Source organism: Pungitius pungitius, chromosome 13 (genome assembly GCF_949316345.1).
Source record: "Pungitius pungitius chromosome 13, fPunPun2.1, whole genome shotgun sequence".
In the NCBI taxonomy this organism is placed as follows: Eukaryota; Metazoa; Chordata; class Actinopteri; order Perciformes; family Gasterosteidae; genus Pungitius; species Pungitius pungitius.
In genome coordinates, this window is record NC_084912.1 from 9,284,413 (window position 1) to 9,760,399 (window position 475,987).

At 42.3% G+C, this 475,987-nt stretch overlaps 50 protein-coding genes and 1 pseudogene across 91 annotated transcripts; 26 read left to right on the forward strand and 25 right to left on the reverse strand.

Annotated features, from left to right (window-relative positions):
• The first annotated feature begins 8,180 nt into the window (after positions 1-8,180).
• On the forward strand, positions 8,181-9,916 carry LOC119214482 (ubiquitin carboxyl-terminal hydrolase 37-like). Its single transcript, XM_037466276.2, has 8 exons — positions 8,181-8,284; positions 8,380-8,497; positions 8,587-8,738; positions 8,821-8,923; positions 9,126-9,202; positions 9,287-9,395; positions 9,493-9,553; positions 9,639-9,916. Exons 1-8 carry the CDS (start codon positions 8,181-8,183, stop codon positions 9,914-9,916), a joined length of 1,002 nt encoding a protein of 333 aa, XP_037322173.2.
• Positions 9,917-12,972: 3,056 nt separating this feature from the next.
• On the reverse strand, positions 12,973-36,233 carry ptpn20 (protein tyrosine phosphatase non-receptor type 20). Its single transcript, XM_037464834.2, has 48 exons — positions 36,111-36,233; positions 33,999-34,146; positions 33,661-33,824; positions 32,962-33,027; positions 32,694-32,873; positions 32,463-32,538; positions 31,938-32,018; positions 31,709-31,784; positions 31,402-31,555; positions 31,140-31,211; positions 30,781-30,955; positions 30,375-30,510; positions 30,146-30,284; positions 29,919-30,071; positions 29,599-29,784; positions 29,352-29,514; positions 28,986-29,253; positions 28,825-28,904; positions 28,627-28,704; positions 28,416-28,523; positions 28,213-28,329; positions 27,906-28,117; positions 27,606-27,707; positions 27,352-27,445; positions 26,891-26,976; positions 26,276-26,447; positions 25,535-25,746; positions 24,940-25,038; positions 24,599-24,809; positions 24,316-24,460; positions 23,267-23,870; positions 22,827-22,997; positions 22,532-22,706; positions 22,230-22,440; positions 22,095-22,132; positions 21,775-21,861; positions 21,040-21,101; positions 20,558-20,719; positions 20,227-20,476; positions 19,599-19,705; positions 19,373-19,458; positions 18,887-19,026; positions 18,641-18,789; positions 18,372-18,462; positions 16,992-17,326; positions 16,676-16,891; positions 16,232-16,294; positions 12,973-16,138 (listed from the first exon to the last, which is right to left on the reverse strand). The coding sequence occupies exons 2-48, from the start codon at positions 34,120-34,122 to the stop codon at positions 16,028-16,030; spliced, it is 6,987 nt and encodes a 2,328-aa protein (XP_037320731.2). The 5' UTR covers positions 34,123-34,146; positions 36,111-36,233; the 3' UTR covers positions 12,973-16,027.
• Positions 36,233-46,440, forward strand: mapk8a (mitogen-activated protein kinase 8a). Of its 7 annotated transcripts, none has more exons than XM_037464843.2 (12): positions 36,233-36,251; positions 39,781-39,947; positions 40,220-40,349; positions 40,452-40,510; positions 40,590-40,728; positions 41,345-41,510; positions 41,927-41,998; positions 42,857-43,039; positions 43,123-43,247; positions 43,379-43,442; positions 43,847-43,924; positions 44,416-46,440. In XM_037464843.2, exons 2-12 carry the CDS (start codon positions 39,826-39,828, stop codon positions 44,592-44,594), a joined length of 1,317 nt encoding a protein of 438 aa, XP_037320740.1. In that variant the 5' UTR covers positions 36,233-36,251; positions 39,781-39,825; the 3' UTR covers positions 44,595-46,440. The 7 variants fall into 7 exon arrangements, with proteins under 7 accessions (XP_037320740.1, XP_037320735.1, XP_037320736.1 ...); XM_037464838.2 differs by lacking the exon at positions 36,233-36,251 and adding an exon at positions 36,511-36,623; XM_037464839.2 differs by lacking the exons at positions 36,233-36,251; positions 41,927-41,998 and adding exons at positions 36,511-36,623; positions 42,396-42,467.
• Positions 46,417-55,751, reverse strand: arhgap22 (Rho GTPase activating protein 22). Of its 2 annotated transcripts, XM_037464837.2 has the most exons (11): positions 55,661-55,751; positions 55,459-55,550; positions 51,356-51,552; positions 50,642-50,729; positions 49,445-49,573; positions 49,066-49,276; positions 48,841-48,973; positions 48,687-48,760; positions 48,213-48,334; positions 47,118-48,111; positions 46,417-47,028 (listed from the first exon to the last, which is right to left on the reverse strand). In XM_037464837.2, the coding sequence occupies exons 3-11, from the start codon at positions 51,536-51,538 to the stop codon at positions 46,809-46,811; spliced, it is 2,154 nt and encodes a 717-aa protein (XP_037320734.2). In that variant the 5' UTR covers positions 51,539-51,552; positions 55,459-55,550; positions 55,661-55,751; the 3' UTR covers positions 46,417-46,808. The 2 variants fall into 2 exon arrangements, with proteins under 2 accessions (XP_037320734.2, XP_037320733.2); XM_037464836.2 differs by lacking the exons at positions 55,459-55,550; positions 55,661-55,751 and adding an exon at positions 54,334-54,737.
• Positions 55,752-56,551: 800 nt separating this feature from the next.
• Positions 56,552-61,585, reverse strand: si:ch211-223a10.1 (putative ZDHHC-type palmitoyltransferase 6). The gene is made up of 10 exons (XM_037465178.2): positions 61,301-61,585; positions 60,584-60,719; positions 60,377-60,487; positions 60,120-60,252; positions 59,572-59,750; positions 59,347-59,420; positions 59,082-59,244; positions 58,919-59,001; positions 58,053-58,243; positions 56,552-57,827 (listed from the first exon to the last, which is right to left on the reverse strand). The coding sequence occupies exons 1-10, from the start codon at positions 61,419-61,421 to the stop codon at positions 57,339-57,341; spliced, it is 1,680 nt and encodes a 559-aa protein (XP_037321075.2). The 5' UTR covers positions 61,422-61,585; the 3' UTR covers positions 56,552-57,338.
• A 141-nt stretch (positions 61,586-61,726) lies between these two features.
• On the forward strand, positions 61,727-98,856 carry wdfy4 (WDFY family member 4). Of its 4 annotated transcripts, none has more exons than XM_037465173.2 (64): positions 61,727-62,126; positions 64,009-64,245; positions 65,250-65,361; positions 66,110-66,237; positions 66,519-66,647; positions 66,767-66,956; positions 67,385-67,574; positions 67,710-67,870; positions 68,866-69,098; positions 69,180-69,319; positions 69,500-69,630; positions 69,841-69,942; positions 70,071-70,261; positions 71,069-71,793; positions 71,915-72,008; positions 72,120-72,334; positions 72,455-72,531; positions 72,665-72,896; positions 73,675-73,751; positions 73,838-74,056; positions 74,174-74,352; positions 74,436-74,667; positions 75,001-75,152; positions 75,231-75,342; positions 75,433-75,623; positions 75,702-75,854; positions 75,994-76,067; positions 76,341-76,499; positions 76,608-76,705; positions 76,792-76,888; positions 76,967-77,166; positions 77,541-77,707; positions 77,889-78,008; positions 78,106-78,285; positions 78,386-78,544; positions 78,958-79,084; positions 79,182-79,333; positions 79,792-80,030; positions 80,120-80,241; positions 80,377-80,568; positions 80,675-80,784; positions 83,112-83,189; positions 83,310-83,501; positions 83,584-83,659; positions 83,753-83,970; positions 85,503-85,651; positions 85,755-85,869; positions 86,153-86,238; positions 86,334-86,396; positions 89,458-89,500; positions 90,158-90,277; positions 90,371-90,494; positions 90,579-90,688; positions 91,798-91,948; positions 92,624-92,715; positions 93,910-94,119; positions 94,218-94,338; positions 95,508-95,665; positions 96,188-96,346; positions 96,429-96,608; positions 96,768-96,950; positions 97,458-97,545; positions 98,216-98,345; positions 98,532-98,856. In XM_037465173.2, exons 1-64 carry the CDS (start codon positions 62,082-62,084, stop codon positions 98,593-98,595), a joined length of 9,753 nt encoding a protein of 3,250 aa, XP_037321070.2. In that variant the 5' UTR covers positions 61,727-62,081; the 3' UTR covers positions 98,596-98,856. The 4 variants fall into 4 exon arrangements, with proteins under 4 accessions (XP_037321070.2, XP_037321071.2, XP_037321073.2 ...); XM_037465174.2 differs by having other exon boundaries at positions 72,668-72,896; XM_037465176.2 differs by lacking the exon at positions 61,727-62,126 and adding an exon at positions 62,170-62,994 and having other exon boundaries at positions 72,668-72,896.
• On the reverse strand, positions 86,419-89,421 carry lrrc18a (leucine rich repeat containing 18a). 3 transcript variants are annotated; one of them, XM_037465179.2, is made up of 3 exons: positions 89,165-89,421; positions 88,319-88,434; positions 86,419-87,390 (listed from the first exon to the last, which is right to left on the reverse strand). In XM_037465179.2, the coding sequence occupies exon 3, from the start codon at positions 87,384-87,386 to the stop codon at positions 86,580-86,582; it is 807 nt and encodes a 268-aa protein (XP_037321076.2). In that variant the 5' UTR covers positions 87,387-87,390; positions 88,319-88,434; positions 89,165-89,421; the 3' UTR covers positions 86,419-86,579. The 3 variants fall into 3 exon arrangements, with proteins under 3 accessions (XP_037321076.2, XP_037321077.2, XP_062422363.1); XM_037465180.2 differs by having other exon boundaries at positions 89,311-89,391; XM_062566379.1 differs by lacking the exon at positions 89,165-89,421 and having other exon boundaries at positions 88,319-88,596.
• Positions 98,857-100,129: 1,273 nt separating the features above from the next.
• Positions 100,130-106,995, reverse strand: vstm4a (V-set and transmembrane domain containing 4a). Its single transcript, XM_037464822.2, is given in 9 exon segments — positions 100,130-100,594; positions 101,322-101,389; positions 101,892-102,013; positions 102,163-102,196; positions 102,317-102,424; positions 102,496-102,549; positions 105,187-105,466; positions 105,468-105,655; positions 106,827-106,995. Coding segments are annotated over 9 exon segments (1,056 nt in total). The 5' UTR covers positions 106,876-106,995; the 3' UTR covers positions 100,130-100,441.
• Positions 106,996-108,383: 1,388 nt separating this feature from the next.
• LOC119214485 (rootletin) lies at positions 108,384-121,591 on the reverse strand. Its single transcript, XM_062566762.1, has 2 exons — positions 121,430-121,591; positions 108,384-119,607 (listed from the first exon to the last, which is right to left on the reverse strand). The coding sequence occupies exon 2, from the start codon at positions 119,431-119,433 to the stop codon at positions 109,156-109,158; it is 10,278 nt and encodes a 3,425-aa protein (XP_062422746.1). The 5' UTR covers positions 119,434-119,607; positions 121,430-121,591; the 3' UTR covers positions 108,384-109,155.
• Positions 121,592-125,114: 3,523 nt separating this feature from the next.
• Positions 125,115-130,369, reverse strand: drgx (dorsal root ganglia homeobox). 2 transcript variants are annotated; one of them, XM_037465939.2, is made up of 7 exons: positions 130,325-130,369; positions 130,074-130,156; positions 129,318-129,418; positions 128,726-128,827; positions 126,891-127,063; positions 126,471-126,583; positions 125,115-126,357 (listed from the first exon to the last, which is right to left on the reverse strand). In XM_037465939.2, exons 2-7 carry the CDS (start codon positions 130,129-130,131, stop codon positions 125,996-125,998), a joined length of 909 nt encoding a protein of 302 aa, XP_037321836.1. In that variant the 5' UTR covers positions 130,132-130,156; positions 130,325-130,369; the 3' UTR covers positions 125,115-125,995. The 2 variants fall into 2 exon arrangements, with proteins under 2 accessions (XP_037321836.1, XP_062422757.1); XM_062566773.1 differs by lacking the exon at positions 130,325-130,369 and having other exon boundaries at positions 130,074-130,314.
• A 1,309-nt stretch (positions 130,370-131,678) lies between these two features.
• ercc6 (excision repair cross-complementation group 6) lies at positions 131,679-146,080 on the reverse strand. The gene is made up of 22 exons (XM_037466229.2): positions 145,991-146,080; positions 145,254-145,459; positions 144,880-145,108; positions 144,478-144,595; positions 144,252-144,369; positions 143,072-143,768; positions 141,730-141,861; positions 141,102-141,260; positions 140,015-140,150; positions 139,616-139,786; positions 139,172-139,348; positions 137,617-137,733; positions 137,119-137,214; positions 136,133-136,351; positions 135,558-135,668; positions 135,011-135,130; positions 134,708-134,802; positions 134,066-134,211; positions 133,455-133,910; positions 133,191-133,359; positions 133,015-133,093; positions 131,679-132,934 (listed from the first exon to the last, which is right to left on the reverse strand). Exons 2-22 carry the CDS (start codon positions 145,447-145,449, stop codon positions 132,485-132,487), a joined length of 4,191 nt encoding a protein of 1,396 aa, XP_037322126.2. The 5' UTR covers positions 145,450-145,459; positions 145,991-146,080; the 3' UTR covers positions 131,679-132,484.
• A 20,184-nt stretch (positions 146,081-166,264) lies between these two features.
• cxcl12a (chemokine (C-X-C motif) ligand 12a (stromal cell-derived factor 1)) lies at positions 166,265-171,268 on the reverse strand. Its single transcript, XM_037466375.2, has 4 exons — positions 171,161-171,268; positions 169,629-169,746; positions 168,658-168,741; positions 166,265-167,227 (listed from the first exon to the last, which is right to left on the reverse strand). The coding sequence occupies exons 1-4, from the start codon at positions 171,225-171,227 to the stop codon at positions 167,200-167,202; spliced, it is 297 nt and encodes a 98-aa protein (XP_037322272.1). The 5' UTR covers positions 171,228-171,268; the 3' UTR covers positions 166,265-167,199.
• Positions 171,269-188,816: 17,548 nt separating this feature from the next.
• On the forward strand, positions 188,817-193,333 carry tmem72 (transmembrane protein 72). The gene is made up of 5 exons (XM_037466047.2): positions 188,817-189,215; positions 191,308-191,374; positions 192,065-192,136; positions 192,390-192,529; positions 192,794-193,333. The coding sequence occupies exons 1-5, from the start codon at positions 189,140-189,142 to the stop codon at positions 193,213-193,215; spliced, it is 777 nt and encodes a 258-aa protein (XP_037321944.2). The 5' UTR covers positions 188,817-189,139; the 3' UTR covers positions 193,216-193,333.
• A 2,018-nt stretch (positions 193,334-195,351) lies between these two features.
• rassf4a (Ras association domain family member 4a) lies at positions 195,352-211,946 on the forward strand. 2 transcript variants are annotated; one of them, XM_037466045.2, is made up of 11 exons: positions 195,352-195,609; positions 200,786-200,854; positions 200,965-201,040; positions 207,044-207,150; positions 207,933-208,012; positions 208,779-208,951; positions 209,278-209,379; positions 209,452-209,503; positions 209,636-209,757; positions 210,867-210,964; positions 211,217-211,946. In XM_037466045.2, the coding sequence occupies exons 2-11, from the start codon at positions 200,802-200,804 to the stop codon at positions 211,266-211,268; spliced, it is 915 nt and encodes a 304-aa protein (XP_037321942.2). In that variant the 5' UTR covers positions 195,352-195,609; positions 200,786-200,801; the 3' UTR covers positions 211,269-211,946. The 2 variants fall into 2 exon arrangements, with proteins under 2 accessions (XP_037321942.2, XP_037321943.2); XM_037466046.2 differs by lacking the exon at positions 195,352-195,609 and adding an exon at positions 198,982-199,043.
• Positions 198,559-200,036, reverse strand: LOC119214333 (C-X-C motif chemokine 9-like). Its single transcript, XM_037466048.2, has 4 exons — positions 199,915-200,036; positions 199,599-199,728; positions 199,408-199,491; positions 198,559-198,982 (listed from the first exon to the last, which is right to left on the reverse strand). Exons 1-4 carry the CDS (start codon positions 199,979-199,981, stop codon positions 198,856-198,858), a joined length of 408 nt encoding a protein of 135 aa, XP_037321945.2. The 5' UTR covers positions 199,982-200,036; the 3' UTR covers positions 198,559-198,855.
• Positions 211,947-214,580: 2,634 nt separating the features above from the next.
• Positions 214,581-218,314, forward strand: paox (polyamine oxidase). Its single transcript, XM_037466467.2, has 10 exons — positions 214,581-214,843; positions 215,268-215,444; positions 215,692-215,822; positions 215,973-216,160; positions 216,378-216,556; positions 216,805-216,974; positions 217,071-217,156; positions 217,261-217,373; positions 217,511-217,665; positions 217,774-218,314. The coding sequence occupies exons 1-10, from the start codon at positions 214,690-214,692 to the stop codon at positions 217,924-217,926; spliced, it is 1,506 nt and encodes a 501-aa protein (XP_037322364.2). The 5' UTR covers positions 214,581-214,689; the 3' UTR covers positions 217,927-218,314.
• A 508-nt stretch (positions 218,315-218,822) lies between these two features.
• Positions 218,823-221,648, forward strand: mtg1 (mitochondrial ribosome-associated GTPase 1). The gene is made up of 11 exons (XM_037466030.2): positions 218,823-219,079; positions 219,229-219,293; positions 219,430-219,534; positions 219,629-219,715; positions 219,807-219,863; positions 220,018-220,108; positions 220,211-220,272; positions 220,378-220,474; positions 220,647-220,728; positions 221,072-221,184; positions 221,369-221,648. The coding sequence occupies exons 1-11, from the start codon at positions 218,977-218,979 to the stop codon at positions 221,464-221,466; spliced, it is 960 nt and encodes a 319-aa protein (XP_037321927.1). The 5' UTR covers positions 218,823-218,976; the 3' UTR covers positions 221,467-221,648.
• On the reverse strand, positions 221,645-224,255 carry sprn (shadow of prion protein). 2 transcript variants are annotated; one of them, XM_037466033.2, is made up of 2 exons: positions 223,831-224,255; positions 221,645-223,218 (listed from the first exon to the last, which is right to left on the reverse strand). In XM_037466033.2, exon 2 carries the CDS (start codon positions 223,216-223,218, stop codon positions 222,757-222,759), a length of 462 nt encoding a protein of 153 aa, XP_037321930.1. In that variant the 5' UTR covers positions 223,831-224,255; the 3' UTR covers positions 221,645-222,756. The 2 variants fall into 2 exon arrangements, with proteins under 2 accessions (XP_037321930.1, XP_037321929.1); XM_037466032.2 differs by lacking the exon at positions 223,831-224,255 and adding an exon at positions 223,530-223,824.
• Positions 224,256-224,345: 90 nt separating this feature from the next.
• echs1 (enoyl CoA hydratase, short chain, 1, mitochondrial) lies at positions 224,346-227,534 on the forward strand. The gene is made up of 8 exons (XM_037466031.2): positions 224,346-224,542; positions 225,280-225,477; positions 225,557-225,684; positions 226,120-226,219; positions 226,327-226,431; positions 226,803-226,922; positions 227,016-227,083; positions 227,178-227,534. Exons 1-8 carry the CDS (start codon positions 224,452-224,454, stop codon positions 227,241-227,243), a joined length of 876 nt encoding a protein of 291 aa, XP_037321928.2. The 5' UTR covers positions 224,346-224,451; the 3' UTR covers positions 227,244-227,534.
• Positions 227,535-231,678: 4,144 nt separating this feature from the next.
• On the forward strand, positions 231,679-234,562 carry fuom (fucose mutarotase). Its single transcript, XM_037466442.2, has 7 exons — positions 231,679-231,906; positions 232,154-232,222; positions 232,300-232,370; positions 232,467-232,565; positions 232,650-232,723; positions 232,892-232,976; positions 233,292-234,562. The coding sequence occupies exons 1-6, from the start codon at positions 231,822-231,824 to the stop codon at positions 232,956-232,958; spliced, it is 465 nt and encodes a 154-aa protein (XP_037322339.1). The 5' UTR covers positions 231,679-231,821; the 3' UTR covers positions 232,959-232,976; positions 233,292-234,562.
• On the reverse strand, positions 233,046-234,505 carry si:ch211-217g15.3 (uncharacterized protein LOC368914 homolog). The gene is made up of 4 exons (XM_037466441.2): positions 234,447-234,505; positions 234,229-234,292; positions 234,065-234,102; positions 233,046-233,975 (listed from the first exon to the last, which is right to left on the reverse strand). The coding sequence occupies exons 1-4, from the start codon at positions 234,452-234,454 to the stop codon at positions 233,321-233,323; spliced, it is 765 nt and encodes a 254-aa protein (XP_037322338.1). The 5' UTR covers positions 234,455-234,505; the 3' UTR covers positions 233,046-233,320.
• A 15,199-nt stretch (positions 234,563-249,761) lies between the features above and the next one.
• msx3 (muscle segment homeobox 3) lies at positions 249,762-252,218 on the forward strand. Its single transcript, XM_037465996.2, has 2 exons — positions 249,762-250,302; positions 250,648-252,218. The coding sequence occupies exons 1-2, from the start codon at positions 249,807-249,809 to the stop codon at positions 251,076-251,078; spliced, it is 927 nt and encodes a 308-aa protein (XP_037321893.2). The 5' UTR covers positions 249,762-249,806; the 3' UTR covers positions 251,079-252,218.
• znf511 (zinc finger protein 511) lies at positions 252,210-254,884 on the reverse strand. 2 transcript variants are annotated; one of them, XM_037465999.2, is made up of 6 exons: positions 254,431-254,884; positions 254,271-254,347; positions 253,604-253,775; positions 253,367-253,491; positions 252,760-253,008; positions 252,210-252,451 (listed from the first exon to the last, which is right to left on the reverse strand). In XM_037465999.2, exons 1-6 carry the CDS (start codon positions 254,605-254,607, stop codon positions 252,379-252,381), a joined length of 873 nt encoding a protein of 290 aa, XP_037321896.1. In that variant the 5' UTR covers positions 254,608-254,884; the 3' UTR covers positions 252,210-252,378. The 2 variants fall into 2 exon arrangements, with proteins under 2 accessions (XP_037321896.1, XP_037321895.1); XM_037465998.2 differs by having other exon boundaries at positions 252,214-252,451; positions 253,604-253,805; positions 254,431-254,883.
• Positions 254,885-255,951: 1,067 nt separating this feature from the next.
• adam8a (ADAM metallopeptidase domain 8a) lies at positions 255,952-264,106 on the forward strand. Its single transcript, XM_037465995.2, has 25 exons — positions 255,952-256,045; positions 256,135-256,244; positions 256,383-256,456; positions 256,571-256,649; positions 257,406-257,482; positions 257,902-258,133; positions 258,542-258,619; positions 258,747-258,815; positions 259,392-259,561; positions 259,643-259,724; positions 259,815-259,957; positions 260,035-260,212; positions 260,311-260,400; positions 260,554-260,749; positions 260,846-260,927; positions 261,013-261,193; positions 261,279-261,365; positions 261,454-261,538; positions 261,842-261,953; positions 262,079-262,262; positions 262,422-262,469; positions 262,577-262,627; positions 262,729-262,779; positions 262,872-262,952; positions 263,217-264,106. The coding sequence occupies exons 1-25, from the start codon at positions 256,000-256,002 to the stop codon at positions 263,259-263,261; spliced, it is 2,631 nt and encodes an 876-aa protein (XP_037321892.2). The 5' UTR covers positions 255,952-255,999; the 3' UTR covers positions 263,262-264,106.
• A 45-nt stretch (positions 264,107-264,151) lies between these two features.
• On the forward strand, positions 264,152-267,596 carry spef1 (sperm flagellar 1). The gene is made up of 7 exons (XM_037466000.2): positions 264,152-264,368; positions 264,528-264,639; positions 265,213-265,360; positions 265,512-265,557; positions 266,468-266,549; positions 266,643-266,748; positions 267,167-267,596. The coding sequence occupies exons 1-7, from the start codon at positions 264,260-264,262 to the stop codon at positions 267,278-267,280; spliced, it is 717 nt and encodes a 238-aa protein (XP_037321897.2). The 5' UTR covers positions 264,152-264,259; the 3' UTR covers positions 267,281-267,596.
• Positions 267,597-270,012: 2,416 nt separating this feature from the next.
• erlin1 (ER lipid raft associated 1) lies at positions 270,013-277,282 on the reverse strand. Of its 2 annotated transcripts, none has more exons than XM_037465360.2 (12): positions 277,111-277,282; positions 275,848-275,976; positions 275,452-275,533; positions 274,744-274,790; positions 274,585-274,646; positions 274,347-274,472; positions 274,146-274,219; positions 273,354-273,412; positions 273,139-273,230; positions 272,912-273,001; positions 272,710-272,789; positions 270,013-272,355 (listed from the first exon to the last, which is right to left on the reverse strand). In XM_037465360.2, the coding sequence occupies exons 2-12, from the start codon at positions 275,958-275,960 to the stop codon at positions 272,164-272,166; spliced, it is 1,017 nt and encodes a 338-aa protein (XP_037321257.1). In that variant the 5' UTR covers positions 275,961-275,976; positions 277,111-277,282; the 3' UTR covers positions 270,013-272,163. The 2 variants fall into 2 exon arrangements, with proteins under 2 accessions (XP_037321257.1, XP_062422758.1); XM_062566774.1 differs by lacking the exon at positions 277,111-277,282 and adding an exon at positions 276,468-276,488.
• Positions 277,283-278,107: 825 nt separating this feature from the next.
• On the reverse strand, positions 278,108-284,721 carry LOC119214000 (inhibitor of nuclear factor kappa-B kinase subunit alpha-like). 3 transcript variants are annotated; one of them, XM_037465357.2, is made up of 22 exons: positions 284,438-284,721; positions 283,965-284,079; positions 283,773-283,867; positions 283,570-283,687; positions 283,410-283,479; positions 283,229-283,317; positions 283,028-283,117; positions 282,809-282,933; positions 282,220-282,327; positions 281,982-282,117; positions 281,659-281,859; positions 281,204-281,306; positions 280,880-281,003; positions 280,648-280,799; positions 280,489-280,550; positions 280,296-280,405; positions 280,100-280,149; positions 279,647-279,755; positions 279,356-279,503; positions 279,209-279,258; positions 278,718-278,817; positions 278,108-278,457 (listed from the first exon to the last, which is right to left on the reverse strand). In XM_037465357.2, exons 2-22 carry the CDS (start codon positions 284,067-284,069, stop codon positions 278,398-278,400), a joined length of 2,205 nt encoding a protein of 734 aa, XP_037321254.2. In that variant the 5' UTR covers positions 284,070-284,079; positions 284,438-284,721; the 3' UTR covers positions 278,108-278,397. The 3 variants fall into 3 exon arrangements, with proteins under 3 accessions (XP_037321254.2, XP_037321255.2, XP_037321256.2); XM_037465358.2 differs by lacking the exons at positions 283,965-284,079; positions 284,438-284,721 and having other exon boundaries at positions 283,563-283,687; XM_037465359.2 differs by lacking the exons at positions 278,108-278,457; positions 278,718-278,817; positions 279,209-279,258; positions 279,356-279,503 and having other exon boundaries at positions 279,659-279,887.
• A 3,097-nt stretch (positions 284,722-287,818) lies between these two features.
• Positions 287,819-291,474, forward strand: plaua (plasminogen activator, urokinase a). The gene is made up of 11 exons (XM_037464784.2): positions 287,819-288,003; positions 288,491-288,585; positions 288,689-288,749; positions 288,831-288,969; positions 289,060-289,142; positions 289,228-289,269; positions 289,358-289,538; positions 289,644-289,789; positions 289,889-290,029; positions 290,121-290,266; positions 290,558-291,474. Exons 2-11 carry the CDS (start codon positions 288,535-288,537, stop codon positions 290,750-290,752), a joined length of 1,185 nt encoding a protein of 394 aa, XP_037320681.2. The 5' UTR covers positions 287,819-288,003; positions 288,491-288,534; the 3' UTR covers positions 290,753-291,474.
• Positions 291,475-293,547: 2,073 nt separating this feature from the next.
• Positions 293,548-313,863, forward strand: LOC119213790 (vinculin-like). 4 transcript variants are annotated; one of them, XM_062566764.1, is made up of 23 exons: positions 293,550-294,090; positions 299,390-299,460; positions 300,398-300,548; positions 301,141-301,249; positions 302,258-302,380; positions 302,930-303,090; positions 304,308-304,398; positions 304,486-304,633; positions 304,726-304,879; positions 305,005-305,180; positions 306,030-306,220; positions 306,639-306,665; positions 306,849-307,048; positions 307,407-307,535; positions 307,691-307,840; positions 307,951-308,059; positions 308,150-308,452; positions 308,540-308,664; positions 309,303-309,488; positions 310,503-310,679; positions 311,498-311,701; positions 311,787-311,891; positions 312,327-313,862. In XM_062566764.1, exons 1-23 carry the CDS (start codon positions 293,923-293,925, stop codon positions 312,471-312,473), a joined length of 3,405 nt encoding a protein of 1,134 aa, XP_062422748.1. In that variant the 5' UTR covers positions 293,550-293,922; the 3' UTR covers positions 312,474-313,862. The 4 variants fall into 4 exon arrangements, with proteins under 4 accessions (XP_062422749.1, XP_062422748.1, XP_037320767.1 ...); XM_062566765.1 differs by lacking the exon at positions 310,503-310,679 and having other exon boundaries at positions 293,548-294,090; positions 312,327-313,863; XM_037464866.2 differs by lacking the exon at positions 306,639-306,665 and having other exon boundaries at positions 293,551-294,090; positions 312,327-313,861.
• A 113-nt stretch (positions 313,864-313,976) lies between these two features.
• ap3m1 (adaptor related protein complex 3 subunit mu 1) lies at positions 313,977-322,441 on the reverse strand. Of its 3 annotated transcripts, none has more exons than XM_037464872.2 (10): positions 322,335-322,441; positions 317,487-317,587; positions 316,874-317,197; positions 316,485-316,656; positions 316,129-316,266; positions 315,929-316,014; positions 315,700-315,833; positions 315,223-315,430; positions 314,945-315,089; positions 313,977-314,852 (listed from the first exon to the last, which is right to left on the reverse strand). In XM_037464872.2, the coding sequence occupies exons 3-10, from the start codon at positions 317,144-317,146 to the stop codon at positions 314,752-314,754; spliced, it is 1,257 nt and encodes a 418-aa protein (XP_037320769.1). In that variant the 5' UTR covers positions 317,147-317,197; positions 317,487-317,587; positions 322,335-322,441; the 3' UTR covers positions 313,977-314,751. The 3 variants fall into 3 exon arrangements, with proteins under 3 accessions (XP_037320769.1, XP_037320768.1, XP_062422756.1); XM_037464871.2 differs by lacking the exon at positions 322,335-322,441 and adding an exon at positions 317,702-317,983; XM_062566772.1 differs by lacking the exon at positions 322,335-322,441 and having other exon boundaries at positions 317,487-317,667.
• LOC119213792 (adenosine kinase) lies at positions 318,327-325,190 on the forward strand. 2 transcript variants are annotated; one of them, XM_037464873.2, is made up of 11 exons: positions 318,327-318,486; positions 320,597-320,671; positions 321,555-321,608; positions 322,430-322,508; positions 322,608-322,780; positions 322,862-322,970; positions 323,124-323,294; positions 323,412-323,447; positions 323,534-323,645; positions 323,755-323,841; positions 323,949-325,190. In XM_037464873.2, the coding sequence occupies exons 1-11, from the start codon at positions 318,395-318,397 to the stop codon at positions 324,071-324,073; spliced, it is 1,113 nt and encodes a 370-aa protein (XP_037320770.1). In that variant the 5' UTR covers positions 318,327-318,394; the 3' UTR covers positions 324,074-325,190. The 2 variants fall into 2 exon arrangements, with proteins under 2 accessions (XP_037320770.1, XP_037320771.1); XM_037464874.2 differs by lacking the exon at positions 318,327-318,486 and adding an exon at positions 319,375-319,532.
• A 326-nt stretch (positions 325,191-325,516) lies between these two features.
• Positions 325,517-327,164, reverse strand: LOC119213793 (dual specificity phosphatase 29). Its single transcript, XM_037464875.2, has 4 exons — positions 326,810-327,164; positions 326,190-326,377; positions 325,887-326,110; positions 325,517-325,784 (listed from the first exon to the last, which is right to left on the reverse strand). The coding sequence occupies exons 2-4, from the start codon at positions 326,366-326,368 to the stop codon at positions 325,561-325,563; spliced, it is 627 nt and encodes a 208-aa protein (XP_037320772.1). The 5' UTR covers positions 326,369-326,377; positions 326,810-327,164; the 3' UTR covers positions 325,517-325,560.
• A 174-nt stretch (positions 327,165-327,338) lies between these two features.
• On the reverse strand, positions 327,339-330,922 carry LOC119213794 (dual specificity protein phosphatase 13A-like). The gene is made up of 3 exons (XM_037464876.2): positions 330,646-330,922; positions 330,271-330,488; positions 327,339-330,197 (listed from the first exon to the last, which is right to left on the reverse strand). Exons 1-3 carry the CDS (start codon positions 330,762-330,764, stop codon positions 329,986-329,988), a joined length of 549 nt encoding a protein of 182 aa, XP_037320773.1. The 5' UTR covers positions 330,765-330,922; the 3' UTR covers positions 327,339-329,985.
• A 315-nt stretch (positions 330,923-331,237) lies between these two features.
• Positions 331,238-331,858, reverse strand: LOC134135323 (dual specificity protein phosphatase 26-like; annotated as a pseudogene).
• A 184-nt stretch (positions 331,859-332,042) lies between these two features.
• On the forward strand, positions 332,043-336,899 carry LOC119214519 (sphingomyelin synthase-related protein 1-like). 2 transcript variants are annotated; one of them, XM_037466326.2, is made up of 6 exons: positions 332,043-332,201; positions 334,262-334,870; positions 334,995-335,090; positions 335,236-335,353; positions 335,528-335,678; positions 336,142-336,899. In XM_037466326.2, the coding sequence occupies exons 2-6, from the start codon at positions 334,266-334,268 to the stop codon at positions 336,444-336,446; spliced, it is 1,275 nt and encodes a 424-aa protein (XP_037322223.2). In that variant the 5' UTR covers positions 332,043-332,201; positions 334,262-334,265; the 3' UTR covers positions 336,447-336,899. The 2 variants fall into 2 exon arrangements, with proteins under 2 accessions (XP_037322223.2, XP_037322224.2); XM_037466327.2 differs by lacking the exon at positions 332,043-332,201 and adding an exon at positions 332,557-332,713.
• Positions 336,900-337,676: 777 nt separating this feature from the next.
• Positions 337,677-339,327, forward strand: si:ch73-288o11.4 (beta-microseminoprotein). The gene is made up of 4 exons (XM_037466049.2): positions 337,677-337,724; positions 338,347-338,452; positions 338,679-338,781; positions 339,016-339,327. Exons 1-4 carry the CDS (start codon positions 337,722-337,724, stop codon positions 339,134-339,136), a joined length of 333 nt encoding a protein of 110 aa, XP_037321946.1. The 5' UTR covers positions 337,677-337,721; the 3' UTR covers positions 339,137-339,327.
• Positions 339,328-339,454: 127 nt separating this feature from the next.
• Positions 339,455-344,037, forward strand: LOC119213757 (neuropeptide Y receptor type 1-like). The gene is made up of 2 exons (XM_037464805.2): positions 339,455-339,630; positions 342,128-344,037. The coding sequence occupies exon 2, from the start codon at positions 342,198-342,200 to the stop codon at positions 343,536-343,538; it is 1,341 nt and encodes a 446-aa protein (XP_037320702.2). The 5' UTR covers positions 339,455-339,630; positions 342,128-342,197; the 3' UTR covers positions 343,539-344,037.
• Positions 344,038-344,389: 352 nt separating this feature from the next.
• On the forward strand, positions 344,390-368,322 carry mcph1 (microcephalin 1). 9 transcript variants are annotated; one of them, XM_062566766.1, is made up of 15 exons: positions 344,390-344,444; positions 345,059-345,116; positions 345,196-345,287; positions 345,399-345,517; positions 345,653-345,737; positions 345,950-346,061; positions 346,143-346,274; positions 346,362-346,442; positions 347,070-348,167; positions 348,863-348,981; positions 351,319-351,356; positions 351,478-351,651; positions 351,733-351,810; positions 367,412-367,662; positions 367,756-368,322. In XM_062566766.1, exons 2-15 carry the CDS (start codon positions 345,080-345,082, stop codon positions 367,806-367,808), a joined length of 2,469 nt encoding a protein of 822 aa, XP_062422750.1. In that variant the 5' UTR covers positions 344,390-344,444; positions 345,059-345,079; the 3' UTR covers positions 367,809-368,322. The 9 variants fall into 9 exon arrangements, 7 of the variants coding, with proteins under 7 accessions (XP_062422750.1, XP_062422752.1, XP_037321391.2 ...); XM_062566768.1 differs by lacking the exon at positions 344,390-344,444 and adding an exon at positions 344,459-344,716 and having other exon boundaries at positions 367,760-368,322; XM_037465494.2 differs by lacking the exon at positions 344,390-344,444 and adding an exon at positions 344,460-344,716.
• On the reverse strand, positions 352,475-362,267 carry angpt2a (angiopoietin 2a). Its single transcript, XM_037465513.2, has 9 exons — positions 361,761-362,267; positions 359,098-359,253; positions 358,196-358,317; positions 357,862-358,100; positions 357,412-357,539; positions 356,949-357,050; positions 356,305-356,471; positions 354,865-354,995; positions 352,475-353,825 (listed from the first exon to the last, which is right to left on the reverse strand). Exons 1-9 carry the CDS (start codon positions 362,022-362,024, stop codon positions 353,653-353,655), a joined length of 1,482 nt encoding a protein of 493 aa, XP_037321410.2. The 5' UTR covers positions 362,025-362,267; the 3' UTR covers positions 352,475-353,652.
• A 599-nt stretch (positions 368,323-368,921) lies between the features above and the next one.
• Positions 368,922-377,182, forward strand: agpat5 (1-acylglycerol-3-phosphate O-acyltransferase 5 (lysophosphatidic acid acyltransferase, epsilon)). Of its 2 annotated transcripts, none has more exons than XM_037465535.2 (9): positions 368,922-369,061; positions 369,509-369,747; positions 370,305-370,374; positions 370,452-370,567; positions 370,684-370,773; positions 371,793-371,883; positions 372,801-372,962; positions 374,535-374,658; positions 375,109-377,182. In XM_037465535.2, the coding sequence occupies exons 2-9, from the start codon at positions 369,529-369,531 to the stop codon at positions 375,332-375,334; spliced, it is 1,098 nt and encodes a 365-aa protein (XP_037321432.1). In that variant the 5' UTR covers positions 368,922-369,061; positions 369,509-369,528; the 3' UTR covers positions 375,335-377,182. The 2 variants fall into 2 exon arrangements, with proteins under 2 accessions (XP_037321432.1, XP_037321431.1); XM_037465534.2 differs by having other exon boundaries at positions 368,947-369,021.
• An 848-nt stretch (positions 377,183-378,030) lies between these two features.
• On the forward strand, positions 378,031-379,559 carry tmem14a (transmembrane protein 14A). The gene is made up of 5 exons (XM_037465549.2): positions 378,031-378,152; positions 378,577-378,659; positions 378,744-378,845; positions 378,937-379,024; positions 379,100-379,559. Exons 2-5 carry the CDS (start codon positions 378,584-378,586, stop codon positions 379,140-379,142), a joined length of 309 nt encoding a protein of 102 aa, XP_037321446.2. The 5' UTR covers positions 378,031-378,152; positions 378,577-378,583; the 3' UTR covers positions 379,143-379,559.
• Positions 379,560-379,726: 167 nt separating this feature from the next.
• Positions 379,727-381,519, reverse strand: gsta.1 (glutathione S-transferase, alpha tandem duplicate 1). The gene is made up of 7 exons (XM_037465547.2): positions 381,376-381,519; positions 381,167-381,283; positions 381,037-381,088; positions 380,690-380,822; positions 380,461-380,596; positions 380,209-380,334; positions 379,727-380,053 (listed from the first exon to the last, which is right to left on the reverse strand). Exons 2-7 carry the CDS (start codon positions 381,251-381,253, stop codon positions 379,910-379,912), a joined length of 678 nt encoding a protein of 225 aa, XP_037321444.1. The 5' UTR covers positions 381,254-381,283; positions 381,376-381,519; the 3' UTR covers positions 379,727-379,909.
• Positions 381,520-382,308: 789 nt separating this feature from the next.
• LOC119214072 (serine/threonine-protein kinase ICK-like) lies at positions 382,309-388,184 on the reverse strand. Of its 2 annotated transcripts, XM_037465501.2 has the most exons (15): positions 387,755-388,184; positions 387,544-387,652; positions 386,600-386,851; positions 386,438-386,492; positions 386,144-386,265; positions 385,982-386,061; positions 385,725-385,857; positions 385,468-385,639; positions 384,858-385,025; positions 384,389-384,769; positions 383,988-384,199; positions 383,670-383,812; positions 383,280-383,396; positions 383,079-383,186; positions 382,309-382,990 (listed from the first exon to the last, which is right to left on the reverse strand). In XM_037465501.2, exons 3-15 carry the CDS (start codon positions 386,698-386,700, stop codon positions 382,839-382,841), a joined length of 1,944 nt encoding a protein of 647 aa, XP_037321398.1. In that variant the 5' UTR covers positions 386,701-386,851; positions 387,544-387,652; positions 387,755-388,184; the 3' UTR covers positions 382,309-382,838. The 2 variants fall into 2 exon arrangements, with proteins under 2 accessions (XP_037321398.1, XP_037321397.1); XM_037465500.2 differs by lacking the exon at positions 387,544-387,652.
• Positions 388,185-389,745: 1,561 nt separating this feature from the next.
• Positions 389,746-394,605, forward strand: fbxo9 (F-box protein 9). The gene is made up of 13 exons (XM_037465516.2): positions 389,746-389,968; positions 390,944-391,015; positions 391,425-391,556; positions 391,637-391,694; positions 391,856-391,955; positions 392,142-392,269; positions 392,358-392,472; positions 392,600-392,718; positions 392,949-393,039; positions 393,123-393,218; positions 393,337-393,427; positions 393,924-394,078; positions 394,161-394,605. The coding sequence occupies exons 1-13, from the start codon at positions 389,966-389,968 to the stop codon at positions 394,267-394,269; spliced, it is 1,269 nt and encodes a 422-aa protein (XP_037321413.1). The 5' UTR covers positions 389,746-389,965; the 3' UTR covers positions 394,270-394,605.
• Positions 394,606-396,347: 1,742 nt separating this feature from the next.
• elovl5 (ELOVL fatty acid elongase 5) lies at positions 396,348-406,761 on the reverse strand. The gene is made up of 8 exons (XM_037465543.2): positions 406,642-406,761; positions 403,628-403,692; positions 403,095-403,282; positions 401,287-401,364; positions 400,466-400,637; positions 399,839-399,963; positions 399,214-399,348; positions 396,348-398,701 (listed from the first exon to the last, which is right to left on the reverse strand). The coding sequence occupies exons 2-8, from the start codon at positions 403,683-403,685 to the stop codon at positions 398,573-398,575; spliced, it is 885 nt and encodes a 294-aa protein (XP_037321440.1). The 5' UTR covers positions 403,686-403,692; positions 406,642-406,761; the 3' UTR covers positions 396,348-398,572.
• A 1,776-nt stretch (positions 406,762-408,537) lies between these two features.
• gclc (glutamate-cysteine ligase, catalytic subunit) lies at positions 408,538-417,126 on the reverse strand. Its single transcript, XM_037465504.2, has 16 exons — positions 416,435-417,126; positions 415,567-415,679; positions 414,093-414,275; positions 413,851-413,964; positions 413,625-413,683; positions 413,096-413,232; positions 412,854-412,928; positions 412,622-412,738; positions 412,095-412,233; positions 411,844-411,956; positions 411,337-411,429; positions 411,135-411,239; positions 410,944-411,025; positions 410,746-410,855; positions 410,077-410,197; positions 408,538-409,972 (listed from the first exon to the last, which is right to left on the reverse strand). Exons 1-16 carry the CDS (start codon positions 416,582-416,584, stop codon positions 409,791-409,793), a joined length of 1,893 nt encoding a protein of 630 aa, XP_037321401.2. The 5' UTR covers positions 416,585-417,126; the 3' UTR covers positions 408,538-409,790.
• Positions 417,127-418,523: 1,397 nt separating this feature from the next.
• Positions 418,524-422,423, reverse strand: klhl31 (kelch-like family member 31). Of its 2 annotated transcripts, none has more exons than XM_037465502.2 (3): positions 422,267-422,423; positions 420,206-421,411; positions 418,524-420,108 (listed from the first exon to the last, which is right to left on the reverse strand). In XM_037465502.2, the coding sequence occupies exons 2-3, from the start codon at positions 421,378-421,380 to the stop codon at positions 419,376-419,378; spliced, it is 1,908 nt and encodes a 635-aa protein (XP_037321399.1). In that variant the 5' UTR covers positions 421,381-421,411; positions 422,267-422,423; the 3' UTR covers positions 418,524-419,375. The 2 variants fall into 2 exon arrangements, with proteins under 2 accessions (XP_037321399.1, XP_037321400.1); XM_037465503.2 differs by having other exon boundaries at positions 420,206-421,408; positions 422,267-422,394.
• An 833-nt stretch (positions 422,424-423,256) lies between these two features.
• Positions 423,257-427,807, forward strand: eloal (elongin A, like). Its single transcript, XM_037465499.2, has 11 exons — positions 423,257-423,404; positions 424,216-424,272; positions 424,386-424,498; positions 424,591-425,431; positions 425,503-425,602; positions 425,683-425,850; positions 425,925-426,022; positions 426,454-426,634; positions 426,764-426,875; positions 427,295-427,398; positions 427,505-427,807. Exons 1-11 carry the CDS (start codon positions 423,327-423,329, stop codon positions 427,564-427,566), a joined length of 1,914 nt encoding a protein of 637 aa, XP_037321396.2. The 5' UTR covers positions 423,257-423,326; the 3' UTR covers positions 427,567-427,807.
• A 1,384-nt stretch (positions 427,808-429,191) lies between these two features.
• On the forward strand, positions 429,192-446,100 carry lrrc1 (leucine rich repeat containing 1). 4 transcript variants are annotated; one of them, XM_037465507.2, is made up of 15 exons: positions 429,192-429,524; positions 429,597-429,858; positions 435,156-435,273; positions 435,940-436,018; positions 436,978-437,067; positions 439,316-439,372; positions 439,466-439,529; positions 440,103-440,177; positions 440,408-440,552; positions 440,875-440,993; positions 441,649-441,732; positions 442,787-442,902; positions 443,202-443,374; positions 444,473-444,612; positions 444,919-446,100. In XM_037465507.2, the coding sequence occupies exons 2-15, from the start codon at positions 429,700-429,702 to the stop codon at positions 445,075-445,077; spliced, it is 1,578 nt and encodes a 525-aa protein (XP_037321404.1). In that variant the 5' UTR covers positions 429,192-429,524; positions 429,597-429,699; the 3' UTR covers positions 445,078-446,100. The 4 variants fall into 4 exon arrangements, with proteins under 4 accessions (XP_037321404.1, XP_037321405.1, XP_037321406.1 ...); XM_037465508.2 differs by having other exon boundaries at positions 429,602-429,858; XM_037465509.2 differs by having other exon boundaries at positions 429,192-429,446.
• A 152-nt stretch (positions 446,101-446,252) lies between these two features.
• LOC119214090 (disks large homolog 4) lies at positions 446,253-450,193 on the forward strand. The gene is made up of 5 exons (XM_037465544.2): positions 446,253-448,115; positions 448,282-448,359; positions 448,786-449,052; positions 449,185-449,265; positions 449,503-450,193. Exons 1-5 carry the CDS (start codon positions 447,888-447,890, stop codon positions 449,647-449,649), a joined length of 801 nt encoding a protein of 266 aa, XP_037321441.1. The 5' UTR covers positions 446,253-447,887; the 3' UTR covers positions 449,650-450,193.
• Positions 450,194-452,882: 2,689 nt separating this feature from the next.
• Positions 452,883-470,328, forward strand: mlip (muscular LMNA-interacting protein). 2 transcript variants are annotated; one of them, XM_037465496.2, is made up of 11 exons: positions 452,883-453,034; positions 460,565-460,696; positions 460,968-462,554; positions 463,190-463,261; positions 463,654-463,749; positions 463,821-463,904; positions 463,992-464,042; positions 464,757-464,804; positions 465,938-466,000; positions 466,119-466,238; positions 468,955-470,328. In XM_037465496.2, exons 1-11 carry the CDS (start codon positions 453,014-453,016, stop codon positions 469,096-469,098), a joined length of 2,418 nt encoding a protein of 805 aa, XP_037321393.2. In that variant the 5' UTR covers positions 452,883-453,013; the 3' UTR covers positions 469,099-470,328. The 2 variants fall into 2 exon arrangements, with proteins under 2 accessions (XP_037321393.2, XP_037321394.2); XM_037465497.2 differs by having other exon boundaries at positions 464,760-464,804.
• Positions 470,329-475,987: the final 5,659 nt, after the last annotated feature.

Sequence of the window (475,987 nt, forward strand, 5' to 3'; positions counted from 1 at the left end):
GAAACGGCAACAAGTCACTCTTCTGCATGCGGCTTGTTAGGACTGCAGAGTGGAGGAACAGCTAATAGTGATATTTTACCTTATGTCACATTATATCAATATTGCTAATCTACTACTGAGTGGCTTACACCATTGGTGGGATAACTTGTGGCAGTTGGGGTCATGGGGTAAATTAAAAATATAAACGTCCTTGTGTCATGTTTGAGATGAAAATGGCCTCTGCCTCGTTCCCTTCTTACCGAAGGTAAATAAATCCGTCCAATATTCTGTTTCACTTCACTCAACATGTCTCAATAAATATTGGTGAGGCTGCTTATGCTTATGCTGTCATTTTTGGTAGGAGTAGCTCATTGTTTAGGTATCACATTTGATCTGGAGATCTTCAAACGTGGTCACATAATTCCTGAAATGCAAATCATAGACCCGGAGGATTGCTGTGGTGCCTTGACGTCTGAGTGCAGTTTTGATGGGGTGAAATTCAAAAGAATAATCATGGTTTTGGGGAATGAAAACTGAAACCGTGGCCAAGCGGGATCCTCTCTGAAGTGCTTCCGTATGCGTCCTTAGTCAAAAGGACCTATGATTTCATTGTTCAGCCGCTGCAGTGTGTGTTCTGAATTCATATCGTTGCCATTATTATCGACCCAAATCCAGGTCATTAAGTCAGCCTCTTCTCGCTCCACTGAAATTGTTTCAGTGAAGCTAAAATGTGGTTTTGTTTGATTTCAAGCTCCATCCACAACAATAAAACACTGTTATAGTGGCCCCCAAGCCTGCTCCTCAAATAGCGCTGCAAGTGTCTCTTTTAATAGCAGAGATCGGCATGAGCCGCTTTGAAAACAGATGTAGTCTGCCGTGCTGCAGTTTGGCAACCAAACTTTAACAGATTGTTGGGGGCCGATCCAAAAGGAACCGAAATGTGTTCAGAACGTTTTTACTGCTCGACTAAAGGAGGTTAACTTTAGATGGGATTTGGATGATAGGATTACAGAAAAATCATTTTGGAATGGATCCTCATCAGGGGGCACAAAATAAATTCTCAAAGCCATGAAAATAATTTACATTCTTTATTACCCGAAACACCAAATGGAGAGAAATGTATCCTGATATGGAGTTTCATTAGTTCTTTTTTGACACTGTTCTTGGTTTTACTTTTGTATTAATATTATATCCCGGGCTTTTGCACAATGCCCGGGAGGAAGGAAGTAGACTGTGAGACTTTATGGAAGATGACAGCTGATTGCACTTTCAGGCCTTGGATTGGATGGGCGGGTGAAACTCATCAACGGCCTGTCATCGGCTCGTCTACAGCGTTTTGATCAGGCGTTAAGAAAACGAGAAACTGTGTTCTTCGTTTCCCCCTCTCACATCTTTGATTTTATTCCTATTCTCCTGCTTGAGAACTGGCGTCTCCTGATAAAGGCTTTCATGGTGGGCGGGTCATTGGGACCATGTGAATTCTCATGGCTCCAGAGAGGTGAGGTCGGTCAGCCGTTTCTATATCCCTGCTTTTACCGCGGCAAGGCTGTCACACGACCCACGGTTAATTTGGATTCCTGAAACCCCAAAACCAGTACGTCTTTCTTTTTTTCTTTACTGGAGCCGCTACTCAGTGGCGGTGCTTTATCAGCCTCGCTTGCCTGCTGGGGAGATAAAAAACCTGCAGTGTTGGGTCTAATGAGTCCAGCTTGTTGATTTATTCCAAGTCTCAAAGTCCTACACGTCTCCCTCCACGTCTGTTTCTTTCATTCTCCTGCTCTCTGGTAAAGTTAGCGGCACAGGGAGCAGTAGATGTTTCTGTTTCTCCCAAACACACACTTAAACTGGACACTCTCACCAGCTGGCAGCCTCGGACTGTGGAAGAAGAGGGCTTTGTGATGGTGGGCGGCCTGCTGAGCGTGCTCTAAACACACCCACGGTGCTTCAGGGGAGAGGAGCTGGGAAAGGAGAGGCCTGAGAGAACACAGAGGCCTCAAAACAGCAGCCAGTACCCCGGCCCGCTGCATACACTTTACATTATTTCCCCCGACATGGTTTACAATACACAAGGGACGTAAAGATCCAAGTCACAGGCTTAGGCTCTCAGAAAGAGGTACCTACTGTAAGAAATAAGAGTTACGCATGTAATGGAAAGTCAACCTACAGAAGTCAAGCAAGCTGTGTGTGTAATAACTGAAAAGAGAGAGAGAGAAGAAGAAAGAGATCAGAGCAGACTTCTATGGAAAGCGTGAGGCCCCTTGACATCTTCGAGTGAAGCCAAATAAACTAAGTGTTGGTGTCAAATGTACAACGGTATAAAAAAAAATGGCTTTACGAACTATTCAAAGATAAAAGAGAATGCACATAACATGTCTGAGATGGAATAATAAACTCCCTGCAGGAAGAGGCCCGAGTGCAGCGGAGAAAGGCCCGACAGTTGCCTTGAGTTTGTGTGTTTGTTCAAAGACAGCAGAAGATTGATGAGGCTGCCGTCGTTGGTGGCATCGTGGTTATCATGGTAACAGTGCGGTGTAATTGAGATAGATTTGGAATAGGATCTAATATCTGTCAGATGTTGATGTGGTTACAGCCAACAGGCGTGCCCTGCCTGTCCCCACTTATTCTTTCTTTTCAAAATGTTAAGGAAGGTAAGCAAAGTTTTACCTATTATTCATAAAGAGACAATATTCACTGCTTAATAAACATGCTTTGCTGAAAAAACTCCATTAAACCTGGAATTATTTGATTTGACGTATTTGAACGTATTGTGCTTCCTGGGTACATAAGGCCGGTTTCAACAACTGTCAATATTTGAACTACTTTAAACAAAAATATTTATCTATTTACCCTTTACACTGGATGTTGCTAACAATTGCTGATTAATTTGCTATGACCTAGTAGACTTTGTCAAATATTTGTTGCTGTGCCTGTGGATTTATAATAGCTTTTTTCCACTGAAAACAGCTGCTTGCTACAGAAAAAAAACAAAACTGACGTGAATGGTGCTGAGAATGAACTAAAACATTGCTAAATTGGCCGTAAACCCTGCAGTCAGATGATTCTCTAAGGGCTCATTTCTACCAGTGACCCCTTCCACATTACCCGTATTATTTATTTGAATACAAGAACTATTCATTGGGGAAGCTTTTAAGTGACCGATAACTACATAAATAAAAAGAAATGGCTCCATTCTTACCTATGATATTTTCCAATTGTTTTGGAGGGATGTGCATAGTTCTGGTCATAGAGATGTCTGCTTGAATATATTGTAACGTTATGGCACTCAGCTTGGTGCTCAAAGTGGCAAAAAATACATTTGCAAAACTCAAAGGATGTCTATACTACAAATATCTCCAAAACGAAACATTCTCGGTGTATAAATAGCACCACAGGTAAGAGGAAACACTGATTCCGGCTGAACTGTCCCTTCAAGGCTTTCAGTGGCTCCATGTTTTAGTGGCTTTTTTTTGTGCCGCCAAAAAACGCTTTTTTAATTTGGTGGTATCCTGGGCATGGAAATCTTTTCTTTAAAGGTAGCAAATATCAGTTAGAGGAAGATTCATTCCCAAAGTTTTAAACCCCTCTGAAGGCTATAATCATCCAATCCTTCACGAGAAAGAACGTATTTATTGCATGCATCCAAATTTTGCTTCTGCACATGAATTTAACCAAATTATCCAAGATTTTCCATGACACAGGTCATCCTACCACCCGAGATTAGCCAATATGCTTTCAGGGTTTGAAACATTATGGAAAGTCAGCTTTAATACATCTCAGTCCATAATTTGTCCATTATGAGTAGCGGATGCCAATATTTTATGTTTATCTAAAATCCCACGTTCGGAATGAAAATCACCAAAAGTCTCGCTGTTCCCTGCGCTGCCAGGTCAAAAGACGCTGTGTTCCACCTCTGGTGGTTTCCATGGACTCTTTAAAGCCAACTCTCGCTGTGATGTGAAATCGTTAAAAGGGGCTCCTCTAAGTTTCCACAATGTGTCTTTACCTGGTAAATGGGAGAAACATCTAAATCAGGGGAAAATGTGGGTCATGGTGTTCAGCAACACGTCGCCCCTTTGGCCAGAAAATCTGCAGCGGTACAAAACATTGAAACTACATCGGCTGGGAACCACAGTCTGAAGAAATGAGGGGTAAATGTGAATCTGAAGAGACGCAGGAGGGATAAAAGAATGCCGAGACACACTTTCATGAAGCATTCGTGGTGCAGACACCGATTCACCGCAGTGTTTGGAACAGATGCAGTTTCAGCTGAGCTCGAGCTATTTGATGCCTCGAAAAAACAAATGAATCCACGCAACCTGCCGACTTCCTGCGCGCTTCTGTCTTTGTCCAAAAGAAGCAGTAATTAGCATGCCTCGCTCTCTCCTCATGCAAGCATGTCACTGTCCATTAGCGTGTACGAGCGTGGGTCGGGGGAAAATCCTGCCGAGGAAAGCCACGGTGAGGTGTTTTCTCATGGAATCCCCCTGGCTGCCTCTATAGAGTTTCCAGCCATTTAAGAGCAATGCTGTTAGGTTATTACACACACACACATTCCTGCTTAGTCACATAACAGCCTACAAAAATACAATCGCGGCAAACAACACACTACTCTTTTGATGAAAACAAGGTATTCATGTTCTCTAATGCTCTCAAATGGAACCAGGGAAGGGTCTACACGGACCAGATTCCCTAATTGCTTACAATTGTTTGCAAATGGGTTGGCGAAAGCAATGTGAGAGTGCTGTGAAACTAGAAAAAAAGTGAATAAAAGCCTCCTTATATGTTTTACAGCCCCTGGATCATGGCTCTCAGTTGCATGGCCACTGTTGACTCACTGTCTGACAAGTAAAGATCTCCATGTCCCATGCTGTAAGGTTCACTAATTGTTAAATAGATTAAGCAGCAGCATTACGGATGTTTGACCTAGGACCATTTGCTAGTTTAGGCAAAAGTGAGAAGATTGTTGGGATCAAAGGATTTGGAAAAGGTGCATGTATGTATGTATGTCTGCAAATATCACAGGTGCTCCTGCTTTAACATGTCATGTAATTTAAAAAAATAGCATTTTATAAATCAGAAATTTGTTCATTAACTATGAACATTTTTTGGGTAAAGTACTGGGGTAGAAAGGTGGAAGATGAATTGATCAAAGGGTTTTGGGCTGTCAGCTCATTGCATCCTTGATGTGTGTGGGAAAATGTCACAAAGCCAGGGTAAGGTCACACTCATGCGCCCACGCACAGCCTCCCACACAAACATATGACAAAAACAAACACATTTTTGCAAACATGATTTTTACTCTGCACTTTGATTAATGACCCTTCATACAGTCTTTATATCACTCTGATCAATGATGCTTTAAATAAGAATTAATGATCTACACTGTTCTGGCGCACATTAGATAGCAATTTGCATCCGTAATGCCTCATATGAGAATGAAGACGTTTAGCTGTCGACAAATCCCCGGGTATTGGAGAAGTTTTTGTCTTCCCCTGCTTGTGGTCTCAATTTGCGACATTGAAAATAAAAATAAAATGCCGCTTTCCTGCAAAGATTTCCATCTACACGCAGCTTTAAATGAAACATGTCGTCCATTTTCATTCTACATGCAAAGCTGTCAGAAATGGCCTATTCAAACATCTCACACTAACATGCCTGCTCACACACTCATGGTTCAAACCCATAAAAAACGCACTGATATTACAATAGCGAACCTGCGCTTTTAGATGCCTACATCTCTATCCTCACCCGTCTCTGGCACGGCCCGCTGCCCTCTCTTTGTGCTCAAAACAACATCTTCCCGTCCTTGAAGAATGCCTCTGATGGGCCTCTTTGACATGCATTGTTTGTGCAAGAGAATTTAGACCCTCAGCCCCTGGCCTTGGCCCTTCATCTGCAATCCAGCCATAGGCAGGGCTGTCACTGTGACTAATGCCTCATGGACCTGCCTCTCTGAGTGTGTGTGTGCATACATGTTTATGTGAGTTACAGAAAAAGAGAGAAAGTGTGACTAATGGCTGTAGAATGGTATTTATACATTAGGGGGCCATTAGTAGTTTAGGCTCCCGGGTGGAACAGCAGGGAGGGAGACAGGCATTGTCATGGCCCCTCGTCACGCCTATCGCAACCAGCCACCACCATTCCTGCACTCGCACACAGAAGGTTTGAGGAAAGAAACAAACCACAGCAGCCAGCACATAGAACACGCAAAATCACCATGCTACTTTGCATCAGTATCAGTAGCTAAATGTTACTCTTTTTTTTGTCTGATTGTGGGCTCGCTTGTTTAATTGCATGCGCCACAAGGATTACGGTGATGGCATATCTTCATATTTCAATACACATGTCATGCTCATAAACAGTCCTGAAACATATATATATATATATATATATATATATATATATATACTGTACATCGATACAATGTAATGGAGAAGTAGCCAACAGACAGCTGGTTTGCCTACAACAAAGCAGGAGTCACTATATATATACTGTATGTACTTGTAACTTGACATTCTTGAATTGATCCCCCAAAATTTTCTTCATAGTTGTTCTAAGCAACTGTTTGTATAGAATTGTTGTATAGAACTGTTCTGTAGAACAGATTTCTGGAATCTAGAATAGTCACAGAAAGGCTACTCGACAGATATATATATATACCGTTATAGATCGTTGACCAAATATTCATGGAAGCAGCAGTTGGGTGTCAACCTCAACTCATTTTAACAAGAATGATCAAGATGATTTGCTGCCGTTGCTATTTAAAGAAGGTCGTTTTTTCTTTAACATGATTTTGATCTTATTTCAACACCACAATTCAACAAAGATACTTTGAAGCCAGTTGTTTGTGTACATGAACTATCTTTACCATCATCTCCATTTGAGTTGTTCTTCTTTACTCTGCACAGATATCTATAAATGTTGTGGGTCTGGAGCCAGTTGAGAGTCAGCGGGCACTTGTCCCTCAGAGAAGGTGAGGAGATCTACGTTATCAAAGTCTCACCATGACTATTTCCTCATCGTTATGGTTAGGTGGATTACCTTCTTTGTTTAGTTGAAAAAGTGGGGAGAGAAAACCTGTCTGCGCAAAGAGACAAAGACCCTTATCGTGGTCCTATTAGTACCAGAGCTGTAGCTCACCTGATGTCTCCTGTTGGACGTGACTGATGACTGGGTTTTACATTTGGCAGCAGCAACAATACAGAAAGTACTGCAGATAGCAGGTTGTAGCTCCACAACGGCTGTGTTTATTAGTCCCATGGACCAGTGGGCTTGATGCATGACTATGCTGACGCATATTGCTCTAAAATAGTGAGCAAAGACACTGTTGGTAATGGACAATATTAGAGAGAAACAGGACGTATTGCTATCTCACCAAATTGCACTGAATGCACTTGCTCTCAGTCATATAATAACACCGTTAACCCACATATGAAAGTAATAATGATCATGTTTTTCCTTTGTAGTATAACATTTAGATTCCCAAAATACGTAATGTATTATGACTGCAGGTTTGCTTAGAAATACTTTAGACTTCTCTTGGACTTGTGCTTCAGACTATTGTGCTTCAAATCATCCCTCAACATGATTTTTGACTTTGTTTGTGCTTGTTTTTATCCACAGTGTTGCTGCCACCAGCAAGAAACATGAAGAAACGTAAAAACACCCATCAGTTTTTAAAATAGTTTCAGTACTTTTGTACACATACACTGCCTTATGAAATCACCTTTGGGAATTAAATTATCAAGCAAATATTTCACAGTTAAATAACAATGTGTTTCTCTTTGTCCCCAGTGTCGTCACGTCACAAGATGACAAGTGGGACTGGAGTCGAGTCACGTGCGCGGTACACAGAATGCAGCCTTCACCATTAACTGGATATTTATTAGTGTATGATTTTGCCCTTTCATAATTTGACCAATATTTTTACCAACAGAGAATATCTCAAGTCGAAGAACAGTACCCAAAAGAACAGCAGCAGCCCACAACCCTCAGACAGCAGAAGATCAAGTGTCTTGGGTGAGGGTTTATACACACACACACACACAGGCACACACACACACACACACACACACACGAGAAAGCCAGTAAAACAGCAAATTAGGGAAAAGTAACAGTCGTTATGGATCTAATGATATTGATATTGATTGTGTTTAACTTGTTTGTGTTTCAGATTGCCTAATCCAGGACATCTCTGTTACATGAACTCCTGCCTGCAGAGCCTCCTGACGCTGAAGGACTTCGTCAGTGCCATCAGACGCCAGGAGCATCTCTGGAATTTGATCCCAGAGGCTGCAGTTATCAGGTACAAAGCATTGTCACAACCACTAAGTGGTGTTCTGAAGACTAAAATCTTATTGGTAAAGAAAATGCCTCTGACCCCTTTTATCTCCGCTCCAGAGCATTCATGGACATCCAAAGGTCTCACCTCTCAGACAATATCTATCAAAAAAACAAACTCCTAATTGCATTCAAGAGCACGATTTGTTCTCAGGAGTTCCGGGATTGTGACCAGAAGGTAAGTAAGGCAGTGACTTTTTGTTTTAATTACTTCCTGGTGGTATAAACTCTGCATAAAGTTGTTTAATTGTGTGCGTGTACCTGCAGGATTCGCACGAGTTTCTCACCTGCGTGCTGGAGCAGATGATATGCTTAAGCCCAAAGCTTCGGAGGATGGCTGCCATCCAGGGCAGAACCTACATCTGTCCTGTGGAGGATCACATTGTCTTTAAAATGGCTAACTACCGGACCTGCAAGGGGTACACCTGCATTGTTACCACATAGCACACAATATATCTAACATAACACATTTCAACTGTAGTGTCCTTTTTAAATGTGTAGGTGCGGGACCGGATCCACCAGAGAGGAGCGCTTCACAAACCTCTCCCTGGACGTGGTGCCCGGAGACGTGAGCGTGCAGCAGATGCTCCAGGATTACACCAGGGTAAGAAACGCCTCCTGTCATTGATTCACAACGGCACTGACTGATGTGAGGTGATCATATGATGTAGAAAACACTGACCCATTTCTATCCGACCGCCCCTACAGCCTGAGTCAGTATTATGGATGAATGTGTTATGTTTTTATTTTACTGTTGTGCCGTTAATCCAGTAGAGAAGTGATGTTTGTTGTGTGCTGATCTGCAGGAGAAAGACGTGGCGTACAAGTGTGAGTGCGGAGCCGTCACCTCAGGTCTGCGTAAGTCATTTCTAACTCTGCCAAGGTGAGTGACATCGCATCCACAACAGCAACTGAACTCCTGATCGCGGTGCTCAGGGGTCATGCTATTTTTTCTCTTCGGCCTCAGGGTGCTGTTCTTGCACCTAAAGCGCTTTAGGTTTACTGCACCCTCGCAAATTGAAAAGGTACATGACCCAGTCGTTATCCTCAGAGAGCTGGAGGTGACATCTAAACAAGTAAATGAAACCAAAAGGACCCAATACAAAACAAAAAAATCAAAATGTAAATGTCTGAACCATGTGTTCAAAACTCTGAATTTACTGTTTTTTTCAGGATTGGGGCCACTACAGTCTGGTCAGCAGCATCAACCACATTGGCCTCACAGCAATACGTGGTAAGATGATTGCTTATTTTACTGTTACTCACATTTATTTTAAACTTTAAGCCAGTCCTAGAAAAAACGCTTTCTCACCGGTTAGGGCACTACATCTGTGATGGGGTGGATCCAGATGTGGGAGAGGAGTACCAAACTAACAGCTGGTTCTCCTACAACGACGCAAAGGTCACTAAAACAGACACACACTCTGTGTGCAACAACCGGAAAGAATCCTGCTACATACTTTCCTACAGAAGGCAGGTCAGAGACGGACACTGTAAACACATCGGCACCAGTGGGGACGCGACAGGGTCAGTGTCCAGTGGACAGAACATGGGACCACGTCCAGTGGATGGATGCCGATGTTCAGCAGATGGATGATGCGTGTGTCCTCAGCATAATAAAAAAACACGGACCTGATGTCTGCATTGACTTCCTCATCAAGTGCAAATGTTTTCTACTCTGAGAGCTGGAGAAAGAGAGGACACGAGGAAAGGCTTAGGAAATGAGAATTAGAAAAACACTTTGGTTAGGAAAAGTTCTGAAGACCGATTCAACCATTTGGATTTGGTCAAGTTGTGGTTTAATATTGTGTAATGTCACAACTTCACCTTGTGGTCTAAGTAGAGCGTGAGGGCATCCCTGTCACCCCTATCATTCAGACAAGGAAAACACTACCTGTCTTGACCTCCATCCAGCAAAGACACAGAGTTTATCCACATACGGTGTTTGTACAACATAAAGGATGTCAAAGAGACACTCATGGCATAAGCAAAGATGACAAAAACAAAACTTATTAAATCTTAAATTATTAATGATAGGAATTGAAGGACTGTTAAATTTGTGTTACCCATCATTATGGACACTGGCTCTTAAAATGAAAGATATGAATAGATGTCTCAGAACCTAAATAATCAAGTGTTTGGATATTTCTGTGTTAAACAAAGTGAGGTAGTGCAGCAAGGTGGGTGTGTGTGTGTGTGTGTGTGTGTGAGTGAAGCAGTAGCGAATGGTTTAAAAGTACCGTACAGCTCAAAGATCCACCGTCTCTCCCACAGTGTGACATTGACAGGTGGCTGCAGCGTCGGAGTCTGTTCGCAGGATGTCGCAGAGTAATAATGATTTGCGGCGTGTTGTTGTGTGTCGGGATGCTACTAGCTCAGCTTTTAAGGGTTTATCAAAAAACATCCTGTCTTGTTACAATTCTCAAATATTCTTTAATGAATTCTGCTATTTGTTTTAGATGTATCTGTTTGATTTATCAGCATTAAACATGTCAGGCCAATTACAAAACAGGTGTTGAAATGTAATGACAGGTTAAGCTTCATAACTCCATCATAACTTAATCGATCAAAAATAATCATATATGAGGTATATAAAGTAGTATTGCTGGTGTATTTATTGTAATATTGCCATACACTATTATCCCTCAATAGTGAGCATTAAATTGGGAGTTTTTAGGATGATCACCTTCATTGCCAGGTGTCATCCATAATCTTTGCATCTGTAAAATATTTTATATTTTTGATTTGAGTTGTGTGTACGCGCTAGACTTGGATTTTTATTACAACACTAACAACTACATTTATTTGTAAGTAAAATAGTGAACAATAAATATATAGTGCATTATACATAGCCCTTTGTTTATCTGTACCATCACTTGGGCACATGTGGACGTAACCAACACAGAGCATTTGCATGTGGCTCTGATTCAATGAGAGAGAAAAAAAACTAAAAGCTGTTCTTACTTCTTTTTTTTCTTCAAAACACCGTGTTTGACATTTTCATAACCAACACAAACAGCCCTAAACCATCAGCCTTTGCTCCAGCATTGTCACCCTTTCCATCAGGACCCGCCAGCAACCTGTCAGGTCAATAAAATACGACCTCTGGCAGCGTGCATCTGATAAAGTTCCTCACTTTACGCGGCGACAGCCTGTATTGGAGTAATTGACTGGGCTTCGATAAAGGAGCACTCAGCTCCCTGCCGACTTTGGCTCAGTGGCTTGTGACAGGCGGCCAAGTGGAGGAGCAGCCCAGTCACTGACCCGCCATGGTTAATGTTCATCACAATGACACTGACCTACTTAACTGCCATCTCCTGGATTTCAAAGCAACCACTGCCTGACATTTAGAGAAAGGGATGGGTCCATATTAGTCAGGCATGACAAATAATAACTTGCACTACTGGCTAAATAAAAGAGAAAAGAGAAGAACGACTCTTTGCCGGGTAACACCCGTGTCTTATCCGCTTCTGATGGGTGTTGTCTTTCAGAAGGTAGGCTCATTTTACGAGGGGTGCTCAGAGCACGCACACACGCCGAACCAGAGGCCATCAAGGCTAACGTCTCAACTAGAATCAGACACAGATTGATGGTGCTGCGGCAGAGAAGGTTTTGCCACAGCGTACTTAGTAGGAGGGGAGCGAGGGAGGCGGTGACCCGGAGCAAAGGTCTCATCAGTGGCTGTCCCCCCGCCTGAGGCCCCTCTGCCTGTCAAAGTCGCGATTTAATCACAAACATAATTTGAATTTACACTAATGAATACAAATGACTCCCAGGACTCCGCAAGCCGAGAGTAATAAATTATTATCGCTGCTAACAATCGCATTTCTGAAGCCCTTTTTCAATTAGCCGCCCCTGTGGAGACCATCACGGAGGGCCCACTCAAATGAAGATAAACGACGCCCCTTGCAACGGTGTGCGTCTGCTCCTCTGATTTAATAGCTTTCTAATTCAGGAACATCTTTCGACGTGACGAGGCGTGAGGCCTTTTCTTTCTATTCCGCCCAGAGACTGATGAGAAAGTCACTTAATTGAAAGCAGGTGTTAATAAACCTTGCTGCTGATCTCGGGCTTTGACAAAGAGAAGATTGTCCTTCTCGCTCCCTTCTCCCTATTATGTGAATAACTCTTTTTCAATTTGATCGACCAACTTCAAGAAAAACAATTATACGTTACACAATTACATATGAGTATCTTGTTCATCCTATATTTAGTCGATTTTTAATCAAGTGATTAGTTTTTGACCAATACGCTGCCATCTCTCCCCGTACAGAGGATCCGCAAAACCAAAGTTTATATCCTCTGACAGGGGCTCATTTACTTTGACGGTTTGGAGAGGCCAAATGATAATTACAGCAAATTAAGGTTATTGAAAAAGAGCCTTTCTGTTCTGTCGACGTAATCCAAAGCCCAAAACCAAGCCAAACACACAACATTTATGTCTTTTGAAGGGGAAAAATAAATAAGTCTGTTACTATCAGCTTCTGATGTAGCTGTGTTATAAGAATAAATTAAGAGCAGGCTAATTTTAGACAAAAATAGGGTCTGCATCCATTCTCTGCATCCTACGATCATCAGGACCGCAGTCAGCAAGCATATTTGTACGTCTCCCATTTGCATGAAACAAGGCATCTGCTTAAATGAGGTGTGTGAAAGTGTTTTATTATTTTCAAGATGGTAATGAAAGAAAAACTGGGGTAGAATTCTGCTTAATCATTAAAACACATAAGTTTGACATAATTTATAAAGTCACAAGGACTTGCAGTTGCCTGTTAGATATTCAAGGTGAAATTTGACAGTGAAGGAGGATGGGACAACCATTAGGAAGGAGTGGAGGGTGTGTGTGTATGTGTGTGTGTGTCATGGTAGTTTGTGGCAACACATCATTTCAGTGCTATTTTTAATCAGTACACAGAGAAAAAGAAAACAGGCTTGTGTCTGCGTTACACTGTGAGCCCAGCAGAGAGCACGAGGATTTATTGAGAGCACATGAGCTCATTTCTACACCTCACTCAAGCCTTTAAATCACACCCTGGACTGAATGGCCTTCTGTTAATGACTTTACTGTCGACTTAGTTCCCATCTCGCTACATCCTGCCGGTTGCTGCACTGTACGGACGCAGCTGTTATCAGTTCATTTTCAGTGAACACTCTCCCTACTTCACAATGTCACCTTTGAGTCAGCGAGCCAGTCATTAAATCACCCTTCGTCTTGTGGTTTGAAATTCAAAGGACAACTGTTTATATAAATAATAGAACAATAAATGGAAATAGGCCATGAATAACCGAGTTGCTGCCGTTTCTGCCATAACTTACAGCAACAAACAAGGTTCTGGGTTAGGGAGCAAGGAGAAAAGGGATGTAGGAGGGGTTTGAGTGTGCGAGGGGAGCAGTTGTAGAAATAGTGCCCAAGGGCACAGAGAGAGACAGTGGGGAGAAAGTGAGGCGAGTAAATCCACAGCCACGGTTGGCCCCAGCATGAGGTTCAAATGGGAGCGGAGGGTGCAGTGGGTTTCCGTGGGTTTCCATGCTGTCACAAAGACCCCTGTGAGACCAGCGTATTTACCCTGCAGTAAAACCCGAGAGGGAGTATACCCTGCAGTAAAAGTGGAGAGGGGGCTCAGTGGAATTAGATTTAGGGCCGCCCCCGGCGCTCGGTTCTGTTTGTGCCATCGGGGAAAAACCCACTGGACTGCTCTCGTTCCGTTGTTCAAGTTGAGTTATGTTGTGCTCAGAGTCAAGGGGGTGAAATGTGCTGTTCAACTTGCAAACAAGTTCCAGAATAGTTTTTAATTAAAGAGAGAGGTATAACATTGTTCTCAGTTATTGGTTACATACATAGTGGCTGGTACAGTGACAAGAGATTCATTTAGAATATACAAGCAGTTTTGCAATTAATTGGTTATCACATTTCACAAAGCCGTTGCATAAGCACTCGCTTGGCTGTACAATATGCATTTTCCCAATTTAATGTCCTTCTTTCAAGGATAATTATTTTCCAAGATATGAGGGATAAAACATATAAACAGGATTTCAAAGAGAACATGAACTTGCACATAACACATGGTTACCTAGGGAACCAACCAACCATCAAAGATGTTGCATACACAGTACAGAGGCCGATGGCTCCACGTAGCCGTTCACATGACAAAGTTTCACTACTGCACGTGTCCCACCAACATGCTGCACAGATGTTTTCCATTAAGAAATTGTAGTTCGGATCTCCCCTCCTTCTGGAGAGTACTCCTTTGTTACGTCCCTCATTTTGATCATGTTCTAGTCATTCAACCAAACTACAGGCTCAGACTTCTTCAATGTAAAAGTCTGCATGCAATGTGAGAGCCGCTTAGTGTGTGTGTGTGTGTGTGTTTATAGGGGCTGAATGAACAAAGCTTACAAGCACTTACATCCAGAGGTTGAGGTTCAACCAGCAGCTATAAATCTTCTTTGATGTGTTTACTTGGAGATGCAGCTCTGTTGAATTTGCTGTACATCATATACATCTAAAGTGGCAAAACAGAAGTTTCAAAACCTCATATTGTTTTGCATTTTTGGCTAACTTTGTATTAAAATAGCTATGGAATACAGATAATGGATGTTGTCACATGACAAATTACACCTAAAAACCCTGCAACTAGCTATTTAAACCGTTGCGCATCCAACCAAAAATTATTTAGCATTTATGCACCTTCAAATTTTAATAAAAGAGTGACTTGAAAATGTATGAATTCTTTCAAATATTCGTTATGTTGAATCATTCTTTATCTGTATTCGGATGTCTGAGTTGGGAGTGTGCGTAGTGTTCTGTGTAAATAGAGCCCTCAAACAAAAAAAGATTGACAGGCGGTGTGCAAACTTCACATTGTTTCGAAGTTACCACTGAACTAAAAGGAAAGATGTAATCCTGCTGCAGCTTGGATCAACCAACCATCCTCCTCACAACCACAAACAGACTGAGGGCTGCACGGTCAATCCAAACACTGCCCAGTGCTCTCAGATTATTTTCTTGCTCTCCGTCCCCGGCCACTTCTGACCAGTGAGTCAGGGTCAGTATGAAGCAAGTGAGTCATTCCAAGGCACTTGATTCTTTTAATTTATGTAGATTACGGAAAAAAATGTATAATGTTATTTTGCTCATGTCCTTTTCTTCAAGGTACAAATGCACTTAATGAAATAATAACAATGTCTAATCAAATGCTACTCATTAAGGTTACAAACAGAAACTCCCTTTGGTTTGATGATCTTACACTACTGCCGTCTAAAATATGGGATTACCAGTGTTTACATTCCATGCAATATGACTATAAAAATTAAATGTGATTTGTAAATAAAAGGTCACAGAGAAAACAAAAGAGATGCATTCAATTTGTGACACAAATTAAAAAAAAGATGCTAGAGACAGAAGGCAAATCACTAAGCCTGAGAAGGCAAAACAACCTCAGTGATCTAAATTAAATTGACATAATCACAGCACCGGGAGCACATACAAGAACATATTATAGTCAAAGTCATTGTAACTAAACAATAGGCCTCCTCAACACAAAGTATCAAAACAGAGAAAAAGTACACGTATCTTATTGTAGCTCACTAAACACCAAAGAAATACAGCCAAAGATAAATGTGCTTGATAGACAGCAAACTGTTTCTCAATCATCGTCTGTGCTTTTCAGGGAACTGAAGTGAAGTTGGGATCATTCCAATGTTCATTCTAAACTAATTTGTGGTCTTGGGGACTGTCCGGTCGCCATTGGTTGCTGTGAAGCTCTAAAATGCCTTGTAAAACCTCCAACCAGACTTTGTAGCAGAATAAGTACTGTTCCTGAAATAACAAGATGAAATGCACTTATAGCTTTTGGTTAGTTTTTATTGTTTATTTAACATTCAACTTTGAACTGCCTCTGCTGTCACTGACCTTGGTTTGAATCATCCCGTGCCGCTGGAGTCTCATCTCTTTTACGACGTCACTCACATTTATCTACGGACAGAAACAGACGATTGTTAAGCTCGACTATGGCGTCGTTTAGTTATTATATCAATAATAAATTCTCAACAATGCAGAAGTATCTCGTGGGAATGCTATTGGTCATTTAGGTATTTGGTCATGGACAACAGAATTATACAAGGAAAAAATTGGAAATGTTAGAGGCAAAGTCAGAGGATCACTTCAGTTTGTAGGATCCATCCTCCGAGGACCATTTAAGTCGATAACAAAATGTCACTGCAAAACATCTCATTTTTCGGGGTTGGAATTTTTGGACCAAAGTGGTGGACACACCAAGTGTCATTCCCATCGCTGGAGATACAATAAATGATGTGGTAAAGTAATAAATAAACCCAACGTCATGGCTCCACTCACGGGCAGATCCTTGTCAATGAGGCTGAGGATAACGTCAGTGCAGATGAGGACTCCTGTGCGCCCGATGCCGGCGCTGCAGTGCACGGTGACTGGCCCCCCGCGGTGCACGGCCCTCAGGTAGCGTATGAAGCGGACCAGCTGCTCGGAGCTCTTCGGCACTCCGTGGTCAGGCCAGTGTGTGAACTTCAGGTGACGGAGAATATGTGTTTCACTGGTCTGGAACAAGAAAGGGGTTTGGGATGCGTGAGGTTCAGAGCAAACCGCATGAATGATGACGCTCGAAAAGGTAGGCAGACATGCCTCGGAGATCTCTTACTTCTATCTCCACCATGCGTATGACCTTGATGTGGAAGTACTCCAGGAACTGTTGGTTGTCCAGATGAAGCTGGTACCGGCCGGCGTCCAGAGGCACGCCGAGCTGCTCTGGCCAGTACTTGTGACACTTGATCCTTCCCCGTTCTACTTCCTGGGTCATCATGGCAATGACGTCCGATTTGTTTTCCCAGATCATCTGCCAGAAGGCCGGCCCCGTGGAAGGCAGAGGGCCCTGGCAGGAGATGTAGAGGAACTTCTCATCGCCTACATGCATGTGGATGTAGCTGCCGTTGATGTAGTCCTGGTTGTCTCCAATGGCAACACGGGTTTTGTCATCTATGGGAGGGGGGGGGGGGGGGGGGGTTGAAAATACATATGGAGGCAAAGACCCTAAACTCTCTGGCTGTTTGTTGTTTCGAGTGTTAGCATGCATCAAGGCTTGCATTCATAATTCAAAAAGACCAGTTACACCTCCAGCAGTGTCCTCCCACCAACAGCGCAGGCTGACATGACTACAGTTCTCCCGATGTTTCTTGAACGTTAAAAAAACAAACACGGCCACTTTGTTGTTTCTCCATTAGCGCGCAATCTAAGTGTACGGTAAATAAAGAGAAGTAAACAGCTCCTGAGTCTGGAGCCGGGCTCAACAGACCAGCGCTGTGAAGACGTTTGTTGGTGATGAGAGGGGGGGATAGACTGAATGCAGTTAGGAATGTTTTGGAGTTGGTCCCCCACCTCCGGCTTGGAGGGTCAAAAATGCCACAGACTGGAAACCAGGCTTTCTAAGTAAAACAGTTTCAAGCAACGGAAAGGATCGGTTAAAGGGGCAGACATCAAGGCATCAGCGTCACTGTCCTTTTTATCACGCTCGATCATTACAAATCTGACACTTTTACCCCAACACACTCAGGGCTGGAGAAGTAAACGCTTCTGTATGTGTTTGTATCCGTGTGTTTGTGTGTTTCCGATATTCTTTTACATTCTTCAGTATCATCAGTGCTGACCACAATTCACTGTTTCAATTCACTGACCACATCCAATCTGTATTTACCCCCTGAAATCTAGATTAATAATACGCTTCCTTTATCGATTAAATAAATCTGAGGTAATTCCAAAGTGTTACCATATTAAATAATTGTCATAATCACACATTTGCCTGACTCCAAGGAAATTATAAGTGCAGCCTCTGTGAATTATTGACAGTGATATAGGAAATCATGACACAATCTGCTTAAACTAAGTGACTAAGTGAAAGTAGCAGCTCCCCTATAAATGTCAAGTCTAAGATTATCCTGCATCTACAATAAAAAACTGAGTTTAGAGTAAAGTTTAGATTCTGCAGGAAGAAAGTAGAAGCTGACTGAAGCCCTCTTCTACTCACAGGGTAGGATGTCTCTGTAGCGGTTCTTATCTCTGTTTTCAGGGGCTTTCCCCACCAGACAGTTGTCAGTGGGTTTCAGATGCTCCAGAGCCTGAAATGAACAACAGTTTATTATAACCTCGTAGGTAAAGTAGTAATGGCACAATCATTGTGGAAAAATAAAATATTGAACAGAGCATTTATTCCCTTTTCTAAGGCCATTTCACACCTACGAATCACACTGACACGTACAGTGGACATTAACTATTGTGTCCATAAAACATGCACACCGTGAACTCTTTGACCAGTTCCTGCTGGTCCAGTTGGTGTTGCAGAATCCGGATGAGAGCTTTGACTCTGGAGCCTGAATATTGGCTGGTCTTCGCTGGGCTAATGGAAGCTAAAGTGGAAAGTTCCTCCTCTGATACTATGGGTGGGCCTGAGAAAACAAAAGGGGGAAAAGAGTTACTCGTATGGCTCAGAACAGATACGATTTTCTCTCTGACACTTCAGCAAACGAGTAGAGGAATACACACCTGTTTGGGATGATGTCATTTCCTGACCAGTGGCGTCAAAAACATCATCTTCTTCTTCTTCTTCGCTGCTCCAGCCATCTGACTGTTTTTTCCGGATGTCTTTGCAGGACTGGTCCAAAAGTTTAGTCACTATTCGTTTCCTGGGGGAGTCAGGGGGCAGGGGTGAGACATCATGCAAGGCTGAGCTTCCTTTCCCTGCGATTTTTCCACCTAAAATACAGTATAGACAAGACGCTAAAATACCTTCATACTTCTGCCATACCTGTTATTGTATGACTACAGATAATATTACTGTACACCTTTAAAATTGTTACACCATCATTGTCATATTTGGTCTAAAGCCCACAAGGGACAGCATTGCTCCAAGGTGGTATGTTTTCTATTGCTCTATACTGCCTCCTCGTGGTTAACAGAGGAACTCCAGAAGCCCAGACAAGAAGCAGGAGGAGGATACAAACACAGGGTAGAAGTTTGGGGTGTTACTACCTGTGAGAAGCTCCATGCAACATGTCAGTGACATTTAGGGACGGGCAGCAGGCTTGATGAGAAGGAGTGCTGTCGCTGCTTGTCTCCTGTTCCACAGACCAGCAGCCAGAGGAGGCAGCAGACAGAGAGGGACCAAGACGTTAGTAGAAGATTGTATTAGTAAAGAGGGGCGTGATTTTAGTCAAATAGAGAATGTATATCTTGATTGCATATGGTTTTTAGCTACCTGTGTAATCGCAGTGTCGTCTGTTACGATAGTCAATCGACGTGGTGGAGGAGGTGATGAGCTAACGGTCACTCCAGCCTCATTGGCCTCAGTGTCTGAAGTCGGCTCTGAGACAATGTCATAGGAATGCAATTCATTTACAATATATACAGTTTAATTCATATCTTAATAGACAAATTGTATTTTTATAATTTAAAGATTCCCAATGTGTGTTGGCATATTACAAGTGAAACTCGAAAAATTAGAATATCGTGCAAAAGCTCATTACTTTCAGTAATTCAACTTAAAAGGTGAAACTAATATATTAGAATATATATAATCATCAAAATTATATAAAATAAAGGCTTGAAATATCTCACTTTGCATGTTATGAGTTTCACCTTTTAAGTTGAATTACTGAAAGTAATGTATAATGCATAGCTGTAGGTTTTTCAAGTGATTAGTCTTGATGATTAAGATGAAGTATACAGCTTTGCCTTGGGATTTTTACAGATACAATTTAAAATGTCAATTCTACGTCCGCAAAAGTCTTGAGAGAGATCAGCAGTATACATACAGCTCTTTATTTCTGCAGAATCGCCCTTCTAAATAACACAATGATAGAAAGGACAGTTGTCAGAGATCTCACCAGGAGGGCGCTCAACCGGCTTATTCAGCACGGCGTCAGGAGAGGGACAGTTATCAGGGCCGGACACCGGAGCCGGCTGCTCAGCTAAAATAGCTGCAGTCTGAGTGGACATGTTGGGCGGTGTAGGTGACTCGCAGTATGTCAGGGGCAGGGTGTCTCTGCTGATGGTGAGCTGCACCGTGCCCTCGGCCTTACGCAGGATATCCACCACCTTACTGTGGCTCAGTCCCGACACAATCACACCGTTTACCTAGAAATGACACAGTGAGGATCAGGGTTTTCCACATGACGGAGGGTAATAAAACAGCCAAAGTGAAAGTTGGGTCGTTACCTCTAATACAATATCTCCCACTCTCAGACGACCATCCTGCTCGGCAACTCCACCGGAGCAGATTTCCTTCACTCGAAGCATGCTGCCGTTGGTTCCCCCGATCAAAGCAAAGCCAAGGCCTCCTCCTTCTGGTTTAGTGAACTCCACTTGCATGATGCAACTCTGCAGGGGGCCGGATCGGAAAAGGGGGAGAAACCAAATGAGGAATCGGTCGATTTCTTCCACTGTATTTACAAACACACCGTAAGTTCTGCATAAAATGCCATTGTATTGTTGATGCATGAACCAGGTGTAAAGAAGAGCTGACAAACACAGGCCGTATTCAGTATTCACAGATTGACACACTCGTGACTCTTCAAAAGATGGGCAGACAGTGAAAAAAGAAAGGATGGAGCTGGCAAAGGGGGGGGGGGAAACAAAATGTGTCCATCCCAGAAAGAATGAGCTTTGGACAAACATAAATAATATGTTTGGAAACTTACATTGTGTTCTTTTGTGAGGGATGGACATCTAAATTTTTCAGCAGTCCGACACACATCGTCAACTGAAAAAACAGAAGAATTATCAATGATTTGTAAACAAAACAACTCAAGCAATTGCACATACAAATTACGTTTTCAATTGATCAAGCCCTTTAAAGAAATGTAAAAGATTAATACAGAGAAACGTCTGGACTTTAGCCCTGATCTAACAATGTCAGGTCCCTTCTGTGCAAATCTCCATCCATGCAAACCGTTTCAGCCAATGACACACACAGAGAGAGAAAAAACACGCACCAACCTCCCACCTCTTTGGCCATTTTGAAAGAGAAGTGATGATGTGTATGTCTCTTCTATGACAGGTAAACAAGACTGGTCTTTTTAGACCGACCCTCTCTACTGTCGCTTACCGCTGGATGTACCGTCACCAGGCAACAGAGCGACCTGCCCCGCAGACCACTGGCTGTATGGCATTGTGTGTGTGTGTGTGTGTGATGGCCTCAGCCCTGCAGTCCAATACACCAGTGGGGGGCTTGAGGCTTGCTAATTATTAATCTCGCTGTGAGAGCCCAGGATCTGTCTGTCAGCATTCAGATCACACACACACGCATACACACACACACACACACACACACACAACTATCTTTCAGCAACGAGCTCCGGCTTCACGCAGAGTGAAAGGGAACTAGTTACGGTGTTGATGGAACATAGGAGGTTTGTGGGGGAGAACACACTCACAATCTTCGGTAGGAGAGTCTGCATCTGGAGAGACTGGCTCTTCAAAACGAGTAAAGAACTTCCTGTCCTTTTTCCAATCAAACAGACCTAAAAGAAAGAAAAACATCTACCTAATATATGTACTGGAAAACAATTCAATTTCAGTGCTAAATCTAAATACAAAAGGCACAGTGTCATCCAATAACTTTTTCTGGTAATGATTGAACTTAAATTATTGTGGTTGCGTTGAGCACAAACGTATCTGGTAACTAAGAAATCCAACAACCAAACAATCCTCTATTTGTGTCCTTGAGTTAACAAGAAATATCCTTCAAACGTACCGTTCCACTTAGCCTTGGGGTTCACTGGCTGCTCTTCTCTGTGACAGACACAAACATAAAGTCATTCAAAGAACCGAACCCCCCCCCTCCTTCCCAACTCTAGTGTGCATCTTTCAAGATTTTCAGTGCACATACCTGATGATTTTAAGTTTGACTTTTCGAGGGGCGATCTCACAGGCTTTGACTGCGTCTTCCAGGGTCATTCCCAGGGTGCACCTCCCACAGATGTAGAGGATTTTGTCATTGGGCTGCACGCTGCCCTCCTCGCTGGCTGGGGATCCAGGCACCACCTGTAGACAGTAGATGCCCTGCCACCTGCTGCCAATACCTCCTGTCAGCTTTATACCTGGAGAGATGAGACACACACACACTGTCACAATCAAATAATGACGTGGATGTGCCTGTGTCTTCAAAATATAGGAGTAAGAGGGCCTCACCCAGCTGTCCCGAGGGTGTCTTGTGGAGAACCACATCAGGTAGGCTGTCACAGGAAGGCGGGGCCACCAAGTTAGAGACGGCCCTCCCCAAAGTCATACTCAGTTTTCTCGGAGATGACCTGAGAATCGTCATGGCAACATCATCAGCCACACTGGTGACATCGTGCCCATTTACCTAGAAAAAATAATAATAGAGAATGAATTGCTTAGTCAGCTTGAGCACCATACACTACATACAGTGAGATACAGAAAAATACAATTCTTAAATTGTGTGTCTGTGTGCGTTTGTGCGTACTGTGACGAGCCTGTCTCCTGGCCGGAGTCGTCCATCGGCCTTGGCTGGGTTGTCCAGTATGTCTTGTATGTAGTAGCAGTTGTCCAGCTTGCTTCGAGTAATGGTGAACCCAAAGCTTCCACTCCTGGACTTGGTCAGAACCACGGTCAGCTCAAACTCCTTCACCAGTCCCTGACAAAGACAAAAAGATAATAGTAATATTTCTAATAGTTAACAGCAATTTTAAACTTTGTTGATTTTGGTAAACCCTGTAAAAAAGGTTTTGTTTAAAGTATCTCTATCTCAGTTCAGTGTCTGTCTTTAGACAACAAATCAGTACACATTCATTACTGTGCCATTGACATGAAGTTACTAAACTTCGTGGTAATGTTTCAAATGCGTATTCAAACATTTCTGCTGGCAGATAAATCTACTAAGGTGAAACAAAGTGAGCCAAGAACCTTTCTTCGACTCTCCTCCTCCTCCTCCTCATCATCATCACCATAATCATCACTGTATTCCCTTTCCTTCTTCCCTGGTTCTTCTCTGTACTGCGTGTGGCTGTGGGCAAGAGGCAGCAGCATTGTGGTGGGCAGCGTGGGGGCAGGTGGGCTGGCACAACGAGGCACCGAGGAAACAACCTGCGCTATGGCCGGGGTCAGCGGTGGAGCCTGAGGCTGGGGTGGGGCCGCCATGGGCCTACTGTTCTTGCGGGTATCTTTGTAGTGACTCGGAGGGAGCCCTTGCTGGATCGGGTGGTGTTTGGCTTTCGGTGGCTGGGTTGTGAGGGCCTGGGGCGGGTGGGCCATGGAGCAAGTGGTGGTAGTAGGAAACTGAGGGCCGAGGCTTGGACTCTGAGAGCCGAAACTGGAGGGAATGTTGGAGGTTTGGGCGTAGACGCCTGTGCTGTTAGGTGACGCCGTGTGAGTGGCCAGACTGGAGGGAAGGCTGTGAGACGGCTCCAATGTGGAGCTGATGGTCAGGTACTCCTCATCTGCCGTGATGGTCAGTCCATTTCCCATCAGGCAGTAAGTGACACTTCCATCTGCCTCCTCCCTGACTCCGCTGCAGACAGACAAAATATACTGTATATGCGGTACATAACACAGTTATATGTCCCCACAATGTAGGATTTGTAGTGTCATAATCCCCTTCTTTTTGTAAATTTGTATTTCTAAATTAATCATTTCATTATAATGAAACTTTGATAGACCACTAAACACAACTCAGTCCTCAGCTTCTGTGCTGTTGCTGATAGCCATTAGGTATGATAATTAGGTGATAATTTGCATCAATGAATAGACCATGATTCTGTGATAAGAAAAATTAGCTACTAATGCAGTACTAAAGATATAACCGGAGGCGGGAGACTTTGATGATGCTACTCAGTAGTTTTCATTCTGTTTTGCCAATTCAGATTTCCTTTAGCAGAATGGGAGAGAAGAGAAGTATGGTTAATACCAACCTGTCCTTATGTTGTATCAGGCATCATGCTTTTCTGAGACATTACCTTGCATACGCGTTTGAGCCAGTCTTAGGACAGATGTCCAAAAGCATCACAGTAGAGCTTGTTGTTGTTGCAACCTCCTCCTTGTGCTTCTTCTTCGCCTCTACTACCTGCCGTCCCTTTGGTTTCCCTGTGGTGGGCTGTGACTCTGGTGGAGACGGTGGAGAGCCACAGGTAGGTGAGACGGGTGAGGCCGGCGACACCGGTGACGGAGGTGATGTGGGTGAGGTGGGTGACGGGGGTGAGCGTGGACGTGATGGAGGAGTCTGGTTGGCCCGCACTTTACCGTCGAGCTTCTGCTGGGTCTCCGGTGGTCCTGCGGCTGCATGAGGATCTGGGCTTTCCTCTGCTGGGTTTGTCAGGTCTTGCTCATGGGCGGGGGCCTGCGTCAGGGCGGGTAGTTTGCGATCATACTGAAATTTGAGGAGCTGGCTGTAGTCATCTCCTAGTCGGATGTCCAGCGACTGCGATCGCACCTCGCGGTAGAAGGCGGGACTCTACAGAATCAGACATGAAGTAAGATGGTCTTTCTGGATTTCTGAGTCTAATTTAGGAGGGTTTTTTTGTATATGCAAATATAGGTGTGTGTGTGTGTATGTGTGTGTAGCAATGTCTGTGTGAGCTCACCAGTGTGTTGTCATCTAGATCATACAGCACTCCAGGACCTGGTCGACAGATCAGAAGATTGACTTCGGATGGAGCTCCACGCAGCAGGAACAAAACTCTCTGAAACAAAAACATAAAAGAAATATTGACAATGCGGAAGTGTTTTGCTACAGCTAAATCACAAAATCTTTTTAGATTGTTGTGTTGTACTGTATGTTTAAATGCACCTGTGTGAATGCCATCAGAACTCCTTGACAGGGCACACAAGATTAAATGACACATCAAATAAGACAACCAGCTTGCTATTTCTGGTGGTATGAGATTAAAGGATTAGTGGCCCGATGACGTGGTCGAGATCTTAAGAAAGTACCGGACCACTACTGCTGCTCGTCCACTCACAGCCCATTCACGCCCAACTATTTACCCACAGGCAAACTCGCCCACTGAGCTCCTGAAAATCTGAACAAAAGGCTTTATTTAGCATGTTCTAATGTTGGGATACAAAAATAACTCCTATTTAGAACCAACACTATATGATGTAAAAATGCTTGATAATTGACTTGGTTTAATTATGGATGAGATTAATATTCATTTTGATTACCCCCCCACCCCATACCTGGTAAGAGAGGTCTCTGACAGGCTCCTTGTTGACAGACAGGATGACGTCTCCCTCTCGCAGCAGCCCACTCTCTTGCGCCGGCTGACCCGGGAACAGGCGTTTGATGCGGACTACGCTGCCGCGGTCGGGCCCCGAGTGCAGATGCGATATGTTGAAGCTGAAGCCGAGGCCAGACAAACTCTTCTTCAGCACCACTTCAACCGTGTTGTCTAGGAATGAGAGGAGACGGCGGGAAATCCTTGAGAATTAATGTGTGTTGTGTAATCTTTAATCTGCCACGCGGGCTGTAATTTGGTACAGTGAGAAAAAAAAAAAAAAACATTCATCGACCACCTCAACGCAGAGGCCTTCCAATGAGAAGTGTTGATTTGTTTCACAACGGAAAATCCAAACAAACAAAGGCAATGCTATTTCAATGAATTTGTCTCAGCTTTCTATCAGAAAAGGGAGGAAGAGGAAGGTTTTGCAGAGACAAGGAACTGTCCCTTTAACTCGGAGCAGGCCGGGAACAGGCAGCTTCAAGGTTTCACTTCACGCTGTCTCGGGGGACTGAGGGAGCGTCATCCCTGGATGACTCTGACAGCAACCACAATGTAGCTGTCAGATTACTCACAGTCACCTCTGGGCCATGTGTGCAAGTGTGTATGAATGTGTGTGTGTGTGCGCGCGTGACACTGTCAATCTTTTCTTTTTTTTCCTCCTATGTGAGCGTTTGTGCCCCTTCCTCTCGCCTCTCACCATCAGTCACAAAACTGTAGTCCTTGGCTCGGCCACTCAAGGTCGTTTCCATGGAGACTTCAGTCATGGGGGGCTGTGTATGTGATGAACTCTGGGTCAGGGGGGGGCAGGGCGAGTCAGGTCTGCTCTCCAAGATTACTGTGGGCTCCCTCTCCAACAGCAGGTTCACCACCTATGGGGAACAGATGCACATGCAACACATATATATACATGTTAAGCAGTTTATACTTTTACCTGAAATAGTAAAATACAGAAAATACTAGTACTATAGTAACTATCAACAGCTGCTGGGCATTTCCATCAGAATGAATGGAGTGAAATGCAAAAACTACTCTGGATTACTCTAGATAAGGATCTCAATGGTCAGACAAGCAAGGAACTAAAAGAGACCTCTTTTAAAAACTTCCACATTATGGTTAGGAAATGGAAAAAAATAGACATTGATGTCGATAATAGAAAATAGCAGCTGAACCCTTGACATAAACGTACGCTCTAATGTTTATTTTTTGGAGAGTACATGTTGTACTCATTTATAATGGAATAATATCTGCAATAGGAAAAGATTCTGGACTAATGCATGTGTGTGTGTGTGTGTGTGTGTGTGTGTGTGTGTACCTCCCCCGTCCTCTTTAGGCACTCTACGGCTTGGTTGTGAGTCACGGCCCTCAGGCTGAACCCATCAACCTCCAGCAGTCTGTCACCTGTCATATGCACAAACACAAATCTCATCATCATTAGCAACATCAATACTTAAACGGTTTGTGTGTGTACATGTTTTGATGGGCATGTCCACAAATCTAAAAGTCGTTCCTGCTCAGTGAAGCTTGAACCAAGTAGACAAAGACACACCGGCTTCAGTGGGACGCTCCCGTTTTAGGCCTTTCATCTTATTGGGCCTGATACATTCCCTGATAAGTAATACTTCACATATGTTAAATTGCATATAGATGATGATATTTATGTTTTGCTAATTAAAGAGAATTTAAAAGAATATCCCGTTCAAAATCAAAACTTTCCAGAACCATTGTTTTTTTTGGCAGGCACCTGATGTACAGAAATGAAATATAAAAAATCACCAATCTGAATGCGCCTGTCCTGCTCTGCAGCACCTCCAAGCACCAAGCTCTTGATGTAGATTCCTCCATAACGCACGTTGGTGTTTATTCCTCCCTTTGGGCAAAAGGGAGAAGTAATAATTCAATGTCTAAAGCCTCCAGGGATCCCGGGGAATGTGTGTTGTAATTTATTACCTATATAGTCATTACAGGACTGTTGAATTAGTTGTAGCTAGCGTGTAAAAGATAACAACAAGGATTCAGACTTCACTCACTGCGACACTGATGCCGAGACTACCACCGCTTTTCCTAAGGTCCATTGCAAACCGCTCCCCACTTTTCAAACTCAGGATAGAGGGGGACCTCGAACACTTATCCTGAAACAAAAGAGCGTTTAGAGAGGAATACACAAAGACAAAGATAGAAACGTGTTCACAGTAAACTCAGATTCGCCCAAACCCTCAATTCCTCAACTGTCCTTCACCCTGTACCTCATGCTTTGCTTCCATGGAAACAAAGCAATCTCCTACCTGTACCTCATGCTTTGCTTCCATGGAAACAAAGTAATCTCTTACCTGTGCGTCATGTATTCGCACAACAGGAATGTGTAGCCTCCTGCTATGTTTCGGGGTGGTTGCCAAGCTGGACAGACTGATGGCCTCCTCCAGTTCCTCCACGACAGGACGATACTCCGTGCCGCTCAGCGTGGTCTGAGAACCAAAGCTCCTCTCCAACGCCAAACCCAGAGTGCTTTGACTCAGGGACTTCGAGCGGTCTTTCAAAGACCCTGAAAACAACCGGGAGGGATAAAGGACGTCATGAAGGCTGTATTGAGTTCCACAGGGAGTGGTTTGTGACGGTGATGCATTGATTTGATCTTACGTTTAGGCTGGGACACGATGAGCTCTACTTCTTCAGGGCTGCTCTGAAGGATGGCCGCAGCGTCACTGAATGTCACTCCTTCCAAACTGGTCTTGTTCAGTGAAATGAGACGTCCCCCTGGAAATATCAACGAACCATTACCAAGTTACGGTGCATGTTGAGATGGAAACCGATGTTTCTAGTTTTAGTTCTGTGCTTTGTACCGGGTTTGATTCGTCCGTCCTTGTCCGCAGGCCCGTCAGGAACAATGGAGGCAATGAAGATCCCGAGGTCAAGTTTACCGGTGTTGTCCTCGCCAACTATCACAAAGCCTGAGACAGAACCAAAGAGGAAGTGAAGACAAAAGTATCCTGGTGGATACTCAGAATATTCAGATAAGTGTTACTGCGAGCAAGTGGGCCTTAATAAACTCACCGAAGCCAAGTTTGGGATCTTTCTTCAGGGTCACGCAGACTATCTCTCTCTCTGGCGGGGTCCTGGTTGGTGTATCAACTGAAAAGCACAGGTTTAATATGGGCTTCTGTAAATCAAAATATAGGTAAGATAGATAGATAGTCCAGCTAAAGGGCCAGCCCTTTTAATCTGAAGTTCACACTAACTCCACATATTCACCTCGAATGGAGGACGAGGCGTCAGAGTCCTGCTTATGAAGTGAGACACTGGACATCATTCTGGGAATCAACTCCGGAGTGCTGCAACGCGTGCGCAGTGACACATTACAAAGAATCTGCGTTTGTAACAAGAACACGAATGTAATCATCCCCATCAGCTACCTCCAGCACTGTCGCTCTTTTATGTCCCTGAGGTCTCCCGTTTCGGCGAGCTCCTTGTTAAGCTCTCGGCTCATCTCCCTTCTCATCTCCCTCTGCTGGCGCAGCCTCGCCTCCAGCTTGTCAGTCAGGTTTTCACAGGACTTGGAGAGGGAGTCCGGTTGTCCAGGTGTCAAACCCACGTGGTTCAACATGCCCTCTGAGCAGGAAATTCGCTTCGGATTGAGGATGCGATCCCGGTACACGGACATGTACTTATCCATGCTTTCATCTGAACAAACAAGAGGTGTTATTATTCTTCACCTTGTTTGTTTTTTATCATATTCAAAAAACAAATTGATTCTACACAATCAGGTCAAAAACACTCACCTGATATCATGGTGTGGTTGAGTTGTCGCGACGTCATCTCGCTGTGGAACTTGTGCTGTGCCGAGCAGAGGTTCAGTAGGTACTGTGCTATTTTTGAGCTTTCGGTTATAAAGCTGTGCTTCTTCCCACTGGGCCCTCCGCACTCTATGATCAGTTTACGCCGCTGAAAGTCAGAAAACAAAATCATCCTACATTTAGTTTGATCTTAATAATAAATTGAGCTGTAATGTCTGACTGAAGCGCCTACCCCAGTGGAGATGGTGTCGGTTTCCCTCCACAGGAAGCGCCTGATGACAGAGCGCAGGTGGCTTTTCATCTCGTACACAATGATTCCTTTGGCACAGATTCCCAAAACCATCTCTCCCACAACCTGCCTTTTTTCTCTCCCAACACGGTGGAACATGACCCCATACTCCGGTAACTGCTGGGCAATCTGGGAGGTACATATTTTAAATGCATTCAATATCAAACAGTAGCTATTTGTGTCAGCGATTCTTCAGGACTTTAATGAAGTGTAGTAAGTATAAAAAATATGCACGTGAAGGGATGCGTTTGCGGCCTGGATACCTTTAGGTACTCCGTTTCAGCCTCCTCAGGCAGTATCTGAGCATGACTTGCATGAAGTCTTGGCAGCTCCTCCTTGACATTGGGCAGGGCCAACTTCTCTAGCATTCTCTTAGACACATAGTGCTCTGGCTGGTAGTAATTCTTCCCATAGAGCTAGAGAAGACACAAAAAAAGAATAAATGTTCTGCTGTAATGCACTTTGAACATTTTTCTATTTTCCTGCGTACCTCCAGCATGTAATCCCCAAACTCAGCCTGCAGAGCAAGAGCAGCCAGAAACAAGCCTGTCTCCTCGTTGCAGTAGATCCTGTCCTCCAAGAGATCCCTCCGCAGCTGTAAGTAGTACTGATGCCGAGTCAGTCTGTGCCTAGGAAACAGGAATAGAACATCAAGTAAAACGTAATAGCTTTTAAACTATGTATTTCTAGAAATGATTTAAAGCCAGAACTTTACTTACAGAACAAAGGACATATCATCAACGAAAAATTTGATTCGAAGAAACACGAAAAAGGAGGCTATCTGCCCTTTCTTCCAACTGTCTGGTGCAATTTTGGAGATTTTTGTTTCATTATCCAAGAAAAAATATTCATCATCTGCAGAACGACAAAAGAACTTTAACTTCAGCCTTGTGAAGTGACTGAAACATCACAACTTGCATCAAGAAATGAATACAACTTTATGTAAGTAAACAACTTTGTTAATTACTGAAATAGTGAAATAATAATTCCACCCTCATGTTGATTGTGAGGGAACAATATCACAAGTTGGGCTATGGATTTTTTTTAAAATGCATTTTAAATGTTGTCAATGTGATGCACAACCAATGCCGCAGAGACCAGATTAGCTCCCATATAATATCTTACCATCTATAAAGGCAAGACCAAAGTAGAAGTGTTCTACCAAGTTTGCGTGAGCCACCACCATGTCAAACACATCCCTTGCTTTGGACTTAATGTCACAGCGAACCACCACGTACTGTCCGCTAGGCAGCACGACAGTCACCTCTCTCTGAGACGAACACGAACGGCCCTTTCTGGACTGTGGTGGACATGCACAAACACACTCACACACATGAATATACAGATACCGTTCATGCAATTATGCACACAGATAGGTTGGCATGCAAGAAAAGACCAGTGTTACTGTGTAAAAAGGACAACAACAGGAACTGACAGTGGTATTAATCTGAAGGAGACGGGATGAACAGACAACTTGAATTTACCACGATGGATCCCGGAAGCTCAAGAACAATTTGTTGTTCCTCTGACATTCTGACGAATTCTGGACCCAATGCCTGACAAAACAAACAAACAAAAAAGACTTTGCTGCTCTGCTAATTTGTCCCTCACTCGCACTAAATACTCCACAGTTGTAGCATACGTACATACACAACATACCCTTTTGATGTTCTACTAAAAAAAACCTTCCTCTTGCATTTATCTCTCTGAACAAACAAATCAAAAACCACAAATCCCCGATCGTACCTTAGCCTTCCGATTGCTGAGGCTGAGCGAGGACTCGCTGAAGGATATGGAGGGACTGTGAGATCTGCCTGATGTCTTCTGAGAGACGTCGTGGTGGGGGCTCCTACCAAGCCAACTGCAGTTGCTGTCCCTGTGACGGACCCCACGAGGCAGTCTGAGGGCACAGAGACAGAGGGGTGGGGAAGGACGGGTTGTGTAATAGTTGTGCAGTGAAGTTGGAAAAAGTCAAACTCGGGAGACAATGTCATGTCCCCTTAAAGTCAGTGAAGACAGTGATCGCAGATAGCTCTAAGCGTATGGTACACACCGGTCCAGCGAGGATTGGTACATCGGTGTGGGAGAGCTCCGTGGCCTTTGTTTCCAAGGTCTCTGAGGGAGACTCCCTAGAACACAGACAATTATCACACCAGTAAAGTAGAAGTAAGTACATTTTGCATTTGATTCAGGATTGCATCTGCTCACCAGAGGTGTGTTAGGAGAACACAAGAGAAATGACAAAATAACTTCTTTCCACCATTTTGAATTCTTCTCAGTACCTGACTTCGAGTCGGAGTCCGTAGAGTATCTTCTCTCTTCAGCGCTGCCTTCACCAGAGTCTGAAAGTGGCCCTCTCCTTCCTGCCAAGCAGGTAACAAATAAAAGAAGTCAGCGATGTTTGAATCCTGTCTGTTCCCATGCTTCCAGGAGATACTTCAATGTTTGGACAGGACTGAGGCCAGGGGAGAGCTCTTGTCTGCTTATTGGCTCTCGCAGGAGCCTAATCCTGGGCTTGCTTTAGGTTAAGATTTTAATCCCGTTGACCTGTATGCAGTTCTGAGTCAAAAGCAATGACTTAAACTGCTCTCTGTAAATATGTGGGATTAAAGGTCAAACTTATTCAAAATTTCATAATGAATCGAAGAAATAGAGCAGGACAGTATAGTACAATACGCGTATACCATTTAACATTTGGTCAATTGTAAAATTGACTAACTTAGTAACTTAATAACAAATCAAAAGTTCCCAATGCCCTTTAGACGCGTATCTGAATACTCTACTAAGACTCTAACATGCATGTTCACCGTGTAGTCTCTCTCGGATCATCTGGCTCCTGCCACCCAAAGGAACGTGGATATCTGGTGAAGAGCCATGGTCCATCTGAAGGAAAATGAATCGTTAGTACTCACAATTTACTTTCATCTCATCACAATGCAGAGTAGGCGCTTGAATTCTGACACGAACACAATGGCCTTCAGAGGAACCCGAAACAGCTTTGGGACCGGGACATGCTGCAGGTAGATCTATAGACTCACTGATTCATGAAAAACCTCCTCCACCAGCTGCTTGATGACTTTGGTGGGCGATGGCAGGACGGTGCCTTTATGCTGACACTCGCAGGCTTCCAGGATGGCGTTGAGAGTCACCCTGCGATGTGCCAAGTCCTCACACATGCAGAGCAGAAGGCTGTTTAGATGGTCACTCAACTGGACTGGCTGAGAGGAATGAGAGTCGAAAGTCATTATAATGATGATGTGGGACTGATGTAAAAGAAAAAGACAGCTTTGTATGAGGGGATCACACCTGATTTTGAGGTAGTTGAAAATCAACTGACCAGTAGAGAGTCATACCCAGTGAATACACCAGCATCTGTGCAACAAAATCAGTTAGTTGATGACAATACTGTTTGGACACATTGCTATAATTATCAACAAACTATATAAGAAAATCCAGGTTTGCGTTTATATTCTTTTTTTGTCCATGAACCATTAACATTCTAAACAGAGGATTGAGCATTTTCACTATTGTTATTGAATATTGTTGTTCAGAAACGTCATGATTTCAGTCAATGATTGTTTTGTATAATTCATCAAGGGACATTTCCTGCAGCCTTCAGCCATAAACGCTTACCTATCCATAGTTATATTAATAGGAGATATGGGCATGAAGGCAGATGTCTGTGAGACCAGAAAACATATATTGGAAAACTTTTCAACAAATAAAGACGATCGGATATTTTTTTTAAGTTACTTTTGAGTCTGTACTCTATGTTTATAAATAGGGTTCTGAAGTTCAGAATTCAGGCCAACGGTTGTCTTTGCTCAGCCACTAGATGGCGCGCTTACCCAATAGTCGACCTTCAAATCTTCTCATTCTGAGATACACTCATATGAAAAAGACAAATGAAGATATGGCAGCAGGGCTTAAAGTTACAGATGAACCCCGCTTCTAAGAACTAAAACTGTTTAATGTTATTCAATAAGGACCGATGTATGCACTGACCCTCTCCATGGCAGGTTTGGTTGAGCTGGCACGGCCCTGCAGCATCTCCGGAGCAGTGAAGGTGGATACATCATCTGATAGGCCACAATTCTTAAATGCTAAGGTTCCAGTGGCTGACAGCAGCAAGGAGGTGGGACTAATGATATTACACATATTGTTCTGACCTGAAAAAAAAGAAGAAAGTCCATGAGATTTATGCTGCTGAAACAGTTCTATGCAGAGGGTGGAGTGAAATAGATTTAAAATGTTATATGTTACATTGCAGTAAGATAATGGTATGGTTAAAGCAGGAGGTGCATGCGCCTATGATAAGAAGGGGGTTATCTAAACTGCTTTACCCTTGTATGAGACATCCACTAAAGACTCTGCAGTGCCGAGGAGCAGGGACCAGACCTCCTCCTCCAGCAGAGGTCCCCCTCGTGCCTCCAGTACTTCAGCTAATGTAACAAATGTGCTGCTCATCCTGCACACATTCCAGGCACACACCTGAAGAAACACACACACACACACACACACACACACACACACACACACACACACACACACACACACACACACACACACACATACATATAAGACATAAAAATACAAACCCAAAGCATCACCCAATAGAAGTATTGGTCAAGGTCATATTATGAGGAGAGGTTAAATGTGTGTTTTTACTCTAAACAATGTAAATTCCTGCATTTGGCTGATATTTCTGGCTGATTGTCAATTTGTTTCTCCTTTCATCACCTTTATTACGTACTCGTACGTTACGTCAGAGCCTGTCAACAGCATTTCGTTTTCAGGGACAGTTATGAGAGATCACACTGAAAAGAACGGGGAAGCTGTTCCGTTTACTGGACTCTGATTAGATTAACTTACTCCATCGGTCTCAGTGCCTATGGCTCTCCCCGCCCCTCCCACTTCCTAATAGGCTTTCTTCTGACCAGTGGGCAGATCCGAGGGAGCTGTGCTTTCCGGTACCAAAGCCACTATGTCATGATCCCATGACATAGAAGTAGATTTTGTCCCAGGCTGTGTGATATTACACGTGTAATCATGTTGAGTAAATGATTTTTATTTTCACTCAAATTACATTAGAAAGAATGAGATGTTTTGTAAAAATTCCTAATGAGTGTGGTGAATGTGGAAGATCAAAACAGCGACTGACTTGCCCTGGAATTGAAATGAATTATGGAACATTACATTAACAGCAGCCAACCACATACAAAGCAATTTACTGGAGCCCTGATTATCCTGCACTTAAAGTGTGTTCATCCTCAGCTCACGACACCTAGTGTCCACCAAATGTTGAACAAGATTAAATGGCTCAAAAGTAAAACCACAAATGCCATTCTGAGATTAGGGACATTTAAATGAGGGATTGCATCATTACGTTGATGAGAGATATCAAATAATCCTACTGTATCCCTGCAGCCTGGTTAGTCGTTATGATACTGAAGGGTTGGAGGAGAGCGCAGGAACCCAGCCGAGTGCAGCCAACCGTCCTTTCTAGAGAAAAACCTTTAGCAGCTGCAATCCGTCAAAGTGGTTTGTCTACAGGTGTTCAACTACCCTGAGAAGCTACCTGCGCCGCCACAGGGACCAACACACAAAGTTGATTTTTGGATTGCCAATTATCACTTGTCATTTTTTTAAACATAAACCCAAAGAAACTGTGTGGTATATACCAACATGGCGTTCAGCTGAGGGTTTTGGCTCGTTTGGCTCGACCCGGTGTGACCTCGCTCTGTCTCACCATCAGCGTCATACGTTCACATCCCATTAGAGCGTCTGCGTTCCCTAAATCACAACCTTTAAAACTATAACAGTAAGATCAAATTACAGAGAAAATAATGCCAGGAACTAACTCTTTGGTCCAGTTTACACACCGTTTGCCACACTTTTTTCCCTTTGGTGTGAAGCATTTTGGTTCTCTTATTCAGAATGTTTGTCATTACATCAGAGGATGGCATGAACCAGTCAACAAAAGAACACTATACCGTATCACCGTGTTCCATACAAACCCCCTCAGTGATCCATTAATCAGATGGACACAGACAGAGGAGAAACGGAATTTGGGGCATCATGCTTCTTCAGTATAGGTGTAGATGTAGGTCTCTGATGCACTTCTCTCTTACTAAAAATTCCCAAGTTCTTAACAAACAAAACGTGATGTAAAGCTGCCCAGAGGCCAGTTTTTAGCTTCGGTAAAATAAGCCTATCACAAACAACACGTTAGTCAGGATGGCTTTTGCAATCCCAGGCTTGACTGTGGAGGCTATATGTTTCTCTTAAGGGTAAATCTCCACACAGTGTTGTAAAGGTTCAGCTAGGGTTAATGCCTGAATACCTTGCATCTCAAATACTCAGATTAAATGTATCTGAACATAAAGACATCCACTCCGATTCACCAAACTGTCAAACGGCACCACAGCGAGAGTAAAATGGCGAAGAAACATCACCTGGTACCATATGTGACCTATGTCAGCGGTCTGATCCTTCGTGTTATCTTCAGTGCTCCCACCACGGATCCGAAATAATCCTTGTGATCATCGCATCGCCGGTTTGACGTCCTCTCAGCAAAGGCTGCTCCGCTCCGCCAGGTAACTCATCAATGACACCAACCACACACGGTGCCCCATTCATTTGCCCTTTTCACCACCAGCGCCACGCTGAAGATCCCGAAACTTTTGTTTGTTTTGCTGTAATTGCGGCTATTCTTAGCGCTCGCCTTTAAACGCTTAATGGGATTGCTCTCGCGTTTTTGACGGCGACGGGTTCAAAGCCACCAATAGCGAGTGGCGTGGGATCAGCTACACCGATTTGACTAATCCGTCTGACGCCCAAAGGTGCGGTTGCAACCCCGGCGGTAGGTGCGCTACGGAGACGCCTGGGAAGGACGAACGACCGCTGCCGCGCGGCTGCTCCGCCGCCACAGAATGATCATAACACTGCGGAGTCTCCTGGAACAAGGGGTAAGAAAAACCTCAGTAGCGTTGCCTCTCGCTGCGGGGTTCGGCGCCGGGGACGTTCATTCACGCACGCTTTGCCCTCCCTATTGCGCGCAGCGTGTCTCTGCAGGCCGCGGGGTATGTGCGCAGCGACGAGGATAAATAACAAGCCACCCAGCGCTGTCAGGTGGGTGCGGGGAGGTTTTTTTTTTATATATATACTACTCGGCGCTAAATTCACGTCATTTTGGCCTCACGTCCCCATTCGGTCACATGCATTCGCAGAGCATGGCTATACGTGCACACATCCGCGCTTGTAGCGTAGCTCAAAGAAAGTGATGTTAAATGATGCTGTTCTCTGTGTTCAACAACACATCTAATGTAAGTAAACTATGTATCTGTCAGTCATGTAATAGACGAGTCATCATGGAAAAGTTGCAGTTGTACTAACTTTTTGTTAAGATTAAAGAAAAATATATCTGACAACGATAGAAAGAAAGAAACAAGAACAGACACGAATGATTGATAAATTAGAAATGATTGTATTAACGTAAAATGTGTCCTTAATATATTGCTCAAAGGAGACTCAAAGGCTGCCCTTCCGTTTACATCTGTGGGTTTGTGTGCTTTTACTTCTAGTTTCCAGAGAAAATGTGAATGACTTTCTGACCGTGTGTGCTCAGTAAACCATTATTCATACAGCCTGGCAACCCCTCTCAGCCATTTTCATCAGAAATATTTCTTTCATCAAATAGAAAAGGACAAAATATGCCGAGATGTTCCCTCTTCATTTCGCCATTTTGATATCTTTCTCTCAGTCTATGTTGATTAATGCTTTGTAGGGTCTATTTTTTTAGTTCGACCAATAAACCCTCTACAATGGATTTACTGCAGACATAGAAGCATGAGAAAAGGGGGGTAGATAGATAAATAGCTCGATAGCTAATAGAAAGGCAAGCAGAAGGAAGGAAGGAAGGAAGGCGGATGCAGGGGGAGGAGAAGGAGAAGGAGGAGGTGGGAGTGCCTCTGTGGAGGAGTGACGTACTGCTGGGACGCATGCCCCGTGCGCGCCCTGGCCTGTCAGCATACTATCCAGATGGAAACGTAGGCAAGTGAAATTCGGTGAGGTCATGTATTTTTTAAGCCGCACAACGGAATAAATCACCCTTCAACCGGCAGCGTAAACAAAGAGTCCGGAGCTTTAATCGGCCGAACGTACCGCGCGCGCGGCGGTGAGCGGATCGATAATCGTTTCATTCGATGACAGAGGTAAGATGAGGATTCGCTCCTCGGCGCCTCGGACGCGCTTATTGTTTGGCGGTGGGGGGAGGGTCGTACATGCCGCTCTAGCGACGTGGTGGCTGCTTGGCCGTGTTACGCCGGAGCGTTTCGTCACCGACCGAAAACATTCCCGCGTCGTTATATCTTTATATTCTATATGTATCTGTAGACAGGGGCAGAAGCTCGGGACACCGACTGCGCACCGGGCTTCTCCGACAGGCCTCTCGCCATATCACATTGTGGCCGTCACGAGCGTCTTCTGCCGGGGCCTCTCGGACCAGCTGCGCGTGTAGCGTGCACGGCTCTGCTCCTGCGGGTTTATTTCGGTTACAGTTCGCGTATACCTGCCACATAGCCCTATGCCCCCCCCCCCCCCCGACAGAGGGGGGTCGTGTGGCCAAGGTTAACCCTCTGACGAGGATCGCGATTGAATCAATCCGGGTTCCTCGGTGGTCCTGCGGTTAATGAGAGCCTCCATGTTCCATGATGGAGTCTCCGTGTCCGCCCCGCGTACTGTTCGCATGAGGCGGCCCCGGCTTGGGATCGGGCGTACGGATGCACAAGGCCCGTAGATGTGGATAATACGTGTGACATATATCCGCGCACGTCGAGAGAACACGAGCTGGCGGGGCACATATGTTAATCGTATACAGGAGCCGTTTCTCATTTAATGAGCTGCTTAGCTTTGCATCCGTTATATGTGTGTGTGTGTGTGTGTGTGTGTGTGTGTGTGCGCGCTACTCGTTTTGATGCGGGTTGATTTCATGGGATGAAGAAAATAAAGCACCACATGTTGTGTTGTGAGAATATTTACAGATCTTTTTAGTCTGCACAGAACCACAATCTGAATTGGTTTTTTTTTTAGTGTGTGATTCGGAAGAACCTGTTTAGGGGAAACGCAGGTTAGGATATCAGAAAGGTGCTCTCTAGGAATGCAGGATACACGAAGTACCTGGATGCATCAGAGCTGCTGTGGCTGCGTTCCTTCTACAGAGTAAATACCGCAGCTGACACATAACTGCAATCTTATAGGGAGCCATTGATTTCAGAGGTATTTGTCGATGCAGCGTGTAGTCATGATCATCAATACTAGTTATTTCACAGTAATTCCAGCTACATGTGTTACTAAAAAATAGCAATTTACAAAATCAAATCCGCCTGTGATTCTCTCCCTGCACTGACCAGAACCTAATCAACCTTATGGATAACCATTAATCCACTAATGGCCATACCGCAGAGCCACAGATAGCTGTATATACCTCCAGTACTGTAGAGCAATGCCATTCAAGTCTGCATAAAGCAGACAAGCGTATTTGTCTTTCTGTGCACAATATAAAAATAGGCAACATGTCTATTTTCATGTTGTGAGGGAGGTGGATGTTATGTACGTCCTTGTGACGTTGGCAGAGAGCTGACTCATTTTATTCTGGCAATTACATCCCTCATATGGACTGTGTGTCGGCTGGGTGGGGAGGGGGACTACGCAGCTTACGTAAGACCCGAAGAAAGGCAAAGGAAGTCCATTGGATCAAATTGGCGTCTCTACGTGGTGTCTCATCTGGGCTCTCACCCAAACCGGTGCAAGGGGTGGATCTGCGCCTGTGGACGAACTGCTTGTAGAACTGTGCTTGTCTGCTGGACTCTAGTGCAAATGCATAGGAATTGTCACCACGCTTGGTTTGCCCGTGTGACGGAGCCATTCGGAGGGTCATGTTTCTTATGATGGAGTAGATGTCTGCTGATGGTATCAAATCCTCCATCCTGGTGTGGTAGCGGAGATAAGAAACCAGAAATCCAGCCGTGGCTTTTCTTCTAATCTGCTTTCTTGGAAGCAGGGATTTTAGTTTGACTTTTATATTTCTGGTGAAACTGAAACGTGTGCCTGTCTTTGTGTACACAGAGGACATTTTTGGATGCACAGAAAGCTGTAGTTGAAGATTTCGCCATGAACAAAAACAAGAGAGAAAGAGAGTTCTACAGCCTAGATGTTGGAGATTCAACGTTCACAGTACTGAAGCGATACCAGAATTTAAGACCCATCGGCTCAGGAGCCCAGGGAATCGTCTGGTGAGTGTTGCATCCTCGTCCATATTTAGTAAAACAGCTCAAATATTGGTCACTGTTTCCAATATTTTACCTGAACATTCCTGACAACCAAAGAATATTTGTGTCTTCTCCATAAAGAGAAATAGGAATCTATTTAAACTGCAAATTGTCGTTTCTTTCTATTTTAGAGATATTCTGACATAGGAACAGATATTAACCTGTAATTTCTAATCCCTCTTATACTGCATCTATGATCTTATTTTGAAACCATTCCCTAACTTGTTTTTCCACAGCTCTGCTTATGACCAAAACCTTGAACGGAATGTTGCCATCAAGAAGCTGAGTCGGCCTTTTCAAAACCAAACGCATGCCAAGAGGGCGTATAGAGAGCTAGTCCTAATGAAATGTGTCAATCACAAAAATGTAAGTCGGAAAAATATCACATATGGTCAGAATGTGAATGCTTGAATGTGTGTGGTACTTTAATTGTGCTTTCATATGACAATTTTCTTTTAATCCCCACAGATCATTGGCCTATTGAATGTATTTACACCACAAAAATCATTAGAGGAATTCCAAGATGTGTAAGTAGCTACATGTGAGGCGTGGCTGTACCACGTTACCCTTCTCTTGCTGCCGTGTAACCCCTTTCTGCTCCGTCAGATACCTGGTGATGGAGCTGATGGATGCAAACCTGTGCCAGGTCATTCAGATGGAGCTGGACCACGAGCGGCTGTCCTATCTGCTGTATCAGACGCTGTGCGGCATCAAACACCTACATGCTGCCGGCATCATTCACAGGGTGAGCATGAGCTGGCCATGACTTCACAGACTAATGCCAGGCCAGTGGCCCAAAAGGGACCCGTTAAACCCTCAGTGACTTGATTCTACGGGAAAACGGTCACCTCGGCGTTATTTTGGAGTTATTATTGATAACACCAAATGTACTATGTGAGTCAGTATAGACAGGCAGGTGGACATATTGCATCTTCATAAGGATTGATAATAAGTGATAAGCGTGTGCAGAGACTGATTGCACCAAATCATGAAGAGAAAGAAATCCATACGATTAGAAAAATGCAGCCAGTTGTGATATCATTGCAATAGTCACTGACTATGGGAATGTAAAAATGGGAAAATAATTCCTTGTTAAAGTAAAGAAGCAGCGGAGCTAAAAAAATATATGTACAATGTCCAAAGCAGCTACCGTAAAAAATCATGGTCTCTGATTGGACAATAGGATACTCTATCAAGATGTGGTAATTTCTAGTGTATTTTGTCTCAGAATGTTGGTTAAATCAATACATTAGCTGTTGCTCCATCCGTAGCTATTGATCCCCATGTTTTGTGATTGATTGCTTCTTATTGACAAAATTATTATTTAAAAAAATATTTTTGGGGTATGTGTTCCTCTGTAGGACCTCAAGCCTAGTAATATAGTTGTCAAGTCCGATTGTACACTGAAGATTTTGGACTTTGGCTTGGCTCGGACGGCTGCCACGGGCCTCCTGATGACACCGTATGTGGTTACTCGCTACTACAGAGCACCCGAGGTTATCCTGGGCATGGGCTACCAAGCCAATGGTTAGTTGTTACCTGTTTCCTGTCTCTGCCACTACAATATCTACAATAACAACCTCTGTTTGTCGTTTACTGATGTTAGACTTTAGAGTATTAGGGACCCACCTTAAAAAGGTTTCTTATCATTATCACCTTTTTATTGTCTTGAATAGGTAAACCAGCTATTATTAGTGTAATGAATTGCAACTTTGTTTTATGGGTGTTATTGCTGTAGTGGACCAAAGAGCTGTTGACCTTTAAAACCTTGTGTGTTGGAGCCATTCTAACACACAGGGACCTTGCTGTGCACGCTGTGTAACCTGCATGTGGCTTCTTTACATGATAGGACTATGTCCTAAGAAACTGACCCCCTTTGTGCAACTAACCTGTTGTTGTGCATTCCTCTAATCCTCTTTGTTCACCGTGTTCCACGCCACTAGTGGACATATGGTCTGTGGGCTGCATACTCGCAGAAATGGTTCGCCATAAAATCCTCTTCCCGGGAAGGGACTGTATCCTTGGATCTTTTTTTAAAATCTTTCCTCACTCTCCTAACTCAGACAGTCTTTGTTAAGGGTTTGTGCTTTGTGTTCTGCAGACTAATAGATTTTCCCCTGGATAGTTAACACGGTATGTTTTGCCAGGCTACAAGGGACTTGTCATAACACACCTCATTCAAAGCTTTCTGCCCGGTGTGGCCTGCACACATGCACGTTTTCATTCGCATGACGCTGCGTAGCTCTTTCTCTCATAAATCTGGCTGATCCTGCAAGCTCTCCATTTTCATTGGAATCCACACCACTGCCATTCTGTTTGCATTCATTTACCTTTTTGTTTCTACTCCTTTATTTGACCTCCTTGTTTTTGTTTGCATGCCCACTACCCCGTCACCTGAACATCTGCCTCCAGTGGACGTATGGTCAGTGGGCTGCATAGTGGCTGAGATGATCAGGGGAAGTGTTTTGTTCCCCGGCACTGATCGTATCCTTCCCCATCAATGATTGATCAGCGCGTCATCACTTCATTATGTGTGAAGAGAACGGCGACAACCATCCTGAGAGCTGCCTTCTGCCACATTGTCATTCATTGTATTCTGTCAGTTTCATCATTGCTCTGCTGCATCCACGTATTGTGAGACCGTCAAGCCAAACCAAGTGTTAAAGGGTAGTAGTCGAGTGAGAAAGTTGGTATAATATTATGTATTAGCTGCATAGGAAAGGAATGGGGCGCTGTATAACTCAATCCTCATTTTAGTACTTGGGCCACCAAAGTAGAGCTGTTGGTGTGTGCATCTCCCAAAAACGTGAAGTCAGGTCTCCCTTATGGTGTGAGAGGGAACAGTGTGTTTTTCCTTCACACAAACACATCAGACATCGACCAGTGGAACAAGGTAATCGAGCAGCTCGGCACTCCATCTCAGGATTTCCTAATGAAGCTGAACCAGTCAGTGAGAACGTACGTGGAAAACCGGCCACGCTACGCTGGCTACAGCTTTGAGAAGCTCTTTCCGGACGTGCTGTTCCCTGCCGACTCTGACCACAACAAACTGAAAGGTACTGTGCGTTTTCCCCTGCCACGACGCAAACCGCTCTCCTTCAGCGGCTCCATCTGACAGTCGTGTTGTTTCTTTCCTCAGCGAGCCAAGCCAGGGATCTTTTATCCAAGATGTTAGTGATCGATGCCTCCAAGCGCATCTCTGTGGACGAGGCCCTGCAGCACCCCTACATCAATGTTTGGTACGACCCAGCTGAAGTGGAGGCAGTAAGTGGATCGCTGATCGGAGTGCATGATCCTTAAATAGGTCCCATGAGATTTTAATTACATCACTTGTGGAAAGTTGGCAATGCTCTTCTGCCACCAATGTGCCATTTAAGCCGTTTTCTCTTTCTCAGCCCCCCCCAAAGGTCCTGCACAAACATCTGGATGAGAGGGAGCATACTGTGGAAGAGTGGAAAGGTGAGACGGCACACTAAGACTATTAACTCAACACTTTGTTTCAGGTTGGCTAGCCAGAAGGTCTGTTGCATGACTCGAAACCCCTTTTTAAAGCCTCTCTGTTAGTGTTTTCCACTGTGGGGGGAACCTGACTCTTTGGAGCATGCTAGGACTTCCAATAATGAGTAAATATCACTTTCAGTTGAGCAGCCAGCAGGATGAGCTCATCCTAAACCCCTGCCAGGTGATAATGACCGTTCACTCATTTTTAGAAGAGTCACACCAGCAAAGCCTGTCCAAGAGAGGATCATGATGCTTTACAAACTCTACCAATACAAGTTTACTACATACTGGGGTATTTTAATGATGATTCCTCGCTGTCTCTCTTGCCTCACTTAACATTTTTTCTCATCTTTAACTTTTAGTGCTAATTTATAAGGAAGTGAGTGAATGGGAGGAGTGGAAAAGGAATGGCGTGATAAGGGGCCAGCCGCCTCCTTTAGGTGAGTAATCTTCATAACTTTGGTGGATGAAAAGATTTAGGGAGGATAAGTGAATCACCTGATGGGTGTCTGTAAAGATTGAATAATTAAAGGAAGTTATTACTGTTTATTTTACACACATTCACTTAACACTTCATATATACACTAGGTCAAATCTGGTATAAATGTTGTTAAAAAGTTATAAATCATTAATGTTTCAACCATATTTCAATATTCATTTTAATACTAAAAGTACAGAGATTTGGGGATTCAAGTTATAATATTCCTTAAATAAAACGGAAGCATATTTTATGGATAAAGCCATACAAGAGAATAAAATTTGGATATTTTAAGACTAAAGGAGTAACATTCCCAGAACAAAATTGTTTAATATAACTCCTCTCTTCTGACCTGCGAGTCAAAACTTTTGGTTTGAAGCACTGTCTGGATCTGCATTTGTCGTGTGTGTTTCAATGAAACCTATGCGTTGACGTGTGTTTTTCGCAGCACAGGTGCAGCAGTGATTGACAGCCCCCCTCAGCCCACGTCGTCCTCCTCTTCTTCGGCCAATGATGTCTCGTCCATGTCCACAGAGCCCACTGACGCGAGCAGTGACCCCACCATGACCTCTGAAAATGACAGCAGCTTGGACAGCCACACCTCCCTGGGTGCACTGGCCTGCTGCAGATAACGCACACATGTACACACACACATACACACACACACACACGCACACAAAAAGTGAACCTCTCCTCATCAGTGTAAGTGATAGGAGAGAATTTAGGCCAATTTCTAACTAACTTCTCATGTTAGTTTGTAGAGCTGCGCTTTTAATGTACAGTTTGTTTTTATTCCCCCCTCCCCTTATACTGCTGTAAATTATTGTGGTTTGGAATTGTATCATTATTACTGTATTTTTTCAGCAAAGAATCAGAGTATGTTATGATGTGAATCTGTGATGTATGTTACGAGAAGGAGGGATTGAAGTGTACTTTACACATTGCTGTTTTTAGCTGCTGCTACAGTCGAATACCACAGTTAGCACTGCAATATTATGTTGAATATATTTTTATTTGAATTCTCCATTTGGCATTTTTGTTTTGATTTTGGTACATTTGGATAAATCTACCCAAATTCTCTTTTTAACATTAGAAAATAGCGCACTTCACCTGGGACCCGATTGCACTGAATGATTTTTTTTTTTTGATATTGTTCTTCATCTTTCTTGTAGAAAGCCTCCTCCGGTGTATCCAAGCTACCTTACTTCTTAGTATTATGTCACCTTTTGACTGCGTGTATCTTGACAGGCGGTCAAATTGTCTATTTCCCGGACACTGAATTTCTTTTTTTTACTATAGCGTACTGTTAACTGACTGTGTTTGAACTTGTTTAGTTACTTGGATGTAATTTGTATGCGATGGTCTGTTTGATGAGGAAGAACAGGGTGAATGTAACGGAGTAGAAGTGTGGCGTAGTCCCGGAGCCAGTGATAACTGTTAGCACTGTAATATGTTAATGTGGGCCATTCCACTGGCTAGAATGAGTTCTGTATTTGGAGACTGTCACCAGAGACTAAGTCTAAATGAGTCACCTTACCCCTTTGGCAAGTCCTTTCAGACATATATTCACAGCTGTCTGATATTTTACATATTTATTTTAAGTGCCCTTACTCGGTTGAATGATTTTCAGTCCTCTTTGTTGCACATGCTTCTGTAGTGCGTCCGAGTTCTAACTGAGTTCTACCTCACACATGTACATCTTTGAAGATACCGTATGCATATCATGGCACGCATCGTTCATAATAGGGGAAAAAAAGATACTTTTTTTTCTGCATTAGCTTTATTCATTTATTTATTTATTTATTTCAAGGTAGGATTACTATTGTATTTAATGTACATTTCATTCAGAATTACTATTTATATGCATTTTGTTTTTCTTTTTTTTGTGCAATATAATTCATAGATTAATATAGTCAGTGATTGATCCGTTAATTTTTATTGTAGATGAGGAAAGAGGCTATGACTATATGCCATGTTAACCTTTTAGATGTATTTGATGGCTCAAATTCCCAACCTGTCGCTTTGCCCTTTTCATGGTTGGGCACTCCAGGCAGCAACTCCTAGCATCAGCTCCCAGAATGCACTTTGGCGATTGTTAGGCATCTCCGGACTCGTTCTGAGCAACAATCTCAACTGACTGTTGTGGCTTCCCTTTGTGTCATTTTCCTCTCCTCCATCTCCTCAAAAAAGAGAAAAGATAGAATAGACTACGCATGAGTTTTCTCTGAGCAAATCTGGTTTTTAGTGTAGGGTCATTTAAGGGAACGATGGGAAAGCCATCCAACACTACTGGCATGATACTGCAGTCTTCTGATGGTTTGTTGGCAAAGAGTTAACCTGGTTTGTGTGTTTTGATCGGGCCAGCTGTGTGAAGTTCAGCTGTGGATTTGAAATGGCTTCACCCACAGACCAATTATATACATATAAAATGAAAACTGTCTACCTTCAACTCCAGCAAATAAAACAGTAGAATTTTAATGTCTCACATTGTTCTTTCTTTTACTATCAAGTTAACATTTCTTTTGAGAATAGGATTTCCAAAGGGAAATGAATGGGGTGCATGGGAGACTGTACCTCATATCACCAGTAAGTCCTGTTCTTCTCACTGTTCATAAATAGTCACCTACATGTCAGATGAATAATAGTAAGGGATTTGGCAGGATAGTAAAATGATTGCTTAGTCCAGAGGAGATCTCGTCTTGCAGCGGCACTGTAGGCACAAGACGGCTGTACTAAAGACAACAAGATGGCAAGTACTATTTGGTCTTCAAAGCTGTGCAGCTAACTGGTAGTCCCAAGCTCCTCTTTCTCCTCCAATGAACCAGATGAAGGCAGGTTGGTCTCCTCTAGTTGGTCCTGGTTGCTCCTGTGGTCAGATCTCCGAGGGTCTTGAAGAACTCCTCCATTTCCTTCTGGAGGAGAACGTTTCGGTTCTCTGCGTCTTGATGTGCCCGCTCCGAGTTCCTGAACCGGATCTCCAGCATGTGGAACTTCTTTTTCTCCTGGTCCAGCTCCTCCTCGAGGCGGTTTACCTGGGACTGGTACTCCGAACAGGACTCCTCCAATCTCAAAAGAAGAGAAGAAGGGGTTATAAACACAGGCTAATTAGTTGTAATTGGTTATTTGACAGGAAGTGAAAAGTGTCTCGTTCTTACTTGCGAATGCTGGTCTCGTTGCTTGTCCTCTGTTCCTTCAGCTCCTGCTTGAGCTCGCTCAGCAGGACCTTCAGACCTTCATTTGTACCTTCCTCAGGACCCTTTGCACTGTTGTCCAGGGGACTCGAACTGTCCGTCACCTCTATGGGTCTCTCTTGACCCCGCCCTAATTTTGCTGCCTTATCTCTGCCCTCTGGCTCGGCCAATGAAATCTCAAAGGAAGTCCAGGTGGAGGACGTGTCAGCGGGAAGGCTTAGACTGGAGGGAGCCACGTTGTCATAGGCAGACAGTCTGTGTGACTGCAGGAGCGCCCGATGATACAGGGGGGTTTGAGAGGAGTCTTCGTCCGAGTGTCTCTGTGTGTCCCTAGCTGGAACGGTGGCCTCTTTAAGGGAGAGGGTTGAATCCTTCAAACTGGAGTCTTTAAGTCTTTCACCAGATGAGGTGGTGCGCTTGTGAGCTCGGAGGGATGACAGGCCATTCATCAGCCAGTTGCTCCCACCAGCTGCTGACACGTCTCCCGCCGACCCCCCCATTTTCCCCCTCTGCCCCCCGGATGCTGCACCTCCTTTGAAGTTGCTCCTCCAGGCGGGCAGAGCTTTGGACTGTCTGCTGGGGCTGACGGCTGCCTCGCTTCCCCCTCTGGCGTCGTTTTTGCCATCTGCTTGTCCATCCATTCTCTCTTCGGTCTTACCTTGGCCCTTTGCTTCATTTTGACCATCCTCACCCTTCTCCGACATTGTAATGGGACTCTGCACAGTTGGCTCACTGTCTTTAGAAGGGGTTGAAAGTTTGAGTTCCTCTTTAGGGGTTTTGGGGGCCGGGGAGGCGGTGTCCTCCTGTGTGAGCCATTCGACTTTGCAGCGTTGGATAGAACTCTGCTGCTGCTGCTGCTCCGGGGGAATCTTGGTTTCTGTTTTGACCTCCTCCCTTTGGTAAAGTTTAGTGTGTTCACTGATCAGCACAGTCATGAGGTGCTGCACCTGCGTACTTCCTGTTTACAATGACAAGCACACAAACAGTCTAAATGTTTCATGGCATTGTTCATAATGATAATGAGTTTGTGCCGCAGTTAACATTAACATTATCACAAACCCTCCATCATGGTAACTGGGTCCTCCACCCTGGGCCGAAGGATATTTGGTCCAAACACAGTGGCCAGATTCTGAACACTCATTTTATTCTCACTGGAGTGAGATTGAACCTCGTCTAGAAACCTGAGCAGAACAAACCAAAATCAGTAATTAGTTCCAAGATCGAACAGTGTAGAAACCCTTTTCATCCATTTACACAACAATGAGAACTGAGTCATGAGTCTATGGGTCCGGTTGAAGATATATTAATAGACGCAGAAGGCTGAAAAGACATGCAATTATTAACACTCAGAGTCAATCAAGCTGATGCCACTTCCCCCGATGACGCGTGGTGGCATGTGGGTGCAATGGATGTTATTCTTCTTGTATGACAGGCTGACAGTTAATGGAAAAGTAGCAACAATAAAACCCAAAACACATCAGTGGGCTTTAGAACTGCTCTTATACGGCAGAAGACAAAACAGTATGGACTTACTTGCAGATGTACGTGAGGAGGTTGTTGTTGACCTGAGGAAGGGATTTCACCTGTTTGCCTAGCTCCACATTACCCTTGAAAAAAAAGACGCGTTTATTTTTGAGGCAGACGTTTGCAAATGTACCTCTAAAGTGTTGAGCAGACATGTGTTTACCATTTCTTTGTCCTTGGTAAGGAGCTGAGCACAAGAGAGAAACTGCGTGTATTTGGAGAACGGGATTATAGGCTCCGGCAGCTCCCGTATGTACAGTTTTAGCAGTGATGCCACAGTGTGGACATCAGTGGTACTGCAAGAGACAGGAAAGCATACAGTCCAGGCCTGCACAGATTATAGCTCAACATGCTGCTATCAATAAAATGGCCCCTCCCACCGCGTCACCTGTCAAACACTGGCTTCTCGCCGCGGTCGAAGGCATCTTGCAGCTCTCGAACATGGTTGGTCTGCCCAGGGGCCCTAAAAAGGCCCTCCTCCTGGAGCCCATGTTCACGTATGAAACACACACACTGTTCGACCAGCACAGGGACCAGTCGCTGAGGGCCACACTGGGCCTCGCACAACATTGTCTCCTCGAGGTGCTGCCCAAAGACGCCTGCAGCCACGCAGAAGAACAACACATTTCAGGTTGGTAATTGACAGAATGTCTCCACATGTGTACCCAGGAAGTTTGAGCCCATTCAAGGAAATAGTACTACATTTGCTTAATACTGGGGATGTGCTCTGTGAACATTTTGTGTATAGATATGGTTAAGGGTCACACCTCCTCCAAGAGGAGCCCAAATGACTCTACGAATGGCTCTGACCCAGTCCTCCATGTCACTCTGAGAGTTGGCCATTAGCAGGAATGATTCGTGGCTGAGGCCTGTTCGATCCTTTTCACCAGCCACTCCTGAAAACAAACATATTTTATTACTCCCTGGATCCGCAGGACAAAGTGACTCACACATTCCAAAGCCACAGTCCTTTAATTACATCGAATCGGAGCTCATGACTTTTAAAAGTGCTTTGCTGATCAAATGAATTGTGCCACTCAAATGACCTTATTAACTCCAGCACCCCGGTACTGGAGGTACAAAGAGGCAGCCATGTAGCTCAGCCTCTCTGCCTGTCTCTGCCCGCCTCCTGCACACAGCTTGATACCAACTGGTTTGACATTTCGGTCGATTCTAGTTACCTTTGACTACACCATGTGAAAATATCTCCTTTCATGCAACTTTGCAATCTCTTGCGTTTGAAGGGGTGGAAGCACTACTCGGTTGCAGGTGGAGATAAAAGCATCAAAGCTGCTATTCATAACATGTTTATTTTCTACTGATAAAAACCTTCTCATGAACACAACCTAAAAGGGAGTTCTCTGAGTAAGTGATTGGTAGGGCTGGCTGTGAAGGCTATATATCCATCAGTGCCTGCATTCATTTTTACGTTGCGCTCTATGCTACATAGGGTGTGATGTGAGAGAAAGTGTTCCCTGTGGACACATGTGACTGCACCATGCCTCCTTGTCTTTCTGTCTAGGACTTTTTCATCAGCGTCTTTTCACACTGTTGTCATTTAATTAACACAAATTGTTAACATGTTAAGAGACCACACCCCCAATTGGTACAAATTGCATTTAGTTTGCACAAGTGCTCACCATGATCCAAAGCACATCAACGTGTTTTTAAGGCTTACACTAGTGTCCTTTCCGTTGTATGGAAATAGCTGTTAAAAAAACTAAAACCAGAAGGTAATATATAAATATGAACATCTTATCTTTTTTTTTACAATCAGCAAAGTTGATTTGAATCATCTTTCTAAACACTAAAAACTAACTACGTTTTTGTAAGTGTAGTAAATGATTTGAAATGAGCTTTTGTGTAAAATACAATGTAACTGGAACTAAACACTAAACATGGAGAACAATACATGTTGACTCACTTGCTCACCTACGCACAGAGTTGTCACTACGGCAACTCACCTGGAACAATTTCAAACGGGTGACGACCAGGCTCGTCCTGATTGACGGGCAGCTCATTGACCTGGCTGCCCTGAAGAGGAATACAACCCTGGAAGGGATAAGACAGGAAAACACCAGCATCGCATTCAACGGCCAAACTATTAATCAATTAGTGGTTGTGGACGTGGCGTGCGCGTTGAACATCAGAGAGTTCTGAGTACATCGAGCTCTGGGCGTTTGTCCAACAGACGCAGGCGGAGAGGATGTAGGGAGGGATGACTCAGGGAAACATCTATTTATCCCTTTGGCACTTCTCGTACTGTGTCGTTCTGATCCCTTCACTGCGAAGCGGGTCAAAGGTCGGCAACTAAGTGCTCGCAGCAGAAGCACAGGGCAAGTTACCACACTCCCATTGTGTGTGTCAGGGCATTTACGACACACTACTGCTTTGATGGAAAGTGCTGTGATGTCTTAAGGCGATGATTTTTTGTGTGAAAGAAGATTGAATATTGATCCAGCTTTAGTTTCTCTTAAAAAAAATAAAAATGAAATAATAGATTGTAGCTTAAAAATGATCACATCACACATAAAAGGGTTTAATTTTACTTATCATATTTCTTTTAAAATAATCAATCAATTGTTTTCAGAGTTGGTATGGTAACGTATGGCCCTACGAGGGAAACCATTCAGTAACATAAAAACTGTCTTGTGTGTGTGTTAATTTGCACACATCACCTGTGCCTTGGTTTCATCCTGGTCCTTGTAAAAATAAAGAGCTTCGGTCCTCAGAACGAACCAACGCAGCTGCCAGTTCTTCATGATGCTCCGCTGTCTCTTGAGCCAGCCGGCCTTCAGGGCCTTCTCCTGACCCAGAGGAGAGCAGGGCCTGGAGACCCGGGACAACTCTCCCAGCACCATGCTCTTGGACCGTGCTGCATGGACACACACATAGAGATGAAGAGAGCAAAAGGGTGGCTTGCTGGATTACCAGGATGAGTATGGGATAGAGAGAGATAAAGAAATACACAAAGACAGAGAAGTCACGTTGCTTTGGGATTTTCTGTCTTTGTTTTGCTATTAATCTAAAAATTCACCCATAGAAAATATCTCCTGGGGTGCAGCTAAGCCCACAGACTTGACCATGCACCCAGATTCCCTGGCATCCGTTTTGAAGAAAAGGCATCCTGTTTAAGGTCAAATTCATCCATCTATGGTGGGGTAGTGAACGCAGCCCTCAGGCTGACTACTCCCCAAACCTTTCTCTAATTTGGCACCTGTTGGCATGGCCACACTGCCTTTATGCCCCTGTCCGGTGGTTTGTTGTGTAAAAGTATATAGGCCTACATATGTATATATATATGTGTAAACAGTTTTGATTTCGATCAGGCAGCACTTTAACTGCTGCCGACTGATTACAAGCGTAGCTGATATATTGGCGTATATGTAAGGTATAGCGTTAAAACAGCGACGGCAAAGAGATCCCGCGGGAGAGAGATCAATGTCTTTTCTGTTAATTGCCTCTTGCTTTCTGCTGAGGACAGCAGTGAGGGCATCTGCAAGGGCCTGCACTGAAATATCTCCAGCTTGCTTATCAGCTCTCTGTCTGCATCTCTTATATTTCTTCCCTTTTTGGATGTCCTTCATTTGCAGTCATGATTGCTGGGAAGAGAGAGGACTGGAGACCACGTAAAACAGTCATTAACAAAACTCTATGCTGACAGCGAGAGCAGAGAGCAGGGTCTATAAATACAGCAGACGTGGCCGTGTTGTCAATGTCCTTAAAGAAGACGCAGGACATCTGAGAGGAACGAGGATCAAACTGTTATTTTTTCAGGAAATGAACTGTTACAAACGTTGTATTTAACAAAATTGTACACATAATGACGATCAGATATGAAGGCCTTTGTGCCACCTTTGGCACAAAGTGAAAAGACTCTTACATGTAAAGGTTATGCATTCAGTCCTTGTGTTAGGTAAAAGTACAGAATATTAGCAAATGTCTTTGAAGTGTAAAAAGTATAAATAAAGCAGAGAAATGATTCCTGTGATAAATAATATATTATTGAGTTATCTATAGATGAATCAATGGCAACTTATTTTTAGAGTATCATTTAATTTCATTTATTTGTGAAATATCAAATGTATTCTTTTCACAGTTAATGAGAAGCCTTAATAACCACAGGAATGTTTTACCAGCAACGACTACACAATTTAAATGTAGGATTCAGCTTCTTAGTGCATTGCATAATATTTTATAAAATACATTAGCTTATCAAAAAATGAAATCTTTGCACATGTATTAATTGCATTTTTTACATATGAATTAGACTATACTCTGGTATGTTATTTTTGCTTTTACATGTACAGTGTACCATTTCTCTTTGTTTATTCAAATGTCCTCAAATTGACATTTAGTCAGCCACACAGATAATGACAGAAACCTCAACCACAGCTCAGAGTTTTACCAATAATTTCCCTTTAGGACTCTAAACAACGGCCCTGATATTCGGCTGTGATATATCAGCGTCTGATTGCAGATCCAGCTCTGTGATACTGTATGCTGCTGCATAAAAGGGTCAGAGGAAAGCACAACTGGAAAATCTAATCAAAGGAGAAACCCATTAGAGCAAATGCAAGATTGGAAGCGAACAAGATGTGGAAGGCGAAGTAAAGTGACTGCTGCACTCTCAAGCTGTGTTCATGAAGGAGAAAGAGGAGCCATTTGTCCTTCCCATCATCTTTTATGGGCGTACTTTTATTGCTTGTCTCAAATAAGACGGCGGCTAAGAGAGAAATCAAGCCATAGCTCCTCCTAAACACACACACACACAAAAGTAACATCTTGTTAGACTCCCCTCTACAAACCAATGCCAGTTTATTTTCCTGAAGGTTGACAGCTGTCAATATGAACCACCTGAAATAGTAGTCTCCACCAGCCATGAAGAGAACAGCTGTACTCATGATAATGTCCGTGCCAGCAGTCGTTCCTGTGATCTATTGCTCTATTCATCTTCACACAGTCATGTGCTAGGCACGGATGTTTGGCGTCCCAACATCGGCGGTCACCATTGGTTTTTTTTACCTGCCGTTAAAAGAACTGTTTCACAGTCAGCTGTTGCAAAACCTGCATTCTTTTCATCACTTCTGATCCAGCCTCACCTGTCAAAAATCTGCAACTTAAAACTGTCCCAATGCACCTTTACAAATGCAGCCACTTGTTTAGATGTGGAAGTGTCCCGATGCAGACCGTTGTTGGAGGGAGGATCATCCTTTACTACAACCCACTGGGTCCCGCACAAGGTTCAAATCTTTTATGAATAAACACGGCATGATGAAGAGACACGAGGGATGACATCACTCTGTAGTAGAGCCGGTTAACTCTCAATGAGAATTGGACATGCAAGATGAAGCCTCGACATTTCAGATCATGCAAAGAAAACTCAGGTCATTGCTGACAACAGTGGTCACTTTGATGCAGAATTACACCGGTGCTTCTCTTGCACTCTTCCACTTTTGTAATGTCGTTAATAATGAAATTACTGGCCCCGTTGTTGATGTCACATTATTACAAAGGCAGCGAGACAAATGGAGCTCCGCAGGGACAGAGAAAGAGAGGGAGAGAAAAATGGACTGCAGGAAAAAACCCCGAAGAAGCACGAACGGACCGAAAAGAGATGAAGGAATGGAGAAAGAGGAGGAGGGACTGTGCTTACCCCGGCGTGCCTGTTTTATCTTGGGGCTCAGCATGGTTACCGTTGCTGTGCTGCTCCCTCTCACAGAGACATGTCTGCATCCCTCTCCTCACACACTAGTCCTCTCACACACACGCACACACACACACGCACAGACACACTGATTGCCTCACGCTGCTGCCTCGCCCTGTTACTCTTCATCCTCTCTCAGCATCTCTCTCCCTGGCTCCCTGTCTTGCACTTGGACAGCGTCTACGTCTGATTCCACACACACTTACACACTCACACTCACACACACTCACACACACACACACACTTACAAGCACTTAACCCCACATCTTGTCTTCCTCTCCCTCCTTTCTTTTGTCCCCCCCCCCCCCCATCTGTCCCAGCAGCCCGGCGTGCTGTTGTTCTCATGTACTGTACCTAGAGCCCTGCCCACTCTCTCCCCCCCCCCCCTCTCTCTCTCTCCCTCCTTTGCTATCTGCCTTCTGCTGCACACTCAGTATCAATTTCTCACCGTCTATAAATATGTCTGACTGTGTGTCTTGTCATCCATTTCTTTACTTTGGCTGTCGTAATCGCTCCAGGGTCTTCACGATCCCTCTGGTTGTTTCCTCGTGGAGATTTGATTATGGTCTGTACGTAAAGTACAACCTCAGATCAATACATTTGATTTAACTGGCATCATTTGTACCACTAAATGTCTGGCAAAACTTAACTGGGCACCACTCATATTTAAATTCACAACTCTTTCAGGCTAAGACTTACAGCGTGAAAAGGCTTGTCTCAGTACTCAAAATGTGTATAATTCTAGTTTCCATTCAGTACGGTTGTTTTGTAGAGGATGTGATAAAGCAGATTCCTTTTGCAATTCAAGAGGCGGGATAAGACTAAAATGTAGTCACTGTACTGACTAAGCTTTTTCATAAGAAATTAAAACGTATTCAACTAAACATTAGGTTCATGAACAAATAGTACCTAAACTAAATAAAGGCTCTATAAAGGAGTGCATTCCTTAATAAGATCACATTAACCGGAGATGAACTTTATATGAGAGCTGAAAAAAACACATTCCGAAAACAACACACATAATCACCCTGCTTGACACAACGATCATAATTGCAAAGTAGAAGAGAGCTTTACCTGATAATTCCTGTCGTTTGTCACTGGTCAGAGGAGTCCTGGATGCCAGTGGGCCTGTCTGCACAGTACGTCCCTCTCCTCTGAGGTCATTTCTACAGCCACAAAACACACACACACACACACACAGAATCTAAACAATGACAATACTGAAACCTCAGTCCTCTGCTGGATTGATAAATCAAATCAAATGTCATTCACATACCCAAAGAGAAAGAACTACTATTGCTGCCATCAGCAAGACACCAATTACGTGTCCGAGAAGAATGCTAATGTGACCGGACTCTGTTAGAAGGAGGGAAATAAAGAATGTCATGCGGGGATTACTTGCCATGTCATCTCGTATGGGCAGACCAGACGACTCTCAGCGTGGAGCCGGACTCGCTGTGTTACACAAGAAAGAGTCCCAGTATCAGCCGTTCTAGCCACTACCACAGAGGAATAAAACAGTACAGTGATCCGCTGCTGTCGTCTTTCTCTGGATTGTTCAGTCTGCCTCTCACTAAGGAAGTGAGTCGCCTTGATGGAGAAGTGAAAACAGCTGACTTCTGTGTTGAAGATATTTGACGTTTCTCCTTCAGATGTTGTCGGTGTATATTTTTCTCACCACAAGATGGTACAAATGCGATACTTTGACTGTTTGTGATCTGGCAAAGTAAATCAGGAGCACAGGCCACAAACAAAAGAAAATCCTTAACAGTGTGTGTTTCACTACTGCACATTCAGTGGTGGAAAGTATCCAAGCACCTAAATAGAGTTTTGAAATACTTGAGCACTTACATTTTATGGTACATCATAGCGCTACACCTCAGAGAAAGATAATGAAAGATAATTATCTCTTTTAGGTTTGAGGCTTACTTTTTTAGCACAAAACACATAATATGCTGTCATGAAATCATGCAGTACTATATTACTACTGTATACAAAGCATCTCAAATTGGCTCCACATTTAATATTACTGTGCTTTTACTTGAGTAAATGTTTTGAACTTTGGACTTAGTATTTGTATTATTTCGACATGTTATTTCTACCTGTCTCTTAAGTAAAGTCTCTCACTACTTTCACCAGGTTTATAGATACACATTTTACTTCTATTCATTTCAGTATGTTTTTTATTCAGCATAAAAACATCATGGCACAAATTAGGTATAATCTTTGAAACCAAAAGACATTGTGTATTCACAGATAAAATACATTATTACATTTAAAATCTAATAGGGTAGTACATACAATAACACTGAAAAAACGCTCCATGTGCGCGACAGGCAGCACATTAGACACTAAACAGTATCACGTGACGTAGCCTCTCACATAGTCCAGACACACCAGCCTGTGAGGGCTCCAGAACATCATCTATAATCTAGAAAAATGGTCCTGAGGGAAACAGAGGAAATGAGGGAGTTTAATTGAAGACACAAAAAAAGCACGTCTCATTAGAGAGAGCAGAGGAAGTGTCGTGGCTCAAATGGCCGGGAGCAGGTCAGAAAGGTAATTACATTACGTCAGGAACAAAGTCTTTCAGTAAACTTAGTAGTAACCATCATCACCAGTCCTACACAAATCTTCACAACTTTGAACAATGCTTTTACACACTAAAAAAACATGTACATTTGAAAAGATGGGTGTAAATGTTGTTCCCTGCTAAAACACAAGTACTTCACGACACAGAACCATTTACACCAACAAGTTCATTGGAACAGTGATATCTTAAAAGTATTCTGTGAGGTTTCTAAAATCTAGGTGAACTATTATCCTGCTACCACACATCTGATGACTACTCTATTCTGTAGACCACTCTATATTAAAAAAGAATATTGAGAAATAACCACATTTCACCTTCAAGTACAACATGTGGAAAATTGTACTGACCATTGTACTGATTTTTAAATATCTATGGCAGCTTTGTCCGCTCTCAATTGTCCTCTTCCCACACGCCTTCGACCCTCCAGGAGATACGACAGCACTATAACCCAGCGCTGCCCTAGTGACCTCTGCCGCGCCGAGCTCTCACACTGTCTGAAGTACGTGGTTGTCCCAGTGGCGACGGCGTCAAACTGCTCAATCAGTAGCCACACCTCCCAAAGCAGAGTCAGTGCATTCATCACCACCATGGCAACAACCCAAAACTCTTCCCCGAACAATGTCAGCCACAACGAAAAGCTGCGGTTGCCCAGAGGCATCTTGCCGCACAGGTAACTTGTCGCCGTGGCAACAAAAAGCAGGTGGGCAATCCCCATGGAGAAGATGAAGAAGAGGAAGAGGCGGTGGTTGCCGCGGCCGACGCATCGGTTGAGGAAGAGGCAGTGGTGGTCGTAGTCTTTGATGCACATCTCGCACAGCTTGCAGTGTTTTGTGTAGTCAGGCGGAAACAACTATGAGGAAAGCAAAGACGTGAAAGGGGAGGAGAGCAACTCCTTTTTTATTTTACTAAAGGGAGGAAGATAAACTAGCTATGTCATTATCACATTTAATTGTCATCGCGAGGGAGGAACGCAGCAGGAGGAGGAGAAGGCCTGTGTGTACATGTTTAACCGATAACGTGAGATATTCATAGATAAGGGGCAATGCAAGCTCTCGGACCCGTGTGAACGCCTTACCTCGCAGTATGGACAGAACCTGTGAGGGCTCTCGTTGTTCTCCACCAGGTCAGCGACGCAGGAGAACCGAGGATCTGCCTCGGCTTTGTGCAGCGCCCCAGGGTCCTGAGTCATAACCTTGCTGAACAAAACGAGGACTACGGAGAAGTGGACCATTGACACGTGGACCAGAGCACTGTCTGACCACACACGTTCAAAAGGTTAAGGATGAACACTTGATATTTCAATTTTGTCCCAAATAGATTTACCTTGATATTTTCATTTGGGTGAGAAAAGGAACTATGAGAGCACTGGCTCTGTTGACAATTTTCACAAGAAAGCTTGTGAAGCATCCAAAATACTAACGTTCTCCTGAGGTTGGACTGGTCACTGCATAAGGCCCTATAAATATAAATTGGGTAATAGTGGAAAATGTGACTTGATGGTGGCCCAAGCAGAAAGGTCAATAATAAAAAACACCGTGATATAAAAGCATATCATTTTTCTCACATTGTCTGTGTCAATATGCTTGTATTCACCTTCTGCCTGAAACGTTTGTTCCTTTAAGCCCCCCCCCCCCCCACCCCCTCCCAAACCAGACCAATCTTTGGGCAAGTCCAGTATTATATTGACCCAGGGGGGGAAAACAGTCGGTTTCAAAATGATTTGCGCATTTCTTGCCAGGACATTGTCTCCATGTATGAAATTAATCCATTAAGTTCTTGTGCCTTCTAAGCCTGGGACGCCATGTAGAGAAATGTGTGGAACTGTGAAGATTTTCCTCTCCAAACCAAAGTGATGGGCAGGCAGTCAAACCAACCAAGATCGAGATCCATACTGCTGGCAGGGCAAAAAATGGGCATATGTACTATATTTTTTAAGGATATTAGGCATCACCTTTCCATAGAAGCAGAGCAGGGAATGGAACAAGCCAGCTATGAGGGTTCCTAGGTATATCGGGTTGGGTAACCTGGAAGCAACACTGAGGTTATTTCAACAAAGAGATCAAACAAACTTACTGATGAACATTTCAAATGTAACATTTCATACCGTTGGTATGTGGTCATGCGGTGGTACTGTGTGAAGATGCTTCTGGCCAGCCAGGGGAAGAGCAAACAACAAGTTAGCCCCCCATAGCCTCCCAACATGGCTGCTATTAGCAGGATGGCAGCTCCAGTCAGGGTTGGAAACAACAGGGTCCAGTAATACAAAACTGGTGAGAAAGGACACAATGATGTGTGAGAAAATCAATCAAATAAATCATCATGCTTGTTTTCAGCGCCAAATGAATGATCAAAACTAGAGTAGTAGGCACCGTTGGACTCCATGGGCTTGTGGTGTAATGGCTCATTAATGTACCGATTCAGTAGCTTGGTGAGTTGCTGATGTCTAGAGAAAAAATACACAGTAAAACAATGTATTTATCAGCATCAGGATCCAAAGAGAAAGAAGTATTCTGGACATGCAAACCTTCTGGATATCTGAAGGTACTGAGGGGTGTGTGTATCCCATGCAGTGGTCTGCTAGACCGTTTTTTCACCTAAATGTTTTCCCCTGTTTGCTGAGGTCCAATGGTGTGAGGCCGCTGTGGTTCTTCTGATGGAGCATCCTGCAGCCAGTTCTCTGCATCAGTGTCCAGCACACCTCCACTCCACCCCTCTCTGCTGCAATATGAAGCGCCGTCGCTCCCTGCTGGTCAACTGCATCCACAGCACATCTCTGAAACACAAACAGACGACTGAGCTGCACAGCTTGTAAAATGTCTGCACTTTCGGTGTCAAAAATGCACCTCAAGGTTAAACTGATATTTTATACACTCCCAAGTATCAATGATTTTTTTTTTATTGAAAATGTTGTACTAGTTTGTGCTATTACCTTATTTAACTACAGTTTTATATGAGTGGTTGATAACAATAACCAGGACGTAAATTGAAACCATTGAGAACCAAAAAAATTAGCTAAAAGTGACATAAAAAAGTTGATTCTCGGTGGGTGTGGCAACAATAGGTACCTTATCAAATCCTCCTCTATAAAATGTTATCGCAGTGTTGGCATACTGGACCACTGGAGTGAGCTGTGATGTCATACCTGGTCTCTGAGCAGATACCGCACCACCTCTGTGTTGCCTGTGGATGCAGCCAGGTGAAGTGGTGTCACGTGGTACATGTCTGTGTCTGAAAACCGGAACATTCCTGTCTCCCACAAATAGTGCACTGCAACACTGGACAAAAAAATCAGGACATAACTAGTAAGTGCATGCATGAGCTATTAGTGCGTGGCGCAGTAGCTACACGAGTACATGAAAAACAATAAAAGTGTGTAATGTTTTCTTTTCTTTTACTCACATGCTGCCCCCTGTGACTGCATGATGCAGTGATGTTTTCTGCTGCAGATCAATGATACGCAAATCAGCTCCATACTGCATCATTTGGTGGATGATAAAGATGTTCCCTTGCCTGATGGAAGTGAAAAGCACAAACTTTTATTTCACTGGATCCAGGCCAGAACTAAATGGCCGTAGACCTAAATGTGCAGCTGCTGCTGCTGCTCACCTGCAGGCAAAATGAAAGGCGGTCTGTCCTGCGTCACATGTCAGGTTGGGGTCAGCTCCATTACTTAGGAAAAAGTTAACCAGGGAGCGTGTACCATGGAGGGCAGCGTAGTGGAGCGGGGTGAAACCACCCCAGCCTGGATGGAGAAAAACACATAAACATTACAGTCAGATCTGCAGTCTCTGTGACGAACAAGATCGGCCCGACAGGAACACACGCTCTGTCAGCCTGTTGATCGTTGAAACCCTCTGGATTCCGGAAAGATAAAGGTGCCTTAGGGAAAATGTGACTTTGCAGTGTGTTGTCACTGGATCTGTCCATCCGGATCTGTGCCAGACCTTCTCACTGAAGAGATGCAGCAGGGTCAGGTTTCCATTTGGCATTGTAACAAAATCACAGGAGAGGACACTGGAGCACAAGTTTTAAGTGGTTCCTCAAAAATATGAGATGATAAATGAGAAACTGCAGGCTACTTTTTCACATTATGACATATTTTAATGTATAACATACGAATTAATAAAGATATACAACATAGGAAGAGTTTTTGCTTTTGGAAAACAGTGTTCATTAGCAGTTTAAATATATATTTTTATTTATTTATATATATATATTTTAAGCAAATGAGGAAATACTGACTTAGCATACGGACAGGGCAGCAGTAAGAAGCAGTGTGCTGTGGTAGACTGTAGATTTTAATTGCATGTTATATCCCCTTACCTTTCTGCTTGAGAATTGATCGGTCACTCTGAACGAACTGTATACACATTTCAATATCCCCTTTCTGTATGCAGTCAAATATGTCTCCACGGTTATCGGAGACCACGGGCATCGGATGCATGATGGGAGCCCAGAAGCGGCCTGCTCGTATTTCCACCGGGAGAAACCGCAACGTAAACTACAATCAGCACCGAGGACGAAGCACCGCAACATCATAACGTAATGCGAGAAGCGAGCTCATTTTTCCGCGTCAAAGTAACGGACATTGTGCTAAACCTCATCGAGGCAGACCACGCCCTGGACACCTCGTTGGTTGCAGCGGGTCACATGACAACCGACGTCAACAAAACAGTCAGGTCCATGAAAACCGTAACGCCTTGAATGTTAACATGCTTAACACGGAGATATTTGAGCAGGACGAAAATCCGTTTTATTTACAGAGATGTCGGCGTGAAGGAAGTATTTTGTCAGCAAGAAATGCATTTGTTATTATGTATTTTGCTAACGTGTAGTTTGTCAATGCAACGCGCAACGCTTAAAATGAACCTGCAGCGTTCAGACAGTGTTTGCGACGTCCGGGTCTCTTTGCGGCACTGAAGTGAAGTGCGTTGGTCTTTTCTTTCAGGCTCGGACGTTACAAAAGGGTCAATGTCCATTAAGGTAAATCATCACTGCTGCATCAAATGCGACGACTTAGCCGAAGCCCTGTCAATAATGCACGGAGGTGTACAACAGACGACACCGAGGAGAAGGTCTGCACAGGGAACAAAGTGGCTTGACAATGAATGGTAACGCTTCAGAGAGAGCGTGTCTTCAACTTCAGCAGGTGATGGTGATTCCTTAGCCTGCCCTTTCCTTGTAAACCATTTGGACTTTTCCTACTAGGCAAAAAAGGTGGATTCGTTAATTGATCACATTAATTAAACACAGAGGCATCAGCACACCTGTAGTTGTCCTGGTAATGTGTTCAGTAGACAAAAGCAACGGGGCACACGATGAAGCAGGTTTTAAGGTGGTTTATTTTGGGCACAGTATTTTGGAACCGCCTTTTATTACTTTACACTTGGTAGCTGTCCCCGTGTTTTCATTTATGACTGAGGCCCACTAGATGGCGCTGTTTAGCCACGTTCTATCAGCACAGATTTAATTTTCATATGTCAACAATACTGTCACAGTACTTTCACAATCTCAGTGCTGTATCACTCCACAAGCATTAAATCCACACTGACCCCTCCACACACAAAATTACTCTCCCAACAGTTTCACACACAAATAGAAGCTTTCAGCCTCCATTTAAACCTTTTATGACAAACTGTTTACTGGAGTCTTTGATAAATCATGGGACCCTTTAACTAATGTCATAACGTGTCTATAAAAAGCTGAGGGATTTGTCTTTGAGCTGTGGTGGGAGGGCCCCATCAAACCAGCCCAACAACCCATTTTCACTTCTGCTTTGCTAAGGAAGTAAGAAGGCACATGATCTGGGCCAGCTGATTTCAGTGGTTCTGCTTGCTCAAAGTTCAGTCTGCTTTAGGGCAGATTAGTAAGGGGTGGGCGATTTTACTGAAGGGTCCACAAAGAAGGCGCTAGCCGCATATTAGCAGGTCTCTGCATGTCTTCTGGAATAACAGAGCACAAGATGACGCCGTCCTCATAGGGCCAAGAAAAAGCAGATGGCTCTCACACAAGTACTGGTAAGAGGACTTTAGAGTGTGCTGCATGAATATTTTTTTCTTTTGAGCTGCATAGAGAAGGTGGCTGCCGGTCCTTACCCCTGATCATGTGTTGCACTTTGACATACTTGAATGTCTGTCGTTGTCAGTAGGGATATGTGTTACTTTTGTGCTCTCTTGCTGTCGGCATCTCACCCAACACTCGGCACACAGCACATTCTCACATGGGGAAATCTTCAACGTACTGATTAATTTGTCTGGAATGTGCCGTTCCCTTTACTTGACCAAGCTCTGGCTTATCGGTTAAGCACTCCACTTCTACAAGTGTTCCTTACTGTTGTGTGTGTGTGTGTGTGACTCTTAGCAGAAAGTCCCCAAATTAATATCACTGCAATGAGGAAACAATGCCCTTGTCAAAGCGATGGTAACAGAGAAACCTGTTTTGATTGGGAGAAGGGCTCCTTCTCTATGGTTACTGGGACAGAGAAGTGTAATGTGTAGACAATCTAACTGTGGAATTTTGTGGAACAAAAGCTCCCAATTCGCCAACTTTTACATTTGTGCACCTCACATTTTCAAATAGATTTGACTGGTAGGTGACAGGAGGGACTCGGTACTCCGGACTGCTGCCCAAAGGCCGTTCTTTTAGCAAGAGAAAATAATAAATACCAAACGTGAATTAAACTCCGCCCCTCCAATGGTGAATTTGAAGGTTTTAATAGTTTTAATGGTCCCAGTTACTAAACGTCTGGATCCTAGACAGAAGTTGACAATTAGTTGATGAAAATGGCATAGGAGTGTCATCATTCTGTTCTATATGGGGATTTCTCCATTCCGACTGTGATATCCGGACCTTATGGTGGGGGTAGGCTGAAGGATTGTTCTGGTACAAAGTTCTTTGAAGAAGACAATTCAAGGAAATGATTAAAAAAAACATTTAGGATGCTATGTAAACAAGGTCTCTAAAAAAAAAAAAAAAAAAGATGGAACAATGTGGGGATTTGTTACTCTTTGCTCTGTTTCCTCCCCCCCCAGGACCAGACTGCTAAAGGGGGAAGGATCAATAAGGAAACTGGAGAGCTGAGTGCTTCAGGGGAGGTGGAGGTAAAGGTGGAGCGCTCTTGTAGGAACCCTCAACTCCCACAAGTGCTCAAAGAACAGCTTCATGAGCTGGAAATCCTCACGTACGTGAGTCCTGACAACAAAACTGACCACGTCCCTTTGGAGCAGAGAGAGGAACATCTAGTCAAAGTCCTGCCTCTCTACCTGCAGGTATGAACCTCTGACACAACAAAGGGATTTTTTTATCTCTCATTGTTTTGCCATAAAACCTTTTGCAGAGTTATGTTTTTGGCTGTTTTTCAGTCAGTCTAATACGTTTTTCAGCTGTAAAATAAATGCAGACTATCAACTCTGGAATCTTTAATTGATTACTGCAGGATCCTTTGAAGTGGAGCCGTGGTTCGATTAATAGCCAACCTCTAAAAGAGGTCCAATCAGATGTTCGGCCCTCAGCTGATCCTCCCACTGTCTCTTGACCAAATGCATTTGAGGTCTCTCAGTAAACCTTTACAGTTTACTCAACCCTCACAGCAAATACAAAGTGGAATCAGGCTCCACTGTTATAGTTTGAATCTTCAATTCTCTGTGACAAACGCATCACAGTTCTGAATAAACCTTTTTGCCTGTGCACACTCTCGATCCATCACACATGGCGTGACTGTGTGTGTGTGAGCGTAATTATTTAAATGTGTGTGAGTGAGACATCACTTATCAAGGCCGCGGATGTAATCACGCGTTGTGTGTGGTTCTGTACGTGTATAAATGTGTGTATAGGTGTAACTCTTGTGACCAGAATATAGCACCTTACTTAAAAACAAAAAAGCAATTAAACTGATATCCTCTTACAGAACAGAGAAGAGCATATCACACCGGCTTCCATTAATTGTAATGTAGTACATATCCCAGAAACAGCTCATATTTATCTACAAAATGGCTACATTGTTTTGCTGCATGTCATTATGCACAAGTTAGTGCCACGGAGCACATGAGCACATACAGTACATTGCAATACAACAATTTCTGCTCATAGTTCCACACCAAAACGGTTCATATTCAAAATTCCTATTCCATGGCTACCATTCCCCCCCAAAATCGGCAGTTCACGCAATATCTATCACATGTTTCAGTGTTCAGTCAATCACTACAGGCCCTACATATTTTGTTTTGCTCTCCAGTGTATTTTGTAAGACGAATTGCCTCCTCTCTGATCTCAGGTCTGTGAGGATGGTGGAGGACTCGAGTATTTGAACATAAAGGGGCTTGCAGCTCTCACAGCTGACACTGTCATCCATAACATCCACAGCAGACTGGCTGAAAGACCTGCAGGTACTAACAGCCGCCCATCTACCCGAGTCAACACAACACTGTTCACTCAAATGGAGGGGCTTTCTATCTCTGGTATCTACTTCTGCATTTTCATTACGCTGCACTTCTTTCCCAAAATGTTTCTTTCTTCCTTTTATTGTCAGTGTCACTGAAGCCATGTTATTAAAAATGGAACAGCAACGTAATCTGTTAACTAAAGTGGGGAAACGAACGGAATCTGCAGTTCCCTTCTTGAGGTTTGGACGTTTCTTCTAATTTTAACGTTGCTCTACAGATGTTTCCTCTCTTTTCGGTCTCCTCGGTCTCACTCCAGTCCCTCTGTTGCTTCTTAAAGGGTTTCTTCTGAGTTCGTAAAGGAGAACCTTTTTTGTTACAAAGGGAAGTCGACACTTCTGGTTTTTGATGCAGACCGTGGTATTAAGTTGAATGAGAGGCTAACATTGTGCACTGTGCTCTATAACTACTTTATAAACGAATTACACTGTAACCCTTCAGTGAGCACAAACAGGACCCTCACCAAAATAGAAAATGAATGCAAATTACCCCCCCACAATTAGAAATATTTTATTAAACTTTACTACACTGAAATGGGGATTCAACTATGACTGATCGGTTGCAGTCGGAGGTGAAGAGGAACAACTGCAGAATCTACAGCTGTGTTGTTGTCTTGGGCCTGTTAATGACCTTTAGCCTGTGCTGTTATTCTCCAGCATATGTTCAGTCGGGTTGTGCTTTTTTGTTTTTTCAGAGGGGGCTCGTAGTGAGGTGGTGCGGTTCTTCCAGAAGCAGGACACTGAGGGGACAACCTGTGAGGCGACAGACCATCGAGGATGGCTGCTGCTAAAGGCTCTGCTGCTGCTGACGGCTGACGACTCGGTGAGTGAAAGTTGTAAACTGAAATTAAAGGAAGTTCGGTTTTCATACTTTCAGTTGATCAATGTTTTCGAAAGCTTCTTACGTTGGATCGCAGTCACATGGGGAAAATAATCACCGTAAATGAGTCCTTAAATGTTGTTGGACAACTTTCATTCAAGTTGTTGAAATTAGTATCAAACACACATTTACAAAATGATGAAGAGCCGGAAATTATTGTCATCATTTATTGCCAATTATTTTGAAGAGGTTCTCCTTTTTGTGTGTTTGTTTGTATTTTATAGGATGTACTGTCCAGTATAAACCCCAGGCTCCCTGCTGCTTTGGTGAAATGTCTGTACCTGCTAGTGTGCCTTCCAGCTGAAAAGGAGAACTCTGCCATAGAAGCAACCTTTCAGGAGCAGCTTACGCAGGTCACTTCAGGCATAAAGCCTCACGCTCGCTATTTTTTCCTTCTGCTTGTGCTCCTTTAAAAAAAGAAAATTCAATGGATTTTGTTCTTTCTGAACTTCTTCTTCCTGCTGTTCTCCAGGTTCTCCTTCAGCTCTGTAGGAAGCCTGGTAATGTGGAGAGACTGGTGGAAACTCAGGAGCTGCAGTGTCTAATCATTGGCCTCACATCACTGTGGGACCAGACCAGCGCTACATGGAGACATCAGGCGTCCCGCGTACTCAAGGCCGTCTCCGCTGCAGCAACAAGCAACACTGTCCCGAGCTTGCAAGGTGAGGGGACTTCACTTAGGTTTATTTGGGCAGTTGTTTGTGCAGACATATGTGTTTATTCCAGTAACGGGTTGACTATACAGGCACGCATGACCACACATCTCAGCAGAGAATCAGACTGCAAATATCAGTCCAACTAATTCACATTTTAAATGTTCTACACTAATGAGTGTACTACAACGTTTGTTTGATTTGTTTTGGACATCAACAAATGATCAGCATTTTCCAGAATAATCATTATTATTTTAATTTGGACATCACAGTATCAATAATTCTAACTCACATTAATGTACATCCTTTAATTTCACGACTTGCAATTTGTTTGTATGTGGATGCTATTGTTCAGTAATATTTGTCTTTTTTTATTATATATATCTATGATCGAATTACTACTTCACTAACAAAGAATATTTTCATTTCCTCATTAGGAAAGAACTGTGTGCGTATCTGCATCCAGAACCTGTTGCACATCAGTGGCGATGTCCCCGGGTCTCTGCTGGCTGAGGTGGCTGTGGCTGTGTTCAGCTTCATTAGAGACAGCTATTCTCTCAATCCAGCCCTCTTTGTCGAGTTTGACAACAACAATGGCTACAAGGCCCTTGACCTCATCCTGAAACGGTGAGAGAACAGAAGAAGAAAGAGCGGGTTAAACATCAGCCCTTTCAAAGAGTGTAACAATGTGTTCTTTAAATCCAATTTGTCTGCTCTTTTTTTAACACATTCTTTCATCTCCCATCATTAAACCATCGGCAGATGTGAGGAAGGTGTTTCTGTGGAGACGTTACAGCCTGTCGAGGAGTTGCTGGCTCTCATTGCGTCTTTCACCCTGCTTGGAAAAACTGAGCTAAAAGTTGCTCTCTGTGTGACAAATCCCCAACCTCCGGCCTTTAGGTTTGACCCGCCTCTCGCCAAAGGTAGGTCCACTCTTCTGCAGTTCTGCATTGGTATTCTCTGACCAGCCCTCCCTAATTATCTTTAACGGTTTATCGTACCATGAGGTACCTGAACCATTCCCTCCATATTCCTACTTCCGAACCCTCAAATTACCATGCATGCATGACTCAGCAAAGAAGAGACCCAGGGAGGGTAATGGGTCCAAATCATCACCCAGTTCCACCCTCCTTTGCACTTTTAACCCTCCCAAACTGCTCCGCTCCATTCGCCTGATTTCCTCCACACCCGTTCCCCGACTGTTGCCCCGCTGCCGTGCACAACACCCCTCAGGTTAACAGGATGCTGAGGAGATTATGTCGGAGATGATGAAGTGGAGGCTTCCTCTTTAACTTGGTTACGATGCTCCACATCCATTCATTCACTGGCCTACAGCAACCAGCCATCTATCATAGATGCACAGACACCTCCATCCAACACTCATAAATAGTGTCCATAATCAACACACACACGTGCAATTATACACACAGAAACACACACACTTTTGCACCCATCCATCACATCAGGTAGTAGATCCCTCCAGCAGAGGGACCAGGGACGGTTTTCTGCTGATCTTATTTGGCTTTGATACACTTTCTTTAAGTGTGAAAATGAATCATATAACCAGGTATATTTTTAAAATCAACAAAAGTGTGTTTTGGCTCCCGAATCGAAAGCTTTCTCTAAATATTCTGACAATGCACACAGCAAACTCTATCAAGTCAGATTGTGCTACTTTTCTTTTGGCTTTGGGAATGCTGTGTTGTTTATTTTCAATCCATCCTATGTGAGCAAAACTCGATTGACTGGTGGGATTCAGCATGAGCCCTGTGTTAAAGGTTGTTTTTAATTGATTGGTCTTCCTTTTTCCAATGGAATTGACTGTCTGACCTCGCCAAAACAAAATCTGATAAATTGAGCTTCAAAACCTCTAAATTGACCTCAGGCTGATATTGTCATCTCCTACCTCTTTCTCCAGGTTTAACCGTAAAAAACCTGGCTGCCTTCCACCTGCTGCAGTCCTCCTTGCTGCGTTCTCACGACTCTGTGCTGTGCTGCCTGCTCCTTCGAACCTTGCAGACAATATGGGAGGAGGACCCGGCCAATTTCTTCCTCTTGGAGTGGAGCGTTCAGTCCATGTCCCAGCTGGCTGCCACTGTGTGGCGTAAACCGGCACCTGTCCAAAAACTCTTCTTCTCAATGCTAGAGATGGTATGACTTGGTTGACCCCTCTGCATACTTTTCCGTCAGATATGACATGCGTTTGAGGTTTGATTGAATGCTTTCCTGCAGGTGATATTTAAGTTGAACTACATCCCCCATGAGACCTTGCGGGCGCTGCTGCTTGTGCTGAAGCAGAACTGGTCCGGGACACTGGCTGGAGGAGTGGCAGGGTTAGATTTTGGAGTGGTGGCCCTTAAGTGTTTTCACAGGTGGGCGGTGCTAGTTTGAACATTTCTCATAATTGTTCATGATGCTCCTGTTCTCCCAATTGGTAAGGAGACACAAAGATGCTGCTGTGACTGCTTAGTTCGTCATTGAGACGGATGTACACAGAACAGGTAGACCACCTAAAGTCTGTTTTTCAAAGATCCATCTCCTCCTGTCTGTAGGATGACCGTGCACAGTGGCATGCTATCTGAGGTTCTAAGCGACTGGGGCCTCCTGGAACTGCTGCTCGGCGAAATCCGAAGGAGAGCTAAAATCCTCAGGAAGGCTGGAGTTGTTTGTTCCCCTCAATTAAGTACGTACTATCTTACGCTTTCTCAACTTGTGAGTGGATTTTTGTGACTCAAAAACATGTCTTCATTGACAATTTGAGATTTTGCAGTTTAGTCAGTACCTTTCAACCTTTCAAAGTTAGTGATTTTGGAATACAATTGACATGGACCTTCACCTGCAAATATGGATCACGTTTGCTGTGTAATTTGAATGGAGTTCTTGTGCTCCTTAGATCTCCAGCAGCTGCCGTGTGTGGAGGACGGCGAGAGACTGCTCACTACCTGCATGCTTCAAGTTGTGTCAGCCCTCACTCTGCGGTCAATCAAAAACACAAGTATACACATTCACTTCCTTTTATGCCAATTGTTTTGAAAATTCCTCATTCTCTTTTGCAACCCTTTAGTTCCTTTATCACGGCTGGAAACTGCAGCTGTATACTTAAATCTTGCTTTTGTATTCCAGTTTCTGTTCGAGACCTTGGCATGGTTCCCTACATAAAGATCTTCTTGGATGAGGATCAATTTCGAGGTCCCACTCTGAGCATTTTGGAGCAGCTAGCTGAAATTAATCCAGAGGAATTTATGAGTACAGCCATAGGAGCCCTTTGCTCCTCCACACAGCAGGAACTTGGTTTGAAGAGGGACCTTTTGCAGGTACTTACATTTTACACATCCAGGAAGACTCTGATATCCAGCGATCTCAGCTGTACTATAAACCTAGTCCCCACTCTGCATCACATCATAACAAACTGTAATGCACTTAATACATAATGAGCTAGTGAATTTATTTTCTTAGCATGTGGGACCCTGATAACATTATAGACAAATGCAGATTGATTTGCTAAAACAGGTTTAGCTGTTAACTCCAGCAAGATTTGATTAGCCCAGCAGCCTCGTGCCGTGGCACTCTGAAGATTACCACCTCCATCAGATCAGTGAATGGGACAGAGATTTGATTAAGCCTAACCAAGTTAAACACCCACTGTATGTGTCCGTTTTTATAGATGGCAGTGAGAAGAGCACTTACTTGCAAAAAATGTGTGCGTTGCGCTTGTTTGTGAAAGCATGCACCGTGTTTTGTGTGTGTGTTCTTTGTGCTAACATGGTTAAAGCAAGGGGCAATCCGATTGGATATGACCCAGGTTGGCAAGTGTTACAAGCCATTGTGATTACTCCGGTTTCCGTTAATCACATTTCTGACTGCGTCCTGCCTCACACATTACCTACCTGACAGATTAGGTCTCTAAATTGAATAGAGCTAATGTCATTTTCTTCACCTCCGAAAACTAGTTACCCGAAATGATTTATGGTATATCTGTATGTTTCATCTATTTTTCATGACATTGTTTTAATTGACTAGGGAGATGCTTTTAGAAAATGGAGGACTTTGAGCAAAGCGGGAATTATCTGTGAGTTCACGGTGCGAAACGCTCCGCCTGAATCGTCACTTTTGTGTTTCAGTCCATGCGGAAGGTGCTGGAGAGCCCCAACAGCTGGGACGCCTTCAGGAGAGCAGGAGGCTTCACTGGAATGCTGTCTCTGGTGATTGACATGGAAGGAGCACTGTCCGAGCATCCCCAGGTGGAGGTGTGGAAGTCCCTGGGGCACCAGCCGCTGCTGGACCTCCTCCTCCTCGCTCTCCACATCCTGGCCTTGGCTGTGCATCTTCACACCGTAAACGCACACCATTTTGAGACCGGTGGCTTTTACGAACGGCTGGCCGAGGCTCTTCTCCAGCTGGGCTGCTTCCATGCGGGAGTCCCTGAGAAGGAGAAATGCGACGAAGACGCAGTCTCCCCTCCCGAGACCGCAGAGGAAAACCAGTCCCCTGGAAAAAGCTTTCACCAGTTTGTGGAGTTTGCAGAGGCCCCCGAGGTTCTCTACTGTCCCTCCAACCCTCCGCGGCCCAATCTGCCTGTCACTCTTGGGACGTGTATAAGGCTGCTCTCGTATCTCGACAGGTTCGCCACAGGAACCTACTCTCCTCTGGAGTTAAACCAGGGACTAGATCCTGAGAACGGGTGCGATAAGGAGAAAGCAAACGGACCAGCAGGGCTTGAAGGAGTGTATTCAGGGTCCCCTCCCGTCCACTTGGGACCAGGCCAGCAGTCCATGGAGGACACACACGGAAGACCTAGAAACGCAGCATCCAGTATTTCCTCAGCCTGCACAGATTCTCAGTACAGGTGCATATGTCAAGCGATTGGAGGTGGTAGCACCTTTATTCAATTCCTATCTAAATTGTATTGACTGAATGGGGTCTGTATGTGTTTTAATACCTGTCATACTTTTTTTCTTTGCTTACAGAACGTTCAGCTGCAATCATGTTATTCTTCATCCAGGAGCACTCCGTGTTATCATGACTCTCCTTCCATCAGTATTTAGTCCCAAGGACCCACAGGTGCTCTAATAGAGTGATGAAGTTACCATGTTTCAGTCCCCTATGTTGCACATTATTGAATGCATGTTAGGGTGCCAGTATGAGACGTATGTTCTTTCCCTCCTTTCCTAGCTCTCTACGGAGGTCCAGTTCTCATTGGCGCACCACGTTCAAGCCATGGTTGAATCTGAGCGAAACCGCCAGATAGTGTGTGAGGGGGGGCTGGTCTCCACACTCCTGGCCCACTGCCGGAGGGTGTTAATGGCTCCCAACCACCCGTTGCATCTGCCCGTCACTCGCATCTTGGAGAAGCTCGCCTCCCACGCCATCACACTTTCAGACTTCAGGTAAAACATTTGCGGTTCAGACACCTTCATTTCTTTATTGCCCAGAAGATGAGGATACTTTTGTTTTTTTTATTTATTTGTGCTGCAATATTATGACATTTGTTACTTTCTCCTTCTCAGGAAATTCCTGTGTTTAGGGGACCCGCTCATGTGCCTAGCGGACAAAATGGCGGAACGGAAACTTCCTTCTGTGAATGGTAATGACTTAATATTATGTTTATATAAATGCCTGCTCTTTACTGATGCACGTGTGAGATATGCACGTCTTCTCAAGATTTCATTTGGTGTTTCAGACATTAATGCAGACCAATGGTTGTGTTTTCTCTAAAGCAGATCACGGGGCAGAAGCGCAGGTCTCGTCAGGCTCTTCATTTAAGAAACTGAAGCGCGCTTTCAGCTTGTTAAAGTCTACAACTCGCAGTGAATCCCTTTTCGGTCCGGCAATCCCTGTCCACCAGATCATCAGTCTGGTGTCCATGACGTCGCCACGCACCTACAGACCACACCGGCTATCCTCCTCACCTGCCTTTGTGGAGTTTGACATGACAGAGAGTGGATATGGGTGAGTCCTAAATTTGCTGTATTTTACCTGTTTAGTGCAGCAGAATTAAACAGATTAGATGGATCTTCTAGTTGTGCTCTATACACATTTTGAAACTGTGGCTTGAAATCACTCCTTAAAGTAAAATAAATGTACAAAATAAAAGAATGAACTTGAAAGGACTCTGTATCTGCATAGTAAAAGTAAAAGGTGAAGTTCACTGCGGTGGCCTAAAGACAAAGCCAAAGGCTTACCAAAACCAAAAGGCTTTTATAAAACAGGAACTGTCCCATTTGTGCTCTTTGGACTTGGTTAAACCCACATTTTTGGGCGCCTTTTAGGAAGCTCATGGAGCTTAGTGATGTTTAGGGCCTATAAAGGAAAATAAAAATGCAGAAGAACCCATTGATTAGCACCTGTATTAAAGTGCGTCACACGAGCTCTGAGTACATGGACGGATGGGGTGTCAAGTTCCTGCTGTCTCCAATGTGTGCACCAAGAGATTTTACCCGGCTTGAGGCTCTCTTTATTTCAATCCGCAGCCAATTATAAACTGTGTCATGTGACTCCAGTGACATGTTGTCACTCATGTGACCTATATTGTAAAGAATTTCCGTCAGGCTGAAACAAATGACCCGGAGGCAGTATGTCGGGTGCTTCACTTGCAAAGGGCTTGCGGAGATTTACCACCACTGAGTGGCAGACTGATTGTATCTAGTAACATGGCCTTTTGTTTAAAAAAGAAAGTGCAAGACACTTCATTCACAAATGTCTTGCCATGTGGTGGTATCCCTTGCAGCTGCCTTTTCCTGCCCTCTCTGGCTACGGTGAAAGGAGTGACCGCTGATTCAATTCCAACCGGTGGAATCGGAGGAGGTAAGTGACCATTGTATATGTTATGCTACTCAAATATTTAAATCTGACAAAAATGTCTAATTATTTCTATTTTTTTAACATCTTAGACTGCCGCGGCTTTCCCCCTTCAGCTGGTCTTTCATTTTCCTGCTGGTTCCAGATCAACCGGTTTAGTTCAGCCTGTGATTCCCACCCAATCCGTCTCCTATCGGTGGTTCGCCACATGTCTCGGACTGAACAACAGTACATCTGTCTGTCGATCTCCTTCTCAGCCAATGACGGCTGTCTGGTTATCTCCACAGAGGAGGAAGCATTTACATACCTGGGTAAGAGTGATCGACGTTTGGTCAATATTGGGGGTAAAAAAGGTCAGCTATTCTTTATCAATTGTGTTGCTTTGTATTGCAAAGGTGGACCAAATGTATTTGTTGTTTGTTTATCAGATATGATGGAGCCTGAAGTTTGCTCCCCCACCTCTTTGACTACATCACTGAGGTTCCAGTGCTCCAGCATACTGGTCCCCGGTCAGTGGCACCATCTGGCTGTGGTCCTGTCCAAAGACGTAAAGAAGAGCTGTATTGTTTCCGCCTACTTCAATGGCAAAGCAGTGGGGACAGGAAAGGTATGACAGGAGGAAAGAAACTGAGGAGCTGTTGAATGTTTTTAAATGCATTCATGTATAACAGCCTCTACATTTCCTTTCAGATGAAGTATATCCAGCCATTCCCCGGTCAGTATGTCTCCATGGACCCCGCAGCCGTGGTCGACGTGTACGCGCTCATAGGAACACCAGCGCTGTGGAAGGAGCACGCTGCTCTGGTGTGGCGAGTGGGTCCATCGTTCCTGTTTGAGGAAGCTTTGAGCCCTGAGGCTGTGAGGGTTGTGTACACACGAGGCACCGCCTACCAAGGGAACTTCCTGGCTGTGGGCCACACAGGTGAGTCACAAGATCTTGTCTAAGAATCTCACAGGATTTCAACAGTATGTCTTTTGTTTACTCAGTACAGTATTCATCATGGGTAAGAGCATATGACGCATGCTGAATCTGAATGTTTATTTAATATTGGTTTTATTAGTAGAATGTGACCCTAGAACAACACAAGGTTGATTCTAGATGCCTTAGGAACTTAGTTTTCTAATAAGTCAGTTTTAGTTTTAATTTAATGCAACTGCGCAACTATGTTTTTTTTTTGGTAGATTGTGATTACACATCTGCAAGACAGTTCTATTGCATGTTCCTGTGTCGTCAGACCTCTCTGTTTTTCCTCAGGGGATGATCCAGATGCTGAGTGTCCCACTCTCAGACTGGTTCCAGAGGAGAGGATCTCGTTCGGCATCAACCCAGCAATTTCTTTAATAACAACCGTTGTGCAGATCCGAGAAATGTACAATGAGGTGGACTGCAGACTGATTGCTAAAGAGGTATAATGAGTCCATGTGGAATCTGGAATGTGTTTGTTGTTCTGAATGACGAGCAGCCGCCACTGTGTGTATTTACAGATGGGGATTACGTCCCGGGATCACTCAACGCCTGTGTTCCTGGCTCAAAACATCAGCCAGAACCTTAGTGGTACAGCTCGCACCATTGGAGCAGCCCTGGTTGGACATTTTGGTAAAAAAAAGTATTATTTTAAAAAGATTTACTTGCACTTTAGTCTATTCTTGCAAGCCCGCTTGGTAACTTCTCTGTCCTCTCTTCAAGGTGTGCGTAAGTTCACCCCCTGCAGTGCATCCAATGGATTTCTGTATGTCGGCGGACCTGCAGTTGTTCTCAGTCTAATTGCAATGGCGCCAGATGACGGCTCTCTGTATGCAGCTGTCAAAGTTCTTCTTTCTGTGCTGGAGACCAACATAGCCATGCGGCAGGAAATGAATCGAATCAATGGATATAAGGTGGGTCTTTTGAAAACTACTGTATCTGCTTCCACTGTGTTGTAATCTGTCCTTAAACATGTATTGCTCTGCGTGTAGTTGCTGGCTTTCCTGCTGAAGATGAAGCACAATCTGGTCAGCTACAGAACCTTTCAGTTGGTTCTGTATCTCTCCAGGTCGGTGGAGCTGAGCTCTGGGCCAGATTGCATCCAGAACACACCTGCTTTCCAAGCCCTGCTGTGCGACCTGGAGGTAAGCATCCAAATCTTAGCATGAAAGAATGTAGTAACTGGATAACTATATTTATATGTCCTCCCTGCATATAGTTGCCATGTGAGCATCTGGAAGCTAACTGCTAGCGTGCCGTTTCTCTCTCATTGTACCTTTTCAGGTGTGGCGAAACACATCCGATCATCTCGACCTTTCAGCTCTGAATCACTTTGCTGAAATCCAGAAGTCCTTAAGGTAAAATCCACAGCTTTCAGCATGTGGCCGGAGAACAGGATGTAGCTTTAATCTTATCTTTATTAACTCACATGGCTCAACAAGTTAGACTGTCATCAGTATCACAGAAATGTAAACGTACACATATCGCTATTATGGGATGGTGCAAAAGATTCAGTCACAAAGGACAGGCAAGAAGAGCTTGACTGAACTTGTGCATGGATTGCTGAATTAGATGATTCCTGTGTGGGAACAGATTGTGATTGATATTAATGTTCTCTCTCTTTTCCGCAGTGACAGCAGGAATGCAAGGGTGATGCACAGTACGGGCACGCTACCAAACCTGCTATTCGAGCTCTGTGATCCCGCCGTGACTGTTCAGAAGGTGAAGATCATTTGTTGTATCATCACATCCCTCCTAAAAGCTCACTTGACCCCTCTGGACACAAGCAGGTACAGTCTGGCAGTGCTCCTGTCGTACGGCTTACATTAAAGATATCGGACCAATTAAGTTTTTAGGAATACCGGGTGTATTTCAAATTGCTCCCATTATCTGGTCAGACTTGGGCTCTTCCTGGTCTACACGCTCCCTCCTCTTGGTAGCGCGAATGAAGGGGGCAGCGACACATTTGACAGTGATCTTTCACAGGGTACACCAGGTACACCATATGACACTCAAACACGCATGACACAGTACATCACGTGTCTTATGGATGAACCAAGAGTTGTCTTAATTGTGCTCCAGCTCAGAGATGTGATCCAGCCAGCCTCATCTGGATCCGCAACCAACTCTTGCGATCTCTTTGCGAAATCCTCAACTCGGACGGCCTTCGGATCAAAGAGTGAGTGGAATACAGCATGATTTCAGTCTAGGAAGAGACTAAACTGCATTGGTTGATCATGTTCCTATTCCCCACTAGTCTGCAGAAGGCCTTAATTGATTCCCTGGGCAGTGATTGGTTCCTGCTGTTCCTTCAGCCCCATCTTCACCATTCCACCTTGAAACTGGGTCTCGTCCTGCTCACACACTTCCTGTCAAACCCCAGCCAGCAGAGCAGCTTCAGGGAAGGGGTTCTCCCAGCAACCCTCATAGAGGGCATGGAGGAACGGCTCGTCTTGGGTAAATACAGTTTCTACTTTCTGCCTTGTAGGCTGAGGTTATTTTCAAATTAAGATGCAGAATCCTGATGTGTAAAATGATAAAGTCTGAAAGTGTTACGTGAGGTGATAACATACAGTTGCTCTTTAGATACTTCAAGTGTAATTTTTCAGTCTTGTAATGGAATGTGGTCTCAAAAATAGTCACCTTCCTATTGCCTCAAAACCAAATACTGTTATTTTACAGAGACCGACATAGATCTTCATCAAGTTCTCACCCTGACTTGGGTTATTTTTTAACAAGACTTGCATCTTATATTTTCTCGACACAATATTACACCCATGCAGTATTGAAGAAGCAATTTCTATCGTATAACTTTCTTTCCTTGTCACCAGACAACCTTCAAGCTAACACTAGGTCATTTGAGAACCTCAGCACCACGTGCCCAGGCTTCGATGTTCTACGGGGGCTGCTAACAAGACACACCCACCTACCTCAAGTGTTTGAAGCCATGGCTTCTCTGCTGCTCGAGAAGAAGACCAGTCACACCACAGAGGGAAAGGTGGGGCATTTGAATCATTTCCTATTTTAGAAATCATCTTTGTACTTTGTATTGTACCGTCTTCTGTCATGCACCAACCGCCCAGACAATTTCCATGTATGTCCAACATATTATGGCAATTAACGTTTCCTGATTCCTGATTATTTTCCCTTTTCCTAATGCTCTAATGTGGAATTTACAGGTGCAATTGGATGATTTCCTACAGTCATTGATTGACGGCCAAAAAGACAATCCTGCTCCACAGCTCTGTGTTGAAGCCGCGACTATAATGCTGTCATTAGTCAAAGCCATCATCACTCAGGTGAGAACGTAATAATCTGACACTTTCAGTGTGTATCCCCACGAAAAAAAAAAATTTGTAAAGCTTATTGATACGTATTATTTTCCTGATTTGACAGCCGTGTCCTCCAGAAAAGGACATGTCAGGTACTGATACTTCATGGGAGTTGCGGCTCCCAGCAAGCGTGATGCAGTTCCTTTGTCTACTTCATAACCAGCGGCCCAGAGACCCACTGTGGGCATCACCAGAGTTCCTCCATGCACTGGCTGCAGTTTTGTATCCTCTGGACGTTTCAGAGGTTTGTGTGTTATTCTGCATCCGTGAAGCCCAAACGGTTCTCATGTTGCTGGTCTTATTGACTTATGTTTTTTTTTAATTTCTTCTCTCATTTATTTTAGGGTGTGGTTGAGCCTTGTATAATGAGTGAAGGTGACAACACATTAAAAAATCCTCCAAACAGGAAGCCGGTCTGCGATTTCATCCGTATTCTGCTCATGGACATTCTTTTTAATGTGTCTGCCAACACCAACGCACACCCTCTGCTACTGCTGCTGGAGGTGAAAGCACAGACACGCGTGACAACCATCAATCCTTAGTCACATCCCGAAAGAGTTGTAACTGCAACGCATACGCATTAATGGTCAAAAGGCCCATTCACTGATAAAAGGCTCTGCAGTAGACCAAAACCCTGCAGAACTCTCATTTTTCCAGAAGGTGCCACTGTCTGCTCAGCTACTAATAAAGGCCGAGCCACGGTACTGTTAGTAAAATCATTCACCACTAGGAGCGAGAGAGCAGCAGCAGGCCTGCAGAACTACAGATGTCTGTAGGGCTATTTTCTTAACGCACACAACACCCAACACTTGAGACAACATTACACAAGGTGCCAATTGTTCTTTTTAGAACAAGCATGTACATTTTTTTCCCATACAGTGTAAAGCGTGTTTAATAAACTGCATATATGTCACAGTTCTCCCCTGAAGGCGCATCGCTGGAACAAAGGCAGAGTTTCCAGACTGAGCTGCTGGAGTTGACCATGGACATCATCCACATGCTCAGCCATGAGGAAGAAAACAACACTCATCTCATCTCACAGGGTAGAATAACAGCGAATGCACTACTCAGTTGCCCAAGCTGATAGAAAACACGTTTTATTGGCGTCTGATTCCGCTGCTTTTTGATTTGATTTCTCAGACAGCAAGAGTCAGACGCCTGAAGGTCAGATGTGCACGTTGATGGAGAACGTTGTGTTCTTCAGCAAGACTCTGCAGCAGAAACTTTACAGCGGAACATTCTTGGGAAACTCTGAGAGTTTGATCAACTTCCTCGCGGATCAAATTGTTGTGGTGAGAAGAAAACAGAGACATGAACACACAGATGGTTAGAATAGAAAAATACGTTTTTACCACAAATCTGACATTTTAATGACTTTCTTTATTTTCACTGGTGCCATGCTTTTAATATGTGAGTGAATAGAAGTCAGCTTTTCTTTGGATCACTAGATTTATTAATTTTTAGTGTTTTCTTTCTCTTCTCATATCTTGTGCTTTATCATCTTGTTGCAAATAAGTGTTTTCACTTATTACACTTACTATGTTATCATTCGGATATTTATAGTTCATTTGTCTGATCGTTCATAATCAATCAATAAATATGAAAGTTTCTAGTTAAAATTAATCCGCTTATTGTCATTTAACCACAGGGAGCACTGGCTGTGTAAATCAAATACTTTCTACTAATACTATTAATACTCATTACTCTATTTTTATATTATTGTACTGATTACACTTCTGTTAACTTCTAGGCTCTGGAGAAAGGCCAAGCTCAGAAAGAGAGCACAGTATCTGCGCTCTACTCGTGCACCAATAAAGTCCTGCTTTATCTCTTGTCTCAACCACGACATTCCCAAGAAGAAAAGGACGTTGTCATCAGGGCATTGCGGACACTCCTAGAACGCTGGGACGTTGTCATGGCGACTTACAATGCGAATGTGAACTTCATTACATGCCTCCTTCATTGTCTGCTGCTGATACGATCGGGCAGGTAATAGCAAAACGATCTGCAAAAAAAAAAACATGTGGTTGAAACACCGGTTCACTTGTAAGTCAAACAATCACACTTATTTTTTGCAGCTATCCCAAAGGTTTTGGATGTGTTCCCCAAAAAGTGCTGAACAGCAAAGCTTCGTCCCAATCGTCTGCTACAAGAACCAGACATCCTGCGCGCCTCAGTAACGGAGCAGACGTTACCACAGGTATGAAGGCCGTTATGTGAGCGTTTATTTATTTATTCATCACTTTAGCCTGACATTTTTGTAGATTTTCTAAGTCTGGAGATTTGAAAGAGGGATTTTTTTTCTTTTGTGTGTGTGTGTGTGTGTGTGTTCCAGATGATACAGAGCTTGTGTCCTTAGCGGAGTCGTGTTGGTCAAAGGTCATGGCAGAGAGGCAGCACATGCTTGAAGAAACCTCTAAGATGGAGATCTCGGCGAGTCACATGGCCGAGGCGGGGCCTGTCAGCATGACTGACATCAGTCCTCTGTGGGAGGAGATGGCCCATAAAGCCTGGCTGCTATACACAGGTTAACTATAATAACTACAAAAGAAGAAGCGTTCTGAATGTATGCTCTATTTTTTTAAAGCAAGAAAAATCTAAAAAACAACATGTATTTCTATTTTCCTTTTCAGACTCCCAAAAGCAGAATGTGGCGGGCAGTTCTCTGAAGAGGTTTGATATGATCAGCAGCGCGGTTCGCTCCGCTTTGGGCAGACTGGGCAAAGAGTCAGTAACAGTGGAGGTAAGTTCACACTTTGGATCTCAGGCACAAGGCGGTAAAGCAAGATTTGTATGCCTGGGACTGTGTCCCTTTTGAAAGTGTGGGGGTGGTTATTTGTTCACAGGTAAGCCAACATCCAAGAGCGCTGTGCCCAAACATCATCCCAAAGTCACTGCTGTGTTTATGTTGTGTGCCGTCCAGCCCTGTGGGGGTGTTTGATTATTTCTTTAAATGGATTTGGATTATCACAGCTGATTGCCCCTGAGTGGGCATAGTAATTGATATCTGTTAGGCCTATCCACAAGAACACCCAGTACAACACACTGTTTGCTGCTGAAGGTTAAAGACGTGTTTATTGTTGTTTTTCCCCCCCAAAACACGTGGCCCACATCATTAGTTCCCCCACAACGCTTAAGACGGCGAGCCATCTGGAGCAGGGAGCGGGGACATATTACTCAGGCACACAGGCATGAAATTACCCAGTCTGTGTGTCGGTCTCACCCCCACGAAGCATGCGCGCGCGTGCTCTGCGCTCCTCTTGCCGACAGAAATCGCGTTGGCAATTATAGCGCTACCAATCTGATGAAAACATTATTCATTTGATGTTATTCTTTATCATATCAGTCTCTGACAGGCTATCAGAGAGGGTGATGAATTGTTTTTCCATCTGAGAGGCAGGGAAAAAGAAGAATGGAGGGATGTTGCTGCTGCCTCGCTTCCTGTGTGTTGCACTTCTTTGCTCTGAGTAGGTTGCAGCAAGTGTTCATGAAATGATATATTAAAATCATCAGGAGTGGTCAGCCAGTCTGTTGATTTTCTGTTCATCTTCCTGAAGAAACAAGGGCGCCTTTAATTTATTTTTCTAAATCCTGAGATTACGATCTTTTTGTTTGCCAAGTCGCGAGCTTACGCTGGATTCACAGTGATGCATTTGGAAATGAGCGTGTTTACAGATATATTTACTTAACCAGAAAGAGTCGTAAAACTTACTGCAGGTAACGAATGAGAATACTGAGACTGATAGGCAGACTGTGTCCTAAATCAATCTTCAGTGCAATTCTTCTGGAGATTTATTTCATCGCCAAATGCAGTTTCCATAATCATATCTGTGTCCTCATATTAGAAAGATAATTAACAGCACTAATGATCACGTTAAGTTCATTACACATTCACTGGCAGCCCAGAATGAAGTTGACATGATGTTGCCTTATCATCAAAGGTGGCGTATTGTTGGGAAGTCATTAAAATGGAAATGAGTGTGATGTTCTGATGTTAATTGCAGAGGGAAAAGATGAGTTATGTATTTAATGCAGCATTTAAAAAGCCAATGAGGTTCCTATCTGCTAAATAGGGTAATTAATGCTATATATTACTTATGTTTGTCCAAATGAAGGAATGACATTAGGAGAGGATGACGCCGACTTGCTGTTTATCTGTTGCAACACGACTCCAGCTCGCAAACTTCATTATTACGCTCTCTCTTTTTTTTTTTTTTTTTTTTGGACCTTAATATTTCTATAATCTTCTATGAAATTACCCCTTTATTTCTTGCTCTGCACAACTTCTCATTTGGATAGTCAATCAGTAATTTAGAGCTTCTGTTTTAATTTCCAGAGGGCTGAAAAGTTGTACACATGGGTTTACTTATTTCTCAAATTTGCTTCTCTAGTATTACAGAAGGAGCGGTTAGTTTTTAGTGTACTTGAAATCAATTACTGAATTAGGTGGTGTTATTTCTGCAAAACAAAGAATTAGCATCTGTAAATAAGACTAGACATGAAGACTTACTACACATTCATTCAGTCAATTAAAAGGCTTTCCTGGTCAGCTGTGAGGATGGACACATGTGGTTTCACTAGTCTCTCAGCGAGCACTGCTGTGATGATGGGCTTTAATGAAGCCGTTAACAGTCAGAATATGATCCCAGTGTGTCTGCTGAACATCAGCATCCTGCAGTGTCAACGCGGCTCGGTTTCTGCTTTTTCTATTTTTTTGTTTTCGTTTATGTGTTAATCAACACACGCACACGCTAGCCCTGCCCATGACTGTGGTGTGGCTCAGTGATATTAATGTTTATGTTAATTAGATCACACCAACAAATGATTGCATTTCCAGGCGGGGTTATTGTAAGACTGTAGCCACTAGCTTATTTTGCCCAGTGAATGCAATTTAGAACTGATGTAATTGTATGAATGCATTGTAATTGCATGAGGAAACAACAATACCATTATGAATATACAATCTCTGTGACCATGATGTGTGTTTACAATATGAGCTGGAGAAAGAGCGATTGTGCTGCCCGCCCTTTTCATTTCCCACCCATCGGCTCACTCTGCCCTCTTTTGTAGGAGTTTCTGTCTTACATGGAGTCACGTCGACAAAGAGGTCACAGCATGTTTGAGAACATGAGGACCAACCACGTACAGGTTTGACAGAAATGCAACCATGAATAAACTGGAATAGATGTAATTCCAGAGCCCAGGTCGGATCTGTAATGACTTTGTCTCTCCACCTCATCTATTCCTTCCGTCCGGGGCTGTTAACAGTTAAGAGCCAGTGAGTGGGAGCAGGCGAGCTCCAAGTGGCTGCGCGTGGAGGCCGAGCTGCTGAGGGAGCGAGCGGTTTTCGGCCCCGGCCCCGGCGTGCTGCTGAACCAAGACTGGGTGCAGGATGCCGCCGAAGGACCCAACCGAACCAGATGCCGTATCCGCAGGAGGGCCCTGAGGCGGTCCAAGCGGGTAAAGCCTTTCAGTTTAGAGCGGGAGCTTTGGAGCAGAGTGCTGTTCAAGGTCCGATTCGTAACAGTGCCATCTGTTGTAGGTGCTCGGGACGCTGTGTCTGGGTTTAAGGACTGGCACGTCGGAGGGGAGCAAAAATAGACCAGAAGGTGACGTGGGTGAGGAAATGTCTTAAATATCTTTGTGTTTTTTTTTCTTTAATCAGAGTGTGGATGTTGGCTCACCAGGGGAACGTGTTTACTTTTCAACAGAGCCCATGCTCCTGTGTGAAGTCGGAGCGGAGGCTAAAGAGGATGAACCGGAGGGGGGACAAGATTTCGACCGCCTGACCTTCTTCCCCGTCCTGAACGAGACCTCGCCCGCTGTCACCGAGGGTTCCCCCGACTCCTTGACCTTCGAGCCCTGCTCCCACACACGAGACTGCCACAACACACGCGTTATCCTGCAGGAGCTGCAGCCCGGAGAGGAGGTACTGGGTGTGTGCCGGGTTAAAGACGTCACGCCTCCTTCCCACCCTGCTAATATTCACAATCATAATTATCTGATGTAGACTAAGGGATTTCCAAAGCCCAGCGCTGCTATCAGAATCCCATCTTTCCTCATTAGTGTAACGTTTTAATGTCGAGACCCACATCAGCTCCTCTCATTCTTCCGGCGAGTAAGAAACCAAAGGCACATGTTGACGGGGACTCTCATCACTCCGGCAACCAGCGGCGGCTTTTAATGTTTCTGACAGAAGTATTAATAAAAACAGTAGGAGGTGATGCGAGCCGTCTTACATCAGCTTAGTAAGTGTGTGATGTGTACAAGTGTGCCCTGTTGTCTTGCAGTGGTTTAGTGTGAGTCCTGCTGAGCTTCCTGTCAAATCAACAGAGTCATTAGCTCTGAAAAATGCGTGCACACGCACACAGCAACACACAAAGGGAAACCCACTCATAATTAGCTTGCCAGCGCCAATAGTGTGATTATGACAGTAATGTGTGTGGGGAGAAATCAATGGTCTGACATTAGGCTCTCAGTCAATAAAAGTCCTCCTTTTCTCTCCTTCCGCCCGTCATCAGCTAAATCACCCACAGACTGATAACGCAAATCTGTTCAGTGCACGCTAAGGCGATAAGGAAACAAGTTTATTGTTATGTAGTTAATCTTTCACAACAATAAATACAATTCACTTTCTTTCTTTTTTTTTTTTTTAAATCGAGTCATTGTTAGGGTCTTAATGCGAGTTTGTATTCAACGATGAAGAATTGCCGGACAATCCGGCCATGATATAGCTCAATGTAAGACTCCTGTGTCGTGAGACTTGGACACCTCGGATCTTATGAAGTGCTTTGGACCTCATGACTAGTGATATTATGCATCTTATGCATGTCTCTCTGTGTGCATTCAGACCAGAGGTTTTGATCACTTAGCAGGTTCCCTGTTATGTCTGTGGCAGTGATTAATTCTCCCAATATTGGCCGTGCAGTGCCTCCTCCTATACAGAGTGCGTGACTTTGTTTCTGGGGGGTAGGGAGTCTGATTTGATTAGTATAAATCGTGTGGGCCCTGCGGGTGTGTCGGGGCCCCATATGGTTTTTGGGAACAGTGTCCCAGAGGGCCAACACGGGGAGACAGCCAGGTGCACACACTCATTGTGAAATGAGGGGAGACAATAGAATTAGCCGCACATTATCACAATGCAGTTAGCATTAGCCACAAATGGCGCTGAAAGCAGCATGTGTGTCCACTTTGGGGCTGGAACAAACGCACGGCCACACCACTCCCTATCAATCAGCTCTGATAATGAAGTGTTCGACTGTGTCTTTTTAATAATGATTAGAATATGTGATTAAAATGATCAATCAAGTAAAGCCTGGAGTGCCTGCGTCGCTGCCATGTCATGTCCCGAGAGGGAAGTGTGCTGCTGATGTGTGTGTGTGTGTGTGTGTGTGTGTGTGTATCATGCCTCTCACCCGGGGCACAATGCATCTCCCCCGTACCTCTCTCCTCCCGTTGTAGGTGACTGCTAAGGCGTGCGTGGTGACGGTGAGCGGCCTCCGAGTGACCGAGGGGGTGCTGCTGTTCGGCAAAGAGAGCCTGCTCTTGTGCGAGGGCTTCACTCTCAGTCCCGCCGGAGACGTTTGTTGCAGAGAGCACCGCCCCAGCAGGTACAGCTGTGTGCGCCACACGCTTGAGTGCAGCAGATACAGCGGAGCGGTTTCAGTGGTTCTGATCATTTCATCTCTGTGTGTGCCATTCTGTCCCTGCCAGTGTGAGGGATTCCTTCATTTCCACCATGTTGAGTACAGAGCTGCCTCCGGCACGCTGCAGACGCTGGCTCTACGAGGACATCAAGGACGCACGCTTCATACGTTTCCTTTTAGAGGTCAGACATGCTAAAGCTCAAGCAAAGTATTAACGTGCATTTTATATTCAAAATCAGTTTGTACAGGATTAGGTTTGAGTCATTCACACTGTTGGATGTAGACGTTTTTAAACCTGTGGTCTTATAGAAATCTGATTTGTTCTGAAATTATTTTGCGCCATTCGTTTTTTTTACATATGTTTTAGATTATTGGTCAAAATGCATTTTTGTCAAGGTTTTAAAAGGATGTGAGAGATAAAATCTGCTGTTAAATAAGTCGAAAAAGAGTTACTGTGTTTCCCAGGACAACGCTATTGAAGTCTTCATGAAAAACGGACTTTCAGCCTTCCTCGTATTCCTGAATAAGGACCATGTTGCTGCATATAAAAGGTGCCTCACTTTAATGAAACGTTTTTTGTTTTATTATTATTTACAGCATTATGATGACGAATCTTTCATTCTTTCCACTCTTGTTCTCCCTCCAGGTTGTGCATGGTGGTGCCAGCATTAAAAGGCAGAGGGGCCGCTGAGGTGATTGCTAATGCCAGGTAAGTGTCCCCCGCTGGTCACAATCATCCAACAGACTCATTTCACTTTAATGCAGTCACTCGTTTTATTTCATCAATTATAACTGTGTATACATATAACATTGGTTACGGGTAGGTATACGATGCAAATGCTAGCTTTTAGAGCTGCATTCCAGTCGTGCTATGGGCTGTTACGCTGTTTGCTCATCTGATCGGCTCACATTCCACCTTTCTCGTTCTCCACACGTCCTGATTGACTGCTGCCACGGAGTTTGGTACCATCAGTCCGCGATAAATCCTCATCTCCTCTAACACGTCCCCTCCTCCTCCTCCTCTTCCTCCCGCAACCCCATCCCTATGCTCTTGGCATCTCTTGAGGCATGTCCTACACAGGCTGCTCTCATGGACCAGATACATATCTTCCTCTGCCTCAGAGTTTTTGTTCTCCATCCTCTCACCATCCACCTGAACATGGGATAGAGGATTGTGTTTCATGTTCAACTTTGTGAGGTTGCTTAGCACTTTCAAAAACTCTGGTAGACTGATAAAGAGGTTGTCAAACAGACCCAGCTCCTGAAGACTATCTAGGGCCTTCATAGTGGGAGGAAGGTTGTCTAGCTGGTTCATTCCCAGATTGAGACTCTTCAGGCTGGTGAGAGAACCTAACGTGGACGGTAATCCCGCAGAGATCAGGCGGTTGTTTGAAAGGTTGAGGTGGGTCAGTCCCACCAGGTTGCCGATGGACTCGGGCACAGACTCCAGTTTATTGCTGTGCAGATCCAATCCTCTCAATGAAGAGAAGCTCCCAATGTTATCTGGGAGTTTCTGTATCAGGTTGCGACTGAGGTCCAACTCGTCCACGTTCTTCAGTTTTAGGAGACACTTCGGGAAGATGGTTATCCCCATGTTGCTAAGGGTGAGTCTGCGCCGTCCATCCGGGGCCATCCTTATCGCCTTTTTGGCAATCTTCAGGGTCAGCTTTGTCCCTTTGGCTCCCTTCCCCTTGGCCATGTTACTGCAACACAGAGAACTACTGAGCAGGACCGTTTACAATTTCAGCGCAGCTTCACTTTCGCCCTCAAGAGACAATTCCAATAATTCATTGAATCTACACCACCACATAGGGCTATTGCGCGTGTGCATGTGCGTGCGTGTGTGTGTGTGTGTGTGCGTGTGTGCGGCTGATGTGATTTATTCAGATACAAGGTCTTATGTATGGCCTGGAGCAGTAGGGAAAGCCTGCTCTCTGAGCTGTGTATGTGTGTGTCTGCAGTAGTGGATGCTCACCCAGTGATGCCCATGGGTGTATTTAAGAGCACAACTCTCTAATTAAGGCTAATGCAAGGGAACAATGGGAGAGAGAGAGAGAGAGAGGCAACACCGGGTAATACAGCAAAAACAAATGAGTGTCGATGCTGCCTCACCATTCAACTGATTGAGCGGTTTGGCTCTTGTCTCCTCGCGCACACAGTGCACTGTGACACAGACATGGGTGTACTCCCCGACAGTACATGTGCAAATGCCCGAAGAGTCAAATCAGGACTTTGATAAATGATAGTGGGGCGTGTTGAGAGTGTGATGAGGGCTTTGCTCTCCTTGCCTCCTTGTCTGAAAGAGCAAGGTGTGTGTCTGTTTGTGCCTGTGATACACCCCAAGGCCCTCTCTCGCCTCATTCATCATCCTCAGGATGAGAGAGGTTATCCACTGGTGCTTGTTCCCATTATAACCTCCTATAGAAAACTATTGCATGAAATTATTGCCTGCAATTAGATAACACATACCGGGCCAAATGCAATGATTGATTTAGTGTAGTTTTACTAAATAATTTGGTCTGGAGTTATTGGACGAGGGGAGGAGCCCCTTTTCATCCTTACTCGTTTTTTCAGCTTCCATCCTGCTGTGGCGTGTCTCTATTTCAAACATAAATGAAGATATGTACTCACCATATTTTGGGTATTTCGACTTGACGTTAACTGGGCGATGAGTCTTCGGTTCTGGAAACGCACCGTCAACAGCTCCAGCTCCTGTGAACTGGCCGTTCAGCTCGAAGCCTCTCACCCTGGAACCCAAAAAAAACAAAAACTCCTCACCGTTCCTGAGGTCCCGATGGCATGGCACAGCAACAAAGACCTTCCGTCTGGTCAGCGCGTTAATGATCCCTGGGGATGCTATGCATGTGGCCGACGTCGAGAGAAAAGATCAGGAATGCACTGTTGTGTCTTTTCCCTTTTTCCTGGTCTCTTTACTTACTTTCTCTTGTTTAACAACGTTACTTAGCAACTGGGCAGCTTGGCGCCCGGACTTTATTGCCACGTTACTCACCACAGAGGGAAAAGAGATTTAAGGAGCGGTTGAGTGCTTTGCTAATTTGACTGAAAACCTTTGGGTAGGTGTAAACATGAGTCAAATATGTAGCAACTTTAGTATAGATGTTTTGTTTAGCTAAACCCATCGTGTTAAATAAATTGAAAGGAGGATATTTTGATTTAACAGTATTTATACTTAACCATCTGTTAAAGAGAAGCCTTTGAGTCTGTGCCTCCATTTGAGCGAGGACCCATTAAAGGATCCCCTTACAATATCCTTTGAACAAACACCTAACTTCAAGTAAATGAATATAACAGCTGGAGAAGAAACTATAGTTTGTCTTTGCTAAGCTTGTGTGAGCGGGAAGTCTAATTCTTCTGCTCTGTGTTTAACCAGTCAATCATTACCCTTTGCTTGTCATTTGAAAACTCGCCGCAGTAGCTACAAGGAGAGTCTGAGTCAGGCCAGTTAGGGTTACTTACAGTACATTTCACAGCCTACAGACGTCAACGCGTGGAGAGTCCTCCATACTTCTGCTCATTTTTCATGATTCAAAGTGCGGCTCACCTCCACCCAATAACTTCTTCTACAGCTGTGTACACACACATTTTCAGTTTCACTCACTCACCTCCACTCTGCTGCCTCAGAACTCTTCAGCTTTACAGTCACACGTGGGTTGCTAGGCAACAGAGCAAGCACTAAACTTTGTGTGCTGGGTAGGGATCAGCTTCTGACACTAATTTATGGTGTTTCTTTGTTTTTTATTGTGCTTCAGGAAGACTCCTGTGGTTGAGAGGACAGCCCTTGTTAAATGGCAGGTAATGAAATGAACAGACACTCAGCCATTTGGTTTTGTCTGGGTTTATTTCTTTTTAAAGATCAATAGAGAGCGTCAAAACAGATATGATATCAGCCCGTTTAATTATAATGGTTTAATGCAAGCAAATACATTTACTCAAGAACTGTACTTAAATTGACAGGTACTTGTATTTTAGAGAATTTTTTCAGGCCACTTTTACTCAACTACACTTCAAAGATAAATATTATACTTTTCATTTCTCTACATTTTTAACAACTTTGGTTACTCTAAAAATGTGTTTTTGCAAAAAAACGAGATTAAAATATTTGATATTTTAAATGAAACCACCCAACATAAAGGTGTTAAAATATTTAGCTGATTAATCAATTAACCGATTGACAGAAAATTAATTAGTAGCTTTTTTTAATATGCATTGAAATTATTTTTTAAGCAAATACATTTGATGAGTCCATGTTTATTTTCTGTATTCTTTCATTTTGAGGTTAGCACCATTTGTTGGAGAAAACAAACCTTGCTTTGTGACAGTAAGGATAAAGTAAAGTTATTTTGATAAGTGAAGAGATTTTATTTGACTGTCCTATTAGTATTTCCTACTCCACCACTGATCACCTCTATGTTCCTGTATTACTTCATACTACTCTTATCTGTATTTAAGAGAGGGGAAATCAGTAACTTTGAGTACTTGATGCATCTGAACACCATCGCTGGGAGGACATACAACGACCTGATGCAGTATCCAGTCTTCCCGTGGGTTCTAGCAGACTACCAGTCGGAGGTTTGGTCACACGCATCTTGTTGTGAACATTCATATTCATATTGAAGGGCGGCGAGGTTATGAAAGTATTTGATTTTCTTCTGTCCTTCATAGACGCTCGATTTGTCAGATCCTTTGACTTTCCGTGACCTCTCTAAGCCAATGGGAGCTCAGACAGAGAAAAGGAGACAATTATTCATCGAGCGATATGAAGAAATTGAGAGCATTGAGGATGACGGTATGTTTTTAATTCTTTACTTTTTATTGTTCTTGTCTTTTGCTGTTGCCCTGAAATTTTATTCTGCGTACTTTTGCTCTCTAGGAAATTTGTCAGCCCAATGCCACTACTGTACCCACTACTCCTCAGCCATCATCGTATCCTCCTTCCTTGTCAGGATGGAGCCGTTTTCACACACCTTCCAGGCACTGCAGGTCTCATTCACTCATTCACAATCCTTTATTAATCCAAGTACAGTACCAGTCAAAGGTTTGGACACACCTTCTCATTCAATTGAACCATTTGACTGGTACTGTATATAAAGAGGGATAGTGTTGTTATCCTATGTGAACCCACTCACACTATACAATACTAAACAATTAGGCAGTTAAACCGGTGTGACAATCATAGCCAATGTTTTATCAGGATGTCAAGAAGTCAATCAAAAAAGCTTAGAATGTTAGAAATAATAAATTTCACTGAATGATGACAGTTTTTCTGAATCTATTACCTAAAGAACAACAATTTTACCTTCGACAGCTATGGTGCAATAATTTCGAGGCTCATCACAAACTAACGCACAAATTCTGAATCTAATCAGTGCTAAATATGGTTTCTGAAGAAATGCAAGATGTTGTCAATCAGTCCACTTCCACAGGCCCTTGTGCAAACCCAGGCTTCCACAGGCCCACTGAAATTCATCACTTTTGTTTTACTTTCAGACATAAACCTCTGAAAATCTGCCTCTAACATGAGCTATTTTCAGCACTTCTGATCCTTTTAGTGCAGCTTTGGTCTCAAAGCAGATCATAGGGAGATTTCACTATATATGCAAATAATTAAAGAAAGCATCTAAAAGAAGCGATTGCAAATAGCCTCAGATATTACCAAATTACGATACAGCATCCAATTGATTATAATGGAAAGCCATGCATATTTGATAGTCAGAATAAAGCAATAAAGATGTTGGTCTGGTGAATTACGGTGGCTTTTTGTCTTCTGAAGCACATAACGGGCGTGTAGTAATATCCATAAATGGATTTACATCTCTAACCAAGTTTACCAGTATATATGCTATTTTCATTCATTGAGGTAATTGTTTTATTCTAAATTACATTCTCCCTCATGAGATTTCCATCATAGATTATGGAATTTTACGGAAAGATGAAAAGCTTTCTTCAAATAGAAGCAAACATTTCCTGCTTACATAATACAATGAAGGAAATAAAATAACGCTCTCTGCGCTGAATCAAGCATAACTACTTTATTAATAGGATTGCGGTAAAGTTTTGGTCTGACAGTGCTGCGCGTCGTCTTCCCGCAGGGAGGCTTTGACATCGCAGAGCGGATGTTTTACAGTGTAAAGAAGGAATGGGAGTCGGCCTCCAGAGACAACACAGGGGACGTCAGAGAGCTTATCCCAGAGTTCTTCTACCTGTCCGACTTCCTGCTCAACTCCAACCACATCCAGCTGGGTCAGTCACAAAAACCATCCCCTGTGTATCATCCTCAATGAATAAACTTTATACTTTACTTTATACTTTATAAACGCTGTTTATTTATGAGGACCAAAGGATTGTGATCATTTCATTTTATTTACAACAAAACATCATTAAAATACCCAAACAAACCAGTCCGTCTGCCCCCTGTGTGGTTTTCAGTTCGGAGTGTTGTCTCTTCCACGTAAATCTTTTGTTTGTAGAAATCAGTTGTTTTGTGTCCTCGCATCTGAGGGAACAATGACTAGCTAGTAGTGGAAAAATGCTTTGTTTGAATTATGTTTTTTTTTCTTAACATTAATTCTGTTATATTTACATTCTATATAACCTAATTTTGTCAATGTAAAATAACCATTTGGGTGGCACTCAGAAGTCTGAATAGCTACATTAAAGGTTGCCCAGTTCTTGTAAAACAAATCCAGTGATCTTAAAATGAACAAAACGCATAGGAGCCTTACTAACGTGCGTAATGCTTTTCCTTACTCATGAAACATTTGGAATTTTGAATTTTGAATCTGCATTGACTTGCAGAAATGTAAATGAAATGACTGTGTGTCCTTGTGGTTGTACTAGTTAAGCACAAACAAAAAAAGGGACCCACTGATGAAAACATTGCGCTGACTCTACAAGGTTCCTTTTTTTTGTCTATAGGCTCCATGGAGGATGGTACCGCTCTGGGAGATGTGGAGCTGCCTCCGTGGGCGAAAGGGGATCCCCAGGAGTTCATTAGAAACCATCGAGAGGTCAGTGACCCCCGACCTCACCAGGATTGTTACGGTTCTCCAGTCTCGACTATCACAGGAATGTTCCTAAATGGGCTGATGATGTTTGTTTAAACCTGTTGATGTGTACACGCAAGACACAATGTTTTAGCATCTGAAACAAGTGAGTACTGTAGCCGTTGGCCTATAATCGTGTTAGTTGCAGTCATTCTGTTTCTGGCCTTTGTTCTTTCTGCCACAGTATAAGAGACAGATCTTATTCACAGCCGCCACGGTCTTATTCATTATAGTCTCTAAAGGCCGTCTTGTGTCATTGAGGATGGTGCAGTAACTTGCAGCTCTGACAGAGAACTCAAATATAATGACCGGTTGTTTTGCTTATCAAGACAATCTATGAAAAGCCATGCATCTGAAGTTTGGATGACAGACAGCGAAGGACAAGAAGCCTATTGAGCAGTATTCAGGGCAAGCACAAAACTCCAAAACTGCCATTATTTCTCCCAGCTGTTTGTGGGCTGAATATGTTTTAAGCTCTTTCTTCCCTTTTGCTCTGTGGAGTTATTGTATATCTCCATTTGCTTTCTCTCCATTGGTCTGGTTTCTTCATTGAGACCCTCCCTTTTTCCATTCCTGGGGCATCTTTGATGGTTATCACTCTGTAATCTACTGAACTACTCATATTGCCCACCATTCTCATAAAATTAGTGACTTTAGGAGATTGTTTTTTTTCTTTCATAGACAAATTAACTCAGGACAATATATCCTTGTTATGAGGTTTTTTTCCCCCTGTTTTGTGGTATTCCAGGATGGGTTTATTAACATTGGGTACATGGATGCACATGCTGGTCATAAAGCCCACTTCTCCTTATTAACTCTCAAAAACCAATCGCTGGCTAATTCCACACAAATCATTCTTTAATTCAGACATGAAGGCATGCTCATAACACAGCTGTGCCGTGTCCTGCTGTTGGAGACTTCTAAATGGACTTTTGGAAGAAATCATGCTGTACCTGAATAACTCGATTGCTCGTGAATTCTTGTAGAAGTTTCTTCTTTTCCTAAAGTCTCATATCAACGGTTTGACTGATGATCTCGGTCCCTCGGTTATAACAGCGAGCCCTACATTCCGATGTAATTAAGGACTGCCCAGTGCATATAGTAGTTTTCTCATTTTTCTTGACTAATTGCTTTAGTGTATGCCACAATTTCCCTCAGGCCTTGGAAAGTGACTACGTGAGTGCAAACCTCCACCTGTGGATCGACCTGATTTTTGGGTACCGGCAGCAAGGTCCTGCTGCAATAGAAAGTGTGAACACGTTCCACCCTTACTTCTATGCTAACAAAGGCCGGAAAGATGCTAAGGACCCCCTCATCAAAAGCACAATCTTGGGATACCTCAGCAACTTTGGCCAAGTTCCCAAACAGGTAAAAAGGAAAAACTGCAGAAGTGGGAAGAATACATTGTAACTGAATTACGTTGTTTAAAAAAAAATCTTTGTGAATCATCCGTGTCTCTTCAATAGCTCTTCACCAAGCCACATCCACCTCGCAGTGGCAATAAGAAAGAAGGGTCATCAACAACTCATCCGACTCCATTTTTCTTCAAACTGGATAACCTGAAGACCACTGTGCAGCCATTTAGAGGTACGTCCAAACAATTACAACAGGAGCTCAGCAATCACATCTTATTTTTGAAGGAACTGTTCATTATTTGGGGAATTGTTTGGCCGAGCCGGGCCAGCAGTTTCCACCTGCATCGGCTAAGCCAAGTGCTGCTGGCTGTAGCCTCATATTTAGCGCACACTCAGCTCAAATGTTAAATGAAGGCACAAAATTAAAAAGCAAAAACGCAGCTTTATAAACATGATTGTCAAAACATCTGGTTTAACAGAATAACTTTCTGCTGAGTAAACTAGAGGCATATTGTCACCATTTGATATTGTTCCTCCTTTATTCTATTTCACACTTTTATCTAAATTATTATCTATAAGATGTGCCCCGGTCTCAGGGGGATTGTTGAAACAGAGTGGGACTGTCTGTCCATTGATTAATTTACACTATGGAAGGGCAGAAGGAGCTATCTGTTAGAGCTACAATATAGAGATGGCTTTCCCGCTGAGCCCTATTTAATAATCTGAATATCCCTACAGGCCCACTGAGGGAGAGGAGATGAATCTGTGGATGCTCGGGGAGAGATTCCTGCATATTACATTTCATATTAAATCTCAGAGTGTCTGATCAGATCAATAAGGAGATAGAGATGAATAGGAGGAAGAATGCTAAAAATGATGCAGACATAGTTTCTTTCCTGGGATTTGAGGAGGCGAGGTGGCGATGGGATATAATGAGTCGTGTCTGTTCCTGCATGAATAGGTCATTTACAGACGCAATTACTGCCACTCTCTCTGTATCACCCTCTCTCTCTCTCTCACACACTCACACACGCATACACGCGCTTATTACTTGTGCTGTCCAGGATGCAGGTGTCCCCCCCCGGACAGAGCAGCCTCCGCGTTTTGTGACCCGGGAATAGCTGTTTTAATTGCCCGGTTTTCTGTGGTCAATTTAATGAAATTCTTCACAAGTTTACTGAGCGAACAAAGTCTTTAATATGATGTTTTTGAAAAGCCCTTACTTTGGCTGGGTAAGGTTATTCAGGTAAACATAGGACAGAATGAGGTCACCTTTTCCATTTTTTTATGACAGATAAATTATGAAGAAAACCCCCCCCCCCCCCCCCCTCGTCTTACTTTCTTGCACAACTTCTTGCTGATGGTGCAGCACTCTGAGTATCACTGTGAACCTTTCTGCAGAACTGCCGAGAGGCCCGGTCGGTCAGATACTGTGTCTGGAAAAAGAGGTTGTGGTCCTGGAGGGATCCCGCCTCTTCCTGTCGCCTCTGTCGGGCTGCTTCTTCAGCTGGGGCTTCCCCGACTACAGCTGCTCCTTCGGAAACTACGCCACTGAGAAGGTGTGTTCGTCTGCCCATTCAGTAGGTCCAGCTTACGTTGTTTGTATTGTTGCTCAATCTTCCGACTAGAAACCATATTTTACCCAACATGCAAAGGAAACATCTCACTGGTTGTGGGTAAAGCCACACTCACACACACACACATACACACACACACACACACACACACACACACACACACGTGGTCAGCTTCTCAGTGTCAGTTGTCTCTGACATCACTAGTGACACTCAATCAGTTAGAGATTCACCTCACTTCAGAGCGCTACACACTGCTGTTAGCTGTGGCAACTGCTTGACAGCTATTAGGATACATACTTAAGTAGTGATATAATACAAATAAATGCATCCTGCATTGGTGACAAAGTAATTTGACAAATCCCAAAAGGTTATTTTTTACTAATACAATCTTCATCAAAATACATTATTGAAAAATGCCAAAGCATACCCATACCCTCATTCAATCAAGTGTCAATAATTCCCACACACAGTCATAATGGTCTGCTTGTGCTTGTCCTTGTGCAGACCTTCGCTGTGTGTGAAGGTTTGTGTGACTGGGGGGCGACGCTGTGCGCCGCCTGTCCCAACCAGAACACCATCGTGACTGCAGGAACCAGCACTGTGGTGTGCGTGTGGGACGTGGCTGTCCACAAGGACAAACTCACTCACATGAAACTCAGACAGGTTAGTTTCCAACAAAAAAGATTTACCAATGATGTACTCTTACGCACATCCACACTCGTATTAACCCCGTTTGGCCTTTTAGCCGCTCTACGGTCACACAGACGCCGTGACATGTCTGGCTGTGTCCGAGGTCCACAGCATGATAGTGAGTGGCTCCCGGGACCTCACCTGTATCCTGTGGGATACGGAGGAGCTCAGCTACATCACCCAGCTAGCAGGGCACACAAGCAGCATCTCTGCACTGGCTATCAATGAGCTCACCGTAAGTCTGCATATCTATTGTTCTTCTCCGTTGTTCCTCTTCATTCAGTCATTATGAGGAAGAGAGGTTTCTCATTGTTGACACAATGCATTTCCCCTTTTGTGTTTTGGGATTTGCTTTGTGTGCAAATGGGCGTCAATACTGTGTTTTCTGACCAAGGGTGAGATCGCGTCATGTGCAGGACCTCTGCTCTACCTGTGGACCATGAAGGGTCAACTGTTGACCCGCACAGACACGTCCTGCGGCCCTGGGGCCGACATCCTGTGCGTCAACTTCACACAGCGACACGAGTGGGATGCGAAGAACGTCATCGTCACTGGCTGTGCCGACGGCGTCATACGTGTATGTTCTTTTTCTTTTTTGTATGCTTTTAATAATGTAAAAGACGCATAATGTAAAAGAAACGCACGGCGGTGCTTACTGCCTTTTCTTTGACTAAAAGATCAGCAGGAGAGGCTGCTTTCTTTTATACTCCAATCAAATGTGGCTTGAATGAGGCATTACTTTGGTGTTGGCTTCACAGGTAACAGCTTGAATATCCATCAAGGTATTAATACAAGCACGTGGTTTGTGTGTGGGGGGTATGTGTGTAACTGCTTTTGTGTAGCATTAATATAAGCACACATTGCCTCCCTGCAATCAAAGCGGCAAACTCTAAATTGGGCTTCACTTGGGAGTGGGTGCCAACGTCGCGTGCACAACACACATACGCAAACACGCATAGTATTATTACTTTATTATTGCCTTGAGTTATGGGACGTGTATCCGGACTCGTTGGTGCTTACGTGAGTGTGATTGTTACGTTGAATTATGTCTGATTTTGCTACTCGTTATGTGTCCCTCATACAGATATGGAAGACAGAGTACACAAGAACACAATTACCTGGCCCTCCAGAAGAGCCCGTGTCCCCGGGGCAAGACCGAACAGAGCGAGAAGGTAATGTTACTGGGTGGGATGGGATATACATACACAGGTATTTTATTTAAAACAACAAAGGGTTATGTGAGAACCTGACGGCGGGGGGGAAAAAGTGTGACTCTATTGCGACCGCACAAAAAGGAAATGATACTTGTGTTTCAAAAGGAAGCCCATCGCTTTCTAATTAGATACATCCTTAAGTGTGAGATGATTATTTTTAACCGCTCATCTCAGAGCTGGAAAGCGCTGTTCCAGATGAGAGCTTGTAATGCTTACCCCATCACTCACTAGCATTAGGGCTAGCAGGAATTATGTTGTTATAAAGTTATTAAACATAGAGGCAGTAAACACTGATGAGTAATTCTGCTGACGTGTGTGTGTGTGTGCGTGTATAATTTAGAAAGCAATAATACCCAGATCCAATTTGGCATACGTTGGTTACAGCCCTGCGTCACCTCATAGGAGTATTATGCCTTGCAAATTACATTGAGGCCAGTCTTTACGTAACACTAAAGCATTTATATTCGAGGGATTTTTCTCCCTTGAGCGGCCCGCTGACCGCATATAAAAAAGGCTCTTTTTTATTTATTTATTTATTTATAAGCGGGGACTGCTGGGTCAGGGTTACGGACAGGGTAAGCCCCCACCATGTGATAATAATGAATAAGAGTTGACGATGCGTCCACAGTGAGCAGCCCGTGCCGCGTCACAGGCTGGGAGAGACATCTGGTGTTGTGTCAAGAGCTGAACAGAAGTCAGGCCGCGTCGCAGCGTCGGAGCAGGAATAGTCCCGCCATCACAGCGCTGGCCATGTCCAGGTACGCCAAGTGTCCGGCTCCTGCTCTCAGCAATGAGATACACTTTACATTTGCAAGCTTTATCCCTTTGCTCTTACAAAAAAAATATTTTAATTCATATACACTTTTGAAGCAGAGAAAAAAAAACGTTACGGTACCCTTATTCATTTTAAAGATGTTCATTTAAGCACACTCTCTCCTGTGTAGGAGCCATGCAACGTTGTTGGCAGGCGATGCCTGGGGCCGAGTGTTCACCTGGACCTGTGAGTGACCCAACACGATCACGCCTCCAGCTTCGATTCCCCCACACAGAGAATCCATCAGTGTCTCAGGTCTGACCCCAGCGGAGCAATGAGACCTGCCCTATTTGACTCCTGTTCTGTGTGTGCATTCAGCGAGAACAATTTTTATTTGGTACATTCAAATCTTTGACAATATAGAATATTTGATCTCTTATGTTGATATTTTATTTCTGTATTTTGTGAAATTCAACAGATGAATAAAACTATTGCAAACCTTTTGCATAAATCTTTTTCTGCGAGTGTCTGTGATTTTGATTATAACCGAGATTCATAAAGGTGAATCCAGAAGGACGCTGGCTTAGCTGCCGGCTACATTTGCATAAGAATTTGATGTGAAAAAAGGCTTTTAAAAATTCCCCTTCAAAACAATCATTTTAATTAGCCTTTGGTGCTCCAGCAAAGGTAACTAGTGTTGCACAGCAGAGGCGTGCGGTGGAACTTCCAGCTGAAAGCGAGAGGAATTGTGTGAATGATGTTTCCCCAGACCGATGCACATTGATCTCCATCTTAAAGTGTAAAAGTACAATACTGACATTCCTCCAGCAATGCACCAATGAATTAGTCACCGTTTCCAGCGATGGTGGATTGTTGAGGCCTTCTGTGTCGGCTGTGACGTCTGTGACGTGCATGAGACGGCTTGCCGTCTCATGCACATGCACCAGGCCTCTCTATCATAAAGAAAGAGGTCTTTCTCTTTAACCTTTTGTGTGTGTGGCTAATTGTGCTAAGTGGAGTAGCTTAATAGAGTGGAAAATAGTCCTCATAATTTTTCCCAGAGAGCGAGCAATGACCTTCTCCAAAGCTATCGGCCATCTCCATTCTCTCCACATCGTTGGTTTTATGATATGAAATGCCAAACCATTGGGTTCCTCAGAATAATTAAATCAAATAAATTATTGCACCTAGGCAGAACCATCTTGTAGCCTAACCCAATTATAATGCACTGTAAAGTTAATTATTAACCATGATTACAATTAGTCTAATTTGAATAAATGTAGTCATTAGCAGGTTCATCCGAGTCAGTTAGCCTGCACTGTGGGGGATGATGTCTCACTCTCGATCTCTCCCACTCACCGAGAGGCGCATGGACAAAGACAATGATGCACATCCACACCCTTTCATATTCAGCCCATTTTTCATACACTGACCTTCACAGAATGGCCTCCACCCCTCACCTTTGCTCGGCACTTGAGGCATATTGCATGCTGCTTCCAGGATTCATGTTTCCTCTTCATGCCTGTGCCGTGTTACACAAATTCCACCATGTGCACCGCTGAAGGCACTGCAGCTGGTTGTAATATTGTGTTGGTTTGTGGAAAGAGTATTTATTTGTTTTGACTGTGAATAAATTGTATAGCAATCCAACAAAGTTTAATCCACTAAAAAGAAAAGACAGTATGTCTTTAAGTTTATGAATCAAAGACCCACGGCATACATTTATTAATTTGGAAAATTAGTACTGTAATAAGTTATTTTGAAAAGTGAAACAATACAAAACGGCAGTAATAGCCCAGACAACACTTTATTTCCAAATAGTCTCCTGAGAAGAATAGTTAACATTATGAGCATTCTATAAACATCTGGCTCACAGGCCAGCAATGCCAACAAACAGAACAACAGAATAACAATAAGACCCAAAACAGCTGTGCTGGAATGGATCTGTGCTGAGGAAATACAAAAGCCTCATTTACCTACAGCAAAGAAACAAAACCATAATGGCATACTGAAAGTTCATAAATATTGTCCTTTTGATTGACACTCCGTTCAGTTTCCCTCGTTTGGATGTACTATCAAATTCAAGTGTCCACAACTGCTTTACAGCGGTTTCTCCTGGAAGACGATCTGAGCGTACACAGTGTCCGGGCTGGAGGCCGTGGGGTCGGGACCGGAGGAGGCCGGGGGCTCTGGCCTCGGTCGGACCAGCTCCAATTCTGCATATGTCAGACTATCGTCATGTGACACCTGAGGCTGAAGGAGGGAGGGAGTGGATGAGCGAATCTTAAAGGATAATTTACTCCAAAGGTAAGGCAATAGAGGAAATGTATCTGATAACAAAATGTACATAGAGAGCATTTTTTAAAGGTGTTTATAAGTAGTGTATGCGTCCTGTCTGCATCTACTATTGTAAACATTTGTTTTTTTCCACTTTCAATGGAAAACTTTCCTTTAGTTAGTCGCAGAAAGCATGTGTTTACAGGACCTTGGAAGATTCAGTTTACTCAAAAGACTTTTGGTACAATAAGAGTCTTATCTAACAACTTAAATTTCTCCTGCAGTAATCCAATTAATATGTACGTGAAAAATCTCTGAAAAATCTCATTTGTTATACTAGACAATCACAAGAACGACATTAGTAGAAATACTGATGATCCTTAGTTTGAGTAGTTATATATTTCTTTGACATTTTTATTGTGGATGTAAAACTATTGGAGCACTCTAAATAAATAATTGTGTTTGAGAAGCAATAAAGCTAAATAGAATTATCAAGCTCATAACCGAATGAAGCGACGGCAATAAACTCCTGTAGAAAATCGTGCAGTCATGAGACATATTCCCCCCTGCATTTGCCTCAATAACAACTCCGCACATGAAATTAGTTTTTATCAAAATGTTGTTAAATTAATTTTAACTGCAGAGTTAAGTGAATATCCTCCATGAAGGTGTTTGTGAGTGAAGTGGACATTGTAAGACTTACAGTGGAGGACCTCCTGAGCTGGGTCTTTAACCTCCTGGGCTTCTGAGGTCTCTTTACAGCAACAGGTACTGAAAAAAAGAGACCAAATGAGCAGCTAAGAGGACCGTGTGGCTGAAAGAAAGAATCCTTCACAACAACTTTTATATTAAATATAGTCAAACTTTAGTTTTTTTACAGATAAATAGACCCTTTGTCCCGTAATTTTGTCATCATTAGTGTTGATTTTACATCAAACATCAATATACTCAGCTGGATTTGACCTGAGAAAGTATAAAGTTTCAGTCTCCAGTTTCTAAATATACTAAACGTTTTTTAGTAACGTTTTCTCACCTTCCTGTGAAATATTGGACATCTATACCTCTCCGGACCAGTAAAACAACATTAAATCTAACATTCTGAAAAGAAAGATGCTTGTCAAACTGCTTATAACTTATTTCCACACTGAGGCAATATTTAACCAGTAACATGGGGTCACAAGTTGGCTTTATTTGAATATAAAAAATTGGGCAACTATTAAAATATTACATTGCCCCCGAAAGAATAGAGTCAGCACTTGAAATGTCTCTTCACCTTTGGCTGGTGTGTGAGTCGGTGGCCCCTCTGGGAGGTTGGGTTTCTGTCTCGCGTCTTTCCTTTGGGCTCTTGGGGAGGAACTGGAGGAACTGCTGGAGCTGGTCACAGTCTCTCCTGAGCTGCATGGGGCAAATTAGTTTTTATATAAGTATACACATTCATTATAATTTAGATCAGTTGATCATTTCTATTGCATTTCATCTTGCATTCCAACCAGTAATCATAAAAATAATGATTTTTCACAGAAGTTAAAAAAAAAAAACTGCACCTGCTTTCTGGGCATTTTACTAGAAGGTACCTATCTGTGGAGAAAGTAGCAGATGAGATATTCTTAAAATGTTAACGCAAAGTTTAAATAGAAAAACTGAAATATTATGTCAGAAATGTGATGTTACTGACGAAAGGGAAAAAAATGGTTTCACCTTTGAGCCTGTGTCTTTTGTGAAAGTATTGGCAGGTGAGAACCATAACGAACAGGAAGATGGACAGCAGCCCCAGTGAGCAAATCAGCACAGTACACAAATATACATCTATAAAACAAAAACATGAAACTTATATGTGGTGAAGTATAACAGAAGAAAGACTAAATGTTAAACAGTACCTGCATATAAACGCCACAGTCCGTCATTGCTGCCGGCCTCGAGAGTGAAGTGAACTGGAGAAGAACAGGACAAAAAAAACATAGAAGACAAGTAAGTAAAAATAATACGTTGAGGGTTGAAAACTGTATCCGGACTAAAAATCTTTTTAGAATTGCTGTTGTCTGAAGGCACAATCCCAACAAAGGAGACACCCTCAGTGGTTTCCATAAATATCAAAACTGCACATGAAGGAAGAATATGCTGCAGCATCGGCCAAACCCACACACACACACACACACACACACACACACACACACACACACACACACACACACACACACACACACACACACACACACACACAGTCAGGCCTTGTACTGCTGTTCTTGGACAGTGTTTGGGTGTTCCCCATAGCTCTGCATCTCCACTTCCTTTTGTTGGTTAAATTCACAATCGGTCAATGTTGCAACTGTCTTTGGTTTGCCTTTAAGTGTGAGAAGAGAAGGAAGAAGGAAGTTGTTGTCGGTGTGTGTCAATGAGTTATGGGTCGAATGTAGGTCAGGGTTATTTAGCAAAAGGTTGAGGAGAGAGTGAGCAGAGGCCATGTACATTAATTACTTAGTGTCCCCATAATGGGTTTTTAATATGTCTTTTAAACACAGGTTGATAAACATATTAATAAGAAATGATAAGATATTAACTCTAATTGACTTCTAGCCTGTTTCTAGAACGCTGATCTGCCTGCAGAATCCTCAAATGTCTCGGCCGCTCAATCTGAATATCACGTTAATTAATGTCAGGGAGCAACACAATGGCTTTTGTGTGAGCAAAAATAGAAAACTGGGTTTACTGGCAGAGAAAGTGGCAGATGTCTAACGCAACACCAGTCAAGCTGTGTTCGATTGTATCGCTGTAAACCTTGTTATTCGTAATATACGTATCCAGTCCAGGAAACAGGGTTAATACAAAAGTTTGATCATCGAGATTTCAAGGAAGGAGAAGGCTTTGTTACAATGAAATGGCGTACATTGTGTTGCCGTTATATTGTCCACTGTCAACCACTAAATGGAAGGTAATGACAGACTTGTAACTTATCTGAAGAGGTGGCGGGCTACATTTCACAGGCGACGCTTGACCAAGTGAGCAGTTAACAGTAAATGAGTAAGTCAACCACACATCGGACCTTTTACACTTTGGTTGACCGCAGGCCAAACCTCACATCTAATATACACTGCCCCCCCCCCCCCCCGGTTAAGCTGTTAGGGAGCCATTCAAACACTGGCTCTCTACAGATATGTCGACACAAGCTCAAGTTTATAATGTGCAGGTTTCCACGAGAAAGCCATCAGGTACAGATTTAAGCTCATCTGGTCTCCCCCCATCAGTGCAGCCGCGTAATAAAAAACCACAACCGCTGAAACTGCATTTCTTAAAAAGGTAATCAGAGATACGATTCTTTCTATTTTTTACATTTTAGAAAAGCAGTAATCACTCAACCATTAGTTATGAAGTTGTGGTGGAGAGAATTGGGAGAGTACAATCGTATTTAATACTTATATATGAGTGTTGTCTGGTCATTGCTCTGAGATCTGCAGATTGAAATGTAGAGAGAGAGGGTTCCCTGGATGACAATTACAAGTTAGTTTTTCTCTTCATTTACCCTTCCAATATCAGCTCTTGTGTCTCTTGTTCTGTGGTCAACGGATGTTGGACATGCCTGAGGTCGTGCGGCTTCCTTAGTGGGACATTTGCCTGAATATAGGGCAGGGCGTTGTCACATCGCTCTCTCTGACTCACACCGTGCCGCTTTTACATAAAACTAGTCCAACTGTGCACTGGTTTCAGGTGAAGCCACGCATCTTTGATATCCATTGAACCCCCAAGTATCCAGAGGATCACATTATGAAGGATGGACTTCCAGGCAATCGAGCTAAATCAGACGAAGGACTGTGCAGTGTAAGGAAATATGTATTACTGCATGTGATTGAACATGTTTTAACCTGATGAAATTAAACATCAAAGTTGTTTCTTACATATTGGCACAGACCAAAGAAGTTCCTCTGCAACCAAATTCTCCAGTCATTTTTTTCCTGAGTCTCGCCTAAAAGGTAAACCCATAATGCTGATGTCATGCATGCAGTTTGCAGCTCGGCAACACTCTACCTTTTACTCCTCACACTCTTACACAGAGAGGGATACTGTTGAATGTGGAGTGGCTGTGTGAGCTCATTGTTTTCAGATGGAAATGCCAGAGGATTGGGGTCACAGTCAGACACGTACAGCAAAGCGCGGCCAGAGTAAAAGAAATACATGCAAAAAAAATGCTGTTTGGCCGTGTCCTTTTAATGAAAACTGCTGCTCCTCCTGTATGTGGTTATTTCCATTTAACATGGACAGCGTGTTTCAGCAGAATGTGTGCGGCTGTGAAGGGAGTGCTTGGAGAGGAATATTCCATGGAAAACACTGTGAGATTAATAACTCCAGAAGTCCCCGTTGGGTTTGATTCTCTTTTGTAAGTGATCAGGGTTGCACAGCAGTGTGAAAAAAAAGAGTATAAAAAAAAGAAAAAAATGTGTCTACGGCCAAAAGAGTAAAACCCAATGTATGTAGTATCTGTTTCATCAGGATGTCATGAGAGGCAGAGTTAAATTGAATAAATTCCATGCTTGACATGGATAGGACAGAATGCGTTACGGGTCACATTTAATTACCTGTCAGCTGTGTGGTGCTGGAACCATTGGATGATGCTCTCCATGTGTTTCTGTATTTGCGAATCTCTTGAACCCTGCAGCTGTAGAAACCCTGGTCCGTCCGGGCTGTCACATTGAGAATCAGCAACCGGTACGTCTCTCCCTCCGCTTCCTCATGCAGACCAAACTTTAGCCCGGGGAAACGGCGGGTGTAGTTGCCGAACAGCGTGTTTTTCTTCATGCCCATCTTCACGATCAGAAACTGAGAGGGCTCGAGTGCAGGGGGGGTGGGGGAGGGGGAGGGGGAGGGGGGGGGACGGAGGGGGCGCCGGAGTGGGAGCAGTAAGAGGAGAAAAGAACCAGCGGAGGATGAGGACGCTGCCGCTCCTCTTCCTCTGGGATACCAGGCAGGAGAGGGTCACGTTGTCTTTCTCTGTTACCGTGACAACAGGCCCAGGGGTCACTGTCACGTTCAGGCACTGACATACCTCTGTTGATAAAAGACCCAGGTGAAATGATGTTAGGTTTTATAATTGTATACAAATGATATATGTATGTATACATTTTTTAGGCATACTAAAGGCATACTATTGCGTGTTGTATTGTGTATGTTTGATACATCTTGTTCTGTTTATTGACCAGACCAAACCAAAGGACATTTAGAACATTACGATCTGGTTGTTTGTGTGACCCCTCCCTGCTATTTCAATTATAAATTAAGTAGATTTGCTAATGAGCTTCACATGGGAAACGTTTTTTGGAAGATGATTTCCTGCCAATTAACCATAATTGTGGTATTTAGACAGAGTATGTACATATGCACACCCACACTGGCTGCTCGGATTCACTATCCCTGGTTTTGCTTATGAGGTTCCATCACTAGAGGGGAATTCAGTCCGTAACAGCTAGAAGATGTGAGAGGACATAGAGTCAGAAAATTTAAACACACTTTGTATGCCCCCTTTTTCTCTTCCCTTGAGGTACTTTCTTTTTTTTTTCTACCGACAGCTGGTTCGGGTCTTTCTAGAGACACAAAGTCTGGACAGAATGTCTGTGTTACAGCTACAGGTGGGATGCATTTGTCTTCAGTAGGATGAAGCCCCAAAAAGATAACAGGGACCATCTGGGCTGCTGTTTTTTGTTTGTTTTTTTGTTGCGGTGTAAGTTGGGGAATCTCCTCATGGTTCTGTAATATTTCATGTGAACACAAAAGCAGGAGGAGGACTGAAATCAAATGCTAAGTGTAACACAATAGAAAGATTATAAGGAGGGAAGGATTCATATGTTTACTTAATGGTTGTCAACAGGAAGAAAATGACACAGAGCTTTCCACTGATCACAGGGAACAAACTTAACTCAGCTGATGTGATTTTAAACAAAGCTATTTGAGCGCAGTTTGAAATATAACCTTCTGTTATGTCAATGTGTTGGTAATTAGTCAACTTAAATTGTTTGATTATTGCAGAGACACTGACTATTACGATGTGTTTTTAAAGTTTGACATTATTTTCATGCTACAGATTAAACTCAAAATGTATGGTTTCACAGTGGTGAACATTATCGAAGGCTCAAGTTACTACTGTCGACACATTCGCTTACTTTCTTTCCTGCCTAATTGCTCGCTTTCATTCTGGTTATTGCTGTAAACAAGGTAAACTTACCTGTGACCAGAGCCTTAGTCAGGACAAGAACCACTATAGAGAAGTACATTTTCCACAATCAACGAATCCATAAACCCAGACAACTGCAAAGCCCTTACATAAGCAGCTACATTCAAAACAGAGCCTGACAGCCTTTACCCACTGTTAACTCTTCTCCTCGTTCTCCTCTTTTCTCTGTAATATGAAACAGTAAATGCTCTGTTCCAACTTAGAAACTCCCACTCACTCTTCCCAGTACTCTCTCTCCCAGTACTCTCTCTCTCTCTCTCTCTCTCTCTCTCTCCCTCTCTCCCTCTCTCCCCCTGACAGGCTCTCCCTCCTTCGGTCTATTTCTCTGTGTCCTGCACACTGTAGGAAATGTCATTTCCTGTATTCCCGTGAAGAGTCTTGGACTGCAGCCCAACTCTCAAACTCTAAAGTGATGGTCGGGTCTTGTGGTTTGTGTGTGTGCTTGTCACATTGTGCGTCATTTAGAAAGATGATGTGCAGCAAAGCGCTGAACGTGTTGCATTTCCATCACCCAAGTTACTCTCAAAATCTGGGACTAATCCTCATCCACTAATAAAGTGTTCAAAGACCAAATGCTGATGTTTATGCCTGTGAGCTCTGTATTTGTGTGGGTTCATGGAGTGAGTGAGTGCACGTGTGCGTGCGTGTGCTGCGACCTCTCCCTGTCTGGCTGCTGGACAGAGTGGCATGGGCTTGTCTCCGGCTGTGGTTGTCAGCCTGTCCCAATGGTATGAGGCCTGCTGCTTTATTGGGCAGGCTGAACTGCTGAGGCAGGGCTTCTGCTGGCGCTGTGTGCTTCTGTCGAAGCCAAATAGAATTACAAAACAGATTTAACCCTTAAGGTTTTATTGTCTTAAAACGCGTGGGTTTTGTAGAAAATGAACTGGTGGTTTCATTTTTTTTTTACCTTCACAAACGTTTTTGTTTTCGAAGAAATACAGCAGGTCATTGCAAAAGTTTGATCAATTGAATAAAAATGCCAATTTGATAGTTAGATAAACATATATATATATATATTTTGTCTTCTTAACTTTTTAGGGGTTCCCCTCAAGTTTTCCTTGGCACAAGTCTTAAGTTTAAGTGTTGCTCCAGTAGAGGAGTTGCTCTTCTCTGCCCTGCAGTGGTCAAAGAAGGTTACTGCTTTCAGGGGATCGACAATATTTTGATGGATGGGAGTGTGTATGCATGTATATTTAACCTGAGTATGTGAATCAAGGCAGATCAAAGAAAATACATTTTCACACAGTTATTTTCTTCATCGGATCCCCAAGGTGTACTAGGCAAAGACACAAATGTCATTAACAAAAATGTTATGTTCTCTTTTTGTATCAACTAACTCTCTCAGGACATATTACTGTGCTCTGTCAATAACACTTTGTAATTGCCTTGTGCACCTCTTTTTGTGCACTAAAACGTCTATTCATTCTAAGTCATTCAGACCCTCGGTACCTTTAGAAAAGAACAGGATGTAACAATATTGTGTTGTTATTGGAGCCATCAGACTAGTAAAACGAAATCAACACATAGGAGCAGTTTTTTTATATTTAATTTTGTTTATTTATAACCTTTAAAAGCATCATTTTGAAAGACAATTTTATGGTTAGAAATTATGTATTTTAATGAAGTGTGTTTTTATTGCCTGAATTAGTACATGCCATTCTACTCTGTTTCACAGCACCACAGAATCAGTCTCATAAACCTCCAACTTTAAACATGTCTACTGTATGAAATAAAACCTTAAAAACAGCAATAATAACACCACCATCTTGTTACTTTGACACAGTGGTTGAATACACAAAATACTCTGTACACCATCTGCTCATATTTCTTCGATGCTGTGGCTTTGACAATATTTCATGCATCACAAAAAGCCAGAAGTTGGCTTTCCCCAACGAGAAAAAAAAAGAATAAAAGCTCAGACAGACCTGCTTGTGTTCATAGCAAAAATTAACGATTCTTCATTATTGACACACTGTTTTTGTTTTACGTATAATGACGTAGTTCTAGGAAGCAACGGGATGCTGATCATTCTTTATACACAAGAAACATATTTTAGCTTCTCACATTCAAACGTCAAATGGAATGGTGAACGCAATAAAGAGCAGAACTGGGATTCTCCACAATCAACAGCAGCAGATTAACTGTTTAACAACATGTCATGGGGACATTTCTAAATTACAACCCCAAACAACACTGACTATTTTCACTTGAAAAAGTCATTTATAAATAAATAATTATCATCCCCCTTTAGCTTTGGGCATCCTTATTTTCTTGAACACTTTTTTTTCCTAAGCCTTTTTAAATGAAAGCTCGTTTGTTCTCACCAGTCAGACATCTCCATGAAGTCTTCCAGTTCACTGATGGTTATTATATCTCGGGGCTCACATTGGGAGGGGGCCGAGTTATCATCTTCACCAACTGAGCCTCCTGCATGCTGGCTGTTTGCGTCATCCTCCGGGCACCACTCATTTGGTCCGTGCAAGTTGTAAAATGTTTTTTCTTTGTCATTCGCTGTGTCCATGTACGGAGTCTTCTCGGGACTGTAGCGATGCCCCTCACATTTCTGTCCCATTTGATGGGCTGGTTGTCCATGTGCGTGGCTCTCCACCGAGGGACGTTGCTCCTGGCGGAAAGCCGAGGGCGCCGATGAACTGTGGCAGGGCACAGAGGTGCCGGTCGGAGGCTGGTGGTCTCGGGGATGGTCACGGTGGCCTTGATGAAGCACAGCAGGCTTGCTGGCTGAGGGGTCCGGGGCCTGATGTTGAAGCTTGACGTGCATTTGGGGTTGGAGCTGTTGCTGTGGGTGTGTCTGCTGGGGCTGAGGGCGGACGTAGTTCTGGCCTGACTGGCGCACATTCAACTGGACATACTTCCCCGTCTCTGGATCGAAGAACGTCTTCGTTTTCACTGTGACGGGCACGTCCACCACGAAATACTGACCGGAGCCGAGGTCTTGCAGCACCTTACGCTGGGTCAGTGGGTAGGAATGGGGGTAGCTTGACTCTACGTGGTACTGCGCCACCGGGGCTTGGTGGTTGGCGGGGTAGAGAGCGGGAGAAGGAGGAACATGGGCCATCGTCTCAGGAGGAGCGGAGTGGGAAGCGGTGCCAGTCGCTTTGGACGAGGCACCGGGGAGGGAAGCCACTGGGAGTGAGATAGGACCAGTGACATGAGGGGTAGCATAGAAAGAGCTGTGAGAGGAAGGGCGCTCTGTGAGCGCAGAGGGAAAGCTGGACACAGACGTTGGAGCGTGAGCAAGTGAGATGGGTGAGGCAAAATGAGGGGAGGCCACGACTTGGCGGCCGGCGGAGCGTTCCTCGCCCGAGGAGGAAGGAACGCTGGAGACTTCTTGAAGAGATTTCTCAACTCCAGCGTGGCCGTCGATTTTGGACAACTCCTTCCTGATCCTCCGAGTCGTCAACCTTTGCGCTCTGCGCAGGGCTTTCTCGCTCTTGGGAGGGACGGTCGGAGGCCTGCCCAAAGAACGGGAGGCCGCACTGCCGAAACTACAGGCGGATTCCGGCCTCTCGTAGTCATACAGGCCTCGTATATCTGCCAGGTCGGCCGCACTGGTGGCAAAACTCTCCCCACCCTCTGACACATTGCTGATGACGGAGCGGGAGTCGTCCTCATCCAAGACGATGCTCCTCCTGGAGTAGGGCTTCCGCTGCTGGAGAGGGGCTGAGTAATCCTGTGATGAATGTGCTGGTTGGAGAGCGGAAGATTCTCTGTCTGCGTCAAGTCTGTTCAACCCTGCGTCGGGGTAGACAGGAGTTCCAGCACTGCGTCTCAGTGAGTCTTGCTCATCCTCTTCTCTCCCTGACGCCCTTTCCATAGGTGAACCTACCCGGAAATCGTCCCCAAAGTTCTTATGGAAGCGCGGTTTGACCGACTTGGTGAGAGAGGAGCCTCTGATGGTGTTATCCTTCACCCTGAACATCAAGGGCTTGGCTCCCGGAGAGGGAGAGGAGGTGTTGGAGCGGGGCAGAGATGGAGCTGGAGATGCAGCAGCATGCGGCCTATAAGACCTCGCGTGGGATCCTGAGTTCTCACTTGACGCGAGCCTCGACATATTGTGTCTTTGTGGAGAAGGCGGAGGCGAGCGTCGCTCTCTTTCTATCGGTTTCCTGTCTGTAGGTTTTGAGGTAATGGCGTAGTACTGGAGAGCATCCATCCTCTGTGCCTTCTGCTCCTCCATCCGAGTGTCTCTCTCCTTTTCTCTGTGATTTGCTAACTTCTCTTCTTCTCCTCCTCTGATTTTAGCCCTGCTCTCCTCCTCTCTTTGAGCTTGCATCCATTCTTGTGCTACTCTCTTCTCTTCTTTCAGGGCTTCTTGATCCTCCTCAAGGCGTCTGTTCCTTTCCTCTTCAATTTGCAAAACTTGTCTTTGTTTTATCATGTTTCTAATCCTTTGGTCCTCCTCTCTCTGACTTCTCATCAATTCTTCATTTGTATGCCTCTGCTCTTCAATCTCCTGCTCCTGTTCTCTTATCCTTTCCCTCTCTTCTCTCTGTTTTATTTTATTTTTATCCTCAATTTCAGCGAGTATTAGTTCCTCAATATGTTTAGCTTGCCTTTGCGCCTCAATCAGATCAGATCTCCTCTGCTGCTCCTCTCGATCAGCTCTCCTCTGCTTCTCCTCTTGATCAGCTCTCCTCTCCTGCTCCTCTTTTTCAGTTCTCCTCTGCTGCTCTTCTTGATCAGCTCTCCTCTTCTGCTCCTCTTCTGCCTCTCTCCTCTGCTGCTCCTCTTGATCAGCTCTCCTCTGCTGCTGCTTCTCTTGATCAGCTCTCCTCTTCTGCTCCTCTTCTGCCTCTCTCCTCTGCTGCTCCTCTTGATCAGCTCTCCTCTTCTGCTCCTCTTCTGCCTCTCTCCTCTGCTGCTCCTCTTGATCAGCTCTCCTCTGCTGCTGCTCCTCTTGATCAGCTCTCCTCTGCTGCTCCTCTTGATCAGCTCTCCTCTGCTGCTCCTCTTGATCAGCTCTCCTCTGCTGCTCCTCTTGATCAGCTCTCCTCTGCTGCTCCTCTTGATCAGCTCTCCTCTGCTGCTCCTCTTGATCAGCTCTCCTCTCCTGCTCCTCTTGATCAGCTCTCCTCTCCTGCTCCTCTTGATCAGCTCTCCTCTGCTGCTCCTCTTGTGCGGCTATGGCATCCTCACGCTGTTTCCACCTCCTCTCCTCATCCTCTTTCCTCCGCTCTTCCTCCTCTCTCAATTTTTGTCTTCGCTCCTTCTCAATCATTATCAACCTCTTCTCCTCTATTTCTCTCATTTGTCTTTCTTCTTCTCTTTGCTTTGTTCTCATTTCCTCTTCTTTTAGAGCAGCTTGTTTTTCTCTTGCTCTTCTTTCTGCCTCTCTCTGTTTTTCCCGTCTCTGCTTTATTTTCGTAGCGATGGCCTCCCGCTCTCTTGCCCTCTTCTCTTCTTCTCTCTGAGCGGCTCTTCTCTCCTCTTGGGCCAAAGAAGCTCTGTTCTCCTCCAGCAAACGTTTCACTCGCATGTCTTCTGCTCTTTTCTCCTCTTCCGGCCGAGAAGTGTTTCTCTCCTCAAACTGCTCGGCTACTCTCTGCTGTTCTCCCTGTGTGTTGAACCCTGGGCCCTCAGGGTCTTCGTGCGGAGTGGAGGCATCCAGGGGCTTGATGGAGGTGCTTCTCTGCTGGTTCACAGCAGAAGTTGAGGTTACTGCTTCAACGGGAGGATTGTTTGGCCGATGAATATTTTGTGCCACGGGACAAACTGTGTCGCGTCCAGATTCTCGCGCTTCACTCCTTTGGTTCTCATGGGGAGTTGTTGGGGACTTGTTTCTGCCTTTGAGATGTTGTGCATGTTTTGCATGTTTTGCCGCTGTGTCTTTGGCATCCAAAGGCTTTTTCTCTTGTGTTTCTTTGTCTGCCAGCTTGAACATCCCTGTTCTTCGGTGTTCTTTCTCTGTTATGGGAAATACTAAAGGTTTGGCCTCTTTGTTCACTTTAGGGCTGGCCTCGGTTTTATTGTGCAAATGTTTATCTTTCACAGACAGATCTTGCGGGTCAGCAGTGAACACTGGACGTCGGCTTTGACGAGTTTGTATTAGCGGAAAGAATCCCTCCTTTTTGTTGGGTGGGAATTCCTGAATCACGTTCTCCTCGTCTTCTGAAACAATTACTTTTAACCTTGCATAGTCTGCAATTGCTGAAATCTCAGGTATTGTGGGCACCCTTTCTTTTGGTAATGGTTTCACTTCAGGTTTTTCTTTGACCTTTTGGTCCTTTGTTGCATCAGAACTTCTTGTACTCTGTCTTTCCCTTGCTGATAAAGTGGACCGATTGTCTGCATGATGTTTTACGATATGACTAGCTTGACCTGCATCTGTCTTCTCCTTTTTATTACTCCATCTCTCTGAGGGACCATAACTTGGTTTTGAGGCTGGGTTACCTTCAGTTTTTCGGTTCTTTCTCCCAGAACTTGATTCAACTTTTTTCCTTTTACTTTGATCCCACATTGAGTCTTCATTTTTTCCTTCAGAGCATGACTCAGTGCTGATAGCTGCCTTGTTGGGCGGTAATCTCGGAAGTTCCTTTCCCTCCGACGAATCTCCAACGTATGCAGAGCTGTGTGGTTCATTACTTGTTTCTGCGACCCTTTGAACATGAAAGTAGTCTCCCACCATTAGTTCTATCATTGATTCATCCACGGATGTCCCGCTTTTGTTTAACTTATCAGGTTTTGCAATTTCAGTTTCAGTAATCTCACTGTTTTTCATTTTTAATGAATCAGACCGTTCCTTTGCACTTGACAACACACATTGAACACCAGATGTGTCCTCCAAACATTTTTCTATCTGCTCCTCGCCACTTTCTGAAATAAGGTCTTTGCTTCTGTCTTCATTGTTGAAAGAGATCACTTTTTGTACAAGAACAGATGAACCAACTTGGTTTTGTTCATTAGCAGGAACTAAATCAGAAGGCACGGGGGTGACATGAGGTTTTGGGTTGTCCTTCACAGTTACTGCTGGTGCAACTCTGACGGCAATGCTGCCCACATGCACATTATCATCCATTTGATCAGTTCCTCCCATGTGTGTTTCTTTGTCCTGATGTTTTGGAAATACTTGTTTGTTTTCATTGTCTATTAAACTGAGAGATTGACTTTTCATTATGTCATGGTTATAGGGAAGGGGTTGAATTTCAGCCACTTCATTTTTAGTTGCTATAGTGACTGAGGAGGGCACAGGTTGTTCATCCAATCGTTCCTGGAGTTGTGGCTCAGCATTTATAGAAGAACTCTCCAGCTGGTGATTAAGCCTTTTGCCAGTGATCTTTTCAGACACATTGTTCTGTCTTGTCTCTGATGTTGGATTTTCCTGCACATTTTCGAGATGAGCATTAATATCAGCTTTAGTCTGATCTTGCTTCACTGTAGGAGGAGTGTTCTGTACTGTACTAACTTCTTCTGAAGATGTATTTCCTTCACCTACTTCCAGACCTGAGGCAGGATGAAATCTATCCATCCCTTTTACTATCATTTGTTCCTGAGTGCTGCTCGTCCTCGGACTATTGTCCGTAGCTGGCTTTCTTTCCCGCACAGTTACCATTATTCCCATAATCTGCAAGCTGTCATCAGCCGCAGGGATCTCCTTCTGACCAAAGACCAAATTTATTGAAGGTGCTGAGTCCTCTTGAACTGCTTCAGCTTTACTCTCATCCTTTTCTGTCGATATGCTTTCAGAGTCGTCTGCTCTGACCGCAGCCGTAGCTTGTGATGGACCCTCTTTCTTTTTGTCCAGATCGTCAGTGTTTGTGGCAGGAATCTTGATCGGTTCTCCAGAGCTTTCTCCTTGATTCGCCTCCAAATTACATTGCTTGTTTTCGGGGGATAAATCTTTACTTTGTATTGTTGACTTAATTTCACATGTATTATATTTCTTATGTTTTTCTCCCAAGTCCTCATTTGCGCTCATGGTGTGACTTCCCATCTTTTCTTCTTCTCGGAGTGGTTTTGGCGCATTGTAGTTGCTCTTCATTGGTTCTTGTAGTCCTGAAGGCTCCATCAGGTGCTTTGTTGTTGTATTAATGTGTATTGTGCTTTCATGCTTCCTGGGCACTTCCTGTGATGGAGGCATCTGTCGTATGTTATAACTTAGACCGCCTGATAATTGCTTTGTAGAATTTTTGAAGATAAACCCGTCTCTTACAGCAAAACCCTTTTCTTTAATAGCTGAAATCTCTTTTTCAGCGTGCGCTTTTATCTTGGAAGTCAGAATCTCTTGCTTGGTCAGAGCTCTCTCTTTACTGGCCCTGGGAGGAGTAAAATGCAGATCTTTCCCTGGACGTGCACAGTGTTCGGTGGACTTGAGGTTCTTTTGAAGAGGAAGCAGTTGAGCTGAATCAGAATCTCTGTGCTGTGAAACATCAGTTTGTTTCAACAGTTTGTTTTCAACACTGTTATCATTCATTTGATCTACATTTATAGGTAAATGATTTCCACCAGATAATTTTAGTTCTTTGGATGACTCGCTGCAAACATACCGGCTCTCTGTCAACTCAGTGGGTTTAAAAACACCTACTTCCTCCTTTTCTTCTGTGTTGGCTGTCTCAGCTTTGCTTCTAGGACTAGAACTTTCTTTGGATTTTTCGTTATCTGTTGTCTCAACTCTATCGAGAGATGCAGCTGGTGTTGCATCCTTTGAGGAAACATTTCCTGTGGCTGACGCTTTGTTTTTGCTCACAGAGTCTGTATCAATGAAACCGTATTTCTCTCGAAGACGCTCATACTCATCAGACCCTTTATTAGCTTGATCCACATATTGCCCCCTGACAACTATGTCTTCCCTTTGTTGATGTGTTTGGGATGCCTGTGCTTGACCTTTGTCCTCTTCATTTTTATTTATACACAACTTTAAAGGAAGGTCTGTTTTCTCTTTTTGCTCTCCTGCTTTCATTTCAGCCAGCTCTGTCCTAACGTTTCCTGGCTCACTTTTGATCGGTTGTGTCACTGTGTGTTTTGCTGCAGTTTTAGAACACTTCTCTTGCATGTCTTTTGTTGCCTCTGCTTCAACGAGCTCTGCTTTGGTTTTTTCCAACTTTGTCTGATCTGCCTTCCTCCCTTTGGCTTTATTGATATGTGTTGTAAGTTGATCTGCGTTACCTTGACTCGCTTCAGCTGTTTCTTCCTCACCGCTCTCTTGTTTAACAGCCTCAACAAAATTGTTGTTTGCTTTGACCTTTTCCACTTCAACTACTTTAGTCTTTTGTCCCGTTTCAACTTGTTGCCTTTGCTTCTGCTCTAGTTTAACTTCTTCTTCTAATCTCGTCCGATCGGCTTGTTCTGTCTTTGCCGGTTCGGTTTTTATGTGTTCTTTTTTTAGCCTCTCAGCTTCAGCTTGTATTGCTTTGACCTGCCCACCGTGCTCTTCTCTGGAGTGCTGAGCTGCTACTTCCTCTGTAATGTTTGTAGGCTCCTCTGTTTCCTTCTGTTTTTGTATTTGCTCTGTTTCTGTTTGTTCCTTTCTTGTCCAATGGGGTTGTTTTTCTCTGGACTGCTCCTGTTCTTCAAAATGTTCCGTTAGTTCTGCTGTGGCCTGATCTGCTTTGACTTTCTCTAAACCAGTTAACCTAGCCGACTCTGCTGTGGGCTGCTCCACTTGAGCTCCGTACCCAGCCGTATCCAGCTCTGCGTGGGCGTGATGGGCTTCTGTCCCGACCTCGACAAACTGTCTGGCTTTTGCCTGGTTTGCCTGGTTTGCCTGTGTGGGCCTCTGTTCGGCTGGCGGCTGACTTTGCGTTTCACGCCCCTTTGGAATCGGCGTACATCGTTTTCTATGATGCGTCTCCTGTGACAGCATACTCTTGTCTTCATTAGAATACAAGGTGTGTTGGTTTCTCCTTTGTTGATCCGTATGTCTGTTATACTTCTGTGTCAAATTATTATCCTTAAATTCATTTTCATGAATGTGTCCATTATACTTTTGAAGTGGATTTTTGTCCTTTAAAGTCCCCTGTTGCTGTTGTCCATTGTATGCTGATCTTTCAACGGTGTCATAACTAAAGGGAGCATTTTGTGGCTGCTGGTTTGAAATATTAGTATTGACCAACTCAGCCTTTTTCTGAGAATTTGTACCATAAGCAAAACTGTTCCCAATCTGATTTTCCCCTCTGTATTTTTTGTTCAGTGAATTTGCTTTCTCCTTCATCACGTCTGCTCTTTGGTGAGCCTCTTTATCCGTTAAAGCCGTTATCTCTTGTTTCCATGGAGAGAGATGGAGATTTTCTGTGTCTTGGCTGTTTGTTTGTCTCCACCTATCCTCCGAGGAAACATTACTGTAATCATGTTTGTTTTCTTTCAGCTGCTCATATCCATCCACCTTTGTGAATTCCCTTCCCACTGTTTCATTAACATTTTGTTCAGCATTTGCCTTACTTATTAAATATTCTCTTGGTTGATTGTCGTCAGCATTTAGCCTTGGTATTTCTGTAGCTGTATAAGACGTTTCAAACCTGTACAGATCTCCTCCCAGAGTTTCTACATTATGGGTATTGTCTTGCTTACGAGGATGAAAGGACCATAAGTCTTCATGGAGAATCTGTCCGTTTGCGGGCTGACGAGAGGTGGAATTATTTTCAGGTAAGAAGCCAGTGAATTCAGAAGGATTAACCATGTCATTTTGTATCCGACCTCTGTGGTAATCCCTTGATGTGTACTCTGGACGTATCCCTGTATGTGCAGTTTGAGAATTTTGTCTTGTAAACAATCCAGGGGTGTTATTCTGGTTCACATGTTGACGTGAGTCAGCATTTGCCACGCTGGATTCCTCTCCCCGGAAAAGTTGCGGGTCCGGATCGGGAAAATCAGGGATATCTATCACAGTGTCTCTAGCTTCCTGGGTAGAGTAGTGTTTGTTTTTCTCCAGGGTCTCTGATCCTTTGAAAGTGGCTGGGCTGTAAGTGCTTTTTACTCTTTTCCTGTTGTCTTTGAGATTGAAGAGTAGGCCCGTGGCCCTGGATTTGTAGCTGGACCCCCTGACATCAGGCGTGGCTCCCCTGCTCTCGGCCCGCACCGGAGGATGCTCCACAGGTTGAGGGCTAACAGCGGGACGCCGGACCTCTGTTGCCTCCGCTTCGTAATGTGCATGGACTGAAGGCGATAGCAGGTGGCTGATGCTGAAGGGAGTCGTGCTTGTGTTACCACCGACAGCATTTGCTGCGTTGTTGCCGAAAGGATTCAAATGAGTGTTGCTACAGAGACCTCCTTGTTCATTTGCTGTTGTCGCCGCTGCAGTGTTTTGCTCCGTCATCATTTTGATTTTTTGCTGCAGGGCTTTGACGGAGCTGATGGTGTCCTGAACACGCCGGGACATCTCGCTGGTAGGTGATGCGGTCGACGGCCGCTGCGACGGGAACCTTTTAGTTCCCGGGCTCTGCATCCACGTCTTGTGGGGGTAATGACCCGTCAACTCTGACTCACAGCGCTTCTCCACGGCTGAAGCCTTTTGTAGTAACGTGGATGTTGAGGTGGGGCGTGGAAGAGTGGGAGGAGCCGCGGGTGCCATGGTATTTCTCGGTTGTCTGATACCCCTCTCATCAAACCGATGAGGACCCTGTGGTTGGGCATCTAGTGAAAGCTCCCTGTACATTGGTGTCTCATACCATTTGGGGATCTCTGAACAGTGCATAAACCCTGAGGGTGCGGCCTGTTGGAAGGGAAACCTGCTATGGTCCCTCCATAGCTTGAAGGGACTAAACTCACTGTGTATAAAGAAGTTAGACTGGCCGTGTTGCTCGGACATGCTTTGTCTACTGTGGGAGGAGCTTATAAAAAACGATGCCGAATTTACGTGAGCCGCTGAGTGGAAGTTGTTGTGATGGGATGAGAACGGACCAGCTGAGGGGAAATTACCACTGTTTTGCTGGTAAGACGTAGAGAACTCGGAAAGTTCCCTTCGCATACTCATCAGAGCTGATTTGTCCCAGCTTGTCTCATCATTCCACTCTCTGAGTTTACCATCCGTTCCTGCTCCATCCCTATGTCCCTCGGAGTTAAAAGCTCTGATCAGAGAAGAAACTCTTGAGCGACTTCTACGTTGCCGCGTACTCGACTCTGTGGCTCCGTTGCTGTGGAAGGAAGACTGTTCTTCCCCTAGATACTCTTCCTGTTGAGAGGTTTCCACGAAGGAGCGTCGGAATGTGGCAGAAACCCTCCCTTGTCCTCTTTCCCCGTTAATCTCCCACCGCGGATCTCTCTGTACGTCAGCCTCATATAGTCGCCCATGGATCTGGTCCTGTCCATACTGCTGCACCTTAAGGCGGAAGCTTTCATGTACAGTCCTGTCAAGGTCCTCCCCATCGTTGTCACCTGTGTCTCTGTCCTCCCGACCTCTCTGACAAAAGGCCAGCTGTCTGTCTCTCTGGCTGCACGGAGAGGACGAACAGAGATCCGAGTCATTGTAAACGGCCTCATCTCCAATGCAGAGACTCCTGAAGGCTCGATCCGTCAGGCTGCTGACCTCGCGGTCAGTCTCGTCCAGATAGGATCCAACACTGGAGGTGTCGCTGTAGCCTCCATCACTGTGCTTTCGATGGCCGGCACTCTTTCGGCCTGAGCGGCGCAGCTCAACTGAAGTCATTCTGCAGGGTCGTGGGCAAGGACCTATGGCCTCATTTGCTCAGTCATTCACGCAAACACAGACCTCAGAATTGTACACACGACCTTCCACCGGAGCTACAGTAGTGCAGTAGTTCCTAAGGCATCGTGCCTTTAGTTGGCCTTCATCCGAAACAAGAAGCAATGTGTTCTTTTCCTACATGAGAAAAGAAAGGAGAATTAGGCTGGACCTGAACATTAATAACATTCGCAGTTAACCTTTTATGATTCAGTTTTATAATTGTGTTTTGATGATTTTACTGATTTTAACCGTGATTCAAAAATATACAGTAGAGAATAATTTCTTTGACGTGACAGAGTTTTAATAGCCGGACCTTGTTGTGGGGGTTATTTTATGATAGCTGGCCTTGATAAGAAATGTTCCTTTGCATTAAGCAGCAATGTACTGTATGTGGTTCTCAAAACAGCCCGGTAAATCCCTCTACTCAATCGCTATGACCTTCAGAGACATGTTGGGAATAAAACTACACTGTTGCTAGGCACAGTAAACAGCCTCACGTGAGTTATTTTGGGAAAGCAGGACATATCCGTACAAACATGGGTGGCACATGTATGTGTGTGCTATACGTGTGCTCTGTATCTTTTGCATGTGATTTTGACCCCTTTTGGAGCTAGATATTGACATTGATTTTTTACAATACTCAGAGGTAGAAACTAATCAAAGATCTCATATAAATTAGACGTGTTGGACTTCCATCAAGCTGAGTGTAAGAGTCAACAGGGCAGCAGCAGTCAGTGTAAGTAGTTACTTTGAAAGCTAATCTTGGAGTTAAACCCCATTGGTTTTACAACACTACAGCGAGCAGGTGGAGAGCAGGTTTGAATATTGTTACATACACGGCACCTGCTGCTGAACTGAGATTCCAGAGGTAGAATGTCACATGTAATGGTACATAAATTATAAATATTGTGTTTTCTGCTCTGTAAATCTGTAAATTGCAAACTTATTTCTATGCGTTGAAGCAAGTGCTTTCAAAGCTGTACTGTGCTGAACATTTTACAATGCAGAACTTAAAAATAAGCCTCCTGGTAAACAACAATCAACAATGTCCCATTGGGACTTTCTCATAGCCTATTCTTTGCACATTATCTCTATTGTAATGTGCTTTTTTAACATGTTTGCCTATTTGCATGCAACAAGGTAACGTCATGGGGAGGTTCTGGTTAGATTTACGGTCGTTGACATGCAGCCGTCCCCTCGCTCAGAATATCCAGCCGTTCGTTAATATCATCTGACCTGGAGGTCATCTATCTGACAAGCATCTGCAGAAGAGCTTCACGGCGCAGTGCTATACTGCCCAGCTAAGTCTTTACCAAATAAAACCTTTGCTGAAATGAAATTTAAAGATGTTATGCAACACCTTCCTCTGGAAGTATGAAACAACAGCAAGTTATAGCTAGAGCTTGATGGTATAGTTTTTTTAATTCGTGGTGCACATTGACCAACACGTCCCTCCATCTCCATCGAAACATTTCTTCTCTCGGTGGAGAGAAGATTTGCAAAGATACCAAAGTATCATTCAAATAATTGTGCATAGTTATGGTAACTGTCCCTATTTTGAGACATTTTTCCAACAATGACGTCCAGTCAAACTATCAAGGGGGTTTCTAATAAGTCTTTCGTGTTTATTTTTGTCCAGTGACAAGCCTTCAACACCAAAGAGGCCTCCTTATTCAGAGTGACTCCAAACAACAACTAAGCAGAAACAACTCTGTCAGTTAGCTGTCAGTGGAGTCGAATATAACTCAGTTATTCAATACTGTTAGTAAGTGAATGAGAATTATTTAAGGAGATTAAAGTAGTTGAATCTATTAATTTGCTCAAAAACTTAAATTAGCTAAAAAAAATGGCATGGCATGCGTGTGTGGAAGTTGAGTACATGTATTGTTTTAGCATATTATTTTTGGGTGTCCCTCCTTCAACATGAAGAAGAATGTAGGTTGAGCTCATGTCTTACCTTCCAGTTTTATAGTCCATCATTTGTGCCCTATTGTAAACTCCACAAAAGGCTTGACCTCACGTAAGCCCTTCCCGGCAGAAATGGCTTTCTGTTAACAACAGTCCAAAGCAAAAAAACTCTATGAAGTCAACCGTCAGGTCTTTGAGCATCTGACCATGGAGGCGGGCAGCGGGACCCGCGGCTGGAGACCAGACGGAAATAGCAAAGCTGTCCCAGAGAGAGACTCCATCATGGGGGTACAAATGAGGACTCGAGCTCGCACGCAGATGCTTTGGTGTCGAGTGTCAGACGGATGAAACAAACAGCTTCCCAACTATTTATAAATCTGGACAGCTAACTGTTGGCTGTTGGCAGTTAGCGCTAACCATCCCAAGCAGGAAAATGTGCCAACTGGCCGAGGAGGTTTTTTGGGTCTAAACCAACATGTTTTTTTGAGTGACATTAGTGAGCGTGTTGGTGGGCGGGGGGTTCCGGGGCACTGCAGAGTTTGAGTGCTCCTTTGGGAAATATAAATAACTCCTTTGGCCTCACACTCCTTCTTGGTTGGGCATAACTGTACTATATGTGGTGTTAACGAATGGCTCCTGTTGTTAGCCACCTGCTATCGTCCCTACGGACTTGAATCAAGCTTTCTGATGATCACATGACCACAGAAGATTCTTTTATTATTTTTCTTTTGACAGAGGTTTATTTGAAAGATACTTTTTGAAGTGGTACGTTTCAACACAAATGTAACACTCGCTTATTATAGTTCCTCAACTATGGAATTCTTGTTTAATTTCCCCGACTACAGCCTCACTTACCACAGGAAAAGGCTATAAGGCAGAGGAAGGGGAGGAACTGCGCCTCCCCCTTGCCCCCCCCCCCCCACAGCCCGCTGCCACCCCTCCTAAAACCCCACTGCTATAATAGGAGATTGCTGGAGCAGATAGTTTCCTGGGATCCTTGGCGGGTGCAGGGAAGGCCTGGCAGCGTGATGGACGCACACACATGGCCCATAGTGGAGTCGGTTTCCTCTGTGTACATCAACACCAACACACAAATACACACAGATGCTTTAAAATGACATGTAATGTAATGTATACAGTTCACAGAATTTGGGGAGAGCCAGGGGTAATCCCTCTTTATTCATTTCCTGGGTTACCTAACCCGACATAGCGCTTACCCTAGGTGAAATAAATTCAGATCTGTGTGAGTCTTAAGTTTACTCAAACAGATCAAACCAACAAATATGAACAAAAATGACACACTTTCCCCTACAGGCAGGATGCCGTAGAAATGTCCCAGTAAAGTATGCCGTTAAAGAATAATAACACAGTAAGTCTTGCATGTTGGATAAATATCTCAATGTAGTATAATATAAAAAAGACCAACTATTCATAGCAAACAGATGTCATAAAAATGGATAGTATGAAATATAAATCATGAATAAAGGTCATAGCATGTAATATTGTATTGCATCTACTTTAATAAAAGTGTATTAGAACAATAAGGCATTAATACATTATTTTTACAGTGGATAAAAAATGTTACACTATTATATATTATATTTATACCTGAGAGTCACAAATACAGTTCAATTCTGTATAAGTGTTATTTTTCAACAAAATGTCATGGATAGTCACACATATCTCAGATGAAAAAATAAAAAGAATTGTTTACACATTTAAACATGTCCATTATTTGCTTGAAATGTTTTAGGTGATTACACATTTGAAGGTATTAATCCAAAATGTTTTCACACATTCAGATAAAGGTGACCCTATTTGATCACATAGTTTCAGCTTCACAAATCTGAAAAATTGTTGTTTGCGACTTGCTTCTGTATCATCTTATTTTGCCTTCTACTTTGGGTTGACATGAGGGCTGTTTCTCTCTACACCCCTCTAGTGGACATACTAAGAACACGTGTCCAATTCCTTCCGGTCTGCAATGTTTCGACATATATTGTTTTTACACAATGCAACCAACTTTGTTTTAACACAGTTGTACTGTTAATCTACTGAGGACTGTAAGCATTGATCCCAAACGCTGAGGATGCTCTTCACTGTGCTGAGTAAGGAGTAGCAGAGCTGTGGTTATGTGGCAGACAGCAGAGAGGCACATTACTTGCTGCATTAAGAAATGCATTGTTTGTATTGTGTCCATTCTTAATTGATTCTAATTTATTGGGTTATTGATCAGGCATGTTGCAGGAATGAAGAGTAAAGATGATTCTTTAGCGGCGTGTCTTTGGACCGGCCCAGAGTGTAGTTTGTGTCTGATTTTGTCAGCTGATTATACGAGTTGCGCCCAAAGTCGAGCAAAATAATTGTCTGCCAGTATTTTTTTAAAGCATAGGGTTTCTCTCTGTGTGCCTTATATTGTCTGTGGATGAGTGCATGTGGACAACGTGTCCCTGTTTTCTCTACATATTGCCCCACATCCCTGCAGAAATATTTCATTACTGCAACAAAAGAAGCCCATTAACTGTACTGTAAGAACAGAGTTCAACTGCTGTCCCCCATATTCACCATGTTTGTCTGCTTTTCTGGCCGCTCTCCAGCTAATTTGATATAACAATGCTAGACAAAACCGCTTTGGGACTTTTTTTAGGTGACAGAAAATTATCAATGATGCCACATGCACAGCTGAATGTCAACACCAACTTGACTTGTTTATGAAATATTAAAGCAGTGAATTATGGGAACCATGCAGAACTTAATGATGATCGGAGTCATTACAACTTCAGCGTCTTTTGTTTTGGCTAATGATTAAATTCCACAACTACTGTATTCAATTTTGAAGACATTGAATGTGTTTGTCACGTCTTTTGTATGAGTTGCCTGGTTTCTGTCGTCCATATTGGTATATTTTGGGAAAAAGAGATGATTTGTATAAGGATATTGTGTTATCATTAGCTGCCATGTCAGGGGACTTAGCAGCTTTGCTCTGGAGCTGTTTAAAAGCAAAATCATTTTATTAGGTGATGATGTTTTGGTTAATATTATTTATTATTATAGATACAATAGAATAGCTGCTATATAATTTTATTTTCTATGAGAATAAGGCATAAAAATGTATATTTTGATTTGGAAACTTTATTCTTACTGTTTTGGTATCAAAAAAAGTAAATAGAAATCTAAAATCTAAATCTAAATCTAAAAAGTGTCACAAAATGTCACAAGAGGGTGACCCATGGTGAGTGTGAGCATCACTTTAATGGAATATGTGTAGAGTACACATAATGGTGTAACATAAATAGAGGATATTAGTCCTCTGTTCTCTGTTTACAACCTGGCACGACTTCTGACATTATCTCCTTCTTCTGTGTCACCAGGGTGTCGCCTCATCAATTATTGAACCAGTACTTCATGGTAATACATAATTTCTTATCAATTATTCATGATAATGTGCATGTAGTTTACTTAATTGTGTTATTGACTATCAAAAGTAATTTCCTGAAAATCCTCAAGGACGTAAATTGAATCAGCCCAACTGGCAGTTAAGTATTGTCATTCTGATCAGCTGATCCATTTTTCAACAGTCATTCTAGTGATAAGAGATGTTTAGGAATAGTGCGTCAACCAATGTATTGCCTGTGATAAACTACCGTGTACAGAGCCCTGAGGTGATGAGAGATGATGTTTTTGTATATGTAAATTCAACATTAATAAGTAGCATACAATATGTTTAATGGGGTTTATTAAAAAATACTTAGAGAGAGCAGGGGAAAGAGGGTGAGCATTTCTAAAAGTAAATAAATAATAAGAGTCACGATTGCTCTCCTCTCCCGGCTTTAAAGGAAACTGATAAATAATGTATCCGAACAGATGGCTGGAGCGCGAGGCAACAGGAGAGGAACATGAGCGACTACATCTTTAATTGTTTTAAAGAACATGTCACAACAGGACTGGCGTGGTTCCTGTCTGCTGGAACCACTGATGTGCTAACAGAGTGCAAGGGACAGCCGCCGCTCTGTCCGTCTGTATGTACACATTTACACACACAAAAGAAGAAAATGTAAGTTCACTTTCACTTTAAAATCAAAAGAATGAGATATTGTTTGAGGGCCATTAATGACCTGATGGCAAAAACATCCTATTGCCAAAATTCTCCAAAGTCCTCACTGTGCTGCCATCAGTTCTACACAGAGTTTACATGCATTGACATTGAAAATGTAAGCGTCGGTCCTCTTCATGAATACGAGAGGAACTGTCTTGAGATTACTTAAATTCACATTATCAAATAGGATTTTCTTGCACACATGTTGTATCAACCGTAGTCCATCAAGTAGAGTCCAAGAGTTCACGAAGACAGATATAGATCCAAAACCACACTTGTGCTGGGATAACAAGGCCCCACATATTTAGCATTTCTCACAAACAATAATAATTTACAGTCAAATAAATATTTAAATGTTGCATCCATACATTTTGATATCAATACGGTATTTCCCGGGCCGGTTTGTGGGCTCAGTCAGTAGTTGTGCTTGGTTGCTCATAGGACCAGAGTAGTGTAGTAATAACCGGCACGATCACAAAGATTTAGAGTAGGAGTACATCCGCGTTTTTGTCCAGCGCTTCACTTTTTCTCCTGTGGTTCCTTGGAGCAGTGAGGGTGTTTGTCATGGCCGCTACCCAGGACTGGCACCTTGGTGGCCGGGCTGGGACTGGAGCTGTCTCTTCCTCTTCCCACGGTGACGGGGGCCTCAATGGCGGAACCCACTGTGGGTCTCATGCCGACTCCGGACAGCACTCCCACGCCGGCACCGGGACCGCTCGCCGCACTGAGCAGGTTGGCGGACTGCAGCACGGCCTCCGAGTGCTCTCGGGCCTTCATGCGCAGGGCGGCCACGCTGGCTGTGCGGTTGCCCTGACAACCGTAGGGCGGCAGGAAGGACAAGCCCATGGGGTCAGAAACACAGCAGGAGCATAAGCCATTACCTGAAAAAATAACACGTGTGGGACTTAAAATGAGACTGCTTAGAGCAAGATTTTCATCATCACATTGTCGTAGTCACCATTTATTTTTGCCCATTGATGAGAATCATAATTACCTTTCAGTGTGGCGACCTGTGAGAGGGCCTGGGCGTAGGTGGCCGAGTTGAGGAGTGTGCCTGGTATACAAGATGGGAAGAACGGACCACTTGGACCCACTGTCCTGTTGATACTGGAGAAAGCATACACACTTTATCTTATTGGCGAGTGAGAAATTAGAGAATATCAAATGATGTTATTGATTAATTTCTGGAAGGTTTCTTTCTAAATGTGTGTTACAGAGCTGCTTTGTTGCATAATTGGTTAATTTGTCGTTGTTAGGGACACTGTGTAATCGTATAAAGGGCTGCAAGAATTTACAGGTGACAGTTCTTGATGGAAAAGATAGCGCCTTTTTATTCTTTCCATCACCTATATCCACCAGGATATTTTTTCTCAGCAAAAACAGCTCTAACAATAATCGTACTTTCTCTTCTCACCTCTGCTGCATCTCCATTGGTTCTTTCTGCTTTCTGCTGTGGTCCACCGGGGACTGAGAGTTGATGCCGCGGGATGGAGGAGTGCCGTCATTCATCTGCTCTTTACCTCCTTCAGGGTCCGCGCTCCCTCGCTCCGTCTTCCTCCACTTTGCTCTGCGATTCTGAAACCAAACCTTCAGGAAAAAAAATGGAAAGAGAAAACAATTAAATTAAATCACCAATTAAAACTAGAGAACGGCTACAATTCCTGACAAATTAGCACTCTGGACCATTTATTCTATTTATTGAATCCATCGTTATTGCAAATTGATTCTTACCAAGTTCTTAATTTATCTTATCATATTCTCTTTGTAAGTAAGTTCAAACTACAAAATTATTTTCCCTATCCTGTTAACACATCTAGCAAATGTATCAATTTACTTTCAAGAGGTGTTTGAGTGCATCATTCTCGAGCACTCCAATTTGTCACAGTCCATGAATTATCCCCCCAAAAATCCTCGTCCACACAGTTGAGAACATATAGTCAAGTTGTGGTATCTTAATCGAATGAAGGTCACTGCCTTTAACAACATTTAATTGAGCAATTTTTCATTATCATATTTTAATGACTTCCCACTGACAGTTGTGCTGCCCGAGAGAGAGGCAGCTATGATGAAGTCGTTTATTTCCCTATTTAGTGATTGTTTGACAACATCAGATTCGATTAGGACATGGTTCTAGCGGGCATTAATCATCATGTGTGAATGGAGATTGGAGTCGGTGTGCATGTGCTCTGCATCCCTCCCATTGTACCGGAGATGTCAACAGCCAAACAAAACGTGCATTCATTCGGCATAAAGAAAGGACAACATTTTGGTGGCGGGACAACAATACAACCAATGGACTTATCTCACCCCTGCACCTTCCAGCTAGAAGTCGCGCCCCCCCCATACACACTCGCCTCTGAATGGGCTATAATTGCTCCATTAATCTCAATTTGCAGCGTGCTCTTAATGCGGGGGAGGCCCATTGACACTTTACAAAAAGGGGGGCAATAACGCTACAACAGAAAGGAAATTTATTTTCTAATAATAATGTAAGTTTAATATCCCTGCATACTGCCGTGGATTCATGTTCAGATTTAATAATAGGAATGTGGTAATCGGATTAGGAGGGGAATAATTTGTTTACAATCCCTAATTTACAGCGCTGGATTCCATTATCAACCCCGCCATTGGGTTTAAGCGATAGTAAGATGACCCTGGGGAACAAAAGGCAAACTATTATATTTCCCACAATTAGATCTGTGCTCACAACAAAACCCAAAAGCAAATCTGGAATGCGGGAAATTACATACAGGACACATAACTTAATTATATGTAGCCAAGTTTATAACTGCGCATATGTGTTGGGCAGGACCGGAATATAAATTGCCAAATTTAAGGTGCGTGTGTGTTATTTTTCTATACGTGTGTGTGTGTGTGTGTGTGTGTGTGTGTGTGTGTGTGTGTGTGTGTGTGTGTGTGTGTGTGTGTGTGTGTGTGTGTGTGTGTGTGTGTGAGAGAGAGTTTTGGAAGCATAAAGATTCCCCCTCTTTCCAAGCACACATGGTTTCCTGTCTGCGTGGATGGAAAAGGACCTGCGCGCATGATGTATTCCTACCGTTGAGACGCGGACAAATTAGAGAGGGACATTATCGCTGGTTAATTATGAATGACCGATTAATCAAGCTAATCTAATATTCACCATTATGTTGATGTTATTAAAGTGCATTGCCGGAATGACAGAGTGGCTCCGTTTGCCCCCGCGTGCACGGTCGAACGTGCACCAGGACACAGTGCGCTGCTGCAGCCTACCTGCACCCTGGCCTCGGTCAGGTTGATCTTCATGGCCAGCTCCTCGCGGGTAAACACGTCAGGGTAGTGAGTCTGGGCAAAGACGGCCTCCAAAGCCTCCAGCTGGATGCACACGGAACACAGGTTACACGTAAAAAAAAAAAGGTTCTCGTCGATGTGTTTGTGTGTTTTCCTTTAGGCGTTTCATGTTTTCTGGTTTTGTCTTCCCTAATATCATGGTCATATCTGGGATGAACTCATGTACAGTTGATAACAGACCAATAAAGGACAGAGTAAACTGGCTTAACTATTTACAAACGAATTGTCCACATCAACGTGCAGGCAAGAGCTTCAAAAGAACACGTTTAGTTTCAAATGTTTCCTAATATTGTATTTTTATTCCCGTGTGTGAGAGGCAACTATATATTTTATCTTTTATGTTGATCACATCAAACCAATCGTAAAACGTATTATTTTTTTGTACACGGTAGTTATCCGGAAAGCAAAACTTTCTGCCAAAGTTCTTCAAAGTGTTTTATAATTGGCCTGTGGCAGAACATACATCCGTTTATATAAGATCCATTTATTTGTTATTCGGGATATATTTGTTTACCTGTTGCAAAGTAAACGTTGTTCTATTTCTGCGCTGTTTTCTACGTAGAAATCCGTCATCAAAATCAGCCGGGGCGTGGTTGCCGAAGCCGCTTGCATTCACTGGAGAAAAAAAGTTAAATTGAAAAGAAATTAGTCACTTAATAAAACTAGGTTTCCAACTTCATGTTCGCAGTTAGATCAATTCAAAATACGTTTACTTGTGTAAAGAGAGAGGAAAAAACACATTTTGTATTTTTGTTAGTCGCATGAAACATTGATGTTGGGAGTCTGAGGGGAACCATGACGGACTAAGAGCCGTGACACCCGACATCTGTGACCGGGACAAAACGACCCTTCTTCCCCGGGGCCAAAGCACCAGCAGCTTCTCACAAAGACAGCCGATAGATGGGAAAAGAGATTTAATCACAATCACCTCCAGATTTAAGGGAGTGATGAATTACTCGCGGATTTACTTTAAGCATCAAAGCCATTTGAGTTAATATTTTGAAAGATGAAAAATGTATTTCCATCGTGTCCATAAAAATAACAATGTTTACTATTGCTTGTGTCTTTTTTTAAATATGAATTGTTATCATTTTGAGAAAAAGAAAAGAAAAAAGTAATCATTTTCTCGGGCCTTTATTCCCGGTCCTGCAACAATAACAATACTAAGAAAGCAGCCTGAAGATAAGTCACACTTATCAGACTCTGGCTTTAAGCTACAAATTAAACCCACAGACACTGATGGTGTGAAAACGTCGGAGAGGAAACTCACGTGTGTTGGAGCGACAGCACTCTCCGTCCAGCTGAGGCGGGCAGTGAAAGTAGAACATCCCGGCGGCTCTCTGGGCTGCGAACCTATGGAACAGAGACAAAAGTTTCAGTCCAAAGACTCGTGCCCTTTTAAAGCTGTCCCATTCACATCCGCGGTGGAGAAAAAAAATGAAGACATGGGTTCGTCCCAACAAGAGTTGGCGCCGCGCGCGACTTGGCAACATCCAAAGTTGAGGCGAGAGAGCATCCTACCTGCAGTGAGGAGGCGGATGAGAGTGATTTCGCGCTCTGGAGAGAAGTGGCTGCTGCACTCCACTGACTTTCTGTCTGGGAGTGTCCACATCCCTCTCTCTCTATCTTTCTCTCTACCCTCTCTGTCCTACACACACACACACACACACACACACACTCACACTATCTCCCTCTCTCTCTGGGAGGGTCCAGATGTCTCTATAACTGTATAACTGTCTACAGAGTGTTAAGGCTTTCAGCTAGTGTCGCAGAATCTCACGCCTAATTGGTCCTAATCGGATTATCACGGCTTTGTCTCTCTCACCCCAACCCCTGGTGTGTGCGCTCGTGTGTCCGTGTGTGTGTGTGTGTGTGTGTGTGTGTGTGTGTTGGGGGATGATAGAAAAAGAGGCAGCAGAAAGAGGGAGAGAGAGGGGGAGAAGTACCCAAGGTGGCAAACGGCAGCTCTGCTATAATGCCAAAAAATTCATCACAAGTGATTGTTATTCCAGAGTCAAGCATATTCCCTAACCATAAACATGCACACATACCCGTTGCACTTTTTTATGTGGTTCTTTCATATATTAAAAAAAGGAGGATGACTGCTTTTGGGTTTTAGATTGACTGTCTGGTGGGTTAATTGCCCGTCAGGGTGTGTTAGGGGGTCCACTTTACAAGGGGTTGCGCATGTAGAACACTCACAAGGCCACATTTTTGATTTTGTTCACAGCAAGGGGTCCGGCGATTTATTTCGCTTCCTCAAATAAATGATCTGCTGCGGGACCCTTTCAATTAGTTTTAAAGCGCATCGGGGACGCCAGAGAGCAGACGCCATGCGTCTCGGAGGTGGAGGCAAAATGAGGCTACGAGAAGCAGCTGAAATTTAGAAGAGGAGTGCGGGATTGGACTAAACCACATAAAGTGCAGAAAATCCCTTCTAATGGCGCGTAATTGGTTCTGTAATATCATTACAGGCGGATAATGGCCAGTTACGGGGCCCCGCGCTATTAAGGGTTTCCCTGGCGTGCAGCGTTTATGTTATTAAAGGGGGAATATAATGATATTTTAGTTATTAAATGCGCGTAATTAATTTATGCACCACTGAAAATAAAGTTGTTATTATGACCTCAGTGAGGCGCGTGGAGAAAATTGAAATCAAATAACGGTTGATAACTTTATCCCAATATTTGGTCCAGCCAACTCCGACTAGAGTGTTTGTGTCTACTTCCTGTCAGCGGCTTTCCTCGATGCTGAAGCGTCAGGAGGAAATAACACTCGCTGGTCAGCAACGATGTTACGAATTAACTTTAACTACACAGCAGTGGGTTTTTTCGATTTTATGTTTCATTTCAGGACCCCGGTCAGCTCCCCACAATCCTTATTCTTTCCCGCAGTGTAAGTACAGCTAAAACTATATAAACTAAACTAAATAACTTAATCCATAGATGCCACCATTGTTCTGTTGATTGTGAATTAACCATAGAAATATCTTTTGTTGCTTGGTGACCTGCATTCAACGGCAGATTGTCTGCTTTGAACATTTGTTTCATTTCGAAAAGTCTTCTTTTATTGTAATCCTGTTCAAACAAACGAGCAAGCAGTTAAAAGTGTAGCATTTATAATAAAAATACAACAATTTATAAGATGGCAGCAAAATTGTTGTTTTTTGACAATTTCCACATATTGTGAGGTAGCTCATTTGAAGTCAGAAAGACAAATGGGTTACAAAAGCTAAGATATGTGTAGATCTAGTCATATTTACAAAAGTGACACACTGCATATTCCTCTGAACAGATCAATAACAAGGTTATGCAGTATTATCTGAATTCAAGCATAACCAGGAACAACACAAACAATTTCAATTTGTGAACCAACACACATTGCAACAGACGGTCCCACCAAGATGTAGAAGATAAATATATGATAATAACCTGAGTTTATCAGCTAAGCCCACAGTTTGTTACACAGTAAAATGTCTTAATATGGTCCTCCCTGAACAAACCAATTTCTCTTAAGTTTGATCAATGTACTTTAGATGTCTCAATTTAACAATATATACCAAAATGTCATGGAAGGAATAATGAAAAGAAAGATGTTTTAGGGCTTGAGCTCTACAGACTCAAAGCTGACAACTCCTCCGATATGCATCACGGTTCAGGCTTCCCTCCACTTTCATCCCCTTTAGCGGAAGTGCTCCTTCAGTCTCCAGATGCCCTCCTGACCAGAAGTCCTCTGGAAGTCACAGATGCTCCTGAGCAGCTCTCTGAAGACGGGCGCCTGTTTCTCCGTCAGCCTTGGTTTGAAATACTCCAGCACTTCCTGGGTGCTGGCCTGTCCGTCCACACTGGCCTGGAAGGCCATGAAGTTGCGTACGTCCACCAGCAGCTCGTCATGCTCGGTGGGTGGAGCTGGGGGGGAGCTCGTTCCTGGAGCTGCAGCGTCCTCCTGCTCTTCTTCTGCTTCTTCTCCTCGGCTGGAGGGCATGCTGAGGTGATTACGGGCTTTAATCTTGGCCAGCAGGGAGGAGGAGGAGAGCGGGGCGGCGTTTGAGTCACTTTCCGCGCCCTCCCCACTGAAATGAGCCCCCGAGCCAGGCTTCTTTGACACGGACTTCTTTACGATAGCAGCATCCTAAAAGTGCGAAACGGGTGAATTCACACAAAATGGAATAAAAAACGCAGAGTATCTTTATGTAATAACACTGCAGTTACCTTGCATTTGCTTAGAGTGGGGGCAGCCTGAGGCAAAGGTGCCACCAGGAGAGAATTATTCTTTTGCCCAAATCTTTTCCTGAGAGAGCAAACAAGGAAGAAAATTGAAACGTGTGATTTACAATTGATTAACACAGCTCTGAACAACCAAAGTGTCTCAGTGTGAGACGTTGTACCTCGCAGGTGGAGGAGGGGGTCTACTGAAGGACAGCCTGCACTGCTGGCGGGACACCTTGAGGGCTTTCAGTGCATCTTTGGCTACCCGGTTGGCTTCCGCCTCCACAAGAACATAGTCAGGGTTGGAGGACTCCATTATGGTGTCATGCTGCATGACACTGTGGATACCTGAAGAGGGGAGTCAACGAAGCAGCCTATCACAACAATTACTCAGCAAACCGTGTCTGATATGGCCGATGGGGGTTTGTTCACAAAAGGCCTACCCGATTTCTTGAAGAGCTTTGCCAAGACGTAATCATCAGACTTCTTCTCCGTCTCACTGTCGTCCCCTTTCCGAAAGGTTCGTCTCTTCACCAAGTGGGAAATGCGGTGTCCTTCACACCGAGAATCCTTGGAGTGTTTACGCTTCTTATGTTTGCGTTTGTCCAAGTCAACGGAGTCGCAGTGTTTCCTCTTTTCCCGGTGTTTCTGTGGACTGATCAGGGACGCGTCTTTGTCTCTGGGTTGGTGAGAGCTGGAGGAGCTTTTTACCGCCGGCTTATCTCCGTCCCAGTCTGTGTTATTTTGTCTTGTATACTGTGTATTTTGGTTGGTGCATTGGCGGTCTGCTTCACTGTGGTTTGCTGAAGAGTGTTTATGTAGGGGACTGCCAGGCTTTACAGTGTGTGATGGCATTGGCCTCTGAGGTTTCTTGGGTGCCTTGACATCAGAACCTGTACCTGGATGACATAAAAACAATACTTGCTCTGTGAATTCTTCCAAACTATAGACAATTTTCACTCATTTGCCTCAAGAGGCTTCAGACAACTTAATTGGATAATAAAATGTCTCTCTGGTAAGAAAAAAAATGAACAAACGAGTAAAACCTGCAAACCTGCAAAAAGGGCACTAGTCTCGGTTCCCTGAGCTCCATCAGGGTCCGACAGTGTGAAGAGCTCGTAGATGTCATTAGACTTAAAGAACCGTCTTTGTTTGGGGTCCTTCAGGACACGGTTGGTCAGAAACTGTTTGAAGATTTGTCTGAATCAGAACAGATAAAACATTGAATTAGACACTTCTATGTAATTAGTTATTTTACCTCAGCAGGAAACCCTAATCATCTGTCACCATAGAGTAGTTGGGCTGATGGATGAGAAAATTAGTTAACTGCAATACTCTAGATTTCAAAATAGCATCCCTGCAGGTCTTTTAACTTGCTTTTTGAAGGCACTTTACAGACCCTAACCAAACAGAGCAATAGTTTAGAAGTCCTAGATTGGCGGTTTAATAATGCAGGAAAGCTTTTCAATTACTGAGGCCCGGGATAGTAAGTCGTAATACAGCAGTGATGTGAGCAATTATGTATGTCATTACCAATATTCAGGAATGCGTGAAGTCAATGAAAAGAAAACTAAAATACATGACTCAAGCGTAAAATGATCAAAGGCAGAGCAGGGTTTAAAACTAAAAAATTAGATTTCTGTCTTTCAAAAACACAGCCGAACATAAAACAGCATTCTGAAGACAGCACTCTGACCTGTGGTAAATCTTCTCCTCGATGGTCCCTGCAGTCAGCAATCTGTAGACCGTCACTTGCTGCTTCTGACCGATCCTCCATGCTCGCTCCCTTGCCTACGAACGCGATATATGCAAAAAATGACTAGGTTACATCGACTGAAACACAGAGTCAAGGTTACGGAGGCTTAAAATGAATAAGGAAAAAGAAGTGAAAAATACAAAAGTAGTACAAATTATTAAAATTCTTCAGAAATAATTAACCTAATAAAATGATTTCTTATGTGTGTGTATGTGTGTTAGTGTGCGCACAGATCTGTCTTACCTGTGTGTCGGTACTAGGGTTCCAGTCCGGGTCATAAATTATGACTCTATTGGCTCCCGTCAGATTGACTCCCAGACCTCCGACTTTAGTGGTCAACAGGAAGATAAAAATGGATTTGTCCTGCAAGACAAAATAGCAGAAGTTAATAAACATAATTTCAACAGTTTTATGCTGATTTCTATCATCGTATGAATAAAAACGTTTTCTTAAATTCTTAAAATGTGTTCAAAGACATTTTGTTTTCCCAAACTAAATCTAAAACTAAACTAAAGATAATCAGATACCTTAATCTGAATTTGGATTTTAGTTACTTGATACTTTTTTACAGATTTGGACAGAATCAGAGCGTCTATTCGTTCTGTGTTATAATTTCTGAAACCTTCTGTTGACGACAGAGACAACAAGGTACACAGCGTTTGAACAACAGATTGCCATCGAGTAGGGTTTTCACCTCAGGGTGTGCAGGGTTCCACTGATGCATTTTGTCCCTCAGGACAGGATTTTCATGGGAAACACTTAAACCCCATTAGGGGTGAATAATCCTTACCTCGTTGTACCGAGCTATGAGAGGCTGTCGGGAAGCTATTGTGGTGGTGCCGTCCATTTTCACATATGAGTAATTATTCTCCGTAACAAATACCTCCAAGACGTCCAACATCTGGAAAGGAGATGAAGATAGACAGTGAGCAAGAAATACAGCGAGAGAAACATCAGGGGAAACGAGGGGCTGAGGTTAGGATTATCTCTAAAAGGATTAGAGCAGATTAATATTACATGGACAGAGATACCGACAGGGAGGGTCTCAGGTTCCCTCTGAGGTATAATCTCATTGGTATTGACTGCAACAGCTGGGGCCTCACTGACATACACTCTCTCGCGCTCTCACATGCACAATTTTAGAGGTACATATGTTGTAGGTAGCCAGCAGCAAATATAGAGAAACATACAAGTGACATGACAAATTAGGATGTAAATAATTTAAGGCCTATGCAAAGATGCGTGCAGAAAGTGCATTGAAATAAAACAATTTGATTAACGAGATTATATAATATATGTATATATAAAGTACTCTTTCAGCCGAGTGATTGGTTGGTTGGTCAGACTGAGCAATGTGTTCCTAACCTGTCTTGACTGAGAGAAGAGCAGGACTCGGTGGCCCTGTTTGAACCAGAGTCGCAGCAAGGACTCCACGACTATCAGCTTGCCTGAGCGCTTCCAAAAGCCAAACTGTTCCTCTTTGGTGAGCTGGTCTTCTGGGATTCCCCTCAAAATACGGGGGCCGCCGGAGAGAAGGTCTGGGTGGTTACAGATCTTACGTAGTGCTATCAAACCTGAGAATATCTGAAAAGCACACACAAAAGAGAGGTTTTTCAATACGACTGCTTCCTTCAATTAGACGGATTGGGCGGCAGGTGACAAACCTGGCATCTCTACAGCGTTGCACCTTTAACCAAATAAACACATTTACTTAGTCTACAGGAATTAGTCACATCATTTATTTACCAACAATAAAGGGTGTGTTTTTTGACAAAGGTCCAACGGCCACTGCATTAGTAATGGTGGTTAATGGACTGAGAGTGACCACTGACTATATCTGTAAGAGCATATGTGTTTTTGTGTGTGTGTGTGTGTGTAGAATCCACGGTGGTCAACCATGGCTCTCTGACCACGTCCATTTGGTCAATGGTGATAAATGGTTGAGTCGCTCTCTCCAGAGTCTGGCTAATGTGAGAAGAACGACAACACTGCTTCCTCAAGAAGAACATCTTAAAAATACCAAAGTTAAGCTATTAGGGATTTTACAAAAGGTACATGTCAAAATAAATGTATTGCACTTATGCCTGTTCAATGTATTTTTCAAGTGTACAGGAGTGAATAGAAATACACACATGCTTTGAGGAAGGATGCTTTTGAGGAAGAGAGGTGAACTGATATTCATCAGTTAGGACGTTAAATAATGAATACGGCATGTGAGGTTCCAGGAAGTCTTCTACTTCTAAAGAGTTTAATCTCTTCTCGTCTTTGTGTCAACACAAAGGGTCCAAAGTGAAGCTGCATAACAAAAAACCCCACAGTAAACCCGTTTTAACTATGAAATCGAGGCTTACCTTCATGTCCCCGTTAAGCATGTTGTAAACCTCTTTGGAATCTAAGAAGCTCTGATACACCTGACGCTGGTCCTCTGTCAGCCTGCAAAACAGAACCTAAACACAGAGTAAAAGAGTAAAAGAGTGTAATAAGCAGTGAACATCAACTTTAAAACCCTTTGATAAAGTGCAGTGTGAGAGGAGAGAAATTAGATGGAAGCAAGGGGTTTTTGGAGCCACTACCGTCTCACGGGACCGACTTAATGAGCTGAAGTGGACTGAGCAGTCAACCGGGGATCAGCCACCTTAATGAATACCTGCTCCTTTTACTTTACTGGGACTTTATTAGCTGGCTTCACCTGACAAGAGCGTGGCACATTCATCAAATACTCTTTAGACGTGGCACATGCAGTCACATCCGATCAGATAAACACTTCCCCAGTTAAAAGAACCAGGCGTGAGAAGCTATTTGATACTTAGGCAGAACACGGTCAAATGTCCTCAGAGCATGATGAATACCTGTTCATTTTTGTCAGGTAAGGAGAGGTTCGCCTTGACATCTGCCTTCATTCTTCTGAGCAAGTAAGGATTGATGGTGTCCCTCAGCACGCACGCACACTTAAATGCAGTCTGGACCTGAGAAACGGAACAAAAAAAAGACGAAAATGAGATTCAGTTCAGGGTGTCAAACAACCACGTCCACACCTGTCAGTGCGGATGTTGTGGTTTAGTCCCTCTTCTGCCCTCTCTCATCACCTCCCGCATGTTACTGTCCCTCTCAGCAGCACAAGCCATTAAAAATTGATCAGAGTGCTGTTGGTCTCGAGGGACAAAGCCCTCGTCTTTCATCGGCACAACTGGCCGGCCCCATTGGAAACGGAGGGGGGAGCTTCAAGTCCCACCCCCACCACCCGGAGACCCAATGCAAATGTCTGCTGCACCTCATCCAGTCAGTACTTAAGGGCCAGTTAGCCTTTTAAACATGAACTCACTGGGGGTCCACAGAGGAATCAAAGACACCCTCTGCCAAGCTGGAGGGGACAATAACATGGTGGGATTTTGGGCTCAGCGGAGGTCAGAGTGGAAGGGAAGAAGATCCAGTGAGCTCTACACAAGCTGCCAAATGGATCCACATGGGGATGCAGACGTATGCTTCAGTAATGGATCCAGCGTCCACGCGCCTTTTCACATACATTTATTTGTACACACACAGGAACGTCAGCCAAGGGCCGGCTAAGCTGTTCTGAGAATTTCGAGAAGAGAATAAGGCAGCAGAGCTTAGCCCTCTGACCATTTAATAACATTAATAATTAGTAAAGGTTTTTATTATCGACAGCGGAAGAAGCATCAATAGCCAGCTTAAATAATTAAATCCATACAGTCAGTGGGTTATTAACGATTGAGCACTAATGACAAAGGCCTACAATTTAGCTCACCGACTCTCCACTTTAGCCTCTCCCTCCATCCCTCTCTCCCTCAGACACTGGGGATGTACTGAAGTTCCTTTGCATGGACCTACATTATCCTTCATTGCACTTAACGGCTCTGTTGCTCCACCATCTCTCCTTCTGACTCGCCAACATCGAGCTCTATAAATTTGTGCCAACATGACTGCCGTTTCCCAACGACTCTTCAGCCCTTTGTCGCTCCCTCCTCCTTACGCTAAGGTTAAGGATTTACTTTTATGTAAAGCTTTATCGAATAATTCCTGGTTTCATTCATAGCTTTGACATTTCAGTTATAAATCAACAATGCACAGCCTTTTTGGAGGTAAAGGAACACCAATCAGTGTTTCCCTTGCTTGACATTCTTTCTATCCTGATTTTTGCTTTTTAAAGTAAAAATCCTAATTTTAAATGAAAATACCCCATCTAAATCAAAATCAAAATACAAGAAGGAGTATAATGACCTTCATATGCTTAGTAACCGCTTCTATGTTTTTATTTTCTAAAAATGTGAACCATGTTCCAGATGATTGATGGATTTTTTTGCCTATGAAGTTCAAAAATGGAAAAAACTGTTAAGGTGTTGAATATAACAAAAACCTCAATTTTTCGCATGTTTGTTGCAGTACCTGCACAGCTGAGGCGTTGCTGTATCCTCCCATGGTGATCGGCACAGAGAACTGCTCCATGAAGACAGGCAATGTCCCCAGTTTGCCGGGGAAGACAAAGTCAAACAGGGACCACAGCTCCTTCAAATTGTTCTGCATCGGAGAGCCTGACAGAATGAACCTGTGGGGAGTGCGAAACTAGAGAGAGGGAAGAAAGAATACAATGTATCTTAAAAAAAGGTTATGTTAAAAAAAGTTATGTCCTAGCAGGTTGGATGTTGATGCACAAAAAGGAATGAAAGTAAATAGCTAACGAGAGGAAAGTGGAGCGAGAGATTCTAGACGGGCACAATTGCAACAATTACTTTTCCACAAGAAAGAAAAATGTTCTTAGTGTATTTATGCTTTTAACTGTCTGGTTATTTTGTGTGTGTTCATTAAGGTGTGAGTGTTGTGAGACCATACCTGTTTGCAGGCAGTGGTAACTCCAGCATTTGGATTCCTGATCTTATGGCCCTCGTCCAGTATGATGTAGTGCCAATCGAAACGCTGCAGAGTGTCTTGCAAATTCCTCACAGCTGAATAAGACGTAATCAGGATACCATGACATTCTGCTATCTCTGGAATAAGCTTTTCCTACAAGAACAAAAACAGAAACATGATAATTACAGGTTTTCCGTCAATTTGCATCGTCTCTGGTAGCTCGAGCATCTACTTCGATGTGGCTTGAGAAAAGAGAAGGGGAGATGATTAAGAGATCATGCTACTAAACAGACCACTAGTGCCCCCCAGAGGAAAAAAAGACCCAGTGGAAATCTTAAACATGAATCTGAAAATCAAACTCACACAAACCCACACAATTACCTTGTTGCTGGTGAACGAGCCAGTTTCGTGTAGTACAGCCACTCTGAAAGCGGGCCACCAGGTGTGAAATTCTTTTACCCACTGGTGCATCACCGTAGCCGGGCACACGATGACGGTCGGACCCAGACCGACATACCTGCAACCAAACACACAGCCAACAGATGTTTACCTGCAGACCAGCAGAGAAGATGGGGAACAAGGGAACTCAGGGTCCATTTAACTCTGGATAACCTCAGCGAATTTCATTAGCAAGTTAGACTCATCATTTCTATACCCGGTTATAGAAAAGGAAGCCTTTTCCCAATAAGAGGAAAAGAGCTTTGCTTGCATGAAAACCGTGTAATGCATTCAGGCATCCGGGAATTAAGAGAAAGCTGAGTGGTCAGGTACAATAATGCAGCAGAATCATGCAACTACAAAGTCAACCTCCACCGCTCCACACATTCTCTGCGCATTCACCCAAGAAGGTGCATGGTCGCACGCTGAGCTCCTCTGAAGATCTACAAGAGCCGTGTCCAACACAAACGCACATACACCCATAGAACACACTGATGGGGCTGGTATGAACCTCCGCCTGGTGGAAGCTATTGATACTTGGCCATAATTGAGTTTGCAAGCAATCAATTTGTGGGCGTCTATAGTAGACAGAGTATTGACCATCAGGGAAGCTCCAGCCCCCCCACAAATGCACAAATGTTGTTTGTGTACTAAAACCAGATTAGCAGATGGTTGATTTGTTGTGAAGCACCTGTACTAGTTTGTGTCTCCAAAATTCATTTTACGTGTTTATGAAGACACACACACACACACACACACACACACACACACACACACACACACACACACACACACACACACACACACACACACACACACACACACACACACACACACACACACACACACACACACACTGTCAGTGTTTCCTCTGACGTCTGCAGTAAGAAAGTGAAGAGTCTGATAATTGAAACATGTTTAATAATTCAGATGAACACTCTCAAGCAGAAATCCCCCATATCAAATATTCATACTACACAGACACACAGTCTCTGGCCACAGTTTGGTGTGTGTGTGTGTGTGTGTGTACCTGTAGTTGCATCCTCTGGTCCTCAGTTTGCTGTAGCTCAGTCCAGCCAAAAAGCAGATGACCTGGATGGTTTTACCCAATCCCATCTCGTCTCCCAGGATGCCGCCTGACTGCTGACAGTGGAGCTCCCACATCCAGCGCACACCTGTCTGCTGGTACCTGACAATGTGATAAACACATAAGCAAATGACTAATCATATCTACCAATGGAAGCAGCTATGGAGGGCACAAACGACAGGTTGGCAGAATAATTATAATTTATTTCAACTGAAATCTGGTTCAATTACTCTTGGCGGCAAATTACCCGATCCATACCAGCTGGGAGAATGATGTGCTTGAGCTTGCAAGCCAAATGTCACTTTCTTTAAAGTTATGAATTAAGTACGATGATATTACTAAATCCAAACAAAGAAACACACAACTTGTAGTAAACAGGGAAAAGCGTGGTCGTGTGAGAAAGAAGTCAGCAAAGTAGCACAAGAGAACTTCTGAACTGATAATAAAACCCAGTTATTTATGATACACATATTATTTTAATGCTATGAGTAATATAGTAATATACACTATCACTTCCTTACTACATGTCTAAGTATTGGAGGTAACTCACAATGTCTGAAACTGAACTTACTTGTAAAGTTTTTTCCAGAGGAAGCCAGGCACTTTGAAGCCTTCGTCAAATTCTTCATCGCTGTCATCGGAAAGCTCCTCCCCTCTTTCTCTCTTATTCTCCCTTTCTCGAAGACGTTGTCGCTTCCATCTCCTGGAAAGAGAACGAGTGCATATTAATAAAGTACATCACATGGTAAAATGTCTCTCTTTTTTACTTTAAGGAGCTTCAGTCAATATTCTTATTTATTTTGATTCTAGACGCCCCCTTGTTGTGATTGTAGGCGAAACACAGAGCTACGTGCAACCCTGGACCGCCAAGGTATAGAGAATGGATGGATACACTAACTGATTTATTTTAAGTCTTGCCTGCACAGGTGCATGGATAGCAAATGTTTTGAGTTGTTGCTCTTCCCCTTGAGGGGGTGGAACATCTACAGCAAAATGGGAAAAGTACAGGGAGGGGGGAACAGTTTTAATGGTGCAGTAGAGAGGGCAGTTAGAGGCACAATCGTCACGCAGCAAATGAAGATTGATACAGACAATTAGTAGTTCGAGTTCCCCAGAAAGGTGTGAGGTGGAGAGGATGAGAATCCATCTTCATTTGGGCCCGGTCCTGTCACCCTGCCTCAAAACTGGTCCTTTCGCTGGGCCTGGGAGACCACACTCTCTAATTAAGTCAAGACTAAGCATTGGTTCAGTTAATTACACTTTTCTGTGCCCCCCCCCCCCCGTCCCTTCACCTCCCACCTAACTGCAAATACCGCCCACTCTAATAATATCATTCCTTGCTTAAGCTGGCCTCACCATCCATGCCTTGTCTATGTCGTGAATTGACATTCAATCACTGTGGTGGAGAAAAAGGACACATGCCAACACAATTTATTTGGCAGCTATAAATATAAAATCTCATTAGGGCTGCTCTTCCATTAATTTGAGCATTAGAGAGAGTGAGCGTATAAAACCACGTGCAGAAGGATAATTAGGCCAGTGTGAGAGCAGAGAGAGAAGAAGAGCAGGGAAAGAATTTGCTTAGTCAAGAAACAGCTGCCAATCTCATCTGGGATTAACTCTCCTTCTGCACTATGGAGCCAGCGGGAAGCGGCTGCTTTTTGCCTTAACTAAAAAGAATAACAATGGCACATTTGCGCCATGTGAAGAAAAGTTAGAGGCTGAATCTGGTGTTTACTGAGCCTGTGATTTAATGCTTTCTCTTTTGAGTAGGACTTACGGATGAAAAACTTCTTGCACGTTTGTATCCAACGATAACACACACCAAAGAGAAATCTATTGTTCACAAATGATAAAACTGTCAATCAATCAATCGTGCATTACATTTTATAGCAGCAAGTGCATAATCCTACCGTAATCGCTGCCTGTAGTACTCCATATCTCCATCATCTTTGTTTTTTTTGTCCTCCTTCTCATCTGAACTCTCAGGGTAATATTCCTCCTCACTCTCCTCTTTTTTCTTTATGCTCTTCCTCCCTTTCACTTCTCTTTTCTTCTTGTACGGTCTCAACTCGTACTCTTCTTCGTCATCCTCCCCAAAGCCCTCTCCAATGGCTTCTCTTTCTTCTTGGTCAGGATCAATGCCTTCATCACTGGGCAGGTACTCTGAACCCTCGCTGTCTGTCTCCTCGCCCTTAGAGTGGCGCTTGCTTTTTGATTTCGGCAGCCCTGGCTCGGCCTTAGGGCGAGCCCTAGGATGCGCCTTGAGAGCTGTTATCTGAAGCTTTCGGATGCGCTTCTTCATTTTTTTGTCCTTGGAAGGAGAAACAATTGCGGCTTTTCCCCTGCCTTTATTGGGACTGCGCCCCGAGCTTATTTTCTTCTTGAGAAGAGGGGCTCTCTTCCTCTCAGTAGCCATCTTGGCCTGGTCCGCCAAGTAGAGGTCAAAGGCTGAGTTTTCAGCAAGCATCACTTTTCGAGGCTTCTTTTTTTCCTCCTTCTGTGGGATTCGTGTTCCAAAAGGAGTCATGTGCCCCATCCGGATAAGCTCCTCCCATTCGGTCTCCTGAGCAGGCATGAGCATGCTGCCCAGTGTGGAGGGACCAGCCTCTGTGCAACACACACATTAAGCAGTGTTAGATCCATGTTGTAAAGTATCACTAAATCTGAGTTTTTCTAATGGTTTGTGTTTGAGAAAAGCAAATGCACTGAACACATATGTTGGTCCTCAAGGATGCATACAGGAAAATTTGGTGAGAAATGCTGAATATTAAAACAACCGTGTTGTTTACAAGACAACTGCACTGTGCCCTTTATGTGTGCAGCAACATTTACATGTTTTTTTTCAAGCAGATAATAAATACACAAATTAAGTTGTGTTTGGAAAATCTTGGACACCAGCACTAAATTACATTTGGCTGAAACGTTGCTCTTACTGTATTTAATGTAGTATGCATGTCTAATAGCTACAACCCTCTGGGATTTGTTCAGCTCTACCACATCAAAGTATAAGGTTCATGTCAAACAGAATTGGTTATGTTTTAGGCATCGTCATGTGATCCATGGGGGAAGAATCACAGAAAAACACCTCACCCTCCTCTTCATCATCATCTTCTGCCAGAAGCTCGGATTCTACCCTTTTGGTATCCTCTCCTCCCAAAATGGCCTGAAGTCGCTTTTGTTTGGCTTTGACTTTCTTTAGCTGTTTCTCCTGAAATAAAATGTTTTCATCATTATGACAATTACTATCCACATTATGGAAGTGTTATATTATTATGAAATTCATACAATTTTAATTTGGACAAATTAAGTATTTTACCTTATTTTCTTTCTGTCGTTTGACAGATTCAATCTTCCTACTGATATCTTTACTGGAGGCATACGGAGACAGCTGTTCAATAATCTTGTTGATTTGTTTAAGGGACACAGTGACGGACCTGAAACACACCATCAAAAAAAGATAAATCAGTCCTTAAAAAAGGTTTTTTTGATGTCAAAATCACAAACTACTTAATAGTCTTGATAAAAGACTGAAATGTGCAAAATTGACAGCTATTTTGTCTTTAATTGTCTTTATCAAAGTTTACTCAGAGATCAAGAATAGATTCTGCAAATATGTCTGAGAGAAAAAAGGTCCCAAAAAGACATGTAATAAATACACTATATTTCACTTTTCATCAAACATAAAAGCCTCTATATTAGTGGAGTTGTTTTGCTTTACCTGACATCATCAAGGACGGAGTGGTATTCCTTTTCGGCCTCAGCTTTAGCAGCAGCCTGATTGGCCTCCTGAATTGCCTCGTCCACCTGCTGAAGGACACCTTGCTCAAGGACGTCATGGTCATAAACAGCCACACCAAGACCCTGGAGTTCATTGGCTCCAGAACTGGCAGATGCTGCTTGAATACGCTGTCGATCTATCTGCAGCAAGGCTCCGGACCTCTTGCCACCTGAAATCAACCGCAGACGACAAAGACATTTAAATTAAGAGAGAGTCTGTTGAGTTTGTCGTGAATCAGTTTGACGGTTTGAAACTATTTGTGATATTCTTCTCTGCTGTTGCATGGTGCAAGAGTGGTGGCGTATACAACCCACCGATGTTGCCCTCCCCGGGTCCAGTGTTGGCAGGGTAGGCTGCGGCAGCCTCCGACCCCTGACTGTTTTCGGGAAAAGAGCAGATTGCAGAGCCCCCTGTTGACCCATCCTCGTCCGTCCCTCCTGGGGTAAGGGCAGCACTGGCCGGGCTGGAGAGCGAGGAGGGCACCTGGTCCTCTGGACCGTCTACAGGCATGGCGATGCTCCTGCAGACAGAGACAGCCAGATGTGTCATTCGGATGACACAATGCACATGTAACGGTATGCCTCATTTAAGGCCTGTCTTTTCTTCTATGCAGTATATAATGTTTACTGAGTATAGGGATTGCGGGATAACGTAATGTTGCCCCCAGAGGGAATCCGGGCAGCTCGGATATTGGTTAAAGTTAACGGACTCTAGCTAGGATAACTTAACGTTACTTATTCAGTGAACGGGTTAAGCGTAGAAAAGAGGTAAACTAACAGCGTTACGTATAGTGGAACAGTTACCGGCTCTAGACAAACAATAGTAAAAGGTGAGGTACATCTTTGTAACGTGTTCATACAGATAGAAACCAGCCTCTCACAACTGCCCATTGTTTACGTGGCTGGGCTAACGTTAGCCTGCTCGGCTAACTGCGAGCCGACGGTCAGCATCTGAAACGTGGGTCCGTTTGAATGAAACCCACGGCAGAAACACGCGTTACTGCGTTATCGGGTTGGTTCTAATCTGGTACATTTAAACTGCAATGACTTACCAAACCCGCTGTTAGACAACATCACCGCCTTGTTTTGTTATGTAGCTTAAGATGCTTGTTTCCGGTGGCTGTGTGTTCAATGGTCGCCTCGCTGGGCAGCGCCATCTGCTGGTGTACAGCGGCACTGCACCCTGGTCCTCTAGATGGCGCCACGAAACCACTTGTTTTAGTGCAGGGCGCCGGCGCTCACTTTACTAACCCAATGAAAATGTTAATGTGGACCACATTTGAACCTAATGCGGTTATGTAATTAGCATTGGAAACCGATTGATGTAGATTTAAGAGTTAAGCACAGTGTGAGAGTCTTTGTGTCGCAATCGTGGTGCAGTCCAGCCAGATATTTTATAATGACTGTCCAATATCAAGCATCAAATGCTTTTATTGGATTTACTTTCAAATATTTGGAAAGCCTGCACTTCATTGTTGTCACAGCCATGAGCAGTGCCAAGGACTTGCAATTCAGATGAAGTTTGTTTCCAATATATTACTACAATAAACAAAGAAGTTATTAAAATATCTGCTCCGCCTCGAATTGCAGTGCCTGAGCAAAGGCCAGCAGACCTTCCTAACAGATTATATTTGTGTAAACAGACAGCTTTATATGAGGATGGATATTGTTGTAACCCATCACTTGGAAAAAGTAGAAATGGCGCCACTGGTCTAATTATTTGCTTGACTAGTAAATGTGGGTCACCTTCAGTGGAACCCAGAAACACTGAAGGGGATTTGAATTTAGAAAGTACTGAACCAAAAGGAAACTGTGTCAGAGTAAGAAGAAGCCTTTTAAACTATGATTAGAAAGCCCATATTGTGCAGAGCTCTAATCAGATGGCCAACACACACAGTGTTGTGTTTTTTGTGAAGCTAGTTGGTGTAAAGGCTCACAGATAGGAGTCAGAACAACTCAAATAAACTATCAAGCTGTTGATGAATCACCTACGGTGGGAAATTAACTGATACATTCACACAATGTTTTGACTATAAGGTTGAGCTGCAGAGAGGAATGTTAACGTCCTGCCTGTCTTCACTCTCAAATATTTTGTTTATTCAAGCAATTCTTGACAACCTTTATCACAGAGCAGGAGGTAAACATGGCTGTGTTTTCAGCACATTATATTTATTCAAAGTTGGTAGACCAAACCAAGCTTACAGGATTTAATGGGTGGACAAGTGGTCCATCTTAAACCAATGTGTGCTTGTCTTCTTGTATGTGCATGAGACAAATCCTGTTTCTCTCTATGCAAGGGGTAAAAAGGTTTAGTGGCTATAGGGTGAGGTGGTGTGCTGTTGACATCGTGGCCACTGTTTAGCATCCCGAGGGTAGAATCACAAGTGCAGCTAAATTTAATGAGCGAACATTCTGTTGTGTTATGTGCAAAGCATGGTGGGCTTACCTATTCAGTGTCTGAGGAGAAATTCATGTTATAAAGCATAAAGCATAAAGACAAGTTTTAAACAATTGAACTGAGCAGATTTCATGTGGCCATTTCCCCCTCAAAATGTGTATACAGTTGTGCAGAAACATATGCATACTGTATATGTAGGCCACGAGGCAAGAGATACAGCATTTCACACTTCTATCTGCCAGATTACAAACATACAGTACGCTTAAACACTATTGAATCAATTCATTTCTACAGGTGAAGTCTGCAGTTTTGCCAGTTCAGCGGGACTTGTGGTTTTCATTTTGGGTTGAGTTCAAATCTAAGGTTTTAAATGAGAAAGAAAGGAACCAGGAGTCTTTTTTTTCCAAGTTTCAGACGTGTTAATTAATCAACATAAGTAAAGCATCATTATGTCCATATCAATGTGTGGCCGTAGTGACAGTGCTTATGTCTCCCGAGTGTTCCCCTGTCCTAGTTTCTACACGGGTCTTTGTGTCTGATAGTAATTATAGAGCTGCGCTGGATCCTCATCCGGGTGCATCAGACCTCTGCCATGTTACTGTAGATGCCTCGCGCATCTGCTTGTGATTTCCCTCAGCAGCAGGTGTGTGTTTATGTACATTTCTGAGCACATAACCACACAGCAACCGTACTACACTACTGTGCTCCCTTTGAAACATCTTGCGGGAAAATTGGTTTCGGAGGTGGACCATCCCAAATGTTGAGCTTAAGGAAATTAGTTTGAATCTTTATCCTCCCGTTAAATGTGATTCCTAGAGCGCACAGTAAAACACTTGCATGCATGACGAGCTGGAAACACATGCTCGCAAATGTCTCAATCCAGGTCATGTTGTGTCAATAAATTACAGGAGGTGTGTGTTTATCAGTTCTAGAAACACAGCCGCAACAAACCAGGCTTGTGTGGTATGAAGCGACGCGTCACGTGAAACCAAATCTACACAAAGGCCGGTTTTCCAGTGTTGGTTCTCACATTGTTAAAACATAACTAGGTGCCAAGCTGATGCCATTGGTAAAAACAGCAGTTCACAAGGGAAATCTTGAAGATAGCCCAAATAAGCACGTCCAGTGGCACGGAAGATGAATAGACATAAAAAAAAATCTTCAGTGAACCAGGTCTTCTTTCATTTTTCAAGCAGAAGAGAAATCACTGTTTGTCAACTCTTACTTTCAGGAAGTGATAATAATTTTTCAATTGACCCCAAATGTAAATCATTTGTCCACCTAAATATGCGTTTGTGTAATCACAATCAAATAGATGTATGACCTCTGACCTTTGTCTGCAAGGAAAGCACCGTCCTCTCCTTCCCTCTTGTAGACTCTTTCTGTCTGTCTCATATCTTTATTCTCACAATAAATTGTAGAAGTCTTTGAAAGGGTTTTTCTCAAACCAGGAAAGAATCGAGGTAAATGAATGCTGACAACTTCCATCACTTGAGTTTGTACCCATTACATTCACTTATTTACTGCCAATGCTAAAATGTTTCCAAATGTCAAAAGCAATAATTCCCAGTTTCTCTGACTTATTTGGCAGTGAGCTGTGATTTTCCACACCTTTCATCACTAGCGGTCAGATTTTTTATATTTCTCTGTGCTGCTGGCCTGCGGCGCTAGAAAGGTTTGATAGCTTTGTATCCCACATGGGTTACATCTATAAAGAACATTTGAACAGCTCTATTGTTTGTTGTGTGATAGCTCTCCCTGTCTAATCAGCAACATGTGCATCGTCATCGGATATGTGCGCTGAACACACAGAACCTTAACTGAATTATACACACCGGGGACCTCCAGCACCGGACAATAAGCCTTTACGGACATGAATTCAGAATGAATATTTAAACTCAAGTGATAAATCAGCGGTGATGTGCTGAACCAAGTAAAACATTGCTGAAGTAATCCCACTGAAGTTCATAAGGTGACGGACAAACAATGCAGGGAGATGGACTTGTTATTTGAGATCTGGTGTGTCAAAGCTTATTTCAGGGAAAGGGATGAAAAGATTATGATTTATTCTTTAACAACACTGAATCCAAGTTGGGACCAGAGGGTCGAGGCCAGGAGGATCAGTGAGCGGGACAAAGCTGGGGGACAAAGGTTGAGACAAGCTCCAAGTTCAAAACTCTCTTCCTGTCAGCATAATGAGATGCGCTCCGTATGTTCTGGGAACAGGAAGCAACTCCAGACTTCTTGCCAAATCTACACTTACATAACGTACAGTAGGTTGAATTTCCAAAAAAGTGTGTAAAGAAAATGTTTTCAGATGACATAAATAATTCACTCAAAGCAAATGAAATCATTTTTTGGTTGCTTCATGGGGATTTTCTATTTCACAGCTAATATGTTTTTTTTGTATACTATTCATGTAGCTATACATGTTTTTCTTTCGAGCTTTTTGTGCAGTTAAATTCTGCTGTTGTGTGAAAATGTACCAAAATACCACATTACATGCATGGAGTTCATCCAATCCCTTTTCAAGGAAAGAAGCATTTAACAGGATATGTAGGTTTATGCAAGAAACAGAGAAATATATTATATTACCTTCATTTACGTGTAAGATGCCATTTGTTGTTCATGGTCCTGCTCAAGGTCACGTTGACCGGAGGAGCTGGAGAAGAAGAAGGCCGACTGCTGTTAGTCAACATTAAGAATGTCAGATGCTGCGATCTTTTCAGACAGTCAATTTGAATCATATTGTCGTCATATTTAGTTGCTTTGTCTGGAAATAAAACCCAAATTAACCTACATATTGATAAGCGGCAGAGTGCTCTCTGGACCTTGATCTCACGCCAACCATTGTCCATCACTCCCTCTTTCAGTCCCTCCCTCTGTGTAACAGCCAGGTGATTTACTCCAGGCCTGTTGGGACAACAGGCCGCTCGTGCAGTCGGGGTTCTGGAAGTTTGATTTACTCCAGGGTTGGATCAGAAGGTGTTGAGCCCAGGCAGGGTGTCCCTCGTGGCCGAGGAGCTGTGACCAGACCTCCATCTTTCCCCGGGAGTCATAAATTAGCCCAACACTCCTCTGCTCGTGTCCTTTTGCCACACTTACTCCTCATCCAAACCGACTTGGCCCCTGTCCTCACTCAGCATGATTAGAAGCACAACGCACGCCATCCAGCCAGGAGCACTTAATGCACTCAGTAGAATAACAGGAAGGCCTAACAGGCTTCTTGGCTCTTCCCAGTGGACAAAAAAGCAGACAACGCATCTCTCTGATTCAGAATTTTAAACAATCCCTTCCAGATACTGTCATTTATATCTCTAAATAAATAACCAATGCTTTGATATGCTGGATGATCCAAAGACCAAAATCTGATTGGGTAATGTTGTTGGCTGTTATTCTTTCCCTAATCTGTTAGTTGAACAGTATCAAACATGCTGATGTCTTCTGAGAAACATTTTGTCCGCAAACTCAGGAGTGTTTCCAGCTGCACAACGTTATCTTTTGTGGGAGGCAATGAACAATCACGTAATGAAGAATGAAGGAGAATGTATGAAGTGTTACACCAAATCCTTTCTACAGAACATCATCTGCTCAGTCAAAACTTACTTGCACTGTTGGTGAATATTCTCTTTCACTTTTTTCTGAAGTCATTTCTCTGGCGTGTTCTGGTTTCCAGACTTTCAGCCGAGCCAATCCGCTGTACATTAAACTCTGATTACTAATATCTCGTGTCTCAGTAATGCATGAAAAATACATTGAGTTGGCCGACTAAGCAAAAAGTCTACCCTGCTGCAACCGAGAGAAGCTGAGGCTGTGACTGTCACGTGACCTGTTTCAGTAGAATTTGAGGGAACTACACACCTCTGGCCAGGAGTGCAAAGAGCTAGCATGGCAGATTTATGTATATACACCAAAGAGATCCAGATAAATGAGGAGTATTGCTGGGAAAGTGAAAGGCCAACTCTGGAGTAGATAAAGTGGCCTGCCTGAGAGCCAAGAGTCTGTTATCCGCTATGCAACCCAATCTGATTCCAGCCCCGGGTCAAAGGACTCGTATCACCGAGGAGCAGTAAATGCTTTCTGAGTTTTACAGGTCAGCAGGGAGCATCCAGACCAGGACGCGAGAAAGGACATGAAACATGCTTTTATTCTCCCCCTGTTATTGTGACTTTGCGCATCCTCTTTCTTCCACCGCATCCTCTGTATCACCAGCTCACACATTATTATAAACACAGGATCCAATCATGGAAAATACAGTTTCCAGCTGTTATCATGCCAACTATGTCCCCTCTCCGTACCAACGGAGCCATCCTTCCTTCCTGACGCTCTCACTCAGCTGTGTTGACTTCCTGTAGCACAGGGACCTCACCTCAGAATAAATGTGAGCAGTCGAGGTGGAAATACCTTTGTGGATAGAAATCATTATTTTTCTGTTTTGATTTTGTTTGTTTTTCTATACAATCACATGATGCTCGAATTCAGTGTGTGCCTGTAGGATCACGGAGCCACGATGATTCAGACTTTCTTCAGCATAGTTATAGATAATCCGGATTTGTCCAAAGCTCTTAAAATCGAAACCAACCCCTCTTAAACATATTAGCCCCTTCTTTGCATTATAGAAAACAATGTAAGACTATCATAACTTTATCATGGTAATCAAAAGCTGAGTGAACCAGAGCTAGGTTGCCTCCTGTCTCCAGCTGGAGGCAAGCTCAAGCACATCCCTGAAAGTGGTAATAACCTTCTCAACAAACCTTCAGGTGATTAATTACCCGACACAGTCAACAAGAGCCGCACGGTGCCGCGAAAGCTGTGCGATTGTTCACCGTGGGAGGAATCCCAGGCCTTCTTGTTTATTGTTAGGAATCATTTTGATGTTGGCCCTGTTGAGATTAATGATACTTTTAGTTGCTTTCTGCCATTTAAGTTATATTTAATCTGAGAGCACTAAACTTTCAAATGTCCTGAGTGTTTAGGGTCATGCCATTTCTACACTTCTCAGAACAGGTTACTGTGCTTCCTGTTTCAGGGCATGTTTGTAGTGTCCAGAATGAGTTTTGCTTGCTGTGTAATATACTGAGGTGAACCATGATCCTGATGGAGGTCTTGTTATCTTGCCACATGTTTGTGATGACCTGTGGTCTATTCGGAGTGGACATGCAGGGGAACTACTCAATCAGCAATAAATGGGTCAAGGACAAACAGGAAAAGAATGCTACTCTTCATTCACTGTAAAAATATTTTCTGAGAAGTTGGCCACATTCATACTGCATTTCTCTCTTTATATATTAAACTAGTTTCTATTTTTTGTATAGACAGCTTTATCTTTAATTATTAGTACATCTTCTGTCACGGACTTAGCTGCTGTGATTACCGTGCTAATGTGAAATAGAAAAACGGTGCAACAGCGAAGGTTGACATTGAGAAGAGGAAACGTTCTGGGCAATTTCCTTCAATAAAGTCAGCTTATTTCCTTCAAAATAAATGGTATAACATCGTCCAGATGTTCCCTTGGCATTTCAGCATGGTCAGGTGGTTTTAAATGGGAATGCAGAGACTTCCAAAGAGAGGAATAAGCTAATCAAGCCAAAAAGATTATAGTTTTAGAGATGATGCAATAAATTATCTTTTGGCTATTGGCAGTAAAATAAGCATCATTAACTAGATAGATGGATTTTTTTTTATTATTTAGAAACACTGATGCAAATTAGAAAACTATTATCCGGACGATAGGAAAAGACAACTATCCTCGTTTGACCAATTTTCTGCACATGGAGTAGAGAGTGTGTTCTGGGAACCGCAAGGTCGGCGGTTCTAAGTGTCCCCAAACTGAATGTAACAAAATGTAAAAACCATGGGTTAAAAAGGCAATGTAAGTCGCTTTGGGTAAACGCTTCAGCTAAATGGCATGTAATATATATATACTTCAATTGATATTATATTTCGTCACTTCATAAAGTACTTTTGCATCGATAAAAATTGATACTTTTTATTTAACAATGTGCTATTTATTGATGTTATTGTATAATACAATTTACAACTTATTCACATGAGCTCTTTCAGGTGAGTCCACTTTAAAATAAAGATAAGAGTTGTCACGCAAACTTAAGTTAAGGTGGTTATTGGCTTATTTCAACAAATCCTATGACGTTTTTTTAAAAGATCTGAAAAGTTTGTTATGTCTGCTTTTCTCTGCGGCCTAATTTTCATACAATCAAGATCTCTTACCAGATGCTGATTTTCACAAATGAGGAAACAGTGTCAGAGTGCTGTGAGCAACAACACAAAGATTACTTGATAAATAAATAAGCGGATCACTATTCCAGCACGGCTGTGCTTCAACAGCCCACTTTAAGAGAACGAATCTCATTCATTATGACTTCTTGATCCGTTTCAAACAGTTGCACTAAATGAACATAACTGTGTGAGGTCTCACCTGCTTATCGGCTCTGAAGCTTTGCCTCAAATGGAAATATGTTTGGCAATTTCCAGTAAAAAGAAGCTGATTTAACACTACTAGCATCTGTTTTTTAGATGCAGAACTTTTCAGTAAGGTAGACCACGTCTCGGCTCCCCAAACAATAAAACACAGATGTTTCTTTTTAAGGTTTTATTCCAGTATGATCTCATGACTTCATTTGATCATGTTTGTCAGTTAATAATAGAAAACAGTTTTCTGTAAATGCTGGCACAGCCATGTTCTCATTGCTTCAGAGAGCTGGAATACAGAGTTCACAATGTCCCCCAAAATCACTTTTAACACGTTCACCACTGCCACTACTTTATGCCCATTGAACACAAAATATGACGTGTAGAAAAATCATTGATGCGGATCCAGTGACATGTGAAGTAATTTGACCATATGCCAAATGGGCTGAATTGCAATTAGGTCTTAGCATTTGCCTTCTAGCGGGAGTCATATGAGATGATTGATACTAGCCTCAGTATTGGCAATGAAATAGCAGGCAGTTAACTTAGCTTGGGACAAAGACTGAAAAAAAAAAAGTCTGGCTCTGTTAAAGAGACACAACATCTGCCAGCACCTCCTAGGCTCTAAAAGAATTGTACAAAAACAAAGCTATGGTTAATTTGTCAGAATAACAGAAAGTACTCCTTCCAGTAAATAAATAGTCAGAACTAGTAGGACATTTCAATATTCTGAAATTGAACAACATGATTTCCCCAACTAATATATAGTATCACATATTATTATATCAGCACTCCCATGTGTTTATACTTATACAGACATTAAACTGTGTCACTTTTTTCTCCCATTAATACTTCTTTTTCATGTATTGAATGGGCAAAAAACACCAAAATTATCAACGATGCTGAAAACACTAAAAGTTCACGCGTGTGGGGAATCATCAGCAGCCCCTCGCTGCCCTCCCCTCCAGGTATTCAGATTTCCCGTGGCAATGCTGTTGACTCAGCTGGGGTCATTCAAGTGCTGCTGTTAGAAAGACCCCCTCATTTGTCCTGCTGTTATCCGCCAACAGCTTTTAAACCCTCTTAAGCCCATCTTTATTATCCTTAACACTTACCTTTAGGACACACTCTGCCTTCCTGTGGGTGCTCTGTTTACCACGGCCCTCTCCCTCGGGTTCCTGCTGCCTCTCCTTCCCCCTCTTGTTCTCTCTTTAAATTTGTAACGTCTATCTTTTTAAATTAAATGCATGAGTGTCCACGTTTTCAGAGACCCTCTGAGAGGTTAAAGGTCATTGTGGTTTCATGGCACTGCGTTGCTAATTCCCACAGAAGTGTTTTGCGGGGTCCTGAGTCTAAACATTTAAACTTCCTCTCTAATGCGGTTTGTATCAGCCTCGAGGTTCAAATGGTGTTTGTGTGCATTGTTAACGAGCCTCCTCGGGCTTAATGCTGATACGGCTGCAATGCAGTTTCTTGACTTTCCTCGATACATTCTATTTATGAGGTTCTGTATCCCGCAATGTATATTGATTCTGAGACGTATCAAGCTAAAACTGTCTTATATGAAGATGTGGCAACACACAACAACGTGCCCTAAAACAGATTAAGTTTACATTCTACTAAATTGGGTGGTCCATGTGACTGCATAAGCTGACATCACATCCAATAAATTAATATTAATTATTAAAAGTGGAGCACATTTCTGTGACATTATCTAAATGTCAAGATTTCCCGTAGAAGAAGAATCATGTGTGTTCACTGCTGGATTACGAAGGTTAAGAGGAAATTAAGACATTGACCTTCAAAACTACCATTGGTCAAACCCTGTTGGCTTTGGTGCCATGTGATCCACTTGTGCTCGCTTTGTTGTCATATAGTGAGCCCAGCTTGTATTTGTTGTGCCGGGATCAGCCACCTGTGACCAACTATGGATCCCAGGAAGAATAGCTGTTACCCCGTCATCAACAAATAGTGATGCATAGAAACGCTACATAATAAACCACCATCTGCAGGTGATGTTCCACTGGATTATGATCAACGGTGGAAGACCGCTGGTGTTCCTTCAGACATAAACATTAGTGACTGATAACAGCCTCTGTCATTTAGAAAGACAAATAAACATCCTTGGCAGTAACCCTGCAGATGCATCTGAAACAGATCCCCCCCCCCTGGAGGTAAAATAACAAACCCAATATGTGTTTTAGTAGATACTTTGCTTCCCCATAGGCCTCATCCCTCTTGAGGAGCATTGAGTCCTGTTCCTGTGCTCTCCACAGTCACAACTGTGAATATCACAGACTACATGAGGAGTTAGCACAATACAACACATATGGACATGTGGCTTTGTGATCTGTCTATAATATGCGAGAGCTTGCACTTTGAAGACGTCAAGGTCGTTTTCAGAGCAGTAATAAATATGTCACAAGACTACAAACATGAAAGACAGTCCCTTTTTCCTTAATCGGTCCGTGGCGACTAAGCGATCAACAACTGCTTTGTCAATAAAGGGCATTCATTCGTCAAATCATCTTGCTTCAGGAATGTTGAGCAGTTTATCATTGAGCTAAATATGATTTTAGGAAGAAAGACATTGCTAATGCCAGTCCATGTGTGTGTACTTGTGTGTGTGATTTGGGGTGTCAACAGAATATTTTTGATTAAGATTCTACCAGTTTACGGTGATGTCAACAACCTGGACTTCTTCTCTCAGCTGGTATCACATGCTCTTCAGTAATGCAGTGTAAATATCTGCTTTGTAATCATTAATGATAATCTAGATAAACAGCTAAAACAAATCTATTGTTCCGATAATATTCAGCTTTGTGGACACAATTATGTGTTCTGTTAACAGACAACAAGATTCAGTTGACAAAACATAAATCTGTTTACAGGTGTATGAGATACAAACAAAATCATAACCTTCTGGCTGGTGCTGTAAACATCTTGCCAGAACATGAGAAACCCAAACAGGTTCCCATCCTTTGGAGGTCGGTCTCTGTGTAGCAATCTTTCTCTGGCACTTTCTTCCAAGTTGGACCTCAGATTCTTCACTTTATTTCTTTTTTTATGTCAACTGTGGCGTAACTGCTTTTCTGGAGATAATCTAGCGAGCTTTAATCCTGCCTGTGCTGGCAGGTTTCACTGGTGGCTAGTGCAGCATTTCTCAATGTCAAGTTCTTTGGTTTGTCCGAGAGGGAAGCCGGCCCACTGCTGTGCGAGTGTGGGAGGATGAGTGCTCAGTATTGCCAGCAAAAAAGACGAAACAAGAACATTTTTGGAAAAGTCTGCCAAAGATTTATTTGAAAGCCTGTTTTTCCAGAAACACTGTCATGTCCCCTTGCATTGGTTGTTAACATGATAACGTGCTGGATTTCACTCTGAGACACAGCTTTCCCAGGTACTGTTTTTCAGAAACTGTAGTTTTACAATCTCATCTTGGGTGAGAAGACCAAACATAGACGAGCTGGACCACAGCTCGAGAAGCATCACAGATAAAATGTTGTTTGTGTTCCTGTAAACATTTTAGCTCTTTAGTTCTGAGGTGGAAGAATCTCATAACACATATAATCCATGTTTTGTTTGATGATGCACACATGTTCATTTTGTTTTGTAGAACCCTAATATTTCTATTACTGTGTCTTTTCTTTAGCAAAGTGTTGTGATGGCAGTGTTTGGTCCATCTCTTAGGTCCAGACTGAAATAAATCAGTATTGCATGAGTTTTTATTTGGATTTCATTTGAATTTGGAGCGATGCCAAGAGAACAATCAATATCAGGATATAGAATTTAGCTCTGAGATCACTGTGTCTGCAGCCTCATGGGGGCGCTAGCATGGCTGTTAGCTCTCACCATCAGGCCTCAACTCAAGCTGATTATTGTGCATTATATTTACAGGATCAGCAACAACTGCTTGCAAAATGTGCTGCACTGGGAACCTCTTACTGCAAAGTGCCAGAGAAATCCTTAACAGTCAATTCATCTTATTGACAATTTAACAAATTAACAAAAAGATTTTACCTAGAAGAATTATGAGAAAATATGAAGAAAGTCAGTGCTGAAGTCTGTAAGGTTTACTGGTACCGGTGCACGAAGGAACCCAAAAGCACGACTCAGACAACGATGGGAGAGACAGGTGGATTTCACTAAAAGTTCAGGCAACGTCAAAACCGGGAGATCCGTCAGTAGGCAAACAAATCCAGAGGGGCAGGCCGGGAATCCGTAGAATATGCAGGGGCCAGAACCAGGATGGCAATCAGACAGGCAAACAAATCCGATAAGGAGCAGACAGGGAATTTGTGGCCAAAAAAGGGAGGCGAGGTCAGAACAGAAGGATACCGGGATATTTCAGACACGCTGGAAAACCTGGCACACGAGACCGGACAATCTGTAACAACCGAATGAAACAGGCTTAAATAGTGAGTGGCTGACAAGGGGAGGTGCTGCAGGTGACTCACACCATGTTTACGGTTTTCTTGCCTTTGTACAACATCAGTTGATGTGATTTCACCTTCACAAGCACTACAGTGTGTACACTGAGACTAATGAGTTCCTAAGAAAAAGCACTGAGAGCAAATTTGCAACTGCAATAACTGCTTAGATCTCAGGAGTGAAATGAAAGGTGCGAGATGCTCTTTGACCACAGAGGAAATCACACACAATGCAGCCACTCATCTCTCTCACAGGCAAACACACATCCACACATATCTTTCATGTGATGTGTAGGAAATTCCTATTTCTAACTCTCTGTTGCATTGGTTCGGCCACATGCACATGCCTGTTCTTTCTATTTTTTCTTACTAAGTCTGATCCTCTCATTTTTGCTAAAAAAAACAAGACAGGTTGTTTTGCTTTGCTCTACTTGTGTTTTTTTAACACAAATTTAAAGTTGTTTGCCTTATAATTCAATCTTGATTCATATGACTTAATGAATACCATATGAAAGCATGTGAATTGTGTGCTGCCCTGTCTAACGGTATCAGAAAAGTAATCCATGAGCAGCTATGCCCTTTAACAACATGGCACAGAACACGAATTGCAAAAAAGATATGCAATACAATCTGTCAGTTCTTGAATTATATAAACATAAAAGCCTTGGTTCTTTCGTTTTATGCTTTGTTTTGAAAAATATTGACCACAGCTTTTACTTTTGTGTCAATGTCATTTTGTTTGAAATTTCACAGCGGACATGTTGACAAGTTATTTTCTTATTAAGTTTTGATGGTTGAATGCAAGTACTAAAAAACTCCAGTGGATTGGTGGCTAAAATGTATGATTGTTTACATAACTAAAAATCAACAACAGCGGGAGCACAAATGTTTGTCATACGGTTTCCCAAAAGGTTCAATGAAACCTCTTCTGCTGAGAGAGAAGAGAGAGATTTGCCACAACAGTGAAAACGACCCGTGGAAGGTGAGAGGTCAACATGAGGGTGGATTTGTCAGGCAAGGAGCTTGTCAATGTCAACATGATTCTTTCTACTCGTGACCTTGAGGAGCTGGAAGTGAGTGTGGCTGCTGGATAGAACATTAGTTGATAGAACTAGAATATATATTATTATTATTTCAAAAGGTCTGGAGAGTTCCAGATTTAACTCAATCAAAATATGTGAAATCCTGCAATTTGCAAAATGTATTCAACAGTTTAGTAAAAATACTTTGTGGTTAGAAAGTCAACGTTATGGCACAAACGCTGTGGTTGTCAAGTGACATGGTGAAATGGTGAATGGCTGCAATCAGGCCTTAATGGTACGTACAATAGCCTCAAAGTTGCCCCCTAATTTTGCCATCAAATGGAGGCACTGTGACGTACCCTAACATCTACAAACCCTTCTGACAAGCGACTGTTGCACACTGTCAGAAGAAGAATTAGAGAATCAGTAAATGATTCTCTGCGGCATTTTCAGCTGTCTAAATATCTAACCAGCACGGGCTCACTGCTTTATAAACTAAACTGATTACTATGGCATCTGTAGCTGTGCTTTGTGAGAACAAAACACGTGCAGTAGTGTAGTGCAGCTCATTTGAAAGGCATGCGTCTGTTTGAGTTGGAGGAGAAACAGCAACACGCGGTTTAACCTCATGTTGCAGGTGGAGAGACATCTTCAGTTACACACAGAGAGAGAATGGGAATTCACATGCTGGTTGCCAATTTAGTTCAAGTTTCCAGTTTGGAAAAGTGAAGAATGACTATGTGAGTGTGAGAGGGGGAGTTAATGTAAAAGGTTTTTTAATGGCAACATTAATATGGAATTCATGTACTGTTTAATGTGCACAAGAAGCGAGGCAACACAATGTGTTTTGTGTCAAACGAAACTAAAACTATGCTGTCGCATTTTTTTTTCCACACTCCATCATTTGGTTGCCTTTTTACTTTCTGGGCAATAATAATCTCATCTTTTTTAGAACAACATAGCTCAAAGAAAGTAAACGAGATGGCTTAATCAGGCTAAGTTAGTAACAAAACAAATAAACTGTATGTATATACATGCATGTATAAACTGTATATAGAACGTGCTCTCCCAAACGGAAGAGCAGAGAGTTAAAGAGTCAAAAATAAGGATTTTCAAGTATCCAATAACCTTGGAAGAATTTTCCAAAGAAACATATTCTAATTTTGTGAGCATACAAAGTCCAGAACTTTATTTTTAAATACTTGGAAGCTGTGAGCAGCAATACTGGAAGCCAAACAATGTGTCTGTTTAGGATCCGATCCGGTCTATAAATAAACTACAGGAAGAAGTATCATATATTAAATCTTCCTCTTTCACTCTTTTCAGCCTATTTTGCTGAATAAAGTTATAAGAGTATTTAAAGCATAGAAATGAGTGTGTGTGTTATGTGGGAGTGAGATAAAAAAAAGAAACATCAGAAATTAGCCTTGATAAAGGAAATATTATTTATTTTAAACGTAAGGTTAAAATTGATGAAATATGCGTGCACCAATGCTAGTTATGTAAATACAATTACTCCTCCGACCGGGGTAAAACGTGAGACAAAACTCCAGCTGCGGCAGCTGTGAGATGTCACAGATTTGAGCTTTTATTGGTTTTGAATCATCTTTCAACTCGTCTTTTCCCGTTTTTTTTAATCATTGCATGTATGGTTCAGTTTAGTGTCCGGTCATGGACTTATGTATGGCGGATTCATTTGAAATATTTCTTTTTGAGGAAGCAGTGTTATGCTGCGTATTTAAGTTCAACAAATCCCTCGTGTGAGGAAGAATCGGGTTTGTGTCTGTCACGTCCAACTTGTTACTATCGCTATCTGAACTAAACTTGCACACTGTCTTCATAAGCTGTAAAACCTGGACTTGTCCCAAGAGCCCCTGCTGGAATACACATGCTGCAATTATTTATGTTTGATTGGACCCAATGAAATCTGTAATGGTGACGGAAATTATTTTGTTCTCTAATAGTTCCTGTTATTAGCAGGCAGTAGCAAAACAGTGTTCCCCTGTGCAGAATCTCCTTCATGTACCATAGAATTCATACCAGATTGATAGAGAATTCCTTTCAGTCTGGGTGTTATGAAGCCTTTGTTCTAGTTTCTTTGAAGGGTTTTCCGTAAAATGCAGTAAAAACAACTGGTTTGTCTGCGTTGTGTGTTCTGCGTTGTGTGTTCTGCGTTGTGTGTTCTCCTGTGAGTCAGATGGATGGAAACAAATGCAGCAATGCAAGATGAACGGTCTTAAATATTGCTCAGTGCCCATGACTTTAACTTCAAAACTTTACTTCACGTATTCCTTAGTATAATTGTATTACCCATAAAGGAAGGCAATCAAAGGGCAGGTTGGGTACCACCAGTGAGAAGCTGCGTATTGAGATCATCATCAGTTTGGATGGGCCTTCACACAGAGCAGCTGAAGATCTCTTCTTCTAGCTCAGCTTTGAACAACAACTGCCAAGGCCTTGGATATTAATGGAAGTGGTAATACTAAAGATTTTAACCTTTTTGTGACAATGCTGGTCTGGTCTGGGAGGATAGATTGAGTAAAGGCGGATTGTCCCACAATAAATCATTATCTTCTTTCTATTGAACAGCATCACACGCTGTCTTTCCCCTCTCTCAGGAAATACACTTCATGGGATTCAATTATTATTTCATGATAAACACTACAGACAAATCAAACCCCTATTTAAATTAATGTAGACATTCCTGGAATAAGCATATTGAAAGCGTGGTCAGGCACTGAGTCACACTGCAGCCCGACATGAAAGGCTCTATAGGGATCGGCCTCATGCTGAAAAAAAAAACTCTGTGGGAATTGAGGTAAGTTAAGTGCAGTACGTTGGTTTCATATCTAGACAATGTTACTATTGTTTGGTCCTTCTTATGGTCACTGTCATCCTTAATCCTTAATTTTATCACTCTTTTTGGGTGTCACATTGCTCTCAGCTACATATGGGACCCACCATTCATGGAGGCACGCGGGCCGATTAAACAATTAGTACGTGGGTGATAATCCTGAGAGGAATGGGGATGTGGGGAAGCTCCGTTTGTTACATGTGTGTGAGACTCAAAGTGGGTGAAGACTCAGCCTTTGCCGGGCCCCGCGGGCCGAGACCTCCTACCGTCCCGTGAGAGTGTGACTCCTTTGTTTCATCCGTGCCCCAACAATCACAGTCTGATGTGTTGCTCCTGAATTTGAAAACAGAATCACACCGAAGGAATTTGGACCATAGCTGTGGAGGGAAAAGGCCCCTAAGTCCATGCAAACATCTGTGTGAAGAAGGATGGTGTTATGGACTCATAACCTCGACAATATTAGCACATGAAAGGTAGAGAGACTACAGGAGGGCTATTTTACCCGCTCGTAGGGGCCCCTCTATTAGCCTCCCGTTCATTCTCAAACAGACACACACATGGCCGCTGGTATTACACACTGCATGTTGGTCACTTTCACAGCCAGCGCAGTGACTAACTCTTCGGAGAAAATCAGCTGAGTCATTTTGTCATAATTGTGATGAATGTTCCGGCGGGTCACTGGCAGTGTTAAGGCAATTAACAACACCCAGTGCCCCCCTTTGCACAATCAACAGGTAATTTACAAATCATTACTTGGGATTTTCCAGAGTGAGAGTGTGCACTGGTGGAAATTTGCTAAGCGTCATCTGATACAAGAACAGCTATGACTCTGCTAATGTCTCCCTTGGGGAGTGTGATTTTGGTGCACATGATGCCCTCGGGCAGCGGCCTGGTCCGGGACAAAGGGGGGAGGGAGGGGGGGGGGGGGGTAAATAACAACACAAGGGGGGAGCTGTGGTTGAGAGAGAGCAGGAGCTACGGATACAGCTGCCTCTGTGTTGTAATGTAACACAGTCTGAAGCTGGGTGGCTTTAGACTGAAGGTAATTTGGAAAAAAACTAAAATCAATCCCACATGAAAGTCAAGTGCGCGCCCCGCAATATCTGCTGTGCCCTGAGCTAAGAGTGGACTCTTGTTCTTTGGGACATCAGAATTGAGCACTAAACTATTTTTTTCTTTTTTCTCTATTAATTGGCTTCCTGAAAGTTATGGAGAGTCCCCGGTTTCAGCAGAACAGCACACATGCATCATTTCATAAATCTGAGATCCCTAAAAGAAAAAATGTTCAGTTCAGTGAACAACAAAGCAATGAAGAAGAAGAACAGAGCTGTCACATCTTCATCCCGCAAGATAAAACAATCATAGATGCTCAGTAACTGAATTATTGGATATTATTGGACGATGTTCCATCTTCAAACCACGTACACGAGAAAGTGTCTGCATCCTGACTGCCTCATAGAATCAATATATTTTCATGAAGGTACAGAGCTGGAGCAAAGTTCGTGGTCTTGGAGTAGAGTAGGTAAGTGACATTCCACGTGAATATATCTATACATACTCCTCGATAAACAGACACACACGCACACACTCACAGACACACTCATTAGAGTTGACCCACGGTGAATTGTACCACCCTGTAGTCTTTATTAACAACTGGACTGACCGGGGAGAAAAATGTCCTTCCGGAAGTAGCTTTACACAACCCCTGTTACCTTCTCACGCACACACATTGACACACAAATTTCATATTTTCATGCCTAGCTTTTTGTGATGAATAACCACTAAATGGAGTTCCATTGGCTGCACATCTGGGAGTCCTTAAAGTTAGAGATGGAGGGAAAATGTACGGTAACTTAAATGAGCACATGTGCTGTACCCGTCCTTTATTTCGCTGTCATTTCTTGCCTTTCACAGGACAGATCTTCATTTGTCTGTCATGGTGAAAGTTTTCTCTTGACATTGTGGTTCAACTCCAAATCCCAAAGGAGTTTTGAGGGCAATGCTGAATATGAATTTCATATGTCTTATCCAGTCTCAAACATTCCTCAGCCTTTGAGTAAGTCAGTACAGGGCTCTCTGTGCAGCTCCTACCAAGGTGCCGAGGAGCCTTCCTGCGCCCTTATTCTACAGAATATTTTACAACATCATAAAACATAGGCTTGAATTTCAATAAAAATCTAGATTATAAAAGTTGCCTCATCAGCTGATTTTCTTATTCTCCACGTGGCAGTAACAGTACAGGACTTAGAAATGTCTTTACGTAGTTAAACGTGCTGTTTTGTTGGTCACAGACCTTTAACATGATGAGCTAATTTCATTTCTTGGATTTGTTTTCTCAACATCTACTGCTTAACCTAATATGAACGTGAAATAGAAGTTGTTCTACACGCCTACATGCTTTAATTGGTGGGTGCTGGCAGTGATCCCAAAAATAGTTCAATAATATTATATACAACTGCTTTTACTGGAGAACATATCATGCAATGCAGGATTTTGTAGAACACACAAAGTGAACATGTAGATGAGTACATAATACTCAGTTCTTTACACTCTACATCCCCTGTGTGTTTTAGAATAGATTTTAAGATTTTATTGTTTGTTTTTAAGGCCTTTAATGGCCTGGCCCCAGAGTACTTGTCCGAGATTGTGACCCTGCGTGAGCACAGCCGTCTCTGCGGTTTTCTAACCAACTGGTTTTAGGAGTGCCACGGGCAAGGACTATACGCTGGGGTGATCAGGCTTTTGCAGTTGCTGCCCCAAGACTCTGGAACACGTTACCTCCTGATATTCACACATCACAGGTCCAAACTTAAAACGTATCTGTTTCGTCTGGCCTTTGATACGTAGCAGTGGTGTGACAATTTCATTATTTTGTTCCTGTGTAACCTTTACTGATTTTACTGTTTCTATGTTCGCTCTTATTTATTGTATGACATGTGTTTCTGATGGTAAGCACTTTGGATACCTGCTGGTTTTGTAAAGTGCTATATACATAAATTTTGATTGATTGATTGATTTAAAAAAAAAAAATCAGATTACAGATAATTAACAATAGCAATAATTAACAGATATGAAGAATCTCCCATTTTGTTCAGATATTTAAAAAAAAGTTCGGACCACTGATGAATTAACTTGACAGATCCACTTTAGAGCCATCAAATCTATACGTGTAACTGTCCTTATTGTTTGTGGGAAAGAGGCTCACATTTTTGTGTTTGTCATGTAACGTAAGTAAAGAGTAAACACTTTCATTTTTTTAATGGTTTATTCAGATTACAGATAGTTAACACCGTGAAAATTCTCTCCTGTGACAAGCTGCCGAATGTTCACATTATTGGGGAGCAAAAAGCAATGAAGATTGTAAATGAAGACTGTATCCAATTAATTTCCACTTGATTTCCGCTGAGTCGATGGCTTTATCTCACACGTGCTGCTGACCCTCTTGAAAAGGACTTCAAAGCTTATCAGTAAACAAGGACAATTTGGCTGTGGAGCGGCACTCGCAGCCCTTTATCTCGCCCTGATGTTTTGATCAGCCGCCCACTCTCTTCACATCAACTTCTGTGCTCCGCCTCGCATAACGCCCTCAGAGGGAAGTCAGAAATGTTTTGCTCTAATGTTTTCCTGACAGTGGCTGGTTGAGTTAATAGTTAAATCACAGGCAGGTTCACTGTCCTTGCCTCTCATTTGCCCCTGTGAGTAAAGCTGAACATATGTTCACACATCAAAGTCTGTAGATTTTCCCTCTGACCTGCTGATACAGTAAGATTACATCAGCGCTGTGTTGTGTTGGCTGTGTTGCTTTACACTGGATATAAAGACGCATGACTGGAGAGTGAGTGTGTGTTTGTGTCTGTGTGTGTGCACTGGTTAAAAAGCTTGTATGTGAAGGAAATCACATACTTTAATAGTAGGCACTAGTAAGATTTTCCTTTTTTCTTTACTGACCAACAAGTTTAACAATACAACTTTGGTTGTTTGGTGACTCAATTGTGAGGATACAATTTCTGCAATTAAAACGTTTAGATTTCATATATAAATGCATAAATGGGTACAAAAATAAAACATTTGTATAATATTAAATGTACATGTGACAAGGAGATTAAAACGAATCGACGAATATATCTCCAGGTTTTAACAGTTAAATGCAGCTACACATTCAATAATCAAAAATAACTGAATGCAAACAAGGTGAGTAACATAAAAAAGACAAAAGACATTTTAATGATCAGACTTAGTAAATGTTGTTGTTAAAATATGAGTACATCAGATATAAAGTGCATTGCTATCTGCATAACAGCTGTAGGTGGTCCCATCTATGCACATCTATTTGTTGTGAGTAATAGAATACTTTCTCTACTGTGGCTCTTGTTGTGTTTCACTACTAATCTAATAACTGTTTTAAAATGGCAGTATATCCTTCTTTGAAATGGACATTTACTCTAAAGCCTCATGTCTGATTTTATGAGGCGGCTAACTGTGATTGGTGCAAATCACCAACTTTTCCTTAACATTTCTCGTTGAGCGCCTTTATGATTCCAGTAAATTTCACTCAAATGAAACGGTTTAGGATCCAGATGTTTCGCTTTTCTCTCAGGGTAAAAAACCACTCATGTTGGTTAACACAGAGTCACATAACCAGAGCCACAGAACAGCTCAGAAATGCTTAAGTTCTTCTGGCGTTCTAATTTCCATCACAAAAAATGGTATTAGTCATTTTTACTGAGATCTTACATTTTACATTTAGTCTTGGAGTAACTGGCACCTATTGAAATGCCAATTAACTTGAAACATGAAACACAACCTGGCAAACATTTTTGTCAAATTTGTCAAAAATCAGAGAGGATCGAGTTAAACAGATCTCCTGTTATGGATATAATTGCACTTTGCACTAGTATTGTCTACAATATCTACGCGTTGTAAGGGTGGTGACGGTTATGACGGCAACAAGGCTGGTGGGCTGGTGTTCAGGACGAGGACTTGTGGGTTCATTTCATGCTAAAGGCTGCAGCGCGGCAGCCGGCCCGGGATAAGTGCTGTTCAACATACCAGATGTTCTCCTATCAAATGTTACATAGCCGCGATACTTCAAACCCTCAGCGATCGCTCGGGAGGATCTCGGCAGGAGGTTTTAATGGCCCTCTTTGGATTTCTTCATTCTGGAATAAAAAAAAGCAAATATCAGGTGAGAGTTTTAGAGCAAAAAACGTTGAAAAAATATTCAGATCTTATCAAAAGCGCAAGATGATCTTTCACGCAGTTGGTTGCTAACAAATATTTTTGTTGGTTTGGTTTATCGTCCAAACTAACAAAAACATTTAGAGCTGCCATGTCTCAATGACAGAATCACAAAGACTTGGTGACGAAATTAAGAATTAAGCTCTCACACACAAACAGCTGCTTCAAATTGACAGCACCAAAATGTGTTTTAGCCAAATTAAGTTGATAGTTGCAGAAAGGATTTGTTTTTCTTTACCAAAGGTTTTTGAGTCACTTTGCTGGTGACTGGATGCTTGTTTTAAAAAATACCATTCCTGAAGATGTCATTTTGCAATAATAATTTACTGCATCTGCGCAGTGATATATACATAGCACAGCACAACCATATCATTACGGGACAAACCATTGAACATGGGTGGGCAGTTTATAATACCCTCCAAATGCTGAGCCACATTTTAACTGTTGAAAAAGCCAATCACGGTCTTATTTACCCAACTAAAGAGTAGCATGACGCATGGCTTACCATCGCGTTCCTTTACACACATAGTAAATAGGCTCATCCCTTCAGGGAATGTGTAATTGGAAACACATTAGGTCTGATCCATTGGCCACCGTCTACTCTCTTCGTGTGCTGTTTTGTCATGCAGAGGACCCTTAACACCTCGACAAGTCAAGGGCTCCACAATCATCCTTGAGACGGACAGTCTGACTGCAGGACGGGGGGGCGGGTCTTTAGTGCGCATGTCAGAGGCCTGAGCATCAACAAACTCATTGGGTCACTGATTGCGGGAATAATTTAGTTTTCTTCCTGTGGAAATGAAATTCCCTTATGGCATCCCCAAACACTTATCCACACCACACTGCAGAGTTTGCTACATTTCACCACTGCAGCATTGCTCAATCCTCGGGAACATATGACAGCACTAAAGTAAGGAGGGCAACGTATAAATGTAATGCCGCCAATTTCTGTGTCTTTTCCCTCTGAGGAGACAGTTGATTTCGGCTGTGGCTTGAAGCTCAAATCTTTAAAAAAAAAGCCTTTACCCGGTGGTTTGTGATAATCAGGGATGATCATCGGACGACATTATACAAGTTTGAGTAGCGTCCCACATCAAACCCAGTCCCCAATCCCACTTGGACATGAACAAGCATGTCTCTCAAGTGCTGGCTGCAATACAAAGTGGGCACTTTAGGAAGATGTGCCACCCACAACGATCTCTTGATAGAGATCCATTCTTTACTTTACATTTCTATAGAGTGAAAGTCCTTTCGCAGGGCTCCTGCAGTCCTGAGGTAGAGGTTGACATGTGACAACGGATCCGCATATTGCGTCACACACAGAATGAGGGTTGGATTTGCCCGAACTTACTTGTTGATGGCGTTCTTCAGGTACTTCTGCAGCCATGCAACCTCTGGATTCACGCAGACCTCTTTTTTTGACTTCAGCTTGGCACTAATCAGAAAAAGTAAAAGTGCTCATTGGAAGATGAACGGCTGAGTGATGCAAACCTGTGACATTAGGTGTTTTTAAGCATTGTTATTAAACAGAGTGAAAAACGCAAAAAAAGTGAGTGGTGACCAATCACTATTTTAATCATACATCGGATGCTGTAACAGCTTTTAGGCAGCTCTCAAAGATCCCAAATCGTAAGTTTGACATTTTCCCCTTGATTGAAGTCTCTAAATAATGTGCTGTGGAAGTTTAAGCACATGGAGATCCCTCCGTCACCATGTGGCTTGGTTCATTAAGCTGCGGTTATTTACAGAATAGGTCCAGACTGTAAATAATGCTCTATGTGAGAGATCATGCCTCCTTTGGTGCACACATACTGTTTTGGACTGTCAAAAACTCAGTTCTTCCTCTTCCGGACCTGCCACTTAACTGTTCCTCAAGTTTTCCTGTCTATAGTGACCAACTGAGTTGCGTTGTTCCTCACTTAAACCTTATTATGAGGCTGTAAAAATGAATGGGATCATGACCAATGGTTGTAACTCCAATACAAGGACGAAGTGCTGAAACCAATTACTAAACCCACAATTATTGCTTTCCTCTTGGAAACAAAACTGCATTTGTACCTCTCTTTTACTTTCCACTTCCTGTGGATGCGTCAGTGGGTCTGTTGTAAATGCGTCCTGTGCATGTGTGTGAAAGTGAGTGGCAGAGGGGCGTATGTGTACACATGCATGCACAGCTCTTTTCTCTGGCCTGTCGCTTCTCTGAGATTGATGGTGAGAAATGTCCGACAAGGAGGAAACCTGACTGACTTTTTAAGACCAGGGTGGAAAACCGAAGCAATAATCCGTGTCTTTGTGAGGGCCGGCATTAAGAGCAATACTCACATCACTTGGAAGGGGCAGTTTGGCGTGTGAATGAACCTGAGCTCTCGAATGATGTTCCTTGGGACGCTGCTAACGGTGAACCGACAGTAGCATCTCTCCACCAGACTTATAGGCTTTGCTAGGAAAGAAGATGAATGTTAGATATTTAAAGCCATGCATGTTTCACTGAAAACAATAAAACACAAGATAATAAAGAAGTTAGATTTCATGTTATCAAAACACTCAAGAGAAGACATTATTTGGATAACAAATCAAAATTGAAGCATAGAGAGCAACCCCAAACCGGGAGATAGTATTATGCAAATCTATTCATTATCTTTAATATTCCATCTTTAGCAGTGGGGCAGGGAAGTGGCAACATAAACGACCAACATTCAGCAATGTTGTCACTTAATCCTGAGAACATACAAGGAGGTAGAAGAGCAGAGCCCCAACACTTGGCTCTTTGAGTCTAACACATGTGAGCACTGTGTGGTCCGTTAACGGCAAGATGGATGTGAGAACTTTCCACTAGAGTTTTCAGGAAATGTTCACGGTAGATTAAAGTCGAAAACTAAATAGGATATGCTTGTTTTCTTCGTGAAAGACAAATTATAAACCTGTAACAGTGTTGAAAAATTCAGGAAAACAGGAAACATTTAGAATTAATTTTGAATAGGTTAACTTTTTTTTTTCTTCCTTTCTGCTAATTTTCGGTCATGAAATGTTCAAATATAGTTTGATTCTGATAATGAATCCATTATTCCTTCTTTTATTGTGCACCACCCGGAGCGGAACAAAATATGGAACGAAATGAAACAATTATTACAATCGTCTTGTTACTCATTTTAAATGGAAACCGGGAGGTAACAAACAGATGGTGAGGAGAAGCAGTGCTGCAGATTAAACTATGCTAATTAATTTTTACACATGACCCCGCGGTATTTCCATGATAAAAGGTGAAACCCCTTCAAGTTGGGTGACATGATGTCGCCACGTAGACCACCATCGGCCTTGTCTTTTGGCTGCCTCATTTGCGCATAATTAAATGAAAACAAAGAGCAGAATAAATACACACCTTGATCGGTGGTCCCACTGGGGTTTGTTTACTGCAAGAGCCACATGCGCAGCCTGTTGGTGCTTTACGCGCGGCGGAAAATGTTGTTTTTTTTACTCCAGAACAAGCATCCATTTGACTAAGAATAGTCGAGTAAATATTATGCTTTATTAAAATCAAGAGCATTAATTTAAACAACTTTTAAACTTAAATTACATGGAATTTGAATGTGGTCTTTCAAATAAATGGGACATTCTTTGGAGGAATTTGATAACACGAATTTGAGACTCATCATGAATAACAGCCTTGGTTTTGGTATAATTGATTATATTAAGAAAATAACAAAATGTGTGGAATGGAAAGCACTGATTCTTCTCAACTGCTCACCCTATTCAGTTATATTTCTGAAAGAAATATCATATAGCAGATAGTCATCAGTTGTAATAACAAAAAATAAAAATAAACATGTATGTATATATATAAAATATGTTTATACCTTGTGATGGAGGAGCATATGTCACCAATGTGAGCACAGCCACGACTGCAAACAGCTTCATATCCATTCTGCAATGAGGTTTGGTCCCGCTCAGAGTAAAGTCCAACGAGATGTGACAGACGCGACTGTGCCGCGGCATTAAATACCCTTCGTGGTCAAGCCCCTAGAAAAAACATTTTACTTCCGGTATTGGCTACCAAATTAAAAGAAGTAAGCGGCACGCACTTCATTTTACCAATTATTTTCCAGAAGATTCAACGCGGCAGACTTCAAAAAATGATTTCTTAAGTATAGATACATTTTGTGACATTTGTCAATGACCGGAAACATTTTTTTTCTGCAGAGTCAGATTTTGTTTATTTTGTAAAAACAAGTTTCCGGTTTTGAATGGACTGATGTCAGGTAAATTTGAACCTTTATACACAGACAGACACATTAGAGAGATGCACGCACAACATATATGATCTTGCAGTAGAGCGCGTTTTGGACGTAATTTGGCATGATCACCGTCCAAAAGTTAATGTAGTATTAATTTGTTTGTCATTGCATTTGTTATTTTTGTAGTTTATTTGCATAATCTAGCCAAATGTCCGTGCCTGGCAAACACGGAATGCATTATCTTCAGCTCAAAATGGTCCTTATGACTGCTGCTTATGTTCCAAAAAGATAAAGGGCATGTTTGTTTTTACTCATGGTTTGTCTTCTCAAGGACTTCATCGCCCCAAATGAATTGTAACTGTGTAACTACACGCGCTCCAGCGTAAAGAGTTCTGTTACATAGATGGTTCTTATATTGTCTTATGTTGACAAGACGATAGAAACACAGCGCACACACACAGACACACACATTTATGGACAAGGACTGAAACTTCTCAGTTGAAATGAATTCCTAAACAGTGGCCTTCATAACTAAAACGTCTTATCTGTTTGCAGGCACACGTAAACGTCATCACTGTTGTGTTTGGTATTATTAGTGTTTTTTAACTAGATGCAGATGTGAAGTCAATTTCCAGACATTTGGCTTCTGTCTTCACAATAAACACTCTAGTACACATGCACATGTGTGTAGTATAGTAAATGTGAACTTCTGGTGTGTTTGTGTGTGCGCGTGTTTTCGTATCAGAAGTTTATTCCCAAACTCTGAAATGAAAACATCATCGAGCCTTGTCTTTTGCTCTGATCACTCACACCAACGCTTTAATACCTGACATACTTTCACAGACTTGTTTAGCCCAAATACAAATAACTGAACTAAATGCAACACCACAATATAAATATAATCTGAAATAATTTTACTTTGGACACAACAAACACTTATGTTCAGTATATACAAAGACTTGTATACAGAGAATGGGTTTTGCCACATTTTTTGTGGCCCCCGGAGAGACGTAATGTGAATAAAGTGCTTTGTATGATTTTCTCTATTCTTCCTTTTTCCACTTTTGGAAATAGCTGTGTGAAAGCAAACCATCTGAAAATGCCAGCTCCCATAACTGTGTTTTACTGTAGCTTGGGATTTACTCAAATAAGTAAGAATCGTCCAGTTTATAGGATGTCGCTCAATCTCTATCTCGCGCTCCAGACTGTCTGTGTTTTAGATCTCAAACAGTTGTTATAGATGATGCCATGGCGACCAGACGGACAGGTGGGGGTGCAGGGAGGTGACATCCGAATGAACACATATTGACTTCTCTCACATGCCACAAAGGCTAACTTCAAGAGAGTGTGTGTGTGTGTGAGAGAGAGAGAGAGAGAGAGAGAGAGAGAGAGACTGTGTGTGTGTATGTGAGAGTGAAACCAAGAAAGTAAAACACGGAACTAAACGAAAGCAAAAGAGAGCTGTATGAAAGCCAAAGTATTTGGGGAAGGTTTTCTCAGCTTGGAGTGAAAGGTGACTTCTGAGGGCCTCAGATCAAAGTGCCCCCGGTCACACAGGATGCCTGACATGTCCTCACGATACACACTTTACCCTCGCAGCTCTATTTTTTCCCCAAACCCTATGTGAGGCTGCAGAAACAACACACGTGTGCAGTGCGGTTTGGGTAAGCAAACATACAAATGGAAGTGATTTGTGCTGAAAACTCACACGCACACACACACACACACACATGTTACAAATGGGGGCCAGTAGGTGACGAGATGAGAGAAGTCGAAGCTCATCCAAGTATTTCAACATTTCTGCCACAATCAGAGAGATTTACTGCTGAGGTGAATGGACCATCGTAGTGTGTTTATAGAAGCAGATTTTGTGACACATCCTCTTGCTCAATGGGTTGTTTCCTCCATTAACAAGTTCAGGGTTTGCATCTTCCCAAAAATAACACTGTGTTCTTTTCTCACAATGATGTTTTTGTAGAAGTGGCCTTCTTTATTCCATATTTCTTACCATTCGTTTGAATCTGTCTTAAACATGCGCGCATACAGCACTTTACAAACTCGATTCACATCATCCTGTTTAATTACAGCATATGGTTGGTGAAGAGGTACAAAAAACGTAAATCTGTCACATGCCAATGGATTGTTAAACATTCCTCATCTACTATTCCCCTTCAAAGAGAGAGACCACGTGACCCAGGAGGCAGGAGTATGGTCGGCTGAACGTATTATGTTGGAGTAGCTTCCATAGATCAGACTTTGGGTTGAGAACGTACAGGCAACCGGCCCCAGTGGGGGATCTGCCACTGCTCCATTGAGGCTCTGAGCGGCTGAAGGGCCTGCTGGCTGAGCCTTTGTCTGATTTCCTCCAGAGAGTCACGAGCCCTGTGCCCTCACGCCGCCATATGGACCACCTCAATGGCCTGTCGACAAAGTCTTTAGCAATAGATGCTGAATCAGAGGAGGAGCCACGTGTTGCACAATGGCTTCATAATCACTTGTAGGTGGCGGGCGTAGCAGGGCATAACTTTTTGTCCGAGCAGAGACCAGATTTTAGTTTTTTTTGTGATTTGATTTGAAACCTTTTGATATTAAATGAAATAAACTAATAACAGTCCCTTTAGACACTTCCGTTTGGCTTGTTCCCATGGTTTCGGCTGTGGGTTTATGCTGGAATGAGCCACGTTAAGCCCAGCTGGTGTTGAGCTACAGCTGGTGAGGGTGGTGGTGGATCCGTATCCACACCACACCTGGTGCTGCCTGGCCACGGGAACCAAAACGCCTCAGCTGCTTCTTTAATGCTGCCGGGGAGGATAACTCACACATTAAGGAGACACATTAAGGTTCATGGTGACACTGCCAATCGGCTTTTTGAAGTCACGACTGATGATATACTGTTGTCAAGCGGTTGTGGGTCTTGTAAAGTTGAAGAATGCTATTGCAGTACATCATCTTGATTCTTTACCAAAAACTCTCTTGAGTTTGAGTTTGTCAACGGGCCGTAGAGATCTGTGATGACTCTCACAGCGATTACAGCATAGGATTGGAGCATACGTTCAAAGAAAATGGGCAGTTTCAGTCCGGTCTGGTCTGTAAAGGGTATTTGTTTGTTTATGGTCCTTTGTTGTAGTTTCTCAATTCTGCATGATCTGGTAGCAGCAAACCATGAACCTGTTTGTATATACTGTATATATGTTTCTTCATGTGGGTGTTGCTATTTTGCAACTCTACGTAAACATATACTAAAAAACCAGGACAGATTCGCATATGCAAACACACTTTTTCTCACAAGCAAAAACTCCTGAAGTTTATTTTGTCACTGGAACTGAAAACCACAACACAAACAATGTGCCTCAAGTTTTAGTCTCAACCACATGTTTAATCCTTGACAAAGGCACTGACACACAATCCTTTCTTTTGACTTTTTTTTAACCCTATTTGGCATTTAGATTACTCAAACCATCTTCACAGAGTTGATGTTTTTGTCTGCCCCATAAACCTGATCCATTTGTGTGATAAAAATGACACATGGAGCCTGTTATTATTTCATTATTCATTCATTCCCGTGTGTCAAATAGCACAACTGCTATCCGCTGTATTGACCCCGTCTGTCATGAAGCTGGTATGTGGTCATGTTGCAGAGTGCTGTGAGAGATGCTGGAACAGGTGAAGAAGTGCAAGAAACAGCTGAATGACACTTACCTCATTTATCACCACATAGTGGAACTTAGTTTTAACTGAATAAAAACAAATTGCAATTCTTGCTGCTAAATAGAAATACCAACTAATAGAAAAAAATATATAACAGAGGCCTTCTACAGTTGTGTGTGATTTTACACCTGATAACAGTATTGCTTAAAAACTTGTTACATTTGAAAGTGAACCTGTAAGGAATTATTTATTGTTTCAATGCTTTAACAATGCTGTTTTTGTTTGTAAAGGAGAACAGTAGGACATATGAATGAATCTAACACAACATATATATGCATGAACTATCTAAGTAAGAACATTCAGCCATTCAAATTGAACCACATCATCAGGCTTTCAGACCGATGTATTTTCTTCTTAGAATTCACCTCAGATTTTATCACAAGCTAACAAAAAAGGTTGAGAAACATGTATTTTGCCCAAAAAAGAAAACATAATTCTTCTCATACGTGATGAAAAAACTGCCAAAACCGCTGATTGTTCTTTCTGAAAATAATTACAGTAAAAGCTTAACATGGAGCCATAATTATAGTGTCCAGTCTTTGGTGCATGGATTTGCAAAGTGCCCTGGACATATCATGTTCCCTAGACTGATCAATTATCTTGGAATCATGGTGTAATTTTAAAGAAAGCACTTTCCCCCACATCTTTTTCCCTTTTGGATCAACCCCGCAGGTTTTTCTAATCTCAGTCCTGGGCTGAGCTGTAACACCCCCAGCTGCTGTTTCTTCACTGCCTTTCCCTGGCCAGGTCACTACTTACAATTCTTAAATAGCACTTAAAGAGAGAGTTAAAGCCGCAGCTGTCAATCGAAATGATACAGCAGCATTAATGTGACTAGATGTGTGTCCCTTTTATGTGTCCTCTTTGTAACTCAGGGGGCTAATGCTTGGGCAACAGGTCTCCAATCAGAGGACTATTAATCAGAGTGAGGAAACAGCACCAGCCGAGAAGACAGAGTATCTTGTCCTCTGTTACACGGACAAATGCAAGATTTTGTTACATGCTATTCATCCTGCTGGGCACCTTTGAAGCAATTCCCCAGCCTGAGGCATACAGGGTGATTTTTCTAGGGAAAGAATTGAACACGAAGGGGATCATGTGTTTAAATGTGTGTTAAGATATAAAAAATTTCGAAACCTAAATATTGGAGATGTGAAACTGTGAATGAGTGTGTTTGTGCAACGTGTGACGACATGGTGGTTGGATGGCCTGGAGTTATTTGTCTGTGCTCCTCTATTCCTAATGGGCCGTGTGACCCTCGGGGGGGCCTCCCGTAGGCTCGCTATCGGCAACATATGCACGTCACAAATGATCTCCGAGGAGCGGAGTGGATGACGAATGAGTACGCGGCATTAGAAAAGACTGGCCGGAGAAGGAGAAACCCGGGAAGCAGAGCCACTGACAGGTAAGGGGAGAGGACAAGAGGAGAGCTACGGATGATGTAGAGGAAAGACAAAGCAACAAGAGGCGAGGGAGAAAAATGAGCAGCAGCTAAAACTTTGTTTCCAGAGCTGGCTTTGATTAGTGTTTCTAAGCACGCTCTGTTCCTCATTAACTCACAACAGCGTGGAGGTGTAGCAGAAAGAGCCAAACTCTCTGGGAAATTCAACTATGAAAAGCAAGTCAAATGCATCGGAATTCATCCTGTGCACATTCCCCCTCCCGACAAGTCCGATCCAACTGCAGCTTCAGATCTTGTATGTGTTTCCTCTCTGGGGTTATGGCTTTATTGGTGTTAAAGTACGTGTTAGAATGAAGTGATCTTCTCTTCACCCTCCTTGAAATGTGTCAGGATCTTCACCGATGAGGCAAAGCTCTAGAAACAGTTTCATATGATCAAACATCGAAATATTAAAATGATTTTATTTTTTGTAAGCTGAAATGTGTGTGTTCTTTTTAACGTTCTCTGCATGAGGCCTGACCACTTGCTCAAGCCTGACTAAAGTGTTTATCCTTTAAAGTTATTAAACTTCTGACATGTCACACACACACACACACACACACAGCTGGCGCCTGACTCGCTAAGGAGTCTAGGGAGCTCTTACAAGATAAAGCTTTACATTTTCATTGGAATTTGTTTTTGTAATAGGAATAGCTAAAGGATGGATGACTTAGAAGATCCTGCATCACTTTTGAATGAGAACTAAAAAAAATGAAAATCTCAACTGTCGGGGAAATGAAATCTGTTTGCCTTGTAAAAAAAAGCCATAATTCTGCTTTGTGTATCCGGACCCATTGTGGGCCGCTCCATCAGCCTCTAATGCCTCTGTTGTTATGGGTGATTTTTCACAGGGGAAGGTGAACAAATACAGTTAGTTTTACAGGATTTAGCAGCTCATTTACACATTTTCATCCCCTCCTCTTTTCTACATCCATCTTTTCCTGCAACAATGACTTCACACTCCAGTCATGGACTTTTCACCGCACAGAGCTGACGAGTGTTGTTCTCGATTCAAAAGGATTTACAAATCCCTCCATCTGTAAAAAATAAACTCAGATGCACTTTGTGTGTTCTCATTTCCGTGCGCATTGTGGTATTTTCTGTCCTTTTGATGAAAATAAGAGAAGGAGGATGAAATGTTGATCAAATCAGAGTTTGTTATTTGGGCTTTCGGAGGAAGTTCAATATTAGGATAAGTTAAAGACAATGGTGTAGATCGTTTGTTGATCTGTACGTGAAGCCGACTCCTTTAACTTTAGGGTTTCCCTGTGAACAGTTATGTTCCTCTGTCTACTGACTTGGTTTCTGCTTCTGTTGTACGATAACTATTTGATCAACAGCACAGTGTAGCATTGCTAAAGTTGTCAATAGCTTTGAGGTACTACAGGGAATATCTAATAAATCTGTAATTCATAAAAGAAAGAAAACGATTTCTGTTTGTTCGTCACCAGGCCAAATATGTTACGTCATGGTTCTGACCATTTGTTGGTGATAACGCTCAAACCCAGAAATGTCCAACCGCTGATGAACTAAAGGAAGAGGAAAAGCAAGTGGCTTGAGTGTATTAATGTAAATATGATTAAAGTTTTACCTTAAGAGACGGATACTGATGAGGACTACACTTGGCCTTGAAAGGTGAATCTAACCAACAAAGATTTACGACAACGGTAAAGGAAACATTTATCCAGCTATAGTGAGTTAAATATATTTAACAAGTTTCAGTTAATATATTTAACACCAACATTTCTGTGTGAGTCCCAGTGTGAGAGAGAAGGCGTGGAGGGGTCCAGCGACCCCGTCTCTGGACCTTAACTGGACTCTGTTAACCCGAGAGACCCCACACAACAGCAGCTTTGTGTCCCAGAGCTGTTTGTGCAGTGAAAAGGTTCCAGGAGGTGAATAAGAAATAAAGGGGTTTTCTCTTCTACTTTTGCAACCATTTCTTTGACTTTCCTCGATTTACAAATGCATGGTTGCAATCAACAGGCAATCGAGACCATTCAGAGGGCATATAATGGTCAAGTAGCAGTGATAATCTGCTGTTCAGATGTTGGCTGGCTGTTGAAACCCGAGCCGGCTTTGACTGGAACTGTATGTTTGTCTGTGGGTCCGTGTGGCAGCTTTTCAGCCGCTGTGGCTTTCCCTCCATTCCGATTAAAGAAAGACACAGAATAAAAGTGCAGACGATCCTTCAAACTCTCCCTTTTTCAGTTTTCTGGTCGCAATAATTCATAATCGTCCATCAGGCAAAAGCCAATTCATCAGCTATTCTGTGACAATGAACTGGAGAAAAGAATATTTTATGGATTTTCACAACTCACACAACTCAAAATAATATGAGGCACGAAGCCACATGGACGTCATACTTATGTAGTAAATCTTTACTGGGCTGTAATAGTTTGGGCCAGTCATGATGTTGAGGGTTAACTACAAGGAACCCTGCTGTGAACATACACAAATTAAACCCGTCTGCCTTCCAGACATCCCCAACAATCACAACACGCCTCGTGTGCCATATTTCCCTGGAGGAACAAGAGCTGTAAGACATTTGTTACACTTGACAAGCTGTGGTGACAAAGGCTTTGTTAAAACCTGGTACATTTTGAAATGAAGGGTTTAGTACTAAACCCCTCTATGTTAATCGCCCTCTTTGATGCATCTCTTCCTTTCTATATTTTACTGTTCCTTGTTATCCCTTTTTATGCCCCTTTCTCTTCCTCTGCTCGTTCCGAATCATATCAGGTGAGATGGGTTAGCGGGTCTGTTATCAGGTGAGATGGGTTAGCGGGTCTGTTATCAGGTGAGATGGGTTAGCGGGTCTGTGTCGCGCTGTGGTTTTGATAAGAGATGTCTTGTTCCCAGGCCTTTCATACGGCAGCGCCAGGTGACCCTGAATTGGCTGCCTGACCAGACCTCAGGACCCGCGGGGGGCTTCTGGGAAGTGTCTGAGCTTTGAGGGGCTATCTCGAACGTTATAAAACTTGATAACGCGAGGGAAAGGGCAGAGGAAGAGGGGAGGGGAACAGCTTTCTTTCAGGCACATTTTAACACTTATTGTAGCAATAAAAGGGTTTAAAAAAAGATAAAAGGATTAGATTTTGGAATGTGGAGCAGGACGGACTGTGTGACCCTCTCCGCGGACGCTCATGATTTCAACGGGAGCAATGCTGCATGGAGGAAGGGTTTGTTGGGGTTTCTGTGTGCTGTGGCTTTTTAAACAGAGAGACGAGAGACGACTAAATCAGCTCATTAACTTAGCTGTGATAATCATAATTGGCTCGTTCTCGTGATTGCTTATTCTTTGGTCAACTTCGAGCTACAGAACATAAGCTTAAAAAAGCCACCTTATCATCAAGTCCTCTGGACATTGAGTAAAAAAATGCAGTTACCTTTACATTGGGAATCTTTAAAAAACATAAAAGCTTCATTGCGATATCCATTTATCTCGTCCAACTCCAAAATAAGCAACAAATGGTGATTGGATGTGAAGGCATGCTCGTAGAAGATGTCAGATCTTCTCTCTACTGGTTCCAGATCTGTGGTCGAGACTCTTCGCTGCAGTTTACATTGTCCTGATATATTAGGTGACCCGTCTACATATTTTATTTCCATGGTTTGAACTCTATCTAAATTGGCTTGTCTGTCGGTTTCTGCCACAGGGCTCTTGAAAGTTATATTCCCTGTGGGTAAATTGTTCATATTTGTGCAGCTGGCCCGCGCTGTGTGCAAAGACATAGAAGTATTTGGACAACTAAACCATTTTAATTTGAAAGCTATTAACATTCTACTTCAGTTCAGGTTGAGGAAGATATTTTCAACGCTTAACAAGCGCAGAGTGCAGCATTTGTTTTCTGTTGAGGCGACTTGCCGAACATTTTCGTCCGTGAAATCACAATCACCACGCGGGACCCTGCACCGCGGCTTTAAAGAAGAAATGTGAGATGAAAATCAGTACTCAAATCTTTGGTTTGTTCTCTCGTGTTCAGAATATCAAGCTGACTTTCTTTGCTGTTGTGTTTCGGTGGAGGTGATTATTTATTCCTTTAATTTAATCTGTCTGGTGCTTAATGGACTGATCCTGATGGATTAGGTTGGCTTCCTGTCCTGCCCCCAAAACACACTGGAAAGCACTCACGACATGTAGTTATGACTTGTGAAAAGAACCCAAGGGCGTTTTTTCCAGTCAAAATCCAACCTGCCTTTTCGTAACACTGTTAAACGCCGCTTTTGAACCTGTGAGGCCGTTTGGGGCTACTGAGAACACACTTTGGCCTCACAACCACGCTTAGCGCTCAAAGGTGGTTCACAGCAGGGATAAAGCTCCGTCCCCGGCTGTATGATTACAATGATGAGCTTTCAAAAAGTCTACTCATACTGCTAGTGTTAGTTTACAGAAGAAGAAAAGCTATAATTAATCATGCATATAAGTTTTATAAGGCTGAAAAACGTGAGAATATGAGAATAGCATAACATCAGTCACACTGGAATGAGTTTAATTCATTTATTCATAAGGATATATTTACATCTACAAATTATAAAACATTTTGTAATGTAAAATTGGAGATGTTTTGATGAATTACAGAAAGCTAGAATGTAGGCTTTACATTTCAACAACAGAACAGGCAACATGGGTGCAAACAGTTGCTCATAGCATGAATAAACCAGGAGCAGAAAGGAATTTAATTGATGTTTTTGATAAGCAATCAGCTCACTATCTGATCATTTGCCTTTGTTTTGTCTCCATGCTTTGCCACCTTCATTTCAGCTGCAGTTAGTCGATGACCTATGATGTATATTCAAGAGAAAGCCAACACATTTGTTGCCAAAATCCCACCACAACATTTGTGGAAACATTTTTTTAAATATAAACACACCACGCACCACTAACAAAGCCAACTACTGTTTCTGAGTCTGACGTAAAACAATCAACTATTTTCTAACAAGCTTACATCATTTGTGTGTGTTACCAAGCAGATAACAATCTGCCAATTGGTTTCCCTACTTCTCAGAGTACAAAAATAGGTTAGACAACTCCTAACTGTCTAAAAACCTTTTTATTACAACCATTGCTTATGAGTTTTTCCTCCCCACATGTGACGAATGGTATGACACATAAACGATTAGCAGTGTTTTTACAAGAGAAACCATGACCTCTCCATCAGTGAGCACAGGTCTGGCACATGTTAGTGTACATATGAGGAGAGGAGAGGCTCCATGTGCACCTGTTATAATCTGTCATTTGTTTAAGTCTGTTTGCTGTCTTTTACTCTCTGCATCTATGTATTTGAACACCTGTCTGCATTATTGTGGCTGTATTATTGTGCTTATCTGACTGTGCACATTTTTTGCCATTTTAAATCGGCAGATTAAAATCAGGGGCCGGTGCAGTGATACACAGAAGAGTGCTGAGTCAGGATGACCTAGCTGTAATCCCACATCATGTTCGGATTGTTCATTCCCAGATTCGGTGTGATCGGCCGCAGTGTTAGAGGCCACCATGTAAGAATATATCATAGAACCGCCTCCTTCAACTCACCGTGAAATTTGGACAAGATGCAGTGCCAGGCATCACTGGTCATCTTAACGCCAATTGTGTGTGTGTGTGTGTGTGTGTGTGTGTGTGTGTGTGTGTGTCTGTGTGTGTGCGTGTGTGTGGCTGTGTGTGGTATATGGAGATTGAATTAAGATTGCCGGATTTTCTTGAGGTCAAGGAAAGGTGCTCTCCTCAATTTTCCCTCAATTAAACAAATATTAGATGATGGACTTTTAATTAGATGTAGAAAAGTATTAGAAATCACATATATTTAACGTATCAAAAGTAAAACAAAAAACAAACATACACACTATTTTATTGGCATTATCTTTATTAATGGAATTGGAATGAGTTGTAGTACAGCCTGAAGTACAGTCTGAGTGATTTAGTTATTCCCACCACTGGCTGGATAGAGTATTTATTGTGAGTTTTTATTGGCACACTGTTACCAAAACTTTAAGTGTTTTTTTAACTACTGCCGCAAATGTTGGGACATGGGGACAAAGGCTTTAAACCATCCATATTTAATTTAGTTAGGCATGCTGGCATGGCCTCTGGTCATATATCACTACTTTGTGGGGCAGATGAAACTTGGCCTGTAAGTAGAAAGATAGGTTTTATATACCTGCTGGCCTCCAGGCATATTTATTGCTTTTATAGCTTTTGTCAGGTCGACATGTGCTGGAGCAGATGCAAGTGTTCACGGCTCTGCAGAATCACTCTGCGACTTTCATCCCGGGGGGAGCAGGTTAGAAAGAGGACACAATAAACACCGGCCCATTCCAATATAACCCATAACAGGGAGACTGTTCAGTCGTCAGGACGTCCTTGCAAATCCACACATGTCTTACAACTGAGGCCGGAGCAGCAGAAAGGGTTAAAGTGCGGCCATGACCCTGCTGAGCGCTTCTGTGTGGTCAAACGGGGTCACATGGAGCAGCGAGGGGTCAGGTGGGAGTGACAGAAGAACAGCAAGCAGGCATCTATCCTACAGCGGAGCCAAGCACGTTGCTCGGTTGTTCTCATTGATCTTGTCAACGGCGCTCAAACTCTTTTCCATTTATATTTCTCCTTTATCTCGGACCAAAGAAAACCTTTACTCTCGTTTCATTAGGCTACGGGTTTGCAGATGCCAAAATAAACATTTTCGGAGTTTCTGTCATCACGTCTGTCTATTCTAATAACACTGAAGATAATCACTCTTGTTATTGAGTAACTAAAATTCATTTTTCGGGAATTAAGAAGTTGGCCAACATTCAGAGTACCAAGACCAAAAGTGCAGCACATTGGTTTAATCAGTGTTTTGTTATTTTTCAACTGACCTTATAATAAATGTAAAAATCCAACTCATTATGATCTTTGAACAAGCTCTTCCCGACCCACAAACTTAACAAAAGCATGTCACAAATGTTCTCTGGGTTCTAAGTGCACACGCGCCTTGAGCATGTGCACGTAAACTCCTGAACTATCAGCAGAAGCCATCTTCGTGGCAGGCCGTCCTTGATAGAGGCCTCCTCTCCTTTCGAACAATTGGGCAAGAGGCCACCGTAAGCAAAACTCTGCAGCATGGAAGCATTTAGCCAGGCTGAAGGATGGCCATCACCCTGACCACCAAGCCTTAACACACTCACCATGTGTTAAGGATTGGGAGCATGATGGCGTCTCTTTTGATATTCGTCATGAGGTCAGGCATGAATAATGACATGGTTTTTATAATGTGGTGTATTATACAACATTATTCTACAACCTGGATCTTGAAGTTAATCATCCAATTTATTAGCTGTCAGGCAGAGCTGGGCATTGAACATATCAGCCACAGTTATATGTTTGCGGGAAAAACACGATGCATTTCTTCCAGTCTTAGGATTCTTTAACTTTCCAAACATGTATCCGTCCAAATCCCAGATGAGCAGACAAACAGGAGCTGCACTGGTGTGGTTTCTAACTGATGACCATCTGCTTGGGCCTCAGAATGAATTAATGGATGAATTCCTTGCTTCTTTGGGGCCTTGACAAACAAGAACAGTCATTGTAAAGTAATCGAATGGTTGTGTGACAGTTTCAATTATTTATACTGTGCATCCCTGTTGATTTTTGTTGATGTTTTGTTTTATTTGTATTAAAAGAAAAGTTGTTTATTTCAAGCCAAGGAATATGTGACAGTGTCTCTCATTAATGTTGTCACATTACAGTCTATTTATGTGAGCTTAACCTGTGGTCTGTAATTGCCCTCCAATAACAAATGCTTTGCATGATCTTCTTAACCTGTCACTTTTTAAAACTTTTTTTACTTTTCAAGTAATAGTGTTCACATTATGACAAGTAACACCTGTAAATAAACTACCACTAAAATATGCTTTGCCTGTGTTATTTCACAAAACGTGCCTTATCTTGACGTATAAGGATAATTACTTTATTTTACTGCTCCCAAATGGACAATACAGTAACAGGACTTCCCCTGAATTCAGAGAAGCCCCTGGATGTGTGCTCTGAGGAGAAGTCAACCAAACCCTGCTGGTTAGATCCATGCATCACCCTGCAGGTACACACATTATTATGATATACTCTCATGCTCGTACAGTCTACTGCCATCTTTTGTCTACGCAAGATTGTTGAACTTGACTTCTCCACTTCTCCTCTCTTCTGTCCTTTCTTCCCTTTTTTCAGATTACAAGAAAACCTTTTATCCTTCTCCTGAGTTGGAACAAGGAAGAAACAAAGAGCAGATATTTATGGCTACGGTTCGGATGACATGAAAAAAATGCTGAGCTACGTTACTGTATGAATTTATTTTTCTGTGTACAATGGAACATTGTGCCATCTCAGACATCATGGGGGAGATGATGCTACACAGTCATATGCTTTGAAGGAAGAACACTGCAGATTTTCATATTCTAAAATCATATTTATCCACTTCCTTCTTTCAAATTTGAATTGCTGAAAAGGCACGCAGCCGCCATGAGTCTAACGGGCCCCGTGGCGATGCCATCAGTGAAGAGGAAAAGAGGGCCTGGGGTTTGTGCTGCAACCTCTTGGTTACAGGGCAAACACTACATCTTTAAAGACTTTGCGCCAACCACAGAATGCTCATGGGACACAAATGTCGTTTCGTCCAGAAAGAAAAATGCAAAAATCCTATCCCTCAGTACCACGTCCCAACTGAATTGGTTACAGTTCTCCTCTCCATTCACTATCAGTGCATGAATCTTGTGTGTGCATACAGTATGTACAGTATGTGTGTCTATGCGAACACTGGAAAGAGATAGCCCTCTCACTTTAAACCACATTCCTTAACAATGTGTGAGAACAGCGCGGCCTTGTAGCTGCTCAGCATAACGCTCTGGTATATGAAAGCCTTCTCTTATCTTCTCTTTGGCCAAAAAATAAATTCTTCACCCATCCACAGCTCATCTGATCGCATTTGACAGGAAAGAAATTGTGCGTTTCTCTTGGTTTTGTTTTCTCGTGAACTGGGGAGAAGGAAAGTGAAAGAGAGCCGGACAACATAAAGGGGGAGACAGCTACGGGGAAATAACGAAACATTGTTTTAGCTCATCACAGTACGCTGTCGTTAAAAGTGAAAGCGCAGAGAGTCATCCGCCAACACAAACCCCACGACAAACAGCCGGCAATCTCTCTGGTATGTGATGAACACATAGAAACACATAAAAAATCAGAGTCACATTCTGTCATTGCAGAGGATGCAAACTTCCCTAATCAGCCCTGATCAAATCAAAACCTGCAACAGAAACAACAAGCCAGTTTAATATTTACTTTGGAAGTGACACGGGATAATTACTGCTTTGGCTGCAGATTAGTTAAGCCAAAGACAAACGCTGAGAGAAGCACTGTACGTACACACATACTTGAGAATCTGGTTTTAATGAAGGCCAACTGAGGGCTAAGTGGGCAGCTCATTTGAATCATGTGCAAACGGGAATCAAGCCATCTCCCTCTTCACGGTCGTGTCACACTCAGTCAATCAAAATCAAGCGCGCGGCGATCGCATAGCACATATTCTGCTGTTTGTAGAGAGTCTCTCCCGGAGGGCGAGGTCATGTATACGTTCAGTCATGTATCAGTCATGTATACTTTCAAAATTACAACAATAAACGTGTAGCGATGGAGTTTTATCAAAGTTATTTTACCATGCAACGAGTTGATGGAGTATACGGTGTGTAGAGTATACGGTGTGTAGACAATCAATGATGTGAAATGTGAGGTGGCAAACCTTGTTTGATTTGCATAACAACGCTTATTCTTCCTTAAAAATGTTGGGGGTCAGAACACTGAGAAACATCACCATCGCATAATGATTTATATTTCCCGTGTTGGCTATTAGACACTAAACATGCCGACATTAACATCCTCTCTGTCTTCCCAAAACCTCCTCCCTTATTTATATACATTTCGCCACCACGTATTTTTCCTCCTCATTCCCATATCTATCCTTTACCCGTCTGGGGGACGCTCCTGACCTTTTGGTTTTGTTATAAATGGTATCTGAGAAAAAAAAGATCTTAGAAACAACATGACCCTCTTTTGAATGATGAGGGTCAGCGTGTAAATGTGTAAATGTGTCACTTCAGGACTGCAATGTACCAACATCTTTTCACCACTAGGTGGCCCGCTGTATTTGTAGATAGTGAGGCTCACCCATTGGGAATTACAATTTGTTGAAGACTGCAGTGAGGTGTAATACTCCCAATGTGGCCAGTTAGATTTATATAATACAGTCTGAAGAAATATCCAAGTATTATGGCTAAATTAGTTCAGTCTCAAAGGAATCTCTCACAGCCGTCCCTCGACCTTTAGATGAAACAGCCGGTAAGAAGTGATTACACAGATATTGCCTGCGAGCAAAGCAGCAGAGCGGGGCAATAAAGCCGGTGGTGTAATTAAGATTAGCACGGTTTTCCCTGGTTGTGACAGGCACCAGACACCCAAGCAGGACTAGGAGAAGTTGCATACGGAGGGAGAGGTGGGGGATGTAGAGGGAGAAGCATGGCTAATCTCTATGCCCATGCACAGTCAGTGGGGTGGGGGCAGGGAGAGGTGGTGGGGGGGGATCCGTGATAAGGTGGAGGGTGAGGAGGCGTAACGTAGGGATGATTACAGGGTGAGAGAACATGTGAGCAGGGAAGTGGTTCGAGAGGTCATGGGTCGTGCTGGGTGAAGCAGAGCGGAGCGACGTCAGTATCCCTGCAAAGATCAAATGTAAACATCAGACTGTATTTGTACTGTAACGTTAGAGTCACAGTCTCTCTAGTTGGCAATCAGTCACAATTACTTAAAGTAAAACACCCTTTGGCAACTGCCATAAAGCTCACAATGTTCTGTAGATGTCAGAAATGATCCCTTCTCAAAACACTTAGTTACAACCGTGAAATTTGTTTTCATAAAGCTGTTAGCATGAGGGCCTCGCTTGTCAATTAAATGTTTTTTTAACATGGTAGCAAGGCACAGTTAACAAGCAAAGTAAGCATTCCTGTCTAATGCGTGTCTGGTTCTCATGCAATAATGCACCGATGTATACGTATGCGTTTGATTTGTTACCTTTTCTTCTATTGTACTATTGTCTAATACCAGCTAAATTATTCAACGGGTTGTCAAATATCAGTGTTAAAATATTAGTGCTGGCATAATGAACAGTTTCTCACAGTGATTGTATGTGCAAGTATCCAAATTCCAGGCCCTGGTAGACTCCCATCGTTGAAGCACGTCCTGTAGATCCAGGACACGGACAAACCTAAGGCATTTTAGTTTGGGCCAAAATAGTGAAAATATCTACATGGCAAAATGGCTACAACCATTTAAATTAGATTTAACTTGTCATTACACATTTAGCATTGAGGTTCTGTGGCATTGCTCATACACACTCAGTTACACTCTATATCATAAGTGCCACAAATACCGTGGATGTTAAGCCGGAAACAAGTGGAACCAGTGTACAAAACTGTCTTTGTTAGAGATTTAAGGAGATTTCTACCAGGAGTCAGGGCGCTTGCTCCAGTCGGCCTCTGCTGTGCCGGAAAATAGCCCCGTGCCAACTTAAGTGAGCTTACATTTATACGCGTCTAAGTGTGTCAAAGGGTATCTGCCGGCCCATGTTCCATTATTTCCAGATATCCACACTGTTGTTAAACTAAATCAAATGTGTAAAGAGCTGGTGTTGAATTTCTATGAAGTAGAAATACATTTTTGTGAATTGTGAACACATCGACATTTTTCTAACGGATGGGAGGCCTTGAAAAAAAGTATTTCTGATGTCTTGATTACATAAATCAACCAAATCCTCACCACAAGGTGAAATTACAAAGGGGAAAATTCTCGTGAGGAAAAGCATGGTCTCTTGCTTCTTTTCTTCATGTAGTTCGTTGTTGCATAAAATTGTTTGTGTGTGTGTGTGTGTGTGTGTGTGTGTGTGTGTGTGTGTGTGTGTGTGTGTGTGTGTGTGTGTGTGTGTGTGTGTGTGTGTGTGTGTGCGTTAGTTTTACATTGGTTTCTTCACACATAATGTTTAACCAGCTCTACTGACACAAGTAAAACTGAGCATAAGTGACCCGGGGCCGAACAGTTTCACCTTGACTTACAGGGAGGAATGCTTAAACCAGCTGAAAGTGGTGTTGTTATTGGGTGCGTGTGTTGAATACCAGTTATTGGAGTAACAGGAGCATTGACTCACAAACCTTTCTGATGTGAGGTCGTCAGGTTGAGGAGGCTTCACATCATGCCTCTCGTGGATTATCCAACTTTGGCTTCTTTTTGTTTTTTTACCCGACAGCCATCGATCTTTCTCACAGTCAACTATGTGCCTAGAGCACTTCTTTTGTAACTAGGCCACCAACTATTTCAGATACTGTCAGAGAAGTGTGAAGGTTGCGTTTTTAACCGGTGAAGAGGGAAAGTATTTGAGGTCATGAGGGACTCAGAAAAGGTCTGCTGGAGCATAGTGGAGTGTGCCTGCAGGATCCTTGGTGTTTCTACAGCAACAGGTAAGATGGGAATATGAAGCAAACTTTTAAAGTCTTGTGTGTCACTTATTGTTTCGCTATGGGAGAACTGTTGTTCTTTGGATCACTAATAGACTCCAGATCCCTTTTCTAATAAATTCCAAAGTCAGAACCACACATGCTTTCTTAAAATATATGGACAAAATAAATGTTTTCCTGTTGGGGGCGGGGGCTTCATCCGGCTTCGCTTTTCTAAAACGATTTCTAAAATGTTAGAAGGTCAGAATGGATTGATGTTTAGCCAAATGTGCTCTTGACCTCCAAGACGCAAAACGCATCTCTTGTCTGACATACAGAGCATATGACACACTTTATCATTTATAACCTTGCTGTAATGGTTGCTCCACGGTTGTATTGGGGCACGTCAGATCGCATGCAGCTCTCTGTTAGCCATATTTAATCATCACGGGGGAAATAGCTCTCTGGTTGCTGCCCCTTTCAAATGAAATATGGGACCCACTCCACTTAAATCCAAACAGCTGCAGACATTGAACAGAGATAGACATGTGCCTTATATCACACCAATACTAAGCATTTGTATCCAGCTGGGTTACCGGGATAATGTGACCACAAGGTGTTATGCATTCACACTGTACGTTGTCTCTGTGTGGGTTTGTGTCTGTGTTTATGGGATTTCTACACGTGCCTCTGTCCCTGTGCCTGCGTGTTGACATGACTACACGTCTACATGTCCTGCCTCTGTGTGTGTGTGTTCAGGAGACAGACTTACGTGCCGGGACAACATATATATTAATATCCAGCTGGTCTGTTTGCAGCGTTAATTCTTTTCTCACTCTATAAAAGACTAGAAACAGTTCAGCCACATTCCCCTTGGTTTTCCCCATTTTATCTCTGAATTTCGGGTAAGCCAGAGAAATGATTTCCATGTGTTTAGTGGCAATCACTATTTAAACGTGCTTACCTCTTTAATACCTCACAGGAAAAAGATTGTCATTGTTTTTTCAATTTTACACTGTTCCATGTGTGCTGAAATGTGAGTTTGTGTCAAATTCAAGACTCAACGGAATAGTTTTGATTTTGGGGGTTTCTTGTTGAGTGTCAGCTCTTTTATTGATACCACTGGTTATCTTGACAGAGGGAAAGAAAGTTAGGAGTGTAATTTTTTCACTTTTTGAACCGAGCGAGAATATTTTTTGCCCCATTTTAAATCTAAATATGTTCAATTTGTCTCATTTTACCCACGGGAAGAAAGTAAATAAGCTTGTTTCCCCAAAAAGTATAAAGTTAAATTAAAATGTGTGGAAGTTTAGATAATTAAAAGTAAAGTAAGAGAAACGGTGTGCTGCAAAGATCCTGCAGAGGAACACGTCCCAAACATCGAGTTGAAGATCAGAACCACTTTTTACAATACTTTGGTGCTGTCATTTACACCGACTAAAAACAGATGGAAGAATAGAAACAAAACTGTTCTGGATCAGTTTACTTTTTACTCATGAGCCCAAAATGTAGGAAGGACTTTCAATATAAGATGGCGTGTAATTACCAATTCACCTGCAAAGTGGCAAAGCTTTTAAATGTCACGTTTCTGTTCTGGCAGAGGATCTCTGCTGGTAGTGATAAAGTAATTACAACCATGAGTAAGCCATTACCAGAATGTTGTAACCAGGATGGAAATAATCACAACAATTACAAGCATTAAATCTTTATACAACAAAGATCAATAGTTCGATAATACCCCCTTGGAGTGTAAACTATGAGCTCAAATTGTACCACTTCAGTACAACTTAGGTCAATGTTTATTACCAAATGAGGGGAGAAATTATTCTCAATCAAATTTCAGTTTCTAACAAGTCCCTAAAACAGCATAGCTACAAGAATAAAGTAACGACAACATTGACAGCAAAATCATAAAGATACATAAAACAAGCAAAAGAACAGCAGATTGGTCACAGTGGAAATTAATCACAAAGGTTAGCCAAATTGACCCACTTAAGCAGCCTTTCCTGCAACTACAGAGAAAACCATGAACTAAGTCTGACATCTGGTGGACGCAATGCGCTCAACAGTAACTCTAAAAAAAGACAATGAGCTCTCTTCCTGTGTTTTTTTCCAGTGTTGTGCGCTGTGGGAGTGGAGACCCTGAAACAGGGGGACTTCAGCAGCCTCGGCATCTACCTCGTGTAAGTGTTTAGGTTTAGGTTTTAATATGCTGAATGAATGACTGGTGGAGACCTGAGTTAGACATGAACCAGAATTTTAACATGACAAAGAATGGTCGCCTGATGACTTGTAGAAAACCATTACAATACTTTACCTGTCACCATAATCACTCACACTACATACACACACTTGCGAGGAGATGATGGGAAAAGGTCAGAAGGATGAGGAGACACGCAGAGGGCAAAATTCAAATCAGTCCCTCAGTAACACTTTGCGTTATCTCTGTGGCGCACAGCCAAACTCCAACAGAGTCGCAGGAAGACGTCTCCCGAGGGACAACAAAAATGCACGACTGATTATTCTGCAACTCTTCAAAGAGCGGCAGTGCACAGTGACGGATCGTTTGGGGACATTTTTCGGGTTCACTGAATGAGATGGTTATCAGATTATAAAAACATGAAATAGAAAACAAAGGGGATACTTTCAGCACCAAACAGTGAAAGAAAAAAGTCTGGATTGTGAAGCGCACCATGTGAGGGTGATGCCTCTAAACATGAATCATCCCCTTGCTAAACAAATTCTAGAATTTTTAACCCACAACTCTGGATAATATACTCAAAAGGGGACATACTTAGATCCACGTGGTTAAACCCAGTTAACTGATTAAATAACTCTCAGTTTCCTCTGGCTCTCTTCTATTCCTCTCCCAGCGTGTCATCGGTTGGCATCATGATGTTTGAGCTGGCCTATTTCCTGGACACACTTCTACTCATGTGTCTGCCGTGAGTAGCCCACACAACATTCAATTGTTTGGTATGGATACTTTAGCCTTGGAAACTTAGTGATGTATTCATGCAAGTATGATTATCTTTGGTCTTAACCTATGAACAGTAGAAAGCACTTCCAACTTTAAATCTCAAGACGGAATCACAACTTTAGTCCCTAATCATGTCGCTATTCAATTACTTTCAAAATAGTCTAAAATTGTGTCTCTTTTATGGTGTCATTACTTGTTTTCTCTTGGTCTCTCTCTAGCTGTCCTCCAGACTGGCAGCTGTTTCTGTTGTGGGGGAAGATGGCTCGCATCGGAGGCTTCCATAAATTCCTCTACTACTCCATAATGTCCGTGGTCTGCTTCTTGCACCCTGTGTTGGTGTGGCATGCAATCATCCCAGGTAAAAAAAAAAAACACTGACGCAGTATCAGGCTCACACTGATAATTAGTTCCAGCCTCAGAGGTTTCGGTTGCATACATTTTGGAACACAGGTGTGTGTAAACAACATTAACACTTTTCAAGTGTCCCAGTGAGGTGTGACTGTGAGCCAACATGCACAATAAAATCAAACCATCATTCATTTCCTTTTTTTTACATCAGTGTGGTTGCTACTGAAACATGTTCAAGAGTCTTCAGTGAGGAAAATATATGTTCTGGTTGCAGGGACAATGCTACTGGTGACTGCCTTTTTTAACTTTATACTAAGCAAGAAAACAAAGATTGAATCCCCCAAAAGACACCAAGGCCTGACCACTGTGTGCGTGGCAGAAGGCGCCGCCTCAAACGACGCAGTCTCGTTCCTCCACGCGGGGACGGGAAGGAGAGGGGCGGGACGGGCCCTCGCAGCCAGAGACCGCTGTCCCGGTCCGGGAGAGAGAGGAGAGAGCGTCCGAACCACGCTGGAGCTGGAGCAGACAACGGCACCCAAAGGCACAGACAGAGACGGGAGCAGATGGAAAGAGAGGAGACCGTTCTGCCTGAGAGGAAGGGAGGAGCCTGTGGGGAGAGAGATAGAAGACATGGACAGTTACTGCGAGCCAGAGGCAGACACCACCTCAGACACTGCGCCTATGATTACTGACTGACTGACTGAGCTGATATCACACAAAGGAAAGCAGGTGTAATGTGTTTATACCGAGTGCAACTAGCCGGTGCTCCACTGTGGTGGATGTTTGTCTGCAAATAATTTTATCAAACGTCCAAGTCGCCATGTTAAGACGTTTGAGCATTTGAGTGTACAGTAAAAATTAACTCTATATCTTAAATTAAATTGTAGATTATCAGACTTTTTTTATTAAATGATCTACTGATTTGTCCAATTTTGACTTCAAAAATACTTCATCTACTTATAGAAAATTATAAAAAATGCTGTGTGTTTTTAACAATATTTGGTCCTTAAATGCATCCATTAGATGAAATTGTACCTACATGAAAAAGTCAATGGCTTTAAGTCAGATTTTTGCAACGCCAGCAGTGATTTGGAGAGCAGACATTAATGCCAATCCAATCCAGTTACTGCTACGTGCATTATTCATGAGGAAATAAATTAGATTGATTGTTTCATTTGTTCACCGTCAGATAGAACGTGCATGACTGTGAGGCATTAAGCCGGTGCAGGTGCATGTGTTAGTCACATTCTCCTCATTGTGTGTTTGTCAAGTGCAAGCGGTGACCATGGAAACGGAGCTCTGGGAGGAGCGCTCACGGTATTATGGTGATGAGAAACCATTTAGATCACCCACCAGAGAGACGCCAAACCAAAACGTTATTGCGAAGCATCTTTCATGCATTTATAATATGTCAGCTGAGCATTGATAATACTGATGTGGTGGGTGAATCAGACCCGAGCACAATAAATCACCCTGAAATTACCATATTTGTGATACAAAAGTGTGTATGAAAAGCTGATGTTAACATTTCACTTGTTTTTGCTTTTTTTATATCACGCCAAAAATGATATAATCCAACGTACAGACATTTCTCTCTTTTGTTTAGGTGATAAATCAATACTGTTTTGTTCTGTTAACACACACACTGCCTTCCTCAGTCCTTTGTTCACTGAATTGTCGATGTATTACGCTATGAAGGGATAACATGTGATCTCTTTAGAGCATCAAAGCTAAGGAGGGAATCACCAACAGCAGAACAACAGAAAGATGCTCACTGAGAACTGGAGGCAAACAGCAGACCCGTAAAAGCACACTGACACAAAACAAAGGACCGGCTTATCCGTCATATTTTACACAAATACAACCCACAGCCTATAAACAGTGTAAGACATTCTCCCAACCTTTTAAACACATTTTTTTACAATATAAGAAAACCATGACATGTAAATCCGGTCAGGAGGGAGGAAATGTTTAATGGGAGAAACAAGGAGTCTTTGTCCAGAGTTCACTAAGGCCGATAATCAGGGCTTGTTCACAATTGTGTCGGGCCAATTAGAAACCCATTGACCCAATAGGAGACAAGAATAGAATGTCAGCATTTCCACTCTGTTTCAAACAAATGTGTCATATCCTTTGGAAAAGGCTCTTCTCTGTGGGGGAAGTTATATAGCTGCAGGAACAACTTACTTCCTTTCTGCATGTTAAATCATAAATCCTATTTAGACAGAGAGAGAGAGAGAGAGAGACTTCCTATGCAGTTTGTTTCCACCTTACAATAGTTTCCTAGATGGCAGATGGCTCAAAAACAGGATGGGAAAAATAAATCTGGACCGGTCACAGGGACTTCATCCTTTACCGCTTAGCGTGAAAATAACAGGAGATGCTTTAATGGGATTATTTTTTGTTTGTTTGTAAAATGACTTTGATTTGATTCCTTATTCACAAAAAATGGTAAAATACTTGTCAAACTATATAAAAAACAGTGAGTAAAAAACGGATGGAAGGATGGATAAAAAAAGAGAAGTTAAAATTACTTCAATCATTAATGTAAATTAGGTAGATTTATACATTTGCACATTTATATGAACATACAAGTTAATGAAAACGTTGAAATGCTAACTCTAACCTCAGTTTTCTACCATTTTAAAGATCAACCCAACAACTAAAGGTAAAGACAGAGGTTAAACCGATGGCTCGGACAGATATGGTTGTAGCACAGGCTCCTTCATTAGAAGGAGAGGAATGCCTTTCGGCCCCGCCCCCACTCTCAGCATTGATTGGTTGAAATGTGTGAGCACGGCCTTCTATTGGATCGTCCCGTTGTCGGTTTGATCTTCCAGATCTGAATACCTTACGCCAAAAGAGGCATGAAGGCTGAACAACGGAGCAGGATACTTTGGTGCTGGATGAAAGAAGGAAGACGGAGCGCCGCTATGGCAAGAAACGACTAGCCTACCGCAGAAAACACTGAAGAAGGAAGCAGATCCTTCGTTGCGAGTATGCGGCTCAGTGCCCTGAAGACAAGGGGTGTTGTGAAGTTGGATGAAAATATTACCAGAGTACATTTTTTCGCATTTTGGAATGTGACAGGTATGTAAAACTTTCCTATTCGTCAACTTAGATACTAAACAAAGGGTTAAATAAATATACAGATTCAGCAAGGGATTCAAAAATGAATGCTTTAGGACTTTTAAAATACGTCAGTGTTTTTGCGTGTGCATAATTCGGGGCTGTCCCGGTCATTGTTTTGGAGAATTGTGTCCGAGCGCAGCTGGCACAGTAGGTGCGATAATTGGATGCGAATCTCGCGATGATCAAACCAATTAGCGGACTCGCGTTAAAGGTCCTTTGTCCTCCGAGGGAGCTTTCACAGCGAGGCGATTTGCAATTCAGTCATAAAAGGAGAAGAAGGAAAAGGGGAGGAGAGAAGACAAGAAACTCATTATGTAAATTCACTAAAATCCTCCAACCTTTCGGTCCATCTCCTGTGCGGCGTCTGAATAATTCACAATCATGGTTACAGACTGGAACATTTGATGGAATATTTACACAACCATTACTATGTATAAATATGTATAAGAGATGGACTGACCGTATGCACACGTTGTCCGCAGTCTTGTGCAGGTGGGCAGAGGTCATTGGAGGGAGGGGAGGTCTCATTGGCGATGTCCTTGCATCTGTAATGCACTTATCTTTTAGGGATTTTCATGAAGATTGTGATTAGAGGAGGAGTTTGGATTGGAATCTTTAGCTCGATGAAGATAAAAAGAGGATGTGCATTGTGGTAGATATCTGAAGGACTCCCTTGTCTGGGCTCAGCAGTAATTGTTTGAATTGTTGAATCTGCACCTCTTCTGCACTTCCCAGTCTGGTGGTGTGACCAGTGGGCTGTCTGTTTCCTGGTTTTTGTGGTGACTGTTCATGCAAGCATTTTTTATATGTGTACATGTATCGTTTTTTCTGAAGAAACGTTTGCCTCAGCTACAGAAAATTGCAAAGAAATAAAATTCCTGCCGAGAGCTCATTACATTTATTCTCTTCACCACAATGAATAAACACGGGTATATTGAACCAACCTGTTTACATTGCTTATGAATGGGTCAGTCACACATCACAATGCAGTCTAACACAGTGCAACTGAATTATAAATTAACTTACACATCAGTACCCTAAATGATTAGTCTTCATTCTTTACTCATTTGGATTCATGAGAGCAAAAACATGCTCCATCAATAAGTCTGAGAAAACACTGAGAGGCCCGGCCAGTTACTCGGGCAATTGCACTTTATATATTACATATAAAGTACACCAACGTTCACCTTCCCCCCTTCCCTGTTGACTATGCTCCTGCAGGTGGTGTCAGATCACACAGTTTAATTTAACAGTCTCACCACTCAGCAGGATGGAGCTTTGCATGAAGAAGTTCAGTGTCTGTAACGCGTCAGACACCAGGTGGCACTAACCACCACCATTGTGGAAACAGCATCAATATTGTTACACAAGGTGCAGTATAATCATGTTGTTAAAATATAAACTGTTTGTGTCAGCATGTGGCAAACCGCCATCTTATGGCATGAATAGATAGAAGATGTTCTCTTGAATGAATGTGACCGTTCCAGTTCCAACTGTGTAGTTGACAAATAGCACATTTTAATAATGTATTCAGCTTTCAATTACAGGAAGTGTGTGTGTGTGTGTGTGTGCCGTTAAGTCTGTAACACCTGGTAACGTGGGATGCGTTGTTCATGAAAGCACTGTGTGTGGGTAATATAAAACTCATGTCAAACTTAATGACATTTAAACATTGTTGGAAGAAGTTGTTAATAATTTACCTAAGTAGCAATATGACATTGTACAACTGTCAAGTTCAAGTACTCCTAAATTGTATTTAAGTAAAAGTACAGAGGTTTTACCAGCAGAATAAACTTGAAAGTAGAATTAGAAGCATTTGTTCGAATAGCCTCAGTTTTAAGTTTCATGGCTCCTGTATTATTACTATTATGTGTATTACTGATGCATTAAGCAGAATATGAATGTTGTATTTGGTTGAGATCATTTAAATCTTTTGATATAGTGTAGCTTTTTATTAGAACTATGCAGCAAATGTATTAAATAAAAATCTAGAGTATACCATCTTCAAATATAATGATGGTCTAGAGAGTTGGTGTCATCTCAATCTGCAATAACTACAGCTGTCATATACACGTACAAGTGTAAAACAATGCATTTCAGTGTAGATTACTTTGGATTGGAAGGGGGTTCCTGTTGACCACATGCCACTTGGTAACAATACTGTTATCAGCTGTCATCAGCATTCTGTCTAACAATTAATATTTAACTTGCAACCGCTCAAATTGTCAATACCAGTAGGCATATGAATAGACCCTAGTTTTACCCAGCTCAGCCGTGATCAAAGGCCACCGTGCTCTGCAGTTTACTTTCACTTTCCATTTCACCCCTGTGAGCTGTCAAGCATCGAAGTTTAACAGAAACGCATATCTGTTCTGCAAAGAATCATGCCAGATGCCAGTTGTTGATTTAGCAAGGATAAAAAATCCCGTTGGCACATGCCTTGTTATTCACTTTCCATTGCCCAGATTGATGTGGGTGTGTGGGTTCAATCCGGTCACTTATTTGTTGTAAAGTATGTAGACCTCATGAAACACGCCCAAATCTCCTGTGTGTCTAAGTAGGGCAACCATGACAACCAGCCACTATAACCTGTGAAAAACAAATGAATGCTGTGATATGTTCCAATACACCTCAGGAAAATGCTCTTGTTCATAGTGCCAAGGAAAGATATATTTGTAATTTTGCGTTAAAATATAGTGTTAAGTTACCTCCTGTTTGTGCAGATGTTTAACGAGTGAATGTTTGCTCTGTGCCTGCCACTGACTCTACTGATCCTGTAGTTTATTAACTAATGGCAGCGGGTGACCTCTCATGTCCTGCCAAGGAAGCAATCGTCTCTACCATCTTTCTGTTCTAACGATAATCCAGAGTTTTAACAATAAATAACACAAAGTCACAATGTTTTTTTGTTTTTTTGCTGATATATTTATTTAAAAAAAATGATGTCAGAAAAATGTTATATTGATATATAAAAATAAATAACCAATTGAGTATTTTCAGTCGGCTTTTCCAGCTGCTCACACAGAATTAGACATAAAAAGAACATGGAACATTTGACTGTTCAAAAAATACAACTGTTAACATTTATGACAAGCCTCCGGGGCTCGGTTTGCCTGAGGTGACCTGGAGTCCCCATCTTGGCAATAAAGCTGCATGTACTTGTTTCTTTCCGTTCAGGTTTGAGTCGTCCGTCTGGTTGGTTGACTATTGGGACGTAGAGGAGGATGCTTTTTGGTTGAGGCCCCGGCTCCTCAGTCGAGAGCGTTGCCGACCTCTGCCCCTCCTCCTCCTCTTTAGGCAAAGCGTCACATCACGACCCAACTTTTGAGCTCTAGAAAAGGCACAAAGGAATACTTAATCCCTGGAGGAAGGGCTGTGGGTTGGTATTCCTAGTACGTATCAGACTAGTCAAACCTTTTGAATACAACATTTCTCGTGGCAAAAACAGCTTTTAAGGAAGAATCCATCATTTACACAGAGAAAGGAATGCATAATGTTGAACATTTGGAGGAAAGACTGGCTAGGTGCTTTGTTCTACAATAACCGGCTTGGCAATAAATAAGTTAATGGTTGCTGCGTTTGCAGGAGATTTGACGGTGGGTGGATCCCCTCTATCACCAGTTACACAAGGCTAAAACATACTGCAATCTGTCAACTCAAATGTAAAGCGTTGCATGACAAAGATGTAGTATCCCTTTTTTTAAAGAGGCATAGTTGGTAACAATGAGTTAAGGTTCAGGGGATCAAGGCTCTCACCTATTCCAGCAGCGAATCAGTTGTTTGCCCATCGGCGCCTCCGGATTCAGACACACTGCATCATTGGTACTGTTTAGTGTCACTCTGAAATACACATTTAAACCCACACATTTACTCATCTAGACGCGTGTGTGTGCACGTGCACGTGCGTAAATGCACGCTTGTATGACTCTGCAGAATCTGGAACTCACATGACTGTTAATCTGTCACAGCTGGGGCTTTTCGGGTATACTGTCAGCGCTTTCAGTTTCCCCCTGACACCTTGTCGTGTGTGTGGACACAAACATCTTCCTGGGACGAACGCGGTGTCTGATTCTCTCACTGCAGAGACAAAGTAACAAAAACACGAGCAGGGATTAAGTTACAGCAAGTTAAGGTAGCTTTTCCACAATAAAACAAAGATCTTCACTTCTTGTGTATCCATATTTCATGCCAGAAAGAGCCTAGACGATTCCTACTCCTTGCATATCCATATTTTAGGACAGAAAGAGCGTAGATGATTCCTACCTGTGATCAGCATAAAGCAGAGACTCAAGAAGGCGAGCGTACAGACTGACTGACGACCGAGCTTCATTTTGGAGACAAGCTCAGTCTGTGCCACATGTTGCCGTTTTATACTCTTGCTCCTCCCCCCCCATGCTGTGAGCTGGGCTTTTCCAAATCAGGAAATTCCCCATTGCACTTTCCCTCTGAGATCTAGGGAGGCACGAATTAGGATACAGGGATCAGGGCCACCATTCCTTTGTCTCATCAGAAAGCCTTGACAGCCCGAAGGACACTCTAATAGGTGTCCTTTTGTTTTTATTGTGCACTTCATTTAATGGACAAAAAAGGCACTGGTGCTGCAGATTGGTTGTGTTCTTTAGAAACTGGGTCACAAAGAAGACTAAGTAGTCTGTTTTATTTTGTTAAATCATTGTCATTATGCTAACTGTGTCTAAGGGACTAGCCACAGTAGCAGCCGTTATCCTTGAGAGAGACAGACGACACAATGTTTTTATTGGGCTTTGTCACAACATGTTCCTGAATTGGCTCTGTGTCAACCACATCATGTGATTTCTGCTAAATCCCTCGACACACCTTCTACCCCCAGAGCAATTTCCTCAAAAACTAATGATTCTTTCTCATCCTCCAATTGGGTCAAAAGTGCAACAACAAATTACCCCAATGTTCATATATTATATCAATTCTCTAAATATATAATTTAATGTGGTTGACCATCTTTTTAAAAGCACCAGTAACATTTTCTCTACATGCTCAATATAATCTATTGGATCCTTTTATGATTAGTTATATTTTATGATTGTTCACAGTGAATAGAAACAATGCAATTATGATTCAATTACTAATGTGGGTCTGGCATGCTTCTCTGCTACAGCTGGACTTTAGACAGAATGGGTGAGCATCCGACCTACGTGAAGCTCAGTGAAGAGAAACTTATACCAAAGTAAGTCCTGCATTCAATTGAGTGAAATAACAACACTGCTGTATGCAATGTCACCATTGCAAGAGAGTCGTGAGTGCTAATAGCCTTTGTGGTGTTGTGTTCATATTCAGGTCCGCCATCCTGTCACTGCTTCGGACCTACAACTGTTACCACAAAGGGAAAAACTTCCAGCTGAGGACTCGTGAGGTAAGAAAGTATCAGACGGATCAGCTCACCGGAGGGAGCGCTGGCAGAAATGAAATGGGCAAACAGGGAGTGTTGGGAAATAGCTCGGTGGTATGTGAGGGCGGGATGGGCTATAGGACGTACAGTGTTGTCAAATGTAACACACACACACTGGAACCAGTCAAACCAGCACTTTTCAGGCGGATAATGAGGACAGAAAACCTGAGACCAAATAAGCTTCTGAACAATGGCCACTGCCGAGCCACTCGCAAACCACAAGCAATCCCCTTAACCACAAAATGAAAGTAGAAGAAGTGAAGGCGTATCAGATTTCTCATCATGTGCACTAACACTAAGTTGGCAAATCTTTTCCACAGTACAACGGGTTGTTGTGGCGGCTTGTTTGGTTATTCGTTTGATAATTGGCTTCATGGTCAGGAGTTCCCCTTTATTTCCAGAATGTGTGCGGGGTTTAGGGCAGAGGTGGTCATGATCCGTCCCTCTTTTTTTGTCCCACCAGCCGGACTCACAGTTGTCTCATTCTGGGAAAATCCCCCTAAAGTTCCGGATATAACATGTGTACATGAAACATACACATGTATATTGAAAGAACCAGTGATGTCAAAATACCACCCAATATTAACAACAAAAAAAGAAAAAAAATAGCTTGAACTTCCTTGTTTGTACTGAAAATTAGGTGATTTGATGATCAACATTTCATATCAAATAATTTATATTAAACATATGAGAAATATCAACAGGAAAGGGAAGTTCTCCTGCTGGAACTGTTGCCCTCGCGGCCCGACCGCAAATATGTGGTTGAAAATGAGATGAGGGATGAACATTTTTGTGTTTTTTAGGATGATATTGAGGTCCCTATAACATTCCATTTAGGGCCCCAACGCATAATATCAGCCATGTCCAACATAAAACCAGCATTTGAGCGCCTCACAACATCATCGACTGAAATGGATTTCATTGACATGACAACTTTAGAGGGGAGGCGCATGTGTTGTGGCAGTTGGAAAGACTTGTGTGTGACAGAAATATGGGATGTTTGGAACAATGCGGGGGGTTTTCGTCCTTACATGAAGTACAACCAGACAAAGGGAGGGTTTGATAACCTGGACAAGGTCACAGCCACATACAGCTGGGGGATGCATGGCTGCCCATTGGCCCCTCAGAATTCTATCAAACTCATTTTAGTGACTGTGTAAGTTTATTTTTAACTATCTCTCACGTAAATATTTGCACACATAACACTTGCCATAGAAAAATTGGCACTGTTTTCATAGGTATTTTATGAATGAAAGAATTAATGTGTTCCTTACTGATGTTCTGACGACGATGTTGATGAAACAAAATGTTTTTCTTGGGGTCAAATTGACCCTAAACATATAGGCTATTATTCTTGATAAAAGAAATAGTTTTACATCCCATATGTTATAGATAACAAAAATATGTGCTTAGAGATAATATAAAGCCATTAAAAAAAACAAGAAGTCTATCTTTCCAATTTTAGATCAATTAGTGAGGTTTTGTGGAGAAATGTAACCTCTACCTGATTTACTCTTTCTAAGAAGTATCTGACTTTTCTCTTTTTTTCAATATTTAGTCATAATTCATGGGAAAATATAGCTTTTGATTTTTTTGATCTTTATTTGAAGGCTTAGTTCATCCCTTTGGATTTGATTTCATTACAATGAGCGTTGCAGGAGTTACATTTTGACTCATAATCAAATCTTCATCTGCTAAAAGAAATCCTAACTTAGACTAAGACATGACAACATCAGAGCTATTTGAAACTACAGCAACTCCAATTGAAAGTCAATAACTGCAGGTGACAGAAGCCGTTGATCGAAGATGTTCATCACAAGGGATAACATTCCTAGTTCTGGGACAAATCTTTAATAACAAGCTGTAAAGCTGAGGGAGCAAAGCCAAAGATTACTCACGACTTTGATATTTTGTGGCAATGACGGACATTACTCAGCAGTAACATTCTTGGGTTAGACCGACATTCGGAAAGTCCTAATGTAGAGAATAAAGGGACCATGCTGAATGGGTTTGGATAAAGAACAGCTGGAGACATGCACCATATCTCCCGGACAGACGATCACTGTCACCCATCTGTTGTTTTGATTATGCAGGCGGATGAAAACTGTCCCTGTGTGAAAAAAGGTTTATCTAATCTTATTATCATGATCTTGCTCTGCAGGTTTGGTCAGGAGGTATCGTTTGGATGCCAAAAAGAAAACAAGATCTAACCTGAATGCAGAGTAAAACTATGATAGTTGTTAACATGTAGCTGAGATTGCCACATATGTTACATATAGAGCAATTTGACTTGGTGCATTGGTGCAATGTATCAATCAGATAAAGTATAATAAGATAAAAATCTATATCCATATGTTTCCATGCTGAGAGAAACCACTGTGCAAATGTTCCGGGGTCAATTGGGGACACGGACTTGATGCTGATTCCTTGTGGTATTGTCTCTCGCTGTAGTAGATATCAGTTCACTGTCTTGCTTAAGATTTGACAGTAAAAGTATCTGCTTGTGCTTTTCTGCTGTGTTAAGTGTACTTTTTAGTTCACGATGTCACCGCTGCAGCACCAGTTACTACCACTAGATGACAGAGTGGGATACGATTGTCTAGATCGGAGGCTCCTGTTGAGATGTGTTTGTTCTATTGCTGTGGTTAACGGAAGCATTCAGATCAAGTTGAATCAATACGTCCCATTCATTATCATAATCATAAAGTATTGTAAGCAGATAATGATAAACGGGCTCAGTAAAATGCTCCCGGTTAGTGTGAGTAAGGTAAGTGGTAAGTGCGGTAAGTGGCATCAGCAACAAAAAAAATGAGGTAATCAAAAGTGACTTTGATCAATCCCTTATGTGCAAGGAAACATTAGTCTTCAATTTTAGTTTTGTAAAAACACAGTATACACAGATATGAATACTGATTTGCTGTTTATTTAAGTAAAGGTATCCAATACCTGATCCGCTGATTGATCCAATCATTTGAGTCCAGACCAGTGTCTTTAGTTATAATATGATATAAAGATATTTAGTAACTGAAATGCATCGCGTAAAACTGCTTGAGGGCTGTAACTTTGGTGACTTCACAAATTTGGTTGCTACGTCAGGAGCCACACAGTTTCCCAGATGACACACTAGACCAGAGAGAAGACATTGATTGGTCAGTGACTACGCGGCCTCACAGTTACTGTTGTTTCAGTATTATTGATTTTACACCCAGTGGACACTTATAGTCAACGACTCAATACCACAGTATTGCTAAAAGTTAGTGTTGGGCTTTCTAGTTGAACTTGCATCCAAATACACTTCAAAGTACCAAAGTTATTAGCACTTATTGTGCTCGGAATAATAAATGAAAGAATTGTTGGGTGTGTTGCATTAATATGTGTATTCCTTGAATGTTGTGGCTAGAAAGGCGGGGCTCGTTTAAAAAAATAAAGGTTGGCGAATCAATACAGTATTCTTATCTCAAAATAATACATCATGATATATTTGATAGTTAATGAAACACTGAGCCAAAGTAAATAAAGGTAGTAAAATGTTTGCTTATGAAATGTAATGAGCTTGTGTGAAGTGGAAAAAATGTAAGTACAAGTACCTTGAATAGTACTATATTTGCGTACTTGAATAAATACATACTTTTCTTTACTTCATCATCACTTGGTAATAACATGGTTTGTATTTAACATCTAGCGTTTTAATACTATTTTTAACTATTAACTATTTAATAACTATTTTCACCATCATTTGATGTAAAAAATAAAGTGGAAAACAATTCCCAAAGCTAAAGTGGAGGTCTTCAAATCAATGTTTTTTTGATTCACCAACATTTTAAACCAACAAAAAACTCTTTTAAATGTGGAATCTGAAAACGTTTTGATTTGTAGATCATTCAACTCTTTTAATATGGTCAGAAACTGCAGAGAATATCATGATTATTTTAGTATTTTATTCAAGTATATTAAATTCAAAAAAATATAAAATATCCTACAAAAACACGTGGACCAGAAATCCTCGAAGCTTAGAAACAACAGATCATCCCGTTACTTTGGTGATTTTGTCTTTGTCCAACCTTCATGATGAGTCTCATCATTCAGAGCATTGGATGTAGTCTTTATAAATGAAGAAGGTTTCCTCAAGTCCTTATCTGTCCAAACAACCAGTCGACAGGGTCCTTGAACCTGCAGTCTTTGTCCCTGCCCATCTTGAGAGGAAAATCCTCTGTGCTGTTTGGACTCAGACCGTAATGTCTGGAGGTCCTGAGAGTCCGGGAAGATCCGCGAGGAAGTGAGGCGGAGAGCTTCACCTGAGCCTTTGAGAACTGCCGTAGCTTGGGGGACTTCTGGAGTCTGACGAGGCCGCCGCTCTGTGCCTCAGCCGGGCGCGCAAGGGCCTGGATACTGGTCATGTATTCATCCGGAGACTCCGGGGTCTGGGTAGTGGATGCAGGGTGGACCGGCGCGTCCTCAAGCGTCTCAGTGATGGTGGGTAAGGGAGGCAGAGGGAGAAACACCCGCCTGCGTTTCATGCTGCAGCAGGAAAAGGGGAAAAAAACATGAGCCTCTTTGTCTATGCTTCAATGTCAAATAGATTAAAATATATGATATATGATTTTTTTTACTAGTCTGTCCCTTTCTGCTAAACTCTTCACAGTAACAGAATTAGCTGTTTGAATACAAAATCTAAACTAACAATAATATATCTATATTCTCTCCTTGTTTGATACTCTGAAATGTCATGTCATGCTGCTACAATTGCTTTAAAACCGTAAGCTCCATATCAGAGTAGCGAATAATTACAAACAAAGCGATAGAAGTCTCACCTTGGATGTGGGAGTCGTTGGGTTGACATGCGGAGTGAAACAGAGTGGAGGCTCTTTCGCTCAGCTGAGTGTGACTGGACCGGAGTGTGCGTCCTGGCTTTATAGAAACACCCTGTGGCAGGGCCAGTATCCACAACTTCCAAAAATAGCTCTGCTGACCTGACTCGGATTTGTATGTGCACTGTCGCAGTGTGGGTTTATTTTCCATGTGCAGGAAACTCAGGGGTGGCGGGTCAGCGAGGTTCAGCGGTGCAGCTGTTCTGAATATTTATATTCCAGAAACAATGAAGTCCTGGGAGCAACAAACCTCAAATCTTTTTGGACTCCTTGACAGAAGTTACAGGCACCAGGGTGATGTTGATATAATTATATACGGTAGCAGTTGATTTACATATGTATTAGTTATCTAATTCTGCAAACCCGCTAGTTACTGAATTTAGTGTAGTATAAGCATAAAATGGAAAAACAGTAACATACAATAACCTTAGAAAAGACACTCGACCTGAGTATACCACAACTATAAATACTTCACACTTCACCTGTGATGAGCTCACAATTCATTTTCACACTAAATGTCGTGGGATTTTACCAAAAAGGCCATGGAGTAAAAAGCAATTACAAATTAAAAATGTTTTCCAAATTGATGGAGTTTTTATTCCGCCGAATTGTGTTTAAAAAATCTACATTGTATTTCGGAACTTCAAAGAAGATACTGCAATATACTATTTAAATCATTACTGGTTTAGTGTGAATGTGAATAAAGCTTTTGTAATTGTTATTTGATTGGATTTGTCTTTAAATCCTAAAGCTGTAAAAAAAACAACTTTCTGTTTCCAGAGCACAAAGTGTTTTTATTTTCTTCCATATTTAGAGTTTCAATTCCGTCACATCAGAACATTTCCCCCTGCGTGTACGTGACCCACAGCAGTTAAGTTTCTGTTCTCATTATTGCTGCCTTCTCAGACGTGACTTCCTTGTACTGTGGGAAAAAAGGTGGGTTAAAAAACCTGAACCAGTTTCTCCAGGACGGGAGGGTTCACCCTGCTGTGAGCGACTGTTCCTGCACGTAAACCTGATATTGAGGCACTGAGGGAGGCGGCCTGCAGGATATCCCTTCCTACCACAAGTGCTTATATTTGTGTGTGTGTGTGTCTAGGAGGATGAGGCGCTCATCCTCGAGGGGTTGCTGAACATCTATTGGGGTCTACGCCGACCAATCCGACTTCAGATGTACGACGACAATGAAAGATTTCGTCTGAACCGGTATGAGAGAAGCCAGTCCAGACCGACACAGATGACTCAATGTGCTGAACAAACAGAACAGATGGGCCTCGTGGTTACATCACAGGCAACAAGGGTCTTCACACACAATGGCAGACAAAGTCAACACGAAACCACTGACCTCCAGCCGTGTCCCCGCCCTTAAAGAAAAGTTTGGAAAACTCCTTTTGCCTTTGAAGTGGGCCTGTGCAGTGCTAGATTGTGTAATTAAATAAAGATGAGAGGAAGTAGAAAGGGGAAATTGACATGTTATGTCTAAGACTAAATAATGAAAGAACAACATGCAAAATCCATATACAAATATTAATACTAAATATGTATTTTTTTTTGTAAAAGCCTGAAACATTAACAAGTTTCGACAATATGTATCTTATTATATATTGCTCAAATAAAAACAGAAATTTGAAACGATTCCAAACGATTAATTTCACTGAACAAAGAATTGATCGCAGATGGCAGATTGATCTATTATAGACATATTCTTTAACACCTTTGCTCAAAGCAATAAAAGTTAGCTCAGCTCTAAAACCCCTGGATATATTCGGCTAAATTAGTTCATCTCACCATGAAGACTGTGGGTTAGAACTTGGCTGTGACCAAAGGTAGAAGCATACCAGTCAAACAGCAAATTAGGTACCAACATAACAGCGCCCAGCTAACCTTAATCTTAATGTGTCCCCCAACTGTAGCTTTATTTTCACAAGCATGGTATATAGAGAGTTAACGAATAACAGTATAATAGTTCCCCTTTCTGTTTTTTACAGAAACGATGGATCTGGTTTGGAAAAGCAGCTCTCAGGGGAGTCCAACAATAACTCAGCGGGCACAGATGGTGGACCAGCGAGTGAGCGGCACACGTGCAGTGTTTATCTCACACACTCTTGATTGATTAATGCGATTACAAACACCTGCTGTCTGTCTATTTCTGGATATCCGTATGTTGAGCATAGATTACCACGAGATGCCACGTGGATCAGAAAAACGACTACACATAACCAGGTGTAGACCACGCAGTCGTGGGTTTGACATCAGCCTTTTAAAACCTTAATTAAGTCCACAATTACAAAATCAGTCTTTTTTATGTGCTTGTGTGTGTGTAAAACAATGACGTAGAAAACAATTTTAGCTTCTGCGTTAAAAGTGTGACACATTTTAAAGGATTGGAGGTGCAATGACTGAGATTTTCTCACCGATGTATGAACGAAGGTGCTAAGTATCTGTCCTGGATGCAGCCACACTCGTGTTCTAGAGATAGGATTAGAGATCAGGATTATTCAGAAATTAAGAAATAATACATTATTTGTTATACTGGCTTTTTACCAAAGAATTAAGGGATTTTATTGATAAAATGGAGTAGTATGTTGCAAATTATTTGTTTTTAACCTTGAAAATGGTGGCAAAAATGTTTTATTTTAAACAAATTTGAATGAAGTGGATAGAACTAAATAATAATTATCAATGCATCCTCTAAACTAATGTGATTATCAAAATAACTCACAAAGAAGTCAGGCCAGGCATCAGGCAATTTAACGCTAAAAGAAAGAAAATGCCGAGCATGTGGAAGCATGGATGTGGCCCATTAAGAGAAGTGTGTTTTTGTTTACTCTGAGGTGGGGACATGTGTCGTCGAGAGGAGGAGGAGGATTCTCCTCAGCTACTGAGGACCAGGAGTGACGCCTCCTTCATGCGGGTTCAGAGGAGGTCGAAGACACACACCGCCAGAGATTTGCAGCGCTTGCGAACACACAGGTTCTCAATCAACGGACATTTTTACAACCACAAGGTACAATAAACAGGACGGGGGTACAAGCACACACATTATTGTACCGCCTTGCTGACACATTTCCAGGTGCAGAAGGGCAGAAGCTTCCTGTGTGGGTGTGCCTGTACTATGACTGAGTTTCACAATCTCCTGTTACGGGCCAATGTCATTAATATGTCACATATAACACATTTACACTGTGTTATCCGTTTCCCCAAAATGTGTTTATATTGAACAGATTCCAGCTCTATACCTAGGGATTTACTTCCCGTTGAAAAGGTCCGGGTTTGTGTTGATGAAGCAAAGTTGCTAATACTAATACGTACTCTGGTTTCCCCTGGATGCAGACCTCTGTGTTTACTCCGGCCTACGGCTCAGTCACTAACGTACGAGTGAACAGCGCCATGACGACCGGACAAGTCCTCAACCTGCTGCTGCAGAAGTTCAGGGTGAGCAGTGAGACGGATGTTAAGTGACGTTTCAGTGATACCAGAAATAATCTCCATTTGTGTGTTTTCAAGGTGGAGAATAAATGTGAAGAGTTCGTCCTTTACATGGTGCACGAGTCCGGCGGTAAGTCATTACTTGTCGTTTACTCGTTAGCATGTCACTAAATTACCGACCCACTCTTTGGGGTTTTGTCAGTAGAAATGCTGTGCTGTGTGCGTTCGTGATCACTTGTTGCATCCGTCCATATCATTGCAGAAAGGACCCGACTGAAGGATGGTGAATACCCGCTGGTGGCTCGTGTGCTTTGTGGACCCTGTGAGAAGATCTCCAAAATCCTGATCACGGAGGCGGACGTGGGAGAGGAAGTTACATACGATGTGAGTCTCTGCCTTCAACCACCACTCACTATGATCCCTTGTCATGGTCTCCAAGGTGGCCCCTTTTTATTTTTAGGGTTTTGATCAACATACGCTCACAATGATACAATGGACAGTTGGGTTAAATTTAACGAGTTGAGCAAAGATATCCTGTTTTAATTCTAACAATAGGCCAAGATGGCCGATAGCAATTTGTTGTGACTGCCCTGGGTAATAAATAAAAATGGCAGGTGACCTTTCCTGGATTGTCAACTCAGAAACAAAAGTTGAAGTTAAAATAACTGACCTCCATCCATCTGCCTCAACTCCAACCCAGGAAGTCAATGGAATCTTGTTGGTGTTGCGTAAAACAACAAGTGTTTTTGATCCAGAATTAAAAAAAAATGATTTTTTATTAATAATGTAAATAATATAAATACATTTTTTGTGTTTGTTCATTGATTTAAAATATGTCTGTAATATAATTGGAAGTGAATTTTACTTTTACTGTAAAACATCTTGTGCGTAGACAGGCAATTTAAGTCACCTTTTAGTTTTTTTACCTTGACTTTTGTATAGTTTATAACAGTATTATGCCTCCACAACGGTCACAGACTTGGCCAGAAGAATTATGGTTTGGTTTGTCCATCTGCTCGTCTCTCCAATCTCGTGAAAGAAATATCTCATGGTTACCTTGAACTGGTTAGCGAAGGTCACGGCGACCTCACAACCGTCCCAATCTCATCATATCTCAGGAACACTTTGACCGAGTTTCCTGAAATTTGGCAGAAAAATTCACCCTGACACAAGGATGAACAGATTTTGGTGATTAAAAGCCAGCGTAACTGTGAGTTTACAACTAAAAAATGTGAAATATGTGCTAACTATGCCAATTTCACACATATGGGATGGGTCTAGTACAATAAGTGGTGACATTTTGTACACACATTTATGTGAACTTCGAATTAACTTCATGACCATCATCCTATTTGTCATTGTTTTATCTAGGAAGGAAAATGGAAAACTATTTGAATCCCTTACTTACCGGATGGCTGCAAATAGTATGATATAATCAAAGACACCTTGTGTACCTTGTGTGTGCTGATACGTTTGAATCTTTGTCTTCTCAGGTTGCCCAATACATCAAGTTTGAAATTCCTGTTTTAGACAGTTTTGTCGAGAAACTCAAAGAAGAAGAAGAACGTGAAATAAACAAACTGACCAAAAAGTAAGTCAAAAGTCCCTTGACTTGTCAAAAGCTAATATCTGTGGCTAAAGTACTTCTGTCTTAGTAATGTACTTTTTACTAAAAACCGTTTTACATACAAGTTGCTGCTTAAAATCCTAAGAGTTGTCTATTGAAGCTGAGAGACATAAACAGGATCCAAGGAAACAACAAGTAACAAACAGCAACAATTGGGTTTTGGGATGCATTAATCACTCTGTTTACACTCTCATGTTTGTTTTTACGCCTCTGCAGGTACAGCGCTCTGAAGAATATGATCCAACATCAGCTCGAGGACAGAATATGAGTCTGTGGGACCAAAGGTTTCCGCAGTGAGGTGGTGTGTGCGCACCACAATAAAAGAGGTTCACCAAGACAAGTTAAAAATGTTATTATTTTATACTTTGGTCTGCCTGTCCACCTCCACACCGAACTTCTCCCACTGCTGAAGGTCCCCCCCCACGCACCACACCAAGCTCTTTAAAGGGGCGGAGCGGCACCTGCAGACAATTCCAGGACCGCTATAAGATGCACAATTGGACAGTCCCTTGTATCATTTGCAATATCTGCATCAACCACTCCAGAGCTCACACAGATAAGTAAAGCATTCAAATGAGTAATAGGAATGGAAGTAAAAGCATCACTGTATAATTAAAACAAAGTTGCATCTAGCGCTTACATGTGCCCTGATCCAATCTGTGTGTGTGCAGGGCTCAATATCAATGATTTATTATGGGAACAATTGCCACAACTGTTGTTGATGTAGAGGTAACGGTAAAAGTGTAAAAGTAAAGGTTAGTAGAACAATGTTATACACCAATGTGCTTCTATTACTGTGAATTGTATCACTGCTTTGATATCCCTGCTATTAATATATTTTCATTTTTTATCAAATTGACATAAGCTTTTTTCAAGTAATGCATTCTCTGACTTTTTAAAATAATAAATATGTTGGATCCCTGCAGAGACCAAACATAGTAACCTGCTTGGACTTCCCAAAGAAAAAGATCTGTATTATTTCCTGTTCTTCCACAGGGACTGAAGCACAGATTACCATTGTTCTTCTGCGAGATCCTATTTGCCAGCTAGTTCCCATGAGCTTTGTGTGCGTGCGTGTGTGTGCGTGTGTGTGTGTGTGTGTGTGTGTGTGTGTGTGTGTGTGTGTGTGTGTGTGTGTGTGTGTGTGTGTGTGTGTGTGTGTGTGTGTGTGTGTGTGTGTGTGTGTGTGTGTGTGTGTGCACGTGCTAACCTTCGACATTACACAATATGGGTATCCTGAGAAAGAAGGTCTGTTCCGTTTTCCCACAGTTTCACAAGCAGCCAGCAGACTGATGTTATATTTTGCCAACCATTATTGCTGTAGTATTGAATTAATCAAACAAGCATTTGATTGATTGTTGACACATATTCACACCTCTTGCACCACAAATAACAAAACACTTTACTCACTTTTGTTTGGTGTGTCAGAGGGTTGTTTTGGAATTTTGTAATAGTTGCGACTACGCAGGGAACAAATCATTCTAATTTGCAGGTGCATCAATCAGTCTATAAAATAACATACACATATTATTGTGAGGACATGGAGGCCACATGAAAAGCACAGCAATGATTTTTTTCCCTAACAGTATTGTACAGAAACTCCAGGACCTAAACCGATGGTAAATAATTGAATGGGGGAGCAGCCGGTATCTGTGAACTTGGGCCTATGGAGCAGCCCTGTCAATTTCCTGTGTGGTTTTAACGCTATCTGCAACGAGTATCCTGATGATGACAGCAGGGGTGAGCCTTCATCGAAGCATGTGAGATGGGTATAGCGTGAGTGGGTTTGACCGTGCAACCAAAGGTAGTTACTTTAGGAAGCTGTGTTGCAGAGGCACATCTCCTTAACGTGGGATTTCATCACGTGTACATACTTAAAGCGACTTCAAGCGGAGGAAAATAAAAACCGACAGATTGGGTAAGCGTGTTGCCCAACTGTTGTAACAATTCTTTTAATTTTTTTATATTCTCTTTATTACTGTGTTTTCAAACCATTAAAAAAAACCTTTCCTTAAGTCTAAATTAACTGTGTTGTCAACATGAACAACAATTCCCCAAACCTCGCTTTTGAGGTGGTGACTAACCCACAGGAGAATGAGTGAACCAGATGCAGAAGCACTTATTTTTCTTGTTTGAATTACAGAAAGAGCTGTTGTAAACAACCCCATAGACTTTCCGGTAGAGGAATGAGACTTTTATTTTGAAAGGACTCTCACATCTGTTTTTCGTGTCGGCCGTATGGTACTGCTATATTTGAAAGAAAAATAAAGAAAAAGGGTTAATAGTTAATAGACCTGTGTGAGGCTAAAAGCTATTACAGTGTTGATAATTTACGAGTTTATGAAATGTATTCTGACAAAAGAAGGAAATAAAGCAGTAAGTTCCATGTATCCGGTACACAGGTCAGGTTGGGAGAAGTGTTTTTCTTTTCATTAATTGGCATAGATGGCTCTGGATTAACCACATTCTTGTTGTTAGAGGACGGACGTCCCCGGTGGTGGTTGAAATGGAGCAACAAACATTATTCAATTACATCAGCAGGTGCCGCCATGGTAGAACTACAGTACCACCTACAGGTGCTTTGTTTGTACCAGGTGACGGCCTGCAGGTAATGTGACAGACGTCTGTAAAACTGATTTTACAATCGTTTTAACGGTTGCATGACAGATAATTTGGAAACATGAAATCCTTACTTACATCCCTACACATTAAAATGACTGATTTATAGAAATTTCAGATAACAAATTGAAATAGTGACTTTAGTTCTATTTTATAGATTTTTTAGAAAAAGCGTTTAAACTTTTAATTTTAAATGAGATTGTAGACCTTACCATCCCACATATTTCTCTTCAAGAAGTCAGAATTTTGACCACATTTAAATTGATGTATAATTGTGATTATTTATTCTAAAATGTTTATTCCCCATTCCAGTCTTCTAGGCTTAACTAACAAGATGAGGTGAAAGTATGCTTGTATTTATCAGCCTTCATCTGTTTTCCGTACCATCTTTGGTCATTTCATTATTTTGTGTAAATTGTATATTCCAGCTGAAGTTTGTCTGTATTTGTAGATGTTTCCATTAATGTCACATTGCTTTGGATTAGGGACAATTCCTCAGGACCAAAATCTGCAGAAATGCAGACTTGTGTTCATGCCTCAAAATGTTTGCAAGGAAAGACAACTATTTTTTTTTTTTCTTGTTCCAGCATTGTAAATTCAGAGGTTTCTTCCCACCAACTACAAATTGTCATTTCATTACCCGTTTATGTGAATGAAGGACTTTACAATGAGCCTTGCTGCCTAAACCGTTACTTGAGTTAAACGTTATAGGAAATTGAGCTGTAGTAATGCGCCCCCCAGTGGACGTGCACAAACAACACTGCTGCTGAAACCACAAGTGAGAAGCTTGACTTTTAATCCTTTAATCCTAAATAAATAATAAAATCTCTTATTAAATGATCTGCTCATATGTCCGCTCCCAGGTTTTAATCATTCACCATACAAAGGTACGCCAATCACTTGCTAAACATTTTCGAATTGATGAATGACTCCTTCTGAAGGCGAGTTTTATTTTGAAACTCTCCACGGGAAGAAGTTATTCTAGCCGTCACCCATTTTTTCATCTAGGAAGGAATATTTATTCACCCGAGCCCGTTAACGTGATTTGAGTCTGTTGAACAGCCCCCACTATGGCTGTGAACCCGAATGCTAGGATCGTGGTCGTAGGGTGCGGGATGTCGGGCGTGGCGGCGGCGCACCGCCTCGTGCGCGCTGGGTTTCACCAGGTGCGCGTTGTGGAAGCGGCAGCGAGAAGCGGCGGAAGAGTCCGGACTGGCAAACTGGGTGAGCGACCATAAGGGGAGACTCAAACTTTGATCATCTTTTCTTCTGTTTATGCGAGTCACCCGAAAACACGTTTCTTTAATGGTTTCTTTATTGCCTCCCAGGAAGTTCAGCTGATAGATAATAAAGAGTATATAAAGAGCGCGGACAGAAATACAAACTGCTGCTCGCACTATGACTACTTTCCAATGGATTTCGTGACCTTACAGATAAAAGTATTGTTTTACCTGATTCAAAAATAATGTGTTAGTTCTGAACTATGAGCAGACCTAACTCGGTCTGCTGTGTCATGACGCTTACTGATAAGAAGAAGCTGAATACGTTACATAAACAACTGCAATAAAATTGCTTCCGAGGCACAAAAAAGGCTCTGTAATAGTGTGCTTCTTCCTTTCCTGCAACTCCATGTTATTTCCACCTGCAGGGGATAATATTGTTGAAATAGGAGCAAACTGGATCCATGGACCCTGCGAGGAGAACCCTGTGTTTTGTCTGGCCCGTAAGTACAGGCTCCTGGACCCCAAGGCCCTCAACCCAGAGAACCAGGCCATGGACGTCGGAGGACATCCCCCTTATGTCCCCAACGTTTTCTGCAGTTCAGGTCAAGTCAATTTTATTTATGTAGCCCTTTATCACAAATGTTGCATAAATCTGCATATGACAATCTGCATAAGGATAAGGTACAGTTTGAAACAATTTTTTAGCAGAAGGGAATTTAAAAAAAGATAATGATTTATTGACATATGGACGCCGGTCTTTGATCAATTACATAATAATTGATAATTAAAGTGCGAGATTGTAACCTAGTAATATTTTCCTAACTACTCTGCTTTGTGTATAATTTTCAGGTCGGAAGCTGAATGCTGAAGACATTCATTGTGCTCAGGAACTGTTTGCTGAGTTGTTGGATGAAAGTTCAAAATTTGCAAGTCAAGGAGGAGAACCCTGGGCCTCTGTGGGAGATTTCATCCGATCACAGGCACGCTTTTCAGAATAAAATAATACTGGTGGTGTGTTTGCTCACCACCAGTATGTGAGCTGCATCCAGCTCACGCGTTAGTGATAATAAACTCCAATAGATTGATGGCATCTTGCATGAAGTAACAGTTTGTCTTGATGCCTGGTGCAGGTTCAGCAGCGAGCAGCAGAGAAGTGGAAAGGTGTTGATGCAGCCACCAGATCTCTGCGCCTGTGTATGATCAGCAACATGTTGAAGTTGGAGTGCTCCATTAATGGGGCTCACAGCATGGATGAGGTGGGCCTTGGGGCCTATGGCCTATATAAAACTCTTCCCGGACTGGACTGTACATTCCCTGGGTTTGTACTCCCAATATTGTAGCATCTAACAATTTTTTCAACAATCAATTGCATTCAATCATTGTTTTCCTTCATCGTTCTCCATGAAATCCTCCTCCAGGGTGCTTCACCCTTGTCTGGCTCACAGTGCACAGTGCACCCGACCCAGAGACTCTCGCCGGCGAATTGGCAGCACATTATTCTGTTGAGCACACTTGAACATACTTTGCTTTCTCAGTGGCTATGAAGGTGTGGTCCAGAACCTGATGGCGGAGTTACCCAGCGGTATAGTGGCCTACAATCAGCCTGTTCGCTGTGTTCACTGGAACAACACGGAGAAGAGAGAAAACCCTGTGATGATCGAGTGTGATGAGGAGTCGATCGCTGCTGATCATGTTATCGTCACGGTGCCTCTAGGTAGAAATGCGTACATTCTGCAATGAAAAGGGGATGAAATGTTGTAATTGTGCTGCAAAACTTTTTAAACCACTTATGTCAAGAGCACGTCGTCAGGCTTTACATTTGTCACTTTCATTTCTAGTTTTAACAAGATTTGATCACAGATGAGTGTAATACCGTTTTCGGAGACCTAGTTTAAAACTTAGATTCATGGTAGTCAGTACTGAACACGACCTAACTTGTCCTGATTTGTTGTGTTTGTCCAGGATACCTAAAGAAGCACCATTCCACTCTGTTCCATCCACCTCTCCCTCTACACAAGCTGCACTCCGTTCAGAGACTCGGTTTTGGAACAAACAATAAAATATTTGTGGAATTTGATTCGCCGTGGTGGGATGCTGACTGTGAGGTCATCTATCCTGTGTGGGAAGATGAGGTGAGATGTCAACAAATAAAGGTGTACATCTACAGAAAGAGTTTGTAACGTATGCAAACATTTAAACTGTCGGTTTCATCTCTTGTCGTGATTCAGGCTGACATGGTGGATCAGGTGACAGATATCCCAAGATCCTGGATAAAGAAGCTGTGTGCCTTCACTGTGCTCAAACCCACTGAAAGGTCGACAAAGGCTGATGCTTGCCCCGCGTTGTTTAGTCTTCACGAGAAAATAACTGGTAAATCCATTGATCTGGAATACAGTCCTAATGTGCCTCAACTTTCAGGTACGGCCACGTTATGTGTGGTTGGATCGCTGGACATGAATCAGAGTATATGGAGACGCTGTCTGAACAAGAGGTCACACTCACCGTCACACAACTCATCCGCAGATTTACAGGTGAGGTGAATGAGTTCCAAGCATCTGGCAACAGTTGTCTGTTCAGAAGTCATCACTTCCTCCTTAACATCTTTGTATTTTACAGGTAAATAAAATTCACACAAAACTCATTTTAAAGTGTATAACTGTGTATTTAGGAAACCCTACCGTCACCCCAAAGAGGGTCATGCGCTCCCAGTGGTTCCACGACCCCTGGACGTGTGGATCTTACAGTTACCCAGCGATAGGCTGTTCGGCACAGGACCTGGAGAACCTGATGGAGCCGCTCCCAGCAGAGGGATCACCGTCACAAGTAGCCGCACGTCCACCCTCCAACACACATGTTGGCACTGAGCTTAAACACCCATTCCCACTTAATTAATCGAGGTGTAACACTCTTAAACTATTTGGTGTGTTTCAGCCCCTGCAGGTGTTGTTTGCTGGAGAGGCCACTCATCCAAACTACTACTCCACCGTCCATGGGGCTCTTCTCAGTGGGTGGAGAGAGGCTGACAGACTCATCTCTCACTACTCCTCCATCAGTCCACCTGAGCGGCTGAAGTCAAATCTTTGAAATATTGATTACATCTTTGGCTAAAATCGACATGTTTTTCAAACTGAGTTGATTTTAAGGATTGTGGAGAGCTGCTGTTTATATAAAGCGGTTCCCAGGCCAGAGAAGTGACATACTGCTGGTCTTGTGTTGTTCACTGGTGTGGACAATGGAAGCAATGGACACAGTAAGGAAATTGTTATATACGTTAAGGATTTTTAATTCCTGAAGAAATCAAATCAACTTTAAAAATCAAACAACTGTTGGAATCAGAAATTATTTTAGATTAAAAAAAAATGATTTTAGGATTAGTTGATTTCTGCAGTTGTGACCTTTTTTCTTTGCTGATTTTTTTTTCATTGAATGTAACATCAGATTATATTGTTTTAATATAAAAATGTTAATAAACTATTTCAACATTTCTGTGTGAAGTCAATAAGTTAATGTATTCCCACATGTATGTGTAAAACAATCCTAAAGCTTCCATATTTAACAATTATATTTCACAATTATGTTTGTAACTGTCTTGCATGAAACACACTTTCCAATAGAACAAGGCTTTGAACAGGAGAGTCTGGAATAATAATAACACAAAGTTAAAACTGCCTCATTGACACAAACTACTCAAATATTTAGTCAGAAAAATCATGTTGATGGAGGTTGGGAAACACCACTGGATGATGGGTTCCCTTAATGAACAGCTATCTTATTTAATCAGAAGAGCATGTAAATGTGTAAAATTAATTTAAAAATAGTCTCTGGAAAGAGACACAAAGGGGAGATTCAAAGATATCGATGACAGGAAATGAATATGACGTTTGCCTATAAGGTGACATAATTTGATAGCATCAACTTTTTATCCTGCAGGTGGCAGTAGCTCCATCATTCGCGTGTCCACGAACGAAAAAGTGGAAGAAGAAGAACTCCCCGGAACCATGTCGTTTGACGGGTGATTCGAGTCGGGACGTAAACAGTGAGGCACACTATCAAAATGTCCTGCACGATACACTGTCGCTAGTCGGTCAAATTATTTCTACATCCAGAGAAACAAAGTCCAGTCGAACAGCAGACATGAAGCTGTACCGCGCGCTCCGTAATGTCGGCTCGTTCAGGAACGTTTTCGACTTCGGTGGACGGGACGTGGCTCATTGGTTCCCAGGACACATGGCTAAAGGTTACCACTTTGCTCCAACTTATCTAACGAGTATTTCAAATCGCGCACACGGGATATACATGTGTGTAAAGCAAATCGTTGCTGTTTATTTAATATAAGTTGCTGGTCACGTGACTGGTGTAATGATAGTCTCCCCTGACTGTCCGCAGGGCTCAAGCAGATGAGAGCCAACCTCAAGAGTGTCGACTGCATCGTAGAAATTCATGACGCCAGAATATCCTTTTTGTTTTTCTGATTATACTCTGCGGAAAGTGGCATCCCGTTGTTTGTTACAATTGTAAAGTATCTTCATGTAATTGCACAGTTACTAGAGGTCAAATCCGAAAAGCTTTTTCTTTAACGTTATGGACATCCCCTTCTCTGGAAGAAACCCTGTGTTTCAGGAGTCTCTGGATGTCAGACCTCACCTTTTAATTCTAAATAAGATGGACCTTGCAGATCTATCCAGCAAGCAGGTCAAAGGTTTTTATGCTATTGTCACACACACATCATATGAACGTGATTTATAAATCACTTTGATTAAACGGCATCTTTACGTTTGCCCTGCAGAGAATCCTGAAGAAGCTGGAAAAAAGTGGAGTGAAGAATGTTCTCTTCACTGACTGCTTAAAACAAAGAGATGACAACGTAAAGAAGGTAAAGGTTATCTTTTTAACATTTGACTGTTGGCAGATGTCCCCCCTGATATAAAATTATGAATGTGAAAATGATTCATTTTTTTCTGTAGTTGGTGCCACTGGTGGTGGACATTATTGACAGCAAACCACGCTTTAACAGAGATGAGGTAGGCTTCCTCCAGAAAGTTTTATGATATACTTTGGCGTAGTGAGCCTTCCCTCCTCCACATGGAACCATTTATTTCCAGTGTTTTCCTCACTATTTGGTCATTAAAGTGCTGGCGTTTTCTGTGCTCTGACCTCGTCGTGTGAACCTTTCAGAACACAAATTATTGCCTGATGGTGATCGGAGTGCCCAACGTGGGAAAGTCTTCTCTTATTAACTCCCTGAGAAGAACAAACCTGAAAAAAGGTTTATTATATTATTATAAGTAGTTGAAAGTTGTCAGATGTTGATTCTGTATAATCTTCTCCTGGGTAATATATATTTGGTGTAATTTGACACCATTTTCAGGCCGTGCATCTCGAGTAGGGGGGGAGCCAGGTATAACCAAAGCGGTACTGACAAAGATTCAGGTGAGTGTAAATCGGGTGTTTGTCACTGTGTATGTTTGTGTGTTCATGGGCTCATATTGTGTGTCCAGGCCTCTGCAAGGTATGAGTATCAGTCTTTGTCATCAGGTGTGTCAACGACCCATAATCCACCTGTTGGACACACCGGGAGTTTTGCCTCCTAAGATTGAGAGTGTTGAGACGGGCATGAAGCTGGCTTTGTGTGGTGAGCAGAAAAGGATTATTGCTCTTTTCTTTCACATTTAACATTTACTCTCATTTAGGAAACGCCGTGTGGAAACTGTCATACTGTGTTCATTTGTGTCACATTTGTCTGTTTATGCCGTTCTTCCTACACACTCATCAAATATTGAGATATTGCTTCCTTCCTTCTCCAGGAACTATTCTGGATCATTTAGTGGGTGAAGACATTATTGCTGACTACTTACTCTATTCTTTGAACAGACTTGGGAAGTTCAGGTAGGATTTGCTGAACATTCATATGGTCGGTGTATTCATCTTGCTTCACATTAGGGGTGACACGATATAGCATTAATAATGTTAATTGTGATTTTGGAAATGTAATATTGACATCCTATTACTCATATAATAAAATTGTGTAAAATCATTTTATATATATATATATATGCAATTATGTTTACAGACCCTCTTTTTTGGCCAAAAGAGGCAAATTGTAGATAGAGAAATAGAGAAAGATACATTTTAATGATAGCATCATTTTAATCTCATTTTCTCTATATGTCACAATGATAGATACTACTTGATATTACTGTTAATGTTTACTGTATGTGCTTAAACGCAGTTATGTAGAAAAATATGAGCTTCAAGAGCCAAGCGATGACATCCAGCATGTCCTCAAACGCATTGCTGTACGACTTGGAAAGACCCAACGGGTCAAAGCCATTACTGGAGTGGGTAAGAAAGTGCTCCCACAACCGATGCTGCATACAGAATAAGTGATTCAACATCTTTCAGTTTAATTGAGTGAAAGGAATAAAATTACTTTTTTTTTTTTAAATACCATTATTATGTCCTGTCAGAACATTGTGATCAACGTCATACATATAAAGTCTCGTGATGGAAATTTTTGTCTCTTCAGGAAATATCACCATCACTGTCCCAAACTACTCAGCAGCAGCTTACGATTTTATAAGAACCTTCCGGAAAGGAGAGCTGGGACAAGTAATGCTGGACTGACCCCAGGCATTTAAATGAAGACTGTTTTGGGGTTTTACCTGTTCTCTGTACTTGGAAGAATTCATATTTAACTACGTCCATACAAGACCTTACGTTTTTGATATATCGGAGACGGGATGCAGTCAGTTTCTGGGTGATGTAAAAAACACTGTATCCTTTGCAAATAAAATGACTCCACTCTATTCAAGTAATTTATTTTTCCTCAGCTTTGATTTTAGAATTCACAACACAGATATCTGAAATGGTGTAAACAGTATATTTATCAGCAAAGACAGTGAAAACAAATATTTTAGATAGAGTGCACTTATTGAAATGGAACAGTCTGTTGCTCCTGAGTGATCACAGCAGGCAAAACACTCCTCTGGAATGAGGGGCCGAACATCAGAGACACAAATAACAGAGCAGCAGTTTAATTGCTAACGTCCCTCAAAGCAAAGACCGTCTGAGAAATTCATTTTCTAAATTGCAGGTGTTAAAAAAGGGCACAAATTGCACTGAAATTTGCGATGATTGTGACATAAGGATAATTCTCTGATTTCCCTTCTCTTTCAGGCAATCAAAAAGGACAGAGGGTGTAATGTCCTGATTTGTAAAAGCCCCCTGAGGTTATTTTGTGATTCGTGAGAATGGGTTATATAAATAATATGTACTTAACTACCTCTATAAATAGATACTCGCAATACATCCAGTCAAATTTAGCAGAAGGCAATGAAGAGAAAATACATGGTTGAGGTTACAAATTGCAATTTTCTTTTTTTAACAAAAACAACAGCAGGGTTCATTTCAGGTGCAGGATAATGTAAATACCACCAGGTGCTTTGACTGATAGAGAAAACTTTATGGAATGACTTCAGTGTTGCATAAACTGTTGTAGGTCTAGGCTTTATATTTAGACCCAAGTCTAATAATATGTACACATGATTTACTGCTGGCTTGCTGAGGAGGGATTCTGGTCATTCAACGCACCTTTTTGGCGATTCAACAAAGTTTGGCAGTGCTGTTTACTTGGGTAGCTTCCGGTTTGATTTACACTGAATTAATTCTCTAATTGTTCTGAAGCTCAAACCCAATATCTGTCAGACGCACATATTTTGTTCTTGTAGTGACCTAATGTACATTTGTTCATTGCTATAGCTGATGATGGTTTTTTTTTGTAATGATTGTGTCTTTCCACCACTAGTCTCTCCAGTGCAGGTTTCAAGCCAGTCCTGAACATTATACTCAGCTCCAGGACAGAAACACAACCCTCGACTGAACCACTAATTCATCCTAGAAAAATAAGCAAAACATCTACAGTATACTGTCCATTAAAAGTCCATATTTGGGGGAAAATGTTGCAAGGATGATAGAAACCAGTTGAGAGAGAGAAGATCCATTCTGTGTGGAGCTTGACATTAGTGCATCAAAGTAATTGGTGCTGTTGTAGTAATCCAGATCTTCGTCTGAGCCGTCGGCCTTGCTGCGCCGGTATGCAGAGGCGTACCATTTATCAGCTGTTAATGCCACTGCTGCTCCAGCTGCTGCAGCACTCGCCACCCTCACAGGGGACGACCGGCCCCTGTAGCGAGAGCGGGTCCCACCACTGTGGGGGCCTCCTCGGTAACCTCCAGCTTTGGGGCTCCGGGAGTGGGAACCTCGAGAGGAGCCCCGGGACCCTCCTCGCCCGCCCTTGGACAGCACCGGCTCGCAGAGGAAGGCAGAGAGCAGCAGGCAGGTCCAGCATGTCGCGACCACCTGGTTCATTCCTGACATCTGTGCACATTTTAGACCGAACGTTTAAAGTCTGAAAATGGGGACATTATACATCTATACTTTGTATGTAGTAGGAAAACAAATTGTGGTCTGATTTTGGATTAGCAATGCAGATGCATCAATGCTTTCTTACTAATCATTTTTTATTCACATTTCCAAACATCACCGTAAACCGGTGTGACATAATATGCTCTCTATAGCGGTCAGATTGGCGTATTTAGGGGTTAGTATTGCTGGTTATTAGACCCATTTATATGTTGCAGATTTCCCTCTCCATTAAAGTAGGTCAGTTTAAAAATAAATATGCTCACCATAGAACATTAATGTTAAAGCTTTCAGCATATGCATGAAGTAACATTCCTTGGATGAAAACCTGGCTTGCTTGTAAATACATACGAGGCCATCTTCGTTATTATTGAGTTCTAACGGAACGGTGGGAATCCTCTTTCATTTCGTACAATGTAAAACGTTTTGCAACAGCATACATACGTGATGTTCATTTCACGATATTCTCATAAATTAGCCATTACGCTATGTGCAGCCTGCGGGAAGCATACACCATGTACGTACTCATATACACCCACGTCCACCGACATACTGCCTGCAGCTTACCTTGTTTCCGTGTGATTTTATCCTCGCCTGTGTTTGGTCTCTCGGAGGAAAGAAAGGGGATTGTCACAGACGATGCTGCGCGTGCATGTAGAAAACGGCGAGTACGCGCAGCACACTCCACCAGGCGCGTCTAGAGAGCGTGAAATGCTGGGATAGCGTCAGATGAGTCAATGGCTTCACGTTCATCTTTTTCTGGATAAAAAACTACCGTTATGTTGAAGCTTATGAGGTCAACTTCAACATAAAATGCTGCTCATGGTGTTGGGGTAGTTTTTTTTTTTCCTCAGACATTTTATGAAGACGTCTGAACTGCAGCCGCCCACCACACACTACAGGTGGAGGAAGCACCTGCAGTCTACTGCCAGAGACTATGGGTAGAGGTTTAGCCTCTAAGGTGTCTGCCAGTGAAATGCAAGAAGGAGGTTGAGAAGGTTTCGGAACTAATGAAAACAAAAATTCTACTCCTCAGACACCAGGTGGCAGTAACGCAAGTTCAAAAAGGCTGGGGATGAAAATGAAAAAACACCAACAAAGAAGAAGAAGGAGCCAGCAGAAGGAGCTTCCGGGGACATTGAAGCAGAACCGTCCCTTTGCCCGCAGCCTCCTGTCGTGAGCGTCATCATGGCTTTCCTCTGCAGAAGTGCGGCTTCGCTGCTGAAGTCCTCGCGAGCAGCGCCGGCCGCCATGTGCGCGGCGCGCGGCTACAGCGCAGGTGCGTGTGCGTGTGTGTGCGTGTGCGCGCGACTGTGCGTGTGTTTAAAAACGACCGCATTGTCGCCTTGTTGCCACAATGTCAAAGCTGCGTCACTGAATGTGAGTTTGCGAACTGCCCGCTAAGTTTGTGTTTATTCAGAGGTGACTTTGCTCTTCAAAAGTATTCAAGGCGTATTGATGATTTTAAAGTCTAATCCTTGAGGTGCTTCACAGCAGTCAGGGTGATTTTGCAACTTTAAGACATTGTGAAAGAGACATGTATTGGCATCCATCCATATACACTGTAGTAAGGAACAGGTAGTTAGTCAGGTGATTGGGACCAAAGCATTAAACGTTCAGGATGAGTAACGTTCTCTTTCACCACCTAAAAATAGAAACATTGTCTAATGTCACTATGCAACAAGTTGCGTAACGCACAGAGGTGTTTAAGAATTTTACTAATCTTAATGCTTATTTATGGTTCCACTATTCTTCTTCTGTGGTTTTTACAGTACTTACGAGGCTCATTTGCTCATAATGGTCAACTGTGGCCGTATGTTATATAATGCTTAGAAGTAGTGGCAAACAGTCATGTGTTTAAATGTTATTTACGGCCATATTGTCCCTACTGGTTTTCTGTCACTGTTTCCTTCGATTTGTGGTTAAAAAGCTCAGAAATGTTTTCAACTTAACCCTGTGAGCCTTGCAGAAAGCTCAAAGTCTTCTCTTACCGTCAGTGTGCTCTCTCCATTGCAGGTGGTCAATACGAGTACATCTTGGTGGAAAAGCGAGGCGAGAAGAGCGATGTGGGTTTCATCCAGCTGAACCGGCCCAAGGCTCTCAACGCTCTGTGCGACGGGCTGATGAGGGAGCTGGGGGAGGCCCTGGACGCCTTCGAGGCCGACGGCGAGGTCGGCGCCATCGTCCTCACCGGCAGTGAAAAAGCCTTCGCTGGTGAGGAAACTTGAGTGTGTGTGTGTTTGTTTGTTTTAAACGCTGCATCAGTTTAAGCACCGGCCCTGGTGTCTTTCAGCCGGGGCGGACATCAAAGAGATGCAGAACCGGACCTTCCAGGAGTGTTACGGTGGGAACTTCCTGGCTCACTGGAACAGAGTGTCCACGGTGAAGAAGCCCGTGATTGCCGCTGTCAATGGATTTGCTGTGAGTGTCTTTTTATGACGTTTATTTATATAATTTATCTTTTTAATTTTGAGCACTAGTGCAATTTCCAACAGATAATGAAATATCTATCTAAAAAATTGTTTAAATAAATAAAATATGGAAACAAAGCTACCACCAGGTGTTCTCGAAACAAATAAAAACTGAACTTGTTCTCAAAATAATAGTAACTAAGGATTTAAAAAATATATATTTTCCACTTGATGTTATTTTTTCCCCAAAAGGTCCATTATTAGGTGGACGTCCCACTATTAACTTATCACGTCAAACCAAAAAGACTGTCTTCGTACTTCCGGCTGTATTGTGTAGGTGTTTGAAACTGTATTTTACCAGTTGAGGATGCATCAAGTATAAAAGGCTTATGAATCAGCGACGCGGGAGACTAGTTCCTGCTTAGTAATATATTTTCTGTTCCAGCTCGGCGGAGGCTGTGAGCTGGCGATGATGTGCGACATCATCTACGCTGGAGAGAAGGCTCAGTTTGGGCAACCAGAGATCCTTTTGGGGACCATTCCTGGTAAAAACCCCACTTGCGTCTGCTTACCCTCCTGCTCGGGCTCCACCTCCTTGTGCCAAGGTTACCAGGTTCTTGCTTTGGAGTTGATGATGTCGCTCTCCCTGCAGGGGCGGGGGGCACCCAGCGTCTGACGCGTGCGGTGGGCAAGTCCCTGGCCATGGAGATGGTGCTTACAGGGGACCGAATCAATGCACAAAACGCCAAGCAATCAGGTAACGAGGGATTGAAAGAACGTTTACTTGTAACTTGTGTGAGTATCGCACTAAACCATCTTGAGGCGCTGAGTGTTGACTTGAGTATTTCCATTGTTTGTTGACGTTGTGCTCTGTCTCTACTAGTTGAGGGAAATGTTTTGCTTGTTTAAGTCACTACAGGTTGCTCTGCAGTTTCAGATTTGATATGAAAACGTATCTATGATATGGCTTTGTTTGCCATGTGACACTTCTCTTTCAGAAGCAGTGACTTGGACACAGGCCCTTATATTAGACCACACCAGTGTGTGCTTGTGTGTCCCTTTTTATAAACCGCTGCGTCTTTGTGTATAAATTACACTTAATTCTGTAACTTTGTGTTTGACTTGTAGGTTTGGTGAGTAAAATCTATCCGGTGGACCAGTTGGTGACTGAAGCCGTTAAATGTGGCGAAAAAATTTCTGCCAACTCCAAACTGGTCTGTGCCATGGCTAAAGAGGCTGTTAATGCTGGTGTGTACTTTTAGTTTCTACTAATATGAGGAACGTCCTTAAACTGAATACTTTTTCAATTCGGTTTGACTTGTTTACTGTGTGTGATTGCAGCTTTCGAACTGACTCTGGCTGAGGGTAATCGTTTGGAAAAGCGCTTGTTCCACGCCACCTTCGCTACAGTGAGTGGTGGAGCCCATCTGACAGGGAGTGACAGGGGGTCGACTCTGATTTATGACAGTGCAGTAAAATGTATGTGTCTCGTTTTCCCTGCAGGATGATCGTAAAGAAGGCATGACCGCATTTGTCGAGAAGAGGAAGGCCAGTTTCCAAGATAATTAAAAACAAAAGAGCTCGACCAAGGACGCAAAGTCAGTCATTTCCTCATCTGCAGTGAGGCAGAAGTTCTGATTTGTAGTGGTTCGAAGGAGATGTTTGGATCCGGAAGTGGCACTAAGTGATTGCAGTGAAGCTCCACCTGTTTGAACACTTACTCTGCTCGTGAGTATTCGGTAGAAATAGTCTTGATGATTTTAACTGACTTTGCCTTTTCATTTTCACTCAAATATTTGTCCTGCATTTTGAAGGCCTCTGATTTTTCTGTACATTTTGCAAATAAATCTCTCAAATGGGTTTTAATGCAGTTACTAAGGCGGTGGAAGATGTTTGGTCAACGGATCACGTGATAACCCTGAAACCTGTATGTATAAAGTGTAATAGAAATTCATGTAGATCTAAGGTCATAATGTTGAAAAAAAGACACATGGTCATATTCTTAGGTCAAAATAATGAATTAGGAGACTAACAATAGTAAAAAAAAATAGTCCCATTATGCATCAAACCATAAAGTCAAAGTATGTCAAAAAAGCCAGTAAGTCACTATATCTATGCTACTGTAAACATTTACATTAAATGTTTTTCAATTTATGGAATCGGCATTCAAGAAATTCATTTTTAAGATAGGTTTTACATTCCCATCCCTTTAAAAACAAAAACAAATGTTGGAGTAAATAAAACATGACTCGCGTTACAGGTGGATTCACTTCACCCACCATTCGATCGACGTGTAATCCCACTCTGCATCACCTGGTGGAGCTCTTCTGTTACTCAAAGACACAGATGGATCCAGGGGGACTCTCACTTATATCGGATGGAGGACTGAGCACCTGATATCTCCAGGCCATTTCTCTCTTGCTGCACAATAGTCAAGTGAGCATCATTGGTGTTGCATAAAAGGTGTGGCAGAATCAAATTACTTTGTCATACATGGGGGCGGGATAATGTTCAAACAACAAAAGACTGACGACAACAACAAATATCTAAGTTACATCTCTCAAATGACGAAATGATATTTAGAAAGTTTGTAGAACAGCTTTACTTTATCAAGGGATCTCTAGTCAGACCACGTTTGAAGTTGTTATGCAGTGTATCTGCTCAGCTTAAAAACTATTGAACAGGATTGCAGCCTGAGACGTCTCTTTCTGAAATTCTGAAACGATTTGACAAAAAACTAATTCGTGCTTTTCTTTTGAGTTAAATATCAGAAACGTGTTTTCTGATTTCAACATATCAGTGTTTTCAAAATGATATCAGCCTGGAAAGATTGTACTCATGACACACATGGCCAAAACACATGAGCACCACGTTCTGTAGGACTGGGTGTTGAGTGATAACTTCCAGTTCTTCGAAAAGCCTAACATTTTTTCATTTAATTTTAACTTCCCAACAGTTTTTAAACTTTCATACCAAATTTACTTGAACTCTTTGCAAAATGTGTCAGTGCAGTGCAGATTTATGCAGCATCAAGAAAGGCCTGATTTTATAATCTTATAACCAATAGTTATACCAATCGATGAAATCTTGTTAAAGATAATTATAGTGTGATGCAAAAAACGCTTTTTTTTCTATTTCAATAAGTCAAGCCAATAAGCTATTCACCGATTGTTGAATATTTAGAAACACATAAAATGATGATTTTGACTTGGAAAAAAACAAAACCAGAACAAATTTGGTTAGTGAGCGCTTTCTTACGCCGCTCCAATCATCGCGCAGCACCATTTCTCTCTCTGATCTTCACAAGGCGGCGCCTCATATATTCACAAGGCCATGGCCTAATTGATTTTTTTTCTTTCAATATTCCCCCGGAGCTCGCATTCTTGTCAGCTCCCTGGAACCAAACTTGTAAAAGGAGAAGAAAAAAAAACTCGTCTTCTCACTCTGCGGGGAAGCACAAAAGTCTGCAGAGAAGGTCCAAAAAAAAGCCCCTCTTTGAGAGTACCGAAAGGTCAAAATAATAAATGTAGACTCAATTGAGCCTCTCCACACTGATAAAGGGGGCAAAACGTTACATTTTGGCACTGCAGACCCTCATAGCGTGATAAACTCATTTAAAGCAGGCGGAATAAAGAGGGAGCAGCATGGTTCCACAGAGGGAGAAAGGGGCTTTCACGCTGGCAGACAGGCCTGACTCCTGCGGGGCCTTTTTCTCCGGAACTGCAATGTCTCTTGCCTCTCATATTCTCAAATTGCAATGCCTTTGTGCCACTCCGTCATGGTGACTTTCTGTTTTTTTTGTATTGATCAAAAATGTTTTAAAATAATTTCACGTCACATAACCTGAGCCTAAGCTTGGAATTATTAATGATTCGCACCATCCCGAGCAAAGTAGGGTCAAAGGGTGATTTTGGATCGAGAAATCATTCGCGTTGTATCATTGACTGACTTTTAACAACCATATCTATTATGCGAGTGGTAAAAAATTAAATCCATTTTTCTGAGTTATGTTTCCAATCAGAATACAAGCCCACATGGTGACACAGTTGTCACGTGTTTGCATACCGTTTCCCACCTGAATCCTCTCACCTGTACAGAGCTTACAGAGACCACTTCCTGCATTGTCACCTGTTGGAAATGCACATACATTTCATCTTTGGTTATATAGTTGATGATAAACAACAAAAGGACGGCCCCAAAAAGAAGTCCATGTTAAATGTACAGCTTAGTGGGAAACGGTCTGATCCCTTCCTGCACAATTAGTACAAAAGACTATATTTTAGAGTATAACTTTACACACAAACTTATCAAGGCCTGTAAGAGGACAATGGATCTCCTCTTTAATAATAACAGCAGCTGTATAATAATTGTAAATTCAATAAGCTATAAAACCACAAGCCTGCGATGTTCAATGCTGCACCTTGATTTTTATGAAAGACATTTTTATAAGAAGATCTCTTGCTTTTTACTCCTGTTTTTAGAACTTGAGCCATGGAAAGAATTCCTCAGCCCTTTTTGTGCCACCCGGCTGAAAGTTTCACGAATGAAAGGCGGATTTTATCTGACAAATAAATACTTGCATTCTCGGCACCAGAGACTGTCGGAGAAAGGCGTTCACTGGTGTCTACCTTGAACTATGCCCACCCAAGGGTGTCAGAAACAACACGCACCGAAAATCCACTGATGCAGAAGTCGGACTAATGACACAACCCTATTTCATAGCTCGATATAGACAGGCGTTCATGCCGTTGGATCTGAAATAATTGTTTGAATGCTTGAATAATGTAATAATATTTGAATGAGATTGATGATTCGAACTATTTAAAGAGCTACACTTCTTTAGTTGTGAGTCTACGGTGCTGCAGGTATGACATATTTATGTAGGCCAACCCTGGAAGTTAGCTTTTCATTTCTGATCATTTTTTGCTTTGAAGACACTAAGTGTTTATGATCATTTCACTCTTCTTCACAAATGAACACCACTTTTATGACTTTTGAAGGACAAATCCGAACAGCGACCGGGGAACTTTTCAGAATTGACAAACAGGGTATTAATGACAAACGTCAAAATATCTTGTGTTAACCGAAAACCTTATTTCAGTAATCAAACCAAAAACAAACAAATATGAAACAGTGCAAACACACATTCAAACTAACAGTTAGACATAAATAAAGGCAACAAAGGAAATCAATGCTTGAAATAAAATTATGTTATGTTGATATAATATTGAGCCAACTGGCACATGGCTCTGTTTTATTATTTTATGCAAAATATAAGATAAGTGTCAAAGAAGAGGAACGGCCCAACAATCCGACCTGTGGGCTCTCGCAAGCCTCCTTCATTGAGGCAGCCGTACCGTTTGCCTCCACTCTGCGCTCTCCATGGCGGTTTCATGTCAGATCAGCAAGACCACACATGAAACGTGGAAAACATGACATATTCACTAGCAGGAAAGGACATATAAAAACGTGTCTACAAATATTACAGTGACTAACAGTGAAATGTGCTTAACCCAGTTACTGAAGGATTGCACAATCTGAGAATCGTTTCATCATACAATCTTTTCAAGTATTTTCAAAATCAACATCGCAGAATTTGTGCATGTCATGTTCAAATGGAGAGGAGACGTGCAGGTTGAGGCTGTGTCCCTCTCCATTAAAACAGGGCATGCTTTAATTTTGCAATTCTCATTATGAAAATGCTTGAAATGATGCACTTGAAATCCAATTTATAGCACAGATCAGAAGATAACCCTTCAAGAAACAAGTCAATTACCCAGACGTCCTTGGGCCCAACCTCAATTTTTCTCTACCTTTAATCATTGACGTTTTCAAAGTATACATTTTATTATGACAGTCTGAACACACGTGGGCCCTCCTCTTCATTTACCTTTCCAACGTCACATCTTGTCTTGTGGGTAGATTTACCTCGGGGTAAGTCAGCATCCAATTCAAGTTCACAATGGGCTCAAACACTCACAATGAAGCGTGAGCGCGCATTGGGATCGGGAGCTAGTTATTACCCAACACCCGGAAGAGCTAAAACCCTACGCGTGCTCGCGTGTCTTACCCCGAAACGAACCCGGATGTGAGGCGCAGCGGCGTCTTCTTGGACTCTCCTCTCCTCTCCGCCCTGTCGTGGACAGCATGGTCGTGCTGAAGGGAATCCCCTCGGTCTTATCTCCCGAGCTGCTGTACGCGCTCGCTAAAATGGGCCACGGGGATGAGCTGGGTATGATATTTGATAGCACACACGTGACCTTGGTCGCCTCGCGCTGGCTGTTCTTGCGGCAGCTGCACAGTTGCAGCGTGCACGGTGCTTTTAGGGCAGAAGGCTAATCCAGTTTGAGACCCAGTGTAAAGAGTGACCGAGCAGAACTCCCAGCGTCATTAACCTTTAAACTGGCAGAAGCCACGATGTGTCATTCGGTTATTCATTAAGTCATTCAATGACTTTGTTTTTGATTTGTTTTTCTCAGTTCTTGCTGATGCAAATTTCCCATCATCTTCCATTTGTGCCTGCGGTCCAAAAGAGATAAGAGCTGATGGTATGTTAATACATCTCTTTGGAAATTAAAAGGGTACCAAGTGTATTCAATTACAACTGCTTCCGATCTTCATGTAGGTTTAGGAATCCCACGGCTTTTGGAGGCCATTCTGAAGCTGCTGCCCCTGGACACCTACGTCCCTTCTCCGGTACAGGACCCATGAATCATTGAATGAGGTCTTGTGGGGGGGGCAATAAGGAGTGGATAGTTTTGTTATAATGAATTGGTGTCTCTGCTCTTAAAGGCTGCAGTCATGGATCTGGTAGAGAGTGACAAACACAGATGTTTAGCTGTCCCTGTGTGGGACACCTACACACAGCTCTTGGGTCAGGCGGGGTGTCAGGTAAAAGGACGGAGTCACATATTAAAGAATAGCCTCAGATTTCTTTTTTTACCCTCTTGTATGTTTATTTCTGTTTGCATGTAGTCTCCCCTTGAGAAGGTGGAGCGGTTTGCTTTCTATGAGCGGGCCAAGAAAGCCTACGTTGTCGTGGCAACAGGGTGCGTATTTTGGCTGCCTTCGTTGGATTTGTTGTACCTGAATGTTTCATTCGGTGTCTTGACATTTTACAGATTTGAATTATTCGTTAATTATGATTTGCACAACATAATGCTTTACAATCCCCACAACAGACAAATGATATTGTTTTGTCTGCTCTTTCTTCTCAGGGAAACAGCACTGTATGGAAATGTGATACTGAAGAAAGGGGTCCTCACTGCTGAGCTGCTACAGTGACACACAGAAGCTATTAAAGTAATGACGATTTTAGTAACAATGAAAGATGAAATTATATCTATGGAAAATCAAGAGAGTGTGCACATTTTTGCATGAAATTTATTTTCAGGGTTTTTCCGTTTCCACTTCAAAACATTGTTCTTATAATCTCTGATAAAATATGTTTAGATGTAGCAGAAATGAACTATTGCATGACCAATGAAATACACAAAGTCTTTGATGTACAAATGTGTTAAATAATAACAATTTATGTTCATTCGTTGAGACAGTTTAATGAAATCAAATGACACTTCTTTACTAATTTATTTTCCTGTGTATGGTCTGAAATGATAGGGATCTTCCCAGGATGAGTGGTTGAAAGATCACTGGTGGTAGAGATGGTCCAGATCCTCCTCTGGTTGGCTGTACCTCCTCTGGGATGGGAAATTAACAGGAGCGACAGCTTCAGTATCCTCTTGGTGACCGGTGACTTTGGATAGGTCTTCGTGGTACAGGGAATCCATATCCTCCTCTGGATGAAGGTGAACTCTGACCTCACTTCCCCCCTCGACCTCCTGCCTCACCAGCTCCATCTGCCCTGGTAAACCCTGGTTGTCACGGTGACGCAGCCCGTACTCATTCTTCTCTGGTTCAGGCTGAGCAACGCGGACCTCTTCACCAGCATTGTGTCCAGCAATTAGTGGAGCTAGATACACGTCCAGCTCCTTCCTCGCTTGGCGGTAGACTTCATCCCAGTCCTTGATGTCATCTTTAGCCTTCTCGAGTTCCTGATGGTTCTTCAAGTGGGTAACTTCCTGCCAGGGTTCTGCCTGGATGTCAGCAGCAGAGAGGGCCTCCAGGTTTTCTTTATGACGATTGAGGAGATCAGCCATTAAAGGATGGTACAGCTTATCCAAGTCTTCGTCATCCTTCAAGGGTTTTGTGTCCTTCCAGATCATCATGTGAGGGTCGATCTCATAGTGAGTCTCATCCATGTCCTCAGGAGGCTCTACTTCCATGCGTCCTTCCTTTAAGGACCTGAAATAATAAAAGACAATCTAAGCCTGCATTTCCTCTGTCTTAGAGACAATTACTCTCTGGTTTAGTTACAGGAAATTACAACTTACATAACCGTATGCTGGAATTCTCCATCTGTGAGTTCATTCTGAGAAAAGAGAACACACATTGCATGAATCATGTCCAACATCCAGACATGCTTGTCATTTTAAATTCATTAGGAAAATGATTTGTAGCTGTAGACTCCCCAGTGGAATACATACTATACACATACCCAGGGTTTGTATGGCTTTGCGCTGATGCCAAGTATCAGACAAACACAGACTGTCAAAGAAAACCTACAAGTGAAGAGAATCTGGATTAACGTCTAGATTTCAACACAGTGACAGATATTATACAACAGATCTTTAAAAAGTCAAAGAAAAAAAACATGCACTCTATACATGTTTACACAGGTTAGGAACCCTTGTTGGAGATCCATAGCATTCTTACCTGAACATGTTGACTGCTTTCAGCTCAACTCTTTGGCTCTGAATGAGTAGTTACCCGTCCACTTTCTGAGAAAATGAAGGACCAAAGTTCCCTCAATAAACCAAGGATAATTTGTTGACCTTTGTATCTTCTGAATACACATGTCCGCTGTAAGTATTTCACTTCCTTAAGCTACATTTTGTAAACATTTAGCATGACAATTGCTGATTTTACACCTCATTTTGTCATTGAGTTAAGTGAATGTGTACTTTTTAATGTATATATACATGTCCTGATTAAGATCATCGTGACCCTTGGTTTAGTTCACCCATGTTATTTTACCGTGATTGAAAATGTAACCAGTTTTACAACTACATTAATCTTCCTTTTCAGCAATCAGTGATCACACGGTTATACAAGTCTATGGCCTTCAAGCTGAGGTTGACATATCTTCTCATAAATCAATTATCTAACTGTAAATGTTTCTTTAATCAGCCCCATTAACCAACGTTACTGAGGTTATCCAGATAAACTGTGCTCAAAACTACAGTAAAGATACAAAGTCAGTCTTTGTTTTTGTACTAGATTATGTAAGCATCAAATTTCTAGAATTTGCCATTTAGCAGTACATGCACCTTTAATAATTGCCTCGCTTTCATTTTTGAAGCAATTTTAAGGGTTCAGCGGTGCCTATCCAAACATATTTTAATTTATTATAAAAAATAATTGGTACAGCCCAACAAAACAAATTAGCCTCTGAGGGTTTTTGAACAGCATCTTCTGTCCTGAAACCCTCACATGATAAAGGCCTTCGACGAGGAGAAGGTTTGAAGGCAGGCGATTGGTCTGTGATCTCAGTGCCAGCCACAAAGCTTACTGCAGCAATTATTAGCCAAGAGAATATGCCGCTGTAAAGGTCCCTGTTTCACAATAAAACTGCCTATGCCGGAATGATACTTACAACTACTTTAATGGATACATTGTGGCCAAACTGAAAACAAATTGAGACCATGGGAATCTGTAAGTTGCTTTACACAGGTATTAAAAAATGTAAATGATTCAACCATAACATATAGACACTGAAAGAATGTGATTTAATGTCAGTGCAGCGTCTGGCAGTCCCTCTGTCACGTAGCTCAGGTTAGCGTTTACTTCATATGAGACTCTTCACTGCTCCCCTTTCTCTCTTCATACAACAGTAGGAGGTTCATCATTAAGTTAACATATGGGTTAATAATGTCTCATGACAACAGGATTCTGCACACACACAAGACACTGTAAGGACAGACACACTACACACTTCATTCTCTGTTCAAGGGATGGCTCCACTGTGTCTGCTGATTATCTGCCCTCTCTATCAGATCCATATGTATAAGTCCAATGTTACCCCTTGACTAGCCCGCCCCCCTCCCCCCCCCCCCCTCCACTCGCAGGTCACGCACTGGTCTACTGTCTTCTACCCCAAAAAGGAGCCATCTGCAAGCAAATGCTAGACCCCCCTACAGTAGTTAGCTGAGCATTGGTTTTGCTCATTCTACTCCACGCTTAGTCAGACATTTTGCATAGATTATTTTTTGCTTTGAAATTGGACTGCCTTCATGAAGGTAATCATCTACACATGTCTGCCAGGTTCATAATGGTGACAGACATCCTGGACAAAGGCTGATGGACTGACGGTGAGGAGTATGATTTGAGCCAATGAGGCTTGATGGATAGAGTGTGCTGTAGCTTCTACCGCTCTCTTCCCTCCCTCCCCACTCCCCCCCAAGTGTCCCACGCACATGAGTAAATCACGGGAAGGCCAGAGGCCCTGCAGCTACCAGCACAGATGGACCACAGGACTTTGCTCCCTGAACTTCTGATGGCCAGTAAATGAGTAGCTCCCCATCAGACGGAATTCTGCTGCAGCCACTCCACTGAGGTGATGAAGGGACGGAGAGTTTAAAACCACGGTGGTACTGGAAGAAATATTTAGAGAGGTTGTTTTAAACAAAGAGCGCCGTGAGCCATTTTGAAATATTACAATTAAGTATTTTAAAATAGTGGAACTTTTTACAGTTTGTTTTTTGCACATATTACTCTAATTCAATTATTAACTTGTGCGTTTAGTGAGTTGGTGGAAGCCCGTTTTTTTCTTCTCTGTGTTGAGCCAAACTTAGCGGCTGCTGGGATAAAATCATTGTGAAGATATAAATAAAACCGAGAATACATGTTTTCATCTAACGAAAAAAGGTATATTTCACAAAATGTGTCACAACAAGTTTTTATTGTTGGCTGTAAATAGCTGCATGTTGTGTGATTCTCTCCTTCTCTTCCTTCTAATTGCCTTCCTGTGATGTGAGGATCATTTCATTTTTACATGTGGGTTGTGCAGATTGTACCCCGACACCTCTGGAAAAAGGTTCGTATTGATCTGCCAAAAATGTTTCCCCTCCTCCTGTCACACTACAAAGTGCACACTTTAGCTTATGTCCTGCTGTTGGTTGAATGTGTGTGTAGGTACAATGCTTTAACACATATGTATTACATAATTGACAAAACCTTGAAATTGACAGGGCACCCACAGACCCAAATGAGTCTGAGTTGTCAGCAGGTGTAAAGAGTCTCTGCCAAAACACCGTAAAACACACACACTAAAAGTCACACAGAGTTATTGCACGAAATACAGGGGTGAGCCAAGAATGAATTGCCTGTCTGTAACTATTTAAATGCAACTTATCGAAAGATAATTTATGTTCCCATTTGAAAGAAATGCTCTTGGCTTGGTTTTGCTTCTCTATACGATTCATTATTACAGCAGAAAACTATTGTCTATGTTAAGATACAGCTTATATACATATAAGAGATATTCACCTGCACAGACAACAAAGTCACTGTCCCCCTGTGTGTGTTGTTGTCTAAGCCTCTATGTGCTTTGTTGTTGCAGCCTGCACGGCCACACAAGTGCACGACAGTGCATGTGAGCGTGCCCTGCTGGTTAGCTCATTACCACCCAGCCATCGAACTGTAATTGTAGGATCTGATGTCCTGGCTCTTTCTCAAATCTGCTAAGAGTGTAAGTAATGAAGTCTTCGTGTTTGTACTTGAATTAAAGTTGCATCTCTCTACAGGTAAAGAAACAAATGGAAAACAGTCATCGATGACATCAGACTCCACGCTAAACCTCAGCACAGTAACTCTGTTTGAAACCAAGCAATGACCATACTGACTAACAAGCCACCCCTCCAAAACAATCATCAGATCCAAAACCTCATTATCACCGTCATTACCATCACTAAATCCCATAAAGGTCGTCCTGGAGCACACGGCTGCATTTGAGGCTAACCACCCCTCTGTCTTTACTCGCAGACTTCCGTCATGTTCCTCCACACACTCACAACATTTAGGAAGGCTGGGGTTTTCTAAATTACTAAAATTAACTGAATGATCTACAATTAACTTAATTGATGCTTCACCCATAACCATTAAACACACATTAGACGACTCACAGTGGAGTTCAACCGCACCAATTACAGGGCTGGGACGAAGGACCTCCGTGGAAGAGCAGAGGCCAACGAGAAGTGCCGTGACGACGGTCTGCTGAACGGGGGGAGACGTCAGAAGAGGCAGGAAGAGTTAGTGAGCCATCTGCTCAACAGTTACAAGCGGCACTCGTAGCATCCGTGCTGATGCTTAATGCTTAATTATGTCTCCTGAACAACCCAGTGGGAAGTTAGAGGGGCGGCTTATTGAGGGGAGCGACGAGCTGGTTAGTCTGAGGCCTGCGGCCACCTGACTATCTCCTCAGGTAACGCCTGGGAGACAGACAGGAAGAAGGACTCCCCTCTCTTATGTAACCGATGACAGAAGACTGGGAGGCTCTTTGTCTGCCTCAGAGGGGACAAAGATAAATATGGGTGACCTTTGTTTTCAGGGCAGCTAATCTGAAAAAAAGCTGATCCGAGTATCTGTGAAGGTTCCCCATTAATGACGCTATTACCTTATATTAGACTGTATCAACCATGGAAATAATATGCAGAGACACTTTCTCTCTCTCACACATACACACACGTACACACACACACACACAGCCTCAATCGCAGCCCTCTTAAGCTCATGTGGGACCTGTTATACGTTTAATGGCCATTTACTGTGTTTTGGACATGTCTCATTAAAAAACATTTTCCACTCGAGTATAACTAAAACTCTTTAAATGAAGAACACGTCCTGCCAACACTCGGCACATGTGGCTCATTAATTTGGAGATCTGCCCCCTACAGGATAAACAAAGGAACAGCGGAGACTCCACTACTAAAAAAACGACTAAAATGAAGCTATTTCTTTTTCCCTAATCTTCAAACCTAGAATAACGCTTTCCTTCCACTTTGGGAGCTGCTGAAACAAATTGAAAACATAACGCTGACACATTCAGCATTGAAGTTGATGTGGTAATCTTGGAAGAAGTTGCTTACACATTCAGCCAAAACAAATGTTGTTGTTCTCCTGAGAGAAATTGTTCTCTAGCTGCTTAAGATTCTCTGGTCACTAACTAGTCCTTGTTTTGTGTTTGGTGCTGGGATGACAGCATTCAGCCGGGTTTTGTAACAGATGACTGCTTTGGCCGACACTATGAAAGCAGTTAGAGGGAACCAAACAGTAAATGGGCTGGGCAACAAAAATAATGAGCGTAAAACTAAATGGATCTTTTGGTAACTCTCAAATAGTACATTGGATTATAGCCCTTCACCGTTGAGGGGACAGGGGTTAATGCTACATGTGTTTTGTCTTCTTTTTCTAACATCTGAGAGTTTTCTTTTTGCCATAACGGGAAAAGAGGCCCTTGAGGGTGTGGTACATCAAACAAGACAAAAAGAGAAACATATTCTGCCCCGTCCTGTGGCCCACCCTCTCCCCCTCCAGCCACTCGGTGCCTTTTCACTGGTGTCCACTGCGGTCCTGGCTGGCAGCTGGAGTACCCCTAACCTTTAACCTCTGACCCCCAGCACCCCAGAATTCATCGTGGAAGCACTCAGCGGGGAGCCCTTCCTTTGAAACAATGTCACGACGAGAGAGAAGAGGGGACAGCGAGTACAGGTGTTACAGATGTTCTTTACACTGCTGCCTCTATCCCTTATTCGCCGCACGTAATCCATGAGATCACAAAAAAAATCCATGAGATCACAAAAATCCTCTGGCTGTGGATCTGATTTGTCTGCGTGAGTTTGCGTGTCAGAGTCCCATCTGTCCCGATGCTCCTGGGTTAAAGTGAGGATCCTGCTGTTCCTTGATGGAGAGCTGCCTGCTACAAAGAGATCCGGTTACAAGAGCGCCAGCCTTTCATCCTTATTAAAGAAACATGTGCTTTCTTTGCTCAGTTATTTCAGCAGACTTTTTAGTCTTTGCCGCTTTCGTTTTTTTATCATTAGATAGAAAACGGCCTGTTGACAGAACTCTCATCTTTTCAAGGTTCAAACTCTGCTTTATTATTCATGATGAGGAATAACAAACTCAGTTCATGTATGTGAAGAATAATACGTTTTGTTTGTATCTCAGGGATTCAGGGTGTATCCTCCTACCTCAAATATACAATGGTATCTTTGTTACAGTCAAAATAATAATATACGTAAGTGCAGACTTTGGGATGACGAAGAGTGTCCAACCCTACTGATTGACGTAGTAATTAAAATAATCACTTAATCTTTGATCAACAATTACTAATTGGATCACTGCTTCAAAGGCTTTTCCAAAGAAATGCTGTAGAGCAGCAACACAGTGTCTAAAACTTTTCTAACTTACTTTTTCTTACTTTTTAAAAACAACTGAGCTATGTGAGAGAGACTGTAATAAGCAGCCGACTATGAAAATACTAATTTTGTCCTCAGTATGAAATCAGAAGGTGAACGTTGACCTTTCATTACAAATAACGAGAAGACAAATGAAAAGTGTGTGTTGAGTGCATGTATGTATATGAATCCAACGATCTCCTTACACAGATAAATGTACTATAGTCATTACATACTGTGAGTAAATCAAGTGACAATACAGTCTGATGTCTCAATCATCCTAAGAGATGCTTCCTTACATCAAGCAAAGTCATTTCCAATGATTAGAATAAAATTTGCTCATTTGTATAACTTTTTGTGCATTTTGATGTTCAGTAACTCCAGTGCGAAAAACTGACAAATCATAATCATATTTAAGGAATCCTGTTACATGCAATGTGTACTTCATCAACTGTATCTACTACAACAATCTCCATTCATGCCAGATTGCAAAAAATGCTCATTACACATCTTTCAATGGTCGGCACATTCAGAGGATATGAGTCAGAGCCATGAGCTGTTTCCACAGACTTTAATTTGAGGAGGATGACTGTCCCTTAATGTCCATCTCTGGTAGCTACCATCAAGCTGCTCCCTGACCTCATCTCGCAGACCCTGCTCTGTTCCCACGCTGTGCCCTGTGGAAAGCCCGGCTCCGACCTTTTCAAACCATAATTACATACCTGCAGAATGCAGACAACACAGACGCAGCATGAAAGGGAAGGGGCTCGCCGCCGCTGATATCTGATGACTTGCTGCCACTCACTTTGTGCTGTATCTAATTCAACTGTTAAACAGAAATACACATGTTGCTTTTTTGAGTGATGTGTTTTTACATAACTTCTGTACGATTTAGACATGACATTGTCAATTGACATGACAATTATGACATTTGGGGAAGTAAAACTAAACTGTGAAAATGAATAGCTTTCTCACTGAGCTGAGGGTCAAATACTTATTGCTCTAATCACTGTTTGATGAAATGTTTGGGCATCAATATACAAGCTCTTAACAGAGCACATCTGTTTTACACTGTACTGTATCTCAGGAACTATTTACAACTCAACAAAGACATATTGAGGTTGCACCCAACAATCGAAGCGATTAAACAAACACAATAACGATGAGTGCTTCTTTCTTCTCAAAACCTCGGAGCAAATAGTACACAAAGCGCGCTGCATTCATGATCATGTATGTCCTCAGAGCTTGTGTTGAACTGTCTGAACTGTCCATTTCATCGTGTTTCATGTCCCTCAGGGCAGCGGTCACTGTCTGTCTGCGTCTGCCCGGCCCTCTGGCTGACCACGAGAACCCCCATTCCCCACTTAACCTTTTCAAGAGCGGTCAACTGACTTCAAAAGGTGAAAACTATCCCTGGCTTACGAAGGTGTGAGAAACGTCAGATCAGCCAGCAATCATTCCATAATTATGGCAACAACTGCAGTAAGGTCAGCCACACAGTGACTGTGTCTATAAAGGGACTATCAGACATTTGAGTAGCCTTTGTTGTCATGCTTGTGAAAGCAGTTGAGCAAAGAGGTAAAAAAACCCCGGGGCAAGCAATAACAGAGTGGAACCGATTAGAGGAGGAGCACTAGGAGAGGGAGAGAAGAAAGGAAAAATGAGACAGGCACTGATAGCATCTTCTCAGCCAACTTAATTGTATTACACAGCTAAAGGCTCAGCAATCTTTCAGACGACTGTGTGTTTAAAATCTCGTGCAAAATGTTGGCAATAACAAAAAATACGCTGCAGAAACATTTCTGAATTTTGAAGCAGGGCTTGGTAATATGGGCAAAGAAAGACATTACAATATTTTTTAACACTTTAAATGAAAATACATGAAAATGCTCATGCTATGAAGTCACTGACATCTTGACATCTTTTAGAAAAATGTTATGCTGACATAACTAATTCATAATGTTTTCTAATGCATCCACACAGTTCTTTGGTCACATTGCTCCCCATTTCCCCACTTCTGTCAATCAATATGTTTGACGTATTAGCTGCAGGGTCACCAAAAGAGATTACTATAAACACAACAATAATAAAAACAATAATAGTAAACTAGCATCAAGTCAGAATTTGAAGGCAGAGACATGGGGATCCAGGTTCCCAAATTGTATTGATGTTCTTTTGTTGTAGTTTGACAGGATGTGATGCCATTACCAACAAAGAGAAAGGATAACCCTCTTTTCCTTTCCTTCTTCCCTCCTCTCCTTCACTCTTTTCAATCCCCTCCCTTGCCCTGCCTCTCTGTTGCCAACTCTTAGGTCTCAGATGTCAGTGAAGGCTGTTGCCAATAAAAGTTAAAAATGCAAACTATTAAAAGAAGGTTAGAGGGAGCAGAGGGAAGTGCATTCCTTCCTGCTGGCATGGGATGAGGTTTGCCTAGGCGATCAGGAGTTCCAGTGGTCTGGGGGGGGAGAGGAGGGGTGAAAAGAGGGGAGGTGTGGATATAGGAGCCGAGTTTCACCCTGTTCACCCTGCACAACATTGGAAAAAAACAATTTGTTTCATCAGGTCTCGAAGACGCAGGGCGACAGGACATTCCTGCTCTGGAGTGGCAGAGAGTCACACAGGAGGATGAACCACACCTTCACAAAACTTCACAGGGAGGACTCATCCTGTCCTCTCCTCTCTTCTCTCATCACCTCTCCTCGACATGGCTATAAGCAACACTAAAGCAGCACCCCAATAGCTCATCTCCATCTTCTCTGTGTCTAGAGAAGGCGGCCATTGTGCACCCGTTCCTCTGTCCCCAAGTCAGATTTCTATTGAGGGTCTGAAAGGGCCTTTGAGGGGCCCTGTTTTGGCTGTGCAGCTCACCTGCAGAGGCAAAACTATGGGTCTATTCTAAAGCCCAGCAGCTGCCAGGGCAGAGAGGCTGGCACCCAGTGGGAGAGAGAATAGCGACTGCAAAGCCTTTCAATATGAAGCCACTTAGTAACAGAAGGCATGTGCCAAGCCTGCAAGGCCAGAATGAAGAGTCACCCTTTGGAGTTCACTAAATATCAGAAAAGAGAGGGACCCATCTCCTCTTCGCTCCGTTTCTCCCTCGCAGACTGTGCTGTATCTTTGTCCATCTGTGCTATATCTGACACAAGAAGGTAGCAGGACACAAAGAAACGTAATAACTACAATGTAAAGAGCCTCGGGACAGCATGGTGTAAAAGAGCACAAAACCGCTGCCCGAAGAGGTACCACGTCCATGTTTAAGAGTCACCGCCGAGCCGTCTGTCGGGCGACGGATGGAGCCGCGATAGCGCCGTGAGGATCGCGGTGGCTGAAGGCATGTGAAGATGCCTTTACCATACAAAGCCCCTTTTCTGTCAGCGGGCTAGCTCCCACACTGCCGCTAATTTACGATGCCCTCACAGCAATTTCCACACTCAGAGAAGTTCAATTGTGTTTTCCAGCTCATTAAGCTTCAGCCCAACAAAGCTTTCATCTTCTTCTTCTTCATCCCCCTCTTCTCTCCCTCCACCCGCCTTCCTCGCTTTATCCGAATGGTCCTCTAATCGGCCTCTAGTGTCCGATATGGAAAAGATCAAGTATATGGTAAAAGGAGTTTCCTCATTTAAACCACGTCTCTTTCCCCACATTTAATTCTGTTTCTTTGTGGTTGGTATGTTCAAAGCACGGCCCCAAGTCTGGAGTTTCTCTTCATACAGGCGGCGGGGAGAGTTTAATGGTTGTTTATTCAGGGGCCTCTGCTCTACCCTCCCATCTCTTTCAAGAGCTTCATGAAACGACGTGGAATCTTTTGTAATCTCAGAAGAATCAACTCAGCATATTTGTTCAGGTTGTCACTGTGCTGAGATCACAGGCGCACCCTCACAACCTCACAGAAACCCTAAATGTCTTCTAATCAAACGCTATTTGTATGTAGCTGGATATGCCTTCACATGTGATGAGACAGCTGAAGTACAGCTTTTGACTTTAGTTTCGTTAGCCATGTGATGGCCTGAGAAATCTGAAGGCAAAATCAAAGGGGTATTCCCACCATCTAGAGCAAAGACAAAAAATGCCCCTAAGCAAGTCACGTGACCCTAATTTGTTCCAGTCTCGACTTCTCTGTGGTGAACATTATCAACGCCACAACAATAACTATTGACTAAAATTTATTAACATCATTGAGATGCCTCGAACGTCTTTTGAATTCAGTGAGTCACAAGCTCTGAGAAAATATGTATGGTCCATTTTGATAAGTGCTTAAGGTCCAAACAAATGCTTTGAAATCCATCAACTACAAAGTACTGCAAGGACTTTAAAGCAAAAAATCAGATGCAATGCTTTGAGTGCACTTTTGGTTAATGTAATCTTGTACTTACTTAGATCGAGATTTAGAAAAATGCAGAATTGTCCAAAATTAAGCTATTGTGTCATCTAAAAAGATGTATTGGGAAATATGTGTATTCACTTTCTTGATGTAAGATGTCAAACTACTGCTCTTTATTATTCTTTTTCTTTCAATGTTTGGTCCAATAGACACAATAAATAAATATCAATAGATGGAAAATAGATGAGTACAAATACTTTGTATATTTAACGTGTGCAACAAAAACCACAACACAATTCAGTGTAGTCCATTTTTAACCTCTAGGACACTCTGTGTCATATTATTACAATATATTGTACCAGAATGTATCATTTAACTTCTCATCATAGGTCTAGTTTATTTCATAACTCAATGATCTTTAACTTAAAATTAAGCAAGTTGACTTCTTTGTTCACCAACTGAGTGTCTTTGTGCACCATTCATCTCCCAACAGGTGCTGCTGTGTGATTGGTCACAGTTGAAATTGTCACAGCATGATGCAGTCCAGCTGCCGTTACTTGAGTGGTTTCAGAGAAGTCAATTGTAATATTGTGATTGTGAAATGTTTAACCTAATTTGCAAAAAAGCCAATCAGCAACAGCTGTCACCAACAGCTTGACACAAATCAGCGCTCCATCCTCAGCTTCCAGTGGGCCCGCACCAAACTGTGTTCAGACCCGTCCCCCAGTGCGCTGTGGTCTGACCTCATTCTGCAATTCATTCAGAGGCTAATTGGAAATTTTGTGAGATATAACAGTGTAAATGTACAGTGTGTGGGTTGTCTGTGTGCGTGGAGGTGGGGGGGGGCAAAGAAAATATATTTAGTGCAATGGTGACATTCTCCTGTTATTATTCATTTACCACAGAATAGCCACTACATTCCAGTCCTTCGTGTCCCATTGTGAACCACAGGAACGCTGCTCATATTTCACCCAGAGACTTATTCAGTAGTTTACCGCTAAGCTTCTCTATATTTCAAGTCACTGCATGGGTCAAGTGTGCGTGTGTGTGTGTGTGTGTGTGTGTCAGGTTTCTCCTGCTTCTGTCGGTCATGTGATGTCTCCTGCTCCTCTTCAGTCATCACTCCGATATTAACGACGCCTACATCTGCTACATCATGGCCAGACAATAACGAGCGAATGACCATTTGACTAGTGGTCTTTGTGTTTGGGTCATTCTCAGACGACATCATCATCCTCGCCGTTGTTCATCATCGCCGAGTGCAGGCTTCCATCTGAGTCACCCCCTGCTGTCAGCGTCGCTGTCACTGAGCTCACCCCAACCTCTGGCTCACTCCAGGTCCAGAGAGAGTGTCCGGTTCCCTTTGTGCCCCTGCGTAACCATACCGCTACAATACAGCAACAATATCTCTGTGTTCACCTGTTAGCACCTGGCACTGCGTGAAAGACTCACCGCCGGGTCCCCCCTCAGCCAACCACTCTGCCCGTCTCTGTCGGACGCCATGTGGAACGCGCCTTCCTGTCACCAAACCCAATATGCTGCGCACACACAACGCACAGAGGCATAATAACCCACCCGCTGCTTGCCTGTCAACGCTTTCCCCTGGCAGCTGAGCCATGCTAACATGCAGAGAATAAATGCAAAGCACTTAACCAATCAACAACCCATCACGTAATTACAATGGTTTCAAGCATCATCTGCCGTGTGAGTCCCCTGGATGCCTTGCGAAAGACGTAAATTAATGAGATATCAACCTCACTGGTGGCGCTTCAAGCAGACAACCCGCGGTTATGTTTGTACACAAATTTACATTCAAATTATTGGCTGTTGCGCACCTGTATTTTTCAGCTTCAATTGCATTACAAACAAGTGCAACATTTTAAGGCCTTCAAGGACAGAGCCCCTGTAACTATGCCCCTGTATTTATTTTTGTACAATTGTGTCTCTGCCATCTTCATAAAGGGAGGATTTATTTACCACCGTCATACAATCTTTTTTTATAGGTGGGTTGTTTTCATTTTGAATAATAACCAAGCTACGTTTTTTTTTTTTACACACGGCAGCGCACTAAAGAAATCACTAATTATTTTTTGTTCAGACATATTGGGCTAATATTACATGGTTTGATCCTGTCCTGCTGATGCACAAGTTGGTAGCAATGAGTGAGGGCAAAGCTATTCGATTGGTCAAACGTGTCGCCCAACCACATCTTACGGTCATGCAGTGAGGCGGGTTGGAAAGTGTGCCATCAAAGAGAAGGCCGACCATCAAACAGGCACTTCCGTGGAAGCACAATGATGAATTGAGTGCTTACTCTTGAGTTTCTGTCCCAACATACTCTTTGACACCGTGAAAAACATCCATAGGCTGGTCACAACAAGGAGAAACTATACGGATGTCTCAATGGTGAGCAGGTTATGTCAGTGACCTTTCTTGTCAGGTGACAGCCAACCTTGAGTCGGTGCAGCGAATCACATGAAACAATGTGCTGACAGTGGCAAAGTTGAAACAGCTAATCAAGGCTGACGTGTTGTTGCAGTTCCCTTCAAGCACTGATCAGATAAGAGGAAACATCACTGGGAACGCCTCAGGCCCTCCTCGTCCTCTTTGACTTGATTGGTATGACTGGACCTGAGTGAAACTGAGCTTGGGCCAAGTGTCAAGTTAAAAACTTTTTTTTTTAGCGTGCCGTTCTTTTAAATGAGCCCTTTAGGCTAAACTTTCAGTAATTAACATACACTGATGAATCATGACAGACGATAGTGGGAGGACTGGCACGGAGTCAGACTGAAATCCCTTTTCAGCATAAAAAACCAAAAAGGGTCAACATGTGATTCATTCCTGACACTGGAGTGGCAGATACATTACAAGGAGTTCTTACTGAACACTAAGGACATTTGCATTGAATATAGACAAAGAGACAGATTTAAAGACGCAAGCAAAGTGGACTTTGGTCACATCTCTGCATGACATGGCTCGAATCATAAATATGATACGTGTGCGTATGGAAATCAATGCTTACACAGAGTTAGTTCCCCGTAGTGTGTTTCATAAAGTTTTATCCCACATGACTCCGGCCTTCCTTCACACGGCTTGCTTTGGGTAGCTGTAAGCCCTGTCAGCTCTTAGGAAAGATAAAGATTTTCTAAATGAAATATCTAAAGCCTGCTTCAACATGCCTCTGAAAACCACAATTACATTGTCAAACTTTGGCGAGTGGGCAGGTTTCAGAGTGGCGTGTGGGCGTGTGTAAAAGAGAGAAAGAGACAGACACAGGTGGTGGTTGACTGACAGTTAGCCCTAACGGACAGGAAACTAAAATAATCAACACCGAAGAAAACAGTATGAATGTACTTGTTTACTCAGTTTGACTTTGTTCACTGACAGGTCCTATTTAACCACAGTAGTTGCTTGGATCGAGGGTCGCTGGTCCACGCTGCCCACAAGACGACGCCTTAAGACTCAAATGACCCACTGACTTTTTCTCTAACGCCACCACCTGGTCGACATTTATAGTTTTCACTTATCAGTAAAACCACTTTTCCTATGATACAATTTAGACAAAAATAATCATGTTGTTTATATGCATTGAAAAGTATATGGATATAAATGACAAGAACTGTAGCACTGCCACTGCTGTATGCTTAAATTCTAATTTCTCAAACCAAAATGCTCATTGTTGCCTTCTCTGGCAACATACAAATACAACACACTCATTTATTATAAAACAAGGCATTCTAGATAGCCCTACATCCAGTTTCACACAGGAGAGAGCGAGAGTGGGTAATATTCACAGTAAGTAGAGGAGAATGTGATGTCGTTGGGCACTAAATTACAGTCATTGAAAGCTTGTATGGTTACCCAGCGATCTATCACTGTCACACAGTCAGGGAGAGGGGGAGAGAGAGCAGACAGGCGCCAGGCAGCGAGATCAAAGCAGAAATGTAGGCTACCTCGGGGAGAGAAACAGTTAAGTCCGTTTAACCAATTGTCCTACAGACAGACAGCCAGTGTGCTGCTGCAGGGACAACAACGGCTCCCAAAAGCGAGGAAAAACTCTCACATATTGGGTTTCACTGAAAATGATTTGACTTGATTTGAAGAGCAGCCAAAAAAAGACGCATTTGGATGGGACTCTTCAATGGGCCTCTTTGACATCATTTGAGGTTCTACTGTCTCGCAAAGGGATTCCAGGCGATGAACACAAAAGATGGTAATGGGGGGCAATTCAAAGGCATAGATAATTTGATTACAGGATAGACATTTATAGCTATAATAACTCTTAAGAGTACACTAAGTCCTGTGTATCACAGCCCAAATCGCCACAGCGATAAACTGTGTAAGATATTTTCATTAGAGGTCTGATGACAAGTAACTGCACAAAAGTGTTAACAACATCTCTAGAGATAAAAAAAAAGTAAGTTGTAATCAACAGAATTTACATTTTGCGTCTTTCGCTGAACCTTTTATTTATTTTTAGGGGCAGTGGAACAAGCTGTAAACATTACCTTTGTCAACATATCATCGTGTTAGACAACAGTAGTAAACCGTTGCCAAATCATACTACTCTCCACTGGATGGATGTATGTCTGTCTGACATCCTTTCTTGAATTACTCTCCCCCTTCGAGCTCTAATTTTGAGGGAATTATCTGCCATTTTAGCTGCCTAATGCTTGACTATATGTTCACCAGCTAGATGCTAATTATTGGTGCTGTAAAGGTAGTGTGAAGGGTGCTGTGGCTGTTGAGCAGCTTCCTGTTGCTGCTGATAACCGGGAGGATGACAGCAGTGAGAGTGAATCAGAACAGTGAAGATCGGGCCGTAATAGAACAAACAAAAAATACATTACGTTCCACGCAGCCCATGTGGAAATACAATGTGGGTAATAATTTAGCTATGATCAATAAGATAATAGTTTCCATATTTATATGCCAAGAATGTCAAACAATATTTGAATGTTTAGGCGTTTTTCAGACTTGCATCTGGGCAGGTGTGCACAAACTAAACCCTTTAATGGGGAGGAAGACGGACCAACAAAAATTCCTGTGTTATGGGAGAGGGGGACAAAGGGGCATGAAGAGGAGAGGGGTTTTTTTTGGGGGGGGGGGGGGGGGGCAGAATACCGAGGCACGCCCCTCATCAGTGGTTTACATCCGTCAGGGCACCACAGGGGCGCATGAAATGGACCACAACACTGTCATTATAGGCCCGGCCTATCAAAAACTTTTAGCCGGGTCACGTGGGAACATCCACAAACTGATAGGCAGGCCGAGAGATGAGAAACGCATGTCACTTGAATGAAGAAGAGGAAGGTCCGTGCGAAAAAAAAACTTTGGACACGCAACATTGGACCGGGACGATCAAACATTTCCAAGAGTGAAAACGCGAATAGGTCGAAAAGTAACGGAGAGAGCCGCCGGGACATTGGTTGTATGGCACCTCAGTTGTGCGTGATGAATCCTGCGCAAGGATCCCCGCCCTCGGCTGCTCCGGGGGAGACCCCACCAGAGGATCGGGTCACCGGCGACATGCGAACCGACGAGCTGGACCTGTCACCCACCAGAAGGTGTAAAAACAAAAGTTTAGATATACCTTTCAGTGTGGAATCGCTCATATCGGACAGGACGCCGGACAAAAGCCTCCGCTCCCCGGAGCCTGGTTCGTGCTGCATCCGGACAGACGAGACCGAGTGTGCGTCACCGAGGGGACCTCATCGGTCCAAACCGGAGGCGACGCACGTCGGCGACAAGGAGACGAGCCCCTGGTTTCAGGCTCCTCACGCAGCTTTTCCAAGTGAGTGTAGGACACTCTTTGTCTTCCTAATTTTCCAGAAAAAGAAGCTGTTTTTAAACTGTCCAAAAGTCGGAAAATATTATAAATATAGAAGTTGCCACTGGTTGAAGAACCTCGCGTGAATGCACGACAGTGTTCCAGGACTTTCGTGGTGAGAAAATACGATGACATATTTAGACCATCTCATCCGTTATTAAATGTAACGTTATATAGAGAAATTGGATTTCTAAACGTTTTTCCGATAATCTGTTTTATGAGCTGATTTAGCATTCTTGCAAAGCTGTCCTTTTTCACGTTAATTATTAATAACTATTATAATAATCACGTACTTTCTTTCCCAATTAGGTGACTCCATAAATATACTTCCAGCAGTTCCAACCCCGACCTCGTGCAATCTACGGAAACACAAGAACAACAGGAAACCCAGAACTCCCTTTACAACCTCTCAGCTGCTTTCTCTGGAGAGGAAGTTCCGTCAGAAACAGTACCTCTCCATCGCAGAAAGAGCGGAGTTCTCCAACTCACTGGGGCTCACGGAGACCCAGGTCAAGATCTGGTTCCAGAACCGCAGGGCCAAGGCCAAGAGACTGCAGGAGGCCGAGCTGGAGAAGTTCAAGCTGGCCGCGAAGCCGCTGCTGCCCGCCTTTGCCTTTCCGTTCCCGCTGAGCGCACCCATGGGCGCAGCGTCCCTCTACGGGCCCCTGAACGGCCCGCGGCCGGCCTTCCCCGTCCCAGGACTATTTGGTGGACCATATGGGATGTACTACTTGTCTTAACGCGCTCACACTTCAAACAGCATCGGTTGGAAAAGCTGCTTTTAAAAAGAAAATGCCTTAATACAGCAAACAACCAACACTGAAAAAGTGTCAATTTTATGAGTCGACCTCTCTGAAGCCTTTTAAATACATGTAAAATATTTTCTTATAATGACAAAGGTATATTTTTCACACATTTTTCCATTTAAAAAATAATCATTCAGGGAACAGAAACAAGTTGTTACTGGATGTACTTTTTTCATTCATTTTATCTTTTTATGAAGAATTCAAGATTCTCTGTAAATGATTTGCTGACATTTTTTGCAGTGTATTTATTTAAATCCTTTTTTCTTTTCTTCAACGAAGGACATTTGCTGAACTCACTTTTTGAACAATAGGCATTTTTAAATTTCCTATTATGAGCTGTTGTACTCCATTAGAGGTATTTCCTAAATAGTCAAGTGTTTTTAATGTTGCAAGAGATAACATTATTATCTATAGGCCTGTATAGCTTTGGATTCAAATTAATAACTTGAGCTTCAGTCCAAAACCGGAGCTTATAGTTTGGTTGGTAAAGTGGAGGCTATACAGAGGAAATTCAAAAGAATGTAACAGCACAATTTGTTCGAAAGTACATCCACGCGATAAGCTGAACATCTTCAATAATTCATAATCAATAACAAGAACCACCATTGAAGTGCCCATTAGTTATCCTTGTTGTAAAGAAATGTCTGCAAAAATATATGTTTCAATATTTCAGAAATGTAATCTTCAAAAAGGTTTACCTCAAATGTTTACCTAAAATTCATAAAAATATCTAAATGGACAATTTCTTTTCAATTTTGTTTCTAGCTTAATCATTTTCCCAGATTTAGAAATATAAACATCTATAAAATAAATCTGCTTTATAATTATCATACACAGATTATATATTTGTTTTACAAGATGTTCGAAGAGCTTTTAAAAAGAAGTTTCATTACTATAAAAATTCAGCTATTTTTGCAAACACAAGTCTTAACATGGCTGATAGACATATCAGTCATCAATGTACAGTATATATTATATATGATGGATGAAAAGATGTTTTGTACAATGGTTGAAATATATGTAAATTCTGACTGTCTTATTTTTCTCTTCCCCATTACTTGTCATTTAAAGATTTCCTTGAGCTACATGGCTGATCACCTGAACAAATGTTTATTCGCATCATTTTTTATTTGAAGTCAAGGACCCATTCCTTAACATATTCAGTAAACATTTTTGTCACAAGACAAGGGTAGAAAGTTATTTATCTAAAAAGGGGTGAAAAGTGAATTGTGGTTCATTTCCTTCTTCCCCGTCGCCCTCTGAAGCCTCTGACGGAGCCGTGACCAAAGCAGACTGTTGTGGGAATCCTGAGAGACAAGAGCACAGCTTGTGTTTAATATCTCCAATTAATTATCGTAAAAATAAGAAAAACTGTCGTAAATATTGTGAAGATCTCCACCCTCATATGTTTAGTGTAGTATTTTATATAGAAAGAGCCTACAGCTTTCTTAACCTAAACTTTACAACATTGTTGCACATATTTACTTTAAGAAGATTTGAATTTTAAATTACAAGTGATAACCTCAGAACATGGTTAACAATGTCTGACGGTCCTCTTAGAGGTAAAAAGTACTGAGGCTTATGGAGTCATAAGCAGACTTGTTTAAAGACTAACCTGTAGGAGTATCGGGCTTTCAGGGGCTCGGTGCTCGGATTCTCCGTGCTGGGATCTGCAGCAGAAACATCGCCGTGCTCCTCAGAAGTGGCAGGCTTTGCCATTCTAGCAGCTTCTTCCTCACACACAAGCGTCTCCATGGATTCTCCTTGCTCGGGTTGATCAGACATCCCCTCGCACACACCCTGAGACTCACACACATTGTCCACGACCTCCATGGCTGTGTCTTTTTGCTGCTGCCCCTTTGTTCTGTTAACAAAGATGTGATATAAGAAACACACAAACAAGGGGATTTGACAAAAATCCTCTATAATGATAAAACACTTGTCTAATGCCACTCACAATGTAGCTGAGTGTTTAAAGGAAAGTTACAAGGGGGTTTGAACAAAGCATGAAATAGAATGTCGAGCTATACATTGATTAACATGTTATCTTAACAGGAGAATATGAAATAGTAAAAAAAAAAAAAAACATTGCGTCCACTCAATTCAAAGGTATAATTTCTGTTTACTATGACAAACATTGAAATTCCCTGACAAACTTTGCATTGAGAAATATTTCTATTGAGGATTTGCTGCCATCTAATGGATGAAATATTCAGTCTTACCCTCTGTTCTTCTTGGTTTTATCAAATCTGAAGTCTGGGGGATATTTGTGAATTCTAACTAGGTGGTCCTTCCTGTGTTGGCTCGTTCGGAACTTCTGTCCACAGCCTTCCACCAAACACTGGTACTGAACAGGGAAAAGGAGGCAACATTGAAAACTTCAATCAGTATTCATCTTCAATTTACATTATTTACATTACAGATGGCATGGGAGAGGACACAGACTCAGACTAGCTCACCATATCTTGCCTCTGGGCGAGGATAGTGAAGAGAGAGTCGTGCCACTCCTGAATGTGAATGTCAAGGAGCCGGGCACTCGGCAGGGAGCGACGGCAGGAGCAGCACACGTGTCTGTGAAGGGAGTTGTAGTGGTGCTCGTACTCCTCCAAACTGCTGAAGACTGCACTGCAGCTAGAAAAGTGGCAGGCAAACTCTGACACGCTGAGAAAGGACCAGAAGAAGGTGGTCACCACTGATATTACAGTTATGGAGGAAAGCATCAACTAGAATGAGCTCAGAAGTTCTCATATCTGAGATTATCTCATTTGCTACAAAGTCACACTATTCACAGCAATCTATTTAGTGTATGAAATACTATCACACATCTTTAGTATAAGATTTAAAACTCAAATCGTGGATGTGTAATGTAATGGCGAATTTCATATTTATTTCACTTTGAAATACCACAGTAGCAATAATGTGAAAGTAACTTGGGGAAGACTATTTCCATTCACTTTAATGTATAATTTCAATAAACTCTGTGGTACTTTCTCTGCAAATTAATGAACTGAGTAAAAACATCTAAAGGAGTAAACAAATCCACCACGTAGCTAATTAGACCTGATTTTGTCTGTATTCACACAACCTAGAAACAGACCCCTCACAGCTCGAGGTGTGTCTGCATACCAGAGTGCGTGCTGGTCCTCTGCCTCCTCTGAGACGTAGAGGTCCTGCAGGTACATGTGTCTGTGAACATCCCCGTCCTGTGAACGACACGCAGCGTGTTACCATGGCGGTTTATGAGAGCGGGGAATGAGTACGGGTCGGTCGGAGCTACTGCGCTCACCTCAAAGAGCTCGTGGTCCCTGTGCAGGTGGATGAGCTGCGGGGTGAAGTTGAACGGATTCCCCTCCTCGTCCTCACCCGGCCTCGCGTCCTGTGTGTTTGCTGACGAGCAGCTTTCTACTAACACATTACACACTAACCCGTCCGTCAGAGGACGGACCGGTTCGGGTTGCAGCATCGTGTCCAGGTTTCCCTTCTCTTTGGCCGGGTAGAGCCCTCCAAATGCCTTGTGGGAGTTTATTTGTTTTCGTTTTAGTTGTCGCGGGCTACTGACGTCATTAACGGTGTTCGTTCGTGGTTGTCAAAAAACAAACACCGTTGCCATGGCGCCACCAAATGGGCCAGACTCAGAGCTGCCAACTCTCACGGCTTCGCCGTGTGACACAAGAAAAGAAAAATCTGATTTTAGTCCGAGACGCGTTCGTTCCTTTTCAAACTCCCTGACGGTAGATGGCGCTAAGGAGCGCATGTGTAACCCTACTCGCTGGATAGTCATCCTTCATCAATACCGACAACGGCGCACTTGCCTTCTCGGAAGAATAGACTCGGGAGACGTACTCGGGAAATGGCATATCTATAAAATGGAGCACCAAAGTAAATATTTATATATCAGACATAAAATAATTATCATAAATATCTCAAAGGATCATAATTGTATACAGCCGAATGAAGGAGAAAATATGGTTTTTGGTGCTGCTGAACTTTACAGGATTACACTGACTGGTGTATATTATCTAATTTGTATTCATATTGGATGGAAAAGACACATACATATTACTGAGGTGATTGCATTATAGCCCATGCATTACATTTTGCATGGGGAGCAATAAGGGGTATGGGGTCTTGCAACCGGGATTCGACCCGCCAACTTTGCGCCACCATCGACCCCAGGTAAGCGGTCACAATGCAGGTCACGCAGAGACAGGCATGCTGAAAGCAGTGGCCAGACATATATATAAATATAGAATTATATGCAATGCACTCACATGATTATGAAGTCTTGCAAGTCTGTGAGCGAGTTTGAGCCATTCTGCCATGTCAGCAGCGGGGGGCGACAAATGCCACTATTTGGCTTCAGTAGGTCCGTGTCACTTGATGTTGGGCACACGGTGTGTTTTTTTATGAAATGACGTGATTCCCGTGATCGCATACATTGAATATTCCTATATTCCCTCATTCAGCTGTATAACAGAGTCGATCTAGTATTATGTTTTATGTTTGTGTGGTGGTGGTGGATGGACAATGACAACAGAGAGAGCTTAAAGTCTCATCACAAATATATTAATGGCAGAGCCCACTTTCGTGCTCAAACCTGCAAAGTTTCTACACGTTTTATAAACAAGGTCAGAACGTTTGAATTCCTGTAAAATTACGTGGCTTGATGTGCAATTGGCTTACTCAACGACTCACGATTTCTTCCACATCTACATCCTCTGGTTGACTCATGTGGTTTGTCACCCGCGATTGGTGATTTTCAGGATATTACACAGCAAAGAGGGCGGAGTGCTGGAGAGCCTTTTTTCTTCAGACCTCCCAGCTCACAATGACAGAGTCCGTCCGGTAGAGCAACATGCCACATTCTGGATCTTTTATATGGATTTTCCTCTCCTCGTGGGGTACGACTTGTCTTTTTTTTCACTTCTTTTTGTTTCTTTCTCTTTGTTTCTTTTTTTTCAATCTCCTAAAATATCCCCGGTACTTGCAGGAATCATTGCTGGCAGTGTGAGGACTCTACCTCATGTGATAAAGTACCAAACAGTGATACCTCAGAGGCTGAGGGATCCATCTCTCCTTAAAGATGCTGCTACACATCAGGTAACACACTCTATCTACAAGTCTGATAGATTTGAATCTTTGGGAAGATGTATTAAAGTTTCATCTGTGTGCGTGTGTGTGTGTGTGTGTGTGTGTGTGTGTGTGTGTGTGTGTGTGTGTGTGTGTGTGTGTGTGTAGACGTATCCTGATGTACTCCAGTACTCTTTGACGATCGCAGGGCAAAACTACACACTGCACCTTGAAAGGAACAAGTGAGAAAACTTAAAATGCTTTTAATGCATTTGGGTTCATTTATATAGTGTACTTTGATTCTTCATGTGTCAATGCTAGTGACATAAAGAACAAAATACAACTTTACTTCTCAGAGATCTCGTCGGGAAAAAGTTCTCTGTGACCCACTATTCTGATCAGGGCACTCCAGTCACAACCACTCCAGATCTCACGGTATGGAACCTCATCACTTCTATTTCACTAACATGATGTCGTTCTTGTATTTATGATAATTTTGCATTTTTGTGTGATTTATGGGAACCATTTGTCATTTAGATTACGTAGTCTGACATGTTTGATTTCATCTATTCATGGAATGTGGTCTGGAATTAGGCTGATGTAATACTACCAAAGATGTATTTCACTGTACAGCAAGACTGATCATTTCTATCCTTTTCATCTACCAGCGTTATACAATATCTTCCAGTTATTTTTCATTTAAAAAGTTATGATTCCACCATTAACTTATTAGGTTTCTCAACTAACTTACTAACCCATAGCTTTAGTTTTTAGCGTACTAACCCATAGCTTATATTTTATATTTTATTATACTTTTATTTTATTCTATTTTTATCTCATTTGCACTATGTTGTCTTTATTGTTCTGTCTTCATGCACCTTCCGCCAAGACAATTTCCATGTATGTACAACATACTATGGCAATAAACGTTTCCTGATTCCTGAACTACAAAGTTCCTCATTTAAAAAAATGACATCACTCTGAAATGCTTGAGTTCCATGTAAAAGAGGATATTACATCACAAAGATTCATCTTAGTCATTTCACCTTACCTTGACATTCTCCATCTACAATATCATCTTCTTCAATTTACACCACATTTTTGTACTGTGCTTGATCATGATAAAAAGAACAAAGGTGTAGGTTGAAATTCTTCCTTTGAGTCTGTGACAAATAAAGAATGTCTGTTCAGGCTCACTGCTACTACCATGGGCACATCGTGGGAGTAGAGGACTCCTCTGCCAGCGTGGGACTCTGCTCAGGAATAAAGTGAGTAATGGATGTCAATGGATTGTATGTATTTTTTTCATTCTCATTTTCATGTCTATTATTATACTACTATCGCGACAAGTTATTGATTCTCAAAGTATAGTGCCAAATCGAATGATCTCCATAGTGGTTAGAGAGTGGAAGTCGCCCCCTGTGACCCATGAGCAGTGTGTCCAATCCAAAGACAGGGTCGGTCCCGTCGGACGTGTCTGAAAACCTGAACCCTGATCAACTAAGGCCATGCAAAGCTGTCTTCTGTCTGCTTTAAACTACTGTTAGTGTCAATGTCTGTAGAAGCTAATCAACAAAGGCAAGCCTGCTTATCAGTTAAATGGAGATCTGTTTGAGAATAACAAATGCTGGGGAAAAAGAAAAGGTTTTCCTGTGTTCACTCTGAAGTTCCTGTTGTGCAACTACAGCGGGTTTGTGCGGCTCCGGGACCAAATGTACCTTCTGGAACCTCTGGCCGGCACAGAGGCGGGACATCATGGTGACGGACAGAGCTCCAGAGCTCACAGCGATGAGGGTCTCCATGCTGTTTACAACTACAAACACCTGAGGAGGAAGAGGAGCTCTTGTTCCCATGGAAACACAACCACTTTCTATGATCACGGAGCTCGTCCTTCTGGTCTGTTCCAGCTCGGCAGCCTGGTAAAGACGCACAGCGTGGACACATACAGAAATACACCAGTGTTTCAAGCTTACAGCTGATATCCAATATTTCTTGCTGCATTCTTACATTTAAACACTTAATTGAACAATTTCCCCTTGATACACGAGAAACAATCACAAAAGTTTTTGTTGCACTTCACATAAGCATCAGTTTCACTGTAATAATTTGAGACAAAGGAAAAATGACATATTAATATACTTAGAAACTCTTATTGGATAGCATGATTAACTTAATTTGTATATATTTTGCAATTATTGTAATAAAAATATGATCCAACCATATATATGTATTTAATAATCATTCAAAGGTTTTTGAAAGGCGGTGTACAAATCTCACTATACACACTTTTAGTTTTGTTGATATCTTCCACCTTTTGTCTCATTCAGAAAAGCAGGGCACAGACCAAAGAGCCTGCAGGAAAAGCCAAGACAGTGGAGCTGGTTGTGGTGGTCGACAACACAGAGGTTTGATTCCTTATTTCCTTTATCCTATTAATGATAATGATCTCCTCAATAGACATAAAAAGTAGCATCTTTAATGTCTGAGTTGTTGCTTGTTGTATCACTAATTCAAACAATCATTTATTTTTAGTATAAAAAGTTTGGCAGTAGGAAGACAGTAGAAGCCAGAGCGCTTGAAATAGCAAACCACGTGGACAAGGTATGTTTATTTCTTGTTTTTTAGTTAAAAATGAAATGACCCTGTTATGTAAAATACAAGAAAACCGACTTTTGGATACGACTGCAAAATAAAGGCATTCTGAAGTTGAAATGAGTGTCAAAGGTTTATTTGATGTAGTGTAATTACAGTAGTGTAACAGTAATTTGTGTTTTTAATTAGTGGCAGATAGTACAGAAAGCCACGTGTCGGGCACTTCATCAGATATCATTTTCAATGTGGATTAAATACATCAAATCTGTCCTGATACTATCTTGTCTTTACCGACTCGATTACGACCAATCCGAGTAGAGGACAAATTCTTTCACTGTGAAAATCTAACTTTAACTGTGAATCTTCCCACCTAAGCTGTTATGTTTCACACATATCTCCCAATCCTCTTTCTGAAAGAGAAGAGTCCAGCAGGAATATATTGTCAGACTGCACTAGACCCAACAGTGGTTTCCTGGGACAGCACTAAAGTTAGCTGGTCCGATGATGTGTAGCATTACTCCACAATTCTTTCCGTTTTAGGTTGATTTCCACTTTATTTTGTGCTGACATGTTGCTGTGTTTCAGCTGTATCGCCCGGTGGGTATCCGTGTGATGATGGTGGGTCTGGATATCTGGTCATACAAAGATCAGATTGAGGTCAGCACTGACCCTGAGCTCACCCTCAGCCGCTTCCTTGAGTGGCGTCAGCGGAGTCTGCTGCAGAGGACCAAACACGACAACGCACAGTTCATCACGTAAGACCCAGTTGTTTTTAACCAGCAACTAAAAACACGATGCCAAGATGATGTGTTTGACTTTTCCTCTTTGTCACCCAGCGGTGTGGACTTCAATGGATCTACTGTCGGCTTAGCCAACACCAATGCAATGTGCACGTCTAACTCCGGAGCCGTCAATGAGGTCAGTATACCAGAACATTTCTGGGTACACATATATAAATTGAAAGGTAATCAAGTTCATTTCTACTCCTCTTCTATCTACTATACACAGGACCATAACGCTAACTCAATAGGAGTAGCTTCTACTATTGCACACGAGATGGGTCACAACCTGGGTTTGACCCATGACTCTGAAAACTGTGTCTGCGGCTCCCTAACAACCAAAAGAGGCTGCATCATGGCCGAGAGCGTCGGGTAAGCTCAGTTTCCCTCATTCAAATAACCCCTCCAAATTTAAACCCAAATTTACCTTCTCTTGTCTCTTGTTCTAGCATCGTGTATCCTGAGCTGTTCAGCAGCTGCAGTCAGCACCAGCTCAGCAGGTTCTTGGAGGAGATCAACCCCGCCTGCCTGCTTGACACTCCCGCTGCTGATCGCAACTATGGAGGGCCGGTGTGTGGAAATGCCTTCCTGGAGCCCGGAGAGGAGTGTGACTGTGGCACGGTAGAGGTTTGTGCAACACGCGGCGTGCACACATACGATCCCTCAACATCAGGACATGAGAGAGATGGTTTGTAATGATCTGCACCCCTCTCTCCGACTCGCAGGAATGCAAGAATCCTTGCTGCAACGCCACTACCTGTAAACTGAGTGCAGGAGCCCAGTGTGCAGAAGGAAAGTGCTGCCACAAATGCCAAGTATGTCCACTATCTGTAGCTGAAGTAGCTCCGATGATAACTGTGTTTCCATGTAGCTAGACTTTGTCTGACTCCGCCGTCTGGCTGATTATGTGTGAGTGTCCTCTCTTCACGATTGGTACATCTCCATCTGTGTTTCTCTCGGCTCTGCAGCTGAAACCGACAGGCAGTGTCTGCCGACCAAAGACCGGAAACTGCGACCTGGCAGAATACTGCACTGGCTTCTCCGCCTCCTGTCCGACTGACGCATACACCCAGAATGGCCTGTCCTGCAACCGTGGAAAAGGCTATTGCTACAATGGAAGATGTCCATCGCAGCGGGAACACTGCAAGAGACTCTGGGGACCAGGTATCACACCAGTGAATTACGGTCCGCTTCAGATGTTCTCTGGCATGTCAACACTCCTACGTCTGCAGCTATCTCGTCTGCTGTGATTCTGTTTAGATGCTGACGTAGCCTCAGATGCCTGTTTCTACACGCACGGAAACTGCAAAAGGACGCTGTTTAGCCAAAGATGTTCAAGCCGGTATGTCACCTCCAGCCATTACAGCAGCGAGATATTACATATTGCGGTATCGTTGGTTTCATCGCTGTGCGGTTTTTGGTTACAGAGATCAATATTGTGGGACTCTGTTCTGCTCGGGAGGCTGGGAGTTTCCAGTGACATCCAGGAAGTCCTTCTACACAGTGGGAAACGGAGACATTTGCAATGCGGCATCTATGAACCCTGAAGATAACTACCCCGCAGATCTGGGCATGGTGCCTGTTGGTACTAAATGTGGAAACAACATGGTGAGAAAAGTGCCCAGGTTGCTGTTAACACTATTTGGGTTCCAGATATATTGAATTGTGTAACATACCTGAAATGTCTTACCAGGTATGTTACAATCAACGATGTCAAGACATCCAAAACATAAAAGTATACGGAAGAGATGACTGCTCAGCCAAATGCAACAACCACGGGGTGAGAAATGTGTTGCCCTCACACCACTTTGGAGGAACGTACAGCCACGATAACATAACCGACTGACTGGGATTTTGATCCGTGGCAGGTTTGCAACCATGAGAGTAAGTGTCACTGCGACCCCGGTTGGGCCCCACCTTTCTGCAACGTGGAACAGTCTGAACTCCCTGAAGGTAATAATAACAGTATTTATGTGCTTGACCTTTTGATGGCCGTGCTTTACACACGGCTGTTTGTGAATGTTCCTCTTCTGCTCTGCACCACGGTGTAATACTTGAAATACATCACATTCTAACAATCGTGTTCTGTTCTGGTGAATACTGATTTAATGGAATTCCCCAGTTAGTTAGGTACAAATGCAGTAATCGTGTTATGTCTTATCCTGAGGGAGTGACGTACTCTGTAACTGGCTCATCCCTAAAGGAATATTGTCACAATCAGTGTGTGTGTGTGTGTGTGTGTGTGTGTGCGCGCAGATGCAGGTCTGGTGGTGTTTATTGTGTTATCGGTGGTCGGCATGCTGCTGCTGTTGGTTCTGGTTATTGGAAGTTTGATGTGCTGCATCAAAAAAAGGCGACCAGCAAAGAGGTACAGGGATCATTATTAGAAAATATTCCTTCCTCCTTTCACTCACTGATCACCATGTTTGTACATTCAGCCACATGGACGTGTCCATCCGGTCCGTTTTAGCGTCCGTGTGTGTTTGTTCCCAGATGCTTCCAGTCAAACTCAGGACAATCCAACCCGTTGTTTCGGTCAAGCAGGGCACGAGGCAGCCCCCGTCTCGGGTCCACACACATCAGCCAGCCCATATTTGTGGAATCGACAGCCCGTAAACCTTTGTCCTCTGCAAGACCACATGCTGGAGTACTGACGCCCAGCAGAGCAGCTCCATTGGTGAGCTTCTAATACACAATACAACTGATGAGCTACAGGCTTATTCTCAATCATTATCAGGACCATTGATATTTTACCCGGGAAATCCATTCAGATTTATGGTTTAAAAAGACAAATCAAGCTTTCACCTTCTCTAATCTCAGATTTTGTCTCTTACAGCCACCTAAGAAATTGTCAGCTCTACCTCAGCCAGGGAAGATTCAACAGGTAATCTGGTCTACTGTTTTCCTTTTTGTTAATGTGTAGTATATATACTACACGCACACATATGTGATCTTGCTGTATTCAAACCAATAAATACTATATTTCTTTAGGCTGTGAGGCCATTCATGCAGCCTGTTTCAAGCAAGCCAATTTATGCTGAGGTAAACATACATATAGAAATGTTTTATTTTATTTTCGAGGTCTCTAATCTCTAAGGTCTCTTATTAAATTGTGTTGCGTTGTTCTTTTTATTTTCTGTCAGAATAAGCCACTACCTCCATCGAGACCTTTGCCACCACTTGCAACAAAGCCAGTAAGTGACATTAATGTTACAGGAATATTACCTACAATATACGTATGTCAGCATTGACACGTTTAACACACTGTGAACATCTTCTCTCTAAGATCACGAAACCAACGCCTCCGATGCCTCCAGTGAAGCCAAAGCCCTCTGCGGTCCGTTGTCCGCTGCCACACACTCAGCTGGTATGTATTCAGATGGAAAAAGAGTCAACCTGCCTTCCTTAAATCCTCCAGATCCTGGCGGCTGGTACTCAGACATTCCTACCGTTTTTCAAGGCATTCACGTTTATAAAGATGCCTGTGGTTTTGTGACATTGCGCCGGCATAGCATTGTAATGAGAATTCCGGGTCAGTGTTGGTGAGTTAGTTACCACATACACTTATACCGGCCAGCACTAAACAACTAAGAGTCTGGTGATGTTTATTAACAGTGCTTGTTTTTTCTAGCTTGCAGGGAGAGCTGCCCTGATGCCCCCCAGCAGGCCCAGATGACAGGGGGAATAATTCAGCCTGCTGTAAACACTCCTCAGATCCTCTGACTGAGGACATTCTTGTTGGCACACCTAAGAAGGAACTAGAAATCCTCTCAAGCAACGCTCGTCTGTTTTAGAGGGGAAGCAAGATCCACTGAAGGATCGGCAATAATACGTGCCCGAGCTTTTTGTCATTTATGGTCTACCTGAGGATTACCACCGTCTGTGTCTTGGTCATGAAAGCCTTCTGAATTTTGACTGCTAAACCTGAAGCTGTGATGGACATGTTGTGCTTTATAAATGACAAATGGCTATACAGCCATGATGATGTGTTTTGTATTTTAAGGGAAATGTCTTGATTTGGATCCTTGCACACTTAGTGAGGCAATTGCACTATTGTTGATGCTGTACCTGTTTTTCCGCTGCCATTCCTTCACTCGCGTTTTGGTACTGCTTTTAAAAGGAATCGTGCTGTTAAGGTTATTTAAATGTGGCGCCAACACAGGCACTTTAAAAGGAATTTGAATTAAGGACATGACATAAAGGTTCTGACTTTTTCTTGAACTTTTTTGTACTAACCTATAGGTACCAGGCTTAACATGAGACAGAATTTTTACATTCCGCTGTTTTGTTTATTGATCTAATCTTATTGAAGCCTATTTCTCGAAGGGATTTGATATTGCTCATTCTACGTAGCAGGCCTAATCCTTCACTCACAATACCCACAATTCTTCCTTACAGTGGGTATTCTGCCTTAATTTATCCTGCAAACTATTAACTGAAAATGTATTTGAACCGTTCCTATTTCCTCAGATGTTCTTTTTGTCTGTACATTGGAGCTAACAATTAAAGTGAATCACGACAATCAGTGTTCAATCAGTCATTTATCATTTAAAGGGCCTGGATCTTTGTTGCTGTGGTTAACCAGCGGTTGCATAGCAACGCGCGAGACAACCTGTTTTCGATCGAAGCTAACAAGCTAGCTAACTCCGTAGATCTTATAAACGGACCAGAATAATGAACCGAGAATTGAACGAACAGGAACTTCAGGATTTGTATGCATGGATAGATAAAATATCTCTTTCCCGGCCCAAAAGACACATCACAAGAGACTTCAGCGACGCAGGTAATCACAACTTAGCATTCGGCTCTTGCAGCCCAGAGGGAGGCGAAGCAGCAAGTATGAACTCGTAAAAATGTTTTTCTCCTGCATCTATTTTTTTGTGCATTTTATGTTTATGTATCTGCTTGAACTAACTCCGCCTCACTGATGAACCCCCTGTAGTGATGGCTGCAGAGGTTGTTAAATATTTCCTTCCAAAGCTTGTTGACCTGCACAACTATGTGTCGGCAAACTCCACACAGCAGAAGCTCAGCAACTGGAACCTTCTCAACAGGCAAGACATAACGATGATGCTTTTATTTGCTTATTCGACGTGCACGTGACTGTTTATGTTATTGGAGGAACACATGAATTGAGACCACCAAAATCGGTTGTAAATAGGAAGGAAGGCGTCTGCATGATAGCCACACAGCCCTGAGCTGCAAAGATTCACATTTTCACAATCCAGACTTTGTCGAAATGTCCACATCCCTCCAAAACGTTCTTACACTCCACAGAAACATTTGGTACCGCAATGGATATCTCCTAATCCAAATGACTGTAAATACTTTTCAGTACAATATGACACACGTTGATACAGGACCTTTGTTGAGCCTCTGCATCTGGTCATGAGAACCAGCACACACACACACACACACACACCCTTCTTCTCCCAGGCCAGGGATGTGGCACATAGCCAGCTAGGGATTTATAGCGCTTCCCTCTAAACAAATTGCCACCTTTTTTGTATCCATCACCATCATAAGTGGAACAATATGGTTCCTGTTAGAACTCACTTGGTTTTTATTCCATGTGTATTGCGTATTTGTTATTTTCATTAGAGACATCTTTTTTTTTCTGTGAACAGGAGGGTGTTTTCCAAGCTGAACTTTCACGTGCCCGAGGACACAGTGAAGAGGATTGTTTTGAACACTGCGGGAGTGATCGAGCCTGTGCTGAGCGCCCTCAGAGAGAAGATAGACGTGAAACTAAAGCAAACGACAGAGAACAGACTGGTGTGAACTTTATGCGTTTGCATGCTCAGAGACCGCACTTAGCACATTCGAAGGCTAATGACAAAATTGACAACAGTCACTGTGGTCACCTGCCTTCTATTGTTGCTTGAAAACTAATCATATTTTGAACACATTTTCCCCCTGAAATCAGGATTTGGAACACTATGACACCACAAACCAGGAGGAACCTTATACAGGTAGTTATTATGTTATGAAAAATATATTTTTTACAATTGTTAAAAACATTAACATTGACTGCTGAAGAAGAATGTCATACTGTTTTTACCACAAGCCCTGTGGATCATATGTCATCAGTTAGGAAAATTTGTCAATTATAAAAGCTGACACAGTCAGTCTGGACTGAATTTGTCATAAATATGCCATTTTTTCGCAATAGGGAAGGAATTGGGTGTAATTTTAGATGGTGCAGTATCTGCTGGTATGATGACAAACACAAAATCAGCATAATGAGACATACTGATGAGTTATGTTGTGCCTGAAAGGAATGTGTGGTGACTGATTCTGCTTCTACTCCCTTCCCTCTTCAGCCTGCGCTGATACTGTCAGCATTTGTGTCCTGCTCACATCTCTATGCTAATGCTAATCTGTTCCTCAGATAGCAGAGGCCACACGGAGACAGACATTCATTTAACAGCATCAGACAGGAAAGATTAGAGAATGCCACCACCTTTAGGGAGGGAGTCAGTGACGTGTCTTTTTTCCGTTTGCCACACCTCATCTGTTGCTTTAACATCCCTGTAACGCTGACCCCAGGCCGGTGCCTCCTCCCTTTTGCTTTTCTACCTCCATCTACTCCCCATCCGCTATCAGCCACACCTCTTATCAGCTCCCAACATCACCAGATGGCCTTTATCACTGGATTAGTCTCAGCACTGCAGGACTTAAAGGCCTCCTCATTTTTCTCTTTCTCCACCTCCTAATCTTACTTCCCTGTTTCTGCCTCTTATTCTCCTCCCTTTGTCCTAGTTTTGTCTGTAAGACTTAGTGGATGAGTCCCTTTAGGTTTCTAACAGCCAAAAGTTTTTAGTCATCATGTTTTCACATTATACTTGGAGAAATGTTATCGTTGCTTTGTATTGTCTTCAGAAATTCGTCAAACTGAAGCAATATGTGTGGCGCGGACGGCGGGAGAAACGATAAAAGATGAAAAGAGCAAAATAAAAAACGGGTATAACCAAAACCTTATTCTTTTAATATGACTTAACTAACCAAAAGCAGTGTTCATAGTATTAATGTGTCATCTGTGTTTTTTGTTATTTAGTAAACTGCAACATACAGCGCAGATTTACCCAGACATGGGCCCTCCTTTACGACTAGTCCTGCAGGGAAAAGAGCAAGATATCATGGCATTGCAGGAAACTGTGGAGGTAGAGACACACAGGCACACACACACACACACACACACACAAACATACCAATCCTGTAAACGCCCTGCTGACTGTTACAACATCTGCAACCAAAATCTTTCGTTTTGATGTTCTGCTGAGGAAGAGCTTTGTCACATATATAATATTGTTGCAGGTGTATATGAGAGAGAGAGAGAGAGAGACATTTGGGCATGTGTGATACATTTATGCGTCATGAACCCTGTCAGCAGTGGTCAGTGAGTCAGTATCTGTTCGGCGGATATAACCTCTCTGCCTGTGGCCACATCTGCACATGACACAGATGTGTAACACTTCCTTTTACGACTATAGGAAGTTTTCATTTAGACAATTCCGTTTACAAAATGAACCTCACCTAGTTTTACCACATCCTTGCGTGTGTGTGTGTTTGTGCATGTAGATCCTGCAGATGAAAGTCCAGAGGTTAGAGCATCTGGTTCACTTGAAGGACAAGCGTATTGAAGATCTGGTGCGGCATCTGGAGATATACAAAGCAAAAGGCAATACACGCTAAGACGGAAAGTGATTGTTTGAAGAGGATTTATCTAGTTCAGAGCTTTATATGCTATTGCGTATTTTGTGTTTAAATCATAGCAAATGAGAATGCACAATAAATGGTTTTTGATCATTTGATCTGTTGCTAGTTACTTCTTTGTGAGGAGTGTGTAGAATTTGTTTTTCAAGTGCTTATGTACTAACACTAGTCTTTGACCCTGCCTTTACACCGCCTCCTACGACTTTTGACCTCCAAGTACCCAATAAATCAACGAACCTCTTCCACATTCCAAATTGTCAGCAGAGTAGAAATTGAAACTGTGAAATAAAGCCAGCAAAATAATATGCAGTGTTCTGTCTATGTGTGTGACGTTCTGTCACTCTATCATTGGCTCTAAAATGACATCATTAATTTTCTATGCAACTCTTGTTCCTGTTCTAGTGTGAAAATTGGTCAAAGATAGACCCTGGCAATAATGACTCAATTTTCCACTCCTTCAAGCGTCCTCTTTTCAGAATACATGCAGGTGTCCCTGCGTAGCCTCTCATCCCGCCCCCTCTGTTGGTTAGAACCAGCGTCCGGCGGTGCTCGGACTCGCTGCCCATCTTCACACCATCAATCAGTCACTACTATCAGGCTTACAGCGATATAACACCGAGGTACAAATCTCACATGTATTTCATCACTCGGAGCTAGCTGTTGAGTGGACAACTAGTTGGCAGACTACTCGGAGCAGCTCTCCAAGCTTCTTCATCTTCAGTCCGCACTGGAGCCCCCTCACTCTTGTTTTCTGGTTAATTTGCACCATCAATTTTTTCAGTTTGCTTTGTAACTTTTCCAGCATCCCTCTTTTGTGGAGCAGCTTACGCTCCAATACAATATGCTAATAAATACGGATGGTGGGACAAAGCTAATCAGCCATCAAGGCTGTTTGCTATTGGTCAACTGCAAGTCAACAAATGTAGGACTTTAATTTCACACACAGATCCCTCCCCCATTAAAGAAAAACAAGTTTTACATAGTGTGACTGGACCTTAACTCAAGGTAAGATATTTTCACAGAACAAAGCCCCACTCGGAACTTCTCTGGCCTTTATGTGTAAAACTGATGGACTGCCCCTTTAAAGGTTGACTCATAATTTACCACTGGAGAATAAACATAAACCAAGCACAAATAGTTTGATCCAAACATTCCTAAATTTCACATATCATGCTACACAGAATTAAGTTTTGAGCCAAAATATTTCTGATGACTCAAGTAATGACCAAACAATCCATCCAGAGAGACACCACAGAAATGTAGAGGAGAGAAGTGCAGAGAAATAGCAGAGCTAATGTTCTTTGCGTGAGTGTGTGTTGTGCACCAACAACACACACAGAGGAAAGGAATGTTAAAGAAAACTGCAGAACAGAGCAGCTACTGAGGACAGCTCTGACTGCAGATGATGAATCCTATTCTGCTTTTCGGGGACTAGATTTACAGACCTTTACTCGGGGATGAGGAACCACACCCTTGTGTCTCGGGGTGGGGGTGGGGATACAGGAATGAGTCAAGGCTGGAAGCATCATGCAGGATCTGATGATCGGGGACAAAAGGAAGGAAAGTAAAAGGCTGGCTCATCCAGGAAGCAGCAAACGTGACCTTGACATCACGTCCTGGGAGGGGAGGGCTTGAAACCCGCTGGCTTTGGACCCCTGACACCAAGTCCGACCACCCAATAGAATAAGCCCCGACGTCCACAAACAAAAACTCTTCAGTTAGGTAAACAAGATGAGAATGAGTAAAGTTTATTTACACTCACAGGCATGCTTTGCAATCATACATTTCTCACAAATATACGCGCATCAGATGAAAACCAGAGCCGGGGTCAGACTAAAACTATCCACTGCCTTCAGAAAGCAAGGACAGGATATGTAAGGACTGAAAGGTCAAGAGAGGAAGCTATCCATCATCTGGTTATTCAGGCAGCGGTCACAGACACACACACACACACACACACACACACGCAAACAAACTGCTTCCCGGAAAACCTTTTGTGAGCAACTAACCGGTCTAAAGGGCAGGACTTGAGGTTCACAGGACGCCCATTTTAAAGACTGTGTTAACCAACATTATGTGTGTTAGAACAACAGGGATTGTGTGTTTATATTCAGTAAACATTCGCTAAATCATCTTTGTGTTGCCATGAGCAACCAGCCATCTAAAGAAATGACTAGCCAACAAAATACACATTGTGTGAATTCTTACTTGACTGAAATATTTGGTAGAATAAATGACAGTGGATAAGTTTGATATCAAATAAGATTTTTATATTCTGAAGCACTGTTAAAAATAATAGTCTGTCATTTATAATCATATCAAAAACATCTTAAATAGAGAAATTTGATGTTGAATCAACAGAAAAAAATGTGCTAAAATACAAACTTCAACCTGTGTAGTTCAAGTGTCCCTAAGAACATGGGAACGTTGAGTTTCACTCAGACATTAGCCATTGTGTAACCGTAGTGGATTTAATTTGTTGTGTTCTCCTCTTGCAGTCTTAGCATAGCATCCATTTGATCTTTAATTGAGTCCAAACGTTCATGCTTATTTATTGTTAAACTTAAGGTATTTTAATTAGATTTGCCACTTGGTAAAAATCTGTATGAGGGCTTTAACCAGAGCATTTAATTAACAGTGTTAGCTTTCCTCCTGGTGGCATCCGGGTGTAACGCACAACGTCCACACACAAAGCAGGACTGCTGGAGAAGAGAGGTACCAAAATAGGTTTTATTTTACATAAGAACATTGTCAAAACTTGAAAACATTTGCATATAAACCTCTTCGATGTTTGAGTTTCACAGATTGTACAAAATATTGACAAAAAAAAAACATTGATTCATACTCCTCTTTTGCATCTTTATTTGAACCCACCACCAAAGCAAATGCAGAATGCAGCCGTTAGCCGCCATTCAAAAGGTCAAGTGAACATCACAGCAGCTTCCAAACACCAGAGGTTCCCTCTGCTGGTTCAGTCTTTCTCAGCTTAAGTGTGTGTGATGCACAGTTCGGATTATACACCCAAGCTCTCAACAAGTCTCACAGTTAAGTTCGAATGGAGCTTTTTAGCTAGGAATCACTGAATCTAAGTTTGGGTTAACCCCTTATTATTTAAGGCTTGCATTCTGAAAAGTGGAAGTACTATCATGGAGCTGAACAAAATCCAAAAGCATCACAATATAGAATAAAAACTAGCACCAACTTGCATCTTATTAAAGCCCAAGATCTTGGAACTTTCATCCTTTAACAGAGCGAATCCTGTTGTCTCAACAAAAATGATGGAGGTGAAACAAATTCTCACATGAGTAACTTAACACTGTAATTAGGAGCCGTGTGTTTCCATTAAAATGATCTTGTTTAGCAGAGACTGAAAAACGTTGCAGCCCATCAATTCTCGCATCACAGAAAAATGTAAACATTGATCATAGAAAGGAGATTTAGTTTATAATATATACACATTGATAGGCAGACATGCTCCTATTATTAAATGCCTCTGATGCTCATGCCAAATATTTGCAGAAAACAAAGTTGAATTGTCGCAAAAAAGAATCATTCATCATTTGGGAGTTTTCAACTTTTCATCCTGCCCAATTTAGATTTTTAATGAAGTAAAGTCTGTCCTACATTGAGCAGCTTTCTGTTGACATAAATTTGAATTTACTTAAAATGGACATTCCTTTGTCCTCTGAATAAGCTGTCTGGCAGAGTTCGCAGACACCGCTAATCATTTGAATCAGGCCACTACACATTTCCACATGCATAATCAACAGGAGATGGGTACCCTCTGTGTGAGAAATACAAATCACGGCTTCCTCCTGTGGCACTATCAGACCACGCTTTCATTGTGTTTCCTTTTAACGATTCTTTAATCTAAATTAGCATCTGACTGACGCCACTGAAACCCCTTTTATCCTCACAGCAGGTCGTAGTGCATCACCTCTCGTCTGCATGACGGGACTGCGTTCTCAACAGAAACCCAAAACTACCACCAAGCGAACAGAAAACAGACTGCATTACTACCAATCTGACACCACTATATATACTACAAGCACACAATGACAGCCCTTCCACCTCAAAGACTTGAGCATCTGTCGGCTTTTACCCCACTCGGAAAATTGAACAAAGCCAGGCCACTTGTTTCCAGAACGCTATTGTTTTAAAATAAAACTAAGATCAGTTTTCATTTCTGTAAGATTTCAGCCAACTAAAAGTCCTGTTAATGACAAATGTATAATGCTCACAACTATTTTAAGTTCATCCACAAGCAGCATTAGATATGAGGTGTGATGATCCAGTCCTCGCATTCATTGGTGTTGAGAGAGAAGAGCCAACTAGTGATTTAGTGTAATAGAAGATGGCACAGAGATGGCGTACCCACAATACACACATTCACAAACCCGCATTTAATTAATTAGCGTCACCTGTTAGCCTGTTTTCAACTAGAAATTAATTCACAAAAAGCCTTTGACCAAAAATCACTTGTCTTGCAAACAACAAAGTGAATTGCAAGCACGTGTACATTAGGTCGACTACGTGCTGTAGCCTTTCCAAGCAGAAGCATTTATTATGCTTTGGATTTTTAACTATGGCATCACTCATATTCCTAAAATTTCACTTCCCCCAAAAGAGTGGAAGGTAAAACAAACAAAAAATAAATCCCTTTATCTCCCCCCCCTGGTTTTCACATCTGCTTACATGTTTACAGGTTTTCTTTGCCATCTAAATTTAAGACTGAAGTGCGTTGCTCACCAAACTAGCTAAAAGCTACCCCCGCCCCCGCCTTCAGTTCAGTGCGCCCCACCTCAGCAAAACACAAGTCTTCCTCAGGTTCTCCTGTCTTCTGCAGAGGAACAGCTGTGGACTCATTGCCCCTCCGGCTTCGTCTTTAGCAAGTCTGCTTGAGCATTGGGTGGATGAAGGGAGCGCGCCGGCTTAGGGGGGCCGTTGGTTCCCTCTACAAACATGTTGGGGATGTCCTGGCCAAAGTAGATCTTACTGTTAGATGCTATGGCCTGGTACTTCATCAGCTCCAGGTACTCTGGGGTTAACTTCACCTGTGAAGAGATTTAGGGGAAAGACAACCGGGTGTGAAAAGCAATCGTCACATCGCTGTTGACTTTCGGCTGTGGAGGATTTGTTGCCACAAAAGGAGGGAGCTTTTGATCATCCCCAGCTGGTTAGTTAGGTTAGTTAATGGTTCAATATTGATCAGCCGGTCTCGGGTTACAAACATCTTTAAAGCAAGAAATGATGTTATTACAATATCCATAATACTATTATACAATTAAAATAATTATATTGTAGCTCCCACAAATATACTTCAGGATAGTGTAACTCTATCTCCAGTTAGATTGGATGTCATATCCGTGTTTGTGTATAAAATTATGTCAATAGCATTTTCTTTTTACCCTGTTGGCGTCGGCAAACTTTTCAGCGCTGTAATACTCTGCATCAGCTCGAGCCTTCTCCCTCGCCAAGAAGGCAAAATCTGAAACAGAGGGACAGTGTTGAATGAGACGGACACATGACCGACTAGTTTACCAGTCGCCACCACAAACAGGAAAACACAAATCCATCTCAGAGGAGAAAAGTGAAAGCAGTGAGGCTAACCCTCTATTGCGGAAATCTTCCTCTCAGTCTCTTTCTCCATCACCTTCTGTTGGAAATGGATCTCAGCTACCTGGGCCACTTTCTGAGCCTCTGTGGGACAGAACAAGACGGGGGCTTTAACAGACGTACACACGGTGGAGGGGGACAGCAAGGGGGAAACCGCTCAAATTGTAATGACTGTCATGCAATTGCAAACCCAACGGGTTGATTTACAGTAAAACATTTACCAATGATGGCCCTCTTTCTTTCAGTCTCTGCTTCCTTTTCCACCACCCTCTGAGTCTGAGCTGTTACTAACAGACGAGTCTTCTCTGCCTCCCTGCAAATACAACACACACATCTTATTTTCTGTGTTCTTACTTGACCTGAGTGGGTGGGCAACAAGGGAGGAATGGAAAGAAGGACGAGGCTTACACTCCTAAGTACAGATTTACAAACTCACATCAGTTCAAAGTTCCTCCTGATCGACTCTGGGATCTTTGGCTTGGTAACACGCACTGCCTTCATCGCGATGTTGAAGCAGCACAGAGGAAAAGAGGAGAGAAAATTAAAATGCACCGGGTTCAATCAATCTGAAAACATATTTTACAGAAATGTGTGTGTTAAGGGCCACATTTTCCCCACTTAACTATTAAAAACAAGTATCAGAGAGTGTATTGGCATTGGCTCACAGCTCAAACTGGATTTATAGCAGGTGCTGGGATTAACGGCGTGTGCCACCATGGTCATGAGGTAGCTCAGCTGCTGGCGTACTAGAAACGAGTGTGTAGGGGAATTACTTGGAAATGCTGAATTGACTCTCTTCCGCATGACAAATTTTCTTTCATAGTCAGTGGCAGTTGTGAGGTCTGTTATTTAAGATAGTTTGAAGGTTTTCTTTTTGTTTTGTTTTTTCACAGCCCACATTATGTGGCTACGCGGGCTAACTGCTTCTAAACAGCAACTTCTTGTTGCCTTTGAAAGCAGAATTATATATTTTTTTAATGTTTTCTTGCACATATGAAATATCTGTGGAAAGCCGGTTGGGAGGAGAGACCAGACATGTTGGTCTCGTCATCACCTGAGCTACTGCCTCGTCTCATTTGGAGCCTCTCTCAGTTCACCTTCTTTCTTTCACAGCGATGAGAGCAGTTACTGATGACCACAGGACTGCTACTTTGTTCTTCGACTTCCTCAAAGCTTATTACACTATTAAACAAATTCCTTCAAGTTATGATGGTGTGCGTTTAAATACCTGTATTGTAAGTCCAGGTGCCATAACAGTAAGATCTTTCTGCAACGCCAACTTCAGGTTCTCATCTATAATATCTATAGGACAAAAGACTCTTTAAATACACAACATTTCAAGATTTTGAAAACAGGAACCACGGCTCGAGGTCCCATTAATGCGTTGCATCAAAAAAAAGTAATGCAACAGTTGCAAAAGGGTTCTTACCAAATAAGTCAATGTAGACCTCCTGCAGTGTGTGTACACTGCAGAACTGATTGAGTTCATGGTGAATCTTGTTAAATATTAGAGTTTTGTCATAGTCAGCTGTGTAGTTCCTCACAATGTCCACCACTGCAAATAGACAAACAAAGGCAACTGTTGTTGTGATGCCAGAGAGCAGGCTGGGTCAACACGTACATCAAATAAGGAAGTTTTGTAATGAAAACAACAGAACTTATTGTACCTGCTAAAGGGACCAGCATGTTCACAACTTCTATTCGGTCAAAATAGATCATCACACCACCACTGTAAAAAGAAGGAAATTGAATTATTAATGATTAATAGACTATTTTTTTCACAATTTGATCAATTTCTTAACATGCATCAATGAGTTCAGTCTTACCTTGTGCCACAAGGCACATTTTTAATCTCATCAGTTTGGAGAGTTGTCTAAAACACAAAAATTTGAACAATCACATGATCATATAAAAAAGGATTATTCCCCAACAACATGCTATTTATGAACTTGTGTGGAGGGATTTAACAGTTCTATGTTAATAGCTTGTAAAAAAAACAAGTAGAGTAGTACAAGTTTGTTAAAAATTAAGCTGTGTCAATAATACATGCGTTAAGTATAATCAATATTATTATATACTGCATTGTCACCTTTCTCGCAGACAAAGGGGAGCAAGGATTTAATTTGGTTTTCAATTAATGAAAAATAAAAAAACAATGCTGTTGTGCTGGTCACAGCAGATAAATGAACAAAGCTATATATTCTTGATATTATTACTATACTATTTTAGCTCAGAAAACATGATTGTTTAAAAATATCTTAGTGGCATAAGGCCTTAAAAAAATGTTACTATATTCTACATTATGATTAATTTGCCAATTTCAAGGGATTCCATTCTTTGCATTTTTAGAAGCCCAACAAACGTTCTCGGTGTAAAATCAAGCCACTGCAGCCGTGGCTAAATGGCAACTGTTTGCATGCTGCAGCTGATTTATTTATAGAAGATCCCACTTTGTTTTTTATGGCTCAGCAGCTTCCGGACTCTTACATTGCACAAGCCGCAGATAAAGTTCCATGGATGAAAGATAAGTTTACCTGCACTGATCTGAATGTGGTAATGAAAGGCAGCATAATGTGGTATCCAGGACCATTGGGATAAGTCAGCAGTGCCCCACCCCTAAAACAAATACAAACAAATGATTAGGTCTGACTTCTTAGCATTAGATTAAGTAAAATATTCACAAAGTCGCCAAAGAACTGAAGAACTTCAGCTTTGACAGAAATGTATGAGGGTGATTGAAAAACTGTGCATTAAATCTCTTCTATGTAACTCATGAACATGAACAGTTAAAGCAGAATCAGCTTCATTCGCCACGTACGCTTATGCATTGGACAAATTTAGTCAAATATAACTCCCTATTACAAAAACACTAAGGGTTACATTACGTATATATTGTAGTTGTGAAGTTGAAAATAATTGTCAGTGTTTACCTGTAGTAGACAGCAAGGTGTCCTTCTTCGATCTTGTGAATGGAGGAGTGCAACATGATGGCCATCACTCCTGCTATTGCTCCAAATATTGCCCCTATGTGCGGCATCGTCATCCCTGCTGGTATTTACCTACATGCAGGACAAAAAAACCATAAACAGTGAACAATGAAAGTAAAGGTCAGAACGCAGTCTGTCAGTTAGCAGTGGGTTGGGTTAACGTTGCCTAAACTAAGGCAGTATCACACAATAGTGTGTATAGTGTGTGATTAATCCTACCCTTCAGGAAGGTTGTAACGTTCGTTTCAAACGTATGTTCAAAACTTTATGGTCTTACACATTGTGTAGCTGTGGAATTGTTTTGCATATATTGGGAGGTAGATACATAGATGATTCTATCCTGAAATATTATGTGCACGCAAGATAAACAAAAAAAAGAGAAAGTGGGCAGGAAATGTTTAAATGAAAGAATTTTCAATGCAGTTTGTTTAACAACCTTTGCAACTGCATATAACTTAGATATAACGTTACTGCATCTTTGCTAGAATCGCAAGATTAAGAAAGTGCTCCATAGGGATTGCTTTCTAAGAGTTCACGTTAACGGAGTATGAAAGGAACATTACCCAGTTCGTTATATTATGTCAAGTAGCTGCACCAGACTGAGCCAGGATATCCTGACTTCAACACACGGGCATCCAGGTCAAAAGAACCATCCCGAAAGAAACCTAACGTTCATTTTATTGCTTCTGCAGCAGGTTTATATCGTGTGTGTGTGTGTGTGTGTGTTTGTGGGGGTGTGTGACAGCAAGCGTTTACCCTAAAGTGATCCCTTAAAACATGTCGAAACAGAGCAGTGCACAATCAACAGCAGCCTGGGTAGAAGGATCACTTTATTAAAGCAGAAGGTTAACGTTTAACAGCCATCGTTCCCGGTTAGCTTCCGCTATCAGGCTACTCGTAGGAGGCTAGTAGCGTTGAATAGTTCCTGTCAACACACGAAGCAACGTGTTTGCAACGCAGACACATTTCCTTCGATAAAACCATCAAACTGGAAGTCGGATTTAATTTAACTCGGAAATCGCCGAGTCTGATACAATGTTGGGTGTGTGACGTTAACCGAGCTTAGCGGGTGAGCTAACGTTAGCTAGGTAACGTTAGCTCTCGTTATCGGGTGGGTTTAGGGCTCCGTCAGTTGCTTTGCAGCTAACGTGCGGTAGTAACATTAGCTTCTTAGGCTGCCCGCGTAAACCAAACGAATTAACTCACCTGGCACAACGCTGGAATAAAATTGTCAATACGTAAACGTGATAGTAAATTGGTGGTTTGTGATGAATAAAATTGCCACTGTATCGAGTCGTATTCCTTTTTGGTCTAATCGTTCAACGTCCCATCCCCCTCACCCCGCCTCCCACAGGTTACGCTCCCGTTCTCACACACACGTTACGCTGCATTCACGTGCTGTCGGAAATATCAGTAAGTCTATTAATTTAGTCCAAAAATGTGTTTAGTTGAAATGAAAGGGAATGTATATTATAAATATTTAGATGGCGACGGCTTCACGAGCGTATCTATGTTAACGGAACTTCAATTTAGCCCTAATATTAACCTACAGCGGACTTCAAATTGGTATCTTATAAGAAAAGTTGTTTTATCATGAAAAGCAGGAAGTGTAATGATTTTACATTTATTTGGGGTTTTCTTGTAAAACATATTTCCATACGGTTGTTAGATTATTAATGAACACAGTAGAGAGTCAGGTAAAAACGACTTGGTGGATGAATGTTGGATAACATGGATGTTAGGATAATTGGTGGTAAAAGTACTGATGCTAAGTTCTGGATATTTATTTTAGGATATTATGACCAAACAAATAGGGTATTGATTTGCATACAATGCATTTTGCATTGTTACAAAGAGATCTTCCACAGATGACATGATTGTATGCTGATGTTCTTTGTCCTTAAATTAATCAGGTAAAATTAAAGATTAAAGATAATAGTACTTACTTGACTAAATGCTCTACATTTACTAATGCCTGTTTGCCTGCAATTTGGCGTTTAATTTATATTATATGCATCATTTTACTGTTGTTTTTCTTGTCCTAGCGGTTTTCATTTCACTTGCTCCCAAGAGAATGGTCCTAAAAATAAGTCATTTCCTGTATGTTTGCAGGCAGTAGTCTGGTCCCCTGAGTGACTATAATACCAATAATACTTTCAAAAGCTAAACACTGTCAGAAAAAAGACTAAACATGGTATGTTCCATACATTTGTGATTTTATTCACATTCCATCATGCAGTTGTTTCAGCAGCAATGTTTAACTCAAATCAATATTACAAGTAAAATAAATAAGTCTTGGTTACAGCTAAAACTCACTACATTTAAGTTAAAACATGAATATCTTACCATAGCATGCTGTTGCACACGTTGTATTAGGGCATTACAAAAAATCACGGAATATGGAATTAAAAAGAATCTTTCAGAATCTCTGAGAAAGTGTAACTCTGATAAGGCACATGTTTCCATCTCTAACTCTTATTACTGAGTCTGTTTCTACAGATCGTTGGGTTGGGCTTTTGCCGCTTCGTACTTAGTCCAGCCCCAGTCCTGATCCTGGGGAGAGAACAAACAAGTACGTTAATACTATACTCTCAAACACTACCACTCCATCTATCATCTCCTGGACATTCTCATGCCATTTTCCAACCTCACAACATAAACATCAAATGACTGCGAACCTGCATGATCGGGTAATGGCTCATTCAAGGTTTGATGAAGTATTTCCAGTAAATTTATAAATAGTCAACCAGGAGTTAACTAAAGGATGTGTTCACATGCATGAAGACACACTGGGTCCCTCTTGTATAGCATACCACGATACTGTGCTCCATCTCCTGGGTGGCGTCCTGCAGCAGAGACGTTAGTTGACTCATATAACGCTGATTCTCATCCAGTAATTGACAAACAGTTTCACTGAAAAAGAAAAAAAGTGTGGTAATGTTTTTTTTTGGAGTTGCTCTGCATCCGGCAGCAGTAAGAAATCTGCTGCACAGCTGAGATTCGAGCAGGAAGTTCACAGTTCAAGGGGCATTCGTATGACCAAGTCGGATGTCCCAAATTAATACATTCTGCATGCAGCATTCAAGTTGGAATGCAATTTCCTTTCAGGATTCTGTGGCTCCACGTTACAGTTTTCCCCCAATTTGCCAAAACACAAAAATAACACAGAAACACACAAGGTGACCCCTTGTGGCAGATTTGTGATTTAAACCCAGAAGCCGGTTTCAAAAGATCATTAAACGCGTGCAGAGAAAACAGCTTCAGTGTTTTACGGATACAACTTTGACGTACACTTGTTACTTACCAGTAGGTGGGTTGTTGCATCAGTGACTGTGTTGGAGTGTTATTCTGGGCCTAAACACACAACCCAACTCTGAATTAGCAACAGTTGCCATATGGCAGAGCGTCCCGCTTCACAAACATCGCTGAAAGCAATTTGTTACAAACTCACACAGGCAATTTTGAGGAGGTACCAGAACTCTTTCTGTCTCTTCATTTGCATCTGCATCACTGCAGCTTCTGCCGTTTTTATGTTCTCTACCGCCCTCTCCAACTTAGGGAACAAATCAACGATGCGTTGCTTACACACAAGAATTGTACTAGAGGAAAAAGAAAAGAAAGAAAGGATGAAGAAAATTCCCAAAAGACACACAGGGACCTGTTAAACAATGTCTCAGTTGAACTGAACTGTGCGTGCTTGTATACGTGAGTGGGTGTCTGTTTAAACTACTGGATAAATTACCTCAGGTGAGTGTACAAGTCCTTAAGCACTCTGTCCTGGTTCTGAACAGTTTGGAGGATCATCCTCACCATGTCCGAGCTGTCGCTGTAGCCGTGTGGAGGGTCAGGACCTGTACGAGCACTGCTATGATCATCCATGTTCTATCAACCAGGGCTGTAGTGGAGCGTAAACGCACATGCGCACCTCGACACGCCTCTGGGATTTTGGAAATGGCGTTTACGCACCTCAAAGTTCTCTGCACCTTGTATTTTGTCATTGGAATATTCAGAAATAAATTTGACGTAATTTTAAAGTTTCATATTGTTGAATATGTAAACTCGTTGACGTGGTTTGCACAGAAAAAGGATTGGTTTGTAATACAGTTAAATTGTATCCAAAGTGATTGACTAAAAACAAAAAGCAGGAGTCACAGTAACTGTTAAATATTTTAAATGTGCTATGATTTGTACTTACTTTTACATTTAGCTTTCAATTGCTTGTAGAGTTCAATAGCCTTTTCCTCACTGAAAAAGAGACAAAGGCTCAGAATGTTTCCGCATTCTGATTTAATAAAGGGGTTTGTTTGTTCGTCAACATGGCCACTTAAATATTGTTTTATAATAAGACTTTAAAAATTATTATAATGCAACTACAACAGAGGGATACGCACAGCTGTTCCATTACATCCCCTTGTCTCCTTGCAAATGGACTCCTCTGCAACTCCACAATCTCCGAATGCAGAGCCACTATCTCCTCATCCAGATACCCGACCTCTGCAACCTGCAGCAGATAGAACTCTTAGCATGTCGTTTCTTTTGTTAAATAACTTTAAGTAAGTTTACAACAAGTAATAACCTCCCTACCTTCGAGAACCCATCGGCCTTCTCTTCATTTTCCTGCCAGGTCTTCAACATTTTCTCCGAAGCTTCGGAAAAACACACACAACAACCACGGAGAGTTGACTGAAGGCTTCATTACATCACTATCAATGGTTTCCCAGCAGGAGATTAACATCCACTCACAGATGCCAATGTGTCTCTGCCTGGTGTACTGCTCCAGGTCATTCTGGATGCTGGTCTTAAAAATAGCCAGTTTGGCTCGTAGCTGCTGCGACTGGGAGAACAGCAGGTTCTTGTACCGCGTTAAGTTGGTGTTGTAGCGCAGCAGGCTCAGCCTACACATACACAAACACATGGGAGGTGGATGTTTTATTGTGTGGGTGCAAGCATGTGTGCGTGGCTTTACGGCACTTACATGGCCGCCCTCTGTCCCTGGTACAGACGAACGTAGTCCTCCTTCAGTCCGCAGATGTAGCTGACTGCTTCCCCCCACACTTTCCTGAGTGCAGACAGGGGGAGCTGCGTCTTAGTCTCCCTGACTGAGACAACGCGTCGATCGGAGGACACACTTTAGTTGCTTTGAATTTGAAGTATTTGGATCTTGCACGCAGACAAAAAACTGTACAATTCATTGTACAAAAACGTTGTTATGGAATAATCTTTGAAACGGGGATAAAACCGCAAACATGAGTACGTTTTACAGCATAACTACAGCTCACTGGACAGTTTTATACCTCACCTATAAAGTTGACACTGTCTGGCAGAGGTCTGGCGGTCAGAGGTCCAGAGTACTTGGTCAGGCTCTTATCGAACAGGAAGACGATGGAGCTGTCCCAGCCTCGCTGAAAGCAGATAACCAAAGTCACTGTGAGAACTGAAGTTAAGATTAGGACTTAACAAGCAAACCGGCCTGGAGCGAACAACCTTCATACACTCAATCCGCTATCGTACTGTCAAACTATTTTTCAGGTATTACATCATTTACCTAATCTACATTTGCTCTCTTAAAGACCTTTTTGGGGACCAAATGTTCACTTATGAAAGGGAAAAAACAGCCAAACTGATCAGAATTAGTTACCAGTATCATTCAGACCAAACCTTGCAATGAAAAGAATAATTTACAAATCTTTTGCATATTTACTTGTGGCTGGGCCTGTTTGTCATTCAATGCTTGTGTGTGTGTGTGTCATATACCAATCCCTCTGGCAGACAGTGGGCAGGCGGTCTGCGTGGGTCGAGGGAGATCCCCGTCTCCAGCAGCAGCTCTTGACTCAGCGGGGAGATGTGTGTCTGAGTGTGCGTCTCCAGGCGAAGCTGTAAGGAGTGTAAACTCTCCTCGGCACCCAAAATCAAAGAGTGCAGCTGGGCTGACGTCATGTCCAACACATGAATCACCTGGGAGAAGAAAGACACAAAGCCGGACCATTTGCTCAGCGTGCTGTCCTCATGTGTGATGTATTATCCATAGAATCTGGTTTTAGTGAGTCTTAATAAAGGATGAGGTTCACGTTATTAACCTTCATGCTTAGAATGTGCTGCAGAGCCGTGTAGAAGTGTGGCTTGTTTGTATCGGGATCCAGGCCTCCGCCACGCGTAGCAGCGTCCCACAGCAACAGCGTCTGCAGAAGGGACTCGACTGGTTCCAGCAGTGGCCTGTGAACACACACACACACACACACAAACAAGCACACACACAGGTGAGAATGAGGGCTGCTTGACTGGTTGGTTTGATAGTAATCTTTTCTTTGTCTTTACCTGCTGAGATTGTTTGGATAAGGGAGATGTGTTGAAAATCTGACTTCTCCATTCATGTCCTCTACAGCCATGATGTCTTTGGGACCTTTGTTCTTGATTTTACTTGTCCTACAAAAGAAGTTATACGAGCAAAAAGAAGAAAACTGAAAAGACACATCGAAAACTAGACCCTTAAAAGGTTTCTGACATTTAGAAATATATCTGCATACGTGGCTCATTTCCATCTTTAGTAAATATTTTACGGGTTAATCTTGTGGTCCCGATCACATTGATAAAAAGGTAATTTTATACCAAAATGTATACCTCCCGTTTATTCTACACTGGTCAACATCAAATTCAATTGAACCTAGTTCAGTATGGTTATTTAATATATATATATATTTTATTGATTGATAATATGGTAACACTCAACAGTCAACATCTATTTTGAATTATGAGATCTTCTTATAATACATGTCTATTATTTGCAATATAATTTAAATATTAACAATATTGTGAAATGTTATATTCCAATAATTTGTCTAATAATGTCATGTATAGTACCAGGTTCTTTGAAAAACAATCAATGCATTGCTGCTTGTTGACTCACCATTGTACAGGCTGCATGTGATGTAGAAAGGGGCGAAAACCACAAGTGCATTCAAAGATCACTGTCCCAAAGCTCCAGTAGTCCACAGTTACAGTGTAGGGTTTACTCTCAAACAGCTCTGGAGCCTGGCACACATACAGATAGATTTATACAACAGGTTTTGATTCTCGACATCCAAAAACAACAACATTGCTTGCATAGCATTGATGCAAGTCTTACCAGATACTGGAGAGTTCCCACAAAGGATGTACAAAGACTGCCCTGATCGAGGTCTTTTGCATAACCCAGATCAATTATTTTATGGATAAGCTGGAGGAAAACACAATTTCATTATGAGAGCAAGGCACAGAAAACCATAATATATATTCAAATGAAGATTACACATTACTGCATGAACGTAAAAAAGGGAAAATAGTTCACCTTCCCACCAATCTCTTGCAGCACTATGTTCTCTGGCTTTAAGTCTCTGTGAATGATCTTATTTTCATGGAGGTATTGGATACCAGAGCCTGTGTTTGTAAATAAAAAATACATTATTCCCTAGACATCAATATGTGACAACAATGGTTTGTGTCAAAGTAAAAGCAGAAGGAACCATTACCAATGTCACTGAGCAGCGAGAGGACTTCACTCTCCTTTAGCCCACAACAATTTTCTGGTTTATTCAAAACCTAAATAATGACATAAAGAGGTTAACAGCGCAATGTTTGCAGAAAACAAATACAAAGGTATGGGGTCTCAATTAAATACCCACTTGGTACCTTGCGTAGGTCTCCTCTTGAGCAGTACTCCATGGCCAACAGGGGTAAGTCATTTAAAGCAATGGAGCTCAACTCCTCTGGAATTTCTCTGGCCTGAACAACGTTTCCATGATTCAGCCTGCAACAGAGAGAAGGTCGATGTACACTGACGTTTGTTCACGGGCGGCTTTTTTTCAACACGGAGGTGGAGGATTTAAGCTCACTTCTTCATGATCTGAATCTCTCTGCCCCAGCGGTCTTTGTTCTTGGAGTTCAGCTCCAGGCGGCAAAGTTTAACCGCTATCTTCTCTCCCGACTCCTGCTCCAAACACAAGACGGGGAATGAAACCGAGCCACAGAGACGTCTGGGTCTGCGGGGCTTATGTTCTGGTCGGCATGCACATGGCAGAACTTACAAGGTGCTGGTACAGGTAGACGTGGCCAAAGCCTCCCATCCCGAGTCTCTCCTTCATCTCCCAGGAGCCACACATCTGGTTCTGCCTGAGTGCAGTGCGCTCCATGATGAGAGGCCTCAGCAAACAGAGGAGAACTAAATCAACCACTGGATCAGAAACATTGGCCACTACACAGCAGATCGTCACCATGGTTGCATTTAAACATTTAATGCCTCTGTTTCTTCACTGGTTGCGTAATGTGTTTTTGTTAGTAAACTATTTCCCACTCTGCTTAACATGTTATTCCCCATTTTGTACATTTTGAGTTACAGCTGCTTAGCGTTGTTAGTGACATAACAGACAGTTAGCGGTCCTTAGGAGGCTTTTCATGTTATTGGATAACCAATGTTAGAATTATACAATCACAGCCACCGGGGCAGTCCGATAAGCCCACTAAAGGCTGAGAGTCTCGTCTGCAGACATTGTAAACTCACCAGGAGGTCACAGGCCACAGATAACCGTCGGCTGACTTTGGATTGTCAGAACATTGTTGCTTCAAAGTTAGCTAGTGGCGTGTAGCTGACGGCTCCTTTTCTTACTCCGTGTTGGAAGCAAAGTGGCTGAGACGCAGGGATAAGTGTGTATATGTCTGCACCCTTTAGCAGTCCGTCAAACGCGGCTGAAATGTAGAGTTTATATCGTGTGTACTGTAGTTTTGGGTGGAAAGCTGCTCCGATATCTGCGCAAAGTGAAAGTGTTCGACTGAGATTATGACGTCATCACTGCGCATGCGTGTCCGTGCATCACGCAGACTTCTTTCTTGGATTCGCCATTGCATCCACAACCAAACTAGCTGCTGCGGTGTAATACTGTGGGATTGTGAATCAACAGAGGCCGTTGAATTGTTTTTGTTTTACCGTGAAAGCAAAGCGTGTTCATTGCAACCAACGTACGAATGTTTTTTTCAATAACTTCGACCATTTCTTAAATGTCCACTAGATGGTGACATGTGCTCATTTTCAGACATTATTTTTTTACAGAAGGGTTACAGATTGTCCGTAATTTACAGACGCTCAGACATTATGATCAATATCGGAATTTCAAAAGAGACCCAATGGACCAAAAGAAAGCATAAATAAACACACACATTTACATACAGCATCGACATCAGTTCCATATTAAACATAGCAATTCTGCCACTAATTAGTAATAAGACCATTTTAGTTACATATTCTGTAACATTAAGTTATAATTGGAGTTTGTGTTTTGTACTAGAAGTGATCGGAAAGCAGAGGACATGAGGCAGTTTTGTTTCAACATACAATACAATCTATTTCTCTAGGTGAAGGCGTAACATCCCACTGTATCACTTACGTGGTGCTTTAAGTCACAGTCAGAGGGCTTGAATGTGAGGGAGGTATGTATATAACATAATCAAAAGTTTAAAAAAATAATTGTAGGTGGAAAGATGGCCTTCCCGAAGAAAACCTTGACTTGTTCCCAAATTGATCTTGATGTTAAAATACAAAATGATTCAAAATGTTCTCCTCTCAGACATCTCCAACATTTTTGCTAATCTTTTTCACAGTTGCATGAACAGAATCTGTTTCAAGCCCAATTAACCACAGATACATGTTTGTTTCTTAGAAGAAACAATATGAGTCATTTATATGTTTACACGTTCTGTTCGGTGGTTTCCAGATGTTTGAAAAAATCATCATTTATCAACCTCTTGAGCGAGAAATGAGTTCACAGACCACAAGAAATGTAATAATAGTGAGTTACTATGGAATAATTTATGAATAAGGGCTGACTCAATGAGAACTAGTGATGTTATCAACAGTAACAATAGATAGTTTGGGTTTAGTTGTGTTGGTTCCCCTCTTTGTGAGTTATGGAAAAAAACAAACAGATTTCAGTTATCCAATTAAAGATTCAATCACCTTCCTCTTTATTTTGCAGATGTTCAACTATGCATAAAATGTATCATATTAGATATTAATTTAAATTGACACCGCCTCACTTTCTTCAAACGTTTAATAAATGTCAAATCGATTTGTTCTCAGTAGTTTATTTAGATGTCCAGGTGAATTCATATATATTCATATCGAGCAAAATGCATTGTGAAAATAAAACAACTATAAATATGATTGCATACCAGCCCTAATAGCTGCATCTCACATCTGTTTTGCTTTACGGTTTCCCAGTTTGTTTAAACGTAAAGAGGAAGCAGACCGGTATCTAATGGTTGAAGAGAGAAGCTAAAAACACATGTGATCTACGACTTCCAGTGTCAGAGGCTCGTCTGTTACCAGGTGTTTGTTCAAATGACTGGCATGGTTTGGGTCAGGGATGTTCGGCACTGCTTTCAAGTTTAAAAGGAATTTAGGGAAAAAAGACGATAATAAAAAGTGATTTTCCTTCATGGAGTTTTGAAAAGCTCTCATCAGAAAGGGCTACTGCATTTCTGATGCTAAGCAGTTCTTTTTAGACTTGAAGTCTTGGAAGTATTTTCTTGGAAGGGATGACTCTTTAGCCTTGAGCAACCTGTATGGAGGGTGACATGGCAGAAGAGTCAAAATCACTCAAAACACTTGCACATGGCCACAACCATGTTCTTTATTTTGTTGTTCCACACTTGGAGACATAATGCATGTTGTACATGTTAATAATAATAATAATAATAATAGATTTTTGAATTTGAAACAAATGTAAAGTGCTACAGTTAAGATCATAAAAACATGTTCAACTCATCCTTCAAAGGACTCTGCACAAGGCCATGCACAAAGGTGGCTCGTTAAGCCATTGCTACCATCAAAGAAGAGGAAATGTGAGTAACACCAGTTTGATGAGGAAGTATGAGGGAAGTTTAGTCAAAAAATCCCCCGTGCAAAACTGCAAACGTCCTTTTTTCTGACGAAATGCTGTGGTATTAATAGTTAACATTGTTGTTTCCTTCCTGCCATGTGTATTAACATTACCTCCATATAGGGGCACAGGAACTTTGAATACAGCTGTCACGCTTTATTTTGTTCCATTCCAGTAATTTACATAATGAATCCATGAAGTGGTTTTGATGTTTTAACATGTGGTACAACATAGGTAATGCCTCAAGTCATTGATCTATTTGTTCGAATCAACATTCTGAGTCTGTAGCTTTCCTTTACAAAAACGATGCAGCCATGCAGAGCTACGCACCAGTCCAGTCACTCAGGGATCCAATGGGGCGTTGGAACTGGCAAGCAGATTGCAGATTGCTGACCGGATATCTTTGTGCCGTCAGCCTCCTCGTGGTCCTGGGCTGCTTCAGCTCGGGAGATAATGGGTTGCGGGTTCTTTCTCACGCACACTGCCTGCACTCTGTAGGACCATTTAACCTTTTTTGTGCAAAGAATAAATACGCCATGCTTTCCCTTGTCTCAGTTGCTTCACTTTAATATTATTATTAATAGTACTCACTGTGCTGTTTAATATTTATTTTCACAACCAGATATCCAGTCAGGCATTAGGTATTAAGTAAAAGTAGTACTTTTTCTTCTTCTATGTGTATGTTGTAGTTTCCACAAACCAAAGTTGTATTTTGGTTAAAAAAAAGTTCAGACTTAAACTTAGTTTATTGTTAGGAAACTTAAACCTGTCTTTTTATTGAGTGGGATGCGCTTTTCTACCCACAGTTGCAGAAGTTGTGATTTCACACATGACCAATTTTGGATGTATTGTTTTGAACAGTCTCGCTGGTATAAGAGGGAAAGAGGGGGTGTTCATTATGTGTCATGACACATGACCACTCCTTTTGGTCAAGACTTCGCCGATCAGCAATTGAGCCCCAGTGATGTTTTCATGTTTTCTTTCGAAACCACTCCCACTAGTGACCAGAGTGCTTTTAAATGGGAGGGAAGACAGGGGGGATCAGCACAGCAGCACCAGAGTAACCAACCGTGTGAGTCGGGGTCCTGCCTCCACACAGGTGCACATCAGCGGATACAGAGAGGACGTCACCTCAGCTGGATGAAATAACCTGAAAGAACCTCTTCAGGATTTGGCAAGTCTGGACCAAAAGGTAAAAGAAGTCCGTTACATTACTGTCTGCACGGTGAATCAGTCAGAAACCATACAACCATTTTGTCCTCATCAAATTGAGTTTGTACCTGTTTGTACTGCACGCATTGCATAACTGCTGTGACGTGATGTTATGCACATGCAGCTCGTAATCAACTAATCTAAATGGATTCTTTTTTTTCACCGTACAGATAGAGACTGTGTTTAAGGAAGTAGCACACATGAGCTTCTCTATCTGTTGCTCTCAAGCACCATTTCTATACTGCAATAACTGTCCACATCGATTGACAAAATTGTAACTCTGTGAGCAGAAGATCTGGGCACAGGCAGCCAGACAAAGCAAGCACTGCTCTAACCTCACAATCGTTTCCTTCCTGCCATTTGCATTGAAATCACATCCGTATAAGGGCACAGGAGCTTTCATTCCGGCCTTCCGGCTTACTTTTGTACCATTTCTGTAATTCTTTGTTTTCCCCGTCCAACTTCAGACAAAAAACAGCCCTAATCAGCAGAAGTAAAACCAGAAGTGAAGATGAACCTTTTAGTCATTATTGCCATCTTTGCAGCGTTCAGCGTTGATGCGGTAAGCAATGATTTTAGGAAGTAACATCAAGTTTAATATACATGCTGAGCAATGCAATGTCTCATAGAAATGTCTGAGCTGAGTTTGTCTGTACTTTTTTCAGACTTTTTCTCGACGATGGCCTAAAAACAGCTCGTCATCGGAACCTCGTGCCTCAAACAGGGGTAAGCTAACATTTACTATTGTGCATGCGTTGCAACTGGTGGGAGACATTAAATGTGTCTTTTTTCAAATGTGATCCTCAGAGATGTGTCAGTCCGGGGACGGGAGCAGTTACAGAGGATTGGCCTCTGAGTCGGCATCAGGACGCAGATGTCTCAACTGGAACAGGTACAACATCCCCTCAAGACCTTCGAATGGACTCGGCGACCACAGTTACTGCAGGTAAACCTTAAGTCACTCATCCGGGGCCCAGAAATGTTTCGTAGGGGTAACACGCGTTTTAACATCGCTAACAACAACTTTTAATGCCAGGAATCCTGATCAGAGCTTGATGCCGTGGTGTAGAGTCCGAAGAGGAAGGAGGGTTGTGAGAGAATTCTGCAACATTCCCAAATGTACGGTTTGATTTTAAAACCTGTTTAAGTCCTGTTTGTTTGATCCGGCTATTTCCACTAATGTTTCTTTACTGCTCCCATGCAGGTTCTACGCCAACAACAATACCTCCACCGGCTGTGGATACAGGTAAGATGTGTCAATCACACTATTTCCTCAATGCCCTCTTGTTGCTCCTTCATCGTCACTCACTGACTCGTCTTCTGTGTCCCCGCAGAGCGGACATGTGGTGAGAGGCCTGAGCAGAGGAAGCATAAAATTGTGGGTGGCTCTTTCACGGCCGTAGAGTCGCACCCATGGGTCGCTGCTCTCTTTAATCGGCGCAGCGGCTTTCTCTGTGGGGGCTCTCTCATCGCACCATGCTGGGTTCTCACAGCTGCACACTGCTTCTCTGACGGGTGAGGCCAAAAATACAAACAACGTACTCTTGAGTCTTCACGCGACAGGACTTGCACAAGAAGAGATGTATGTATTACATATATGTGTTTTTTTTTTTTGTCCAGCGTGGGGACTAGCACCAGACATCTGTCTGTGTATCTCGGGAAGACTGCCATCAATGACACTGACGCTGAAAAGGAGCAGATATTCACTGTGGAAAAATTGATCATTCACCAAAAATACAATCCGGTCAACTATAACAATGACATAGGTGCGTAGACCTGTACTGTGTGTGTGTGTGTGAGAAAGAAATATGATGAGCTGTAAATTGTGAGCGGCATTCGTAGCTGTGTTTCTCTTTGCATTTCAGCGCTGTTGAAGATCAAAAGCAGAAACGGAGGATGTGCGGTGAGGTCATCGTCTGCCAGGACAGTGTGTCTTCCTCCATCTCACACTCAGCTCCCTGGAGGATTTCATTGCAGCATCGCAGGATTTGGGAGGGAGAGATTGTGTATGTACTAAAGACACCCTAACGCACAGGTCCACGACTCATCTCTCAGACATTTCACTGATTCTTACCGATGCTGTTTCCGCTGCAACAGTGGGGCCTTACTCGCAGATACTGAAGCAGGGCGTGGTGCAACTGCTGACGCAGACTGACTGTGCAAGTCGATTGTACTATGGAGATCTCATCACTGAGAACATGTTCTGTGCTGGGAGCCCTGACTGGAGCACTGATGCCTGCAAGGTGAGCAAAGTGTATGAATGAATGAATCTAGTCTGAATGGCAGTGGAAGGTTCTAGGGTTTTTGATTATATATTGGGCCTCGGGTTGGGGTTATTTATGTTCTGGAGTTGTTATATTTCATTTATTATTTAATATATTGTGTCGTACTGGTGGCTCTTTGGGCCAAGAAAACACAGTGGCCTCCAATGTCAGGTCTTTGTTCTCTTTATAGACAGTCAGCGTCAACATGAGCCATCATAGCAGCATACACTGTATGATTGTATTCCCTCATGCTGTATCCTCCTCTCACAGGGGGACTCTGGTGGTCCGCTGGTGTGCGAGGTGGCAGGTCGGATGTTCCTGTTCGGGGTGGTGAGCTGGGGTGACGGCTGCGCCAAAAGGAACAAGCCAGGCGTCTACATGCGAGTCACCAACTACAACAAGTGGATTGAAGACAGCACCGGGCTCTCCAAATACACCAGAGGGTTCATGTATCCCATAAAATAAAGCTGTTTTACTGAGGAGGATCTGAGGAGAATTTTGCAGCATTTTATAGCTATGTAACCGCTTAAAGCGAAAGCTATTTTTGAACGTATCTTAATGTATATAGTGTGCTTTTGTATATGGACTTTTCACAAGAGTAAAACTTTCTAAAAAGCCATTTGAAAAAAAGAATATTTTTATATATATATTTATATATATTTTAGTGTAATAGCCATCTGCTTTTGCAGAAGGCTGGCTCTGCTGTCGTGCATTTATTATTTATTTAAATAATATAAATGTGTTTTTATCTTTTTTGCATTAGCACAATCTTCATCACATGCAGACATGTTGCTGTGTTGACACAGCATGTATGTGGAGAACATCTCTGCAGACATAAGAGATGTGGCCAAGAGGTGAATACCATTTATTATTAAATGAACTGCAGTACAGTAGAGATACAAAACAACAGATTTGGTACTCAGACAGTAGCATGCTTATTCAGCTAGTTTGTCCGTGAGTGAAAGTGTCCATAAATCCAACACTGGAGGGCACTGTTCAGCTATAAGGGAGCTCAGTAATCTCAAACATACTAAGTCACTGGTATGTTAATACGAACAACGATGACATCCAAACTGAGTCGGTACCTTCATAAGTCATAAGACAGCTCAAGGCTCAATCCACACTTGATACAGACAAGGATGTACAGTGCGGGATGCAAATGAATAAAGACACATGTGAGCCATGAGAAGGGAATCTCCCTTGTTTTTTCTTGTCTGACTTCTAGCTTGTATTTGCCTTTTATTGACAGATCAAATAATGAACAATGTTTAAAACCTTTACATTGAAGCTTCTCAAACAGAAGGAGGTTTGTGGAGACGCACCTAAAGAATAATATGTATCTCCTACTCTGTTGAGTTTGCAGTGACAGAAACAAAGAGTTTGTTCATCAATACAGCAGAGAAGCCTTCTTTTAATACAAAGGTTATGGTCAGGCTTACAAATGGTACATGAAAAATCAATTAAAAGAGGTAAATATAGCATAATTGGGAAATAAACCACAGTAAAAATGGAAAAAAGATTGATTTGTTTAATATGCTTATGTTTAGCAACTAAGCCACAGATGAGGCTCATGATGAAGTAATTACTGATGCGTGTCATTGACCTAAATATTAGACAACTTTACCTGATGATCGGGATTTAAAGAGAAAGTAAGGGGATCAAAGAAAATGATTACAACTATTAGCTGCTGACTTTAAAAACACACTAAATCCACACATTTCAAGTGAATATACATTAGGCGCTTCATTTAGTCACAATCACTGCTGTATTCCTTTCATTAGTTTATTGTCACAATACAACCAGTGACAACACATAGTGACACCTGAATTTGGTGGCACAAACGCGGCTGCACATTAGCTGTAATGAAGGAAAAGTAGGACACTGCGCTCTTATTCTCCTTATAGTAGGATAAACTATTGCTTGTACCCATATGCAGCCTGGTGCGCATGAGAGTTGTGCGACTAAACATGGTTCAGAGGAGAAAGCCGAGCGTCACCTCTGGTAAGAACACGTGTGACTCCCAGGTGACAGTTTAGGATGCAGCACGACGAGGTAAAAGATAAATGGTGGTGTCCTCATCCGAGCAATCTTTTTTGTACTCAAAAAACCAAAGTCTAGCTGGTCATCACGTCATTACTGAAAGCGCACTTCAGAGCCGCTCTAAGCAACCTGCTGCAATGCTTCCTGTCAAAGTCTGTTTGGACAAGTCCACATATACAGATGTAGTTCACAGCAGTGCTGCTGGAGCCAATCCCAGTTGGTCCTATTCCTCCTCAATTACTCACCGTGAGCAGTTTACTTTATTGCTTCTCTACTCTGCATCCACCCATGTATGGGTGGAGATGCTGCAAGTATGAGCCTTACTCCTCTTTAAGGACAATTCCTGAGGATGAGGAGATGAAAAGAAAGGAGACAGTGGACGAGAGGAGAAGAGAGGAAACAAAAAAGGGGTGAAAGGGTCTATTCTAACCAGGTGGACCTGTCCCTCTGGTTTAGCAGCTACTTGTCCACACCCACATTAGGGACACACACACACACACACACACACACACACACACACACGAATACACACCCGGGGGGCTGCCTTGGCTTTGGAGAATCTCTGGTCTCAGGGTTTCAGGGGTATAAATACCACTGTTTTTTTGAGGGGGGGGGCTCCAGTTTCCCAAACAAAGATTCAGATCTAAGGAGCAGAGAGAATCCAAACTTCTGTCATGGGCTACCTTTCAGGTGTTGTACCAGTGGGTGAGCTATTCATCTGTCATTCTCCAGGTCAGAGCCATGAAGTTGGAGAAAGAGTCTGCACGAGGGTGAAGCTCAAGTTCTGAACGTCTCCCTCTGCGGATCCGACTCCTTCCTTCAGCTGCAAGCTGAATCCTCGTCTTTATTTAGACCCGCACATTTAGGCCCGGAGACTTGAACTCCTGACCCACCTTTCAATGAGCACGCAGCTCATATGTCAGATGGCGGTATGGAGCTTCATTAAAACACAACACGCCACACTGTTTGCGTCTACCATTAGGGTGCAGCTCCTCACTTCATCTCCAGTGTTAGTGTCATGGATGGGAAGCTTCCAAACCCACTAACAGCCCCCCCTCCCTTCTCTCTTCTCTGCATATGATCCACCACATCTTGGCAATTAATTCACCCCAACCCTTTTCCTTTTTGGGGACCACTTGCTTGCATGACGTAGTTCAGGAAGCGCTTTCACTTGCAGTGCGTGCGTGCGTGCGGTTGGTGTGCACACGCGTGCGTGCGTGCGCGTGCTGCTCGCAGGGAAAGGCGTCGGTACACCAACCCGCTTGGCAGGCTGTGTTCCTTGGCTGTGATTGGGCGAAGGGCGGTGATTCCTTCTGTCGCGATTTGGGTCGCTCCCACCAAGAGAGGACACCGGCCGTTCGAGTCCAGCCTTTACCGAGGTGCTCACCAGAGGAGACGGTGTGCACAGTGGAGGGGACGGGGGGGGCGGGACTGACAACTCGGGATTTGTCCTCCTGTCGGTGTCGGTGACGGTGAGGAGAGAGGAGAGAGGAGAGAGGAGAGAAGAGAGAGGAGAGAGGAGAGGGGGATCTTCCGTGCTGGAGCGACCAGCCGTCTTTTCTTCTGTCGGGGGGCTGCGGTAAAAGTCGTTCACGATGCCGGTGTTTCACACCAAGACCATCGAGAGTATCCTGGAGCCGGTGGCCCAGCAGATCTCCCACCTGGTCATCATGCACGAAGAGGGGGAGGTGGACGGCAAAGCCATCCCAGATCTGACGGTGCCCGTGGCCGCTGTGCAGGCGGCGGTCAGCAACCTCGTGCGGGTGAGTCCCGAGTTTGAACCAGTCCCTCAATTCACTGAGAGCCCTCAATGGCAAGGTGGGTGCATCCAGTTAGCCCATCACCCTGACTTTAAAAAAAATGGAGATTTTTGGAGCCCGTCTGATCGGGACATTCATCCCATCGCACACGGTTACAGCAGGAGGACATCAATAACCCATGTGGCTACCGGATAGATGTATTGCCCTCCTATCTTGATCTTTTGCATTAATATGATAGAGTTGCCTCACACACAGCTGACGCCCATGCCTTCTTCATGAGCTCCAGCAGCAGGCTAAATGTTTTTATGGTCAGTTTTGCAACGTGTCAAACTTTGCCCTGTTTGGTAAGTAATCTGGTGCCCAGTGAGGTCAATGAAGTTTGTGGTGTGGAAGAAATGAGTTCATTAAATGAACAGGATTGGAAATGTCACTTGTCATTAAATCTAGTCTAGATAGTAACAATAAATAGTTTGTAGAACAGTGTCTTTAAATTCATCGCAACAACCACGAACAAATCTAACCTGTGGTAATTTATTAGACTTCATAGTAACTCCTACACTTGCCTCCCTATTCTCTCTTTTCCTGGCTCCATTACCCCCCACCACTTCACCCCTATTCACCTCCTCTGTGTCGTTTCTTCTTTGTCACCTCAAGTCTAAATGGCTTTTTTGTATAGAAACAGACAAGCTTCCAACAGACAATGATGTCTCCTCCGTAAGCACAGACTGGAAAAATCAATACGGGCCACAAAATTACTGCTGGTCTGGGTCATAGTTATTGATGCCGACGAAACAGGGCTTCACTAAATCAGGAGAAAACTGCAGCAGACGGAAGAAAACAGTCATTTACACCTTAATTATTGTGGATTCCATATTGATTTCAGCCTAAATGAGTCTTTCAGGGTAAGTGCAGAATTGATCAGACAGGTTAAGTGTTGTGTGGGAGACTTGTGAGCAGCTGTCATGGGCATCTGGTTATATTTTGCTCGTACCTTTTATGTAGTTTTTTGTTTCGTATTGTTGGAGAACTTTCCCACTGAAGGAGACCACAGTTAACTAATCTGCTAAGAAAGACAACCATTTGGACTATGCAAAAACCAGTTTGGGGAGAAGCTTCATATCTTAAACGATCAAACTTTGTTTTAATCAATGATTGAAATATAGTCAAATGTTTTCTCAGTTAAAGTAAAAAAAGAAATACATGGGGAAAAAAATCTAATCGTGCCATCTAACTATAATTTATGACATAATACATCCTGCAAAATAGAAACTGCACACTGAATTTTGGTTAAGTTATCAGGGAATTTTAAAGGGCCAGAAGGGCCAGTTTAACCAAACACACACATGTTTTATGTCTCAATCAGAGGGATCCATTCAGTTATCTGGGGTAATGTGCGGTGGTTTGGGGCATCACATGGAAACAATGTGATTGGATGGTCTTTAAAAAAAGTTGTCTGGATCTTGTTTTGTTTCTTTTGAAATAGTTTACCAAGAATAAGGCTCCCTCTGAGTTGTAAAATTAAAGTTTTGAATAGTTCACACATAATGCTGCCGCTTCCCTCTGCAAGGACACTTATAATCATTTTGTTAAATATCTCATTAACTGATAATGAAAAGCGCTATTCAGTTTTAACCAAAACTCTGTGACGTATCTTAATGAAAAATCCCCATTTCGTGTGATACCATCCGGGCTGCACCGAGTCCTTGACATCCCCCCCCCCATCGCTCTCTCCTTCTCACCTCGTCCACGTTGATCCATTCAGTTGATCCATCCAGACAGAGAGCAGAAGGAGGCTAATAGCCGCCTCAGGCATGGCGCTGGATTTCAGATGATGGAGACGCAAGGTTACAGGAAGGGATCGGGGCCGAGGACACTGTCCGTCTGCAAGGTGTCGGACAGAGGAAATGCTTTCAGGATGGAGGGATAAAACGTGCAGACAACGCCCCTCAAATCCTGTCTTTTCCTATCGTCTGGCACTCTGTCGCAGCCGAGCTAATTGCCTGCATACACAGTTGAAGAAGTGACTAGTTGTGTTGTGCATTGATAGATGAGCAAGCCTCAAGTAAGAGAGTAAGTGAGTGAAGAAGGTGTTGAAAGAGAGCCCAAAAGGTGCTTAAGAACTTAGCTTTTATAGTCAGTACTGGATGGTTGCTGGGTAGGTAATCCACCTTAAGTGAAAAATACACACACACACACACACACTTCTGAGGACACGTGTATTTGAGAAAGCTGATTCATTCCTAGACTTACGCCGTTCTACGATATAACACTCTGACATGCCACCAGCACCACAGGCGTCCTACTGCGCACTGCTACAATGACCCCGTACAGGTCGGGCTGCCTGTGGGGGGTACTTAAAATCTAGGTCACTAAGGCACTTAGACACACAAACACACACGCACACGCAAGATGGTGTCCGTCTCAATCTGTCAGAAGGTTGTGCGTGGGTTGACGTTGATTCGACTAAAAATCCGAGGGAGGTTGGTTGGTTGAAAGGGAGAACTTGCCGAAGTCGCGCAGATGACACATGGAGAGCCACTTTAGTTTTATACGTCATAAGTATCTGCTTCTGAAGGAGTCAACGCAGATCCCGAGTATGTCTGAGGGGGGGAGGGGGAAGAAGGAATAAATAGATTCACTGTTGAGTGAAGTAACCACACACTAGAGAGAGGGAGGAGAGCGAGTCAAGGAGCAAAATGTTCTACTGAAACTGTGGAGCAGCGGGATGCAGACTGAGATAAGAAGAGGAGGGAGGGAGGGGAGATGGAGGGGGGATGGAGGGGGGGGGGTGGATACGGGGGTTGGGGGGGCATCGACCATTTCTGTCCTAATCCGGCACCGTGAGGTTGGGAAAGTGTCGATGGCGTCTTCGGACCAGACCCTGCACAGCCTCAAAGTGCACCGTCAACCCACTACAAACACACACACACACACACACACACGCACACACACTAATCATATGCATATGAGCCATCTCTTCTTAAAATCCACACATCTCATCTGCTTCTCCTGAAATCTCCTCCCGGTTTATATTACACAATCATCGCCATTGTTTTGTGTTCTGTTCAATTTTTGTTTGTTAATTGACAGAATGTCGATTCATTTGGTCTTTGAATCTGTTCACACCAACATTTTTGATCCAACAACGATGTGTAACTTGAAAAGAGACACCTTCAGAGAAGCATTTGCCAGGTAACTAGGTAGCTCCTCTCCGCTCCACTGTGTTTTAGCATCTTTCTGCTCTTTATGTCGGTGTTACGACATACAACTTTTCTGTTTTCTCTAAGTCCTCCTCAGCTTTGATATCAACAGGCAGCTGTACACTGAACTCCAAGCAGCACAGGTTAGCGACCAGCTGGTGGGTACTGTTAGCCTAAGAAGTACACATTCTCCCCCAATATTTCCTTTGTGGAGACCAAAATAGAGCTAAAAAGGAGAGTTCCCTCATATGGAAACAACCATGACTAATGACTAATGTTGCTTTGTCTGTTATAACAACTTTAAAAGGTGATTTTTATATGTTGTGAGTATTTCTACTTTTGAATTTCTAATATCTTAACATTACTGTTACCTGACTTGATAGCAGACAGAAGAAAGGTGACAAGAAATGATGGCAGCAAGAGCAACAGCTGACTTGTATTGTGTAAACGTTGATTGACATCTGTCTGTTTCCCACTGGAGCCGTCAGAGTTGTACAACAACACGCACATCACACTGTCAGTGCATTCAGAAAACCACTTCCTTTCTCATTAATTATGTATTGAATAATCGATTGACAAGCTTTGCTGATATCAGGAAACTTCATCCATCACCTGATGTTATTGACTTTGTGAGTTCGTCAGGTTTCGTCAGGAGGAGTTCTACTTGAAGAGCCACATTCTTCAGAGTTTAAAGATGGCGAACTCCCTGCACTTTTCAAACAAGGAAATTCCCAAAGCTATATCTACCTTAACGTAAATTTTCAGAAAGTTTGTGAACATTCATTTGTACGGTTTAGCAGTTTAACTTCAATTGACAACAGTGCATTGTAGGATGCAAGAGTATACATTTACTGAAGTTTCGTAAGGATGAAATGATCATGAACTATCGTATTTGTGTGTTAAAGTTCATTCTCTCACTAGTATCATTGCATGCTGTTGGTGTGTTCGTTGTAGTTGGGTGTTGAATGACCGATTCAGGTTTTACATTTCATTTTTTTGTGTAGTTCAAATACAGCTTTATCGACCATTTCAAATGTATTATGAGTTATTTTGTGTTGCATATGTTAGTAACACAAATATGAAGACGCTGACAATTCTTGTGATTTATAGATTATAAGCACTTATCACTTTGCCTGGAATTCCTTTTCTTGATTTGTTTCATCGTTGACCGGAATGATCTACGGCAGCATAAATAACTGAAACAGGAGAGTGGTTCAGTGTTGTGTGGATGAATCTGTGTTGCTTGAACCCGCCGTGTGATGACTCTCTACTGAGTCTCTGGAGCCAGAAAGTCTTTTAACTGACTCTCTTTCAAAGCAGCGGCAAGAGATTGATGTGATCATCTCACTGTAATTGCATCTCAAGTACGTGCGTGTAGTTGTGTGTGTGTGTGTGTGTGTGTGTGTGTGTGTGTGTGTGTGTGTGTGTGCGCGTGTGTGCGTATGTGGGTGGGTGGCTGCTTGCTCTCGTAGGATGTGTGAGTTCTTTAGAGACATGTGGTTTCTCTGCCACCTGCATCAACATATGAACATCTGCAGATGGTTGTGTGTGTGTGCGTTTCCCACTGACTCTGTATGCGAGTGATTTATGTCATTTCCAAAATGGAAAATGTGTTATTCATATTAAAATCCACTAAGAGGTGATCATGTTTCTTTATACAATAACAACACCAATTTCTGTTCTTTTGACAGAAAATACTAGCCTATATGTATTGCATTGATTGACCATTTGTGGAGTAACAATATTGATTGTGTGACCAAATCTTCCGAAACCTTTTTAGTTTGAGTTGAAAAATCAATACTCATAGTTAGGACTGTCAAGTTCTATTTGTTGACACTGCAGACCTCCGCTGGAGCAGCACAAACGTGTTTCCTGCAACTTGCCGTCATGTAGAATAACAGACACCCGAGTCGCCCGCAGCCCAAGCTTAAAAAGATATGACACGCACGCGGGGTTGAAATAGGTGTGAATTGATACACACCCGTTCACCCCTGAGACTATTAATAGTGCTCACTTGAATAGTTTTTACTGTCTTTTTGTAGCTAATGATACTTAAAATGAACGTTCCACTTTGTGTGTGTGTGTGTGTGTGTGTGTTCCAGGTGGGCAAGGAGACCGTTCAAACCACAGAGGACCAGGTGATGAAGAGAGACATGCCTCCTGCGTTCATTAAGTAAGGGTCTGACTCTGAAGCCACGCGCATTGAAAAAGCTTCTCCCTTCCGTCCCTCTCTCGCCCACAGTCACTCACAGCGATCCCCGGCCACAAAATGATGGAAGTGATCCACTTTATTTCAGAAGACAGTGAACTATTTAACGTCACGAAGCGTGGCAGCGTTCCGAGCTGCGACAAAGGGACACTTATGAGGCCCCGGCGCCGTTCCCGCTGCATGCGTCCAGACCGCTGAGAGGCTGTTTGTTGTTCGCCAGCTTGCATCCAAAGAGCTGACATGAACTCTGAGGGCTGCTACTCAGCTATCCCGCAACTTTGACATCTGGCTGGGTTCCTAGCCTGTGTGTGTAGCATTTGTTTGGATGTGTAGGCCTTTTACTGTACATTTAATATTATCAATTTTTGCTTTATCTCTAATCTATTTCTTGTTGTTTTCCTTTAAAATCAAAGAGGTCTCAACCTGCAGCAGGTCCACACACTGTTCTCTCAGGCCCACTCGCAAATATAGGAGCCTACACCATAAATCTCACTCACAGGGCTTAGAAAGGGGCGTGCGGGAATGTGAACCAGCCTAAATTTAGATGAACTGGCAGCCATGGATACCCTGACCGATGGGGGGGGTCAGAGAGAGGAGGGACATGGCTTTATTCAAGTCCTCTTAAAATCCATCTTCAGGTTAAGCTAAATCTCTGAGGGATAAGCAATTCAAATGAGCAAATGAAATCTCATCATTCACTGTTAATGAGAAAATAGAATTAAAGTTTACATTATTGCAAACACAACACTCTTAAACCCCCTAAGAGCAGCTTATTTAAGAAGCGGGCAGATGGCTTCCTTTTCTAGACATGAGATCCAATCTATTTGATTTACAGTGACATATTCCTATGATTCGTAAATTTATTTATGCCGCTCGTCTCAAGCCAGTCGTGTATTTTCAGGGTGGAGAATTCAAGCTCTAAACTCGTCCAGGCAGCTCAGATGCTGAAGGCAGATCCATACTCTGTTCCTGCACGAGATTACCTGATCGATGGATCCAGAGGGATACTATCTGGAACATCTGACCTGCTCCTTACCTTTGATGAAGCAGAGGTGAGTGAGTGTGTGTGTGTGTGTCTGTGTGTGCGGCCTCCTTGCAACAACATGTGTGACCTGAGAACAACTCTTACTTCAGACGTTTGGTATCTTTCAGGGAAAAAAAGCTTTATATAGCTGCTCAGAGGAGGAAGGAACCCAGCTTAGAACAAGTCTTTAATGGAGTCTCAAATGAAGCCAGATCTAATCACTGAGATCAAATGACTTCCCTCTGTCGTAACTCCCTATGTGTGTTTGTGTGCGAGGATATGGTATACACCAGCCCGCATTGTGTGTGTGTGTGTGTGTGTGTGTGGGGGTGTAATAAGTGGAATCACATTGGGCACGTGATACTGCTCACCACGTCTCACGATATCCTCACTTTTAAAAAGCAACTTGTCACAGTCACAAGATGTACATCACAAGACTATATACCCTCACTCAAACAAACACACACACACATACAGCACACAAACCACACATACAACAGTTTAACTTCAACACTGTCTTGTTGACTCATGCACACACAAATTCTGCTCTCATAATAAATGTCATTCATCTTTCCCTGAGTACATGATCTGCTTGTAATCATGTCTGCGTTGTGTCTTAGGTGCGTAAGATAATTCGCGTGTGTAAAGGTATCCTGGAGTACCTGGCAGTGGCTGAGGTGGTGGAGACCATGGAGGACCTCATCACTTACACCAAGAACCTGAGGCCAGGTCAGCAGGAGCTCTTCTTTTTCAAAATGTGTCCATTGTTACTGACTGGTAGTGTACATCAACAAAATAATGTTGAAAGATTGTTTTAAAAAAGTTTTAAGCAACATCTATATTAAAATAAACAATAATATTGAAAATGAAATTTTTACAGCGTTTATATAAGGTAGCTCAGAAATATTTTTTACTACTATTGATCCAAGCTGGAGATTAATTATTACCTCAAAACACATTTAGCCGGGCACCAAAATCTCTGACCATTGCTTCACAATTTCTAAATCAATAGGTTGATCAAGGTTCTGATTTTTGTTGGTATGAGACTAACAAGCAATTTTAAAATGTTTTGTGGACAAAATGATACATATAGTACTCAAGTCAGTAACAAGCCGTTATTAATAAAGAAGGTAACGGTTAGTTGTAGCCTTGTTGTAGTTACACGCAGACTTGAGGACAGCTTTGTTAAGCTATGTGTTAGCGTCAGTAGCAAATGCATCAAGGAGTCATATTAGCAACTCAACCAAAATCCTCATACATTCACTAAACTCAAACTGTATAGTTAGTGAATTATATATTACAATTGCATCATACTAATTGGCATTTGTTGTGCTGTTACAAAGGCCTCCAGAAAAAAACATTTTCAGTGCAATTAACCTTTGTTAGACTATTTTATCAGGATGAAAAAGGTAAATTGACTACAGACAGCTCCTGGGACTAAGATGCAGTTATTGAGGATCTTTCACTGGCAGGAGAGTAGAACTTTTACCATCAGAGGTAAACGGTCTACTGGGTTGTCGGAGCGCTGTGGCATAATGATCTGGAGGCTTTCTCACTGCTTGACTGATGCTGTCATTGTACGAGACCAGGCGCCGGTGAAGTAATGATCAGTCTGGACAAGTCAGAGCTACTAAGTCGGTGGAAACGCTGAAGGATCACGGGCTCAACAGTTTGCTACCTTGGCCTCGGTGACCTTTCACAGAAAAATAACTTCTGATGTTTCTTTCTTTTCATCAGGGATGACTAAAATGTCAAAGATGATTGAGGAGAGGCAGCAGGAGCTGACGCACCAAGAACACAGGCAGATGCTCGTCAACTCCATGAACACCGTCAAAGAGCTGCTGCCTGTTCTTATATCAGGTAGGTGCATTGCAGGTCACTGAGCATCCAACCGTTGTTATGGCAACGCTGATAATTACATTCATTAGCTGCTGGAGACTGACTGCGCACACACCGCCCACTAGCTACTTGCTAGCGTCTCTCAGACTTTATACTGCACCAGCAAAGAAGATAAACACTATTACAGCTGTAATGTCAAAAAAATGTTCACCCATAGTTTGGTCTTACTAAGGACAGTAAGAGCTGTGAGACGCCAGCTAGCTGCCGCCACGTTAAAGAAAAGGCTGCCAAACTCAGACCTTTCATCATCTAAGGGGACTCAAATCCATATCTTAGGCGAGAGATGGATAACATAACTACTTGTTGCTCGTTAATGATGAACCCTCAGATAAGTGACAGCTCTGCAGCTCTTCATGCAGCAGTTAGCTGTTTTTTGTTGTTTTCTAGTCTACAACTCCACGGTAGAGTTGATTATTGTGGATCACAGTGATATACAGTATATATATATATATATATATATATATGCTTCTGTATAACTGTAATCCTACGTACTCGTGATTCTGTCCCCAGCGATAAAGATTTTTGTCGCAACCAAGAGCAGTCGAGGTGGCGGCGTTGAGGACGCGGAGAGGAACAGGAAGTTTATCTTTGAAAAGATGAGCGCTGAAATCAACGAGATCATAAGAGTGTTACAGCTCACCACGTGGGATGAAGATGCCTGGGCCAATAAGGTATGAGCTCTCAACTGTTTCTTTCCTCCTGCTGTAGCTTAAACCCCCCAAACACTTAAACGACCCCACGCATCTTAATCAGATGATCACTTTTGCTTTGGAGGGCCTGATTGAACACACAGAGACACACACTCGATCCACACATCCCTCTGTGCCATGGATAGCTTCTCGCAAAGAAATTCACTCTTTACACTCTGTCTCCACTTTTCTTTTTCGCTGGATAGTATAACTCCTGGTTTTTCTTTTTCTTTTCTTTCTTTTCCTTCCTCCTCCATTATTTTCCTCCCTGTAGAAGGTAAGTCTGTTTCTCTCCACCTCTGCAGTTTCCAGCATGCATGTGTGTGAAAGAGAGAGGAAAGTCCTCATTCTTACATATTTGTCAGTGTGTTATATGTTCTGCTCCGCTAACTGTTAGCTGACATAATATTGTTCCATGCGCATCTGTTTGTCTCTACGATGTCCATTTGAGTGAAATGGCTTGAAACAGATGACGGTCATTCACATTTTAAGCAAAATGAATTTTAAAACAATAAATGCTACAACAATTAAATTCATGTTCAATAGTGGTATATTGATTCTTGTGCTTCTAATGTTAACTGTGTGCTAGAGCTGCCGGCAGCGTACAAAAATGCTTTTTGGGGAAAGGAAACAGGAACATTTCTTTGGGCACATTTAAAAATGTGTGATCATTTAGTGCTAAAGTAAAGATCTTTAGTCTAACCTGTAACCCTGCATGTATCGTAGCACACAGCTTCCTCAGACAATTATCTGTCTGTTTGTGTTTGGTGTGTGTGTGTGTGTGTGTGTTTGCTGTGAACATGCACTATACTCAGTGTATGAGCTTTGATAAGCCCTTCCACCCGATGACTGTCCTCCTTTCAGGTCATGAATTATAGAAATACTCTGGTTGGTGTCCAGACACATCCATTATGGATGGCTTGTATTGAACGCTTTCACTGAAGCAGAGTATTTTTCCCTCCATCTGTTAGAAAGCAAAGAGTTTACATAAACAACAGGTAAATGTCCCCGCCAACAGAACTTCAAGACCAAATTTATATTAATCAAATGAAAGTGGACTTTTAGGCTGCTTTTAGAACATTTGTACTGATCATCACAGGAAATTCTTTATTTAGAGTATTCCCTTTATAATTGAATACCCACAACTGATTTGTTGGTTGAATGTTATACACATTGCTTCAATCTCTCTTTCCCCTCAGGATATGGAGGCTGTCAAGAGATGCTTGGCTTTGATTGAGTCTAAGATGGCACAGGCTAAAGGCTGGCTCAAAGACTCCCATGGACAACCAGGTAACTGCTAAAAGCGCTAATGAAACCCTTAACTTAGCTTTTTAGACGTCATTCCCCCATGTGATCCGCTGGCGTCGTCCTTCCCAGGAGACGCCGGCGAGCTGGCCCTGCGTGTGATACTTGATGAAGCCGGTAAGGTGGGAGAGCTGTGCGCCGGGAAGGAAAGGAAAGACATCCTGGCGACCACTAAGGCTCTGGGCCAGATGACGGACCAGATTGCTGATCTACGAGCGAGGTACTGCGTTTGTATGAAGGTCAACAGTTTCTTTACTTTGTTTGTATGATTTGTCATCCTCTATTTTTTGTTTCTGTTTTCTTTTATGACAGAGGCCAGGGCCCCAACCCAGGGTGTGTGCAGCGTGCAGGCCAGTGCTCACAGGGCTTAGACTTGTTGTTTGGCAAAGTGGACGGTGCTGCTCGCAGATTGGAGGCTCTAATCAACGCCAAGCAGGCCATCGCTCGGAGGCTCGACGCCGCACAGGTGAGATGAAGCAGAAGCAGTCCCTGCCAACCCCCCTCTCCCCTCGCTCTGCCTCCTGCCTCCGTGGGACAGACTTCTGTTGCGTGTTTTCATCCCATCAGAACTAACTACATGTGCGTTTTAAGGCCTGGCTGGCGGACCCTCACGGCGGCCCCGAGGGGGAGGAGAACATTCGAGCGCTACTAGCGGAGGCCAAGCGCATCGCCGACTTATGCGAAGACCCCAAAGAGAGGGATGACATCCTGCGCTCCATCGGGGAGATCGCGGGCCTCACCGCGAGACTTGTGGAGCTACGCAGACAGTAAGCCTTCCTTCCCCGGACTTGTGCATGGACGAGGATGTTTTGGGACTTGATGTAATTCTTAGACCCTCTTTTTCTAGGATGAAAATGCAGCCTCACACCATCAGTAGGTGGCATATAATGCCCGCCTGGAAAATATGTTGTTGCTTGTCAACCCTGGGCATCAGTCCTACAATAAGGTTTCTGTGAATATGTTGAACAAATGGGGTTATGGTAACAATGTGGCGGGTCAGTAACAACTTAGTAAGCCTTAAAGGGAAATACCACTCAAGGTTCATACCTCTGGATTACATGTTTGCAGTCTGATGGCCAGTTCATCGGGTTTAAAACAGTAAATTCACAGAACGGTTCTGTAACCCAATGACTCGCCACTAGATACGATCCGTTTTGAACTCCATCTATGTACTCCACTTCCACAGCTTGTATTGACTATAAAAGGAAAGTGGATATATGACTCAGTAAATCAGGTGGCCCGGCTGTGGGCAGCTCCTACAAAAGAGCATTCAAGGGATAAGCATACATAATCACATCTAACGTTTATAAATAAACGTGTTGTGGTCTTCTAAGGACTGACTGTACATCTTTAAACAAAATGCTACTGTATTATCTATGGATAATCAGTTGGTATTTTGGCTTTTTGATTTGTCAATTATAAAGATACTCAAAATATTTTTTCACTAAACAACCCAATAAAAGCATGAGCCGTTGACAGTATTTCCTTTTACGGTGGTATCTAACAGAGGTGTGGTGAGACATGGGTTTAAAGTCTGCATTCGAATTCTGCACTACATTCCTTTTACACCCTTTTGAATCCTCCTTAAATCCTATTTCTATCTACCTCTCTCTCAGGGGCAAAGGTGACAGCCCAGAAGCTCGCGCTTTGGCCAAGCAGATCGGAGGGGCACTGTTGACCCTTCAGTCCAAGACAAACCGGGCCGTGGCCAACATGAGACCAACAAAACCCGCCGTGACTTTGGAGGGCAAGATGGAGCAGGCCCTCCGCTGGGTGAACAACCCAGGAGTGGATGACAGAGGAGTAGGTGAGAGGGGTTGGATGACAGCTCTCAGGAGGGTTGATCTAGTAGTTCAAAAATAAATGCTCTGACCTTCCATGCCTGTTATCAGCCTGAGTAGAAGATGAAGTGTGTGGAAGCGTTCAAGGCAGCACCCAACCAAGCCTCTTTGCATTAGCAGTTAATGGGATCCTGAACAATGTGAGGATGCAATGTGTCTCGTTTTCAATATTTCTGAATGGTGGTACGGACATGACTGTTCTGGTGACTGATGCAAGTTCCTTAGCCGCCCATAGTGAAATCACTGAGTGACTCGCTTGACTTACTGAGTCATTTAGGAAGCACTGTGTTGTTTTTAATGCTCTGTTTGACGTCTGTTGCTGAATCCTTGTTCTGTGATTTGATTTGTCTTCCTATTTCCTCCCGTGCTTCCCTTTGGGAGCAGAGTGTGAAATACTACAGTGGAACACAGGTACCGGCACACGTTATGCTTTGTTAGAGGATACGAGCGAAACACCTCCATGACCACTATTATTATTCACAAAGATATATACGTCTTACCGGCTGCACCCCATTGCTTGATCATCAAAGGGAGGAGATGTTGTGTGTCCAGATGTGATTTTTAGAATGAGTTGTGCCCTGTGTCTCTCCCCAGGTCAGGCAGCAATCAGAGGGATGGTTGGAGAAGGACGGAGGCTAGCAGGAGGCCTGTTAGGCCCGTACCGCCAGGGCATGATTGGACGCTGCGACCGGACAGAGGCTCTCATGACATCTCTGGCAGAACTGGCCAGCAGGGGCGAGGCCGAAGCCCCTCACGCACGAGCTACAGCCGCACAACTGCAGGACAGCCTGAAGGTAGCGCAACATTCTCACAAGCACACACACACACACACACACACACACACACACGCACAGCCATTTTTGAATGAATCACACCACTGTCATTGTATGCTGTGCGGCCAAACTGTGCTCAAACCCACAGAGGGTGTCATAATTCGGTGGGAAGATCACAAAGGTTCTGAGAAAACTGAATATCAGCCTGTGTCAAGTTTGGGGGAATTAAGAAGAGAAAAAAGAACTTCTAGAATATAACAATATTGTGGTGCATCCTTACCAATCTTTTGCCCTGTGTTTGCGATGCATGTAAGGGGATACTTATGCACAGTGTTGGTGCTCCACCTAGTGGTCTGATAACGCTCTCTGCTTCTACAAGGACCTGAGGCAGCACATGCAGGAGGTGATGACCCAGGAAGTATCTGACATTTTCAGTGACACCACTACCCCTATCAAACTGCTGGCTGTGGCTGCAACTGCTCCACCCGACGCCCCCAGCAGAGCGGAGGTCAGTAATGAAGAAAAATCTGCGTTGCATTTGCTTCTTTCGGACGTTGTCGCGTGTGTGTGTCTGTGTTTGTGTGTGTCTATGGAATGGGAACTCAGTAAGAGAGGACGATGGTGCCTGCATTCTGACTAAACACGTTATAATGTTTGTTGTAGGTTTTTGAAGAGCGTGCAGGGAACTTCGAGGCCCACGCGGGTCGACTGGGGGCGACTGCAGAGAAGGCTGCTGCCGTGGGAACGGCCAATAAAAGTACGGTAGAGGGGATACATGCTGCCGTGAAAAGTGCCAGGGAGCTCACACCGCAGGTGCTAATGTTTGTTTCAGTGGCAATGGTTCATACAATGGCTTACAGTGATTAAAACATGCAGCTACAAGAGTCTGTCTCACACATACTGACATCTCTGTTAATGTCCAGGTGACCTCTGCTGCTCGGATCTTGTTGAAGAATCCTGGAAATAAAGCAGCATACGAGCACTTTGACACCATGAAGAACCAGTGGATTGACAATGTGGAGAAACTCACTGGTGAGCATTTACAAAATATCTCAATTTTACTTTGACAAGTAGTTGAAGTGTAACGGCAGACTGCAAAAAGATTGTTTGTGTGTGACTCAGGTCTGGTGGATGAAGCCATCGACACCAAATCTCTGTTAGATGCCTCCGAGGAGGCTATAAAGAAGGACATCGACAAGTGCCGGGTCGCCATGGCAAACGTTCAGCCCCAAATGCTTGTTGCCGGAGCGACGAGCATCGCAAGACGCGCTAATCGGGTCCTGTTGGTGGCTAAGAGGGAGGTGGAGAACTCTGAAGATCCGCGGTTCAGAGACACAGTAAAACATGCATCAGACCTCCTCTCCCACACCATCAGCCCCATGGTGATGGATGCCAAAGCAGTGGCTGGGAACATACAGGATAAAGGTACAGGAATATACTGCAGAAAGGAATGTTCTTGATGGTGTATAAGACAGATACACTAAGGTTATGATCTCTCTTTATCCACCAAAGCTCTGCAAAAGGTCTATTTGGACTCGTGTCTGAGGATCCTGGCCGCGGTCGGCAAAGTAAGAGAAGCCTTCCAACCTCAGGAGCCGGACTTCCCTCCTCCACCACCGGACCTGGACCAGCTGCATGTAAGCACATTCAAAAGCACGATGAACAGTTTTGTGTCCACTGACATTCAATTCTGATCAAACAACACCCTCTTTGAGCATTACACTAGTACTGACCATTTCATAGATAAATCTTTTAAAGCAATTAATCAGGGTGGATATAATAAATAGTGGATGTAACAAACCGTCAGGCTGAAATTGATTCAAGCAACCAGATGCTATGATATTGGGACAACAGTGCAGCCTTGGATCTTATACCAAAATGCCGTTATACTTTCAAAACGTGACTTACCACCCACGAGAACTCATATCTCTGCTGACTTCCAGTGACTTGATCCTCACACCGACGCCAGGGGTTAAATCCAGTTATTAAGGTCCTCTGGGATGTTGTTCGAGTTGAAGTCTCTGACATTGCTAAAACCTAAAAGGGGAGAGAAACTGCTTACCTTGCTGCAGTCATATGCAGCTGAAGTCCAGGAAACTGCGACAGCACATTATTATGTCACCTGGGTGAAACCTTCAGCATCAGCAAAACTATGTGCATCAACACTTTAAAGCCCCTGTGTGAAGACACTGTTTTAATCTTTGTCTGTAAAACACCCCCCTGCCCCCTTTGTTCTTGAACTACGTATGAATGTGTCTAATTGCATGTTTTTCAGGTTAATGATGAGCAGGCTCCACCCAAGCCCCCCTTACCAGAGGGCGAGGTGCCCCCACCTCGTCCCCCTCCTCCCGAGGAGAAGGACGAGGAGTTCCCAGAGCAGAAGGCTGGAGAGGTGCTCAGCGAGCCCATGATGGTGGCGGCCAGGCAGCTGCACGACGAGGCACGCAAGTGGTCAAGCAAGGTCAGTTCACATCGACTCACCCCATCACATGTGCGTCCTTTCAAACGCAGTGGCACACATACAGTCGATATGAGCTCGCCGGTCAGTGATGTCCCTCCTTCGCGTTAGTTGACATGACTCTGTGACACTTTGTCGGATGCCGTGAATGTCTTTACCGAAATCACGTTGATGCTGAAATGTGGCGATCAGTGAAGATTTCAGAGGGGAAACTGGAAACTGTCATCTGTTCGAGGTTTTGGCATGTAAGGTTGTTAGTGGCTTCCCACTTACCTGCACAAAATAGAAAAAATTCTCGAGAGCAAATCGAACCTCTGGAGAACAAGCGCACTATATCTGCAAAAGACTTTGTGTTCTTTGCCCTCTTTTCCCCATTTGTGTATTTTCTCTGTACATGTGTGTCCAATTATTTATTCTGTGTAGGAACTACGTAAAGGAAAATAATGTGCTGTCTTTGTGAAGCTACTTAGCGTTTTCTCAGTTCTTCTGAGATTTTTCCATCCCGCAGAGGTGTCTTTGCACAGCAGATACAAAATATCCCGGATCTCTTTAGGCATTGGATTAAACCACACTGTTAGACCCCTAAAACTTGTTACGGGTGTGAGGGATGCCTCCGAGTAAAGCATGGGATCCTGTTACCTACCCAAACCAGCTTCTCTTTCCTCTTTTTTTCCCCCCATCCTTGCTTCAGTACCTTCAGTATGCAGTTTCACCTCCGCTCTCCCTGATCCTGCACAGTTTGTTTATTCTGCTTCTCCTTCCTGTGAATCTCCTGTTCTTTCATCCAGTGCCTCTCACCCTGTACTAAATGCTTCCTTTTCCCATGCTTCCTTCCCTTCTGCCATTCCTGGCTTTCTCCTTCCCCTCTTCACCATATTCCATATTTTTTTTGCCTCCCTCCTTTTCCTACCCATCCCAACTGATTCTCAAACCATGACCCCCCCCCACCTCCCCTCCCCTCCCCTCCCCCACCCCGCCACACACCCACTCACACACACACTTCCCAATCTAACCCAGCCAGAGGATGAGGAGGCAGTAGAAGAGAGAGAGGTAGATGATGAAGATGAGTTTACTGATGGTGAGGATGACTATGAGCCGGAACTGCTGATGATGCCCTCCAACCAGCCTGTCAATCAACCCATGCTTGCAGCTGCCCAGGCTCTCCACCAGGAGGCGCGCAAGTGGTCCAGCAAGGTCTGCACACACATGAACATGAGTGCACACACAACTGAGTCAGAGCATTTGTTAACGGCTCCCAGTGTGATCGTTGCTCCCAAGAGATAAGCTCTGTATTTGCCACTAAACCACCAACCAGCTGTGGCGGTTGCTGCATCACACTCAGATGTAGTTGCCACACGGCTGTGCTCTCATCACCCTGACGTTGTACTAAAAGTCAAGGATTGTTGGAATGGCAAGTTTTTTTGTTTCACCTGCTGGATAAACTTGCACTGGCCTCGCAAGTCCTTTGCTCCCGTTCATGCTGAGGTCATGTGGTTGGAAGGAGGGGCTGTTGTCACTTCTGTCAGTCACTCTTGGTTTTGCCAACCTTTCAGGCCGAGGATGACAGTTTCCCAAAGACTTTTGGGTGATGCAGTTTTTAGATTGCCTGCTTGCCTGTTATGATCACCTGCTTCTGCTACTTAATCTCACATTGTGCACTGACTCCAACACTGTGGACCTTCACGTTGACTGAGATGTCAGGGAGACGTTGAGGTTCTCTTCTTCCAAAAGGGAGGAAGAAAATGTGCTAACTTACACTGACACTGCATGCAGATTTGTGCTTGTACACTTAGTGCCTGTTTTTCCCTTTTATAATTCAAAAGGCATTCACACAAATGCACTCGTATTTTTGTTTATTGTTTCATAACAATATTTTGATCATAATCAAAAAAGTGTGGAAACATGACTCATACGATGTCTCCAATGGATTCTCATCTCTTGTCTTAGTCCATTCTCTTCTGAAGAAGCCTGCTACTCTGCTCTTACCTTCATCCTCCTCCACCTCCTCACAGGGCAACGACATCATAGCAGCAGCCAAGCGGATGGCTCTGCTGATGGCAGAAATGTCTCGGCTGGTTCGTGGTGGAAGCGGGAACAAACGAGCCCTGATTCAGTGTGCTAAGGACATCGCCAAGGCCTCAGATGAGGTGACGAGACTGGCTAAAGACGTTGCCAAGCAGTGCACTGATAGACGCATCCGAACCAACCTCCTGCAGGTAACGACACACTCACACTGACACACACGGGAGAATCCTTTGTATTGTACAGAAAATAACTCCCACGTTTTCTTTACTTCCAAAGGTGTGTGAACGAATCCCTACCATCAGTACTCAGCTGAAAATCCTCTCCACTGTCAAAGCCACCATGCTGGGACGGACAAACATTAGTGAAGAGGAGTCAGAGCAGGTAAGCTCACAATATGAATACAGAGAACCGCTTGGTTTTGATATTATGCAAAACCACATGGGGCCAGAATCAATCAGTATAACACTGAAAGAAAACATCATTATACTTTAATTAGTGATGCATTAATATTTAGATCACATTGTTTATAAAGGTGGGGCTGCTTTTAACTACGTCTCATACTGCCCTGCGGCTTGTTCATTTTCCTGCAAATTCTCAAATGTGAATTGATTATTCTTATTATTATCAATCTGAATCTGCAAAGTACAAACTACAATATTTCCCTCTGAACTGCAGTGAAGCAGACATAACAAATACCCAAGTGCAGTAATTGAGTACATTTATAGTTACTTTCCTCCACTGCTGAATAACTAATGACTTGTTTTGATTTGGTCCCACCTGTCTTATTATTTTACACCAAACTGTTTCCCTGACCAGGCTACGGACATGTTGGTCCATAACGCCCAGAATCTGATGCAGTCAGTGAAGGAGACCGTCAGAGAGGCAGAAGCAGCCTCGATCAAGATCCGAACAGATGCAGGGTGCACCCTTCGCTGGGTGCGTAAGACTCCCTGGTACCAATAAACTAACCTGGTACCTGCAACTAGCAACACTCTTAACTCTCCTATGACCAATAGCACACACCTCAAATAAGACGACATGCACACTCTTAACGGGTAAATGTGCACTACATTGAAGAGGGAACTGATGGTGAGGTTTTTTTTCAGCAGGAACCTTTAGTTTTTGTTGTTCTCATTATCTGTAACTGTGGTATCACGTACATGTGGGCTAATTGGAGAGTTTATAATATATATTTTTGGTATGTTGTGTTACAAGAGTTTATCCAAATCGCAGGTATATATTTTTTGCATGAAAATATTTTTTTTTCTATTTTCTAAAGTCAAATAATGACATTCAGTTTCTTATCTTCTTGAAGAAATTTACTTTTTTTGTATTGTCTATTGTACATAAAGTAGTTATTTGTTTTATGGACAACACTCCGCTATGAGCTTTATACACTGAGTTTTGGTGTATTGGAGGATTTTGTGGGCTGATGAATACTCCACTCTTCATGTTTACTTTTAGAAATAATAATCTCAACACTCTCAACTGTAGATCTATGAATTCAAAGGTGATACAACACCACTGCTGTCTGGTGTTGTTTATACTTGAAGAACTAAAACGTCTTCTCGATTAAAAGCGTTATGACAGTTTAAAAAAAAGATTGTATAATTAAAACAAATGTATGTATGGTTGTCAATAAATAATGTTGATTACAGGAAGGTTGATAGAATAAAAAAGAGGTTTTCACATGACATTTGAACATTTGATCAGTAACACTAAATATATGTTTTTAATGACTGTTTTGAGTTATTTGTTCTAACTTTAACAGTGAACAATGCCAAGGATTTGTTTTAAGTTACAACATCTTCATCTTAAAACATTATAATCCAGGTTATTAAAAACAACAAAACAGACCTCTTTAGAGAAGCTTAATTATTTTTTTCTCTTTTTTAACTAATGTGCTTTGTGTCTACACTCTCTTGAACAGTTGAACTGTTAGCATGTTATATTCAGAATTGATCAAAAGTAATAGACAGCCATTAAAACTCTCCGGTTGTGAAGCATCAACACAGATGTTCTGGATATGATCCCAGGGGTTTGAGGTCAGAAAGAACTTCTTCATGTGAGATCAGGCATTGATATCATTCGAGTCATCTATGTGAATGTGTGTAGCCTCTTTACCTAATCAGTGCTAGTGAGCCGCTCCCATGGTGGTCAGGGACAGAGGCCTGAATGTTAACCACATTTTAGGTAGCAGTGAGTGACCTCTCCCTGAGAGCGACAGGGTGAACCTCTGTGTGTGTCCTTGATGTGTTCATTCACACCTTGAATGTATTCTGATGGCTTCTCGCCCTGCCAACACATCTGCTGTGCCTTGGAAGAATAAAAGACTACAATAGTGATAAAAGGAGTCTGCCTTGTAATTTACATATGTGAGTCACTGTTACCACAACATAAAATGAACAAGTACACAAGCATTCGATACAACACGGCTACTACAATAGCTAGCAAAGACCACACATGGAAAGAATCGTGTCAAAAATTTTATAAGACTTCTTATTTAGTGAAATACAGATTCAACTTTATACAATTATAATTTTTTCACATGAATAATTGATTGTGCAAATCTTAAGCGGGGTAAAGAAGTTGCATCAAGATTAATCAGGGGTTTTGTAGATTGTACGAAGGTATAAAACAGTTCCCCAAAGACTCGTGGAATCTCAGCTCTGCAGATAATTTGAAGTATTTACCTCGATACATTTTGAAACATATATCTTCCCTTGGGCCTCTGTGTTGTTGTGTGTTATACAAATCACCCTAATCAAGGCCACATTGAAGAGTGAATATGTAGAAAAACTCAAATATACACTGCAGATACTCAGCAAAAATGTTTTGCGTGGCTGCCTACTCTCAAGTAACATGCAAATAATATTGTCAAGGTGTGAAAAAGTGGCGAGGAGGAGGAGGCAGTGAGCAGTGAGTGTCCCTTTTCAAACCAAAATATTCCCCTTAGGCAACACTCAGAAGGTGTTAAAACACAAAACTAAAATAGTCCAAAAAGACAGGAGGAATGTTTCATACAACGCAGAACATGTAAACTGGGTAGAAGCTATTAGCACTTCAACAGGGAAGCATTAATAATCAACATATTGATTATCAATGCTTCCCTTTACAGGCCACATAATAAATAACTGTTTATTAATAACAATGGGCCAGAGGATTTATAAGACCTATCGGAGTGCTGGTAAACTTGCCTCCTATTTGGCTCATTGGGTTGCTGACTTTTGACCTCTAGCAGTCAGGTCCGCACTTGGAATTTTCCCGCTTTAGTCAAATACTTGACACCTTTGAACGGCTTGTACTTCTCTCCAAACATTTCAAGACGACTGACCTTAAGACCTGTACAGAGGGGGAAGAAGCAAAGTGAGAAAAACTAAAAAAAGTGCCTTTAAACTTGGCCCCATTATAAGTATTTATAAAGTGAAGACTACCTGAAATGGCCACCTGCTGAATCTTCAGGTCAATGTTGAGTGACGGGTTATCGTCAGGTTTTGGGGCTCCTGCCTGCAGACTCAGACTGCCCTTCAAGTTAGGAAGCTTCTGGGGGTTCAGTTTCCCAATGTCCCAAACCAACACCTATCAAAACAAAAGAAAAAAAACGTTTTTTGTCTTGTTTTATCACTTACGAGGCACAACAATATAAAACAAAGATACAAAAACGTCCACATTTAACTGTGGGAGGCTGTCTCTGTGTGTGAAAGGTCGTTACCTTGGTAGCGGGGTCGTAGGTGTAGTTGCCCTGTGTGGCTGTGAGGTTGGCACTGAGCACAGCTTTAGGCATGTGGATTGTGACCATTAAAGCCTCCACTGTCTTCCCCATGGTCTGCTTGGGTCCGATCGTGATGTCCAGGCGACCACAAGGTCCTGAGTCAAAGAAACTGATGCTCTGCTTCACGTACACTGGAATGGCCACGAGACTGGACACAGAAAGAGTGAACCACAAAGACAATAAACCCTTGGATTCAGCAGGCAGACAGAAATCAGCAAGTAATCATGGTAACAAGAGTGGATTGTGGATCCTTATTGCAGAAATTAGAGGAGAATTTGACTCCTCCACACCAAAAATCCAAAGAAAACAATACTTGTAGTTGGTAGAAGATGTTGATGCTCGGATCTCATAAGTACACAGATATATTGTCTTAACCTAAATATAAATAAGACATTACAGAAGTGCTTATGCTTATACTTTTGAGAGCTGACTTGATAGTTCATGAGTGTGAAGTTTCCGTCTGGCGGGATGAAAGAGAGAGCGCGCTCCGACTCCCAGCGCTTGAACCGCACACAGGGGTGGAAACTCACGTCGTCGAGTAGACGAGGATTCTGTCATCAAAAGGCACAACGATGGGGGCGAGAGTTTTACATTTTAACAGACGCGGACAAAAGCACAACACTGAGCTGAGAGGAAATGAACCAACCATAAAGGACAGAGTCAGGTCAGGCATCCCAGTGAGCCTCACACAGGCTTCAATCACACCCTGGATCTCCGCAAATACTGTCGTACCTAAAGATTGAAGGAGATGCGAGAGTAAAAGCATTAAATGATCTACCGGGAACGAAAAATAACTTCCTACTGACATAGATAAACTCTTCATCCAACCAAAACTGCTGCTCGTACCTGATTTGTCCACAATGGCATCTATTTCCTCTATTACGTCAAAATATGCCTCATTATTGGTGTATTTAACTCCGGCACGCCTCCATGGGATATTGGATAGTTGACCTGTTGGTAATGTATCTCCAACATTACTTGCCCCTGGAAAAACATTTTTAAAAAAATTGGAGACATCTACATTCTTGCCAGGTGGCTCTATCCTCTCGCATATGAAGTATTGGGAAAAGGGGTTTCTGTTATATTTTGGGATTTGGGCTGATGGTATATAAAACAGTTGAAAGTTAATTTGACATATTTTCCTGTCCATCACCCCCAATCCTGTTACAATAACTAGGCAGAGGGCGGTGACCTCCATCTACCTGTCAGAGTGTTGACAACTGAGCGCAGGATGGTGGGAGGCCTGATCATTTCTTTGAGGACGTTGGACTCTGTTGCCAGTGGAAAGCCGTTGTCGAGCATCTCCTCCAAAAGCTCGTACACTGTCACCACATTGTCCTTAATCACACTTTCTGAGCACTCTCCAAAGTAGTCCTGTCAACAAAAATACCTGTTAGGTGAAAGCGCACACACACAGTACAGACAATTGTGTGAGTGTTTGATTTAGCGAGAAAGGGTGTCCAAACTTTTGACTCGTACTGTTTCGCACACAAAATTTAGAAACACTTTCAACGCTGCAAAATGAGCATGGCGTTGTGAAAGTGTATCGTCTTGTCTTGAATTTAAATAATATAACTGAATTAATTTGCACCTGAAATATGTCTGCCACTCTGTGCAGGAACTCGATGACAAACAGTGGAGCTACTTCTGTCTGGACGACAGAGAGGAAGAAGAGCTTTCCCCTGTATACGGTGATAAGGTAGTGGTGTGGGGTCTGCAGGACAGGGGCCACATCCTCAGGGTCCACCGCCTTCTCCTTGGCCTCGAAGAAGTAATCACACACACTCCGGCTGATGACACTCTTCCAGTGTTTCTCCAGGAAGATGTCTCCCGAGTGATTAATCAGGAACAGACTGTGGATCATCTCAGCTGCAACAATGGGGTTGTTGTTGTTGTTGTTGATGTTGTAAGTGCTCTGAGTGGCAGATGGAGACATTAAATCAGCAGTTTTAAGAAAAACTCGTACATTATTAGATGGCAGTGACAATGTAAATGTTAAGCGGTGTCAGTTTAGCTGCTGTCAAATTCTGTCAAACTAACTTTAAATGAACAGCTGGCTACCAAACTTTAGTTTGCCCATTGGGGAGATTATTACAATCGCTTTCCTAATGTTAGAAAATAAGACAGAGGTGAGAGTGAAAAGCGCAAACGTGACCAGAAAATGCTGCATCGGGGATAATGTATAAAAAGTGTAAAAGTTTTACCTGGTAACTTCGGTTGACTGAGCCAAGGATATCACCGAAGGTGGGCTACTTGGTGTCAGTATGGCTGACTTGTCGGTGTTGCCGGGGAGACGCCTGCAGATCTACGCACACGTAAACACGACTTGGTCACGGGGACATATCGACAAATCAATAGAATCAACTCAAAATACCATTGATAGTGCTGTGAAAAAAACTCGGACGGTTTAAATACAAACCAACGGTTGTTTCAATCCGATGGATAATTGCAGAGCAAAGTTTGGGACGTTTTAATCAGGCGGGGTTTGTGGACAGCTACACGGAGGTCCGTATGATGTGTGGGGGGTTTTGTTGCCCTGTGTGAAAACTGTCAGGTTTCCGTGCAGGTCAAATTCACAGAAAGACAAAAATATTCGTGGCGGAGAAGACTTTGCGCCTTGAACGTTCACCACTCAGGCCCGATTCAGATGTAAACATCGCAATAAGTTTCATGTTTAATTTTGAGCTAGGTTTTTAATATTGAATATTACTGAAGTCATAACAGGTTTCTCAAACAATTTCTCAATGTGATTTAATATAACCCATGTTAGTATTAAAATATTATTATCTTCTGGTTATCAACTTGATTGCATCTACATTATGTTCGTGTTAATTCCAAATATGGAGGTTTTTAATAAATAAAAGTGAAAAATTGTTCACACGGTAACCCGACCAATTATTCAAGTCTTAATTTCGAAAGTTATATTATCTCCTTCTGTGTCTTAATCATTACTTTAAGCAACACGTCTACAAATGTACGCTTTTGATTGGCTGAGCTCCGTGAAGACGTCACAACGACGAGGGTGGGGCAACGGCTGCCTCAAGGGTCTCCTCAGCCACAAGAACGCGCTTTTCCACACAGGTTAAGGTGATTGCAACTTGCAGCGTTAGCCATGGCTTCTGATGAACCAAAAGCAAAGAAACAAAAAGTTTCCGTGGAGAAGAAGACGGAGTCTCCGACCAAAAAGACTCATGCAGAACTAAGGTGACCGAAAGTCAACAAAAAAAAGAAATACAAGAATCTGCCTCCCTGAGGCACGAGGACTCACGACCCTCCTCTGATAAGGTTAAATGCTATTGTGAGCAAATCCCCGACGTTCATTTGATATGTGAAGATTGTAGACATTATAAACGCGTGTATCCCACGAGAGGGCGGTTAATAACGGAAGTTTCTTTACACCAATAAACGTGTGCCTAAACCACCACGCTGGGTGAGAGGTCGCCATTGATGCGCAGCGGTGCAAAGTCCTTTGATGGTTATCCCTTTAAAATACCCAAACAGAGCTAACGGTTAGCTAAGCTAAATGCAACGTCGGGTCAGACGCGTCCAGGGACTGTGCTTGTTGGCTAGTTGCGCCCGTTGACTGCAGAAAGTGTGCCAATATCTAATCTAAGATCGACCCGACTGCCACCTGCCTCTCGCATGCTTCCTAAGCTGCAAAAGGAAATACTTGGACTGATCTGGACACTACGTTCATCCAGTGCCAAGAAACAGCTCCGCTGCCTGGTGGAGCGATGATAGACGCTCTGCAGTGGGAGCTTGCCACCCTGCACCAGCTCCCCAGAACAGTGACTTGTGATTTGACCACGTGACCATGGTCGTGAAATGTGCGATGTTATGACTTGTTTCCCGCCTAAACAAATCACTCGGCTGCTTCTATTCTGACGGAGACCCGCCGTTGTCATATGACGGCATCTCCGTAGCTGCAACCATCAGCACGCTTCTCACGATGTAATACGGCTTCAATGGAGTGAGCGGATTGAGGCCGGAATCGGCAATGCAAGCCAATCGCCGGCCAGAGACCGACTGTTCTGGACCTTCCTCCCCTTTAGATGTCTCCAATCAGTCAGTGCCGAGTAGGAGGAGCTGTGGTTGCAGGGTAAAATCGATCTTCCCGCACACTGAGCTGAAATTCAGAAGTTTTTGAATGCAAAGCTCTTTCTGAGCCGGTTTTAGGTTACTCAACAGGTCTGACAGAATCTAGCTGGTAAACACAGAGAGAGTGAGAGAGAAACCATGTCTTCTGCAAGGTAAGAACACGTTGACAGAGGAAATTCATTTAAAGGCAGGTGTTATTTGCTGCGTAAGCCCAGCAATCACCTGACAACATATTGACAGATCTGTTTGATGATGGGAATGATGGTAAGGGTGTGACATCGGTTACATTATCTCTTTTTTTTCCAGGGAAAACTGCATCTGCTCTATTACATCTCTCTGCTTTATCAAATGACATCCGATCACGTTGCTTTTCTGCTACCGTAAATGTTCTCAGGGGAGTGTCGGAAAAGAAAATGCTCGCTGGGTAAAATAATTATAGCCCATGTAAATGTTGCTTATGTCACGGTCTGTGGGGCTTGCTCCATGTGGGTTTTCTCCCAGGATAACTGATCAGATTGTGGCGATAGCAGGAGTTAGGATCATAAGTGAAGACGACAACGCATAAAAAGGGTTTCCAGAAACTCTCAGTGCTTTTGAAGTGTTGCACGTATACTTTTCAGTTATTTGTTTTATATACAAATAAAAATGTGCCAAGACACGCATAACCGACTATTTGTTGCGGTGACAGGCTGACGTGTGGCGCTTACCGCGGTGCTTTTATAAAACCTTATTTTCCTTTACGAGACTACGATCTTCTATGATATTCTGTGTGCAGTTTTTTTCCCCAGAACAGACTGTGCAAACACAGAGACCCCGCAGCCCACAGCTGCTGTTGCTTTGCTCTGTGTCATAACACGGTTACATGCATGACTAACTGGGTCCTCACCACTGCACCACGACATTCCTATTATTTTGGAAAATTTGTTTCAGAGTTTTTCTGCTTCTGAGAGTGGATGGTTTTAAGTCATGGGATGGAAGTTGCATGGAAACAAATGTTTTGTCAATGAATGATTCACAAAACCCAGCTCATTCGGTGAAGTGAATAAACATGAAATTGTTTTTTCTACACCGTGCCAGAGGACGGCTGTCCCCTCTACAATAAAGCTGGAAGAGATGTAACAAAAAACACAAATGTAACATGCAAGTAAAATAGGAAGTTTTATATTAAAGCAAAGTAGCAATATTTAGTTTTAACGTGTTGTCTTCTGTGTTTCAGCCCTAATTCACTCTTTGGGATGGGAAACCCCTTACTGGACATCATTGCTGTTGTGGACAAGGACTTCTTGGAAACGTAAATACATTTTTGTCTCCTAAAGATGGTGCGGTCAGCTTGCCGTGGATTCCTTGTCAACTATAAAGGAAAAGAAATACTAACAAATATATGGATTGTATTTTTCTTTGGCGTTGGGTTCCTTATTCCACCGGTTTGCTGCTGTAAAATCTCCTTAATTAAAGTCGCAATTCGGATTAAGACGCTTAGTGTTGGTAAAGTCACTCCAGTGACTGGAACAGAATGATGCAATTTATTCCATTGACTCGTCTATTCATTTACTGTGTATTATTTTAAAAAGTGGGAGCCATCATTGGAAACCTCCGCACTCAGAGCAGCAGTTTTCTGGTCCGTATTAGCTTTGGCTCACTGAGTTGACCATGGAAAAGGGCTCCTATGGGTTCCAGCCCAGTCCACTCAAGCCCTTTGCATAAACTCTAGGATTAGAGCTAAACCAACCAACCACAGTTCTAATTCAGTCACATAGAATAAAGCCGGACTTTAGCTGCAGCTTAATCCCTAACGTACCGTTGTGATTCGATGAAACACGTTTTTTTTTTTTCCAAACTAAATTGACAAACACATTGATTTGGTCGGTGCAGTGATCTGTAGTAACATTGGCACTTTAACAAAGTTTCTTAAGCACTTTGCCCTTGAATTGTTGATTTCATTATTTACATTTTCCAAAGGAGGGAACAACCCATTTCCCAGATCCACGGTCCGTCTAAAATGCTTATCCACACAATCAGTCAGTTATTGTGTGCATGTTATTTATTGCAAACAACTTTTCTGGACTGTATGACCCATAACGGCGTATAGTTAATGTTTGAGTTACAACAGCATGGTTTGTTTTACCACGTTTCAGATGACTAATTCCTCTTTTCTCTCCTCTAATCATCTGCAGTTACTCTCTGAAACCCAACGACCAGATCCTGGCGGAGGACCAACACAAAGCACTGTTCGTAACTCTTATATTGCAACATGTCTTTGGTGTAGTTTTTTGTTGGTCTTGTACAGGGAGATTAACAAATCCGTCCGAATTGATACAGTTTATTCCTGTCTGTTCTGGAGCAGAGCTGTCCCAGCAGGCGCACACCAGAAACCACCACCGTGTCTTTGTAGACGACCAATGGCAGAGCAGCAGATTGAGCAAAGAGAGACAGTCTGAGCCAATAGCAAACCAGTACACTTTACCTCCCAATCCCACCGGGACGAGAGCCCGAAGGCAAACATTTAACAGCAGATAAGAGGCACGTATGTAACCGTGTGTGAGCAGTAAACTGATGAATTCAGACTGTTGCATAGACGGTTATATGTCAATATAAGTATTCCGTAGCTTGGTGAGGTTAGGTTTGCTGAATAAGCAACCCACTTGGTCACTTTATGAAGGTGCAAGTCCAAACAAGTTCTCACTGTCGAACGTGTTTATTTTTCTTGTATCAGTCTGGGCGTATCAGTCAGTCTTGTTTTAGCAGTCCCTGGGCGGGTGCTAACCTGTTATGAGATATTAAGACTAAAAGGACAGCAAATGGCCGCTGCTTTAACCCTGAGATTCAATCTTTGTGTTAATGTTCAAAAAGTACAGTTCAATTATTTTTATCTTTTAGCAACAGCTAGCCTGTATGTTTTTAAAAATAAGAAAAAACATCCACCCACAAGCACCTCAAAGCGCAATAATTCATACCTCAATGCCAAGTCTCTGATGGCTGTAGCTCCATATTTTCATCTCATCAAATCCTCCTTCATAGATGAGAATTATGTGTTGATTTCTGCGTGTAGATTTGAGGAGATCGTGAAGAAGTTCAAAGTTGAGTACCACGCTGGAGGAGCCACACAGAACTCCATAAAGATCGCTCAGGTGAGTCATGAACTACAGACCCTGTCTATACATGTCACTCCATCTATGCTCTGTCACGTCTCACTGTAAATGCTGATCAGAGCTGACGTCACTCTGTAGTGGATGATGCAAGAACCCCACAACATCGGCACATTCTTTGGCTGCATCGGCAAGGACAAATTTGGGGACATCCTGAAGGAGAAGGCGAAGGACGCCCACATCGATGCCCACTACTACGAGCAAGACGAAGAGCCCACAGGGACGTGTGCTGCATGCATCACGGGAGATAACAGGTGTGTAATTATTACAATAAAGCACATGTTGATTTATTATAATCTCACCCATCCTTAACTTTTTGTCTCTTTGTAACTCAGGTCTCTGGTAGCTAACCTAGCCGCAGCTAACTGTTATAAGAAGGACAAGCATCTCGACCTGGAAGAAAACTGGACGCTAGTGGAAAAAGCTAAAGTCTACTATATTGCTGTAAGTAGTAGTTACCAAACGTCCATGTAGCGCGTTGTGCCACAGGTTCTCCGTGCAGTCTCTGTGTAGGACTTTGCCTCGTGCGATTCATTAGAGCCCATCAGGATATAAAAAGCAGATCGGTCTTGACCTAATGTCACCGTTTGCTTCCAGGGTTTCTTCTTGACCGTCTCGTTGGAGTCCATCCTGAAAGTGGCGAAACACGCGTCTGAAAACAACAAGCTGTTTTGCATGAACCTCTCAGCGCCTTTCATCTGTCAGTTCTTCAAGGACAACCTCATGCAGGTTATGCCCTACGTTGATGTGCTGTTCGGCAATGAGACGGTAAGCCGAACTTTAACGGCATATTGTTCAGGTGGTTGTGGTTGTGGAGTTGATACTTTTGTTTGATGTTTAGCACGTATTTCTGTACCAAACATTCTCTTGTTTTCTTTCGTTTAGGAGGCGACAGCATTTGCTAAAGAGCAAGACTTTGAGGTGAGTGGGCTGATGGCGTCTTATTGATGAGCGCTGCAGCTTTCATGTTTTTTCTGCATCAACTGGTTAATGTACAATTTGTCTAGACCGAGGACATAAAGGAAATTGCCAAGAAGGCCCAGGCTTTGCCCAAAGTCAACACAAAGAGGCAGAGGATTGTGGTGTTGACCCAAGGGAAGGATGAAACTGTGTGTCAAAGTAAGATTTCCTATTTTTTTTATAGATTATATCTTTTCTTACGTTCCCCTTATCGTTGTGACAATTGTGGTTTACTGCATATATATAATTATCGACACGTCTGATACAGGTGACAAAGTTGAGACCTTCCCTGTGCTGAAGATCGACCCCAAGGACATTGTTGACACAAACGGTGCAGGTGATGCCTTTGTAGGAGGTGCGTTTATTTTAGTTTAATTTCTTTTTCATTTATTTGACAGCTATCTACTTTTCTTTGTCTTTTCTGTGGAATTCTGTTAAAGTTTGTCTTCTTTTGTATTGCAGGTTTTCTATCTGAGCTGGTCATGGACAAACCAATAGACCAGTGCGTGAAGGCGGCACACTACGCCGCCAACGTCATCATCAGGCGGGCAGGTTGCACCTTCCCAGAAAAACCTGACTTCAAGTAAGGGAGTCTCAAACAACTCCATCTGCCCGAAACCTCCCTCTCGCCCCGCCATGCACAACTCCGGCCCCGTCTCCGTTCCCCCTGCCGCTATTGGATCGTGCAGCCAAGAGCCAACGAAAGATTAGTTTACATTTAAACTACCAGAAAGGAATCATGCCGCCCTCACGGGATGTGATCATTTTGCTTTTACACAGACAATCTGTTTTTATGGACATTTTTGTTGCCAAATGTTTTCTGGTTCTGACACTGCCGGCTGACAGACCGAAAGGCACAAGAAGATAATTCCACAATAGGAGACACGTTATATCCACAGAGGACTGATCAACAGAGTATTGGTCCACGAAGGTTTTGGATGCTGCATTGAAATGTGCAGCAGTGATTTGTTTTAGGTTTATTTTCCAAAATGATTTATTCAACTTAACAGGCCAGTTATGAAACCAAATGTTTTTCTTTTAAGTGAACGCTTATAAAATGTGTGAAAGCCCCCTGCCCACTAATTTCTGTGATGACTGTTAAAGTGGTGTCTTTGCTTTGTACCCTTCACTTGTTTTTTGAGTGGGTGCCTCTAGTCACACGTGCCTTTTTTCCCCTTTCCTTCCTCTGTAAATGTTAAGAGGCCAGCTGGTGTTGTGTGAACCAGCTTCTGGTGGTACAAGGAAACCCTTTGAAACTAGAACAGTGATGAGTACTAAAGACGTATTTCATTGTTTGCTGTCAGGAATACAGAGGGTAAATAAAACTTTACCGTTCAGTTTAGTTCTTCTAAATGAGTGGCCTGTGTTCTTTGGGTGTTATTTTTCTATCTCTGTACGTTGTCACCAAAACTCAAGACTATCAGATTCTTTTCTTTTTTTTGTTAACTGTTACAAATTAAAGCTACAAAGAAAATGAAGGGAAAGAAAGGTAGAAAATGAGTAAAATTCTTTCTTAGACCACAGTCTGTTTTTGGAGTTGTTTTGACATTTCTCTACTACTAGTTTTGTCCGTCTGTTACTTAATGTTCAAATACACCAATAAGCCTTAAGTGACTAAATATTCCCCGTCTCAGTGGCACTCAGTTTCCCATCTTTTTGCTGAACTGTCGTGCCACAAATTCATGAATAAAATATACAACCATCTTTTGATTTACTTTTATGCTATTTTTTTTCTCCATTTCAATGAAAGATAATTCTTTAGATATCTACAAGATGAACCCAATAGATTGAAGAACCAACATTTACATCTATGCGTCACAGCTTAAATCGTTTTGAATCAATAGGTATAACGTGAGGACCTACTGTGTGCCTCACACATCCAATTCTTACACCTTTCACACACTTTGCAGAAAATAACTTGCTGTTACATAACTGTAACAATGTTACTTAAACTTGGAGACTAGCGAAACGCAGATCTGAAAAAGAAAAGTTTAATGATGCAATAGTCAAAACAATATGAAGTATATTTTTGTACACTGGAGATTCAGAAGACAAATGTATTTTCTACTTTGTGCTATTGTTTCTGCATCTCTCTCTTGTGTCTCAGCCTGTCCTCTTGCAGCGTGATGTCCAGGGCTCTGAGCTGTCTCAAAAAGCCGTGATTGGGGAGAACGCAGCGCCGCTGTCGCACATGCTCAACAGCGTCCACCACGGTTAAGCCATGGTCCATCATCAGGTACGCCAAGACCAGAGCGGCTGACCTGCTCCGACCCATCACACAGTGCACCAGCACCTTGTCTACAGTGAAGAGGAGGCAAAGACAGATGGCTTCATCAGAAACAGAAAAAAAGTATACAGCCTTCTTCTCAATTGAAAGCTTTGGTTTTGTCCAGCACTTACTCTGCGGGTGACTGAGGGCCTCGCGGATGAACTGGGTCGCAGAGCAGAAGTACTGGGAGATATTAAAGGTGGGTTTGTCATCGGCCTCCACACCAAAGTACTGTATGTCCATGTCAGTGTAGTAATGAGCACCAGTCAATACGTTATTCCACTTTCCCTCTGCTGCATTAAGGACATGTGTAATACCCAGAACCCTCAGGCCGGGCCGCTCTAGAGCTGTCTTCCTGTTTCCACGGGACACACAATCTTAGTCTGAAGCCGTCTTTAGAACCACGAAAGCATCTCTTGAGTATTTTTACTCACTCGTCCCCCACGTAGACGCTGGGCCAGACCTGGTTGACGTGTGCGTACTGAGCCCCGGTGCTGGTCCAGAACAGCTGCTCCAGGTCTAATGTTCCCGGTGTTATGTAGTCACTGTCTGGGTCCACCTGCACAGCCGTGTATGGGTTCCTGCTTCTGGACTTCACCACACGGGAGGACATGGCTCACCTCTGCCGCCCAGAAAACCACACGGACACAAACGTCCCGGAATTTCATCAAAGCGAGCGCACTCATCACTACCAACTCTGTTACTCCAGGGACGCTTTTTTATGCAGTCTGAGAGCTGTAATCATCTGTCATCGAATAATCAGCATGTTTACAGACAATCCATATGTCACTATAGCTGTTAATAGTTGCAATAATGCCAAACAATTCAGTTCCTCTTAAAGTGTGAACACCTTGTGTTATTTTTTTGTGTTTTTTTACATTAAACTGGTATTTCTCAATCATATTTTCTTTTTTTTGGAGAATTTCTATAAAACAGTGGTGACATTCCAGGACAGAATTGAGGCTGGCTATGATTATTTCAGGTACGTGTGTTGTACTCTTGATATGGTCTGTGATGGCTAATTAAAGTACTCTAGCAGAGAGAAGTTGCTTACCTCTTTCTTCTAACTGTTTACAGCTTTGAATCCGTTCCCGAGCAGGATCCCAGAGCAGCACCTCAACTTTTCCTCAGACGATATGTGTGAACTGTGTGTGTGTGTGTGTGTGTGTGTGTGTGTGCATGCCTCCCTCTACAGTGAGCATCGGGGATCTGAAATGGTAACCGCTCCCTCCGGCTCTGTGTTTGAGACGGTATTTTTAGGCAGCTCGAAGATAACACCAGACCTCAACAGCGTCACGCACAAACGGCTCCTTTCTCATAGCCTTCAGAATGTGATCTGACTCATCTAACGTGACACTGATTATTATTCGTCCTCCCGTACGGTAAATAGAAACCCCGAGTCATCAGAAACAATGAAGACAGAAATAAGTTAAGTAATACTGGCATGTTGCTTTATCAGCGCGCATGCATGTCAGTGATGTGTGACAGGTGCAAGGAGAGTTATTTATGGAGACATAAAATTGAAAGCATTTATTTGTTGTTTTCTACTGATTGTTCGGGCAGAGATAATAAATGACAGATGACACAGAGATGGCATTTCCATTTTTCCGATTTGATTTTCGTTTCCCAAAATGTGCATTTAAATTGAACAGGTGCCTGACAAGGGTGAAAGGTCATGCTCCGTCATGATGTGCCAGTGTGGTCCTCCTCTGTGATCTGCATACTGTGGAGACCGAGGCTTGGCTGCTTCTGTCTCAGCTGCTCCAGGAATCCAGAGACGAGTCGCGGTTCAGTCGCACGCCGACCGACCGGCCTGCAACCCACCACAGGCCCGGGGACGTCGGGACAAACCAAGACCAGCATGGATCAGCATGTCTGACAGCACTTTTACAAAGAAATTGTCAAATTTGTCATCAGCCTTGTCAAAATAGTGTCTGCCCTGGTCATCTCAAGCTGATCATTAATTATTTCATTTACACCTGTTTTTTTTACATGTCAAAATATCTTGTGTGAAAAGTTACACTTGTTCAACATGTTTGATGCCCTCAAACCATTTATAACCCATAATATTTTTTCAACATTAACTTAATTATTCTTAGTGTTTTTTAATTTAGAAATTGTTACTGTGTATTTGTGTATTTGTTTTTTGTTCTGACAGATTTAACAGACCCCAGTTGGTAGTAAAAATGTTAAATTAATATTGAAAAATAAATTATTACAACAATATCAGGGAAAGGAAATGGTAAAGAAGTATAATGTCTTTAGAATAAAGATGAGCAGAGTAACAGAGGAAAAGTTAAGATTGCTCCCACCACTAATCTGTGCAGTTGAAAATTACATAAAAATAAGTAGTTATTAACAAGGATTTGACATCAGCCTGTAGTTCCTAAACATTTTAGAATTGGGGGTTGAAGAAAGGTCGCGGGTCGAGCTGGATGTTCTGCAGCGTTAACGCCGTGTCCTCCACTTTCCAGGTAGCTGTAGAACATGTAGAACTCTGCCCTGCTGGATCCTCCCATCCATCATCAGGTCGGCCAGCACCAGGGTTGGAAAACAGCTTGCGCCCATCATACAGTGAATACATTTACCCGTCCCGGGACAGGGACATTCCCTGTTACCTTCAGCCCTAAATATGCACCTTATTTTGCACACTTGAGGCAGAATATTAGAAACATCATCTCATCTCAGTGTAATGTAGTCCAGAAGAACACCATCACTAATGACAGAATTTAACAAACAATATAATTATAGGCGTTTGGTAATTAGACTCTATGGTGTATTGGATTTCATTAATATGCAATAAATTACTCGTTGGCAATGTAAAAGTTAGGCCATACTTGATTGGCATGTCCTGTGGATTGTCTCTGTGCCAACAGGAACTCCTGCAGCTCTGAGGCAGACGGAGGTTGATACGTGGGAACCATAAGGGACATACTGGCATGCAAATACCAGAAAAACTCACCCTGGGCGTTTACTTCTCACAATGACTTTGTCTTAAAAAAAAACGTGGCGCATACAATCATCTGGTGTGAAGCAACAGACTGAGAAAACAGATCCCTGAACAGACTATTTCCACTCTGAATCATCCAGTTTACTTTCAAAGCAGCACACGCTCTTCTCTTCCTGCACCTGCTCATATTTCTCTAAAAACACCTTCACCTACTTCCCAGCTTTTCCTTTAATAACTCTGTAATAAGACACTTATGCATAATGCAGCAGTTCAGGTACTTCAAAACATGTCTAATCCTTTTTATTATACAACATGTATTACCCTGTGACTTTTAGCATCACATCACTGGCTTACTTTCCATGAAGCTGTTATATTATGCTTGGTTTTTGTCTCCATGTTGAAGCGTAACGCCTGCAGCTCTAAAGAAATATGATCAGCTCTGTGTGTGACATTCACCAGTGACGTGTTAACTTCAGCAGTATCTTGTGTCAACATCTAGGCTACTAAATCATTTGGCGTGAATCAATCATAAAGGTTATGGTCGATGCATTGTGTAACACAAAGATAAAATAAAAGGTACATTTGGCCTTGGTTGAACAACACTCAACTGTAGGTGCAGCGCTCTCACTGCTCCTTCAGATGTTTGTGAAGCACAACAGTGACTGTCAGCTGCAGGTTGAAATCCTTTGAGGCTAGATTTCATTTTTCATCAGTTTATATTAATTTAAAAGTTAATTTATTGAATTGTTCTGCATTGCAATCTGATGAATCCTGACTTCCCACTTTGTTAATCCGTCCAATTTGTAATGCAACTATAAGCAATAGTACAATCTTGGTTTAAATTAAACAAGTTAGTGTTTGATCTGTGAAAACATTACATTGGTTATATGAAATTATTTGGAAAAAAAATTTGAATAGCGAACTGTTATGTTTGTGCAAACACTCCTATATCCATCCAGCCATAATATTTAAATGAGATATCATAAAATGTTTTGACGTATATTCAAAACGACATCATAAAGGTGTTTTTACAAAGCTTGTACACATGCCAGACAAACACAAGGTTACGTTTTGAATACAATTTAAATATTAAAAAAAAACTCTTAGACATTGGATACCGACATTTACAATATTCACAACACTGTTGCTGCTACACTCCTAAGTTAAAGTTGTGCATGAAAAGTAGACAACCGTAGAACTAATTGACGGAAATAATATTGTGTCTACTTTCTGTAATAGTTTTTGTAATTTAGTGAAGGTAAAAAAATGAGGGAGTGATGTCAGAAAAGAGGACACAAACGCCGTTTGTGAGTCAGCTGTTCATCCATCTTGAGGAGGAGCGACAGGAAATTCCGGTTTGGATAAATGGCTCGCTTTTGGACGACGTGCCTCAAAGCATCTCTGAGGCGGAGACGCTGCCTCAACATGAAATAAGCCAGGACCAGAGTGGCAGATCGGCTCATGCCCATGATGCAATGCACCAGCACCTTGCCTGCAGAGCAGGATGGAGGATGAGAGAGGGAATCGAACAGCTAAATATCAAATGTCACGTTGAAATACTGTACCATCTTTGCTCTTCAGCCCTCTGTGTATGAAGTCAGCCGCTGCTTTTAGGTACTGACTGAGATCGAACCGGTCCGAATCCTCGGCCGGGATGCCAAAGTAGACGCATGTGTTCCCATAAAAACTCTGGTCACCGATGCTGCCCTGCTTGGAGTGCGCGGCATTCAGCACATGAGTGATGCCAAGTTTCTGTAACTTCTTCCTATTCTGCGCAACGGCCCTGAAACACACACAAAGAATAGCGACGAGCATATAGGGAATAAAAGAATAAAACGTGTCAGGGAATGATGTTGAGATGCAGTTAAACCGGTTTACTCTAACAAAGCTCATTCCTCTCACGGCGGCTAACAAAAGCTCCCCAAACACAAGGCACTCACACGTTCCCTATGTACAGGTTGGGCCAGACTTCATCCACCGGGGTGAGCTCCAGCGTGCAGGAATCCAAGATGTCCTCCAGTTCTTTAATGAGCACCAGGTCTTGGTTGCTCCCTGACATTCTGCCACAGACACAGAGCGCTCCTCCAACCGACTGCGAGCGTCCGGCGTCCCTTCACCCCCACAGCACGGCGCTCAGTGAGGGACGAGAGCAGCTGGTTGTTCTAACGCCGCTCGCCCCTAAAATTAGCCGCCTGTGTCTGGTGAGTGCTCTTTTACTGTGTGTAGAGTTATTCAATGTTGCAGTTGCATTGAATGCTCTTTCTCTGTTGCCACTGAGGTCACATTAGGAAAGGACAAAGGGAGTGGAGGGGTGGACACTGTTGAACTGTCTACTGTATGCATGGTACAAATGGAGACAGTCTGGCAAAGTGTGAATGAGGACGTTGACTTCTGGAGACTAAAGAGTGGACAATTCTATGGATTTATTACAGGGTTGGACGTCGCTTTGTTTTATTTAGCCTCATTTAACCCTTCGTCCTGCAGTCTTCACTCGAGGGCCATAAGCTGTTGGACAAAGCCTCCAATTATCTTTTAAGTATCTTTTGCAGGTCCAGACTGAGCTGGTGATGAATCATAAAGTAGGCGATCAACACTCCCAAACAAGTCCCACCTCACAACACAGGGCACAAGCAAACAAGGTGAAAGGTCAAATGCCGGCAGGTCACTGGCCGGGACGGAGTAGCTTCTCACCGCGGTTCAATAAAAGTCATCACTGCCCTTCCAGCACCGACTTCCATGTACATGCGTGATGCCCAGCAGCCGGAGCCCCAGCTCGTCATGAGACGTGGACCTGACACAAATACCACATTTGATGCACATTTAAGACATAATGATGAACCTAAATAAGAGCAGGTTTGGCCACACCTCGTCTCCGTGGCGACAGGAGCGTAGAAACAAATATAGAACCTCCTACCGCACCTGGAGAGACAGGGTCTTCCGTCTCTGTCCTGTGTCGCACATGAGAACTTTTCCTACTCTTCTGGTTCTGTGCATGCTGACTTTACTCTGCTCCGACTCCCGTTCGTCACGTCTCATCTCACACAACAGTTGTGTGTCTGTCATTACCAAATTCACAGAGGTTAAACCACTGTTATTTCCACGCTGCTGTCAGTCCCCTTTGCTTTGGTCGCTGCAGCAACTGTCAACTGTCATCAACTGGTGACTCACATAAATGAGGTTATAGTTATTATAGATAACCACTGCTTGTGTTTGTGCCGTCAAATTCAAATAAATCAGCACACGAAATCCACCTCTTTATATTTATATGCAGGGAAACCCAACTCGCCAACAGATGCTGTCCCCAATGTGGCCGGCAGGGGTCAGTGCGCTTTGAGCAGCCCCGCACCAGCTGCCCGGCTCTTCTTTACTGGTGTTGTTCATTGTTGTCTCTTCCTGTTCGCCGTTGCTTGGTTGTTCCGAAGCACGTTGGCCATGAAATACCTCAGAGAGACAGACCATCTGCACCGTGTGCCGGCACACTGACACGGGACTGATGGTAAGAGACCACCATCGACTCAACGTCAGTTGTAAACTCAATACATGTACTTCCTGTGACGTGTTTGCTCTCATTTATACCTTTTGCTCTTTTTGTTGTTGTTGTTGTTGTTGTTGTTGTGTTGAAGCGTAGAAAAGTAGTGTTACAAACTTTTCCACACCAACAGAGAAACACTATCTCGTAGCTCAGAGTTCATGTCCTGCTGACATGTAGCAGTCATTCCTCTGTGGTGCGATGGTCAAACAGACTATGAGCCCTTTGTCAAATTGTCTCTAAAAAAATGCCTCTCTCTCACACACACACACACACACACACACGCACATACATACGCACACATTCACGCGCACACTGAAGGGCTTTCTCGCAGAGCCGTGTGTCACCACTCAACAAGCTGACATGGCACTTAGGAATCCCCCAGTGAAGCCGCAGGATGTTGCCAGTGGGATGTTACTTTTAGGGGTCGTTTTAAAATAAGTCATTTCCGTCTGAGAGACATAGCAGCAGCTGCCCAGGTGAGTGGCTTCAGGGTGCAGACATTCAATATTTGACATTGATCAGCTGATTAGCCAAATTTCCGTGCGCTGTATTGATCCCTGTTCGATCTGCTTTATTGAAATAATGCAACTGACTTCAGTTTGGTGTTCTGATCTCATTTCCTGCTTCTTTTGAAACTGTGTTTTGCAATCAGTATTGTGATGTCTGTGTAACTGTTAATCCAAAAGTGACACTCCCTGGAAGGAATGAGTAATGTCGGAATGCCAGGAGAAATACTCATTTATAATTCATCATATACATTAGACCAAGTTTCTGTAGAGACACTACACAAACCTTTTCATTTAAATGCAACTAACAATTATTTTAGATTATAAATATTTTTTTTAATTTAGTTTCGGCTCTCCTGAAGATAAGATGCTTGCCGGTATCTTGTTTTACTGAATATTTTTTGGACTGTTGGTTGGGCCAAAAAATGCCAAAAATCTGCTCCATCACAAGACCAAATGAATCATCATTAATTTGAAGGGAAAATAAAACTTCCCAGATCCAGTGAATAATCACAGGGGCGATCTAGTCTGTAATTCTGTACAATGCAATTACTGTAACTGTAAATAACCGTCTGTGAACACACTGACTCCTTCATGATATCTCATCATATGAAGGCGTCCTTTAGTAAATGCAACCCCTCCCTACAAACCAAGTGCTGTCAACTGTATTACTGATAAGTGAAAGCTGCATACTGGCATGATTTAAAGTCTGCGGTAAAGTGAGTATGTGGACTGTTGTGTTGGTGCAGACCTTTGGAGCAGCTCGGGGGGACGGGGCGAGCTTATCAGAGGGTAAAAGGGCAGAGTTTGATCTGTACTCTGGGAGACAAAGTCTGTTTATTTGGCGGATGGTTTGTGACTGTGTTTTAATAGTAGCATTACCATGTAATAACACTAATGGATCGGAGAGGATGTGCACACCTGAACAAAGTCAAGTTAAATTGCACAACAGGCACAAGAGATTACAGGGAGATTACGCTTGAAAATCAATGAAATTATCAATTGATTATCAGGATAAAGCTGATTCCAATTCTGTATATATTATATATTTCAGATTTCACAATAGTTGGACTGTTGGATGAAGACATCATTTTGGGCTCAATCAATAATGAAAATAACATTTGTTTTGAAGGAGGAAATCAATACCTCTAGTTTACTGTTGCTTAGTCTGCAGTGTGCTTAGAGACACGCAGTGTGACTGCAGTAAGACACACACGAGTGAGATCAAAGATCCTTTCGGACCTACCTTGATAATTCACCCCATTCTCAATAAAAAAAGCCCAAATGTGGTTGTTCTTGCTCCGTCGTTGAGAAGAAACTTGTTCTAAAGCATTTATTCAGAAAGGTTAATTGTGACAAAAAGAATGCAAATGTAACAAAATGGAGCTTTCCAAACAGCGAGATTGGCACTAACAAAGATGGTAATAAAAACACAGTGAAGAAAAAAAGTGGTGCTCATTTATCAGATTTATTTACGTCCGTTGAGCCCTACATGACTTCACATGTCTGTGTCTGCAGTGGCATGGCAGCGTCGGAGGACATTGTGAGCTCCTGGAGCTGTAAGCAGGTGGCCCGGTGGCTACAGGATGAAGGTTTCGGGGAGTACGTGGAGTTATTGTGCGACCAGCACCGCCTGGACGGCCCCAGCCTGCTGGCCCTGACCGAGGCCGACCTGCGCGGGCCTCCGCTGGGCCTCTCCGTGCTCGGAGACATCAAGAGGCTGATCATCGCGCTCTGCCGGCTCCAGAGGCGGAACCAGACCCGACTGGAGGAGCTGGGTCTCCGGCCCGCAGACAGCCTCCCGGGCGGGCTCCCGCCGAGTGGCGAGTGGAACCGCGACGCGGCCGACGGGACGTGCAACGGAAGGGACCGCTCGAGTAACGGGAGTGAGCTGAGGCTGAGGAGCGGAGACAGATCTGCGTTCGATTCTGTGTGTCACGCGCACTCCAACGGGAGGTACAGGCAGCAAGTGCCTGGCAGACTGGACCCAGAGGTGTGGAAGACAATCATCAGTTCCATCTATGTCTTTTTTGTGTTTGGATTCACTTCTTTCGTCATGGTCATTGTACATGAGCGTGTCCCGGACATGAGGACCTACCCGCCGCTGCCTGACATATTTCTGGACAGGTATGATTCCAGCATGTTGAGCATACTCCATAGTTAATTTGCACTTAAATGCTCCTGCGCCTATCAATCTATGCTCCTGTCTAATCTTCCCACTGATGCACATGTTTTTCAACTCTCTCAACAGTGTTCCCAGAATCCCTTGGGCTTTTGCCATGGCTGAGGCATGTGGCCTCATCCTGTGTTACATGGGCCTGCTGGTCCTGCTCCTCCACAAACACCGGTAGTCCAGGCCCAACCCCTCCCATCCCATCGACACACTGCTTTAATAATGATGTGCACCCGCTAACACCCAGATCCTCTGAATGCAATGCAGTCTCAGAAGTGATGTGCAAGCAAAGCTTTGTGACTGATCCTCTCTATTGCAGGTCCATTATCTTCAGACGGTTGTGCTCTTTGATGGGAACCGTGTTCCTGCTGCGTTGTTGTACCATGTTTGTCACCTCGCTCTCTGTTCCTGGGCAGCACCTGAAGTGTGCCAGCAAGGTGGGAAGCACTCATGAGACGTTTTGCTAGTTTCCCAGTAAATTGTGTTGCTTCTGGCGACATTCCAGTTTATTCCTGGCTACAGCATTCCCACTGTGATAACGGATGAACAGCTGCCGGTGTGATTCACAGCATGACTGATAGCGAGCGCTTTGTTTTTTTTTTACCCCTCAGTCGTACGGGGATTCCTGGGGAAAGATCCAGAGGGCGCTGCTGATCTGGAGTGGAGGTGGAATGACGCTGACCGGCGTCCAAACGTGTGGAGACTACATGTTCAGTGGACACACCGTCGTCATCACATTGCTCAACTTTTTTGTGACTGAATGTGAGTGGACACTCATGTTTTCCTTCAAAGTGATTCCCTTTGACTTGAGTATTTCAGTCAAATTAAATTCTATTTTCTTTGTATTTTGTACAACATACGAGATCCTCATTCCTTTTTTTTATTGCCAGTTAATCCCATGAAGGTTGAAACAAATAGTATTAGTCCTTCTTTCACTACTTTCACTATCCATTGGTTCTGTAATGGAAGGAAGATCAAAAATATGTTTCATAAAAATTGCACCTGTTAAGAGGCATGCTTACAAAGCAGATTTCAAACTTATCGGTCACGCAGCAGAACGTGGGAACAAATTCAACATTAATGAATCAATGGTACGGAAGTGATGGAAGCAAGAAGATGAACTGCGCCAACTAAAGAAGACCAAACAGAGTTTCCGAGGGAACAAAGCGAGATGTCTAGAAAACTAGAAATACCACGATATTCATCCTATACATTTCAATTGCAGACACACCACGCACCTGGAATCTGATTCACACCATCTCCTGGGTGTTAAACCTGTTTGGAATTTTCTTCATCCTGGCGGCTCACGAGCACTACTCCATCGACGTGTTCATCGCCTTCTACATCACCACTCGCCTCTTCCTCTACTACCACACGTTGGCCAACACCCGGGCCTTCCAGCAGAGCCGCAGGGCGCGCATCTGGTTCCCCATGTTCTCCTTCTTTGAGTGCAACGTGAACGGACCTGTCCCCAACCAGTATCACTGGCCCTTAAGCAGACCCGCATTCATGAGAACTCTGGTTGGATAGAGATCCTTGCAATGTGCATGCACTATAATACTAACGGCTGAATGAGAAACTACTACAGATGCTGCTTCTTATCTTTGTATGGTTATGAATGTGTTCTCTGGGCTTTTTTTTAACCTTGTTTGTTTCCATGGATGATTTATTTTCTCATGAAATGAGTGAGATGACAAAGGGAATGAGTTTACTTCCCAAAACAATTCCTTTGAGTTGAATTGCACAGTACTACCAGGTGACAGCAGAAATGGGGAGGGGGGGGGGGGGGTCTTATGGGTTCCAGGTGTGGATCATTTCTTTGGAGATTTATTTGCCACTTAGTTGGTCATGTTTTATTTTGGGAATGATTGTTTCACTGTTTTGGGTTGTTATACTCCCTTTAACATCTGCAGGAGAAGACTTATCAGGCGTCTCACAGCTTTAATGAAGTTTGATAGTGTAGTTTTGCTCTAAAGAGATTCGCCACCTGTTTAGTAACTACTAACAAAAGAAGGAGTTGTTTCTTTGGATGTGCCACAGAAAAACACTTCCTGTTCTCTGCTGATGGAGCTGTTTTTTCATTTAATTTGCACTTTATGAAGCGAGTACTACAACTTTTGGATAGTGTGGCTTCCTACATTTACAGTTAAACTGTCAATCTAAACGTTTATGTGAATGTTGAATCAGCCGTTAGTATGATTATGTTTTTATCCTAATTTGCTGCATACTACTTTGATTATAAAATGAGTAAAGAAATGTATAGGGAGGGATATTTTTGAAGTTTTATTATCCTCCGCTTTCCTCTGTTGCACAGTTCAAGGATGGGCTTTTTGGAAAACAAAGAATTTTCAGAGAATATATATATTTTTTTACGGCATGGTTGATCTTAACTAAATCTTTTAATTCATTGTTTACAGTTCGTTGCTTTATTTGCAGTGCAAGTAATCTATCTCTGCCTTTTGGCTCAGCAATGAAAGTTTACAAATAAGTTTACAGCAAGTTTTTATATTTCTGATTGTTTCCTTGGTTGTTTTTTCAATAATGTAATTATTCTTGCGTTAGTTGAATAAAATCAATAATAAATATCAAAATAAAATCCATATTTCTTGTGAGTTTGCTCGCCAATATATGCCCTTTATATCAATATTAACTACATCCATCTCTTACACACCTTAAAACAAATATCAGTCACATTGCTATTCAAATATTTTGCAACAGTACAGATATACACCCAAGTATAAAGGCTCCATTAGAAAGTTCTCACTCAGTCAGCTTCCTGTTCACCTGGTCACATCGCATCTAAGGATGGTACGTAACTTATTCATGTAATTATGGAAGCAAGGACACTGAAGAATCTTTCAGGTCTTGTTTGTGGTTTAACTTTCTTTTAATAAAAAATGTCCATATAGGTGAAAATATTGATGTTTTAGACTTTTAAGACGTCATTGCTGTCACATTGCATTTTATACTTTCTACTTATGTTCTTATTATTAATATAATTGTTTGTAGCATAAGTCAGGGTCAGGGTCAACAGAGTTGTAAGAACTATAAGTACAAATAATGGTGGTCTACGAGAGTACATATCTTGTGCAGACTACATTACATAAATCCGATTTTTAACACTTGCAGACATAATGTGTTTTGTACTAAAATGTATACATATATGTATACATTTATAATTCTGGATTTTTGGAAATCCCTCAAATATGCATTTAATAGCTACTAAACAAACATTTACTTTTAGAATTTTAGTATGGAAACTGTTTCGCATCAAAGGATTGGCTGTTTGTTTGACCACTAAGAGACCAAAGAGGCATGTACAAAAGGCAAGAATTTTAGATTTAAGATCTTAGAATTGAGAGCATGAATGCACTGTGCAGCCTGTCAATAGGTATCATGCTTACAAATGTCTTTTATTCAACTCTTTCAGGCTTCCCTCCACGTTTTTGTTTGTTTGCTGGGACTGTTTGTCCTGTGCCACTCTGACTGCTTCTTCCAGGGGTTAGCACTGAAAGATGTGAATAACCCTCCAAAAGGTGAGTCGACATGATAACATTTGGAAGAAATATAATCCTAAAGAGTCCATCAGTGGACAGAATGGACCGGTGGTTTTGTGTTTGCTGAACACTTGCAGTTGACTCTGCACTGCACATAATGAAAACCACACCTATGCACACACATTTAGTCACTGATGAAATTTAATCAGAGATTAATAAGGAGCTTAACGGTTGGCTAACCGCTGTTTTGCTTCTTTACATTCAGGGTGTGTGGACAAGGATGGAAAGCAGCATGATTTTGGCTCTGAATGGGAAAGGGACTGCATGGCGTGCTCTTGTACAAACGAGGGCCTGAGCTGCTGTAGCAAGTAAGATTTTCATGCCTTAATTTACTACATTACACCTTTTATTTTCAAGCAATCCTACATTATTAACTTCATGGAAAAACATTCTTTGGAGGGGTTCGGGGGGGCTGCACCTGTTTACTTTTCCCACATCACAACAAATAAAAGCTGTGTGTATGTTCTGTTTCCACAAACTGACATATTTAAAGAGACAATTTATTTTTCAACATGTAATATTCTTTCCTCTTTCCTCTCAAGGATCCCTGACGCAGCCACAGTAGAAATCCCTGATGAATGTGAGCTGGTTGTGCACAAGGAAACCTGCTCTGCTAAGGTCCTGTTGAAGTCAGACAAGACAAAGGAGTGTCAGCCTATGTGAACACACGACAAGCTGACCTCTACACGTTGGGGACAACGGAGGTCCAAACTTGTCATCAGTCTTTCTCATGATTCATATTTGATCAACTATTTTAGGGCGCATATATGAGCCACAAATCCAAATTAAGAACAGATTAATCTTGTCTTTCTTGTCATTTTTGAAAGTTTTTGACAATAAAGATAAAACCTAAAAACCAGCTGGGCTCTGTCTCTTCTTGCCTGCTTTAGGTCCAACAGCAGATACATCTGAGGTCCTTTTTGACATGTAATTGAATAAACCGCCACAGTGTGACAGCAGAGTACAGTGCTCAGAGGGTCTGGCAATAAAGGATCTCCTAACAGCACAATTCTAGCGGAACCACAGCCGCCTATTGTCTCTGACAGAAGCGTTGTGGAGGCTGTGATGTTCAGGTCCTTCTCCAACTCTCCCATCTGTGGATTCACATCCGTCCAGAGCGTCGTTTCCTCTGCCGTCTCCTCCAGCCAACCCACCACGTGAGTGCTTTATTTTACACAAATAGTATTGATGTACAACGCACAATAATGATCTTTGACTGTCTTTTTATAGTTTATAAAATTATTGGTACAGTAAATAGATGTGCTGCACAGTGTGAGGTTTCTCCACCGTCAGTTCGTAGCCTTTTGTCCACAGATGCATTCCTACTGTACTCCTGCAAATATTTTCAAATGATGTAGTGAAACAAGTGTACACTACAGAAGGTTTTTCTAGGAATATGCATCCAATTTCCAATTTCATGCATCCAAGACAGGGAAACTGAAAATGGAAAAAACATCATAAATATGTAAATGCACTTATATTTAATGTTTGGAAAGCCCCTCTCCTGAAAGCCATCATTATGACATGGACTCGGGAGGTATCACCCACGCTCCCCGACACTCCCGCCAATAATGAAGCTTGGGTCATTATTGCAGGTGCGGAACACAACAGCGTCTGTTATCCTGCTCCTCCACATGCAGGCGGCAAGAAAATTGATTCTGAATAGTACCACCATGTGTCTGTGGGTTTTTTATTTTACTGCAAAATGAATTTGCAACTGGGAATTCAATTAAGTGCTCATATTCCCTGGTGGTTGGGTGTAACGCAGTAATAAAAATGGAAATAGGTTTTTAGTCAATCATACAGTAGAAACAGTAAGCATCTTGCAAGATACACAAGTTATATGGTTACATTTTGCCCAGTGACTACACAGAGTTTGGGCATCCTCTTTGATGTGCACATATGTGCTTGAAAGGACAGGGCATGTGTTTCTAATTCATTGAAGGGCAAATCAACTTGTCGTTCCCTCCAGGTCTGCTCACACTGAAAATACAGTACAGACCTATAACTAAGTCTCCAAAAGAAAAAGGACACGTATGAAATGGTGTAGCATGATATTGCTGTAGAGAATATTTAACGGATACAGAGTTAAATTGCAGTGGGATGAAATGTTTTATCTTGAAACTACCAAAAGACAAAAAAAGATGTATTGTTTAAACATTTAAGATTGAGAATTACGGTCAATCATTGAAAATGAAAAAAAATATACAATATACAAAATCAAGAATTGATTTGAGTCTGACTCAAGGAAAAAATGACAGTCGGCAAGTCTCCCTTCAGTGTCATTACTGTCCCTGATGGAATACACTTTGCTGAGGCAGAAATGGAGAATGGACAGAGCAGAGCGGCGCTAGGTCACCGCGCACCTTATCCGGCAGAGATTTTGCTTTTGGAAAGGAGTTGAGTTACTGGATATGCATCCTAGTGTCACATCATTGCACCATGTCCAGGCTTCTAATTGCCTACTAATGGGACAGTTCCGCTTTTCCTCCTGCTGGTTTTGTATGATTCCTCTGCTCTGTTGCAGCTGTTTTGTTAAATCTGGTTACTAGTGACATTGCACTTGCTTTTCCACCATGGACAATGGGTGATCAATGCTGTACCCCTCCCGCTGCCTGCAGCTCACTCAACACACTGACAGAGTTTGTTAGTAATGATGCAGTGTGAGGTGACTGATAGCTAAGTGTGTGTGTGTCGTTAATGGGAAATGACAGGCTCATTTCCTTCCCGATGCTGGTTTTCACAGCACATGGCAGAGGTTTCAGGGGAGAGAGCCGAAGTCCATTTTTAGGATTCTGACAATGGCATGCCCTTTCACTCACTGTGACATACTACGTAATTTACTGTGTAAAATGGAAGCCTCTGCTTCATCGTATGCATAGTAATTGTATTGTCATCAAGCTATTATGCTCAGTCTTGAGATCTGACTGTAAGGGATCATTTGTGACAGGAGAGCTGACAAGTTTGAGATCTTAAGATTTGTAAAGAAGACAAAGAGAAGGATTGTTAAGACAAAGAACTGCATCTTCTCTGCGCAACATCAGCAGAACAAAATACTAATAGTAAAGACTATACTCAATAACCTTGTGTAAATAGCACATTTGCCAAATTAAAAAATGTATAAACAGCCTCATAGGCTGAGCCTCTTATGGTGTGTATATTCTCATTCTCTCTTTTTGCATTGATTGGTAGTTTTTGATGTATTGACAAAAGGAAACCTAATCTAAAGTGTTGAGCTGATGATGGATCTTAAGATCGAGAAATCATTCAAATTCCTCCTCTGGGAACCATGAATTTCTACTGTAATAAAACGTAATGGCATCCGTTTACCAGCTGTTCCAAACAGCCATGTTACTGGCGTGACTCAATTTATAACATAAAGGCAGGTTTTAATTGCAGTGATTTCTTAAAAACTCCTCTTACAATGATCTAAATACAGAAAAGTTCTCACTTCTTTGCATCTCAGCTGAATTCCTCTGCTACAGCATCCACTTCTTGCCTTTCCTTCACTCTTTGCTTCTCTCGGAACAAGCAGTATCCCTTCCACATGAACACCCCCTTTGACTTTTAAGAAGGATTGCTTTGCAAGCAATTACTGTTTTTTTCCCCTTCTTGTCCCTGTGTCCCCCTGTGCTTTCCCTCTCCCTGTCTCAGATGCATGTTTTAAGAGCACCGGGATGGACAGTTTGATCCTGGGGGCCGGTGACACTGAAGTCCTGGTGAGATGTCCTTTAGTGGCAACGAGAGCCAGGCTTCCCCATCAACGTCAGCTCCAACTCTGCCCTTCAGCAGCTCCACCTCTCCACATTCCCTACCATGGGAGGAGGGGGAAACCACTAATGAGTCTGTGCAGGAATGGTTGGGGAATAAGACGCTGTTCCTTTCAGACCTCGCCGTTCTCGGGCATGATGAGCAGTGCCATATGTCGTCTGTCCTCACAGTGTGTCTGGTTGTGTGGTACAGCCTGACGATGGTGCTGGGGCTGGTGGGAAACATCGGCCTAATCTGCATCATCGCCCGTCACAGAGAAAAAGTCAATGTCACCGGCATTTTCATCTGTAACCTTTCATTCTCTGACATCCTAGTGTGTGTCTTCTGCCTTCCTTTCACCGTCATATACACACTAATGGACCATTGGGTGTTTGGGTCGCTGCTATGCCGGCTGGTGCCATTCATCCAGTGTGCATCTGTGACCGTGTCTGTGCTGTCTCTCGTTTTCATTGCTCTGGAAAGACATCAGCTCATCATTAACCCATCTGGATGGAAACCAAGCATTTCTCAGGCCTACATGGTGGTGGTTCTCATTTGGACTCTGGCCTCCTTCACCTCCTCGCCGTTTTTGGCATTTCAGCTACTCACAAGTGAGCCCTACACCAACGTCACCATGCCTCAGTCTCCACTCCATCACCAAGCCCCCTCTCAGGCTTATCTCAATGCATCTCCACCTCAGCCTTACCACACACTCAAAAACTCATCTGCGCTTTTAAATTCATACCACACACTTTTCTCTTATGCGCCTGCGTCTCCACATATGGAGGCCTGTCTGGAGCACTGGCCTTCCCAGCAACACCGGCTCGCTTACACCACATGGCTCCTTCTGTTCCAGTACTGTGGCCCACTATTGTTGGTCCTGCTCTGTTATGTTAGAGTTTTTGTGCGCCTTCGCCACCGCAAAGACATGCTGGACCGCGCCAGGACAGCAGAGAGCCACAGCATGACTCACAGCCGCCGAATCAACGTAATGCTTGTCGCCCTCATCACAGCGTTTGCTCTCTGCTGGCTGCCGCTGACCATCTTCAATGTGGTGTCAGACTGGAACCAGGAGGCTCTGCCCATCTGCCATCACAACCTGCTGTTCTCCCTCTGCCACCTGCTGGCCATGTCCTCCACCTGCATTAACCCTATAATCTATGGCTTCCTAAATTCCAACTTTCGCCAGGAGGTGAGAGAATTGCTCCTGCACTGCCGCTGCAGTCCGGTAGAGGAAGGGAGTGAGCGTTTTCCCATGTCCACAGTGCACATGGAAGTGTCCCGGACCTCCATGCCTCAGAGCAACTCTGTCTGACTTTGATAATACAACCTGAAAGATTTTGCTAATTTAGAATTTAGTCACATGAACTGTAAAAACAAACTCCTGCTGTTTGTTCCACCTTTTAGTAAGAATTGCCTAGAAAATCTTTGAAATTGATTGAAAGTACAACATTTATGTCTCTGGTCTGAAGTGAAGTGTGAGTTACAATATTGGTTTATATTTTTCTGCAGCATCAATAAGGAAAAACAACTTTATTTTAAAAGAAAATTACATTTCAAACTAAAATTCCCTTTTAGTTTACCCCTTTAGATGCTTCATTCTTACATTACATATTATACCATTCATAAAGTAAACAATGCAATTTACATTTTTTATTAAGAAATAGATCAACAAATCAATCCCACACCATTAAAGGTGTTCTTCTTCGTTTAGTGAATCGCAGGGACCCAAGTTGATATTGAGGCTTGTGTTAGACCAAAAAACTGTTGCTGTTGTGTCGTACCTCTGTTTTATTTCTGACATGTTATTTGTAGTTTTGACATTTGCGCAGTGAATTAATGTGCCATTGTTGTGACTAATGTGATCCATGAAAGTAAAATGTAAACGTTTATTACAGTGTTGTAATAAAAAATTTGCTTCAGGGGAGGTAAATTAATAAATAAATAATAACACATTTGTCCACACTTGGCTTTTGATTAATATAACATTTTACGAGGTTTTATGAAGCCATCTATAAATACCTTTTTCAATAATCAAATTGGAAGCTATATCTGTGTTAGTTCACAGTCGAGGCGTGAAGTAGACAGCTACGGTGTCTTTTCAAAGACAATAATCACCCACCGGAAGTGACGTTTGTCACTCATTGACCAATGAGCTGGGGAGGTCCCACAATGCATCTCTTCACAAAGTGCAGGCGCGAACGTTGTACGCTGTAGCCAGGTATTGTTGAAATCAGCGTAATTTAAACTTCCCCGTCGCATAAAGTAGATATTTGTGTTCATTACTTTGTCCTGCTAATAGTCAAGCATATATCGAATACACATCTCAGCATATTACGGACGTATTAGCCACACCAGCGTAAAGCTAAGAACAACAACACAAGTTAACGTTGGTTATTATCGTTAGCTCACTAATTTAGCATCGAAACGTAGCGTAAACTACCAGCAACGTTGAACTGCGTCAACTGTTAACGTTCCATTATGAATTTCTAGGTAATACATGTACATGTCTAACGTGAATGATGTCCAAACCTCTGTTCTTTAAATGACTGACGTTGCAGTTAACAACGTCATATGGGCTATACGAAGTTGTTAAACGTTCGGTAACTTCGATTGACTCACCAACCTTACCTTAGTTACGTTGTTTCTCAACTCCAGCCTTTATTATTGCGTTTAAGCCATTAGATGTACGGTAGTTAACTGTACCTGCATAATATGTTTTCAGGATGCAGGCAGGGGTCGTTATGCATGCAGTATGGGCTCCTAAAATAAACACACACACACACACACACAGTGTGTCCTTTCAACTCAAGTGTCTTTATTGGTTTTGTTTAGGCAAAGCTTACGAGAGCAGCCATGACAACAACAACAAGCAATGTTTCAGTTCTTAAAGGTATTGTACATCTTGGTTTTACTGCACTTCATCTAAGTTTTTTATGATGTAAGTGTGACTCTGTTCCATATGTCTGCAGATGTTGTTGTCTATGTGGATGTGTGGTCATCAGACAAAACGGCAAACTATTCTAAACCATTCGTTCAGCAGCTGCAAGAAATGGGTGCTCAGGTGAGACGGCAGGGCTCATATACACAATAGCACTATATTGCTTGCCATACTTTTTCAGACAATGTAACTATATGTGTACTTTGCAACATCTAAATGCCTTTTATTTGACAGGTATCAAAGTCATTCAATAAACAAGTCACACATGTAGTCTTCAACAACGGCCACCCGGCTACATGGAAGAAAGCTAAGAAAAATGACGTGAAGCTTGTCTCTGTTCTCTGGGTAGGCAGGTAAGAATGACACAGAGAGACAGCTTAAGAAAAACTGATATTTCTTCCTCCTATTGTCCTCTAGATTTACATGATATTATCGTCAACCTTTTTTTGAACAATAATATGCTTTAATTTTGGCAAAATGATGTCCAGATGTTACGATGATGGGGTTCGTTTGGATGAGGAGTTGTTTCCAGCCCTCAATGATGAAAGCAATCCTATATTGAAGAACAAAAAAGTGAGTAGAGTCAGATGAGCATGAGGTCTTTATGTTTGTTAAAGCCGTTAATGAATATCACTGTTAAACCAGGGTCACGCTATACTTTCTGCTGATTATGGGTCTGTTCCTTATACAGAAGAGAAAGATAAGAAAAAATGCTTTATGTTTTTGGAAGTGTTTAACCATTTATTCTTCTTTTTCCAAATATATTTTTTGTGTCTGACATGTAGCATCGATGCATGCAACCAAAAGATTCTCCGGAGAGGACACCTGAAAATGACAGACGCATGAGAAAAAAATTAGATAAGATGATGAAAGACCTAGCTCCAAAACAACCTTTTGGTAAGAGATTATTATCCCTTTAGAAACTTAAAAAAAGGTGAAATTACAAATTACATGTTTTGATTTGCTTTCACTCAATAGTTACCGATGTGTCGCCCATCATTATTGATGAGGAGAATGGAATTGTCTATAGCCCTGCATTGAAAAGATCAGATTACATGGCACAACGCTTGAGAGACATGAAAGAGAAACGAGAAAACCTCTCACCCACAGGTATGGGCAGCAGCTGCAATTGCACTGGAAGATGAACTGACAAATGCCAACTTCCTGAAATTCACACATCTATATTCTGTCTTTCAGCTTCACAAATGGTTGAATCCTGCTCACCAGCAGGGATGAAGCCTTCTCTTGGGAGCACACCAACAGTCCTCAAATTAATGTGTAAGAAAGAATGTTATGATGCTACTGATCAATTGAAAATGTTATCGTTGTGTTATAATTGAAGATTGCACCTAATTATCTTAAATATTTATTTGGCTGAGCCTTATATAACAAGGAGTTGAATGTGAATGGAAATAGTAAATAAATGACATTGAAATACTTAAAACATAGTATGACAGTACTGAGCATTTTAGCGTGAGGTCTCTCTGACTCTGAGCAGCTCCTCATCAGCCTCTTGATGCGTTTTCCACTCTGCAATTTGTGAAGTGAAGAATAATGTGAAGCGGGAGCCCCTGCTTACATGGTTGGGGACATTAATAGCGGTGTCCATGACATGATACATTCTTTGTTGAATACTGCTTGTCGGATAATACACTATTTGATTTGAATAAGACATCTCAAACAATACACAAGTACTACTTTAGATGTTGTGTGGAATAAGTTAACTAGATGTCTAACGACTAAGAGATCTTTGTAAACAAAGACCGATTTGATTGATTAGTGGACTAAGAGGGTGCACCTAGTCATGGAAAACACTTTTAAGAACAGCTAAACAAACAAAACCAACAGAAACAGAAAGGACTAAGCAATGCACAGTGTTCTTATTTATGTATTTTTTGAATATAGATGACCCGTCTGATGATGATGATTCCAGTGCTTCTGTTGCTGAACCTGCTTACTCACCTGATAAGGAAGAAGGGAGAAAGGAAGTGGATGTCACTGACCATGACCGCCGTGAGCAACGCCACATGAAAGACTCCAAAGAGCCGTGGCTCTCCCCCTGCCGCGATGTGCCAAAACAAGTTTCAAGTTATGTAAAATGTCAAGACTTCAAGGAAGCCACTACTCTAAAAAGAAGGTCCTCAGTCAGAAAAAAGGCAGCGGTGAAACACAAATCTTTCAGTTTATTTGAAGGGCCCGTAAAGGATAAGATATCTTGCATCAGCACAAACTTTAATGAAGAACAAAGGGAATCAGAGATAAAATCATCCGGGCCATCGCCTGCCAAAACTGTAAAGGAAAAGATAAAAGTAGCTAAATCCTTTACAGAGACTAAGACACATTTTTCTTCAGATGCGGCAAAATCGTCTAGCTGTCTGCCATCACCAGACAAATTTGGTAATGGTGCGGTTAGACTGTTAAAGGAACCTGCTCCCCCAATACAGAAAACACCTAAACAAGCCAGGGCATCATTTTCTGCCTTAGTTCGGTCTTTCACTCTACCCAGTGACTCTAAAAGTGCTGCTTCAGTTTCCACTGAGGGAGACGATAATGTCTTTGAGGACTACTTTTCCCCTGCCAACCACCACCCTACATCCAAAGGACTTCCTTTGCCTAATCTACCCGTGAGGAGAGACGTTCCAAATCCTTTTCAGTTGGACTCTGTCCCAAAGAAGAGTAAACTAAAAACTGAAAGCGTAGGATCCGACACTCCAAATAAAAAGAAGAGGTTACTCGAAACAAGTCAGAATTCTGTTGCAGGCAGCAAGCCGGATGTCAAAGAACCTCAGCCTGCATCGCGGGGGCCAAGTCCCGATGTCACACACCGGGCAAAAAGGCGGAGACAAAGCACGTTGTCCTTCACAAGCAGCGGCACAACCCCGAGCGATGCCGCGAGACGGAGAAGAGCCTCTGCCTCAGTGCGGCCCCCCACGTCGTCAGAGGCCGACGCGGTGTCGCCGCTGCAGAGGAACTCTGTCGTTGCCGTTTCTCATGCAGTGGAAAGTGAGTAGCGAGGCTACAAAGTGAATTGAACAAATCAAATGATTGCCTATGATTGAGTGTTTGTAAATGTAATCACTGGGCCATGTGTGTGGTTTCAACAATACCATTTTAAGCCAGCGAATTTCCGCCAATTTTTTTCTGGATGTCACATTTTAAAGCGATAAATAAAGAAGAAACTTCAATTTAAATAAATGAGGTCCTCTCATGTCAATATTGTCGTAATTTGTAATTTTTGTCTTTTGAAGACCGTATTTGTATTGTATTTGAGATTCTAACGTTGATGTAATATAGAGTTTCAACATCTGCTTGAATGTGACACACTGGCCTGGCTCTCCGAGGTGGCTGCAGTTGAAGATGAGGAGTCGATGGATCATTACTGAAATCTAAGACTTTTAAAAAAAGATCATTGCTGTAAAAAAAGGTTATTGTATCACAACACATAACTGAGATTTAGTGTTTAAACTTGTCAAATTGAGCCGAGGACATTTTTAACATGTTCATCTTGACAAATAGTTTATTCTCTGAATGTGTTTAATTGCTTATGAATTGAAGTTAGTGGTGCATTGTACTGCTTTAAGCCAAGTGTAATGAAGAGACGAAAAAACATCATCAACATGCAAAACAATGTCAGCCCCCCCTCCTCCCCCCCCCCCACACACTCTGTTTACAATTGTTTTTCTTATTTTCAAATGTAGGAGGGGGAAATGTGCGTACGGCTGCAGCTGGTTTAAGAGAGTTCTCGTCTGAAGGCAAAGAAGAACATCACAATAAACAAGTCAGCTTGAGTCTTCAGAACATGGTGAACAAAAAAAAGGTAAGAAAAATGTTTTCTGTACATTCTGAGGATTTAATTGTAGGATTTTGTTTTGCATAAGAATCATACAGTTAATGTATTGATGTACATCTCCTTAAGTGTTGTGGGACTGCACATATAGGATTATCTGAGCATTAACTCCCCAGTGGGTAGCTTACCAATTAAAAAATACTGATGCAACATGAGATATCCGTTTTGATTTACACAATAACAACAATTATTAATTTATACAATGTCCTTTGTCCACCGTAGACACAATTTGTTTTCTTCACCCTTTCTCAATTTACCCGATTTTGTGGTTTATTTATTCCAAGAATCTATTGCAGCTGCAGGAATTGACAAAGATTCCTGAGGCTGGTGGATTTTCTGTACAATAGGAAGTCCGGGGAAGCAAACACCAGCGGTGTGTCATAGCTCTTTAAGTATTTCCTCCGTACGGTCACACACTTCCACGGCTGTAGGCGTTTGACGCAGGTAGTCAAGAGGTTCCGTCTGCTCCGGAGGACTTCCTGTGTTTTTTGCCTCTGTGATGGAAGCGTACAACTTCCTTGCTTGTGATAATGCACCTGGGCTCTGTTTTCGTTACGCTGGTAACCTCAAAAAGCCGTGGCCTGAAAAGAGCCAAACATGTCTTTCTCCCCCCCCCAGGGTTGACTTCATTGTGGCCTGAATGCAGTGAAGATGATAGTTATGTGTTTCTGTAACGATCCCCATAATATTGAATAATTCCTGTTCCGATGTGAGGCGGTGTCGGTAAACATAAGCTTTTAATAGGTAACACCTGCGTGGCTTAACCGATCTTTGACAGTGTAGATTGTAAGCAATCACACAGTTCATGTGGCTTGAAGACAGATCCCTGTGGGTTTAAAGTAAGCTATTTTTCATAAATCCTTTTATGCAGCAGGTTTATTCCGTAATTGCTCAGTCTGCCCACGCTATGTTTAATAAAAAAAATTACAATCATTTGTAAAGAGTGTTTTTTATTTTTATTTTGATCTTTTTGAACTCAACTCAACTGGTGCTTTTAATTCGTTCTCACCGCTTCAGTTGAGCTCAACCCTTTGCAGAGAGACCGGTCCTCATCTCTATTACATTTGTCTTTTCGTTTTGTGCGGTTTAGCAGCCGTCATGGAGACTCACTTATTCAGTGGAGAACTTCCTTCATTTGTGCTGGCGGCGCTCTAAGGCCATGCTGCACACCAGCTCTTTGTCACAGGCTCATTATGTCCAACTCGTTTTTCAATGCCCGTGTTTTTTGTGCCGCTGCCAGAACACGTCCCCTGCATAAGATAAGCCAAGGTTCCCTCTGAGGAAACGTTTTAGAAAGGCTGCCCGTGTTTTGAGTTGTTTGACTGAGTTTGAACGACCTGAAGATGGGCAGATTTTCTCGTTGCCTTTCGGCCTCGCTGAGGTGTCAGAAGAGATCGTTGACAAAGTGAAATAGCAAAACATTTTTCCTTTTGAAGAAAACCTGCTGTCGGTGCGGCCCAGAGGACCAGCAGTCACGGGGCGACGGTAACCACCTCCATGAATTCCAGGGGACAATGTGATGATGGTGTGGGAGGGGCCGTCGCACCGTTTTGGCACCGCTGTGTGCTGCAGGCCTTAACCCTTGACTTCCAGCTGGGGGAGCTGACATCAGTACGTACCGGTGTGGCAGGAAGGCCCCCGGTGGTCCTCAGGTGTTTGTGTCCATGACGGCTCGCTGTTTTGGGGCCAAAGAACGAGAATGGATTGACCACAGGCGTCAAATGTACAGTTCCGTTTCGCTGGCTCCAAATATGTTTTTCTCCCCTCGCGGCCTTGGTTGTTCGATTTCCTTTTTGGTCTCTACGCAACTCTTCATCCGGCAGGGTTGTTGAAAGTGCACGGCCTGTGTGTTCGCTGAGTAGCGGTCCTTTTACCTGCCCCGTGCTGTTCAACAAACCAACTCACACACAAAAGAAACACACATGCACTTTATTTACTAGTGTCTCTGACACATTTCCTATTTATGGCTACTGTATTATTGGCTACTATAAGGTGTGCATTTGTTCTACAGATTTAACAGATTTGAACTCCTACAGAAGCTGAGAAACAAATCTGGAGCAGCTATAGAGTAGCTTATACGTGGGTATTGTGAAACCATACAACACACCAGAGGCCAAGAACTACTTCCCGAAAAATAAGATGTGCATAATGCCATATGGGGTTCAATTGATTTTTTTCCAGTCTTGTCTAATTGCTTCACATCGGTATAATGTTTTCACGTTATCGGTTCACAAAAGTGTTCACGATCAGTAAGTTCAGAAAATGTTTCATCCTGTCATCAGGAACGTTTGTTTGTATTTCTTTCAGGTTATGAGAACATTGGTCATGACGAGCATGCCCACTGAGTGAGTACAAACATGTAACACGTGTCATTTAGCTGACGCTTTTATCCCATTTTGAACGCTTCGGTGGGATCTTATTTAAGCGTTTGTGCCGGATTCTTTCTATTTCATCCACCTCTTGTAGGAAGCAGCACACGTTGGTTCAGGTTGTGACGACTCTGGGCGGGTTTTCAATCGTTGACCGAGTTTGTGAGAGCACAACTCACGTGGTGTCCTGCGGTCACCGGCGGACTCTCAATATTCTGTTGGGCATAGCTCGAGGCTGTTGGATCCTGTCGTTTGAATGGGTGTGTAGTTTGTAAGTGTTTTAAAAGCAACTACGTGATGGTATGTAAACTGATGGAGAGGTGTCTTAATATCTTATGTTTTTCCGGAGTAGATCCTGTGGTGTTTGGAGCAAAGGCAGTGGATTCCAGAGGAGCCATATGAACTCTCAGACCAGTTTCCTGCAGCACAGGTGAGAACCAATTCTTGTTTAGTAGTACTATAGAACGGTGCAGCACACGGGTACTAGCAGCATTAACCTCTGCAGTAAACCTCTCTGTGTTTATATTGAATGACATTAAATTAACAGATAAAAAAGGCTGTTCATGTATTTATATTCTGAATGTGACAAAAACCATATACAAGCCTGTACATTTTATACTGTATGCAATTTTTAACATTTTCATTGCCAGTCGTCCATTGTCAGTTGGCCTGTTTTTCCTGAAGCTTCCTGTGTGGACTGTGAATGTTGCTTTTTCCTGAATTCCGCATTCAGGTATTAAAATCTTTGTTGGCTCCTGCTAACGTGAAGGACGATGTGGAGTTTGAATGCGGACAATTGCCATCACGTTTCCTCTCTAAACGTCCCTATGGCCGTTTATCATTATTTTTCTCTTACCAGCGGTGTGCAAACCACATGCCTGGTGTGCACGTGTGTCCTCTGGAGCGCAATGATCATCAATGGTCATCAGTATATCAGTTATTGGAACTAGTGTTGAAACAGATGATTTTCACTGTGGATTTGAATGAGGCCTGAACTGAGTGAATGGGCAGTAGGATAAAAGACTTTTTCCATTTTAATATTACTCAACAACAGAGAAAACGTTACAATCCAATGATCAGGAATCATTTATAGCTGTATTGGATTGATTATCCTATTAATCTGAAGAAGTAGTTTTCTTTTATCTGTCAATAATTCACTATATTGAATATAATATGAATTAGGTACCAAAAGATCCATAAAAAGCAACAAGATATGCAACATTTAAGCATTTAGGGTTTTTGTTTTGCCCTTGAAAATAGACAAAGCTTAAAAATATGCGTCCTGCTCCAGCGACTGTGCTTCGGGCCGGCTGTGCGGTGTCATCAGGTAGAACAGGACTGAGGACGAGAAGGACTTTAGAGCTCACGTCTGAAGCCCTCTGCCTTGTGCTTGTGTTTAATATTCAACTTCAGGTACATAGCGACTGGTAGAAAATTACAGACAATCACTTCAAAAAGCTGGTGAGAAACGTAGCGTCTTCCCTCTTACATAGTTATCGTAACGTTTGCTTGTTGAAGCTTCAAAAGAAACACAAGAGGAATAAAGTTAAACATCCCCAGAATACAGCAAAAAGACAATCGGCATTTATGAGCCTGTGGAAGGGTACTGCAGAACCATATTAAAGGAATTCCTCCTATTGGGAATGTGCATGAAATAGTTAATACCTAATAATCTAATTTTCCTCATATATAATGTTAAATATAAAACTTAAAAAACGGCATATAAATTAAACAACAAATAGACATAGCCTACATTCCTGGGAGAAAAACAACAATAATCATTAGAGAAACAATTCCTGTGGCATTTTTTTACATTTGCATTTTAGGCATTTAACAAAACCATAATAACTTTGAGCTTTGGTTTTCTGCGTGTTGTACCATAGTCTCCTTTTCTTTTTTACAATGACACAGGCTGCTATTATTCAAAACATGGATGGTTCAAAGAATTATGAACTTTAATGAAATATAATGAATATCACATTTTAATGTTCAGTGTGATTGTCTAGTTATTCCCAAAGTAATTACTATAACTGTAGTAATCTATACATAGCAACATTTACACTATACATATTTCTCATTTTGATAATCCATAAGTAACACTTTTTGCAACAACCCATCTGATTTAAATTACTAAACATAAAATTGCACAAAATATAATTTCGAAAAGTTATGTAAAATCCCTTAATGAAGTACTTTGGTTCGCTTGATACTTTTCTTTTTTGTAGCTTTCAGGCAGGATTTCCCACCAGCTGGTTATATTGTTTGAGTCAGTTCAGAGGGAACCTGAGAAGTCTGCTGGTCTGATCATCATTGTGGTGGACTTCAGCGAGTAGCCCGAGCCTTTCCAGTAGTACCATTTGATTCCATTGAAGCGATTTGAGTTTTGGCCTTGCTGGTAAAACATTCCATTCAAGTTGGACGGACCGCAGGCTTCAAACCACCAACCTAGAACATAAAAAAACGTAAATATATATGTTGTTACACACGTCATTGTGTCGGACCAAGATGAGTGATATAGTAGCCTGTTTTAAGGAAGACCTGGTTTGATGGGCTGAAAAAACGTGTACTTCAGGTAAACCATCTACACTTTTATTAATCTAAACAAATTAAAATAATGTCTATGGAATTTTTATAAACTGCCACCTGGAGACACTATGTAAGACATACTCCATATATAATGAATATTAGATTTTAGAGAACAAATAAATGGTGAAAAAATATTTTCAGGTTATTCTATTCACTTTGACACTGTAACTCAACCATTAACATGGCTTCAAATGAGCAGCTAGAAGCCTCTCGTCATAGAGCGGCAGTGCGTGTCCCTGTGTTAAGGCAAATCCCATTTGGCAGCATCCAATTGGATGTGACAGTCACATTGCTACTGCTCACATGTAGAGGTTTTGTCACTGATCGTAGACTCGCTGCTACGAGACTGACTGGCTTCATGACTCTGGATTTAGGGTTTTGCCCAGCAGTAGTAACCGGGCCGTCATACGGGATCCTGCTTGGCTCCTTCTTACTGGGTCAGTGCGACGATTGTGCGTAACGTGCAAACGGAGTTCCCCGTCTCTCATGGGAAAAAAAGGGAGAGGGCTAGAGTTTTCATGCCTTCGTGCTTGCTCGGCAGACCGCGATACGGAGGGAGACAAACTTCTGGCAGCGGAGTTACTTTCAAGGGAATGGAGGAGGACCTTTAAGCTACAAGAGGAGAGAGCAGCTCTGTTCCCAGGCTATTAATGTCAGGCATTGTAGGGGGCTGAATTCCCCAATGAGTCGATCAGTGATTAACTCAGAGCTAATTGTGCCCTTTGACCTGGCCACAAAAGAACGGCAGCCCTTAAGATGCCCTTGAATACTTTCAGGGCAAGTGGCAAGATTAGGGTGAGTGGGAATTTGTTCCACACAAATCAACCCGATATTTGAATTTTCCCGACGAGCACAAATATTCAGAAGCACAAGCTATTTATAAAAATGTGTTTCTTACCCCCTGTTGTCAGTTGTGAACATTTGCAAACACATTTGTCGTTGTCTGCATCCTTTGTACTGAAATCACTTCCTGGCTGCCCAATGCTGCTTATTTTGCCCGCCGTTCCACTGAAGCCTTTAAGGTGTATCCTGTAGAATAGAAAAGGGAAAAGTGTAACGTGCAATTTATATCTGCAGTTCGGCTTCAGTAATACTGGATCTAATTGAGTTGGGTCTGTGGTTTGGCATAGGGAATACAGTATGTCCCATTTACACCACAGTTTGTTCTCTTTGGGATTTTTACAAGCGTCTTGCTGATTTCATACGTTGTTGTTCTATTTTTATTTGAATGCTGAGGAATTCCCATTGTGCTCGTTGGGCAGCTACTTTGTCGGAGTGATTTGGAATTACTGAGCCCGCTAACCGTAGACCTAATTGGTCATTGTCAAGTAGACCTGAGAGCTGAAAAGAACTGTGTTGAATTGGAGCATTTCAAGGTCTGTTTGTCAAATTCAAAGGAAGTATCCATTCCACTCCTGAAATCAGCTTAGGTTCAGAAAGGAAAACACTTCTGATGGTTATGTTATTGCCCAGAGAAGCAGACCGAATGTTAGACGTCTAAGAGACATTTGATGTATTTCCTATTTTTTAAACACTAACCAATTTTATTACATTTTCTTTGGGCAGATGCCAGTACCAGGAAGTAGACCGTCGTATACAGCAAATAATCATCTGGAGGACTTTCCATAATGTGTTTTGCTTTTAAAAAGATGTAGGAAGTAGGTAGGAAGTCAACATTTAGGACCCGTAGCTTGTTTTTGGTTGATATACACACGTGTGATAAGGTCCAAGACACCGTCAGAATAAATTAGCATTGATGAGTCTCCGAATCATACTTCATGCACAATGGTGCTAGTAGTTAACAACAAGAGCTAATTCAGTGGAAAATCCCCACGAGCCCCGGCAGTGTGTCCATTAACATGGTCTCATCTTCAATGTAGAGTGTTATTATATGATATATTATTATTCCATTTATAAGAACATCTTCTATAACGAGATGTGTTTCACTGCAAAATATTCATAAATGACAAATATACAGCACTACATGTGAGTTATTCCAAATATACTGTTGTTACTTCTACCTCTTAATGTGGTTACTAACATATAGTTGTTATTCCTTCTTTATCATTTTAAGGCTTTGAAATTTGAGGCTATGCTTTGGCTTTATGCTCCGTTCAAAATCTGGCACCTGTTCATGGTGCGTGTTCTGGATTGCAGACTTCAAAAGCACGTTTGTAACTTCTCTATTTGCTGATGGGCGTCTTTGCCCTTAATAACTTGAGAAACCTGAGTTGCAAAATATTGGCTTGAAACCATAATGAAAATAATACAAAATGTTCAGTAATTGCCGTTGAGCATCCGACACACTCGCTTCTTTGATGTTGTCAGCACAACGTACCTGTAATTCTGTGCTTCACCTTCGAGGGAAAACTGGTCGTACTGTGAGAATCCAGAGTTTCCTTCCCAGTCGCTCAGCTGGATCCTTAGTCTGTAGGACTGTTGAATCGACAGTCTGGAGACAAACTCATTTCCCAACCAGAATTCTCCCGAAGGGTCTCCAAACCCCTGAAAATCCATAAAAGAAATGTAATTATGTCTTGCAGGGGGGCTTTGTTAGTCTCTTTTTCCATTAGCAACAGCACCAGCATTACATTTCCTCGGCTGCAGCTCTGGTCACTGAAAATAAAATCATTAATCTTCCTCTTGACAGTGCTGTTCAATTTTTGCGAGTTATATAACCCCCTTTTTAATTAGAGAATTTAAGCACAGTTTCAGACGCACTTGCAGACATATTGAATATAGTGTGATTTAATCTAGTGCTTAAAATGCAACAAATTATAGTGATTTCATGTTTTGGTTGTTTCTGCGGGACACGGCTCCTCTTTGCTGTTGCCTCTTGCAGAGCAGAGTCCGGCAGGCCTTAAGAACACGTTCAGTCGATGGCCAAAGCCGAATCAGCTCACTGTTTTGTGATTTAGGAATGAAAACCGTAGCCTAGGTTGTATCTTTTTAAGGGAAGAATTTCTTCTTGATTGGTTTTACCTTTCTGTACTCCTGCCACGTTCGGTGAAAGTCAACATGGCCGTCAAAGCGTTTTTGTATCACGGTCCACCCTCCTCCTTCTGTTTGCATGTCGCAGAAAGCCTTTAAACACAAGGAGATGGGAGTTGCTGCAATTAAGACCCCAAAATGAAGGCTGTGCAGAGACTTAATCCTTGTTTATGATTTGAAAAAAATGCCGTTGGCCGTATTTGAGCTGGTCAAAACAAAGGAAAGGACAGAGAATCAAAGTCTAGGTCATATTCGCTGAAATGTTTCTAAGGAGATCAGAGCTAGAGCTCAAGCATGCGCGTCACTAATGAAAAGTGTCTGAGAACATTTGCACTCAACTGCTGGGCCTTCAAACACAACACGGAGCACGTCCAGCGTTTTATTGAACGGGTGGTGTGATTGCGGGTGGGGCTGTGCGTGCCGAGTCCCAATCACTTCAACAGAAAGACTTTACCTTAACCTCGGTTGTAGTGTTGGGCAACGTGAGAGTGTAAACGCCACTCTGCGTGTTTCCTGACTTGAAGACAGCGGCGCAGTCCATGAAGGTGGTCGGAGTGTCCTGCATCATGGCAGCTTTGCTCGCTGCAAGAAAGTTTGATAAGTTGATAAGTTTACATGTTCTGAGGGGGGAAACGGTCACATCCATTGCATTGGTGTTGCAGCCTTTACATTGAGGCGTGTGATATTTCAAGTCAGGTGACCATTTCTTTTTGTGCAATCCAAACACAAACACACACACACCTACATGGCTTAAACAATGATACTCGGTTTGTATTTGTTTTGCAGGTGCATTTGATTTGATTGGTTCGCCGGCGTATCATTTAATTCAGCAGACTTGTCTTTGTTGTCTTACTAAAGTAAATATAAAAGCTGACGGTCAAGGCGACCTGAAGTGCAGAATCACCTGGAGCCGAGCCGAGGGAGACGGTGTGAATGAGGTTGTTGACGGTGTCCAGCAGCTCCTGCTGCTGGCGCTGCAGCGCCGTGTTGTTGGAGGAGACTTTGAGGAGCTGCTGCTCCAGTTCGCCGATGACGGCCGTCTGCCGGAGTATCAGGGCCTGAAGCTGCTCTTTTTCATTTCGAAGCAGCTTCAGCTCCGCCTGCCTCTGCTGCTCCATCTCGTCCACCTTTTTCTCCAGATAGCTGTAGAGAAGGAAAAGGTTCAGCCATGTTTTCACGTCGGCACAAAACTTCACTTTGCGGGCCTGAAAGTTGGAATTAGCAATTGGTGTATTCACCTGTTTTTGTCATTCAGCTTGCTGATGTCATTCGTTTGGACAATTAGTTGTTTTTCCAACTTGTTGGTTGACAAGGAATTTTCAAGCAGTTGACGCTCAAGTCGAGTTGAATGACGAATAACCTTGAGACGGAAGAACAAGGTAAGGCTGTGAGGTTTAATTCTCCATACCTCTGTTTAAACACTGTTTTTATTCACCATCGCCTCAAAAAGTACTCAAGATCCTCCACGTATGCCACTTGTTACTCCAATTGAAATGAATTTAAAAAAGCAAGCTTAAAGAAGGGTTCAGCAAACAAAGTGTCAATAAGGTGTCAATAAGCAATCTGTTCAAATTGCGTGGATTCTTGTGAGTTCTGTCTGTCCTTAGTGGAACAAGTTCAGCCCTGTTTGCACCTCCAGAGTGAGCCACACAGCAGACATACCTGAGCATGGGAAACGTTCAAACCCAGCCCAGGCAGACGTATTGAACTGAGCTCTGGGGTTGGGGACCTTGCCTCTAATTTTCCCAGTGAGGAGGAACTGAACTCAGCAAAAAGCAGGTTGTTTACATGGATCCTAGCTGTGTGTCTCCAATGGGGCTGTTGATGCCTTTGAACAGACGGATGTGTGATCGTGACAAACTGATAGACCTTTCTGTGGGAATAAGAATGTGCTAATAACAGGAAATGCTGTACAGTTTGCTCACGTAAGGTCACTGACGTGTAGCCACAATAATAAACCGACTTAGTCATGCCTGTTTTTCCCCCCCTGTGCTTATTTTCTTTTTCTTTGACCATTACATGCATTGTATTGCTCGGCCCACTGAGTCACAGAAAACAACTTTCCCCGTTCTTTTGTGATATTCTACTGTGTTGCGCGGTTTATTTGCATGTAAGCGTGCTGCGGGTTGTACGGCCTCACCTGGGCCTCCACGCTGCTCATTTTCCTCGATTGCTCCACGGTTTGACTCAGCAGGTTGGTTCCGATTTCTATCATCGTGGCCGTGTGGTTTTGCACAGCCGTGTGTTGGAGGTGGATCATGTCTTGCTTCATGCTGTCCTGTATGTAGTTCTCCAGCTACAGCGCAAAAAAGAAAAGAAAAGAAAAAAAGGCTTAAGCTGGAAAGTCATTGATTAGTATGATTAACCGGATTAGCAGTGCCCGCACAATCCTGTTTGCACTGACTGCAGTGAACACCATTGAAAGTGAAGTTTGGATAAACTGTGTGTTGTTATTAAGTGCGTAACCACGTACATTTTACTCCTTAGTTACACAACAGCCATACAATGTTGTTGAATTATTTAACCATGTGCTGTGTAAGACTCTGGTCTCCACGTGACATAGCAATGGTATTATCTCAACTGCTGTCAAATGTTAACTACGTGTATGCTGTACATGCTATATGGCCTGAAATCTTAAACTACTGAATTGTAATGTTTTCTTAACAAATTAATTTATTATGTTATTAATATCAACTTGACTCAAGTTTACACTACGTTTTACACCTATAAAATGTAACCATGCCCAAATGGGACCTCTGAATCCTGTGAATAATGAGCAAGGTTGCCCTCAGGGTGGGAAAAGGTCAATGTTTCATCTGTGAAAGATTTGTCCTAATCTACCTTATAGTATCGCCAGATTTAGAACGACACCAATCATTAAGTTATTTCCTGCATGGTGTTCCTGAGTGGCAATCAGGTCACACGACTGGTAAACAGGATGGAAGTGTTGAGTGAGGAGTTACATCCTTCATGACAGTACGACGTGTGTGTGTGTGTTCACGTGGAAACCAGAGTCCCTTAAATACTGCCGTCAGGTTGCGGAATTTGTTATTTACTCATCAATCAGCAACGCAACCCCAAACAGCCAATTTTAATTTTAATGTCATGGTATATTATGCAGATAATATTTATACAAATAACTTCTGCAATCAGTGCTGATTTTGTTTGTCTTCCTTTCATGACGTCCAGTTTGTTTTTGTTCTTGGAGACACAAAGGGATGTGTGGTAGGTGGGAGGCTGTCATTTGAAATGCTGGCAGGATGTCCCATTTACAGTCAATGATGAAATCCGCTGTTTACTTTGTGCGACTCAAAAGGCGTCAGTAAAAAAAAGATTGTTTCCCTCAGTTGTCGTCGGCTACAACTAAAGTAATTTGATCAGCCGAGCCCCACTTGTTTGAGAGGTGTGCAACCTCAAGGGATATGATGAAGTAAAGTCATATGCATCTAATTTCTTTATCTGCTTATTATTATTTCAGTGTATAGGGTGCCAAACCCCGTATTGCCGGGTAGCTGAGGTAATTCTGGCACACGTAGCCCGCTGAGAGACGTTTACAAAGATGAATTCTGCATCTCAGTTAATACAGAGCTCTAGTAAGGTTTCATACCTGAACGTGATCATGTGTCTTATGTTTGGGGGAAATAGTTTAAGCAAATCAACTCTTGTTTCACTTTGTCCACAATCCTTGGCTGAGATCTCTTCTACCACGTTGTTTTACTTGTGACTTGTGCACATGCATATGTTGGAGAAACAAGAAAAGGAGGCACCAACGTCTTCCTCCATGGTACGGCTCCAATTCTGTTGACACATTTTTCGCAGCGATGCCTTTTTGACTGTGAGAAATAAGTAACCTGTCTCCACCAGACCTGCCGTTGGACTTTGTAAAGTTTGTGTTGCAGGCATGCTTTGATTTCTGAGGCAGCACTTAAGCTTTTGTGCCCTCAGAGCTCTCCCGCGGAACAGATCACAGCTTGTTTTGTGCCACGAGGCGGGAGTGGTGTGATCGTACAGCGAGGTGCTCCCGCTCTGTCTCGCTAGTTTTCTAAAGTTCTGATCAGCGATGACACTCTAAAGAGGGAGAAGAGGGGGAGCTAGACAAGAAGCCGGCCACTTGCATCCCTCGTGGGGGCACCTGCACACACTCTTTGTCAGTCAACATGCCCATTAGCACTGAGGGAAAGGCTCTCACAGACAATTGACACATTCGTTATACTGGTTTCAGCGTTTGCTACAATAGAATTGATTCTCAAAGAAATGACACTGTGTGTGGTTGTTTGGGTTCTAATACTACACATTTAAACGACAGTGTTGATGTTCCTTTGGTGTCTTTTGTTAAGTGAAGCCTGGCTGATGTTAGTAGGGAGTTAGTACTCAACAAAAAGCTATCGGTTTAGTACAGGATTGAATAATCAGCCCATCACATGAAAACAAGCAGCAGTTTCAATGATATGTTTAAGAGTCAGAAAAATCTATTTTTGTCATTCTGGTTGTTAAAGTATGCAGATGTTCCACATGCTTAAGTATATTCAATAATCATACAAATGTTTTATTGTATATGGAAGTTTAGTCGACTAATCACACAAATGATATATCCCATGTACTGGGTGTACATCCCTTTTTCCAACTTTTTGGAAAGGAAGTATGAATGTCTCCACTGACACCCGTGTACTCATTTAGTCCATAAGGGTCTCTGGGATACCTAAATGGACTTTGTCCTCTCTTCTCCTCTGAAACCATCACTCAAGTCATTGACATCCCAAACTAATGTGTGAAATAGTGTGTGTGTGTGGGACACAACTTCACCTTGTGCAGCCACTGTGTGTTGTTCTCCATGATGATCTCCAGTTGTTCCAGCCTCTGAGTCGACTCCTCGTTGTCCTCGGGTCCATCTTTTTGAACCGCGTAGTTGCTGCTCTGGCTTTGGCAGTTCTCCTGCTCCGGCAGCAGAAAGGTGTAGCTGCACGGCCCGTTTTGGATCTGATACTGTCTCTTAGCAACGGCACTGTATCCTGAACCCAGAACGAGGCAAAGACCTAAAACTAGCAACTTTGCATGCAGCATCTTCATAGCAGAGCTCTTCACCTAAAAAAGGAAGTTAGTACACTTATAACTGTTAAGCTTCTCTTAATGCCTGGGTTTCTTTCCCGGCAGGGATCCAAGTGTATATAATCCTCTTGGGACTCTGCAGATTCCTTTTATTACCTCTCAGTGGTAGGAAGAGGAAAAGCAATCAGGAATTAGAGGTGGTGTGTTATTCCTTTTAGGTTAACTGCCAGACTGCATGTGCTCGCTTTTCATCAAGCCCCCAACCAGTTGTTTGAGCTGCCCATGGCCCCCTCTGATTAGCTAACTGTGAGTTTAAACCACTCCCCCCCTCCTCCCCGTCAATGGCCGCTGTGCAGAGCAGCGAGGTGGAGATTCCTTTCAGTGCGCACTTACTTAACACAGAGAAGCAGATGCACAAAACTACACACGTTCCACAATATCCTCTGTAATACCCGCTTGTTTTTTTTCTCTTCTCCGGCTGAACAGCTCCTCAGGATGCAGCTGTGATAGTAGCAGTGTCCATCCCATTCATTGAAAAACCACAAACACACGTGCAGCTTTGAATGGGGGAAATGTATTATTCCAAACATTTTCTTACACTGTTGCTTAATCTATGTTAAATACATAATCCCCAGAAACCTATTCATTATTCCTTTTTCTTGAGAATGTGTTTTTCCTCTACGTTTTTACTAGCTGTTAATTCATTTTAAGGTTTTTCTGGCCGTTATGAATTCCATTTTTACTTTATAGTGGAAAAATACATTATTTCCAGACCTTTTTTTGGTTCTCATGGTCCTTAATAAAGTCTCATAACATGTTCTTAGTAGAAACCGAAGTCGCCACTTGCTGATCTCTGATCAAAACAGTTTTTTTTTTGCTTGATGGTAATGTCATGAATCAGAAAAGTGGTTTCCTTATTTTCTCTGACAAGAAACTTGCAATTTGTAAGTGTAGGCGATCCTGTTAGATGGGGATGAATATTTATTGGGTTGTGGGTGTTTTCTGTCTCCTGTCCCAGGTTTTGACACCATCTACTGGAATAGTATGACACAGGATGGGTTGGATGGGTTCCAGGCGTATTTAACACGGCTTTATCATTTTGAAGCACGCTCCAATGTTGTCGAGAGGTTTTAATATTTTCAGCCACGGTTTGTGCACAACGTGCCTAAAATCCTTGCTATTATTCTGTGGCTTGAAAAGGTTTTTCAGTTAAAAACGGTTATGAAAATGAATCCCCCCCCCTGAATTCCTTTTCCCATCTTATAATGCTACCACAATATATATCTTCTTAAGAATAAGAACTGTCCTGCAAGGCATAGATGGGAGGTTTGGGGAATTTTTCCCCAAGTGAAGGATTTCCCAACCTTATTTTGGTTTATTTTTGATGTTGCAGTGGGGGAGCAGAGTGCAGGTGTGTGATGCAGGAAAGGCAATGATACAGAAGGATGTTTTGTCCCATACTGCAGGAAGGTGCTTCCATCACAGACTCTGTCTTATTGATTCAATAGCTTCACTCTTTACCTCCCCGAACATTAAAATCCCTCAGGTTCCATCCAACAGTCTCCCTTTTAACCGTAGATATATTTGGCTTCATATTGTGTAGTGAATAGTCATTTAGCTTTGGACTGGCCACATTATAATGTAAACTGCACCCATGTTTCTTTTTCTTTTTTGCCAGGAAGTGTTCAGAATTGCAATCTGCATTTGGATTGAAATGCCGAAACAGAATTGTAGGAAGTAAGCTGATGTCATACTTGCGGTATAAGGGAAATGCAACATATTTAAAGAACATTACCAAAGAGGAAGGACTTGCCGTCATTCCAAACATTAACTCTTTTCAGGTGTTCAGAATAAGCTTTAATTGCTATTAGGGGTGTCAAATGATTAAAAATTTTAATCAAATTAATCAGAATTTTCAGTGGATTAATCATGATTAATCACACCTGAATCCTAACCATTTTTTCTTTCTGAAATGCATACTAAAGATAAATAACAGGACACAGATACATAATTATCATTATTATTATCATAATTATTATTTTTTACATAAATATATGTTATTGATATTTGATTTTTTAATTCATTCCAGAAAATAATCAAATCAATGTTATTTGATAAGTTACAGACTGATTTCCCTGCATGGCTCTAGAAGGGTCTCGAGCCTCTGCAGTTTATCCCACTCTGCTGTGAGTTTGTGCTCCTGCGATGACCAGACATGACCAGACATGTCAACCCTCCCGATGTTTCAAAGCCCCCCCCGAAAATCTCCCGGACCGACCTTTCTCCCGATTTCCACCCGAACAACAATATTGCTGCACCACCCGTCACTGGGCGCGCCGTTTCAGACCGAACAATAATAAAGGTTACACCTTGAAGTCGAGCGCGGCGATTAGAACGACTGGCGCTGCAAAGAAATCCGCTACCACCCCCATTTCAGTGTGAAATATTCCCATACCTGGGAGGATTTAGATCGCATTGGTTTCTCTTCCTCCGCATGTTTCAGAACAGCGCTGCTCTTGCTCTGCTGGGCGGAGCTTTTCTTCTTCTCTGTTCTGCTGCGCGAGAACGGGGGGGGGGGGGGGGGGAGCGGGTCTCTGGCGCAAACAACTTGCTGAACCTGACGGCATGACAAATGCCTGCAGGTGGCAGTAATGTGTTGTATAGGATGAAGTGCATTCCCTAGAAGAAGAGGTTCTTTCCGGACCTGAATAATTTGTCACACTGCGCATGCGTGAAATGCGTCAAAAAAATTGACGTAATTAACAACAAACAGCTAATTAACGCCGTTAACGCGCTATTTTTGACAGCCCTAATTGCTATATGTGCAATCTGCCTCCGGATTGCACTTCATTTTTATACACAGTTCCTTAATTGCTTTCTGGTATTGGTTGTTTGCAGAGCTTCCAAATCATTCTGCGTCCCTACAGACTCATGTACAACAGAAATGTGAGTAGACGTTAATGGACATTGATCCGGATGTCGAAGTGGTGGAATTTCCCATGTGAAGAATAAAAAGATATTCTCAATTTCAAGAGTGCTTATCGGAGAAAGCTCTTTACCACAAGCTATGCTGTATCGTCTCAACGTGGATGTCATGATGCCATATCAAATACTGGCAGATAATATAGGTCACAGTCTTACTGTTCTTCCTTTTTCTGGGGGTTCACCCGAGCTTTGTGTAAATTATATCGCCCAAACCTGAATGCTCTGCCGTACCACACATGAGAAAATGGTAAATCCTGAAAAAACATTTACCGTATTTTCTGCACTATAGGGCGCACTTAAAAGCCTTTCATTTTCTTAAAAAACGACAGTGCGCCTTATAATCCCAAGCGCCTTATCCTTACCTATGGATTAATTCTGGTTTTGCTTACTAGCGATTTTGTGTAGTACAAGGTGCTCACGGTGCTAAGTCAAAAAAAAAATGTTTTAGTACGACTTTGGTAAACTACAAAGCCGCACCGCGCAGTTTGATTGTTTTTTATGTGTTACAATTGAATACAATTCGTCCGTCCATGTTTGGCGCCGATGGTGGGTCCCGGAGCCAGACCAGTTGAGAACCACTGCTCTAGAGATTTGAATTATTTCAGTGCCGTGATACTGAGGAATGCAACAGACATCCTTTTTAAGCGCAGAGATGTGGGCCATGAAAAATGTTTCTTTAATGCTGCAGTTTTCTGGGTGTTATAGTACATTTATGCGAATTCACACAGCTGTCGAACTCAACTCGGAAAGTAAATTGTTGTAGCTGAAGTTGTAGCTATCTATACTTACATAAAATTGACATGCATGCGCCCTGTGTGCATGTGCTTGTGTGTGTGTGTGTGTGTGTGTGTGGGTGGTCAAATTGATCAAACCACTTTATCTTGCTGCCTTTTTCTTGTTGCCCTTTTTTGATGGACTGTTGCTCCTAGTTTAAATTGCTTCATCTTCAATCATTCTCTTTTAAGTTTACAATGTGGGTTAATCTTAACTTGACCTCGTCTCTGAACCCTCTGACCAAACCCTGATTACTCGACCTAAAGGGAAACCTGTGTGAACATTGACAAAAGACCGAAAGCATTAACGCTTGTTTCCTGGCATTCAACTTTAGAATAGAGCCAATTGTCCCCTTCAGTTTAGCAACTGACCCTTGCTGGATAGAGAGTGGCCCCGTAGTGAGAACTCAGAGCATCACTCACCAAACCCAAGAAGAAACACAGCCTCAGTGATATACACATGCTCTCATTTAGTCCGACAGAGCTGACAGTACTCTGAACAATGTGGGCCGCCAGCACAAACGTCATTGAAGCTCACCTCACTCAGAGTTCAACACAGTAATGTGCTTCGGATTTTTTCTCATTTCAACAAAAGAAAATATCAGTCTTCCCTGAAGTTGCAAGTAAACAGAAATAGTCTTGGATGGTTTGGTTTTTTATGTCATAAACTGCTGTAAGTTCAGCAATGACTCTGAAGTATTTTGTCATACAGCTAGTTGCTTTTTAAATTAGCTTTAATGGTGGATAATTGAATGGATGGATTGTAGTAAAGGCTGTTCTTACTGGCCTCCGGAACCAGTATCTGTATCTGTAGTAGCCACCTTCAGGTCAGTTTCAGTATTGACACAAATGTCAGTTATGTCAGGTTGGGGGTCCATGGTCCATATTACTGTCATGTTTATGAGAGATATACATCCGTGAAGCATGTGTGAGTTTCAATTATAACCAGAACTAAAACAGAGGAAAGTTCTTGACAATTTTAACACACCATGAAGGCTGAGAAGTATGAAAAACTCTCAACAATGTATGTTTCAGAACAAACTGATTTCAAGATTTTAGTCAGAAAATTTTAATTCAATTGATAATTTACTGCATGTCACACAAAATTACCAATATTCTGAATTCTTAAAGGCCCTATATACCCGTAGTCCACCCAGACAGGTGTTTTCAGTTGGCTGAGACCTTTTCTCTGGACTGTGCGTGCTTGTACGTACTGTTCTCCACTGAGCGCTCCTCCACTCCACTTAGCTTTGCTGCACTGGTCACACGGGAGAATTTAGATCATTATCATCTGGAGACATTTTGATTTGTCACTGCTGGAAAAGCACAGGTGTGAATAATAAAAGTGTTTATTGTTCAAATAAGCTGACTTAGTGTGCATGCTGTCACACTGTCGTGGCTTTTTGTTCTGTGTATTGAACCAGTTCTTATGCTGAGCTAAAATAATGAGCTTCTGGCTGAATTTATGTGCATTTATTATGCATGTGGACCTAAGAGTCTATCAGTCTAACTCCACGCAAGAACATTTAAAAAGTGCATTTTCTTAGGATACAAACTATTCCCGTAACATTTCCCGAGATACTCTTACAAGGCTGTTCTTCCAGCATCTGTTCTTAAACAAAAACCTGAAAACCGAGCGTTAACCGTCAGTTTCTGCTGCCAGATCTGTCGTCTCCAGAGGCACCTGTCTGCCGGGGAACACCAGCAGGATCTGTTCCACGGCCAGCCCGCCATGTTTGTGTCCCAGCACTCCCAGCCTCCCACTCACAGTCTGGAGGAGCTGATCCAGCTCTGTGGAGGAACAGTCACCAAATCCGTGCGACAGGCAGGTATCTGCATCGGGAAGCACAGCGGCAGGAGGCCCGAGGGAAGCAGGGTCCTGTCTGAGCAGTGGGTGCTGGGTAAGTATGTTCCTGCCAATCATTCTGTTAAATGCTAAATTCCTTTGTGATCTCACTATTCATTATTTCTCTTTTTTTGTGATTTTATTTCAGATAGTATCACCCATTTGAAGCGGCTCTCATATGACGACTACCTCTTGGAGTGAAAGCTGTGAAGTTCAGTTTCTAACTTTGTTCTCTTGCTTGTTGTTGTTCAGGGAATCCTCTCAAATATTCCGTTTTCAGTCCCTGGTAAATATAAAAAACTACAAACTATTAACCATTCAATAACATCTTTTTTACATACTACTACAACATTACAAACTGCTTTGACTTTTGTTGTTTGAATTTATTGTACAATGTGATGATTTTAACAAGACATTAGCGTGAGCATTGACTGTTTTCAATTCTAACACTGTGATTTTAAAGATGCTTTCTGAGCCAGTTCAATACTTAAATGGAGACAACATACTTTATTCATACAAAAATGTTTTGTGCTGCCATTATTAATAAATACTTTTTGACTGTGGTTTTCTTATATTCTGTGATCTCATTTTAATTTTCGCCAAGTTTAATTAATTGCATTATAGAGAGATTACTTTAGATATCCCGGAACATTTTGCACAAGCACGTAATGAATGAAACACCGTTTTGAGAATGTCAACTTGGTTTTGAAAACAAAGCGCAATGGTTTGCTGGATCTGTTTTGCCAGAGACACTTAGCAATATTGATGACAAATAAACATGCTGATCATCTTTTAGTGTCATGTAAGTCACATTAATATTAATACACATACTATAGTAACTATAATGCTATTCTTTAAATGTACTAGAATATTACCTGAGAATGTGTAGTATTCAGACATCCTGCAACTCCCATTTGTAATCTTTGTAATACATGCACAATACGTGTCATATGTTTGCTTATAACAGAAGAACTGTGGTAAATAGTGTTTTAATAAATGCTGATTTGATTTTTTTGACAACTTTCTGGGGCAACTTCATCAGGCCAACCAAATATAGAACGGTATCAATCGTTTAATTCCTGCCAGTACAATGTGGCGCTGTTTGCATACTAAGCGAAACCCTGTGTTATCTCCTCTATTTAGACAAGCGTAAACACCACGACATCCTATTAAAATACGTATGTGTGAGGTGTGCAGAATCACAGAAACAAAAGAAAGCGTTGCATCGCTTTAATAACGGAGGGGTATGGAACTCACGGTGCCGCCCGCCCATTGGCTGGCCTCTACTGCGTCACACGACAAGGCCGCTTCGTCAATGTCACGTGGTCACCTTACGTTGTGAGGCGTGTGTGACATTTGCTGCATGAAGCTAGTTAATGAGCAGCTAGCCGGATAAAGATGCGCAACTAAGGAAGTAAATACAAAAGATATTGCATCGCAACGACCGATCTGACGTTCGCGCTACAGTTTGATATCTTATCTACGTTACGTAATAGAGTTTATATCAAATGTAGTTTATGGTGAAACTTCCTATCTGCCTAAAACCGGTGCACAGTAAGCTAACCTCTTCTCCGAAGTTATACTCTAACTGGAGGTTCTAGTTGAGCCGGTGTTCTGTCATTTCGTGAAATGCTGAAACTTATCAGATAACGTTGATGAGTCGTTGCGTTCGTTATTTTTAGTACAGTATGGCCAGCCGTTAACGCGTAAGCCTTCTTAGCTAGCTGCATTTTAACACAAGGTTAACATTAGCTTTAGCCAGCTAGCTCCTCACTTTCTTATGCTGTCTTTTAAGGACAGGTGTGCAGAAAGTAGACCCGGTGCGGCGTGGGGCAGATAGGGTCTGCAACTTCATAACTGTGCTCACAGGAGAAGTCCCCTTTTTTTGTTCCTTTAATTAGTGCAGCCAGAGGTGGGGACAATGCTGCTCTCCCTGGTGGTGCACACATACTCGCTGCGGTACTGGTTTCCAGCCACGATCATGCTGGGCTCAGCCCCGGCGTACCTGCTGTCGTGGGGGGCCTGGCGTTTACTTTCAACCGTCTTACCAGCGAGAATGTATCACAAGTTAGACGATCGGTTGTACTCCATGTACCAGAGTATGGTTCTGTTCTTCTTTGAAAACTACACCGGAGTAGAGGTGAGTGATCCCACAGATACCAGATGTCCATTCACACATACGCTAGTCAGATAAATCCCTGGACTCAATGTGTCGAATCTATGATCCTATGTCCTGATCCTATAAATGCAAAGATATGCTCAGTCAAGTGACCGCCAGCTTTATCTGACCGGCTGTGCCTCCATGCCTTGAACTCAAATTGTATTGCACGCACCTCGTGCAGATCACCGCATTTTTGGAGGTGTGTGCATTTCTGGCCCTCCTCAAATAATAGTAAAGTGGTGCCAGGTTCTCCGGAACATGATCTTGATGAACCAGATTTATGACAAGGAGGTCTGCATTCGTGTGTCTACTTGTTGGCACTACTTGTATTATTGGTGTTTATTGTGTAGCATAGTTTGCAGCGAAATAACAGTCCTAGTGTGTTGTGTAATAAAATAGTCTGCACTGTATGGCTAACCAGAGGCAACATAACACAACCTTTCAATTAGTTATAGTTTATTGTACAGCTGCAGAGTATACTTTCAAATTATTAATTAATTATTTTGCTCTTTAATACTAACTTTCTTTCTCTCTAGATTATTATATATGGAGATATACCAAAGAACAAAGAGAACGTGATCTACCTGTCCAATCATCAATGTACAGGTAACACATTTATAAATTGAAGCGTATGTTACCGATTGTTGTAAACATCCGATCTTTAACAACGTTTCTCGTTGTAGCTGACTGGATCATTGCTGACATGCTGGCCATCAGGCAGAGTGCTCTCGGCCACGTCAGATACGTCCTTAAAGATGGACTCAAGTGGCTCCCGCTGTACGGCTGGTATTTCTCTCAGGTAATGCAACTGTGTGAGTATTTGAATGGCATTTGTTATTCTAAATCACAGATGCAGAGAAGACTAAAAATCGCATTCCCCAGTGCTGCGGTCATCAGATTGTTTTTCCTTGTTAGCATGGAGGAGCCTACGTGAAGCGAAGTGCGAGGTTCAGTGAAATGGCAATGAAGAAGAAGCTCTACAATCAGACTCAATCTGGAACCCCAGTAAGTACACATTATATATGTCCTAAATGAGCCTGTAAGTGCATCTTAAGTTTGAAGTACTGTGCGCTCAGGACTTCAAAGTCAAAAAGTTCTGTTCAAAAGTTAACATAGACTATGTTTTTGTAACATGGTCGCTATTCTATTGAAATGGCATGTTTTTAATTACTTTTTGGGGATTAACAGTGGGGGATTTGTGTGTGTGTGTGTGTGTGTGTGTGTGTGTGTGTGTGTGTGTGTGTGTGTGTGTGTGTGTGTGTGTGTGTGTGTGTGTGTGTGTGTGTGTGTGTGTGTGTGTGTGTGTGTGTGTGTGTGTGTGTGTGTGTGTGTGTGTGTGTGTGTGTGTGTGTGTGTGTGTGTGTGTGTGTGTGTGCAGAAGTAGTTCTGGTGACCTGTAGGTGGACAATGAAAGCTCTGTTCGGAAGTGGACAAATAAACATTCTCCGTGTTCATTCTGCCCTTTACTTATTTCCATCTTTGTTCTCGTGCGACTCAAAGTTGTTAAACTTGCCTGTTGATACTAATAGTTCACCCCAAACTTCTGCATTAGTTCATCATTTGTGTGAAGGTGTTATTATCTAAAAAGCCTTCACATCTGCAGTGTTTTGCAGAAGGTGAAAAACGAAAGCTTGTTATACACGTTCATTTAGTACCGGGGCTTAAATGCATTTAAATATATAATAGATGTCTGTCCTATTCTTTTGGTACGGTAATTATTAGCCGTAGTTATTTCTGTTGTGTTATCTGGTGTCCCTGAAATGGGAACATTGCGAGACAAAGCGTTACAGCAGCAGGTTGAGTCTATTCCCCTAAAAACTATTTGGTTACTGTTGTAATCCAAGCTGATGTGAAAGAATAAGGGATGTCAACAGTGTTTCTTCTAAACAGTTCATTGCTGTGTTTGGGTTCCAATTTTTCTTGTTCCACATCTCCTGTCCATTTAAAAAATGTTTTTTGTTGAGAAAATTAACACAGGAGACTTTGATTTCAAGTGTTTGTTCTGTTTTGTTTCTCCCTTACAGATGTACCTTGTCATCTTCCCAGAAGGAACTCGGTATAATCCAGAGCTCAAGAATGTTATCGCTGACAGTCAGGCGTTTGCTACAAAAGAAGGTACAGACACTGCTGCGTTATTCTAATTTGGTAAACGCAGCCTGTAAAACGGCTGACAAAGTTCTGTTGTGTGACTAGTGAGCATCGAGTGCTGTTTACCAATTTATAAAATTCCTTGTTTCAAAGTTTGGATTTCAATTGTGTCATTCCTTTAGAACTTTGACAAAGTGATGTCTGTCTTTGGGAGACTTTTTTTACATTCCATTTGTAGGATAATTAATTAGTAAAACTCATTAAGACCTCAACCTGCAGTCCCACCACATTGATAAGAGAACATTTGAGAGAGCAGTCTCCTCTGACTATTTCTGTAGTTTTAGGAAGTGAAATTATCTAATTGTTTAAATGTTGCTGTTATTTAATTGCAATGTACATTTCAATATAGCTTTCCAGTTGTTTAGCTAAATTAATTGGTTTCCCTTAGCGTTATTATTGTGATGCTGTAGGGCGGTGTGGGGTCAACGTCCGATATCAAACTGCATCCATTCTGCAGAGATTAATCTCTGCACCACAGCTCTGCATATCACCTTCCCCCATTAATCCAAAATAAATCGCTCCGGAGGGCCAGCATGTGCACATGACATTATCTGCTATTAGTGAGCAGAGGGAGGTGCCACATTGACAGAGGAACATCACACTGTGCAGTGACTGACACAAGCATTCACATAGAAAGCCTATTTTAACATCATGTGTGTATTCACAATTACGGTATTTTGGGGGGTTTCACACCATCATTTATTGATTTAGAACAATAAAGCGTTGACAGGAAATCCGTGGACGGATATGGTGATTAAGTGTAACTCATTCTCATCGTCTATGTTCTATCTAGTGGCTGTGCTTCATGTTCAGGCTGTGAATACAACCCGTCATGTCACAAGGGGACCCGATTGAGGAGCTAATGTATGTGTTCCCCTCCATAGGGCTGGCTGTCCTGAAGCACACGCTGACGCCCAGAATGAAGGCCTCTCACATTGCCCTGGAGGCCATGAAGGACCACCTGCACGCTGTGTATGACGTCACCGTGGCCTACGAGTCAACGCACACAGTCTCGCGGCAAAGAAAATCTGCGCCGTCGATGCCAGGTAAAAATCAGTCGACCGCTTATGTCGTTCAAGCTGCTCTCGTTCTATGGTCTGTAGCGTTTAAGGCAGTTGTGTTAGACGTTCACTCCTATCCGACATCGTATGGACATTTTAACGCCAGATACAAAAGCAGCTACACTGTGGCTCTATCTTCTGTCGATCGGCCAGCCACAAACACACAGGCGTTGTATCATCAATCTTGCAATATTGTGTACGCCCCCTTGGTAAATAATCACATAGCAAACGAGAGCTATTAACGGTCGTGCCTTCCTGTAAACAGCGCGAGTCTGTTTTGGAGCCTTTGATTATTCTGCGTGCTCGGGTGTTGTTCTGTTCTGTTCGCATGTTAAAAAACATCCTGTTTCATTCAGGAATAAACATTAATGTGTTTCTAGCAAACGGAACAGAGAACAGAGAAGCATTCTTGTCACCGTCACGCACTTCCTGGCCTCATGTGGTGAAAGTGGCTTTAGTGATTTCACGAGGAAGTGGAAGCGACTCGAGGCGGCGTTCACACTGCCGAAAACCGAAACCGCTCCCCGTACCGGGACGTGATGCGGACCCTGAGTTGCGGGTCGTGTACAGTATTGTGTGATATTCTCTTGCCTCGTTAAATGGCCATATACAAATTGGGGCATTAGCCAATTATGGGTTTTAGACTTTTAATTACACAATTCAGCAGTGTTTTTCGTAGGCACACCTGATTCGGCTGATCGCACCTCTTTATGGTTAAATGAGCTCTGCCTCTCCTTTTGCTGAAGTCTGTCTCTTTGTAGTCTGTCTCCTCATTGTATGTGTCTGAAGGTTGCAGACCTGATTGGCCTGCTATTCCAGTAAGTTCTCAAAGTATGTTTTGGAACGTTGTGTCTGTGTGCGCAAATAAATCCAATGTCTCCCCTCCAGAGCCTTTGTCCACACCAACACGTCCTCCATCGACAGTGGTACATATTGTGATATTGTGTCTGACGGTAGATTTAAATCCCCCTGATTGAGGTGCTCTCTGCCATTGAAGCGTTATTCTGCTGCTGACTTCGATCAAGTTTCCTCGTTTGGCTGCCAGGTTTCCTGATGATAATGTTGCATGTTGTGGAAACAGGAAGCTGAAGCTCCCTGGGGTACACGTGTAGCCTTGAGCCTTCACACTACGTTACTTTTTTATGTCTGTCCTTGTCATACGGGTTTCTTTCTTTGCTTGGTTCTCTGACCGTATCATTTTTACTTGATTTTTTTCATATTTATTTGAGGAAACTGCACAGGTGATACTGGAACTTAAGTGTTTGTGTCTCATTATTTACACCCTATATTCATTTATTCTCATTATTTATACCTTATAGCTATACTATTAGCTCGATCGGATGGCACTGGTCTGGTGCTCTATTGCACCACCTCAACCAGCAGAGCCGTTGCATGTTAGTTTTCTTCACTCTCTTGGGGCCTCGGCATCTCAGCGGTTCCACTCCATCACTGTCACCTCGTGTTGATTTGCAGTTTTTACCCTACGTGTCGTTTTGCTGAAAAGCTTTTCCTGTTTTTGTTTAGGTTTTTAATTATTATTATTTTTGTGTTTGACAGAATTCCTGTGCAAAGAATGTCCCCGCGTCCACATACACTTTGACCGTGTGGACATAAAGGAAATTCCACTAGAGCCACTGTTTTTCCGCAGGTGGCTCCACGAGCGTTTTGAAATCAAGGACCGGTGAGTTTGTGTGTGTGTGAGTGTGTGTGTGTGTGTGTGTGTGTGTGTGGGTGTGTGGGGGGAAGCAAAGAATCACGTTGTTGTTGCTGTTCACAGATGTGTATCGTAGCTGCTAAAAGACTTGTGGTGAATAACATCAAACATAGAATTCATGTTGTAGTTGGTTGGTTGATTAATAAATCTGATTCTTTGTTTTCTTTATCGCATCACAGCTCATGATGTGTTATTGTTGAGGACAGAAAATAGTTATTCACTGAGCCTGACATTGACAAATCCGCCAGGTTGCAACTACAAGCCCTGGTGTCATTTGGGTGCAGGTTGTTGTGCCCTAACTGCAATAAAGAAAAAGAGCTCTTCCTGATTGAGCCCTTTGCAGTGTTTCGCGTCTGTAGCCGCTGTGCTTCTCTAAGACCGGCTGAATTCCTCAGAGAGCAATCTGTCTTTTCAAAGGCTGCTGACGGATTTCTACGAGTCGGAGGACGACAACAAAATCTGCAGGTTTCCCGGGGAAGGGAAGCCTTCTCCGCTCCTCCTCTCCAAAACCCTCCCGTCGGTGATGATCCTGGGGGGGCTGACACTGCCATTGCTGCTGACTGAGAGCGGCAGGAGACTGTACGTGAGGACCTGGGTGTACGGGACTCTGCTGGGCTGGCTGTGGGTCAACGCCTTTCCTTAACCGACGGGCCAGCGGCCGCCACCATGAGACGCACACAAAAGACACGGAGAGACGACAACCATTCTGCTGTATCGCATCAACACGAGGCGCGGTCCAGATGCGGAGCAGTATCTGATGAGAGGCTCCGAGATTTACCCCTCAAGTCTGGCTCACTGTTGACCGTGAGCTGCAAGCAGCGCGGGGATACGGAGAAATGTTATATGCTTCTTTTTTCTTCTTTTTTGTTTTGTTTGTGTGCTACTCGTTCCCTCCGCGTTGTTTGGATTTGCAGCCTGAAACGTTCAAAATCACGTGAAAGTAATTCTCAAAAATACCCCTTATTATCTATTAAATAAAAATAGCTATATACTTAAACTAATCCCCCAAATTAGTATTTATGCATGCCCACTTTTCCATCAAACATTGGCCAAAGCGCGTATAAGATGTTTGAGAGCCAGATGTGCTCAGAAAACCAGTTAATTGATCATGTTCAGCTACTGCATTTGGTTGACTCAGTACACCAGCTGACTGCTAATAGTGCACTTATATAATTAATGATCCGACTCAATGTTGTAATGTAATTCTTGCAAATTCACATCTCAGGAGGTTTATGCAAATTAGCATTTATTAAAGTGGGGTTTTACATTTGTAGAACAAAAGTAGCATGCAGTCCTCAATCGGGGCTCAGAAACATGAAACCAGCTGCATTGTGTACCATAAATGTTCATATGACATCACCTAATTTAATGAATGTAGCCGTAAATGTTTATGCATATATGAAATGGCTTTTTAAAAATTAAATCCCCAACAACACAGACAATGTGTGTTGTACTAACCTTGTTATCCTTTAAAAAGAAAACAATCTACTTTATGTTTTTGAGCCAAACAATGACCGATGCCACAGTGAGCTCATATGAAAGAATACGTGTTTAAAAAATAAATAAATATTGCTTTAACCTTAAAATGTAAATTATTGCCAAAACCTGTTGTATTTACCATGATGTTCTACATGTGTTTGAGTTGAGCAAATCAGTTTAATACCAGCCTGGATGACAGCAAACAAACCTGATGTCTCCTTTCTATTTCTAATTTCTTTTTCTTTATTTAATTCATTTTTACAATGGTTTATTCCTAGATCCATACATTTGATATTCATTTGTTTCTTTAAACGCCATGTTACAGCTCATACAAAAGAATGTACCGAGCCATAACATGTCAAAGCCATGTTGACAGTATACCGCAGGTTCCTGTGCACTCAACCATTTGTATTATAAATGCCACTGTATTGTAAAATGCACTGTTTGTCCATTGTTGTTTACTGTTATGAAACTATTGCATTTTTTTCCATGAGTCACTTTTAATTGTTTGCCGTTTCGTTCTCGTCTAAAGTTAGTCAGATGTTTTCCTCACGTGGACAGTACTGCAAATCTCATCGTTTGTTTATCCAGTACCTCACTCCAATAATACGTCCTTCTTTGTAAATGGCTTGTCAGCAATTTTATAGTCATTTCTATCCTGACAAAACCACACTGTAACTCAAACTCTGAAATCTCTACCTAGACAGTGTTTTAAAGGCCAACAGGTTTTGGAAATGTGTGCCTTCTCTTTGGAGGAGTTGGTCCTCATCTTTCTCCCACAGGGCCTCGGTGGCTCTTCTCAAACCGGCGACTGCACAGAGGCGCTGTAGCGGCAGGTCTCATTGTCTACAGTTCATAGTGGCTTATTTTGCTCAAAGAATGCATTAATAATCACTTTTTGAGGACTACTGTAAAACGATGAAACCCTTTTAAAGTAAGTTCTGAAAAAAGAGGGTTAGTGAATGATAAATAAAATGGTTTTCGTTTGGGTGAGTCAAGTTCTTTCTGTTGTATTATTGCCTTGAACACATTCATTTCAAATTCTGTCTCTTTCACAGTTGCCACAATATTTTTTTGCTTCAATATTTTGATTGAACAAACTAGCTCCTACTGACTTCCCCTTATGACCTCCAGTCTGTTCATAAAATACTAGCTAAGCCTTTGAAAAGTAATCAACGCCTTTGCATTTTGGTTCCATTATAACCTGGAATTAAAATGTTTTTAAACACGTTTTGGACTTCCAAACAGTTTTCAGATAAGACATGACAGATCATGAAACCCTCCCACACAGATGGACAATACTTTTAGGTAATTAGGGGACTTCTGAAAACAATTGGTTGCATCATATCTTATTCAGGGGTTACTTAGTAAAGGGCAGGGGATATATGTGGCCACGGAACTTTTCTATTTTCTCGGGGAATTTGGGAAACAATGTTTTTTGGATGGATACTTTTGCATGGCCCTCTTGTGTATGTATCTGTAGACCGATTTTAAAGAAAGGGTTGATATAGTCTGACTACCTCTACAGATTCAATTACAGAACGTTTTTAGTAGAAAACAAAAAAATTCTGGCTTTCTGAATGTAAGAATATCACATTTTAACAAATAATGTGTTTGAGAGTTTTAGACTCTTTGTACTTTGTACTCAAAAAGTGGACTTTGGTTTGGAAATTACCAAAACTCCTGCAGATACATAAACAATGATACTATGTATTATGACAACAAATCAAAAACTGTTAATTGATTTGGAATTGTAATGTGTAACAGTATTGAAATTACTTAAATACATTGAATAGTTTTGAAAATACAACCAGTATTTATATCTACGTTTTGAAGTACTACTTTCCCACTTTATCAGAAGTCAAGGAACACACCACGAACTGACTGCGCATGCGCGGCGTGATTTGAGAGCAGTAACACGGAAGTGCAGTCATAAATTGAAGGCAACGTTTCTACGTGCTGCTGCTTTTTTTGGACGCCAGGTTTGTAATGTTTACCGAACGAATCAACTTAGTGTATAGTGATCACATGATAAAAATGCGTAGTTCAAATGAACATATAATGTGCGTGTAGCGTTGGCCTGTTTTACGCTTCGTCTGTTGCCTTATGCTGAAACCACTAAAGGTGTCACAGCGACACCTAGCGGTCTGTTTCACTTACTGGGTCGACGCCATGGGTACCACAACCAAAGTATTATTGTGATTAAGTTTTAAAAGAGATAAACGTGTTGAATTTCAAATATTTTTAGTGCATATCTCGTTTGTGGCCACTAAATAATCTCGTAGGTACAATTTGTATAATTGAATTACCTTCACGTTGGATATCCTGTCTGTATTAGATTTATTTTCATTTGTGTAAGCTTCAAAATAAAACGTACCTTTAGCTGTACTCCTGTTGGTTTTGCAGCTTTGTGATGGCAGTGGACTGGATTGGATTCGGCTATGCCGCAGCCATCGCCTTTGGGGGATTCATGGGCTACAAGAGAAAAGGTTGAAATATCTTCTATGGCTCAACTTAAAGTCTGTCATTTTTATTTTCCCTCATTATCATCACATGCTTCCGTGTCATTCTAGGCAGCGTCATGTCTCTGATGGCTGGTTTAGTTTTTGGTTGTTTTTCTGCTTACGGGGCATACAACGTCTCTTATGATCCTAAAGACATCAAGATTTCATTGCGTAAGTATGACTAAGCACATTTGAAGGAATCAATTTTACAATTTTATGAGTCACAGAGTCCATATCACGCCATAGTGTTTTCTGTCTGCAGTTTCTTCGGGAGTCCTGTCACTCGTCATGGGAATGAGATACAAGAAATCTGGAAAACTAATGCCTGCTGGCATTATGGCCGGGCTAAGGTCAGAGTGACTCAACATGTAGTTTATTTCGAAATCACATTGTCAATTTTTTTTGATTTGCTGTCTCTTTTACAGTTTGTTGATAGTGTTTCGACTGCTACTCCTCCTCGTTGGGTGACTGGAGGAGCAACACTGACAAGACAGAGCAGTTATAAAGGAAACCGCATTCCCAGTTTGAATAGTAAAACAAGCCCTCTTTTGTTTGGTAGTTTAACTCTTGTGACCAAAAGCTACCAGTGGGTGTTTAACATTTAACAAGGTTAACTTGCCTGTTAATCTTATGAAGTAAATCAGTTTTGGAAATTGTGTATAAATGAAACTGCTTTTTTTCGTTTGAGCATTTACATGAATGTGAATCTACTGAATAGGATGAACAGATGCACATTAGTTTTGTGGGTGCAGTTTTTCTTGGCAGGTGGTTTACTGTAAACACTTCAACTTTATTTTTGCAGGCTGCAAATAGTCACGGTTAGGAATTGCAAATATTAAAATCATTAAAAAAGGTAAAAGTTTAAAGAATAAAATGTGTATTCTCGACGCTCTCATGTCCAACTTTGACAAACCATTGACGTCCATTGTTTTGTAAGCGATTAACAACTGAAATAAGCTTAACAAATGTAACTGTTAAAATAATATTTGTTTTCATGTACATGGTGTGGATATAATTCAAATGATGTAACAGAATGACCAGAACAAACACAATTTATTAAATGACTTTGATGCATTTATTAAGTAAAGATCACATACATCACTCAAGATAATATGATGACGTGGATTCCAGCTAATTCAATTTGAAATGGATGGTTTATTAGTATTATCAACATATACCAGCAAGTAATTCCATATTCCATATGTCGTTGTTCACACTGTGCCCTGCATAATTACTCATTTCCCAGCGAGAGGCGCCGTGATTTGGAAGACCTCCATGATGGTCTTCACATAGGTTTCATCTGGCTGCGGCTTCCTCTTACTGCCTGGCTGCAGGAACCTGCTGATGGCAGGAATCCTGGTCATCCTGCCCTGGAAAGACTGAAGGGAAACAAACGTATTCTTAACTGGAGCATTCAGTAATCTGACTAGTTTTGTTAATATAAAAACACTAAACAGTGATTTAGAGATTTAAGAGCAACAGGTTGCCTTTTTCTCCCTTTGTATTTCCAGTCGTCTGTAGTATGGCAAGTTACCTTCACGTTTCCAAACTCGGCGAGGATTTCAGGAAATTTCTCCTCCAACATCAGGGTGCATTCAAGCAGCTGCACATCTGCACAGCTTAGTTTACCTCCCACCAGGTAAATGGGCCCAGATAGTGCCTGAGATGGTCATCAAAAGACACACAATACCAGCTCTATTTTCCATCTTAAGGGTTTTTAACAAAAGATCAATCTGTTTCAAGAACATCCCCTTTTGTATGATATGTTGAGGCAGCAACGTGATACCTTGTCGAACACAGGAAGGTAGCGGCTTTTTGCTTTAGTTTTAATGAGCTCCAGTTGTGCATTTTTATCCTTACTGAAGGGCAACATCATGATCATTTCCATGAGATCCATCACTCCCTCCGAATACATGTTGACCCTAAGGCGAAAGCATACAAACACCATTCATCCACTAAAATGCCATGTTTTGGAATACACTCAATAATTAAGCTTTTTACAAATTGGACCATACATGACCCGGTCTTTGAGGTCTTTCCCATGAAGATTGTACTTCTCTGCGATGTAATTCAAGATTGCTTTTGTCTGAATGAGCTTCATGCCATCAATCTCCACTAAAGGGACTTGTTGAAACATGAGCGCTCCATCTGCAAAGCAAGCACAGCAGCAGCTTGTCAAAGGGGCACACCCTTGTAGTTTTAACTGGAAAAAAAAGGGCCATAAATCAAATTAGACCTTCACCTCAAATGGTTGCACAATATAGTGGGTTAAAGCAGTTCAAACAGTTCAACCGATTAGGCAACATTTGACTTGGAAAGAGATTCAATACAGTTTTAAAGCCTTTATTCGAAACCAACTCACCACTAAGGAGTTTTTCATACTGCTCACGAGTTGTCAGAAAGACCTCATCAAACTGTGAACGGGAGATAACATAACACATTCAGAGGGGGGGGGGGTGTAAAATAACAGCAATGTTGCAGAAATTAATTACCTCAACTTCTGCAACAGTCAAAAGCCATCGGATCGACTCCATTTTCCCTCTGCCATTGAAGTAGTGCAGCACAACCTTTCCAGCCATGGCTTACAGTATTGCAAGTGTCAAGTTAAACTAAAAAGAGACAGAAGAGAAATATTTTCTGAAGCCAAATACAGTTTTAGGAAAGTGTGTTAGATAACTTGGTGCCGTGCCTCACACTGTACCTGCGTGTTGACGTGCCGCGCTGTGGGGAAGGAGCCAGAGAGGAACGCGGTCACACATTAAGATAAGTCCTTATATAATGTTGTTTTCTCGGAGATTTGTGCGAATGATAAAGGTGTGGAAAAAAATGTTGACCACCATGATTGGCTGGAACCGACCAATGCAAACAGAGCTCATTAACATATTACCGCTAGGCGTCGTGGGTAAAACACCAAACCAGCCGCGTTTGTTCCATAATTTCACGGCTATTTTGCGTATTTTACTTTTTAAACCATGACCGGCACGATAAAACTGAACTTATATAGGCTGCATCGATGAGTCCAGTATGAGCCGCATATGTTACACCGTGGTAGAATCTCTTGTCACATCCATGTGATATATATACGCCTCCACGAGCTATCATTGGTGGATGTGAGGGCGATCTGGCTGCGACATCTGTCACCCCATTGATCGCTAGGTTTGATTTCGGCTGATCTGGCTGGCTAGGCGGGTGTCCCCTTCCTCCCTCACCGCTCCATGTGTGTCCCTCCCGAAGCCCCGCGCTCGGTGGCAGAGGACGAGGTCCCCCCCGGCGGACGACCATCCATCGGTGTACCAGTAGCTACGCTCCCCTGCTAGAACCTCCAAACAAGCTCAAGGCCCATTTGTAGGAGAATCGTAGGGAAGTTAAGCTCCAAGCGTCAGACACATCCAAGTGAGGCGCTGCACGTGGCAGTCTGCCTTCCTTTTACAATTACTAGCATAACTTCAACATGGTAGCTCACACTTCTAGAAATGCACTTCATATTTTTTTTCAGCATGATGTGTCCCTTATCTCTAGATAAGAATAGTGTTGGCCTTTACCACTCAGCTGTGATCATGTAACCTTTTTATTCCAAATAAAATAATAAAATATCAATTATTCTAATGAAAAAAAAATACACAACTTGTGCAGATGGGTTTCCAGTCAAACATTTAATTATACTTTAGCATTTCAATACTCACACTCACTTTGGCAACGGGGTGGCATGTGTTAACTTGGATAACTTTACTTTAGAAAGTACATTGATTTGAACATTGTTGCAACCACTTGCATTGTATTCATTATACTTTTAATAACAAACCTTATTGCAAGGCTACCATCATACAAGAAAGACAGGTCCAATATAAAAAAGACAACTTTACAGAGGCAAAGTAATTAGTTGTAGCCAAAACAAGTCACAGTGACATTTTTTTATAAAATCATAATATGCGTAATATGTGTACAGGTTGGTGAACATTCAATGATAAACCTGATACAAAACTGATGTTGTAATCCCTGTATTACATTATCTATGATACAGAAAAGCAAAATAAAAAAACACATTCTGTCCGTTTGCATTTAAATATACACATACACGTAGATATTTTACAACATCCATAGTAACATTTTTTTTTTTTATTGCTGTGTAAGACGTATGCACAGTTCGGCGCTCCGGGCGGGGCACTAGCGGTGTCCATATTTGGCAGACCAGTCGGTTCGCCCGTGGATCGACTGCAACGGCGGGCGAGGCAGCAGACCAGGGCTGCTCTTGTTGGTCGATGGCATGTTGGTAGCGGTGTTCATCGGACTGCGGCCTGACTGCCATGTTGCATAATCTGAAATAACAGAAACAACGGGGGATTCTAAGGCATGGTCAGGCTGAACTTTACAGAAAACTACGAGCTCTGAAAAACGATTCCTCACTTGATGCGGTTGATTCCACAGAAGGACTCTGGTGCCTTCTGTGACCGGCTGAACCCACGTCTTTTTTGTAAAAGGATGGCATGTATCCACCCGGGATTGTATTTGTACCTGAACAAACAAACAAACAATAACGGACGCGTTCACTTGAACGGTAGTGAACATTACATTAAAGATGTAGCAGAGGACGTCCGGGGTTGTTACCGTGAGCGCCTCTGCTCGGCAGAGTCCCTCCAAATGGAATACCGCCGTTGCCCCAAAGATGGCTTCCTGTTGAGTCTTTACCGGCATTTATGGCCATGTTCTTCTTTGTGCTAATGCCTGAGGGAGACAATAAGAGATTATCACATAGATTTTTCAGAGAAATTGATAAGAAAAAAAGTAGGACCAACAGAGAGGACAACGTGTGTTAATTTGAATTTCCTGTTGTCACAAAGAAGACATAATGAGCATCAAAGCTGCAAATGGGCCATATTTTATGCAAACCAAACCAGCTAATTTAATTCTAACAGGTTGGACACGAAAGCAGACACAGACGATAAAGAACTAATTTATTCAAGGCTACTCTCCGTCCACTTAACTTTCCAACAGTACCTGGTAAATATCTTGACTGCCTCAAGTAATGTTGTTTGGCGGAGGCGGTTCTCAGCGGCTCCTGGTAGGCTGTACTCTTGTTCAGGTTCAAAGGTGCCTCTTCCTTCCCATTGGGTCGACTGAAATCCAGAACGTGGCCGTATCTGAAAAGACAGCAGGCAGTGAATGAGACAAAAGTGTAATAGTGATGTGAGGTCGTTAGTGCTCATTGCATATTTCCCTTGTACATAACTCCACCGCAAATGCCTTGGACTCCGCCCCCCCCCCACCCTTCCTCCCTGCTAACAGGTACCACGAGATGACAGATCTTGGCCTCACCTGCTTAGTGTGTCCTCTCCTCGCCTCGACTTCTCCGTGGAGTAGGTACCTTTTCCAAGAATACTAATAGAGGTCGGCTCTGTTTCTTCATAGTCGTCCCAGTCTTCCCCCTTGATGTGTCCTGTGCCGTGGCCCCAGCGCCGCCGCCCACCACCTTTAGGTTTCAACTGGTAGCTCAGTAGGTTTGCTTTTTCCATCTCCTGTCTTGATTGCTAAAAGAGAACAACATCAAACATAAATGCAAGGAATATGCACCACAATCCCATGTCTTATAAATAACAAGTTATTCTAGTATTTGAATTACCGTAAACACTATTTACATTGATTTGCCGTTATCAGGAATCGTATACGAGGCCGGGTTTACAGCATTGCTAGCATATATATCATGTTTCCAACCATACCTTGCTCTGAAGACTCTTATCAACAATATACGGAAGATGGCTGTGTGGCGATCCTCCGCTCTGCTCCTGCCTCATGATGTGCTTCGGTTGTTGCTCTCGCAGCAGCTCTGTGTGCCGTTGGTACGCTGCCGCCTGCGCGGCTGCAGCCACGGTGGAGGGCTGGACCTGCTGGAGAGGCCTGGAGGGGGAGCAGTGCGTGTTGGGAGGTGGAGGCTGGGAGGGGGGCACAGGCTTAAGCAGCAAGGGCTGCTGCTGCAGCATCTGCTGGGTCTGTAAAGGAGCCTGCAGTGGCACGAGGCCCGGCTGAGGTCTACCCTGCTCCAGGATCTGTTGAGGAGTGCCCAGAGCCTGGCCCACATGGAAGTAAGAGTACCTTATAGCCTGAACAGACATCAAGATGGGAACAAAGCAACATCAGCTTCCATTCCGTTTGTTGAGCTATGAAGAGGATGTGTGGGTCAGACACTACCTGTGCTGCAGCTGGTCTCTTTTTGGGATCCCACTGGAGCAGGTCCGTCATCAGATGGATGGCTTCGGGACTGGCATTTGGGATCAGTGTCTTTAGATTACTCGGAACAAACTGAGGCCAACGGAAATTCATGGCACTTGCCAGATGGTATCCCTCCGGCCAATCATTCTAGAGGTGGGAAAACACACACGCAACATTAGTGGGACTAGTTATTTTGTAACTTTAAATAAGAGGTGACCTCTAACAAAAAAGCAATACCTGGGACACAAATATACTGTGTACAATACATCTTATTTAATCACTCAGTTGCGTGCCAACATATGCATCTCCTTTTGTTTGTAATGCTGCTGCACATGTGTGGACCAGCTCAGCTCCAAGTGGACCACAAAAAGAACATAACCAATTGTAAAGGTTCGGTCTGTACATATACTAGTTTTCATCCAGTTATTGTAGATTCTTATATTTTATTACGGATTAGTTAGAATATTCTCTTTATGTAGTTTTGTGTACTACAGTAATAGTCAAAGGTTTGGACACATTTTCTCATTCAAGTTAATTATAAGTGGCACGAATAAAGGATTATCTTACTTTACCTATTATAGAACCTTACCTTCTTTGGTGTACCCAGGACTGTGCAAACTTTGAATATGGTGTCTACTTCACTGGAGCCTGGGAATAGAGGCCTGAGGGTGTAAAGCTCTGCCATGATGCAGCCGACGGCCCACTGGTCTATGGGCGAACTGTAGGATGTGGATCTGAGGAGCACTTCTGGGGCTCTGTACCTGGTCCACAAAGAGAAGGTACTCTGACCTGAGTGCACCAAGCTATCAAACGAGGTGCGCTACGTTCACAATGAAAGCCACTCACCATCTGGTCGAGACATAGTCTGTGTATGGTGGTCGAGATCTGATTTCACGGGCCAGCCCAAAGTCAGCTATTTTCACCAGCTCTGGTCCCATGCACAGAAGATTCTCAGGTTTCATGTCCCTGTGAAAAAACCCTAAGAAAGAAGAACGCTGCGTGACCATCTCAACCCGATAACACAAAACGTAACACAAAACGTAACACAAAACGTTGAATGTGCCACATTTAATGAAACCTTGCAGGGTGGAAAACAGACGTACCGTGTTTATGAATGAACGTGAGCCCCTGGAGTATCTGAAACATAATATTTCTTACAGCAGATTCGGGAAACAGTCGAGTCCTGCAGAAAAAGAAAACATGGTTAATGAACTGAATGCATTCATAAAAGTGGGTTTAATAAAGTAAAATGTAATTTTACGTACCTATCTTTCATTAGCTGATAGAGATTTTCCTTCATGTACTCAAATATGAAGTACAAGTGGTCATTTTCTCGAATAACCTCCTTAAGTTTGATCACATTTGCATGGTTGAGTTTCTTTAAGGACTGTAGGAATAAATTAAACAGATCATGTAAGAAATCTGACATAGATAAACAAAAAAATGTAAATAGAAAAAAGTCAATCCAACCATGAGGGACAACACACACGGGTCAATGCAACACATTCAAAAGCAAATCCTACAACCAAGGAACAAAAGGAGCGAAAGAATAGACTTACCTTAACTTCTCGAAGGTTCATGCATTCTTCCCAGGAGTAGAATTTTCTTTTCATTCTGAAAAATATTTCAGCATTTTACTCATTTTCTGTGCAAACAGCATCAAGTTGTGTGTCAGAAGAAAAAGGTGTTGCAGATTGCAAACAAATGTTTTGGATACTCACTTCTTTATGGCAACAAGCTCTCCTGACTCCAGACTGCGGCCGAGGATAACGGAGCCATACGTACCATCCCCGAGTTGTCTGATGGTTGTGTATCTATTCATTATGCTCGTCCATCCATGGCATCCAGGGCAGAGATGATAACTGAGTGTTTGCCTCCCGCCGCTGAATGCAACCAGATTTTCCTGTGACAACAGCAGGAGACCACAGGCAGAGCTGGAGGACTCATGGTTTCATGGGACTGCCTCCTCCTAGCTGGGTGGATGAGAGATTCAAGAGGGGGAAAAGCCGGTTAGTTATTAAGCATTTAACAGTTGGAAAACATTAGTGAAACTATATGAATCTTTGACATTCCTATATTGGCATTTCTGTGTATAAATCAGCCACAAAAACATGCAACGATGTTGTCCATTTAAACAATTAACAGTTTGTCAGTCATGCAAATCAAATCAAATGATCAATTCTCACTAAATTTCCATCCAGGCTGCTACACGTAATGAATATTCTTCTGCAAACAATCACAAAATAGGCACAATGTCCGGTTTGTATGGAGCAGGCAGGCTCAGATCATCCCCACAATCCAAGCTACTTCTGAAAATGAATGAATAATCGTTTTTACAAGGATGGAGGCCCTGTGAGATTTGGACTGTTTGGACTCCACTTTGATGTTTGAGCTTCAATGTGCAGAATGATGCCTGACGAGGATCGCATGAGCCCACAACTCGTTACACATAAGTTGACTGTAAAGTGTGTGTGGTACAACACCATGAAAAGTGATTAAATTGTCTAATGCTCTCGGTTGTCGTCTGTCGACGTGAATCACAACGTTAATCACGTCTTACGATGAAAAGTACGTAAGAGAAAAACGCGCCCATATGCATCCTCCATCGGCATGGCATCATATATTTACACATTCTTTCTTGCGCTAAGCCAGTAGGTATTCCTACTTTACAACAACTGGGCAACCCGTGCAGCCAAATGGAGCGAAGGCAGTGCAATGAAGACAGCATATGATGGTGTTGTGGTGCTGGCCCTGATGCAGCGAACATTCAATCGCTGCACAGAAGAAGAGGAAGAGGAGGAAGGGGAAGAAAAGGCCCGTTTGAAATGATGTTCTGCTCATTGAAGACAAAACGAGAAACAGCGGACATGACTCACCCTCCTCGCGTCAATTGGACAGCAACACATAGTCGGGCGTTCGTGGTCGACGTTCAACAAATGGCTTAAACGGGATAAGCTGCCTGGCGCCGACAGAAGACAGACACTCGCATCCAGAGGCTCCTAACACGCAACATAAACACATTTTATTCCGGCCCTCTCGTCGTAGTCTCGCGTTGCTATAAAAAAAAATAGTTTGCGCTCCCGTTACAAAAAAATCACAGCTCTGCGCAGCCGACGAAGAAGAAGGAAAAGATCTCTGCACCCGCGAGCTGTAAAGTCCCAACACGTTGCCATTGCAATCCACGTCGAGCATCTGGATGCATATTAATGTGTGTTCAATGTCCTAATAAGCATCATGCATAATAATTCATATTATTATAGGGCCGATGTTCAAGAAATACCACGAAGAACCAGAAAGGATTTTCGGCGCAAAGCCGGAAGTGATCAGGGTGGAGTTCTCTTGTTTTGCTTTCTTCTTCTCTGCTCAGAATGTTGTCCTCATGTGAGGAGGATGGTTGCGATCATAAAGTCCTCTTCAAGACCCTAAAGCATATAAATGTATTTTGTGCAGACGTACAAAATGTACTGTACTACATAGTTAAACATCTACTATATAAATACTACACTAAACATATAAGGGTAACACGTTATTTATTAATAGAATAGAATAGAATATACTTTTATTGTCCCCTGGGGGAAATTTGTTATGGACTCAAAAGTGCTTAGTGCAATCGCTGCCATTACAGACGATAAAATACACATAGAAAATAGAAAAAATACACAAAACTACATAAACAGAAATATAAATAGCTAAAGATAAAAATAATAAAATACAGCACACAGGGTTATTGCACAAACCTCAGGCCTATCTCATACAAATCATCATACAACTTCTAATTTAGATTTTGATTTAAAATTTTGATGGAAACTGGTACAAAGGAGTATTTAAACCGGTTCAATCTAGTTTTAGGTATTGTGTACCTTCTACCAGAAGGCAAGAGTTCGTATTCTGTTCGAAGGATGTGGGACGGGTCCGAAAGAACTCTCTGCGCCTGCAGTACAGACTGCTCATAGATGGACTGAAGGGAGAGCTTTTCAGTCCTCCCCATCACCTTCATAGCAGTCTGTACCAGGCACTGCAACTTTGATTTTGACTGTGTGGAGAGATTGCCGAACCACGCTGTCATCCCATACCTGATGACACTTTCTATCACTGTCTGATAAAATAAAAACATAATGTTCTGACTGACACCCTTAGTCTGCGTAAAAAATACAGTCTCTGCTGTAAACGGGTCTCTGCTGTAAAAGGGAACATACATAATCTACATGGTCACTCCAATAATAATTGGAGTAGAAAAATGTGTATTAAAGGTAAAACTATATCATTTTGGTGGTTTACTTGAAACAGATAATACTGTCATACAAGCAGCTTTTGTAATACCAAGAACAAGACATTTGTCCTTATAGCAACCCTCAAGTAGATATATCAGGCACTGCTTTTCAGGGAACAGCTTTTTGCCATTTGAAATCAGGTAATGTTTAAAATGCAGTTTATTTCATTCTACAGCTGAATGGCAGTTCAATGAATACAGTATATACATGCATGAAATGCTTCAGCGACAGGAATGAAATGCTGTTCGGGCGTTATTATGAAATAAACTGACTAATTGAGATATTTGACAGATTAATCCACAATGGAAATACAAGTTGGTTGCAGCCCCATTTTTTATATACTGGTACTTCTACAAATCATACAATTGATGCAAAGAAATAGCCTTCTGGGAATATTCATAGTACCATAGTAATATACCAAATGGGACCAGGATTTTCGGTATATTTTATTTAGTTTTGACGCATCCCCTGGCACTCTCCGTTGTTATAATTCACAGGCCATAACAATATAATTACACATTAACGTCAAAGTTTTGATTCCAGCTTCTCATTGACTAACAAGTCATTTTCTTCGACCTGCGCACACGCGGGAAACAACCTGCTCTTCTCTGTCTGTCTCTTTCTAACTTCGCCGCCCTTCCTGACTTCCTGTGCACCGGAGCTCGGGGCCACTCGGCGGAATGGCTGCGTTCCTGCGAGCTCGTAAATATGTTCGTTGCGTTATGCGTTTCTCCGACCGTGAACTGTAAGCCCCGGTGTTGAACGCTTGTGAGGAATATCTTTTAAAAAAAACGGACGCCTACTAGCCCAGCTGTCATGGTGGGTCTCTCCGCGCTTTTTTTGTTTCGCTGTTTATCCAGAGAGAAGTGCGTTAGCCTGCTAGCTAGCTAGCTACATAGCATGCTAACGCACCCCTCCGTGGCATTAGCTGTGACGTCACATCAGCCGCCGCTGGGCTCGAGCTTGTTAACAAACAACAACAACAACCTGGTTGTGGACCTTACGCAACAACAACAACAACAACAAAACGAACGACGTGTTCGCATGAGATTTCATTATCTTTGTCGTCTGTTAGCATGGACATTGGGGGGCGGGTTTGACTCAGTCGTGTTGCTGTTAGCGAGCTTTAATGATTAAATGATCCGTAGCTTTTGAACTTCTACTCCAGCAGTGCAGTCTAGTGGGCACGTTAAGGTCGCACGGTGGCTGTTATCCACGTGATCGTTGTGTTTATTCCACAGCGTGCACCAGGTGTTTTGACTAAAGTAGTGACACTCTAACCGTGAAGAAATAATGGAGGAATTCAGTAGTGTCGATTGATCACATGGACGTCCACATGCTCACACAACTATGCAAAGACTCAACAAAACTATTTGTAATATCGATGAGAAATCATTATATGCCATTAAACTGATTGAAAGTATAAAATAGGTTTGCAATATTAACCAAAAAAAGGATTGAGGTGTGTTATGTGTTTCTCTTTAGGCAACGTCCATCGATACATACCATTTTGGAAGTCGAAGTGCAAAAGAAACACATTACAAATTGTGCTTACATAGCTGAGACAATATAAGCTAAAAATGCTTAATGAAAGCTAGAGGCAGCTGAAAATCAATGTTTGTCAATGTTTTTATTTAAAAAAGGGGGGTAACCAATAACTTCAATAAAATAGTGTGGTAATTGCAGTTACAACTTGTGTAACTAAACAACTACAGATTAACAGCTTCTGAGGACATACAAATATTTATTATTGATTGATGAACTTAAGTAAAACTTAACTTCTTCTTTGTATAGGCTGAAGAAAAAAATGATACTGGAGGAACACTTGAGGATGAAGATGAAGGTGCAGATGACCCAAACCTTCAGGTGGGGAATCTTACATAGACATAAAGTAGATGACAATCACCATCTTCTGCTATTATCTCTTACCCCTTCAGTTAGAGTATTATTTCTTTGCTTTGCTGTTTTCTTATGTGAGCTGTTTTGGTTTTAATATATGGTTCACAGGTTACTGCCTTAAAAAACAGCTAGATCCACTCACTCAAATTTGAATACGTTAATCTCATTGGTTGAACGTGTCAAACAAATCCATAATGTGCGGGGCAAGTATAACATGTGTTAGTACATAAATACACTTACTCTATAATAGAATAAAATATGACCTACTTCGAAGTTTGACACACACAATTTCACATGGTTCATTTTTTAGCATAATCGATTGAGAACACAGAAGTCCGCCGTTTATTTTGGCCCTTAATCCCTTTTGGCATTGCAGCTGGAGCTCAACACGTTCAGAACGCAGTGGATGTCTGAGCTCACGCTCTGCTCCGGAGCAAGTGATTTGAGTGGCCGACTGCTGCGAGCTAAAGGTCTGAAGAGGACACAGGACATTGCCCGGGAGGAGAAGGTAAGTTGCGAGACGATTCCTCCGGGTCATGTACTGAAAAGCCACGGCGCCTTTGAGTGACGGACGTCCTCTTCCTTCAGGCCACGGAGCTGTTCTTAAGAGCTGTTCAGGAAGAGCAGAATGGAGCCGTATACGAGGGTACGTGTGCAGGATGTACGGTGGTCACGGTCACTAGTGTTCACTTTATCACAAAAAACTTCTTCAGGAACTAACAGAAATGCTATAATCGTTTTCAGAGTAAGCTTGAAAGCGTTGATATCTTTGTTAAAGTGTCATCAGACGTCTTTATTTACTTGCAGCAATCAAGTTCTATCGCATGGCTATGCAGCTGGTGCCTGACATTGAGTTTAAAATCAACTACAGCCGTCCTCCTGATGCAGACCGGGGTGGAGGAAGCTAGTAAGTGGAATTATTTTATTTTTTATTACTGAATCTTACTCCCTGATGTAACAATACAGTATGAAAGGTCCGTTGGTGAATGATTAGATCTCGCTCATGTCTGAAAGGTGAATGATGTGGTCTGCAGGCCGCTGTGACGGACAGCGATACTCTCACGTCTAAAACCAAACAAATGTTTGATTCCAGCATGGACAACGATGTCGACGGTGAAATCGAGGATCTACTTTCCTACTTTGAGCAGGAGCTCACTCTGGAAAGCTCATTTCCAAAGATCTGCACTCCTGAGATGGATTTGACTCAGATGCACATTTCAGGTCAAATCTATATTTCTTTTGGGTTTCTACATATCAATTTGTATTCATGCATGTATTTTAATGAATGTTTTTTTTTTTTTGTCTGCAGCCTTGCCGCGTGAAATCCTGATGTACATCTTCCGTTGGGTTGTGTCGAGTGATCTGGACATGCGAGCCTTGGAGCAGCTCTCTCTGGTTTGCCGTGGGTTTTACATCTGTTCAAGGTCAGAGCTTCTGTCATAACTGATTAGATGAGGGACAGCTTCTCTTTGAACAGCTCGCTTCTCCATTTCTATGTGCATGCTTTAAGTTCAACTCAATCTTCTTTTCTTTTTTTTGTTATTCCTCCAGAGACCCGGAGATTTGGCATTTGGCCTGTTCCAGAGTTTGGGGACGGAAGTGTACCAAACTTGTGCCCTTTAAATCCTGGAGGGAGATGTTTCTGCAAAGGCCTAGAGTTCGTTTCGATGGTAATTAGGTTTTTGTTTTCAGTTTTAGTACAGTCATAGTACCACCATATGAAAATATAATAAGGATTTCTTGATTAAAAAGTCAAAGATGCAAATTTATATAATTATATAAAAAACACCAGGTCCAAAGCCAATAGTCTCAAATAGCCATCTGGCAACAATTGAACACTGGCCAATGTACCAGTTTGGTACTGGATGTTGCACTTTGTCATCGGATTTTCCTTTCGCAGGTGTTTACATCAGCAAGACATCATACATTCGCCAAGGAGAGGAATCTCTGGATGGATTTTACAGAGCTTGGCATCACGTTGAGTACTACAGGTAGATTAGTTTGACGTTAACTCCCATTGCTTCATTGTGACATGAATGGATATCACAGATATGAGTTGACGTTGTTCTCACAGGTACCTCCGCTTCTTCCCGGATGGACACGTCGTCATGGTGACCACCCCTGAAGACCCTCTGTTGGTTGTTCCTCGCTTGCGCACTAAGAACATCAGGTATACCGACGCTTATTTCCTACCAGCTCAGCTAGAGTGGACGTCGGAACATAAATAATTAATTCCTCAGCGAGCGACGGCACTTCTCACGATTGTTGAATTTTGTTTTGTTTTCTAGAATGGATTCTGTTCTGCTCGGACATTTCCGTCTGTCACAGGAGACGGACAATCAAACCAAAGTTTTTGCTGTTGTCTGTAAGAAAAAGGAGGTGAGAAAATAAGTTTTTATGGGATGAGAGGAAGATGTATGCTGGTGGGAAGTTTAAGTGGCCATTGTGCAACCTTCTTAAAGCACAGCTGCAGACTTTTTTGTAATGTGATTTTTACAAAGTAACCTATTGGGCCATTATTGTAGAAAAATTATTTTCACTTTATAGAAAGAAAATGTAGGCTGGCTTGTCTGTTCCTCCAGCATTTGGAGATAAATACTTCAGTTATGTACTATGTACATGCAATTACACATTTGGTACGCATTTACGAATCTAAATACAGATTAGGATTTTTGTATTTAGTCAAACATTCACAATTCTGATAAGATTCATTCACACAGCCCTCCACAGCGGTTGAGGCTGTGAAAATCAAAGATTTTTTTTTTTCATGACTACCTGACACGTCAGGTTAACCTGAGTTTACAGGTTTTCGTCGTTAATTTAAAATATCCAAAAATTAAAACAGGCTGTAATCGGTGTTATGTTTTTTTAACAGAAAGCGACCGAGTTTCAAAGGAATCGGTTCTGCAGGCGGAACCCGCCTCCAGAGGCAGAGCACAGCTTCCACGTGGGACTGCAGCTGTGCTCTGGGGGGCGTCAGAGTTTCAGCAAGCTGGTGTGGATCCACCACTCCTGCCACATCACCTACAAGTGAGAGACATGAGTTTGAAAATAATTGGTGAAGAACAATATTTCCTATTTGTTTCTAAATTGACCGTGATTGTGTTTTTAGGCTGAGCGGGGAGACGGTCATCACAGCGTTTGATCTGGACAGCATGTACACTCCCTTCTTCTTCGCGCGTGTGAAGAGCTACACTGCTTTTTCTGATCAGCCGCTTTAAGCTGATTCCATAACATGCATCTGATCCCATTAAACACCATAGCTACGGTTCCTCCTCCATTGAAAGAGAAGTCACACTCAGCTTGTTTAGTTTGTGTTGCTGCAGCATTACAGTCTTGGCATTTGAATCCTCTGGTCTCCTACGTGCAGGCACTTTATGTTTCAGGTTTACATGATAGTATACTACTTATGTTCTGATTTCAGAAATTATGGTAATCTTCTGGGAGCTAAAGGAATTAGCAACCTTTCCACCCGCCCCAAACAATGAATGTTCATATAGTTTCACGGCGCACTTTCTCCCTCAAATAAACAGTGGTGAATAAAATGTTGCTCTATAGTTTGAATTGTTTTAAGTATAATATCAGCCTCACGGTATTGATTTTCTTGATTGTATCGAACAATTCTTGCACACACGGCTACAGGCAAGAATGATACCTCATAGTAGAATTATAGAGGTTCAATTGATTTGATTCAGAGACTCCTACACTGGATCATTTGACACGCTGGGGACACGGGAATAATCCACGCATTACGTTTTCTGGGAACCTAGCTTGACAGATCAAAAAGGATTTGCAGAGAAAAATAAATAAATGGGAAAGTTGTGTTGGATTAGGCCAAAATGATGTCTGCCTTGCTGACTTTACTATAGTTGGGTTTTCAAAAAATATTCTAAAGGAATGACTGCAGTCAGGAGCAAGTTTTTTATTTTTGTTATTATTGCAATAACTGCTTTGCTTTTTTTATTTTAAAATTCCCAGGCTCTAGTTTTAGTATAAGCTTTTTGTTTATCTTGGTTTTATTCTCTTCTTTTTGCTAAATCATTTTTGAATCATGAAGATGATGAAAAACGTTTTTTTGAGCCTTGTAGAGGATTTATTGCTAATATCTTTGTCACTTCGGTTGTCATGCCTAGAAATTCAATATATTGCTAGAACCAGCCAGTGTTTAGCTTAGCTTAGCTTCGCATAGCATATAGACCAGGAACCTGCTGGTCTGACTGTTTGTGAGGCATTAACTCTCCTGTATACTCATTACCTCATCATGTGACACGTGGAAGCTTCCCTGTGCAACCACAGTCTAATCTGCGGGGGAAGTTGAGGCCTTGCTCAAGGGCCCTGAGGTGGTTGAAGTGGGAGGAGCCTGCGCTGCCTTCTCACTTTGAACCATTTATTGGTGCATGTGCGGGCAGACACGCCTTCCTCCTATCAGATGCAAGCTGCGTGACACACACCATGCTGAGGAGGAGGAGCAGGTCAGAGTGGTAACTCTTAAGTGGAAAGGCTATTTTAGTCAAAGCACCAGTCAGGGAAAGAGGATTTTTTAGAGAGTATTTGAAGAGTTGAAGACTGATGTCATGACCGAGTAAACACACAGAAACATCCAAGAAAAGATTCCCTGAATTCAACCTCGAGCCACTCAGAGCAGTTGAGAAGGGAATTAAGTAAAGCAGAAAAAAAAGATTGTCTATTTAATAGTCTCTGAAATCAAAAATGCTTGAACTTGAAAATAAACTAGTCCCATATTTTCCACCACTACAGGCCAACCTAATTAATATTAATTAATTAGATTAGTTTAGATTAGTTTATTGCCAACCAAGTTTGGTGATCAAACTGAATATTTGATTCTGACATCGACCTGATGAAAGATTGAAAGCTGTAGACTTTAAAACTCACACCCATACCTGATGTCACAAAGCATCATATTTCTATGTAGATAAGTTGCAGTAGACCAATACACACAGCGTAGTTGCCGTTATAGGATATCTAATTTGGTGCCAGTCTTTTAAAAATCTGCCTTTTGACATATTCAAGTTAACCAACCAGACGAGAGGCCAAATGGTGCTTTGAGGTAAATGCTAATCATGCAGACATGCTCTTGATGATGAACATATAGCTCTAACCATGTTCACTGTCTTAGCGTGTTAACATTTGGTGAATTAGCACCAGGCCGGCCGATACATATGTAGAAATAAAATGTGAATAATAATGGGGCTTGGTGAACTACTTCTCTGCTGTACAGATATTGTGTGTCTACAAGCTGTTTCTAGCATTTACATCATTTTCGAGGAGACAAAACAAGAAGGTTTACAATCTCAGTTTATTTTGAATGAGTTACAGAGATTAAAGCGTAACTCACAACATGTCAACCCAGATTCACCCCACATTTCAGAAAATCTATACCGTATTTATCCACCGTATATATCTAAACATGCCTATAAAAATGCATGTAATATATCTTTACATTTGCTTACTTGGCTTTTGCCAATTGGGATGTTGTTAAATGCTAATCCAGCTCTTAAATATATCGACCCTATTACCTTTAGCGCGTTCACGTTATTACATTTTTGATCAGACACAGCTCATGCATGTTCAACAGGCTTTCTCTTATTGGCCGTTATCTACAAATCAGATTGATCATGCAGACAAAATTGAATGAATTCTTAAGACTTTAAAGACAACTTCTGCAGCACTAAACATAAATCTAGGTCATATATACATTTGAGCATCATGTTCTGCTCATGCTAAGGCCACGCAGTACCTCATTAAATGGATTCAGCATGGTGGAATGCAGCAACGCTCCACTGAGAAAATATATGTCACGCAGAGTTCATCATTTAAACATCCTTGTACCGTTGACTTCAATACCAGCAGTTACCTAACAGTGGTTTGGTTAAAAACTCAATGACATAAACATAAGGACGACAAAGGAATAAATAGTTAAAACTCTACAACCTCTTTTTCCTCAGAAAGTCAACAACAATCCATTATCTTGTCATAACACTATGCTTTAACTTTAATAACATCTTAATATGTTAAAATGTAAAGTGTCCTGATCAATTCCAAATTTTGGGAAATATTCTTGTTAACTTTCTTGCCGAGAGCCTCTTCTCATCTTAAGTCTGAGCGAGACAGTGTGAAGCATATCCCCCAACTATGTGTTTAATACCAGATAAACATCACTGTTGTTTCAGTATGTTTCAGTTGTTTTTGATATATCGAAAAAAAAGAAACATCAGGCACAGGATTTGAACTGGAAGTTTGACAGGTGAAATGGACCAACATGAATCTGATGATATCATATTGAAAAGATGAAAAATGCTAAATTATAAACCAAATAAACTGGTCCAGAAGGCACCATATTTATGTAAAGAGATAAAAACTACTACATATTAATTGGCAAAACAATTCCATCTCATGATGCATTCGGAACTTGTTTTGGAGCTTTTGATCGTATCAAATCATCTGCCTGAGTAGATTTGGCAAGTTGTCATGGATTTCTACTCTTTTAGTTTAATGAGTTGAGGGAGATCCCGTGGAAGTCAAAAGCTCTACAGCATCTACCAAATGGAGGTTTTTTCATCTGCTGTTGCCACGGTCAGAAATGACAACATATTCAGGTTTGTCTTAATATAGTCTACTTGGGTGTTTATCTTATCTTTATCTAATATAATTTACTTGACCAATGAGCAGACCTATGTTTAATTAATTAATTTTATGAGTTAATGTTTTCATTATATTTAATAGATAGGGCTACAGTAGATATTTTATTAATTTGAGAGGAGACAAATTGATTTAATAACATGGGGGACTTTAAGGAGAATTGTTTCATATTGTGCTCCAAAAACAAAACTTGCCCTCAAACTGGTTTGAATATTAGCCCCTAAAGTACACAATGCTTTGGTTTGACAGCTAAATATTAACGTAAGAACCTGCTCTTTAAATATATATATATATAGGCCCTACAGCAAAACGAATGCTGCTGCAATCTGTCAATAAAAACATGTTACAGCGTTACCCTGTGCAAACTTTAGGAATATGCAACAACAGGAAGGAGTCATGTAAAGAAAGACACATGATACATACTCTAGTTACACATTAAGGGCCATATTAAGCATTGTTATTTTATTCTTCCCTGGCTGTTGAAAGAGACGTCGTTCAGTGGGATAAAACCTTTAGCTGTAACCAACACAAACGCTATGAGCTTTCATCTTTAGAACTTTTCCGCGAAAAAGCATCATTGAATGAGTCAAAATGTGTGTTGGGTTGCTGGTAGCAACAGCTTTTTTGCTTTGGAGTGAATTACTTCTAGAAAGTGGGTGAGGTAAGCATTTAGTGAGCATACAACAATGCTCTACTAAATGAATTTATTATTCAATACCAACGAGTAGGAACCTGTGCAAAAACATGGAAAGTCTCTATGTGTCTATGTGAGTGCTGAACTATTCTAGATAAGAAGATACATAAACCTCGTAGCAGCATTAGCTTGCATGCTACAGCGAGAATTAGGTCACTGATTCTCAAAGGTCAATCCGCCCTCAGTTTCTTGTGTGTGCTGCGCTCCGTGGCTGGCGTCCCGTTTGCGTGTCCATTTTTTGATGCCGGGGAGCCGTTTTCGTGCTCCTTCTTTAGAGAACCACTCGATTTCTTGTAAGTCTTGAAAGAGAAGCAGAAATAATAAGTTATAATTCGCTTTTTTATTTTTACAGTCAACATGTATCCTGAATATTTCCAACACGTTCCTTCATCCTTTCCACTCCGTTTGTGTCTTACTGAAGAATCTTTGAAACGGGTCATAAATAGTTTAATTTAAAAAGGACGCGTTGTACAATTCTAACAGTGAAACAAGGTTGTTTTTAGCAAACTTACTGTGGGGACTATTTCCAGCCATGGATTATCATGCATTTAGTTCTTTGTTCAAAGCAGCAAGGTGGAGTTTGTTGCATTGAATCCAAACTAACTGAAATGGTCATCGTCATCAAAGTGAAGTAACAATTCACTAAGAGCAACACTGAGTTCCTCTTATTTTTTTGTACAACAATGGATCAGAGGATTTCTCAGTGAGATCAACTCATTGCTAGTTTCACTCTTCTAATGGCACAATAAAACCACACCATGTCTGCTTTAAACTCATTAATCAACTATTTAAAATGAAGGAACCAACTGACCTGAATGTAGAAGTTTGAGAAAAGGAAGATGAGCGTGACCATGTAACTTATTTGAAAGTACAGCCATCCCCTGGGGAAGCTACATGGCCATATGACTGCACACATCGTTTGGGACATGGTTAGAAAGAACTGGATCTGTGGATGAAACATGACACATGAATAATATATAATATTGACGCAGAGCCTGAAATATCTTTTAGTGGACAGGGGGAAAGTCTGTACTGTATTAGAAGATTTTCAACATCTAAATAGCAAAATCAAGCTCCACAATATATAAAATGAATTTAATAATTATCACATACGAAACCAAAGATAAAAGCTTTTTTTGACAGCCCTGTATTTTTTAAAGGAAAATATTTGCAATGAGGGAAGACACCTCGTTGAATGTCAGATGGTTCTGATGGGCAGGTGACCCCTTGCCTCAGTATATGAATTCATGTGAGTAGGTGAATGAGTGGCCGATACAAGTACACTCCAATAATATGCAGTATATGTATGCTTACTGTATTAGGATGAAGCAAGCCTGCATTACTTCTACTTCTGTGGTTTTAAATTGAGCTGATACTAACTCAAATCATTATTCTCTTACTACTGGTTTTACCTACGTAAAACGAGGTGAACCCACCAGCTGTAACTGCGTGATGTACTTCTTCCACCAAAGGTAGGGCCGTACGGCTGGGATGGCCGACAGGGCGTAATAAGAATACATCACCACATGGACGAAGCTGTTCAGCGAAGCGCCAAAGTACGCTGAAGAGACACAGGGGACAGAAACAGGAAGTCATTCATTTACTGCCAGCAGTAAGTGTTCGTAGATGGCAAGTGATAAGGAATAGCTTATTGATAGCGTGGAGCCATTACTATAAAGTTCATGTGAAATCAATGGAAGCTGTTAACAGTAAAGTAATACAGAAATAATAGAGTGAACAGCTGATGAATAATGAAACACGTTTATAGATTGGAAGTGTCACATTCTATTTATTTCTATGGTAAAAGGCACATTATTGTGGAGAATCAGTCAGTGTATGAAAATCCACACCTGCATAACTCGCACAATGAACACTGAACTTTAAAAGAAAAGCACAAAAGGATATTTAACACAGTGCAGCTGCATTCAGGTCCCTTAGTGTCCTTTAACGTGTTTCGGAGGAAATGGGTTCAACATCAGAGCACCGGAATGATTTAGTTCTCTAAGTGTGGTTACTGCAGTGATTTGAATCACCGGAGGGAGAAGTTGTGTTAGAACACTCACAATGGCCGCAGGGGACCCAGTTCATGACAAACCACCAGATATTCAGCATGCTAGCGTGGTGGTAGATGTGAAGGAATGTGATCTGGTGATTGTTCTTTCGTAATATGAAGAAAAAGGTGTCCATGAACTCGATGACCTTGGAGAAGTAGTACCACCAGAGGACATTTGTAATCTGAGACAAGACGCAGCAAAACAAAAAATGGTTAAAGGGAAATAAAACAGAAGAAAAACCTCTTGAAGAGAACAATGTATAGCACAGAGCTGGCAAATCAGAAAAATACAGTTAAGAAGTTCTCATGTAAATTCCAGCATATGCTATCTATCAGAATGGGTGATAAGCAGAAGTCTTTCTCAAAGGCCCTTAAAAGTTCAGGATTGTAAAGCAGTTTAACTATCTGTACTGTAGCAGCAGCACATTGATAAACCCTGTGATTTAATCACCCAGGAATTGCAAAGCTGTGCAAATTTCACTGTGAGCCTTGTTTTCACCTCCAATGAGCTCAGTAGGGCAACTGAAGAGAGTCATGATGCCATGAGTCAGATTAAATTGACTCTCATGTCTCTGCAGCTTATCGCTGGGAGTTACAGATACAGAAATCCAAGCAATAAAGAAATCTTTTATATATATGTGTGTGTGCATATATATATATATACTATATTGTATACTTTCCAACAATAACCAGTATTTATATGTTCACTGTCATATTAATAATATCAAAAAGAAGAATAGAAATTAAGATGCTAAACATGTGATCAAATGAAACGGAAATTGACTTAACAGTAAAAAAAAGGTTTGCACAGTGTACATTAGACTGACTCACCTTATTATCCACCTCCTGTGCACTGTGGGTGTCCTGGCAGTAGAAGTTGTAGTCACCACTCCACACGGCAGAAACAAGCTAAAGAAAGGTGAATGAATATTTTACCAATACGACAGCTACACAAACAGCAATGCACAAAAACATGAAAACACAAGGTAAACGTGACAATATGATAACAACAACTTTCCCTTTCCTACCATTGATGAGCACATGCACGGACACATGGCAGGTTAGATAACTACATTTGCTCCCTTATCGGTTTGGTGTCAGCTTGCGGTCACCAATGTTACAATGATGTAATCTAATTGATTCCCAAAAGACAAAAAGGAAATCACTGAAATAAACTGCATGATATGATGTTTAATGGCCCTCATTTCCCCTCATTTTATCACAAAGCGTGTTGGAAGTTAACTAACACAAAACATGTAACACACATGGGGAAACTATGTAATGTGCAAATACAAGAATGTATGTATAAAACCCTCAATAGTAACAATCCACCTGTGCTTTACTAGAGGGGTGAACAGGTAGTGAATTATTCATAATGCTGGTAAACTTGCAGGAGACAGATCTGTTAATATCTTAAATATCCTGACCATTCTTCCCTATAGGTTCAACTGGAAAATAACAATAAAATAGCATCCCACCCTCCCATTAAGAAACTCATCACATCACATACACATCAAGTGTATATTGTAAGTAAAAGCAATTATACGATTAAAACCAAGGATAAAAAGGTCGTCCCTGTTTGGCATGAGCCTGCGTCTTTCAGACTAAACATAATCTTTATCACAGACTCTACAGGGTTATTTTTTCAGACTTAACAAAATACCTCATTCTAATAACAATTATTGAGATTATTACTTTTCTGAGTAGTACTCTTGTTCTGTGTGTGTACAGACAGTGTTGTCCTATGTCCAACAACAATTATTCTAAAGCGAGGCATGATGTTGATTCACTGATACACTGCTTTTGTTGCTGCTGTATAAAGATCCTCAGAAGCCAATAAACAGCCAGTTAAGGACTATCAACATAGTGAAGTATGTGGTTTATAGACTTCAAGTATTTCATCATGTATGAGGTGCAAGTTTTTATAACCCCTCGATTGTTTCGTCAAACCGACAGCAGCGTTAGTCAGCTTTTAGATGAACAAATTTAATCACAATCAGATTTAGTCACAATCATTATGTGACAAACCGCTGTGACCTGGAACGCTGACAAGAACACAACTGACTTTGTACTTTGATCCACAATCAGGTGACATTGATTTTAGGCTGCCAAAAGTTCACCCCATGGCCGGGGCATTGTCAGAGTACAGGGTTTAATGAATCACAAAGCCAACCCTCCACGGGGGCCTTATAAAATGCAAAGGGAGAGACACAGAGCCTGTTCTGCCAGCTAGATGGGGAGTACATATACTTTGGACTTACACGTATAAGAAACCGCTTATATTATTATATCATATTTTTATAACTTCCTGACTGAAGTGAGCGCACAGCCGCTTAAACAGCACATTTAGCTCTGTCAGCTCTCCAAATAATCAATGTTAATCTAATTTATAGAATGATTTTGTTCCCTGTTTGGACGAAGCCAGCGTAGCTGTTAATCCAGTTTCCGGCCTTAATTCCAAGCTAACCTAACTTGTTCTTAATTTGAGTTTTACAGCTAACAGACTATTGATGAGAAAACACGCATCCAAAAGATTAACGTCTCCTGTTTTGTGTTTTACACTCGACTCGTAGTGCGACGTCGCAGAGATCGCTTTGGCCTACTTGGAGACCTCCCTCGGTGCCGAGCAGTCTGTTTACCTCATAGAACATGTAGAAGGACAAGAGTGTGAGGCCCAGATTGTAGAGCACCAGGAGGCCTCTGCAGGAGCACGGCTGCCTGTGTCTCATGTACTTGGGCCCGATCCACACGATCAGAAGGTACACGACGGTGAGTGCAAAGGTTGGTGGGTAGTTGTCGAGCAGCAGCCATCCCCGAACCCGCTGATCTGAAACGTGGAGATAAAGAGGACTGTTTTTCCCCTCGGTGCCGAAGGCCTCATCGTGAAACAGCGGACGAACTTGAAAAGTGAGAAGCAGCAGCAGTGCTCACTGACAAATGTTGACACAAAGGAGTGCTGGCTGCATGGAGAGGAAAAACCCCAGCAGACTTTTTTCCTTTAAGAGTCATATGATGTGTGCAGTGCAGAGTAATGGCAACATATCAATGGTTTTAGTTGATTCTTAATTTGGCGGTTACCATGGCGTTGTGTTAAATACGCAGCTGAGCTCGTCAATCACATTAAACAGCAACACATTTAACAACTACTGATGAGAATATAAACTTGACTTACCCCTGGGTCCCATCCATGACTCTAACTGACTGTTCAGTTTTTGATTGAAAGACTCCATTTGTCACCTAAAATTCGGAGAAAACATAAATTATTTGCATATCAATATTGACATGAATTGATGTTGAATCTAAGTTGAATATTCAGGCAACTTTTTGCCATGTTTTGGTCTCCACCAACTCCTGAAGGAAATGCGTCTGCTTCTGTAGCAGCTTGACGCTCAGCATTTAGTTGCAAGTGACCACCTGAGCATCTTTTGGAGCCGAACAGGAAGTTTGCATTTTGAGTTATTGAGAGCTTTTTTTTACGGAAAAGATTGTGTCGGTGGAAACGCGCCATTAACCAATCTCTAAACTATGTGCATGTTCTTTTTCCAAAGCTGTCAAATTGTGTTGGTACATTATTGATCGCTCTCACCTTTGTGAGAGTTGGAGCCCTTGTTTGGTGCAATCCAGCTGAAAAGTGCAGATTTCGCCGATAAGAGGCGAGTATTTTTTTTACGTAATTCAGATTCCACTACTATGCTGGTGACAGTCACATCCACCCAGTGATGTAACTCTGAAGGCCATGTAGTTAATGTAAGGCTATATGAATGTCTGGATCATTTTTCTTTAACAAGTTATAATTACTTCTTTGTCCACCTACTCATTTATGCTCAAATTGCTGAAGGTTTTTTGAGATCCAACTTTGGACAAACATTTGAAGTTTTATAGTCCCGTTTTTAGAATAGACAAAATTCCCTACCTGGAATTCTTGCTTAGTAATAGCGTTGATACAGCTTTCTCACACAAAACGTACAGCTCTGTAGCCACCTTCTCCAGAACAATATCAAATTAAGTTATGACAAGATCATTCACACACACACACACACACACACACACACACACACACACACACACACACACACACACACACACACAAACAAATCCCTGCATCTGATGTTCTTACTGGATACATCTTTATGTATTGTCACCTTAGAGATACTTGCACAATCCCGCAGGCCTTTTCCTTGTTTCTCACCTCCGGCTTTGCACAAAATACCTCATCGCAGCCATAGAAATTCTGTAGGTACACTGACATGTTTCTGCAATATGCACTCAATTCAGTCCAATTAGGTCACAGACTGCAGCACTAGTGGACAGTTCCTACACCTGCGTCTCCTGCTGCAAAACAAAATATGTTCTATGTACTCAATGTCTTTCTCACGTGACTCCAACAGATGCAAAATATTGTGGCGGTTATAATATATGACGGAGGGCCATGTGAATTTCTGCTGGTTGGCCTGTATTCCAACAAAGGACTCTTAACATAATCTAACATAATATGATCAACTAATCTGATTTGAACTGCAGATGGGTTCCGGTATTTTGGCTCCAGTCAGATTTGCGTATGTTTGAGGTAAGTGTAAACACAGCTGTACAAAATACCCTTGGATTTTGTAGCCATAAATCTCAGTCCAACTGGTACATTTAGACAAAGCATCTCATTCCAATAAGCATGCAGCTCATAAGCAAAGTCATGTCAGAGCAGGACACACCTGTGCCTTTGATTTCATGCATTTAATACTTTTAATTTATTCCATATCAAGAAGTACTCACTTAAAAAGATGGAAAACATAAGTATTTTAAATCATCAACCCTCATGATTATGTTCAAAAATGTTGATTTACAACGTTAGGACTGAGAACTCAGAAATGCTTATTACATAATATCTATGCTATATAGTTGTACCTTGGGTGCTATTGTGAAACTGCGCACAGTATAAACAGAGAGATGAAAGTTCTGATAAACTTCGAGGGAGCAGAGTATTGACAGTTGCTCTCGTACAAAGTCACTGGTCTAAAGGAACAGAATACGGCATATCCAGCAGTAATATCCATGCTCTGATTATCAGAGATGCATTAGGCTGCAACAAAACATGATAATCTGCAAGGCTTTAATCAGAGCATGATGAGCACCAACAGGGGAGCCAGCTAGTCAGTCTGTGCTAAAGGATGGAGCCATTAGAAATACGACATCAGGAAAAAACAATGCTGTGGTCAAAATGAGAGGTTTCGTCACTGAAGAAGATAACGGCTGTAAGAGTAAGATTTGGACAGTATGACAGCCCCTATACAACCATATAAGTATATCTAGCACCATGTATTTTGCTTTACACAAAGGTAGCTCGCCCTCATCTGAATGCTGCAAATCAATCAGCAGCGATTTATTTCAACATAACAGGATTTTAACATCAATATGATGACCTGTATTTGTTAAGTGTTTTGATTTCAATGACATTTAAAATGTCCAAATACAGGCGTTACAATGTTACTCTCTGTTCATTGTCATTGGGAGGTGTTGTAACTGTTGTAAGAACATAGGACCGAGGATGCATGTTGGCTTCTTAAGTCCTTGCAAGGGAATCCTCTCTTTTGCCATTAAGGCGTTATTTTAAGTTAAACTGGCCGCCATACACGCATTTAATAAATCCATGGTGGGATTTGTAAAAATCTGAAATCTGAACTTGAATTCTAAACAGCACCACAGGCATCATTGAAAAGTTTTGAGCAACAAGACCACGATGAACGTTTGGATTAACACGGATACATTTTACAATTCTTTGCTGCTGAATCCACGTCCCCAGATACAGATACATATGTGTATATATATAGATATATATGTGTGTATATATAGCATAGAGGGTCTTCCATCGGGGACACACGTGCTCTTTACGCACCGCTCAGTGCACAGAATGAAGCAGCAGCCCGGTCTCCAGTTTAACAACAAAAGATGGAAGCGCTTACGTGATGACGGCGGTTACCTCATTACATCATTCTCTAATACCCCAAATCAAACTTTCAGAGTGATTAATGAAAAAAAAAACACTTATCGCATCCTCTCGATCGCAGCCACATGCGCGAGGTCACCGCTTCAGCATCACCCCCAAAAGCGCATCGCTTCCAGGGGTGATGCGGGAAACCCTTTTTTTCCCTTAAAAGAAACAATAGAACAACGATGGAAGAGAAAGCGCCTCACCATGAAGCTGCCCGGCCCGGTCGCGTCAGAAGGGGGAGCGAAATACCGAGAGTGGATGAAGAGATGCAGCTGTGCGCCGCGGACTGCCTACCTTAGGAGGCGGGGAGGAAGGGATGAGGGAGGGAGGGAGGAGGGGAGAGGGAGGGGGCGGGGGGAGGAGGGGGGGGGGCGCCTGCGTAACCTTGGCTGGCTGGCCGGTCTGAGCACAATGTGCAGCCTTGTCGCTCAGTGGAAAATAGTGGGAGGAACACGCAGACTGGCCCATTGCCCCGCAGGAGGGATACAGCCAAGAGGTGACCCGGTGTGTTGCAACCGCGCACACACACACAGACTCACAAAGATGGCATCAAGTTGATCTGTGCCGGACTGTAATTGCAGTTAAATTCCTGTCAGTATGCTGATACTACAAGCTGGGATCCGCCTTTTTTTCTTTTTGCATTTTTTTTTGTTAAAAAAAGAAAAAATACCCATTTCTGTAGAAGTGGAGCTCATTTCAACCACTCGCCCAATATATTATAATACCAAATTAAGTCGAATTCTCTAATGTTAATTTGATGTGCATTTTAAGTAACTGAGCTGAAGAAATACGTGTGTTTATGTAAAGGAAAATGGCTTGTTGCAAAGAGATCTTTTTGCACATTTTTATTTAGAGAGATTTAAGAAACAACAAAAGCACGCGTGAGGCAAAGACATGTTTAGCATGAATCAAGGCAACAACTAATGCTTTCTGTTCCTTTATTTCCCCCCAATGAAACAGGCCATTGTCATCTGTTAGCTCCCTCCCTGGAGCTTGTGACTGATTTTAGATGGTACCTATCAATCCCCATACAATAATCCCCATGGCAACAAGCCATTGGGCATTAGGACCACGGTGACCACAGGTAGGTGACGGGACATTGGACATCAGCCATGGTTGGGTGTGTAAACAGATGGACGAGGGAATGAAAGCATCGTGTGCTGAGCATCATCGAACCAGGGACACACTCATCAATAAACACGATATCACTTCAGGCTGGATGCAGGTGAAAGGAGTATGTGAGTAAAATCTTCTAATAAATGTTTAACCAATAGCATACCAATTTTAAAAAATGAATTATTGGACTCCCAAGAGTGATTTTTGCCTCAAATCAACATTGAGAATGAGGAGGATTTTACACCTCGATTCCCACTGTACGAGTGCTTCATCCGGTACTCGGACTATTGTGTGACATCATGTCAAACTGTTGGAGGACCACTGGGAGACCGTAGACACCTCAGGGCTGAACTCAGACCAGCCAAATCTTAAGGATTTCTACCCCTTAACTATTTCAGCTCAAGCAGAAAGTAACATTAACAATCGAATCAGTCAGGTAGTTTTGATTTAATAAAACAGTGCATCAGATGGATGCAGTTAATCCAGGGAATTCTAACAATGACTGACGTTCTGACAAAAGACTTTGTTAGCTTGATCAATTTGGGAAGAAAATACGAAAAGAGCTTTGTGTGTGATCTGATTTTGGTTTCTGGTCCCTCCACCTAATGGGTCCTTTTTTTCCAGCCTGGTCAGAGGTCAAACAGGTAAACTCTCATTCTATCAGCAGCTCAGCTTTATGTGGAGTTGTGGTTTGATACTACCATCTTGTGGCTGTGAATGTTCATTTTTTGAACCATTAAGAATTGAGTTAAAATGCTTTGCAATAAAAAAAAGGCTTGTTGATATTTGTTGATGATAAACACAGATGCTGCTTTGAATGTTGACATTTTAAATGAAATTTAAGAAGAAAAAAGGCATTCCAAGTTTGAAAAAGTCTCAGAATTCCATCAATTTAATCAATCACAATCCTTCAAGGCTGTTTGAGATAATTGTACGTGATGAAATCAAAGATTGTTAACACCATGTAATCAGAACATCTCTCAGTGCTTTCCCACTTTTATTGCATTTTTCAAAATCATATAGCAAGTGGTCTTTGGTTGGACCTGGGGGGGGCACTTGTGTGCCTGGATTTGGATTTCCCACATCTCATCCTTTCAGTGGTGGGAAAGAATAACTGTTCCTCCTCCTCCCAAGTACCAGTGGGTCAACCATTCATTTTAGGCCCGGTAAAGCTGGTCTCTCCATGTGAACAATCAGAAAAACAGCTGTGATATTTGGGACACACATTCATGTTGAGCAAGAACAACATCACTCCCCAGCACATTCAGTCTGCCTCAGTTAGATTGTGTTAAGTGCCAATTATTCTATATCTGCTTACTAAAGTAAGCTAGTGAGTCTTCATTTAACCTCGGCATGTTGCTATGGCGACGTAGCGTTTAGCCCAAAGCACATTTTTTCACGGTCTGTACAGAATCTCATGTTATGTGAAAGAACATAATTGAAAATGGACAAAGAACAGTCGGCATGACTTTCTATAAAGCTTTTGGTTGCTAACCACAATAGGAATTATGTAAATGTGACTGCAGGCATTCCTTTGGGCAGATCGGCCAAAACACTGCCAAGTTCGAGTATTTGGACGATTTTGTGAAGGCTTGTTGATAACGTTGGCTCAACCAACTTATTTGATCTAATTGAATCACCTTCTTCGGCTCCTTGAATTGAAAAGCGTCCCATACAAGACTGACTAACCAGCTGCTGCACGGACTTATTTTGAAGCAGCATAATTTGGCAAAGAAAGAAAAATGGTTGAGTCTTTGCCCGTGAATGCGTGCGGCACTACTTTAAAAAAGGTCCTACTGCACTGTCAGTCTCTTAAGCAAAAAGAAAAAACAGCCTCTACCAAAAGCAAGAAGCGTTTACTCCGCGTTAAATAGAGGCGTGTGATGTTCTGAAGAGCTGAAGTACAGTATTTATCGAACACAAGATTAAAAGCAGACTACTGTACAACTCTTTGCTACATTTACATCAAACAGATAGGCTTAATTTCCAGAGAAAAATAAATACACATCTGATTTCTATTACACAACCATTTGCATGTCTTAACCCTATTAAAATAATTCTGCAATCATAAAAAATCTGATACAGTATATATACACATACATTTGATGTGTTTCTTTCAACACACACATGCTGTTTTGCATCCTCTTAAAATTGGGCCGCTGTCGTTCTGAGCCACACATTTGGTCTTTCTTTACATGCAAGTTTGTATAACAACTGTGCACATGTACAGCTGCTCTCATTTGAACCGGTTCACTGGGTTTCCAATGAGCTCCGGACACTGCTCTTCACCTTTCGCGATCCTGTCGCACTTCTTGAACAGGTCGTAGTTTATCTTGTCAGTCAGGACGCTGTCCTGCTTATACTGCGGGTGCTTGGCGACAAACTCCCTCATCCACTTGGCCATCGTCATTAGTTCGCCTGGTGTAGATCAGAAACATTTACGGTTAGGCTCAGTGGGGAAGCTGCACAAAGAGAAATCTGCTTTTGTTAACACTAGGGTTTGATGTTTAATGTGAATTTACCTGAGGCACGTTTCTTTATGAGCTTCAGGTAATTTAAAATGGTGCACCTGGTATCCACATCCACCTCCATGTTTTCCAGATAGCAGTTAAGGATCGGGATAAGCCCTTGAAACACTCCCTCCTGTTGATAGAAACAGAACAGCAGTAGTTATGAGGGGCATAAACAGCACCAAGAGCCTGCAGCCGTGCTGTGAGGCCTTAATAATGCACAGCTGCAGTTTAAACAAAATGCTTACATCAACATTCATCGCTTTGAGCAACTCAAATGTTAAGGCTTATTCTAAGCCCTTTATAAACACTGAACCTTTGTAGTCGTATCATTTAAAAATACTCAATTCACTTCTGTTATTGTTTAATATTTGTAGCTTGCGTGATCAATAGAACCAGATTAAAAAACGTGGTCTAAACGACACCATTTGAATGTTGAATGTGTCATGACAGCATGCTCACAATGAAAAACCTAAAAGATATTAAAATTATTCCTGAGGGAACATGAAGGTCTGCGTTCATGGCAAGACTTTTGTCTTGTAACTCCAAAGGTAGACCTCAGGGTGGTGCTAGAGGTACAGCCACAGCATCTTTGGGTTCGTGGGATTCATCCTCTGGGCACCGCGAACGTTTGAATCCATCTGATGCTTGTTGAGTCAACAAGTGTCAGGCCATAATCACCTTTCCATTGATGATTGTGTCGATGCTCATCAGCATGTACTCCTCATTAGCACCATCATTCCCGCAGCCGTTCTCAGCCGAGGATGCGCCATCGAGCCCCGGGTTGCAGCCTGTTGGTGAATATAAATATAAAAAAAGGGATCAGCGACTCCCTTGCAAGGCGTCGACCCAGAGGTTGCACCTTTTTGTTTTGCCCACCTTTGAAGATGTCCTTTCGGAAGTAAAACATGCCCTCCTGGACAGAGTTTCTCTTCTGCGCAGCCTTCATGTTTTCATCAACCTGATGGAGGACGAGAGCTCGTTGGATCGGAGCACCGGGTTTTCCTACTTCATGTTTTGAATTCATTTTGAAAGATTATACAAGAATAGAACTACGATGCCGTTTTTACCTTGGACAAAGGGATCAGAAAGTCCAGTTTGTAGGACAAGATCACCCTGGTGAGCAGGACGACAAAGACCACGTATGCAGCGTTTTCAAAGTCAGTTAGCTGCACCTGAAAAAGAAGACTCAGCTTACTATCTTTTTTCCCACCTGTGTTTAAAGGCCATCGAGCACACAAACAGAATACAGTGCAGTTGTTTTTTCTTTACCTCCATGGGGCGGAACTCCACTCTCCAGCCGATGTCGGAGTTTGGAGGTGGAGGTTTGAACCTCATCGTCTGCCAGTTGGTCGACTGGAGGTTCTGCAAGGAGACAAGTGTGGGAAAATACGCTTACATACTGGAGGTAAGCCTCTAGTGACTTTTTGATAGTGCTGGTGCAAGGATTCAATTATTTAATCTCGATTAATGACACGATTTTCTGAAATGAATCAGCAATTAATTAAGTAAACAGTAAAAACAGTCCATCAATCTATGTTCAGTAGCAAGTGTCCCTGTTAGAGTGAAGTAAAGTAGCAGAGCACAAACTAAACAGCAGGGATTTACTGTGCAGGGAATATTTAGTCTGTCAAGTTCATATCTTTACTGGATTTCCTTTGGAGAATATCAGAAAAAAAAACATTAAAAAATGTTGGCGGGATCTGAAATGATTGTCGGCATTTAATTAATTCATTAAAATATTAAATAATTCTTTTAATAACTAGAAATGAAGGACACCTCAAAGTGGTCGGACTCGTTCTCATCGTCCAAGTGGATTTTCTCCTCAAAGATGGAGAGTGGATCTCGGATGAAGAGGTGTGCTATGTGCTGGGCCAGCAGCTTGTCAATTCCTACAAACAGGAAGTTGATTATTCATTCATTCATTGCACAAGAATCAGCAGATTTTGACCCGAGTTGAGTATTTTCCATTTATTTCTGATATTTCAGTAGATGACAGTATTTTAGACGCATCACTTCCTTCACGTTACCTGCGTCGAGCAGCTGCTTGTAGATCTCCTCGTCTATTGTCAAGTCAATGTCGTTGTACTTCTCACCGCAGCTGGACAGGTAGCTGTCGATTGAATCGTATCTGGACTTGAAGATCCTGTATTTGTTGTTTTTCAGAGGCTGCAAGGGGAAATTTTAATTTTCCTACATTATACTTTAAATTAAAATACCGACCTAAAACAAGAATTTGTACTGTGATATCTGCATGGTGTTTTTTCCTTTTGATTGAGAACAGTTTAAAGAAGCAGCAAGTGAAATTGGATTGCATGGTTCACACAATAACAAGCTCCAGCAGTTCAGAGGAAACAGTAGAGTTCCCCTAATTGGACAAAATAAATGACTTAATAAAATGTATCAATCATTTAACCATTACTTGGCTGACTTATGTTGTTGCCTTATGTACATAAATCCCTTATTCCACAATAATGAACGATTATATAAAGAGGTAAATCTTAATGCATATTTTAAAGAAATAACTTGACGAAAGATGGTGTAGATGTTTTCTCACCTTCAGGCCGCGTTCTTCCACTGTCCTGTCGTCCACCGAGGCAGAAATAACCCCCCAGCGACAATCATTATCCGACACGAGGCCTCTGTAGAAGGGAGAGGCTGCACTCAGCGCCATCTGCAGGAGAGAAAAGTTATTTTTAAAACCTTTAATTCAGTTTGAGGATTAGTGGTCAATATAATAATCCAGTTGAAGAAAAGGTCAGGTGACTAATCATCATTTATTTACTCACCACTATGGGGCAGAATGTTGCTAGTTGGTCATAAAGGTATCTTGCTTCATCAATGCTACAAGCTTGGAATGTCACCTGCGAAAGCACCAGAGAAAAAGAGGCTGAAGTACATTTATGAATCACTTATTGAGATTGTAAAGTAGAAAGTAGTCCCGTTTACGGCGCCTCGTTTGCATCGTTGTTTGAATGCAAAAGGATTGTTTGGAAGGCAACAAAAACAAACAAAAGTGTTCATTCAGTACCTGCAGACAGCAGTTGCCCATCCCGAAGCCCATGGCGTCCATGTAGATGTGGTCAGGCAGAGCCGCCCTCGCCGCTTCCCCGTCGTCCTCCGGAAACTCCTCCACAAAGGGAGACGGGGTGCACTTGTCTTTGAAGACTGAAACACGAGAAGCAATACAGTTACATCTTTTTCCACAATGTTTTAACTGCGAAGCAAGACTGAAACACGAGAAGCAAAACAAAACCGCCCAGTAAATTCATATTAACAATAACACATTGGCTTTAATGTATGGTTAATACTTTTTATCATTGAAAATTAGGAATTAAAAAGGTAGTTGGGGAAATATCAGAAAGTCTTCATTATGTCTCAGCTAGCTGTAGCATTAATACTAGAGCCCACATATATAAATATTGATTAATTAAAAAGAATAAATCACAACAAACTAAATGTCCCATTTTAATTGAAGTGAATGTAACTACATAGATATATGATATGATTCAAAACTAGTTTATAGTGCTACTCATATATGTCATTTCCTTCAAACTCACTTGGCACATTAATCACAACTTTCTCTCCTCTTCTGTGACGTATGTTTCTGGTCAGGGTGCTGGAATGGCAAATCCACATAATCACATCATTAGTAAAAGCAGTAAAAATGGGCCTTAAAGAAAACCTATTTATATGTCTTTTGGGTCATTAGGCCTAAAAAGAGTCAACTGTTGAGCAATGTAAACATAAGCTGATCTGAAAGGAAGCTATATACAGGATGCCTACCTGAATCTTGGGTGGCTGTTGATGGCTTCATCAGGGAAAAACAGTGACTTTGACACTCCCTTCTCCACCGGGGTTGGCCGGTGCTCTGGTCTGGTAAAGCCTGGGCAGCCCAACCTAAATAAAAAGGATAAAACACACAGAACTATTACAGGACTGCAACTAACTACTATCAAGGATTATTCTGCCATTGCTCCTCTGTACATCAAAATATGGACCAGTTATGTATTCTATATACAAAGCACCTTGGAAATGCGGTGACGGTGCAGAGGGTTTCATTGGGGTTGAGGACAGCACAGGCCTCTCGTCGTCTCTTCCCCATGTTGCCCTCCACGGTGTTGAACTCTGACATGGTCCCGCCGTACGGCTGCCCCGGCGTTCCTTCGATCATGTAGCTGCCATACTCTGGTCTCCAGAGGGTGGGGTGACTGCACAAACACAACACGACACGGTGCTGTGACCACATTCCACTTCTACAGGCCAACATGGAAGGAGGCCATCTTGATCTCTGCATCACGGTGACCTTTCGGATTGAATGAACTGGGCGGCGTCACTGTATAATATGTCAGCCGCAATCTCGCCACGGCAGACGAGCGCGACGTATTTGTGCTGCGGAGCGTGCTCTTTGGCGTGCGCGACAGAGAGGCAGTAATGAGGAATGCTTCGGCCCCACTCCCACTGGTATTTCCCTTGGGTGAACTTGGCTCCACGGATTCAGACCGACGTCATGAGCAGCGAGCAAGCATAACACTCGCAAGCTTGTACAAACAAACCTACTCTGCCTGCAGGAAATTCCTCTTTTTTAACTAATGTTACTTCAGTTTGGACACGCAAACCGTGTCACGATGGAGGAGCTCCGATATCTAATGGTTTCCCACTGAAAATTATCCTCACATTAAGGCTTCAATTAGGAGGAAAATTATTAGAGCAACTTTGCAAATGTATTGAAGTGCAAGTGTAGTCACCTACAATTTGGATGTAATTTATGTCATGATGACTTGAAAACAAACTCCTCTGGGACACAGCATAAATAAAAAAATGCAAAACTTGCCATGTGCATGTGAGGAAAAGCATGAAGATTTCCTGTTTGATATGACGAGTGAATGCAATATGACATTAGAAGTCAAATTGACGCAAAGGCTTTCAGGCAAACTCGGGGTTAGGGAAATTATGTGATGAGACTTCATCATGGAGCTGAATGCCTCCCTGCACACAAGTGTGACACAAGTGTTTCAAATTTGTCCTGCTGGTTAGAGAACTGTTCACCTTGACAATGGGTGGTGGAACTATGCCAACACATGCCGGATCTGCAGGTTTTGATAGCAAAACAAATACCCGTGTAAGTTTGTGTGGTGACCATTGAGGTTTTAGCTTCAGTTTTGTCTGAAAAAGCTTTTGAGCATTGCTTTTTTGTGCACAACAGCCACTGTGGGGTGTGGTTTTCTGAAGCTTTATGAGACAAATTGTATGTTTTATTTGATTACCGTTGACTAGTGTGCTACAATCTACTTTGTACAATTTGATTTACAGTAAACACTACATAACCATGTGTAACGCTGCAGTCAAACATTCAGCTCGTTTAAGGTTGGGTAAAAATAAAGTCAGTAAATAATATTGTACAAAAGTGAAATCTATTCAAAATGACAGTGTGAATACATTTATATCTGTTAATACCTGCAGTAAATTCAACTGAATGTATTCTGTGTCAAGTTCACTTACTTGGGGTTGATCTTTTCCCCCTGGTCTTGCAGAGTTTCCAAAACATCTTTTCCGTTGAGGACAAGTCGAACTTTTTCATCCGTGTCATCCAATTCCACCAGCATGTACTCAACCTAACAGTAAATCATTAAAAGACAAACAGAACACATTGTCAGTCAAACAGCCATTGATTTATTCACTCTTCTGACTTCCGAACAAAGTTTGCAATGCACACCAGACTGCACAAATTAGACGACGCTGTCACATCAATTCCAATCATCATTGGTCATGTTTCCTTGACTGTGGTACCCTTTAATCCCCCTGTCTGAAAGGAGGATTAATCTACAACAACAGCATTCCACGAAATCAAAACACTTTGGGTCACGCTGTAGTACACTGAACCTTTTGTGGGCTGCTGGCGGGCAAAAACTGAACGTGAAGTTCTGAATGAAATTCACAAGTCTCAGCAGAGGCTTTTTTCATTGATGGCTAACGTGTGATCAAGCAGACAATGCTCAACAGGGAGTGTCTTCCTGAATCAATGGTAGTGCTGCCTGGTTACATTAGTATATGTATACAGTTACACTAAATTATTGATAATAATCACTGTCTGCTCAAATATTGAGCTGGTTAACTGCCAATAGTACTGGAAATGCAACCAAAATGAACTATTACCTCGGCACTCAAGTTAGATATTTTGAATTGTTATGTATTGGAGCAGGGTTGCAGGTTCCATTCATTTAAATGTTGTTTGGAGGAGTGGACCGAGAATAAAGACAGGAAAGTGGTTATCTAACGTTAGCTCAATAAAAGGCCATTACTGCATCATGCGCAATGACCTGGAGAGCCGGTGCAAGCGCGTTGAATCATTTCAAGGCTCGATTCTCACCTCGTCGCCCCATTTCAACACGTCCTTCTGGCGCTCCTTCAACTTGTTGTAGATGTTGAGGAACTGAATGATGCCGTGCTTCCGGATGTGGTCGGCGTACTTCTTGGTTTCTTCCCAGTTCAGCGGAGACCCCTGAGACAGTAGACCCATGGCACCTACCGGGCTCGGGAGTGCGACCTGACGGCTGGTTGTCTCGTCTCGAGCTCACGCGCCGAGCGTTAGCTAATGGCTAGCTAGTGCGTCCAGCTAACGCGGAACTAGCATGAAGCCTCGGTCCAGACAAAACGGGAGAGCACGGGATCCTCAGGGTGGTGTCGATAGCGTTGGGTCGAAAAAAAAGCCCGCAGCGGAGTCCGTTGGTGGCGTGCCCTGTCGGTGAACCTCAGCGGGGCATCCAGAAGAAGCAGGCCGCTCTGCTCACATCGCTTGCTAATGTCTGGGTTGACGTTAGCTCCCCGAAGCACGCCGGACAACGATGTGGCTTCTCCCCCCGCAAAAAAAAGAAAAGAAAGCCCGATATGTAATAATGGGGGTTGGGTGTTACTGTGCAGCTCAGTGATGGGATGACAGCGAGGTGCACCGCTTGTTTGACCGTTATTGCCACACCAGTTGTTCTTGTGTCCGGGCTGTGTTGTATATATATGTACGCCTCCTGGCTTCACACACGTGATGTCGTCCGTCCGGCGGAGCGAAGTGACGCAACGGTGACTCAGCATTCTTCGTCTTTAGGCCCCTCCCACCAACGTGTCAAACAGGTACGGCCACGTTCAGTGCTGCCTCGCTGTACAAAAACTCGCACAGTCAATTGGTTATTTTTTATGCTAAAGCGCCCAATTTGGAATACTTATATACACTGATATATTTGCCTTTTAAATGTTTGAGATTGATCAGATCTCCCAATAAATTCAATACATTCCTAATAAGTGTCCATAAGACGATTTTTATGTCTAAACCAGCTTATTTTAGCAAGTTGATTTCCTTTTCACAAGCTTGTCCTTTTCTGAAAGACACATTTAAAAACGCTGCTCACAAGAACACCTACTTCCACTGAGCAGTTCACTCAAAATGACACCTTTCTTATTATTTTTGAACCACGTTATTAAAATGACTAGTCATGCTTACAACCCAAGAATTGAAAGTACGACCTTTTAAGGAACACCTGAATGCATCACCGTAGAGAACAATGCCAGAATGACAAGGCACTCAACCGTCTTGTGGGCGTGTTGAAATGTACGAGGATGGATCAAACAAGTTAAAGGTCATTGAACTGACAACTGGCCCAAATAAGATGTAGTAATTCTCAACAAATCAAATTTTCCTAAAATATTTTCCCTTAAACTGATTAAAGACATTCTTTTTTTAGTGATTTCTCATAAACACAAATACCAACACAACCCTATTACGAAGCTGACTTGATACTTCTTCCTTTTTTTAAATACTCCAAGTTTAACAAATTGTTATGAATAATGTTAAATCCGATTTTAGATTCATTACACCTTTGGAATAATATACTTTGAGAAAGTGCTCTAAAACTGTTTTCTGCCTGATGTAAGACACATATACTAATTTTGTTAATGTTTCATGCCTGAAGCTGTTTCCTTGGTCTAATACTGAAAAGTATGTTTAAAGCAAATGAGCAGGAGCTCAAATATTTGCAGCTTTACAATTAGACAACCAACTGGAGGCAGGCAACGGCTATAGGTGTAAGATTACTTAAAGCAAGTGAACTTACGGTTTTAGATTTTAAAATTTGGTAAATGAAATAGGTTTGAAAAAGACACACATTTCTCTGGGTTTGACAGATGTCATGATCAGATTAAAGACAAAAAGTCCTCATTCAATGTAGAAATGTAATCGTAACTCTCAATATGGCCTCATCATCCAACACAATGAATAACAATCACCAAAATGAACCACTAAAAGAGTAAATATGAAGTGAAATTGAAGTGCAAAAATCAAACAATGTAAATTCTGTTGATTTATGGTAAACAAAAAACTAAACTAAACGTGTTAACTCAAAAAAATAGCGTTAAGTTAAAATAATCAAACCTCCATGAAAAGGATTTTAAATAAATGACCATGGCTCGTAGAGGCTTCAATTCATCGCTTTAATTTAAAAACAAAAAATGCAAAGACATGAGCAGTCAGTGGACCCATGAATTCCAGGAAAGCTCAGGCTGACATCGTCTTTCCCAACTTCTATTTTTCTTTTTACAAAATATTGTATTGCTGTCACATCTAAACCCATTCAACTCTCATCATCCCAACATTTCCCCATAACATAATCAACATTTTCTTCGCAGCGATAGTGCTTTTAAAATCACACCACAGACGCGACAAGACAACTACATGAAATACATGTGGAGAAACTGCGGCCTTACTGCTCCTGGGAGGTGAATATTCATTTCAGCTTCAGCTCGTCATTCTGTTTGAGTACCTGAGAATCACAGGAGCTACAGCAGACATAAACTGTCACAATATCCTTCACCGGTAATAACTATTTTGCAGACACTGGATAAAAAAAAAGACAATCATGCTACGGATTGATCTTTCATTTGGGTTTCAAATAACATTATATTTGCTATAGAAAATGGTTAATGATATTACGTCAACTGAGTTGGCCCCAAAGGTAAATTTCTGTCTAAAACGAATAAAAATTGGTTATTGCTACATTTGGCTTAATCATTTTCTGCATTATAAATGGTGCCTATAACTACAAATACCAAAAATGTGTTTCAAGGCCTGAAATTGCTTTTTCAATAGAACATGTCCACAAATACTTATTACTTTTTTTCCCCATCTGAAGAAAGTTGACTAAATAAACATCTTAGATCTTAGATCCCGAAAAAGGGATGGTTGGTAAAGCTTAGAACCTATATTTATTCAACGGAAATGCTGGAGACCTTTAGACATGTAAACTAAACTATTACCATCTCGACTTTTATATGCTGACTGGTGCAGAGGACACTGAACTGGCTCTGGACTCCCGGGTTTTCCTCGTTGGTATGGTGACGACGCAGCATGAGATGCCGACCGTCGCTTCTGGCAACTCATCATCCTCAGTCCATTCATTGAGGTCAGGATTGTAAACCTGAATGCATTTCTTGTACTTCTTCTCTCCCTCGTTCCAGCCGCCGAGGAGATAGACCTTGTTGTTCGAAATGGAAATCCCAGCCGTGCTCACTCCCGTGTTGAGCGGAGTGCAGTAGCTCCACTGCCCGCTGTGAGGGTTGTACGACTCCACGGCGAGGACGTCGACCCTCTCTCCCCGGCCTCCCAGCTGGCTGCCGCCGATGACGTACGCCCGGTCCCCCACGGTGGCGGCGCAGTGCCAGCCCCGAGGTGTGCTCAGGCTGCTCTTGTCGTGCCAGGTGTCGGTGGAGGGGTCGTACGAGCACACGGCCTTCGAGTAGGCGTTGTTGATGTAACCTCCGGTTACGAGGATCTTGCCGTCGATGAGGGAGCTGCCGTGGCAGCAGCGGGGCACCTCCATGGGAGCTTTCATTTGCCAGTGGTTGGAGGAGGGCACGTAGCACTCCACGGAGGCCTGAACGCCGTCACCGTTTCGCCCTCCGATGGCAAACAGGAGGCCGTTGAAGATGTTGAGGCTGAAGTGTGTGCGCTTCTGGATCATGTTGCTCAAGTGAATCCAGGTGTTGAAGCGGGGGTCGAATCTGAAGAACGACAGAGGGATTTGCAGTTACTTTGTTGCCTCACGCCAACCGATGACTGTGACAAACTAAAACGTCATGCGTGGCAGTTCGTTCTTACCTGCAGAAGTTGCTGACAGCGTGTTTGGCCTGGTTCCTGGCGTCATTCTGGTCCTCACCACCCGCGACATACAGGAAGCCGTCCAGGACTGCCACACACTGATTGAAGCTCTTTGCCGGCATTTCTGTCAGCTTATTCCACACGTTATCTGCATCTCTGTAGAGGACGTCTTTGCTGAGAGATTTCTCCGTCAGGGCAGGGCGTCCACCGACTGTTAATATCACCTTGAGGCCGCCGCGTACCTTTGTTCTGCGTGACTGGAGGATGTTCTGTTGGTATGGCAGCAGATGGTAATTCATGGCATCAACAAGGAGACGGTGGCACTCCGGGTCTTGCATCATTCTCGGGGCATTCTGGACGTGATTCACCAGGTCTTGGGCGGAGATAGTGCCGAAGCGGATGAGAGTCAGGAGCTCCGCCGCGTACTTCAATCTCTTCTCGTCAAAGTCCAACCACTTCATGGCGATCTGGAAGGCTGTGATCTCAGAGGGAAGCTGCAGAGAGTCGTCTGAGAGGAATTCGCTGATTTGCTCATAGGTGAGCTTCAGGAACTGCTCCATCTCGGAGAACTCGATGAAGTTCTCGCGCATGAACTTCTGAGCTGCATCCTTGCTTTCTTTGAGGTCATAAGCATCGGCGATGTTGGCTACATACATGCAGTTCTCCACGCTGAGCTCCTGCATGAGGAAATCACTGCACATCTTCACCAAGGTGCCGATCTGCAGCAGTAATGCGGCGGCGATAGTGCCGCCGATGCTGTACAGCGACAGGGTCAGCTTTCCAGAGTATGCGTATGTAATCGCTGTGGCGAGGCCGACCGGGGAGAGGTCGTTCAAGTCGATCTTCTGGAGGGACGAATCCTTCTTCAAGATGCTTCGGATGTACTCGCTGCAGGAGGCCATGACAACCTTGTGGACATCAAACGACTTTGACTTGGTGGCGACCGTCAGGTCGCAGAGGAAGCTGTCCTGCCTCATGTTGCACAAGCCTTCCAGCAGGTTCGGGGCATACACAGAATCAGTGACTTCCGTGGAAATGGAATTGAAGCCGTTTCCTCCTTCCAACAAGGTGTTTAGCCCGTTGATCTTGTTGACGGGGCTGTCCTCGACCATTATGGTGATTTCATTTATGTCTCCTTTACTCTTTTTGGTCGCCTTGTTCTTTTTGGGTGCCATGGCTGTAGCAGCAGAACACAGCCCAGAGCTTCTGAAAGTAGACGTAAAACATGTCAGCTTTCATCAGAAAGATTTAACCTAATAACTAATCTGTGTTTTACATCAAAGTATTAGCGACAACTGGAAATAGAGGGAAATTATGTGGTACGCCACATCCACAAGATTGAACTACGTTAACCCATATTGTTGAGTTTTGAAAGATGTGTCTGCAGTCTTAGGGTCCAGTTTGTCATGAATTGGGCCGCGTGTGAACCGCTTTCTTCCCCTCAAGCTGTACATTTTCTATAGATCAAAGATAATGCGTGAAATGAGAACATACATACAATCAAGGGAATTAATTTAGACGTCACTGCACCCCGACACCTTTAAAAAAACCATGTGTCCTACTGCTGGGTGATGCTGAAGCAAGTGAGTGCGTCAACATGCCCCTCTTTGCATCTGTCACAATTTATCAGCAGTACGTCCAGGAATAGCAACGCTGGACGGCTCACCCATGACGTTCCTTTTATAGACTTTGAGACTTGAGCACCAGGCCTCATGTCGTCTCACTGTTCAACATTCATGTTGTATCTATCTTTTCTTGATTTAATTGGATAGCTGTTGACTTGTTCTACACGCACAATCTACAAGACCAAAACCTTTCATAAACAGCCCGACTTCACATTGTTCAACCAAAAACCTAGAGAACCTGAAGCGTGTCGTCACCATGTGTAAAAAACTAATTTTAGAATGAGGTCAACAGCTTTAATCAACATATCTCCATACATGCAACATAAGTAAGAAAGAGCACATTTCCCATTCAACTGACAAATGCTGAGGCATAAACTACACTCAATTGCCCATGTTAAATTGGCAAAATGATCAAGCACGGGAAAGTCCTACTTACCTGAGAAATGAAGTTGAGGTTGGTGAGGAAGGTACTTGCACCTCCAGTTACTGGAGCAGGAGAGAGAGAGAACAGCAGTCACTCTGCTGAGGGAGACATACAGTTAACTCCTCCTTTCGGGCAGCGAGTGCCAATCAAGTATTGTGCAATGCATGTGGCAGAGGAGAAGCACCACACGACGCCCCCCTCCATAATGTGTCCCGCAATAGTCCCTCCAATCAGTTGATGTCAACATACTGTGGATGGGCTCGGCCTCCTCAATGGGATGTGACGGTTTCATTCACCCGTTGTTTGGAAAGAGATCTTAGGGGTGGTCAGATAATTTTATTTTAGTATCCAGTGAGAAAGAAATTACTATTTTATTATTTTTTAGTAAACAAAGAAATAGGACATTTTTAGAATATTGTATTTATGGGATGTAATCTCATAAGTAATCTGAATGGAAACCTGCAGAATTTAGTAAGGAAAAGTGTACAGAAAAAACATGAGCACCACCTCATTACCTGAACATTTGAACATATGTTTGCTATAATATAGTCCTGCTACTTTGTAAGCAGAAGACGAAGTCTGAGAGACGAAAGAAATGAGAGGCCTAAAAAACTGTCTGGCTCATACTATGGTTTCTAGGCTGTGCTTACCGTAATTGACTAAGCCGTGTAGTTTTTTAAACACATACATTTTCTCAAAATATGTCATCATTAGAGTGCTGAGGTCCACAATCATAAAAAGAAATGCACATCTTTGCCTGCCATGTAGGGAGAACAATGCGGTTTGGTTCCAGTTTGAAGGAGACATTTCTGTTTCATTTGACCTGTATTTTTAAGGGCCAAAACATCCCAACGAGGGACCCACAAGGCTTTATGGGAGATTTCAGAGAGTTTTGTTAGCACGAATAACCTACTGCAGGCCCAAATACGCTCTCTCTGTATTGATTTGCGCGTGCCTAATTGATCGTCGTCTCTCCACGTGGATTCTGTCGCCGGTTCCGCCTTTAATAACGCTGTCATCAATGGGCGCGCGCTGCCCGCTGTGTGCACACGGCTGCACGTGAATCACCGTGATGGACAGCAGCTCTGATGTGGCGAAGAAACTCATGCGGTTCAAACTTCAGCTGACGGACACAGCGGAGTCTGCCACGGTAGTAGATACTGTTTTTTTTTTGCGCACGAGGAGAGCAGAGTTTAAGGAGACGGTCAATGCCTGCGGGGGGGGAATTGTTTGCAGTACGCAATCGACCACTCTCCTGTTTGTGTAGGCTCCAGGCTATTTCCTTACACTGTCAATAATTACTCTCTAAACAATAAGGAAGGAACTACTCTGTTTTGAAACCCCGTTTTGCTCCATACCCGTACCGTATGATTATAAGGGCTCACGGGAGCTGTTTATTCTAAGACACACGTGCGCTACTGCCGCGCAGCATTTGCAGCACTCCACTTCCAGGGTCAGGCTGTTTTTAAAATGGGAGGCACCTTGCTGCTAAAATTGGCAACTCCTCCAGTTGTCCAACTCGTGGCTGCTGTCCATCACCATGGAGGAGGCCGGGTGCTTCTCTGCGGGACTCTCTGGATCCTGGACGTCATTAAATCATCCAATGTCTCTATTGGATTCAAATTGCGACGCGTTCAGGGTCGAATTCAACTTTTTAAGCACAATCTGGGAAAAGTATTCAGTTGTATAGGGAGGACGTCATGACAGCAGGCTGCCTAATCCATTTATAGTTCCTGGTAAAAGGAGCAGCCTAAGAGGGTGTGTGGGGTTCCCATACATAGCTTCTGCTCCCAATGCACAGTCAGCAACTGTGTTGATCCAAAACCAGCACCACCATATTTGGCATGGCAGTTTTTCCTCAATTTACTATCCATTTCAAAGGCTTCTTTGGGTCATCAACATGCTAGTAAGCCATGCTCACTGACAACATGTCACATTAATGTGTTCAATGCTCTTTACAGGTTGTAAAGATCTTGCAGAAACTCAAAGATCTCGATATAACATTAGACCTTCTTGCAGTGAGTATATTTTGCAAAGAATGTATTTTGTGAAGCTATAGTTGCTATTAATGTTGGGTTTCAAATGTCTTTGACTGCTTAATTGCGTATGCATATATCCATCCATCTCTTAGGAAACTGGAATTGGCAAAACTGTAAACTCTCTGCGCAGACATGTACAGGCTGGGGAATTGGCCAAGTCGCTAGTCATGGGTTGGAAAAGATTGGTCCCTAAGGAATCTAGAAGGTGATGTATTAACATTTTGGTTTAATTTAGTAGTATACAGTCATTTTATGGTATTGGTTTTTATCTTAATGACTTTTTTTTCCTTGATGCAGCCTCACAGATGATGGGAATGTGTCCGTTAAAGACAAACTGGAACACCAAAACTGTCCAAATAATGGAAGTCTTACAATGGATGATTCAAACAATACTTGCTTAAAATCTCACATTAAGAATTCTTCAGATGAAGCCCTCATCAAAACGGGCAGCAGGAAAGCTGATTCAGGGAAACATTGTAAAGAATTGAAAAGAAAAAGGGACCATCATGAAAATCAAGAAAAATGTCAACAGGAAAACCAGCATATCTCTCAGAATGACGTCTTAAAAAAGAACATTGATGTCCAGGAGAATCCAATGGACATTTCAGTTTCCAAGAAAATTAAAAGGAAAGAGAGGGACGCAAAAAACTCAGAGGACCCTCATCAACAATCAAGCTCAAATGAGAAACAAAAGCAATCATCCAAAGAAGGCAAAGAATCCTTTTCCATTAAATCCAGTCACAAACGCTTGGAAACATTAGCGCTGGCCAGTGTCAAAGAGGACAGATCTTCTACAATATTGAGGAGTTCGGAGGCACAAAACAAAAAAAGGAAAAAAATGACTAAAGAGAAGCACTGCACTCTAAAAGACAAACAAGAGTCTGAAGAAAAAGGACCTTCAAAAAACAAAAAGGCCAAAATAAAGCATAAAAAGGAACAGGCTAAATCCGATGAGCGCTCTTTGTCTTTTGAATCGTACTTGAACTATGACGGAAATGTCAAGAAAAAAGAGCGATCTGGAGGGAAGAAACTGCCTAAAACCCTCAAGACTGTAGTAAAAGAGCGAGAATCAAAGCGGCCTGAGATGAAACCTTTAATTTCCCCTGGAATGTCACTGCATTTAACTTCTCCAACACAGGTATGTTTGACAATAGACTTCTAAATTTGTCTTTTAAAGCGGTTGATTTTAAATTTCCATTTGTATTTCAGGAGTTTAAGGAGTCTGTATTGGAAGCATTTAGAATCCCTTCACCCACTGGTCTGCCAGACTGTGAAAAACCATATGGAGTGGAGTACTTTGAGAGGAAAGGTACTGTATAAATGTACAGATGATGTACAGATGCCTCCTCAGATTGAGTGTTTGATTGTTCTTGACATTCTGCCTAACAGTTGAGCGGGAGTCAGAGTTCTGTGACTTCTCAGAGGAGTCTGTAGGCTTCACTGGTCAACGACTTAACAAAAAGATGCAAGTGTACTCTGGTGCCAAGACCGCCTTCCTCCCAACCATGATGAGCTTGCATCAGCAGTGTATTCGCACACTCCAGAATAACATCAACCGTGAGTAAAGCCCAGAGCGATCGCCCGCTGTCAGTCTGTCTGAATCGTAATAAGGTGCAGGGATCTCTCCTCAGTGCTCTACGAAACCGGAGGAGTCCCCTTTGAAATCCTCGAGCCGGTGTTGGAGAGGTGCACACCAGAGCAGCTGCTACGCATTGAAGAATGCAACCCAGTAAGAATGTGAATGAATTCAGCACACACACACTCACACTTACTTACTTAGTGGCCACATGATTACGTACACCTGTCTACTCTGTGTCTACCCCACTGTTGTTTAATTGGTTAGCCTACTGCTATATCTCATTTAAAGTCCCTTTGCGGTATGAATGTAATCGCTAAATCTTCCTGTTGGATGTCTTGTGTACAAATTGGATATTTTTGCAGATTTCAATGGAGAGTCGTGGGTACAATGTGTCCACTCCATTGTCATACTTGTCTATGCAGAGATGTGTCAGGTTTTAAATGTCAATGAGCCGCCTTCGGCTAGTGGCCACTGTGTTGTGTTTGTCAGTTAATTTTCTAATGGTCTTACAAAGTCGTGTAGAGGATTTAGTTTGTGTACCGTGTCTTTGTTGCTGGCCCTGTAATTGTTTGTTTCCATAGATCTACATGGGAGAGACAGACCACTTATGGGGAAAACATTGCCAGAGGGACTTCAAACACTCCAAACTTCAAGAGTATGAATCATGGAAAGAGATGTACGTCAGGCTGTCTGAGGAGAGGGAAAGGAAATTCAAAAGGCTCACAAAAAGCATCGTCTCTGCCCATTCTACCAGACCCAAAGGTTAGTGCTGCAGACTGCAACTTGAGTAGAACAGTCTTTTGTGTTCATCACCGTGGAAAAACAGCTGATCGTGAAAAGAATGTTTCTATATACCATTTAATCTTGTTTTCTACACTAACTTTTCTTTAGGTCGGCAGGTGAAAATGGCCTTCATTCACTCGGTGGCTAAGCCCCCGAGAGATGTGCGGATTCAGCAGGAAATTCATGGAACAGCGTCTCAGCAGCCTCAGCCCAAGTCCAGGTGGGTTACAGGAAGTGTAAGAAAATATCTACAGAGGTTTTTTGATTACCTAATGTGTAACTATTAAAAGGAGTTTTTCTTTTAGAAAATCGAAAATTTGTGATTTATTCATATTCCTTTCAGTTATGTGGTTTACCGGATTATAAAACAAACCAAAGCTTGTAAGCGCAGTAGCGGGGCATGTTGTACAGCTTAGTAGGGTCACAACCTGCCGTACACTTATGCGATAACAGCGGCTTGTAATAGATCTTTTTTTGAGCTTAGCCAAACTGGAATTGGAGCATTGGAGTTTTTATACCGGTTGCTTTTGTTGTCATCTGTTGCATCATGGATGTTATGCTCACCAACTGTAGCATAGACAGATGTGAATGTCTTTCTGTCCATTGAATGCTCCACTGTGCTTTTTCCTTAACTATTAGCGTCAAGGTTCAAGACAACAGGCCGAGGCTGAGTAATGAGCCCAGCAGGTCTAGCAGCACCAGTTCAGGGGCGCCTAACGCGCAAGACCCTCGCAAAAAAACAAGTGAGCTTGGGTATAAATGCAATGCTCAGTAAATATGAAAAGATGCATAATCCTGATTGACATCGTATTTCATTTGACCCTATCACCTTTTTTCTACTGTTCACAGGAGTTGCTCCAATGATGGCAAAGTCCTTGAAGGCATTCAAGAAACAGCTGGGACGCAGATAAATGCTTTGCTATTAAAAATGAATAGATTTGAAGACGGTTCACATCGTTCATTAACTTTGGAAGCCTGTGCTCATCATGGATTACTTAATGTTGTTTGTCTGAATATGCAGGAATGTATTTTCTTTAACTGTAAATTGTCTTCACTATTAAAGGGACAATTAAACAAATATTCAAGCGATTTGATATTTTGTCTTGTAGCCTGGTTGAGCTACAACAGGTCAGTTGTTTGGAATGTGGCTCCCTCTAGAGGATTAAATTATATATATTTTACAAATCTCGCCTACATTGTTTAATAGCACCCTCTAAACACTAAAGTGAACAAGATACAAGTAGACTAAAGAGAATGGTGTCTGTGCTAAAACTGATAATACAACAAACCAAATGTATTAAATATATGTGTTAAGAGTTTTCCATCATTGCTCTCATCCACCTGATTTTGAGCCAAATAAGATGTCAATAATTGGCGAGATATGAGTTTTATGTTCACTTCACTGTAATCCCCATTCAGTGGGGGACGGCATCTGCTGTCCGCCTCTTCTCAAGGACCCTTCTCGTCTTCTTTTGTTTTGAGCAACGATTTGAGATCTTAAAAGGAGAGCTCTGAAACTGCTGTTGCCTTCAGCACCACCTGTGGCAGCCTACAGAGACCGCATTATTCATCCATCCTCTGACTTAATCGTTATTTAATCTGAAAGTGGAAGAATCATCCTTGGTAATCTCAATCAACATAAGGATTAAAAAAATTAACTACGGTTTTATTAATTTCTAATACTTCGAGGTCCAATATCCCAATGACTGATTTGAATCTCTTCCAGGCTAAATTAGAGATCATTTAAAATGTTTGTCAAAAAAGATGCCTTAACAAAATTAGAAAGAGCAAAGTGGTAAAACGTTCCACGAGGAAGAAGATTGTTTCATTTAGAAATTCAAATTAGGGCAACATCCATCATGATGGCGTCTAAAGGGCTGTTCTAACTAATGCTAGGAAATGGACTTTCACGTATAAATTTAGTGAACAAATATTGAACACCTATACCTGTGCTTTTAGACACACGGACAAACCGATGAGGATGGGGTTAGTATTCCAACCTGGAGACCCAGGTTCACTTTAACTGGTTAATGTTTTATTGTGAATGTGTTCTGGAACATGTACAGCATCACAAGATATAACAATGAAAATAAATGGCAAGAGATTTATTGTATCCCTGTCTCCAAATCAATGTTGTCAACTGGTGTTGCGCTTACATGGTGTGTATGCCTGTGTATGAGATTAATCACATTAGTGTAAAGCAAATCTAGGAATGGCAGATTATTATGAGGTACAGCAGCTTATTTTGGCCTTTCCGGTATCCAAGCAGGTTCATCTAGATTTCAGGTGGTTAAAAAAAAGGTTCCATCTTCCTCACTTTTAACAGGCAATTCAATCAAAGGTACTGCGATATTTTAAGTAAATGTATGAAAAGTATATGAGTACTGAGTTGCCTTAGCCCGTGTCACGTTATATATGTTATGTTATTTATTAACTCCCCCGGCGCTGTAGCCGGTCCTCTGCGCCTCATCATGGCGGCCCTGTGCGGGACGCCACTACTCTCCGGAGGAGGGGCCGGAGGGAGGGGGAGGGACCCGGATGATGACGTAGATCGGAATGAGGGAGTGAATGTTCCGGGTCAGAAACTGGACGGGAGAGGAAATAACTCCGGGACGAGACGAGGAAAAAAACGAGAATGCTACCCCCTTCCACACGGGGATGTAACGCGTATTTTAAACGTTAAAGGAGAGGGAGGTTTAATAACAAAACAACAGAAAAAAAGGGGACGCAGGTCGACGCGAGGGCGAGCAACCGAGCGGCGAAAAGTACAGGTGCCTAAAAACTAACCAAAGTGAGACATCGACGGAGAATCACTCGTCGCGACCTCACGGGCGTAACGCCACTTAACGCGCAGTTTCGGCGTTCGCTCGTGCGTGAGTTTCGCCTACACTTTTTTTTCTTTCCTCCTTCATTTTATTTACTGTTTGACGGTGTATTTCAGTGCAGGACCGTCCCGCCCCCCCCTTCCTCCTGCTAAGGCAATCTGTTGCATCGCTCGTCCTCCCCGCTGTTTGTTTACCGCACGGAGGCTCTACTCCCCAGTGATGTTTCACTGCATCCCCCTGTGGCGGTGCAACCGTCATGTCGAGGTGATCGATAAACGCCACTGCTCCCTGCTCTACGTGCCCGATGAGATTTATCGCTACGGACGAAGTTTGGAGGAGCTGTTGCTGGATGCCAATCAACTCCGAGACTTGCCCAAGGTAAGCAGGGAACACACACACACACGCACGCGCGCACGCACACACACACACGCACGGAGTTGCTCAGGCATCCCGTGAGAGACTGCTGGGACCTTGGGGACAATCATTACGCAAGATCAGCAAGAGATGCACCTTGTGGAGGTGGAAATTCCCCCGAACCACACCTCCCACCACAGGTTAACTGCACATAGCCACAGTCTGGGTTTTGGTCGTAAAACACGTTTAATTTGAGATCCGGGTGCCTCGCGCGTGTCTATTGGCTGACTCACGAAACCTCGACGATGCGTCTGATATGTCAAAACTCTTTGGACAGGTGAGCCCTCTGAGGTGGGAAATACACGTCAACAGTCTCTGATGCTTCCTGCACGGCAGAGTCTGTGGCTGCATGCAGGGAGCATTCAGAAAGTTTAACGATACTATTTCAATCTTGACATTCTAGACATAAACCTGCCCATATACAAAGGTTCATTGTTGATTGTGGAATTCATTTTTACAACAACAACAACAACCAAAAGTAGCATCCTCTGATGAAGGCCATCAAGATGAAATCTTCTAATCATAGAACCTGGTTTTCTTAGTGTTCAGGATTAAGTAGGCATCTAGATGAGGGGTTTCTTTTAAAAAAAAAACGTTTTACCTTCTAACTTTTGCTGACGTTGCTCCCTGTGTTGCTCTGGAAAATCTTTATTGCAAGCCGGGGAAAACTTTGTCAATGTAACCTTCAAAAGCATTTGGTAATATGGTGGGTGGGTTTACCGCTGTTTGAGACAAATTGACCGATTAGGGAATAAGCCACGAGACCACGTATAACTGGACCCATGGTGGGTCGATGTAAAGCTCGGATTAAAGGACTATTTGGTGCCTCTGACGTGCCTTTCTGTGAGTCACAATTATCAGTAGTTTAAAGAAAACCCCATCTCAACCTTTGCCATACATACAACTAGCATTTAAATCCCCCAACAAGTCCAAATAGCATGAACAATTAGCTTTTCATCCCAAAAGAAAATACAGTGATTTTGTGTTTTAAGCATCTTAACAAAATGAGTTCCATAGAGGAAAGTAAATGAAGCCGAAGGACTACTTTCTGGCTTGGCGTGTTCGTAGAGACGTGGTGGAGATAATGTGACTGACCTCACGTGGCCGTGTCACACTGCTCACTTTGTCCAGAGGGGAAAAGCACAGAAACAGGTATTCTGACCGAAAACAAAACCCAGCATTATGCGCCTCGCTCGCTGCTGTTTACTAATAAAGTCACAATGAATCATTGACCTGAATAGTTAAGTACAGACCCATTAAACCATGAACCAGCACACATGACAGTGCACCTGACAAACCTGGGTGCTGTTGGTACACCCCTCTTATCGCCCATGCCCCCCCCCCCCCCCCCCCTGGGTGTCGTGACAGTCGAGGCGTCGCAGCGCTCAGCTCAGAAGTAATCAAAGCATGTTTAGAGGGACGTGGGGTGTAAACAACACAAACTGTTTGTCGTGCTCTTTGGCGTGTAACTAATGTCGTCAATGCCTGCTGAGTGAACCCTAAGAAACGTCCCTGTGGATGAACCTTTTGTATTAGTCCAGTTCAGTGCTCGCCGCGTGGTCCCATTGCCTCCGAGGTGGCTGAATGAATAAACACTGAACACGTATTATGGTGAAGACAATGATGGAAATACGACACAGGGAAATAGTTCAAGTCCATCACTGCAACCGGCAGGCAGATAAAGACACGCACGAGGCAGCGCTATCGCCGAGATGGAACTGGGAAGGTGTGTCTTCTCACCGTGACATGATGAGACAAGTTGGGCTTCATCTAGTGTCTGTAGTTTTACAAAAATAAAGACACGGAGCACAGTTTTGTTTCAATAGGCTCCATTTATCTGGACTCCTTTTTGTTCCTCTGATTATTTGTTCTGGGTCAGAGGACAAGAAATTGACAAATGGTAACTTTTATCTCCCTGGTGTAACTTTTCCTAAATAAATAAATATGGACACCATCCTTCTAGTTTGTATAAAGTAATTGTTAGTTTATTAGAAGATAAGAAGAGTTGCGCTGAGATGAACACAGTTCCTACTGTTCTCAGGTCCAGTGATGTGTGAAAGAGCTTTGAATAACAAGCAATAAATGAGAATAAAGAGCTTTATCACATCTGTAATGATAACTCTTATGTATAACTGTATTACTTATACAGTTATACTTATTTCATTTATGAAATGAATAAATTGAAGGGAATGAATCTGCAGCTATTCTACACAATATTAGTAATTTCATTCATTCATCAACAGAATGACAAACATTTTCTGGCTGCAGATCCCTAAATGTGAAGATGTGATGCTTGTCTCGCTCATATATGATAGTTAGCGGAATTCATTGCGTGTCCGGACTGCTGGTTAAATAAAAATTGTTTAAAAAAGTACATTGAGAAAATCTCAACATGCTTTCAGGCAGTGTTTTAAACAATTACTAATCGAGGAATCGATTGTCAATCAACAGACACTTATTTGGCAACAACTTAAAAATGAATTCTATTTTCCATAGAAAAAATACAGTATTATATAGAGCATATAGAGTACTATTTTTTGTGGGATCTTTTTAGCACATTTCAATAATGACACGCAAAGTAATGTCACAGTGGCAGAGAGAAGAAGCCACTTTGATAGAGGAAGCTGCAGGTTTTATCACATGTTTAAAGTGGTAAATAAAGTGGTGTCATGAATCCCGAAGCAGGAAGATGCCGGTTGAACTGAATCTCATGTAAACTACAAGCTCATCAGGTTTGTGATTCTGGTGCATTTGTGAGTTTCTGACATGTGGTTTGGACGGTTTCTAACTCTGGCTTACGCTGTAGGATATTTAATACTGTGCACATACACACATACTGTGCAACCTCAGAAGCATTCGAGCCTAATGCCTTTAACTGCAAGCTTTGTGGGTGTTGGGCTGAGGCACATTAATGCATAATCTTCATCTTCTCGGTAAGATCATGTCAGGATTTCAAAACTACTAAAACATTTTTGTAGGATGAATGTTTTAATGGCTATTTTTTTTTTACATCTTTCAAAATAATCCATGCACTTACTTTCCCGGAACTGCTTGATCTCTGACAAACGGTGCTTAAGGTGCACAGTGGGCATTCAAACATTGACTCTGCAGTTAAGAGAACGGTTAATGTTTTTTTTTTTCTTGTTTTGGTTTTTGCTTGTCACACACGGCCGATCGTTTGGGGCGTGGCGCTGGTGAGACCAACTGGAAGAACATGTTGGCTGTTGGGATGTAATGCACGACCTGCATATTTGCTGCTGGACGGATAATACAGAATCCATTATAAATTGCTCTTTGTTACTCCTGATTGTCCCAGTTGTCAACGAGAGGATTAGTTTGGGACAAAGGGCAGGACGGGCTCAGAGTGGGAAGTCCGACCTGTGTAATGGGTCTAACTAGTCAACGGCAAACAATCATTTGCATTATTTTAATGAATCACCACAGTTCAGTTTTATTTTCTGCTAATAAAAAGTATGTAGAAGCCAAAACCCCTTTTGATATCATCAAGAGACAAATGTTTGAGCTGTGTACTTGAGAATCGGAGACGGGCTGCACCCACCGTGTGATTGTGTAAGCAAAATGTGAAAGTGAAATGAAGGTGGTTAGGATGCAAAATCTTACAAATCTCTTACAATGAGGCTTACAAGTCGTTACTTGTGAGACTCTCTATGAAATGAGGAATGATTAGAGACTGTTTGAACTGTCTTAAGCCTTGTACATGCGTTTTGTAATAGGGCGGTGTTTGACTTTTGGACTCTTGGGCCCCATTTATTGCTTACATATTATTAAAATGTGATCTGGATATGGTCTGCAAATAATGAGTAGCCTGACGATAAGTTATTATTTTCCTTTTAATTACACCTAGCTGACCTTAGCCATGATTGGATGTACATTGGATTGTGCTTTTTGTTTCTCATCTTACTCACATTAAACTTCCAGAAATTGAACCCCAACGTGTTCGGTGGTTTGAGAGATAAAAAGTAAAACATTATCAAAAGAGCCACAGTGATTAAGAATGAATGAGAATCCATCAAGGCAAGTGGAAGAAGTGAGGGTGGTTGTACAGTATTGATCTGTGTTGATTGTCTCTGCACCAGCAATAATGATAATAATAATGACATGCCTTTTGTAACCGCTTCTATAAAATGTGGAATTCAAATTCATGGACTTGTTGATATCCAGGAACCTCCAGACAATACAAGCAAGCTGTATCCGAACATATGATACGCTGATATGAAGGCGAACCAAACGGAAACACAGGTCCAGTTTTCCTCCAAGACACATTTCCTAAAACCTAAAACGAGTTCCACTGTCAGGTTGGAAGGCCATAAGTCAACCAAACATTTTCACTTTTAAACAGGTGGTCGGAAAAAGCCGCTGCAGCTTGAATTCACATTTGGTTGCAATGGATTCCAATGGCAACACATTTTTACAGCGTAAAAGCTCACAGTGGAGTTACAGAAAAGAACACGGTAACGTAATCATTGTGTCTGCTTGCAATACACATCCATTTAGTTGCGGTCCTGCATTCCATGTGAAACAAGTGCAACAGGCTTGCGCATAAGAAGAAAGAACAGTTTGTCTCACCACGTTGAGGCAAACGAATGGGTCAAAAGAGAACAGAGATTAAATGGGTTGATTAAAGGATAAAGTAAAAATGTAAGCATCTAGCAACTGCATTAATGGATGATCCTCGGTGGCCAGCTGCCTGGGAACTAGCAATAGCAGTGGAAATAAGAAAGGCCTGAGGGGGAATTTGTGAGTCTGCTTTTTCTGGTCATGCCAAAAAATCCAGGAATCGTGAAGCAGTCTTGTTAGGGAGCTGCTCCACCAACACACAGGCAGGTTTCTGCCCGCTCTTGTTCTGCGTCAAGAATGTGTTTATTGTGTAATTGCCGTTTGTATAAATGGGCCAAGCTGCGTTTTCTTTCTTATAGGTTGTGATGAAAGTGATCAACGGAGACTTTTAACTGGGAGACGACAAGTAAAAAAAATAGGTTGTGAGACGTCCAAGGTGAACTCCGCCTACGGAGTACAATTATCAGTAAAGATCAGTTCTGGGATTGTGTTTGAATTTAATGAATTCGTTAGAACTAGTGGCGTTCAAGGACCAAACTGTGACACGCTGTTTACAATGTTCTGAGATGATCTTGGTCTCACTCGTTGAGTCAGGAGGCACCAGTGTCGTCAGGGAGCGTCGCCTAAATCCAAAACCCTTTTAAAGCTTTCTACTAAATATGTATTTTTTCTTCAATTTTCAGCCATTTTTCCAGCTGGTGAAACTAAGAAAACTTGGCCTGAGTGACAACGAGATTCACAGACTTCCACCAGAAATAGCCAACTTCATGCAGCTGGTAGAACTGGATGTGTCTAGAAATGGTGAGAGAAAACACTGCTTTTCCTAAACTAGAATATTACACCTAATGAACTGGGTCTCCGTGTATTTTCTTCACAACTGCGAGAATATGTGTTCACGAAATGAGAAAGACGCCACTGATTCAGCGACTCGACAGATCTGCTCCTCCTCCTTTCTCGGTGAAACTGATCCAACAAAGGTGCAAGATAAGGCTTGGTTTTAATTGAGCCTGACCCTCCCGACTCGGCTGTGTAGACCCGGATGTTCTGTGAGAAAATACAACAGAGCAGGCTGCTCCCAGTTCAAAGGCTGTGGAGCAAGATAGATAAAAAAAGGAATTAAAATGTTAAGAGTACAAACATTTAGAACACACACTTACACACACAGTGTTGTTGTTTGTATTGAGTCATAGTTGAGTGGAGGTGTGTGTAGAGTGAGACCTGGTTAACATAGCATATTGACTCAGCAGTTGTTTTTACATTGAAAATACCTTCTTTTTTTTTGTTACAATAATAGCTTTACTGTTGTTGTTGTTTGAGAACCAGTTCTCATTTCCCTTGTTTATCTCTTGCATCTAAACCCACTGTTTTTAAGAAATTGTCTTTATATTATTGAATTACTGCTGATTGTGTCTTGTGTTTATTTTTGTTTGTGAAGTGTTATAACAAGTTTTTTTGTCTTTCATTCAGATATTATGGAAATTCCAGAGAGTATTTCATACTGCAAATTCCTCCAAGTGGCAGATTTCAGTGGAAATCCATTAACAAGGTACTTCTTCAGATTATGTGGGATTTCATTTTCAAGAAGGGAACACATAACTCAATGAGTCAATACATTCAGCCGTCAAAGATTCAAACCCACTCTTATTACATTTCATATGGGTTTTGATACTTAATGCTTTTTGGGTTTCCCCAAAATTTTCAAACCATTTATTTTGATAAATTAATATTTTGTGGGGGAAAACATGGAGTACATCTGTAAAAACAAATCCTGTAGAAAGTAATTTCTGTTTCGGTGTTGTGTGTGTTTTAGAGATGCCTCGCTGTCATGGACATTCACACACTTTCTGTGACACATTGCAGGCTTTGCATAATTTGCTTTACTTTGTGTGCAGGAGACAAAATACAATTTGCACCTCAGCAGGGACAAAACCACATTGTTTTTCAGTAATTAGTTCAGGGGGCAGCAAAGAACCGGATTACACAGTCCTTTGTGTTCAATACTTTTTAAAGTGCACACACACACACACACACACACACACACACACACACACACACACACACACACACACACACACACACACACACACACACACTCTCTCTTCTTTTCCACAGTAGTATCCTGATTTTCCACTCATTAGTCCTATTTAAACATTGTGATGGTGACGGTCAAGTTCCCACTGATATAGTTTCTATCTAAATTAACTTAGAATTCATTTAAGTTAAGTTTAAGTTAATCCATCTAACTATTAAAAATGATATCAGATGGTTGATAAAATCTGAATATTTATTCTTGCTAGAGAAATTTTGAAGCAGAAGTAGCCTTTTTTGTTTCACCAGCCCGCCTTAATGTGGAACAGTAAAAGTCTGACCTCTATTACAATGCTCTTATCTGGTTTGCCTTAAAATGCTTTTCCAATTTCATCCACAGAGTCGAAAGCATTTTGGCACTATGCACTTTTTCTCCACCTGCCCCTCACCCTGTGGCCTCCCTTTTTGTTTCCCCAGATTACCCGAAAGCTTTCCAGAGCTAAGGAATCTAACATGCCTTTCCATCAATGATATTTCATTACAAGTTCTACCAGATAACATTGGGAAGTAAGTAAATGCATCATTTAATCGTACATACTTTTAAATTATTGAGTGTATCAAACCTTTGCTGAGTCAGCACACACTTTCCAAGCAGCTTGAGGTGAATTCAATGTAACCATGCCGACGGGGGACCTTTTCTCACCAAACATCCCACTACTATCTCTCTTTTGCATTTTATAGTTGCGTTTAGTAAATACTCAAAGAATACAGAGGAACTGATCTCGGATCGTTGCTCAACCAAACCGCTGAGCGGCAGGTTGGCTTTAGCCTTAAATTACATTTTTTTCTCACTGTCCCCTGATTGTAAGAAGTCATTCTAAAATCTGCCCTGGTAAAATGATGCCTACCACATTACTCTCCACGCGGCCATCCGTCGGGTTCCTCTCCTCGGCCTCATTGTGCTGGCTCCTGAAAGCCTTCTCGCGAAATGGCCTTTAATCTGCTGCGGTAAAAAGAGACGTCTGGCCAGCATTTGTATTCCTATGAGGTCCCCCTTCTTCTTGGGTCATATAATTGGATTCAATAACCGAGCTATGCGCTCTGAGGCCAAAATGGCTTTTTGTTTAGAAGTTCGGGGTTAAAGGGAAACTGAGTTTAATCTTTCACCCTTTCAGGAGGGAGTTAAAGGGATGAAATGACTCTTGACGTGCACCTTTTAGTTAGAATGTCAATAGTATTCTGACATTTGGCTGATTAAAACGCACTAGTGTGTAACTGGTGAGACACTGCCAATCTGTATTTTTAAGACATAAATACATGTCAATAAATGCGTAGTTATATGATCGTACAGTGAAACCTGTGCTGTGGTTGCCAAGTAGTATATTTAAAGTAATTATGGCAGTACCCTGGCAGGCATATTTTAACCAAAAGATAACTGCTGGAGGAGTTGGAGCTAAACCAAACGGACTTTGTTCTACGCTGCCAATGTGCCATGAATGAAGGATTACTGCGTAGCCTCTAAGGGACGACGCTCTGCTGACGGAGGAGCGTGATTCAAGAGGGGATTCCTTTGCTCCCTTAGGGATCATAACTCAGGGGGGTAGGCTGGAAATACTACTCTGCTACTTGTCGAGGGTTTTTTTTAGGCCTAATGTGTATCTGATTCTCCACATATATTAATGGACCTGAATAAGATTACGTGCAAGACACAAAAACACCAGATGGCTTTTCTGAAGAAGATTCATACTGCAATGGATTATAGCTGCAGGGGCTAAAACTGGGCTACAGCCATTGTATGTCTCTTTATGAGTTCTCCATGCTGCAGATATGTTCTAATTTCATAAAAATCTGTGTTCATGACTGATTTTTAAAATGGTCTCTTAGGCTTTTCCTTAATGAAGTGTACAAATTTCCCTCCAAACTAAGTCCGCCTGAGATGAGTTAAAGAGATGTGCTCATGGTAAAGCACGTACGTCCACGTCTGTCTTACATAAGGCCTGCTCTCTGTCGAGGAAGGTCATGAAACACATGCTGTGGGTTAAGATTCACGTTGGAGGGGTTAAATGATACTGGATGTTTATCTATTGAGATGTGAATGTTTTCTGTTTAAAAGAAAATAAAATTTTAAAAAAAAAATGCTTACTTGAAAAACGTGAGACATTCTATGCTGTTTTATTTGATATATTGCTCAGCGGCCTGCTGAATAAACAACAAACTATAAATGAAAATGTGTTTTAGTTCATGTGGTCTCATTTGAGGGCCATGTAAAAAACAGTTAGATGTTAGATAAAGCTGATCCCTTTGGCTTTGGTCAAACAGTTATACACCTACACACGGCATGGAAAGGCTTTACTCCTCAGTCAATCTCTAACCACACACACGGGCTGAACTATTAAGTCTGGGTTCTACTTGTTGTCATAAAAGCCTCCATTAATTGGGTCCATTTACAGAACTGAGGCTTGCATAAGCCCCTCTGCAAGAAGACAACCCTGGACTTTGCTCTATGATAGCCACTTAGACATATTGCCCTTGACTTGTTGTTTATGTTCCTCCAATTTTACCGACCTGATAAAACTGACACTCCCCCGAAAGTACTTCCTGTTCTCAGATATCTGATTGCGAGGAGGCCTTTTTACAATAATCTTCAGCCTTCATTAAAACCAACGTTGTTTTTGTCTGGAAGCATCATGTGTAATAATAAAATAATAATAATTTTGTGGTGGAGGTATGAGACGAAGTGTTATAGAAAGTGAACTGCGGTTCACAGTATTTTCAGAGATGCGTAATTGTGCCTCTTTTCTTGTCATAATTGCAGCCTTTCCAATCTGGTATCACTGGAACTCAGAGAAAATCTGCTGACATTCCTACCAGAGTAAGTGTTGCTATCAGATAAAAGTTAACAAAAGTTATTCATAAGACATGCAGCAGGCCTCATTTGAACTCTGCTGCCATGTGTCGTCCACAGGTCACTTTCCATGCTTCACAGACTCGAAGAGCTCGACCTGGGAAACAATGAGCTGTACAGCTTGGTGAGTTTGCTTTTTGTGTCGGGATGCCGGGGGACTTGTTCACTCAGAAGGATGACACATGGTACACCAAATGAGCGGAAATAAACAATTCGCATTTCCTCCTCCTTGTCAGTTCCAAGTAGATCAGTTTCCCTGGAGAACGGCTTTCGCCTCTTATCACCCAGATGGGAGGATCTGCCCTCAGCTTTGGTTTCCACTTGTATTCTTAAATGGCTCTTGATTGTTCTATTTATTGATGACCCATCATGTGTTCATTGAACCCAATTACTTACTTTCCTTAGATTGTACATACAATTACTCTACAAGTTATGCATTCCATTTACAATACATCAACACACCAATCTTTAAGTTGGCTTTGACAAAATAATAGTATTCATGATGAAATGCTCCCTTGAAGAAAGCAGTGCAGCCTCAAACTGGGAAAAGAAGAGTTGTTGAACCTTATTTTTTATTCATTTGAATTGTCATTATGCTTGAATCTTCATAAGTTTGTTTTTCAGCTGAACTGTCTCTTTCTATTCAATTTTCCTGGCTATCACTCTTTTAATCCCTCCATTTCTTCTTCCTACGTAGCCAGAGTCAATAGGCGGTCTTGTCAGCTTAAAGGACTTGTGGCTGGATGGAAACCAGTTGGCCGAAATCCCTTCTGTAAGATCATTTTGTTCCTTGTATTTCTAAGTGTTTTTTCTATTGTCTTCTTATTGATTAGAGCACCACCGTAATAAGTGTTCAAATACAATCCGTCTGTCGTGTCCCAAGTCTTGAGCTTAAGTGTAAATGCATAGACAAAATGTATTGTATACAGCATTTCTAGACCGTATTTACTACCATATTATTGAAACTACGCCAACCACAATTCTCTTTGGTCTGCACTTAAGGAGATGGGGAGTATGAGAAGCCTGTTGTGTTTGGATGTATCCGAAAACAAAATGGAGCGACTCCCGGAGGAGTTGGGTGGCCTGTTGGCGCTCACTGACCTGCTGGTGTCTCAGAACCTAATTGATGCTTTACCTGAAAGTATTGGTGAGGATGTCAATCCGCCCTGCTCTCTATTAGCATGATTACACCACCTTTTAGTGCTGCATTGTTTTACCTGAGAGGTTACTTATCTATTGGTGTAATAACCATAAACTTTTTCCCTAAAGTTTAATTTACAATGTCATGCTGGAATGTTTATATTATTAATAATACTATGCCACATGTTATGGATTTAGTAGTTATTATTGTTGTAGTAAATCAACCCACTAAAAGTAAATGCATACATTTTCCTCAATATAACCCTTCATCAGTCTAATTATTCCCTGAGCCAGGTTGATCTTGATTAACATATTTTCTTTCTCTACAGGAAAACTACGGAAACTTTCTATTTTGAAAGCTGATCAGAATAGGCTAACTTATCTTCCAGAGAGCATCGGTAACTGTGAAAGCCTGACTGAACTCGTGCTCACTGAGAACCAGATACAGGTGGGTTTGCAACTGTTTTACACATCTAAATTTAAAAGAAAACACAGGATTAGTACATATATGTAAATACAGTTTTTGTGCAGACAGTTAATATGAAAGATGCACTACATAGTGTAACAGTTTTGGTATTATTAGCTCAATAAAGGTTTTACTTTTTAATTAGAAATGACTTGCTATAGATTAGTTTGTTTGTGCATCTTTACAGTGTGTCAACGCCATTGAGCACCTCTTAGTATTTCTAGGTACAGCCTTTTATGCTATTTTTTGATTTTGAGCACCTCTTAGTATTTCTAGTCACAGCCTTTTATACTATTTTATGATTTTGAGCTGATTGAAAATATTAGCACGGCCTCATGATGTAAAACATCTGGGATGTGGCAGGAGGAAAGGGAGAGTGAAATAGAGGTTAATAGCCATTATCAGGGGCGCAGGCACGGTGCTCTTACCAGAGTATTTGAATAAATTAACTAATCAACACGTCTCCTTGTGTCTCCGTGCACGAGAGCGCTGCCCTGTACTGGTGAAAAACTGAGGACTTAGTTTTCTTTGTTGTGCTTTGGATGGATTGACAAATCGCAATGTAAAACAACAAAGGAAATACTCTTATTGTGCCTTTAAAGATTCCAGTCTATTAAAAAACATGTTTTTATTACAGAGTTTGCCGAGGAGTGTTGGGAAATTAAAGCGACTATCCAACTTCAACTGTGACAGGAACCAGCTAACCGCATTACCTAAAGAGGTAAGCTTTTCATACATGTACATGAAACTGCAGTTCTGTACCAACATGTCAGATTATAACAAACCTGTGATTTTCTTCTTCACTCACATACAATCTGTTTTGAGTGCAGTGATGCACAGCTATTAAGGTAGGCGGTTTATTGTAACCATTTTAGATTTTTTTTAGTGGCTCCAAATCTCAAAGGTCCATTCCCGTTGGGATCAACAGCGCTCTGCCTTGTCGCGCTCTCTCTCATTTCACGTCTGCAGCTCAGTCCTTTGGTTTGCTCCGCTCTTCTCTGAGTGTATCCGTTGTGTTTGTGTGTGACATTCTTTTCTGAACTTCTCGTCTGTTTAAGTGACGCTCTGCCGGGTTCAGAGCTTCATCTGAAAGGCTTCTTCAGACGGCGTACAATGCCCTTGTGTCTTTAGGACTCAAAGACTGCACTGTGGAGAAAAATAACAGTCGGCCTAGATAATGAATCCATGGCGTCACCTTTTTTCTACGAGTGCCATTGCAAACTCAGTGTGGCCATGAACCAAGTATAGATCAGTGCATCGGATCTGAGCTACTTGACCATTGGGCCAGTTTGATGGATTCGATTGATCCGATTTATTAATCGCTGTTAGACACTTTTTCCCCTCTGAATTCTGTCTGTGCTTTCATGGAAGCAGACCTATTCAGGTGTTTGACTTATTCTGAAGTAGTTTCTTGCTGATGCTTTATTTTCTGATCATATCAACTTGTGTAGATGATGAGCTGAACTTTCACATTATAACATGATCAATCTCTTAAGCCTCTGCCTTGGCTGGCTACCAGGCTTAATTGTTCCTTATTTTAGGTCCCTCTGTCTCTGTATTGAAATATAACTATTTTGACATTGACATCACAAATTCCCGTCCACAAATGCTGTTTGCACTGGTTTCTATTGTCCCAGCTTTGTTAAAAAGACGATTTAATATTGCATTTTATACTTCAAAAAAAGTCAACTCGAGTCCTATATATGTGACTATGTTTTCATGCCTCACAGGACACCTGTACACTGTCTAATCAAAGGATCTGTTCTGTTCTTTAGATCGGGGGCTGTAGCGGTCTGAATGTCTTCTGTGTACGAGAGAACAGGCTGACGAGGATCCCGTCTGAGCTCTCGCAAGCAACAGAACTGCATGTTCTTGACTTCTCTGGGAACCGGTACGATCATCAGCACTTCCCTATTTTCTTTTTTAGCGTGAATTTTGAATTTGGGATGAAATATGATATACGTTATGTCTTCAGTCTACTTGGTTATTTCCACCATTATTACTCACCGTCTGTCAGGAGGTTGTTTTGGCTTTGCGTTTCTGCCACAACCGGTTTTGACTTCAGAGAAAGCTGCAAAGCCTGCTGCTGTATTCACACACTACCCTCTTTGACTCCCCCGTGTTGTCAAAACAGCTGCATACCTGACTTTGGTTTTCTGTGTCGGTGATTTACGTCCGGTCTGTTTTCAGGCTCACCCACTTACCGATGTCCCTGACCACGCTGCGGCTGAAAGCTTTGTGGTTGTCAGAGAACCAGTCGCAGCCTCTCCTCACCTTTCAGACCGACCAGGATCCCGTCTCAGGGGAGAAGGTGCTCACCTGTGTGCTGCTGCCCCAACAACCATGTGAACCGGACAAAAAAGGTACAGTTTTTGATCAAGCCGAAAGCCGAGAGTAATCCTGTGAGGCTGTGAATAACCTTCATGGATCATGAACATGTCTCTCATAGCGGACTGCTCGACTGAAAGGACAGCATGTTCCTCCACAGTGTATTTAGCATGGACACTATTGGTTTGGCTATCTGTGTCCTGGTCCTCTCTGTCGGGCTTCGTCTAAAGGGAAATTCCTTTTTTTTTTACGGAGTACTCATCAGTTCTCGCATCGTCTCAGATACCCCGCGGCTTTGAAGACATTATCACATGATCTGCTCGGGGAAGCACAGTGTCTTCTGCCTGCTCTGATCCCTCGCTGCAGTATTGGTTGATTAGGAAGTCCTGCAAGAGATAACCGCCTATAAAAGGTCAGCGCCTCTCATGTCCCCCGAGGCCCTCCGTGGTCATTTTGATCAGAAATGCGGTGGATTGGACAGCTAAAGAGGCTTAGCAGCGGATGGCCCATTGCTGTTAAAAGCTGGCCCGCTGGGTGTAGAGATGCAGCCGGAGGGTAGCTCCATCTCTGCCTGATACAGCGGTTTATTGTAATTATTTTTCTTTGCTGTCATCCCCAGGCTCTAAATCTGTTAGGATTAATTGCAAAGTGTTTTCTCCCTACGCGAATCTGCATCTCTCTCTCTCTCTCTCTCTCTCTCTCTCTCTCTCTCTCTCTCTCTCGCTCAAATGTATACAATTCATTTCTTTTTAACACGCTATTCATTTTAGTAACGTGCCATCTTCCTCGCGCTAGAAATGCAAGCACAAGAGTGGTGGAGGTCAGACGAGCGAGGCTGAAGCAGAAGTTGGGGGCAGGGAAGATTGTGTTGCTGTAAGCTTATGACTAAGCCGGGATTTGAAACTGTGATCTGGCAGTTTCAGGCTCTCTCTTATGAACGCTGCGTTATGACAGATTTAATTTCTTGAGTTGGCACGTTGCAGAGACGGAATCATAACAACCATATTGATTGGAATGTGCTCACAAATGTGCTTTAGATCTTCGATTCTTTCTGAGTCTTTGGATGAGAGCATTGATTCCAGTAGCTCAACTTGTGTTCTTGTGTCTTCTAAACCAAAAAAAAACAAAAAAAGGCTCAGATAATCTCGCCCGCTGTGGAGCCCTGGAGAGTCTGGTGAATGACATGGCGGACGACACGTGGGACGACAAAGCCACCAACAGGATCAGTGCCATTCGCTTTCTGGATGATGATGAGGAGGAGGATGACGACCAGGTGAGACCAGCTATCTGGAGGGAAAATCTCACACGAGCTGGACATCAGATCTCGCGCTAATGTTAACCTGCTGAAATGTCGGGGGTTAGAGAGTCAGCGAACTTTATCCTCCTCGGACCACAAATAGTCGCATTTGTATGTTTTCCTAAAAATGAAAATGCTAGACTTGCCTTCCTTTTTAGTGATGATGCTCCGCTGTGAGATAGCCCTCTACCATCTTTGCCCTAAGCCCATCCCGTGTAAACTCGGGGCTCACTGCGGATGCAACCCAGGTAGCTGGAATCTGAATCTCTTTCTCTATCACAGGGAACACTACTTCGACGGGCCACGCCTCACCCCGGCGAGCTGAAGACGATGAAGAAAACGGCCGAGAACGTCCGCAACGACTTGAACGCTGCCAAGGGCCTGGACTCCAACAAAAACGAGGTCAATAAACCTGTGGACAGAGTGACCACATCCGTGTGACCTTTTTTGTTTTTTACCTCAGACGTGTTTTTCACCTCCTGTGTCTCGCCATATTCGTCCTGCACAACCCCCGCAGCCCCTTCTTTCCTTTTACCCCCGAACCCCAGTGTGTGGCATACCCCTCCTCTGATTACACCCTGGGACGCCTGGGACCGCACCCCCTCTCTAGTCCTGTGACTCCGTCTACCTGGGTCGCTGTGCCTTCCTCGTTTAAATTAATGTCCAGAGTAGTAATCTGCACAGGGATGCTTCTTTTTAAGAAGATAATTTAAAGATTTATTACTTTTTTAAAAGCCTCTTTAAAAAAAAATACATTAGGCACTATTATAAGTCTTTATAATATGGTCAAACCTTCTTTAATGTATTATATATTTGTTTCATATCTATTTTCCAAAACACTGGTTTAATACTTTTTACATTTTGGGCAAAAATAAAAGCAGGTGTTTTTGGACCTACTGATTAAGGATTATTGTATTGACTCTTGTGAATATTGCTACTTTTATACTTTTTGGCAGCTCAGATGTAAATAAAAGTGTATAGTAAACTTTTTTTTTCTTGTGAACTTGGTACTGTCTCTTAAAAAAAAAATCAAAATAATGAACAAAACATAGCCACGGATGTCTTATTCAATACATATAATTGCTATTGGTTGAGCGGATGGCCTTGAATCCTTTTTTGTTCATTTTTAAAACATCCAGTTTTTTTTTGGATTACAAAATTGGATGAATTAAATTTGGTTTTAAGTGCTGCAGATTAATCTTTAATTACTCATCTGCAACATAATTGTGCAGAAGTAACAGTGCGTCTTATTTATGTGCTGTGCTTTACTGTTTTACAATGGTTTTCAAATAGATGCCAAAAAAACAACATCTTTCCTTCTAACAAAGGAACCTGTGTACAATAATCATCAAAGGTATGGTCAGAATGAGGTTCGAGCCACAAGGACGGAATCATTTAAAAATGCATTTGTTAGAAGTTCTACTTTAATGCACTTCTCGGCATTTATTAAATTCTTTTAAATGGTACATGCTCATTTGTATTTTGTTTTTAAATTGATTGCAAAATGGACCAGACAAATTGGTCCAAGTGTTGGTTTTTATGTTTGGAATTATTTTTTGATCAAACTGCACAGAACAGATCTCCGATGGGCACTGCGCCTAGAGATTTGGATGACATTTTAACCACTGATCAATAAAAGGAGTGCAACACTAAAAAAAAAAAACCTTTGTTATTCCTTTTCAATTTTATTGAGTTTGGATGGATTGACTCTCTGATTTGAATTTAGTGAACTTTGAGATTTAAAACCAGATTTGGAGTAGTCTTTCTTATCCATATTTTAAAATATTATAAAACTTCATCTGGCTTTGAGGCAACAAACATTTCATATTTCATTTCCTGCATTGCTTGTTTGTCCACCAGCAGTGCATGATGTTTCTGTAATGCTCTTCCAGCATGTGTCACATTAGATTTGTTCCCCGTGCACATTCTGCATGTGTTGACGTTGGCATGCTTTAAGTACATCTGATTATTCATGTATATATTTTAATGTTCATGGCAGGTGCACTTTTTATTTAAATCTAATTGCACATTTTTGATCAATCACTTAAGCACAGGTGTTATTTTCTAGTGAAATATTTGTTGAATTAAACCCATTTTAAATAACTGGTAATTCATTGGAAAGTATTTGTTTCTGGTATTCAGTTTTAGGTGGTCAACTGCTTTTTAATAACAAACATAGTAAATCTAAAGATGGACTGTCCTCGATCGGATTCTTCTTCATTGACACTATGATGCATTATACGCATGGCATCACCTGTCACTCGCTTTCTTTCTCACGATCCACTAGAAAACAACATTTGTCAAAAAAGTCAGCGAAGGAGACAAACAATTAGATATCTTTCCATCTGGCTCCTTAAAACAGTTGCACCAGTGAGTGCAATTACACTTTGGCGTAATCGCTGTCTTGGTGCCCCCTGGTGCACAACATTAGCAGCACTATGAATCATCATCATGATTTTCCAAGGATTGGCATTGTGCTGCTTTTACTTTGGGTCCTGCCTTGGTCATGCATTTGTGATTAAGGACATGGCTTCATCAAACTTATTCATTGCGGATCACCTGCCGTCACTACATATTTCCTTTAAAAAACTTTAAGCGTCGGCTGGTTTCTTCTAAATATCTGCAGCAGTGTAGAAGGCCTCACATTAACACGTCCTTAAGGGCCAGCAGCCAAAACGTGGCCCTTCCGGGCTTCAGCTGGCTGGCAAACAAAGCGTGGCGGCAGGGGAGACCTCACCTGCCCCCGGACAGGGACAGTGTTTGCTGTCGCTCCGACGGCGCAGGCGAGGAAGCAGAGGACGTCAGGCCACCTGAGGAGGTTTGTTTTTTTAAGTTCACGACGTTTGTCTTGATTTCTATCAACCGGGTCTTCCACTTCCAGATGTTCATCAGCTCAGTTCTTCTGCAGATTTTCCCTTAATCCAGATGAGTTATAATTCTTTTTTAAGAAAACCCAATCTGAAGTAGTTGTCCAAAGGGATCTAAATATTTCACCAGGATGGTGCAGGCCAGCTGTTGGAGAGAGATGCCTCACCACGACGGTTTCGCCATCAGAGAGGAGAATGCAAAGATGGGAGGGGGTTACTGCGTCACAGAGCTCTCGATGCGAGGACCGGTCTGCATGGAGCCACCAACCTAAAGATCTCCACAGCAGGCCATTTGAAAGCTTTGGTGACGGAGAACATCCTTCCTCAGGAGTCGTTCGTCTCCCACGTGCCTTTAAGAGTAACCGAACACTGTCTCTCTCTTAAATGTCTAATCATCTCTGCAAGGCTGCATCGCATGCTCCCAATTATAGCAAATTATTGAAAATCAAGCTTTCCTTGTTGCTCGCCCGTGGCACCAATTGCAATCATATTTGTGTGCATAATCAAACACTTTGCTCTAAGTTGCAGATCAAAGTGTCGGGCCAGAGTGGTAGTTTGGGATTCAGCATTGCTGGTGGGAGGGGCTCTCTGCCTTACAAACACTATGATGAGGTAAGGGCTCAATCAATTGCAAGATGCATGCTTGTTTGGTTGAAGATAATGAGAAGCAGCCTTGTGTAATTAAACTCTTACATCTACACTTTCCAATTTACCAACACAGACCGCTTTGAGCAGAATACACGTCTCCCTCAGGCTAACATGTTTATTTCCATTTCAGGGCATTTATATTTCCAGAGTAAATAGAGGGGGGGCATCAGAAAAGGCCGGGGTCCATGTTGGTGATGGATTGCTGGAGGTAGGATGGGAATAATGTTTCTCACAGCATTTCTGTTTGTAATCTCCTCTTCACCAGCTGTTTAATATTCAACCCAACGTCAACAAAGGAAGTGTAAAAGCACTTTACTTTGTCTGTAATAATGTAATTATAAGGACCTACTTCCTGCTGGTGTTTCTCGTTTGACCAATGGAGGGCACCATATGACTAGTAGAGGACATTGTGCTGGTCCTCCCCTCACCAATAAAGCCATTACGAGGCCCTCAAATTGAAAGTAAATCTTTGCAATCACACACTGGTAGGTTAGTTGATTAATGAGAGTCTGTAGTGGGAATACACATGCTATTTTCAGAGAACCAGGAGTGTAATTTAATCCCACACTCACTGACTAGTGCGCCCACCTTAACCGACCCCTGGAAGCGTAACGTAAAACCACCGTGCTTCCAGGTCAACGGCCTCAGTATGCGGGCGGCCACCCACCACGAAGCCGTCAGCGCCCTGAGGAAGGCTGGGAGCTGCGTCGACATGATAGTACTCAGAGAACAGCCGCCGCCTCCAGAGGCGTGTGACCCAGAGGAGGCTCGGGACGCGACGGGTCCACGGCCGTGCGGCCAGGACGGCGGAGGCCAGAGGGGCGAACGGCCCCCGATGGGGAGGATAGAAGACTGGTTGCCAGGGGAGATGGAGGCGGCTGTCTGCAATGGCAACGGAATAGTGGGTCGTTTCCTCAAATCGCTGCACAAAACGGAATATCGATTGTCGAATGTTATGTTTCAGGATGTGCCTCAAGTCATATGTGGATCACACCTTCCAAATACGTCCATTGCTTTTCTTTTGGTGTTTCAGTCTGATTTGGAGAGTAAGTTGTCTGAGATGGAAGCCTCGAAGAAGAATTATTCACTTCAAGGGGGGAAACACACAATGCCAGTAAGTAGACTTCACCCCTCAGTAGCATATACCCCCTACGACATGATCTCCCACGGAAGTCGATTCATTTTAGTGATCCCTTGAAGACTTGAAGAATCCCAATATCCTGCAGAAACATTAGAGGTGTTGCTGGTATTATTTGTCTCACATTTCAGCACGAAAGCACATCGTATTGCATGAAAACTCATTTATTTCCCGTCCCAATCCTGTTCCCTTCTGTCGGCAATCATCAAACAGATCCCGCGGATCATCCTCACTCATCCCTCTACCTCAGATGAAGATGTTGAGCTCTTAACACAGATCCCCCGACGAGAGGCGCTACACAAGTCCGACACTCCTGACAAACGCCTACACTGTTTTGACAGCGCTTTCCACCCACCTTGACCGCAGCCAAAAGGTACAAGGAAGGACATAGACTGTTATTACTTAGCTCTTTTTTTTTTACACATTACTGTGGTTGATAGTGTAAAACAACCTATGGGAATGTATTTTTTCTTCGAGATTCTAGTGCTGCTAATAGTATTTGGTGATATTAAATTCATTTGCAAGAACGGCCAGAGTTTTTCCTGTCTAACTATAGAACAAATACTGTAAAGCTGGAACGGACTACTCTGTAATGTCCAAATTAACTAATAACATTAAATACAGTCAATTTAACAATGGACACAGCTAGCTACCTCTACTTCACACCTTTGTGCTAAATCGTGTCTAGGGCAATGACAATGTGAGGGTCTGAAACTTTTTATAGTCTCGGCCAAGATGCCACATGCCTGGATTGAGTCGACAGGAAGTTTGCGTAATGCAGTCCTGATGAAGACTGAACACACATTTAGCCTGTCAATACCGGCCTCGTATTATTTCACTCTTTTACATTCTCACAGTCACAACAGCAGATTGTTCATTACTTTCTCAATAAAGTGCCCAAATATTCCAAGTCGTTTGTCTTTTCTTTGAGCTGCAGAACAATGAAACCCACGCTGCCATTGATGCTGGCATCAACACCTGCAGTTATACAGACATTCTGTAAAAGACAAACTCACATATCAGTTTTTGTTTTGTCAGAAAGGTGATAGTTTGACAGATGCTTTGAGGTTGTTATTTGCCGTGGTGTTGTCATGGATCGCACCATTTTGCACACATGTTCCTGTAATAGTGTTTACAAACCATACCTTTGCTCACATGAGCACTGACAGGGCAAGCCCTTGTTTTATCAGTGACGCTGTGCAGTAATGACTGTTTCCTGTGTGATAATAATCCGGGGACTCACCTTGCTGCGAAGCACATCCAGTGTGCGAGATGCCGCACGCTGACAGTTACTGGCTGGTGCTGCTCATATCGAGTGCTCGTCCGTCTCAGGAGGCCTTCGTGGACCTGGAGCCGGTAGCAATATAACTGGGATCCTGGCAGCACTGGTTTTGTAACTAAACTGAAACGTAACACGTGCATATGCTACAATTCAGTGATGGTAAATGTAATGATGACAGATCATAAGAGTTTTTATGTTGTCAACGACTGAAATATGTCTTGACAACTTGAAAAATTAAACCAACACTGTGTAGCTTTAGAAGGAGTTATGATAGTCTAAGTTGTAATATTAATTTGTAATAAAAACATTGCTCAGCTCAGGGTTTATTAGATTCAATCAGTCTTTCTAGGTGACTTATAACCAGCAGGTTCAGATACATATATTCTGATATTGGTCTGATAACCACAAATGTAAGGAATGAATTGAACACTCCCATCTGTTCCAGTGTATGCTGCAAAAATTACAGTCGTAACCCCCCACGAGCACGTCGTCAGTGTATTTGTTTGTGACGTTGATAGCGGAGACAACATTATGCCAAACACATCACTTGGTCATCAAACCTTTTCTCTTATATTGTAAACGTTGAAAACGCTGTGACGGCTGCATTCTCAATGAACCGGTGGAGCATATGTTTAGTTACGCCAGCAGGTTAGCGATGAGAGAATCTACCAGACATGTAGCATTTCAAACTTTCTGGAGCCACACCAGCACTCAGCGGTGCAGTGTTGGGCGGGAGACAGTTTGATCCACATGTTCAGTGTTGTCTTGTTCCGTCCTCAGTGTCTTCCGGGACAGAGATGTGGAACACTAAGAGAATGTGCCATGTGGGACTTTGGCTGTGCAAAGAAAATGGACTGAATCACTCAAAAGCAGTAAAAAATATCCATGAAAAATAGAGCATCGAGTTATGATGGCCTTATTTTTATCTTTTGCATTAAAGTCTTTCATTTTGTATTAAATGTAAATGTAAACATTTAGATGTCTTTGATCATTAATTTAGATGGTCATGTTCACTGGCTATGCTTCTTCATTTTATACAAAATGAATAAATTCTTCTTTTACTAGCAAGAAGGGACCTCTTTCCTGCAGGGGTTGGAGCCACTGAGGTAATTACTATTGGAACTGTGTCCAATAATTGGAAACTTCATTCACAATGTGACATTAAATGCAAAAGTCCCTCAGCTTTTAATGCTGCCCGTCCAATCTCTCACACACAGCGAGCAAAGCAACACTCTTCTACCAGTTAAACCGAATATATTTTTAAGCTTAGCTCGTTAAAACAGTGGATTGCCTCAAAGATGTAACTGCTGGTGTGAACGAATTGTTTTATAATAGTTTGTCAGTCGCAGACAATGTCCTTGGAGCAAAAAGTTAATTACGTTTCAGATGTTTTAAATCAGAAATCAAAGCAAAGGGATGTGACTTAGTGCATGTCCCACAGATTCTGGATATCAATCAGGAACAATTGGATTAAATGAAAATCATATAATGGTTTAAGGCTACAATTTAATTGCTGCTATCAAAGGCGTTTAGATATTTACATTTAAGGCACTTGTCAGATGCTTTTGCTCCTGAACTCCTCACAATACCAACTCATAAAACTCCACGGGGTTCACAACAGGAAGTATGTTATTTTCTTTCTGTGGGGCTGCCATGGGGAGATGGAGGGGAAGGAGACAGAAAGGGGGGGGATAAGGGGGGGGGGGGGATATACAAGAACAGCTGTGACAGGAATGAAGAATGTAGTGTACTTAAAGGATTACTATCTACTCCAGAGGGTCTGCTTTCACTCACTGATAAGGGAGTGCAGAAGAAGTGGATGCAGATTCAAGCAAGCCGGAAAACCATTTTGTTTCATGAGTCGTTATTGGAAACACGCTGAGATGAATTTGTCACGTCAGTCGGCCGACTGGCAGAGGTTCATGTTATCTGAAGAATGAATAAACAGCCCATATTCCTCATATCGATTTAAAAATAGTTTTCTCCATTAATAAATCCAACGTGCAAGACATAGACCTGTTCTTCATTAATATTCAATATGATAATCATGATGAGGAAAATAGGATGTCGGGCGGATTAGGTCAGTATTTAAATATTTAAATTTAAATGTTGTGTTGTTCAGTGATTGGACGTGTTGGCGTTGAACAATGAATTACTCCATGGACACAGAGCTACGTGTGGAGCTCTCAGCGTTGACATTGTTACTGGTGCCCATCAGGCTGACTGCTGTCTGCAAGCTATTTGTGGCTATCATGAGTCTATAAAGGGAAAGCTGCAGGGCAATACACACACCAACAGTAATACACTTTGAACTCTGCGAGTCCACTTGAAAAGTGCGTATCTTGCCTTCTGCACTTTCTTTGATCAGTCTTGACATATTTCCTGAATGGTGGAGACATCACACTTCTGGCTGGACATGCATTTGAACCCGAAACGGAGAGTATGAGTAAGAGTCTGGGAAAGGTAGGAGCGTTTGGAATTAGATGAATTTCGTTTGAAAAGGTGCACTAGAAGAAAAACGCGTGAGGCTGGAGTCACATCACCGTCCTTTCTTTGCGATTCCTCACACTCATAGTTTAAATGCTTCTGGCTTTGAATATTTTAGATGGATATTTCCTATTTCAAAGCTAAATCCTTCTGTAAAAGGAAACGAGCTGAAGAATTTGGTTACAATCCACCAGCAACATTAGCCCCCCATTGTGCACTCTACCACCCGCTGCCACCTTCCAGGCTTTCAGCAACGAATATATAGACAGATGCTGTCAGATGCTGCTGTGCTGCTCATTTTTTTCCTCTTACTTATGTTCTTGTGACAAAGAGTCACAAGAATGGATATAAAGGAATCTTCTCAGGGTCAATGTGTTGTGAAAAATGCATGTGCATTTAGAGTATATGCCTAAATCCTTAATTCCATAACTTATTATTGCATGGTCATATTGGCATATTTTTATAATACTTGTACGGGTATTAATTACATAAAATCCTATCTGTTGAAGTAATTGATTGAAGCATGTGCATATTTGTTGTAGTTCTTATCCTTGTTTATTCGACTTTGAATAAAAGTATTTTTTAATGATCAGAGAGAGATGACCCAATGTGCTCAGTAGCAGCTGGCTGCTATATTTGGACACCCGATCTACTGTGGAGGGAGGGGCAGTCTGCTTGTCTGTAATCAAACTCTTTACTTAGTGACACACCCAACTTCTCAGATATGTATTTTTACATGTGGAGCACAGGGGTTTTCAATTTACAACCTGCCTTAAAGAGAAATAGCTCACGCTCTCAATGTGGCATTGAGCATAGTTTGGATGAAACATATCCTGGATATGGATGTGTCAAGAGCTACTTAAAGTTGGGCACATGCTTTGTATAGCTCCTTCCTCACAGGATGATTAAGAGGAGGAATATTGTCCTTGGCATTCATTCAGAAATATGTTTCCTTCAAGAATCATTGTCACCTTCTGGTTGCTAACTGTTTATCAGTGTGCCTTTTACCGGTTCCCACTTGGGTGGCCTGCTTCAAAAAATGATTTAGTGCGTCTTGTATTGGCTGTTTGGGTTGCGTCTGACATGCCATGTAAAAACAACCCGCACTGTGTGAGTGCTCTGGTTCGCACGGTGAGGTGACGTGTAGGACATGTGAGCCATGGCGGTTGGAAATGTGATCAGTGGGGACTCCATGGCCTCTGCAACACTCAACGCAATCAAACATGTAGGAGGGCTGTGATGGGCGAGGAGGAAATGCTGGCTTTGACCTTTCACAGTGTAAATTGACTCTGCTTTGACTACAGGGGGCACGCAAACAAGGAGGCTGCACGAAAGCAAGGCAACATAAACACGTTTATACGATGGCACATGATTAGTTTGGCCAAGGCATTTGTTCTTTGTTTATTAATAGCTTGTTTCAGATAGAATGGTATCACGGAGTTACATATCTTGGCACCCTAAGAAGTGTAAGCGAACCTGCTCAAGCTCTGGAACTATGCGTCATGTCACAAACAACATGGATGACGTGGTTTTTAAGGAAAGTGGTGTAAGAGGTGCTCGTCAGTCATTTGACAATGTGCTAGTGTATTAATACTCCATTTCAAAGTCAACTACTCATTGTACGGACAGAATGGCTCATATATATACTTATATGCATGTGTGTGTGTGTGTGTGTGTGTGTGTGTGTGTATATATACATGTATGTATGTATGTTACCTGTCCTTTGACAAAAAATCTGTTATATTATAATGATCTGTTATTATATAAATAATACTGTAGCAGTCATGGATTGAGAGAGAACAATTATCTCAAAAGCAGTTTTGAATCTTCTTTAAAAAGCATATTCATGATAAAATCAGTCATCTCTTATTCTGCTTATTCTTAAAGGGTCACGGGGGGGGGTCTTGACACAAAGACAAACAACCACTCACTCTCACATTCATACACGTACGGGGGCAGAGTCACAGATTGACTTATCCTGTCTTTGGCCTGACCACCACAGCACCATTGTGTTGGAGCCCATTCGAGAGAAGTAAAGAACATTATAATAACATCCACTCAGTAGTGACAATAGTCAAAAGGAGTGTATTAAATTATTTCTCCCCAGATACATCCCAGGGCTAGCTGGGATTTATTCAGTAGTCGTATCCAAGTGAAGTGATTTTCAGCTTCAACCGTGAAGAAGAATGATAAAAGCATGTTCTTCAAACAAACTAGGAGAACGCCATTTAAATATTCCCAACAGAAACAGGAGTCATAATCCAAAGAAACTAGCAAAGGTAAACCAGATTTAAAAAAATCCCCCCCAAAAATAAAAAAAAAACATCTATGTGCTGCCAACCCGGTGCTGGGAGGCGCTCCCTCCTATTTTAAACTTCCCAAACATTATTATATATACGAGGCAGGCTGGCTGGTTTGACTGCAGGGGAACTCTCAGATGAAAGGGAACATTTCTATGGCTGAGTCTACATTGACCAGCAGAGGCTTTGAAATCTCTTTATAATGGAGTTTCAAGTATGCATTACACCAACCTTGTGATTGTATAAGGAATTGTGTATAAGGAACTGTCTTACCAATGTTCATTTTGCAAATGAACTGTCAACGCTGTCGAGAAAATAATCGTGATCAGTACTTTGATTGCTGAAATGTTTTCACATCCACACGATGAAACGCCATTGAACTCAAACAGTAATGTCGGCGCTTTAACAAATCGACTGCGTTGCTGTCATTTACGTAAAACATGTCAGCAAACAGTGTCTCAGCGCAATCTGCCTGCAATTTGAGTTTAGAAATTGGAAGCATATTAGTGTTCTGTTCCTAATGGAACTGATGCTGCTCTATTTCCCTTGAGACTATAACCACGGAGACGTGTTGCTTGTCTTTCATGTACGAGGCGAGGCTTTCACCCACAACAATTTGCGGCCCGACCTCCTCGTGCATTTCAGCATGCGCTGCCCCGATGAAAGTCAAACTATTATTACTGAGACAGTGAAAGCTGCACTGAGCCCTTCTGCGCGGTGCAGGCTCAGGAGAGCTGAGCGCTTGATGTAGATGAGAGCTTGACGTATAGACGTAGTCTATACTTGACTCCTTGTCGCAGGTGTCTCATCAGTACAAAGAAGAACCTAAATGTTTTGCTAAACACTGCGGCAACACCTGATCTGGTTCGAATCCACCGTATACTTATGCAGACGAGAACATTGGCAGCCTTAATAGTCACTCATTACCCCTCGCCGTGTGCAGGCTTTGATCTGCAGGGTGCTAACGCGCTTGATCTCTGGGCTTGTGTGATCACGGCTCCTTAGTCGTGAGATACATTTACACAACCCTGTGCGACACACACACACACAAATAGACACACACAGTATATAGAGTGACCTTGTTGTCATTTACCGCAACACGAGTGTGGCTTTGATTGCAGGTGTTAATCAGAATTCACAGTTTCTTAATTTAGCTGGTTGTCTTTACTTTGGAGTGATACTTAATTCTTTTGGTATTATTTTATGTCTCATCTCTTTTTGCAATTTGCTCGCTTATTTTTTTCCTACATTGAAAATCAACCCACTGTGAGTCTAATGTTATTCCGCTTAAGCCCCTAAATGGATTTTTTTTAAGTCCCGCAGCCTTGTGCTACTCGCCAAGATCAGAAGTCACCTAGACTGTTGCTGTTCAACGATGACAACAGACCATAAACAACCTCAAGGGATTAGATGTACTCTCTCTTTCATGTTATTTACGGTTAATGATACCAGACGCTTAAGAAGTCATTTTGGACCACTTCTTTTCAGTTCACTGTACAATGGAATTAAATGACACTAGATTTAAATGAAGATCTGTATAAACGACAAATACTGTAACGCATTTTATTTATATCTCTGGTTTGGGGCTCAACTTTATGTATGAGACTTTCATACTGTGACTGCTTTGCACTCAAACTACAAATATTCAACAGAAATGTACTTGAAGCAGCCTTCTTGGGGGCTGATGTGGACCCTCATTAGTGTTGACCGCGGAAGGGGTTAACGTGCTTTTGGATTTTCATTCAACATCAACATTACAGTGGCAGCAAATCTGTGGGGGCTTTGGGGAAAACGCACTTCTTCTGCTGCCCAGAGTCGGACTTCAAAGGCGTTCTCACTGGCGGGTCGGCACCATTACTCTCTCCACTTCTCCCACAGCTTTTACCTAAAGGAGGGACAGACCCTCGTGTTGTGAGCTGCCAAATACCCCAAAATGCTGGCTGACCCCGTGTGTCAGTATACATATGGATAATTATCTTAAGTCAAAAGGGAGAAGTGTCCCTTTCAAAGGTTTATTTTCCTATGTTAGTATATTATAATGTTGCTTCATTATTGCACAACATGTAGTTCATCCTGGAGCTACTCTTGGCTACTTCATATAGTGAGGAGCACTTTCATCCATGACCGAGTGGCTTATTTTATGACTTCTGTTTTACGCTAATAATGGTATCTTTACGGTAGAAATAACACTATTAATATGTTTTTGCACACGTTTTGTGACTGTGAGAGAGTGACAAAGATGGAAGATGCAGGTAAAACTGTATTGCTTTTTTAGTTTCAAATTTTCCGCTTTATAGTTTTGCCTAATCTGATGAGAGGGTCCAAAGTCAGAGGATGTTACTCAAGTAAAGTAATAGTAGATCAAAGTTGTGCATGAGTACAATGTAAATGATGGACTTAGATACTTTCCACCAGTGAATCTGAGTGATTCCTGATAACAAGGAAAAACCCAGCGGCCTACTTTGACCTACGGTTACTGGTGAGAACAGCTTCATGTGGTCTGTTAGCATCACAAACAAAGACAACACTGCACGGGAACTAAACCTTTATCTCAGTCCTTACGGTTGGACTACACAGTGAACGGCTTCTCCTCCAGGTGCACACCGTTGTGGCACAAGGTCGATTGTGGGTTCAAATGGCTAGGTAGAAGTCCCTGTGCAGGGACGGACCCCTGTTCAGTAAGGAAGATGCAGAATACGGAGGAATGCCTTTGAGACGCTGGGCAGCTCATTATCCACCACTCTCATACAGAGCGGCATGTGCTTCTCAATATGTTGTGTTGAGAAGAATCGAATGGCATATGTGCTCGGTAGCGCTATTATTTAATCCCAAGTGGCCATTATCAGTTTGCATACTAAGTGGCCACCACTGATTTGATGAATGGGGGACTGCTGCCAATCATCTTCCTGCTTCAAATGAGGCTGAGGGTTTCTCTTCCACTCCCACGCAGCCCACGTGCATCACAGATCTAGCGAAAACTAGCAAATCCATGAGAAATATATGACGTAGTTGTCATTGTATTAGCAGTAGAAAGACATGTCCATGGGGCTTTAGAGAGACTACATTTGATTTCAGTGCTAAATGTTTATCTGCTTTTGATAAACAATGGGATGATATTATTGACATGAGCTGCCATTTATGTTAAATACAGACCTATGAATAATTGTCATTATGGCTGCCTTTCATTTGTTTGATTACTGCTCACCGACAGTGAGGTTACTGAGCAGTTATTTAATTAAAATCAAAACTGAAAAAATGAAGGGTGTCATTATCATGTAGTGTTGCATATATTTCTAGGATAATAATAACTATAAATGTGGGTGTGCATCTCAGTACAGGTCCCTCATATTACCCCAGAACACTTCCTTAACTCCAGTTCATTCTTATAGAGAAACCCATGTTCCAATCATATCCTATAGGATGTAATAGACTTAATTTTTCTTTTGGCTTAAATTAACTAAAATTGCAGTCACAGTTGTTTGCAATGCTCATTAAAGTAAATGATGGTAATCTTGAATTATCAGTCAGTTTTACATAATTACAGTAAAAGCCTGTTAAATGAGGTATAATATGTTAAATAGTGAGTAGTAGAGGTGTTAGGTGGTGGATTTACCTTACAGTAATATTTAGTTCATCTTTAGTTGCCAGGTAGGTGCAAATGCAAGATATGGAACTCTTTAGCAAACTTCTAGATGTACTTAAACAGAAGTAACAAGAGTTTTAAAAATAACGGTTTAAGATGCATTCAACAGATACAACAGTAGTGCAAAAATGTGGTGCTTACATAAATATTATACTATATAAAAAGCTCCAAAACATTTAGTGCAAAGACACAATTACTGAACCGATACACATAATCTGGATAATTATGTACGTTCGTATATTTAAAGATGTCTCTTGACTTTAAATACAGTGCGTACAATTTATATTCACAGTGAAGGATGACATGTAAATATGAAAATGCAAAATGTGTAAAATTATCATCTATACTGGCAGCAGTGGATATCATTGTGTTCAAGAGTTATTCAAAGTGGTTGACTGCAGAAACTGTAAATGTGTCCGGTCCATTTTGCATTCTGTCCGAGGCGTCCACCAGGAGGGAGAAGCTGGAACAGGTTGTTTGTGTCCAGGGATTTTCTTCCCAATAGTGTCCTGACTCTGGATGGTGGGAACTCTGGCACCAATGATTCTCCCTGTTCCTGCGGTTTGGCCGCTGATCAAAACCACATAGTGATGGTTTTGTAGATAACACACTGGATTATTGCTATTATTGCCCAGATCATCATCTCCTGGGGCAGATTAAACACATGGATGGATGTTCACTTCAGGTCCTGGATGATGATGGATGCCAGAAACCTGATAACATCCACAGCAACCACAGTGTTCAGGGCCTAATGGCCTGCTATCTATAGAACCAGCTTGGCTGTTAGTTCCCCCCTGTTTTTCACTCTCTGTGCTGAGGTTTACCAACTGGCTACTAGTTGTAGTTTCATATTGAGTGTACAAACTTTAGAGATCTTCCCATCGATAACTCTTTGCAAAAAGAAAAGTATTGTAACTCTTTGTTTGGATTTTATTTTTGATACATGATTTTGGCGAAGAGGGAAATAAAAAAAAATCTTTTCTCATTTGTTTTTGGTTCAATACACGGTGGCCTATTTTGTTCTGTGCCTAGTTTTAGAAGCAGGGGAATAAGTTATATGTTTTCTACAACTGAGGTAGCCTTTTTTATTTATACAGTTATTGTACTACACTAAGCTGTATTTTAGTGGCAATACAGTCGAGGATATTTTAAAGTGTTTTGGTCCCGCTGTCTTCACACCGGTTCATTGGGATCACAGAGACTCTCACTCTCACAGAGACACTCCGTCATCTTGGTTAAAATTGATGATTTCAAGCATATCTTGCGGAGAGATACAAGTTTTTATTCATGCTGTTTTAAGACACCTAACATTTTCACTCATATTTAAGTAAATGGATCGTGTTAAAGGGTGTGTGTTGGAGGGCCTTTCCTCAGTCGCTCAGTTCTGCACACGCCGACATCAGCATGTTCATGTACATGTACATGTGAATAAAATGTGTCGGGCATTGGCTGTGGTGAAACCAAGCACACCCCCTCGGCTCGAAGAGGTTCCCTGAAGTTCACCTCAGGTTTTCTCAGGTTTCACTCGCTCAGTTCCTACTGAACATCATTTTCTCCCGTCAGAACGGCGACGAGTCCCATGAGACGTCAACCGGGCTGAACATGTCAAAGAGGGAGAATTTAAAAGGGGAGAGAGTCTTTATTAAAGACTCGGTTGAGGGAGCAGCAGGAACCCAACTGGGGACAAAACGTCAAGTAAGTAGAACATGAGCTCTCTCAATGTCATCAGAAAAAACTACCACAGAAAACTTTGTTGCCATGTTACTATATTGCTATGTGCACGTGTCAAATACTTTGTATCTTTTGCGTCATATTGTTAGCAGATGAAATAAATGAATGCCACAGTCCATTGTCAACATGTATCCCTTTTCAAATCTATAATATTTTTGCAATATTTCTATGTCTATGTCACTATACTCTATACTCCAAAACTGCTATTTGTTAATACATTTGTTTGTTTTTTCAGCCTTCTGGGGATCACACGAGCCCCTCCCAAGCTAATGCCTCTCCTTCAGTGGCTGTTCAATCTGACAATACCCGCATCCACGTGGCTGCCAGGTCAGCCACTATGGAGACATCTGTTGACAAACACAGGGGCATTTCCCAGCGGCAGTGTCACGATTCCTCTGGACTTGCTGAGATGATCTCTGGTTACTTTGTAAACAGGACGAATGTGTCAGAAGACGGAATGAGCCACACGAGCTCTGCAGACCTGCTCGCCACCCCGGCTTCCTCCAGAGAGTCCATCCTCTCGGAGGGCTCGGACGGAGGGAAGAGCTGGTCCACCGCGCAGCTCTCCTGTGTAACTTCTCCTGCTTCCTTCCGGCGAATGCTTTCTCCTTGCTCATCTGTCTGCTCCGGCATCTTCTCCCCCGCTGTAGTCCAGGTCAAGAGGCATTTTCTCGCTCCCGGCTCTAGTCTGGTCAACACCCCTGCTTTCTCATCCTGCGAGAGCTTGTCCTCCTCGGTCAGCGCTCAATCCCCTCCTCCTCGTCCTCCCCGACACAGACCTCCTCTCACCCGACTCTCCCTTCTCACGGCTATCCTGAGAAAAGGCCGCCTCCCTGTCCTGTCCTCTGCATTTCAGAGGCCGTACACCCCCTGCTGGCCTGTTAACCCCGTGACCCTGTCCTTCTGCAACGCATGCACAGCGGCCTCCAGCGTGAGCTCCATTCCCCTCGACTTCTCCTCTCAGTTCTCATCCTCTGCATCTTTAGATAGTCAGAGCCACGTCAATCACCGGGAGCCCGATAGATGCGCCACAGCTCCTCCCCATGTTCAATCAAACGAGCTCGGCAGAACATTCCCTCAATCCCGAGTGAAAAGAGGCTCAGAGCAAATCTGCTCAAGCAGTGTGCCTCAATCGGAGCAGGTTATTTCACCGCCGTCACCACCCCGAGCTCCACCTCTTTTTGGCTCAAACTTTACTTCTGTTTTTCCAGCAACGCACGGAGAAATGGACTATACAATTTCCAAAAAGCTGCAACGGACACACAAGTCCCCTGAGCTAAAGCCTGTCAACGCTGACCTGCACCTCAAGGGCCCAGCAGACAATGACCTTAAAAATCTCATCCCCGAGACCACTAGAGCTACGTATGAGCAAGGGACCTCTGCGCTCCACCCGCCAAATTCGTCTCTCACCAGGCTGCACTCGCTTTCTCAGCAGCTGAGGTCCCCCCCCACTGTCCGCCCCCTTCTGCCTGAGCCTTCCCAGCCACACTCATCCGGTGCCACGGTTTTCTGCGACATGGCATCGTCACCTGAATTAAACACCACAGGGAGGTGTGAGTCAGGAAGGAGCTGCCCCGGTTCCAAGAGTACATCAGCATTAGCTGGTCTGCACAAAGCTCACTGTCTGTCCCCTTCCCGCTACACGCAAATTGCTTTTCCCGGATGGCCGTCCCCCACCAGCTCCCCGGCGCCTACACCTTCTCCTGCTCCACCAATCAGAGACCTCACCCCGTCCCCTTCCCTCTCCGTGCGCTCAACGTCCTCCCCGAGGCCCGGGAGTGGAATATCAGACTGGAGTGACGGGGAGGGTAAAAAAAGAAAGGTAGCCACTCTGCTTCTCCGCATGCATGTTTAAATGGAGGATGCATTCCTGACTATACGCTACACGCTGTCACAGGGATTTGTCTCAATTGATAGTTGGACATCAAGAAATGTTCTGTTTGGAGCTTTCATTAGATTTATACTCCTTATTTCTGAGCTTTTTTAAAGATATTTTTAAACTATCTTGTGGTTTGTAATGATTGAGATGTCTGAAATATCATATGTTGAAGTGGGAGGGAACCCATCAGCCAAAAATCAATACAGAATCTTTTAAAATTCTGGTTTCTAGGTCAGACATACGTGCTTGAAGTTTTCAACCACCAGGAATCCAATGTTTTCAGTGTAAGCAATGAAATTTGTTTTGGGACCCTCATGCCCGTCAGGGTGGAAAATAAGTTTTACAGTGAGTCAAATAATCAAGCTGATAAGCAGGTGAACACAGTCCAGTATTGTTGTTGCCGCGGGCCGTCTGGAGCATGGCTGACTGTTATGAACAATTAGAAGCCTTGTGGTAGTCTGAGATAAAGCGTGCCTGAAGAAATGTTAAATTCTACATTATGTTTTGTTATCTATTTAAAAAAGTTTTAATGTTATACCTTTATATTAATTTCCTGCTTTCCTCTCTATGAACTCCAGACACACAGGATTAAATTAAGCTACAAATCGCTAGCTGCAATTCCCACAAACACCCTTCTATTGGATCAACAGGTGAGTTCACTTGTTTGTCTCCAATCCCGCAGCTCATCTCTGTAACCTGGTAAACATTCATACGTGTGAACCCTTAACGGAAGTTTAATGGAGACACTGGAGCTATCATTACTAAGTGAAACAAATTCTAGATGGGAAAAAACTCTGAAGGCATAAAGTTTGTAAAACAAATTGACTGTTCTTTTAAAAAAGAACATATACCTCATGTCTATAGTCATCAGGCTTTATAGTGAATAGTGTTATAACTGCACTGTTTTATACTTGGAGCTGCAGAGGAGGGAAAGCTGTCAGAGCGGATGATATAATTTTCCTGGATGGGATGTTGTAATGTCAGCCCACAGTGTAATCACTCACAGCGAGCTCAGTCTGTCAACTCTGCTTTGCATCGACAGGCCATAGATGAGCATGTAGAGAGAGGACAGAGTCCATGCGACAGTTTGGACAGATGTCATACATTTGACAGAGGTGTTGCAGACACCCACGCTAAGGTAATACTGCACATACCACTGCTGCGTTTCACTGCCCAATTCGCACAGCTAACTTCAATCATTTTCCACAGATGTGTTCACCCGCTGAGCTGCGGCAGCAGTCAGAGGAACTCTATGCAGTTATTGATGATATTATGGCCAATTCCAATCCTACAGTGAGTAGTTCATTTAAATAGGATTAAATATTTGCACATGTTGAATTGTGTTATTGATTATGATTGTATATTCTTTCAACCTTTAAGAGCAAGTCTCCACAGCCCTCCAGTTCATTGGATACCCGCGTTGGTCTGCAGGTAAATTGTGATTCTTTAACAGCATGTGAGATAACTGATAAATTGTCATGTCTGCATGCTTTTACACAGGTTGCACCGGACATGTTATGCATTTTTACTTAAATAAATGGTCTATCTCATAACTCTGATGAAACAACAGTTTGTCATTTTTCCTTTTTCCATTTTTGTATCATTTAATTAAAGTTTAACATGTTATTGACGACCTTTAGAGGTGCTAAAGTGTGGATTCTATTAGGAAAAAGCTTCACTATCAGTTTCCAGTCATTATGCTAAGCTACGCTAAATGGATATTGACTACAGGTTCATAAAGAAGAGACATAATTGAGGGGCAAGCTCTTCTTTTAAGATTGTACATGTTTTATATTTAATTATGTTTGGACATATATATTGTATCCTTTGGAACTTGAAATAAAGTTTGACCAACACTTTTCCACCCAATTTGAGTTTTCAAATATTAACCCAAATGCCATATCATCTATCACAAAACAAACATATTGAGAATAAGTTAGAAAGAAAAACAAACTGCACCAGAAAGTTGTCTTTACAGTGTTACAAACTGGGGCTGAATACTGGTTTTATCATCATTAGCACCAGAAAAGATATTTGCTAATCAAAGGTGAACGCTGCTCCTGGTTTCCTTCCCACCAGAAGAGGTTTCTGTAACTCTTCCATTTTGTTTTGTTTAAAATATTTCTCCCTTTTTTTGTCATTCAGCAGAATAGCTCTCTATTAACAAAATCCTTGGGACGTGAGACCAAATACGTGAGTAACAATAGTTTTGGCCAACAAACCACTACGACTGTGTGTTTATTTTTCAGGACATTTTAGTCCCAAATTTGCAGAACTCAGTTGTTATGACAAGAACACATTTTATCATCAGTAAATAACTATATCGTCTTGTACTTAGAAGACCAGAACAGAATATTTTCCGTCAGAAACAATTTTGCTTAAAAAAAATCTGGACACGGATACATTTGTTGTCATTTCATGATGTCAAATACATAGTTGTGTCAGCAGGCACACAGGGCTTAAATACACTAGGGAGGTGCACAGGTGGACACAGGTGGAAACAATCAGGCAATCACAGTACAAGGCAGGAAGTGAAGCTAACCCAGGGACATGAAACTACAAAATAAAACAGGAAGAAGAACCAAACCGTGACAAGTTGCAGCTATCGGTCCAACATGATCGAGTACATTTGCTGAATTACTGTTCTTAAGTACAATTTTGAGGCACTTTTTGGCATATCCAAATTATTAATAATAAATATAATCCATAATTGACAACTAAATGAGGATGTGTCATTATGGATCAAGTATTTGGACTCCCTAGGTGAATTTTACAAGCTGCGCAGCAGTATCGCACATAATGTGACCTCCATCTTTCCCAACTGCAACATTCAAACCATCTACACATCAATGCATTGATAATTATAATTGATTAAATAATAAACTTTATTCTGAAATGGGCCCTTCTGCACGTTCAGAGCAGTATTTGCACACTGTGTTAGTGCTACTTTGATAAAAAATCAATATTCTTTATAATATTCTTCCTAGCAATACAAGACTTAAAAGACTTTACGAACAATGACTGCGTTGTTTCTAGATGTTACCGCACTACGTGAAGCTTTCGAAAGAAGGTCCGGGTTAAGCATTGACCTCAAATTGTCAAGGGAAAGACGACTGTTGATAGTTGTTCACCTTTAAGACACGACCCATGAATAGAGCGTGAGCTGTACACAGCAGGCAGTCCAGCGGTGCACCAATTATTTGGGGTCCCTGTTAAGACACACTACACAGTGTAGAAGAAATCAAAGGACACACAGTATATGTACGCAGACTCCTTCCATTTTATGAGACAATTGCTGATGTTCTTCTTCTATGCTGTTTACTCAGGCCTCTGTGGGCAGCTTGCACCCAACTACCGGTGTGGAAAGAAAGCTCATGAATCCTAAAAAGGTACACGTTCCATTTTCCATTTGATCAATCCAGGCTGCTGCTGGATCTGCAACAACACAGAAGATGTAAAGGAAACGGGAAAGAATTCATTCTCTGCTGTCAAAATCCTTCCTTACAGACAAAGCCCGGGGTTATCCGGCCAATGGCGGCCATGCTGACAGCCGAGGATAAAACAGAATTGAATTCAAGCGCTTTCCCACAGTTTGTTGTCAAGCAGGCCCTGGCTGACAGCAAAAAGGTAGGCTGGTGGAATAAGGAATTTGTGTGTGCGTATGTATACAATAACATTATGCGTTGATATTAATTTAACGCATATTTTTAGCACCATGCTCCACACTCATCGTGGGTTAAAAATGTAAAGTTTTAAAGAGGAACCATTCGACAAGTTTTCGCAGCAAAATAAAATAAAAACACAAAAAGAACTTTTCCAACTCTAATTCCCTTATCTTTTGTACATTTATATGCCTAGTACGTTCCCATACTAAATGGCATTTCTCAATACACTTTAGAATAAATAAATTACACTGTTCAGTGCCTCTGAACAGTTTAAAAAATAAAGATATTTCCTGAAATGATTCATTGTTTATATTAGGAAAATGGGGATTATTTCCATTCATCCATATAACGGATGTCTCCTCTACTCCTAAAGGAAAAAAATCCAGGGTGTGTTTAGCTGGAAGACAAATAAACAGCAGTTTTCCCTCAGACTGGAAAAACCTGGCTACTTTCCACACTGGCCAGTGTGGTTGAGTAGGTTGTGCTTTCTTCTCTTGTTGTTTAGATTTTTAACATGGCTTGTATAGTCAGTCAGCCCTCAAATCACCCGTGGGGGTGGTGTCTTATTTTCGACAAGCTGTCATTGTTGTGGCATTTTTCAAAATGTCTTCTTGTCAAACTGCTCTAGTACTACTTGTTCTGCTCAGCTCTCCATCTAACTGGAATACTTTAAAGCAGCGTACAGTGCAGATAAAATGATTAAACATAATCTTCTAGCTTTCAATAGAACAAACTCAAACAACCTAAACTACTTGACTCCTCAGGTTAAGTACTCTTTACTCTAAGCATGTCTTGAAAATGATTACAATTATGTAAATCCTTTCACTCATTCTCAGAGAATGTCAGCTAACAGCTTGAATTGTCCTGCTAATGAAGGGAAACAGGCTTGAGGCAGGAGAACAAATTAATGTGTTGAAATTCATCTGCAAAGTCAATTACTATGAAAACGAACCCACAGTGACAGCAACACATTTATTTTCTCTATTATTAATGGGTTCACACATTAAACTGTTTTTCCTAAAAAATATTCTTGTGAACATTTACTGTAATGAAAAGAATGATTCATGCATGTTTTCATTTGGCAGTTTCTTTTCACGCATTAAGGAGGTGAAGTGTTCACATGATCGTTGTTGCTCAAAGCTCCTTCAATGGACACGAGGTTACGGTCTCTCATGTAGCTTTGAGCTGTGAGCAAATTAATGGTCTGAACCTTTTTTATATCAAAGGTCAACAAAACAGACTCCATACAAATAAATCAAAAACTGCATGCTTGCAACCATCTCCCACACCACAGAGGTTTGAAACGAGTCAGCGGTCTTGACATGCTTGCTATTTGCAAAAAATACCTTTTTCCAGCTGAAAGGCAGCTATTTTCCTCCAGAATGCTGTGTAAATGATTTGTTGCGATGTGGAGCAAAATAATATGTGTTGGAAACCATGAGCGGTAACATTGCCATTAAAAGTGTAATGCAATTTTTTTTAATGTTTGTCCTGCTTTGTAATTTCCCCTCAAATCTTTGATTCATTAGAAGTTCACATTATGCAGTGAGGTTATCATTCATATATATTCATTTGCAGTTAAATCAGTTTAAATTGCACATTTATAACTTGGATTAAAATCAATTAACTTTATTTTGTAAACCCCAACAATCATTTTTGCGTCAGAAGACTGTAAAAACCGTACGACATCATCTGTCCCAGCACCCTCACATCGCTACAGGAAACACTCCCCTGCATGCCCCTCCTCCCCCGCCTCCTCTATCTGTCACTCACCTCTTCAGCTCATTCAGTGCACCTGTGAGCCACAGCCATCACTCTCACAATAACACCCCCCCCCCCCACTTTCTGCCTTCTCCCGATCCGAGCCCCCTCGCCTGTTCTGTGTCTTCTGCCTGAAATGAAGCGTCAGCTGTTCTGTGTGTCCTGCCGAACCGCTTCTCTGTCCTCAGCACGGCCGTTAGATTTAACAGGCAGGAGAAACCAGGAACACATCTTATGGAGACCGGCGGTCTAGGGCCGACAGCATATTTACGCAAAAGGAGGCACACTCAAACTGAGAGTAGACGAGAAGGTGGATCCCCAACTGATTTCGCATTGTGAAAATGAAGTTACAGCTAGTGGCCAGTTACTTTGGCCTGACATAAAAACAGGAAACAGCTTCACTGGTTAAACCCATGGTTATAGAGCAATAGACTTCAGATGATGATATAAAACGTTATTGTAAATTTGGCTTGTGTTGCATTTTACACAAAAGCCCTTATCATCCTCTTTAGAATGACATCAGACTGACAGGTTCGAACCTCTACGTTCACTATTAGTTCTGTTAGTATTTTTGTCTTAAATGGATGGGCACATGCAACATTTGTAACTAAAGACTCAGATTCAGCCAATATGAAAGGCAACATTTGAGTTTGGAGCATTAAAATGATGTTGATGAGCCTACCAAAATGTTTATAATAAATGGAGTGAATAAGGAGCAGGTAATTGAAGTCGCCGTGCAATCCAGAAAGATGATTGTCAATTATACGAAAAATAGACAATGAATATTCATCCCAGTTTGAACCAATTTCAAGCAATTTCACTGTGAACTGAAGTCATCCCAGAAACAATTTGAAAATGTCTCCTCTATTATCTCTTACTAATGAATGCAAACAACAATGTGTCCCTTTCTGTTTCAGGTGGAAGGTAATCGTCTCCAAGCGGCTAGAGAAGGTCGTTACAACAGTTCAAAAAGACAAACATTTGGAGATGAGAGGAAGCCTGAGAGGAGAGATCCACTCTCAGTGTTTGATCTGCAGATAACGGAGCCTGACTACCACTGAAGAGCGGAGCGAAGCTTTATGACTCATATTTAAAGTATTATCCCTAAAGTCACAACCATAACCCTCCATTAATACATTTTTTAACAAACTTCTAAGACAAAATTAGTAAGTTACTCTTTGATAAAGCTTAAAATGTACATCTTAAAATAAAGTACTTCATTTTAGATTTTTTTGTCTTGTCCTGCAGCTTCAACTCCAATTCAGTCATGATAAATAGAAATTTAAAATGCCACAGTTTCATATTCTCTTCATAGTCTTCTAAAGGGAGAAAGACCAAAGCTTTGGTTGTTATTATTATTAAAACCCCTTGTTCCGGCTTTATTCTCCTCCTTGTACCTTGTTGTATAATTTACCTCTTACCTTAAATTAATGTATGTAATCCTGACATTCAAGTCACGTAGCGGCGCTTCCCAATACCATTTTTGATAGGTTTAAACTGCCTGTTAGAAGAGTGAACATTTGAGAGTCCGTCTACATTTCTCTTTTTGGAGAACTGTGAAAGGCCGTCCTCAACTCAGTTCTCCCATTTGGTGTCTCTCCACCTCTCCTGTGGTGGTAAATCTCACTGGAGTTGCGATGCTATGAAGACAGATATGAGCAACCGTAATCGGCCTGTGGGTCACTTGGGACGCTGAATGAATGCGGTAAAGGCAAAATTAAATACAAACGAAGTGTTCTGTCAAATTTAATAAACTATTAGTGAATGCTGCATTGAATGAATACTTTTACACAATGTTTAACCAAGAATAGCACTAAATCCACAAATCCACAAAAATAAAATGGATAAAATCAAAGAACATCGCATGACAGTTCACGGAGGAGAGTCACATGGTTATGGGGCGCTAGTCAGAGGTGGCTGGTGCTGTGATTTCAGTCTGCATTGGTTGGTCAGGACTTAGCAGAGGGTCACTTGTAACTGAATTATCGAAATGAGGTCAGTGGGTGCTTATGTACAGCTTTTTATACAACAAAAAACTGACCTTTCTCTCTGCCCCACCCATTTAGTTAATGTTGTTATGTCACATTTACAGTTTACCATGAGAAGTGGTGGCACATTCACGTCTTTCCTTCAATTTTTGAAACAATAGGTCCCCAGTTACAGCCAGAGGTACACACCACATTCAGCCCATACCATGTAGCAGTAATCATGTATGTTACTCAGCAAAGAGAAATGTTTATTCATCTTTCCAAAAAATACAAGATTCAAATAAAAAAGTAAAAAAAGAATTTATCCCACATGTTGAAGGTTTTTCATTGCATCCCTTTGGCCTCAGTATTTTGTAGTCAAATAGGATTTTACCTCTGGTTAGCTTGATTTGATGAAAAGAATGCCCGAGCTCAGAAAACAGCAAGTTACCAAATCAAAAATTGATGGATTTTACTTTGGACTGCTGCTGGCTGGATAAGAGACAGTTTCACACTGTGGGAATAAGAATATCTGACAACAACTGTATACCATATATTAGTGCACACGCTTGTCCTCTTCATTCCATAAAAACCTCCAGTCCTCCTCCACAGTGTCCAGAGAGCTACCAAAGATCTGTCACTGACCACATCACAGCCTTTACATGGGAGTCACTTTGACATTTTGGTATCTGGGAAACCAGATGCGGTTCGTATTACATTTCACTCCTTTTTTGCCCCCTGTGATCACATCACAGTCTGCAACAAAGTCCATAAATAATAAATACCCCTACCTCTTTTTCAGTGCACGACAGGAGGACAGAAAGCAGTGTGAGGGGAAAATTCTTATTCACAATTATATGAATTAACATTAAGTAAGGCACGGTTTTATGCTGATCTCTGACAATTCTTTTTTACAGTTTTCACTTCTCTCAAATTCTAGTTAGTCGATGGCAAAGTCTGCACTACTCTGTACACTGTACACTTCTCTGACGTCCTAAAATGTAATCTTTTGAGTCTATGAAGCCATCATCAACAGCAGATCAAATATGACTCATCGGCACACAAGCAGACCAGTGACTAATATTACCCAAAGGATCAAATCAACCACCAGTAGGCACTAGGGGACCTGTTATTACTTGAAGTCTAGACTGATTTCTGTCAGTGAGTTTACAGGAAGGGTGGGAGGGTCAGAGGGAGGAGAGAGAGAGGGCGGGGGGGTGGATACGGTCAAAATATTACATCATATACCCAGAGAGTCGAAGAAGAGAAGAAATTTGGAAATTATTAAACGTTTGATAATTCAATATTTATCGACACAGTGGTTGTGGATTATAACACTCTTTGATATACTTCTCTCATCCGTTCTCACAGTGTTAAAGAACCCTCCGGTCCTCTGCCTGGCCCCCATGATGAGCTCCTCTCGTGTGGGTTCTGTTTCAACATTAAGTGGGAGGTCTCCGGGTCCTCCACTTTAATTAAAAGTAAAATCAGTGCTTAATTTCTTTCGTTCTGATGAATATGTATTTATTATGTAAAAGAGACAATAGAAAATGTAAAAATACCAATCAGTAAGGCTCTGTGGCATTCTGTTTTGCATCTAGAAGGTATTGTCTTCTACTATAATTCAACCAATTCACATTAATCAAGACACATGTCTTGAACCTATTGACATGTCCACACCTTACATATGCAAACATGTCCTCACAGGAAAGCTGGATTGCTGGAGCCTGGCAACACCAAAGGTGAACAATTATAAAGCGTGACGAGAAAAATGATTTTTTTTGTGGTCACAGTGCTGCAGACTGCAGGGCTAAAGCTGATAAAGCTGAGATTACTTGGTTTGAAGTACCCAGATGCAAACCCACAGGCATCACCAGCTTCTCGCCAGCTGTGCCAGCTGCATCACAAGCGTGAACAGAGGGCAACAGTCAACAACCCACTCCCCCAATTTGTGAGTCCAAAACAACAAAGCAAGGAGATCCTCTCTTAGATTATCTTTTCAAGCCAGAAACTGAGATTATGAAAGAAAAAAAAATCCCTGGAATGTCATTGTAGTTTATGTTATTTTTTTTATGAGGTTATAGACACAAATCTTGTGCTTAAATATTAGTTTTAGTACAGTGGTGCAGAGTAGAATTGAAATCTAGTAAACAACAGCCTGACTAAACAGGTGACATTTTTGGCCTGAAACCAGACTTAAAGTGTGAATCCAGTGACTTTAACATCAATGTATCTCTGTCTCTCTCGCTTGAACACTAGATCCTTTTTACCATACAAGGGATTTAGTGCAACAGTGCACTAAGTTGGTCTGTCCCTTATAGCCTTTCTATCGTTATCGAGTAACTGCTTCAACTGGCAGTAAATACTGAGCAGGTCCTGATTCTAGTGCACGGGGCCGATGGTTGAAGCTTGTTTAAAATTCTCCTTCATCACAGCAGCGTAACGCTGCAATTCAACTCACCCTGAACGTTCCCACAAACCTGCTCCATGGCACACCTTGAAGCCTGAGGTCTGAACAATACAAACCAGTTAAAACAAGCAATGGAAGGGACTGACTTTCCGCTTTGTCTTTCAAACACAAAAATGTCAGTCCACTAATTTTACTGAGTTGTTTTTTAGTGCAGAATGTCCTTCAATTGATTTGAATGTGCCAAAGTGCTGCAGAGATCTTTTATCATTTAGACATCATCAACGACACAAGCCGTCTATGCCCACATTTATATTATTCATCTTTTTATTGGGGGCAAATAAAAACAGTGTTTTTTAAAGTGAAACATTAGACATCTCTTAGACATCGTCTTTGAAACCTTTCAGTAGACTGGACAAAACTGAATACTTTTCCCACAGCTTTCCTGTGATAATTTAATTCCCGTAACTGTGTTAAACAAGTTTTATTTCCTTCAACAGCAGGCGGATCCCACGACACACCTTTTAGTACTTGGGTACCGCCCATAACCAGTAACACAAAAGAAAATGCAGTTTGTGTTGAATTATTTTCTACTTTAATCACAAATAAGTTTGAAACAAGTTTGAGGAGGTTTGACTGGAGTCAAAAACATCCTGCTATTATCGTCCCCTGTAAACCAAAACATGTTGTTCTCTGCACATTACTAAGTCGTGATTTTGGTTACTAAGTAACAGACAGAAATGTAAAAATAATCAAGTTTGCAATGACAGGAGCTGCGGGGGAGGAAATATCATCAATGGACAAAAAACAAACAAATTATGAACAAGAAAGGATCTTAAAAGGCTCTTTATTACACATTGTGGTTAAAAGGCCTTCGTTCTTTCCACAACAACCACAGGAACAGGATATTGCCATTATTAATTCCATAATTGGGCAATATTGACAGAAGGATAGGAAATAACATATTTCTAAGTTTGTTCAAATCTTTTAAACTAATTTTTGGATGTATCATAAACCCGTCACGACCAAAATACCCACCTGCAATGTGAACACTTTCTTCCTTTATTCTTGTATCCACTAATCCTCAAAAATCCCCAGCAAAACAGAAGTAGAGGATTAGATAAGTCAGCTTACTTTTATATGTGTCCGCAAAAACAATAAAGACATCAAGAAGTCAAATGTGCATCTCAGTAGTCAGAAGTAAGACTATTTTAAGTTCAATATTTAATACTGATGACTGTATGACCTCAACACATCAAATGTGGCCATTTCTATTTACAGCAGTGATTCCAGAAAGTGATTTTCTCTTTGGACTGTCCCCTCCCATCACTTCCAACATCCAACAAGCAAATACTTCTTTTCAAGTTACCTTTTTTTCTAATGATTTTTCACAAAGCTTTTCACAAAGCTGCAACCAAGAGCAGCTACATGAATGCCTTTGAGAGGGGACTTTCAAAAATGAGGTCGTTCTGACCATTTCTTTCTTGCGTTTCCAAAAATGGGTTGTTTTGCTTAAGGCACTGGTGAGACAATGAAATCCAGTTGCTCAGTGGTCTTTAGTCCAATGAAAATAAGGGAAAGAATTGGGATGCCACAACAGGCGGCTTTATTGTGACCCCCCCCCCATCAGATACAAACACCTTTTCCCTTGAGGCAAGGTCATCAACGCCTCCTACCAAGGACAGACAGTGAACTCTTTGATCATCAGGAACTGCAGGGGAGAAGGATGAGAGTAGATCACAAACAAAACCTGTGGGTGCAGCCACATAACGACGGGCCTTGGTCTTTGCCACTTTGTTGTTCTGCTCTAGAAGGTGTTCCTGGTTGGAGAGCAGTGTGGTCGGACATCATGAGCAGGTAACGCTGGTTGAAAGCACCTTTCTGAATGGAATCCTGAAAGACATGACTTTGGCATGCCTTGGGGATTGGATGTTTTTTTATTGTTGTTGGAATGTTATATCTAGATCTTAGAATCTGTACAGGCACTTTATCTTAAGAGAGAGGGAAGAAGGTTTGTAAGGTTCTCTCTGGGGAGGAGTGGCATGTGGTCAGCCTAGTACAGTGGAAAACTACCTGGGAGGGAATTTTGTTAGCAGAGTTTGACTTTTCCAATTCCACATTTTCAATTAAAACTGTAATTTACACCAACATGCCAACATGTATCTCAAATGTATAGCGTTACGATCATCTTCAATTAAGGTACTTGCAGGCTGGGAAATAATAGTGGGCGCTCTCCACTTTTGTCGATGAGTGTGTGAAACATGACTCTGGAGACACCCTCTGTGGCGCGGGATCACCAGAGGAGGTTTGGAGATCTTTGCCAGGTGTTTGTGCAGCCATCTACAGATGTTGACACAACGCAATAGGATTTTTAACTGTTCAAGACGTAGTGACGGAAATTTGCAGCTGTAATCTCCAGATCCGATAGATGATGTGATTCACGGGAACTAGCCCCCCCTCCACCCCCCATCTCGTGGTTGTGGCCTGCTGATTACATCAAGATGGTCTCAAGCTGTAAGTGTGTTGCTTTTGTCTCTGTGAAAGGTAAAATATCCAAATGAGTAGTTTCTACAGTCCATAACTTTGTGACTGGTCCGTCCCCTCAGTACGTGGTGCTCATTTAATGATCGGCGCCATGCCTACGTTCATCCAAATGTCAGTCCCACGCAGTTTTCAAGAAGCGCTTCATAATGACAGAGCAGCTTGCCGCTTGCTCAGACTTGAATGCAGGACTCAAACCGCCGGAGGAACTGATCACGTCGACTGCACGAAGCAGAGAATGGGTGTCACAGACGGTGACTCACGCGAAGGCCGCTTCAGAAAAACAAACTCCCTGTGACTTAGTTCATGCGTTACATTATCCACACACACCTAGAATTAAGACACAACTAAACAATGGGACAGATATCTTGTTTTTCCAGCTCTTTTCAGGTGGAAAGGCCACGGGGGAATAACCAGAGGTGTTTTAATTCTTGAGAAAGGAACAGTGCATCGTCGTATCCATGACATATGACGCACTGTGTAAAAGAATATCATAGCTGCATTTCAATAAATACGTAATTGCAAAAATAAAGGGTCAAACAGAATAATTAAATTAAAGCAAAGTAAATATGCTCTCGCGGTGATTGGTTGACCCTGTATGAACGATAAGCAGGTTTGAAGATGGATGGAAAGAAAATTTGCTTTTGCAATTAATTTGATCTATTATCAAATAAATGTTTCTACTTTTACAATTTTGTTTCCTGACTTTATCTCAGCTATCTTAATCATACAATGATACACAAGAATAGACCGGAAACAAACAAAAAATTGCTCCCTTGCTCACATTAATTAAATTGAGTGTACTTGCTGTGGCTGGATTTAATTATTGATTAAAAAAAAGAAGATAAATATGCAAAATTAAAACGATTATCTCTCTGTCTTTAAACAGTTTAGTCATTTAAAAAAAATTCATAAATAGCATTTGTTTTTGTTTTTTTTACTCTACAGAAGATTTTTGGAAGTATGCTTTTTTATTTCACTTTCCTACATCATAAATATGAACCACTACCAGCACCTGGTTGGCTGAATATTTGG

Coding starts and splice junctions, on each gene's coding strand:
- LOC119214482 (XM_037466276.2), top strand. CDS start 8,181: ATGAACTCCTGCCTGCAGAGCCTCCTGACGCTGAAGGACTTCGTCAGT. Junction 9,203..9,286: donor TCATTTCTAACTCTGCCAAG/GTGAGTGACATC, acceptor CTTCGGCCTCAG/GGTGCTGTTCTTGCACCTAA. Junction 9,396..9,492: donor TGGAGGTGACATCTAAACAA/GTAAATGAAACC, acceptor TGTTTTTTTCAG/GATTGGGGCCACTACAGTCT.
- ptpn20 (XM_037464834.2), bottom strand. CDS start 34,122: ATGAGCAGCACATTTGTTACATTAGCTGAAGTACTGGAGGCACGAGGG. Junction 30,956..31,139: donor AGCTTCCGGGATCCATCGTG/GTAAATTCAAGT, acceptor TGTCCACCACAG/TCCAGAAAGGGCCGTTCGTG. Junction 26,448..26,890: donor GCCTAAAGAGGACGGGGGAG/GTACACACACAC, acceptor TGTTCCCCATAG/GTGGTGAACCTGCTGTTGGA.
- mapk8a (XM_037464838.2), top strand. CDS start 36,588: ATGATCATAACACTGCGGAGTCTCCTGGAACAAGGG. Junction 40,350..40,451: donor AATGTGTCAATCACAAAAAT/GTAAGTCGGAAA, acceptor TAATCCCCACAG/ATCATTGGCCTATTGAATGT. Junction 43,040..43,122: donor TGACCACAACAAACTGAAAG/GTACTGTGCGTT, acceptor TTCTTTCCTCAG/CGAGCCAAGCCAGGGATCTT.
- arhgap22 (XM_037464836.2), bottom strand. CDS start 54,367: ATGCTGAGCCCCAAGATAAAACAGGCACGCCGGG. Junction 48,974..49,065: donor GAGAAGCCAGTGTTTGACAG/GTGACGCGGTGG, acceptor TGTCTCTTGCAG/TACCACTGATGTCCACACTG. Junction 48,112..48,212: donor CCCAGTTACCATGATGGAGG/GTTTGTGATAAT, acceptor CATTGTAAACAG/GAAGTACGCAGGTGCAGCAC.
- si:ch211-223a10.1 (XM_037465178.2), bottom strand. CDS start 61,421: ATGCATCCGATGCCCGTGGTCTCCGATAACCGTGGAGACATATTTGAC. Junction 59,751..60,119: donor GGTATCTGCTCAGAGACCAG/GTATGACATCAC, acceptor TTTGTGTTTCAG/AGATGTGCTGTGGATGCAGT. Junction 57,828..58,052: donor GGTTCTGTCCATACTGCGAG/GTAAGGCGTTCA, acceptor CTTTCCTCATAG/TTGTTTCCGCCTGACTACAC.
- wdfy4 (XM_037465173.2), top strand. CDS start 62,082: ATGAATGGTAACGCTTCAGAGAGAGCGTGTCTTCAACTTCAGCAG. Junction 67,575..67,709: donor CTTGACCTCATCCTGAAACG/GTGAGAGAACAG, acceptor AACCATCGGCAG/ATGTGAGGAAGGTGTTTCTG. Junction 86,397..89,457: donor GAGGTGATTGCTAATGCCAG/GTAAGTGTCCCC, acceptor ATTGTGCTTCAG/GAAGACTCCTGTGGTTGAGA.
- lrrc18a (XM_037465179.2), bottom strand. CDS start 87,386: ATGGCCAAGGGGAAGGGAGCCAAAGGGACAAAGCTGACCCTGAAGATT.
- LOC119214485 (XM_062566762.1), bottom strand. CDS start 119,433: ATGACTTCAGTTGAGCTGCGCCGCTCAGGCCGAAAGAGTGCCGGCCAT.
- drgx (XM_062566773.1), bottom strand. CDS start 130,296: ATGTTGCCAAGTCGCGCGCGGCGCCAACTCTTGTTGGGACGAACCCAT. Junction 126,584..126,890: donor CCAATGGAGATGCAGCAGAG/GTGAGAAGAGAA, acceptor TGCTTTCTCCAG/TATCAACAGGACAGTGGGTC. Junction 126,358..126,470: donor ACAGGTCGCCACACTGAAAG/GTAATTATGATT, acceptor TTATTTTTTCAG/GTAATGGCTTATGCTCCTGC.
- ercc6 (XM_037466229.2), bottom strand. CDS start 145,449: ATGCCTGTAGACGGTCCAGAGGACCAGGTGCCCTCCTCGCTCTCCAGC. Junction 137,734..139,171: donor GCAACGCCTCAGCTGTGCAG/GTACTGCAACAA, acceptor TCCGTTTCTCAG/GTCCAGACTGCATTTAAGTG. Junction 134,803..135,010: donor ACCCTAGTACCGACACACAG/GTAAGACAGATC, acceptor TCGCGTTCGTAG/GCAAGGGAGCGAGCATGGAG.
- cxcl12a (XM_037466375.2), bottom strand. CDS start 171,227: ATGGATATGAAGCTGTTTGCAGTCGTGGCTGTGCTCACATTGGTGACA. Junction 169,747..171,160: donor ATATGCTCCTCCATCACAAG/GTATAAACATAT, acceptor CTTCTTTCCTAG/CAAAGCCTATAAGTCTGGTG. Junction 167,228..168,657: donor CTGAAGAACGCCATCAACAA/GTAAGTTCGGGC, acceptor TTTTTATTCCAG/AATGAAGAAATCCAAAGAGG.
- tmem72 (XM_037466047.2), top strand. CDS start 189,140: ATGAGGGACTCAGAAAAGGTCTGCTGGAGCATAGTGGAGTGTGCCTGC. Junction 191,375..192,064: donor AGCCTCGGCATCTACCTCGT/GTAAGTGTTTAG, acceptor TTCCTCTCCCAG/CGTGTCATCGGTTGGCATCA. Junction 192,137..192,389: donor CTTCTACTCATGTGTCTGCC/GTGAGTAGCCCA, acceptor GTCTCTCTCTAG/CTGTCCTCCAGACTGGCAGC.
- LOC119214333 (XM_037466048.2), bottom strand. CDS start 199,981: ATGAAGCTCGGTCGTCAGTCAGTCTGTACGCTCGCCTTCTTGAGTCTC. Junction 199,729..199,914: donor CTGCTTTATGCTGATCACAG/GTAGGAATCATC, acceptor TTGTCTCTGCAG/TGAGAGAATCAGACACCGCG. Junction 199,492..199,598: donor TGTGACAGATTAACAGTCAT/GTGAGTTCCAGA, acceptor TGTGTATTTCAG/AGTGACACTAAACAGTACCA.
- rassf4a (XM_037466045.2), top strand. CDS start 200,802: ATGGGTGAGCATCCGACCTACGTGAAGCTCAGTGAAGAGAAACTTATA. Junction 207,151..207,932: donor GAAAGATTTCGTCTGAACCG/GTATGAGAGAAG, acceptor TGTTTTTTACAG/AAACGATGGATCTGGTTTGG. Junction 208,952..209,277: donor GACATTTTTACAACCACAAG/GTACAATAAACA, acceptor CCCTGGATGCAG/ACCTCTGTGTTTACTCCGGC.
- paox (XM_037466467.2), top strand. CDS start 214,690: ATGGCTGTGAACCCGAATGCTAGGATCGTGGTCGTAGGGTGCGGGATG. Junction 217,374..217,510: donor ACTCATCCGCAGATTTACAG/GTGAGGTGAATG, acceptor CTGTGTATTTAG/GAAACCCTACCGTCACCCCA. Junction 217,666..217,773: donor CAGAGGGATCACCGTCACAA/GTAGCCGCACGT, acceptor GGTGTGTTTCAG/CCCCTGCAGGTGTTGTTTGC.
- mtg1 (XM_037466030.2), top strand. CDS start 218,977: ATGAAGCTGTACCGCGCGCTCCGTAATGTCGGCTCGTTCAGGAACGTT. Junction 219,864..220,017: donor CACGCTTTAACAGAGATGAG/GTAGGCTTCCTC, acceptor TGAACCTTTCAG/AACACAAATTATTGCCTGAT. Junction 220,475..220,646: donor CATGAAGCTGGCTTTGTGTG/GTGAGCAGAAAA, acceptor TTCCTTCTCCAG/GAACTATTCTGGATCATTTA.
- echs1 (XM_037466031.2), top strand. CDS start 224,452: ATGGCTTTCCTCTGCAGAAGTGCGGCTTCGCTGCTGAAGTCCTCGCGA. Junction 225,478..225,556: donor CAGTGAAAAAGCCTTCGCTG/GTGAGGAAACTT, acceptor GGTGTCTTTCAG/CCGGGGCGGACATCAAAGAG. Junction 227,084..227,177: donor TCCACGCCACCTTCGCTACA/GTGAGTGGTGGA, acceptor TTTTCCCTGCAG/GATGATCGTAAAGAAGGCAT.
- fuom (XM_037466442.2), top strand. CDS start 231,822: ATGGTCGTGCTGAAGGGAATCCCCTCGGTCTTATCTCCCGAGCTGCTG. Junction 232,223..232,299: donor AAAAGAGATAAGAGCTGATG/GTATGTTAATAC, acceptor ATCTTCATGTAG/GTTTAGGAATCCCACGGCTT. Junction 232,566..232,649: donor TGGGTCAGGCGGGGTGTCAG/GTAAAAGGACGG, acceptor GTTTGCATGTAG/TCTCCCCTTGAGAAGGTGGA.
- si:ch211-217g15.3 (XM_037466441.2), bottom strand. Junction 234,103..234,228: donor CAAAGCCATACAAACCCTGG/GTATGTGTATAG, acceptor CTCTTTTCTCAG/AATGAACTCACAGATGGAGA. Junction 233,976..234,064: donor GAATTCCAGCATACGGTTAT/GTAAGTTGTAAT, acceptor TTATTATTTCAG/GTCCTTAAAGGAAGGACGCA.
- msx3 (XM_037465996.2), top strand. CDS start 249,807: ATGAAGAAGAGGAAGGTCCGTGCGAAAAAAAAACTTTGGACACGCAAC. Junction 250,303..250,647: donor TCCTCACGCAGCTTTTCCAA/GTGAGTGTAGGA, acceptor TTTCCCAATTAG/GTGACTCCATAAATATACTT.
- znf511 (XM_037465998.2), bottom strand. CDS start 254,607: ATGCTGCAACCCGAACCGGTCCGTCCTCTGACGGACGGGTTAGTGTGT. Junction 253,806..254,270: donor GAGGACCAGCACGCACTCTG/GTATGCAGACAC, acceptor GTCCTTTCTCAG/CGTGTCAGAGTTTGCCTGCC. Junction 253,492..253,603: donor TCGCCCAGAGGCAAGATATG/GTGAGCTAGTCT, acceptor TTCCCTGTTCAG/TACCAGTGTTTGGTGGAAGG.
- adam8a (XM_037465995.2), top strand. CDS start 256,000: ATGCCACATTCTGGATCTTTTATATGGATTTTCCTCTCCTCGTGGG. Junction 262,263..262,421: donor CCAGCAGAGCAGCTCCATTG/GTGAGCTTCTAA, acceptor TGTCTCTTACAG/CCACCTAAGAAATTGTCAGC. Junction 262,628..262,728: donor GCAAGCCAATTTATGCTGAG/GTAAACATACAT, acceptor ATTTTCTGTCAG/AATAAGCCACTACCTCCATC.
- spef1 (XM_037466000.2), top strand. CDS start 264,260: ATGAACCGAGAATTGAACGAACAGGAACTTCAGGATTTGTATGCATGG. Junction 264,640..265,212: donor AACTGGAACCTTCTCAACAG/GCAAGACATAAC, acceptor TTCTGTGAACAG/GAGGGTGTTTTCCAAGCTGA. Junction 266,749..267,166: donor CATTGCAGGAAACTGTGGAG/GTAGAGACACAC, acceptor TTGTGCATGTAG/ATCCTGCAGATGAAAGTCCA.
- erlin1 (XM_037465360.2), bottom strand. CDS start 275,960: ATGACGATGCCGCACATAGGGGCAATATTTGGAGCAATAGCAGGAGTG. Junction 274,791..275,451: donor CCACATTCAGATCAGTGCAG/GTAAACTTATCT, acceptor TTTGTGTTTTAG/ACAACTCTCCAAACTGATGA. Junction 272,356..272,709: donor AGTTTGCCGACGCCAACAGG/GTAAAAAGAAAA, acceptor ATCTCTTCACAG/GTGAAGTTAACCCCAGAGTA.
- LOC119214000 (XM_037465357.2), bottom strand. CDS start 284,069: ATGGAGCGCACTGCACTCAGGCAGAACCAGATGTGTGGCTCCTGGGAG. Junction 280,551..280,647: donor GCAGAGACACATTGGCATCT/GTGAGTGGATGT, acceptor GTTTTTCCGAAG/CTTCGGAGAAAATGTTGAAG. Junction 278,458..278,717: donor AGATGGAGCACAGTATCGTG/GTATGCTATACA, acceptor TTCTCTCCCCAG/GATCAGGACTGGGGCTGGAC.
- plaua (XM_037464784.2), top strand. CDS start 288,535: ATGAACCTTTTAGTCATTATTGCCATCTTTGCAGCGTTCAGCGTTGAT. Junction 289,270..289,357: donor TCCACCGGCTGTGGATACAG/GTAAGATGTGTC, acceptor GTGTCCCCGCAG/AGCGGACATGTGGTGAGAGG. Junction 290,030..290,120: donor ATTTGGGAGGGAGAGATTGT/GTATGTACTAAA, acceptor CCGCTGCAACAG/TGGGGCCTTACTCGCAGATA.
- LOC119213790 (XM_062566764.1), top strand. CDS start 293,923: ATGCCGGTGTTTCACACCAAGACCATCGAGAGTATCCTGGAGCCGGTG. Junction 304,399..304,485: donor AGACTCCCATGGACAACCAG/GTAACTGCTAAA, acceptor CGTCCTTCCCAG/GAGACGCCGGCGAGCTGGCC. Junction 307,841..307,950: donor CCAGGGAGCTCACACCGCAG/GTGCTAATGTTT, acceptor GTTAATGTCCAG/GTGACCTCTGCTGCTCGGAT.
- ap3m1 (XM_037464872.2), bottom strand. CDS start 317,146: ATGATCCACAGTCTGTTCCTGATTAATCACTCGGGAGACATCTTCCTG. Junction 316,267..316,484: donor AGTTGTCAACACTCTGACAG/GTAGATGGAGGT, acceptor ATGTTTTTCCAG/GGGCAAGTAATGTTGGAGAT. Junction 315,431..315,699: donor TATCAAGTCAGCTCTCAAAA/GTATAAGCATAA, acceptor TTCTGTGTCCAG/TCTCGTGGCCATTCCAGTGT.
- LOC119213792 (XM_037464873.2), top strand. CDS start 318,395: ATGGCTTCTGATGAACCAAAAGCAAAGAAACAAAAAGTTTCCGTGGAG. Junction 323,295..323,411: donor TGCTGTTCGGCAATGAGACG/GTAAGCCGAACT, acceptor TCTTTCGTTTAG/GAGGCGACAGCATTTGCTAA. Junction 323,646..323,754: donor GGATGAAACTGTGTGTCAAA/GTAAGATTTCCT, acceptor CGTCTGATACAG/GTGACAAAGTTGAGACCTTC.
- LOC119213793 (XM_037464875.2), bottom strand. CDS start 326,368: ATGTCCTCCCGTGTGGTGAAGTCCAGAAGCAGGAACCCATACACGGCT. Junction 326,111..326,189: donor AGCGTCTACGTGGGGGACGA/GTGAGTAAAAAT, acceptor CCGTGGAAACAG/GAAGACAGCTCTAGAGCGGC. Junction 325,785..325,886: donor GGCCCTCAGTCACCCGCAGA/GTAAGTGCTGGA, acceptor TCTTCACTGTAG/ACAAGGTGCTGGTGCACTGT.
- LOC119213794 (XM_037464876.2), bottom strand. CDS start 330,764: ATGTCAGGGAGCAACCAAGACCTGGTGCTCATTAAAGAACTGGAGGAC. Junction 330,489..330,645: donor AACCTGTACATAGGGAACGT/GTGAGTGCCTTG, acceptor TGTGTGTTTCAG/GGCCGTTGCGCAGAATAGGA. Junction 330,198..330,270: donor AGGGCTGAAGAGCAAAGATG/GTACAGTATTTC, acceptor CCTGCTCTGCAG/GCAAGGTGCTGGTGCATTGC.
- LOC119214519 (XM_037466326.2), top strand. CDS start 334,266: ATGGCAGCGTCGGAGGACATTGTGAGCTCCTGGAGCTGTAAGCAGGTG. Junction 335,091..335,235: donor CTGCTCCTCCACAAACACCG/GTAGTCCAGGCC, acceptor TCTCTATTGCAG/GTCCATTATCTTCAGACGGT. Junction 335,679..336,141: donor CAACTTTTTTGTGACTGAAT/GTGAGTGGACAC, acceptor TTTCAATTGCAG/ACACACCACGCACCTGGAAT.
- si:ch73-288o11.4 (XM_037466049.2), top strand. Junction 338,453..338,678: donor TGTGAATAACCCTCCAAAAG/GTGAGTCGACAT, acceptor CTTTACATTCAG/GGTGTGTGGACAAGGATGGA. Junction 338,782..339,015: donor GGCCTGAGCTGCTGTAGCAA/GTAAGATTTTCA, acceptor TTTCCTCTCAAG/GATCCCTGACGCAGCCACAG.
- LOC119213757 (XM_037464805.2), top strand. CDS start 342,198: ATGTCCTTTAGTGGCAACGAGAGCCAGGCTTCCCCATCAACGTCAGCT.
- mcph1 (XM_062566766.1), top strand. CDS start 345,080: ATGACAACAACAACAAGCAATGTTTCAGTTCTTAAAG. Junction 348,168..348,862: donor CGTTTCTCATGCAGTGGAAA/GTGAGTAGCGAG, acceptor TTTCAAATGTAG/GAGGGGGAAATGTGCGTACG. Junction 351,357..351,477: donor ATGACGAGCATGCCCACTGA/GTGAGTACAAAC, acceptor CACCTCTTGTAG/GAAGCAGCACACGTTGGTTC.
- angpt2a (XM_037465513.2), bottom strand. CDS start 362,024: ATGAAGATGCTGCATGCAAAGTTGCTAGTTTTAGGTCTTTGCCTCGTT. Junction 358,318..359,097: donor TGAGCAGCGTGGAGGCCCAG/GTGAGGCCGTAC, acceptor TTCCGTCTCAAG/GTTATTCGTCATTCAACTCG. Junction 358,101..358,195: donor AAGCTGAATGACAAAAACAG/GTGAATACACCA, acceptor CCTTCTCTACAG/CTATCTGGAGAAAAAGGTGG.
- agpat5 (XM_037465534.2), top strand. Junction 369,748..370,304: donor AAAACTACACCGGAGTAGAG/GTGAGTGATCCC, acceptor CTTTCTCTCTAG/ATTATTATATATGGAGATAT. Junction 370,774..371,792: donor AGACTCAATCTGGAACCCCA/GTAAGTACACAT, acceptor TCTCCCTTACAG/ATGTACCTTGTCATCTTCCC.
- tmem14a (XM_037465549.2), top strand. CDS start 378,584: ATGGCAGTGGACTGGATTGGATTCGGCTATGCCGCAGCCATCGCCTTT. Junction 378,660..378,743: donor CATGGGCTACAAGAGAAAAG/GTTGAAATATCT, acceptor GTGTCATTCTAG/GCAGCGTCATGTCTCTGATG. Junction 379,025..379,099: donor GGCATTATGGCCGGGCTAAG/GTCAGAGTGACT, acceptor TCTCTTTTACAG/TTTGTTGATAGTGTTTCGAC.
- gsta.1 (XM_037465547.2), bottom strand. CDS start 381,253: ATGGCTGGAAAGGTTGTGCTGCACTACTTCAATGGCAGAGGGAAAATG. Junction 380,597..380,689: donor GACCTCAAAGACCGGGTCAT/GTATGGTCCAAT, acceptor CTTTCGCCTTAG/GGTCAACATGTATTCGGAGG. Junction 380,054..380,208: donor CCGAGTTTGGAAACGTGAAG/GTAACTTGCCAT, acceptor GTTTCCCTTCAG/TCTTTCCAGGGCAGGATGAC.
- LOC119214072 (XM_037465500.2), bottom strand. CDS start 386,700: ATGAATAGATACACAACCATCAGACAACTCGGGGATGGTACGTATGGC. Junction 386,266..386,437: donor TGAACCTTCGAGAAGTTAAG/GTAAGTCTATTC, acceptor TTATTCCTACAG/TCCTTAAAGAAACTCAACCA. Junction 384,200..384,388: donor ATAAGAGTCTTCAGAGCAAG/GTATGGTTGGAA, acceptor GTTCTCTTTTAG/CAATCAAGACAGGAGATGGA.
- fbxo9 (XM_037465516.2), top strand. Junction 392,473..392,599: donor GGGTTTTACATCTGTTCAAG/GTCAGAGCTTCT, acceptor TTATTCCTCCAG/AGACCCGGAGATTTGGCATT. Junction 393,040..393,122: donor CATCACGTTGAGTACTACAG/GTAGATTAGTTT, acceptor TTGTTCTCACAG/GTACCTCCGCTTCTTCCCGG.
- elovl5 (XM_037465543.2), bottom strand. CDS start 403,685: ATGGAGTCTTTCAATCAAAAACTGAACAGTCAGTTAGAGTCATGGATG. Junction 403,283..403,627: donor GTCATGGATGGGACCCAGGG/GTAAGTCAAGTT, acceptor TCCACGTTTCAG/ATCAGCGGGTTCGGGGATGG. Junction 399,349..399,838: donor ACATCACGCAGTTACAGCTG/GTGGGTTCACCT, acceptor TTTCATCCACAG/ATCCAGTTCTTTCTAACCAT.
- gclc (XM_037465504.2), bottom strand. CDS start 416,584: ATGGGTCTACTGTCTCAGGGGTCTCCGCTGAACTGGGAAGAAACCAAG. Junction 413,965..414,092: donor ACCGTCACCGCATTTCCAAG/GTGCTTTGTATA, acceptor CTTTTTATTTAG/GTTGGGCTGCCCAGGCTTTA. Junction 410,198..410,745: donor ACACAATCATCAATGGAAAG/GTGATTATGGCC, acceptor TTCTATCAACAG/GAGGGAGTGTTTCAAGGGCT.
- klhl31 (XM_037465502.2), bottom strand. CDS start 421,380: ATGGCACCCAAAAAGAACAAGGCGACCAAAAAGAGTAAAGGAGACATA. Junction 420,109..420,205: donor GCTGTCAGCAACTTCTGCAG/GTAAGAACGAAC, acceptor GTCGTTCTTCAG/ATTCGACCCCCGCTTCAACA.
- eloal (XM_037465499.2), top strand. CDS start 423,327: ATGGACAGCAGCTCTGATGTGGCGAAGAAACTCATGCGGTTCAAACTT. Junction 424,499..424,590: donor GTCCCTAAGGAATCTAGAAG/GTGATGTATTAA, acceptor TCCTTGATGCAG/CCTCACAGATGATGGGAATG. Junction 426,635..426,763: donor CCATTCTACCAGACCCAAAG/GTTAGTGCTGCA, acceptor ACTTTTCTTTAG/GTCGGCAGGTGAAAATGGCC.
- lrrc1 (XM_037465507.2), top strand. CDS start 429,700: ATGTTTCACTGCATCCCCCTGTGGCGGTGCAACCGTCATGTCGAGGTG. Junction 429,859..435,155: donor AACTCCGAGACTTGCCCAAG/GTAAGCAGGGAA, acceptor TTCAATTTTCAG/CCATTTTTCCAGCTGGTGAA. Junction 442,903..443,201: donor CTTGACTTCTCTGGGAACCG/GTACGATCATCA, acceptor GTCTGTTTTCAG/GCTCACCCACTTACCGATGT.
- LOC119214090 (XM_037465544.2), top strand. CDS start 447,888: ATGTCTAATCATCTCTGCAAGGCTGCATCGCATGCTCCCAATTATAGC. Junction 448,116..448,281: donor CTTACAAACACTATGATGAG/GTAAGGGCTCAA, acceptor TTTCCATTTCAG/GGCATTTATATTTCCAGAGT. Junction 448,360..448,785: donor TTGGTGATGGATTGCTGGAG/GTAGGATGGGAA, acceptor CCGTGCTTCCAG/GTCAACGGCCTCAGTATGCG.
- mlip (XM_037465496.2), top strand. CDS start 453,014: ATGAGTAAGAGTCTGGGAAAG. Junction 463,905..463,991: donor TGGCCAATTCCAATCCTACA/GTGAGTAGTTCA, acceptor TCAACCTTTAAG/AGCAAGTCTCCACAGCCCTC. Junction 464,805..465,937: donor TGGGACGTGAGACCAAATAC/GTGAGTAACAAT, acceptor CTGTTTACTCAG/GCCTCTGTGGGCAGCTTGCA.